The sequence below is a fragment of the Hemiscyllium ocellatum genome, chromosome 4, assembly GCF_020745735.1.
Source record: "Hemiscyllium ocellatum isolate sHemOce1 chromosome 4, sHemOce1.pat.X.cur, whole genome shotgun sequence".
NCBI lineage: Eukaryota > Metazoa > Chordata > Chondrichthyes > Orectolobiformes > Hemiscylliidae > Hemiscyllium > Hemiscyllium ocellatum.
The window spans coordinates 39,099,216-39,675,931 of record NC_083404.1 but is presented as its reverse complement, the minus strand read 5'-3'; the positions used below and the strand labels follow the sequence as shown (position 1 = coordinate 39,675,931).

Here is a 576,716-nt window from a genome sequence, read left to right as displayed (position 1 = left end):
GAAAATGGGTGAAACTAGGCGCAGGCTGTCCTGATCAAAATCTTGTGATGAAGGTTGAGGTCTCACAAGAAGTGTGACAGAAATGGATTGTACAAATTTGAGAGAAGCAGCTTGAGCATCAAGCAGTGCCACTGGAGGCTGCTAAAACCAGATTGGAGGCTGGAGGCAGGACAGGCTGCAGATGTTTGGGAATCAAATATTTTCGTGATTGTATGTGACTATTCTAAAGTATGCATTTTCTGAAGTATTTTTGGGTGATGAGGGGAGTGCCAGACTGAACATTGATTGAGGATCAGTGGAAGCATTTGCACTGACCATGGATGTCCTCCTTAGAATAGGGAGGGTTGAGAGGGCTTTTGCAGAGGTGTTCAAAATAAAGGTAGTTAAAAAACAGAGGGCATAGGAAGAAATTATTGGAATGGTCAGGATAGAATATAAGACTTGAAATAATTGTCAAAAAACCCCAAAATTAACATGAGGAAAGGTTTTGCTACACACTGAGCAGTTAGCATTTTGGGATATATTGCCCAGAGTGTGGTGAAAGTAACTGTAATTAAGGCCTTAATAATGGAAATAGATCATGACTTGAAGGGAGATAAATGTGTAGCTCTATGGCAAGAAATGAAAATTACTAAGTTGCCCCTGCAGCAAGGTTGCACAAGCTCAAAGGACTGAATTACCTCTTTTTGGGTTCTAACCATGCCAAGATTCTGTGAATATTTTGAAGGTGCCTCTCATTTCTCAACTAAACAACTTGAACAAAGAAAAAAATGAAAAAAAGCACCATAAAAATGACACCGTTAAAAGTAGAGCAAAGTTGAAGCATATTATATCAACTATGAAAAGAGTAAACTTAGAGTTAAAAAAAGAGAATATTTAAAATTTCTGAGCAATACTATGTAGATAAAACTATTTCTAGCAATTCCAAATTAAAGGTTTATTCATATACATCCAGCTCCACGGTAATGCAAGGGTTAATCAGTTAAATAGTATACAATATTGTTTAAGTGAAAAAAACAGTAGTATGATTTGCACACTGTAAAAAGAGCAATATTCTATGTTGTAGAACTGTCATTCCATATGATATATTATTTATGACGACAGTTTTACACAACATAATTTAGGTATCAAAGTAATGAAAATATGCTGACTGGCAGAATCTCCCATTACATTATCCACTGAATCTTTGGCTTGAGCATCTGTTGGTACCATAAAGATATGCGTATGTGATGTTAAGGCAATCCGTCACAAGAGCTCAGCTTTGTGCTTGTAAATCAGACAGTAAAATGTCTCTTCTATTCATGCATACTTTGTAAAATAAGTTGTAAATTTTAAAACCAATGTTGCCTATGAATGTGGACAGATGTTTCTCAGACAGTGTTTAAAACAAGTGGTGATCTCAATCTAGAATATTAAAGAGCAATGTAAAATCAGATTTGGTAAATTATTGTTAAGCAATTGGACACTAGAGTAAACTGATCTATTTTTATAACTTTATCCAGCAGCATAATTCTCCATCAAAGTAGGAGTCTATATTTTAGAAAATCATTTTAAAAGCATTTTCTGTTTATGTTCTAGTCATTGGCAGATAAATGAATATAATAGCTATGTTCAGTTGTTAACAGTTTGGCCTCTGAATCAGAAAGTCATGGGTTCAAGGCTCACTCCAGAAACTTGAGCATATCATTTACTCCAGTTCAATTCTGTGATGTTGCCTTTAGAAGAAGTATTATTCCAAGGCCAGATCTGCTGTCTCATAGGAAGATATGCTAATGTTGGAAGAAGAACAGGGGAATTATAATATTGTTGCTTGTGGGATCTTACTGTGTGCATAATAAACTAATTGCAGTTTAAATATGTTTCCTTGGTTGTAAAATGCTTTGAGATATTCTGAGGTCAAAAAAGCAAGTCCTATATTATTAATAATTTTGCCTGAAGGATTTAAGCAGGAAAATACTGGCCTGATTGTAGTGCAGAGCAATTAAATATAGAACTCCAAATGAAACCTAATTATTGCCTATTGACTATGGAGTAAGGCAGCATTGTTTTGAATTCAAGGCTATTGAAATTAAGACACTTATATTTTGCAAGCAATTTGAATACCATTGAAAGAGCACTTTATTTTAAACCAATTGTTTTTTTTGTTAAACTATTGAACATATCAGTAGAATAAACATGATACATTTGAATAAGGCATTAAATACTTACACTAATTAAGTCAATATACAATTAATACTTATACAATGTAATTGGTGGAGTTAATAATTTTTCAGAGCTGGCACAAGTTGCAGTTTCAGTGTAATTATAAAGGCTCTGTGTAATTAATCTGCCAATGCACTGCCATGGTACAGAACATAAAGAGTAGAAATCACAAACAAGTTTAAATCTGTTTCATTCCTCAAACAGCTTTCTGAAGAAATTTATGAATTCCACACAGGGGGTGCTGGACAAGTGTCCAGTTGCAGCTTCTCTGGTGGAGCAGGCATAGAAGCAGATGTGAATTGAAAATGAGCAGGTCCTGTCAAATTTGGGAGGCTGAGCTTGGAGCTGAGGTATCTGCAAAATGACCAACTCTTAGAATACTAGCTGGAAGTTATGGGTAAGAAGAAAAAGGACAAGGAAATGTAGAGGTAAAACAGGAAATGGAGGAGAGTCAGGAAGCAAGTTTTATTAGAATAACAAAAATATTGTGAATTTTTTTAGATTTTGCACAAAATTTTGTTTTTAAATATTATTGTGTCACTCTTCTTTTAGGATTCCAAATGTTGAGATGCAAGTTGTTCTATTAAAGACATAATGCAAAACTCACCCAATGTCCTCAAAGCCCTCACATTATTGTTGCTGGTTATAGCTAATGTGTCACCCAAGAGGCCATAAGAAAATCAAAACCGCTTGGAAAATTCATGACTAGAATGGGGTGACATAATAAAGATTTGACAGATTTTTCTTGTTGCAAATGCCATCTTTCTGTCATTGTGCTGTTTGAATGGATTCAATCCACAAATGTGATATTTGACATTTGATTAGGTAAAGATAATGGAGAAGGTACAGCATAGTCATTGGTTTGCATTTTAAGAACAGTTTGTTTTATCTCTAAAAACAAATGTACATACTGCAAGTTTCAGATAACATTAATTTGTATATTTGTCCTAACAAAGGACAGCAACCTAGAAGCACAAATTCAGAACAAAACAGCATACTAATGGTGCAATCCTGATCAAGTAGCAATGGCTTTTCTGGAGTGATGTAGTGTAAAATGTGTTTAGAAAACACAATCAAATGTATTCAAGATCCCTGTTAGTAAAGGTTATATTTTCGGTCGACTAGAATGAATGAATTAATCTGTTGCTCTTGCACCAGAGGTACTGCAGACACTTATGGTGTGACTAGCTCAAATCAGTGGTGCACGAGTCATCCTTGAGAAACCAGGACATTGCAGTCTGTAAAATGAATCATAGAATCCTACAGAGCAGAAAGTGACCATTTGGCCCATCATATCTATGCAGGCTCTTTGAACGAGCTATCCAATAAATGGCTTAATGTCACTACATCGAGTGGCTTTTAACTTTTTTATATATCCAGAGTTCATAAAATGTTGGAGAGTTGCTGGATATCATTTGGATTAGACCAAGGCACCAAAGTTTGTGTTGGGGGCTGGATGGGTAGTATAGAGATCAATAGTGAACCATTAACTCACCCACTCCCTTCACAGATGCTGCCAGACTTGTTGAGTGATTTCAGCATTTCCTTTTTGTACCAGATATAAATGCACTTGATGAATTAAACATTTTTGATAAGTCACAAACAAAACCTCTAAATAGTAACAAGAGGAAATAACCGTTTTGCTTTTGCATAAATTAGGAAGTTTGAGGGTTGGCCAAATTGCAGTTCAATTCAGAAAGGATTTGTAGCGAGAATAGATACAGAGACGGTATGTTTCTTGTTGGGGATCGCGAGAAAATGGGGTAAAACTTTAAAATTACAGCCAGGAATTGAAATCAGGAACCATTTCCTTAGACTAAAAGCAGTGGGAATCTGAATGTTCTTCCACAAAAACCTGCGGCTGCTGGCAATCAACTGAAGTTTATGCAAATATAGTGGATTTTTAGGGGAGCGAGGTCAGAGGCGGGAATGGACTTGAGGTACAGGCGATTGACTTCAATCACGAGACAGGCTGGAAAGATTTGATGGCTTTCTGTTATTTCTGTGTTCCTATAAACAGATCCGAATGCATAAAGTGACAGGAGGCCGGGGTGGATTGTCGGATTGTGAATCTTACCAAGTTTAGAAATGTATGTGGTGAAATTGTTGACACTCGGTCAGTGTTGCATGAGACCTTGCGGGGAATCGGAATGCTGTGGACTATTTCACGCTGGACAATTTGTGAACATTAACCTGTGTGAACACTTTTCAAGTTTACAACGTACAGCGCCATTAATCAATGGTCATAGTGTCCTCTCCATCCATTGGAAACCGCTGGATGGAACTGTTGGGACCTGGAGATTTCAGGCGAAAGCTAAAAGACCCATAGATTTTTCCCGATCTTCCCACAGCTGCGAACCTCTGCCTTCGATACAGTTCACCTTTGCAAATTGATATCATTAACAAAGTGGAGAGGAGGATTCCCCCCAGGGTCAAAAGGCCAAGTCCCGCGATGACACACCGGTCCAGGTGAGCCCCGATCCGGGCACTCTCCTTTTGAAGGTTCTCCATCTCCCGGGCTGAAACACTGTCTGGGTTCACAGTCACGTCGCGGGGGATCACGTAGGATATGATGACCAGCGTGATCCCACTGAACAGGAAGAGCAGGGCGCTGATAAAGCCGTAGTCCACGGATGTGTCCGAGCTCTCGGACGAGCTGTCATCATCAGACTCCGTCGAGAGTTCCTGCAGCCCGTCGGGGATAGCCCTGATGTCGCCGGAAGAGCCGTGGTAGGACTGCATGGTGTAGCTTTTGTCGGACAGAGTCGGGCTGGCACGCTGCAAGTTGACATTTTCGTCCACATAAGTGAAAGATGTTTCAAGTTGCTGGTCGCAGTAGCACACCTTGCTGTCCTTGCCGGCCGGGTGCTGCAGCTGCTGCTGCTGCCCGTGTTTGTAGCTGTAGCACTCGTATGGAGCTGTCCCTGGTGCTGAACCGGACAGGCGCGGGAACGACGCGTGCAATCCCCACTCCAGTTCCTTCCATGCACACGGTTGACTGTTGCCTTCGCCCAGGTAAACCAATTCCACGGAAGCCATTTGACAAAGCGAGGTCTCTCCCTCCACCTCCCGGCCACGGGGTGTCCTTTTAAGGCATCTCTGATGGAAAGCAGCTGCCTGCACAGAGAAGCACACAGTTCTCCAGTTTAATACAGACTGTAAAAAAAAACCCCTCAGGCAGCAATAGCCTCCAGTGAGCGCCACAACCTCCTCATGAAGCTCAAAGTCACATCAGAGTCAACGTGTTTCAATGCCTCTCCCATCTCTCTGCTTCTGTCTCTCGTCGTTGGAACACAAACAGCTTCCTGCTCTCAGGGAATAGCTTCTCATTTGCGTCTGTGGTCTGGAGCTTAAGTCAGGAATTAGCCAGTTGGAGACACATATCTGTTGATTTTTTTTAAAAAAGGCAAGTTTATTAAAATAACATAAGAATTTCGAAAACTCATAGATGCGCTACTTAAAAGAGTGCATCAGTCTAGACTGCACATTGGGCGCGCTTCTGTAGTCTCATTTAACGCTTCTCTGGTTGCTCAGGGCAAGAGGCGGAGAATGTGTTATATTTTAGAGTGTTCTAACTTGCCTGAATCTCAGAGCCCTGTATTTTTAACAAATGAACCTCATTCCCATGATCGCGCCGCTTTAAATTCTTTGCAGTCAGGAATAGAATCCATTAGCATAAAATCAAATTACCCCTGGGCAGCAGATGGTGAACTCCCTTTCACTTCTCTTAAATCCTGTGTTTTCTGCGAGCTGGGATTTTAAAGCCTGTGCATAGCAATCCCCAGGTATAAATACATCAGAAAATTGAGAACCGAAACTTTCTTCCCTCCTGCCAAACTGTGCATTTTTGAAAAAGAAACACAGAATTGTTACCAGTCAAAGGCGAATAAACTTCAAACCAACGCCCAACAAAACCCTTGCCAAGAACTCTCCATATCATAGACAAAACGTTGCTCAGTTTAGTCACACGCGCCGGTTTATATTTATTCATCTCTCTCTCTCTCTCTCTTTCTCTGTGCCCCCGAAGAACAGGAAAGTGTGAGGATACCTCTGAAAATAACTAGCACTGATCCTTCACTCGCACCGGTGAAGGCAATGCAGTCATAACCAGCATTTCTTTCCCTCCTGACATACCTGGTCCAGGCTGTCTGCGATATTTCGCTCCAGGCTTGTCCTTCCCTGTGTAACTGAAAGCGGATCAGTGTCTGACCGAGATCCCTGCCTGCACTGGGCTGCGCCGCTCACATTCTGGACCTGATGATGTGTCAATCCCGGATTGTACTCGCAGCGGAAACTCGGGAATCCAGATCTCCAACAGGCGGAGCACTCTGGGAACTGGAGTCTTACCATTCCGCAATCCGACCCCTCCCTCCCGGCTGCCCGTGCAGCAAGCGACACCTGGAGCCAACGCACTCAGCTCTATAAAGCAGCTTCAAAAAGCAGTCTGGATCTCATCTTAACCGCAAGCAGTCATTCGTAATTACAGAGAATTGCGTGTTATTAAAGCCTTTCCATTCCAGACCGCTTCGGCACAGAATCATCGAATGGTCACTGCACAGAAGGAGACCATTCGGCCCGTCATACCAATGGAGACCGTAAGAGCAAATCAATGGATTCCATTTCCCCGACCTTTGTCCATTCTGCAAATGTACTCCCTTCAGGCGGTGTCATAATTCCCCCTTTGAAATGCCTTGATTGAATCTACCTCCACCATAGTGTCGGGTCCTGCATCATAAACCCTAACCACCCATTGTGTGAAAAAGCTTGCCTTCATGTTGCTTTTGGTTCTTTTGCCAATCTCAATAAATCATTATCCTCTGGTTCTAAATCCTTCCACCAATAGGAATAGAATTTCTATCACTTCTGTCCAGACCCCCTATAATATTGAATACATCCATCCAATCTCCACTTCACCTCTTAAGTAAAACACACCCAACTATTTCCAATTTATCCATATAACCAAAGTTCCAGATCTAAGGATCCATTTCATAAATCTTTTCTTCACTCTTTCTAATACTTTCATAATTTTCCTAAACTGAGCCACCCGGAACTGCCCATACAAATGCTGCTGTTGCTGAACCAGTGTTTTAGAATCATCCAGCATAATTTTCTTGCTTTGGTATTCTACACCCTTTCTTTTCACAAAGCTCAGGATCTCGCATACCTTTTTAACCACTTAACACACCTACCCCTTCACATTCGATGACCTATACATATATAATCCAAAGGCCTTCTGTTCCTGCATCTCCTTTAATGTTGCATCCTTGGCTTTATCAAAGTAATTATTTCAGCAACAAAAAAGGCCACTAGTACATATGCAGAATTGTTTACTTTTATTTCATAGCAATTAGTTGTTTTTTTTAACAAGTAATGACCAATCCCTCATACTGCCTCAGTGACTTCTCTCATTCCTGCCTGGCTCCTGATACTCATTCATACATGGCCAGGGGAGAGGGAGAAGTCAATTTCCAGAAGGCAGGGAAGTTTTCAATCACAAAGATCCCTCAGATTTATATTTGTGAAGGAAACTGCTGCTTGTTGCTACTGTTTTGGGTAGCAGCATTGTGTTCCTGTACGTGCGCACTCATGTCTCCACATGGTAGTGGCTTACACGATAAAAGCACTTTTTAAAAATTATTTTGATATATTGTCACTCCATGTTGCTTCTACTAAAATGTACCATCTCACACTTCTCTCCATTACATTTCACCTGCACACGTCTGTCCTCTAACTTGTTCATGTTCGATTGAAGTCTATAGGGGTGGGTTACCTTAGGTGATTGAATGGCTAGTTTGTGATGCAGAGCAGCCCAACATCATGAATTCAATTTCCACACTGGTTTAAGTTACTGTGAAGCACTCTCCTTCTCAAACTCTGTCCTCACCAGAAGTGTACTGACCCTCAGGTTAAACCACCATGGTTCTCTCTTTACTGAGAAAACTGCCCTATGGTCTGCTGGTACTTTGACAGCTTTGTCTTTTATATTAATAACCTCACAGTTCACAATATTTCTAAGCTTTGTAGTATGCACACATTTAGAAGTTGTGCTCTTTACACCCAAGTCTCTGTCAGCAATATAGATCAAGGGAGCCATAGCCCTAATAACAACTTCTGGGGAATCTGTTCTCATCCCCAGTAGTTTTCTATCACTTGTCCACATTGTATCTATGCTGTCACTTTCCATTATTTCCAAACAATTAAGTACTTCTGAACTGGAGGCTTTGTTGTACTCTAGGAGATGCAACAGCAGTTTACATAGAGAGATTCCAAGATCAGTGATGTGAGAAGTAATTGGATAATCTGTTCTCATTCCTCATGCTTGGGGATTTGTTTTTCAGAACACGGAGTTCCTCGTATCCATTGAATTTTGGCACAGAATCTTTTGTATCAACTTGAGACAATTGATAATGCCTTTTCTCAATATCATATCTGGCAGTGCTGCAGTCCCTCGGTACTGTATGTCAGCACAAGCCTAAAGTTTGTGCTCAAGTCTGTGAGGTTGGTCAGAGCCTTCAACTCAGAGGCAGAGTGATAGTCACGAGACTGGTCACAAGGATGGTGCCCTAAAATGAATAAAATAACCTTTATTTAAAACATAGTAGGAACTTTGTGTAGATGGGTGTTCTTTGATTTTAGAGTCTAGTTTGTTATTGAGACAATATAAGAATGTATTTTGTCACAGCCACATAGCATTGAAGTTTCATTTACCTCCCCATTAACAAAATCCTTGATTTTCTATAACACCTATTGTGACCAGAGAATGCGTCAAAATATTTTGCATCCAAGAAGTTCGGCTAGTAATTTATAATATATGCACCAGTCAGTGTGCTTTCTACATATTTTTTATGCATTCATTGGATGTGGACATCATGACAGGCCAGCATTTATCAGCCAGTGAGCTGACAACTTGAACCACCACAGTCTATTAAATGGATCCACAGTGCCATTCAGGAGGAAGTGCCAGGATTTTGAACCATCAAATCTGAAGGAACTGCATTATATTTCCAAATCAGGATGGTACGGAGGGTACTTGAGGGTGGTGGTGTTCCCATGTATCTGCAGCCCTTGTCCTTCTAGATGGTGATAGCCATAGGTTTGGAAAGTCCTAAGGAGCCTTGATAAGTTTCTGCAGTACAATTTGAAGATGGCATACACTGCAGCTACTGAGCATCAGTGCTGGAGGGAATGGATATTTGTGAGTTTGTTACCATTCAAGCCCGTTGTTTTTCTTGGATGGCGCTAAGTTTCTTGAATGTTGTTGGAGCTGCACTCATCCTGTTGGGAAACATTCCATTACTCTCCAGCCTTGTGCCTTGTAGATGGTGGACAAGCTTTTGGTAGTCAGAATGTGAGTTACTAGCATTTCTAAGCTCTGGCCTGCTTTTGGCGAGTCCAGTTTAATTTCTGGTCAATGGTAACAATGTGCAAAAAAGATTCCACAAACAGTAATAAGTAAATGACCAGTTTGTGTGTGTGTGTGTGTTGATTGAACAATAAATATTGTCCTGCGGAGACCTCCCCGACTCTTCCAAGAAACACTCTTCCATGTGGTACTATATTTTACTTCTACTGAATAGGACAGAAGGCGCCTCCTTTTGGCAGGTTTGGTACTGCAGGACCGTTGGTTTATTTTCGTGTTCAAGTCCTGAATTCGGCATGGAAGCCACAGTTTTCTGAATCAAAGGCGAGAGGGCCGCAGCTAACGTTAAGCGTGGCTCCGAACAGTTCGTAAGATTTTCCTGGAATAGTCAAGCTTTCATTCACTTTAGGAAGAAACTGCCATGTAAGAGGGCGTGGGGGGAGGGGAGGGAGGTGAAATCGCTGCTGGCAGCTAAAGATTCAACCCTACCCCAATTCAGTGAATGAAATGATGGATCCGTCAAAAAAACGGATCGCTTTGACCTGGGCCACACACCTAAATGTCAAGGCCTCCCTTCAATCAATAGAGTATTAAAGCTGGGAGGACGGATTGATGGGATCATTTGATCATTTTCTTTACCATCTGTGCCTTGGCTTTTCATCATTTCACGCTTTGAGTAAATTGCTGAAAGGTGTTTATATATGTTCTCGCTGTAATGGCAAGCCAGTCGAACTGGGGATAAAGTCGTAATAACCATCTCTTTGATAACATCCTGTCAAATATAAGAGCCACAGTCCTCCCGGGGAGTTACATTTGTCAAAGTGTCCATTAGCATTTTACCGTCACTGTACACTCACTTATTCCTGTATGCAAATGTGCTATCCCCTCTTTGTGCTGTTTTATATTCGACACATACCATTGGGTTGCATTAGTTCACGAGAGTACAGTGTGCAGTTTCCTAAGAGAATGCTAATGTGCAATAATGACTATTTTTACAGTTAGTGCCACGGATAATGCTGCATGGTGTAACATATTCTGAGTCGACAGCATTAATCTCAGACCTCCTTTCGAATTCATTTTCATCTTCTAGTTAGTGAGCAAGTTTCGTACACCATTTTATTCCCTGTCGAGTAAAATCTGGCCCTACATCAAACTACCATTTTATAGCAAGAAAGATCTAGAAGTTGAAATAAGTGGCCCGTCACACCAATGAATTCTGTCAACACTTCAGCTCATAAGTAAACTCCCCCAGATGTTATTCCTCCTTCAGTTTCCGATCACAGTTACAGAGCATTTCTGAGAATGAATTGCAGGATATCCTGGGTTCACAGACTCTGGAATGAATCCATCTGTCAGTGATAGCACACACACGCGTAGTGGGATTGTAAAATTACATGTTAATGAAAGCAATTTTATTCCGTTCTTGAAATAACCCATCTCAACAGCACCTTCCAAACTCGCGACCTCTACCACCTGGAATGATAATGACAGCAGTTACACTGGAACACTGTCACCTGCGAGTTCCCCTCCGAACCACTCACTAGTCTGACTTGAAATATAATATACCGAGTCAAAATTGAGGAACTCGAATATCATCCTCATTTCGCCCCCCCACTCCACTCCAGGTGGTTGCAGTGCTTCAAGAACGCAGCTCACCGCCACCTTTTCAAAAGCCACCAAGGACAATACAAGACTGTAAACTATGCCCTTTCCAACGATGCTCACCTCCTGACTGAATTGAAAAATGTATGAATAGCAATTTCTGTGATTGACTTCTTGACCCTACTCTATGAAACTTCTGTTGAAACCCAACTTCTTGAAATATTAACTCTGTTTTCTCCACAGTTGCTGTCTGTACCCAGATGATCTAGCCTTGCTGAATATTTACAATGTTTTTGGTTTTCTGCATCCACAATATTTTGCTTGCCTAAATTTCCAGTAACCTATTTTCTAAAAGGTTAAACAATACATTCCTTGTGTCCAGTGCAGGTATCAAGCTAGGCAGCAAACACAGCCCCTGTGCAGAAATTATACAGAGCATCATAGTATAATCAAATGGCCCATAACTGGATTTAAGGCAAGCGATACAGGAGCCAGAGGAGAGATACAGAGAATTTAACACAATGGTGATCCAGGATGCATTACCCAAAAGGGCAGTGGAAGCAGACTCAATGGTAACTTTCAGAAGGGAATTCGATAAATACTTGAGAAGAAAGGGAAATGCAGGGCCATGAGGTAAGAGTGCAGGAAGAGTTGGAGCAATCATGTGCATTAGGATAGAGTCTGTTCACACTACATGCTCTATACAGAATAAAGTCTACACTTACTGGATGCCTTGGATCAGAAGGAGCAGAAGGAGCAGGGAGAAAAAGAGAAGGCAAGTTGTTGGGTTGTGGAAAGGTTACAGTCTTGTGAAGCAGTCCACTAGAACTCAAATGTACTCAATACAGAATACATACAGTATACATGCCTGAACAGAAGTAGCCAATAGCACATGCAGTAGCTGTAATTCAACAGTGAATGAAAGAGGTATCAACTCATTCCAACTCTTAGTCAAGGATCAACAGCCAGACATTGCTATTGATTTAATTGACAGTCAGATGCCCACTGAATTTCTGTGTTACTGAATCCTTGCAGTAACCAACAGAAGCGTCATCGAAGAGATCATCTGTTTTTACACAGCTCCTGTTATTTTTAATCCTGCACTGTATAATGCATTCTGCATCTGAGCCAATGATCTCAGACTTCTTGATGATCCCAACTTACAAAGTCTATTTGACTAACAAATAAGGATCATTATAATCCAATCAGCATGAAAAAAAAACATTTCTAGACCCTAATTTCTTAATTAAAAAAAGACAAAATATTATTTATCATTCTTGTGGTCTGCGCCTGTTCCGTATTCTAATTAGATGTAAAGTTTTGAAGCATGGGTGTGATCAAGAAAGAATAAATAGGATGGGGCTTTACAAATTATAAATGTTATAATAGGATAGGTATGGAGATTGTGTTTCTATTGATGGGGCAGTCAAAACCTAAAGTGAAATAAATAGGAACAGAAAATACTGAAAAGTTCCACAGACCTGGCAGCATCTGCAGAGAGAAAAACAGAGTTACCATGTCAAACTGCAACATTTCCATGGGCCTGGAGAAAGTTAGAAATGCAACATGCAGCTATAACAACCCTTGGTGAGATCACACCTGGAGTCCAGCATGCAGTTTTGGTCTCTACTGAAAGAAAATTATACTTGACATGGAGGTCATACAGTGAAGATCGTCTAGACTGATTCTTACAATGGCAGACTTGTCATATGAGGAGAGATTGATCAACTGGAATTTAGAGGAACATACAGAATTCTGACAGGGCTAGACACACAGAGTGCAGGGATGATGTTTTCCTTGGGGTCAGAGGATCCAGACTAAGAGGTCACTGTCTTATGATGCATCATAGGCCATTTTAGACTGAGATGTGGTGAAATCTCTTCACCCAGCAGTTGGTGACCCTGTTGCATTCTCTGCACAGAGGGTGGTGGAGGCCAAGACTCTGAATATGTTTAAGAGAGAAATGTATCATTTTTTAGAAGTTAAATGTGTATGGGAATAGATTGGAGTATGGCATTTTGATAAAGGATCAGCCATGATTGTGTCAAATGGTGGAGTTGGCTAGATGGAGTAAATGGCCTACTCTGCTTTAATTTTCTAGGTTTCTACATTCTATGAACAAGTAATTGTAAATGCTAAATCCGACATCAAGTTCAGGGAAAACATGTTATCACAAGGAGTGGGAATAATGTAGAACACGTTACCAAAGGCATTTGGGTGAGGGGAATAGTGTAGGTTCATTTAAGAGCAAGATAGATAGCCGCAAGGGAGACAATAGAACAGAAGGATATGATGATGGAGTAAATTGAAATGGTGTACACAGAGGCTCAAATGGAGCACACTGAGTGTAAGTTGGACACGTTGTGTCTGTGTTGAGAGTGTGTTGCTGGAAAAGCACAGCAGGTCAAGCAGCATCCGAGGAGCAGGAAAATCAATTTTTCGGGCTGAAGCCCTTGATGAAGGGCTTCAGCCTGAAACATCGATTTTCCTGCTCCTCGGATGCTGCCTGACCTGCTGTGCTTTTCCAGCAACACACTCTCAACTCTGATCTCCAGCATCTGCAGTCCTCACTCTCTCCATTGTGTTGGTGCCAGCTGACAAAGAACGACTCTGCTTAATCACACTTTCCAGTTCTTCGTTTTGTGGCTTTGTGCACTGCAAGTGATTTTGTCCCTTTGAAATGTGGTAAGGATTTCTCTCACTCCATATTTTCAATCCTCCACCACCTTCTGAATGCAAGATGTTTCACTGATCTCCCATCTAAATTTGCTACAGATTGCTTTTATGACAATGTCCCTTAATTATTGAAATATTTAAAATGTTAGTAGGACCTGACAGAAAAGATGTCAATAACATCATCTAGAAAATTGAGAAAGTCAGTGGGACAGAGTTTGTTGCCTGATATCTAAACAACAATCTCTGAAGTGCCCCTGATAGTGGGCCACCAATGTTATGAAGATTGATTCCCTCGCATCTGAATGGGTTTCCCCTGGTTTCCTCCTACAGGTTAGGTAGATTGGCCATGTTAATTTGCTCTGTAGAGTCCAGGGATGAATAGGTTAGATAGATTAGTGATGGGAAATGCAGGGTTACAGGGATGGAGTGAGTGTGGATAGGCCCTTCGGACAGTCACTGTGAACGCGATGGGCCGAATGGCCTGCTTCCACACGGTGGGGATTCAATGATTAGAAAAGGTTCTATGATTAATAACCTAAGGCAGTGGAGATCAGACAGCTGGTTATGATAGTGATTGGTAAGGAGTGGGGTAAGAGTAATTGCTGGCTGCATAGCAGGAGGGTGAATTTCACTGAGTGTAGACCTCAGTGAAATATGATTGCTTGGAAGCAAATTACCCTAGTTTCAGGGACCTGAACCATACCTTCATTGCTTACTTGCACATTCATTAGGTCTATTGCTGCTTCTGGTGTGTATAAAGAACAGAGAGCAGTCAGTATATCCTGGACAAAAATGTGTGCAGGCCTTCCTGCTCCCTTTTTTAGGGGTCTCAAGATTCAATTTCCAGCCCATTGTTTGTGATGTAATAGAAATTAAAGATGAGGATGGGGGTGGGGGTCATCAGTTTAAAATGAGAACCAAAGGACTAGTAGAAAAATTAAGTTGCAATACACACACACACACACACACACACACACACCTCTGGATCCTGGGGATTAATTGGAGCTTTCAAGACTCAGATCATTGAACATTTGTTGGATAAGAGATGTGGAGTAAAGACAGCTAACTGGATTTGATTTGCAGATGAGCCATGATTTGATTCTGTAGCTAATGTTCCTGTGCTCAGTGAACAGTAGGCAAATAGCCCTCAGCTCTATGCAATGTCTCTTTAAATTACATTATAAGCATACTCCAGATATTGCTTCTTTCTATCTCAATGTCTGCAGCTGCAAATATGACAAATTGTCTTTTGTGGTTTCCACGCCAGCGAGCATCCTAATAACTGAAATGATACACGAAAATCTGTCTTTAAATTCTAAGAAAATAAACTAAGATGATGTGAGTTAAGATTGGCCTGAGCTAAATCAATGAGAGATTCACAAAGGCTAATCGACTGTGTGCTTTATTCTTGAGCACTGCACTCAAACACTGTGTTAAGCTGAATCTGAAACTTGATTCACAGCCTTAATATTCAGCTTGAATTCAGGTTTCCTCACCAACTTTCTAACTGTTTGATGCTTCTTGAACTAATGTGGCTGATCTCATTTTCTCATGGAATACTACCTGACATTCAATGTCATCCAGATGCAGATATCTCCCTCCATTGAGACCTTCGCACGCACAGCTGTATTGATCTAATTTACAGTAGTCTGGCTACTGCGACCCTTAGGACTCATAACAGCACACAAGTCAACTTCCACACTCAGACAACAACTCACTAGAGCAAAGGACCCAATAGCCAGCACGAGCCAAACTAACGTAGTTTACAAAATACCATGCAAGGACTGCACAAAACACTATATAGGACAAACAGGAAGACAGCTAACAATCCGCATTCATGAACATCAGCTAGCCACAAAACGACACGACCAGCTATCCCTAGTAGCCATACACTCAGACAACCAGGAACATGAATTTGACTGGGAAAACACTACCATCATAGGACAAGCCAGACAGAGAACAGCCAGGGAATTCCTAGAGGCATGGCATTCATCCACAAACTCCATTAACAGACACATGGACCTGGACCCCATATACAAACCACTACAGCTGAAACTGACACCTGGAAGCGGCAAGAACATCCATCAACAGACACATCGACCTGGACCCCACATACAAACTACTACAGCTGAAACTGACACCGGAAGCGGCAAGAACAAACCACTATAAATACCGGAAGAAACATCAAAGCAGCGCTTCACAGGAGGCTCCAATAGCACTGATGATGTTCCCTGGCCAGGGAACGAAACGTTTGCAGCAAAAACTTCCAGCTCGGCGAACAGAACCACAAGAATCAGAACTGTAACAAGAATTCTCCCTTAAGATTTTCCCAGAAATGGCAAATTTTAACATTACTTGTCTAGGTCCATCTTAGATTATGAATTAGATTGTCTATCCATTGTACAAATTCAATCCACCATTTAACTCAAAGGAAATTAAAATAGTCCATTAACTGCTTTGTCTATTGAGGTAGGTGATGACACAATGGTATAGTTGTTGGCCTCGTAATCAAAAGACTTGGAGCTGTGGACGCAGGTCCCTCAGTATCAGACAGTGGAATTGAATTCAATAAGGGTCTGGAATCAAAACACTAACAATGAGTATGCCACTATTACTGATTCTCATTAAAAAACCATATGATTTGCTAATGTCCTCCAGAGAAGAAAATATTGCCATACTTATCTAACCTGCCTTGAATGTGACTCCAGACTTATATCAATGTGGTTAACTTTTAAACTGCCTGAAATGACTAGACAGTGGGAAAAAGAAATTAAACCAGATGGACCTAGGCATCATAAATGACCATGACAGATGTAGCTCTGTTGATCCTGAGAAGTCCTCCTCATCAACATCTGGGCATTAACACCAGAATGGGCAGAGCCAGGCAGCACAGTGGTATACAGTTGGCAGGGATTTGCCATGGGAGTGCTTAACATTGATTCTGAGCACCGTGAAGTCTCATGGCATCAGATGAAACATGGGCAAGGAAACTAACCTCATTACCATGTACTGCTCTGCCTTGCAGGAAGCACTGAGGGTAGCAAGAGAAAATATGATTTTCTGGGTGGGGACTTCAATATCCATCACAAAGACTGACTCAGTAGAACCACTACTGATCAAGCATGTCAAACCTTGAAGGGCATAGCTGTTGGACTGGTGAGGGAACCAAAAAGAGGGAAAAACATACTTGACCTCATTCTTGTCCATGACAAAATCAGTAAGAATGAACACCGCAGAATCTTTGTTGGAAAGCAGAATCACTTTCAGAAACAGATGCATCATGTTGTGTGGCCCTGTCACTGTGTTAAATCAGATAGACTTCAAACAGACCTCACAACCCAATACTGAGGCCCATGAGGCATTATCAGCCACCAGCAGCAGCAAATTGGACTGAAACTCAATCTGTAAACTCGTGGCTTTGCATAATCCCCCTCCTTTACCATTGCCATCAAGTTAGGGATCAGCTCTACATCATTGAAGCTTGCAAGGAGGCATGCCAGGGGCATCAACAGGGATATCAAGAAAATAAGGTGATAACCTGGTGAAGCTACAAAACAGGGCTACTTGTGCACCAACAATATAAGCAACTAATGATAGATAGGGCAAAGTGAGTTCACTACCAAAGGATCAGAACTAAGCTCCACAGTCCTGTCACATCCATTGAGAAATATCTCACTGGAGGACGTTGCTCCACAAATATCCATCTTGGCTTCCTGCTGAGACCCTCAGCATCACAGATGCCTGATTTCAGACAACTGGATTTTTTTCCATGCAGTACAAAGAAACAGCTGGAGTCACTGAGTAAGGCTATGGCCCCCAGTGACATTTTGGCAATAGTCCTGAAGATATGCATTCACAGAACCTGCTGCCCCTAGCCAAACCATTCTAGTCAAGCTATAACACTGGCATCTACCCCGGAATGTGAAAATTGCCTAGGTATGTCCTGTACACAAAAAGCAGAACAAGTCCAATCCAGTCAATTACTACCCCATTAGTCCCATTATTGTGCTCTCTATCATCAGTATTGTGATGGGAACTGTCATCAACAATGTCATTAGGGTGAGGGGTTGACATGGCAGTAATGCTGTTAAATTTATTAATCCGGACTTTTGGCTAACATCTGGGGTAAGCCAATGACCTAGTGGTATTATGACTGATTAGTAATCTAGAGATCCAGGTATTGTTCTGGAGACTCATATTCAAATTTTGCTATAGCAGATGGTGAAATTTGAACTTGATAAAACAAAATATCTGAAATTAAGAGTATATTAATCACCATAAAATCATGGTTAATTGCCAGAAAAACCCATCTGGTTTACTAATGCCCTTTAGGGAAGGTAGCTGTCATTCTTACCCAGTCTGGCCTACATGTAACTCCAGACTCACAGCAAAGTGGTTAACAATTAAGTTCCCTCTGGCATTTATGGATGAGCAATAAATACAGGCCTTGTTTGTGAAGCTCATGTGCCTCAGGACTTGTTTACCAACAATGTGCATGCTGCTGCTCAGCCTGCATTCTACTAGGTCTACTCAGCTCCTGACCTCATTATAGTTTTAGTTCAAACATGAACCAAAGAATTCCACAGGTGAGAGGGAATGCGCTTGATATTATGGCCACGTTTGACAAAGTTAAGGAGCCCTAACAAGATAGCAGCCACTGGGAATCAGGGAGAAAACTCCTTGCATGTTAGAGTCATATTTCGCACCAAGATGTGTCTGTTGGTGGTCAGTCATTTCAGCAAAAGGACACTTCTGCAGGAATTCCTTGTGTAGATGTTTTCTAATGAACCTGTTCAGCAATGTTGTTACAACTTTGAAGCAGTTGGGACTTGAACCCAGGCCCCCTGGCTCAGATGTAGGGTCACTACCACTTCATGACAAGAACCCTTGCTGTCTAGATAATTTGCAAATGTTTGCTGTCTTTTGGAGATGGTTTTCAATCAATATGTTAAAAGATGTGATGACATACCTGTTGAGCAAATGGGACTTGACCCAGACATAGGAGCACCAGTACTGTGCTACAAGAGCCCCTCGGTTCCTCAGTAGAGACTCTTATGCTCAACCAACTGCTTTTTCGATGATATTCCATCATCATATGGCTCAGATGTACAGAAATGTACAGATGATTGCACCATATCCAGTACAATTTGTGACTATTCAGACACTGAAGTAGTGTACGTCCAAATGCAGCAGGAACTCACAATATCCAGGTTTGGCTAACAGTAACAGGTAACAGTTACACTACACGAGTCCCAGGTAATGACCATCTCTAACAGGAGAGACTTTAACCTTTATCCTTTGACATTTATCGGTACTGCTAAATCCCCTACAATCAACATCCTGAGGGTTACCATTGACCAGAAAATGAATTGATGATACAAATACTGTGCCCACAACTACAGTTCAGAAACTAAGGGCCCTGAAGCAAATAGCCCCACCTCCTGATTCCCCAAAGCCAGTCCACCATCTCCAAGAAACATGTGATGAAATAGTCCCCACTTGCCTGGAAGAGTTCATCTCCAATCTACTTGATACCATCCAGGATAAAGCAACCCTTTTTATTGGCAATATTTTCACAAACATTCAGTCCTTCCACCATTAATGCTCCCGAACAGTGGTGTATACTAGCTACCTAATACACTGCAGAAATTCACCAAAGTTCCTTAGACAGAACCTTCCAAACCCACAACCAGTAACATCTAGAAGGACAAAGGCAGCAGATATAATGGAACACCATTCCCTGCAAATTCCCCTTCAAGTCATTCACCATCATGACTTTGAATATATTTCCATGCCTTCACTGTCATGGTCAAAATCCTGAAACTCTCAAATGGCATTGTGTGTCCACCTATATTATGGACTAGGCCAGACCTCTCAAAATATTTCAAGAAAGTACCCTGGACCCTAACTTTTCTAATTGTTTTAAGCAGGTTTAAAGTGGATATTTCAGGAGTGATGCAGCTGGCCCAACCACTTAGTTTAAAACAACAGAATTTATTTGCAAGATTATCGAATGAAACATAAACAAAAGAGAACAGAGTATAGAATAACTTAGAGCTGAAAATGTGTTGCTGGAAAAGCGCAGCAGGTCAGGCAGCATCCAAAGAGCAGGAGAATCGACGTTTCGGGCATGAGCCCTTCTTCAGGAATCCGAAACATTGATTCTCCTGCTCTTTGGATGCTGCCTGACCTGTTGCGCTTTTCCAGCAACACATTTTCAGCTCTGATATCTCCAGCATCTGCAGTCCTCACTTTCTCCTTACAGAATAACTTAACCTATTAGAAACTCAACAGATTATCCCAATTTAATGATGCTGTTCCAAATTCCTACAACAATCCCCATAAACACACCTTGGCAAAAAAAAGGGTAAAACCAAACATAGGGTCTTACAGGAGGGAGAGATGGCAGAGAGAACATCGTCTTCCATGTAGCTGTTTCTTTGAGCAGCAGCTTCAAAAAATTGACTGCTTGCTGAAACCAAACCAAACCAAACCAGAGAAACATTGAGCTGGGAGAATGGCCACACCCCTTTCATTGTACAAGTGTTTCTTTTAACTTGAAAGCCTTTTTCCTGAGGCAGTATCTGTTAGCTATAATCAAGTTGGCCCTAAAATGTCTGCGTTTATGACCCCATCTCAACAAAACAAGGATAACCTATGAACTGCAGCAGTTTAAGAAGACAAGCCCCCCAACACCTTCTCAAACAGTTGACCCTGCCAGTGATATCATATTCCATGTGTAAATATAAAAACAAGAAGTTTCCAGTGCAGCACATTGAAATTCTACACCAAGGTGTGTGTTATTCACAATTCGCTTCAGGGTACCTCTTGAGGGCCAGTGAGGATCTATTGTCACAACAAAGTCAAAAGCCTGCAGATGTCAGAAATCTAAAGTCAAAACAGAAAACACTCTCTTTCCTCGGGCGGGGAAATCCAAAACTAGACAGCATAGTTTTAAGGGGAAAGAGGAAAGATTTAAAAAGAACCTGAGGGATAACACTTTCATGCAGAGGGTTGTGTATGTATGGAGCAAGCTGTCAGAGGAAGTTGTGGAGGCAGGTACAATTACAATATTTAAAAGGCATCAGATTGGGTATATGTATAAGAAGGGTTTAGAGGTATATAGGCCAAATGCTGGCAAATGGGACTACGTCAGACTGGGATGTTTGGTTGGTACAGGCAAATTGGACCGGAAAGTCAATTTCTATGTTATATGACTCTAAGAATCTGACACCGGAAATACTCAGCAGGTCTGATAGCAATAAAGATAAAAACAGAATTAACATTTCAAGTCAATGTTTTGCAGTAGAACTGTACAAAAAATGTAACTGTAGCAGGTGGTAATAAAGGACAGAGGCAGGGAAAGAAGAAATGGGCAAGCAACAAATGCAGAGGTTTATGATGGGGTGAAAGGCAGGAAGGATTAACTGATGAAGGGGATGACCATATAAAACAACAGGAAATGTCAGTGAGCTAAGTAATGAAATACAAGATTGATCCAAAGGAGGTGTAAATGGCAACCACAAAACCATTCCCAGCAGTTGCTGTTCAAGAAAACTGATCTGAAATTGTTGAATTTAATATTGAGTTTGAAAGGCTGTGATAGATCTAACTCTTTCTCCAATTTCAATGCACTTTACTTCAGCTGACATTCTCAGTATACTACTGAGGAAGTGTTGTGCTGTCAGAGGCAATGTCTTTTAGATGAAATATTAAACATAGGCCTCATCCCTGCTCTCAGGTGTGTATAAAATATGCCATTGCACTAAAGTACATGAGCTCTTCCTGGGGTCCTGACCAATATTTATCACTCAACCAACACCATGAAAACAGATTGGTTGAACAAGCAGCTCACTAATCTTGCCGTGTGAAAATTTCCTGCAATGTCTTCTACGTTACAGCAAATTAAATGCTTATGAAATATTGCTAAGTAGTTTGGGACATACCTGATGTTTTCAAAGGTGCTATATAAATGAAAATATTTCTTTTTGTTGTCCCTGATTTTCCCCACCACAGGAAATAGGTTCGAAAGCAAAACTCAAGACAATATAACCAAGACTTCTGTAATGTTATCATGTTTCATCAAAGGTCCTTAATAAATATATTCAGAAAACCCAGCTCAGAGTCATTCCTTGCTTATTTGTCCATCAGATATTGTTACTTGGATTTTATCAGATCTTTAGCAGATGTGAAGCATGATGAAGAACTGTCACAATCTGTGATTGTTTCTTTAAGCTAAATGCAGAATGGCATTCAACAATCATCTATTTCACTGTCACTGAAAATTGACAGTAATGTAAGCTTAAACAAGAGGGCGAATGCACAGCTGTGGGCGACATCCAGATGTTGGACATTTTTTTGTTCAAGTGGTGGTCATCACTATTTGATTTTAAAGCCAGTTCGGCATCTCACTTTATGGATTGTTTCATCACAGCACGTGCTTTGAGCAGCCTGCTGCAGTCTTTAACTCAATTCATTACATTTGGTATGACTTTGTTCTTTTTAAATATCTGATGAAGGAGTTAACAACCAACTCTCATGCTGTGGTTAATTACACAATACAACATGTTATAGGTTAGAGAAGCACAGCAGCTAACATGATTGAGTTGCTGGAATCAGAAGAACTGATACAAAATGTCATCAATGTTACTACGATATTAATTCAATTTGTCTCTCCACAGAAGCTATTTGACCTGCTGAATATTACAAATATTTCCAGTTGCTATTTAGCAACATGAAGAGCTTAGAACCACACAGGACGGTTGATGTTAGTCAGACAACTCAAAGTGCTCCCTTTCCAGGATGTTTTTCCAAACAAAGTTTGATATACAGCCACATAAGGGGATATAAAACCTAATGACCAAAGGCTTGGTCAACGATGTAGATTGTAGGGAGCATCTTAAAGGAGGAAAGACAGATTGAGAAGTGAAATATTTTAGAGATAGATAGGCCTAGGCAACTGAAAGCATGGTCACCAATGGTACACCAGTTGCCATCACCAATGGCACTGAGATTAGAGGTCCCCAAGAAATCAGAATTGGAATTGAACAGATATTACAGAAACTTATGGCGATTCAGGAGATTACAGTATTAAGCTAGTTCCATGATAGATTTGAAAACAAGAATGAGCATTTTAAAAGCAAAATACGGCTTGATAAGGAGCCATCATAGGTTAGCAAGCCAGGGGTGATTGGAGAATGAGACTCGGTCTTAAAACACCGGTAGAAATATTCTGGCTGACCTCAAGTTTACAGAAACTAGAAGTTGAGATGCCAGCCAGAACTTTATTGGAATAATCAAGTCTAATGGATAGGGTGAATATCACAGTACAGGTCAAAGGCATCTGTAATCATAGCATAATGCATGTGAAATGCACACAAAATGTATTGTGTTACATTTAAGTGCTGGTTGCAAGCAATCTTCACCACGTCAAATGTCATTGCAGATTGCAAAAGTGTGAAGCAAAAATAATCACAGGCAAACAGTGTCCCTACCTCTGACCCAGAGATTCTGGTTCAAGTTCCACTTGCACCAGAGGTGTGTAGTAAGATCTCTAAACAGGTTGATTTAAAAAGAAACACTTCCCCGGCTGCATGAGGAAAAGGAATTTATTCCCTCTCAACTTGAAATTACATCTTCAAAAGTGCTCTTGTATGCAACAATATACTTTTTGTATGATATGTAGTTGAGAAGGGAAATCCTCTGATCCCATGCAGCACTTACAATCCCCTCCTATCTCTTTGTGACATGAATAATGCTGCATTCACCAGAATAACCTCCAAAATCAAAGTTCCACTAGAGGTTTTCCATGACCTTCTTTGTCAAAGTGCTCCAATTCCCAGTGCATAGAGGACACTGGGAAACTGTTGTTTGTGAATGATGTATGTGCTGAATGCTCATATGGATGAGTTCCTATTCTGTTTTTTAATGCTCCCCTCAAAGATTTATTGCAAGCGTGACTAATGGATGTAACCATAGAGGAGGTCATCGTTGCTGTTGCCGTGATACCAGGAAGACACAGACAAATGAAGGGGGAATCAGATGTACTGGTCAGCCCAGGGCCAGCAGTAACTTCCTGCAGATGTGGAACAGCCCCTACGCAAAATGGTTGCAGCTAAAGGTCTCACCAGGAAACACAGGAGGTGAAGGAGATTCCAAATCTATCATTCTAACTGTCATGGTACGGTGCCAACTGCGGGAATGGGAGCTACAATCTGAAAGGTTGGGTGACCATCATATCCCAATGTTTATTGAAGTGACAGCTGCATGAAACCTTAATGCAATTGGTTACTTCCAAGGAGCCATTGGGGAACTGTGTGGGAGAACTCAATCCTCAAATAGCAGGTGTATCAGGGGTGGTATTCACGCTGTTGCTGCCGGATCCTCACCACTTCATCACATATCTGCCTGACAAGGTTGGTGCTGCAACGTGGGCAGTAAATTTTGGCTTTCCCCAAGTGCAGAGCACAACAGAATATACACATGCCATTTTGCGAGGCCCAGGTTATAACGCACCCGAATTTATCAACAGAAAGTGGTTCCATTCCATCAATGTACAGGCCATCTGTCATCATTGGTCTTTGAGGTTTTCACCCTAGAAGTTGTCCTGATGCCTATTTCCTTGAGAACATATATTCCTGTCTGCTTCAGATGCCTTACAAGGATGGTTACTGGGAGAAAAGGGCTGCCCACTGTAACAATGCTTGCTGACTCCAATACACAACTCCCTGACTGAGGCTGAGTGTAGATACAATGAAGCCCATTTTCAACCAGGGTGATGGTTGGAGAAGATGACAGACCTCCTGAAGATGATGCTTGGATGGATGTGTGGGGTGCTGACAGTATACTCTGGATAGAGCGTGCCACATAATTCTAGCATCCTGTGTCCTGCATAACTGCAGAAGGGAAGCATGTGCTGTGATGAAGGTTTGAAAGCTGGAAGAGTGACAGCAGTCTTCTAAGGAAGATGCTGTCAAAGTACCACCAACATATCTGCTATTCCACTAGAGGACCAACTATCCTGGACCACTGCTACACAACCATCAAAGAAGCCTACCACTCCATCCCCTGCCCACACTTTGGAAAATCAGATCACAGTATGGCATTCCTCCTCCCAGCTTACAAGTAGAAGCTGAAACGGGAGGACCCTCTACAAAAGAAAGTACAATGCCGGTCCGAGGCTATGGAAGACCGTCTCCAGGACTGCTTGGAATTGGTGAGCTGGACCATGTTCAAGTACTCAGCTGAAAACCTAGACGAGTATGCCACCACCATCCCAGACTTCATTAGCAAACGTGTAGAGAACTGCGTACCAAAGAAATCAACCTGAGTGTTCCCCAACCGTAGACCTTGGATGAACCAAGAGACCCACTCCTTACTGAAGACTAGACATGCATCATTCAAGTTGGATGACCCAGACCAATACAGAAAATCCAGATATGAACATCACAAAGCCAACAGGGACGCCAAGAGGCAGTGCTAGAGGCCAAAACCCTACCAAACAGACTCCCGCTGCCCATGGTAAGGCCTAAACAACATTACAGGATACAAAGTGAAGCAGAACAAGCTGGCAGACAAGGATACATCCCTCCCTGATGCACTTAGTGCTTTCTATGTTGTGTTCGGTTTGAGCAGAATGCAAGCAGCGAGGTGATGCCTATCCCAACAGTGCCTGGCACACCTATCCCCTCAGTCACCACTGCAGATGTCAGATTGCTCTTTCTGGCAGTCAATCCAAGTGAAACGCTGTGCCTGGATGGTGTCCACAGCTGAGCACTCAGATCCTGTGCAGACCAACTGGTGGAGGTATTCACTGAAATCTTCAGCCTCTCCCTCCTACAAGCTGAAGTCCCCACCTGCTTGAAGAAGACCACCATCATTCCCATATCTGAGAAAGCACATGCAATGTGCCTTAATCACTACCGCCCAGCTGCTCTAACCTCAATAATTGTGAAGTGCTTCAAGAGGCTGGCCATGGCCCACATCAGCACCAGTCTCCCAGCCCACCTCAATCCCCTACAATTTGGCAAACAAAGTAACAAGTCTACAGCAGATGTCACATCCCTCGCCCTGCAGTCATACCTGGGACATCTGGACAACAAGGACATCGCTGTCAGATTCCTGCTCATTGACTACAGCTCCATCTTCAACATCAATTATCCCCTCCAGAGTGACCTCAAATCTCCATGACATTGGTCTCCACTCCGCCCTCTGCAATTGGATCCTTCACTTTCTGACCCACAGACTGCAATCACTGAAGATAGATAAGTGCACCTCCTCCACAATAACACTCAACACTCGAGCCCCCAAGGATGCGTCCTCAGTTCCCCACTGTACTCTATAAATCCACGACTGTGTTGCCAAATTCTGAATGAATGCCATCTACAAGTTCACTGATGACACCATGGTAGACGGACGGATATCTAACAACAAGAAGGGAGATAGAGGGCTTGTGGTGTTGTGCAGTGAGAACAACCTCTCTCTCAATGTCAGCAAAACTAATGATTGACTTCAGAAAGAAAGGAGGAGAACATGCTTCCATGCATATCAACGGAACTGAGATTAAGACGGTGGAGAGCGTCATGTTCTTCGGAATGGTGATAACCGACAACTTGTCCTGGGCTTCCCACATAGATGCAACGGTCACAAAGGCACAACAATGCCTCCTCTTCCTCAAGTGGCTCAGAAAATTAGGCATGTCCATAAGGACCCTCACCAACTTCTACAGATACACCATTGAAAGCATGCTGTCCAGGTGCATAACAGTCTGGTATGGCAAATGCTCTGCCCAAGACCATACAAAACATCAGAAGGTTGTGTGCATAGCCCAGACAATCATGAAAGTCAACCTTCCATCCATGGCTCATTGCCGCAGAAAGGCTACCAACATCATCAAAGACCCATCGCACCCTGGTAATGGTCTCCTACAACCTCTTCCATCAGGCAGAAGATACAGATGCTTAAACACATGTACCAGCAGGTTCAGGAACAGCTTCTTCCTGTCGTTATTAGACTGTGGAATAGATTTTCTAACCTCAAATAATGCTAATCTGCTAATGTTGATCTTGCCTAGTGCATGCCCCTTGCAATGTAACCTGTATGCCTCTGTCTACGTTTTTTTTATAACCTTTGACCTGTACATCTCTGCTTGTTATGATCTGCCTATACTGTTCATAAACAAAGCTTTTCACTGTACTTCAGTACATGTTACAGTAAATAAATCAAACCAAATCAAATGAGGACATTGAGCAGGAGGAGAATCACCTTCTGCATGACAGAATGTAATGGTGCCAAGCCCAACAAGCCAGACGGGATGTAATTGTCACCCATTTCTCATAGATGAGAGCTGGATCCAGTGATTATTCATTGACTCTAAATTTACTGGTGCTCAAAGGCAAGCAGTCTGTTTCTGTTCCCAGAGGCAAACATAGCTTCTGTTTGTTTTTGCTGTTGCTGAATAAAACTGAATGTATTGAAGCATTTGAAGACTTTCCACATTGAGAATCCCACATTGCACAAGGAAAACATATTAGGCTACACTGGATATAGGGGAAAAAGTAGGGTTGTAAGATGTGACGTGGCTAAGGATGGGTAAGCCGTGTTGCTTGGTTCTTAAGTAGCAATAGCTGTAGGAATGTGCACTTGCATGTGCCCTGAGGTGTCTGCGTGCTCCCTATGTGCCCTGAGAGATGTTGGTTTGAGGTTGACCTCTTAGTCTATACACAACGAAGGACAACTCTAAACTGGCAGCTTGATTGGCTGCAGAGATGGGTTTCGTAAATAGGGATCCGGTCATATTACTGCAGTGGTAAATATTTCTGCTCACTGCAAACGGGAGAATACAAGAAGTAGGGTTCCATAGAGGTGTGATGTATAATTAATGAGGTGAGTTGAGAAGATGTCATGAAAAAATTCCACCCAGCTTCATTGAGATAAACCCTCCATGAAACTCACCAAAATTGACAGATTTCTGGTAAGATTCAACCCAATATCTTCAGCCCTTCGCAGAATTAATCACAGAAATCTTTGTTCACCCAGTCAAGCATTCTGGCTGTTTAGAATTAATTGAGAGAGAACTGGAAGGGACATAGAACTGGGCAGTGAAATCATGGAAACTGAATCTGGGTTTGGATGATTCTGCCATGGGGGGATCTCAATTCTCCCATCATGCTTCTCAGTAATTTCTGCCCATTCATCCTGCGTTTCTTTTTGTAATTTCTAGATCAGATCTGATCAATTGCTCCAAATGTGGTCTAACACAAATTTAACAGATTTTCCCTGCTTTTCAGTTCCTCCAGACACAAATGTTGATTCTTGCTCTTATTTTTATGCCATTACTAAATAAAGTTCACCCTGTTTAGAATCTTTCTAATCAAAGAATATGTGGTTTCATTATTGCTCCTAGCAAAATGAACTATCATGCGATTATTGGTAATCAAGTTAATTTTTCACTTACGTGCTGATTCCATCAGTTTATTTGTGCCTTTTAAATTTCATTGTTGTCCTCCGCTGTATTAACAGTATAATCCATTTGGTATCACCAAAAATGTTGACTTGTTGCCGTAAATGGCCGCAACAGTGGTCTCAGCACCTTGTGGAACACTTATTTATATATTTTTTTGCAGTCTGTATCACTGACTTTCACTTCTACCCTGTTATATGTTTTAGAGCCAGATATTTTATCCATTCTACTACTTCTCCTGATTCCTCATGCTTTGGCCTTGGTCATGAGTCAACAACATCTTATCAAAGGACTATATAAAAATCCAAATATATCTTCCATGTTACTCTTCTGAACTCTTTTGGTTGATTATTCAAAGTATTCAACAAGCTCAAAAAGTGCAAGCTTTGTTTTTGAAATTTGTATTTACATTAGCTTGATTTTGATTTCTGAATGTTTTTCTGTTACAACTTTGAGTAAAGATTCCATTATCTTGCCCGTCAGAGATGTTAAGTTCTCTGGTCTTTTCTCATTCTCTGGATTTGTTTGACTTGCCTTTTTCCAATGTAAACATGGTATTAGCAGCCCACTAGTCCCCTGGTCCTATTCCTTTAGCTAATGAATTTTAAACTAAATGTAATCATGTCTCTGCTATCCCCTCTCTAAATTCATTTAATATATCTGGAAACAATTCACCTATCTCCAGGAGCTTTATATTCACTAATTTTGATTAGTTAATCAATTATCTTCCTCCTGGATTTCTGAAAAATCATTGAGTCATAGAGATGTGCAGCTAAATTAATCTAGTCCCACTTGCCAGCACTTGGCCCATATCCCTCTCAACCCTTCCTATTCATATACCCATCCACATGCCTTTTAAATGCTGTAATTGTACTACCTTCTATTACCTTCTCTGGCAGCTCATTTCATGCACCCTCCACCCTCTGCGCAAAAATGTTGCCCCTTAGGTCCCTTTTAAATCTTTCCCCTCTCACCAAAAAATCCATGCCCTCTTGTTCTGCACTCCTCCATGACAGGGAAAATACCTTGTCTATTTAATGAATCCATGCCCCTCATGATTTTATAAACCACTATGAGGTCACCTCTCAGCCTCCAGAGAAATTAGCCCCAGCCTATTCAGTCTCTCCATATAACTCAAACCCTCCAACTCTGGCAACATCCTTGTAAATCTTCTCTGAACTTTTTCAAGTTTCACAACATCTTTTCTATAGCAGGGAGATCAGAATTGAATGCATTACTCCAACAGTGGCCTAACCAATGTCCTGTACAGCCGCAACATGACCTCCCAACTCCTATACTCAATGCTCTGACTAATAAAGGAAAGCATACCAAACGCCGCCTTCACTATCCTATCCACCTGTGACTCCACTTTCAAGGAACTATGAATCTGCACTCCAAAGTCTCTTTGTTCAGCAACACTCCCCAAGACTTTACCATTAAGTGTATACATCTTGCCCTGATTTGCCTTTCCAAAATGCAGCACCTCACATTTCTCTAAATTAAACTCCATCTGCCACTTCTCGGGCCATTGGTCCATCTGATCAAGATCCCATTGTATTCTGAAGTAACCTTCTTCACTGTCCATTATACCTCCAATTTTGGTGCCATCTGCAAACTCACTAACTATACCTCCTATGTTCAAATCCAAATCATTTATATAAATGATGAAAAACAGTGGACCTAGCACCAATCCTTGTGGCACACCACTGGTGATAGGTCTCCAGTCTGAAAAGCAATCCTCCACTCTCTCAGCAGAGCAGGTAAGGGCTGTTTGGCAGTGGCTGCTTGAAGGCTCGGTGACGTTTGTTTAACGGTTTAAATTTGAAAGTTTCTTTTTAAAAAAAGCGCGGAGCGGACCCGGGAGCTGGTGTAGCGCAAGCTTACCTGGGTAAGTAGTTTTTTTTCCTATAAAGGCGTGCAGGAGAGGAACCCGAGGCACTACAGAGGTAGTTCCTCCCACCCGCCCTCCTCCTCTAACCTAATAATAAGACCCGTTGTGGTATTAAGGTAAGTGCTGCATTTTGCTTATTCTAGTGTTTAGACCTAGCTTTTTTTTTAAAGGTTACTTTTAGCGGGATGGCAGTGACGGCAGTGCAATGTTCCTCTTGCAACATGTTTGAGGTGAGGGATGCCATGGTCATCCCTGCTGATTACACTTGCAGGAAGTGCACCCACCTCCAGCTCCTCTAAGACCGTGTTAGGGAACTGGAGCTGTAGTTGGATGAATTTAGGATCATTCGGGAGGCAGAGGGGGTCATAGATCGGAGCTTTAGGGAACTAGTAATTCCAAAGATTGCAGACAGATGGGTGACAGTGAGGGGGACTGGGAGGAAGCAGCCAGTGCAGGGACCCCCTGCGGCTGTTCCCCTCAAGAACAAGTATACCGTTTTGGATACTTGTGGGGGGGATGACTTACCAGAGGTAAGCAATGGGGTTCAGGCCTCTGGCATGGAGCCTATCCTCATTGCTCAGAAGGGAAGGGTGGAGAAGAACAGAGCAATAGTTATTGGAGACTCGATAGTTCGGGGCACAGATAGGCGGTTTTGTGGGGGCGAGAGAGACTCACGTTTGGTATGTTGCCTCCCAGGTGCAAGGGTACGTGATGTCTCTGATCGCGTTTTCCGGGTCCTTAAGGGGGAGGGGGAGCAGCCCGAAGTCGTGGTCCACATTGGCACCAACGACATAGGTAGGAAGAGGGATGAGGATGTTAGGCAGGCTTTCAGGGAGCTAGGTTGGAAGCTCAGAGTTAGAACAAACAGTTGTTGTCTCTGGTTTGTTACCCATGCCACGTGATAGAGAGTCGAGGAATAGGGAGAGAGAGCAGTTAAATGCGTGGCTACAGGGATGGTGCAGGAGGGAGGGATTCCGGTTTCTGGATAACTGGGGCTCTTTCTGGGGAAGGTGGGACCTCTATAAACAGGATGGTCTACACCTGAACCTGAGGGGCACCAGTATCCTTGGGGGGGAGGTTTGCTAATGCTCATTGTGGGGGGGGGGGGTTTAAACTAACTCTGCAGGGGCATGGGAACCTATACTGTAGCTTTAGGGTGCAGGACCTGGAGTGTAGGGAGGTTAGGAACATGGCATCAATCTCGAAGGAGGGTGCCTGTAAACAGGAAGGTGGCTTGAAGTGTGTATACTTCAATGTGAGAAGTATACGAAATAAGGTAGGTGAACGTGCAGCGTGGGTTGGTACCTGGGATTTCGATGTTGTGGCTATTACGGAGACATGGGTAGAACAGGGACAGGATTGGCTGTTGCGGGTTCCACGGTTTAAATGTTTTAGTAGCGTCAGAGGTGGGGGTAAAAAAGGGGGAGGTGTGGCATTGCTTGTCAAAGATAGTATTACAGCAGTCGAAAGGGCGATGGATGAAGACTCGCCATCTGAGGTAGTTTGGGCTGAGCTTAGAAATAGGAAAGGTGAGGTCACCCTGTTAGGAGTTTTCTACAGGCCTCCTAATAGTGCTAGAGACGTAGAAGAAAGGATTGCGAGGATGATTCAGGAGAAGAGTGAAAGTAGCAGGGTGGTTGTTATGGGGGACTTTAACTTCACAGATATTGACTGGGAAAGCTATAGCTCAAGTACGTTAGATGGGTCAGTGTTTGTCCAATGTGTGCAGGAGGGTTTCCTGACACAATATGTAGACAGGCCAACAAGAGGTGAGGCCATACTGGATTTGGTTCTGGGTAACGAACCAGGCCAGGTGTTAGAATTGGAGGTAGGTGAGCACTTTGGGGACAGTGACCACAATTTGGTGACTTTTACTCTAGTGATGGAGAGGGATGAGTGTGTACTACAGGGCAAGATTTATAGCTGGGGGCAGGGAAATTATGATGCGGTGAGGCATGACTTAGGATGCGTGGCTTGGAAAAGTAGGCTTCAAGGGAAGGGTGCAATCGATATGTGGAGCTTGTTCAAGGAGCAACTATCGAGTGTCCTTGATAAGTATGTACCTGTTAGGGAGGGAGGAAAGGGTCGTGTAAGGGAGCCGTGGTTTAATAAGGAATTGGACTCCCTTGTTAAAGGGAAGAGGGTGGCCTATGTAAAGATGAGGCGTGAAGATTCAATTGGGGCGATTGAGAGCTATAAGGTAGCCAGGAAGGATCTAAAGAGAGAGCTAAGAACAGCAAGGAGGGGACATGAAAAGTCCTTGGTTGGTAGGATTAGGGAAAACCCAAAAGCTTTCTATAGGTATGTCAGGAATAAAAGAATGACTAGGGTAGGAATAGGTCCAGTCAAGGATAGTAGTGGGAGGTTGCGTGTGGAGGCTGAAGAAATTGGGGAGACACTGAATGAATACTTTTTGTCAGTATTCACTCAGGAGCAGGACATTGTTGCCGATGTGAATATTGAGTCACAATTAATTAGAATGGATGGCTTTGAAGTATGTAGGGAAGAGGTGTTGGAAATTCTGGAAAGGGTGAAAGGGCGGAGGAGCGGGGCTCCTCCACTTCCCGCTCCTCCGCCCTTGAGCCCCGCTCCTCCAACCGCCACCAAGACAGAACCCCACTGGTTCTCACATACCACCCCACCAACCTCCGCATACAACGTATCATCCGCTGTCATTTCCGCCACCTCCAAACGGACCCCACCACCAAGGATATATTTCCCTCCCCTCCCCTATCAGCGTTCCGCAAGGACCACTCCCTTCGTGACTCCCTCGTCAGATCCACACCCCCCACCAACCCAACCTCCACCCCCAGCACTTTCCCCTGCGACCGCAGGAAATGTAAAACTTGCGCCCACACCTCCACACTCACTTCCCTCCAAGGCCCCAAGGGATCCTTCCATATCCGCCACAAGTTCACCTGTACCTCCACACACATCATCTATTGCATCTGCTGCACCCGATGTGGCCTCCTCTATATTGGGGAGACAGGCCGCTTACTTGCGGAACGCTTCAGAGAACACCTCTGGGCCGCCCGGACCAACCAAGCCAACCACCCCCTGGCTCAACACTTTAACTCTCCCTCCCACTCCACCGAGGACATGCAGGTCCTTGGACTCCTCCACCAGCAGAACATAACAACATGATGGCTGGAGGAGGAGCGCCTCATCTTCCGCCTGGGAACCCTACAACCACAAGGTATGAATTCAGATTTCTCCAGTTTCCTCATTTCCCCTCCCCCCACCTTGTCTCAGTCGGTTCCCTCAACTCAGCACCGCCCTCCTAACCTGCAATCTCCTTCCTGACCTCTCCGCCCCCACCCCACTCCGGCCTATCACCCTCACCTTGACCTCCTTCCACCTATCCCACCTCCATCGCCCCTCCCCCAAGTCCCTCCTCCCTACCTTTTATCTTAGCCTGCTTGGCTACTCTCTCTCATTCCTGATGAAGGGCTTATGCTCGAAACGTCGAATTCCTTATTCCTGAGATGCTGCCTGGCCTGCTGTGCTTTGACCAGCAACACATTTTCAGCTGTGATCTCCAGCATCTGCAGACCTCATTTTTTACTCTTCACTGGAGAAAAGAAGGTTTAGGGGTGACTTGAGAGAGGTGTACAAGATGATTAGGGGTTTAGATAGGGTTGACCATGAGAACCTTTTTCCACGTATGGAATCAGATATTACGAGGGGGCATAGCTTTAGATTAAGGGGTGGTAGGTATAGGACAGATGTTAGGGGTAGATTCTTTACTCAGCGGGTCGTGAGTTCATGGAATGCCCTGCCAGTAACAGTGGTGGACTCTCCCTCTTTATGGGCACTTAAACGGACATTGGATAGGCATATGAAGGATAGTGGGCTAGTGTAGGTTAGCTGGGCTTGGATCAGTGCAACATCGAGGGCTGAAGGGCCTGTACTGCGCTGTATTTTTCTATGTTCTACGTTCTACTACCATACTCTGTCTTCTACCTTCAAGCCAATTCTGTATCCAAATGGTAACCTCTTTAAGAGCCAAATCGTATAAGGGCCTGAGCAGTGTTGGCTATAATGAGGTTTGTGGCAGAAGCAGGTGAGTAGTCCAATGAACCCCATCATGTCATTGGGAACAACTCACAGGCTCTTTTATGCATTAACCAGGCAGTGAGATGTGTTTCTCGCTAGGCAGTGGCAAGTTGGCAATTAAGGTGAATTATAGATCATTAAAAACCTTACTTACATCACAATTTGTTCCATTCATATTCAGCTTTCTATCTTACCAAACATTTTGAACAAGCTAGATGTTGAGAATTCACGACATGGAACTCAGCGATGGTACCTGGCGACTTCAACTTGCACTGGCTAGAAGCTGCTCAGCGCCAAACAAGTATCTCAGGGCATGGTGAATGGGCATGAGTCTCACACACACCCCTAACTATGGACATTGGCATCCACCATTTTGGCAATCCCTTATATCCATCATGGCACTGCCCCACTCAAATTGTAGGCCACATAGGTTGCATACTTTTTGACTCTGATCTCCATCAACCGCAGTCCTCACTTTCACCACACAGGACTTGCATTACAAGATGAACCAATCACTAGCATTGAAAGACTATTGCAAGGAACATTTGCAGGCATAGTCAGGCTTCCAGCTCACACATTGGACCAGGCTGCATGTCAGGGCAGATTACTTGCCCTGCTAGTGCTCACTCATTGCCACATAACTGCATATTAGCTACAGCTGTGCCTTGGTGGCTGTGCTATGTCTGTTAATGTTTTGGCCAGAGCCAATGATGGTCCTTTTAGCACAGATACAAAAGCAGGCTGCTTGTCATAGTTGTGTGGAAGCTGTGCAGTGTGGGATTGGGAGGGAGGGGAGCACATCTTGTATTTCACATCAAGACTCAATCTAATACCCATAATATGTGCTACCTGCCTGCGCAACAAACACACTCTATGTTTATTTAAACAAATAGCCATGCCAGAAACTAAGTACTTCCAATTAAGGGAGGCCACTGATTATCACAGGGATCCCAATACAGTCTGCTCACAGAGCAGGGGCTCCGACCTGGTTGGTCATTTCCTCAAGCATTCGTGGTCAGGGATCTGAGAAATGGGCAAAGATCCATCCTGTAAGGTGAACACCAGCAGTCAAGGGAGTCATGTCTCATCAGTCAGGGAACTGCAGGAGCAGTGGTCATGTCTAGGAACTGTTCATTGAAATTGTTCAGAGGTCTGGAGGAAGTACAATCCTAAGGGTCTGACCATTGATTGTTGCCCAACAGATACAGAGGAGGGAATACTGTCAAAATGGATGGGGATTGAAGGGTGTGGGTGGGGACAAAAGCCCAGGTATGTGGCATGAGGAGAGGTGGCATGTGTATGGTGAGCTTGTGGAAAAGCAATGGCGTGTAAAATAGGCTACAAGGGGCGGGTATATCAGCAGTGACACCTACCATGGGCTGCACAAGCTAAGCAGGATCGGCATCACCCAGATGTGTAATATTGATCCTCTAGGGGTGAGGAGGAAAGTTAGAAGCAAAGTTCACTATGAGCTGTGTTCCCTAAAGCTGCTCTGTATATGCAAAAATGTACCTGGAAAATGGTTAGAAGTACGCCCAGGGTAGGTGGAATCGGTGTCAGTTCAATGGTGAAAGCACATGATCCACGTCTGCTGGACACTTGAACATTGAAGAGGTAAAAACACGAAGCAGGCATTTGCAAACTCCAGCTACACTATATTTGCAATCATTTCTTTGCCCATTTGGAATGCATGTAGTGAATGGATTTCATCTTTAAATGTTGGTCAAAAGAAAATTTCCCTAAACATTGGCGCTTGCAAATCTGACATTTCCGAATGTTAGTGGTAATGAGTTAATGGAAAGTGAATGCTGGTCAGAAGTGTCCGCTCACTGGTGAAACTTGCACAGGTCTTGGGGATCACTGTTGCATGGAATGTCATGTAAATAGATGATGAACTCTCTGAATTCAATGATACGTCAAACAATTGACATTGGTCTGGGATGGAAAGAGATAGGAGGATAGCAGCCACTCCCTTTTCAATGCACTGTAGTAGTTATTGAATTAACAAGGCACCTTCACCAAGTTGGTAAACATGCTGTGACTAGATCTGTGGTGGATCACATGATGGTGCTGCTGAAGGTGTGCTTCCTCTGTTTAGACCAACCTTGCGGGACCTCCAGTTTGGTCCAGACAGGGTGTGTGTGCATAAAGCAAAAAAAAACCAAAGAATTGCAAATGCTGGAAATCTGAAGGAAAAAACAGAAAATCTCAGTGGGTCTGGCAGCATTTGTGGAGAAAAATCAGAGCTAACATTTCGGGTCCAGTGACCCTTCCTCAAAGCGTGTGTGTCATCCTGACATTCTGTGTTCTGTACAACTGAAGCAGGCAGCAAGGTGATGTGACAGATGCCGAAGAACTGGGGAACAGAAAATGTCTTCCAAGAAAGAGGAGGAGAACATTGAGGAGGAGGAATCTCTCCCTTTGCATAACAGAGTTCAGTTGCTTCGGATGCTACAAGGCAGACAGGACCTAAATGACACGCAGTTCCGATCAATGAGAACTGCACCCTGCAGACCATCACAGACTATAGACGAGTTGTTGATCGTGACATTTGTACTGTTGGGGTGAACTGCAGTCTCTTTGTTTGTGCTTGCTGTGCTAGTTGTAAATAAAAGCTTGCATTTGGAATTGTCTGATTGCTTACTTGTACATAACGTTCCCCTATCAAAAATGACAAGCTCTGGCTACCCAGTGGGCACAGAGTGCTGGTGAGCTAGAGAAGGTGTTCAGATAGGATATGTTGAAGGAAAGGTAAACTGTGTGGATCGTGGTTAAGCAGTGACTAGTGTGAGAGGACAGGGTGCGAGAGAGTGTCTGCAATGCTGGCTAATTTGCAGAATCACCGAATTGTCACAGCACAGAAGAAGGCCACTCATACCCATCATGACTGCACTGACTCTATTACCTAGTAATAATCTCCTGCCTTTTTCCCGTACCCCTGAATACTACTTCTATCCTAATCACCATCCAATGCCTCTTGAATGCCTTAACTCAACCTGCCTTTACTACATTTCCAGCAAGTTCATTCTATACCCTAACAACTCGCTGTGTGAAAAATACTTTTCTCACATTACTCTTGCTCATTTGCACATCACGTAAAGTCTATACTATCTCAATTTTTTTTCTTTTATGAGTGGGAACAGTTTCTCCCAATCTACTCTCTCATGATTTTAAGACCTCTATCAAATCTCCTCTCAATCTTCTTCTCTCCAAGGAGAACAGTCCCACCTTCTTCAATCTATCCTTAGAAGTGATGCTCCTCATCCTTGAACCATTCTTGTCAATCTTGTATTAATGTGGCTAAAGTAACGGGCTCTGTGGATGCTGTACCATTACACTGGCAGTGAGGGGCAACACTGGGTTTCCAACAATTGCCTGGGTACGCAGTGGCTTTTCAAAGTTGGCATGGGTGCCAGGAATGCTAGTCTTTCAGCAGATATTCACTAATGATGAGTTGTTCTAGGAGCATTGTGAGGTAAAATGGGGATAGAATTGAACACGTCAAGAGTAGGGTAGGCACTTAACGAGGCAGCATTGGGAGGACATGGCAAGAAAACCTGCTTGGCTTCACAGTGAACAATACTCTCAGAAACTCAATACAATGCACTCTTAGCCAAAAAAAATGCAATGTTCAACCCCCATTTAATTTTGACCTGCTTTTAGCAATAGAAAAGACAGTTCAGAAATGACACCTTAAACATGTAGGAAGTATAAAACAATAGCTCACATCTTGTACCTTTCACAAATTGAAACACAATTGAGAACATTGTCAAACAACCCTTGTGCAGTATATATTTTGAGTGAGGTTATGGTTTTGAATACACACCGTCAAGCTTATTTCAGAGTCTCAATGAATGGGACTTCCTCTTTTCACTGTAATGGACTATCTGGCTGCATTCCAAGTACCATAATATAAAGAGAGAAGACCACTGTATAAATGAAATGCTTCACACATGACTAAAGCTTTTCAGCAGCATGACTCCCTGACACTCAACTGCTTTATGTTGAATAGCCATTCTCCAAATTTTAATCAACAGCGTTAGACCCTGACTCCTGTAGCATGCAGCCATGCCAACTTCTTCATTTCGGAGATTGCAATGATTTAAATTGGCTATTTCTCCATGGCCAGTGCTGTCCTGTGACCAGTGGGTGGATTGATTATGAGTTTGTCTTAGCTAACTCCTCTAGTCTGACCTGTGGATAGAAGCGGGGTGTAGGACTAATTAGACAGCACAGTTATGCTAGATTTAATGGCCTCCGTCTGTACTGCAAATAATTTTATGATTGAAAGCCAGCTTGAAACCTAACAGCAACTTGGATTTGAAATTCCAGATGATTTGACCAACATCAAGGTCTCAGCCAGTTAATATCCACTGATAACCTAGTCATTATCATGTTACTGTCTATAGGATCTCAGCTGTGAGCAATATTGACTGTAAAGGCCCTTGTGGCACCCAGAGAATGTTCAAGGTAACAAAAATGTGTTACACTTCTTATAGCGATCAAATACTTAGAGACAGATATTCACATATATGGTGGCCGTCTGAAGTAGTTACAAAAGAGGATTTCAAGTTTTAAGTTTTAATTAACAAATGAAAAACAATGTTGACTAAACATTAATTTCCTTAGCAGCAGAAATATTAAACATAAGAAAAGTGTATTCCCCTTAATCGTGAACTGCCTGTAAATCCCCTTCTACCTTTATTCCTTACGTCTTCAGTATAAAGATTCCTTATGCATCAGAAATTAGTTCATAGTGATTCTTACCAACATGGGCTTCTTTCCTTTTCCCTTTCCCAGCCAGAAAGCTCCTAATCCCAGAATGGACTTTCACAGTGAAAGACAAATGAGAGATTCTTCCTTCTAGTCAAGCTAGAGAATCTTCCAATCTGAGTGTGAACACCCAACTCTGTTCCACGTGGTTGCCAACACAGTTTGAAAATATTTATTTGCTTGAAGTGTAATGTTTCCTGTCCCTACCATTATCTTTCTCTGTTCTCTCCTCACTCTTTCTCAGATTCTTGTAGGTTACCGTTGTCTATGAAGCTCAGTGACTTTTCAGGAATACTCTCAACCTGATCTGACAATGGATCACATTTCCCCTCTCGGAGCCCATTTCCATGGCAACGTGAATCACATGGATCTCGTATCTTGGTAAAAATACTAATTGGGCGAAAGTGAGGACTGCAGATGCTGGAGATCAGAGTCAAGATTAGAGTGGTGCTGAAAAACATAGCAGGTCAGGCAGCATCTGAGGAGCAGGAAAATCAATGTTTCAGGCAAAGGCTCTTCATCAGGATTGAGGCAGGGAGCCTCCGGGGTGGAGAGATAAATGGGGGGGGAGGGCGGCTGAGGAGAAGGTGACTAAGAATGCAATAGGTGGATAGAGGTGGGGATGAAGGTGATAGGTCAGAGAGGAGGGTGGAGTGAATAGGTAGGAAGGAAGATTGGCAGGTAGGACAGGTCATGACGATGGTGCTGAGCTGGCAGGTTGGAACTGGGGTAAGGTGGGGGGATAGAAAATGAGGAAACTGGTGCAGTCCCCATTGATGCCCTGGGTTAAAGTATTCCAAGGCGGAAGATGAGATGTTCTTCCTCCAGGTGTCGGATGGTGAGGGAGTGGAGGTGGAGGAGGCCCAGGACCTGCATGTCCTCGGCAGAGTGGGAGGGAGAGTTGAAATATTCAGTCACAGTGCAGTGGGGTTGAGTGGTGTGGTGTCCTGGGGAAGTTCCTAAAGCGCTCCGCGAGAAGGTGTCCAGTCTCCCCAATGTAAAGGAGACCACATTGGGAGCAACGGATACAATAACTGACATTTGTGGATGTGCAGGTGAAACTTTGATGGATGTGGAAGGCTCCTCGGGGCCTTGGATGGAGGTGAGGGGGAGATGTGGGAGATGAAGGCATCTTTTACATTCCCAACTTTATTATATTGTGGAATTAAATAAACAGTTTAAAGCATTCCTAACACCTTCCTGGGATTTTAAGATGAAGAGTAAATCCACCACCCTCAGAACTTCCCCGATCATTGCTTGCCGGTAATTTTCCCAGTAGGATAACCTGGACCTCCCTTATAACATGGCCACTCAAATTTTCAGGTAAAATTCAGAAAAGGGCCCAAGATTTGTATCAGTTCCCCCATTCTAACCTAAATACAAAGCACAATCCTAAAATTTAACCGACCTATAAACTTCATATTTTTAAAACATTAAAAGTTTTGATTTGATAGAAGAAACAAAGAAATTAAATCAGATCGTATCTTATGAGGATTAACTTGCTCTTGCCGAGCTTGACTCTCCCATTGAACCTCTGGTGAATAGAGGTCTATACAATAGGCTGGAAACAGGATATAATCTTCGAGTAAAAAATGAGGTCTGCAGATGCTGGAGATCACAGCTGCAAATGTGTTGCTGGTCCTACCTTTTATCTCAGCCTGCTTGGCTCTCTCTCTCTTATTCCTGATGAAGGGCTTATGCTCGAAACGTTGAATTCTCTATTCCTGAGATGCTGCCTAACCTGCTGTGCTTTGACCAGCAACACATTTGCAGCTGGAAACAGGATATACCAGGGTCCACGCTGAGCTTTTTATTCATTCTCAATCTTCAGACAGCCTTCACCCACCCAGAACAGGTCAGTGATTCAAGGTGATAGGAGGCACAACTTTCAGAGTTCCTCATTCTCCAAACTCATGGGGACCCAGAGGAAGATTGCAGTTTGCTAACTCCATTCATTAGGAAATGTATCACCCTCCAAGGGGTGCAGAGTATCTTACAGAGAGAGGTCAAGCCCTAGAAAATATTACTTAATACAAATCTTCTAGTATTCATCCCATTGGATCAGGACCAAAGGTCGTTGGAGAAATTATGTTTGGGGAGCACTTAAATTTAGGGTCCACTGTTTAGAAAATAGCTATTGTGTGGAACGAGCTGCCAATCGGGAAAGTAATGGATTAGTGTATCGGTAATTTTAGGGAGTATTGAATGAATCACCTGGATATAAATTTGTCAGTTTGTACCATGGATACACAAGGAAGCCATTCAGCCGTCCAGCCTGTTCTGCTGTTCAATTGGATTCTGACCAAGTTGCATCAACTCATGTCATTTTTAGACATTGATCCAGCTACTGTGACCGCAGTGTTCTTGTCCCGACCTGTGTTTTAATGACCAGATGGGTACATTTGTTTACTTCAGAAAAGGGGTTAGTAATAGAATGTCCTTACATGGTAAATACTCACGTTATGAGCTGGCCAGTCTAAGGAGAAAACATCACAAGGTTCTCTAAGCAGATGTCCTTTAGCTTAGTAACCAGCATGAATACCAGCAGGAGATAGAAGAGATCAGTATTACAAAGCCTGTATGTGGGAAATATCCATGTTCTGATCTTGTAATAATCTGATGCAGCTTCCAGCAAACATTGCATAAGTCTCTTAACAGATGCTCCTGAACTCTCATTCTGGTTTGAAAAGTGCAAAGGAGTAAATACAAACAGGTATAGCTGTTCAAGATTCAATGAACCTTATAGCACATCAGAGGCCATTTGTCCCATTGTATGTGTGCCACCTCTGTGAAAGAGTTGCCCAGTTAACTTCCAGAACACAGCTTCACCACCACAACTTTGAAGGTTACTCCTTTTCATGCACATATCCAATTTCCTTTTCAAAGTTCCTACAGAACCCAATTTCATTATCTTTACATATGATGCATTCCAGTTCTTTGCAACTTATTATTAAAAGATATCCCTGCGTTGTCCCTTTAGACCAGAGTGCCCGACCTGTGGACCAAAGGCATTTGACATTTGACCTCCCAAAACAATTCATACATCCCAAAGATTACTTTACTGTGAAGATACATTGACTGTTCATTCATAGGGTTCCCAGAATTAAAAATGATATCACCTTATGCAACAACAATCGTAGATCAGGAGAAAAAATGATGTAAAGAAAAGCTCATTTGTTTTATTATTCAAAGCCAGAGTTTCAAATACAGATCAATATAGAGTGGAAGGTTTTGGAAAGAGCAAACGTGGGAGTCTGTGATTGGAGAAGCCATGAGCATCCTGAAGTCCGGAGCATCCCGAAGCCTGACGAATCCTGAGGCCGGGAGAATTCCAAAGCCTGGAGCATCTCTAGGCCAGGGGCCATGAGCATCCCGAGGCCTGGTGGACCCTGTCAACTGGAGAATTCTACTAATTTTTCTTCCATCGCATGTTTTAAAAAGGAAATTGACTTTTACCAAATTGTATTTAAGTCTGTCCTGAAAATCCAAAATGTGTCTGCATTCACTTCAACACAAAATGTTTGTAAGTGGGGTAAGTGTGCTGGCAACTTGTGAAGTGTAAAGCCGTTTGGAATATTTCTTGAAGTTAAAGGGGGCAGAATAAGACAGACAGGAAAAGAGGGGTAAGAAATAATGGAGGTGTGTGAAGGGAGAGCTGAAGTGGCGGGAAAAAGAAAGGAATGAGAGAGAAAGAGCGAAAGGAATCAAAGTGTGGGAGAGAGTGAGAGGGAAAGCAAGTTGAAGGAGGAACAAACACCAATGAAAATCACTTCCAAGCTAACTTTCATCAGAATTCTGCCAAAGCCACTTAAAGAGGTTCAAACTGGAGCCAACCTGAAGTCAGCATTAGTTCAACCTAACTCTAGCTCAGCCCCAGTCACCATTCTCTTGCCTCTACTGATCACTGACTGGGGCTAATTCTTTTTGTTCCCAGCTCTACTTGTAACCAAAAAGGCAAAAAAAGCTGGTTTGATTGTTAAATTTTGCTGCTTGGCACTTTTGATGCTAATTTCTATCTTATTATTCTGTTGAAACTGTTTTGATGAAGTTCCTGTTTTCTAATGTGTCAAGCATTATCTTTTGAAATTCACTCACCAACATCTGCGCCCCACTCACACACTGGTACCTGCTGTAATAAAAGGAGAAAGTGAGGACTGCAGATGCTGGAGATAATAGTCATGATGAAAGGCCTATGCCTGAAACGTCAACTCTCCTGCTCCTTGGATGCTGCCTGACCTGCTGTGCTTTTCCAGCGCCACACTCTTCAACCCTGCTGTACTAAAAACCCATTTCATGGACCTGGGACTGTGAGGGTAGATAGTAGACAAGAAAGAGGCTGTTTATACTCTAAAATTGATTAACAGGCTCTGTCATGGAATGGGTTGCTTTTCAGTAGAAGCAACCTTTTGTTTGCCCACTCATACTCCCCATTACCACCTATCTATCTTCTCTTCTTCTCTGGCCTACTATCAACAATCCCTTTGACTACCTAACCATTTCTTTCTCTGGGCTCTGTCTCCACCTATCTGCTTACTCTCTTCCCCCAACTCCATGTTATCAGCTTAAATACTGCCCTTTCTCAGCTGCTTCTGCTCCTGAAGAAAGGTTACTGTTTTCTCTCCACAAGTGCTACCTGACTTGCTGAGTTTCTCCAGCAATTTCTGTTTTATTTTTGCTTCAGGTACAACCTTAGTTGCACTGATCATGTACTGAGGGGACCATCTGAGAGATTCAATAACTTCAAGGTGTGACTGGAGTGACATATAGGCCAGACCAGGTAAGGACGCCAGATTTCCTTCCAGGAAGGATATTAACATGAACTCTCGTGGATCCCTCAAGCCTCTGAACACAATTTCCCTTTCTCACAAACTCACAGGGTGCTGGAGCCATGTGGGTGAACTGTACACTGGGAGCCAAGGGGTGTTAATTGCTTTGTTGGGGAGAAAGCCGTATTAGATTAGATTAGACTTACAGTGTGGAAACAGGCCCTTCGGCCCAACAAGTCCACACCGACCCACCGAAGCGCAACACACTTATAACCCTACATTTACCCCTACCTAACATGGCCGATTCACCTGACCCGCACATCTTTGGACTGTGGGAGGAAACCGGAGCACCCGGAGGAAATCCACGCAGACACGGGGAGAACGTGCAAACTCCACACAGTCAGTCGCCTGAGTCGGGAATTGAACCCGGGTCTCAGGCACTGTGAGGCAGCAGTGCTAACCACTGTGCCACCATGCCGCCTGCTACTCCAAGGTCTACAAGACAATTAATCAAGCAGCAACTCTTCGGTTCCAGCAGAACAACAGGGAGCAGCTGGGATTTGCAAAAGTCACAGAAGAGAACTGCTGAGGGAGATTTGGCATCTTGACTGGGACAGGTTGGCAAACCTCAGAGGATGAGTGAATGGGTAGGTGTTTGGGGAGGGCAGAAAAGTGGGAGGGGTAATGGAAGGAGGTGGTGGGTGCGTTGGGAGGTGGCTTGGTTTCCAATTGCCAGAGCAGTCGCAAAAATGCTTCTGGCACTGTTACTTCCCCACTAAGATTCTGTCCTGTTTCACTGAGTAGGTGATACTCTTGGCGTAGTTTGCACCACTTGCTGTTGGTAAAATCTCAGCCTTGTTGGAAGGAGATTCTTCCATTCAGGTGGGCCACCATTCTGAAATTACAGCAGATGCAGTCATGCAGAGAGGTATCAGAAACTGTGTTGTTGGCATTGCAACTAATTTTATGCCTCCCATCTAATCTGTCATCCCACCCCACGAGAGATCGGAAAATTGCAATCTATGCAATACTCCAGACAAAACCAAAAGAAAGATAGTGTAGATCTACACATATTTGGAATACTGCTGTAATTCTGATTAAGGATCCTGAGTTGGAGTATTATTTTCTCTCTATAGCTGCCAACTGAGCTGCCTGGTCTTTTATTTATTTATTTCTAATTTCCAGGATTTGCAGATTCTATCTATTTTGTTAAGAGGTTTTACAAAGATGTCTCTTTCTGTTCTGCTTTGGAACAGGTTTTGCAGCCTTTGGCTAGTCATAAGTATAGACTACTTGAGCTGGGAACCTATTGTTTTCCTTGTGGTTTCATCTTCAGAGGACCTTCCCCCTTCCATTGGCTGCAACCAAAGCAAAGGTTACTTACCAACCCTTTAAGGTCTGGGGCCATCTCCACCTATCAGTTCCAAGTCATCCAATGGATGTTAATCCAACACTGAGAGGCAAAACTCCAGTCTCTGGTCTCTGTTTATTGGATTCGGGCTCCCACCCAATCCTTCTGACTCAGAGCTGGGAAAACATCCCCAGACTCTTTGTTCATTCCACTGTGTTTGCTAAGTATGTAATGATTTCTTGTGCACTGTTTTTACAAACCTTCCTGGCTTAAGCAAATAGGGTATGCCACTTGTGACAGATTGTAGGAGTCAGGAATTGGCAGACACTGACAATAATGTGTCAAACAGCACAGGCCACGTGCTCATTCACAGAACACAAATCTTCACTAACCATGAAACTGTGCATTCCTGCTGATTGCACCTGTTCTCACATATGCGTGGGCTTTGTGTTCCTGTGCACTATGGAAAATCCAGACAGCCCATGGATTTCTAGTTAGGATTTCTTTCGCAGCTAAGAGATTTTTGGCAAATTGATGTCAGGGACATCTGCCAGAGTGCGTACTGCAGCTATAATTAGCCTCATAAAACCAATCCTAGGAGTGAGAGACCATTCAGCCCTTCAAAACTGTTCTATCATTCAATTAGATCATAGCTGATCTTCATGTGAACTCTATTTATCCATTTTGATTTTGTCACCCCTTAACAACATTACCCAACAGAAGTCTAACAATCTCACTTTTTACATTCCCTATTGATTCCCAACTTCAACAGTTTTTTTTTATATATAGTTCTTGAAAGGGCTAGAAAACAAGTGCCATTCCCCAGTTCTTTCCCCATAGACTTGAGAGAGTTTCCTTTTTAATGATGCATCCACTTCCCTTTTGAAAGTTACTGTTGAATCTGTTTCCACTGCTCTTTCAGGCAACACATTGCAGGTCGCAACAACTCATGACCTGAACAAACCTTCTCACTCTGGTTCTTACATTCATACCTGACATTTACCTTAAAACTGTCTCCTTTGGTTATCAACCCTCCTAGTTTGATCGTATTTACTCTAACAAACTCCTTCATAATTTTTGATCAGGTCTATCAAATTTCCCTCTAACCTTTACTGTTCTAAGGAAAACAATCCCAGCCTCCCTTGTTTCCACTGTATTGAATCAAACAAAATGTAAGGCGGTGCATCACCAGTTTTAATGGATTAACAATGAATGTTTATTGAGCATGAACAATCTTGATTTTAGAAAATGATGCATATTCTGGTTTAAGATTGATTAGCTGAGTGCTCATTAAACAGGCGTGAAATTAATTGTATGCATGTAGCTAAAGGTAAATTCATCAAATTGCAACAATAAAAATTTCACTCATTGGAATTTGTTTTAACCGAGAACTGATATTGATTATGGTTATTTTGTACAGAATGGTCATTTAGCAGGTGTTCTCTGTTTCATTGACTTATCCCTGAGTTTTGCTGCAAGTTCAGCACTACAGCCTTTTTTCCATTGAGTATGAATTCTTCAACTGTGCACTGTGCATTGAACTATTATTGGGACGGATTTCACCTGTAGAAAAATGGCTTGGTAACTGTTCAAGCACGAATGGTCTCATTAATGTGATATTTTTCATATGTTGTTCATTATCCATGTTAATGATAATGGCCTAATAATCAATCACACATCAGGGATTAACTCTGAAGGGTAGATTATTTACAACAGTAAAGCACAGCCTAAGTAGCAAATGAACTGATTTCTCTAATATCATCTGCTTTTCCAGGAGCTTTGCAAGAATAACATTTCACAGAGAATTGGAATTGAAATATCCTTGATATTTCTTTCCATGGTCGGCAGTCCAAAATTGTGTGAAAAACCTTGAGACATCCCTTGAGAATGCAACTTGATGGTAAGCATAAAAATTCCTATTGTAAGTCCAGTTTATGTCATTTGAGAAAGACCAGTGATCATGGTGTGAGCCAGATCAATAATAAACAAAGAATGTGCCCAAAATTCCCCAGTTTAAATTGGGACAGGATTCAGATTTATGGTTTCTGGATTTGTGGATGTCCAAAGCAATTGGGAACAAAGGTCAACACAGATTTAACATATCCACATAAACGGACAAAGGGCCTATTGATCCCTAAAAGAGTTCCATCCAATTTCTTCACTTATGGAATGTGGGTGTCACTGGGTCAGCATTTATTGCCCATCCTTAGTTGCCTTTGAGAATGTGGTGATGAGCTGCTTCTTGAACCACCAGGTGGGTAGGTGCTCAATGCTCTTACCGAGGGAATTCTAGGATTTTGATCCAGTGACAGTGAAGGAACGCCAATATATTTCCAAGTTACAATGGTGAGTGGCTTGGAGGGGAACTTGGCAGGCGCTGATGTTTTTGTGTATCTGCTTCCTTTTTTCCTTCTAGATGGGAGCTATGATGTGGAGGTGCTGGTGTTGGACTGAGGTGGACAAAGTTAAAAATCACACCACACCAGGTTACAGATTTATTTGGAAGTGCAAGCTTTTGGAGCGATACTCCTTCATCAGGAAGCTAGCGGGGCAGGATCATAGGACACAGAGTTAATAGTAAAAGATCAAAGTGACATAACACTGATGCAATATATTGAACAAACTTAGATTGCTATTAAGTCTTTTGTCACTTGGAATGGGTTGCAGGTTTTGATTCATTAATATGTAAATCCCAGAACTTCTTTTAAGTCACATTCCTGAGATAACGTAAGGTTTTATTAAAAAAAAGGAGACATCTCAGCTCAGACGGGTTGCACATTTCTAAATTATTAAAGACTTAAGAGCAATCTAGGTTTGTTCAATACATTGCTTCAGTTGTTTGACACTTTGATCTTTCACTATAAATTCTGTGTTCTATGATCCTGCCCCACTAGCTAACTGATGAAGGAGCAGTGCTCCGAAAGCTTGTACTTCCAAATAAACTCGGATGGATTATAACCTGGTGTCATATGATTTTTAACCTTCTAGATGGGAGCGGTCGTGTGTTTGGAAGGTGTTGCGTAAGGAGCTATGGTGAATGTCTGCAGTGCATCTTACAGATAGTACACACTGCAGTTACTGATCATCCGCGGTAGAGGGAATGGATGCTTCTGGATGTGGTGCCAATCAAGCAGGCTTCTTTATCCTGGATTGTGTCAAACTTCTGGAGGGTCATTGGAGGTGTACTTAATCAGACAAGTGGGAAGTATTCCAATACACTCCTGACTTGTGCCTTGTAGATGGGCAGCAGGCTTTGGAGAGTCAGGAGATGAGTTATTCATTTCTAGCCTCTTACTTGCTCTTGTCACCACTATGTGGTGACGCCAATTGAGTTTCCAGTCAATGGTAACCCAAGGCTCTTGATATTGGGAGATTCAGTGATGGTTAAACTTCTGAATGTCAAGGAGTGATGGATAGATTGTCTGTTATTGGAGATAGCATGGGTATCGTTTGTATGGCAGAAGTCAGCCTGAGCCTGGATGTTGTCCAGATCTTGTTGCATTTGGACATTGACTACTTCAGAATCTGAGGAGTCATGAATGCAATCATCAGCAAACATCCCCACTTCTGACTTTATGATAGAGGGAAGGTCATTGAAAAAGCAATTGAAGATGGTTGGGCCCAGGGCACTACCTTGAGGACCTCCTACAGAGATACCATGGACTGACCATGAGCAATCATAACCATCTTCCTATGTGTCAGGTATACGTGCAACCAGCAGGAAGTTGCCCCTGATCCCCATTTATTCCAATTTTGTTCGATTCCTTGATGCCATCTCAATCAAATGTGGCCTTGATGTCAAGGACTGTCGCTCTTACCTCACCTCTGGAATGGATGTCACTCTCAACTCTTTTGTCCATGTTTGAACCAAGGCTGTAATGAGATCAGGAGCTGAGTGGCCCTGGCGGAACCCAAACTGAGCAAGTGATTGCTGAGCAGGTGCTGCTTGATAGCACAGTTGGTTACATCTTCCATCACTTTACTAATGATCAAGAGTAGACTCGTCAGGCAATAATTGGCTGGGTTGGCTTCACCCTGGTTTATATGTGCAGTACATATGTAGACAAGTTCCCACATTGTCAGGTAGATGCCAGTATTGTAGCTGCACTGGAACAGCTTGGCTAGGGGAGAGGCAAACTCTGGGGCACATGCCTTCAGTAACTATTTCTGGAATACTGTCAGGGCCCATAGTCTTTACAGTATCCAGTGTCTCCAACCATTTCTTGATATCATGTGGCTAAAGACTGGTATCATTTATATAAATGATTTGGGTGTGAACATAGGGGGTATAGTTAGTAAGTTTGTAGATGACACCAAAATTAGAGGTGTAGTCAACAGCGAAGAATGTTACCTCAGATTACAACAGGATCTTGACCAGATGGGCCAATGGGCTGAGGAGTGGCAGGTGGAGTTTAATTTAGATAAATGCGAGGTGTTGCATTTCGGAAAAGCAAATCAGAGCAGGACTTATACACTTATTGGTAAGGTCCTGGGGAATGTTGGTGAACAAAGAGACCTTGGAGTGTAAGTTCATAGCTCCTTGAAAGTAGAGTCACAGGTAGATAGGATAGTGAAGAAGGCATTTGGTGTGCTTTCCTTCACTGGTCAGAGTATTGAGTATAGGAGTTGGGAGGCCATGTTGCAGCTGTACAGGACATTGGTTAGGCCACTGTTGGAATATTGCGTGCAATTCTGGTTTCCTTCCTATCGGAAGGATGTTGTGAAGCTTGAAAGGTTCAGAAAAGATTTAGCTGGATGTTGCCAGGGTTGGAGGATTTGATCTGTAGGGAGACACTGAATTGGCTGGGACTGCTTTCCCTGAAGCGTCAGAGGCTGAGGGTTGACCTTATAGAGGTTTATAAAATCATGAGGGGTATGGATAGGGCAAATAGACAAGTTATTTTCCCTGTTATGGGGGAGTCCAGAACTAGAGGGCATAGGTTTAGGGTGAGAGGGGAAAGATATAAAAGGGACCTAAGGGGCACCTTTTTCATTCAGAGGGTGGTACATGAATGGAATGAGCTGCCAGAGGATGTGATGGATACTGGTACAATTACAGCATTTAAAAGGCACGTGGATGGGTATATGAATAGGAAGGGTTTAGAGGGACATGGGCCAAGTGCTGGGAAATGGGAATAGCTTAGGTTGGGATAGCTGGTCGGCATGGACAAGTTGGACCGAAGGGTCTGTTTCTGTGCTGTACATCTCTATGACTCTGATGCTGGGGACCACTGAAAGAGGCAGAGATGGATCATCCATTCCACTGTTATGGCTGATGATTGCTGCAAATGTTTCAATCTTATCTTTTGCACTGATATGTTAGGCTCTTCCATCACTGAGAATGGGGATATTTGTTGAGCCTCCTCCTCCAATGAGTTGTTTAATCATCCACTACCATTGGGATTGGGCAGGACTGCAGAGCTTAGATCTGATTCATTAGTTGTGGGATTGCTTAGCTCTGTCTATCACTTGCTGCTTCTGCTGGTTACATCCAGGTGGTCCTATTGACACCTCCGTTTTTGGTATGCCTGATGCCGCTCCTGGCATGCCCTCCTACACTCTCCATTGAACCGGGGTGATCTCCTGGCTTGATGGTAATGGTTGAGTGGGGGATATGCCAGGCCAAGAGGTTACAGATTGCACTGAAGTACGATTCTGCTGCTTGTGATAGCCCATAGAACTGCATGGATACCCAGTCTTGAATTGATAGATCTGTTTGAAGTCTGTCCCATTTAGCAGGGTTATAATGCAAGGTGGGGCTTCATTTCCATATAGACTGCACAGTGGGCACTCTTACTGATACTGTCATGGACAGATGCACCTGCAGTCGGCTGATTGATAAGGATGAGGCTAAGTGTGTTGGTTCCCTCACCACCTGCCGCAGGTCCAATCTAGGACCTGACCAACTCGATCAGTAGTGCTAATGCCAAGCCACTCGTTGTGGTGGACATTGAACACCACCCCGACCCTCCCCCCTCCCCACCCCAAGTACATTCTGTGCCCTTATCACCCTCAGCACTTCCTCTAACTGTTGTTCAACATGGAGGAATACTGGTTTATAAGCTGAGGGAGGATGGTACATAGGGTCATAGAGATGTATGGCATGGATATGGACCCTTCAGTCCAACTCATCCATGCCAATCCAATCTAGTCCCACCTGCCAGCAACTGGTTCATATCACTCCAAACTCTTCCTATTCATATACCCATCCAAATGCCTCTTAAATGTTGCAATTGTACCAGCCTCCACCACATCCTCTGGCAGCTCATTCCATACATGTACCATCCTCTGCGTGAAAAAGGTGCCCCTTAGGTCTCTTTTATATCTTTCCTCTCTCACCCTAAACCTATGCCCTCTAGTTCTCAATTCCCCCACCACAGGGAAGAGACTTTGTTTATTTTTCCTATCCATGCCCCTCATAATTTTATAAATCTCTATAAAGTCACCCCTCAGTCTCCGACACTCCAGGGAAAACAGCACCAGCCTGTTCAGCTGCTCCATATAGCTCAAAACCTCCAACCCTGGCAACATCCTTATTTCTCTTTTCTGAACCCTATCAAGTTTCATAACATCTTTCCAATAGGAAGGAGACCAGAATTGCACATAACATTCCAAAAGTGGCCTAACCAATATCAGGTACAGCTGCAACATGACCTCCCAACCCCTGTACTCAATACTCTGACCAATAAAGGAAAGCATACCAAATGCCGCCTTCACTATCCTATCTACCTGCGACTCCACTTTCAAAGAGCAATGAACTTGCACTCCAAGATCTCTTTGTTCAGCAACACTCCCTTGGACCTTAACATTAAGTGTATAAGTCCTGCTAAGATTTGCTTTTCCAAAACGCAGTACCTCACATTTATCTGAATTATACTCCATCTGCCTCCTATACATCTTATGCTCACATCCAAATCATTTACATGAATGATGAAAAGTAGAGGGCCCCGCACCGATCCTTGTGACACTTCAATGGTCACAGGCCTCCAGTCTGAAAGGCAACCCTCCACCACCACCCTCTGTCTTCTAGCTTTGAGCCAGTTCTGTATCCAAATGGTGAGTTCTCCCTGTATTCCATCAGATCTAACCTTGCTAACCAGTCTCTCATGGGGAACCTTGTCAAATGACTTACTGAAGTCCATATAGATCACAGCTACCACTCTGCCCTCATCAATCCTCTTTGTTACATGGTAGTCAGCAGGAGGTTGACCATAACCTGAAGCCATGAGACTTTGAGGTTTGGTGTCAAATATTGAGGATTCCCAGGGCAATTCTCTCTCGAATGTGTATCATTGTGTCACCTGCTGGTTCTTTCTGTCAAGGGGACAGATGTATCCAGGGATGGTGATGGTAATGTCTGGACATTGTCTATAAGGTATGATTCTGTGAGTATGATTATGTTACGCTGTTGCTTAACCAGTCTGTGAGATAGTTCTCCCAATTTTGGTTTTAACCCCAGATGTTACTAAAAAGGATTTTGCAGATTTGACAAAAATGTTTTTGCTGTTGTTGTTTCGTAACTAAGGTGATCCATCCAGTTTCATTTCTTTGTTGAGACTTCATAGCAAGCGATCCAATAGAATGGCTTGCTGGGCCATTCCAGAGGGCAATTGAGAATCATCCACAATGTTGTGGACCACATTAGAAGGTCAATTCTGTACAACATTAAATTTCCACATCCATTAGCTAGGATTCAGATATTTAGATAAAAATCCATAGACCATTTTGTGAGCATACACATGGGCAAGGATTCACTGACTGATATTTCAGATGGAGAGCCAGCAAACAAAATTGTTGTTAACGATTGCATCCACCTCCATGGAAACTTCCTAGAAAGATTGGCTGGACAAACCAAAGATGTAGAACATTGAAGAGCTACTGAAGGCTAGATGTAAGTATGAAACATTCCTCACAAGTCTTAACTACAAACACAGCAATTGATGCAATCACTAGAACACCCAAACATAGCAGGACATGTAGAGGCTGTGACCTTCTGCATTTGACAAAGAAATGACAAGCTTTCAATCAATTTTACAAAATATATGGCAGAAAAGGACACTGGCAGTGGTTTTAATTAGAGCAGAGACAGATACAGCTACAAAACGTTTTGCACTGAACCAAACAGGCTGCATACAATGACTACCTTAAAGCTATAGCAAATACCATCTGGTATCCTGCCAGAGGTATATGTGTACTGTAGAAGTGGTTGGCAAACCAGAAAGAGTGATGAACACATATTACACACCGTCAATCTCATTGAAAGCATTAATGTCATCATGCCATTTGACGTGTGTGCAAAAACACAAATTACCTGTCCTCAGAAAATTGGTGACCATTTTTTATTGACTAAGTTTGACAAAGCTGAGTGTCAAAAATAATGCCCCTGCAAATCCTGAAACAAATTTACCCTCAGACATGGAGATGCATGACCAAACACACAAAATGTAAAGCTTTCAGCATCCAACAGTTCACCAGTTCCCTGTGTATGATTAATAGTGCTGGTGTGCAAGTAAAGTCAATCTGCCTAGATGTCACTCATGTTTTACACCACATTGTTGGATCAGAAATCAGATAGACACTAGCATGCCATGACCTTGTATCAGTCACAATCCGTGGAATCAGTCAAATATCAGAGGTGCAGCAGAAACCGCGACAAACCAGTCTAAGAACACTGGCAGAACTGAATGTGACAAAAGAAAGAAACACTTCATGTTCTTCAGAATCGTTGAGCTAAAATCTCTACCTTCTGCTCTGGAGAAAAAAAGTGAAAATCCAGTATAAAAAGGCTGAACATCTAACTCAGGATAAAACCTAACTTGAGAATTCCACTTTAGGAATCAAGTCTTTAGGATGCTCGATTCAGATCACTAAAATGAATGAAGAACTGAAAGAATAGCATGAACTACCAGCTCTATATCATCAATTGAATGGAAAGATTACCAGTTTCCAAGAAGATCTGAAACATCTCACAGATAAAATAGATCATGCTTTGACAAGAGCAGCTAAAGAAGCATCACCTTAAGCCCAAAGCAATGCTGGAGGAAATGAAAGGCCTACAAAAACAGGTAGAGATATACAGCACAGACAGCAAGGAGCTGTACATCACTTACGAGACAGTCCTTTCAGAAATAAGTACAAGGAATGGTGTTCTCGGGAAAGAACTCAAGCAGGATATTGAGAATTTCAAACAATCATTATAGCAGCCAGTGGAAGAGGACCAGGCTTAAAAGAAAACAAAAAATATTGGGGAGGCTGTACTGTTTTGTTTTATCCTTTCACAGGATGTGGGTGTCTTGTCTAAGACAGCATTTAATGTCAAGACGGTAGTTAAGAATCAGCCACATTGCTGTTGGAGACACATGTAGGCCAGACCAGGTAAAGATGACATTGATTACATGTTCATTCAGTTCTTAAAGTTAACTTCTAATAAAGAATAGAAAAGCAAAAAAAGAACAAAGCAAAAGTCTTGTTTTTGTTCTGGGATCAAATAGAGTTTAACTGTACTTTGAGCAGGAATACATTTACAGTCAACAAATGGTGAGTTCACCCAACTCAGATCTTTTGGAAGCGGGAGTCAATTAAGCCCTGTCTGGGTTATTGTGTCAAAGATGTACCACTCTATCATGATGAAGGTGATGACTGTAAGGATATAAGTTTGAAGTCAAATACAAACCAGGAACCTGGATGATTGTGTATGATGCACTGAGCAGATTACCCAACACACACAATGACTGAGATGTACCTTTCCTATAAACACGGATGCTGTAAGCTATGAAACTGAAGGTGTTCTTAAGATAGACCTGTTACACTTTGGCTAGAGTCGGTAGGAAGAATTGGAAGTAGCAACTGCTGAAGATGAGCAACTCCAGGGGCTGCAAAAAGCTATTGTCCAAGGATGGCCTGACAGTATTAAGGAAGTCCCTGAGAACATTTGTGCATTTTTGTCACACAGAGACTGACTTGGCATATCGTAGCAAGTAAATTTCAAGGTCAAAAGATGCTAATACCAAAAGGTTATGCCAAGATATCATGTTCATGTTAATCCAGGTACCACATGGGCATCCGACACAAAAGGCAGCTAGCATAGGAATCTGTACACTGACCCAAAATGAATCAGGTTATCTAGAACCTCTAGAATTCCGTGAGGCATACCAAACCTACCAATCTCTAACAGCAGAGAAAGCCTCTATAGGCAAAGGATGATCTGTCCACTCTTTATAAAAAAAGAAATGGAAATATTCACAATGCAAAGGGAAAATTACATCCTTGTGACAGGTTACAAATCATCAGTATATCTTGCCACCTCTTGATACCATTGTGGCCAACATGATGGTGATAGTTGATAATACCCCATCCTCTTCCCACCCTCACTGCAGTAACCCGTGCTCTCTAATGTTCTATGATATCCAACCGTTGTACATTGAGTTGCCCTTCTTCTCAAGTATTGTCCTCTCTTGCATTTCAGCATGCTGCCTCTCCCCAATTGACTTCTCCAATGACTTCCCTTGCCTTTCAAAGAACAAATGCCAGAATGCAATGTGGCCCACCCCCTGACTGACTTGGAATGAAAGACTGGAGGCCTGTGACCAATGGAGTGCCACAAGAATCGGTGCTGGGTCCACTTCCTTTTGTCATTTATCTAAATGATTTGGATGTAAGCATAAGAAGTATAGTTAGTACGTTTGCAGATGACACCACAGTTGGAGGTGTAGTGGACAGCTATGAAAGTTATCTCAGATTACAATGGGATCTTGATCAGATGGGCCAATGGGCTGCCAATGAGAAGTGGTAGATGGAGTTTAATTCAGATAAATGCGAGGTGCTACATTTTGTGAAAGCAAATCTTAGCAGGACTTATACACTTAATGGTAAGGTCCTAGGGAGTGTTGCTGAACAAAGGGACCTTAGAATGCTGTTTCATAGTTCCTGGAAAGTGGAGTCACGGGTAGATAGGATAGTGAAGAAGGCGTTTGATATGCTTTCCTTTATTGGTCAGAGTATTGAGTACAGGAGTTGAGAGGTCATGTTGCGGCTGTACAGGACATTGGTTAGGCAACTGTTGGAATATTGCATGCACTTCTGGTCTCCTTCCTATCGGAAAGATGTTGGGAAACTTGAAAGAGTTCAGGAAAGATTTACAAGGATGTTGCCAGGGTTGAAGGATTTGAGCTATAGGGAGAGGCTGAACAGGCTGGGGCTGTTTTCCCTGGAGCGTCGGAGGCTGAGGGGTGATCTTATAAAGGTTTACAAAATCATGAGGGGCATGGACAGGATAAATAGACAAAGTCTTTTCCCTGGGATGGGGGAGTCCAGAACTAGAGGGCATAGGTTTAAGGAAAGATATAAAAGAGACCCAAGAGGCAACATTTTCACGCAGAGGGTGGTACGTGTATGGAATGAGCTGCCAGAGGAAATGGTGGAGGATAGTACAATTGCAACATTTAAAATGCATTTGGATGGGAATATAATAGGAAGTGTTTGGAGGGAAATGGGCCGGTTGCTGGCAAGTGGGACTAGATTGGGTTGGGATATATGGTCAGCATGGACCGGTTGGACCGAAGGGTCTGTTTCCGTGTTATGCAACTCCATGACTCTATAATTTATGAAGGATCAGAGCCCTGACTGGTCTTTATGCAGCTCCCCAGCTGACACCATCAATCCCTGCACTTCTGGCACTGGATCTGGAAAAGTATCTATGGCACATGCACCCTGAGCTATAATGATATAGAATCTCTGACTGTGAATACCCCAAGCAGCTAACTGACTATGTTCAAAACCCCTGCACTGACACCATGCGCTGCCCTAGTCTGACCATGGCATTGCCTCCTGACTAATGACTAATCCCCTTACTTGATTGAGGATTTAGAATTTGAGACATGGCCATTTTGTTGAAGTACTTGGTTTGCTGCATATGTGCTGGCACATGGTGTGGGTGTGAAATTGAGGTAGCACAGTGCTGTATAACAACATGTCCACCCCCTTGACTGTTCATTGCTGGCAAACATGACAGGTGCCTAGCTTTGGATCTGCACTGAAATATAAGGCAAGGCAGAAAAAATGTGAGCCTGTAAGTTCCAAATCAGCCAACAAAATGCAAACGAGGAAGGTAAGCCAAGGCAAAGTTGCTGTGAGCATCCAAATGAAAGGGTAGATGCACAGTGTATGAGTGCTAAGATAGCAAGCTAAGAGCCTTGCAATGCATTCTGTTCTAATGCATGAGATGAGTGCCTGTCCTTGTTTGCAAAGTGATCTGGCAGCTGCATTGCAATGTAACATGTTGTTCAGCTTCAAAGTGTAGCATCGAAGAAGCTGCCAAATACCCACAGACTTGGATGGCAGGAATTGGCCCCGTCTAGTTTCGTTCCACTCCTGGGAAAATAGCAACTTACATATAAATGAGGTGAGATTAGGTAATAATGAGATGTTAACACATGCAAATAGGCCCCAAGCTGCTCATGAACAAGCTTCTCAGCTTGCTGTAAAAACCTTGGGTGGAAAATTGGACATTTCTTTTCCCTGACATCGGGTACCTAATTTTTCTGATCTCACTGTTAACCACCTTGTTCAAAGGCTGGGAAAACTCTGGAGAATGGTGGCCGCTAACATTCTGCTTTGGGTTTGCTCTAATGTCTGTTTCCTAACTTCTAATATGTTTTACTGTTTAAAATAAACTAACACATGGAGTTAATTAATCTCTGACAAATAATTGATTATTGGACAGCGGTCATTAATATAATATGGTTGCTTTATGTCCTGCATCACAGCAGAGACCACGTTTTAAAGTTTTTTAATCATGTACAGAATGTTCTGTGGCTAAAAATTTCAGTCTGTTTCTGTGACTGACACAAAGCTCGAAGCATAAGCATTAACACATTGCTTCTGTTCACTTATCCAGTGGATGTAAAATAACTAAGAAGCAATTTGTATTATTTGACAGTAATAATTAACGTAATACATCATAGTGAGCTCCCTTATACAACAACTCATTGATCATGTAACGCAGTAAAGCAAACCTGTCCTGTGGGCTTTTTTTGTATGCATCATTCTATCTGAAGCAATAAAGTGGGGAAGACTCCATAGCTGTGGTTTGGTAGCCCTGTGTCACAGACCTCAGTGACTAATACCAGCTGAACACACTTAGAAAATCTGAATCCTGGCACTGGGCGAATTCATGACACTGTGCTACTTCAAATGAAAATCCCAACAGCCTCATAAGTGTTACTGAAATATTTCAGAGAAGATCCGGGGAAGCATTTTTATCATGAGAAGCTGTGACCAGCAGCCCAAAGACAAAATAATAGCGTCCAGCAAGCCGGACATGGATGCATATCACAGTCATTAGGTATAAAGAATAGGACAATACTGTTCTGCCCCTTGAGCCTGTTCCACCATTCAATTGAATTATGGCTGATCTGCAACTCATATCCCTCAATTCTCTTTTCCACAATGTGATGCTGAAGGGTTGTTTTTGACTCTAGCCCTCTTGAATGGAATAGATTTTTTTTTAAAATGCAGTGGATTGTGGGGGCGGTCCTTTGTGGGAAGTTGTCACCCATTCCTTCCTGCCCCAATCTGAGCCACATTCAATCTTAAATCATAGCTGAGGAATATACCCCTCCTGACCTGTGTGAAATTCTTTGCAAATCAGATTCAATTCAGATTAGGTTCCGAGAGTGCCATTTTCATTGTGGCTGGTATTTTAACTCTAGCTTAGTGCAAGGCGAATGGTGATAGATTCTCAGCTGGATCAAACTTGTAGAGGCCCTGGAGCAAAAGCTGGGAGGGGCCAGGCGAAGAATGAATCATTACCACTTGTTTTTTGACAAGGTTAAATGTCAGCTAGGAGGAATAAAATAGGTCCTTTAGGCCTCACAAAAGTTTGAACCATTCATTGACTCAAGAAACTCCTCTGTCCCATTTCTCCTGAAAGCCTTCTGGAAGCATAATCCCATTTCCAAACCTTCCATTGTGTTTGTTTTGTATTCGATGCAGGGGCTTACTCCTCCAGGAGTTTTAGGAGTGGATCACTGAGATGAACAATTTCAAAAGACAAGCCATCACATCCTTCCAAACATTTGGAGAGGATGAGACTGACCTGTTCTAACTTTACTGCACATGCCACCACTGTCTTTGATGGATTTTTTTGAGGTGCTACACTGCTAATATAGATTGTGGAACCATACAGCTGTTGCCAACAGATTTTTATGAATGAACAGAAAATTTTGTGAATTATGAGCAGTTTTCTGGCTTTTCCTCCCATCTGGTTGAAGCTTGCGCTCGGAAATTAACTTGTAAAATTGAATGTTCATCATGTTACAAACATATTGACCCTAAAACCTCACAAGCTTTCTGGTATTGTCCTAACTAAAGCCTCTAAATTCAACACCAAATTTTCTTTTATACAGTGCTGATAGCATAGCAAAATAACCTAAGGTACTTCACCAGAGTGTGAATCAAATGAAGACTGACACCAAGACAATGGGCCATGATAGGGCAATGGCCAAATGTTTGGTCAAGGGGTAGGAAAATGAGGCTGAGAGGCTTAGACTCTGTGGTCATTCTTGTCATTGTACTCCTGTCTCTCCAGACTGTTAAGGTCATACGGTTGAAATATGCATTTAAAGCTCTTTCCCAGTTTTCTCACTGACAATGACTGTTAAACATAGCCTTTACTTTTCCATCTGATAAATAGTGCCTTTCCCCGTGACTGATAACGGAGGCCCTTTCAATTCAGTGAAGCTATTACCTTCTGTAGTTTTTGTGCCATTACGTCAGAGTTTTTGAAAGCAGCAGGTTTTGTATTGCTACCTGCTCCACATTCCAGAATCAGGAGACCTATCCTGATAGGTTAAACTATCCATTGGGAGTCTCAGTTTCTCACCAGCTCAGAATGACGGGGCTACTGATTTGAAAACTATTGAGTTTAGATTGCATCAAAAGTGACAATGGCTCAAGGGTAAAACATCTCCATCTCAAATCCAATGTACTGCTGGGAATTGCTTCAAGGAAAATTAAATGTTTTCAAATAAAATATTCATTAAATCCAAACCAATGTGTTTTCTTTCATATAGTGCAGCAACTCAATGTTAAAAGAAAGCACTGTAATAGGTTATTAATTATTTTGTTATTCTGGCATTCTGTAATAACTGTTAATGTGTTTCGTTTAGTCAAGAGGGCTGGAAATTAAACATTTAATAGACTGTTAACATGGCAATCATCAGATTAATTCAGCAAAGCATGTATCACAATATTATACATTTTCTCAATCATTTGGAATGATAGCCTGTCCTTGTGCTAATGGCAGTCTGAGGATAAATTATGTGGGCTGATGATTATGCTATGTAATATTGTGTTAGTTCTTTCTTACTTGATTTCCTAAGTGTACAGTACTGTACTCCATAACAGAGAAGATTGGAGTTCCCTGCTATTGTCCAAATAAAAAGTTGGGGTAACCTTTTTGAGATTTTGCTTTCAATGTCATGCCATCCTAAGATGGAGCTTTGAAAAGAGAACTTGATGCAACAAATTCCATTTATAAAACCTATTTACTGTAGTAAAATATCCTAAGGCATTTTGAAGAATGAGAAAATTTGAACCAAAGTCATATAAAGAGATAATGGGGCAGATGGTCAAACATTTGATCAAAGATTTTTAAGGAATGCCTTACAAATAGGAGAAAACATTAGGGAGGCACAGGGAGAGAATTACAAAGCTTAGAACCCAAGCAGCTGAAGATTAGAGTGGTGCTGGAAAAGCACAGCAGGACATGCAGCATCCGAGGAGCAGGAAAATCGATGTTTCAGGCAAATGCCCGTCGATTTTCCTTCTCGTCGGATGCTTTCCAACACCACTCTAATGTTGACTCTGATCTCCAGCACCTGCAGTACCCACTTCTGCCCAAGCAGCTGAAGGCAAGTCTACCCAGAGCTAGGCAATGAAAATCAAGGGATATTCAAATGTTTCGAGTTGAAGAAGTTTAGGTGCAAAGTTTAACTTGCACAAAAAATGGTAATTGCTAAATTAGGGGACAAATCTGGTGGCCCCATCTTGTCTAACTCTGTTCCACAAACAGAGCCTAAAAGAAATCAATTATCTCATTTCAGAAATTGGAACTGAAGAATTTGCCTCACCAGATGAAGGATGCAATATTTTTGCACTGACGTTTCAGTTCATGAAGTATCAATAACAGATGAACTGAATTCAGATATCTCCTGTAATATAGTAATGAGGCATTTGGTAATGAACTAAAATAATTTGTTAATCATGGAGAGCCAGGTGTTTTATACAAATGTACAGTAGTAAACCTTTCAATTTCACCAGGCTTGAATATCAAATCAATCTCAAATTATTAGTCCAATATTTGAGTGACAGGTGGGTTTACTAACTTATAGATAGGAATACTCCGAAGTGTTTCCCAGAGTGAGCCTCCTGTCTCTAACCACTCTGTACTTACGCTCCTGCAAATGGCCATCCAAAGTGCCCACCCTTCTGATGCTCCAACTTCCCATCAGAACAGGAAAGGCCTTCATCACTCAAGTAGAGATTTTTGATTGCAAGTCTAAAAGCCTTAGCTTCCACCTCCAATTTACCTCTTACCATTTTGATTCTTTTCCCAGGATTTTGCAGTGGTGACCAGGAAATTAATCTACAATTCCTGAAGGCTCTGGGTCAATTGAGGAGGTTTGGTAACCCTGGTCATGATAAAGGATGGAGAAACATATCTCTGAGGTCAATATTATAATGAGGAGACAATGTAACACCCCAGCACCGAAGATTAATGTTGCCTTACCTGAAGATTCATCTCTTCCAGGTGGGAACCTTTCAGCAGTTCCACTCCATTCAAAGTAGGAATCTCCCCTGTACATACACTCAGTTAGCATTGTCTACAGACCAAGACACCTTCAGCATTTACTAACATTCAATGCCTCATTGAAAGGTTGAAGAGGTGATTGGGTAATATGGCAACTTTTGGCTGTTGAGCTGTAGATCAGCTCCCTTAGGAAGACAGAAATGTCTACACCAGTCAAGATCATCATGGTGCCCTTGAACTTCCTTGCCACTAGATCCTACTATTCAGCATCCAATTATTGTTATGATCCCAGCTAAGAATCCTACTGGACAAGTTAAATCCCAAAGTGAAAGCTGGCGTGATAGATCTTTTTAAATGTGGTGATTTTGTTTTAGTGAAATATGAGTAGGTAAGGCTGCAGATCTGTTTATCAAAAGAAATAAAAATAGAATAAAACAAATTAAACTACCTAAATGTCACATTGTTTGAAAGATTTTTGAATGAATAGCAAAACTTAATCCCATCTACTCCCCAACATAATCACTTTATAATTAATCACAATCCATAGCAATGTTCCTTCCCCACCAAATCTGAAGATTTGACTTAACCTTCTCAGTTCTGATGCCATGAGCTATGAAGCTTTTTGTCTTGAAAACTCATAAAACTGAGAGCTGTAATTTTCTCAGCTTTGAAGAAGCTGCAGAGCTCTAATCAAACATTTCAGATCTGGAAGTTTTCACAAAGTACAACCCTTTCACTGAGGTAATTTATTTTATTAATTGCTCTGAACAATCTCCTTTTTGAGGAGAGATTATATACGCTTCTGATCCCAATCTGGTCTCATAGAATCAGAGAGTCATATAACATGGAAACAGACCCTTTGGTCCAACTAGACCATAATCCCAAATTCAACTAGTCCCACCTGCCTGGGCTTGGCCCATATCCCTGATGAAGGGCTTATGCCTGAAATGTCGATTCTCCTGCTCCTCAGATGCTGCCTGACCTGCTGTGCTTTTCCTGTGTCATGCTTCTCAAACCATATCCATCCATACATTTCCTATTCATGTCTTTGTCAAAATGTCCTTTAAACACTGTAACTGTACCTGAATCCACCACTTACTCTGGCAGTTCATTCCATACACAAACCACTCCTTGTGTAAAAAGGTTGCCCCCATGTCCTGTTTAAACCTTTCTACTTTCACCTTAAAAAATATGCCCCTAGTTTAGAACTCCCTAACCCCAACGAAAAGGCCCTTGTCATTCACTCCATCAACGCCCCTCACGATTTTATAAAGCCTTCCTAAGGTCACCCCTCAACCTCCTGCCCTCCAATGAAAAAGCTCCCAGCCTTTCCAGTCTACTTTTATATCTCAAACCTTCCATTCCTGACAACATCTTGGTAAATCTTTACTGAGCCCTCTCCAGTTTAATAATATCCTTCCTATAACAGGGTGACCAGAACTGCACACAGTACCCCAGAAGAGGTCTCAAAACCCTTCTTGACGTCCTCCTTTGAACTAAACCCAATACCTTTTGAACTAAATGCAGAATAAGCTTCCTCATGATACATTCTGCTACAACTATTGGTTAAACGTTTTCTCCCTCCAATCATAAACTCCCACAGAATAAACAAACTTCCATTAACACTTCAGCAGTTGTTACCGTTACTTGCTCTCTCTAACACACTCTGGTTTAAAATCATGCTTCTGGAAGATTGACTTAATTTTTAAATTACTTCACAAAAACAGACTAATTTGAAATCCAAACACTAAAATATATAAATCACATACCTTTCATCACATGAAAGTTGCTACATTAGTTCAGCAGCTATTCATAATTGCATCAAAAAGAGAACTGATGCTTCTCAGGTGGTTGTTTGATTTGTACCCTTCCCAAGGAAGCGGATAAAGAGAAAGAAAGAACTGTTCAAAGACTATTCAATGAGGGGAGGGGGATGGAAGGCATTGTTAATAGAATCCCTACAGTGTGGAAGCACACAACCCTCCAAAGAGCATCTACCCGGTCGCACCCCATAACTTTTCATGGTTAACCCACCATTTTCCAATGTTTACAAAGATTCATTGAGTGCTGAATAAAAGATCTCTCTTTTTATGACCTTTGTGAAATGCATGTATGTAAACCCGGTTTTAAAAATTAAGGGAAGAAAGTCTTGCTGAATCCACATTGCAAGAGGTGATGGTAAAGGTATGGGAAGAACTATCCCTTCACAGTCTGGGGCTGTGGGGCTGTGTGTTGGTGGCAGTGTTGCCTCTAATATTTTTTCCCAGCTGTGTGGGACTCCAAGGCCCATGGGACCTCCGGAACCAGAAGTTAGCGTCATGATTGTCATGGCAACACTAATTGCTGTGCACAAGTATCAGAGCGACTGCACACACAACTTAGAGCAAAATTACTGTTGTTGTATCAAAAAGGGGAATAGGGTCAGGTCAGGCAGCATCCAGAGAACGAAAGCCCAGTGCTTTCAATGTAAAGAATTGCTGACCAAAAATACTAATTTCCCACTTACAGCTTCTTCCTCTACATTCTCACAAAATCCCTCTCCATCAATAACTTCTGCTGATTTCCTTCAATAAGTAAAAATCTGTATTTCCCGGCCACTGTCTCAACCTCCAAAAACGAAATGCTTCCATGGAAATTAACTCAGCTGTCTGTGAAACAAGCTGTACTTACTTTCCGGAACATACGTCAAAAATGTTCCAGTCATCCAAAGTTTAATCATTTTTTTCAGCACCATGTCATCCTTGAGCTGTTGGAAAACTAGCTCTTCTCTGGGACTGTATCTTGCCCTAATTCATAACTCTCACCATTTACAAGGGGCTGTGACATGGGATTTGGCTAAGCAGGATATTGGAAACACATTGTCTGAGAACAGCACTTAGTTGATGGGTTGTTAGTGTAGTACCTCATTGGCGATAGTGTTTGTAATTACCTGATGACACACAAACTGATGAAGGAACCAAGGACACGGTTTATTTTGGCAGTGTTGCAGATTTTAATTAACCCTAGTGCAATATTAACAATGCACCATCTGTTCTCCTTACAGAAAGTATTTTTCACAACAGGGAAGGCAACAGGACTGACAGGCAGTAACAACAAACCATTCCAAGCAGGAATCTGTTCTTGTTATCAGGTTACCAGTCAGACTATCACCCACTTGACTTCACCACTAATCCCATGAGTACTTTGGATTACGTAGTCTCAATACAGTGAGCTTCATTCCTCAGCTGAAGGGTTTATGCCTGAAATATTGATTCTCCTGCTCCTCGGATGCTGCCTGGCCTGCTGTGCTTTTCAAGCACTGCACTCTTGACTATGATCTCCAGCATCTGCAGTCCTCACTTTCTCCTAATTCTCTGCCTATAGCACTCTCCACCAGCGCGACCTTAGCCTGCATAATACTGTTTCTTATTTGCTGGGGGGGGGGGGTGGGGGAACAAGTTAAGTCGATAAGGGAAGAAATTCCAGTTAAATGGCATCATTTGACAATTCAGAATGGCCTGAAGTACTTCACAGGTAATGAGTATTTTGAAGTGCAACCTCTGTTATAATATAGGGAATGCAGCAGTCAACTTGAATCATAAACTCCCCACAGTGTGGAAACAGGCCATTCGGCCCATCAAGCTGACAACAACCCTCTGAAGAGCATCCCACCCAGATCCACACCCTCCATGAAAACCTGCATTTCCCATGGCCAATCCATCTAGCCTGCACATCCCTGGACACACCATGGGGAATTTAGCACGGCCAATCCACCTAACCTGCACGTCTTTAGGCTGTGGGAGGAAACCGGAGCACCCGGAGGAAATGCACACAGACATGGGAAGAATGTGCAAACTCCACACTGACAGTGACCAAAGGCTGGAATAAAACCCAGATCCCTGGTGCTGTGAGACAGCAGTGCTAACCACTCAACCATCAAAAGCAACATGATAATGACTTAGTCATATTTTTTCTTTAATGATCCTGGTTGAGGCTGAAATTTTGGTCACAACACCAAGGTCAGTTCTGCTGCTTTTATTCAAATAGTGCCTTGGGATCTTGTGCATCCACCTGAGAAGCAGAAAGGATCTTGGATTAATATTTCATCTGAAACACAGTATCTCTGACAGTTAAAGACTTTCCCACTACTGTATTGACAGTGGCAGCTTGGATATGATTTGGAGATGCTGGTGTTGGACTGGGATGTACAAAGTTAAAAATCACACAACACCAGGTTATACTCCAACAGGTTTAATTGGAAGCACTAGCTTTTGGAGCGCTGCTCCTTCATCAGGCGGTTGTGGAGGACACAATTGTAAGACACTCCACAATCACCTGATGAAGGAGCAATACTCCAAAAGCTAGTGCTTCCAATTAAACCTGTCGGGCTATAACCTGGTGTTGTGTGATTTTTAGCTTGGATATTGGCTTCTGGTCTTTAGAAGTGAACTAGTATCCATAGTGTTCAGATTCAGAACCAGGAGAGTATCTGAGTGACCATTGCACAACGATGAGTTCTTTGAAAAAGGTGCAGAAGGTAAAGATTGGGATGGGAGGGTGGCCGACATTTTAGCAAAATAAGGATAAGACACCCCATAACCTAGGCTGAGAAGTTGTTGAAGTCGTCAGTTAAACCCTACCATGCTATGTATTGTCATACATCAGGGGAAAAAGTCAAAGGTCTGGCAAAGATAAACGTTCTAGGTCAAGACACACATTTTCAACTGCAGGGGGCTTAAAGTCAGGAAATATCTTACATAAAAGCTCCAACAAGTGGTTGAATGCACAGCTCATCACAGTACCACATACTACATTTGCCTGATATTTCCAATCTAACTTCACCAGATGTCAATTGTGGTCAATGGGTAACATTTTCACTGTGTGTCAGAAAGTGAGGGCTCAAGACTGTTCACTGCTGTACTGACAGAATGTTGTGTTGTTGGAAATGTGATCTGAGAATATGTTAAACTGAGGACCTGTCTGCTCTCTTGGGTGGATGGAAAAAAATCCATTGCACTGTTGCCAAAGAGCAGTGGAGATGTCCAACCAAATATTTATTCCTCAGCAAGCATAGATCACTCATATTTATTGGGAGCTAACTGTGCACAAATGGCTGCACTACATAACAGGAGTGAGTTTACTTCAGAAGCATTTATTTAATGTATGTGATATCCTGAGGATCTAAAAGGTGCTGTATAAATGATTACAATTTCTTTCCAAAGGTTTCTGCTATGTGTGCCATTAAAATTTGATTCTCTGTTGATATATTGCACGTCACTGACCCAAGATCAGGTAATGAGTTATTTAAAGATCAATATTTAAAAGCCTGTTTACTACAGCATTCAATACTCCATTCATCACGCAAACACAATATCATGCTTTCCATTGCAGATTGATTAAAAACCATTCCATTTATACTGGGACTTTTTGTTTCATGGCCAGTGAGCAGGAAGGAGACAACTACAGACAGGAGTTTCATCTCCCACACACAGTACGTACACTTCCTTCAGCCTGGCTCCGTCTGTGGGGTCTGTTTGAAGGATTCATATCTAAAAGTAAGTTTTAATAAATCACTGAACACATGAACTGTGTTAGAGCATGGAGTGCAGCTTCTAGAGACACCTCATAGGAAGAGAAGTATTTTTCTTTGCACATGAGCAGGTATTCCCCTTCACTTATAATGAAGTTAAGGAATGGAAGCATATCTGTGGAAATTTCCAGCCAGTCCTTATCGCGATGAAGATTTTATTTGCAATTTGCCTGGTCCTTCGAACAGGCATCGGGAACCTTTCAAAACCAAGGAGGATGTCACTGCAGGCAATGATCAGTGGATCTTAGAAGTGTTATTGTTTGATTAGAGACGTAGAGTTGTACAGCACAAAAACAGATCCTTTGGTCCAACTCTTTCATATCAACCAGATATTCTAAATTTATTTAGTCTCATTTGTTAGCATTTGCACACCTCCCTTTAAACCCTTCCTATTCATTTACCTCTTTTAAATGTTGTAATTGTACCAAACTCCATCACTGCCTCTGGCAACTCATTCTATACACACAGCACCCTCTGCGTGAAAATGTTTCCCCTCAGGTCCCTTTAAATCTATCCTCTCTCACCTTAAATCGACACCGTCTAATTTTTGATTCCTAAAAGCTTTCCTTTCATTGGAATTAATTTCCTTCTTAGGTTCCTGTTATTGGAGTTCTTCATGATACAGATAGGAAACAATCTCAGTGAGGGTAGCTAGTGGGGGCTGGGGGGAGGGAGCTGCCTATCATTTCTCCAACACATCAAATAAACAAACTGAAGAATAGCACCATCAGATCTAAACTGCAAAGAAAATGTTGATGAGTGAGGCATATACAAGGGTGCAGTAACTATTCATCTCAAATCCAATTCAGGCGTGTGACAGAAAAAGACAACCACAGCCTTTCGACAGACAAACCCTCCTTGTCTGTCAGACCCAGGGATTTGTTTGAAGTTGCAGCAGGAAAGAAGCAAACACATCAAGATGCCTGACCCAGATTCTGTCCAACAGCACTGAAATATTTCCAGAGTGTAAGCACAAGGAACAGAGACTTAGAACTAATTGTCGGAGGAATTTTGACTAAAAGCAGAATTTAGAAATATATTACTGGATCAATCCAGTGGCCCCATCTTGGTGCTTATTCATTCTTTGGTTGTGTGGTTTAATGTGCATCGCCAAAGGCTTGGGATCAAGGTAAGGCCAAGAGCTATCTTCATGCTCAGCCTTCTTTACAACATTATCTATTGCAGGTCCTTATCGTATTGTTACAACATTTAAAGATTATTCCATCTACTTAACTATCAAATACTAGTGGCTCTACTCCACATGCGATGCTGCATTTTTCTAACATTTGCACAGTTGGACGTGAGGTTTCTGCGCAATTTTCGATGTATTTCTCTTCTTCTTCACTCTGCCCACAATGTGCTATATATACTCAGTGAGGAGTAGCTCCTTGACATCATCATAGAGTTATTCCAAGGTCCTAAAGTGCTTGCAAAATTGCCCTCCTTTTTATCACCCATTATCAACATTGATTAACGTGCGTATTCAAATTAGTTAACTAGTTGCTACTTTGTAAAGCGTATAGTACAAATTGTTCCTTGTATTACGCACTCTTCGACTTAGATTAGATTAGATTACTTACAGTGTGGAAACAGCCCTTCGGCCCAACAAGTCCACACTGACCCGCCGGAACGCAACCCATCCAGACCCATTCCCCTACATTTACCCCTTCACCTAACACTACAGGCAATTTAGCATGGCCAATTCACCTAGCCTGCACATTTTTGGACTGTGGGAGGAAACCGGAGCACCCGGAGGAAACCCATGCAGACACGAGGAGAACGTGCAAACAGTCAGTCAGTCACTTGAGGCGGGAATTGAATCCGGGTCTCTGGCACTGTGAGGTAGCAGTGCTAACCACTGTGCCACGGTGCCGCCCAGCTGTGTTGATAAATGTGTACAGTAAGTCTATGTCAAGATGTAGAAACACTTGAAGCAAACTTGATGATTTGCCTTTTACTCTGCTGGGTTCCACTAGATCAGAGAATTAATCTATTTAGTGGTCTGACCATAAGCCTTGAATGGGTAGCATGAACTTAGGGATCAATCAAAGGGAATAGTATTTTGTAGACAGTGTCAATGGGACTTGGTTTTGTTCCAGCCAAGGAGGTGGTTCCTGTGATAAAGGGATGGAAAGTAAATAAACTGAATGGGAAGGCTGGACCAATAAGAAAAGGTGATGGTAGTTTCAGCACTCAGGATATTCCTTACGATCAATATTTGCCGAAGGCTGTTATGTTAATGCAGCTGCAGAGATGCATACAGATGCTGGCTTTCTGGTCTCCTTCCTATCGGAAAGATGTTGTGAAACATGAAAGGGTTCAGAAAAGATTTACAAGGATGTTGCCAAGGTGAGAGGAGTTGCGCTATTGGGAGAGGCTGAACAGGCTGGGGCTGTTTTCCCTGGAGTGTCGGAGGCTGAGGAGTGACCTTATAGAGGTTTATAAAATCATGAGGGGCATGGATATAATAAATAGGCAAAATATTTTCCCTGGGATGGGATGGGGGTGGGTGGGGTGGAATCCAGAATTAAAGGCATAGGTTTAGGGTGAGCAGGGAAAAATATAAAAGAGACCCAAGGGGCAACTTTTTCACGCAGAGGGTGGTATGTGTATGAAATGAGCTGCCAGAGGAAGTGGTGGAGGCTAATGCAATTGCAATATTTAAAAGGTATCTGGATGGGTATATGAATAGGAAGGATTTGGAGGGATATGGGCCAGTTGCTGGCAGGTGGGACTAGATTGGGTTGGGATATCTGGTTGGCATGGACGAGTTGGACTGAAGGGTCTGTTTTCGTGCTGTACATCTCTATGACTCTATTGGCACCTGGAATGGATAACAATTTTAATTGTCCAAGAAAAAAGTGATGTTCTTTGTTCATAGTAGCTATTCCCCATAAAAGGAATTTATTCCTTTATAGTCCTGACCTGTTCTTCAAGATTCTGTTTCAAAGTGCAATATACAAGTTGCCTTGGAAATGGTTTGGTTTGTTGCAGGGTTTGTTCTTTAGATCGTATCACATCTTCAAGAATTAAGTTTTCTTTTCCTACAATGAATACATTCTCAGTGCAAGTCTAACCAGTTTTTGTATTCACAGATGTAAAGGCTAGGAACCATACCTGTCTCAAGAAACTGTAGATTGTTTCGGCGTTTGTATTAATATTTTCACTTTGTAGTAATTTTTTTCAGATCAGAGGTCTGTCTACTCTGGTCAGGTGGTTTATTGTATTTCAAGTACTTCACTCTCAATAAATTGTTCTACATTAAATGAATTTTTGCAGCATAATGCATCTTGAACAATTTTTTGATGCTGTACCCACTGCTATTAGAACTGATCATTTTAGAATCAGAACCCATTTTGTTTGAAGAAGCTCAAAATTTGATTTATCTAAGTGCAATTGACAATTCTGTTATGAATTAGCATTTGCTATAAGCTTCTGTAGTTGCATGGCTCAAACAATACAAACAGGTCATTAATAAAGCTATCTCCAGAATCTCCTGTGGGTTCAAGGGGCACTCACTGTCTTAGAAGCTCTGATGAATTTCTGCAGTTTGCCTCGCAGGTGATGTATGCTGCTGCTACTCACTGTCTGTGGGGAAAGAACTGATTGTTTGTGAATGTGATGCCAATCAGGCGAGCTGCCTCTGTCAAACTTCTTGAATGATATTGGAGCTGCACTCATCCGGGCCAGTGGGGAGTCTTCCACTACACTCCTGACTTGTGCCTTGTAGAATTTGGACAGGCGTTGGCGAGTCAGGAGGCAAGTTACTCGCTGCAAGTTTCCTATCTTCTGACCTGCTCTTGTAGCCATTGTATTTATATGGCTAGTTTGGTAAAGTTTCTGATCAATGGTAACACCCTCACAAATCCTCCCACCCAGAATGTTTATACCGGGGGGATTCAGAGATAGTAATACACTTGAATGTTAAAGGGTGACTTTGGATTGTCTCTTGTTGGACATAGTCATTGCCTGGGATTTGTGTGACATGACTGTACCTGCCCCTGTTACTTGCCACTCGACAGACAAGTCCGGGATATTGCCTGGGTCTGGCTGCATTTAGTATCTGAGGAGTCACAAATGGTGCTGAGCATTGTGCATTCATCTGCAATATTCCTCACTTCTGAGCTTATAATAGAGGGAAGCTCATTGATGAAGGAGCTGAAGATGGTTGGGCCAAGGACATTACCCTGAGGAACTCCTGCAGAGATATTCTAGAGCTGAGATGACAGACTTGCAAAAACTGCACAGTTTTACTTTGTGCGAGGGATGACTCCAATCACTGGAAAGTTTTCCCCCAATTCCAGTTGACTCTAGATTTTCTCAGACTTCTTTTTTGAATAGAATAGTCATTTATTGCTACTTGTGTTTTTTACAGATACTCCACTCTCACCAAACGCCGCACTGCCAACCTCCTGAGACCCACTCCACTCTCACCATCCGCCTCACTGCCATCCACCAGAAACCCACTCCACTCTCACCACCCACCTCACTGCCATCCTCCAGAGACCCGCTCCAATCTCAGCATCCGCCTCACTGCCGTCCTCTAGAGACCCGCTCCACTCTCAGCATCCGCCTCACTGCCGTCCTCTAGAGACCCGCTCCACTCTCACCACCCGCCTCACTGCCATCCTCCAGAGACCCACAACACTCTCACCATCCACCATTCTCAGCATCAGCCTCACTGCCATCCTCCAGAGACACACTCCACTCAAACCACACACCTCTCTGCCATCCTCTAGAGACCTGCCTCACTCTCACCACCCACCTCACTGACATCCTTCAGAGACCCACTCTGCTCTTCCCACCCACCTGACTGCCATCCACCAGAGATCCAACCCACTCTCACCACCCACCTCACTGCCATCCTCCAGAGACCCACTCCACTCTCACCACCCATCTTGCTGCCATCCTCCAGAGACATGCTCCACACTCATCAACCACCTCACTGCCATCCTGCAGAGACTCACTCCGCACTCACCACCCACCTCACAGCCATCCGCCAGAGACCCACTCCTTTCTCACCAGCCACCTCACTGAAATCCTCCAGAGACTGACTCCACTCTCACCCGCCTCCTCACTGCTACCCTCCAGTGACCCACTCCAGTCTCCCCTCCCACCTCACTGCCATCCTCCAAAAACCCACTCACTTTCACCAACCCGCTTCACTACCATCCTCCTGAGACCCGCGCCACTCTCACCACCCGCCTCACTGCCATCCTCCAGAGACACGCTCCACTCTCACCACCCACCTCACTGCCATCCTCCAGAGACCCACTCCACTCTCACCGCCGTTCTCACTGCCATCCTCCAGAGACTCACTCCACTCTCACCAATCACCTCACTGCCATCCTCCAGAGAGCCGCGCAATTCTCAGCGTCCGCTTCACTGCCATCCTCCAGAGACCTGCCCCACTATCATCACCCACCTCACTGCCGTCCTCCTGAGACCCAGTCTGCTCTTCTCACCCATCTCACTGCCATCCCCAGAGACCCAACCCACTCTCACCACCCACCTCACTGCCATCCTCCAGAGACCCACTCTACTCTCACCACCCACCTCAATGCCATCCTCCAGAGACCCGCTCCACTCTCAGCATCCGCCTCACTGCCGTCCTCCAGAGACTCACACCAGTCACAACACCCACTTCACTGCCATCCTCCAGAGACGTACTCCACTCTCACCAACTACCTCACCAACATCCTCCAGAGACCCACTCCAATCTCAGCATCTGCCTCACTGCCATCCTCCAGAGACATGATCCACTCACACCAACCACCTCACTGCCATCCTCCAGAGATGTGCTCCACACTCACCACCCATCTGAATGCAATCCTCCAGAGACTGACTCCACTCTCACCACCCGCCTCACTGCCATCCTCCAGAGAGCCGCTCCATTCTCAGCATCCGCCTCTCTGCCATCCTCCAGAGACCTGCCCCACTCACACCACCCAGCTCATGCCATCCTCCAGAGACCCAACCCACTCTCACCACCCACCTCACTGCCATCCTCCAGAGACCCAATCCACTCTCAACACCCACCTCACTGCCATCCTCCAGAGACCCACCCCACTCTCACCACCCACCTCACTGCCATCCTCCAGAGACCCAATCCACTCTCAACACCCACCTCACTGCCATCCTCCAGAGACCCACCCCACTCTCACCACCCACCAAACTGCCATCCTCCTGAGAGCCGCTCCATTCTCAGCATCCGCCTCACTGCCATCCTCCAGAGACATGTTCCACTCACACCACCCACCTCTCTGCCATCCTCCAGAAACCTGCCCCACTCACACCACCCATATCACTGCCATCCTCCAGAGACCCAACCCACTCTCCCCACCCACTGCACTGCCATCCTCCAGAGACCCATTTTGCTCCCCCCACCCTCCCCACTGCCATCCTCCAGAGACCCACTCACTTTCACCAACCCGCTTCACTACCATCCTCCTGAGACCCGCTCCACTCTCACCACCCGCCTCACTGCCATCCTCCAGAGATACATTCCATTCTCACCACCCACCTCACTGCCATTCTCCAGAGACCCACAACACTCTCACCAATCACCTCACTGCCATCCTCCAGAGAGCCGCGCAATTCTCAACGTCCGCCTCACTGCCATCCTCCAGAGACCTGCCCCACTATCATCACCCACCTCACTGCCGTCCTCCTGAGACCCAGTCTGCTCTTCTCACCCATCTCACTGCCATCCCCAGAGACCCAACCCACTCTCACCACCCACCTCACTGCCATCCTCCAGAGACCCACTCCACTCTCACCACCCACCTCAATGCCATCCTCCAGAGACCCGCTCCACTCTCAGCATCCGCCTCACTGCCGTCCTCCAGAGACTCACACCAGTCACAACACCCACTTCACTGCCATCCTCCAGAGACGTACTCCACTCTCACCAACTACCTCACCAACATCCTCCAGAGACCCACTCCAATCTCAGCATCTGCCTCACTGCCATCCTCCAGAGACATGATCCACTCACACCAACCACCTCACTGCCATCCTCCAGAGATGTGCTCCACACTCACCACCCATCTGAATGCAATCCTCCAGAGACTGACTCCACTCTCACCACCCGCCTCACTGCCATCCTCCAGAGAGCCGCTCCATTCTCAGCATCCGCCTCTCTGCCATCCTCCAGAGACCTGCCCCACTCACACCACCCAGCTCATGCCATCCTCCAGAGACCCAACCCACTCTCACCACCCACCTCACTGCCATCCTCCAGAGACCCAATCCACTCTCAACACCCACCTCACTGCCATCCTCCAGAGACCCACCCCACTCTCACCACCCACCAAACTGCCATCCTCCTGAGAGCCGCTCCATTCTCAGCATCCGCCTCACTGCCATCCTCCAGAGACATGTTCCACTCACACCACCCACCTCTCTGCCATCCTCCAGAAACCTGCCCCACTCACACCACCCATATCACTGCCATCCTCCAGAGACCCAACCCACTCTCCCCACCCACTGCACTGCCATCCTCCAGAGACCCATTTTGCTCCCCCCACCCTCCCCACTGCCATCCTCCAGAGACCCACTCACTTTCACCAACCCGCTTCACTACCATCCTCCTGAGACCCGCTCCACTCTCACCACCCACCTCACTGCCGTCCTCCAGAGATACACTCCATTCTCACGACCCACCTCACTGCCATTCTCCAGAGACCCACAACACTCTCACCATCCACCTTCTGCCATCCTCCAGAGACCCACTCCACTCTCACCAATCACCTCACTGACATCCTCCAGTGAGCCACTCCATTCTCTGCATCCGCCTCACTGCCATCCTCCAGAGACCTGCCCCACAATCATCACCCACCTCACTGCCATCCTCCTGAGACCCAGTCTGCTCTTCCCACCCATCTCGCTGCCATCCACCAGAGACCCACTTCACACTCATCACCTCCCTCACTGCCATCCTCCAGAGACCTAATCCACTCTCACTGCCTACCTCACTGCCATCCTTCGGAGACCTGCTCTACTCACCCAACCAACCTCATTGGCAACCTCAAGAGACCCACTCCACTGTCACCACCATCCTCACTAACATCCTCCAGAGATGGACTCCACACTCACCACCGTCCTCACTGCCATCCTCCAGAGACGTACTCCACTCTCACCACCCTCCTCACTGCCATCCTCCAGAGAGCCACTCCACTCTCACCACCCTCCTCACTGCCATCCTCCAGAGAGCCACTCCACTCTCACCACCCTCCTCACTGCCATCCTTCATAGACTTGCTCCACTCTCCCAATCTGCATCATTGCCATCCTCCAGAGACCCACTCCACTCTCACCAACCACCTCACTCCCATTCTCCAGAGACCCACTCCACTCTCACCACCCGCCTCACGACCATCCTCCAGAGACCCACTCCACTCTCACCACCCTCCTCACTGCCATCCTTCATAGACCTGCTCCACTCTCCCAACCCTCCTCACTGCCATCCTCCAGAGGCCTGCTCCACTCTCACCAACCACCTCACTCCCATTCTCCAGAGATCCACTCCACTCTCACCACCCACCTCACTGCAATCCTCCAGAGACTGACTCCACTCTCACCAGCCTTCTTACTGCTACCCTCCAGTGACCCACTCCACTCTCCCCACCCACCTCACTGTCATCTGCCACAGACCCACTCCACTCTCACCACCCGCCTCACTGCCATCCTCCAGAAACCCAGTCCACTCTCACCACCCACCTCACTGCCATCCTCCAGAGACCCAGTCCACTCTCACCACCCACCTCACTGCCATCCTCCAGAGACCCGCTCCACTCTCAGCATCCGACTTACTGCCATCCCCCAGAGACGGACTCCATCACACCACCCGCCTCTCCGCCATCCTCCAGAGACCTTCCCCACTCACAGCACCCATCTCGCTGCCATCCTCCAGAGACATACTCCACTCTCACCACCCACCTCATCGCCATCCTCCAGAGATGCACTCCACTCTCCCCACCTGCCTCACTGCCATCCTCCAGAGATCAACTCCACTCTCATCACACACCTCACTGCCATCCTCCAGAGGTAGCTGCCCCCTTTCCCCATCCACCTCACTGCCATCCACCATGACCCAATCCACTCTCATCACCCTCCTCACTGCCATCCTCCAGAGACCCACACCACTCTCACCACCCTCCTCACAGCCATTCTCCAGAGACATGTTCCACTCTCACCAACCGCCTCACTGCCATCCTCCAGACACCCACTTCACTCTCACCACCCTCCTCACTGCCATCCTCCGGAAACCCTCTCCACTCTCACCATCCTGCTCACTGCAATCCTCCAGAGACCCACTCCACACTCCCTACCCACCTCACTGCCATTCTCCAGAGACCTACTCCACTCTCACCACCCTCCTCACTGCCAACCTCCAAAGACCCACTCCACTCTCTTAACCCGCCACACTGCCATCCTCCAGAGACCCACTCTACTCTCACCACCCTCCTCACTGCCATCCTCCAGAGACCCTCTCCACACTCACCACCCAACTTCTGCCATCTTTCAGAGACCCACTCCACTCTCCCCACCCAATTCACTGCCATCCTCCAGACACCCTTTCTACTCTCACCACCCACCTCACTGCAATCCTCCAGAGACCCACTCCACACTCACCACCCTCCCCACTGCCAACCTCCAGAGACCCATTCCACTCTCACCACTCTCCTCACTGCCATCCTTCAGAGATCCACACCTCACACCCACCCACCTCACTGCCATCCTCCAGAGACCAACTCCACTCTCATCACACACCACACTGCCATCCTCCAGAGGTAGCTGCCCCCTTTCCCCATCCACCTCACTGCCATCCACCATAACCTAATCCACTCTCATCACCCTCCTCACTGCCATCCTACGGTGACCCACTCCACACTCACCTCCCACCTCACTGCCATCCTCCAGAGACCCACTCCACTCTCACCACCCACCTCACTGCCATCCTCCAGAGGCCCAATCCATTCTCACCACCCGCCTCAGTGCCAACCTCAAGAGACCCACTCCACTGTCGCCACCCTCCTCACTGCCATCAACCAGAGACCCACTCCAATCTCATCACCCACCTCACTGCCATCCTCCAGAGACCCACTCCACTCTCACCACCCGCCCCAATGCCGTCCGCCAGAGACCTATGCCACACTCCCCACCCATCTCCCTGCCATCCTGTAGAGAACCACTCCACTCTCACCACCCACCTCACTGCCATCCTCCGGAGACCCACTCCATTCTCACCACCCACATCACTGCCATCCTCCAGAGACCCACTCCACTCTCACCACCCTCCTCACTGCCATCCTTCATAGACCTGCTCCACTCTCCCAACCCGCCTCTTTGCCATCCTCCAGAGACCTGCTCCACTCTCACCACCCACCTCACTGCCATCCTCCAGAGACTGACTCCACTCTCACCAGCCTCCTTACTGCTACCCTCCAGTGACACACTCCACTCTCCCCACCCACCTCACTGCCATCTGCCAGAGACCCACTCCACTCTCACCACCCGCCTCACTGCCATCCTCGATAAACCCACTCCATTCTCACCACCCACCTCACTGCCATCCTCCAGAGACCCGCTCCACTCTCAGCATTCGACTCACTGCCGTCCTCCAGAGACCGGCTCCATTCTCAGCATCCGCCTCACTGCCATCCCCCAGAGACGCACTCCATCACACCACCCCCCTCTCCGCCATCCTCCAGAGACCTGCCCCACTCACAGCACCCATCTCGCTGCCATCTTCCAGAGACATGCTCCACTCTCACCACCCACCTCATCGCCATCCTCCAGAGGTGCACTCCACTCTCCCCACCTGCCTCACTGCCATCCTCCAGAGACCAACTCCACTCTCATCACCCACCTCACTGCCATCCTCCAGAGGTACCTGCCCCCTTTCCCCATCCACCTCACTGCCATCCACCATGACCCAATCCACTCTCATCACTCTCCTCACTGCCATCCTCCAGAGACCCACTCCACTCTTACCACCCTCCTCACTGCCATCCTCCAGAGACCCACACCACTCTCACCACCCTCCTCACTGCCATTCTCCAGAGACATGCTCCACTCTCACCAACCGCCTCACTGCCATCCTCCAGACACCCACTTCACTCTCACCACCCTCCTCACTGCCATCCTCCAGAGACCCTCTCCACTCTCACCATCCTGCTCACTGCAATCCTCCAGAGACCCTCTCCACACTCCCCACCCTCCTCACTGCCAACCTCCAAAGACCCACTCCACTCTCTTAACCCGCCACACTGCCATCCTCCAGAGGCCCACTCTACTCTCACCATCCTTCTCACTGCCATCCTCCAGAGACCCTCTCCATACTCCCCACCCAACTTCTGCCATCCTTCAGAGACCCACTCCACTCTCCCCACCCAATTCACTGCCATCCTCCAGACACCCATTCTACTCTCACCACCCACCTCACTGCAATCCTCCAGTGACCCAGTCCACACTCACCACCTTCCCCACTGCCATCCTCCAGAGACCCACTCCACACTCACCACCCTCCCCACTGCCAACCTCCAGAGACCCATTCCACTCTCACCACTCTCCTCACTGCCATCCTTCAGAGATCCACACCTCACACCCACCCACCTCACTGCCATCCTCCTGAGACCCACTCCACACTCCCCACCCAACTACTGCCATCCTCTAGAGACCCCCTCCACTCTCCCACCCACCTCGCTGCCAACCTACAGAGACCCATTCCACTCTCACCACCCTCCACACTGCCATCCTCCAGAGTCCCTTTCCAATCACACCACCTGCCTCACTGCCATCCACCTAGACCCACTCCACTCTCACCACCGACCGCACTGCCATCGTCAAGAGACCCACTTTGCTCTCCCCACCCTCCCCACTGCCATCCTCCAGAGACCCGCTCCATTCTCAGAACCAACCTCACAGCCATCCTCCAGAGACACACTCACATTCACCAACCCGCCTCACTACCATCCTCCAGAAACCCGCTCCACTCTCACCATCCGCCTGACTACCGTCCTCCAGAGACACACTCCACTCTCACCACCCTCCTCATTGCCATCCTCCAAAGACCTGCTCCACTTTCACCAACCCGCCTCACTACCATCCTCCAGAGACCCACTCCACTCTCACCACCCTTCTAACTGCCATTCTCCAGAGACCTGCCCCTCTCTCGTCACCCACCTCACTGCCATCCACCAGAGACCCACTCCACTCTCCCAACCCACCTCACTGCCATCCTCCAGAGACCCACTCCATTCTCACCACCCACCTCACTGCAATCCTCCAGAGACTGACTCCACTCTCACCAGCCTCCTCACTGCTACCCTCCAGTGACCCACTCCACTCTCCCCACCCACCTCACTGCCATCTGCCAGAGACCCACTCCAATCTCCCCACCCGCCTCACTGCCAACCTCCTGAGACCCACTCCACTCTCACGACCCACCTCACTGCCATCCTCCAGAGACCCGCTCCACTCTCAGCATCCGCCTCACTGCCGTCCTCCAGAGACCCACACCAGTCACAACACCCACTTCACTGACATCCTCCAGAGACGCACTTCACTCCCACCAACTACCTCACCGACATCCTCCAGAGACGTGCTCCATTCTCAGCATCCGCCTCACTGCCATCCTCCAGAGACACACTCCAATCTCTCCCCTGCCTCACTGCCATCCTCCAGAGACTCATTCCACTCACACCACCCACCTCACTGCCATCCTCCAGAGACATGCTCCACTCTCAACACCAACCTCACTGCCATCCTCCAGAGATCCAATCCACTCTCACTACCCACCTCAGTGCGATCCGCAAGAGACCCATTCCACTCTCTCCACCCACCTCACTGCCATCCTCCAGTGACCCACTCTGCTCTTCCCACCCACCTCACTGCCATCCACCAGAGACCCACTCCACTCTCACCACCCACCTCACTGCCATCCACCAGAGACCTACTGCACTCTCCCCCCCACCGACTCCACTCTCACCACACACCTCACTGCAATCTCCAGAGATCCACTCTACTCTCACCACCCTCCTCATTGCCATCCTCCAGAGACCCACTCCGCACTCGCCATCCACCTCACTGTCATCCTCCAGAGACCCACTCCACTCTCACCACCCTCCTCACTGCCATCCTCCAGAGACCCACTCCACTCTCACCACCCACCTCACTGCCATCCTCCAGAGATTCACTCTTTTCTCACTCCCCACCTCACAGCAATCCTCCAGAGCCCCACTCCACTCTCAGCACCACCTCACTGCCATCCTCCAGATACCCACTCCACTCTCACCACCCACCTCACTGCCATCCTCCAGAGATTCACTCTTTTCTCACTTCCCACCTCACTGCCATCCTCCAGAAACCCACTCCACACTCACCACCCTCCCCAGTGCCATCCTCCAGAGTCCCGTTCCAATCTCACCACCTGCCTCACTGCCAACCTCCAGAGACCCACTCCACTCTCACCACCCACCTCACTGCTGTTGTCCAGAGACCCACTCCACTCTCACCACCCTCCTCGCTGCCACCCTCCAAAGATCCGCTCCACTCTCACCAACCACCTCACTGCCATCCTCCAGAGACCCACTCCACTCTCCGCACCTGCCTCACTGCCATCCTCCAGAGACCCACCCCGCTCTCACCACCCGCCTCACTGCCAACCTCCGGACACCCGTCCACTCTCACCACCTGCCTCATTGCTATCCTCCAGAGACCTGCTCTGTACTCACCAGGCACAGGCACACTCTGGACCCTGATGAAAATGACTTCATACCACCTTCTGCAAATATAATGATAGAAGAAGAAAATAAAGGAAATATGAGAAAAGAAAATGACTTAAAATAGAAGAAATAAAATAGCAAATAGAAATAAAAGCCGACAGAGAGGATAATCCCCAGGCACAGCGCCCAGGAGCTGCCCGCTTCTCCACAGCCATCTTAGACCTTGATATCCCACTTGGTCAAATGCAGATTTGTTGTCAAGGACAGCTACTCCCACCTCCTCTCTGGAAATCACCTCCTTTGTCCTTATTTGAACTAAGGCTGTAATGAGGTCAGGAGCTGAGTGATCTTGGTTCATCACTGTATTGATGATTGCAGTATATTGGTGGGGCAGTAATTTGTGGAGTTGTCCTGCTTTTGCTTTGTATAGGACATACCTGGGCAATTTTCCACATTGTCAGGCAGAGACCATTGTTGTACAGTACTGAAACAGCTTAGCTTGGGTTCAGCAAGTTCTGAAGCACAAGCCTTCAGGACTATTACCAAATGGTGACTGGGCCCTTTGTCGTATCCAGTGCCACCAATCCTTTCTTGATATCATGTGGAGTGAATTGAATTTACTGAGGACAGGCATCTGTGATGGGCCAGATGCCAGGATATTTAGCAAATTTAAGGTGGGGGGGAATAGACAGATTTTTAATTAGCAAGGGGTTCAAGGGCTGTGGAAAACAGGCAGGGAAGTGAGGTTGAGGCTGAGATGAAATCAACCACGATTGTTTCAATCAGCAGAGCAAGCTCATGGGGCTGAACGCTGCCTACTGCAGCTCCTGGTTCTTTTGCTGGGAGCCTCAGGAGGAGGCTGAGATGATCATCCAATCTGCATTCTGGTTGAAGAATACTAAAAATGCTTCAGTTTTATCTTTTCCACTGATTAGTTGAGCTCCCACATTATTGAGGATGGGTGCATTCTTCTCCAGTGAGTGAATTCATGGTCTACAATATCTGGGTTTGTCAGGACTTGCAAGGTTAGGTCCATTGATTGTGGGATTGCTTACCTCCATCTGTAAGCAGCCCTGTTTTGTAGCTTTCCCAGGTTGACACCTCATTTTCAGGTGTGCCAGCTGCTGCTCCTGGCATGTCCTCCCATCCTCCCATCCATCAGCTTTCTATGGTTGGCAAATGTACTTATTTTTCATTGATTTGTTGCCTATGTAAGCTGATGTCCTTCCTGTGTTAGAGAGAAGTGTACTAATCTGCTCTGTATTTGATTTAATGTTCAATTCTAAAGTTTTTTGCAATTGTAGGAATTGAACTTTGCACATTTGCTATTTTGTGATTGATCAAATGGATCTGATGGTGTGAATTATTCTGGTGGAAAGATCAGTACAGGTGAATCTTGCTGCTTTGGCTAATTGTTTGTAGACAATTAAAGTTGTTGATTATTTTCCTGATTTGAATTATCGTTGCTCGGATTTTGAACTTCTTGTACAACACTCATTTTGTTGTCTTGCTGCATTCTTAGTTAATTAAAGTTGTTGCTGAACAACACTCATTTTGTTGTCTTGTTATAAGCTTAGTTAATTAAAATTGTCACTGAATCTTGTTGTTGAAAAGATTAGCGCTGTAGTACTGAACGGTAAGCTGTTAAAGTTTCTGCTGCTCTAAATGTTTTCAATGTGGAGTTTGTTATTTTCTTTACCAATACAGCATATTCAAGACAAGAATGAAGATATTCCTTTTCCAAGATGTCTGAAAGAATTCTAAAAGATCTGTGGGTAGAAACCTCAAAGTGAAATCAATCAATAAAATTCAATGCTGTTTTTAAAAAAAATAAATCAAAGATGGCTGCCATGACATTGATGGCACCAATATTTTCTGCATCACATGTATATTCATGTCAAATTCTACACTGCCATGGTCAAATTGACGATCTTTGTCTTCATCCCTAATTTGTTGTTTACAGTAATTAAAATCGACACATCTTTCTCTTTGGGAATAAAAGTTCCATTTCTCACTCATCTGTTGAAATTATGAAGATTTAACTAACTTCACTGTTTAGACTCTGAAACTTCGAATTCCAACACATAATCTGCATTCTTGGTTTTTGTTCAGAATAATTGCTTTCAGCATGTTTCTGAAGAATTTTCTAAACTTGCTTGTTGTTAACTTGGCCTTGGATAAATTGCGCAAAAGTTGTTAAATCGCTGTTAGAAGTCTTAGCTCTGTTTCCCAGACTAGCTTTCTGTCTGCAAATGAAACTTTTTTATTAATTCCTCGAAGGGACCAAATCTGCTTTATGTGCCCAGTAATTGGCTTGTTTTTGTGAACGGTCAATCCAGGTTTGTTCATGGCTGCTCATAGACTTAGTTGCACTCATTGCTTTTTCTTAAAGATTTGTTTCCCTTATTACAGGCTGTAAAATGCTTTTATTGAGACTTAGTTGCTATTATGAGCTTCTCTGTAGGGGTTCTCTGTTCAGCGATTTGCTTTCCCTCACAGCTGCTGTTCAAATCTGTGACTTTTCTGCTGCTTTGATTTAATTGTTTATTGTCATGATGAAAAGTGTTATATAGTGCTGTCATTCTCTGGCTAACTGGTATTAAATTTTTTTAAAAAGTTTTTTTAGTTCTTTTCTTCTCCAAATGGTTCCAGGTATGTTTCATGATCTTCACTGCTGCCATTGTCTTCCAAATGGTTGTTCCCAACACCATCACTATATATAGTTTTGTGGTTTTACGCCTATATCTACAAATTTGAGTTCAAGACGGACTGATCAAGGAGAATGCAAGGTCAAGAACTGTCTTCAGGCTTGGACTTCTTTAAACACTGTTTATTACATATTAAGATTTAAAACTGCTTTAAAAATAGTATTCAAGGAACCTGGTTCCTATCTTATTGTCACATTATTGAAAGATTATTTCATGAACCCTACCAGCCAGGGTTGGAGGATTTGAGCTATAGGGAGAGACTGAACAGGCTGGGGCTGTTTTCCTTGGAGCATTGAAGGCTGAGGGGTGACCTTACAAAGGTTTATAAAATCATGAGGGGCATGGATAGGGAAAATAGGCAAAGTCTTTTCCCTGGGGTGGGCGAGTCCAGAACTGGAGGGCATAGGTTTAGGGTGAGAGGGGAAAGATATAAAAGAGACTTAAGGGGCAACTGTTTCACGCAGTGGGTTGTATGTGTATGGAATGGGCTGCCAGAGGATGTGGTTGAGCCTAGTACAATTGCAACATTTAAGAGGCATTTTGATGGGTTTATGAATAGGAAGGGTTTGGAGGGATATGGGTCGGGTGCTGGCAGTTGGGACTAGATGGGTTGGGATATCCGGTTGGCATGGACGGGTTGGATTGAAGGGTCCGTTTCCATGCTGTACATCTCTATGACTCTATGACCTAGTGTTAGTCAGCTGCCTCTACATGCTTCTCTGTTTGCATTTCTAACACTCACATAGCAAGATTTTAGACATCTGCCAAGTCTTCATTTGTTTTTCTCTTTCTCCTTAACTGCCCATACTCTGTTATTTATGCCCAGGGAAGAGCTGAGCCATAACACCATCACAAGTTTATTCCATCGTCTTGAAGTCCATGCACAGCATTCACCACTACACTAATTGTTCTAATTCCAAATGCCCAATTTTGTGCCCACATCTCTTCATTTCATCTTTCTCTCAATCCAGCTATTTAACCTGTTCTTAACATTGGTAAATTTAAACAGAAACTACAAATCAGAAAGAGGACCAGACTGTGCTGGAGTAATATAAAACTTCATGGAACCAAACCATGATGGTTATATTTCATTTTACATATGATATTTATTTTTCATACAACCATTTTGTTTTATGAAATGCTTGGCCTGAAAATCTAATTTATTTCCAGGGGATGTTTTGTTAGTCCAGCCACACCCCCCCCCCAAGTTCCTATAAGTTAATGACACAGCCTAAGCTGACCCCCCAGTTCAGTACTGAGGGAATGCTATACTGTCAGAGGTGCTGTCTTTGCAATCGGATGGTAAATGGAGCTTGGTGAGGTAGATTTTAATGATCCCACAATATTGGTCAAGGAAGATCAAGGACTTGCTCTGGTCAGGATCGCAACCAGAAATAGTTAAAATGGCCGAAGTTTTCCTTGCCATTTTTGGCATTGTTGCAAATAAACAATGTGCCCTGCAAAGTACTTTTTTTGGCAAGTGCATCCTTTTTGCGATCGATTTCTAACTGGATACTTAATTTTATAAAGACAAATATTGCATATAAAAACAAAGAAGTTATGTTAAGCCTTAATAAATTACTAGGCGAAAGTGAGGACTGCAGATGCTGGAGATTAGAGTTGAGAGTGTGATGCTGGAAAAGCACAACAGGTCAGGCAGCATCCAAAGAGCAGGAGAGTCAATATTTCAGGCAAAATCCCTTCATCAGGATGAAGGGCTTAATAAATTACTGCTTTGTCATAGAATCCTTACTCTGGAAGCAGGCCATTCAGCCCATCGTGTGGACCATTCAGCCACACAAACTGTCTGAAAAGAATCCTACCCAGACTCACCTCTATAACTCTGCAGTTCCCATGGCTAACCAACCTAGCCTGCATATACCTGGACACTATAGGCAATTTAGCATGCCCAATCCACCTAATCTATGCATCTTTGGACTGTGGGTGGAAACTAGAGCACCCAAAAGTAATTCACGCAGACACAGGGAGAACATGCAAACTCCACACAGACAGTTGTTGAAGGTTGGAAATGAACTTGGATCCATAGTGCTGTGAGGTAGCTGTGTTAACCAATGATCTACTGTTACCTGAGCAAAAGTATTGATCCAAACTCTGAGCATCACACTTTAAACTGGATTTTAAGGCTTTGGGATGATTTCAGGGGACATTTTAAAACAAGCATTCCCAGGGCTGAGGGACTTCAGCGTGGAGAATCTGAAAACGTGGGATTGTCTACAAAGAAAGAAAGTTAGGTGGTTATTTTGACAAAGTCATAGAGTCATAGAGATGTACTGCAGGAATCATGAAGGGTTTTGTTAGAATAGATAGGGAGAAACTGATTCCAGTGGCAGATGTGTTTGTTACCAGTGAGGCACAAATTTAAAATCATTGACAAAAGAGTCAAAGGGGAAATAAGAGGTTTTTAAAGCAGTGAGATATAATGATATGCCATATTCTGCCTGTGCTGCTCAAGATTCTCCTTTTATATTGATCATTAACTTCAACAGCGCTCAGGGGAAAGTGTGGAAATGAATCGTTCCCTCTCCGGGCTCAACAAAACTGGAAAAGATGTCACATCAAAACCTACAGGCCAAATATCTGTTTTAGTTGTTTGTTGATGTAGGTAATTTGTATAGAACCAATACTAGAGCCTTACAGATATATACCCTTTCAGAAACCAGTGCAAAATGTAACTCTGACATGGCACTGTGAGGCATGTCGAATATTAGGGAAAATATTACCCCATATCGCTCAGTACACATTACAGCTCTTCAAAGCCAGTCAGTCCTCTGCCTCATTGCAATAACTGCATGGGTTGAAGAGTGGAATATTCACCACAAGGTGTCAGGAAATCCATTCTCTGTTAAATCACATTTTGCTGACAGCATAAAGAGCTTTGTGGTTGGGGACTTTGGTGACTAATTGGTGATAATGAAGAGGTTGAAGGTGTCTGAGATGGGCAGAATTCAGGCTGGTTGATCATCCCTCCCTCCTGACCAGATACCAGATTCTGACTGATTAGCATTTAGCTCTTGCTCCTTAACCAGTTTAGGATGCAGTAGATATAAAGTTACCGTGAAGTAATATCTATCTCAGCACTATGTTACGAAAGGTCACTTGCAGTAACAAGCCTGTGTACCAGGTATTAAGAATGACAGTGCCACATGCAATGGGCATCAAACATCAAATTGTTAACTGGCAAGGAAATTTTAATAAAGAATTAAATGAAAATACTACAGGTGTTGAAGATCTTGTTTCGTTTCTGCTTAAAATGATACACCAGATGCTTTGTCCTGCCGAGTGAAACATTTATTTATGAGGAACATTTGCCGTGGCACTAATTAATTCCCCAAAGAATGTACAGTATTTACTTCATAAGAATGGTCACCAAACTGGAATATTCTGCATGTCACAGCACACTGTAATCAATGGCTTCCATACCATTTGTTCAAATTAAGTTAGCTGAGCTGAATGGTATTGGAAAAGGATGACTGTGCTGCAGGCAAGTTTCTGCTCAGTCACAAAATTATCCTGCATCATCCTGTATTTTCAGCACAGTGTAATACTAATGATTGTAAAAGTTTCTGGGAATCTCATACTGTTGACATAGTAACTCTGAACCTCATTGAAATATTTGCATTTGTGCACCATCTTAACACTTTTTTTGCTGTCAGTGTTATAATATTCTACTGTATTGTTGGTCAACCTCTTGGGGTATGGCTTGGCCTTTAGAACCAGATTTCTTGCACATAAGTGCCTAATGTCCCGTGGTACCACATGCTTTACAGATATCAAGAATATTGTGGTAGGTGCAACAAATCACACCTGTTACAGATATTGTTGGTTTAGTACACTTGGCTGACCTTAGCAATGGTGTTGGTTATACCTAAAGCATGTAATTGTCGTTGACCTGTCAGTATGACTTCATATTTACTTTCAGTGCAGCTTAGAGGGAATGCTGATTATTTGTATCCACCAGTGGTTTGGCCATTTTTCTTATCTAAAAGATCTGCCTAAAATACTCTAATTGGTGTAGATATGATGACTCAATGGGCGACTGAGTTAGTTCCCCTTTGGAAATTTCACACTCATACCCTTCACTGCAGCATCTACCGACTTTATGAAATGAGTTATCGTCTATTCATTCTGAAGTTAATTCTTAACTAATGCTGGTCTTCAAGAACATTCTATTTCTTTTCTAGTCATTCTTGGAAAGATCAGATGTGTTAATTCTGCAAAGACCTTCCTTTGCAAAAGCAAGCAACATTTTTAGAACTACTTTCATGGGCTTATCTGTTGTTGATCTGGAAAATAAAACTGCATGCAATTTTAATTATAAGGAAAGGAAAATATGGCATTGAGATAGAGGACTAGCCCTGATTGTATTGAATGACTGAGCATTTTTGAAGGACAAAATATCCTATTCTATTCAGTAAATGTGTCGCTAGATGCTCAATCTATATTGAAGTTTCTGTTATCCATGATTCCCTTAAAAAATTGAACTGAACCACCTAAAACCATGTATCACTGACTTTATGTCAGTGAGAATTTGAAGAGTCTTTAAGAAAACAGACTACCATGAGAAACGTATATATTGACTGTCAGGAACAAATGTTTGTCCAGCAAATGTGTTTCTGTATTTTGTACTTCACTTCCCTGGCTGTGTGTTTCAGCTCAAAAGTACACCGCAGCTTTATTTTCCTTTGTTTTAATGAAAGCAATCTTGGAAATTTCATTTGTCTTGAAGTAATATATATTCTAACCAAAAAGAAATTGATTCTGATTTCCTGGTCATTAATGCCTTATCTCTGAATCTGTACAGCTGTTTGTACTCACAGCAAATGATGCTACTTAAGAATTCACTTTTCACCAAAGATGCAGTCTGCTTGATTTTCAATTAGATTTCCAAATATCAACCACCAAAAAATAGTGGAGGCGATTATAGATGACTACCGCTGTTACCATGTTATGTGTTTGATACAAACAGGATATTTTTACCTTATATAGTAGCGCTTATGTTATCTCCCGTGGCATAAGAAACTGGAGCTGAAAAATGTGCTGCTGGAAAAGCGCAGCAGGTCAGGCAGCATCCAAGGAGCAGGAGAATTGACGTTTCAGCCTGAAATGTCGATTCTCCTGCTCCTTGGATGCTGCCTGACCTGCTGCGCTTTTCCAGCAATACATTTTCAGCTCTGATCTCCAGCATCTGCCATCCTCACTTTCTCCTAACTTGTATTAGTGGCAGTTTGGTGTGAACAAATTGGTTACTGCATTTTCTTACATTAAAACAGAGGCCACACTTCCATAAACTCTCCACTGTTAGTGATGCTTTTTGGGATGCCCCAAAAAAGGGATATACTGTATAAATGCACATTCAACCCTTCTAAGAATTAGAGCCAATGTTAAATGTTAGTTATTGCTAATTTAATCCATCTGTTAAAACACGATTTAAAATAAAGGAAAGAAATTCAAAGATCTCAAATAATTTCACATAATTCATTATCATAAAATAATATTATGCAAATATGGTAAGATATTAATAGGTGCCATTAGGCTGTATTGGGTAGCAACTAAAATCATCACAGACTCTGTTACCTTGGAAACATTCATCTGTTGAGAATCCTCTGTGAGGCTTTGAGCTGTTTGCTTTCTCATTAATGAATAATTTTAAAATTTCTGAAGATGACAGGAACAACAGCTTGTATTTATTAGTGCTTTTAATATAACAAAAATGTCTGTAGATGCTTCACAGGAATGTTATCAAATTTTGTGAGCCAAGCCACCTGTCAGGACAATTGATCAGAAGCTTTGTCAAAGAGGGAGGTTTAAAGGATTATCCTAAAGAAGGAGAGAGAGAATTGCAAAGTGAAAAGGTTTAGGGAGGGAATTCTTGAGCATAAGGCCTAGGGGCTATAAGAATAGCCACCAATGGTGAAGTGATCAAAATTGGAGATGGTGGTGGGAGAGACAAAGAGTAACTCAGAGGGGGTGGCGATGAGTCCATGGAGGGATTTGTGAACAAAGATTTTAAATTAGAAGCATTGGTACATCAGGAGACAATGAAGATCAGCAAACACAAGGATAATTGGGACAGGATGATAAGAAAGGACATGAGAAGCTCAACTCAGAGACAAGTAGGACAATGAGTAGCTTCAGTCTAAATTGAATCATCCTAAATTAAGAGAGTTTATACAGCAGGTACCAACACATGACATTGTGAATAAACATATGGCATGTGTGAAAAATAGAAATGTTGAAGTGGATTATGTTATAGAGCTGACGGGCTGTGATTTTATTATTGAGATTGTGAGCTGAGTGATCTGCTTCAAAATGAAGTAAGCTGAATGAAATCACAGCTGTGACAACGATAAGTCCTTTACTGCATTAAACACCCTAAATGGATACGGAAAGTGATACACTAACTCTAACTTCCATCCTGTACAACCGGACTGCAAGTCAAATTGATGAGATACGCAGTGGACTTTCCTGTACCCTCACTATCAGCTGAGGCCCTGCTGACTCAGCTTCCAACAATCTCCACATCCCTGTACCTCCTTACACCCACCCACCATGCCTCCCCCATGTGGGTGCAACCTCCACATACACCCCATTCACTGTTACAGCTCACTGGAATATGGGAATCAATGAGTGACTGTTCTGAATCAATGGACATATCAGAGGTTATGGAATCAGGGAGTGAGGCATGTGATGATGGTGCTGTTTATTCTGACAATTAATCTGAATTATCTTTCAGAGCCCCGGAGGTGACTGAGACAGTTTTATGTGTGTGTGTGTGTGTGTGTGTGTGTGTGTGTGTGTGTGTGTGTGTGTTCAGTCCCAGAGCAGCATGATTCAGTGTGTGTTCAGTCCCAGAGCAGCATGATTCACTCCTGACCGATGCAAGTCCCTCATCTGTAGTTGAAAGGTGAAGGACGTTAAATGGTGGTCTTGCCCACAACAACCTATACTCTCTGCATGGGGATAATTCTCAGTGAACATTCCCACATCTACCATAATATTTCCTGTTATTACAGTCCATTCCATTTGAGCTTTCACTCAAATGCATCACATTTTACATAGTTATCTGACAGGTTTGTATCCTTTAATTGACAATATTGCAAAAGTTTCTCCTTGACTGACACTAAGTAAGAAATGTTAACCCTGTTCAAAATACCATCCATATTTAGTGCTGCACGTGTACTCCTATATTATACTGAGATCTGGACTGTATATCATTGACACAAAGAATGCTAGACAAATTCCACTGGTAATGTCGTCACCTCATTCTCCAGATTCAGCGGGAGGATTGCCCTTCATGAAACATTCAATCAGCGCACCCACAAAACCAACTAATGCTGAACTGGACTCTGTGTCCACATGACTGAAAAGTGTATCCCCCACGAGGTCCTGATCTCTCAATTTTCAAATGGCTATTATTCCAGGGAAGGACAAAGGAATCGCGACAAAGGCACTCTGTAGCCCTCTCTGTCCCCAGTGTTGTGAAGGATGAGTCTGGCTTTGTTGCTGCAGAATTCGTCAAGTAGTTGGACCATTTCGCATCACCTGCCCTTCACGCAGAAATTTGCAAAGCAAAACACCTTTGACCATGAGTCCATCAGCAAGTGGTCAGTATGTAATGTCCTTGATACCCTTCTTGAAAAGGAGGGGATGGATCCTGTCATGTGGTTTCCTGAGCAGGGTATCAAAATCATTTGGCAGAAATCTTCATCACCAGAACTTTCCAACAAGCACCAAGACATTGTTTGGTTGATGGTGAGAATCTATCTTGTACACCGGTCATTCTGTGCCACTACACACTGCCCTCAAAGCAGCTGCAGCGGTAGTGGGGGGGCGGTGGGGGAGGGTTGAGACGATCACACATCTCCTGATGGAATGTGCCTTTGCAAAGGAAGTCTGGAGAAGGATTCAGTAGCTTTTGTTGAGGTTTAGATTACTTACAGTGTGGAAACAGGCCCTTCGACCCAACAAGTCCACACCGACCCGCCGAAGCGCAACCCACCCATACCCCTACATTATCCCTTACCCCTTACCACTATGGGCAATTTAGAATGGCCAATTCTCCTGACCCGCACATCTTTGGACTGTGGGAGGAAACCGGAGCACCCGGAGGAAACCCACGCAAACACGGGGAGAACGTGCAAACTCCACACAGTCAGTCGCCTGAGTCTGTGCTCTACGGCTGTTCCCCCGGACATACACCAAGACAAACATTGACTGCACATGGAGGCTCAGGCTCTTTGGTCTACCTGAAACTTGTTGATCTTCCAGAACAAGGAATTAACCTTAACTGAGTGTTGCAGATGGCACATTCCAGGGTCCAGGATTACATGTGGAGGGACGCACTAAAGCTTGGGGCAGGTTCCATGAAGACGCAGTGGGGAAAGACCATGGTATGAGGCCTTCCTGCTGACATTAAGCAGTTATTCCACCTTCCTGGTGTCTCAAGTGCATGTAAATATGGTCTGGTTCAAGTGAGAGATGCCTTTTGTGTGTTTGGATTGAGTCAAACTCCAAATTTTGTTTGTTTCCTTGATATGCTACTGTACAGAACCAAACTGTACTTTGTGACTATGAATAAAGTACATTTTAACATTTTTAAAAACTCTGTACCTCTCTTTGAAGTGCAGCTGCATTGACATTAATGACTGGGAGGAGTTTGCTACCAGTTATTCAAAATGGTGGCAACTTATTTCTCAAGCAGCATCACACTTTGAGTCACATTGCCTTAATGATGAGACGGAATGATGGTAGAGAAGGAAGGGAAAGGAAAAGAATCCTGATCACCACATTCTGTTGTCTCATGGGATGTCCTACCTCAGGCAACCAAACATCTACACATCATGGAATGACCTGCTCAGTAACATAAAAATCCTTTACCAAAACTTATGACCCTGAGAAAATATCATCCACAATTCAACAGCTGGTGACAATGACCTATTCAGTCTTTGCTTTTCTTATGTCTGAAATTGCGGTCTTATTTCTGAACACGTGATAAGATGTTTAATGTGTTTTCAAGACATCTTGGATGTCCCTGCTGAGGATAGAATCTTAGAACCCCTATAATGTGAAAACAAACCATTCGGTTCATCAAGTCCACATCGACCCATCTGAAGGGCAATCCACCTAGACCCATTTCCCAACCCTATTGTACTTTCCATTACGAATCCCATTAGCCTGCATATCCCTGGACACTATAAACAATTTAGCACAGCCAATCCACCTAAGCTGCATATCTTTGGACTGTGGGAGGAAACCAGAGCACCCAGAGGAAACCCATGCAGATGCAGGGAGCATGTGCAGGTTCCACACAAACAGTTGTCCCAGTGTACAATCAAACCCAGGTCCCTGGCACTGTGAGGCAGCACTGCTAACCCTAGGCACAATTGATAATTAATTTGAGGAGGGCTTGCAGTTCAGCAACTCGAAGCTCTGAATTTAAGTTCAGCTCCAAGAAGGTCTGGTCACAAGAGAAGTGTTTGTAATGCACTTCAATCAGATTGATGATCATCCTGTTAGTTCCCTAAAGTGAAACAAGTATATTTGAAAATACCAAACCCACATTTGTTAATAGAAGCGACAGATTATCTGAGTTGGACGATCAGGCAATTTGCTGCTTATCAGTTCCATTTTTCTTATTAAAGTGTTAGGATTTATGTCTTGTAATGAAAGACATTTATATAACACCTTTTACAGCCTCGGAAAAATCAAAAGTGTTTCATAGCCAATGGAGTGGCTTTGAAGTGCCTTCACTGTTATCATGTAGGAATTGCAGCAGCTAATTTGTCCACATCAAGCTCTCTAAAGTATGATTACAACCAGAGAATCTGTTTTCATGATGGAACAAATATTAACCTGGATACCGATGTGAACTCTTCTGCTCAACTTTGAATAGTATGTGAGATATTTTATGCCCACCTGACAGAGCAGATGGAATCTCTGCTTAATGTCTCATTTAAAAGATGTCAGCTCTAACACTGCAAATTTCCTTCAGCGCCAAGAATCCCACAGCATAGCACTTACTCAGTAATAGCACAGGGAGTATCAGCCCGTACTCTGTACTCAAATCTCTGGAATGGACTTGAACTCATGCCTTTCTGCCTCAAAGGTTAGCAGGCTACCAACGGACAAACTTCCTTCCTGAAGTCTGCTGGTAATTAAGATCCCCCCCTTACCCCTTATACACAATGCGCCAGCTATTAATTTGTTGGTTTGGTTTCTCAGGATAGGGTCACTAGATCTAAATTGAGAGAGTTGATCAACTAAGATTCTGTTGAATGGGGAAGCATGGTTAAAAGGACAAATGGTGTTCCCCAGCTTATACTTTTCACTTTAAGTTCTTAGTCGAAATGTCTTTCTGTGCAATTCTTTGAAATTGGAAGAACAAGGTGAGAGTGCTGTTAAAAAGATGAATGCGATCCATGACATTTTCAATAGAGAAAGAATAAAAATGCGGAATGTGATATGTTGGTTATGTCTCAGCTAGATCATTGTACACAATTCTGTACAGCATACATTAAGAAAAGACAGAGTTCAATTTAGATACATGTGAGGTGCTGCATTTTGGGAAAGCAAATCTTAGCAGGACTTATACATTTCATGGTAAGGTCCTAGGGAGTGTTGTTGAACAAAGAGACATTGGAGTACTGGTTCATATCTCCTTGAAAGTGGAGTTGCAGGTAGATAGGATAGTGAAGAAGGTGTTTGATATGCTTTCCTTTATTGGTCAGAGTACTGAGTACAGGAATTGGGAGGTCATGTTGCGGCTGTACAGGATATTGGTTAGGCCACTGTTGGAATATTGCGTGCAATTCTGGTCTCCTTCCTAACAGAAGGATGTTGTGAAACTTGAAAGGGTTCAGAAAAGATTTACAAGCATGTTGCCAGGATTGGAGGATTTGAGCTACAGGAAGAGGCTGAACAGGCTGGGGCTGTTTTCCCTGGAGCATCGGAGGCTGAGGGGTGACAATAGACAATAGACAATAGGTGCAGGAGTAGGCCATTCAGCCCTTCGAGCCTGCACTGCCATTCAATATGATCATGGCTGATCATTCCTAATTAGAATCCGCTTCCTGCCTTATCTCCGTAACCCTTGATTCCACTATCTTTGAGAGCTCTATCCAACTCTTTCTTAAATGAATCCAGAGACTGGGCCTCCACTGCCCTCTGGGGCAGAGCATTCCACACAGCCACCACTCTCTGGGTGGAGATGTTTCTCCTCATCTCTGTCCAAAATGGTCTACCCCGTATGGTTAAGCTGTGTCCTCTGGTTCGGCACTCACCAATCAGCGGAAACATGTTTCCTGCTGCCAGAGTGTCCAATCCTTTCATAATCTTATATGTCTCAATCAGATCCCCTCTCAGTCTTCTAAACTCAAGGGTATACAAGCCCAGTCGCTCCAGTCTTTCAGTGTAAGGTAATCTCGCCATTCCAGGAATTGACCTCGTGAACCTACGCTGCACTCCCTCAATAACCAGAATGTTTTTCCTCAAATTTGGAGACCAGAACTGCACACAGTACTCCAGGTGTGGTCTCACCAGGGTGCTGTACAGCTGCAGAAGCACCTCTTTGCTTCTATATTCAATTCCTCTTGTTATGAAGACCAGCATGCTATTAGCCTTCTTCACTGCCTGCTGTACCTGCATGCTTGCCTTCATTGACTCGTGTACAAGAACACCCAGATCTCTCTGTACTGCCCCTTTACCTAAATTGATTTCATTGAGGTAGTAATCTGCCTTCCTGTGCTTGCCACCAAAGTGGATAACCATACATTTATCCACATTAAACTGCATCTGCCATGCATCTGCCCACTCACCTAACTTGTCCAGGTCACCCTGTAATCTCCTAACATCCTCATCACATTTCACCCTGCCACCCAGCTTTGTATCAACAGCAAATTTGCTAATGTTATTGCTGATACCATCTTCTATATCATTAAAATTTATTGTAAAAAGCTGCGGTCCCAGCACGGATCCCTGCGGTACCCCACTGGTCACTGCCTGCCATTCCGAAATGGAGCCGGAACTTTGCCCCGAATACCATGCACCCTAATTTTACTCACTAACCTCCTGTGTGGGACTTTATCAAAAGCTTTCTGAAAGTACAGGTACACTACATCTACTGGATCTCCCTCGTTCATCTTCAGAGTTACATCCTCAAAAAATTCAAGAAGATTAGTCAAGCATGATTTCCCCTTCATAAATCCATGCTGACTCTGTCCTATCCTGTTACTACTATCCAGATGTGCCGAAATTTCATCCTTTATAATAGACTCCAGCATCTTTCCCACCACTGAGGTCAGACTAACTGGTCTATAATTTCTTGCTTTTTCTCTCCCACCTTTCTTAAAAAGTGGTATAACATTAGCCACCCTCCAATCCTCAGGAACCGACCCCGAATCTATCGAACTCTGGAAAATAATCACCAACGCATCCACGATTTCCCGAGCCACCTCCTTCAGGACCCTGGGATGTAGACCATCAGGCCCCGGAGACTTATCAACCTTCAGACCTAACAGTCTCTCCAACACCAAATCCTGGCAAATATAGATTCCCTTAAGTTCAGGTCCTTCAGCCACTGTTACCTCAGGGAGATTGAAGGGTGGCCTTATAGAGGTTTGTAAAATCATGAGGGGCATGAATAGGATAAATAGACAAAGTATTTTCTCTGGGGTGGGTGAGTCCAGAACTAGAGGGCATAGGTTTAGGTTGAGAGGGGGAAAGATATAAAAGAGACCTAAGGGCAACATTTTTACTCAGAGGGTAGTGCGTGTATGGAATGAGCTGCCAGAGGAAGTGGTGGAGGCTAGTACAATTGCAACATTTAAAAGGCATTTGGATGGGTACATGAATAGGATGGTTTTGGAGGGAGATGGGCCAGGTGCTAGCAGGTGGGACTAGATTGGGTTGAGATAGCTGGTCAGCCTGGATGAGTGGGACAGAAGGGTTTGTGTTTTCATGCTGTACATCTCTACGATTTCAAAAGTGTTGAAGAGTGTGATGCTGGAAAAGCACAGCTGGTCAGGAAGAATCCAAGGAGCAGGAGAATCAGGAATGAGGCTGATGGAGGGCTTATGCCAGAAACGTTGACTCTCCTGCTCCTCTGATGCTGCCTGACCAGCTGTGCTTTTCCAGCATCACACTCTTTGGCTCTGATTCCAGCATCTACAGTCCTCGCTTTCTCCTATTAAGAAAAGTGTCAAGGCTAGGAGCAGCTGCAGAGAATATTTACTGGAATGGGCATGAAAGAGTTAATGTTTGGATTATATTTAACCCAACCCCTTCGTATGACATTACATTCAGTCCTTAATAAAGACAATGAGTTTGACACTAGCTTTCAGCGGGTGCAGATGTTAGCAACACAGCTCCCAAGAATCCGGTAAATATGTCTGATTAACTAAGTTCTTTTGCTTTCTGCTACCATGCAAAAGCTATCATATTAACTGACAACATTGCCTCTTTCATAAAGAAGTGGTGTATCCTCTGCCAAACTGATCATTTGGCAGGTCCTAGACAAAGGACGATTAGTGGCAGTGAACAACTGAACTACAAATTGGCAGAGATGGCAAGATATCATCAAGTGCCATTAGAGGCAATCAGGATGAGGGTTTCACTGAGTAAATAAGGACAAATTACCTCCACAGGCAAATGGTTTGATAATCAGATTTCACTGATTGAAGGTGATTGGACAAGAGAGGGACATGGGAAGAAATCTTTTTACAGTGAATTGTGATATGGAATGCACTGCCTGAAAATGTCATCACTTCAATGGGAATTTTGAAAAGGAAATTAGAAAATTCAGGGGAAATGCAAGACTATGAAGAAAGAGCAGAAGAGTGGATCTAATTGGAGAGTCTTTCAAAGAGGCAATACAGATCTATTGACCCAAGTAGCCTTCTTAGTGCCATATCATTCCGTCATTATATAAACGCTTTGACCTAGCATCTATTTCCAGGGCAATTCAGGAGGAAGCCATCATAATGGGGCAGCTTTCTTCTGTCCCAGTATTTGGTGACATTGTCCCATGAAGTGGAACCCTTCCTTTCTTGAACACAAATCTTTCTGATACACATACATGCACGTACACATACGCACACACAAAATACATGTCCAAGCTTTCTTGATCACAGGGAGTTCTCTTAAAAATAAGCTTTTTTGATATTTTCCTCTGTGGAAATCTTTGTTTTATCTGGCTAAATTGAGACCACCGTATGGAAGAAGTTATGGAGTCACTGCAATGCTCAGTACAATAATGCTCCAATATGGAATTCCAACATAATTTCAATCTGAAGGAACTCATATTTCCACTTGCACCAAAGATGGCTAGGCATCACTGGCTTCCAACATCAGATAGTGCAAAGATGATCTGTGCTGGCTTTGTATACAGATGATACCCTGGGACACGTGGCAGAATTTGTTTAAACATTTTGTGTGAGGCTTACTTCACTGACTATATATTATATCAATTTCTGTCAGCTTCCTAGACTGTCATCCTAAAATAATTGTTATTTTAAGCTTCTGATGAGCAACCAAAAGATATGATTAACCTTGAATATTTGTGCTATAATTTTCAGATGATCTTTTTTTCACTGACATTTCAAGCTTCAAGATGAAGTGTTTTGGTTCTTAATGGGATAGGAATTCATAACATCTTCACCAACCAATTAAATTATCCTCATCACTCTGTCACTACCACTTTTCCAGATGCGTTTTTGAAATAACCAACTATCATTATCATGAACATTTATTTATTTAATGACCAATGTATCTGGGGGTGGAATTGTGTAAATTATAATGATTAGCTATTCTTAATCATAGATTTCATTCATAAGAAGAAATCTGGAAATGGAATAATTATCTCGGCATTTCAAAAGAAAGGAATCATGAATAAATGAGCACTAAATAACTTCGATGACATTTTCTATAATATCCAGCTTTTTTGTAATGAGTGCATGTGATGTGGGTGTTGCTGGCATTTATTTTGCATCCCCAATTGCTCTTCAGAGGATGATGGTGAGTTGATTCTTGAACTGGCAGTCCTCAGGGCATAGGAACACTCATGCTCTGTCCGAAAGGGAATTTCAGCAATTTGATCGAAGGACACTGAGGTATGGTGATATATATCCAAGTCAGAATGGGGAAGGACTTACAGATGGTGGTGCTAACATGCAGCCCTTGCCTTTATGGATAGCAGGGTCTCTAGTCTGGAGGACCCTTGGTGAGTCATTGCAATGCATCATATGGATGATACACATATCACCATGCAGCAGCGATGTTGTAAATGTTGCAAGTGATGGATGTGAAGTCAATTAAACAGGCTACTTCATCCTGAATGGTATCAAACCTACTGAATGCTGTTGGAGCTACACTTATCCAGGCAATTGGGGAAATTCCATCACACTCCTTGTAGGTGGGAGATAGGCTTCTGGGAGTTAGGAGTTGAATGATAATGGTAAAATTCTTAGCCTCTAATTTGTTTATGTAGCCAAAATATTTATATAGCCAGTCCACTTTCTGATCAATGATGATACCTCCCCACCCCACCCCATCCGCGGATCTTTATAGTGAAGGATTCGGTGTTGGTAATGCCATTGAACATCAAGGGGCAATGCATCGTGTAACTTTGCAGTGGGGCGGAATGCTGGAAATCAAACCCATTATTTCTGGCATTAACACAAACGTTAAGGAATTTTATCAAAGTTTATGCTGTCAGAAAGATTCATGTTAACAGAAAACTCGAGCCATGTTTATGTAAGAAACAAGAACTGCTTTTTATTACAAACAAGGAGATTATAAGTACACAATAGAGACTGTAAACTGTCAACTCATTTCCCTACTAGTTAAAACCTTTCTAAGAAACCCCTGTACCTACAAAGAGATACAGATAGACAAAGCAACATTGGTGTTATGGGTGGAAGGAAAATAAACACTGGGAAAATGGTTCAATAGCACCAGTCTTCTGAATTTGGTGATTCAATGGAATGTTCCTTTTGTCTCCTAAATCCTTTAATTAACTGAGCATTTCCTTCAGGTTTTTTTAATCTCATCACAGAAGGCACACACCAATGGGCTCACAAATTATAAAGTCTCTTATTTCTGGTTAAAAGCAACAGCAACTGGTAAAGGAAACTAAATTGGCTAACCTTGGGTTTTAGGTATTCTACTGAAGAGAAAGTGTGACAGAACGTTTGCCTTCCAGAAGCCCAAAAGCTTCTCATAGTATCAGTCACACCTTCAAGATATTCAGCTACCCAGGACCCAGTCAGATGGTTATCAAGCATCTACAACTGGTCACAACATCCCAAACCAATCAGCCTCTGAATCTCACCACACACACTGTCTGGTGTTAGTCCACCTACAAACAGTTTACCCCACTTCTTAACCAAAGCAGCAGTGTAAACACTGCACACAATGTGTTTCAGTAGTATGTGTTTAAATGTTTAGCAATTTCTTCCACAGTTGTTTAGATTAGATTACTTACAGTGTGGAAACAGGCCCTTCGGCCCAACAAGTCCACACCGACCCTCCGAAGCGCAACCCACCCATTCCCCTACATTTACCACTTACCTAACACTATGGGCAATTTAGCATGGCCAATTCACCTGACCCGCACATCTTTGGACTGTGGGAGGAAACCGGAGCACCCGGAGTAAACCCACGCAGACACGGGGAGAACGTGCAAACTCCACACAGTCAGTCGCCTGAGTCAGGAATTGAACCTGGGTCTCAGGTGCTGTGAGACAGCAGTGCTAACCACTGTGCCACCGTGCCGCCCAATTGTAAAACTGTCACTTTTCCAATTCAATTCACAATTTTAAAATAGCAAAATGAAAAGATGCTGTTTTTACATTGTATTCCCTCTTTTTGGAGTTGGTCATTGCCTGCACTTTAGTGGCATGCATGCTATTTGCCACTTATCAACCCAGGAATGGTTATTGTCTGGATCTTGCTGCATTCCGACATGACTGCTTCAGTTTGTGAGATATCACAAAGGGTTTGTAAGTTGCTGGTAAAAGACTCTTGCCACCATTGTAGCCCAGTGGTGGACAGTGTGCCATTTAGGTGAGTTTTGTGAATGGCTTATGTGTTGTTAGAGTCGGACTCATTCAGAAGAGTATTTTATCACAGGCGTAACTCATGGCTTATAGATGGTGGACAGGATCTGGTGAGTCAGTAAATTAGTCACTCACCACAGAATTCCCAGCCTCTGATCTGCTTATGTACCACTAGTATTGACAAGTCTAGACAGGTTAAATTCTTGGTCAATTGGTGAGGATGGTGGAGGGCAATGCCACTGAATAAGAAAAATAAATTATTAGATTCACATGGATGTTATTTGCCATTTAACAGCCCAAGTCAGAATGTTGTCCATGTCTAGCAGCATTTGGACACTATGTCAGTATCAAAGAATTGCAAATGGTGTTGAGAATTGTGCAATCATTAGCAACTATTCCAGCTTCAGATCTTATGATGGGGCCAAGATTATTGATGAAGCAGTTGAAGACAATAGGGCCTAGAACATACTCTGAGGAATACTTAGTTTGGTGCTCTGGAGCTGAGATGAATAGCATCTAACAACCATAACCATCTTCTTTTGCGCTGAGTATGTCTTCAGTGAGGAGATAATTGGTCAGTAAATGGTGCTCAATAGCATTGTCAATGATCACTTTCATCACGTCATTGATGACTAAGAGTTGAGTGGTGAGGTGTTAACTAATTGAATCTGGCTTGCTTCTTGCAGACAGCACACAGGTGGTAATTTTTCACATTGCCAGGTATGTACCAGTGTTGTAGTGGTATTAGAACAGTTTGGTTGGAGTGTAAGCAGTTCTAGAGCATGTCTTCTGTATCAAAGCAGGGATATTGTCAGTATGGATGTTTGCAGTATCCATCATCTGCACCTGTTTCTTAATACCACATGGAGTGAACCAAATTGGCAGAAGAGTTCCATCTTGGACGAAGCCGTGATGGAACATCCAGTCAGTACATCTGACTGAAAATAGCTGCAAATGTTTCAACCTTGTCTTTTAAACTGATAGGAACAGGAATATGCCATTTAGCCCATCGAGCCTGCCTCACTATTCCACATTATCATGTCTGATCAAACAATTCAATACCTTCTACCAATCTCATTTCCATAATCCTCTATGCTATTGATAATCAGAAATCTATCAATCTCTATCTTTAAGACATTCAAAGGCTGAGCTTCTGCAGTTTCTGTGGTAGAGAATTCCAAATGTTCGAAACCCTCCAAGTGAAACTTTTCCCTCATTTCAGACATAAGTAGCACCCCCTCCCCCAAGCTGTCTGATCTCTCATTGTTAGGACAGATCTGCCAGCTTGAGAATCCTTTGCTACACTCCTTCTAATAATAATAGTACTTTCCCTGAGATAAGAAGGCAAAATTAGCACACTGTACTTCAGGTGTGATGTAACAAAGCTACTATACAATCGAAGTAAGACATTACTACTTTTGAATTCAAATCTTCTTGCAATAAAAGCTAACATTCCATTGGCCTTCCTAATAAATTCCTACATTTGTATGTTAGCTTTCAGAGTTTTTTTTGACAAGGTGTCTTTCTAGGACTTTCCAACCTCTTGCCATTTTGGAAATATTCAGAATATTTGTTTCTCCTGCCAAAAATGGATGATCTCTTATTGCATTCCACATTAAATTCCATCTGCCATGTTCTTGCCCTTTCGCCAATCATGTCCGGATTATCCTGAGGGCACTTTACATCTTCCTCAAGACACAGTATCCCACTTTTCTTTATTTTATCTGCCAAGTTGGAAATATTACATTTGGTAAATGATATATATTGAGAATAGCTGCGGCCCAAATATGTCCACAAGTCATACCTTGCCAGTATGAGAATTACTCACTTATTCCTACTTTCTGGTTTCTGTCTGTTAGTTAATCAGTAACCAATCTGAGTACATTATCTCCATCCTATAGTTAATCAGTAACCAATCTGAGTACATTATCTCCATCCTATATGTTTTAATGTTTCCAAACAGCTTCATGAAGAGGATTTCATCAGAAACCTTCTGAAATCTAGGTATACTATGTTCATCAACTGTCTTATCAAATTTACTACTAACGTCTTCAAAAAATCTCCATCAATTTCATCAAATATAATTTTCCATTTACAAATCCAAGCTAACCCAGTCAGATCATTATCATCCAAGTGTCTATTTATCATGGGAGCTTTACAAAAGATTCCAGCATTTTCCCTACATCATATGTCAGGCTAAGATTCCTCATTTTCTCTCTCACTGCCTTCTTTAAAAATGGGGGATATTTTCCACTTTCCGATCCACAGGAATTCGACCAGAATCTATGGAGTTTCTCTCCAACCACTTGTGTCTCAAGTTCTGGGAGAGTTATTTAAATTTTCTAGTGAAAACAGACATTTAGCTTGTCTGTCATTTCTTTATTTCCCACCAGAAAGAGCTCAGATTCTGCCTCGAATGGATCCACATTTGTTTTAGCCCAATGTTGCCTTTTTATATATCTCTGTTGGCTTTTACAGTCAGCTTTTCTATTTTTTTTGCAGGATTGTATTCATATTCTATTCTTCCTTTCCTTAGCAGTTTCTTGGGCCTCCATTGCTGCATTCAAAAATCTGTCAGGTCCTAGATATACTGCAGTTTCTGGCAACTTTATACGCCTTTTTAATAAAATCTGATTCAATCCATTAGATGTCCTTAAATATTTTCCTCCATGCAGTCATGTTTCTGTAATAGCAAATAGATCACACTCATGTATCTCTACTTCTGCTGTTAGATCATCTCCCTTGCTGCTCCATCCAGGCACAGTGCCCTTAACTTTCTCTTTTCGACATCATTCCATTGTCGAAGCATGTTTAGTTTGTTTCTTCGGTCTTCTAGTCTCCCTAGAATCTTATTGACATTCTCTTATCAACTTTACTCCCTTACAATTTGAGTAACCTCTCAGGTTCACATTCCCCCTGACAAGTTGGTTCATACCCACCGCAACAGCACCAGCAAATTTCCCTGTGAGGATATCAGTCCCAGTCAGGAGGTCATAGAGGTCTACAGCACAGAAGCTCCATCAAGTCTGTACTGGTCAAAAACAAACACCTACAATTCCATTTTCCTGCACTTGGCGCATACCATTGTCTGTCTTGGCATACAATTGTACATCTTAATACATCTTGAATGTTATGAGATTTACTGCTTTTACTACCCTTGCAGTCAGTGATTTCCAGCTTCCCACCATTGGCTGAATGAAAAGAGATATCCTCAGATACTCTTTGAACTTCCTGAACTTTACCTTAAATCTATACCTCAGTCATTAAACTATTCACTAAGGGGAATAGTTCCTTCCTGTCTACTCTGTCTCTTCCCCTCATAATTTTACACAGCTCACTCATGTCCATCCTCAGTCTCCTTTGCTCCAATGAAAACAACTCCAATCTATCCAATATCTCTTCATAACTAGAACTCTCTAACCCAGGTAACATTGTGAAAAATCTCCTCTGCACCCTCTCCAGTACTAACACATGCTCCTAGTTCCAGAACTGCACACAAGTACTGTAGCTGTAACCTAACCAACAATTCCAGCATTACCTCTCTGCTCTTAAACTCTGCCTCAGCCAATAATGTTGTGTCCCATATACCCTCATAACTACTTGATTTACTTATCCTGCTATCTTAAGAGTCAGTTGAATATGCACACCGAGGTCCTCTGATCCTTTGTGCTTCCTAAGTTCCCACCATTCATCCTGTATTCCCTTGCCTTGTTTGTCCTGCCCAAGTACATCACTTCACATTTATCTGGTTTGAATTCCAGTCCTGTTAAGATGTACGTTGTCCAGCTTGTACAGGTCACAGTAGCACCAGATCTGGTTGCAATTCCTCAGAAATCTGATCCCCCAGCCAGACATTCATTTGATCAATCCTTGTGTCCTCATACTCACTAACACATGGCACAGGGAATAATCCTGCTCTTGAGGTCCTGCTTTTTCACTTCTGTCCTAACTCCCTGACAGCTGCTTTCAGGATCTCATTCCCATTCCTATCTATGTTGTCAGTACCAGTGCGGGCCATGACTTCAAGCCCTTCTCCAGAAAGAAGTCCTCTGGCCACACCTTGGCATTCTCAAACCTGGCACTGGGGAGGCAAAACTCCAAACCTAGAGTCACATTTACCAGCATGAAAATGCCTGTCTGATCCCTGATTATTGAATCACTATAATTATTGCTGTTCTGTTCTCCTTCTCCTCTATCCTTGTGGTGCCATAGGCATGAGTCTAGCTGCACTCCCCTGAGATACCACTGCCTTCACCAATATGTGCAATGTGCTATGATCCCCTGTGGGAATGGGAATATTCATTGATCTTCCTTCTCCAGTTAGATGCTTCACTGAGCAGCCTCATTCACATCAGATGTGACAGACTGGTAGCCCTTCGTTCAGATCCACTGGTGTGTGGGATTGCTCAGTTACATATTACAGATGCTACTTCAGTTGTTAACATACACTTTATTCTGTGTTGCAGTTATACCAGGTTGGCACTTCATTTTTGGGCATGCCTGATGGTTCTCCTGGCACGTGTTTCATCACTCCTCCTTGAAGCAGGATTAATTTCTTGGCTTATATAATAAAACTAAGAACTGTGGGTGCTGAATATATGAAACAAAAACAGAAATAGCTGGAGAAACTCAACAGGTCTGGTGTCATCTATGGAGAGAAAGCAGAGTTAACATTTTGATCGAGTGACTCTTTTTCAGGAATCCCATGGCCTGATGATGATAGAAGATGGAGGTCATGCTTGGTCATGAGGCAACAGATTATAATTGAATGTAATTCTGCTGTTGTTGATAACCACAGTATCTCTTAAATTTTAGGTTTCAAGCTACTATAAACCTATCCCACTTAGCATGGTTGTTGTGCCACATAATACAATGGATGTTGTCCTCAGGGTTGAAAAATGTGGTGTTGGAAAAACACAGCAGGCCAGAAAAGAACCTTCAGGAAGAAGGGCTGATGCCCGAAACATCGATTCTCCTGCTCCTCGGATGCTGCCTGGCCTGCTGTGTTTTTCCAGCACCACATTTTTCAACTCTGGTACTCCAGCATCTGCAGTCCTCACTTTCTCCTAGTTGTCCTCAGGACGAAGACTTCACCTGCCTAAGACTATGATCACTCCTAGCAATACAGACACAGATAGATGCTCCTTCAAGTATGAGATCAGATAAATTTTTGGAAGTACATATAAAAATGGCAAAGAATAAAAACCCAATGTTTGTCCCCATTTAAAGCATTTGGTGTCTCAAGGTCTGTTTTCTGGTTAGTCTCTAAGCAGTTGTGACCTCAGCAATGCATTCTGTGCACTAACTAACTAGGTTTCTGCTTGCTGAACCCATCTGATTTCTGCAGGGTCAGCATTTTGGCTCCTAACATAGAATGGTACAGCACAGAATGAGTTACTCAGCCTTTCAGAGCCTGAATACTGAGCTTGAAATTGGAAGCCTATTTGTGGGGGATAGGAAGTTGCATATAAGAAGCCCTTAAACATCTGGGGCTCAAATTCCCCAGGCCATCCAAACACTTGTAGTACTTCATGTGATGAGTGAGTGAACAGGAAAAGGTAAGTCATAAATCCATTCAGGATTGAGATACACCGGGTTCTAGCCATCTGCAGTAGTTGTTGCTGGTGCTTTCATCAATGCCATTGATGAAGAAAGGGAAGGCGTTGGACAGGTTTCATGGCTGCCTTTTCATGTGGGATCTATTTCTTTCTTTCTGGGAGGCCCAGGCACCCCTCTAAGCAAACGGACTCAATGAAAACATGCACTATTCTGCAATGGCTATGTTCCTGAGCCATGCCTATCATAGCAGGCCTTCCTGTTTTCCTCCTCATGAGCACCTCTCAGTGCTTGCACACTCATGCAAGTATTAGCCTTGTCTCTTGCCTCCAAGTTACATAGTCCTAGATTCAAGTCACCCTTTAGAGATGTAAGCACAAACATTATGACTGATGCCCTAGTGCTAGTACCAAACCACTACTAGCGGTGCTATGGTAGCATAGTGGTAGCACTGTTGCCACTCAGCTGCCAGGGACCTAGATTTGATTCCAGCCTTGGGTGATTATTTATGTGAAGTTTGCATATTCTCCCTGCATGGGTTTCATCCAGTTGCTCCAGTTTCCTTTCACAGACCACAGATGTACAAGTTAGATGGATTGGCCATGCTAAATTGTCCAAGTGTCTAGGGGTGTTAGCCATGGGAAATGCTGGGTTACAGGCACAGAGTGTTTTGGGGGGAAGAGGGTCTCGGTGGGATACTGTTCAGACAGTCAGTGTGGACTCAATGGGCCAAATGGCCTACTTCCACACCATAAGGATTCTATGAGTCTTTCAGATATGGTAGTGAATTGGTTTTCCTGGCAAATAGCTAGAATCAACTAACAACGTTTAAACAGATTGACTACTGGTTGCTTCCTTCAGTACAACAGTGACCACATTTTAGAAGCAATTCATTGGTTGTGAAGCACTCTGGAAGTAATGTCTTATCTGACCTCATACTCGAAGGAGCATCTATCCGTGTCAGTTTTGGTAGCAGTGACCATAGTCCTCATCAAAGGAAAACAAACAATTGCCTGTAATGACAGTAAAGCCTGTACTGGCCATAGGATAAAATTAGTTTCTGAGGGATTTTCCAATTCTTTCAAGGTCCTGTGAGTATGTTAGATTGATAATGATGAATTGACTATGGACAATGTTGCAGGCATTTACTCACAATTTTATTCTTCAGTTCTTTGTTTTTAACTTCTCTCTCCTGCTCTGATAATTTATTCAATTACAGAACCACAGAAACCTACTGCATAGAAAGAGGCCATGAACCCTATTTAGTAATGTTTCTGTGACATTGCCTAGAACCAGCACCATTAATTTTAACAGTATTGCCTGTCTCTTTGTTGGTGATGCTGGAAAGTTAAGCCCTTGCCTCTGACAGCACTGTGGTGAGAGTTACATTTGTTTTACTGCCAACGAAGCCATTAACAAACTCACTGGGATTGCACGTGTGTAAACTTAACAAGCCTCCAACTCATGGCCAGGCAGGAACAGCCTGGTTTATTCCTTGCAATATTTCATATTTTATAAAAAGATTCAGAATTCATAAAGAATGGCTGTTCCACTCTAGATTCTTTTCCTCTGATCTCTGTCGTCTTCTTCCAGCATCTGAGCAGAAAGCTATATGTAAAAATTATTGGAATGATTCTGTATTGGAACAATTTCTCTAATTACTGTAATTGATTTCTTTGTGACATTATACCATGGTACTGTTATTTCTTGATCAATAATTCAATAAGCTGAACATATAATTTGCAATCAGGACTAAAATGGCCAAAGAAATAACCAATATTATCCTTCTTCATTTTCATGTCTGGCATTTACAACTGTAGCTCCATCACCATTATCCAAGTAATGATTCAGTATTCTATATGCATGTTGTTTTAAAGCTCAGGCATGTTTTATTACTTTGAATCAAATTATGGATTCAATAGAAACCAAAGTGGACTGTTTTGGGTCTTTTGAAAAATAACTCATTTGAAAAATATTTTCATATCTTTTTGATTCGTGATGTTATTTGCACAGCTGCTTTTTATAAAAAAAAAGTCACTGTTTCAGCTTAATCAAGATTTTGGGTCAAAGAGAGAAGAGGGAGAGGGAAAGATAGACTGCAGACTGAGACTCTAGAGTTGGGTCAAACAATACTGCCAAGCCACATCAGCCTTTTGTACTTTTGTTAAATACTTCATTAAACTTTGTATGTTTATTTATTGTTTAAAAAAATTGGTAAATGCAATCCTATCTACAAGTTTTTTTTTAATTAGCTCTTGCTGGATTCCAGAGAAAAATTCAAATAAAAAAACACAGGGATTTCATGTCAGACTCTGTAACTGATAACCTGCACAGAATAAATTTTTATTGCCTTGTCCTCTAGTATTGATCAAAATGACCTTATTTTATGTCTCTATCTTATTTTCCAAATAAAATTCACTGCATTTGAAATATTTTTCACTTAACTGAAATAAGCATGGTAGTATATCATGAAAGAACGTTTGAATTTTAATAATAGGACTGCAAGTAGTTCTTGTGCCTTTTTAATCAGTATTATCACCAGGTGCTTTTCTTTCTTGAGACAGAGAGAGAGAGAGAGTTCCTAGCAGGTATACAGTGCTACAGCCTTCATTTCAGTATCTTGCTGTCAACATTTTGCTGCGTATTCTGCCTGCAGGTGTTATGTTTGTAGGCTTGTTAATTGTGTAAAAGGTTCCACCTCCAACACATGAACATTCTCTTAAATGTATAGATCAAAAAAGGAGATGGAGGCCTTTCTACACTTTTTCAGGAAGTTAGAGGGCTGGGCTCGTTGCTTTTCAGTAACGTGTTAATTTCAGTCTGATTGTTGTCAAATTCACATTGAAATTTGGTGTAAAAAAACCAGAAAATGCTGGAGAAACACAGTATGTCTCGCAGCATGTATAGAGAGACAAAAACAGAGTTAACATTTTGAGTCCAGGATGATTCTACTTCAGAAATTTGGCTACTTGTAGTCAGGTGGTGTTTGCAGCACTTTAAGTATTTTTGGCCCAGTTTTTAAAATCATTTCAGTCCATGAAAGTCCCAGATATTAATTTGGGTATTTGGATGCAAAAATCAATAGTTCATATTTTACGTCATCATGTCAGGGTAGGTCATGAAATCTGTTTTCAGATAATTGAATCAACTGACAGAGCATTAGAATCCAAAACCACATGCTCCTAGTTTTATTAGTGCCAATTAAATAGTAGAAATACTGCACTTATATAGCACCCTGAACAAAATAAACTGTCCCAAGTTGCTTCCTATGAGCAATTATCAAATAAAGAAAGAATGATACTGAGTTATAGAAGGAGATATTAGGACATTGATCAAAAGCTTGATTGAAAATCAACATTTGAAAGATTCTTTTCAAAGAGGAAGGTGGAGAGGTTAAGGAGGAGTTCCAATGGTGGAGAGAAGGAAATTGAAAATGTGCAAGAGGCAAGAATTGGAAAAGTGCAGAGATTTTGGAATGTATATAGAGCTGGAGGAAATACAAGAGATCGGGAAAGGCCCAGGCTATTTTGGAATTTGAAAAGAAGAATGGGAAAATTCTCTTGCAAACATTCTCCTGCAGAAAGGAAGACTTTGCTTTATATAGCACCATTTTTTCCTCAGCGTTTGCCAAACCACCTCACAGCCAACAAAATACTTTTCTGAAAAGCAGTCACTTCTGATATGGAGATGAAGACAACAATTTCCGTACAGCAATATTTCACAAATAAGACGATAACACACCTAATAATCTGTTTCCTTGGTGACGTTGTTTGAGGGTAAATTTTTGGGTACACTCTACTTTTCCTCCAGTAGTGCTAATGGATTTTTTTTAAAAACACATATGGGCAGAACCTAAATTTAAGACAGCATTATCCTCAGGGGAGATAATGCGCTCAAATCCTTGACTGAGGCTAAATTCATCTTCTATACCCACTTCAACTGAAGTGAAATAGGCATGAAGAGTATCCATACAAATGGATTCAAAATAAAGAATATAAATGCAATTAGAGAGCTGTCAATGTGAAGGAACACGTTCTGCCCCAATCCCAAACGAGCAGTTGTTCCTCAGCCCGAGGAATGGTATGTAAACTAAAACCTTAAGTGGATAAAGACCTGTCTCAGGCAGTAATGATTTGGAGATGCCGGTGTTGCACTGGAGTGTACAAAGTTAAAAATCAAAACAGAAGGTTATAGTCCAACAGGTTTAATTGGAAGCACTAGCTTTCTGAGCGCTGCTCCTTCATCAGGTGGTTCATCAACCTTCCTCAACCAGCTGAAGGAGCGTCGCCCCGAAAGCTAGTGCTTCCAATTAAACCTGTTGGACTATAACCTGGTGTTGTGTGATTTTTAACTTTGTCTCAGACAGCCCTGTACAGAGGACTCTTGTGGCACAGTGGTCCGGGTTCAAGCCCTGCCTGCTCTGGTGAGGACGGGACTTGCGAAACAAAAAAACCCCCAGAAATTGCTGGAAGAGTTCTGGCAAGAGTTAACGTTTCGAATTTAGCGCCCCCCTCTTCAGAACGCAGGCCTGAGTGAAGATGGAGAAGTGACAAGTCGACAGGGGGTAATGGGGTGGGAGACTGCACCAGCTCAGCCCGCCTGCTGGAGGGCAAAAATCACAGGGAAAGGCACAGCGGAGAGCGGAATAATAAGAGTAAGAGGAAGGCTGGTTGCAGTTATGTGACTGTGTGGAGTAATTTGGGAACAGGAGCTGCTGGAGTGTGGCCAGGTCAGGGGATTCGTAACTGAGGGGGAGTTGGAGAGAGCGAGACGGATCGATGGGAATCCTTCCCAGTTCAGAAAACTGGGGCAGTGCAGACTTTTAAGGAGCTCTCTGCAGCCGGTGCTGGGAAAGGGTTCTGAATTCCAGACGTGGTTACAACTTTCCAAGCACGGTTTCGGTTCAGTTCGGGGTGACATTTTTCGACTAAATCTGCATGGTGTACGTGCAGGGAAATGTTAACAGCAGTTTGTCAGTGCTGGAGCCTGCCCTCGGTATTTCCTCTGAAGAGTCAGTCTGTGTAGAGTCGAGCCCATTCAGGAGGTTCTAGGAGGGCTTAATCTTAACTGTGAGTATCTTGGACTGGTTAAGACTTACTGTCTTATCACCCTCCTGTTTAAAACGATTACTCTGTCACTCATCTTTCAACTTTGGGTATAAATGTGAAAATGGATGGCTGTATAATTTAATTCAATTATGCATCCAGTCAGGTATCATTGGATTGAGACACAGTGCCGTACATCTAATTACCAAAGGGTTTTTTTTAAATAAAAGTAAATACGCTTTCTGTAGAAATGTTTTTGGAAGTCAGTGAAGAGAATGATACAGCCACATGCCATCCTTACTGAATCTTCTTTTCAGTGGAGACTCATTTATCCTTATGTTCACTCCACTTCAGGTCAGAGGTGGACAGTTGCTGATTCTGCTCAACAGCAGCACCATCCCAGGGACGCAGAGAGATGCAGCTTCAACTGGCCATGGAGAACCTGAGTTCCCACCATGAGGAGCAGCTGAACGAGAGCTTTGGCAACAGGACAGAGCAGAGTCGCGAGTACCGAGTGGCGAGCGTGGCTCTCATCCTGCTGGTGTGTGGAGTTGGGATTGTGGGAAATGTGCTGGTGGTCTTTGTGGTCCTCAGCACAAAGCACATGAGGACCCCGACAAACTGTTACCTGGTGAGCCTGGCAGTGGCTGACCTGGTGGTACTGATAGCTGCTGGTCTCCCCAACATCACCAACACCATCTACGGATCATGGGTCTATGGTTACACGGGCTGCCTGACAATCACGTACCTGCAATACCTGGGCGTTAATGTGTCTTCCTGCTCAATAACTGCATTCACTATTGAGAGATACATCGCAATCTGCCACCCTATGAAAGCCCAGTTTATCTGCACTACATCCAGAGCTAAAAAGATTATCCTGTTAGTGTGGACTTCCACTTCTCTCTATTGCATGATGTGGCTTTTCCTGTTAGATATTAAACATACCAGCTACAAGGGTATGACAGTGGTGGTTTGTGACTATAAAGTCTCCCGAAAATTTTATCTGCCCATTTATTTTCTTGATTTCTTTCTGTTCTACATTGCTCCCCTGGTCCTGGCCACTGTCCTATACTGGATGATCAGCAGGATTTTGTTTCTGAATCCCATCCACACTGATCCAACAGAAAGCAACAAACACCAGAGGGGCGGATCCATGGGCCACCAACAAACAAGTGACACCTTTACGCCCAACAGCACAGCCACTTCCAGGAAACAGGCAAGTACAAACAGCTATCACCTGTCATTTCATTGGGGTCCCTCCTGGGTCCTGCTTAGACTAGCCTCACTCTTGTCATGAGCTGGAAGGTTCCCACAAGAACATTTATTGCTTCCTTCTTTCAACCACCTTCCACAATAGTTGGCTTCGAGAAGAACAACCAGGTAAAAACAATGACTGCAGGTGCTGGAAACCAGATTCTGGAGTAGAGTGGCGCTGGAAAAACACAGCAGTTCAGGCAGCATCCGAGGAGCAGGAAAATTGACGTTTCAAGCAATCAGGAATACAGGCAGAGTGTCTGAAGGGTGGAGAGATAAATGAGAGGATGGTGGGGGTGGGGAGAAAGTAGCATAGAGTACAATAGGTGAGTGGGGGTGGGAATGAAGGTGATAGGTCAGGGAGGAGGGTGGGGGAAGGTAGCAAAGAGTACAAAGGGTGGATGGGGGTGGGATGAAGGTCGGGGAGGAGGGTGGAGTGGATAGACAATAGACAATAGGTGCAGGAGTAGGCCATTCTACCCTTCAAGCCTGCACCTCCTTAATCTGTATCCTGTTCCTGCCTTATCTCCATAACCCTTGATTCCACTATCCTTGAGAGCTCTATCCAACTCTTTCTTAAATGAATCCAGAGACTGGGCCTCCACTGTACTCTGGGGCAGAGCATTCCACACACCCACCACACTCTGGGTGAAGAAGTTTCTCCTCATCTCTGTCCTAAATGGTCTACCCCGTATTTTAAGCTGTGTCCTCTGGTTCGGCACTCACCCATCAGCTGAAACATGTTTCCTGCCTCCAGAGTGTCCAATCCTTTAATAATCTTATATGTCTCAAGCAGTCTTCTAAACTTAAGGGTATACAAGCCCAGTCACTCCAGTCTTTCAGTGTAAAGTAGTCCTGCCATTCCAGGAATTGACCTCGTGAACCTACGCTGCACTCCCTCAATAGCCAGAATGTCTTTCCTCAAATTTGGAGACCAGAACTGCACACAGTACTCCAGGTATGGTCTCACCAGGGCCCTGTACAGCTGCAGAAGAACCTCTTTGCATCTATACTCAATCCCTCTTGTATTGAAGGCCAACATGCTATTAGCCTTCTTCAGATGGAAAAGAAGATAGGCCGGTAGGCCAGGTCATGGGGACAGTACTGAGCTGGAAGACTGGAACTGGGGTGAGGTGGGAGAAGGGGAAATGAGGAAACTGGTGAAGTCCACATTGATACCCTGGGGTTGAAGTGTTCGGATGCAGAAGATGAGGCATTCTTCCTCCAGACATTGGGTGGTGAGAGAGCGGTGGTGAAGGAGGCCCAGGACCTCCATGTCCTCAGCAGAGTGGGAGGGGGAGTTGAAATGTTGGGCCACGAGGCGGTGTGGTTGATTGGTGCGGGTGTCCCGGAGATGTTCCCTAAAGCGCTCTGCTAGGAGGCGTCCAGTCTCCCCAATGTAGAGGAGACCGCATCGGGAGCAACGGATACAATAAATGATATTAGTGGATGTGCAGGTAGAACTTTAGGGCCTTGGATAGAGGTGAGGGAGGAGGTGTGGGCACAGGTTTTACAGTTCCTGCGGTGGCAGGGGAAGGTGCCAGGATGGGAGGGTGGGTTGTAGGGGGGCGAGGACCTGACCAGGTAGTCACGGAGGGAACGGTCTTTGCGGAAGATGGAAGGGGGTGGGGAAAGAAATATATCCCTGGTGGTGGGGTCCGTTTGGAGGTGGCAGAAATGTCGGCGGATGATTTGGTTTATGCGAAGGTTGGTAGGGTGGAAGGTGAGCACCGGGGGTGGGGGGGGGGGGGGGGGGGGGGGGGGGGGTGTTGGTGGGGGGGGTGTTCTGTCCCTGTTATGGTTGGAGGGGTGGGAACTGAAGGCGGATGTGCAGGATGTGGATGAGATGCGTTGGAGGGTATCTGTAACCACGTGGGAAGGGAAATTGCGGTCTCTAAAGAAGGAGGCCATCTGGTGTGTTCTGTGGTGGAACTGGTCCTCCTGGGAGCAGATACCGTGGAAGCAGAAGAATTGGGAATACAGGATGGCATTTTTGCAGGAGGTAGGGTGGGAAGAGGTGTAATCCAGGTAGCTGTGGGAGTCGGTGGGTTTGTAAAGCATGGTCGGTGTCAAGTCGGTCGTCATTAATGGAGATGGAGAGGTCCAGGAAAGGTGTCAGAGATGGTCCAGGTAAATTTAAGGTCGGGGTGAAGTTGATGAATTGCTCAACCTCCTCACGGGAGCACGAGGTGGCACCAATGCAGTCATCAATGTAGCGGAGGAAGAGGTGGGGAGTGGTGCCGGTGTAATTATGGAAGATGGACTGTTCTACATAGCCAACAAAGAGACAGGCATAGCTGGGGCCCATGCGGGTGCCCATGGCTACCCCTTTGGTCTGGAGGAAGTGGGAGGATTTGAAGGAGAAATTGTTAAGGGTGAGGACCAGTTCGGCCAAACGAATGAGAGTGTCAGTGGAAGGGTACTGTTGGGGATGTCGGGAGAGGAAGAAACGGAGGGCTTGGAGACCCTGGTCATAGCGGATGGACGTGTAGAGGGATTGGATATCAATGGTGAAGGTGAGGCATTGGGGGCCAGGAAAGGGAAGTCTTGGAGGAGGTGGAGGGCATGGATGGTGTCTCAACTGTATGTGGGGAGTTCCTGGACTGGGGGGATAGGACAGTGTCGAGGTAGGTAGAGATGAGTTCAGTGGGGCAGGAGAATGCTGAGACAATGGGTCGGCCAGGGTGGTCAGGCTCGTGGATCTTGGGAAGGAGGTAGAACTGGGCAGTGCGGGGTTCCCGGACTATGAGGTTGGAAGCTGTGGGTGGGAGATCTCCTGAGGTGATGAGGTTCTGTATGGTCTGGGAGATGATAATTTGGTGATGGGAGGTGGGGTCATGGTCGAGGGGTGGTAGGAGGAGGTGTCTTCGAGTTAGCATTTGGCTTCAGCGGTGTAGATGTCAGTGTGCTAGACTATCACTGCGCCCCCTTTATCTGCTGGCTTGATGGTGAGGTTGGGATTGGAGCAGAGGGATTGGAGGGCTGCGCGTTGTGAGGGTGAGAGGTTGGGGTGGGGGAGGTGGGGTAGACAGATTGAGGCGGTTAATGTCCCGGCGGCAGTTGGAAATGAAGAGGTCGAGGGCAGGTAATAGGCCAGCGCGGGGTGACCAGGAGGATGGAGTGAGTTGGAGGTGGTCAAAGGGGTCCTCGGAAGATGGGCAGGAATCCTGATTGTGAAAGTAAGCTCGGAGGTGGAGACGGTGGAAAAAGTGTTCGATATCACGGCGTGTATTAAATTCATTGATGCGTGGGTGGAGGGGGATGAAGGTGAGGCCTTTGCTGAGGACTAATCATTCGTCTTCAGTGAGGGGGAGGTCGAGGGATGGTGAAAACTCAGCAGGGCTGGGAGTTGGGATCTGGTGTGGGTGTGGAGCTGGGAGTAGGGGCGGAACCCGTAACTAGAGTGGGTGTGGTGATGGGGGGAATGGGGGTAGAGTCATGAGCAGGGATGCAGTGTAGCTGAATAACTAGCAAACGGACTGCCAGCTTCCATTGATACGGTGGTAGTGTCCCTATCACATAGCCACAAGGTCCAGATTCAGAAGGTTCTGCCCAGGAGGTGTGTCATAACATGTCTGACCAGGTAGATCATTTCCAGTGACAAAGCAACTTTCTCAGCACAGACTCAGGCAGTTCACAGGAGGTCAGAGCAAAGTCAGCTCTATCGAAACTTGACAAGTGCAAAATGGCGTGGCTGCTACCCTCCACTGGCTGAGGCTTTCACAGCACCAAGAACCTGCTGGAAGCTGGTGACTCCAAGGTTGCTGGAGATGGGACAATAACCATATTCATCCTACAATACTGCAGTGGTCTTTCTCTCTCTCTCCCTCCCTGTCTGTCCGGCATAGTCAAAGTTGCTGACCATCTGTGTAATGAGTTACACTAACCAGGCCACCTCAGGCCAGCTACTGGACATGATCATTCTGGAGGTAACTCCTCCTTTGGCTGCTTTCCTGAAGGGTCATTCTTACAGAATTACAACACCCACTGTATTTTGTTTTTTCTACTGAGCTTCTGGACCTTCAGTGGAGGTTGGAGGGAAGACCTGAGCTTTCAAAGCCCTGCAAACCCCTGGTACAATTCCAGCTTTTTAAAACTGAACATAAACTGTGAAAGGGTGGAACACATCTAACCTTAACGTAAATTATAATCCGCCCAGCCAGACTTACACTTTCTGTCTCACACTTTCTCTATCTCCATTCACTAACCGTGATGTCACACATTTATTCCTCCATCACACACTTTCTCACTCAACAACTCACTGCTTCTCTGTCACACAATACCCTTTTTCTGTCACACTTACCTTGTCACATTTTTTTACCTTAGTCGCTCTGTCACAGTCTCTCTCTCTCTCTCACACATACTCTATGTGTTCCGCACTCTTTCCATATCACACACTCTTCCCCCACTGTCACACCCACTTTCTCACTGTCAAACATTCATTCTCAGACTCCCTCATTCTGATATTTTCTCTCTTTCTGACACATGTACTATCTCTGTCACACACTCTCCCGTTACTGTCAAACACACAGTGTCCCTGCCTTTGCTTCACATTCTCTCTGTCATCGACTCTCTGTGTTGCAGTCACCCTCTCAGTCTCACACTCTCTCTCTGTTACACACTCCCTGATCTTTCTCACACTGATATTTCTGCCTTGCTGACTCGCACTCTCCATACCACTCGTTATTCTGTCTCACTTTCTCTACCTCTCTGTTACAAATCTTCCCCTCCATCGCATTCTCTCTCTTTGTCACATTATTACACTCTGTCTCTTATTGTTCATGCCTGGAATGTCAGCCAGCATTTATTGCTCATCCTGTAGTCTTTTAGAAGATTGTGCTGAACTGCCTTCTTGAACCACTGCAATCCATTTGATGTAGGTAGACTCAGTGCTGTTGAGAGAGTTTCAGGATTTTGACCCAGTGGCAACGAAGGAACGAGAATATATTTTTGACTTAGGCTTGTTGGGAAAGTTGCAAGTGGCAGTGTTTCAATGTTTTTGCTGCCCTTGTCCTTCTAAATGTAATTGTTGCTCTGTCACATATGATTTTTCACTGTCACACAGTCTCTCGCTCCCTCTGTCACACTGTTACACATTATTTTTCTGTCACACACTCTCTCTATCACACACTCTTTCCACATCATACATTCTTTCTGTCTCTCACCCTCTCTCTTTCTCTCACCCTCTCTCTTCACTGCCACACACTCTGTGTCACAGTCTGTCTGTCATATATGTTGTTTGTCACACACTCTCACGCGCATTCCCTCTGTCTCACACACACACTTTGTTGTAACCTATCCTTCTGTCACAGTCTTGCTGTGTCCCAAATTCTCTCTTTCTCACACATGCTCTCTCTAGCTGTCACACACTCACTCTGTCTCACACTTGGTCCCTCTGTCACCCGCACTTTTTGACAATCTCTCTCTCTCTTTCTCTTTCTTTCTGTGTCACATGCTCCCTCTGTCTCACTCCCTCTCCCTCTCCATTATTCTCTCTCTTGGCCTGTAACACATGCTCTCTGCCTCACAAATACTTTCCCTGGCACAGTGCCTCTCACTGTCACACACTCTCCTTTGTCTCACATTCTCTCCCTCTCACATACACACTCTCTTACCTTTTCATACACTAATACAATCTGCCAGACAATCTCTGTAGCACACACTATGTCACATCTCTTTCTTTGTCTGGTTGTCTCACTCTTACTCTTGGTCTCGTTCTCTCTCTCTCTCTTTCTTTCTCTCTTGCTCTCTCTCTCTCTCCTAGTCCCATACTCTATGTCTCTCAGTCTCAAACTCTCCTACGTCTCATACACGTACTCTCTTTCTCTCTCTGTGTCAAATACACTCTCCCTCTGTCTCACACTTCCTCAGTCTTACATGCTTTCTCTCTCTCTCCCTGCAACACATATAGTTTCCCTCTATCACACACCCTTCCTCTCTGCCACAAGATCCTTTCCTTTGTTTCACGTTCACTTTTTTCTGTCTCATACTCTCTCTGTCACACACTCTCCCCCTTTCTCACACTCTCTATCTCTCACACTCTCTATCTCACACACTCTCTCCCTCATGCTCTTTTCTCTCTTTCTACCACATTCCCTCTTGCTCTGCCACACTCTGTTTGTCTGTCTCACATGCTGTCTGTTTGCCTGTCTCTCCCTCTCTGCGTCACACACTCTGTCTCTGTCTCACACTTTCTGTCATACAGTCTTGCTGTCACACTATCACTGTCTTACTCAGTATCTCTCACTGTCACACACTCTCTCTCTATCACACTCTGTCATATTGTCTCTATCACAGTATCTCTCTCTCTCACACACACTATTATACAAACATAAAGCATTGGACTTAGAAAAGCAGGAAGCCTGCTTGAATCTCTCCACCATTCAATAAAATATACCCAATCTGATATTGCATTAACCGCATTTTCTTGCCTGCTCCTGATAAGCTTTGACTCCCTTCCAGGTCAAGAATTGATCTAACTCTGTCTCAAAATTATTCAAAGATTGATTCAATGACCTGCACCACTTGCTTGGAATGGTTCCAAGGACTCATGACTTTTTGAGATAATAACTTCTCCTCATGTCTAAGCCTTAAATGGAGAACTCCTTAATTTTAATCCTTCTCTGCTGGAGACATCCTTTCAGCTTGTACCTTGTCAGGCCCCCTCAGGATTTTGTGTGTTTCAATAAGTTCACTCCTCATTCTTTTAAATTCCAATAAATACAGACCCAGTCTATCCAAACTTCCCCAGTATGATATCCTCTTCATCCCAGATATTAGAGCATTCTCTGAACTGCTTCTAACTCATTCACATCCTTTCTTAAATAAAAATGACACAGTGTTCTAAATACGACTTCACCAATCTCCAGCTCAGTGACTCTGAGCTAAAGCTTCTCTAGCAGTGGAGCCTCACTACAGGCATGTTTTCCCCGGTTCACACTTAGTGTCCAGAAAGTCCCATATTCTGCAGATGCAACACACCATCTGCCCTGCCTGCTTTATTTTGTGTTAATTAATTGTTACAAATAAATCCGTTAAGCTTTTATGACTACGAGTAAAGCTAACAAATTGCAATAAGCTTACATATACTAATACAATCTTCTGATTTTACAATATAATTAACAAAGTACTCATCGATCACTGACTGGTTTCCCTGTGACTTCACATTGATTTTTTTCAGTCAAGACTGGACCGATGTCTTTGTTTGCAAAAATTTTATTCATAAAATCTGTAAAAGTACATTACAAACCATTTCACTTGTACATTATATGAATTTACAACACAATTCAACTTGTCTCCATATATCATATTCCATTCTTAGGTGTCTCAATACAATTGTAATGATCTTAATACTTACATTCCATGTCAGCCATACAGCCTGAGGATAAAACAATTTGATTGAAAATTTTAGGTAGCACAATAGAAGCAAACTCTTCACAAGAAACTGTGCTCCAGTCTGAGGTAGCTTAATACAAACTTATGTTCTTAGATGCTTACAGTGTCAATTCCTTCTCAGGCATGCAGTCAAAGAAGTTATTCAACTTCCAGTTCCTTCGTACACAATTAATTTAAAAAATCTTAAACAGTAACCTTTCCCTATTCTGTCTCTGCAATGGCTTTCCCAGGCTTTTATGCGTATCTCAGCATGTAGTCTTGGACCATGGAATCTGCCAGTCTGTAACACTTGATTGAGGATAACTCTTTGCACTGGAAGACCAGCAAATTTCAGGGAGATCAAATAACATCTTTCACTGAGTTTATCTCTCCAGCCATAGTTAATGTTTATCTTGGTATGCGTTCTCTAGGAACAGCCCAATGAGCACAGAGCTACTTGGAATGAACCTAAACAAAAATCTCTCTCTTTTGCAGAGGCATGTTTCACAAGATAGGTGAATAAAGGTGTCTTTCCCACCATAGCCACCTCAAAGACAGCCTACCTAAGGGATGAGACTCTTGTCAGGTAGGAAGGATTTGGTAGGAAGATCTTTCTCACCAGCACCCAAGCCATATCTTGCTCCTAGTTTGTAAATTTTGCTGATAAAGAGTTCTTTCAAATGACTTTGATAGTCTGCCCAGAGGACAATCCAACAGAATTTACCATCTCCTGTTCTTGCATGACCTCTAGGACATTACATGCTGATCACTGCTTGATGAACTTGTGGTTAAAATTGTTTTTTCACTTAAATGCCTCCAAAAGGGACAGGCGGTGTACTCGACTGTGTTGACAGCCTGACTCAGGATTCTCCTCCCCCCTTTTCTTCAAGGTGTGGCTGGCTGCCTGCCTTCCACTCTTCCTCTTGCCCATTCATCTGCATTCTGCTGACTATATGCCTTAGAATCCTCATCTCGTCCACTCCTCTAGGTGCTGGTGACTGCCTGATTTGAGGTTCCACCTTTCATCCACTTATAGCTGTCACATCTCTCACTGTCACACTCCTCTGTCACATACTCTCACTGTCACACTCTCCCCTTCACACTGATTCTCTATCACACTTTATCACATTTTCTGTATTGTCCTCGTACTGTCACGTATTCCCTTTTCTCACAGTTTGCTGATAAATTTCTATTCTTTAATTAAGATATATTGTTTATTCTTATTGACTAGAAATTGATTTCATTGCTATTATTTGTGATTTACATAGATTGTCAAACTGCTGATACAATTCAATTATTTACTATAAAAGCATTCAAGTTTCATGGCTAACCATTTTTGTGGTTCACTGTGGAGATTAGTATCAGAAATCTGCCTTAATCAGTTATTTGTGCTGAGGCCCTTTAGTTTTTAAACAAGTAACAGTTTTCCTACAATTTCCTACAATTGTGCAACTTTAATCCCACTGCTTCCTTTTTTTCTCATCAGCCATTCTTATGAAATGAACAGTGCTAGAGCTGGCATTTCCTCCCTTCTGTAGATGTTGATGAATTGCCTTCTTGGACTACGAGTCCTTTTGATATGTCTGGGCGATTTCAAGGCCACTTCAGACAGCTGAGGACTGGAGTCCAATGTAGACCAGACTAGGCAATAATTGCAGATATCCATCCTTCGAGGATACCAGTGAACTGGATGGGTTATTCAGACAATTCAGAAGTTTCATGGTCACTCCCACGAGTGCCAATTTTGTATTCACATTCTGAAACTGACCTGGCAGAAATTGAACGCAACGACTTGGATTATTAGTCCTCAATACAATCATTGCATTGATCAATGTTTGGCACCTCAGATTCCAAAGCAGTCTACATCCAAATGCAGCAAGACCTGGATGAGAACTGGGACCAGAGGGCACAATCTCAGAGGGCATCGAAATGTACAAGCACTGACATGCCCTGATTGCCTGGCTGTATATAGTGTGGAGCTCTCGGGTATGTTCTGCCAGGTGTACAACACATTAGCAAGACTTTTGGGCAGTGGCAAATAGTTTACTGTTAAAGGAAAATTAAAAACTGATAGAAGTTTGTATTTTTTATGTTAGTATTAATGATTACAAAATAATTCTTCTTGTTTGGCTGCTTAGGTGACCAGGATGTTGGCTGTGGTGGTCATTCTCTTTGCTCTGTTGTGGATGCCTTACAGGACTCTTGTGGTCATCAACTCTTTTCTCAGCCAGCCCTTCACCAATCCCTGGATTCTGCTGTTCTGTCGAGTCTGTATCTACCTGAACAGTGCTGTCAACCCCATTATTTACAATCTGATGTCTCAGAAGTTCCGGGCAGCCTTCAGGAAGCTGTACACGTGTGAGGCGAAATTGTCAGAAAAACAAGCCAGTTATGATGTGGCTCTCAATAACAGCCTTAAGGAGCCTTCGCATGGAAGCCCTGACCACTTCAACACAGAACTAGAAGACATCACAGATCAGTTTCTGCCCTACAACATCTCCTCTGCTGCATCACCGAAGGTGGTGTTCAGTCAAGCCTGAAATCCAGCAGATAAACGAGTTTGACATGTAAATAAATTTACATTTTATTAATTGCAGATGAGTAATGACCAAGACACAAAGGAAGATGTTAATATATACATGGTTGTATTCAGTACTATACAAGACTCCAAAACATTCTCGCCAGTGAAATGTGGAAGGTCACTTCATTTGTATTATTGGGGAGGGTGGTCTTCTAGGGATGTGGGTTTAAATCCCGCAATGGCAAATAATGAAATTTGAATTCATTAAAAATTCTAGAATAAAAATCTAGCCTAACAGTGACCAAATAACCAACAATGATTATCATAAAAATCCATTACATTCACTAATATCCTTTAAGGAAGGAAATCTACCATAATATCCAGTCTGGGCTACGTGTGGTTCCAGACCCACAGTGACGTCACTGACACTTAACTGTCTCTGGAAATTAGGAATGGGCAATAAATGCTGGTCTAGCCAGTGATGCCAAATACCATGAATGAGTAAAAGTAACTATATTCATTCTGAATTCTGTGTCAATATTTAGAGTATAGTCAATCTAATTATGACTTGTGATGTGTTCTTCCAGGTTAACATGGTCTTTTCTAGGGTATCGTGGATTTCCTGAGCCAATAACTGTTAGAATGTGTAAATAATCAACATTTCAGATCATTCCAATAACGTTAAAAAAGGATTCAGATAATTCAAACTGGGCAAACAACATAACAAATTAATTTGGAGTTAAGGGAACTGGTGTTGTTACAGTGCATTCGAACTGAGTTCATTTCTTTCAGACACTGTCCTAACAAGATTTCAGGTTTGCTTACAATTCAATCATGTGAATTCCAATTCTTAGTGCAGATTTTATTTTTTAATGATTTACGCAACTCAGGAAGTCTTAAAATACGTTCTGAAAAATAATCAATGTTTCCTAACACCCTTCTGCAATGCCCACGCTATCTGGTACAATGTTCAGTAGACTTATTCCAAACCTACCCACTTGGAATTTCAAGTCTCAAAGTTTCTGTGTACAATTTTGATTGTAAGCCTGGCTTATTGGAAACAGTAATGACAATGGAGAATTGGAGAAGGAATGGAAGGATAGTGTACAGGAAGAGAAGTAGAGCCATGAATAAGCAGCAGTGAGGAGCCGGGGGGTGAGAAATGAATGGAGGATTGTTGGTTGGAAGAAATATTGGGGTAAAAAATGAGGTCTGCAGATGCTGGAGATCACAGCTGAAAATGTGTTGCTGGTTAAAGCACAGCAGGTTAGGCAGCGTCCAAGGAATAGGAAATTCGACATTTCGGGCATAAGCCCTTCATCAGGAAGAAGAAATATTGGCCCATTTGTCATTTCTGTGGGAAGATGTGAGGGGCTAATCCAAGAGAGATTTTCCAAATTGTGAAAGGATTTTGTCAGAGTCAATAATTAAAAATAATTTCCATTGGTTGAGAAATTGAGAACACAAAGACATACTCTACCAATTGTTGCAACAGAGATGAAGGTGGCAATTGGAGAGAGGTGCTAACCCTTCACAAGCTGAGCCTCCAGGACTCAAGGACTGCAGCAAACAATCACGGAAGCAAATGACCTGGGAAATTCCAAGTAAATGAGTATTTCCTTTCCATTTCCTTTGAACTTGGAGGTTTATAAATTATTAAAATATGGAGGTGGCAAGAAATGATTTGAATGAGTAATGTGGTTTGGAGGTGAAAGGTGTTGTGATGAAACTTGCTGGAACTGTGTTCAAACAGAGTTGGCAACTCAAGTAAAAGTTGAAGATTTGTTTTTCAGAGTGAATTTGTGCATAGTATTAACTTGAGTGTTTCTCTATGTTGCCATCATCTGGGACTAACCACCATAACACATCTTCCTTGACCTTATGGTAGCCCTCTTGCTCTTGAGTGAGAAGATCAAAGGATGTACTTCAATGTGAGAACCCAGAGATCTCACCCCCTTATCCAGGCTACTAATTGGTGAGAAAACTCTGTGCTGTCAGTGGTGCTGACTTTTGGATCAGAGGTTAAGCCAATGCTTCATTCAGTGAAGAGCAGAGCATTCTTCCTGGTCAATATTTAGTCCATAATATTTTAAAGCTGATGAAATACGATTGAAATGTAGTCCTTGCTGAAATGTAGGAAACATGTAAGGTCTCACAAACAATGGAGATGTAGTGACCAGATCATCTGTTAGGTGACATTGATTGAGGATTCAATATTGTTCAGGGTGCTGGTGGCAACTTCCCCTTCATCATATGATGTTGGCTCTGAAATTTCTTAGTCTGCTCCTTAAAGGACAGATGGGTCTTCAATATAATGCCTCATCCAAAATATGACACCTCATCAGTACATCATGCATGCAACCCTGCACTCAGAGGGTAAGCCAGATTTTTATGCTCCAGTCTCTGGAGTGACATTTAAATCTATATTCTTCTGACTCAATGGTGAGAATATTCTCACTGAGCCATGGCTGACACCTCATTGGAGAATGTTGTCATATTTAAATGTGATTTTGTTGACACCATAATTGTAAATTCACTTCGTTATTTGGTGCTGGAGAGGATATTTGGAAAATGGTGATTGTATTTGCTTAACTTTCATTGGAAATTTTATTTATATAGAATCGTCGAATGATCATGTCTGGTTATCCTAGTCTGTTTTCTGAAGTGGTGTTACAATCATATACAAGTGCTAATAAATAAACCAGAGAATGACTGAAAATAATATCAATTCTGTGGATTGTATTATTGTCAAGTCCATAATATTGTGTCAGACAGAATAATAGCTGGAGATTGTTCTGGTTTGGAATCAACATGATGTTAATTATTATACACCTGACTGTTATTGTACTGCAGCGTCTGAAAAATTGGCTGTGTGTTGATAACAAAGACACATTCTGACTGTTTGCTCACGTGATAATATATAAAAAAAATCTGATGGGCATAAATCAGGCAAGTGGAAAACAGAAAAGAATCAAAAGAAACAAAGTATAAAGTTAGTTTAAAGGCAGCTGTAAATTGTATTGGTGGAAATCTGGTGGGTGTACATCTGGTGAGTATAGATCAGGTGGGTGTACATCTGGTACGTGCGTATCTATTGGATGTAAATTGGGTGGATATAAATCTGGTAGGTTGCAAAGGAGTGGAGTTAAAATGGATCAAGTGTAATTTTGGATGGCTGATCAAGACTCAATGGGTTCAGATGGTGCATTACATCAGAATGACAACTCATGCCTTTCAATTACTGTGTGGATCTATTACTATGCTGTCTCTTTTGTCAGAACCCACACAGACTTTAGGAGCTGATACTTTTAGCTATTTGTTTTTCCTTTCTGCCCTTGTACCCCTTACCCAACAAAAATCCATCAGGCTTTGTATTGAAAATTTCAAACACCTCCCAGCCCCCACAATCTCTCTGGGAAAGAGTTCCAGATTTCCACATGCCTTTTTGTATAAAAAAGTGCTTCCTGCCACCTGGCCAGAACAGCCTGGCTTGGATGTTAGGATTATTTAAATTAAAAAAGACATTTTTATTCACACACATAAGATGTAGAATAATGCCATATTTATCTGGCTACTTCGGGATACCTAGTTAGCTTAGTTGGCTGGATGGCAGGTCTGTAATGCTCACAATGTGGGTTCAATTCTTGCATTAGCTGAGGGGACTATGAAGGATTTTCCTTCTCAACCTCTTCGTTTGCTTTAGCTGAGGTAACCCTCAGGTCAAACATCTACTGGCTGTCTCTCTCAGAGCAGGTGACATTGCTTTTGGCCAAGAGCGACATTGTACTCAGTATAAGCTCAGTACTGAGGGAGTTCTACACTGTCTGAGGATCACTACTGGGGTAGTTCTGCACAGAGATTTTAAACCAAAAGGTCACTTGCCCTTACAAGCAAATGTAAAAGATCGCAAAACATTGTTACAAACAAAACAGAGTAGTCCTCTCCAGTGTCCTGATTAATATATGCTTCTCTGTGAATATTACTAAAACAGATTATATGGTATTGAACATAATGCTGTTTGTGTGAGGTTACTGTACACAAATTGTCAACTATGTTTCCAGCATTGTAACAGAGACTATGATGAGTATTTAATTTATTGTAAAGCACTGAGACATGTAGAAGTTCTGTGAGACATTATATGAATGAAAGCCTTCCTCTGTTCTTAAAATAAATGAGTGAACAATGCAATCTTATTCACAGAGGAAACTGAAGGAGGTATAATATTGTGTCTTCTTCCTCTATCTGTTACATTAACAGAGGCATCAATCCATTCATTTTAAACAGGTTTGTACTTCTCTTAAAACCACAAATAAATGAGTTTGCATAGGAAAATTGCACAGAGTAATGTTATAAGCTTTAGCCTCTTGGAGATTGCTTCTCCACAATTAACTGATAAGGTTTTGTGAAAAAAGACATTTTTATCTCATTGCATCTGAAGAAGCTTAGAGGGGCATGCTGTACTTGACTCTGAGTGCAATCCATCGATCTCCATGGGGTACGCTTTGAGATAAATGACATCTGCAGAGCTGCGTATACAACTGCAGGGAGGCCCAGTGTGCAACTGGACAAAGCTATTGAGTAATGGAGAAAGCCAGCAGCGTGGGTTGAGCTAAATTACATATAAAGCTTAGATCAGTCTTTAAAGATTCAATTAGCCTGACTCAAATTTTGAAATACATAAGCGCTGTTATACATTTCTGGGTTAACATTATAAAACAATTTCCCTACTGGCAGTAACATACAAACCGAAGAATCTTTTCCACAAGCTTATCATCATCTGCAATTATTAAACTTATGAACATGGCTTGAATTTGGAATGGATGTTTCATTGTCTGGATCTTAGTCTCCGAGAAAAAGTTGTCAATGATTTCTTTCAAAATAGAAAGGAGAGGCCATTAAATATTGAACATGTGGATTGAGACTTTATCTAATTCAGTTGATAAAATCGATTCAATGTCACAGTGAGATCTAATAGAAAAAGAGTTATTTGTGGATTGCAAGTCTGTACCAGCAGTTAGAACACCCCACTCTCATTCAGGAAATCAATGTTTTCCAAAGATCATGACAATAGAAGAAATATAATCTTGGAAATTGCTGTTGTTATTGTATTGTCAGATGCAGAAGATTTCTGGAAGTATACTTTCCTGCTTTTTTTATATACTAAAATTGCAGTTTTAACTTGAAAGAGAACATTACACAATCTAATTCCTGCTCAACGGCTAAACTGTTCAATGTTGAAACTGATTTAACGCACAGCTGAGTTTAAAGTCCTGGTAACTGTAGAGAAATAGAAGGTCAAGGAGTTTGCACATATCCCTCATAAATTATGTCAAATGGAGCATTGACAACCCATTCCAATGCTAAAAACAAAGAATGTTTGTTGCTGAGGAGAATTGGAGGAAGCTTGTTATGTATCGGAATGTCTGATCTCATGGATTTCAAGGACATTAAAAGGTTCCTAACCTCTGTAATTCTAGCGGCGATTAGGAAAAATCTCTGGAGAAATAAGAGAGGCAGCTATATGTTGCAGTTACAAAGACTTGTGCTATCACACATTGACGTCCTGTAAGGAGATAACATAAAATGAGTCATATAATCACATGTGTCAGGTTCTCTGCACTGTAACATTTGAGGCACTGGCTGTGTCTGGAGAATACCCAGGCTGCGTCTAGATTCTTGATGTCTCGAGGAATTAAGGGCTACGGGGAGAATGCAGGTAAGTGGAGTTAAATGCCCATCAGCCATGATTGAATGGGGGAGTGGACTCGATGGGCCGAATAGCCTTACTTCCATTCCTATGTCTTATGGTCTTATGGTCTTAATACTTCGTACAGTATATTGTAGTTCAGCTGTAAATGAACCTACTTAGATATCAAAGTAAAAAGAACCCTACTACTTCATCTGTGTTATATTTAAATTACATGAAGACAATATAATGGAGAGAATCCTTGTACCCCAATGCCCAGCCTCATGCTAACTCTTCAAATCAATCAAGAAATCATTGCATTAACCCAGGAAGTGCTGAGACAAGCAGAGGATGACTAAGCTTAGAGAAGCTGTGAAATAGCAAACAGCCATCCAACATGCACATGCCACACAAATACTTCACCCTGTGAGCAAGCTGAATCATCATGAAGATTAGTAAAAGCTTATCCAATACAATCCTTAAAATAAGAGACAACTCAAGGGTCAGGGTGAGTCAGAGAGATGGGTCAGGGTTCAGGGTGGTGAGAAGGTTGAGAGGTCAAAAAGGTAGGTGAGAGGTCAAGGTGAGTCAGAGTGATCGGAGAAGGGTCAGAGTGGATTAGAGAGACATGTAAGAGGTCAGCGTGAGTCAGGGAAACAGCTGAAGCATCAGGTTTCATCAGAGAGACAGGCAAAGAGTCAACAGTAGATCAGGGATACCGGTAAGGACTCAACAGTGGATCAGAGAGACCGGTAAAGAGTCAACAGTGGATCAGAGAGACAGACGAGGAGTCTACAGTGGATCAGAGAGACAGGTGAGGAGTCAACAGTAGATCAGGAATACCGGTAAGGACTCAACAGTGGATCAGAGAGACAGGCGAGGAGTCAACAATGGATCAGAGAGACAGGCGAGGAGTCAACAGTGGATCAGAGAGATAGGCGAGGAGTCAACAGTGGATCAGAGAGACAGGCGAGGAGTCTACAGTGGATCAGAGAGACCGGTAAGGAGTCAACAGTGGATCAGAGAGACCGGTGAGGAGTCAAAAATGGATCAGAGAGATGGGTGAGGAGTCAACAGTGGATCAGAGAGACAGGTGAGGAGTCAACAGTGGATCAGAGAGACAGGCGAGGAGTCAACAGTGGATCAGAGAGACCGGAGAGGAGTCAACAATGGATCAGAGAGATGGGTGAGGAGTGAACAGTGGATCAGAGAGACAGGTAAGGACTCAACAGTGGATCAGAGAGACCAGTAAGGAGTCAAAAGTGGATCAGAGAGACAGGTGAGGAGTCAACAGTGGATCAGAGAGAAAGGCGAGGAGTCAACAGTGGATTAGAGAGACAGGTGAGGAGTCAACAGTGGATCAGAGAGATGGGTGAGGAGTGAACAGTGGATCAGAGAGACAGGTGAGGAGTCAACAGTGGATCAGGGATACAGGTAAGGACTCAACAGTGGATCAGAGAGACCAGTAAGGAGTCAACAGTGGATCAGAGAGACCGGAGAGGAGTCAACAATGGATCAGAGAGATGGGTGAGGAGTGAACAGTGGATCAGAGAGACAGGTGAGGAGTCAACAGTGGATCAGGGATACAGGTAAGGACTCAACAGTGGATCAGAGAGACCAGTAAGGAGTCAAAAGTGGATCAGAGAGACAGGTGAGGAGTCAACAGTGGATCAGAGAGAAAGGCGAGGAGTCAACAGTGGATTAGAGAGACAGGTGAGGAGTCAACAATGGATCAGAGAGATGGGTGAGGAGTGAACAGTGGATCAGAGAGACAGGTGAGGAGTCAACAGTGGATCAGGGATACAGGTAAGGACTCAACAGTGGATCAGAGAGACCAGTAAGGAGTCAACAGTGGATCAGAGAGACCGGAGAGGAGTCAACAATGGATCAGAGAGATGGGTGAGGAGTGAACAGTGGATCAGAGAGACAGGTGAGGAGTCAACAGTGGATCAGGGATACAGGTAAGGACTCAACAATGGATCAGAGAGATGGGTGAGGAGTCAACAGTGGATCAGAGAGACCGGTGAGGAGTCAACAATGGATCAGAGAGAAAGGCGAGGAGTCAACAGTGGATTAGAGAGACAGGCGAGGAGTCACAGTGGATCAGTAAGATGGGCATGGAGTAAAGTTTGGGCAGAAAGATAGGAAAGCAGCCAGGGTATTGAGAGAGACAGGTGAGAGGTCAGAGAGACACGTGAGGGGTAAGCGAGGGTCAGAGAGATAGATGAGAGGTCAGGAGTTTAGAGAGGCAAGTGAGAGGTCAGAATGCATCAGTTTGGACCAAATAACAAACTTCTGGAATGAAAGAGTAAGATGTAGACTGATGGCTGGGATGGGGTCATCTGAAGTCCAATTATACCCCGAAGAGAAAAGTGGTGAAATTGATGAATAACTCATACTAGGCCAACTTGTACAGCTATATACTTCAAAATGGAGATCTAGTGCACCCAGTACATTAACTTCCAAACATTATTGCTCTTTCCCATGGGAATAATGCATGGGAATAATTTCCACACAGAGGTTTGAAACAGCCACATGTTAGATTAAGGAGGTGAGCCTCTCAAGTAAATATCTTGATGTCGCTGCTGTGGAGGGAAAGATGAGGAACATGAAGATTGTTAATACATCTTTTGAAGGTTTCACACTCTTAGGACTCTTGGATTCAAGGCTGCTTTACTGTTTCATTCTGGAATGGGTGAAAAAAACAAGTTTGCACAAACCTCACTTCTACTCCGTGGGATTTTGGAGGTTATGGAGTGATCAATCAAAGTGGGGAGGATTAAATGATTTGATAGGGCTAATAGAGACAAACATCTTTCTTCTGCTGGATCAGTCTATTATAATAACATTCAGGTAATTCAGAAGGAATGTTAGGAAACACCTCCTCACACAATGGGCATTGGAGTCTGGAAACCTCTCCTTCAATAAAACTATTGAGGCTGGGAATTAGTTTGCTGGGAATCAAGTTTTAGATAAGGTCCTGAGGGATCTCGTGTATAGACTGAGCAATGGAATTGAGATATAGAGCAGCCATGATCTAACTGACTGTTGGACATGGCTCACTGACAATCTGGTAAAAACAATGACTGCAGATGCTGGAAACCAGATTCTGGATTATTGGTGCTAGAAGAGCACAGCAGTTCAGACAGCATCCAAAGTGTAGCAAAATCGATGTTTCGGGCAAAAGCCCTTCATCACTGACAGTCTGTTCCACTGACAAAGTGATAAGTGACAGTATTGGAATGATGTATTGCAGACAGTAAGAGAGGAACACATGGGCTAAAGAAATGAGAAAGAGAAAAGGAGACATTCAAATATACTCTCTTTCTCTCTCTCTCTTTCTCTCACACACTCACGCACACAGAGACAGGCACACTTGAACACTCATACACACCCGCACTCAAACACCCACGCACACTCTCACACAGTCATCATACATACACACCACATACTCACCTACACACTCCTATTTTCACACACACATACACTACTCACTCGCACACTCCCATTCTCACCCACACATACATTACTCATATATGCTAATCCACACACTCACATACATAGACACACATATATATTCACATTGTAACCCCAACACACACATTCACACATACGCAAACAGAAACACTACATTTATACAAACTCAAACACACACTAACTCACAGTCTTATTCACTGGCATGAATACACTTTGTATTTAATATTGCAAATTGCTCAGAGGACTTAAGTTTTGAAGGATTGTGGAAAATATATTAATTTCAAGGTTTGTGGAAATACCTGAAGTGTTTGCTTTGAAAGCAGCCATTGAAAGTTTACTGTGAACATTGGAGATTTCTTTTCAACAAGATCCCCTGCTATTCAGATGTCTTGTGATAGCTGCTAGCTTTGCTGTAAACCCCTGTTGGGATTGTCTTGAATGATGACCGGTTTGGAGAGGTACTGGTTTGATCTGTTTCAGTTGGAGAGAGGCCTGCCAGGTTCAAGCTGGAATTCCAGGAAAACCTGCTAAGAACAAACTGCCCAGCTGCCCGTTTCTGAAATGAAAATGCTTTTGTTGACTCAGAGCGAAATCTATTTGTTCTTTTAAAAGAATGATCGAAGAAAGATATGAAGATTGCATTTCCTCAGCAAACTGTATCTGCAAGACTTCAATGATAATCGCTGATGATTAATGAATTGACCACACGTGCCAGAATATCAGAGCAACAGATTCCGGAACATTCTATGTTTTATCTTGTTGCAACCCATCAACCAAAGTTCCTTTCTTCCAGAAAGCCCATTTATGCAAAGCAATATTTCAGATTACTACTTATGTTAACCAATTATTCATCTTTGTTGAACAAGTTTTATTAGAATGTTAAACCAATATCTATGTTCATTAAGCAACCTGGTTGATAGATCCTGATGTTTAAAACATGATATAAGTAAGGGATGTAATTAGCTATACTGGTAATTGGACCAGGGGAAAAGTGGGTTGATGGTAATAATGTACTCCTTCAGCATTGGTCGTCACAACACACACAGACAAGTCTTTTCAAAAGACAGAATGTTCTACATAATGTCTTACCAGGAGCTTCCAAAAGGGTGCAAAGTGCTGACACCACTGTGTAGAAGTTTGATTTAAGCCACAAATAACATTCAGCTCATGGGATATGGGGATATGAGATATTGGTGCACCTGGATGAACTAATGAATATTTCCACAGCTTTCTGGTTTACGGCTGAGAACAAGGTAATTTGGAAAGGGGTTTATTTAAACGCATGCACATTCACTCTTTCAAACTAATGATGTTAATGATTGCACCACCTGCTGTCATTTAACAGGAAGAGTTTGATTTTAATTTTGTTCCCTTTCGGGGGGTAAAAAGACGGGCCCTGTGTAGACTGCTGCTGCACGCCGTCCACCTCTTCTCCCTCCCTCATCCACCGTCTGGACATGCCTTGGCGTGCCCATTTGCAACCGGGCGGTGGGGATCCCCAGTGGAGGGCACTCTACGTGGGAGTCCTCCCCCTCCCTCTTCGGGATTTGGGGTGGAGGGTGCTGCATGCAGCAGTACCCTGCAACCGCAGATTGCGGTGGTTCACAGACTCCCAGCCCAACTGCTTGTTCTGTGATGCTGTGGAGTCCTAGAACCACGTGTATATTGGGTGTGTGCGTTTGCTCTCCCTTTTTGATTTTCTCAAAAACCTCCTTCGCTGCTTTTGGTTGCACTTCAGTCCCACACTCCTGATCTTCGGGCTCCTGGTACGGAAGAGGGAGGGCAGGTCTGAAGACCTCCTCGTGGGTCTGCTCCTGGGCCTGGCCAAACTGGCCATAAACAGGTCCAGGAGCGGGCCCTAGAGGGGGCCTTGAGGGCCAACTGCCTGCCCCTCTTCCGCGGTTATGTTAGAGCCCGGGTGTCCTTGGAGGAGGAGCACGGGGTGTCCACCAACACCCTAGAGTTGTTCAGGGGGAGGTGGGTGCCGCAGAGGAGGGAGTGCATTGTTTCCCCCTCCAACTCTATTTTGAATTAGTCCCTTTCACTGTTTGATCACACAGCATTGCCCTTTGATGTGAAGGGCACTGCTTGTCACTGGCCACTCAGGTGTTTCTTTTCTTCCTGGTGGTGGAAACTGAATAAAGATTCTTGCACCTTGTGTCTTTCACTGTGTCTCACACCTGCACACACACAACATGGGTGCTGGAGGTAAAATAAACACTACCGCACTTAGGCAGTAGTGTGGGGGTTTAAAAAAAAGGTGAGTGGTCACACAGCAAAAAAAATTTTTAAAACACAGGAAGAGTTTGTGATGGAGAAGCTGAGTCTACACGTACTGTTGAGGTTCATTGCATTGCCTGCTGAGATGACTCAACTCAGCATCAACATGGAATGTTGATGTTGCCAGGGCAACATTTAATGTCCACCTCTATCATGGTTATGCGTGGTTGTTGTGGATGGGGCTTTCTCTCCCAAGCCAGAAATGAGATTGAGTGTTCCCATTGCACTCAGTTGTTTAGTCTGCCCTATCCCAGTGCATTGAGCTACTTTGCACACAACAGAGTTCAGAAGGATGCTGGAACGGCCAATATGGGAAACGGTGAGATTTATTCAGCATCCATTGCTTTGTCATGGCAACCAACCCCACTTTCAAGGCAGTAACCATCCAGTTCTGACTAGTCCTGTCACAGAAGCTTGGAGAATGGCTGAGAGCTCAGCTTAAGACCAATATGCTCTGCATCACATTACCAGTTTGATAGCAGTAGGGGCATGAGTTCATTCCTCACATCTAGAAAAACAACCCGCTTGACGATTGGGAAAGGATCCAAAAGATTTTGTAATATTCTTACTGCAGCATCAACTGCCTCCTTCATGTGATCCCAGATTCAACCTGGATCATTGATTTACACACCCAAAGTGATCCAGATATATGATGAAGCACTAACATCTTCACCAAACATTACTCCATTTAGACTGATATCTTACCAACTGGTTATTGGAGACTAATTACTACTCCGAATCATTAAAGCATCAGGGGCTAGATAATGTTATACAATGGCCACTCTAACACTCCAATGAACACAAGTTCAAATCTCACTAGAATTTGAAATACCTAGAAATGAAATGGCAGCATCAAAAAAGTGATTATGTGTCAGATTGTGATTAAAGCTTATCTCATTCGTTAATGTCTTTTATCCCCAATCCCTCTGATTGATATAGCAGTCTAGTTCCACAACAATGTAATTGATTCTTAACTCTTTGAAATGGCCTAGCAAGCCAGTCATCAGAGTAATTGAACAATGTAATGAAGCCCACAACCTGAAAATAAAATCTGTATAGGTATTCATCAGTCAATTAGCAGGAGTGAAGTATTTTACTAAGAAACTGACAGGTATCTAGGGAGTAGCAACTGATGTACAAAAATGATTGGTTTTCCAATTAACAGTAACTGTAGAGATAGATTCACTCAGTAGGACAGTGAGGATATTGACTTTCAGTCTCCACTAAAAAACTGGTTTAGGATGACAAGTGTAGACAACAGAATTTGGAGTGGGTGCTTAACTGTAATTTTTAAGCAAATATTTGTAACATTTTTTCCTTAAGTTGATAGCTAGTGCAATCTAGCACTCTCACCTCCCACATAGAGCCTCATAAATTTTTATGCAAAAAACGTTGTGGAGAAATGGTTTATATCTCACACGTGTCAACATCTGGTGGGAAGTATTCCCTTCTGTGGCATTGAATATTGAAACATGTCTATCAACTCATGAGAGCACCAAGATGTTGAGAGTAGTTATGTGAAGTGCAATTTAATTTAACAGCTCAAAATACAGTAGTCGTCAATTGCTGCCCTTAATCAGATGCTGTGCCAGGATAAAAATGAACAGTCTCAGAGAGAGCATCCTAATCAAAATTCACGATGCAATCACGTTGCATTGACAATATTTTTTAAAGCTTCAGATTATTGCATTACTGTATTCACATCAAGATAATATTAACCTCTCACAGGCTGCTCTTCTTCCCAGTTCATTCATAACAGATTATATGTTAAAGTTCCTAACTGTGTCTGAGTTACAAAGAATGACTCAAGACAACTGTCAAGCTAATACGTTGAAAAGAAAGGGAATAAGATCATAAGAAACAGAATATTAGTAGGCTGTTCAGCCGCTCCAGGCTGCACTTTCAATAATATCATGGCTGATCTCCTAACCCAACTCGACTTTCCTGCCTGATCTCTACTTACCTCCATTCCCCCATAGTTGAAAATACATGAATCTCTGCCTTGAATATACTCAGTGACAGCTTTGGCAACTCTCTCGGGTAGGCCATTCCCCAAAGTTTCTTTCAAAGTCATTGAGTGAAGAAAATTCCTCCTCATATCAGTTCTAAATGGTCAATCTTTTATTCTGAGGCTTTGTACCCTATCAATGGACTCTCCTGTTAGGGGAAACAGCCTCTCAGCATTTACCATATCAAGCCAACTCAATCTTTCAATGTTCAAGATATCAGTTTTCAATCTTCTAAGTTCCAGAGTGAAATCTATATTCCTCAATCTCTCTCACTCGAACAGCCTATCATCTCAAAAATTAATCTAGTCAATCTTTGTCAAATTGCCTCTAAGGGAAGTATATTATTCCTTAGCGAAACACAGAGCAAACTTCTGCACAGTGCTCCAAATGTATTCTCACTTGCCCTCAGACTTTGTTACTCTATTACAACAACTCATTGCAGCATCAATGAGGTAAGCATTGCTGTTAACATTTCAGGTAAAGACCATTTTTTAGAAGTGACATTTCAAAATAGATTTTGAGCAAGTAAGCATCATCCTGGAGATTACCATTGACCATAACTGGATGTATCATGTGAATAACATGGGGGCAAGAGTAGGTCAGAGGCTAAGACCTCTGAAGTGAGGAACTCACCTCCTGCTCCGCTAAAGTCTGTCCATGTACAAGGCACACGTCAGGTGTGCGATGGAATACTCCCCACCTGCCTGGATGACTGCAGCTCTAATAATACACTAGAATCTTGACACCACCCAGGACAAAGCAGCCTGCTTGATTAGCACCAGATCCACCACCACAAATATTCACTCCCTCCACCACCAGTCATAGCATTCACTATCTCCACGGTACCAGCTACAAGAATGGGAGAGGGATGTGTGCTGAAAGTTACAGGGAAGTGGGCCAGGGTGTCACAGAAGGAAGTTCAGAATGTTGAAAAGGGTGTTAAGGCTTGGAAAGATATGCTTGGTGGTGGCAGTAATGGCAGAGGGTAAATCGTTGAATACGGAGACCTGTGGTTTAGAAGGTGAGGGCAAGGTTCTGGGAGAGAGAAGAAGGGGGTGAGGATGGAGTTGGAGGGTTATAGGAAACACTCCAGCTAGTAATGTGCATACTCTTCCTGGCCACGGTGGAGGCCTGTTAAGCACTGCTTGCATAATCACATTTTCAGGCTGTGAACTTTATGGACCAAGTTTAAGACTACACTCTCCTCCGTGATTAATAGTTGACTTCATCGACAGCAATCAGGAATAGCCAAGAAACCCTTCCATTTCTCATGGACAACTGTCATTTTATTTATTTATTTATTTTATCTTTCTTATAATCATTCTTATTCATTTTCAGAATTTTATTTCATCTACCTAATACTTTTGAGGTAGGTGCTGAGATGAATAACTTTAGATCATAGAATCATAGCACCTACAGTGCAGAAAGAGGCTATTCAGTCCATTGAGTCTGTACTGACCCTCTGAAAAGCATTCCACCCAGACCCACACCCCTATCCTATCCCTGTAACCCTGCATTTTCTATGGCTAATCCACCTGGACTGCACATCCCTGGACATTATGGGCAATATACCATGGCCAATCCACCAATAACCTGCACATCTTTGGACTATAGGAGGAAGTCAGAGCATCCGGAGGAAACCCACACAGACAGGGGGAAAATGTGCAAACTCTACGCAGTCACCCGAGGCTGCAATTGAGCCTGGGTCCCTGGTGCTGGGAGGCAGCAGTGCTATTGAGCCACTGTGCTGCCCCCCAAATGATAGTTGAACAGGAAATTATCTCTGTCAGCATAGATCACCACTTGAATAAGAAAGTTATTGCCAGGAAGAAAGGGTTGAATGTGAAAATTTGGACATGATTCAGATAATCAATTGTTGAAAGCATCTTCACTCCAACTTAAAACTCGATGAAAAATGTTCCTCGATCAATCACAGTGCGCTCCCTTAGGATCTTGTGCTGTCTCTGTATCTAGAGTTTCTAAGTTAACCTTTTGTAATGAATGACAGGAAAGATTGGAAGAGCAAAGTGTTTTTTTTTACTTTAGTAAGCTTTCAAATCGATTGCACACAAAGTGTCTCAGGAAACCAAATTCCCAATCACTCAATACACAGGACAGAATCTTAAGTGCAGCGTTAATATCCAACTTGCAGTCAGTAGAAAACTTTGGTATAAATTTTTGTGCTCAATTCCATAAACACCCAATGTAAGAATTCCTTTTGCGTTGCTGCCACTGTCGAGTTGTACACAGAAGGATCCAAACAAAACCAGAGACATAGAGGATCACTGTGCTGTTGGTTGAAATAATAAATGTTGATCAACACACTTGGAGAATTCCCCGGCTGTTCTTTACAGGGTTAGTGGCAAAATGTAGGAGAGTGACAATGGATTGAATGGTCTTTTTCTGACCTGGCTCAAAGTTAGAAGACAGAGGGTGGTGGTGGAGGGTTGTTTTTCAGACTGGAGGCCTGTGACCAGTGGAGTGCCACAAGGATCGGTGCTGGGCCCTCTACTTTTTGTCATTTACATAAATAATTTGGATGCGAGCATAAGAGGTACAGTTAGTAAGTTTGCAGATGACACCAAAATTGGAGGTGTAGTGGACAGCGAAGAGGGCTACCTCAGATTACAACAGGATCTGGACCAGATGGGCCAATGGGCTGAGAAGTGGCAGATGGAGTTTAATTCAAATAAATGCGAGGTGCTGCATTTTGGGAAAGCAAAATCTTAGCAGGATTATTCACGAAGTAGCTGACCATCCCTCTTCTGTATCCATTAATTTATATGTGCGAGGGTGTCAGTTCTGGTTGGTGAGAATGGATGGGGTAAAGATGAGGGTTACAGTTTTATACACTTCACCTTTAGTACTGCACAAACAATACATGCTGGGAATTCAAATGAGGGTGATACACCTCCCCAGCAGGAATAGCTTCGGTTGTGCTTCTAAAGGATGGAAATAAAATAAAATACCTCATTTTAGAGCAAGTCAAGCTCAGGTTGTCAATGGGAGGTTGTTGTTATCCTTTTGTTCAGCATCAGTTAGAACCTGTTGTCAAATAAACAGCAGATGTCTCTTCATATCAATGCCACTAGTTGTTTGTCACATGTCATTTGTATGTAGTAAATATCGATAGATGCTATTAATAACATAACTGACTGCACCATGAACAGGTTGATTTATGACTCGACAAATAACAATTCACAACTGTTATTTGTTTTTATCCTGTAAAGAATAAAAAAAATTACACAATCAGAGGCAATCAAATGACTAATCTTCATTGAAGATTAGCTTTCACTGTATTCAAACCAAACTAGTGGCAGATGGAGTTTAATTTAGATAAATGTGAGGTGCTGCATTTTGGAAAGGCAAATAGGAGCAGGTCTTTTTTACTTGATGATAAGGTCCTGTGGAGTGTTGCTGAACAAAGACACCTTGGAGTGCAGATTCATAGTTACTTGAAAGTGGAGTCGCAGTTAATTAGGGTAGTGAAGGCGGCGTTTGGTATGCTTGCCTTTATTGGTCAGTGCATTGAGTATCAGAGTTAGGTCGTCATGTTGTGGCTGTACAAGACATTTGGCCACTTTTGGAGTATTGCGTGCAGTTTTGGTCTTCTTGCTATAGGAAGGATGTTGTAAAACTTGAAAGGATTCAGAAAAGATTTGCAAGGCTAAAGGGAGAGGCTGAATAGGCTGGGGCTATTTTCTCTGCAGCATCAGAAGCTGAGGGGTGACCTTATAGAGGTTTATAAAATTGTGAGGGGCATGGATAGGGTAAATTGGCAAAGACTTTTCCTTGGGACTGGGGAGTCCAAAATGAGATGGCATAGGCTTAAGGCGAGAAGGGAAAGATATAAAAGGGACGTAAGGGGCAACCTTTTCACACACAGAGTGGTGTGTGTATAGAATGAGCTGCCAGAGGAATTGATGAAGGCTGGTACAATTATAACTTTTATGTAAATGACTAGGAAGGGTTCAGAAGAATATTAGCCAAATGGTGGCAAATAGGACTAGACTTTTATAAGATATCTGGTGGGCATGGAAGAGTAGCACTGAAGGGTATGTTTCCTTGCTACATACCTCTACGACTTTATAACTCAATGGTGAGCAAAAGTCATTGTCTAAGCACTTATTGGAGATTGAACTTTGTTTTCATTCTGTCTCTCCCATTTCTCCAGTTTAATATTACTGTATAGAGCACCACACCTAAGAGGCAATGATAACTTTCTACCAGAAGGTTTAGAATCTATCTGATTTGCCTTTTCCATTCTGGTAATCCCATGATACACGGACAATAGACTTCTTGACAAATCAATGAAACTATGAGTCTGCAACAGTCTTGATGTGAGTGGAGGAAGACCCCACAATGGTTGAGAGTTTTGATAATCATTTCCACAAACTCATCCTTTTTTATCTCAGTTGTTGAGAGAGCTGGTGATGAGGGTGATGTTGGTGTGGTCAGTAACTATGGAATGTCTAATGTTGTATTCTCAGGTAATGGTGATGAGGAGTTAATAGGCAGAATCACCTCTTCCTGTGCCATATGTCTTTTAAATGCTATGTATGAATGAACCCATGATACTGTTCACAAAATCATTGAACAGTTATAGAGTCATAGAGATGTACAACACGGAAACAGACCCTTCAGTCCAACCCGTCCATGCTGACCAGATATCCCAACCCAATTTCGTCTCACCTGCCAGCACCCGGCCCATATCCCTCCAAACCCTTCCTATTCATATACCCATCCAAATGCCTCTTAAATGTTGCAATTGTACCAGCCTCCACCACATCCTCTGACAGCTCAATCCATACACGTACCACCCTTTGCGTGAAAAAGTTGCCCCTTAGGTCTCTTTTATATCTTTCCCCTCTCACCCTAAACCTATGCCCTCTAGTTCTGGACTCCCCCACTCCAGGGAAGAGACTTTCTCTATTGCAACATGACTTCTCAACTCATGTACTCAATACTCTGACCAATAGAGGAAAGCATACCAAACGTCTTCTTCACTATCCTATATACCTGCTACTCTACTTTCAAGGAGCTATGAACCTGCACTCCAAGGTCTCTTTGTTCAGGAATTTCTTTTACCTGGAGCAATGGCTACCTCAGGGAAAATGTTACCAATAGTTCCTTTGATAACTTGATAGCTGAATGAAGTATCATCATAAGATCTCAAGGGGAGGGAGGGATAGTGCTGTAGAACTTCAATCTTCACTTGTTCATCAGAAATAGTCTGCTGAATTTGCTGGACAAGCTCATCCAGAGTGTAGAAGCAAACATTTCTGATATCATCAATTCATGGTCTGAAATTTGAACTTTATCAGATGCTGAATCTACACCATCAACCATATATTCTTCTCTTTCTGTTCTTGAATCTCACACATTGTACTAGTTAACAATTGTGGCAGGTTTGGCATTGTTGGTGCAGTATATGGAGATCCCATGATTCTTGAATGAGCTGACTTTGACACTTTGCTTTTCGCTCTTGTAAAATATTGCTTCACATTTGTAAACTGAATTATAAGAAGGAGGCCATTCATCCCTATGAGGCTAGTTTGCCATTGAATTAGATCTTGGTTGATCTATTACTTAACTCCATCTATCCACCTTGGTTTCATCACCTTAGCCAACAAAAATCTGTCAAGCTCTGGGTTTTAAAATGTTAAAATTTTCAATGGACTCCAAGCCTCAGAAACTTTTTGAGGAAGAGAGTTCAAGACTTTCACAGCTCTGTATGTGAAGAAATGCTTCCTGACCTCATCCCTGATAAGCCTGGCTCTAATTTTAAGATTGTGTGCCTTACAGGTTTTCTCCACCTACACCACCAAATCCTTCAATCATCTTAAAACCCTCAATCAGCTCATCCCTTAATCTTCGAAAAAAAGATTACTGAGAATGGTCAGTGGTGCCGTTAAAGTGGTCACAGGCTTGACCATCTTAATTAATCTTGAATGATGTTTCCTGAAGTAAGACTTCAGCACTGTTAGCTTCTACATCAAAGTCAATTCCACCTGTCACAGAAACTCTCTCCCACAAGATCCTTCCTGACATGAACCTGCTGGATAAGCTATCTCCAAAATTTTTTTTTACGGTGTGGAAACAGGCCCTTCGGCTGAACCAGTCCCCACTGATCCTCCGAAGGATAACCCACCCAGACCAGTTTTCCCTCTGACTAAGGCACCTAACACTATGGGCGATTTAGCATTACCAATTCACCTGGCCTGCACATCTTTGGACTGTGGGAGGAAACTAAAGCACCCGGAGGAAACCCATACAGACACAGCGAGAATGTGCAAAGGCTGAATCGAACCTGGGACCCTGGTGCTGTGAGGCAGCAGTGCTAACCACTGAGCCACCATGCCACCCATGTTCTCCTTGTTCTCCATCTAATCCTTTTCTAGCATGAGTTTATGGTCTTGATCATGGTTGAAATTCATTATAAATGTCTTCAAACTGAAGCTTGTAGTAATGGGAAATATACTGAGCATCAGTTTGGAGAGAATAGAAGAAAATATTTTGCAAATCAGAACAGAATAGCTGGGCAGAATGGCCTCCTAGGGTTTTCACATGATTGTCTGCAATTCGAACAAATCAATGTCATCATTTTGTGTCCCAGTCCTATGTCAGTGTAGCTCCAATTGTATGGGACTATGAAGATGTATTAAATTAAGTCTGTCAACAATAAAGTACATTTATATAGCATCTGGCAAGGCATTACAACATCCCAATGCCATCACAGAAACATAATCAGACAAAAAATAAGGACCTCCCTCCCCCCTCCTAGAATAGGAAACATTAGTGCACGTCAAAAACTTTGTCAAATACCTTAGGCAATGTTTAGAATGAGAAAAGAAATACAAAGTTGTTTAAGGAGGAAACTTCTGAACTTAGCACTGTAGATAGCCACCAAAGGTAGAGTGAAGGAAGTGAGGGCTGCACAAGTGTTTATATATGGAAGACTGCAGAGATCTCAGAGGCTTAGAAGTAGTCTCAGACCTTTTCAGAATTTTTGCCTCAACATGGACAGATTCTTAGCCACTGGATGTGTGCCCCAATGCACATTGCTAGTGGTCAAGCCTGAGCAGTTGATCTTTGATGCTCACCAGATGGGCAAGGCTTTGTTGAAATATCTCATCTGAAAGACAACACTTTCAACAGCTCAGCACTCCTTCAGTATGGCATTAGAAGTATCAGCTGACCTCTTTGATCAAGTCTCTGAAGTGGAACGTGGGTTGGGCAGAGTGTTACCCCAAATGAACTACTGTGGTGATTATCTACGGTTAGCCCAGTTTATCTGCTTTGGTTAAACTGCTTTCCAATTTAGCCTGCTATTATACCTCCTTCACCATCAAAATAGAAACGCATTGAGAAGCCCATTGCACAATGGTGCTCATAATCCAATCTGCAGTGGTAAATATATGAAGAAAGTTATCAAAGATTACAAAGGGATATTGATTAATTGGGCCAGTGGGCTGAGGAGTGGCAGATGAAGTTTAATTTGGATAAATGTGAGGTATTGCATTTTGGTGAAATAAACAAGGGCAGGACTTATATAGTTAATGGTCGGGCCCTAGGTGGTGTTGTTAAACAAAGAGACCTAGTGGTTCAGATACATAGTTCTTTGAACATTTCATCACAGGTAGATAGCGTGGTTAAGAAGGCATTTAGCACACGTGCCTTCATTGCTCAGATCATTAAGTATAAGAGTTAGCACATCATGTTCAGGTTGTACATTGGCCAGACCACTTTTGAAGTACTGTGTATAGTTCTAGTTTCCCAGCAGTAGGAAGGATATTATTAAATTGAGGAGGGTTCAGAAAAGATTTACGCGGATGATGCTGGGACTGGAGGGTTTGAGTTTTAGGGAGAGGCTGAGAATTTTTCTCACTGGAGCATAGGAGGTTAAGGGGTAACCTTATAGAAGTTTATAACATCATGAGGGGCATGGATAAAGTGAATAGCAAACCCTCAAGTGGGTGAGTTCAAAACCATGGGACATGTTTTTAAGGTGAGAGGAGAAAGATTTAAAAGGGACCTGAGGGGCAACTTTTTCACTCAGAAGATGGTTCATATGTGGAATCTACTGTCACAGAAAGTGGTAGATGCGGGTGCAGATACAACATTTGAAAGATATTTGGATAGGTACTCATAAATAGAAAAGTTTAGAGGGATATCAGGCAAATGCAAACAAGTGGACAGCATAGATGAGTTGGACCAAAGGGTCTGTTTCCATGCTCTATGACTCTATAACCCCCATTAGCTACAACTACCAAATGCTCTTGGGTAATCTTTCCACAGAGAATAGCACCAAAACAAAAAGGTAGCTCAGTAGTTACCACTACTGTATCACAGTACTGGGATCTGAGTTCAATTCCCGCCTCAGGTGACTGTCTGTGTGGTGTTTGCACTTGCTTCCCGTGTCAGTGTGAGCTTTCTCCAGATGCTCCGGTTTCCTCCTACAGTCTAAAGATGTGCAGACTAGGTGAATTGACCATGGTAAAAATTGGGGTAAAAAAATGAGGTCTGCAGATGCTGGAGATCACAGTTGAAAATGTGTTGCTGGTTAAAGCACAGCAGGTCAGGCAGCATCCAAGGAATAGGAAATTCGACGTTTCGGGCATAAGCCCTTCATCCTGATGAAGGGCTTATGCCCGAAACGTCGAATTTCCTATTCCATGGTAAAAATTGCCCTGTTTCATCCAGGGGTAAGTGGGTTAGGCATTGTAAAAACCTTATGTGTGATTATGGGGATCTAAGTGGGATGCTATTTGGAGGGTCGATGGGCTCAATGGTCCTCTATTGTTGAGATTCTATTTAAGACTAAGATGAGGAGAATTTTTTTCACTTAGAGGGCTTGGGATTCTTTATGTTACAGTGCTGTGCATGCCTTATCTCTGAGTATAGAAGATTATATGAAGATGAGTCATAATTACATTGAATGATGGATCAGACAGCTCAAAAGGATTGAATGTTGTCTGCCTATATCTTAGGAAAATTTGAATAAAGAGGAAGAGATATGCGCCAATGAATAAGGCAAGGCATTGTGTTCAGGAGGCATAGAGTTGGAAAGTAGTATCATAGAGCTGTCAGTAAGTTGGAATGTTCTTTTAGTAATCTATCACTGAGCAACAGTTCCTGAAATGTATTCTGAACACACGGCAGGAGTTTTACATATTCATTACTTGATACTGAATGTGACAGCAATGTTAGTACAAGTGAAAACCTGGCACTATAAACAAAATCGCAGAAAAAAACTGGTTATAACAATATCTCTCATGTCTCTGTTGTGCAATTACAGAGCTAAAATGTGTAAATCTTCAAAAGAATGATTTTGATACCATGTACCACCCTGAAGTAAGTTTTCCCCAAACTTGTGATAGATTTCAGACTATATCCAGCAAGAATGAAAGCACCTGTAGCTGTGACTAAATTCTCCCTTTCCCTTTAATTCCCTATCCCTTCCCCTGACAGTGGAAACCAGAGAGATTGGGTGTTTCTGTTAAAATCTCACTGTCTTCCTGAAGGCATCAATTTGGCAAATTCTGATGACAGTATTAACTCTAATCAGCCACTTCAGTTAAAGGCAGGGTTAGAGCTGGGGATGAAGAGAAAGAGATCTAAGCACAGCAGGAGAGGGAGTACAGAAAGGGTCAGGCAATACAGTAGGGGTGGAGTAAGGGGTCCGACTCTGATTTGGGAAGTGGATGGGGGAGGTCAGAGACAAGTGGGAGCAGGGTCAGATCAGGGGAGTGAGGTATGTCAGAGCAGGAGAACAAAAATGGTTTTTCTGTTGGTCGAAGCTCTCAGGCTCAGCATTGCCATTCAGGAGTGGTCAGTGCAGATGAACTTCACCATTTTGTATATATCCTCATTGTTCAGCAGTGACGTCTCCTCCAGGATAAGGAAGATTGATTCCACCACCCGCCCTCCACCACCAGCCTCCCCCACACCCCCCCACCCCACCCCACCCCGAAATGAGAATATTCCCACATCCACAATCAGATCTCAAAATCTACCCCTCCAGCCTCAATTTAAGCAGGGTGTTTTCCGTGATTTTCTCTGTAGCCTGCTGCTTCCATTGCGTAGAATGCATGTAGTACATCTCATTTTTAGCTACGCTTGCTGCTGCTCCTGATTTGCTCTTCTAAACTCCACATTGAACCAGGACTGATCCCTTGGCTTGATGACAATGGTAGAGTAGGAGGCATGTTATGGGGTTACAAATTGTGCTTGAATACAATTCTGCTACTGCTGATACTTTCAGTACCTCTGGATATCTAGATTTGAGCTGCTAGATCTGTTTTGAAGCCATCTTATTAGACAGCATAGTAGTATCATGTGTTAAAATGGAGGGTACACTCAGTGTGATAGTGGGACTTTGTCTCCTTGGACAGATGTGTCTGTGACAGGGACACTTATGTGCATGAGATTAAATAGGTTTTCCCTAGAGCCTCAGTCTAGCAGATATGACCTTTAAAACCAGAATAATGTTACCAAGTTGCTCTTGATGTGAGGTTGGGATGCCTGTTACTACCTCATGAGATTGGGGTATGTTTGAAAGCTGACTAGACTGTTCTGTGTACTGAAGGAATCCAAATGAAACTGTGTCGCAATTTTATTTTTCAATATTTCATTAGAGAGCATGTATTCTGTAGAAAGAAATGATTACCTCTGAGTAAGTTAAAGTTTATAATCTGGTATAAGGTTTGGAAAAAAAAACTTCTAAATTGTTTGAGCCCTCCTTAGTGATCATTAGCATTATCCAAAAGCAATTAGCCTACAGTCTTGTATCTGAGTCCCAGATGAAATTGTTGAAGAAACGAAAAGGTGTAAAGCTGCATCATAACGGAAATAAACTGTCACTATAGCAACACCAATTCAGCCAACCAAATCTCAGTCGTGTTAACTATCTATATTCTGCTTAATAGCAATTCCACAGTTGGAAGATTCCCCAGATCTATTACAGTAACTTCAAGACAAAGAAGTCACATTTCCCATTCTTCTCAGCTGTTAATTTCTCTGAAACAACCTGTTCTTTATGGAATTTAACAGTTGGTTGGACCTTAATGATATAACATAAACTGTACACAAGCTGCAACTCCTGTGTTGTGACTGAGGGAGCTTTGTCGGTTGAAATGTTAAAGTGAGGGTCCAGCTCTCTTCTCAGTTGAATGTAAAATATCCCACAGCCTTATCTAAAGATAAGCATTGGCTGGTTGGCTGAGATTTTGAAAGGCAGTCTGAAATAGTAGGTTTCATTTCCCTTTGGTGCCATTTCGGTTTGTGTGTGTTGAGGTACAGGCTGGAGCATTATGAGTTAGCTCTCTGTCATTCTGTGTAGTAATGAATGTCAATCCAAGGGCTTCCAGCTAGTTTTCCTTCACGTGTAGGAGTCCTGAGAACCAAGTAAAGAATATATTTTATCAAGGTCTGGTTGATCTCTATTCCTCTGCTTTAGCTGTCGGGCCATTTTGCTTTCACAAACAAGGTAACGTGCTTTTTATTTTACAAGCAGCAACAAGTAGTTTTGATTTGCAACAGGATTTATTTTTCTTTGTTGTGACCCTGGTTCTTTAATAACCTCTACATGTTGCATGTGATTAGAAACAATTGGTACCAATTGCATTTCAACAAAGAAAATCTCAGTTGGAGAAGGTTGTTTCAGACAAATGGCCATGAGTGGGAGGAAGAACATTAAAGAAAGAAAGCAGCCAATTAAAGCCTGACCGTCAATACCAGATCCTAGTGGTAGAGATAATATACAACGATTCAGACACACTTAATTAGATTAGATTAGATTCCCTACAGTATGGAAACAAGCCCTTTGGCCCAAGAAGTTCACACAGACCCTCCGAAGGTAACCCACCCAGACCCATTCCCCTGCCCTATACTTACTCCTGACGAATGCACCTAACACTGTGGACAATTTAGCATGGCCAATTCACCTGACCGGCACATCTTTGGATTTGGAGGACTACATGTCTTACTTTGCTAGAAAAGTAAGAAAAGTGTAAACAATGCATGTCATTATTAAAACAATCTGCAACATCCATGGATAAAGAGCAATATTGTGAGCACAAATCTTCAGAACCTGTTTATATTGATTTACTTCGATACACAGTTTAATTCGCTCCTCCTGCTGTCGGCCACTCTGCTGGTTTTAAGGGACTGCTACATATGCATACACATTAATTGCTGATTAAATTTGCCACATAAAGTCAGGGTTGATAATTAATAGCATGAGTTCCTTTTATCAATGTGATCATTCTTAATGCAGTGCCAGTCAAACTTCCTGCCCTGGAAAGTGAACAATTTAGGCTGTTCAATCTCATTCCTGTAGATAGTAAATTGTTGTTAGGGATGTTTAAAATGCCAATTTTAAAACTTATTTTCCCTTCCTATCTTTGTGCTATTTTTCTCATAGTCCAGTATTTCGCTTTTCGTATCATACTGTACCTGATTTGACTTTAATTGGCCAGTTTTCTTCAAAAGGGTTTTCTCCTTTCTTTGAACTGTGGTACAGTAGTGAAAGGCTGCACTTTCTGAGGCATTGTCTTTTGGATACGATCATGCACTGAGGTCTCATCTGCCACCTCAGGTGGGTGTAAAAGATTACATGGTACTGTTTCAATGAAGAGCAGGAGAAGTCACCTTGGTCACCAGGTCAATATTGATCTCCCAACAATCACTAAAACAGATTTTCTGCTCCTTATCCATTTGGGGGTTTCTATACTACAGCAGTGACTACATTTCAAAAAGTACAAAATTGACTGTGCAGTTGTTAGGGATGTCCTAAGGTCATGAAAGCTACATAAATGGATATTTTTATTTTCCCTGTACAAAATCTCCCACCTGATCCCAGCCCTATTTCATTACTTAGGGCTGTCCCTTGTGCCTGAGCTTGTAGCAAAGGCACCATCTGGTCTTCTTTGTCATAAGTCTCTTTTGCCTCCAAGCAGAAACATTTTGGTGAAGTGCTGGAGGTTTGAAAAGCAGAGACTTAATGGAATGGGATAAATCTATGTCCCAAAGTATGTTTCAGACCATAAACAAGTGGCATGAAAATAGCTACTGTTAGAAATTAGATTAGTCTGCCACAGTTCACTGATATATGTGGCACCTTGACATTTCCCTGGCTAGAACAATGCTGTAGTGCACCTCGAATATTACGTGACTGCATATAATGAAGGATCACCAAACAATCAAATAATAATTAAACAGTCATAGCCAAACATTATGTTGAGGCTGTGCTTCTGTGTCCAGTTCTGGTCACCCTGTTAATGGAAGGAAATTATTAAGCTGGAGAGGGGTCAGGAGAGATTCACCACGAAGTTGCTGGGAATGGAGGGTTTGAGTTATAAAGAGAGGCTGGATAGGCTGGGACCTTTTTCATTGGAATGTAAGAGGTTGTATGGACGTTTCTAAAATCAAGAGGGGTATAGGTAAGGTGAATGTCAGGTGTCTTTTCCTGAGTGAGGGGAAATGAACTTCCAGAGGAAGTGACGGATGCACGTACAGATACATTTAAAAGACATATAGATAAGTACATGAATAAGAAACCCTTGGAGGGATATGGGCCAAACACAGGTAAGTGGAACAACTGTAGTTTAGTTTGGAATTATGGTCAGCATGGACTGTTTAGACCAAAGGGTCTGTTTCCTAGATGTCTGATTCTCATCCAATTCAAGGTGTTCCTAGCTAGACTGATAGTCTCTTTGTCTGCATGTCACACACATATATATTACGCAGAGGAAAACTGTTCGCTACATCTAGCTTGACACATACATTCTTGCTGCTCTGAATATCATATTCAACAGTTATGTTGGATATTCAGCTGTGGGACACACACATACTTCCTGCTCAATGAGTGCTGGAAAGCAATGCTGATAAGAGAGTTGGGGGGCCTTTGTCGTACACTGGGAGGTCTGGTCTTCATCACTGTGTGCTTCTGGCATGGATGCCATAGCAGTGTGGCAAACCAGATGTGAGATATTCAACACGTGAATGACTGATTTCATTTCACATTACAATCGTCCTTGGTTTTCCCAGAAATGTTCAGCAGGAGAGAGAGAAAGGTGAATCAGCATTCTTACTATCCCAATTAAAATGGGAAATGCCAAAAGAAAATGGGATGCTATAAAAATGTAAAATATTGTATGAGGAACAATCTTTGGTGACTTGTACTTATTTGATCCTTACATAATTTAATAATTATTCATTATAAAATCATTTTCTCCTTTGTTTTGCTGTTGAAAGATCTAATGGAGGTTCCCAATTGACAGAAATCTTTCCGTTTCACAGACATCTGTACCTTAGGTTAATATGCCCAGACTTTCACTTCCACTCTCCTGCCAAAACCTTCCATCTGAACCCGCCCTGTCGGCTCTGACCTCCCACTCTGGACCTGCCCTGTCAGCTCCGACCTCGCCCTCTAGCAGGAACACTACTGACTCTATCTTAACCCTTCTTGAGATTTTTGTTGACTCTGTGAAACTTCTTGTAAATTGCGTTTACCATGCAAGAGATCTCTGGACCAGAGGTAAAAAAGGCATATTTACAATGAAATCAATGAGTCAATCTACTGAAAGAGCTGGTGAATTTTCTGCAGTTAGTTGGTTGTAATGTAGCAGGTGATGCACTGGGATTCAAGGCTTAGACAGTTGGCTCACTTACTGGCAGCATTTGCTGATAATTCGTGTGTCTTGAACAGGCATAAGTAATTTCCTCTTCCAGAAACAGCAACATATTAGAGCAGGAGACAAACTTATTTGATGAAACTGTACCAAGGAGGTAATAAGCAACAGGAAGGATAATGAGGTTTCTTAGCCGTAAAGCACAAATAGGACACTTGAGTCCAAAAGTCATGAAGCAACAAAGCAGGGAATCAGTATTCTTGGAAGCTACTATGAGCATACAATGATACAAAATGTCAGAGTTAAGCTAGGAACCTTAGGATTATTTTGCACAAAATCTTTGCTGTACCTGCATGTTAAGGAAAGGAAAAGGGGCAAATTACACCAAAAGAAACCTTGAAGAACAAGGACAGTCTACTTTCCCACTATCCTTTAGAACTTCATTCATTGCATGAGTGAAGAAGACATGCCCAATTCTAGGAGAAACAGAAAAATGGTGAGATTAATAAAGTATAAGATAAACAAAAGATAAATAAAAATAATGCTGGAAGTATGGTTTCCAGTGCACCCACATAACAGAGCAAGCTCAAGATTTCCAGAAACGTACCCCAGGGAGACAAGGCATTCTGAGACAAAGAATTGAGAAGTCTTGCGCTTGTTAGGTTGATCACATTCATATGTTTGAAAATAGGTCTCAACCTGAAGACATCTTTCCTATCTTCAGATACTATTGGAAATGAACTTTCGAGACATTTCTATTGGCAAGTGAATTGTAGTATGATGGATTTAGCACTGAACTGTTGGTGCGAGACTTGCACCTGCAGTTTAACAAATGCCTGCATTTCTAAAGCACCTCTCAAGCCTATGCAAGTATTAACAGAATTCTGGATCAGTGGTGCTGGAAGAGCACAGCAGTTCAGGCAGCATCCAAGGAGCAGCAAAATCGACGTTTCGGGCAAAAGCCCTTCATCAGGAATAAAGGCAGAGAGCCTGAAGCATGGAGAGATAAGCTAGAGGAGGGTGGGGGTGGGGAGAAAGTAGCATAGAGTACAATAGGTGAGTGGGGGAGGGGATGAAGGTGATAGGTCAGGGAGGAGAGGGTGGAGTGGATAGGTGGAAAAAGAAATAGGCAGGTAGGACAAGTCCAGAAAAGTCATGGGGACAGTGCTGAGCTGGAAGTTTGGAACTAGGGTGAGGTGGGGGAAGGGGAAATGAGGAAACTGTTGAAGTCCACATTGATGCCCTGGTGTTGAAGTGTTCCGAGGCGGAAGATGAGGCGGTCTTCCTCCAGGCGTCTGGTGGTGAGGGAGCGGCGGTGAAGGAGGCCCAGGACCTCCATGTCCTCGGCAGAGTGGGAGGGGGTGGTTGAAATGTTGGGCCATGGGGTGGTGTGGTTGATTGGTGCGGGTGTCCCGGAGATGTTCCCTAAAGCGCTCTGCTAGGAGGCGTCCAGTCTCCCCAATGTAGAGGAGACCGCATCGGGAGCAACGGATACAATAAATGATATTAGTGGATGTGCAGGTAAAACTTTGATGGATGTGGAAAGCTCCTTTAGGGCCTTGGATAGAGGTGAGGGAGGAGGTGTGGGCGCAGGTTTTACAGTTCCTGTGGTGGCAGGGGAAGGTGCCAGGATGGGAGGGTGGGTTGTAGGGGAAGCGTGGACCTGACCAGGTAGTCACGGAGGGAACAGTCTTTGCGGAAGGCGGAAAGGGGTGGGGAGGGAAATATATCCCTGGTGGTGGGGTCTTTTTGGAGGTGGCGGAAATGTTGGCGGATGATTTGGTTTATGCGAAGGTTGGTAGGGTGGAAGGTGAGCACCAGGGGCATTCTGTCCTTGTTACGGTTGGAGGGGTGGGGTCTGAGAGCGGAGGTGCGGAATGTGGATGAGATGCGTTGGAGGGCATCTTTAACCACGTGGGAAGGGAAATTATGGTCTCTAAAGAAGGAGGCCATCTGTGTGTTCTGTGGTGGGACACTAGGGAGAACTCTTCTACTAAATAGTGAAATAGTTATTTTACTTAAGACCATAAAGCATAGAAGCAGAAGCAGACCACTCAGCTCATCAAGTCTGTTCACCATTCTATAGGACCATGGCTAATCTGATAATCCTAAACTCCATTATCCTGTCTTTTCCCCATAACCTTTGATTCCCTTACTGATTAAAGATCTGCCTACCTCAGCCTCGAAAGACTTAATAATCTAGCCTCAACAGCCTTCTGTGTGAAACAATTCCTGATTCACAACCCTCAGGAGAAGAAATTCCTCCCAATCTATATCTTAAACATGAGGAGGAATTTCTTCTTTCAAAGGGAGTATAAAAAGGCCTCAGTATACAGAAACGAGAAGTGCACCTACTTATCAAGCTGGCATTGCAATTCAGTAAGTTAATGGCTGAAGCTCTACATCGAGAGCACTTTCCTGCAATACGCCATTGTCCCCCAAAATCTGTTGATCTTATTCTGTAATGTGCCCAATAGTTGAGCATTCACAGCTTTCTGAAGCAGTGAATTCCTGAGATTCATAACCCTCCGAGTAGAGAATTTTTCCTTATCTCAGTCACAAATGAGATGAGAAGAAATCTTGAGTCTATAAACCCTTGGTTCCGTCTCTCCAGCCTGGGAAAAACAGATCCTCAGCAACAACACTGTCAAACCCGCTAAGAACTTTACCCTTTAAGAATTTTAAAGGTTTCTAAAAGAATAGTGTCTTTGACCTCAAAGCATCCAAAGGTGCTTCAACAGCAATGCATGAAGCAATGTTGAAGTACAATCGTTGTTGTAATATAAAAGGCAAAGCAGCCAATTAGTGCAGGGGAAGCCTGTACGAGTAACAATGTGATAATGACCAGATGATACGTATTTTTACAATGTTGTTGGTGGGGTAAACATTCATCCTGGGCATTAGGGATAACATTCCTGTTCTTCAAAGTAATACTATGGAAGATTTTGGATGGACTTGATGGAGTAAAAGACCCTGTTTTAACCTCTCATCTCCAAAACGCCAGAGAATATAGGTCCTAAATCTCTGCCTCTCATGCAGGAATCTATTACCTGCAGCTCTATCGCACTCTATTCTGTCTAAAGTACGATCAAAACTGCATCCAGTAGTTCAGCTGTCACAGAAATAATTACAAAAGAATTCTCCACTCTTATACTTCAATTCCCTTGCAATTAAGTGTAACATACCTTTTACTTTCCTAATTACTTACTATAACTGAATACCAACTTTGTGATTTATGGATACAGTACCTGCGTGTATAAATATTTACCAATCTCTCACTGCTTAAAGAAAGTTGTGCTTTCATTTCTTCCTGGCAAAATGAACAATTTCACACTTCTCCACATTACTCTCAAACTGTTTTCTTATCCAACCTTAACCTCTCTACATCTCATTGCAGTCATTTTGTGTCCTCCACACAAAGCTAGCTGTAAAAGTAAGCTGTATGTCAGCTATACGTAGGTTGCTCCTCGCTCTGCTAAAGTTGTTGGTGCAGATTATAAATAACTTAGGCCTAAGTACTGATCTTTGTGACATTCCACAAGTTACAAGTTGCTGATTCTAAAGTGACTTGTTTATTTCTACTGTTTTCTGTTTATCAACTCTCAATCCATGTTAACATGACAGACCGAGTTGGAGCTGAGTGTTTTTATTTCCGTCATAGATTTCCATGGGAATCTGACACGATTCTTGTCAAAAATCTAAAAACATAGGGATTAGGGGTAGGAGTAGGGCATTTGGTTCTTCTAGTGTGCTCCTTCATTCAGTAGAGGTCTAACAGCACAGCAAAAAAGGCCCTTCGAGTCTGCACCTGTCAAAAGCAAGCAGTTAATAATTCTAATCTAATTTTTTAGCACTTGGCTCATAGCCTTGTATACCTTGGTATGATTATGATTGATCACCCAACTCAGTACCCAATCCCATTTTCTCCTCATTACCTTTGATCCCTTTAGCCTTGAGAGCTACACCTAACTCCTTCTTGAAAAGATTCACTGTTTTGGCCTCACCCACTCTCTGTGGCAGACATGACTCACCCATTCTCTGGCTGAAGATACTTCTCCTCACCCTCTTCCTAAACGGTCCTCCATGTCCCCTCTGGCTCTGAACATGCTTCCTGTATTTACCCTGTCGAGTCCTCTACTGAGTTTTCCCTCAACTGGTGTGACTCAGAAATTGCTGGCTGGGTTTCAAAAATGTTGCTCCCTTCCAGCTTTCTTCCTCCCTGAAGTGAAAAAGGTTTTCTAAGATTACAAAGGGTCAGTGGGCTGAAAAATGGCAAATGAAGTTCAGTCTGGATAAATGTGAGGCATTGCATTTTGGTAAAACAAGGGTAGGGCTTGTATAATTAATGGTAGGGCCTTGGGTGGTGTTGTGGAGCAGAGGGACATAAGAGTTCAGGTGCTTCTTCGAAGTTTGTGTCACATATAGACAGGGTAATTAAAGAGGTGTTTGGCACATTTGCCTTCATTGCTCAGTCCTTTGAGTATAGGAGTTGGGAAGTCATTTTGTGGTTGTACAGGATAATCCAGAGGAAGTGGTGGACTCAGGTACAATTACAATATTTAAAAATCATTTGTACAAGTGCACCTTTAGGAAAGGTTTTGCAGGGATATGGGCCAGCAGCAGGCAGGTGGGACTGGCTTAGTTTAGGATTATGGTCAGCATGGACCTGTTGAACCAAAGGGTCTGTTTCCATGCTGTATGTCTTCATGATTCTATATCACTCCAAGTCAACAAGCCCTAATTTAGTGTAACAACCTTACTTGGGAACCCAATCAAATTTGTTCTGAAAATCCAAACTGACTACAACTATTGGTTACCCTTTATCTCCTAGTCAGTTGCATTATTAAAAATATATTTGTAAATATAATTTATTTTCCATAAAGCAGCATGGGCTCTGCCTAATTATATGATTATCAAGGGGCGCTTGACTATGTACCTAATATCAGACTCCAGCACTTTCCCTACTACTGATGGCAAGTTAAGTTGCCAATAGTTTCACTTTTACATGAAGAGCTTTCACAAAGGAAAAAAAACAAAAAAAATTATTGAAAGTCAACACCATTTCCTTCTTCCTCATTTTATAATCTCTCTGCTCTAAACAACCCAATTTACTTTTGCTAATCTCTTCATTTTTATACACTTATAGATACCTTTTGAATACTTTTTAAAAAATTGCTAATTACATTCATATTCTACTTTCTTCCTCTTTCTGAGTTATCCTTTCCTAATTCTTAAAGCTCTACCAATCCATCGAACTTGCTACTGTTTTGGCTAAATTAAAAGCTTGTTTTGTAAATCCAATATTATCCTTCATTACTGTACTGCGTGTCTCATCCAAGAGACCAGAGGTCTGACATTACCCAATTTTATTGATAATACATTGTTAGGGATCAGGCCAGGCCCCCTCAAAATATTCTAAGAAGGTAGCCTAACTTTTTCTTATTTTAAAGGGAGGCATAAACTTTGATATTCCAGGTGTGAGGCAGCTAGTCAAACCACTCGGCTTTAAGCAAAACTGGATTTATTTAAACACTATAATTGAAACATGAACAAATGAAAATGGAATTTAGAATAACAACTATTGGAAAACTTAACCGCCTCAATACAGCAACTTAACTAAGAAGCTGTTCCAATCCTTAACACATCCCATAAACGCACCCCTTGGCAAAAGGTAAATTTAAACAAAGATTTTATAGGCAGGAGGGAACAACTTAGAAAGAGTTTTCAGAGGGAAAGGCCAATCAGAACATTTCCTGGACTCCAGCATCTTCTGACTGCGACAGCTAAACCAAACTAGAAAACATAAACCTGAACTGAGAGAACTGGCTACTCCCCTGCCATTGTTAATCTTAGTCACTTCTGTCTTTACAATCTCTCTTGAAAACACACAAGGACAAAATAACCTTGTTAAAGTGACAGCATCATGACAATATTGCAAGGTCACCCTAGACTGTGTCTCACATCTCTGGAGCAGATATGAACTGTCATTATTCAGAAGCACCCACTGAGTCACAATGTAGGTCTAACATAAGAGGAACGGCTGAGGATCCTGGGATTATATTCATTGGAGTTTAGAAGATTAAGGGGAGATCTAATAGAAACTTACAAGATAATACATGGCTTGGAAAGGGTGCACGCTAGGAAATTGTTTCTGTTAGGCGAGGAGACTAGGACCCGTGGACACAGCCTTAGAATTAGAGGGGGTCAATTCAGAACAGAAATGCGGAGACATTTCTTTAGCCAGAGAGTGGTGGGCCTATTGAATTCATTGCCGCAGAGTGCAGTGGAGGCCCGGACGCTAAATGGCATCAAGGCAGAGATTGATAAATTCTTGATATCACAAGGAATTAAGGGCTACGGGGAGAATGCTGGTAAGTGGAGTTGAAATGCCCATCAGCCATGATTGAATGGCGGAGTGGACTCGATAGGCCGAATGGCCTTACTTCCACTCCTATGTCTTATGGTCTTATTCACACAATAAGAGAAATAAGTGCAATAATGTTAGAGTTTACACATGGTAATTTTCCAGTGGTTGTCTCCAATATATTCACCACAAGGTGTAGCTGTGATCTCTTAGCTCATTATATTGTCTTTTCTTATTTAGCATGATGACTGTTACTAAATTTGTGCTGCATGTATAGCCATAAGCAGTCAGGCTAGATTCCAACAGTCCTAAATGGGTATCCTGAAACCCACCTTTTGATACTAGAGAGGTCAGCCTTTGTAAACAAAAAAAGACCTGCAAATATTGGACATCTGCAATAAAAGCATACAAACAACAATATTACAGTGTTGCCTGTGCCTAAGAGAGAAGTAGGTTATGGTTTTCAGTAGAAATTCCTGCTCTAAATTGACTAAGGCTCTTTCTGAAATATGTTAACCAACTTGCTCCATTTTCAAATATAGATTCCTATACTGTGCTTTCCCAAAATTGTTAGATACCTCTGGTTCACTAATTCTTGAAGGAAGTAAACTTGGCCTATGTGACTCCAGTCCCACATTGACATGGTTAACTTTTCAATTCTTTCTGAAACAGCCTAGCAAAGTATTCAGTTGTTTTAAAACAGTTACAAGAATACAAACTCAAGTAGTTCAATATGCATTGAACATAAAATCATGACAATTTGCTTTTACAGAAACAGCTTTACTATAAATATGATAGAGTGTCTGATCAGTAAACAAACTATTCACCCTGGTGTGGGCACTGCAAAACAAAAGGACAATCTTAAAATTAGAGCCAGGCTGTCAGAATGGTCATCTTGGCACAGAGTAATAGAAATCTGGAAGTCTCTCCAACAGAAAGCTGCCAAGATTAAGAGTGAACTGAAAAAATTCCAAACAGATTAATTTTATTAGCAAGGTCATTCACAGTTATGGAATAACAGTGGGTGGATGGAGTTCAGATGCAGATCAGCCATGATGTATCTAAACGTTGGAACAAACCTAAGGAGCTAATAGGACTCTTTCTGCTTCTATGTTCCTATTGAGCAGATTGATACCTATATGCAGGTGGGCAGACCAGAGGTAATACACTAGTGGTGTTCAGCAAAAAGGGAAGCATGAACAAGCATCTGCAAAGATCTATTCCCTAGGCATCCATTTACTTTTAATGATCTGGCAGTCAAAAATTGGTTTATGAAGCTCCCAGAAGATGCCACTGAATGTCTGGCTTGCTGCCAGATGGGATAAACCTGGTGAGTTGTGCGCGACTGCCTCCTATTGCTGCTCTTCAATGTGATTGGTATAATATCAAGGCCTACAAGCAGAGTCAGAGTCAAACAAACCTGCACAGAAAACCATTTTGCATCAATCTGTGACTCTATGTGCAAGGTAAGGAGAATGTCATTTAAAAAATGAATTGCACACATATTCAAACGGAATGGTACAGAGATAGGAGTTTCCAAATAATTTAGATCATCAAAATAGATGCGATGAACCAAACATTCTCTGTGCTGTCTCACAGAGAATTCAAAGTAGAAACAGATAATTTGTACTAACTATTCTATACTGGTGTTTAAACTCCACACAAATCACCTTTTATTCCATCCATCATCAATAACTTATCAAGTTACCCCCTAAATGTATTGTTACGGACTAGGCCAGACCTCCTTTAAACATTCAAAGAAAGTAGTCCAGACCCTAATTTTGCTAGTCACCAAGTAATTGTAGTATGGATATTCTTGGAGTGATGCAGCTGGCTCAACCACTGAGTTTTACACAAAACAGAATTTATTTGCAAGGTTACCGAATGAAACGCAAGAATCAAATACAGAATAAAGTAAACTATCCGAAAACCCAACAGATTATCGCAACTTAATGATGCTGTTCCAAATACTAGCAAAAATCCCCATAAACACCCCTTGGCAAAAACAGTAAAATCAAGCATAGGATCTTAGAGGAGAGATGTTAGAGAGAGGGAGACCAGCATGGACTTGCTTCGTTGGGTCCAGCAGCTTCACAATTGCTAAAATCAAAACAAAGATAAGCTGAGCTGAGAGAACTGGTCACTCCCCTTTCATTGTTGTTTTTTTAAAAGTTGAAAGCCTTTTGCCTGAGGCAGCATCTTTTAGCAAATTGGCCCTAAAACCCTTCAAACTTAGACCTCCCTGAGTCTGTGTTTATGATCCCTTTGAAAAAAAAACAAGGACAACACAATCTTGTTAAAGGAGCATCATCATCACACCTTTCCCCTAAAAAAAATCAATATCCAAAGACAGCTTCATTTTAAAACCCCTTATTCTTAGAATACCCACATACATTACATGGCCAATAATCATGTAGACACGCACTACTGTTTCACTCCTGCCAACAAACACCTCGGTTTCTCATTCAAGCCTTGATAAGGCAATGGCAATCTCATTTGCTCATCCTGCCACATGCACAATTTTCAAATTGAATGGCCATCATAACAAGCTTCTTCTAAACAGCCTGGATTTTTTGTCCTTAAATTTCTCCACAAATTTCAATGGATTATAATGTGTATACGATGGTCTCAGATACATTACTGGTAACATGAACATTGTAACACCAACACGAAGCTCAAAGTCGTCTTCTCAAATGTCGAATATTCCTGCTGATGAATGTTCAATTTCCTGGAGAAATACCCGATAGGTCTTTCTATTTTCTTGTCGTCTACCTGTAAGAGCACAGCACCAACACTCGCATCACTCTCACTGAGTCACCTTGAATGGCTTTTGTGTAATTAGGTGTGGTTAATACAGATTTCAGGCTGTCAAATGCCTTCTGATAACCTGCTATCCACTGAAACTTCTTGCCTTTCTTTAGCAATTCAGTGAGTGGGGCAGCTGACCAGCTATCCTAACCTGATTGAGTCTCATTTGCCAGCACTTGACCCATATCCCTCTAAACCCTTCCTATTCATGTCCCCTCCCAGGTGCCTTTAAATGTTGTAACTGTACCAACCTCCACCACCCTCTACATGAAACAGGAGTTCGCACTACTTTAGGAAGTAAACTTTTGAACTCCTCCAAAATAATTGTCTAAGAGCATCATAGGTTTGCTCTATTTTTAATGCCCCTTTCCACCTATCAAAATTATTTTATTTGATCCTTTCAAACTCAAATGTAGGTTTGACCAAGGTCCCTCCTTAGATTCCTGGAACACTGTCTGTAGGCTTCTGGCAGAAGCTCATACGTACTGATGATTTTCTTCACCTTCTCATATGCCCCAGATACCTCTTCGGATAGTGTTGTGAATACCCCACTATCTCTACCATCAGCCTTCATCTCCATTGTTTTAAGCTGACCTCTCCTGTCTAAGTTCCAATTTCTAAAGTTCAAACTCCCTCTTTCTTCCTTTCCTCATTCCTCTGCTTCTAATCGCAATTCAAACTATTTCATTTCTGTTGCCCTTTCCTTATCTTTTGCCTCTAACTCAATCTGCTTAATTTTCAATTGAATTTCAGCCATCTCTAAAGATTCTGTAAGTGTTTCCAGCAAATTTAAATGTTGAGCTAGTCATAATTAATTGCTCGTTTCCTTATGGAAGGAGACAACTCCAACCCCAGCTTATCTGCTAATTCCAGCAGCTTGGTCTTAAATCACTTTTTGCAAAACCCCCAAAGTGACATCTTCCACCCCTAGAAAATTCAAATGGATTAAAAAAGCCATTGCTATCCCAAGCACTGTTAAAACCAACCAAAGGCACAAAACATCTGGAACAAAAGGCACTAAACACCTGCCACTCGCAGCCTTTGAGCCCAACAACCTTAACCCCAATTTAAATCTATAGCACAAATTCCGCAGAGAGCCCTATGCGGGAGACTATTATGGACCAGGGCAGACCCCCTCAAAACATTTAAAGAAAGTAGCCTGTACCCTATTTTGCTTCTTGTTTTAAGCAGGTGTAAAGTGGATATTCCAGGAGTGATGCAGCTGACCCAACCACTCAGTTTTACACAAAACAATTTATTTGCAAGATTACTGAATGAAACACAAAAAAGAACTGGATTTAGAATAACTTAGCGAGCCAAAAACCCAGCAGATTATCCTAGTTAAATGATGCTGTTCCAAATGCTTGTGACAATTCTCATAAACACCCCTTGGCAAAAAAGGTAAAATCAAACAGAGTCTTACAGGAGAGATGTCAGAGAGACGGAGACCAGCATGGATCTGCTTCTTTGGGTCCAGCAGTTTCACAACTGACTGCTTGTTAAAATCAAACTAAACCCAAACTAGAGAAAATCTGAACAGAGAACCAGCCACTCCCCTTTCATTGTACAAGTGATTTTTTCTAAAAATGTTTAAGACCCTTTGCTTGAGCAAGTATCTATTAGTTAGAACTAAATTGGCCCTAAAACCTTTCAAAGCTAGACCTCACAGAGTCAGTGTTTGTGACCTCTCTGAAATAAAAACTGAGGGCAACACAAGGAGCATCATCACAGTACCTATACTCTTCACGTCAACCATTCCACATTTATAATCCCTCACTAGTATAGTTAACACTAAGCTATCCTCTGAAATGGCTTAGCCAGCACTTATTGGGATAAATAGGAATGGACAATAATTGTCAGTCTCACAGACATCCTCAGAATGTATACAGCAGAGTAGGGACTGTTGTCACTAGTATTGAGGTTTCTTTATCCACACTGTAACCTCAGAACATAGATGGCATCAAGACGGTCATTTTTTCAAAGTAAAATTGGTGAGACAAAGACCTCTAAACTCTTCCAAACCAGCTCCTTCTGTGGTTTCAGTGAAACATCAGAGCCAAATTCTTCAATTTGAGATGTTACAGGCCACTCTTAGGTGAGAGAAGTTCCTCCCTGTAAGATTTATTAGTGACTCTTAAAATTATGGCACCCTTTCTTTATATCTAACTAACATCCTAGCAAGAGTGAATAAAATCTGTACACCTAGATTTTTTTGATTCTTAAGTAAATATCTACTTTTCAAAGAGTAATGTTACTCTTATAATTGCATGCCAAGTAATATATTAGATTGACGAATGCAAAAGGAGCCTGGGACTTTCCAAAAAAAAACTGTCAGAATTCTGACTTTATCAGGTTGTACTGTTCGTGATGAAGTGTTTGTGGACACTGACATAATGAAAATGTTTCCACCAATTAAAGTTGTAAGATATAAATAGCAACTTGTAAAGTTCAGGGGCTAACTTATGACCAGGTGGATTGGAATCCGAGGCAGGAGAAAACTATCTATGCAAATGATGTGTGCATGTCTGGCCTCAAGAAGAGGCCCATGAGCTCTCAAATTTAACAACTTGGCTCTGATGTCTCAATGAAATTATAGAAGCAGATGGTTTGGATAATTGGAGGTCAAGAAGTCTATCTGCTACTAATTTTACTTCGAAAATGCAAGAGTGTGTGGATGCTGACTGTCTGCAATGTGGGTAAAGGAACCTTAACACCACTGTCAATATTCCCTATCTTTCTGTATTCATCCTGTCAATTTTGCTGACAATAACCATTCCTATTTTTCCACACTGGCTGGCTGAGCTATTTGAGAAGAAAACTGAGTTACCTGTATTAGTGAAGGAATGAAGTCATACACATAAGAACCAGAACATATACGGAGAGGTTTCCTTTCTTAAAGAACCATAGTTACCAGCAGGAATTTTATGGCAATCAGCTAGTTTGACACTCAGCCTAGGTAATTCATGCTGGAATATGGTCACACAAGTGAAATTTACAAACTAGTTAATGAGATGATAAAACAGAGACCCGGTTTTTGGAACAATGAAGGAGGATAAATTCTCATCAGGGCTCCAGAAAACTGTTCAGTTGATGGTCTGGGATCTATGGTGCTCAATTAAAACAATGAGATAGGCATACAAGAACTTGAGTTGATATGGCATCCAAAGGTCAATATCAGCAACCATGCAGTACTCCCTTAATATACCAACTATTGATAAATCTAGATTATGAAACTTACAAAACACAAGCTTTCCCTTGAGTCAAATTTGCTGAAATCAGAAATTCAATGTTTGAGCAATTAAAACTCTTTTAAAGGGGCTGTAAACATTTTGATACTTTTGGGTTAAATTACACCACATTGTGTTCGAGGTATATACACACATAGGGTAATATTGTGTTGGGCTTTCAGAAGCACAGTCCACACAGTCTACATTTAAAACATATCGTTGCTTTATTGTCCAAAAATACTAATGGTTAATGGTCAGTATTGAAGTTGCTGGCTATGACATCAGCAACTCAAATCTCAACATGATGCATTGAGTCAGGAACATACATAAATAGAAAAAAACCCATAAATAAAAACAAAATGCTGGAAACTTGCAACTGATCAGTCATCTATCAAAAACCTTAAATCTTTCACTTTCCACAAATGCTAATAGATCTGCAGAGAATTTCCAATACTTGATGTTTTTATTTCAGATTTCCCAATCTGCAGTTATTTTGCTTATGTAACACCTCACCCAGGATCTTCAGTGCAGTTAAACCCTTCTGATCACTCTTGGTTTGGGAGTACAGTCAGTGCTAAACACCAACTGTAGTTGAATAAAGCTAGTTGCTTGTTATTGTATTATAAGTAGTTTAGTTTATTTGCAATCATCAACATAGTCATATAGCAGATTATGGTCAAAACAAGAATATCAATGTCTCACAAACACATCCACTATAAACAGTGGGGACTGTATGTCCATACATCAGTAGAACACTGCATTTTGTTGGAAGTTCAGGTGACAGTGAGTTGACAGTATCCTGGCTATGTGGCAGGGAAAGCTCTGCTGTTCTCTTTCATTGCTTCCAATAATCCTTTGTGCAGATCGAGGCCATTTTGAACGTGCATCATGTGGGCAGGAGCTCAGGAAAGCCAGCTGATAAATCTCCAGAGCTGTATGGAGGTTGCACACAACATGTCCAGATCAGCACTTATTTCACAAGTGCTGCCTAATGTTCATTGCTAGAAGAAAACTATGCTTTGACACAGAAACATTTCAAATATTGCTTTTTGTTACAAACTGAAATATTATGCTTAGATCTCAAAGTATGAAGCCATTTTTAATTATGCATTGCCAAGTCATGTTATTAATGTAGCACAATCTGCCACATCTGTGCAGAAATCTGTTCAAAGTAATAGAAAGCTGTTATAATTCTGGGGTAACTAGGACTGTACAAACAGGTAACACAATGCGTTTTGTAACTCGTGGGAAGTTAATCTAAACTATAACTATTAATAAACCATTTTACATGGCATCCTGAAATCCTTTGACCTATTGCATTGAATTCACTCAGAGATGTCTGTATTCACTTTAATTATAAACAAGTTTTTTCTTGTCAAAACAAACAGCCTCTCATTAGTAGCTTGAAAACCCAATACAGGATCATTTGTTTCCAAGCTGGCAACCTGTTGCTTGGCAACCTGCCCTACATGTCTAGCTTCCTTTCGGTTGTAAAGTACTGTTTGAACAGGCGCAGGCTGCCGGTAAATGAAGACTCGACGGAAGCATTCACAGAGAGCAGCATAGGAATAGTTTGGAGCACAAGTTGAAAATTTCTTCTCACGTTTAGATGCCTGAACATAGCCTAGAACAAGACAAGGTTTACAGTTTATTAACCTGTCCATTGTTTAGAAGAAAAGCCTTACGTTTAAATAGTGTCTTTCACTACCAATACAAGTACATTCCAAAGTGTAATCATCGTTGTAATGTAGGAACATGGCAATCAGTTTGCACACAGCAAAATCACACAAACAGTCACATGATAATAGTCAGATGATTCTGGTGTGATGTTGATGGATGGATAAACACTGGTCACAATGGTAAGAGCCCCTCAGACCTTTTGTGAAAGAGTACAATGGGAATTTTTTTTAATGGTCAGATAAGACCTTGTTTAAAATCAATGTGATTTCTGACAGCATTGCAAAAATAGATTAGCACAGCTAGATTATGTGTTCAAGTCTCTGGAATGAGACCTAAACCCACAACCTTTCACAATATTGACATGATATGTTTTTAAATCAAGGCTAAGAACAACAACAACAATGGCCCACATTGTGGACGACAGTGAAGAGTACAGGAAAACCAGTAGCAGTCACTGCACCAGGCGAAGCTTGGGTGTCTAGCAGGGAGTAAAGACTGAGCAAGTTGAGTTTCACAAGGTTCCGATGAATCCTCTTCATTCAGAGGCAGTAAAGGCTCAGTTGAGTATGTTCAAGACTAAGACTGATAAATTTCTACATTTAAAATACATCATGAATATTGAGAAAGTTCAAGAACATGTTAAAGTAGGTGATCAGCCATGATTGCACTGAATGGCAGATTGGACTGGAAGGAATAAATGGCTACTCTTTCTATTTCTTATGGGATTCTAATAAAGCAGGAGACTGCATGGTGATGCTGTATTTCAGCACAATGAGCACACTGGAGAAGAAATGGCATAAGGAAGTGTAATGTAACAGGAATTAGGATGGGGGAAGGAGATGTACAGACAGATGATCAAACTAGTGAGAGTAAGATGGTGGTAAATAGCAACGAGGAAAACCTAAGGTTACAAGATGATAGAGATATGCTGGCCAGATGAACTGAACAATGATAAGTGGACCAAGCACCATACGCAATCAAAATCAGGCGATTGAAGTATGACGTGCCCATGTCAAAAATTCCAATCGGAGTCTTTGACCAGCTACAAGACAGAACTTCAAAACTTCAGGTGAGGATTTTTTTTTATTTTTAAAAGGATCTTCAAAGTGCACGAAGGAAACAGGGCAAAGGAACAACGCAGCAAGCAAAAGTTTGATAATCGGTTTTTTTTTGGGGGAAACAATAAGATAATTAGACAAAGTAAAAAGAAAGGTTAAAAAAGGACATTAATATTCATTTAAGTGTATCACTAAGCTTGGAATTACAGCAATAAAACAATCCCTGACATGAAGCTATAATAGCCATTCTTATCTCAATGTCAAAGCTGACAACCAAAACAACAGCAGTGGCCTAGGGAGAAAGCATCTTCCTGGAGTGGCTATCAATCCTGGAGTTATTAATGCTGATGCTTATTAATGTCATGCAACTTCAAATGTGGTGCCTCCCTCTGAACTGATTTCAAACATCCCATTGTACAGAACATGAGGATATGTCTCAAACACAGCTTTACTGCATTTACTATTAATAGCAACCTAACATGGAAAAATAACAATGCAACACAACACCTGGAAGAGGAAAACAAAATGAACAAACAATTACAGCTTGTTAAAAGATGTGAAGACTTCATGCACCAGATACTACCCAACAAACTGACTCGCAAAAGTTCACATGCAGCATGCTCACAATTCATGTCTTACCTAAAGCATTGAATGTCCCAATGTGCTCCCACATGTTGTCCTGTTGTGGGTGTGGTTGCCATAGAAGTGCATCAACATCGTGGCGTAGACAGAAGCAGGGCATCTCAGCTGGATCCACCACTGCTGTGAACAGATACTGGTGACTGCTCAGATTAACCTGAAAATCAAAATTTAAAACATGCTCAAAACATTTTTAAACTGAGAACGGGAAGGTTCTGCAATGACCAGGAGCTTTGTTGATCCAGTTTTCGATATTTATTGAAAGACATGAACGTCCATGCCTTATATCAATAACTTGTCAGTCATTACCACGTTAATCTTTGAGGAAAAAAAACATCTTACATCAATATTGATAGAGGTACCACATACACTCAATTTAATAGTCGACCTCATGTAAAAGTCAACTCCAGTTCTTCACAGATAACAGATCAATGTTTATGAGTCAGTGTGACGGCCGTCACATCCCACTCTAGCTTTCCAGTTTGCCGGTTATTCTGCTCTGCTCCCAGACTTGCAGCCTGCTGGCTGTTGTGTTCTGTTCTGGGTTTTCAGGATTACTCTAAATTGTTTTCCTTTCTTTACTTGCTTAGAGATCAATTGGGCTTCTGCTAATGACACAGTATGAATTTTGATGGGCATTAATTTCAGCCCCTCAAAAGTACTACCCATGTAATAGGTGACCCCATAAATTTAACCTTAAAAAGTAACCACAAAAACTCAACCTTTACTCAAGTACCATATATGATATTCATATTGGCATTGGAATAACTTTGATTCTCTAACAGTTTTTTGAATACATTTTATATCGTCTTTGGAATTTATTAATTACTGTGAACTATTATACTTTAAATGCAAGGCTCATCAATCAATAGCTTTCATACCTAGCAAACTTCAGCCAGAGGTGTTGAGTAGATGATTCATCATGGTCTCCTCCAGAGGTACTCATCACAAATGCCAGTCTTCAGCCAGACAATTTCAAGAAACAGGTGAAGACAGTAGACACAATAAAAATAAATACTATTGGCTTCCGACAAAATCCCTGTTCTAGTACTGAAGATCTCTGCTCCCGAACCAGCTGCAATTCTTACCAAGCTGTTCCAGTAAGTGGACTATACTGGCAACATGGAAAATTGGTCAGGTATGTCCTGTGCACAAATCCAATCCAGCTAATTGTGGCCCATCAGAATATTCTCATCATCAGTGAATCAATAGAAAATGTTGACAACATTGTGATCAATTGGCACTGACCTAGCAAAAATCTGCTCACAGATGCTCAATTTGGGTTCTGCCAGGATCTCTCAGCTCCTGAACTCAGCACAACCCTGGCCCGAAGATGGTACAAAAAAAAACTCAACTGATGAGGAGAGAAGCTAGTGACTGCCTTTAACAAAAGGGCAGCATCTGTCTATCTCATCAAGAAGCCCTAGCAATATTAACATTTATCAGAGTCAGAGGGAAAACTACCCACTGTTTAGAGTCATATCGAGCACAAAGAAAGATAGTTGTGACTGGAGGAGGTCAATCACTTCAGTGTCAGGTCACTGCTGCAGAAGTCTCTCAAGTTGGTGTCATGGGTCCAATCATCTCAGGTTAATTCAATTACTTTCCCCTCCGCCATAAGGTCAGAAGTGGAGATGATTGCTAACGACAGCGAATGTTTAACACCTCTCATGGCTTCTCAGATACAGAAGCAGTCTGAGTTGATATCACAAAACTGCAGACATGTTACACTGCAGAATACCGCCATTCGGCTTCCCAATAAGCATTATGACGTATCCCTCACTTAACTCTGCATTTTCTCTGCACTGTTGTATATATTGTTTATATTCAAATGCCCTTTCAAAGGTCTCAACTGATTAGATTAGATTACCTGCAGTATGGAAACAGGCAATTTAGCCCAAGTCCACACCGACCCTCTGAAGAGTAATCCACTCAGACCCATTCCCCTACCCTATATTTACCCGACTAATGCACCTCACACAATAGGCAATTTAACATGACCAATTCACCTGACCTGCACATCTTTGGATTGTGGGAGGAAACCGGAGCACCGGAGGAAATCCATGCAGACACAGGGAGAATTTGCAAACTCCAGACAGTCGCCTGAGACAGGAATTAAATCCGGGTCCCTGGTGCTGTGAGGCAGCAGTGCTAACCACTGAGCCACCGTGCCTCCCAGGTACAGTAACCTGATCCTAAACATTTGTTGTGAAGTGTTTTTCTCAGTGTCAGGGACACAGGTTTGGTTCCAGCTCTGGGTGACTGTGAGGAGTTTGCACATTCCCCCAGTGTCTGCGTAGAGTTCCTGTGGGTAAACTAATTTGCTCCCACAGTCCACAGATGTGCAGGTTAGGTGCACTGGCCATGCTAAATTGCTCCATAGCATCCAGGAACGTGCAGACTAGGTGGATTAGCCATGGTAAGTGCGCGGTTACGGGAAGAGGGTGGGAGGTGGGTCTGGGTTGGATACTCTTTGGAGGATTGGTGGAGACTCAAATGGACTGAACGATCTCTTTTTTGTGCTGTAGGGATTCTATATCCTCATGCTCTAAATCCTTTTATGAGGGGAGCAGATTTTCTCTACCTACTCCAACCAGAATTCCCATGATATTGAAAACTTCTATCAGCTCTCCACCTTTATAGGTAGCTATAAAGAAAAGATTATCAGAGTAAACTAGTTCAGAATATAAAGACAGATAGAAAATGTTTCTACAAATATTTAAAATGAAATAGTGTGGTTCAGGTAAACATTGATCCCTTAGAGGATGAGAAGTGGAATTTAGTAATGGGATATGAGGGAATGGTGAAGCATTGAACAGGTATTTTGTGTCGGTCTTCACAGTGGAGAGCATAAATAACATGCCAATAATTGACAAGGAGATTAAGGCAGGTAGGGACCTAGAAATTATCACAAGAGGCAGTGTTGGACAAACTAATGGAGCTAAAGGTAGTCCAGTTTCCTGGCCCTGATGGAATGCATCCCAGGGTATTAAAAAAGATGGTGGGAGAAATAGCAAATATTCTTGTGGTAATTATCAAATTCGGTGGACTCTGGGGCAGTTCCAGCAGATTGGAAAACAACAAACACGACACCACTGGTTAAAAAACTGGTAGACAAAAGATGGGGAATTATAGACCAGTTAGCTTAACTTCTTTAATGGGTAAAATGCTTGAATCTATTATCAAGGAAGAAATAGCAAGACATTTAGATAGAGATTGTTCCATTTGGCAGACGCAGCATGGGTACATGAAAGACAGGTGATGTTGAACTAATCTACTGAAATTCAATTACCAGCAGTGGACAACAGGGATCCAGAGATTTCCAAAAGGCATGCGACAAGATGCCACATAAAAGGCTGCCGTGTAAAGTTAACATGCAAGGCATTACAGGTAATGTATTAGCATGGATAGAGAATTGATTAACTAACAGGTAGCCAAGCGTGGGGATAAATCAGTGTTTTTCTAGTTGGTGATCAATGACTAGTGGTTTGCCTCAGGGATCAGTCTTGGGACCACAACTTACTTGGATGATTTGGAATTGGGGATCACATGCAGTGTATCAAAGCTTGCAGATGACACTAAGATTAGTAGCAGAGCAGAGAACTGTGAAACTTTGGAGGGGGCCATAGTGAGTGGGCAAAAGTCTGGCAGATGCAGCACAATGTTAATAAATGTGAAGTCATCCATTTTGGTAGAAATAACAGTTAAAAAGAACTATTATTCAAATGCAGATGTGCAGAGGGACCTGGGTGTCCTTGTGCGTGAATCACAGAAAGTTGGCCTGCAGGTGCAGCAGGTAATTAAAGCAAATGGAATTTTGTCCTTCATTGCTAAAGGGATTGAGTTTAAAAGCAAGCAGTTTATGTTGCAGCTGTACAGGGTGCTGGTGAGGCCACATGCAGTAGGAAGACTGCATGCATTTTTGGCTTCCTTCCTTGAGAAAGGATGTACTAGCACTAGAGGGGGTGCAGAGGAGGTTGATTCTGGTGTTGAGGGGGTTAGCTTATGAATAGAGACGGAGTCGATTGGGATTATATTATTTGGAGTTGGGGGGGCGGATCTTACAGAAGCATATGAAATTATGAAGGGGAATAGATAAGACAGAAGTAGAGAGGATGTTTCCACTGGCAGGTGAAATTAAGACAAGAGGGCATAGCCTCAAAATTAAGGGGAGCAGATTTAGGACTGAATTGAGAAAGAACTGCTTCACCCAGAGAGTTGTGAATCTGCAGAATTCTCTGCCCAGTGAAATAGTTGAGACTTCCTCATTGAATGCTTTCAATGCTAAGATAGGTAATTTTTTGAACAGTAATGGAATTAAGGGTTATGGTCAGAGGGTGGGTAAGTGGAGTTGAGGCCACGAAAACATCAGGTATGATCTTTACTGAATGGCACAGGAAATTGGCCATCTTACTGATGGCCTACTCCTTCTCCTAGTTCTTTTGTCCTTCTTCTCTCCAAGGAGAGCATCCAAACCTTTCCAATCTATCATCTTAACTAAATTCCTTGCAACCAAGCCTGTAAACCTCTTCTGCACTCTTTAATACCTTCACTCCTTCAGTAATTGCGGCACTCAGATCTCCACACAATACTCCAGCTCAGGTCTAACAAGTATCGCGTGCAAGTTCCAAATAAGCAACTGTTCTTGTACTCCATGTCCCGATTTACAAATTCCAGCATATTGTACATTTTACTGCACCAGCCCTGCACACACTTACACACTCTGCTCCTGCATATCTTAATGACTGGACCTGATTGAATGCAGCCCATTGTTCAGCTAAAGTCTTCCTGCTAAACCATTGCTCCAGTCTCTCCTGTCCAGCTCCATACTTGCCCTACTGGAAAATCAGAGTTGATAAAATGTGGAGCTGGCAAAAGCACAGCAGGTCAAGCAGCATCAGAAGAGGGGAGTCATCGTTTCAGGTAGGACCCTTCATCAGGACTCGAAAATCAGCTCTTACCCACTTTATTAGTTTTATTCTGGATCCCCTCCTGTCCTTTTCTACTGTCATTATAAAACTCAACAGTTCAATGATCACTGTCTCTTACATGCTCACACCTGCCCCCCCCACCCTCAATAACAGATCTACTTGACCTAGCTCATTTCTATGAACCAGGTCCAACAGTGCATCAGTTTTTGTTGCACTGGAATCATACTGCTATACAAAGTTTTTCTTAACACAATCTAGGAATGTTTGCCTCTTTCCATCCTTTACACTACATTGCAGAGTCTAAATTCAGGTAAAGTCTCTCATTTCAACTACTCTAAAACATTGGTATGTCCTTGCAAGTTTTCTGTAGATTTGTTCCCCTACAGCATTCCAACTAGCTGATGATCTGTAGCTCACACAGAGCAATGTAATTGCACCCTTTATGTTTCTTAGCTCCAGCTAGATAGAATTCAAAGATAGAATCAATCAGACATCCAGTTTCTCCAGCAATGTAATGCTCTCTCTAAGCAACACAGCTCCCCCTCCTCCTTTCCTTCCTATTTTAATCTTTTCTTATACCTAGCCTTGCCCTTGATTGAGTCAGGTATCTGCGAACAGCATATCATTGCATTTCCACAGGGCAATCTTGGCCTCTTTAATCTTATTTATTATATTCTGTACATTCTCACAGATGCACAATAACCATGATTTAGACATCACTACTTTATCTCTTATTCCAACTTTACCCATTGACTTTCTATTCTCTTATACTAGTGCAGTGGTATTTTGTGCACCAAAGGATTTGTTTCTAAATCCTCCCTTGGTTCCCATACCCCTGCCGAGTTAGTTGAAGTTATTTCAACAGCACTAGGAAACTGTCCTGCAAGGAACTGAGTCCCAGCTCCTTTCAGATGCAGCCTGTCTAACTTGTACTGATGCCAGATTTTTCAGAGCCAGTTCCAGTATCACAGGAATTCAAAATTCTACCCTCTGCACCATATTTCCATCACCATATTCATCTGATACATCTTACTGTTCTGTACTCACTGGCATATAGCACTAAGAGTAATCCAGAAATTACTACAGTTGAGGCCCTGCTGACTAATTTTTATCTATCTCACTAAATTCAAATTGCAAGGCCATATTGTCTTTCCTAACTAGGTCACTGGTAGCAATGTAGACAATGATCTCTTGCTGTTTAACCTTCAACAATGGATTGCCCTGTAATATTCCGTAATCCTTTTAGTTAACAAGGTGATGTTTCAAGCACACAATGCAGCAGAATTGGTTTTAATCATTAAAATGATGTAAAATAGAAGAAACCAAGCAATTTACATAAAATATAATTTGAAAGATTCCAAAACAAAGTATAATCCAGTACCACATTTCACAGTTCTCAAAATACCAGAAAGAATTCCTGACTCTAACACCTAGAGGCTTGTTTCACTTCCCAGTCTTGAAAATTTCATAACCTTCTCTTTGGTTATTCACACAATGGAGTTTAGAGACTTTCTCAGCTTCAAATAACCCTTTCAGAGTTCGAACGTAACACTTCTAGTCTTGACCTTTCAAACTAAAACTGTTTCTACTGATGTTAACTTATTTCTTAACTGTTATGAACTAACTCTTTTCTCCAGAGAAACAGTTCTTACATTTGGCTTCAAACAAGACTTTTGCAATCTAAAACCAAAAACCTTCCAACCCATAGATTAATCCACTAAGAAAATCTATTCCCGATTCTTCTAAACTGAAAGCAAGCCAATACTTTTCAATGTTTACTCTGCCCAATCATAAAACTGACAATGCAAACAAATTCCCTTCATTGGTCCTTACCTGAACTGATAAATTAATTTTTAAACACACTACATATGACCTAAATCCAAACTCTAAAACAAAAAATATATAATATATAGGCAGTTCCGGGATGATGCATGTTTCGCCTATAACCTCTCTGAAGAATTAGGGAACGGTATTTTCAAGAACACTTACCTCCATTGACAATAGTGCAATTCCAGCAGGGATCAGTTCATGCACTTTGTTCTGCGCATACACCAAAATGTCCGCACCATTCTGCGCATATGTCAAAGTCTGCTCCATGCTGCGCATATGCCGATGTCAGTGTTTAAGTCTCCGCACTGTTCTGAGCAGGTGTGGTATCAGCACCAGTCTTTGTGCCTTTCTGTGCATGCACTGATATCAACTGCTGATGGTAGCTTTCTGTGAAAGGTACTGTGTATAGGTAGCAGCTTTCTTACATTTTTAAAATACACCGTGTTAAATTTACTTTTGTTTTGTTAATAAACGATTTCAACCTTCATTCAGACTGTGCAATACTTTGCGTTAGAAGTTTGGGTGATGTTTGAGCGACAGAGTGATTTTTTTTTGCTGATCTGCCCCAACCCTATTTTTCCCATTATCATTATTTCTATTAAGCGATTTTCTATTAAGCGAGATGTTGCTGGAACGCAACTACAGCATTGTAGGAGAACTACCTGCACATACATAAAGAAAAAGATTCACACATGTTAGATTACATAGCGCTGAGCAGTTCAGTAAGCAGGGTAACAGTCACCCCACAGTCAGCACATGCTCTTATCATTTTGCATCAGTTTGTCCTTCTCACAATGTCTCTTAACTCGTGCCTGACTTATCCCCACAGCAAGCACACTACCCATGTTTGTCGATAGGCAGAATTCAGAGCAGGCCACATGATGCCCGACCTACTCCCAACCTCCCACTCCCACAAAACGCAATCCTATTAACTTCTTATACATTGCAACATAATAACCAGAGATAGTGTGCTCCAGGATAATCATTGATGGATAATGCTACTTTCCAAATCTATGCTCATAAGTTAGGTACAGAAATTTAATGCAAATCAGTGAAGCTTATAGATGAGAATAAAAGCGGGACAACAAAGCAGGAAGAGACGTTTAAAAGGAGTTAAATGAAATTTACAATGACATAAATCAATGGTATGTGAAATCCAATAGAGGCGAGTGCTTTAAATGCAACAAAAAGTCAAATGACAGAAGTATAGTTTGTATGGTGTAGGTGAAGTAGATTGAGATAAGGACTGGTGAGATTATTCACTAAAGGCATTAAATCACTGCTGAGTGATAGTAAAGGAAGTGGAATGCTTAAATATAGAGCTAGATCAATTAAAGTGGAAAATGTCATTCTATTATCATACAGTTCCTGGGTCAAATCACACCTTGAGTAGCATGTTCAGTTTCAGTTGCAAACACCTTTGAAACCATGGTATTAATGCAGAAGCCGGCCAAGAGACTGATCTCCAGCAGGAAAGGAACTAGAAAAGCTGTCTTGAAAGAAATGATTAAGAGCGCACATTAAGGAATACAACAAAAGTCATGGACGTGGTTAATCTTTCCTCCAGCACTTGTACCATTGCAATTGGCAATAGGAAAAGCATTGTAATGCAGACTACTGAACCGATGTGGAAGCTCTACACAGGGTGAGTCATTCTACCATTAGGGTCAGCATCAGGCGATTCAATTTTCTTTCCAGACTGACTTGAGAAATGTACTTAAGTGATTTACAATTATTATACCTGAAATTGACTGTTTAAATCTTCAAGATACCAAGCAGCACTTAATAGTTCCATCACTAATAACTATACTCTGTTTTATACCAGTTTCATAAATCAAAGGAAATTTTAGATAAACTGCCACATTCGTTACCTCAAAGGATAAAGTTAACATACTAAATGACAAAAATACCTGTGCCTCACACAATGGCCCAGACTTTGCAGTGGCAATGCAGGTGAAACCATTGAGTTTGCCCTCATCAATCTTCTGAAAGTGACAGCATATTTGAGATTCCACAAAACCCGTTAAAATCCAGAAGTTGCTGTCAGTAATTCATTGCCTCTCCATAAGGTGTAATACAACCAAACAGAAATCAAAGAAGTGACACGGTTATTAATTACACTGTAAAATGCATTGAATGAAGTACAACTTGTATTTCAAACAATCAATACTTCATTCTCCACCTTGATCTTTTGAATGTCAAAAGTCATATGACACTAGGTTATAGTCCAACAGGTTTATTTGAAATCACAAGGTTTCGGAGCGCTTCACTTGAAGGAGCAGCGCTCTGAAACCTTGTGATTTCAAAGAAACTTCTTGTACTATAACCTGGTATTTTGCAACTTCTGACTTTGCCCACCCTAGTCCAACACTGGCACCTCCACATCGCGCTTCTGAGTCTCCTAAACAATTATTTTGTTTTTGTAACAAAATATCTAAAGTTTGTGAAGGTTGTGAAAGTGAAAGTTGTTAGTTTATTTTTCTTCCAGGTTTGCTGACTCTGAAAAACGCAATTGGCTATTTATCCTGCGTGATGTCACTTCTACCTAGCATCTGGAAATTTCCTGAACTTGGCACTGATGAAGCTGATGTCAAGGAGTCTAGTCTACAGGAATGGCTAGATCTTTGTGTGCAGCATGGTGAGGCCAATCATTTCACTGCTGACAAAACCCCCACTGAATTAGAACACAAATAGATTTTAAAAATTGAGCAAACTGGTGTAGGAGATGTTTAAATCTGACAGACGGACCAGCCCTAGCACCACCTGCTGTTGTTGATTGTAGAGGGCAACGGGAATTGTCAGGAGAAGATCCTGTGAAAATAAAGGCTGTCTGATTTGGGATAGGGCAAAAGACGATGGAATTGAGAGTGGTAAAGGAGGATCTCAAAGAGAGAGGGGGCACAGTGTAACTTGTTGGTTGGTGGCACTGATATGATGTGGTGGAATATGGAAAAGCGGACAGTAAGAGGCAGGGGAAGAGAGGGGGAGGATCTTTCTTGAAGACTATGAAGGAGAAAAAGGAATCAAGAACAGCAGACAGATTACCCTAGGATTGTGGGGTGACTAAAGTTTGAAAAAACTAGCAGCGTCTTGATGAATTAATGGTACGTACACACTTAATGCACAGAAAAAAATACAGATTAGGTAGTGGATTGCTACTTAAGATTCCTCAATGCCAAACACATTTTTGAGCTCTAAAAATGAATAAGTACAATTAGATATATTTCAGCCCTCTGTGTTTTGGCTACAGAGAAAACTACAAAAATTAAAACATTAATTGTAAGATAACCCATTTTAAAATCTGAATAAGTCAAACAACGAAGCAATCAATAAACATATGAAAGATTTCAGGCCAGGATCCATTCTATAATTAGGACACATGGTATTGGGGACATAATACTGACTTGGACTGGAAATTGGCTGACTGACAGGAAGCAAAGAGTAGTGATAAACAGGTCCCTTTTGGAATGGAAGGCAGTGACCAGTGGGTTATCACAAGGTTCAGTGCTGGGACCGCAGCTGTTTATAATATACGTTTATGATATAGATGAAGGCATTAAAAGTATTAGCAAATTTGTTGATGACAAAGCTGGGTGGCAGGGTGAAATGTGAGGAGGATGCTATGAGAATACAGGGTGACTTGGATAGGCGAGGTGAGTAGACAAATGCATGGCAGATGCAGTTTAATGTGAATAAATGTGTGGTTATCCACTTTGGTGGCAAGAACAGGAAGGCAGATTACTACCTAAATGGCGTCAAGTTAGGTAAAGAGGAAGTACAATGAGATCTAGGTGTTCTTGTACATCAGTCAATGAAAGCAAGCATGCAGGTACAGCAGGCAGTGAAGAAAGCTAATAGCATGTTGGCCTTCATAACAAGAGGAATTGACTACAGGAGCAAAGAGGTCCTTCTATAACTGTACAGGCCCTGATGAGACCACACCTGGAATACTGTATGCAGTATTGGTCTCCAAATTTGAGGAAGGATATTCAAGCTATTCAGGGAGTGCAGCATAGGTTCACGAGGTCAATTCCTGGAATGGTGGGACTATCATATGTTGAACAATTGGAGCCACTAGGCTTGTACACACTTGAGTTTAGAAGGATGAGAGGGGATCTGATTGAGGCGTATAAGATTATTAAAGGATTAGACACTCTGGAGGCAGGAAGCATGTTTCTGCTGATGGGTGAATCCAGAACCAGAGAACGCAGTTTAAAAATAAGGGGTAGGCCAGTTAGAACAGAGTTGAAGAGAAACTTCTTCACCCAAAGAGTGGTGTGTGTATGGAATGCTCTGCCCCAAAGGCAGCGGAGGCCAAGTCTCTGGATGCTCTCAAAAAAGAGATGGAGAGAGCTCTTAAAGATAGTGGAATCAAGGGTTATGGGGATAAGGCAGGAACAGGATACTGATTGAGGATGATCAGCCATGATCATAATGAATGGTGGTGCTGGCTCGAAGAGCCGAATAGCCTACTCCTGCTCTAATTGTCTAAAATAAAGACAGTTACAAAAACACACAACAGGAAGTTTGAATTATGGGAAATATTCTGACTTCGTTTTATCTTAGGAGGACAACAACGTACTTTGTAAAACAGTTTTATTTGCCTACTAAGATGTAAACTATTCCACTTCAAGCTCAGATACATGAGCATATCTAGAAAGAAAATAACTCGAAAGCACCTCTCACAAACTCAAGATGTTATAAAACTTGCTTTAAAGTCAATAAAGTACTTCTGAAATGTAGTCAGTCATAACATAGGAAATGTCGGCAATTTGTACACAGGAAGTTCCAACAAAAAGCAATGAAATAAATGATCAAATAATGCTTTAGCAACATTGTTTGCGAGATCTGTATTAAATGAGGATGGAGAGGAAGGCATAGCTATTCTTTGAAGTAGTGCAATAGGATCTTTTATATCCTTAAAATTTCACATCTTGAGGTAGCATCTCACAAGATGGTTTCACCCTGGACTTTGTGCTCAAATCTCTGGTGCAGAGCTTAAACTCACTGCCTCTGACTCAGATGCCATTAGCTACCAACTGAGCCAAATCTGGCACTTTACACTAAACCAACCAACCTGTATATTTCTTCTCAGCTAAATCAGGTTCTGCTTAATGCTTTTAATAAGACAAGCCTCATTATTGACTAATAAGTTTGCGGATTGATATATTTGAAAAGTACAGTAAAAAGGTTATGACGTAATTTTGCAAAATTCTCTCAGGTAAATAATTTAATGAATTAATTAAAAATTAATTGAATTTCTAACAATTAAACTTCATGCATTGTTTAATGTTGAGAATAAGACAAAATTTAGGATCATTGGAAAGCTGAAAGGTAATAGTTGTGACTGTCAGTGTAGGGAAACTAAAACAGCCAAATACAAAATGGCTAGAAGGCAGTGGTTTCTTTGGCATCGCAAATTAATATTTTTGGTCTTGGGCAGCATGAAACATTTTCATTGTCAGACTGTAATTTGCTTTCCCAAACTTAAGGCAAAAATAACAGAATAAAAGATTTTAAACACGATCTGACAAAGAATGACTCAACAATCAAAGGATAGCACAGTCTTTCTGATTATTAGTTGTGAGCTCTTTATTTGTGTTTTACCTCAATTTGAAAATTTCTTTTTGTCTATATGAATGATGTTCTATACGAAATCAATATCAGTTCTTCAAGGCTGAGGTTATTGGTCACCTATACTGGGGAGAAGGGGCTGCGCAATGTTAACCTTAAATGCATGTGCAGATGGAATCTAATTGATAATTAGATATTTCAAATATAAAACAGAATAAAAACCACGCATGACTGCTATCTCTAAGTTGTGTGTGCATACAACCATACAGCAATCTTAAGTTATCATACATGTGCAGCTGCATTAAAAATTTAGAAGCTATTACACATTAAACTAAACAGGCTGCGTGCTGAAATATAAAATCTAGAGGAACCGCTGCCATGAAAATAGCATACCCACTGAGTTGTAGGAAATACATCATGGCTGCTAGAAGTAAACCAAGAATTATATAGCCACTTGAACACAAAAAAACACACAATGTGAAAAAAATTCTTCAAGTACTCTGGATAACTCAGCACGATTAAAAACGAGGACTAAAATAAACAAGCATTCTTACTACTTTCTGATTTATTATTAACAAAACAAAGTACTTCTGAACAAGAAGAATGAACCATACTATGAACCTTCAATTCAAAAATGATTACTAACAGTCTCTGCACATCAATTTCACAGCATGAAACATGAAGATGGCAGCCAGGACTAACATTAGCAATTTAATATCTGTACATTTCTAGATACTCTTCAATTTAGTGTGTGGATAGAAAATCCAATGCAGAACAGCCTCAGAACTATACCCTCACGTGCAATCAAAAAAAGTATTCCATGCAGGCACAACTTTTCAGAGTTAAGTCCATTATCTGTCTTTTAGAGATTAAATTATAAATTGCCTTTACAGAAATATGACTTAAATATTGTGCTTTCCAACAATAGTAAACACACTAAATATTTTAAAGAAAGATGGACGTGTGATCAAGAGGGGAAAAATAAAAATCAGATGAGTATTAGCATGACAAGTTAATTAATACGCTGGTACAAGAAATATCAACTGAGCTAATCTGAGAACTTAGAAATAGAAGAAGGATGGTCATTTTTCAGGGAGGTGTAGATTTAATTCAATATGCAAATTACTGAATAATCGCTAAACTGGAAGAGATTACCTACGTTACTGATACTCAATGGGGTAATTGCTCTGTTGCTATCATTGAGTGTGTGGAACTTTATGAGCCAGAAATGGATGATTATCCATTAACACAGGGTAGGAATGTGGGAGCATTCACTGAATTGCAGAGCACAGAAAGCCTATGATGCTTGCGCAGTCTCTCTGAATGATTTGTTTCAATTCCCCATTTCTTTCCCTCTAGTGCTATTTTCTTGGTATCTCCAATTCCCTTCTAAAAGTTACTACTGAATTGAAATGAAAGGTGTGCAGCTTCAAACTGTCCACCTCAAATTGAACACTGACCAAAAATGAATCAGCTCTTCAAATGGCTATAGAATGCTAGGTTTATCGTGAGCTTCCAAGTACTCCTCCTTAAAACGAGCCAATTCTAAATTTATCACTTAGTTATTAAGAAAAAAGTAAATGGTTCCTTGCACACTGATCAACTAAGTGATAGTCACACTTATACATTCGATTTGTGACTACAAGCTATGACTGTTCAAATAAACCACTTTAATTTTTCAGAAGTTTCAACGGCTGCATAAATTTGGCATCTCATATCTAGAAGTGCTTCACTGAAGTAGAAACACAGTAACGAAACAGCAAGGAATCTAGTTTAACAACTAAATCACTGTGTTTCAATGTATCTGAGTTTGCATATTCTAGATCAGTTCTTGCTCTGCAAGACAAAGCATTAATAGTTTTGTCACACTGCTTCCATCAGACATTCTTAAAATGCATGACACAATCATATTTCAATTTCTATATAATGATATTTCTATGGAATATGGATTCATCGTGCTCCATCATACAAACCCTCACCACTGCAGCAGAAGTGATTAGCTTTCATTTAAAATGCGTACACATATTGATCAGCTCCTGAGAACTGCTACATGCCAGGAAATATGAATAGGGTGACAAATAATGCTATTTTACTTCTCAAGGCACAAAAGAACGATGTTAATGGTTTGCAATTTTCAGTATTTTTAGTATACTGATAGATATTCAGGTGTTGTCAGGGAGACTTCAGCTTGTTGCATTAAGGTCCAATGGAATTCAGGGACTATTTTAACAATCTTAAAAACATATTAATACCAAAGTTTTTGCTCAATGTGCAGATGCTAACAGTAAACTGAGCATGTCCCAAAAAGTTGGAATGCTATTTTCCTGATAAAACTTGTGTCTCTGTTCGATGCATAATCAAAGTCCCTGTGAACTGCAATTACAAATCCACTGAACAGACATGGACAATCACTCAACTTGTCCTTTTACACTACTAGCTTACAATACTTGAATAAACTGCACCCTACTGAAAGAGCTGCAGCTGTGTTTTTAACTGTATATCAAGCTCACATCCACTACTGAGAACAGACATCCACTCCCTGACCCAGATAAACTAATTTCATATTTGACTATTTATTTTTTCCCCTTATAATTATTTTCCACACTTTTAAAAAGTTTACATTTTAGATTCTACCTCAATCCTATATATTCCAATCTTCATACTTCCATAAAGTGACATTAAAAAGTGAAGTATAAAAGCTGTAGGGACAGGGGATTGAGTAGGGCTGACAGGATTGCTCCAGCTTCACCAATTTTGCAAAGTAGGGAAGTCAATGGCCTAGTGGTACTATTGCTAGACTGTTAATCCATGGAGTCAAGAGTATAGTGGTGCTGGAAAAGCACAGCAGGGCAGGCAGCATTCGAGGAGCAGGAAAATCGACGTTTCGGGCAAAAGCCCTTCATCAGGAATCATGTTAATCCATGGACCCAGGTAATGTTCCAGGGACGTGGGTTTGAATTCTGCCATGGTAGATGGTGGATTTTGAATTCAATAAGTATCTGGAATTAAGAATCTAATAATGACCATGAATCCATTGTTGATTGCGGAAAAGCCCATCTGGCTCACCAATGTCCTTTAGAGAAGGAAACTACCATCCATACCTGGTCTGGCTGCCATGTGACTCCAGAGGCACAGCAATGTGGTTGACTCTTAGATGGGAGAAAGTGACACAGATGCTGGAGAACAGATTCAAAAAGTGTGGTGCTGGAAAAGCACAGCTAGTCAGGCAGCATCTGAGGAGCAGGAAAGTCTATGTTTTGAGCACAAGCTCTTCACCACGAATGTGGGGATGGATGGGGGCTGAGAGATCAATGGCAGGGGAGTGGGGCTGGTGGGAAGGTAGCTGGGAATGTGATAGGAAGATGAAGGTGGGGGATGATGTTGATAGATTGGAGTGGAGGGCAGAGCTGACAGATGGGTAGGAAGATGGACAGGTAGGACAGGTCAAGAAGGTGATGCCGAATTGGAGGGTTGGATCTGGGATAAAGTGGGAGAAGATGAGGAAAATGGTGAAATCGACATTGATCCAGTGTGGTTGGAGGGTCTCAATGCAGAAAATGATCGCCGTCAAGACAACTGCCTCTATGACTGCTGTCAGAACCACCGCTGCCGAAACCACTGCGAAGACGACATGGTATGTCACTTCTGCCCCCATAATTGCCACTGCCCCAATGACATCACTCACTGGAACACCGCCGACGACATTGCGAACACCTCATGGAACCTCAATTCCACCACCACCACCGCCGTGACCCCCATGGTGTGCATCACTTCCGTGGGTGATGTTACCCACTATACCGGGACCACATCCACTCCAAAGACAGTATCTGGCCCCACTCCCAACTCCAGCTCCACACCAGGTCCTAGCTCCCAGCACTGCTGTGTTTTCACCATTCCCCTACACCTTCCCCTCACTCAGGATGAACAATCAATCCTCAGTAAAGGCTTCACCTTCATCCCTGTGCACTCCTGGATCAACGAATTCAACAAGTGTCGTGACATTGAACTCTTCCTCTGCCGTCTCTGCCCTTACTTTTTCCATCAAAACTCCCACCCACCCGCTGAGGACCCATTCACTGGTCTGTTACCCTCCCTTGATCTGTGACATTAATTGCCTCAACCTGTCCACCTCTCTCGCCCACTCCAACTTCTCACCCTTGCAACGCGTAGCCCTCCATTCCAACCCCAACCTCACCAAAGCAGCAGATGGGGGCGGGTTGGGGTGGCAGTGGTAGCTTGATACACTGATCTGTACACTACTGAAACCAGGTGTCAAATTATGGACACCTCCTCCTTTTCCCTCCTTGACCACAACTCTACCTCTCATCATCAAACAATCTCCCAGATAATCTACAAACTCATCACCTCAGGGGATCTCCCACACACAGCCTCCAACCTCAGTCCAGGAACCCTACACCCAGGTTCTACCTCTTAACCAAAATTCACAAATCTGACTGTCCCGGTTGATCTGTCATCTCATCCTGCTCCTGCCCCATCGCACTTATCTCCACATACCTTGACACCGTCCTGTTCCCCTTGGTCCATGATCTTCCCACACACATTCAGGACACCACCCACACCCGCCACTCCTCCATGACTTTCAGTTCTCCGGCCCCCAATGCCTTATCTTCACCATGGACATCCAGTTCCTGTACGCATCCATTCGCCATGACAAAGGCCACCAAGCCCTCAGTTTACTCCTCTCCTGCTGACCCAAGCAGTACCATTCCACTGACACTCATTCGATTGGCTGAACTGGTCCTCACCCTCAACAATTTCTCCTCCCACTTCCTTCAGACCAAAGGGGTAGCCATGGGCACCCGTATGGGCTCCAGCTATGCCTGCCTTGTCGGCTACATGGAACAGTCCACTCACCACAGCTACACTGGCACCATTCCCCAACCTTTCCTCTGCTACATCAATGACTGTATCAGCATCACCTCTTGTACCCACGAGGTGGATAAGCAGGTCATCAACTTTATGAACACATTCCACCCTGACCTCAAGTTCACCTGGACCATCTCAGACACCTCCCATGGACCTCTCCATCTCCAGCAATCGATTCATCACTGACATCTACTTCAAATCTACCAACTCCCACAGCTACCTGGTCTACAGCTCCTCCAACCCCCTCCTGTAAAAACTCTCTCTTACTCCTAATTCCTCCATCTCCACGACATCCCCTCCCAGGAGGACCAATTCCGCTCTACAACATGCCAGAAAGCCACAATTTCTCCTCCCACGTCATCAATGATGTGCTGAAGAACATCTTCTCCACTCCCTGCATCTCCGCCCTAGAACCACACCACTCCAATCACAAGAACAGAACACCCCTGGCCCTCACTTTCCACCTCCGGATACAATGCGTCAGCCTCCATTTCCACCACCCACAAACAGACCCCACCACCACAGATATATTTCCTTCCCCACCCCTATCTGCATTCTGTAGAGACCATTCCCTCTACTAACCCCCTTGTTAGGTTCATGCTCTCCACCAACCCACCCTCCACACCTGCCCTTACTACTGTAAGAGGTATCACACCTGCACCCACACCTCCCCCCTTACCTCCTCCAAGGATCCTTCCACATCTGGCAGAGATTTTCCTGCACCTTCCCACGTCATCTATTGTGATTACTGATCTCAACGTGATCTCCTGTGCACTGGGAGACAGGACGCCAACCTGCATAATGTTTCAGAGAACACCTCTGGGACACGAGCACTAAACAACCCCACTGCCCTGTGGCCAAATATTGCAATTCCCCTCCCGCTCCGCCAAGGACATGCAAGTCTTGGGCCGCTTCCACCACCAAATTCAAGCCGCCCGCCACCTGGAGGAAAAACACCTCATCTTCCGCCTTGGGAACCTGCTACCACACGAGATCAATGTCAATTTCACCAGTTTCCTCATATCCCCTCCCCCCACCTTATCCCAGATCCAACCCTTCAACTCAGCACTGCCCTCCTGAACTGTCCTACCTGTCCATCTTCCTTCCAACATATCCACTCCACCCTCTAATCTGACCTATCACCATCACTCCCCATCTTCATCTACCTATCGCATTCCCAGCTACCTTCCCCCAGTCCCACTCCCCTCCTATTTATGTCTCAGTCTCCTTTGACACCCACCCACCCCCACATTCCTGATGAACAGCTTATACTCGAGACGTTGACTCTCCTGCTCCTCGGATGCTGCACCACACTTTCTGACTCTTAACTCCTAACTGCCTTCTTGGCAATTATGGACAGGCAATAAATGCTGTCCTAATCGGTGACACCCTGATCTTGTGAATGAATATTAGAAAACAAATTATGGCTCAACAGCTGCATAATAAATGGAAGATTCAAGTGAATTCATTTGGAATCAGTGATGTTATATGGCAAATGCTCCATTTGAATTCCAAACACAGGAAGTCAGGAATATTTATCAATAAGTTCACTACAGTATTAGATAGGGTCCAAATCAGTGTGTTTTTTGATAGAGTTCTGTATGGACTGTCACGCTTCTAGGAATTCTTGCGCGTGTCTCTGTTTGGTTTGTCCTAAGATGGAGGTGTTGCCCACTCAAAGTGGTGTCCTTCCTCATCTGTAAGTAAGGACGCTAGTGATAGTGGGTCAGGTCGTTTAGTGGGTAGCTGATGCTCATGTATTCTGGTAGCTAGATTTCTGCCTGTTTGTCCAATGTAATGGTTGTTACAGTTCTTGCAAGGTATTTTGCAAATGTTGTTTGTTTTGCTTGTTGTGTGTACAGGGTCTTTTAAGTTCATTAGCTGCTGTTTTAATGTGTTGGTGGGTTTGTGGGCAACCATGTTGCCAAGAGATCTGAGTAATCTGCCAGTCATTTCTGAGGTGCCTGATGTAGGGGAGAGTGGCTAGGGCTTCTGGGCACATTTTGTTGCTGAGAAATAAGTGGACTGTGTTCATTGCGTCCCCGTTCTTTTTGAATACGCTATATAGGTGATTTTCCTCTGCGCTGCTTTGTGAGGCTGCTCGTTGAAATAATGTTCGAATGCAACTTCGTTTGTGGATGTTGGGATGCACGTTTCTGTAGTTCAGTATTTGATCTGTATGTGCTGTTTTCCTGTAGACACTGGTTTGAAGTGCCCATTGACTGTTCGCCCTATTGTGACATCTAGGAATGGCAGTTTGTTGTTGTTTTCCTCCTCTTTAGTCAATTTTATGTCTGTAAGGATATTATTTATGGTCTTGAAGGTTTCCTCTAATTTGTTTTGTTTAGTGATAACTAATATGTCATCCATGTAGTGGACCCAAAGTTTGGGTTGGATGGTTGGCAGAGCTATTTGTTCGAGTCTCTGCATTAGTGCCTCTGCTGAGAACCCTGATATCAGAGATCCCATGGGTATTCCGTTGGTTTGTCTATAGGTTTTGTTATTGAAAGTGAAATAGATGGTAAGGCATAGGTCCACTAGCTTGATGATGATGTCCTTTCTGATGAAATTGGTGGTGTCTGGTTCTAATAGCATAGTCAGTGGTTCTTTGGACAGGTTGATATTGATGGATGTGAACAGTGCTGTTACATGAGAGGCGACATTATTTCAACCTGTTCTATCATGAGTTTGATACATTTAGCCCAATAGCTGGTTAAGGGAGGAACAAAAAAACACTCAGAAAACTGGATGCAATTATCAGCCATCCTATTCCAAGAGACTACAATAATATTGCTTCAAGCAATGGTATCTGCTCCAATGCTTATTTGCATTCTGTCATCAATATTGCTAACCATTTTTCAACTGACGTGAATAGAGTGCATGCCACACGATGTGTTGAGTTCTTTCAAGGTCCACAAAATTAGTTACACAAACTTTGTTTTAGCTTCTTCCAGGCCACAAAGTGCAATAATGTGAAAGACTCAGTTGGTAGCATACTCACCAGAGTCAGAAGATTGTAGTTTTAAGTCTTATTCCGCAGACTTGAACACAACAGTCAAGGATGACGTACCCAGTGCAGTATCAAGGGAGTTCTGCACTGTTTGAGATGTTGTCTTGTAAATGAAACATTAAATCAAAGCTCCAGCTGTGTTCTCTCAAGTGGACATAAAAGATTCTACTATTTCTAGTGGAAGTAGTCGCCATGAGGTGGCCATTATCCCAGAAAAGAGGGGGAATACTTCATGGCTGGGTGGTCAAAATTTATCCATTAATCAGCACTTCAAAAAGATAATGAGCAGATAATTATTATTTTATTGTTTGTAGGGGTTTGCTGTATCCAAATTTCCACTTTTCCTTCACAACAATACATCTGGTTTAAGATCTTCTGAAGTGAAATGTGTTGGAACATTGAGGTCACACTGTTAGTTAAATTTAAAGTATTTCATTTTCTTTTCTCCAAACCTGTTTGCAGTCCAGAGTTTCTCTCTCACTGGATGCACCTTGCCATCCTATGCTGCTGTCATGGAATCCCTACAGTGTTGAAGCAGGCCATTCAGCCCATCGAGTGCATACCGACCCTTCAAAGAGGAGCACCAGATTCTGACTCACCCTCCCCCCCCCCCCCCTTAGCCTATCCATGTAATTCTGCATTTTCCATAGCTAATTGACTAAGCTTGCATGTCCCTGGACACTATGGGCAATTTAGCATGGTTAACCAACTTAATATGCACAGTTTTGGACTCTGGGAGGAAACCGGAGCACCCAGAGGAAATACATGCAGACACAGGAAGAATGTGCAAACGCCGCACAGGGTGGAATCGAACTCTGGCGTTGTAAGGCAGCGATGCGAACCACTGAGCCACCATGCTGGGGGTTGACTTTTGGTATACACCACGCTTCCCACTAAGTGGTAAAGTGTCCAAAGTTCGCTCAGCAGATATATCAACATAGTAACTGGGTTGCAAGTTGGGAGATAATTGACCAAACTCAGCTGAAAACTGGCTTTTCAAAGAGTATTCTGGGGATGATAACACAGCAGGTGTCAGCACATATGAGAACAGGAACAAAGACATGACAACTTGGAGCAGGATTCTGAAAGTTGAAAATCTTTAACTTCAGTAATGTGGATTTGATGGTCAATCACTGAAAAGACCAACAAGAGTGAACTCAAAAAGGATGAACTACGAGAGAGATTACAGAATTTTAATTTTCACAGTCTTGAAAGGCAAATGATTAAAGAAAGATATCAGAGTACATAAATGATCAAAACAGTACAGTTAAAGTAATCTTAGATTATTGATTCCAAAAGGTAAGAAAGGAGAAGCAGAGGACATGGTGGAAGTCAATTTGTTAGCTATAAAATGTCTTATTTAAACATGATGTGGAGGTGCCGATGTTGGACAATGAAAAAAATCAGAACAGATGCAGAGACAGCTGGTACTATTCCCATGCACCTGCTGTGGTTGAGTTGTAGCTTTGGAATATGTGGAAGGAGCCTTGGTGCTTTGTGACAATGCATCTTGTAAATGGTATATACTCTTGCCAACTTGAGTTGGATCAAAATACTGGAAAGGCTTTCCTAGCAGCATTGTGGGTGTGCCTACAACAGATAAACGTCAGCAGTTCAAGAAAGCAGCTCACTACCACCTTCTCACCACACCTTAGGAATGGGCAGTAAATGCTGGCCTAGCAACAATATCCACATATCCAAACTTTCTGGTCAGGATGGGCTCTGTTTGCATTTGATACAGGATTAACAAATGATAATTTCAAAGATCAAAACATTGGCAACCTTACAAAATAGATGCTTATTTAGAAAACTAAAACCCTAAAATAATAATAATAATAATAAAGTATCAATAATATGTCAACAACTGCAACCACTGTTTCAGCCATTAATGTGAAACAAAGTTATCATGGTGGTTACGGCACCATTTTTCTATATTTTCTTAAACCAAAGAGTACCTCTTACCACGTGAGTAGCTTTTGACGTGTTGGCATCAAATCGAGTTAAACTGGCAGTATCATCAGGAAAGCGATCACACTCTTCTAGCTCGCTGGTATTGCATGGTGGCTTGTCTTTTTCAGGGTCTGCATTCTGTAAATGATATGACAGCCCAAAACGCAAGCTATTTAGGCATCAGGGTCATCTTTGTACAACCTTGTACGGTTTACTTTCTACCTTCTTTCCCAGTGTTGCTGACTCACACTGGGTACAATTCTGCAAGCAATGCATTCACACTGTATACACCCCATCCATTTCAGACCAAAAAAGGATAGATCAAGGTACTTTCTAGATGGTTTGAAGTTAAATACAGTGGGGACATCTAAAGAGAGTTTGGGGGTTCAGAGCATTGATCTTTAAAATGTCCTGACCAGGTGCAGAAAAGAATCAAGTCAACTAATGGAATGCTGGCCTTTATATCTATAGGACTGGAGTACAAGGATGCAGTAGTTATATTGCAGTTATACAAAAGCCCAGTTAGACCCTATTAAGAGTACTGTGAGCAGGTCTGGGCAACACACCTACAGAAGGATATGTTGGTCTCAGAGAGTACAACATAAGGTTTACATGAATGATGTCTGGACCTCAGGGGTGAAGTTATGAGGAGTGATTACACAAATTAGACCTGTATTCTCCAGAATTTAGAAGATTAAGAGGTGATCTAATCAAACTTTTCAAGATATTAAGAAGAAAACACAGGATAGATAAAAATAAATTATTTCCACTGGTTGAGGATTCTAGAACTAAGGGGCATAGTCTGAAAATTAAGGCCAGATCATTCAGGAGAGATATTAAGAAACATGTCTACACAGAAAGGATGGCAATGAACCCTGGCTGATGAAGATGAATGCTACCTAAGTATTTTATTCTCTTGAACCTCAAAATGGTGCCGGATTGTAGCATCAGAACACCTTTTTACTGTATTGCCCTAGATATATGTGACAATTAATAAATCAAATTATTAACTTAAATTATTCATACATTCATATTTTTGGATCTCTATCAGATGTTAATGGATGCTAGATCAATTGTTAATTTTAAATCTGAGGTAGATACACTTTTGCTAACAAAGGTATCAAGGGATATGGATCGAAGGTAGGTTGGGCCACAAATCTGCCATGATCTCAGTGAATGGGGAAAAGGCTCAAGGGGCTGAATGGCCTACTCCTTACTATATTTCAATAATCCATGAAGGAACACAACTCTTTGAACGTGACATCAAAATCCTACTTTATCCTTAACATGTGCACATGCACTTCCCAACAAGGATAACCAGAATGTGATCAGAAGCTAAACTCAAACTAGTACTTCACTCTCTCATCTTTGATACTTTTTCCAAATTCACTCTGGTTGAATGATGTGAGTTGAGAACAGCACAGGGACTGAAAATGGTACCTTTTGGGAGCATATGACACAGTATCGCACTAGGATGCCCTCATTTCTTTCACAGTGGAATAAAATTCCAAAATGCATCTGAGAAACTTTGCAATTGTGACTTTATTTGAAAACTCAACTCAGGGCAGAACTTGGTTGAAAATGTGTTGCTGGTTAAAGCACAGCAGGTTAGGCAGCATCCAAGGAATAGGAAATTCGACGTTTCGGGCATAAGCCCTTCATCAGCAGAACTTATATATTTAATGGCAAGATCTTGAGGAGTGTTGCCAAACAAAGAGGCCTTGGAGTGCAGGTTCATAATTCCATAAAAGCAGAGTCACAGGTAGACAGTACAGTGAAGGTGGAGTTTGGTACACTCACCTTCATTGGTCAGTGCATTGAGTATAGGAATAGGGAGGACATGTTGTGGCTATACAGGATATTTGCTAGGCCATATTTGGAATACTGCATTCAATTCAGGTATTCCTGCTAAAAATATGATGTTGTGAAACTTTAAAGGGTTCAGAAAAGATTTACAAGGCTGTTGCCAGGGTTGTAGGGCTTGAGCTATAGGAATAGGCTGGGGCCATTTTCTCTTCAATGTCAGAGGAAGAGAGGTGACTTTATAGAGTTTTATAAAATATTGAGAAGCACGGATAAAGTAAATTGACAAGGTCTTTTCCCAATGGTGGGTGAGTCCAAAACTGGTTGGAACAGGTTTAAAGGTGAGAGGGACCTAAGGGGCAACTTTTTCACACAGATGTATGGAATGAGCTACCTGGGGAGGTAGTGGAGACTGGAACAATTACATTTAAAACATATCTGGATGGGTATATGAATAGGAAGGGTTTAGAGGGCCAAATGCTGGCAAATGGGACTAGATTAATTCAGGATATGTAGTTGGCCTGAACGAGTTGGACCAAAGGATCTGTTTCTGTGGCATGCATCTCTATGACTCTATTTTAGAGTCTATTTTAATCTTTATTTTAGAAATTAATTCAGATTGTATTAATCTAAGTAAGAAAGCAGAATACAGGATGGGGATACATTTTGAAATTGTCCTTTTGAGTCTAAATCATTTATGTAAATAGTGAACAACAGTGACCCTAGCACTGATCCACGTGGAACATTATTCCACACCTGACACTTCTGTCTCAGCAACTATCTTCAACCCCTAGTCTGTTTTCTGGCCAGCCTGTTGCCTATATTGCTATTTGTCCCCGACTACTTTGATCTGTGTTTACTTTGCCATTACATGATTAAAGGCCTTTTGTAATGTTCAAGTACTTCACATATACATTATAATCTACTTAATGTTACTCCAAAGAATTCTAGAACATTGGTCAAGTATAACTGTCCTTTTTGAATTGTGTGCTTACTACTCTTTAACATTTTAGGTTTCTAGGTGCTGTTGTGGTTGGAAACTTTAGAAAGAATCTCACCAGGAACTTTTACTCATTGATAGCTAAATCAAGATTGATTATGCAAACTGTTTCTGCTAACACCCGGTCACAGGCTTAGACTACCCCTGAATTAATCACAGGCTGAGGAATAATAGAAGCAAACCAGAATTTTGCAGAACTGCACTGATCAGGCTCTGTTTATTCCTGCACCTTGTTAGCTCCTGCTCAACACACAGTTACCATGGTGCAATCAGAAAACAACTAAGGTGGCTATTTTTCATGCAGACAGATGTTGTGTGTTACTTAAGTTACTGATAAAGTCTCTTTGCGAGCAAATGGTTGACAACTTGGATACATGGTAATTAATGAGATGAATTAGGGACAAAGATATTTGGTACTAGAGTAAAGAATTTCTGCTGCAATTGTATAGAGCCTTGGTGATACCCTACCTGGCGTATTGTTTTGTTTTGGTCTCCTTACCGAAGGAAGGATATGCTTGTCATTGAAGGGGCACATCAACGGTTCATCAGCCTGATTCTTCATTGGCAGAGCTTGAGGAGAATATGGTCTAAAATTTAGATGAATGTGAGTTGACATCTTGAAGTATATGAGATTCTTACAGGGCTCGATTATGTAAATTCAGGAAGGAGACTTCCCTTGGCTGGCTGGATAGCGTGTGGTCTAGAATGAGGGGATGCAACTTCAGAATAAAAGTATTAGCCGTTTTGAATTAGGATGAGACAGAATTCCTTCACTTAAAGGAATGATGAGATTTTGGTTATAGAGGCTCAGGCAGTGAATATATGAAAGACAGATAAATAAAATTTGGTATAATGATATCAAAGGACATCGGGATAGTACAGGAAATGGCACTGGGGCATAAGATCAACCATGATCTAGTTGGACAGTAGAGCGAGCTAAGAGGGTTGAATAACTTAATCCTGCTCCTATTCCCTCTGTCCTCAACAATGAGGTCAGGGTTTACTTTGGGTTTAAGTTGGATTTTCCTTGTTACTGTGGAGTGTCATTGCAAAGTAAAACCTCAACCTTTCATATCTCAATTGATTACTCGTGTTCTTAAAAGGCCATGATACTTTGGAGCCAATTGACAGGAACACTTTGATTGGAAAGAGTTATTTTTCTTACTGATCATGATTTGCTCCAACAACAACAAAAAATTAACAAAGCACCTCCCACTGGTACAGTGAATTTACATTTTTTTAGTGTAATATTGGCTGTGGATTTAAATATCAGCCTGAGAAAATAAAACAACAATTTATATTTAAGAACTGGTGATGATTTGTTTCAGGTGAGAACAGTTCCATTGCAGCCTATGAATTCATGTAGGATTATTAATAGACTGCTAATGAGTTTCTGATAGTTCCATATGCCCCACAAGATCTAAACCCACAAAAATACAGCATGCCCTTTCCTTTGACTTTCCTGCATTAGTAAGTTGAACATGTATAAAACCAACATTCAAGAAACTATAAACGTGCAAATGTCAAGAGTCAAAACTAATGACAATCGAGATCTTGCTTCGAAAGCAATGTTGCAAATAACACAGGTTTGAAACCATGAGTGCATAATGCTCGTCCTCACAAAAAGAGAGTATCTTATTTCATTCCATTAACTTGATCATTCAGAAGGGAACTGCAGAATCATTTTAAAGAGATTTGCATACCAATTCTTCGGAGGCTAGGTTCAGCAAACACTCATTTATCTGAGAAGCCTGATCAGGGTCCATGATGAATTCACCTCTGTTGTCACCAACAATGAGTTGTGGCCATGTCACTCCTTTATTCTTCTTTAATAAGAAGACCTCCAAGCTACAGGGATTAAATAAGCAAACATTATACTTCATGCATACACAAATAAGGCAGGCATGGCAGGCTAGTAATGCTGTTATCAATTCAGAACCTCAGGCTTAAGCTCTGTTCTCCCACCTTCGGGGATCTGTGGACAAGCATTCAAAACTCAGTTCCTCTGAGCTTCCTCGTGTCCTGCTATTCTTTGAGTACTCCATTGTCTAATTACTCCTTCCAAAGTACATCACCTCACACCAATCAAGGTTAATTTCTATCTGCCACTGATCTGCCCATTTGGCCAATCGACATCTTTGTGTAACCCAAGACCTACTTCCTCACTCAAACAATCTTTGTGTCATCTGCAAATTTTCATTCTCGTTCTCATCTATAAATTATTTATATATGCCACGAACAATAAGGGAGTCAGTATTGACCCCAGTGGTACATCACTGCACACTGGCCTCTGGTTACACACACAACTTTCTTCCACCACCTCTGGCTTTTCTCAAGAAAGCAATTTTGGATCAAACGTGCCAAGTTACCATGGATCCCTTGTACTTTTACCCGAGATGACCTTCAGTCACCCATGTGAGACCTTGTCAATGGCTTTGCTAAAATTCTTATGAACTACATTAGCTGCACTAGCCTGGTCACCTACTTGTAAAATTCAATCAAATTTGTTAGATATGACTTCCTCTAACAAAATCATGCTATGATCAAACCTTTTCTCTCCAATTGGAGATTAATTCTCTCCTCCAGAATTTTTTCCAAAGTTTCCCTATTCCTCGTAAGAGTCTCACTGGACTGTGATTCACTAGTTTATCTCTATCACCCTTCTTGAGAACTGGAATTATATTAGCTGTCCTCCAGTCTGCCGGCATCTCTCCTGTAGCCAGAGAAGAATTAAAAAATTGGGTCAGAGACACTGTAATTTCCTCCCTGGTCTCCCATGAAAGCAACCTGGGATGCAACTTATCCGAGCCTAAGGATTTGTCCACTCTTAAGCCTGCCACAACCTCCTTACTCCCTCTATCAAGCTGCTCAAGAACATCACAGTCCCTCTTCCCAAATTCTACCTAGATCTACTTTATCTTAAGTGAAGACAGATATGCATTAGTCATATTACAACCAACAAATGTCCTCCGGCTCCACAGACGCATAGAAATTGCCTCAGTGGTTCCCAATACTCTTTCGCTGGTTATCCTCTTGCCATACATACACAATATTTCAGTATTATATGTAATTTGATCTGCCAGTATCTTTCATTTTTGCTCCGATTGTTTTCTTCCGTACCTAGTCCGACATGTAAAATCACAGAATCATCCAGAAACAGACCCTTCAGACCAATTTGTCCATGCAGACCAAGTTCCCAAGTTAAACTAGTTCCACTTGCCCTTGTTTGGCCCAAATCCCTCTCAATGTTTCCTATGAACGCACCCAGCTCAATGACTTTAAAATGTTGTAACTACACCTGCATCTATTACTTCCTCTGGCAATTCATTCCACATACGAACCAGCTCTGTGAAAAAGTTGCCCCTCAGGCCCCTTTTAAATCTTCCTCCTCTCACCTTAAAAATATGCCCCCTGCAGCAGACACTTAACTGCCCTATGAAATGGCACTACAACCCACTTAGTTCAAGGAGCAATTAGAGATGGTCAACAAACGCTGGCCCAGTCAAGACACCCAAAGATAAAATTTTAAAAATGCACAAGTCGATAACGATTTAGAATTTTCCTATTTGGATGTGGGTTTTTCCCCATCTATTGGCTAATTAGGTAAATTTCAGACAGCAGTGGGGGAAGGTGGTGGCATTGTGGCAATGAAAGTGGGCAAGCAATCCAGAGGCCTAAGCTAATGCTCTAGGGACACAAGTATGAATTCCATCATGGAAGGTGGTAGAATTGAACATTCAACTAATAAATTTAGAATATAAAGCTTGCTTCAGTGATGGTGACCAGCAATGGTCTGGCCTCCAGGTAACTCCAGTCCTATAGTAATATGATCAACACTTCTCTACCTGTGGAAGGATAACAAATGCTGGTCTTGTCAGTGACACCCACATCTCAAAAATATTTTTAAACAGTCAGCCACACTGCTGTGGGCCTTCAATCAATCAATGTAAGTCAGACATTTGAAGAATGGTGGATCTCCTTCCCTAAAGGACATTAGTGAATCATATGTGATCACAACAATCAATTACAGCATCATAGTTACCATTACTAATGGCCATTTTGCAATTCCAGATTTATTAATTGAATTCCACTAGCAAATTGGTGGGATTTGAATCTGTGTTCCCTCTTTGTAGGCATCTGAAGTCCTAGTCCAGTGACATAATAGCCATGCTACCATCTTCTCATATAAACAACTACTTCATTTTAGAAAATGCATTTTCGAATTAAGTCATTAATCAGAACAAAAAAGTAAGGACGAGTAGAGACCAAAATTAATTAATTATAATACGCACAATATATGGTTTTACTACTCGGTGGCAGAAAAATAAATGAAGTATACTGCCTACTGTAAATCAGGAATAGTGACTAGCGTACAAAATTAAAAACACGCATACAAGGCAAATGCAAATTACATTTATAGAACCTAAGATTTTGAACCAAAAGTTGAATTATATGACAGCAAAAGCAATGAATGTCACAGAAATTATAAAAAATGATATTGCACACAAATCACTTCAAAGCTACAACTTATAAGTAAGAGCAAGTTAGGTAATAAGACACAGAGCTGAACAAATCAAACTTATTTTATGGCCATCTTAAATCTTAATTTCTCTGATTCATGTTTATGCCAGAAGCAAAATATGAAGATTTCCATACACGGATGCTAAATGGTGACCACTGCTGGCTGCAAAATCTTTAAAATTTAACTGAAATTAATTGTCTCCAAAATCTTGCTTCGATTTTGCCCAGGATGTCAATGTTGCCATTTTTGATTTTTAAGTGAATAGCAGCTTCACGCACCGAAACAGCTACTGTCTTTTCGTCAGAACATTTGGTTTTTGAAGGTATTAGCTAAAATGTGACACAGGCTGTAATTTCACAGTCACACACTGCCTAACCCAAGCTCCTGCACTGCAGTAATTAGCCCATGTTTCTTCCTCTCAATGGAATCACTGTTTTCTGCTGTATCAATAAACAAGCATTCCAGAAGCTCAAGCAGAATTTCTTATCCATATTTTTGCAGTATAATGAAACTGTCAATTTCACCTTCATCAAGGCAGCATTCCTACACCATCTTTTGCATCACAACTAAACATCCTTCATTTGGTTGCAATATTGAAAATCAGGATCAAAGCCAGAGCAAAGCTGCAGACCAAAATGTTAAAAGCAAAAGAAACTGTAGAACACAAATTATGAAGCAAACATTATTTTACAGCTCAAAACCAATAAGGCAAAATTGAACAGCATCAAGTGAAGAACAAAATATAAATCATATCAAGTAAACTGCCTTGTTTTGTACAGATAAACTGTTCTTATGGCCTCAAAATTACCAAAACTACTTTGTGTGCAGGCATCACGATGTCACCACGCAAATTAATTCCAAATAAACCTCAATGGGATTTTGAAGATATGAACGAGCCTTCCACCTAAGTGAACTTGAGAATTAGTTTGAAAATCTGCATTAAATAACAGAGACAGGCACGAAGAAGCATAGATTCATAAAACTCCACAGAACCTACCAGCTGAGAGATCACATTCAAAATAAATGCACATTATCATCTCTGATCAAACTGAAAAACTGTTGCAGTTATGTCGAGGACTTTGACAACTGAACTTAAACCCAACCATTTTTCTGTTGTATCTGGTAGGACTCCTGTTGCTAAAGTCCTCCTTGATTCCACGTCCTGAGGTTTGCTTGGGTGCTTTGTTGTCTCACAGTGAAAGGCAGTTACTCTTTTTCCTCTTCTGCCATTCAACTCTTGCATTTTTATCTGCATCAAGACAAATGAGGTCTCAAGGCATGCAATTGTGGTAGAACCTGAACTGATCAGTGATGAGAAGGATTTCAGTGAGTGGGTGAAGTGACTCATTTCAGAGTTTTACTAAATTGCCAAGATGGTTAAATGGATTATTTTGCTGTTGCAATGTATCTGGAGGTTTTTCCATATTTTGACAATACACCCAAGCAAAGGGTGCATTAGAAGAGTTGACTATGGATTGGTGGAAGAGACAACTGGTTGGGCACAAAAGTTATGGAGCTAGAACACATAGCCTGTGATTGTTCCATGAAATAACCTATTATGGTAGGAACCCCGCGAGAAGGCCAAGGAGGATATTCCGCTTGGCACTTAGGGTCAACATTTCAGAGGATTACGAACCCGTTGAATTCAACACCCTAAGATTGTGCATGAAAATATGCAAGGATGGGGTAGATGGATTTTTGGTCATTACGAGAATCAACAGATGTGGGGAGTCAGTGAGAAAGTGAAGCTGAAGCCCAAGGAAGCCACCAGTGAATGATTGAACAGGTTTGACAAGGCACATAATCTTCTCCACTCCCAGGCCTTATGCACCTGTGTAGCATAAATCTTGCTGTGTATTGGTAGACTAATCAATTCCTGGTGACAGTTCTCATGCCCAGTTCTAACCATTTCCACAGGTCAACACAGAAACTGTTACTTTCAAACAACAAAGCCTCAGGAAGCTTAGAAAATGAATTTAATCCAAAGTTTTTCAGGAGATTCATACAGGGTCAAATACTGCATCTTGAAGATAAATGAATCCTCTTCGGACTAAATTTATTTTTGCTTTGAATGTTGTACTTGTTTCTTGCAGACTCTTAATTTGCATGATCTTGGCAAGTAAAGCTATCCACTTCAAGCTGAATATAATGGGTCCAATAATTAGGTATTTTACATATTTAAAGATAGGACACCATGCTGATCAGTTTGAGAAATCTCTGGTACATTATAGTTGTTAGTCCTATGGCACCTAATCTCAGACACGGCATGTGGTAAACGTCACATGTTGAACGATTTGTGGAAAAAGCAAGCTTAAGCTGAAACTACTTGTATGAAAACTCAAACTTTAACACTTTTCTGCTTTTAAGCAAAGACTCTTGAATTCTTCAAACCCTGAATACAAACAATCTTTATTACCGTAGACTCCAATCCATTTATTAAACCTGAGGCGAGAAGTAATCACTAGCAAAACCTCCAACACATTGATGTTCTGTGTCATTTCTCCTTGATCTGTCCCCAGCAATCTAACGCAACTTCAGATGATCAAACATGACAATCTATAGTAACAAAACCAGATTACTTCCATATCCTATCATTCCATCAACCATTACATTTCACAAAGCTTTTGATCACCCTTAGAATTATAGAGTCAGAAAGTCATATAGCATGGAAACAGACTCTTTGTCCAACTCATCCATGTCAACCAAGTTACTTAGCATATACAGCTTTAGTATCATAAAATTGAAACATTCCATAGAACTACTTTAAACAAGAGTAAGAGGGTTATAACCGACAGTTCTAAGTAATATTTAACATCCAACCAACATCATAAAAGCAGCTTATCTAGTCATTATCAAGTTGTTTTTCTGTGGCACAGTCATGTCCATACTGGCTGCCTTATTTCTACATTTTGCTTGCGACTACAGTTCAGAAGGAACTCGTGGGCTGTTCACAACATTGTAATGTCCAGTGATTGTGGAAAATGCTATAGAAACTCAAGTCCAGACTTTATTTGTTCAGTGTTGAACACAGCTGAGTCCAAAATAATCAATGAAGCTTGTAGATTGTTTTCTTTGACAATGTTTACTGTTTAATTTGCACTTTGATTACAATTTGCCTTTGAAATAGAGTTCTTTTGTGCATACATGGACAAATGTTACACAAAATAAACATGATTCTGTGGTATGATCCAGCCTCAAATGCAAAAGAATTCATACAAAAATACAACGCCTCATAGGTCTAAACTGACCAAATTAGTCAAGTTTGTTAGCCATATGCCAGACACAAAGATGATTGCTTTTCAGATTCACTGACATTACATTTAAGTGTTGAAGAGAAGAAACAGAAAACAACTTCTAATAACATATATGTCAGTGACTTCAAGAATGTAACAATTTGATCAGATGACCAAAGTATAAATAAAATTGCCATGCAGTGCCGAAGGCTTTTGTGGTAGAGGTTTTGAAATTGGAAGGGAGGTACAGAATGAGAGAGGAAGCTGGGAAAAGGGAAGGTACAACAATTCCTGAGAGTCTTTGCATACCATTTGCTGAAAGCAAGCATGCAGATAGAGTCATAGAGATGTACAGCACGGAAACAGACCCTTCGGTCCAACTCGTCCATGCCGACCAAATAACTCAACCCAATCTAGTCCCACCTGCCAGCACCTGGCCCATGTCCCTTGAAACCCTTCCTATTCATATATCTACCCAGATGCCTTTTAAATGTTGCAATTGTACCAGCCTCTACCACATCCTCTGGCAGCTCATTCCATACATGTATCACCCTCTGAGTGAAAAGTTGCCCCTTGGCTCTCTTTTATATCTTTCCTCTCTCCCCCTATACCTATGCTGTCTAGTTCTGAACTCCCCCACCCCAGGGAAAAGACCTTGCTCTATTTATCCTATCCATTCCCCTCATGATTTTGTAAACCTCTATAAGGTCACCTCTCAGCCTCCGACGCACCAGGAAAAACAGTTCTAGCCTATTCAGCCTCTCCTTTTAACTCAAATCCTCCAGCCTTGGCAGCATCCTTGTAATTCTTTCAAGTTTCACAACATCTTTCTGATAGGAAGGAGACCAGAATTGCACGCAATATTCCAAGTGGCCTAACCAATGTCCTGTACAGCTGCAACTTGACCTCCCCAACTCCTGTACTCAATACACTGACCAATAAAGGAAAGCACACCAAACACCTTCTTCACTATCCTATCTAACCACGACTCCACTTTCAAGGAACTATGAATCTGCACTCCAAGGTCTCTGTTCAGCAACACTGCCTAGGACTTTACCATTAAGTGTATAAGTCCTGCTAAGATTTGCTTTCCAAAAATGCAGCACCTCATATTTATTTAAATTAAACTCCATCTGCCATTTCTCAGCCCATTGGTCCATCTGATCAAGATCCCATTTTAGTAAGAGATAACCATCTTCGCTGTCCACTACATCTCCAATTTTGGCGTCATCTGCAAACTGACTAACTATACCTCTTATGCTCACATCCAAATCATTTATCTAAATGAAGAAAAGTAGTGGCCCAGTACCGATCTTAGTGGCACTCCACTGGTCTCCGGTCTCCGGTGCAGCAGGTGTTGAAGTAAGCAAATGGTATGTTGGACTTCATATCAAAGAAAGTAGGACTGATAAATTAAACTGCATTTATTTCAATGCAACAGGCCTAACAAATACGTCAGGTGAACTCAGGGCATGGTTAGGAACATGGGACTGGCATATCATAGCAATTACAGAGATGTGGCTCAAGGATAGACAAAACTGGCAGTTTAATGTTCCAGGTTATAGACAGAAGGGTAGGAAGGATAGAAAGGGTTTAGATCAGAGTGGCGCTGGAAAAGCACAGCAGGTGAGGCAGAATCCAAGGAACAGAAAATCGATGTTTCGGGCAAAAGCCCTTCATCGGGACTATTCCTGATGATGGGCTTTTGCCAAAACGTTGATTTTCCTGCTCCTCTGATGCTGCCTGACCTGCTGTGCTTTTCCAGCACCACACTGATCTAAACTCTGGTTTCCAGCTTCTGCAGTCCTCACTTTTGCCTCGGATAGAAAGAGTGGCAAGAGAGGAGGTGGACTGACCTTTTTGAATAGGGATAACATTACAGCTGTACTTGGGGAGGATATTCCTGGAAATAAGTCAAAGAAAGTTATGTAGGTGGAATTGAGGAATAAGAAAGGGATGATCACCTTATTGGGATTGTATTATAAGACTCCCCAACAGTCAGCAGGAAAGAGAGAACCAAATTCATAAGGAGATCTCAGTTAACTGTAAGAATAACAGGGTGGTTATGAAAGAGGGTTTTAACTTTCCAAACATAGACTGGGACTGCCATAGTGTTAACAGCTTGCATGAAGAGGAATTCATTAATTGTGTTCAAGAAAATTTTCTGATTCAATATATGGATTTACATATAGAGTATATAGAGAAGGTGTAAACCTTGACCTATTCTTGGGAAATAAGGCGGGGCAGGGTGACTGAGGTATCAGTGGTAGAGCACTTTTGATTAGTGATCATAATGTTATTGGTTTTAAAATATAGTGATGGAAAAGGATAGACCACATCTAAAAGTTAAAGTTCTAAACTGGAAGGTACCCAATTTTGACAGGATGAATCAAGAACTTTCAAAAGTTGATTGGAGGGTGGAGTGGGGGGGATTTGCAGGTAAAGGGATGGCTAGAAAATGGGAAGCCTTCAAAAATGAGAGACTGCCCAGGGACAGTATTTCCCACCAGGGTAACGGGCAAGTCTGGTAGGGAATGCTGAATGATTGGAAAAATTGAGGTTTTGCTTAAGAATAAGAAACATAAGTCAGATACAAACAGCAGAGATAGACTGAAGCCCGAGAAGAGTATAAAGGCAGTAGAAGAATCTTAAGAGGGGAATTAGGAAGGCAAAAAGGGGACATGAGATAGCTTTGGCAAATGGAGTTAAGGAGACTCAAAAGGACTCTATAAAGACATTAAGGGCAAAAGGGTAACTAGGGAGAGAATAAGGTCCCTTAACAATCAGCAAGGCCACCTCCGAGGGGAACAGCAGGACATGGGAGAGATTTTAAACAAGTATTTTTCATCAATGTTTACCATGGAGAAGGAGATGGAAGATAAAGAATGTGAGGAAATAAATAACATCATCTTGAAAAATGCCCATGTCATGGTGGTGCTGATGCTGGACAGCTTAAAACGCACAAAGATGGATAAATCCCTGGAGACTTGATCAGGTGTATCTTAGAACTCTGTCGGAAGCTATGGAAGTGATTACTGTACCCCCTGCTGAGATACCTGTATCATCAATAGCTCTAAATGAGGTGCTGGAAGACTGGAGGTTAACTAACGTAGTATCATTATTTAAGAAATGTGGTAAGGAAAAGCCAGCGAACTATAGACCGGTGAGGCTGACATCAGTGGTGGACAAGTTGTTGCAGGGAATTCTATGCGACAGGATTTACACGTATTTGGAAAGGCAAGAGTTGATTAGGGATAGTCAACATGGCTTCGTGTGTGGGAAATAGTGTCTCATTAACTTGACAGTTTTTCAAAGTAGTAACGAAAAGGATTGATGAGGGCATGACCTATATGGACTTCAGTAGGGCATTTGACAAGGTTCCTCATGGTTGGTTAGCAAGGTTAGATCACACAGAACAGATAGACAATTAGCTATTTGGATACAGAACTTGCCCAAAAGTAGAAGACAGAAGTTGGTTGTGGAGAATTGGTTTTCAGACTGAAGGCCAGTGACCAGTGGTGCTGAGTCCACTGCTTTTCGCCATTTATATAAATGATTTGGATGTGAACACAGTAGGTATAGTTAGTAAATTTGCAGATGACATCAAAATTGGAGGTGTGATGGACAGCTAAGAAGGTTAGAGTACAATGGGATTTTGATCAAACGGGCCTAGGAGTGGCAGATGGAATTTAATTTTGATAATTGTGAGGTGCTACGTTTTGGAAAGGCACATCAGGGCAGGACTCATCCACTTAATGGGAAGGTCCTGGGGAGTGTTGCTGAATAAGGAGACCTTGGAGCGCAAGTTCATTGTTTCTTGAAAGTAGAGTCACAGGTAGATAGGATAGTGAAGGCGGCATTTGGTATGCTTGCCTTTATTGGCCAGTGCATACAGTATAAACATTGGGAGGACATGTTGCGGCTGAACAGGACATTGGTTAGGCCACTTTTGGAATACTGCACTCAATTCTTGTCTCCCTGCCATAGGAAGGACGTTGCCAGGGTTGGAGCGTTTGAGCTATAGAGAGAGGCTGAATAGATTGGGGTTATATCTTACCTGGGTGGTAGAAGTAAGGGGTGATCTTATAGAGGTTTAAAAAAATCATGAGGGGCATGGATAGGGTAATTTGACAAGGTTTTTTCCCCATGGTGGGAGAATCCAACACAGGTTTAAGATGAGAAGGGAAAGATTTAAAAGGAACCTAAGACACAACCTTTTCATGCAGAGAGTGGTGTGTAAATAGACATAGCTTTCAGAGGAAGTGATGGAAGCTGGTACAATTACAACATTTAAAAGGCATCTAGATGGGTACATGAATAGGATGGGTTTAGAGGGATATAGACCAAATACTGGGAAATGGGATTAAATTTATTTAGGATATCTGATCGGCATGGACGACTTGAACCAAAAGATGTGTTTTTGTGCTGTATACCTCTATGACTCGAAAAGGATTAAAGCACAATAGCAGAGACGTCTTGCTGCAATTGTACAGGGCCTTGATGATTGTACATCTGAAGCACTGTGTACAATTTTGGTCTCCTAATTGAAGGAAGGATATTCTGGCTTTGGAGGATGTACAAGCAATGTTTACCAGATTCCTGGGATGGGAGGAATGACATATGAAGAGGGGCCGCATCAGTTAGGATTATATTTGCTGCCGTTGGAAGAATGCAAGGGGCCATCTTGGAAGTCTATAAAATTCGAACAGGAATAGATAGGGTAAATACAGGAAGCATGTTCCCAATGGCCCACAAGCCTCATTCCTGACAAAGGGCTTATGCCTGAAACACCGACTCTCCTGCTCCTCGGATGCTGCCTGACCGGCTGTGCTTTTCCAGGACCATACTCTTCGACTGATGCAATTTACTGCCTAAATGATCTGAACAAACGTTTTTTTGTAAGAGACTCCAGTCAGATCACTTAAAATTGAATTCAAAAACATTTGAACTAAATAAAAGTATTCATCCTGGATTCTACTAAACAATTTGCTTAAAGTTTTCTTTCTCTAGTCACACATGCTACACATTAACAAGCTTTCATCAACAGTAAAGGAGGCCTTGCAGTCATCTGCTGTGACTTATTTGTTTAAGGTCATGGTTATAGAAAGAAAGGCTTAGTTAGGGACCCTGAAGCCCTCCAGACTCAATATTGAGTTCAAAAATTTTAAGGCCTAAGCGCTCTCATGTCCTAGCCCTCTACCCACACACCAGGCCTTGTTATCATGTAGCTTGCCATTACACATTACCTATTATTCGTCACTAACAGTCCCCATTAACAATTATTCACCCGCCTAGCCAAATTGTTATCAACTTCTTTGTCTGTCTAACTGTCCTTCTCTCTCTCTCTCTGGGCTCTATCGCCACCCATATTTTACTCTTTAGCCCCTCCCTCTACCCTATCTACTGCATATTAACCAACATTTCCCGAGCTACCATCAGTTCTGAGGAAGGGTCACTGGATTGGAAACTTTAACTCTGATCTTTCTGGACAGATTCTGGCAGACCAGCTGAGCTTTTCCAGCAACTTCTGTTTTTGCTCCTGATTTACAGCATCTGCAGTTCTTTTGGTTTTTATTTATTTAATTTTTAAACTCCTTCCCAAAAAAAAAGACTTATACTGGTAGCTTAAAATCCAAACTGTAAAAGAAAGTGTAACAGCACATATAAATCTCACAGTTTTCATCATAAGACACGCATTTCTTCAATCCGGTTTCCTCCCACAATCTAAAGATGTGCAGGTCAGGTGAATTGGTCATGCTAAATTGCCCATAGTGTTGGGTGTTTTAGTCAGGGGTAAACGTAGGGGAGTGGGTCTGGGTGGGTTACTCTTCGGAGGGTCAGTGTGGACTTGTTGGGCCATAGGGCCTGTTTCCCTACTGCAGGGAATCTAATCTAAAAAGCCTATAATATTAACTCCACACTTAACTTTCACAGGAGCTATCCAAGTGACTGGCTATGCTGCTGGCTGTTTAAATCATGGAACAATGGAAACTGACTGCCACGAAAAGGGAGGTGAGCATCACAGATATAATGGAGATTTCCTTTACTGGTGGATTCAAAATTCAAGGAGAGGTACGTAGCAGAAAATAGAAATTGCAACTCTGATCAGAATAGCTGGGCTGATAACTTTTAAAAACATGAATCTATGATAACAGACAATGTAGCAGCTTAGTTTTGGCAGATTCTATCAGCATGGTTCATGATATCAGATGCTCTGTCATTTTCATCTTCCTTAAATAATGCTACACAGTCACCCTTCGGAATATGCTTTCCTTGCATGTAAAACTTTCACAACCATTACTGCACTTGATATGTTCATATCTCAATTTGTGGTTGATGGTAAGCACTAGTGTTTCATTGCTAACTGCAAAATTAGGTGTGTTAATTTAAACAGCACTTAGCTTGAAAGGGCTGCACAGACAGTTTTTAAATTTCTGATGCCAGAGTTAATGGCTCATTATACAAAAAGTGTACAGGTAACTATTTTAGAAGCTCTTAAATTACAGATTAAGGAAAACAAATTAAGGTCAAATCAAGTAGAGAACAGAGCATGCTCCACCTTTGACAGAGGAATTATTAGTATACAACATCATAGTTTTCTTGAAAGTGAACAACTTATTCCCAACAAAGTAGTGCAACATCAAATATATTACTTTTGAATTCAGGCGATTATTCATCATCCTCACACAGGACGCCATCAGATGTCTGTTTGTGGCTTCCTTAGATTGTTGACTCCTAACCTCCATTAGACCAAAGTAATAAGTTATCAGTTGTCACATTCAGAGTGCACAAACATTTGAAGCCCCATCTCTGAATTTTCAACCTTAGGCAAAAAAAAAACCTTCCTTTGGATAGAATTATGTACTTAACAACAGTTAATTCTCAAACTAAAATGAATTTGCCACGAATTACAAAACAGGGTGCATCCTTAAAAAATTATTTTACTTCCACTGATGAAGATGAGCAGGGGTAACGCTTTAACTCTAAGAAAGTGAGGACTGCTGGCGATCAGAGTTGAGAGTGTGGTGGTGGAAAAGCACGTCAGGTCAGACAATATCAGAGAAGCAGGAGAATCAATGTTTCGGGCATGAGCCCTTCATCAGAATTGCTTTAACTCGTTAGTCCCTCAACAATATTCCTCAAAAACTAATGGATTACAATGCAACTGTGTAACACAGTTAGAGTAGAGCACAAGAAAACAAACTGCTTTATTTTGGTGAAGGTATAGATCAGAATCCTGGATTTTTTCCAAAAAGAATGTTAACATTGGGATAGGGCATGACTTTTATTGGTTATTTAAGAATGTTGGTGATTGTCTCAACTACTGTGGTGACAGTTGTGCAGGTTGTTGGATGTGAACTGAAGCTTCTCAGTGAAATGGAAACTATTAATAATAGAAAAGGGGTTTTTTTTTCAGCTACAAAGCATCGACTAGACAGGGGAAAAGCTGAAAGGAGGATGTATTAACGATGCATGACGATGTATTAACGTAACATTGTAGAGGCATATACTTAGAATGCCCTCCAACTTATTCGTAAATAATTTTGAGTGTCAAAAGAAATAGATGCTTTTCCTAAAATCTTAGACAGGAAACAAACAATCTACAGACGGGAGGGATGTAGCAAAGGCTGAACTGTTACTGAACTAAATCAAAAAAAAATTTTCAACGATATAAAAACTCAGTTTCTGATTTTGCCCAATATCAAATCACACTGTTACAATTGTAATGAAAATGGACAATCAATATTCAACTTTCCTCATTTGATTTCAATACCTGAGACTTTCATGGACAAAAACAAGTATTTTAATTAAAAAGGTCACTACTGACTTAAAATAGCTGCTGTGGTCATCTGACAATTCCACAAAACTTAATTTTAAATATACAAAACCACTGCACGAGAATTACCATTTTAATCAAGAGGCACTCAAACTTTGACAGGCAGATGCATGAACTAAGAAGTAATTACGTCTAGTGGCATTTGTAAACAAGAGTTACAGTCTTCAAACACACAAATGTCATGCAGTTTGAAATGCATGAAGTTGTTCATGTTATAGAAAGTGCAATACCTTTCATGTATAATACAATAAGAAATGACAAAAGGGCTGCCTTTCCCTCTTTAACAATTCCTTAGTTACAGTTGCGATTGACAAGTTGGAGAACATATATTACCATTTGTGTTTTGGATTTTAAAATACAGATAGATGGATCAGCTTTGATTTGGTCAATTCTGAGAAGGTATTTTATTAAAAATGTCAACTGCAACTGCAAAAATACATAATCGCCAAACCTGCAAGGAAGGAATTCATTTTATCTTGGGGAATAACCTGGCTGGGTTTAAAAATATTGGCGATTGACCAACCAAACGTAAAAGTGAAATGCTACAGGAAGGATCATCCTAGATTATTTGCTGACTTGTGACTGGATCACATATCCAACCAATTAGATGGAAAGGGAAGGAATCCATGTAAAATGGAGAGGATCTGAAAATTTGGTTCTCAGGCAGCATTCTCAAAATTCTCAAAAATTGAAACAAGTATAAAGAGGATGAGGTTAGCATGTTAAGCCCACTTTCTTTAATAAAAATGCAACAAATGGATTCTGAATTAAGAAAACTGTATCAAAGATCCTGCTTCGATGCTGAATTGGAAACAACACTTGTGGTATTATTTAAAGACAAGTATTAATAATGAAATGGAGACCACCTCAAATACCAAATAATGAAAGAACAATAGCTCACCAGGTGGTAGTTCCATCTTAGTATCGTAATAAATGTTCATAATTAGCTCATGAAATTCCAACGAAATAGTTGCTGTTTTCCTAACAATAAGTCATTTTAACTGCCCAAGATTACTTAAAGATACAATTATATTTTGCCAGATTGCCGTATATGTCAGATGGAGGAACCCCAACTATTAAAACTGCACATTTAATTGATAATTTTCAACTTTTCAATAACTACTTAGTAGGATTCTTGCATTCCATGATTTGAGAACTGCATCGACTCATTCCAAAAACTGATTTGTTCATAAATTATTGGGAAAATCTATTGACTTATACAGCCATATAAACATTTCTATAAGGCTTGCCGTTGTTACAAATGTAAAGTCGTGCTGCTTAGAATGACATCTCACCACTGGACTTTCAACAATTAACCACCCAACCTACTGAAACAACCTACTAGGGAAAAAAAAGTTTTGTGATTTACACATGAAAGAAGTGAAACTATCACTGTATTCCAACAGATGAAAGGCTTAACAATCAATTTTTCAATGTATAATTTCAGTTACATCATACTGCAAATTTTTGCTATAAATTCTATGTTACGATTGAGCCCTCGACTATCACCTGATGTAGGAGCGTCGCTCCGAAAACTAGTGTGCTTCCAATTAAACCTGTTGGACTATAACCTGGTGTTGTGTGATTTTTAACTACTGAAACAATGGTATTGTCTAGAGATTTAGTCGTTCTGAACCAAGCCTAAGTAAAACATTCACACCACTTGAATGAACTGCTTGATTGGTTATGAACAGCTAATTTGGTCATTCTGGCTAAAAGTAAATTTGCCAAAACCACGGTTTTGAAGTTGGGCTCACACAGACATAAGGTTCAATTGCACCACAGGCTAAGAAAATAACTATTCTGGACCTTCACATGCCTCAGGCAAAATGTGAAATTCTAGTCTATTGGCATAAGTGAAATTCATTTGAAGTTCCTCATTTCAGCACTTCACTGAAGGCAGGAAAAATTGAATGAGCAAAAGAACAAGAGTAAATCTACTTGCTAAAACTCCAACCCCCTAATGAAACTCTCCAAAAGTACATACAGACAGACAGACAGAAACAGGCATAAAGATGTTAGTATTAAGGGAGGGAAAAGCTGGGAAGCTGGGAATGATCCCAAACTACAGGGTTTACTGAGATCATCTAACTGTTTGTCAGCACTGGACTTGCTGCTCTTCAAGTTCTCTGCTCCAGGTACTTTGCACTTCCTTAGATGTATAGAGTGACTGGTTCACAAATAATAAAGTTTCTAACTATTTGATTAAAAACAACAGCTTACATCAGTTAGTAAAGGAAAGTAAATGGACTTTAGGCTTCAGGTATTTTCTACTGCTGACAGATGCATGACCTCTCATACTGGAGGTCTAATAGTTTCTAGCAATATTGTTCACACTCAAGCTGTTTAGCTCCCCAGGAACCAATCACATAGTTGCTGGCAGGTAGACAGTCTTAGTCATCACAGCTGGTCACAATTCCACATTCCTATCAGCTACATGTTGCCAATCAAATCTCACTTTACACAGACTCCATGTTAACCCATCTGCAACTAACCTCCCCTGTGACTTCAACAAAGCAGCAGAGTAAATGCCACTTCAAATGAGCTTTTGTAAATTTTTAAAAAAGTGCAGCAATACCTTGCACAATCCTTCATTTTAAAAACAGACCTTTCCCCCCTTCAGTCTACAATCAAAATTACAGACAAATAAAAACAGTGCATGGCAGATTGACCCCAGGCATGCTGATGGAAACTTTGTATTCCATAAAATGCAGTAAATTGTGCTTCATCAGCAAAATGGTTAACAATTCTCAAAGTATGAAATATTTCACAATTCACACCACTGAATGTAGGAATTTGGGTGTCACATTAAGGTTGTACAGGACATTGGTGCAGCCTCTTCTGGAGCACTGTGTACAATGCTGGTCATCCTGCTATAGGAAGGGTATCATTAACTTGGAGGGGGTCCAGAAAAGACTTACCAGGATGTTGCCAGGAATGGAGGATGGGAGTTATAAAAATAGGCTAGGTATGCTGGGACTTTTACACTGGAGTGTAGGAGATTGAGGGGTGACCTTATGAGGTTTATAAAATCATGAGGGGCATAGATAAGGTGAATATAGCAAGGGCTTTTTACCAAGGATTGGGGAGTTCAAAACTATAAGTCATATTTGTAAGGTGAGGGGAGAAAAGTTTAAAAAGGACATGAGGGACAACTTTTTTTTTTAAAAAAAGAGTTGCTCATGTATGGAATGAACTGCCACAGGAAGTGGTGAATGCAAGTACAGTTAGAACATTTTAAAAAAGATTTGGATAAGTACATGACGAGAAAAGGTTTGGAGGGATATGGGCCAAACTCACACAAGTGAGACTAGTTTAGTTTGAGAATATGGTCAGCATGGACTAGTTGGACCAAAGGGTCTGTTTCCATGCTGTATGACTCTATATGGTCTTTACATTGTTAAAACAAAAATTTTCTGACCCTGTTGATTCTTTTTCCTGTTGACCTTAACTTCGTGCCATTTGATTTTTGATCCATTTTCTTATCTACTCGTCCAGACCTTACATGATTTTGAATGCTCCTTTCAAATTTTCCCTCTATTATATTTTCTCCACTCTATGTATCTGAAGTTCGTTATCCCCAGAAGCAATCCTCTCAAATCTTTTCTGCACTTTTACTAATGGCTTCATATATTTCATAGGTGTGGTGCCCGGAAGTGGATGCAACACTCCAATTGATCTTATAAGCAAAGTATAAAGAATAATCAAAATTTAGAACCAAGAACCAATGTCATCCATAACTAGAAAATTTTCTCGATACATTTATAAACATACATCTAATGCAAAATAAAGTACGAATAAGAGTGATAGAGTTTTAGAATAAAATTCAGCAAAAGATAAACATTTTAATGTCTAAAATGTGAGTTATTTTCACCTTATTCCATATACTGTACTGACTCGAGGGTCTATTCATATGAAACCTCCCACAGTAAAATAAAAAGTAAAGTTCAAAATGCTTTACAAAAAATTATCTGTATTCATCCCCTCATCAATTGCATGACGGATATTCAACTGCATACAGCAAAATCAGAAGCTAAACTTCAAATTAATCTTGAATGTTAAAGGTGCCTTGAAGCTGTGAAATTATTTTGTTTACTGCACTGTGAAATATATTGTGAAGCAAAACCCATTATCCCACATCTATCTCCTTGTCACAAGCCATAAAGCGATATTTTTTACTCAAGGTTTTTCCATTTTAGATGTCTTGGTCTATATTAATGACAGTGTGTACAGAGAGGCAGCACAAATCACACACTTGAAGATTTGAGTTTGGGAGGGATTAGGGTTATAATGGCACAGAAATTTTCAAGATGTATAGCTTGTTGCTTTTCTGCTTCTCCTCAATGAAGTTCATATAGGAAGGGCCAAGGTCAGCTTTCAATCCTGGAGACTAACTGAGGCCCTTAAATAACCACTTAAAGGTGCTGAGATCAACCAGGAGCAGTTGGGGGTTCCAACCCATGGGCAAACAAGTCCCCCAGGCTTCATTTGATTGTCTCCCATCTGCTGGAAGAGGATGCCCCTCCTGCATACGCACTATGACCCAATGAACGACATGGCAAGGGCCGCACCTTCAAGAGGACAACTCCCTGCTTCACACTGATCAACCTCTACCCTCATGAGGGCCTGCCCATCCAAACTGCCTGTATTCCAGCGCTGGAACAATGATCCTCCTGGATGTGCTGCAGCACCTGCCGAGTGGCCAGTAGCTCTCAGAGGTGAGAAATTCCTGCAAGAACCAGGTATCCTGACGGAAGTATGAGATTTAATCCTGTTGGGAGGTCTGGAAATAGCTGCAGCATGATTGCCACCAGCTCTTGAGTCAGGGGCGGTGGCACGGTGGCTCAGTGGTTAGCCCTGCTGTCTCGCAGCGCCAGGGACCGGGTTAGATTCCAGCCTCAGGTGACCGTCTGTGTGGAGTTTGCACATTCTCCCTATGTCTACTTTTTGTCATTTACATAAATGATTTGGATGCGAGCATAAGAGGTACAGTTAGTAAGTTTGCAGATGACACCAAAATTGGTGATGCAGTGGACAGCGAAGAGGGTTACCTCAGATTGCAACAGGATCTTGATCAGATGGGCCAATGGGTTGAGAAGTGGCAGATGGAGTTTACTTCAGATAAATGCGAGGTGCTGCATTTTGGGAAAGCAAACCTTAGCAGGACTTATACACTTAATGGTAAGGTCCTAGGGAGTGTTGCTGAACAAAGAGACCTTGGACTGCAGATTCATAGCTCCTTGAAAGTGGAGTCGCAGGCAGATAGGATAGTGAAGGCGGCGTTTGATATGCTTTCCTTTATCGGTCAGAGTATTGAGTACAGGAGTTGGGAGGTCATGTTGCGGCTGTACAGGACATTGGTTAGGCCACTGTTGGAATATTGCTTGCAATTCTGGTCTCCTTCCTATTGGAAAAATGTTGTGAAACTTGAAAGGCTTCAGAAAAGATTTAAAAGGATGTTGCCAGGGTTGGAGGATCTGAGCTATAGGGAGAGGTTGAACAGGCTGGGGTTGTTTTTCCTGGAGCGTTGGAAGCTGAGGGGTGACCTTATAGAGGTTTATAAAATCATGAGGGGCATGGATAGGATAAATAGGCAAAGTCTTTTCCCTGGGGTCAGGGAGTCCAGAACTAGAGGGCATAGGTTTAGGGTGAGAGGGGAAAGATATAAAAGAGACCTAAGGGGCAACTGTTTCACGCAGAGGGTGGTACGTGTATGGAATGAGCTGCCAGAGTATGTGGTGAAGGCTGGTACAATTGCAACATTTAAGAGGCATTTGGATCGGTATATGAATAGGAAGGGTTTGGAGGGATATGGGCTGGGTGCTGGCAGGTGGGACTAGATTGGGTTGGGATATGTGGTCGGTATGAACGGGTTGGACCAAAGTGTCTGTTTCCCTGCTGTCCATCTCTATGACTCTATGTCTGCGTGGGTTTCCACTGGGTGCTCCAGTTTCCTCCCACAGTACAAACATGTACAGGTCAGGTGAATTGGCCATGCTAAGTTGCCCATAGTGATAGGTGCATTAGTAGGGAATGGGTCTGGATGAGTTACTCTTCAGAGGGTCGGTGTGGACTTGTTGGGCCGAAGGACCTGTTTCCGCACTCTAGGGTATCTAATCTAATCTAATGCCAGAATCATGATGTTCTGGTCAAGATTATTAATACGTTATAGAAATATTAAGTGATTATTTCACCTTTCTGGTGGCAAATTAACTATTTTTAAAAAATTCTAATTGTATTGAGCCCAATATGAATTATATTAGGCAATCACTGTAAATCTTTGAACCAGTAAATCATATAACTATCTGGATAGAATTAAATACTCAACATCAGGTTAGGTTGAAGTCTGATAATGAATTCCATTCCGTGTATCACATGTATCATAGTAATAGTCTATCATTCCAATGTTTACAACTTAAAGATCTTCAGTCCATCAATATATGACAAATAAGCCATACAGTGAAGAAATCAGGGGTTTTTGCCAAGGCTAAATATTGGAATCAGAAAAAAATAGCGATCACGCAACGAACAGTACTTCATGAGGGGCATTGGAGACTGCAAACCGGTCACCAAAATGGATCTAGAAATCCAGGGTATAGAACAGTTGGAGCAACAGCAACAGTTAGGAAATCGTCCATTAAAACACACATTAGTAGATGAAGTGGACAATAGATCATCACCGATCAGACACTCTGCATGTCCAGTTTACAGAACCCTTAATTCTCCCAAATTCATCTTGAAATACATTCAGTATCACCAAATCAATATCCTAAAATTCCTTCCCGAGCAGTATTGTATGTGTACCTGTAGCAAATGGAGTGCAATGGCTCATGAAAGCAACTTACCACCTCCTTCTCAAGGCCAATAAATGCCAAGCTAGTCATGACACGCACATCAAACAAGAACTTCATGAAGGAAGTGTTCACTCTACAAGGCAAGCTTGACTAAATTGTGTCCCTCCATTATGGCGAATCACATTGTCATCAGTTCACATAAGACTGTAAAAGTGAGAGTCTAACATAGCTATACAAATACATGTACACAACATTCCTCTCTTTTTACATGTGTGGTTCTTGCAATTAAAACATTTATAATCATACACATACATAAGTCAGTAGGTAAGATTTGCAGAGGGCAAAGATTCCTGTGTGGCTGTTATGTGGAGGAGCCAGTGTTGGATAAAGTTAAAAACCACACAACACCAGGTTATAGTCCAACAGGTTTATTTGGAAGCATGAGGTTTTGGAGTGCTGCTCCTTCATCAGCTACCTGATGAAGGAACAATACTCCAAAAACTAGTGCTTCCGAAAAAACCTGTTGGACTATAACCTGGTGTTGTGTGTTTTTTTTTAAACTTTGTGTGGCTATTGACATCCTTCAGGCTTCTGATTCGGTTTCTCATTCAATTTAACCTCTAGTGTTTAGGCACACTGGGAACATCATCTGCCATTGTCTTTTCCTGAGACAACTATATGTTCAGAGTATTGCATAACATCATGGTAGCCTCTACTAAAGTAATGTCTCCCTCAGGTGCTTCAGTTACTGTTAGAACATAGAACATAGAAGGATACAGCGCAGTACAGGCCCTTCGGCCCTCGATGTTGCGCCGACCGAATCCTACCTAACCTATACTAGCCCAATAACTTCCAAATGCCTATCCAATGCCCGCTTAAATGACCATAAAGAAGGAGAGTTCACCACTGATACGGGCAGGGCATTCCATGAACTCACAACCCGCTGTGTGAAGAATCTACCCCTAACATCTGTCCTATACCTACCACCCCTTAATTTAAAGCTATGTCCCCTAGTAACACCTGACTCCATTAGCGGTAAAAGGTTCTTAGTATCTACCCTATCTAAACCCCTAATCATCTTATACACTTCTATCAGATCTCCCCTAAACCTTCTCTTCTCCAATGAGAACAGCCCCAAGTGCCTCAGCCTTTCCTCATAAGATTTTCCTACCATTCCAGGCAACATCCTGGTAAACCTCCTCTGCACTCGTTCTAAAGCTTCCACATCCTTCCTATAGTATGGCGACCAAAACTGCACACAATACTCCAGATGAGGCCGCACCAGAGTCTTATACAACTGCAACATGACCTCAGGACTCCGGAACTCAATTCCTCTGCCAATAAAGCCCAGTACACCATATGCCTTCCTCACAGCACTATTTACCTGGGTGGCAACTTTCAGAGATCTGTGTACATGGACACCAAGATCCCTCTGCTCATCCACACTACCAAGTAGCCTACCATTAGCCCAGTAATCCATCATCTTGTTATTCCTACCAAAGTGAACGACTTCGCACTTAGCTACATTGAATTCCATTTGCCACATTTCCGCCCAGCTCTGCAACTTATCTATATCCCGCTGTAACCTACCACTTCCTTCCTCACTATCCACAACTCCACCGACTTTTGTGTCATCCGCAAACTTGCTTACCCAGCTTTCAAGTCCTTCCTCTAGATCATTTATAAAGATAACAAAAAGCAATGGTCCCAAAACAGATCCTTGTGGTACACCGCTAGTAACTGCGCTCCAAGATGAACATAATCCATCAACTACTACCCTCTGTCTCCTTCCAGCCAGCCAATTCCTAATCCAAACCTCTAATGTATCCTCAATGCCATACCTCCGAAGTTTTAGCATTAGCCTACCATGGGGAACCTTATCGAACGCCTTACTAAAATCCATATACACAACATCTACTGCTTTACCCTCATCCACTTCCTTGGTCACCTTCTCAAAGAACTCAATAAGGTTTGTGAGGCACGACCTGCCCTTCACAAAACCATGCTGGCTATCCCTGATCACGTTATTCCTACCCAGATGTTCATAAATCTTATCCCTTACCATTCTCTCTAAGACTTTGCCCACCACTGAAGTCAGACTCACTGGCCTATAGTTGCTAGGGCTATCCCTACTCCCTTTCTTGAACAATGGGACCACATTCGCTATCCTCCAGTCCTCTGGTACTATTCCTGTTGACAACGATGACATAAAAATCCAGGCCAATGGCTCTGCTATCTCCTCCCTAGCTTCCCATAGGATCCTGGGGTAAATGCCATCAGGCCCAGGAGACTTATCTATATTCATCCTTTCCAATATTCCCAAAACCTCTTCCCTGCATATTTCCAGGGCATCCATTCTAATTATTTGTGATTCCATATTCACATCAGCAACAGTGTCCTGTTCCTGAGTGAATACTGATGAAAAGTACTGATTTAATGTCTCTCCAATCTCCTCCGCCTCCACACACAACTTCCCACTACTATCCTTGACTGGACCGATACCTACCCTAGTCATCCTTTTATTCTTGACATACCTATAGAAAGCCTTTGGGTTTTCCCTAATCCTACCAGCTAAAGACTTTTCATGTCCCCTTCTCGCTTTTCTTAGCTCCCTCTTTAGCTCCTTCCTGGCTACCTTATAACTCTCAATCGCCCCTACTGAACCTTCACGCCTCATCTTTACATATGCCGCCTTCTTCCCTTTCACAAGGGACTCCAATTCCTTACTAAACCACGGCTGCCTCACAAGGCCCTTTACACCATGCCTGACTGGTACATACCTATCGAGGACACGCAGTAGCTGCTCCTTGAACACTCCCCACATCTCATTAGTGTTCTTCTCTTGAAGCCTGTTTTTCCAATCCACACATCCTAAGTCATGCCTCACTGCATCATAATTTCCCTGCCCCCAGCTATAGCTCTTGCCCTGCGGCACACGATTATCCCTCTCCATCACTAAAGTAAAAGTCACCGAGTTGTGGTCACTGTCCCCGAAGTGCTCACCTACCTCCAAGTCCAACACCTGGCCTGGTTCATTACCTAGAACCAAATCCAATATAGCCTCCCCTCTTGTTGGCCTGTCGACATATTGTGTCAGGAAACCCTCCTGCACACATTGTACAAACACCGACCCATCTAATGAACTCGAGCTATAGCTCTCCCAGTCAATATCTGGGAAGTTAAAGTCCCCCATAACAACCACCCTGCTACCTTCACTCTTTTCCTGAATCATCCTCGCAATATTATCCTCTACTTCTCTAGGACTATTAGGAGGCCTGTAGAAAACACCTAACAGGGTGACCTCACCTTTCCTATTTCTAACCTCAGCCCAAACTACCTCAGATGGCAAGTCCTCTTCCATCGTCCATTCCACTGCTGTGATACTGTCTTTGACAAGTAATGCCACGCCTCCCCCTTTTTTACCCCCATGTCTGATCCTACTAAAACATTTGAACCCTGGAACGTGCAACAGCCATTCTTGTCCCTGTTCTACCCACGTCTCTGTAATGGCCACAACATCGAAGCCCCAGGTACCAACCCACGCTGCAAGTTCACCTACCTTATTCCTTATACTTCTGGCATTGAAGTATACACACTTCAATCCACCTTTCTGGTTACAGTCACCCTCCTTAGAGATCGCTGCATTATTCCTAACCTCCCTACACTCAAGGTCCTGTACCCTAAAGCTACAGTCCTGGTTCCCATGCCCCCGCGGAGTTAGTTTAAACCCTCCCAAAGAGCACTAGCAAACCTCCCCCCAAGGATACTGGTGCCCCTCAGGTTCAAGTGTAGACCATCCTTTTTATAGAGGTCCCACCTTCCCCAGAAAGGACCCCAGTTATCCAGAAACCGGAATCCCTCCCTCCTGCACCATCCCTGTAGCCACGCATTTAACTGCTCTCTCTCCCTGTTCCTCGACTCTCTATCACGTGGCACGGGTAACAAACCAGAGACTACAACTCTGTTTGTTCTAACTCTGAGCTTCCAACCTAGCTCCCTGAAAGCCTGCCTTACATCCTCACCCTTCTTCCTACCTATATCGTTGGTGCCAACGTGGACCACGATCTGGGGCTGCTCCCCCTCCCCCTTAAGGACCCGGAAAACACGATCAGCGACATCACGTACCCTTGCACCTGGGAGGCAACATACCAAACGTGAGTCCCTGTCGCCCCCACAAAACCGTCTGTCTGTACCCCTCACTATCGAGTCCCCAAGAACAATTGCTCTACCTTTCTCCACCCTACCCTTCTGAGCAACGGGGCCAGGCTCCGTGCCAGAGGCCTGAACCTCGTTGCTTGCCCCTGGTAAGTCATCCCCCCCAGGTCTCCATACGGCAGTTATATGTGGGTTGTAAAAAAAAAGGTAGTCTCTGGCATAATCGTGCTGGTTGCCAAGAGGTGATCTACATGTCTTTTCCACACTGGATCAGCTCTCGTCTGTAATGATGTAGGAAACTGGCCCAGTCTGTGCTACAATAATGGCGAGTACTCACTCTTTGACGGTGGTAAAATATTATGCAAACATTGCCCATGCAAGTTGGATTGCTGATACTTAATTGTCTACGTGTGAGCTGACAGCAACAACACTCACCTCTGCATACAGCTCACCTCTAGAGGAAGTATTCCTGTGTGAGACCCAAATATTGTGGTGAACGATCTGTAGTCTGTTAGTAGGATAAATTTCCAGCCTTACAAGTATCAGAGGAATCATCTAATGCCAAAATTGATTCCTAGCATCATTGCTAGTTGCAAATATAACTTGGGGTCAAAATAGGTCAGGACATCTGACACTAGTAAACCTCTTTGGCTTGTGTGATGGCTCATTCACACTGATCTTCCCATTTTCAATTCTTGTTTTAGTGTCATAAATTGGGCAACAGCTTGAGAAAGGTTGCGTGATTTGGAACAAACATGCTAAATTACTTTGGCAAGTCCAAGCATAATCACAATTAGTTTACATTTTTAGTGTTGCTGCCTTAGTTATTATGGCTTTCACTTTTGAAGGTGACTTAGCTTCAAATGACATGGCTTATAATCCAATGTAAAATCTGTTCCAGGGGTCTTGACCAGTGTCTCTAATTCTGCCTCAACCTTTGAACGGATTCCGTAAAGCCTTGTAACAATTTGCTTAATTATCATCCTTGATTTTCAATTTGACAGCAATATTTTCCATGATTCCCAGATCCCCACTGAAAACAATGCTATTTCTTTAGAATTTATGGTAGATGTGTCTCAGAATCTGACAAGTCATTTACTTCAGCCCAGTTGAATCTCATTTTCTCAAACCACATTATTTCCATTAAAGCTGGAAGATGTCCTTCAACAATACAAGGACAAATATTCAGTCTGACTGAATAACTGAACATTTACATTAATACAACACCTTAAAAGAACAGTATTGTATACGTTTCTTGTAAGCTTTCTTAAAAAAAAAGAGTTGCAGCACAATGCAGCACAGTTGCTTTTGATACACTTGCTGGTAATAATGAAACCGCCTCTCTGGTGTGCACCTCCCGATCTACTTCAATTTTATTACCATGAACAAAATAATGGAATTTCTGTGGAGGAGATCCACCACTTTGTTTTCATCATACAGTCCTATGGCAACAAAATCGCTTGCTGCTTTTTAACCTTTTTTTTAAAATGGAAATGGGATGCACCACCATTTTAGCACTATTTGCTCTTTTCCCCCCACTTACAAGGTGTTTTTAAGTTGCCTGTTTCTTCATCTACATCCCTAATGTAAAACATTTCCCCCCACACAGGGCACTTGTTACTCAGGGTGGAACATGTCAACAGCATTTTCTGCGCCCTTCACCTCTTCCTTGGTGTGAATTTATTTTTTAAGACTAAGGTTTTAGCCTCGTCATCAATTATCATCTAGTGTGAAGTTTCACAGAGGACTCGGGACCGCAGCATTTTAACAAAAAAGCTTTATTACAGTGGTGTTCATTCTACAAGGCAACAAGTTAGACTAAACCATGTGCCTCCAAAATCGACAATGACGTAATCACATGACATGATGGGACTCCAGGTGACAATCATTACTTACATTAATACACAACAACCTGGTACTTCCACAGTAGCAAGATGAGTGGACTTTTTTGTCCAAAGATATCTTTCAGCAATTACTGTAGGACCTGATGGACTGTGAATACTTCTCACTGCAGTTCATTGATTTCATAGACATGACTAACAGAACCCAGCTGATTGGTTACTTCCTTCAAATCCATGCACACAAAAGCAAAGAGGATCTTCTCACCCTTTTGCCACTTAAAGAGAAAACAAGGGGGTGAAGATATTCACAACAAATTCAAAAGGCAGATGCTTCAGAAAACTCTTCCAATCAAGAAACTAGCTTCCAACACAACTGATAACACATGAAGCATGCCAGGCATAAATGCAAAGTTTGTGGCATTCTGCAGAAATCTCTTTGGTCAAATTACCACTATATAATCCATCAACAAGCATTAGCAGTAAAGTTATAACTTTTATTATATGAGAAAAGTTCAAGATCATAAACATGATTTGAAAAAAAGTCCTTTAGGACTGCTTGTTTAAATCCTTACTTGAACTAGATGCTGGGTCAGATTAGAGTTGTGCTGGAAAAGCACAGCAGTTCAGGCAGCATCTGAGCAGCAGTAAAATCGACGTTTCAGGCAATCGACATTACCTGAACCTTCTCTGACACCTCCCTCTCCTTCCTGGATCTCTCCATTTTCATTAACGATGACCTACTTGACACCAACGTTCTTTACTAACCCACCGACTCTCACAGTTACCTGGATTACACCTCTTCCCACCCTATCTCCTGCAAAAATGCCATCTCATTTTCCCAATTCCTCCACTTCTGCCATATCTGCTCCCAGGACGACCAGTTCCACCACAGAACACACCAGATGGCCTCCTTCTTCAGAGACCGCAATTTCCCTTTCCACTTGGTTAACGATGCCCTCCAACACATCTCATCCACATCCAGCACCTCCGCCCTCAGACCCCACCCCTCCAACTGGAACAAGGACAGAACGCCCCTGGTGCTCACCTTCTACCCTACCAACCTTCACATAAATCAAATCATCCGCCGACATTTCCACCAGCTCCAAACGGACCCCGCCACCAGGGATATATTTCCCTCCTACCCCCTTTCCACTTTCCGCAAAGACTGTTCCCTCAGTGACTACCTCGTCAGGTCCACGCCCCCCTACAATCCACCCTCCCATCCTGTCACCTTGCCCTGCCACCGCGCCCTGCCACCGCAGGAATTGCAAAACCTGCGCCCATACCTCCTCCCTCACCTCTATCCAAGGCCCTAAAAGGAGCTTTGCACATCCATCAAAGTTTTACCTGCACATTCACCAATATCATTTATTGTATCCGTTGCTCCCGATGCGGTCTCCTCTACATTAGCGAGACTGGAAGCCTCCTAGCAGAGCGCCTTAGGGAACATCTCCGGGACACCCGCACCAATCAACCACACCGCCCTGTGGCCCAACATTTCAACTCCTCCTCCCACTCTGCCGAGGACATGGAGGTCCTGGGCCTCCTTCACAGCTGCTCCCTCACCACCAGACGCCTGGAGGAAGAACGCCTCACCTTCTGCCTCAGAACACTTCAACCCCAGGGCATCAATGTGGACTGCAACAGTTTCCTCATTTCCCCTTCATCCACCTCACCCCAGTTCCAAACTTCCAGCTCAGCACTGTCCCCATGACTTGTCCTACCTGCCTATCTTCTTTTCCACCTATCCACTCTACCCTCCCCCCTGACCTATCACCTTCATCCCCTCCCCCATTCACCTCCTGCACTCTATGCTACTTTATCCCCACCCCTACCCTCCTCTCATTTATCTCTCCACCCTTCAGGCTCACTGCCTGTATTCCTGATGAAGGGCTTTGGCCTGAAACGTCGATTTTACTGCTCCTCGGATGCTGTCCAAATTGCTCTGCTTTTCCAGCACCACTCTAATCTAGACTCTGGTTTCCAGCATCTGCAGTCATCGTTTTTACCTAGTTGAACTTGATGCTACCCATGGTAAACTAATCCTGCTGACTGATTAGGTAGTTAAGTCTTGAGAAAGAATTGTAAAAATTTTCAGATCTGATGTCTGCAATTATCACTTTCCTTATGTCAAGGAATAGTGAGCTGTCAGACAATGTGGCTGCTCGAATTCAAGTTCCTTACAGACATCAAAACTAAAATGAGCTGAGCTGTAAACGGCAGGAAAAGGACAGATACTTAGCAGTGCCGAGAAAGCATCTGAGCAAGTTAGCAAAGGAATTCAACAGGAGTTTCAGGAATTTGATGTGTCGTAATTAGAATCCATAGTGTGGGAAACAGGCCCTTCGGCCCAAAAAGTCCACACTAACTCTCCGAAGAGTAACCCACCCAGACCCATTCCCCTACACTATATTTGCCCCAACTAATGCACCTAACCTACAAATCCCTATGACCTAACTTTGGACTGTGGGAGGAAACCGGACCACCTGGAGGAAATCTATGCAACACAGGAAGAACGTGCAAACTCCACATAGACATTCACCCAAGGTTGGAATCGAACCCGGGTCCCTGGCACTGTGAGGCAGCAGTGTTAACCACTGAGCCACCATACCACAACAAATAATTGTGTTTGTCTCAAATCTATTCTCACACGGAAACAGATCCTTCAGTCCAATTCGTCCATGCCGACCAGCTATCCAAACCCAATTTAGTCCCACCTGTCAGCACCTGACCCACATCCCTCCAAACCCATCCTATTCATGTACCTATCCAGATGCCTTTTAAAATGTTGCAATTGTACCAGCCTCTTCCACTTCCTCTGGCAGCTCATTCCATACATGTACCATCCTCTGTATGAAAAAACTGCCTCTTAGGTCTCTTTTATAGCTTTCCCCTCTCACACTAAAACTCTAGTTCTGGACTCCCTCACTCCAAGGAAGAGACTTTGTCTATTTATCCTATCCATACCCCTCACGATTTTATATATCTCTAGAAGGTCATCCCTCAGCATCCAACACTCCAGGGAAAACAGCCCTGGCCTGTTCAGCCTCTCCCTATAGCTCAAATCATCCAACCCTGGCAACATCCCTGTAAATCTTTTCTGAACCCTTTCAAGTTTCACAACATCCTTCCAATAGGAAGGAGACCAGAATTGCACATATTATTCCAACAGTGGCCTAACCAATGTCCTGTACAGCTGCAACATGACCTCCCAACTCCTGTACTTAATACACTGACCAATAAAGGATAGTATACCAAATGCCTTCTTCACTATCCTACCTACCTGCGACTCCACTTTCAAGGAGCTGTGAACCTGCACTCCAAGGTCTCTTTATTCAGCAACACTCCCTAGGACCTTACCATTAAGTGTATAAGTCCTGCTAAGATTTGCTTTCCCAAAATGCAGCACCTCACATTTATCTAAACTAAACTCCAACTGCCACTCCTCAGCCCAGTGGCCTACCCGATCAAGATCCCATTATAATCTGAGGTAACCTTCTTTGCCGTACACTAAACCTCCAATTTTGGTGTCATCTGCAAACTTAGTAACTATACTTCTTATGCTCACATCCAAATCATTAAATAAATGATGTAAAGTAGTGGACCTAGCACCGATCCTTGTAGCACTCCACTGGTTGCAGGCATCCAGTCTGAAAAACAACCCTGCACCCTCGTAGTCTTCTACCTTCGAGCCAGTTCTGTATCCAAATGGCTAGTTCTCCCTGTATTCCATGAGGTCTAACGTTGCTAACCAGTCTCTGATGAGGAACCTTGTCGAATGCATTACTGAAGACCATATAGATCACGTCCATTACTCTGCCCTCATCAATCCACCTTGTTACTACTTCAAAAAACTTAATCAAGTTTGTGAATCATGATTTCCCACGCACAAAGCCATGCTGACAATCCCTAGCCAACCGCTAGTCTTCCAGCACCTCATTTGTGACTATTGGTGATGTAAACATCTCAGCAAGCGGCCCAGTAATCACTTCTCTAGCTTCCCACAGAGTTCTCAGGTACACCTGATCAGGGCTGAGAATTTATCCACTTTTATGCATTTCAAGACATCCAGCACTTCCTCCTCTGCAGTATAGATATTTTTCATGATGTCCTTTTCCACTGTAAATACTGATGAAAAATATTCATTTAGTATCTCCCCCATCTCCTGCTGCTCCACACAAAGGACACCTTGCTGATCTTTGAGGGGCCCTATTCTCTCCCTAGTTACCCTTTTATCCTTAATGTATTTATAAAAACCCTTTGGACTCTCCTTAACCACATTTGCCAAAGCTATCTCATGTCCCCTTTTTGCCCTCCAGATTTCCCTCTTAAGTATACTCCTACTTCCTTTATACTCTTCTAAGGATTCATTCGATCTATCCTGTTAATACCTGACATATGCTTCCTTCTTTTTCTTAACCAAACCCTCAATTTCTCTAGTTATACAGCAGTCCCTACATCTACCAGCCTTTCCTTTCACCCTAACAGGAATATACTGTCTCTGGACTCTCGTTATCTCAATTCTGAAGGCTCCCCATTTTCAAGCCATCCCATTACCTGCAAACATCTGCCTCCAATCAGTTTTAGAAAGTTTTTGCCCAATACTGTCAAAATTAGCTTTTCTCCAATTTAGAACATCAACTTTTAGATCCGGTCTATCCTTTTCCATCACTATTTTAAAAAGAATTATGGTCGCTGGCCCCAAAGTGCTCCCCCACTGACACCTCAGTCATCTGCCCTGCTTTATTTCCCAAGAGTAGGTCAAGCTTTGCACCTTCTCTAGTAGGTACATCCACATACTGAATCAGAAAATTTTCTTGTACACACTTAAATTCCTCTCCATCTAAACCCTTAACATTATGGCAGTTCTAGTCTATGTTTGAAAAGTTAAAATCCTTTACTATTCTTAGAGATAACAAAGATCTTCTGAGAAATTTGTTTCTCAATTTCCCTCTGACTGTTAGGAGGTCTATTATATAATCCCAATAAAGTGATCATCCTTTTCTTATTTCAGTTCCACCCAAATAACTTCCCTGGATATATTTCCAGGAATATCCTCCCCTCAGTACAGATGTAATGCTATTCCTTATCAAAAATGCCACTCTCCTTCCTGAAACACTTGTATCCTGGAACATTAGGCTGTCAGATCTGTCCATCCCAGAGCAATTACAGAAACGTAGCTATGATACCCCAGGCCCATGTTCCTAACCATGCCCTGAATTCATCTTCCTTTCCTGTTAGGCCCCTGGATTGAAATAAATGCAGTTAAATTGATCAGTCCTACCGTGTTCTCTGCTTTGTCCTGGCCTGTCCTGACTGCTTGACTCGCTTCTTTTCTGAACTGTACCAGTCTCAGATTGATCTCTCTCCTCACTATCACCCTGGAGATGTCTATGAGTGAAATTAATGTCCAATTTAAGTCTTGGACAAAACACTAATTGGGACTCTATGTTTAATGACACCTTGGCATAATTCGATTGCTTTTGTTAACACTTTTACAAAGGTTTCCATCATAGAGTCCCCAGTGTGAAAACAGGCCATTTAGCCCAACAAGTCCACACTGATCCCCGAAGAGCATCCCAGCCAGACCCATTCCCCTACCAATTTCTTTACATTTCCCCTGACAAATGCACCTAAGCCTACACATCCCTGAACACTATGGGTAATTCAGCATGGCCAATTTGCTCACCTGCACATTTTTGGATTGTGGAGGGAAACCGGAGCACCTGGAGGAAACCCAGGGAGAATGTGTAAACCGCACACAGACATTCACCCGAGGCTAGAATCGAACCCAGGTCCCTGGCACAGTGAGGCAGCAATGCTAACAACTGAGCCACCATGCAGGTTTTACCTTTCTTCCATACACTCATAGGATATACATGTTTCTAGTAAGACAAATATTGGAATTTAGAACGCTATGGTGAGCTGTCTTCTAGAGAGTACACCTTAGTGGCTTGTTAAGCCATTTCAAAGAACACAATATTAAATTGCTGAGGGTCTGTAGTAAAAGATAGGCGAAACTTGGTAAGAAACAGCAGATTTCCTGCCCTTCACAATACAAACATGTCAGCTAGAATTTTGATAACAATCCAGTTGTTAATTGTACGTTATTGGTACTGCCTATTATTGCAAGCTTAGTTAATTACCTGAACTTAAATCACCCAGTTGCAGTTGGTCCAGGTCTCTGCGTTACTAGTCTAGCAACAAAACCACCCAGTTAATATAGCTCTTGTAAGAAACAGGACGGTATTCTAAAGGTCATAATTTATTAAAGGTAGAAACACTTCATAAAAATGGATTTTTATATCACAAGGTCACCTCAGCAGAGGAACGGTTTTCATTGTCTCTTTGGAAATATCAAGGGCTTATATCTCAAGTGTCCATGTTGACATTCCTAAGTTGTAGGATGGTGCATTCTGAGTTTCCTTTTTTATGCAAGTATTGAGAAAGGGCTAGCAAATGAATTTCAGGTTAACAAACTTAAAAAGTGGCAGACGGAAAGTGAAAGAGGTTACCATCTTGACATCCGCCCTCCAATTCATGAGAATGTTTGAAACCATTGATTGATTTGATATAAAATAACAGCCCCTAGCAATAAAATATGTTTAAGTGACTTCTTTAAGTGGCAGGACTTGTCAGATACCTACTTTCCTGAGATGGGCCAGGAAAGATGGAGAAAACGAGGACTTCAGATGCTGGAGATCAGTGTCGAAAAAAGTGTGGTGCTGGAAAAGCACAGCAGGTCAAGCAACATCCAAGGAGCAGAAGAGTCAACATTTCAGGCATAACCCCCTTCATCAGGAATGTGAGGGGGCAGAGGGAGAGAAGGGGGCTGAGAGATAAATAGTAGAGGGAGTGGGGCCAGGGGAAGGTAACTTTGAAGGCAATAGATGCAGGTGGGGGGGTGATATTGATAGGTCAGTGGGGAGGGTGGAGTGAATAGGTAGGAAGAAAGAAAGGTGGACAGGTGGGACAGTTCAAGACGGCATTGCAAAGTTGGAGGATTGGATCTGGGATGGGCAGGGCGGGATGGAAGAATGAGGGAGATGAGGAAAGATGGAGGAAGACTAAGGGATTTTATTCTTTTTATCAATTTTGGTTTGAAGTTGTGAATTGAAAACTGAGTGGAAAATGACCTTTTGATTGTGGACAGCAACTTGCATCAAAGAAAAAGAAAGAAATGAGCTGCGGTTTGTCTGAGAGACCAGGCCTGGATTAATTGGATCTTGATCAAAAGGTTCTACAGATGCTTCGATACCAGGGGAGAGCAGTACACTTAAACAGGTAGCAGATGAACAGAACATTTAAGCAGATAGCACATGTTGGCAAGTACCTGAGAACTGGTTCAGCAAGTCCAGGAGGGACCTTATGCTCCAGCAAATGGTAGGTGTTGAATGGTAACTGGAACCAACGGAGAGATGGTCAGTCTGACATGGAGAGGCCAGAGTTTCGAAATGGGTTTTGGACTGTTTTCCAGAAAGAGGAGTTTGGCAGTTGATAGCATGAACATTTGAACGCTCCCTGCCTAATCTCCCATCTACTAATGGCAGTTCAGAGAATAGAAACTAAATTAGAAGGATCACAGAGTTCCTCTAAAGGAACTGAAATGGTGATCCTGATTGTTGATTGAACTTTGAAGTTGTCAATCATCTATGTCTTTGGAACAATGCATCATGAAAACCACGCAAGTAACCTGGCTTTTTTAAAAAAATTAGATTAGATTACTTAAGAGTGTGGAAACAGGCCCTTCGGCCCAACAAGTCTACACCAACCCTCCGAAGAGCAACCCACCCAGACCCACTCTCCCACATTTACCCCTTCACCTCACACTAGGGGCAATTTAGCATGGCCAATTCACCTAACCTGCACATTTTTGGACTGTGGGAGGAAACCCACGCAGACACGGAGAGAATGTGCAAACTCCACACACAGTTGCCTGAGACGAGAATTGAATCCAGGTTTCTGGCGCTGTGAGGCAGCATTGCTAACCACTGTGCTACCCACTTTAATTCATCCCTTAACTGTATTTATTTGCTTGTCTCTCTTGTGTGAAAACAGGTTATTGGGTTTAAACATGGGTAGCTATTTGACTGCTTTGTTTAATTTTGCTCTGCTAAGGTTACTGTATTGTTAATAAATTGTCAAGTTACAAATCGATATAAACAATATATATTTGCAGAGTCTGGGATTGGATATTCAAAAAGTTTGATTAGGAACCAGCTGGAGTCAACTTTGAGGGTCTTGGAAAGTTTTAATTTTATTGTGTCATGAATACAGAAGTAAAAAGGCTGACTTGATTGACTGTCGCCATGAGGTAACAGTGCCAACTATCCATTTGTTTTCTGATATCAGTGAACAACACAACTATCACAAGTTATATATTTTTCTGTCTATTTAGACAAAGTATCATATCTAATCCATTACTTCTTAACAATCACAAACAAACCACCTTAAATACATGTGCAACGAGTTGACTGCTTCTCTCAGGTACCTGTAGCCCATGAATCCAAATTCTCATATCCTAAAGTACTTTTATTTCCTTCTTCGAAGCACTATTGCTGGGGAATCTATTTGTAACTACACAAGTCTTTTTTAAAAAAAAGGGTCTTGAAGTAAGGTCTACTCTAATTGGATAACTGTACTCCTGGTTTCTATTGCTTGATAGCTAATACAACCAGATTGATGATGACATGGGACTAAATATAGTTGCACTTTGAAAGAGCTAACACAAGCATAACGAGCTTCCTTCTGTGGAGAGGTGTCTATACAGCCCAGGAAGATGTCATTCAGCCCACTGCCTCAATTAGCTTTACTTACCTGCATTTTCCTCATTTCACTGCAAATTTCTCTTTCTGATTCTCTTTGAAAGTTATTATCAAATGTACTTGCAACACCCTTTCAGGAAGTAGATTTTCAATCACAATAACATGTTGCATAATATAATTCTCATCTATGCCTGTCTTCTTATTTAGCAAACACCTTTGTTTACTGGCCTTCTTGTCAATGAAGACAGTTTATTTTTAGCTACTCTATCAGAATACCTCATGGCACACTTTTTCCCAGTTATTATTGCAGTATGTTGTAATCATGAAGATAGAGAATGGAAAAGTACTTGCCTATTGCCATTAATTGTCCATTTGCTGAGACCATGGTCAACTGAAGAGTACAAATTGCCTTCTATGATAGCAGCTTCTCCTTTCATTCCAACTTGCAAATGACCTGCTGACAACTGGAAGTCTATGTTCTGTTTTGTGGTGTTATCTGGTAGTTGCATGTTTACTGTAAGATCTTCATCTGTCTGCTGCCAATAATATACCGGTTCTGTGAAATTAAAATCCATTTCTCACCATTACTAACTGAAACAAAACACCACCAGCTACCTCCCCTATTCTCTTCCCATTCACATAACCATATAGCCTTTTTTTTGTGGATTACTGTGGAATAAAATTTATAAAAAGGTAGCAAATGTTTCATGAATCTAATATTTTAAGATAATAAAATGTCACTTTGCTGTACAGTGCTCCATATAAATATTCTGAAACTCTGTACGTACAAATCACTTTTTACTCAAAGCTTTTTTCTAATTACAAACGATAATTAAGAGAACATGGCTAAATTTTAAATTTATATAGGTTTGGTCAGCTCAAATTATGACAAATAAATTCTAGAGTATAACACGGAATATCTGTCTTTGCAACACTAATATGCTTCAATACTGCAACGCTTTTAGTTTAGTCTGAACATCTGCAAGCATGCAAGGTGCTTAAAATCAATCGAAGCTTCACAGGAAATCTTTTCTCATGATTCATTTCCCAGAAGGTTCTGTCCATTTTAAAACTTCATTAAGGATAATATTTTTTGTTTCAGAAAAAAGTTTAATTTCAGCAACTTATTATGCAATTAAACAATCTATCCTGCTTAAATCTTAAAATATTAAAGACAATACATTAGGTAAACAAACAAATTAACTAAGAATCATGAGGGAACAATACCAGTGTTCATCCAGTGTTACAACCAAAAATTTAAGCCAGTTATAGAATGGAAAACATCCACAGCCAAATTACTGTATACTATTTATGACTCATTGATTGTGTTCTAATGCAACCCCGCATTCTAAAAAAACACACTCTAGAAGCAGCACAATGCATTACAGCCAACATGTTTTAAAAGTTTGTACTGTAGAAACAGCATTCCCAATTCTTCAAATGAATTAGTGTCGACGAAATGTGTATTAAAACAGAAACTTGCTGTTTTGTCAAGTTTAGTGGATATAATACAGCCCATAACCAAGTACATCACAAAGCACTTCCAAAACGTGTACACGAGTTTCTCTTAAATCAACCCCTCAAAAGACCCAAAAAATAAATTAAAGAAATCAAGATAAAAGTCATCAAGCCTTGTGATTAATTCTGCTCTGCTCTCCAGAAACATTAAGTGACCTAAGCAATTAGGCAGATTTATTTCTTTCAGATATCCAGCATTTATATTATTTTACCTTTCACAGATATTTTATGGACCTTAATACAACCAAAAATAAACTGCCAAATTTGAAACGGTCATCCATTAATACATTTAAACCACTTTTTTAATAAAACTGCATACACAAACACTATATATAGGATTACAGAATTGTGACATTGTAGAAGCTCACTGTGTTTTGAAAGATGTTGCAAGGTATTTTGAACAAAAAATAAACAACTTGCTTCCCTCAAAAGGCTAAGTGGACTCTCAAAATGAGACTCACTTGTTGTAGGTATAAGCCAAGCTCGACCTGGGGTTTGCTATGTCAGCGATCAGTCTTTGAAATCCTCAAAACCAATTGTTAAAGGATTAAGAGAGGGGGAACTGTCAGAAGTTTATATTATTCAAATCATCATTTAAATTGCATTCATGACATTCAGGAGGTATTTGACTGAGTGTGATACCAAACAGCCTAAGGAAAACTCAGTTAGAGTCAAGGTAAAACGTCTTCACCGTTGGAGTCATAATTTGAACAATACAAGTTGCCAATAATCTTAGCTCCTGCTGCACAACTTCCTCAGGATAACACCTAGGCCTAAAAAAAACTGACTTCATCCTCACAGATCAACCTGTTGCAGAGACATCAGCTCATGACAGTATCGGCAAGAATGACTGCAGCAGAGCACTTGTGGAAACAAAGTCCTGTCTTCACTTTCAGGATAACATGCATCATTTTGTTTTCCCATCGTACTAAATAGGTGACATCGAACTAAAGCAATAGAATTGGATTCAAATATTTTGCAATCTTATGGCCCTGCATTTCCCCACTCTACCTTACTATCAAAGGAGGGAATCAATCCTGGTTTGATGATGAGTGCAAGAGGGAATGCCAGGAGCAGCATCAGGCATATATAACATTGAGGTGTCAACCTGATAAAGTGTCAACACAGAACTACGCTGTTAGCAGCTAATAAAAAACAATGCTAAGCAATTCCACAATCAACAGATCTGATCCAGGCTTTACTGTCCTACCATATCCAGTCGTAAATGGTGGTAGACAATTAAATAACTTGCTGGCCAATAAGCCTTCCTTGAATGAAGGGACAGCCAAGCACAGACCAAAGATAAAGTTGAAGCACGTCATAGAGATGTACAGCATGGAAACGGATCCTTCTGTCCAACCCGTCCATGCCGACCAGATTTCCCAACCCAATCTAGTCTCACCTGCCAGCACCCGGCCCATATCCCTCCAAACCCTTCCTATTCATATACCCATCCAAATGCCTTTTAAATGTTGCAACTGTAACAGCCTCCACCACTTCCTCTAGCAGCTCATTCCATACACACACTACCCTCTGCGCGGAAAAATTGCCCCTTAGGTCCCTTTTATATCTTTCCCCTCTTACCCTATGCCCTCTAGTTTTGGGCTCCCCCCATCCCAGAGAAAAGACTTTGCCTATTTACCCTATCCATGCCCCTCATAATTTTGTAAACCTCTATTAGGTCACCCCTCAGCCTCCGACGCTCCACAGAAAACAGCCCCAGCCTGTTCTGCATCTCCCTATAGCTCAAATCCTCCAACCTGGCAACATCCTTGTAAATCATTTCTGTACCCTTTCAAGTTTCACAACGCAATATTCCGAAAGTGGCCGAACCAATATCATGTACAGCCGCAACATGACTGCCCAACTCCTATACTCAATGCTGTGACCAATAAAAGAAAGCATACCAAACGTCACCTTCATTATCCTATCTACCTGTGACTCCACTTTCAAGGAGGTATGAACCTGCATTCTAAGGTCTCTTTGTTCAGCACCATTCCCTCGGACGTTACCATTAAGTGTATAAGCCCTGCTAAGATTTGCTTTCCCAAAATGCAGCATCGCACATTTATCTAAATTAAACTCCATCTGCCACTCCTCAACCCAGTGGCTCATCTGATCAAGATCCCGTTGCAATCCAAGATAACTTTCTTCGTTGTCCACTATACCTCCAATTTTGGTGTCATCTGCAAACTTATTAACTATACCTCCTATGTTCATAACTAAATCATTTATATAAATGATGAAAAGTAGTGGACGCCACACCAGTCCTTGTGGTATTCCATTGGTCACAGGCCTCCAGTCTGAAAAATCCTACACCACCACCTTTGTGTCTTCTACCTTTATGCCAGTTCTGTATCCAAATGGCTAGTTCTGCCTGTATTCCATGAGACCTAATCTTGCCAACCAGTCTTTCATGGGGAACCTTGTCGAACGCCTTACTGAAGACCATACAGACATGATCACTGCTCTGCCATCATCAACCCTCTTTGTTACTTCTTCAAAAAAACCTCTATTTATTCCATGCAATATAAAGAAATGACTGAAGGTACTGCTGTTCCAGTACAACTGCAACAGTGGCACATATCCAGCAATGTGGAAAATAGGTATACCTTGTAAACAAAAAATTAGAACAAATCCAACCCAGCCAATTACTGTCACATCAATCTACTCTTGATCATCAGTGAAATGATGAAAGGTGCCATCAATAGTGCTAACAAGCATTACTTGTGTATTAATAATCTGCTCACTGTTGCTCAGTTGGATTCTGCCAGGGCCTCTCAGCTTGTCCTCATTACAGCTTTGGAACTCCAGGGGTGATGAAACTCCAGGCAATATGTAAACAAATACAGGACAAGGAGACCTGGCAAAATTAGAAGCAATGGAAATTGGAGGAAAGCTCTCCATTGACTGTATTCATATCTAGCACAAATGAAGATGGCTGTAGTCGGAGGTCAGTGATTCAGATCAAGGTCATCACTGCAGGGTTGTATCCTGAGCCAAACATATTCTGCTGCTTCACTATGATGAATGGAATGTCAAAGGTCAGGAGTGGGGATCCTTGCAATGATTGCATGATGGTCAGCACTATTTGCAACTCCTCCAATACTGATGTAATATATGATAAAATACAGCAAGACCTGGATAATACCCAGGATTAGGCTGACAAAGGCACTTTATTCTGTAACTGGAGTTACAGGAAAGTGTCAAAGTAGGAATTTTCAAGGAACAAACAAGATATTGGAGTTATTTCACACTAAAGAATTATCAATCTACCTTCGAACACATCAGATTTTACCAGAGAATCAAGTCCTTTTCTTAAGAGTTATAGACGGTCTTCACTTACACTGGCTTGTTCCAATGTTGCATGTAATTCTCCTAAATACAACTACAAATGGCTCTTTGCGTTATTATTCTCTCTGGGACATCACACTGAAATCCAAAGCCCTGATACTCCCGTAGTTGCCACAGGACTTAAAGATGTTATACAATTATGTTAAGTTCCTCATTCACCCAGGTTGACAAGTACAAACTAGGTTTCTTTACTTAAATATTACTATTTATTAAAAAGAAACCAATTCTAACTCCAAGTAAACAATCATAAACAGTCAACATATAACTCTACTGCTAAAATGTAACTCTCTTATGAAATTTCCCTCACACAGGCAAACATAAATCTAAAACATGGGTGCTATGGATGTTGGGAAAGATGGGAAAGACTGGAGGCAGTTTAATGGTCCTGGTCAAGAGGGTTTTCAGAGATGGTCTTTGTGGTTGTTCCTTGATCTTCCTACTCCAAATACTTGCACTTGCTTACAGGAGGTCCAGAAAACTGGTTCATAATTTAAATCCCTAACTTATTAATTAAAACTAATAGCTTACAGCACACTACTTTCTAGGCTTGTGCCTTTAATTGCAGAGAAATTGAAAGAATGCATTCCCTTTCTGGAGGTCCAACAGCTTCTGACCAAACACCCACTCCCACATTCATCTCCTTTCTACTTAAGAGTTGCTAGCCAGCGGAAGGCCTTTGTCACTGACAACTGGACAACATTCCAAAATGTAGTCAATTAAAATGCAAACTGAAACTCATTTTGTACATATTTTCTGGTTCCAGCTTATCTACAACTAAATCTGTCCAGGGCTCTGGCAAAAAAATCACAATGGACTTGAAACATGAACTGTTCCTCTCTCCACAGATGTTGCCAGATTGCTAAGTTTCTCCAGCATTCATTTATTCATAAATCTTGGTCCATTGCTTGAACAAACTGCTTTTAAAAAGTGCAGTAATCCATTTCACTATTGTCGGCTTTTTAATATTCTCTGCTTATTCTGCACCTTATCCCCAAAGGCAAAACATGGGAAGTTTTTCCCAAGGAATAATGGATGACAGCAAACAAATATCATCACACACTGGTTTCAGCCAAGCTGACAACTATAAACTATTCCCCTTTACCATGACGTTTTGCTCTTAATTGTAAAATTATACAGTCCAGAGAAAGACCATACAGCCAACCAACGCCGCATGGCCAGTTTCAATAAAAAAAACAACAGATTTTATCCCGCTCTCCTTCTCTGTACCCCTTTTCCCCCCTTTGGGTATTTAATTCATTTTTGAAAGATCTATAGCCACCAATTCTGAATTCTAACAACTTATTGTGTAAATATAACATTCCACTAAATAATACTAAATAAATGCTGAACAAAGGGATGAGCTGTTGGAAGAATTTTGTCTTGCAACATCAGGATTGACAAGAATAACAAATTTCAAAGAACATTGACTGGTTGGCAAGCAGACCCTGATTGGTTGAGGCATTGCCGTTGAGAATGTGCAAGGGAACAGTTAGTCGTAACCGGTTTTTTAACTTCAAAAAAAGAAAAACTGGTTCTGATTGGTTAAGATATGCCATGGGAAAATACACTAGAGAACAATGTCCGCCAAGTTTTTGTTAATTGCATAGGGATTGTGCCTTTACAAATGCCTCTCTGTTGCAAAGGTCTGCGTCCTGCATACCAATATATGTACCCTATATGTAAGCTTAAGTTAACCACTCTGTGAATCCAACTGGTTGCCGTAAATCAATATCTTACACACTTGGGATTATTCAACAAATGCTTTACATGCATGGTATCACACTTAACATCAGGAATTCTGCTTAGAGTTTTGCAGGCTGGTTGAGGGCGGTCAACACTCTAGCCACTGCGACTAACTGAAGAGACGTGTCAGTTGATATGATCCACCAGTCTTTGTGATGCATGGTTGACATACCTGGCACCACGCTGGTATTGAAATTCCCACATGCCATATTACTTATCTGTACGGTAGGCAGAATTGTTCAAAAAAATAACTTTTTACTAGCACCTAGTTGGTGAAAAATAGCACCTGTGAACTTACTGCAAAACAGCAACATGAAATAGCTAGCTTAAAACATTGCTCAAATTTCTTTTCCAGGATAATTTGAGAGAGGTGAGGCTTTTTTTTAAAAGAAGGAAGCAAGTGACAGCCTTGGATCCATTCATGAGTTTTTACAATATACAGCAAACTATCTTAATCAGAACGCCCTAACCGCCTCATTGAATGTCATGTTGTGTGCTGACATCTCCTCTGATAAATGCAAGATGCCAAACTTCAACAGCATGTCTCTATTATCATTTAAACTCTAACCTTTCCTACCAAAAGAGCTGCCACTGCAAGTCCGTATCAACAACAGAAAAACCCTTTGGAGGAAGACTGTACAATGCAAATCAATGGTAAAAACAATTACAACTGCAACTGAAGTTATTGGCTTTAGCACGTGTTCTCAAATCTTAAATTTCTTTTTGGAATTTCTGGCATTGATGAATGGCTGCCTTCAAGCCAGTCATTAGTGGTTTCTCCTTCAGCTCAGTCTTATAGTTTAAACACTATTAGCTATTTCTCGAAAATCTTTTTTGAAATGTCTTAGTAACCTAGGATACAAATGGACATTGGTTTGTTTTTTTTCTTTATCACAGGACACATTAATCATTCTGTAGATGAAGGTATTGAAAAAAAAGAAAAATATCGAAGGCCAAATTAACTCAATATGTTCAGTGCATTTAGGATCATTTTTCTCTATGATTTCCATATGAATCTTGCAGAAATCCTTCAAAAGATGACAATTTTGTTTAAGCGTTGTTGGGATATGGGCACTGTTGACGGTATCAACACTCACTGACCACCTTGAGTTGAGTTTCAGAAGGTGGCGGTGAGCTGTCAATTTGAATTGAGTGTATGTGGTCTAGATGCACTCAAAGCCATTACAAAAAGGAGTTCTGGATGTTGACAATTAAGCAACAGCAATATATTTCAAAACCAATATGATGTGCGATTTGGAAGGGAATTTGTAGAGGGGGATTTTCCCACAGACATGCTGCCCTTGTCCTTCAAGCTGTTAAAGGTTGCAGGTTTTGGAGTACTGGCAAGAAAATCTTGGCAAGTTACTTCAGTGCATTCTGTAGGTAGTGCATATCGCAGCCACTATGTTCTACTGGTGAACGGAGTAGATGCTTAATATGGTGGATTGGTTGGCAACCAAGCAGAAAATTGAAGAATGTAAACTGGACTTTTCTAACCAAAATTCAGAGTGAAGTTTCTTTCAGTCAAAAAAATCTTTAAAATTAAATATTTATAACATTAGTAAGAAAACAATAAATTAAGGAAATGTGGAGCAAAGAAAAGGTAGACAAGGTGTAGTAATAGAAAGAGGAAAAAAGTAAGATTTGCTGCATTTTGTTTCAATATGACAAAGAGAATAAGTCATAATTTGTTCCATATTGAAAGGCTTACGCTAGCAAACTGGTTTAACTGGCATTTTATGAACCAACATACTCTAAGTTGGCAAAAAATTAAATACTTGAAATACTAGATGTTGATTACATCATCACAATCTCCGATAGCAAAGTAGTCAGTTGAGTGAGAAAGCTCTCTGCCTTAAATAAAATTTACTGGCAAAGTTGCATTATTACTTAAGTGATTTCTCCCACATTAAGTGAATACTCCCACATTTCATTTCTATTACTTAGATGTTTTTACACTGATTATGTAGACCTCTTCATCAACTGGAATATTTGATCAACTGGCACATTCTTGACCCCATTGGTGCCAATTAATAAAATGACTGCTGTAATATACAGGATATTTTTAAAGATAGAAGAATGTTTTTATTTGAAAGAAAAGTGTGCTTGTAGGACTCCATCTTGTCTCTCTCTTTGGATATATAGATCCTACAGCTGAGGCAAAGGTGCCTACTTGCTCTATGACATATCCACTGGTATTTGGATTTGAGGACAGAAGTCTAGTACTGATCCTCTGACTTTTTTTTAAAATTCAATTTCATCTGCTGTAAAATACCTGAGACGATAACCAATGTTTCTACGTAAAAGAGCAGCTCAGATCAGCAAGTCAATAAAACCTTTTTAAAAAGTTAAAGAGATTTCAAACACTTGCAACTAACTATATTATTGATAACATTACAAATGTGCTAAGCGTGGCATTAATTTGCATTTGGCAAGATACCAAAAATATTGACAGATGTCACATGAAGTTCCATTAAAACTGCCAAACAGGAGGGCAACCTAAACTGCTAATGGCCACAAATCAAACACAACAGGCTGCAATTTTAAGTAATGGTTGATTTAGAAAATCTCACATAATTCGGTGTTCAGCTATTAACATTCCTAAAGAAGGGCTTATGACCGAAACTAGGACTTTCCTGCTCCTCGGATGCTGCCTGACCTGCTGTGCTTTTGCAGCGCCAAACCTTTTGAGTATTAACATGGAAAACCAGTTTGAAATATCCCTATTTTGAATTAGGTTTTAGAACATTAAATAGCTTGTATGTGGACATTTCATCAGTGTACAATTTGTCAGACATACTTCGCACAAACTGCAGCCTTTATATTCAGTACTATATGTCCTATGGTTCAGCTAAAATTGTAAATCGAAGCGGACATCACATCATGCTAATACAAAAGGTTCACAATATACTGTTAAGTTTTCTTTCAATATCCAAAAGCATATGTCTTTCTTGCTGTCAATGCTCCCTATTATCTTTAACTGCACAGGGTTTTATGTTGAGATGTATGCAAAGCTGCAGTGATAATCCTATGGGGAAACTCATGTGAAGCAGAACAGGCATCAATAACAATTTGAGGCAACAACAAAAAAGGCAATTGGCGCTGGTTCATTGATTACAGTAAATGCATTCAAGGATTGGCAATGCTATTAGTTAAACTACTATTCTTGTAAAGACTTTATTCTGCATGCAATACAAAGTCAGGCTCCGATATGCTATAGGAAAAATTACATTACTGCAGGAACATGTAGCTTAAGATGTAAGACTGCTACCACCCACTATAGCTTGTTCCTCAAGGAATACACTCTCACGTAAACTTCACATTCTTCCAATGCGAGCTTAGACAATGAGCTGGTGCTCTGAAGTGTGAAATTCCAATCTGATGTTTTGTGCCCAGGGCATATTCATCTTTGGTATTTCATAAAAATATGATTCCTCCCATCAAAATTATTTTTTATGTCCTTGTCTTCAAACTCATGAGAAACAAAAGGATGCATCACAATTTATCGTTGGGAATGTGTTTTTACAAGGAAACTAATTTCATGCAACAAAAATTCATCATGAGATTTTACTGCAAAAATATTTCCTCAACCCAGTCTCAGTAAACATTCCTCGCGGAACTACTCATTGAAACAGTCATGATGATGTGTAGAAGTACTCTCTGACATTCGCTGAAGGTTGTTTAATTTGTTTTGGGAGAGCTTAAAGTAATTAAAAGCCTAATGTGATCTGAGCTTCTTTATAAATTATAAAACACTCAAGTTTAAATCTGGGGTAAAAGATCGCAAAATCAGGAACCACAAATGTAAGACAGCTACCGATAAATCTAACGAACAATTCAGGAGAAGCAAGTACTTAGAATGTGGAATTTTCCACAACAGGAAGGGTTGAAGTGAATCATATGAATACATTTTAAGGAGTAACTGGATAAATACAAGGGAGAAAGAAAAGGTGGATATGCTGATAGAATTTGATGAAGAGAATAGAAAGAGAAGGCTGCCTACGTGTGGAATTGCAGGAAATGGGTTCACTGTGGAGAAGATGGGGAAATAAACAGTAACATCTTTTAAAATGTCCATATTACAGAGCTGGTGCAGCTGGACTTCTTAAAATGCATAAAAGTGGATAAACCCCTGAAACCTGATTAGGTATGCCCTTAGGGCTCTGGGAAGCTAGGGAAGTGATTGTTGGGCAATTTGCTGAGATATTTGTATTATCGATAGCCACTGGTGAGGTGCCGGAAGACTGGAGGTTGGTTAAAGTGGTGGCACTATTTAAGAAAGGTGGTTAAAAAAAAAGTCAGGGAACTATTGACCAGTGAGTCTGACACTAGTGGTAGGCAAATTGTTAGAAGGAATCCTGAGGGACAGGATTTACTTGAACTTGGAAAGGCAAAGACTGACTATGCACAGTCAACATGGTTTTGTGCAGAGGAAATTGGGGTATAGCAAACTTTAGAACTTGTGGAATATAGGGAGAACTAGCCATCTGGATACAGAACTGGCTTGAAAGTAGAAGACAGAAGATGGTGGTGGAGGATTGTTTTTCAGACTGGAGGCCTGTGACTAGTGGTGTGCCAGGTAAAAACAATGACTGCAGATGCTGGAAACCAGAGTCTAGATTAGAGTGGTGCTGGAAAAGCAGAGCAATTTGGGCAGCATCCGAGGAGCAGTAAAATCGACGTTTCGGGCAAAAGCCCTTCATCAGGAAAACAGGCAGTGAGCCTGAAGGGTGGAGAGATAAATGAGAGGAGGGTAGGGGTGGGGATAAAGTAGCATAGAGTGCAGTAGGTGAATGGGGGAGGGGATGAAGGTGATAGGTCAGGGGGGAGGGTGGAGTGGATAGGTGAAAAAGAAGATAGGCAGGTAGGACAAGTCATGGGGACAGTGCTGAGCTGGAAGTTTGGAACTAGGGTGAGGTGGGGGAAGGGGAAATGAGGAAACTGTTGAAGTCCACATTGATGCCCTGGGGTTGAAGTGTTCCGAAGCAGAAGATGAGGCGTTCTTCCTCCAGGCATCTGGTGGTGAGGGAGCGGCAATGAAGGAGGCCCAGGACCTCCATGTCCTCGGCAGAGTGGGAGGGGGAGTTGAAATGTTGGACCACAGGGCGGTGTGGTTGATTGGTGCAGGTGTCCCAGATATGTTCCCTAAAGCGCTCTGCTAGAAGGCGTCCAGTCTCCCCAAATGTAGAGGAGACCACATTGGGACCAACGGATAGTGGTGTGCCACAAAGATCGGTGCCGAGTCCACTGCATTTCGTCATTAATATAAATAATTTGGATGTGAACATATGAGGTATGGTTAGTAAGGTTGCAGATGACACCAAAATTGGAGATGTAGTGGACAGTGAAGGAGGTTACCTCAGAGTATAACGGAATCTTATAAGATGAGCCAATGGGCGGAGGTGTGGAAGATGGAGTTCAACTTAGATAAATGTAAGATGCTGCATTTTGGAAAGGCAAATCAGGACTTATGCTCTTAATGGTAAAGTGACCTTGGAGTGCAGGTTCATAGTTCCTTGAAAGTGGAGGCTCAGGTAAATAGGATAGTAAATGCGGTGTTTGGTGTGCTTATCTTTACTGGCCAATGCAGTGAATATAGGAGTTGGGAGGACATGTTGCGACTGTACAGGACATTGGTTCGGCCACTTTTGGAATACTGCACTCAATTCTAATCTTCCTGCTGTAGAAAGATGTTGTGAAACTTGAAAGAGTTCAGAGAAGATTTACAAGGATGTTGCCAGGGTTGGAGGGTTTGAGCTATATGGAGGAGCTGAATAGGCTGGGGCTACATTCCCCGGAGTATTGGAGGCTGAGGAGAGACCTTATAGAGGTTTATAAAATTATGAGGAGCATGGATAGGATGAATAGCTGAGGTATTTTCCCCTGGATGGGGGGGGGGGTCTAAAACTAGAGGGCGTAGGTTTAATGTAAGGGGGAGGGGGAGGGGAGATTAAAAGGGACCTAAGGGGCAACTTCTTCCATGCAGAGGGTGGTGCATGTATAAAATGAGCTGCCAAAGGAAGTGGTGGAAGCTGGTACAATTACAACATTTAAAAGGCATCTGAATGAGTATAAGAAGAAGAAGGTTTTAGAGGGATATGGGCCAAATGCTTGCAAATGGGATTAGATTAATTTAGGATATCTGGTTGCTATAGATAACTTGGACTGAAGGGTCTGTTTCCATTCCGTACAACTCTTTGGCTCTAGGTTCATGTCGAATATAAAAGGAGGATATAGACCAGTTTGACCTTATGGCTTGTTTCTGTGTTGGAATTTGCAATTACATACAGGAAATCAAAAATGTCAAAAACAAAAAAACAAAGCATCATAAAGTGAAAGAACAGGTACCATTAATAATGTACCTCATCACTTCACAGATACTGGCTGAACTGCTATGTAGTTTCTTCAGTTTTGAATTTTCAAAAATTATATTCTGCTAAAGCAGGAATATGAAGAATTAAAGGCCGCACCGGCGTGAAATCTGACCTTTTTTCTGGTTGGTGTCCATTTTCTCCACTTTCTGTTCCTCTACACATTTTCCGTCAATCTGGACAAACTTGAAAGGTTTGTCAGAAGCTATCATCAGGCCAGTGCCATCCTGCTCTACAGCTGCATAATGCGGAGCTAGTTTCCCACATAGAGTTCGGTGCCTTGAAACTTCATATTTGTTGCTCTCTGCAAATAAAAACATAAGAAAAAAAGCATATAATACACAAGGAAAGAATAACATTTTTTAACATGACAAGTGAGAAAATCCATTGACCACTGAACATGAAGAAATTTTCTCGACTTCTACATTAAATAATTCAGGAAAGTGTTTCTACAACCACCCTCTGCAGCCTTGCTGAAGGGACCATTCTTCAATTATGATCCCAGCAAATTATCTGGCAAGCTATTAGATCATTCAGGCACTTCAGCCAACTTATCCTCATGAATCTTACCGTGATTTCAATTTCACCTGTGTTCAGAAGTCATGTTACTTCAATCAGAAAGGGAATCTTCACTTGGTTTCTTTTCTTATCCCATCCCAGGACACAGGAACCAAGTGTGGCTAATCAACACCTTGTCTGAGACTAGCTCTACTGCCACAAGCAAGGAACTTCCCACAAAAGCAAAATATTAAGAATGCCGGATAACTGAAATAAAAACAGAAATTGCTAGAGAAATGCAAGAGTTCTGCCAGCATCTTTGGAAAGAAAAACAAAGGAGTTCACGTGTTAAGTCTGAAGACCCTTATACAAAGAAGGACTTGAATTCAACAATTACACCATTTAGACCACTTATGAGCCCAGCATTTGGGGCATTTTGCTCAAATGCTCCTGACCATTTCAAAGGAGCAATCATCACTCAATATGTCCTTCCTTTCAAAGGCTACTCAATTAAAGTACAGAAGCATCTGTCATCTAGATTTAATACATTTGACAGCAAGACTTTGTTGAAGAATTCGCAGCTCAATATAGTTATTTCAGAGGAGATAGAACACAAAGGTCCAAAGCATATAACCAAACAATGATACTGCAATACAGCAAAAGGAGCAGCAGCATTCACAGAGGATTGTAAAGTTTGGCAACTTCTTTACTTGCCCCTAGTATTCTTTCCCTACTCTCCTAATGCAAAATGCATACGCAAATCCACCACGTCGCACTGCCAAACATTACACCTACATGTACCAACCTGCTGCTGAAAACCTCAAACATTTTAATTACCTCAGGACCTGACTATTTCAATGTTCGCTGGCTGGTTTCTCATCCTTCACCTATGAACTTAAGCTCATATTGAACTCTGGTATCCTTGAACCAACTTACATCAAGTTTCACCTCCTCAGAACTGCATGTTCACTGGTCATCATTGATTCCTAGCTCAGCAAAAGTATTGGTTTTAAAATATTAATTCTATGCTTAAATTCCTGTATGGCCTTTCCCCGCTCTCTCTGTAACATTTTCCAACCCTGTAACCCTGAGAACTCTGATTTTCTTGCATCTGGCCTGTTTTGTGTTTCTTATTCCCTTTTCCCCAAAGATGGAGTGATGAAAACACTACCATCATAGGACAAGCCAGACAGAGAACAGCCAGGGAATTCCTAGAGGCATGGCATTCATCCACAAACTCCATTAACAGACACATAGACCTGGACCCCATATACAAACCACTACAGCTGAAACTGACACCCGGAAACGGCAAGAACAAACCACTATAAATACTGGAAGAAACATCAAAGCAGTGCTTCACAGGAGGCTCCAATAGCACTGATGATGTTCCCTAGCCAGGGAATGAAACGTTTGCAGCAAAAACTTCCAGCTCGGCGAACAGAACCACAACGATGTAAATTCCGGATATAAACAAAAATTGAAACCAGGAGTCTGCATTTGTTATGAATCAGCCATTATTCTACTAACAGTGTATCACAAAACTAAAACATTGAACAAGTTGTTAAACTTGAATTGTCTGTTAATTTAAAAAAATTATTCAATATGCTGTTCATCCTTTGCTTATTTCACATCTTAATTTATATTTACCAGTGCTCCTCAGACAGCATGTTCCAAACCTATGACTACTAACATCTACAAGGACAATGGCAGCAGCTACATGGGAACAACACCAACTGCAAGTTCCCTTCCAAGCCAAGGTATGGCTTCTGCTGGGTCAAGGTCCTGGAACTCCTCTCTTCCAAGATCCACCTATTGTAGAGTAATATGGCCTGGCCCAGCCAACAAAACCTAAACCCCCTCAACAAATGTTTAAAAATTGACTAATTGGAAACTCCCGCAAATTGAATCCTTAAAATTCAGCATTCATTCAACTTCTTGATCAATATCAGGAGCTAGGTAGGACAATCCTCTCCAACTAATTGCATTGGAGCCTGAGCAATATTGAAACATCCCAGAACTGGTCACCAAAGCTAAATGCATAATCAATCATTTGAAGTGGAACGTTAAAAACAAAAAAAAAATGCCACAGAAAAGTAAACTCCTTACAATCACAGAATCCCTACAGTGTGGAAGCAGGGTATTCTGCCCATCAAGCAACTCACTCAGACCATTGCCCTCCCCTATCCCTTTAAACCTGCATTTCCCAAACCACCCAACCTGTATATCTTTGGACTGTGGAAGGAAACCGGAGCACATGCAGGAAACCCACACAGACACGGGGAGAATGTCTTTGTGAAGTTTGCATACTTATGCAGCCAGAGTCATCGAGATGTAAAGCACGGAAATAGACTCAACTCGTCCACACCAACCAGATTTCCCAACCCAATCTCGTCCCACCTACCAGCACCCGACCCATATCCCTCCAAACCCTTCCTATTTATATACTCATCCAGATGCCTTTTAAATGTTGCAATTGTACTAGCCTCCACCACTTCTTCTGGCACCCCACACATGCACCCCCCTCTATGTGGAAAAAGTTACCCCTTAGGCCTCTTTTATATCTTTCCCCTCTCACCCTAAACTTGTGCCCTCTAGTTCTAGACACCCCCATGCCAGGGAAAAGACCTTGTCTATTTACCCTATCCATGCCCCTCATGATTTTATGAAACTTTAAGGTCACAATTGAACCCGAATCCCATGCGCTGTGAGGCAGTGTTAACCACTGAGCCACCTTCCTAACAAACATTCCATTAATTCCACTGAAGGTTTGGTGAGCTGCTGCATTCAAATTTTTAAGTGTGTACTACAGGCAAACTTGAATTTTTTGATGCGTGAAAATCAATTTGAATTAAAGTAGATGACATACTGGCTGCATAATTTCTGACAATACCAGCTGCAAATTGTTGCTCGACCTCACACAATTGTTGATGCTTCAGCTTGAATGTCATCTAGCCTGCTGGTATTTAACATCTGTACCAACAGATGATGGCATATAAACATTTGACAACAAAATCAATCCAACTCATAAAACCTCTACGTTTAAAAAAAATGACAAGTACTCTGGAGTCTTTCCAAGATACTGATCTAATCACAGGATTTAGATGGTTGCTGTAAACCACTCATGATTTGGTTCTTGTAGCTTAACAATCTACACACAAATACCAGACTACTTACCTGTAAGCAGATATCTATTAAACTCAACAAAACCTCATGAATAATGAGCCCAACAATAACGAGCATAAATTTTAATCCCTAAAATTATGGATGAAGACAAAGATAAATAATGTATACACCATTAGTTAAGTCATTTTTAATCTTTGGAGGTTTTAATAGAAATTGTATCGAATTATTTTGTTTAACATCTGTGGAAAAGGGTTTGAAGTAGTGGACTCATAACATTCTAGTTTTGCCTCACTGTGCAAATATATTACTGAATACAAATTTAAAACAATCACTTTCAGTAAAGAAATGGATGATAACTTACCATTATTTGCATTAGTGATGGTCAGCCAATCTACAGCCGAATGGAACCCACTTCCTCTGATGTTTGACTCATCCTTCTCTGTCCTGAGTAAAACAACATCTATTGAGTGGGCGCTATCTTTAAGGTAAGAATGGCTATGGACTATCACAAAGGGCTCTCCAATTTCTTGCTGGTACATTATCTGGAAGAGGAGAGTGGTCAAAAGTACAAAAGGTTGGATTTAGATATTCTAAACATTACAAGATAAATCTCCAAGTTTCAAAAACCCTACTTTAAAACTGGGTTATTCCATGACAGCTTTCAGACTTCTTCATTGAGATCCTAACAGTCCCATTAAGGTGGAAACTATAAGATTCTTGCTGAAGGTTTTGCAATGATTTGAGAGTTCAGTCACAAATTAATATCACAGAGGTCAGAAACATTATGTACAGAAACATCAAGATTTTCTTTCCTTGCAAGCAGAATCTGGAAGAACTAAAATACTCTCACAGAGTTCCCGACGTTGTAGTTTTCCTCTGAAAAATCTTTGGGAACTGTACTTTGCAAATATCAGTATAAAAAGAACACTTTTATAAATATGGAATCAACATGTGGAGGGCGTGGCACAGGCTCTGTGTAACATAACCCTCAAGATCAGAATGTCAAACTTAGCTCCTGGCCTTAACGTTGTGAAACAACACAAATAAACCCAACAGACTGGATAAGCCAATTAGCCTGTTTCTGAATTATAGATTCTATGTAATGTTCCAGCATGTCTGTAGACAAGTAACAGTTTGAGCTTTTGTGTGAAAGCAACTTAAGTGCTTTAGGCCAGGATTTTATTTTAAATCAGAACAAAGTACCAACTGAACCATACAGTTTTTAATAAAAAGGATCAAATAAATGTCAGCAAAATTGTAAAAGGTGCAACAAAATACGTGCAAAATTCTAAGTTATGGAGGGTTGTCACAAGTTAAATAAGGCAAGATTGTGCCCTTTCTGAACACTGTGCAGCGTTCTGGTCACTGTGTTAGAAAAGGAATAAAGAAGCACTGGGGAAGATACAAAAAAAAGACTTACTTAAATGATACTTATAACCTCCCAGTTGTATTATCAACAAAATACTAAACAAGTTAGAGCTCTTTCTCCCTAGAATACAGAAGGCTGAAGGATGATCTGATACAAGATTTTAAAATTATGAAGTGGTTTGACAGGTTAAATGGAGAGAAAATGTTTCCACTTGCGAGGCAATTAAACACTATGGGTCTTAAATAAAAGGTAACAGTCAATAGCAAATCCATTAGGGAAGTCATCTGCAACATCTTTACCCAAAAAGAGGTTAGAATGTGGAACTTGTCACCCATAGTAAACGGTTTCATGTGATTTAAGGATATGTTAAAGGGAAGGAGGAGAGATCATAAGACATAGGAGTATAAATTAGGCCATTCAGCCCATCAAATCTGCTCCACTATTCAATCATGGTTGACAAGTTTCTCAACCCCTTTATTCTGCTTTCTCACTGTAACCCTTGATACTCAAGGACCTGAGACTTAAACGTACTGAATGACTTGGCCTCCCCAGCCTTCTGTAGCAATGAATTCTGTAGATTCACCACTCTCTGGTTGAAGAAGTTTCTCCTTATCTCCGTTCTAAAAGGTCTTCCCTTTACTCTAATGCCGTCTCTCCTACCAATGGAAATATCTCTTCAACATCTACCCTGTCCAGGCCATTCAGTATTCTGTATGCTTCAATTATATACCCTCTTATCTTTCTGAATTCTATGGAGAATAAACCCAGAGAACATATGAGGAACACAGCTTTTCAGTCCTGGAACCATTCTCGTGAACCTTCTCCAAAAATGCTCTAGGGCCAGTACATCCTGAGATATGGGTCCCAGAACTGGGCACAATACTCCAAATGTGGTCTAACTAGAGCCTTATAGAGCCTCAGAAGTACATTGCTGCTTTAATATTCAAGCCCTCTCAAAATAAATGCCATCATTGCATCTGCCTTCCTAACTACTGACTCAACCTGCAAGTTTACCTTGAGAGAAAGGTTTGTAAATATGTTCATTAGCTGAGGTGATGACGAATGGAGGAGGCTTGTGTGTAGTATTATACCAGCATGGACCAACTTGGTCAAGTGACTTCTTAAGTATTCATGACAGGATAGAAAATTTCCTTTATACAAAGTTGTTGCTTTGACACAAAGACTAACTCAGGCGGAGTCCACTAGATCTTTTAAGGCACTGGAATCTTTTTGGTGATGTTCTGGCAAAGATTTATCTTTCAAATATTGGGCAAAAGAAATTCCATGTGACCAGAAATCTTTTAACATTCAACAGTTTGATTGCAAGCTAAAACACAAATGGATTATAGAAACTGATCATTCCTCTCTGTCACCGCAGAGAGAGGATTTAGCAATGGGTGAGGCACTGAGGGAATCTATATTGTAGATAGGGAAATCGGTAAGATGTGACAATCAGCTGAGGTGGTTGTAATACCAGCCACAAGTCTCAATAGGAACAGTTCACATTGTTCAGTGACAAGCCATTTGAAAATACTTTTCACATTAAAAGGAGCTCTGTTTGTGACCAGTAAATTGTGATTATGTAATCCCACCATCAGCTTATGCATTCAGTCCCACTAAAATCAGCAAAATACCTCAGAGATGGCACAACCAGATCTGATCTTGTATCCTAACTGCAATGGGAGATTTGGGAAATCTCTACTGAAATTCTATTTCAAGGTATTCCCTTTTTGAATATTTTTGTTTGATCAAATTCAGGGCATAGGTTTAATAAAAAGTCAAGTGTGACAAATCCTACAGGGGTGTTAATGTCTTTTTTCCTGCACTTGCTCTCCCATTCAACAGTTGAAAATGATTACTATGTTCCCTCCAACAACAAAAACCAAACCATAATGCAAAGTAATAAAAGTGCATAAATATTCATAGCTCACCTGCTTAACATTAACTTACCTCCCATTTCTCAATGTTATTTGCTCCACGTTTGCCGGTTCTGATGAGATAAAGTTTTCCTGTTCCATCTGACAAGGATACCCACGAAGGTGATGTAAAATGCATAGAAGCGCAGACTAAGGTATCACAAGATTTAATCTCTGGTGATAGACGGAATACTTCTCGGGGTTTGCTTATTGCAGTATCCTATATGCATTTTAAAAATCAGGACATAAAAGAAGATTAGGTCAACCAGATTTTAAGAAAAGAAAGCTAAACCAAATTCATGCATCACATTTTCACCTTAGCATAAGTATTCTGAAATGGTACTGAAAGATAGATAAATATGCAACTACAGTTTAGCAACTTAAAAAAAATTGGATAACCAGCCTGACAAAGAAAAACATAGGAATTGTAGACTAACAAAAATGAAGGGCCATCTACTTCACCTTCTAACACCCTGATTGTCAAGTGACAAATATGGAGTTGTTGATCAATCACAGCAATCAATTTCTTAATGAGGCTACAACAGACCCAGACATGAGGTGAGGTGGAGACTACTTACGAGTCAGAGTCAGAGTCATACATCAGGGAAACAGATCCTTTAGTCCATGCCAACCAGGTTTCCTAAACTGAACCACTCCTATTTGCCTGCACTTGGTCCATATCCATCTAATCCTTTCCGATCTAAGTACCTGTTCAAATGGTCTTTTAAATGTTCTAATTCTACTCACCTCTACCACTTCTTCCGGCAACTCGTTCCATATACGCACAACCCTTTGCGTGAAAAAGTTACCTCTAGTGTCCTTTTTAAATCTTTCCCCTCCCCTCTTAAACCTGTGTCCCCTAGTTTTTCCTTAATACAGAGAAAGGAACCTTGGCTGTTCACTTAATCAATGCCCCTCAAGATTTTATAAACCCCACAGCCTTCTAAACTCCCAACTTGTCGAGCCTCTCATTATAACTCAAACCCTCCAGTACATCCTTGTAAACCTTTCTAATTTAATAACATTATTCCTATAGCAGGGTGAACAGAATTGTATGCAGTACTCCAAAAGTGCCTTCTCAATGTCTTGTACAGACACAAGATGATATCCCAATTCCTGTACTCAATACTCTGGCCAATGAAGCCAAGTGTGTCAAATGCCTTCTTCACCATCCTGTCTACTGTGACGTCACTTTCAAGAACTATGTACCTGCATCCCCTAGATTTCCCAGTTCAACAACATTCCCCATTTACCTTGGAGGTCCTGCCCTGGATTGTCTTATCAAAATGCAATACCTCACATTTATCTAAATTAATGTCTATTTGCTATTCCTTGCCCACTGGTGCACTTGATCTTCTTCACTGTCCACTATATCACCAATTTTGATGTCATCCACAAATCTACTAACCATGTTTCCAATATTCTCATCCAAATCATTTATATAAATGGATTTAATGCTTTTAGCATAAAGTTGAAAATCTCAGATTATTCCAGAATCAGTAGGAATTAATCCTCCTCAAAACATACATCGAAGAAAAAACATAGGGATCATTTCTTGGTTCCTACAGCCAGACAAAACATATAGTTACAGTCCACATGCCAAACCGTGAAAAACAGTCCTAGTGAGTCCAAGCTGCACTAAAACTATTCGACCTAAGTATGCCTCCCAAAAGTGTAGGAATATGGGTATTGAGGCCACTATTAGTGACTGATTATCAGGCATCCAAAGTGGATGCGTGGAGAAAGGTTGGAAACACTGGGTAATGTATAAAGCCTCCCTTTTATGGCTTATATTGATGAATGGTCTATGTATATACTGCTTGTACAGGTACTGACTAATTGCACTGCACAAGTGTTAGACAAGTGAATCATAAACTTTACTTTCCTGCAAAAAATTACAACCAGAATACATAAAAAAGGGGAAATTCAAAATGTCATTACTAATCCAAAGCTTGTGGTGTGCATGCAATGAACTATTGGAGCATTGATTGTGTGGTGCTGGAAAAGCACAGCATGTTAGGCAACATCCGAGGAGCAGAATGATCGACATTTCAGACAGAAGTCCTTCATCAGGAAACAGGCTTTTGCCCGAAATGTCGATTCCCTTGCTCCTCGGATGCTGCCTGACCTGCTGTGCTTTTCCAGTACCACACACTCGACTCTGATCTCCAGCATCTGCTGTCCTCACTTTCGCCTATTGGAGCACTGAGTTAACTCTTAATTATGACAATGTTATTCTGCAAATTAATTATAAGAATATAAACATGGAAACAGGAAATCGAAAAGATGTTTGGGAGACTACAAGATAGGAGAAATGAAGTCAAGCATTAAGTGCATTTCAAAAGCAGGATGGGGATGTCAAAAGACAAAGTTATGGACATTCTGAATGCACATAGCACAACAAAATGCTCATTAGACTTGTCCCCAGGAGAACTTTTGATTTATTGATTTGTGGGATGTGGGCACTGACTGAACCAGTATTTTATTGCCCATCCCTAGGTACCGTTGAGGTGGTCGAGCGTGTGGTGCTGGTAAAACACAGCAGGTCAGGCACCATCCGAGGAGAATGAAAAATCAACGTTTTGGGCAAAAGCCCTTCATCTTTTGCCCAAACATTGATTCTCCTGCTCCTCGGATGTGGCCTGACCTGCTGTGCTTTTCCAGAACCACACTCTCGACTCTGATCTCCAGCATCGGCAGTCTTCACTTTCGCCCTTGAGATGGTGGGAAGATGCCTTCTTCAACCAGGTAGACCCACAATGCAGTTAGGGAGGGAGTTCCAGATTGCGACCCAATGACACTGATGGAACGACAATACATTTTGAAATCAGGATGGTCAGTGGCTTGAAGGTGGTTTATTTTTTGCCCTTGTCCTTCTAGATGGTCATGGGTTTAGAAAGTGTTGTCTTTGGCACATTTCTGCAGCATATCCTGTAGATAATATCAGCAGTGTGTGCTCAGTGTCAGTGGGAGTGGAAGTTGATGGTTGTGATGCCAACCAAGTGTGCTGCTTTGTTCTGGATGGGGTCAAACTTCTTGGAGCTGCATTCATTCAGACAAGTGGGGAGCATTCCATCACTCCCAATATGTTCCTTGTAGATGGAGGATAGGATTGGGGAATCAGGACGTGAGTCACTTACTGTAGTATTCCTAGCCTCTGACCTGCTTTTGTAGCCACGGTATTTAATATGGCTATTCCAGTTCAGTTTCTGCTCAATGGTAAACTGCAGGATGTTGATAGTGGGAATTCAATTACATTTACCATCAAAGGGCAGTAGCTAGCTAGCCTCTTATTGGAGATGGTCATTGCCTGTCATGTGGCACAATTGTTGCTTGCTATTTTTCAGCCCAAACTGCCCTACAAAGAGAGATTTGGCAAACTGAGCCCATATTTTCTAAAGTTTTGAAGAATAAGAGGTGATCTCACTGAACCTAAAAAAAAATTAAAGGGGTAGACAGGGTAGATGCAGGTAAAATCTCTCCTTCTCTGGAATCTTAACTAGGGCCATTATTTAAAAATAAGGTGGATGTCATTTAGATCTGTGATGAGGAGAAATTCTTTTACTCGTGACTATGAAATTTTGGACTTCTCTATATTGTGGAAGTTCATTCTTTGAGTTTAAGGTACAGAGTGTTACATTTCTGATTCCCAGTGGCAAACAGGCTTTTTAAGCATGGAGCGGGTAAAAAGTATTGAAGTGCTCTGCAGTCATGATGGCATTGAATGTTGGGGCTGAATGGCCTACCCCTGTTGATATATTCCTAACTTTTCCACTCTCCTTTAATTGGACAATGCAATCGCACATTCTCCCCACCACCCTGCCCCCACCACCCCCACCCCACATTGGCATTTTTTTCTGTGTGATGATGCCAATACTGTTTCTTAACAAATCCTTTACAACTTTGTAAAACTTCACCTAAAAAGATTTCAGAGTCCAGATCATCTAATATATTCAACCATCAAGATCGACAGATTGCAGCATCAGTAGTTCAAGAAAAGCAGTTGTTGTTTTGGACTTAGTGTTGCTCACAGATAGATTCTAGTTACCAATGAGTTATTCCCAGAATAGAAATCCACCAAAATATCTCAAGCAAAACAATTTACTTGTTCCTTACATTTATTTTAGTGGGTGAGTAGATGGGGCAATCAGGACAAAAGGGTGAAAGTCCAGTCAATCATGTACATTGGATGGGATTTTCTGATCAGTGGTAAATTAAATGGCATTTGTTGGCCACCTTGCTGACACACAAGGTCTTTGCAGGTTTCTCAGCAGAAAACTGCTCTTATCCAGCATAACGTATGTTAAGAGTGGGATGAGTATCAGCATGACTCATCAACTAATCAATGACAAAATCCTCACTGAGTCATGCAGAATCTAAACCAGAAGGTATAAAGTAGACAGGACATATAAGATTCAAATTATGATCAAAAAAATCGAGATAAAGATTGGGGAACACAGGTGGAGTTAGAGAAAACAAAAGATAAAAGAGACAGCCAAAGCAAAAAAACAAGCACATCTCAAATATTAACGTTTTGAAAGAATGAGACTTCTCACTTATAAAATTAAATGTTCAGTGCCGGTGAGTCTGTTTAGCTTCTCCACTTAAATATTTCTCAGTAATTTTCCCGTTCTTGAAACAGCATTCTAAATGAGTTTCTTTTCTCATAACCCTGATTTATCTTCTTCCTTCACATGATTTCTCAGTTTCTCTTTGCCTCTTTTCATGTCACAAAGGATCAAAGTACAAAATATCACTTCAATAGCTTTTGACCCCTACTTTCAACCAGTCAAAATAATTTTCCCTCTTTAAAGCTTTTCCCTGCTGTCAAAAGTAAAAGTGACATCGAATGCAAAACTACTTCCAGATATCAGGCTAAAATTAGTCTGCTCTCACCTCCTTTCTCAATATTTACTTCAACAGCCAGTGGAAACATGATTTTATACATTACAAAAAATCAAGCTATGAGTTAACCACAAAAGCAGTTTTTAGCCAAATAAATGGGCCTACTTGCAGCAATCAATGTCATTACTTAAGGCAGCTCAACATAACTAGGAGAGCTTTTTCTATGGTGAACCATAGTCTAACATTTATCCTTAAGTATACAGGCCTTCTATGCCATTAAAAGTGGGTGAAAGTCCTACATTAGACTTACAGTGTGGAAACAGGCCCTTCGGCCCAACAAGTCCACACCGACCCGCCGAAGCGCAACCCACCCATACCCCTACATTTACCCCTTACCTAACACTACGGGCAATTTAGCATGGCCAATTCACCTGACCCGCACATCTTTGGACTGTGGGAGGAAACCAGAGCACCCGGAGGAACCCCACACAGACACGGGGACAACGTGCAAACTCCATACAGTCAGTCGCCTGAGGCGGGAATTGAACCCGGGTCTCAGGTGCGGTGAGGCAGCAGTGCTAACCACTGTGCCACCGTGCCGCCCACTTTTTAACAGGCCCTTCAGCCCAACAAGTCCACACGAACCCTCTGAAGAGTAACCCTCCCAGACCCATTCCCCCGCCCTATATTTACCCCTGACTAATGCACCTAGCACTATGGGCAATTTATCGTGGCCAATCCACCTGACCTGCATTGTATTGAATAAGACTTGCATGTATTCTTATATTATACTAACAATGAGTGATCTCATGCTTCAGTATTCCACACATGCTAAAAAGTGTGTGGAGTCATTTTGAAGAATGTCAAAACAGATATTAGATTTTAAAAATATTGGAACACGCAAAATAAAAACCAGAAGAATAAAATAGTAAACAAATATTTTGAAACTTGTGGGCTGATACCTGTTTATTGGAAAACACAAATTCCCTTAAAGATATATCAAACTGTTAATGGATTTAGCTACAGTACTAAGTGTTTAAATCATAACACTGATTCTGATACATGTAATGCAAGATAAATTCATATGGAAAATTATTTTAGAAACTAAAAAATCTGTTACAAATTTAGAGTGATAAGATTGAGCGCCCATTAAAATTGATCAACAGTAGAAAAAGAATTCTATACAATGGCTCTCATTCAACATAGCAAAACACTGAATGTAGTCAAACATCCTAAAACGCTTAATAGAAACAAAAGCCATGTGAGGATACGGTGAGTCAGATGACCAAAAGTTTGTCCACGAGGTAGGTTTTAAGGAACGTCTTAAAAGAGGAAACCAGACAAAAAGGCGTAGATAGAAAATTCTAGAGATAAGACAACCTAAGTAGCTAAAGACCATAAATGCTGGAGGTGATTAAAATTGAGGATGCTTAAGTGGCTACAACTGGATGAAGACAAATAACTTGGGGGTGTGGCAGGGGGCTGGGGATAGGGAGGGACATGAAGGATTTAGGGAAAAGAAATCCCAAAAAGGTGTGTGCATTAGAAGCTAGCTAAATGATTGCCTTTAGATGTGTCATTTGAGTCCAGCATTTAGCTTTGTACTTGCTATTTTAACAACTATGCTGCAAACTATTCAGTCAGTGTGGCAGATTAATCTCAGTGGACTCTACAGTTGCAAGAAAAAAAACCTGAAAAATTCTAGACAAATGGAATTCAATGAGCCTTTTCTCACAAATACAGAAGAATTAACCTAAATAACGAAGTCAATTATTTCCCCCAACATCTGCAGCAGACAGTCTATTAACATCTTATTCAAATAATATTCCTTTCAAACTCAAAGTGCCTTTTACACCTACTCATGCATTCTCAATGGTCCATAACACTTGTAACATTAACACTCGCTGCAGGTTCTTAAAAAAAGGCATTGTTTTCGGTGTTAAGGCTTGACTCTGAAGCACAGTGACATTTGTAGTTAAGAATTTGGATCCCACAAAAAAACCAAAGGATGGAAATGGGCAGTTGAGTGATTTTCTGGCAGGACTGTTTAAGAAAGAATGATGGCTAGGGCTTTAAGGAATACTCTTGCTGTATAAAAAGTGCCATGGAATTTTCAAGCAGTGGCTGGTAGATGAATCTGGATTTAATACATTATCTGCAGTACTGTGAACAGCTTTGGTCTCCTTACTTAAGGAAGGTTATGTTTTGGAGTCAGTCCAAATAAGATTTGCTAAATTGATAGCTGGAATGAGCAGGTTGTCCTGATGATTCATGGATAGTCTGGGCTGTTTCCAATACTGTTTAGAAGAGTGAAGGATAACTTGATTGAAGCATACAAGATCCTGAAATGCCCTGACAAGGTGAAATGGTAAGAATATTTCAACATGAAGGCGTTCTGAGATCTAGAGGGCACTGCTAAAATTGAAAAGTCTTCCTTCTAGAACACATATAGGAAAAACATTTTCTCAGTAGGTAGTGCAACTTCAAAATTCATCTCCTTAGAAGGCAGTACAGGCAGAGTCATCAAAATTTTAAGGTGGAGGTAGATAAATTCTTACTCGGCAATAGGTTTTGCAGATAGGCAAGAATGTGGAGTTCAAAACAAACAGATCAGCCATGATTTTATTGAATGGTGGAGCAATCTCAAAAGAGACAAATGACCTACTTCTGCTTGTAGTTCCTTTGTTCATAACCTGCAATGCGTATACTCCATTTAGGAATTAGAACAAAAGAGCATGAAATAGCCAACACTGATTTAAAAGGAAAGACCTTCAATGACAAAAAAAAACTGCCTCCTTTGAGAATACTGCAAAATGTTTCAGTAAACCAAATCCCATGCTCCGGTTTATTTAGATTTTTAGAACGCAATAGATATGAGAAAGCTCCAAGGTAAAAGCACACAATTCAGGTTAAAGGCAACATCAGCAACTCTCTTGTATTTAAAAAAAGAATCATCAATGAACTTCTGGATGTACTGTCAAGACTAAGTGAGGAATTGTGTTTGTTATAATATCAAAAGAACAAATGCACGTTGATTCTAATCCCCACAAGTTGTCCAAATACACAAATCAAGAATGGTTTTCAAAATATTCTGCCAATGTTCAAAACATACTACACAAAATGTTCATACACAAGTGCTATTAAAAAGTTGGGAACAATATATTTGCATGGATAGAAAACTGGTTAGTGCACAGGAAGCAAAAAACAGGGATAAACTAGACATTTTCAAGCTTGCAGGTGAAACAAGCGGAGTTCCACAAGGATCAGTATTGGGCCCTCAGCTATTTGCAATCTATATTAATGACATGAACAAAAAGACCCAATAGGGTGTACCCACGTTTGCTGACAATATATAGTTAGGTGCATATAAACTTCAGTAAGGACATAAAAGCAGAGATGACTCAGTGGTTAGCACTGCTGCCTCACAATGACCGAGACCTGGATTCAATTCCACCTTCAGATGACTGTCTGTGTGGAGTTTGCACATCTTCCCCGTGTCCGAATGGATTTCCACTGGGTGCTCCGGTTTCCACCCACAGTCCATAGATGGACCATAGAGGTTAGGTGGATTGCTCATGCTAAATTGCCCATAGTGTCTGGGGATGTACAGGCTTAGTGGGTTAGTCTTGGGGAAAGCAGTCATGAGGTTGTGTAGAGATATGGATCTGGGTGGGATTCTCTTCAGAGCATTGGTGTGGACTCGATGGGCTGAATGGCCTGCCCCACACTGTATGGATTCTATGAAAAAAGGTGCAAAGAGATCTAGAAGGTTGAGCAAATGGGCAAGGTGATAGTAGATGGACTAGAGTATGAGAAAGCACAAAGTTATTCATTTCGATATTAAGAATACAAAAGCAGAATTGTTTGTATAAAGGCATGAAATTTCGAAAAATGTTGAAGTTCCAAAAGACTGGCATACTCATACAAGTGACAAAAAGTTAGCACACTGGTACAGCAAGTAATCAGGGTAGGAAACTGCAAATTAGCCCTGACTGCAAGGGGATCGGAGTACAAGAATAATGAAGTCTTGCTACCGTTCCATACAGCTTTAGTGAGACCCACCAGAATTAGTGTGTGCAGATCTTATCCCAATAATTTAGAAAGGATATATCTCTACTGAAAGCAGTACTGCAAATATTCACTATATTTGTTTCTAAATCAAGAGGGGCACACCCACTGTACCAGAAAAGTCCCTCACAAAGGAACGTGGGGAGATTAGATTAGACTTACAGTGTGGAAACAGGCCCTTCGGCCCAACAAGTCCACACCGACCCGCCGAAGCGCAACCCACCCATACCCCTACATTTACCCCTCACCTAACACTACGGGCAATTTAGCATGGCCAATTCACCTGACCCGCACATCTTTGTGACTGTGGGAGGAAACCGGAGCACCCGGAGGAAACCCACGCAGACACGGGGAGAACGTGCAAGCTCCACACAGTCAGTCGCCTGAGTCGGGAATTGAACCCAGGTCTACAGGCGCTGTGAGGCAGCAGTGCTAACCACTGTGCCACCGTGCCGGGAAAGCACAGTTAAGGCCAATAATCACCACAATGGTTGAATGGAATGGCAAGCTCAAGGCACTATGCTCTAGACTTGCTCCTTGGCTTTGTGAATGGACTGCAGGCTTATAATTCCCAAGGGAGAAAGCAAACAATGTTAAAGATGGAAAATTACTGAAGTTTTAGACCAAATCTCTTTCAACAATTTCCTCTCAATTCAAATTCAATTCTTTCCGGAAAACTGTTCCTACAGAAAGTGCAGATATTTGAACTGGCAGTTTCCATCAAGGTGGTAAAAGTTTAATTTCTCAATCCTTCACAAGTTCGCAATATTTATCATTTTAAAGAGGCTAACTGGAAGTACAATAAGACAAACTTACCAAAGTGATGTCCAGATGCATGATTCTCTCATGCTGATCAATATAATAGACACTGTCTGGGTACCACCTATCACAGTGCAGATAGTTGTACATGCCAAAGACACACATATGGTCCAAGGTGTACTGATCTTCTCGAAGTTTCACTTCAGCTACAGCTAAACAAAAATACACCAAAAGCATGATCAGAATAATCATCAGAACTGACACAATTCTTTCCCCCACACTCGAGAGTTCAATTCATTTCTAGCTGGCTGCTTAGCTGAATTTTTTTCATTGTTTGAAACAGAATCATTCAGCCCAAAAAATGCATTGGCATACAAAAATAAAATCAATACCTTTGAGACACAAAAATAAACCAAATCATCCGCCGACATTTCCGCCACCTCCAAAAAGACCCCACCACCAGGGATATATTTCCCTCCCCACCCCTTTCCACCTTCTGCAAAGACCGTTCCCTCCGTGACTACCTGGTCAGGTCCACGCCCCCCACAACCCACCCTCCCATCCTGGCACCTTCCCCTGCCACCGCAGGAACTGTAAAACCTGCGCCCATACCTCCTCCCTCACCTCTATCCAAGGCCCTAAAGGAGCCTTCCACATCCAAAGTTTTACCTGCACATCCACTAATATCATTTATTGTATCCGTTGCTCCCAATGCGGTCTCTTCTACATTGGGGAGACTGGGCGTCTCCTAACAGAGCGCTTTAGGGAACATCTCCAGGACATCCGCATCAATCAACCACACCGCCCCGTGGCCCAACATTTCAACTCCCCCCTCCCACTCTGCCGAGGACATGGAGGTCCTGGGCCTCCTTCACCGCCGCTCTCTCAACACCAGATGCCTGGAGGAAGAACGCCTCATCTTCCGCCTCGGAACACTTCAACCCCAGGGCATCAATGTGGACTTCAACAGTTTCCTCATTTCCCTTCCCCCCCTCACCCTAGTTCCAAACTTCCAGCTCAGCACTGTCCCCAGACTTGTCCGAACTTGTCCTACCTGCCTATCTCCTTTTCCACCTATCCACTCCACCCTCTTCTCCTTGACCTATCACCTTCATCCCCTCCCCCACTCACCTATTGTACTCTATGCTACTTTCTCCCCACCCCCACCCTCCTCTAGCTTATCTCTCTGCGCTTCAGGCTCTCTGCCTTTATTCCTGATGAAGGGCTTTTGCCCGAAACATCGATTGTGCTGCCCCTTGGATGCTGCCTGAACTGCTGTGCTCTTCCGGCATCACTAATCCAGAATCTGGTTTCCAGCATCTGCAGTCATTGTTTTTACCACAATTAGTCCATGTGTATACCATGAGATAGTGAATGATAATACATAAATTAATTTCTTTTTTTCTATGTTTGCAGATAGTTTATGGCAAAAAAAATTGCAGATGGTGGAATCCTAAGTCAAAAAGCAGGAGACTGAAAGAACACAGCAAGCCAGGCAGCAAGAGGTGGTGGAGAAGTCGACATTCTAGGCATAACCCTTCCTGAAGAAGTGTCATGCCTGAAACATTGACTTCTCCACCCCCTGATGCTACCTGGCTTGGTGTTTTTCAACCTATTGGTTGTCTACAGGTAGCAGACAAAAAGCATTAATATGTACTGAAGTTGGCTTTTAAAAGGCAAAGTTTGTTTCTAGAAGGCTGTGCTGAAATAAGAAAGTTGGTTATATTTAAAGTTTTGGTTTGATACTTTCTCTCTTGTTTTGGTCCTTGTATGCACATTTTATAATACAATCCGAAATTAAAGTAGTCTTGGTTTATTATTTAGGTATAAATTACTGACAAAAATCTCAAAGTTTAATATTAATGTGATGTTTGGCAACAATTTTTTTTTAGATTACTTACAGTGTGGAAACAGGCCCTTCAGCCCAACAAGTCCACACCGACCCTCAACCCACCCCTTACCTAACACTACGGGCAATTTAGCATGGCCAATTCACCTGACCCGCACATCTTTGGATTGTGGGAGGAAACCGGAGCACCCGGAGGAAACCCACGCACACACGGGGAGAACGTGCAAACTCCACACAGTCAGTCGCCTGAGTCAGGAATTGAACCTGGGTCTCAAGCGCTGTGAGGCAGCAGTGCTAACCACTGTGCCACCATGCCGCCCACAATTGTTTCATGATTTCAGCCACAATTTTCTACATTTATCAGTCACATGTAGACATTACCTAAAATTCTATCAATATTTGCTTATAAGATACTCCACACTTCCTCAATATAAGAGGCAAAATGTATTAGCATAGACACTGAAAATAAGGTGTCACTGTCTTGAATTATAATACCATCTCATATGATTGATCTCAAATTACAAAATAATTGTACTCCCACATGGTTTTTCCTTTGGAGCCAATTTCCTCCTGTCCTCTCTCCCCAAGTGGCATGTTTCAAAATGGGTCTGTCAAAGCCACCCACTTCACCGTGAAGATCCCACTCTCATCCAATGTTGGCATTTATGCCTTATCCACCACAAGACACAGGATGGCAATGATGAAGATGCACCAGCATAATGGGCTCCCTCTTTCTCATAAAAGGTGAGTAATGAAGAAATGCATCATCACATTCCTTTCTCTTAGTGAATGGCTACATAGGGTTAGATTGGGCATACAGCGGGATACAGCCCAACCAACGCATACTGGTGTTTATGTTCTATTCAAGCCTCATCCCAATTTTCCTGGTTGCCTCACCTTCCCTTACATGCATCTATTGACATCACTTCCTGTGATAGCAAGTTCCACATTCTCACCACTGGTTTCTCCTGAATTCCCTATGGAATTTTTTGGAAACAATCTTAAATTGGTGGCCAGCAGTTATGAACTTTCCAACAAAAGGAAACATTATGCTATGATAATTTAGTGAGAATAACAGCACAGATCAGGAATTGACTCTGCAAGTTCCAGGCTGCAAAGCTGATGAATGTTTGCGTCCTTTATTCGCTAGTCCATCAAGAAGCATTCACTCCATTTCAGTTTACATGCCATGCTATTTATCATGTCTTAAATCAACAGAATTTTCATAAAAATTACAATATAACTGCTATTATGCTAGAAGAATCAGATGACTTAATAAACAGAAACATACTAATCTAGGCACAGTATTTACAAACAAAAAGGACTTGCATTTCTGTGGCATCTGTCAGTGCCCTCAAGCATTTTATAACCAATACAGTGAACATGGTAGTTATTAGTACACAGCAAGTTCCAACATACAACAATGTGGTATTGAGCTAATAAATTGGGGAGACAGGCCGCCTACCTGCGGAACGTTTCAGAGAATACCTCTGGGACGCCCGGACCAACCAACCCAACCACTCCGTCGCTCAACACTTCAACTCCCCATCCCACTCCACCAAGGACATGCAGGTGCTTGGACTCCTCCATCGCCAGACCATAGCAACATGACGGCTGGAGGAAGAGCGCCTCATCTTCGGCCTAGGAACCCTCCAACCACAAGGGATGAACTCAGATTTCTCCAGTTTCCTCAGTTCCCCTCCCCCCACCTTGTCTCAGTCCCAACCCTCAAACTCAGCACCACCTTCCTAACCTGCAATCTTCTTCCTGACCTCTCCGCCCCCACCCACACTCCGGCCTATCACCCTCACTTTATCACCCTTACCTTAACCTCCTTCCACCTATCGCATTTCCAATGCCCCTCCCCCAAGTCCCTCCTCCCTACCTTTTATCTTAGCCTGCTTCGCACACTTTCCTCATTCCTGAAGAAGGGCTCATGCCCAAAACATCGATTCTCCTGCTCCTTGGATGCTGCCTGACCTGCTGTAGTTTTCTAGCAACACATTTTCAGCTCTGACCTCCAGCATCTGCAGTCCTCACTTTCTCCTACTGAGCTAATAACCTGTTTCAATTGAAAGATAAATATTGACCAATACAGTATCCATGTTCACAATGTACAAGGCACCAGTCAGGAGTGTGGTACCATCTACTCCATTTCCGTGGATGAATGCAGCTCCACCACCACTATGGAAATTAGACACCACCCAGGACAAAACAGATGACTTGATTTGCACTATATGCACCACTTTTAACACACTCACCCTGCACCACCATTGCACAGTGACAGAAGCATGTACCATTTACAAGCATTCACTGTAGCAACTTACCAAGGCTGCTTGCAAACCTGGCATTCCATGACCTTAACCACTTAGAAAGACAAAAGGAACACAGGCACACCACCTCCTGCAGGTTTCTCTCCGAGCTGCTGGCAGAAGTCACATAAATTCTTTTTTGGGATAATAAACGGAAATGAACCTGAACTGCCATAACTAAAATACCAAGACAGTTTTGCTACTTGAAAAAAAATCAATTGTTGTATATGTTGTTGAGCTGTGCGATATAATGTTGAAGCAGTTCAAAGATCAATTCAAGGCCGAGTGGTACCAAGAATGATTTGAGTTAAGGAAATTCGGCCTGACAACAGTTATTTCATTCGTTGAGATGAAGAATGTTAAAATGGAGAAACATCCAGTGCCAGCAGACAGAAAGAATCCATTTCTCCCTCTCTTATTCTCCAGAACAAAAAAACATGGGAAAGCTCAAAATAACAAAGAATTCATACAAGGCAAGGCCCAAGTCCACCTGATCGATCATCAGATTGAAGAACAACTGTCACCTTGCTGGTAACAGTAATCATGTGTAGAATAAAAAAGGTCTGAAAAGAGAACTTTCCACCTGTGGCCTGGAATGCTGATCATCAGAATTTTGTTTCCCTGTTTCTGTATTCTTTTTGCACCATTAGATATGTGTTGAACAGTTCGTTTTTTTTGTCTGTCCAATGATTGTGTGTGTGTGTATATTTTTTATATATTTGGGTCTTTGAAGGGAGTATAATTTAATCCCCATCAAGCAACACACCATTCTTTCACTGTCAGTGAGTTAAAGTCCTCAAATAACATTTCTAACAGCACTACTGCATGTATTGCCTTATACCTCCAACCACCCTACAGACTACAGTGGTTCAAGAAACACAGCAGGAAAATTAGACATCGACAATAAGTGCTGACCTAGTTAACAATACCCAAATCCCACGATTGAATTAAAAACAAAAGAAAAATCAAGCCGACAATACTGTGGGGTAGCAGAAAGCTCAGAAAGCTGATGTTGATGAGGAAAGTAGTGAGCTGCAGCTTCAGCACCCTGACTGACCTGAGAGATAAGACACCTGATCTGATGTCAGGATTTTGTGACCAACACTGAAAACAGAAATAGTTAGAAGTCACTCATGAACGAGACTGGAAACCAATATAATATTTGCAATCTAAACCAAAATTATACAGGATGAGATATCACATGCATTTTGTAAAGTGAAATCATATCATGAAACCTGAAACTGACATTTAAAAATCATACCTCATTGAAAACATATTGATTTCCTATAATAAAGCAAGTTGGTCCAGCTTTCCATTTATGCATTTTTGTCGAAGACAATCATCGTTATAAACTATTTAAAACACTAAGAAAGGATTTTTTTTAAAAATGCAGACTGCCACTTTAATTTATTGGGTATTGCTATTGCAGTTTCCACCATTCAACTTTAGGAATTCTGTTGTGAACTGATTTAGTGACTTTTTTCTGTTAAATGCCTTGATTGTCTCAAGCTAACCTGATAGTTGGGATTATTTAATGGCTCGGATGAGTTACAGTCAGAGTCATAGAGATGTACAGCATGGAAACAGACCCTTCCATCCAACCCGTCCATGCCGACCAGATATCCCAAACCAATCTAGTCCCACCTGCCAGCATCCGGCCCATATCCCTCCAAACCCTTCCTACTCATATACCCATCCAAATGTCTCTTAAATGTTGCAATTGTACCAGCCTCCACCATATCCTCTGGCAGCTCATTCCATACATGCACCACCTTCTGCGTGAAAAAGTTGCCCCTTAGGTCCCTTTTATATCTTTCACTTCTCACCCTAAACCTATACACTCTAGTTTTGGACTCGCCAACCCCAGGGAAAAGACTTTGTCTATTTATCCTATCCATGCCCATCAATTTTGTAAACCTCCAAGGTCACTCCTCAGCCTCCGACACTCCAGGGAAAACAGCCCCGGCCTGTTCAGCCTCTCCCTTAGATCCGCAAACCCTGGCAACATTCTTGTAAATCTTTTCTGAACCCTTTCAAGTTTCACAACATCTTTCCGACAGGAAGGAGACAAGAATTGCACGCAATATTCCAACAGTGGCCTAACCAATGTCCTGTACAGCCGCAACATGACCTCCCAACTCCTGTACTCAATACTCTGACCAATACAGGAAAGCATATCAAACGCCTTCTTCACTATCCTATCTACCTGTGACTCCACTTTCAAGCAGCTATGAACCTGCACTCCAAGGTCTCTTTGTTCAGCAACACTCCCTAGGACCTTACCATTAAGCGTATATATTCTGCTAAGATTTGCTTTCCCAAAATGCAACACCTCGCATTTATCTGAATTAAACTCCATCTGCCACTTCTCAGCCCATTGGCCCATCTAGTCCAGATCCTGTTGTAATCTAAGGTAACCCTCTTCGCTGTCCACTATACCTCCAATTTTGGTGTCATCTGCAAACTTACTAACTATACTTCTTATGCTCACATCCAAATCATTTATTTAAATAACAAAAAGTAGAGGGCCCAGCACTGATCCTTGTGGCAATCCACTGGTCATAGGCCTCCAGTCTGAAAAGCAACCATTCACCACCACCTTCTGTCTTCTACCTTTGAGCCAGTTCTGTATCTAAATGGCTAGTTCTCCTCGTATTCCATGAGTTCTAACCTTGCTAATCAGTCTCCCATAAGGAATCTTGTTGAACACCTTACTGAAGTCCATATTGATCACATCTACTGCTCTGCCCTCATCAATCTTCTTTGTTACTTCTTCAAAAAACAAGTTTGTGAGACATGATTTCCCACGCACAAAGCCATGTTGACCATCCCAAATCAGTCCTTACCTTTCCAAATACATGTACATCCTGTCCATCAGGATTCCCTCCAACAACTTGCCCACCACCGAGGTCAGGCTCACCGGTCTATAGTTCCCTGGTTTGTCTTTGCCACCTTTCTCAAACAGTGGCACCACGTTTGCCAACCTCCAGTCTTCCGGCACCTCACCTGTGACTATCGATGATACAAATATCTCAGCAAGAGGCCCAGCAATCACTTCTCTAGCTTCCCACAGAGTTCTCGGATACACCTAATCAGGTCCTAGGGATTTATCCACTTTTAACCATTTCAAGATGTTGGGGAGAATCTGCTATCGGGGTACCTACATTGGGGCTAGGGAGGGGAGCACCATTATTAAAGCAGACACTGTCAGATACCAGCTAAAACACAGCCATGTAAAAGTAAACCCAGCCACTGTAGGACTGTCTGCCTGGGGCCACATTCCTGGGGGATTAGAACATGTCCGTCAGTTTCAGATCATCCTGTTACACTCTCATTGTTAATAAAGGAAACCGGTAACTATCGGATAGTGTAAATCGCACCGATACTACACTTGATTGATAAAGTACTTGCTAATGCCTCCGCTGACGTCAAACTCATTCGGGTCCTATGTTAAATGATAATATCTGTATATTCAACTATGGAGAACTATTGTGAACACCCAGACAGCCAGGCGCATAGCAATGAGGAAACCCTTCCAACAATAAACTTTTAATTTACAAGATCGGAAACTGCCGAACCCAGGATGTCTACCCATTGTTCGGCACAGCAGGAGTGGGACAGGTATCTCGGGGCAGCCAATAGAGACACTAATCCCTTCACAGACAGGTGAACCGACCAATGAAAGAGCCGAACAAGGGGAACCTGACCGGGAACTCGAGGGAGCGCGAAGTATAACTGCACCAGATCCGAAGGGAGAGAGAGAACGCCTTCTCCAACGAATTTGCATGCTTTTGAATTCGTTGTATAGTTTGCCAGTCTTGATTCTGTAATAAACGGTGTTTTTGCTCCAAACTCTAGCCGGTTTGATCTCTCCTTCCAACGAACACGTAGAGACGAGACCATTCGGTTTCCGTCTCAACAAAGACATCCAGCACTTCCTCCTCTGTAATCTGGACATTTTGCAAGATGTCACCATCTATTTCCATACAGTCTATATCTTCCATATCCTTTTCCACAGTAAATACTGATGCAAAATATTCATTTAGTATCTCCCCCATTTTCTGTGGTTCCACACAAAGGCTGCCTTGCTGATCTTTGAGGGGTAAAAAGTGAGGTCTGCAGATGCTAGAGATCAGAGCTGAAAATGTGTTGCTGGTTAAATCTGGAGAAATCGGAGTTCATCCCTTGTGGTTGGAGGGTTCCCAGGCAGAAGATGAGGCGCTCTTCCTCCAACCGTCGTGTTATGATGTTCTGGCGATGGAGGAGTCCAAGGACTTGCATGTCCTCGGTGGAGTGAGAGGGAGAGTTAAAGTGTTGAGCCATGGGGTGGTTGGGTTGGTTGGTCCTGGCATCCCAGAGGTGTTCCCTGAAGCGTTCCGCAAGTAGGCGGCCCGTCTCCCCAATATAGAGGAGGCCACATCGGGTGCAGCGGATGCAATAGATGATGTGTGTGGAGGTACAGGTGAACTTGTAGCGGATATGGAAGGATCCCTTGGGGCCTTGGAGGGAAGTGAGGGAGGAGGTGTGGGCGCAAGTTTTGCATTTCCTGCAGTTGCAGGGGAAGGTGCCGGGACTGGAGGTTGGGTTGGTGGGGGATGAACTCAGATTTCTCCAGTTTCCTCATTTCTCCTCCCCCCACCTTGTCTCAGTCGATTCCCTCGAACTCAGCACCGCCTTCCTAACCTGCAATTTTCTTCCTGACCTCTCTGCCCCCACCCCACTCCGGCCTATCACCCTCACCTTGACCTCCTTCCACCTATCACATCTCCATCGCCCCTCCCCCAAGTCCCTCCTCCCTACCTTTTATCTTAGCCTGCTGGACACATTTTCCTCATTCCTGATGAAGGGCTTGTGCCCGAAACGTCGAATTCCCTGTTCCTTGGATGCTGCCTGACCTGCTGATCTTTGAGGGGCCCTATTCTCTCCCTATTTACCCTTTTGTCCTTAATATATTTGTCAAGCCTCTTTGGATTCTCCTTAATTCTATTTGCCAAAACTATCTCATGTCCCCGTTTTGCCCTCCTGATTCCCTCTTAAGTATACTCCTACTTCCTTTACACTCTTCTAAGGATTCACTCAGATCTATTCTGTCTGTACCTGATATATGCTTCCTCCTTTTTCTTAACCAAACCCTCAATTTCTTTAGTCATCTAGCATTCCCTATACCTACCAGCCTTCCCTTTCATCCTAACAGGAATATACTTTCTCTGGATTCTTGTTATCTCATTTCTGAAGGCTTTCCATTTTCCAGCCGTCCCTTTACCTGCGAACATCTGCCTCCAATCAGCTTTCGAAAGTTCTTGCCTAATACCGTCAAAATTGGCCTTTCTCCAATTTAGAACTTCAACTTTTAGAGCTGGTCTATCCTTTTCCATCACTATTTTAAAACGAATAGAATTATGGTCGCTGGCCCCAAAGTGCTCCCCCACTGACACCTCAGTCACCGCCCCTGCCTTATTTCGCAAGGGTAGATCAAGTTTTGCACCTTCTCTAGTAGGTACATCCACATACGGAATCAGAAAATTGTCTTGTACTCACTTTAGAAATTCCTCTCCATCTAAACCTTTAACACTGTGGCAGTCCCAGTTGATGTTTCGAAAGTTAAAATCCTTTACTATAACTACCCTATTATTCTTACAGATAGCTGAGATCTCCTTACAAGTTTGTTTCTCAATTTCCCTCTGACTATTGGGGGGGTCTATAATACAATCCCAATAAGGTGATCATCCCTTTCTTATTTCTCAGTTCCACCCAAATAACTTCCCTGGATATATTTCCGGGAATATCCTCTCAGCACAGCTGTAATGCTATCCCTTATCAAAAAGACCACTCCCCTTTCTCTTTTGCCTCCCTTTCTATCCTTTCTCTGGCATTTGTATCCTAGAACATTAAGCTGCCAGTCCTACCCATCCCTGAGCCATGTTTCCGTAATTGCTATGATATCCCAATCCCATGTTCTTAACCATGCCCTGAGTTCATCTGCCTTCCCTGTTAGGCCCCTTGCATTGAAATAAATGCAGTTTAATTTATCAGTCCTACCTTGTCCCTGCCTGCCATGACTCTTTGACTCACTTCTGTTCTCAGTTGTACCCGTCTCAGATCGATCTCTTTCCTCACCATCTCCCTGGGTCCCACCCACCTCCCCTGCCCCCAACCTTACTAGTTTAAATCCTCCCAAGCAGTTCTAGCAAATTTCCCTGCTAGTATATTAGTTCCCTTCTAATTTAGGTGCAATCCGTCCTTCTTGTACAAGTCACTTCTACCCCAAAAGAGATTCCAATGATCTAAAAATGTGAATCCTTCCCCCATACACCAGTTCCTCAGCCATGCATTCATCTGCTCTAGCCTCCTATTCCTGCCCGCATTCGCTCAAAGCACTGGGAGTAATCCAGATATTACTACTTTTGAGGACCTCCTTTTTAAATTTCTACCTAACTCTCTGTAATCTCCCTTCAGAGTCTCAACCTTTTCCCTTCCAATGTCGTTGGTTCCAATATGGACAATGACTTCCTGCTGGCCCCTCTCCCCCGTGAGAACATTCTGCACCCTCTCTGAGACATCCTTGATCCTGGCACCAGGGAAACAACACACCATTCTGCTTTTTCTCTGCTGGCCACTGAAACGTCTGTTTGTACCTCTGACTACAGAATCCCCTAACACAATTGATCTTTTGGAAGCTAATGTACCCCTCGTTACATTAGAGCTAGTCTCAATATCAGAAACTTGACTGTTTGTGCTACGTTCCCCTGAGAATCCATCACCCCTTACATTTTCCAAAACAGCATATCTGTTTGAAATGGATATATCCACAAAAGACTCCTGCTCTAGCTGCCTATCTCTCTTACCCTTCCTTGAGTTAACCCATCTATGTGACTGTATCGGAGACTCCCCCCCATTTCTATAACTGCCATCCATCACATACAGTTGCTGTTGCAAATTCCTCATCGCTTCTATCTGTCTCTCCAGCTGATCCACTCGATCTGATAAGATTCGCATCCAACAGCATTTATGGCAGATATAATCCACAGTAACCCTTGAACTCTCTCTTTAAACTCCCACATCTGACAAGAAGTACATATCACTGCAAAGGCCATTTTTGCTCCTTCACAATCTCCAGGCCAGAAAATAACACCGTCTTATTCCTCTACATACATTGCCCCAGGTTAAATTATTGGCTATGGCTTATATTTTAAGGTTAATCAAGAGACTTATCCCCAAAAACATGCAATCAAGAAAGAATCCACTATACCCACTACTGCAGCCTCTCTCTTGGACAGACTTAAAACAACAATTAACTTATCTGATTCTGTGCTGTGAACTTTGCCCAACAGTTCCTCCAAGATTAGTTGTAAATTTCACTGTTTGTTCATTTTTCCAGATGCACTCCGATGTCCAGCGATATATGAATTCAAACAGCAAAGGCGGTAACTGTGCAGGTTTTCTCTCTCTCTCTCTCTCGTTCTCCTGCACTGCCCTCACCATTTGCTTCCTTTGTCTGCTCTTCTCCCTTTTAAACTGTTGTTGTTTTGACTTTTTTTTTCCAAAGTTCCAAAACAATGCATCAGCATATAAAATAGTAATTGCTGCTCCTGGAATTTGAGGAAATCACTTCCAACACCTAAAATACCTCAAAAAAAAAGTAGCAGCTCTTACAGCCAGAAATTTTTCCCGTCCTCCATCTTGGATTACCCAGAATTCTTGTTAGGAAAAAGAATGTTGCATTTTGTATTTGCATCTTGTCCCATGGCTAAACAAAGCCTACAGCAATCTCAGCACTACTCACTGAATTGTAAAGGGTTAGTAGTTCTTCTGAGCACAACCTGCAACTGCACCAATCATTACAGTTTGGAGGGAAGCTGTTAACCCACCAAAACGTACACACAAGATACTCAGCCATCACATGAAGAGTGGGTGCCAAGAATCTATGCCCCTGTGTATACATGGCAGAGATTATGGAGGCAAAGTGCTGCACAATGTACAAATCTATGACATTCACACTTGATTATTCAAACCTTACCTGCATTAAAAATATGAATATAAAAAGTGTACTCAAACGTAGCTTCGACACCTCAGAAAATCAAACTCACTTTTATCAGAGACTTTCCCTTCTTTGATAAGACAGAGCTGGAGGCGAATTGAGAAAGCATTAATGCAATAAAGTTGAGTACTTATAATGAGGACATTAAGGAAGGAAAGAACAGGAAGGCAATTCTCAGGTCAGTATGTGTGTAAGATACTAATTTGCATCCGAGCCCAAAAGTGAAGCTACATTGGAGGATGTGGTCAATAGATCTGAAGTTGGAAAAGCACAGGTCAGACAGCATCTGAGAGGCAGGCAAGTCAACGTTTCAGGCTAAAACCCTTTGTCAGGATCTGATGTTGAGTCAAGGTCAGCTGGAACACATCAGTGAAGGAAGAAGAGGGCGTACACTTGGATTGAGGTGACCATAAAATTTAGAAGCAGATGTAGGCCATTCAGCCCATCGAGTCTCTCTGCCATTCAATGTGATCATAGTTGGTCTGATAATTGTCAACTTCACTTTCTTACTTTTCTCCATTATTCTTGATTCCGTTATTGATTTAAAAATCTCTCTGTCAAGAATATAAAGATTCGATATATGAACATTTCCTGCATTTATGAACAGCTACTGACACTGTTCTGCACTGTTTTCCAACTTGCTTAAAAATTGACTTGTGAACAGACTTGAGAATGGAAACTAGGAACTGCCTGTACTTTATGACCCAGTCTTGACAGCCCTCTGTGGTAATTCCACAGATTCACTTCCCTCGGAGAAATTGCTCAACTTTGTTTTAAATGGGTGACCCCTTATTCTGAGATTACACCCTCTGGTCCTAGAGTCTCCAACAAGAGGAAGCAATCTTTCAACATCATCGTGTCAAGTCCCCTATGAATCTTCCTGCTTCAGTAAGGGCACCTCTCATTCTAAATTCCAATGAATACCTGCTCAAGTTACTCAGCCTCTCAGAAGACAGCCTTTCTATACTTAGGATCAACTCAATGAATCTTCACTTGACTGCTTCCAGTGTCTGGATATCTTTCCAGAGATAAGGGAATCAAAATTGTTCAAAATATTCCATCTGTTACCTGACTAATGCCAGGTACTCCTTTCCCTTTGAAATAAAGGCCAATATTCCACCTGCTTTCCCTATTATTTGCTGAATTTGGATGCTAACATTTAGTAAAAGACTGTTAAATCTCTCCCGTACTACAGCTTTCAACAATCTTTCTCCACATTTTTTAATTCACTTGTGGGAGGTGGATGCCATTGACTGTCCAGCATTTATTGCTCATCCGTAGTTGCCCTTGAAATGGTGGGGAGCTAAATATTCAACTCTTGTATTCTTCCAGCCAAAGTTCATAACCTGACTTTTCCCCTCCTTATTTATATCTCTGCAGACTGTTATCCTCACCATTTGTTTTCCGATACTTTTGTGCTATCCACAAACATGGCTATAGTACATATATTTTCTTCATCCAAGTCATGAATATACAGTGCAAATAATTGTGGCCCCCAACACCGATCTCTGTGGCACTCTACTACTAACAGGTTTCCATCTTATCCCAGCTCTCTGCCTTCTATTAGTTAGGAAACACTGGAGACTGCAGAAACTGGAGAAATCAGTTGATAAAGCATGACGTTGGTCAGGCAGCATGAGGAGCAAGAGAGTCGACATTTCAGGCTGGAGCCTTCTGCCTGAAGGGTCCTGCCCGAAATGTCAACTTACTTGCTCCTTGGATACTGCCTGAACTGCTGTCCCTTTTCCAGCACCAAGCCTTCTATTAGTTAGCCAATTCACTACCTATGCTAATAAATGACTTCCAATACCATGGGCTGTTTTATTAACGTGTGATACCTTATCAAATGTCTTCTGAAAAATCCAAATATATTACATCTACTGTTTCCCCTTTGTCTACCCTGCTTGTTATGTGAACGCAATAAGGCACACTTAGAGAATGAAGAGACAGAAAAACTGAACCAGTCAGGTTGGGCAAAAGGACAGGAGGGATTAGGGCTATAAAAGATTAACTGCAGAGATTGCAGAGGTCTTTTTCTATTCACTTGCATCAGAGTATGAATTGAGGCTTGAGTATACCAGGTCTGCCCATTTACTGAGATGATTATATTTGTAAAAGGCGGTGCAATCATCAACAGCCAGTCATGGAATGTAAAGTGTAGTCAGTGGGAGTTATTAGATGGTTCAGCTACATTTATGGGTACGTTTATGAATTTTCTTCCAAGCTATTGAAATTGCTCTGTTTATTTTTTTCTTCCAAGGAGTACATTAATGGGTGAAGAACGGTCATGTCAGCTGAGCATTGGAAATTTAAGAGAGCATTGCCATTACAATCATAGAAACTTAATGAGGAAGCAAAAATTGATGCATACATAACAGACTGAGATATTGCAAATTTTATCAGTTCTAAAACTGTAACAATCAAATAACCCCCATGATCAAGTTGAAAACCGTGGTTCAAAACAAATTAAAATTAATTGTAGCTAACCCACATTTTAAAATAATGCATAGAATCTGAAATAGTGACAAGTTTGGCTATTGCTTCCAAAAGATGGTGAGAGAAAGCGATTACAACTTTCACTGTGTCTCTGTGGACAATGAAAATGTCTATCTGACAGCCCTTTCACATTATGGGTCCTTGGAGGGTGAGAGAAACAGATGGATTCCCCTCTTCCACTTGCACATATGTTAGATTTGAGGTCTGGCACTGGTCTCCTCCACACTCACAGGAGTACTGGAAACATTTCTTCTGCATAGAATACTCTCACATTGTTCTAACAGCTTGCTTCCAATCATCTAGATTTTAATATTAGTTCAGTACATTTACCAGCCACACTTGGATATTAGATGGCAGGACTTGAAATAATGCATATTCAAAGTTTTGGAGAAGATTTGTAGCTCGGATGCTCGTTGTTGTGGTTCTGTTCGCCGAGCTGAGAATTTGTGTTGCAGATGTTTCGTCCCCTGTCTAGGTGACATCCTCAGTGCTTGGGAGCTTCCTGTGAAGCGCTTCTGTGATCTTTCCTCCGGCATTTGTAGTGACTACAAATGCCCGAGGAAAGATCACAGACGCACTTCACAGGAGGTTCCCAAGCACTGAGGATGTCACCTAGACAGGGGACGAAACATCTGCGACACAAATTCCCAGCTCGGTGAACAGAACCACAACAATGAGCACCCGAGCTACAAATCTTCTCCCAAACTTTGAACAGCTACGGGCGAGAGACGCGAAGACAAGCCAGGAAATGGGAATCTTGTGCCAACCCCCTGAGCGTCATATATGAACAACTCCGGTTCCTGCACACTACAAATGCCGGAGGAAAGATCACAGAAGCGCTTCACAGGAGGCTCCCAAGCACTGAGGATGTCACCTAGACAGGGATGAAACGTCTGCAACACAAATTCCCAGCTCGGCAAACAGAACCACAATAATGCATATCTTGCACATCTACAGAATAGGAGCATATAGATTCTTTTCAGTAGTTTTCACAGTGGAAGACACCAGCAGCAGACTAGAACTTCAAGAAAGTTCAGTGATCAGAGGTGAGTGTAGTCGGTTTCACTAAGGAAAAGGTGGTGGGGGAACTGAAAGGACTGAAGGTGGATAAATCACCAGAACTGGATGGACTACATGTTTTGAAACAGATAGCTGAGGAAATTTGATGCATTAGCGGTGATTTTTCAGTAATCACTGGAATCAGGGAGGGTCCAAGATGACTGGAAAATGAGAAGGAAGAGAGGCAGAAAACAGGAAACTAAAGGCCAGTTGGCCTGACCTTGGTTAGATGGTAAGATTTGAAAGTCCATTATTAAAAGGTTGAGATTGCACAGTACTTGGGAAGTGAATGATAAAATAGGGCTGAGTCAGCACAACTTCTTCAATGGTGGTGATTGGCAACTGCAGTATGGCAGCTGACTAGTGAGTTCTGCAGGGGTCTATATTGGAACCAGAACAATTCATGTTGTCCATTAATGATCTGGATGAAGAAACTGAGGTCCCTGTTGCTAAATTTGCAGCTGACACAAAAATAGGTAGAAGGGCAGGCAGTTTTGAGAAAGTGGGAAGGTTGCAGAAACACTCGGACAGGCTCCGAGAATGGACAAACAAGCGTCACATGGAATAAGTCGGAAAGTGTGAGGTTTTGCACTTTGGAGGAAGAATAGAGACACAAACTACTTTCTAAATTGGGAAAGGTTTCGGAAATCTGAAGCACAAAGGATTTGGAAGCCCTAGTTCAGGATTCTCTTAAGATTTGCTCAGAATAATTAAGGATATCTGTTCTTAGTGTCAATGATCAGTGTAAATAAGATCATAACATTTTTTCACTTGTGGAATGTTTCGCAGTGCTTCCTTTTGAGCTAGAAGCTGTGCATATTTTACAGTTGGATGTTGGATAACTGAATAGCTGGTTTATATTGAAAACTCTTAATAAAACTCAATTTCAACAGGAGAAGAAATTGTAATTTAATAAGCTGAGTGGAATATGCACCTAATAAAACTGAGATAGTAAGAATTTTGGAAGATGTTTATACACGAGAGAGAAAACATTCTTCTATAAATTACATTCGCTGACCTAAGGGTTCAAGGGATACTAGCTGTGAAAGAGAGAGCAAGAGAGAAAGCTGGTGCAAAGGTTAACTCTTTGTGACCTGATTTGTGTGTACACTTGCTTGTCATGGAATGAATGTTTGTATGTTGTTGGCTAGAGCTCGAGATCTGAATTTAATTTGCATTTTGTAGTGTAGTCCCATTCCCGCCTCAGTCAAAGCTAAATGGTCAGAGACACAGCATAGTTTTACCTCCTCCATCTTTGCCCTGGGCCCTGGAGGGAGGCAGAACGATCACCCATGTGCACAGGACATGAGTTGTCTGTCTTCTCTGGAACAGTAGGTTCTTAATGAATTATATAGTCATTTTACAGGGAGGAACATCCGGATAAGGCAACACACATATTGATTGGGTCACCATTAGAATCAGTGAGTGTCAATAGCAAAGATTAAACCATCTGTGTTACACAAGGAATGTTGTTAACCTTAACTGGCTTCACATAATGAATACTTTTCATCTTGTTAAACTGACTTTACAAACTGAATGCTTCCAATATAGTTAAATGGCTTTACATAATGAATGCTTTTCCACCTTGCTAACCCATTACCCTTGCCTCCAGCACCCCACTGTTAACTGCAAGTTCTTACCTCAACTAAGTCATGCTCCGCTGAACCTTTTGTTTCTACAAAACTCAGAATTTAACTCTTTCCTTACCTGCTCAAACCCTATACACATTCTCAGTAGGACGATGGTACTGGACATGTTAGCTGAGCGAGGTCACCGCATGACCTTTTCCACATAGTTTAGATTAGTCTTTCTGTATGATTATGGTAAAAGGGAGCTTGTCTAGCTAAGGCATTTGGCCTGGCTTGATCAGGGTTTCCTTCTTTAAAGTGCATTTAGCTTAATTATTCAAGCATACTCAGACTTGTCAATTAGTTTCTCTTCCTCTACAAATGTTTGCCATTTTATTGCTACTTATCTGATTAAGGACATGTAGTTTTTTTTTGTAACCTCAGTACTAATTTCTGTATAAAGACAGCCTGTTTACAGCATTAAGGGAGTAGTCTGAGAGAGCTCTTAGGGGTAAGAGGCGGTACCGCTACTCTGCTAAAGGTTTTAAAACCTTAGCTCAAACCTGGCTTGTACGAATCTATATTATAGTGTAGCATCGATGCCATTGGTAAATAAAGGTAATAATTTAAACTAAATTGTCTGTAAGAGTTTTATGTTCCAGACTACCATGGGATACGATCTGTAGGATGAACCAAGAGAGGCTTATAGATCGAGTGCATTAGGGATTCCCTGAGCCATTTTGAATAAGCAATTTAACAAGCTGACAATTTGTTTTACCCAGTAAATTGTTATGAAGTGCATTGCTAAAAGCCCAGTGAATGCAAATTCAAGAATAATTTTCAGAAAGAGAACTGGACAAATGCTTGAAGTGGAAAAATTAAAAATAGGTGATATACTGGTGGGTTGAGACTAAAGGATTCTCGTTGACAAAGAACTGGCACAGGCACAACAGACTGAATGGCTCCTTCTGTGTTTTATATCTGGGGGTAATCACAACTTGAATTGGTCTCATCAAGGCACAGGAACTAACTGTGGAAGGTAGGTATTATTAAAAAGTACAGGAAAGAATTAAGACAAAAACATGGAATAAACTGAGCAGAGAAGACAGCAGTAAAAATGGAAAATTAAACAAAAAATAATTGCAAATAAAAAATTAAAACTTGAAGGACAGCAATCTTCTAGCATTTCATATTTCTGTATTTCAATCTGATAAAATGTAGCTGGCTGCCCTAGCAGAGTGTAAATCACCATGACTTTTTTAAAAATCTGTTCTACAGTCACCTGTCTCTAAGAACACACAATTATTAACAGTTGATGAGCCAGGCTCCACCTGACATTCCTATTTGTTTAAGTTCACAACTTTGGCAGTATCTGTAATCAGTTCCTCAAAAAAAGACTCTTCTAGCATAGTGTGGTGGCCGCAGGTTCAAGTCCATCTACCACAGTGTGTCATGAACACATTGATTAAAAATAACTCAGAGTCCTCAGAGATTTGCTGATAACCGACAGTTACTTTGTATAATTGATAGAATGATGATGTGTTATTGGTTCAAGCAAAACAGACAAATGCAATTTGTACTGGAATGCAAGCCGAACAGCATGGATTAAGTACCACCGCCCATTAACAATTCCTATACCCCATGCCAATTAGATTGATTAGGCTGTTGGCTGACAAACACAACAGGATAAAGCAACTAATCAAACCTAAGTGGACTCCTGGAAATCAGCATCCTGCTCAAACAGTGCATCTGTCCATAAAAATGTATTGGCTGGAAATCTGTCCCCAGTGAGCTGTCAAACAAAAACAGGAATTCCATTTATTCATTTAAATTTAAAGGCGTGTATTAATAATCAAAGTAAGGAAAGAAAATATTCTGTTATTAAAATATAAAGTCAAACTGCACCGCAGTATCTGGTCAAAGAAGGAACCTGATATCTATTGTGGTCTGTGCACATTCACGTCCAGATAACTATAAGATCAGGGAAGAAAGGTCAGACTTGGGACTACAAGTGCGACTGTCCATGGTATGGAAAGAAATATGCCAGTGCCAATGCTATTTGCAAGCAGTGATGAGCACAAACCTCTGCATGTGCAAACATATATGTCTGTCAGTGTGTATAAACCATTGGTCAGATTATATGGAGGTAATCTTTACTTTGCGAGGTCATAAATACTAAATCAATTGCACTTGTTTTTAAATCAGCCAACTGCTTTACTCAAACAGAAATCTATTGTGATGTCTCTCTTAAAAAAATGCTACTGAGAAATCAACTCAAACAAAACAGATATCAAACAGTTGTTTGTTGAACAAATCTCAACTCAGATTTTACACACAGATTAATGTTACAGCCAAGGATAAAGATTTTGCCAAAATTTAGTGATCAAACAGGCAGGATTAAAATTCAGAGAGAGCTTTATGATTTAAGTATTGACGGCACTGGAGAAATCTTCGATTCTATTGCTAACCTGAAACTGGTCTTTTAAGTTTCAAATTCACCGTCAGGAGCCAGGTTTCCACTCAAGATGATAAAAAAAAGTGCCATTTAATTATCAGTGTGCTAAAGGAGCATAAGAACTTTCAACTAACTGTTGCTCTGCTGTTGAAATAGAAACACTCCCTCATGCTGGCAGCCTAAGGAACAACAAGTAGTTATATAGCACCTTTAATGCAGTAAAATGTCCCAAGATATTTAACAGCTATAAATATCAAATTAAATTCAACAACGAAGCACATAAGCAAATATTGGTGCTGGAGCAAAATGATCCATTTTCATGTATATCACATGGAGAAGATTTGAATTTATGATTGAGGTAGGTTTTCAAGAGCAATTTAAAAGAAGAGAACTAGAGATAAAGAAGGAATTCCAGAGCTTAGGTCTTAGCAGCTGGGAAGGAATGGCCAACAGAGATGTAATGACTAAAATTGGGGATGTTCAAGGGGTCAAATTAGGTAAGTGCAGATATCTCTTAGGGAAGCTGACAGAGATTACAGCTAGGGAGGGCTGAGGTCACTAAAGGATATGGAAACAAGGTTGAGTATGCTAAAATCAAGGCATTACTTAACCACAAGCCAACATCGGCCATCAGGAGTATAAGCACATGGATCTTGATTCACCCTAGGACACAAGTAGCTGAGATTTTGATGAGCTCAGATTTTTAAAGGGGAGAATGCACCATGCTCAGCAGGTATGCAAAGCAATAGTCACATTGAGAGTTGAAAACATCCATGAAGGTTTCAGCAATGTATGAGTTGATGTTGTGGCAGACTGATGCCACATTAGGGAAGTGGAAACCATCTTGGCGACTGTACAATTTTGCTTAAGAGTTTTCTGAACTCAAATGTGCTTTGTCCATGCCTGAGGCATACAGTTACAACAGTGCTGTGCATTTAAAAAGAAAGATTAAAATGAAAGTTCAATACTGAAGTTGAGGACTGGGGGTGGTAGAAAGCTGACAGAGTAACTTATTCAACAGAAGTGGGCAACATACATCATCCTGAGATAGGTCACACAAGATAACTATTGAACTGTTATAACTGTATGGCTTTATTGTACCTCAATATCTGAAAATACTGCATTAAATATTTAGGAGTACTTGATGCTGCACTGATATGCTAAGAGGCTTTTAGTAGCAACATCCAACCTTTGAATTTCACAGGCCACTTAAGTGACCAACACAGCCCCACTAGTGTGTACTTTTATGTTCATAAACTGCTGAAACTAACCGATCTCCATGTTCTGTTGTATGATCTGTCCATCAATAAGAAAGCAATGGTGACATTTTTTTCCAAACCTCAAGATGATAAATCTCAAACAAAACCAGCTAACCAGCAAGACATCGAAAAAATAAACTAAAAAAGAGCCATAGCTTCTATATCACAGTCACACTGAAAATTCAATTATGAACGATGATTAAAAGTTTTTGTTTGCAAGGGGAAATATAGATCCAATACCTACAGAAGAGGAGGAAGAGAATGCAGAAGGAAAGTGGCAAAGAAAACTAGTCAATAATGAAACAAGAAAGCAGTTCTGTACAATCACCCTTTCTGACAATATCAGATCACAACACATTGTCTAATCAATTCTCATCCTACCCAACTGTTTTGCCAATTATCTTAAATCCATGCTGTCTTGTAAGAAATTATAGAAACTCTTTTTTGAAAGGAATTCTATATTATAAAGATGACTATTACTGATGTAATATCACATTGCAACTCTATTGCAGGAACAATTCCAATGAAGGGATACCGTTGGTCCAGGATCCTGCATTCACTTCAAGATCATGCACACCATACTGTGTTCATTCACAGTACTGCAATCACAGAATCTGGTCATATGTCTGGAAAGAGAAGGGACAATGAAGAAAAGAAAAACCCTTGCATTCATATATCACCTTAAACTTTACAAAGTCGTAGACAGCCAATGAAGCACTTTTGAATGTACCATTAGTAAATGGATAAACGCTGGCCAGAAATTGCCTGTTCTTTTCAGAAATAGTCCTGTCAGATCTCATACACTCTTCCAGAAGGAAAAAGTCTCAGCTTGTTACCTGAATGACAGCATGTCTGACAATGTAGTGTTCCCTCATTATTGCACTGGGAATATCAATGTAGATTGTGTTATAGTATGTGAACCCGAACCCAGGACCCACTGAATCAATATTTCTTCTACATAAGATGATGGTTGGTGGAATGAGGTTAGAGTGTGATCCCTTTCCCATATTTTTCAAACTAACTGAGCTATGTTTTCAAATCTCTTTAGTTTTGTCTGTTTATCTTTCTCCAAGCTTCAAGGTGTTTAGTCTTTGTTCATGTTTTGCACTCTCACTGCTAAGCTCTTTTATTTGTGGGAATGTGGACACCAACAGTTGAGCATCCATTTATATCCATCACTGGGTGAGGCAAGAGTTTCAGGATTTTGACCCAGTGATGCTAGAAGAACAGTGATACATTTGACATATTGAGAGACTTGGATGGAATTTGCAGGTGGTCATATTCCTCTTTACTTGCTGCCTGGTACATGTAGGTCATCTTGTAAATGGTACACTATACTGCTGGAGGGAGTGCCAAACAAGAAGGCTTCTTTATACTGGATGATATTAAAGTCCTCAAGTAGGAAATGCACTGATCCAAACAAGTGGGGTGTATTTCACTGTGCTCCTGTCTTTTAACTTGTAAATGGCTGACAGGCTTTGGGGAGCCATTTTATTTGTATAGCTATCTCAGTTCAGTTTTTGATCAATTATAACCCCTAGAATGTTGACTGTGGGTGATTTAGTGATGATAACGTCGTTGAATGACAAAGGCAATAGTTAGATTCATTATGGTTGGAGATGGTTCATTGCCTGGCACTTGTGCACAGATTCTACTGCATTTGGAAATGGAATGCTTCAGTATCTGAGAAGTTGTGAATGGTGCTGAACATTCTGCAACAGCAGCAAATATTCTCACTTCTAACCTTCTGAGGAAGGGTAATTGTTGAAGCCATCATCTTGAGAAACATCTGCAGAGAGGTTTTGGAGTTGAGATGATTGATCGGAAACACAACCATCTTCTTTTGTGCAAGGTATGTCTCAAACCAACAGATAGCTTTCCCTCATATTGCCTTGTACTCCAGTTTTAGTAGCAGTCCTTGATGCCACACTTGATACCAAGGACTGTCACACTCACCTCATCTCTGGAATTCAGCTTTTTTTGCCTATGTTTGAACTAAGACTGTCACGAGGTCAGGCAGCAAGTGACCATGGTGAAACTCAAAATGATGGTCAATTATTGCTAAACAAGTGCTGTTGAGAACACTTTCCATCACCTTAAAAATAATTGAGAGTAGAAAAATTGGGGTAGTGGGAAGAGAGATGGGGGGGGGCTGGGGGATTTAATTGGCCAGGTAGGATTAGACCTACTTTTTGTGTACAGGACCTATCTAGCAATTTTCTACATTGTTGGGTGGATGACAATCTTATAGCTATATTGAAACACTTTGGCTATGGGTGTTAGAAGTGTTAGAGGTTAAGCCAGAAAGTGGCCAGTGAAGAAGGCCTCTGGCAGCACAGGTAGACACACCAAGCAAAAAACAGGCCCAAGCTGACTCTCCCAGCCGAGACTTGCAGACTAGGCAGAGGGTCCAGGTCGGCAGCTAGGCCCAATGCCTGGAAGAGGACAAAGGCACTCTTGGCCCAACGTGGCAGTCTTGTTCCAGCATGGAGGCCTTTTTTTTGTATTCAGTGTCTAGGTATTCCAGAGGCCCGGAAGGCAGTCTCGTTCAGGAGTGGCAACCTCAGTTTGGCATGGCAGTCTTCTTCAGCAGAGGCTTCTGGTCCAGTACTCCAGTACTGGAGATCCATCATGGCCGTTCCATCCTGGCTGTGTCTTCAGAGTATTCCATCCTTACTTTTTTTTTCTTCAAAACACAAGCAGTCACAGCTGGAAGAAACCATGGAAATGTAGAAAAAGTGCAATGGGATATAGATACTGAAATAACTGCAGAGGATAGGCTTTACCTGAGCCCGGGAGCATTACTTGAATGGAGATGTACCGTGTCTTAATTTTACTTTTTAATTATTACGTATGACTTCTGTCATTGATGTAGGTGTCATGGTGTGGCAACTTATAAAACCTTTTAGTATATTTTTCAAGTGTATGTGACAATAAATTACTATGCTATTTTCATATTTCAGCCTCTTTGTGATTTAGATTAATGACTTGGATGTGAGTGTAGAATGAATAATTAGTCAGCCTGCAGACGACACGAAAATTGGTGATGTTGATACAAGCAGGTTGATCTCAGGTTACAGTCTGATATTGATCACCTGATGAACTGGTCAAAGCAAGGGGGAAAGGAGTTTCATCCTGATTAGAGAGAGGTGAGACATTTTGGGAGATCGAATAGGGAATGCTATATACTACGAATGGGAGGCCCCCTAGAGAATACTGAGGGTCAAAAGGGCCTTCATGTACAAGTCCATATATTCCTGACAGTGTCAGCACAGATGGACAGTGTGATGAAGCTGGCTAATGGGACACTTGCCTTAGTTAGCCATGGTGTAGATGGTAGAAGAAAGGCTTCCTACAACTTTGTAAAATATTAGTTAGGCCACAGATAAATATTATGTACAGTTCTGTTCACGAAACTATTGGAAGGACACACTTGCACTAGAGAGTGTGCAGGATGTTGTCTCAGATGAAAAGTTTCAGTAATGAAGAGAGATTGGAGAGGCTAAGTTTGTTTTCCTTGGAGCACTGGATGTTGAGGGGTGATCTCATTGAGAGGAATACAAATTATGAGAGGTACATAGTAGGTAGTGAAACATCTCTTTCCATGCATAAGGACATGTCTAAAACCAGAGGACATATGTTTAAAGGTGAGGAGCAAGTGGTTTAGAGAAGATTTAAAAAGGATATATTTTTAATTATCCAGAGGGTGATAGATATTTGGAACATGCTGCCTGACAGTGTGGTGGAGCCAGATACTCTTGCAACACTTAAAGTATTTGGATGAGTACCTAAGACGTCAGGCTACAGACCAAGTGCAAGCATATGAGAAATGTGGATTTCTTCACCGGAAGGATTGTGAATCTGTGGAATTCCCTGCCTAGTAAAGCAGTTGAGGCTACCTCACTGGATGTTTTTAAGGCAGAGACAGATCATTTCTTTACTCTTCAAAAATCTAAGGGTTTATGGTGTTCAGGTGGGTAAGTGGAATGGAGTCCACAAAAAGATCAGTCATGATCTTATTGAATGGTGGAGCAGGTTCCATGGGCCAGATAACCTACTCCTGTTCCTATTTCTTATGTTCTTACACAATGTAGTTTGGTGTCTGTTAGGCATAGACACAGTGGGCCAAAGGGCCTTCAGCTATGTTCTATGATTCTATAGCATCGCATGGGTGTACTATCTGTGACTACTGAAGTTGAACAGAATAGGTTGGAGTTAATTGTCTTTCTGACATTTGCAGAAATCATGTTAAACAGGAATAACTGATGAGAAGTATCTTGATCAAGCATAAGAAAGTGAAGTAGCTGATTTAAACATGGAAATTACATACTGTGGCCACGAGCAAGTGACACCAGTTGGTCACAAGATTGGTGTCTTGCTTGCTGAGCTTTTAAGTTTGTTTGCAGACATTTCGGCACCATACAAAGTAACATCATCAGTGCGCCTCCAGTGAAGTGTTGGTGTTCTGTCCCACTTGCTATATGTCTTGGTTTGTTGATGTATATGGCATCATTTCTGGTTTTGTTTCTTAATGGTTGGTATATGGGGTCCAACTCTACATTGGATAATGGAGTACCGGGTTGAGCGCCAAGTCTCCAAAAAGGGTAGTCTGCCTACCTACACCACAGACCACAACAGGAAGACACAACACATCCAGAAACACTGGTCACCCTGCCATACACCAAGGACATATCAAAAATGATCACCAGACTATTCCAACGCCTAGGTATCAAGGTAGCCCACAAACCGACAACTACGCTAAGACAATTACTGATGGATATAAAAGGATCCCATACTCACAACTAACAGAACCAATATTATATACAAAATACCATATAAAGACTGCCACAAACATTACACAGGACAAACCAGAAGAAAACAAACCATCTGGGTAAACGAACATCAACTAGCTACCGAGAGACATAATCAACTGTCACTTGTGCCCATATGCACGGACAAATGAGGACACCAAAATCGAATGGGACAACGTATCCATCCTAGGACTAGCCAAACAAGTATTGCGTGACAATTCCTGGAGGCCTGGCCCTCGACCAGGAACTCCATTAACAAATGTATAGAGTTAGACCCCATAGGTTAGGTGCATCGGTCAGGGGTAAATGCAGAGTATAAGGGTAGGGGGAGTGGGTCTGGGTGGGATACTCTTTGGTGAGTCGGTGTGGACTTGTTCGGCTGAAGAGCCTGTTTCCACACTGTAGGGATTCTATGAGCTCACTTCAGGATCCACTCTGTTAACAGTGTATGGGGAAGAGGCAAGAATAGGCGTCCCAAAAATAGCCTTTTGTGTCACCAATCTGGCTGGAAAGCCGTATCTCATCTATCTACAATCTGAAAACCAAAGTGAAATTCAATCTCGGAACCTGAGCCGTACAAACCCTCATGGACAACAAGCAAAACCATCCCTTCAAAAACAAAGAACTGCCCTTTTTCCCCTGACATCAGGCACTTCAATGTCTCCTGCAGGGCAGCAATACCAAAGAGCAGACAAAAGGCAGCTAAGGGATGAAGAGATGGTTACACCTTCTTCTGGACAGGAAAACCAGAGGATCAACCCAAGTCAAATGAACTCAACTGACTCCTGGAGCTCCTTGTTGGCATTAACAGTCACCTTATGACTCTGAGTACAACTTGACTTAAGCCAGCAGTGCCTATGCTCCAACTCTTGATACCACAGAGGAGTTCAAAGGCTTCCAGTCCACCTTGAACATGCTACTCACCAACATCCCCAAGAAAGAAAAAAATCATCTTGTTTGGAGATTTCAGTGCCATAGTTGGAAAGGATATGCAATTCTGAAAAGGAACCACTGGAAAGGAAGGGGCTGGGAATTGCAAAATCGATGGCATACTCCTGCTCCCCAAATTGCAGAAACCAGTTGCTCAATATCAACGTACCATCCTGCTAAAAATACAAAGTTAAAGATTGTTTGGAGGCATCCATAATCAAAGCACTGGCACGATCGACTAAATCATCATTTGTGCCTGAGACCAAAAGTATATCCACATTACCAATGTGATGACCAATGCAGATAACTGCTGGAGTGAGCATTGGCTCATCCCTCCTCAATGTCCACCAGAAGCACCCGAAGAAAAAGAAACTATTAAAAAAAAACTCAATGTTGAGCAGCTTCAAAAGCAAGGCTGAACAATGAATTTCCAACTGCATCTTCACCAAAATCTCCAAAGGCTTCATTTTAATGGAGTAGAGGAAATCTGGAAAGAGTTGAAGATAGCTATCATTTCATGCTGTGAAGAAACTATTAACTATAAAGATCAGGAAACACCAAGACTAGATCAACAAGAATTAGCACATCATCCAAGACGTCAATAAGAAGAAAGCTTTGTGTCTGACAAATAAAAATACTGAGACAAAGACTCATCAAAAAGTGAAGGCAGAGGTACAAACATCTAAGGAAATCATAAACTATCGGTGAACTAAAAAAGTTAAGGATCAGCAACTCCCTGCTGACAAGCATGACACCTGGGGTTTCTTCATTTCAACACATGACCAAACACCCTGTGCCTCAACCAGTGTGGAGTAAGGATGACAATCTTTTACGAGACAGTAAAAATATCAGCCTCCGATGGAGAGAATACGCAAATAACTCCTAAATTGTGATACAATAATTGATAAGGACATGAATGAAGAAATCAGCTAACTCCCCAATAATGATCTTGACTACAATCTAGCATGGCAGAAGTTAAAGTTGCCAATAGGCACATGAAGAATGGAAAAGCTGGAGTAGACAGGACTTCAGCAGAGATTAACAAACTTAGAGAAGCATAGCCTACCTGTCATGTCACCAAACACTCCAGCAAATCGGAGGTCAAGAATACATCCTTGCTGATTTCAGAGATGCTGTCATCACCACCATCTTCAAGAAAGGAGACAAAGTGGTTTTGGAAACTACCAAGAAACCTCCCTATTCTCCATCACAGGGGCAAGATCATCATCCGAATCCTTGTTAGATGCCTTCTCATCATCTTGAGAAAACGCGTCATGAAAGCCAGTGTCGTTACTGACCAAACTGTGGAACTGCTGACATACACTTTTCACTGCTCAGCAACTCAAAGAGAAATGTCAGGAACTTCATCAACCACTCTACATGGCCATCATCGATCTGACCAAGGCTTTTGATTCAATTACGAGCTGAAAATGTGTTGCTGGAAAAGTGCAGCAAGTCAGGCAGCATCCAAGGAGCAGGAGAGTCAATGTTTCGGGCATGAGCCCTTCTTCAGGAATGAGGAAAGTTTGTCCAGCAGGCTAAGATAAAAGATAGGGAGGAAGGACTTGGGGGTGGGGCGTTGGAAATGCGATAGGTGGAAGGAGGTCAAGGTGAGGGTGATAGGCCGGAGTGGGGGTGGGGGCGGAGAGGTCAGGAAGAAGATTGCAGGTTAGGAAGGCGGTGCTGAGTTCGAGGGATTAATCAGGAAGTGCTTTGGAAGATCTTGCCAAAGGCCAGCTGTCCAGAGAAATTAATCAACATCCTCCATCGCCTCCACAACAAGATATCGGTGACAGTCCTCACCAATGGTATTATGACATCTTTTCTCCATCTTCATCATCACCACTCTTCATCTTGCCAAGAACAAACTTTTCAATGGTCTGGACATTGTCTACAAGATGGTGTGAAGACTTTTCAACCTCAATCAGTTGAAATCCATAAAGAAAACACCTTTGACCTCAGTTGTGGAACTTCAGTATGTGGATGATAATGTCAAGTGTGCCCCCTCGGAAGAAAACTTTTAAGCCTCATTTAATACTTCTGCAGAAACATACCGAAGAATTTGTATCAACCTTAACTTCAAAACAACTCCACTCCTTTACAAATCTGACCAAGGTCATGTTCTAGTCCATCCTTCCATTAAGATCAATGGAGAAATTCTCCCAAATGTGGAACACTTCCACTATCTGGCAACCTGTCTCTCATCTAAGGCTGACATCAATGTGGAGATTCAACATTGCATTTGATCTGTTTGCACTGTCGTTGTACACCTGAGGAGTGTCTTTGGCAACTGTGAAATCCCTGCTGATATCAGGATTACTGTGCATAAAGCAGTCATGCTTCTGACTTTACTGTGTTTTTTAAAAATTTAACCTTTTTTTTCATGAACCTGTTCAGAGATGCTTTTACACACCGCGGTGGCTGGTGGGACTTCAATACAGGTCTCTTGGTTCAGGGTACAGACACTACCATTGCACCACAAGAGGGCCCCAGAATAACAAACTCTGTTCTTGTCTATACGATTCTGAAACTTGGACTACATACAGACACAACCTCTAGACTTTGGGAAGTACCAATGTCGTTTGAGACGTTTTCTCTGTTCAAGTGGGAGACAGGTAGCCTTGGAACAGCCAACAGCACTAGCATCAAGGCCTTGATCATCCAAAACCAACTCTGTCGGACCAGCTATATGCTTAACATGCCAGAGTTCCAAATACAAAGGGAATCTTCTTCACCAGGTAAAGGAAGGCATTTCAATGAGAAGAAAACATTTCAGAGTCCCTGAAGGCTTCTCTCAAGGAATGCAATATAGACGTCAATGAACGGGAGACCTTTGTTCATCAGAATCCATTTGGAGGAATCTCCTGTATGAAGAGACACAATGCTTTGAGAATACCCAACGACAACAGGCTGTACAGAAAAGGAGCCAGAGAAAGGAAAACCAACAATCTCAAAGCCAAGAACCAATTCCATCTCCAGAAATATTTGCCAAATGTGTGGTTGAAGATGCAGTTCTAGGATCAGGCTCATCAGTCATGCAAAAACTCATGACATGGAATTTCTGAGGTGGACAATCATTCACATTAACGAGTGCCTTGATGAAAATTATCTCCTATATTATGTGCCTTGATTTTAGCCACTAATTTCATATGAGCGACATTAAAAATCTTCTGAAAATCTAATTACTATATCGACTGGTTCTCCTTTATCTATCCTGCTAGTTCCATCCTCAAAAAGCACTGGTATATGCTGGTCATGTATAATCAGGATACTGTTTTCCAAATGTTATGTTATCTTACAGTCAGAGTCATAGAGATGCACAGCTTGGAAACAGACCCTTCGGTCCAACCTGTTCACACTGACCAGATATCCCAACCTAATCTAGTCCCACCTGCCAGCACCTGACCCATATCCCTCCAAACTCTTCCTATTCAAATACCCTACCAAATGCATTTTAAGTGTTGCAATTGCACCAGCCTCCACCACTTCCTCTAGCAGCTCATTCCATACACGTACCACCCTCTGCATGAAAAAGTTGCCCCTTTTGTCTTTTACATCTTCCCACTCTCACCCTAAACCTATGCCCTCTGGTTCTGGACTCCCCCACTACAGGGAAAAGACTTTGCCTATTTATCCTATCCATGCTCCTCATGATTTTATAAACCTCTATAAGATCACCCCTCAGTCTCCAACACCACAGGGAAAACAGCCCCAGCCTGTTCAGCCTCTCCCTATAGCTCAAATCCTCCAATCCTGGAAACATCCTTGTAAATCTTTTCTGAACCCTTTCAAGTTTCACAACATCTTTCCGATAGGAAGGAGACCAGAATTGCACGTAATATTCTAACACTGGCCTAACCAATGTTCTGTACAGACGCAACATGACCTCCCAACTCCTGTACTCAATACTCTGAACAATAAAGGAAAGCATGCCAAATGCCTTCTTCACTATCCTATCTACCTGCGTCTCCACTTTCAAGGAGCTTGGAACTTACACTCCAAGGTCTGTTTGTTCAGCAACACTCTCTAGGACCTTACCATTAAGTGTACAAGTCCTGCTAAGATTCATTTTCCCAAAATGCAGCATCTTGCGTTTATCTGAATTAAACTCCATCTGACACTTCTCAGCCCATTGGCCCATCTGATCAAGATCCTGTTATAAACAGATGTAACCTGCTTCACTGTCCACTACACCTCCAACTTTGGTATTATCTGCAAACTTACTAACTATACCTCTTATGCTCGCATCCAAACCATTTACATAAATGATGAAAAGTAGTGGACCCAGCACCAATCCTAGTGGCACTCCACTGTTACAGGCCTCCATTCTGAAAAACAACCCTCCGCTACCACTTCTGTCTTCTACCTTTGAGCCAGTTCTGTATCCAAATGACTAGTTCTCCCTGCGTTCCGTGATATCTAACCTTGGTAACCAGCCTCCCATGGGGAACCTTGTCGAACACCTTACTGAAGTCCATATAGATCACATCTACAGCTCTGCCCTCATCAATCCTCTTTGTTACTTCTTCCCACCACTGATGGTAGGTTAACTGGATCCATAAATTTGTTTTTTCTCTCCGTTCCTTTTTAAATAGTGGAATTAGATTTTCCACCCTTCGATCTGTACAAACTTTTCCAGAGTCTATAGTCTTAACACCTAAAATTCAAGCCAAAAACAAAGTCAAACACAAACTAAGGCCACACTACATTGTCTCTTTAAAATTTGTTATTCCTTTCATATTTAATCAGCAGCTCACAAGAAGCTCCTGATTGCAAAAAGAATTGCCAAATAGTCTTGTTAAATATGCACTCCATTTACCTCAACAGCACAAACACATGGTCACACATGGTGGAGTGGTTAAAATTTAGACTGCCATATAGATCAAAAATTGTGGACTGCAAATATTTATTGGATTTGCAAGGCTGAAGGAGATGGCAGAGATTCAACAAGATTGAAACAAGGGCAAGAATTTTAAAACTGCAACATTATTTGATTAGCAGCACAGTGGCTCAGTGGTTAGTACAGCGCCAGGGACCCAGGTTCGATTCCAGCCTGGGCCGAATTTGTGTGGAGTTTGCACATTCTCCCAGTGTCTGCATGGGTTTCCTCCCACAATCCAAAAATGTGCAGGTTAGATGAATTGGCTGTGCTAAATTGCCTATAGTGTTAGGTGCATTAGTCAGGGGTAAATGTAGGGGAATGGGTCTGGATGGGTTACTCTGGATCTGTTGGGCCAAATGGCCTGTTTCCATACTGTAGGTAATCTAATCAGATCAGCAACTACTGGTCAGAGTAGGTTTGATTAGTAAACCGTATTAGGTTTAAATTGAGACATGGTCAGTGTCATGACAGATCTTGAGTTCATAATATCTTACTGAAGGCCATTAAGAACTTAAATATATTGGATCTGCTATAAACTTTTCTCTGTTCTGATACATTTTCAGATAATTCAATCATGTGATAGAGTGAAAGGTATGAGACTTTTTCCAAGGGTGGAGAGGTCAATAACTAGATGCCATTTTTTAAAAACCCAAATAATTTCAAAGTTGCATTGTTTGTTTGTCATGTGATGGTGTGCTTGAGACTAAGGGGATATATGGATATATTTTAATTCTACATAGTAACTTAATTGCTCACCAGTTGTGCCACTTACTCTTAGAATAAGTTTACTTCTAACAAATAGGACTGGTATGGCACAGGAGGCCCGAGTTCCAGAGCCATCTTCTAATAAATAAGTTAGTTTTGAGTTAATTACAAATTTCTAGCAGATGCTTTATTCTAGATCATAGTACAAGAAAGAAACAAATTGACCGTTTTCTGGTACAGTTTTGTACCTCTTGCAAGGCAGCGTGGCTTGATAACCAGCAGACTCTGCCCAGTGGAATTGTAACATACTGCACTCTTCTGGCTATGAACTGTTAATTATTTTTAACTCAATACTGAGAACGGGCAAATATAATTTACTCTCAGTTTCTTGTTTACTCTTCAATCTTTCTTGCAATTTCAATTTGTCTTCACAAAGTCTTTTTGTTTCTCCAATTACACATCTAAATTCTTTGGCAGCGAATGCTCTTAAGATTACACTTCTGTTAATTCTACTACAGAACAGGTTGCTATCTGTAATTTGCCAAAATAAAATTTGCAAGATCCTTCAACTTTTCATGCTTAAAATAATAACAGCCAAATGACAGATTCTCCACTGTGATACAGACAGGCATGGGGTCAGCGAAGAGGTAGTGATAGATGTAATGCTATGGAGGGTTGAGGGGAAGGAAGGGATGCACCTAGATCTGCCAGTACTGGCTTTGTACTTTTAAAAGATTAATGCAGGCATTGAATTTAATGTTTTACAAGTGGGATAGCTGCTGCTGTGATCCTCATTACTGTTATTATCTTGAGGTTCCATTTTCTAATGATACTAGAGATACTGAAACTAGTACCATGGAAAAGCCCAAAAGGAAATTTAAGAAGCTAGTCAGGAAAGACAGTTTACTACGATTGCAAATCAACAAAAAGGGATCGATTCAAAATCACAAGAATGAGCAAGTTGTAAGAAGTTTTGAAAGTATCCTGTGCAGTTTTAGTGTCCTTACTTAAAGCAGAGATCAACTTGAATCCAATGCAGTTCAGAAGTGTCCCACTTGGCCAATTCGTGGGATGAGATGCTTGTCTTATGAGAAAAGAATGAGAAGGTTGGGACTACATGCATTGCCGATTAGAAGAATTAAAGATTACCTTATTGAAACATGCAAAATTCTGAGGGAGGTTCACAGGGTAGATGCTGGGAGGATGAGGTGTTTAGAACACAGTTTCAAAATAAGGAGTCTCTCATTTAAGACAAAAGAATTTCTTCATCTTTACAGGGACATACGTTTTTAGAATTGTTTGACCTAGTGAGTGGAGAGAGAGAGAATAAGAGAGCAAGATTGTGAGAAAGAGGTATCTTTAAATACATTTCCTCTTTAATCAACAAAAAAGTCAAAGGTGATAAGGGCAGGCAAGTAAGTGGAGACCAGCCACTATCTCATGAGGGAGGGTGCTAAATGGCACACAATTCCTAAAATTATGACTTTTTTTGGTAACAGCTGTAAGAGGTTGAAATGTTTTTCCATAACCAGGTGCGACAAAGAAGAAATGCAACACACAAAGACCGGGAACAGTAGAGAGACGAGCAGAATTAGTTGAGGGTTTCTGCACTAAAAAAGATTCAACACAAACGTGTCAGACTAAATGGCCTCTTTGATTTTTGAAAATCTCAATGGCTGAATCAGGTAGTCAACAAGGTCTGATTTGAGATCAAAACATTTCTGGTCTGCATAGCTGAGTCCCACAGGATACTAAAGTTTACACTTGAAATAAAGTAAATTTATGTTAAAAAAATCAGTTCATATAGCAATATATCTACTTGTATTTACATAGGCGTTTATCACATGATGAAGTACCAGTCAGTTCTGTCCTTTTGAAGTGCATTCATTGTCAAGAAAGAAATTAGGGGGTTGTCAACTTAAGCATAAAAAGACCCTCCAACAATATTACAGTGATCTATAATCTGTTCTCCTGGTATGTTTATGGCATTGCTTTTAAGCTGAACATTGAAAGAACTCCATAATTCAGAATATTGCCCTACACTATCTTATCCCCATTTAATTAAGTAGGCAGATCACCAATTTAACGTTGTAAGCTCTACTCATCCAACAATCCAGCTGAGGTTCACCATAGATTACTTGCTGAAAATCAGCAACAGGACTTGGAGACACAATCTTCTCACTCAAGATGAGTGCTGCCATTTGAGTCAAACAAACCCAGCCCTATAATATTTCCATAATAACTGACCATTGCAATGAGACTGTACTGTAGACCAAGCCTCTCTGCATGATGCATTGAGGATTTTTAATGTGGAAGCGTCAGAAGTCATAACAAAAGATACAAATTTTCTTGTGGTGGAGTCAGGTAGGTAGAAAGCTGAACAGAGCAGATATCAGCTCTGGTTCATGCTCGCTTTTGAGATAGAAGGTTGTGTATACAAATCCCATTCTTGGGACTCGAGGGGAATAAAAAAAAAGCACAGATGGACTGATCCAATACAGTAATGAGAAAGTGCAGAAACTCCATCTGAATAAGACAGTAAACCCAAGGTCCTGTCTGCCCTTTCAAGGTAGTCGTTAAAAGACACAGCAGCCACGACTTTGAAGGAGTTGGCGAAGGGAAGAGGTGCCCCCAAAGTGTCTGTGTCTGGGGCCAATGCCTAACCCTTACCCAAAACGTGGAAACCCGCCGGATTATCAAGTAATGCCCCAAACAGCAATGTGCACAGATTGGCTAATGTGTTTATTAATGTGGTGACCGAAACTCAACAATCCTGGTGATAGATTAAACGATGAAATAAAATGATAAATAAACTACGGCGATAACTGAAAGCAACCTGAGGATGTGAACGGCGCTAAAGAAACGCGGTTTTCTCTGCCTCATGGAGTGAAGCGGGAATAGCTGGTGCTGCGGGAAGGAGTTGCTGCCCCGGGTAACTCACCACCATCAAGGTCCACAGTGTAAATGGGCAGCGTTTCCAAGGAGAGTTTGTAACTGTCAAACTTGGGGTCGAGAAGGTGCCGGGACACAGTCAGAGAACAATTAGCCGCCGCCATCACGCCGTCCGCCACGCACTTCCGGTAACATCGCAGGGCAGGCTGGGAATTGTAGTCCTGTCACTGGTTTGATAAATGAAGATCTTTGTTCTTCGATATGTCTCCATTAATTAATATTTGCTGTCAAATAGATTGTGTATTTGCAACACGAATTTAATTCTGGTTTAATATTAGGATTTGCTGTTGTTTGGTTCACTGCTCGGCGGTCGCGGGGTGGAATGAATGTGTTGCACGTTCCGTTTCCTCACTTTTCAATCACATTTTGACAGGGATTTATTTAGAATTAAATTCGTCTCTCTCTCTCTCACACACACACACACACACATTCTTTTAGTGGTCGGTGTTCGTTATTCACTCCGGTCCTAGGTCGTATCCCCGTTCCTTACGGTCTGGAACCATTTTGTGAAAGTGCAGGTGGCCGGGGGAGCGCTGTTACCGCGGGCATTTCCTTGGAGCCGCGCCGGGCCTGGGTTTGTTGTATGTAAGATAGAGACAGGGGAGATCGTGAGCAGAGAGGAGGATCAAAGAGGTGAGATGGGGCTGATTGGAGACAGAGGGAGAAAAGGAGAGAGATTGGGACTATTTTGGAGAGGGAGAGAGAGAGAGGGAGAGGGAGGGAGGGGTGAAGAATAGGGAATTAGAGTGGGTGGGGAATTTGGGGATCGAAGATGGGAGTCTAAGGATTGGAGAGGGGGTGGGGTATCAGAGAGTGGCGGCATTGGAGAGGGGGTGGGGGATATTGGAGTGGAGGGGTGAGAGGTTTGGAGAGAGGGTGGCGGTGGCGGTGGTGGGGGGGGGCGTGGAATTGGAGGTAGAGACGGGGTGGAGTGAGATTGGGGAAAGGATGGATTGAAGTGGAGGCGAGGGTGGGATTGCAAATGGGAATCGGGTGAGATCAGGGAGGGGATGGGGGATTGGAGAGGATGTTAGGGGATTGTGGAGGAGGGTGGGTGGAAGGAGGGTTGTGATTGGAGAGGAGGAGCAAGTGGGGTTAGGATTGGAGAGGGTATGGGGAATGACTTTGAGGGGGAGTTTTGAGGGATTGATGGAGCTGTTTGGAGGAGCAGAAAGGGGGTTTGGAGTGAGGAAAAGAGAGGGAGGGTTTTAGGCAAGATAGAGAGGGAGTGGGATTTGGAGGGACAAAGGGGTATGGGAGGGTGTCTATGAAGAAGGATGGGATCAGGAGAAATGTGGTTGGGTAAGATAAAAGAGAGTAGAGAGGATGAAGGTGGAGTGTGGGAGATCATAACAGGTGAAAGCTATCTTAGCTGGTCATAATTAACCAGCAATGCACTTTAACAGAGTCATGTAATAGTATCAGGATGCAAGGCATCAACATGGGCTGCACATTGAAGAGTCTTATAGTTAAATTGGTTACCACTAGAAAATCGTCGTAGTTCAATTTTCAGAATGATTGAATAGACAAGTGTGATTTTGGTATTGGTCATAAAACAATACCAATGATAATTACTGGGTTGTTTCTTGGATGATTTGATGAGTATTTCTACTGAAAGGATGGTCTGTTTCAGGCTTTTGATAAATATGAAGCTATTTTCAGTCAGGTATATCTAACAAATGAGGATGTTTGAATTTTGCATCTCAAGTGTAAGTTAAATGTAATTTACTGTGTGTTTTTGTTTGCAGCCACTAGAGGGTAGTCACCTATTATAACAGTATTTAGTAAATAGAAAATGCCAGATTTCAAAACCTTGGAGCTGCAATATTTATTGGAGTGAATGTAGCTCCTTTTTGTGATGTGCTTATCTAGTGTGCTAGGTGTACAAAGGGAAGATTAGAGACCAGTTATTATGGCACATACACAATTATTATCAGTATCACTTTTATTACGTAAAAGCAAAATGCTGCAATTGCTGGAAACCTAAAACAAAGATACAAAATGTTGGACAAACTCGACAGGACTGTCAGTGTCTGAGGAGAGAAAATAGAATTGACATTTTAAATCCAATATGAGTTTCCACAAGAGCTAAACCTGCTGAGATTCTCCAGCATTTTCCTTGGTTTGTTTACATTTTTAGTTGAGATGTGTGGGTAATTTGCATGAAATTGAACATGGTGAGGCATCTTGAGGGATGTCCATTCTGAGGATAATAATATGAATTAGACTTTCAGTGGCATTCAGGGTGTGATAGGAACAGACATTCATAATTGGTGTGAAATGTATCTGAAACTTAGCTTAGTGTGGGACTGGACATAAGGATTGTACAGCATCGTATCCAGCAAGCAGACGTTGAAGGGGACTGGTGTCTGGGAGCAGTTGGTGATAAAAGCTCTTGTACTATTCTTCTTTGTTTTATATCAATATGTTTCAATAATGAACAACTATCACTTTTTTTGTTGTTTTTCCTTCTGCTTGTTACTGTAACCCAAATACTATGTGATGTAACAAGCTTAGCATGAAGTAAAAATGGAATAAAGACTAAAGGCTAGCAAGAAGCCAACAATTAGCTTCAAGACTGAGAAATAGATTGGAAATGGGTATTTTGTCTAAATTAAGGGAATCTTCTGCAAGTAACACAGCTTGTTCATTTTCTATCTTATGTACCCATCTAAAGTCATAGAATCCCGACAGTGTGGAAAGAGGTAATTCAGCCCATTGAGCCCTGTACCTATCCTCCAAAGAGCATTCCACCCAGCCCCAACCCCTCATTTACCAAGGTAAATCCACCTAACCTTCATAGAGGGCAATTTAGCATGGTCACTCCACTTAACCTACGCAGCTTTAGACTATGGGAGGAAACAGATGCACCCAGCAGAAACTGACAAAGACATGGGGAGAACATGCAAACTCCACAAGGATAGCCACCTGTGGAATTGAACCTGGGTTCCTGACACTAGGAGGCAGCAGTACTAACCACTGTAGGCCCCCTTTTTTGTTTGGTGGGAGAGTGAGAGGTATGCTGTCTTGCTCTTCTCTGTGTAGAATTTACCAACTGTGTATTTGAGCTGTTGGAGCTGATGTTTTCTTTATCTCTCTAGATTTGATTATGAGCACAAGAGTGCAATGATTTTTGGTTATAAGTAATCTGGAGAGTAAGGTCTAATCAAACTCCACACAGAAGTTATCCAAGACTGAAAACGAACCTGGATCCTAGGCATTGTAAGGTAGCAATGCTACTGAGATATTGTACCACCCCCTATTCATTAAAGAATGAGAATTTTGTATAGCTATCATAGTGCTTTGGTAACTTCTATTTTTTTTTAAAACTCTGTTTTGTTAATATCAAGATATACTTTATTATAAGCACTTAGTGCTTCTCACATTTGCCTGTTATATTCTTGTGTGCCATCACATGAACATAGTCAGTTGTGAAAAGTTCAGATGCACAAAGCAGTCAGCTAATAATTTTGCTTTACAAGCATTTGGAGAAATACTGACTGTCAAAACAAAGCATTGCTGTTCCTTTCACATTGATAAATGCTGCTGTTTTCATCTTGTTGCAGTTGCTCACTTTCTGAAATGAATAAAGACGCACAACTCAGAGCAACCATAAACCAGAAGTTGATAGAAACAGGAGAGCGAGAACGGTGAGACAGTGTCCACTTTAAATATATTTTCCAAGTTCTAAACAATTGGGATGTCACTTCTTCCTAGTCTCTCTTTTTCCCTACAGTCTGAAGGAATTGCTCCGAGCTAAGCTGACTGAATGTGGATGGAAAGATCAGTTGAAAGCGCACTGTAAAGGTAAACTTTCATGGGATGACATCGCTTGCAAGCCCTTCAGGTCCAGTTTGCAACTTGTGAGCTATTGAAAAATGCTCTATTTTACAATGATCAAAAGTGACTACAGGCCAAACAATCCCAATGCTCAATCTTGATCATTCACAAGTTTATGATTAGGAGTTTCCAGTGTTGGATTAAGGTGGACAAAGTCAGAAATCACACAACACCAGGTTATAGTTAACGAGGTTTTTTTGAAATTGAAAGGTCTCAGCGCTGTTTTTCGTCAGGTGAAGTGACACTAGTTTAATATAATTTTTAGGGTGAAACGTTCATTACAGTTTACATAAAATCATGTCTGGCTTAGCATCAGTGGAATTTTCAGTTCAGCTCTTAAATCTAACCAGATCTTTTAAATAAAATAATTCAAATATGAAAAACAGAAACTTTAGTTGGCCATTGAAGAATGCAAAACAATTATTAGGGGTTCATGAAATGATACAGAATGGGAAGCATTTAACCCATTGAGTCCACACTATCTCTTGTCCCATCAAATGGGGAAATGGGAATGAAGAAGAAGGGACTGAACCAATATATTGGTAATTTTGTCAGTGTCATGAATTTCAAATTCACCGCTGTGATAAATGTCATCTCTTCTGTTTGGGGATAAAGGTGAAGCAACCCAACAATCATATGGATTTATATACTCGCTCTTAAGATCCAGGATATGTTTCCTGCAATTCCACAGTTGCCAGAATATGGCTTTTCAACCATACTCCTGCCTGTGAGCCACTTATATCATTAGCAAGGACAAATTGCATTCATGGAGCTGAGACTTTGTCCATTAATCCCACCACAACTTCTTCACTCTTCACTGGACACTCTCACCTCATTTTACATAATTGAGTGCTTCTTGTCTCACTGTGAATTCCTATTATTAGCATGTTTTTTGGCAGTAGTCCTTCAGAAGTACATATCTTCCTGTCTTTCAACATCAAAGATTGAGAGGATTCTTTATCTCTTAATACTGTAACCTCTTTACCTGCTGCTCCTGATCAATGCAAGTAAACTTTACCTTCGCAATTTTATGGTTTAAGAAGATCAGGCACTTCCTCCTTAAGCAAACTGCGACCAGGTTGTACATTCTGGTGTAGATTTGGTAGTGGTGCCTCCACTGTGCGTTCCTTCACCACTCCCAACAAAATGCACTGGCTTTTCCTACTTTCCTTCATCTGGCTTTCCAATGTTTTCTAACCCACCAACACCGATTCCTTGTGGCATACTTTACTGCAGTGAAAACATCAGAGCATTTTAACTTTTCTTTCCCCTTCATGGGTTGCCTTTTTACCCTGTGGTAAGTTATCCTTATGATCTTCACCAAGATCTACCTTTCCCTTATTGTGTGAGGATTTCTCTTTTACCCAATTTCTATCCCTCCTGGATTGAAATTGATGTTGGAAGCCAAACTTTGATTTAGGAACCAACTCAATAATCAGTCATTTCAGCTGCTAATCCTGCCTTTTTAACTCTCTGCTCTTCCACAGGAGTTCTTACTACCTCAGGAAGTGAATTTTTGAACTCCTCCAAAATAATCATCTAACGGAGTCATAGATTTGCTCTATATATTTAATGCCTTATTCACCTACCAAAATTACTTTGTTTGATCCTTTCAAACTCCATTTTGACCAGGGTCCTTCCTTAGATTCCTGAAACATTGTCTGTAGGCTTCTGGCATAAGCTCATATGCACTTAAAATGGCTTTCTTCACCTCGTCATATGCCCCAGATACGTCCTCTGATATTGATGCAAATACCTCACAAGGTCAACCTACAAGTTTTGTTTGGATCAACAAAACCCACATGGCCACTGGCCTCTTAATTTATTTAGCCACCTTTTCAAATGAGATGAAAAAGGCTTCTACATCCTTCTCATCAAATTTAGGCAATGCTTGAATGTATTTAAACAAATTCTCACCAAGCCTTTGGCTGCTCTGAGTTTGCTCGTCATTACTGTCTTCCTCACTAAGCTGCCTTCATCTTCATCCTTTTAAGCTGATGTTCCTGTCTAAGTGCCAACTTATGAAGTTCAAACCCTGTCTCCCTCCCTCCCTTCCTTTCTTTTTCTCGTCCCTTATCTTTTGCCTCTAATTCAAGCTGCTTCATTCTCAATTGAAATTTGGCCATCTCCAAAGATTCCGATGGCATTTACAGCATATTTAAATGCTGAGCTATTGCTGTAATTGTCTCTCCTTTTCTTTTGGACAAAGGTAACTCCAACTCCGGCTTGACTGCCAATTCCAGCGGCTTTGCCTTGTTCACCTTTTGTGAAGCCCCCAAAATTACTACTTCCACCCCCGGAAAACTTAGTGACTTAAAGATTCATTTACCACACCTGTTTAAACCAACTTCTGGGAAAAAAGACATTAACATCTATCACTCGCTGCCCTTGAGTCCAGCAACCATAATCTCAATTTGGAACTATAGAACAAATTCTGCAAAGAGCCCCCAGTCTGTTATGGACCAGGTCAGACCACCTCAAAACAATCCAAGAAGGTAGCCCAGACCCTAACTTTTCTAGTTGGTGTAACGTCAATATTCCAGGGCTGATGCAGCTGGCCCAACCACTGTCTTAACAAAACAGTATTTATTTACAGAAAACTGAATGAGACATGAACAAAAGAGAACCAAACTTAGAGTAACTTAAGCTATCTGAAAACCCAGTCGCCTCTATCGCAACTTAATGATGCTGGTCCAAATACTTGCGTGGGCAGCACAGTGGCTTAGTGGTTGGCACTGTTGCCATACAATGCCAGGGACCCGGGTTCAATTCCAGCCTCGGGCGACTGTGTGAAGTTTGCACGTTCTCCCTGTGTCTGCATGAGTTTCCTCTGGGTGCTCCCACTTCCTCCCATAATCCAAAGATGTACAAAGCAGGTGTATTAGCCATGCTAAATTGCCCATGGTGTTAGGTGCATTAGTCAAGGGTAAATATAGGGTAGGAGAATGGGTCTGCGTGGGTTACTCTCCGGAGGGTTGGTGTGGACGTGTTGGGCCAAATGGCCTGTTTCTGTACTGTAGGGAATCTAACCTAAACTTGCAACACCCCCATAAACATCCCCTTAGCAAAAAGGTAAAATCAAACACCGGTTCTTCCAGGAGAGATGTCAGAGAGAGAGAGAGGATTAGCATGGAATGCTTCTTTGGATCCCCAGCTTAAAGACTTGACCAGCAGTTTCAAACAGACTGCTTGCTAAACCCAAAACAAAACCCTGAACTGGGAGAACTGACCACTCCCTTTTTATTGTCCAAGTGTTCTTAAAACAAAAGACTTGAAAGCGTTTGGAAGTAGATACTTCCAGACACAATCAGAACCTCTGCCTTTACAACACTTCTTGAACAAAACCAAAGACAATTTAACGTTAAAAGGGCAGCATCGTCACACTTTGGTGTTTTAAATACCTTTGGCAAAGGAATTAAATGTGGAACCTGGAATCACCAAGACAATATGCTTTGATTCCTTACTCCTTGCCCAAAATTTTGAGTTCCATTAAATCTCCAAGATGGTCTTGGAGAGAGTTTGTGCAATATATGTCAGTTGATTTGAAGACTCCCTCAACTAGCGAACATTGCAGCACTTTGAATTTTGGATAGAATTACTATAAAATGTTAATGCAGTTTTACCTGACTGCATTACTTTTCCTCCAGGAGAAGCAATAAGAAATATTTGTTGCAGTGTTTTTTAACTAGCATAATTAAAGACAACTCCAAAGAAAATGGAGCTATATCTCTCAACTAGTTACATAAATACCCACCTTTGTGTTCTCAACATTCACTGTGAAATGGAGGTCAATATAGGAAAACTGAATTAGGGGATACTCAAATCATACAATAATATCATCCAGAAAAGCTCGTTCTTTTGAAAGATTATTCAATTAGGAGCAGCCAGATTAAAAGTAAGTTATTTAAGAACAGTGGTAAGTCCACATGTATGGAAGTATAGTGCTCCAGCTCTAGTTCATTAACTTTGAGTATCAATTCAGCTCACTGTCCTCCAATGCGTTTGAGTGCTGCTTTGGTGGTTAGACTTCTGGACACAAGGTTGTAGCACTAATTCATTGAAGCGTGTGCTTATAATTATGTAGAATCGTACCATCATACAGTAAAAATGTCCTTCGAGACAGCACTGATATTTGCATGTACTATTAAGTTCTGATATTTTCTATCCATTCAGTGTGTGCATAACAAATCTTCCAGCTCAGTGAGCTAACTTACACACATATATGAATACTATTATAGTAAAAAAGTTTAAGGAAAATGTACGGAGTGTGATAACCTCAGATGACTTTAAAAACTAAGAAAAATTGAATGTCATGCAATTGTCGATTCCTCAATATATCTCAAGTGATGAAGATTTGTGCTAAGTATTTAGTCATTTGTTTTGATTCAAATGCTTTCAAGCTTCCTTTCTTTTGAAATTTTTTTTCTCCTCCATTTCCTTCAGATGTGATCAGGGAAAAAGGCTTGGAACATGTTACAGTTGATGATTTGGTGGCAGAAATTACTCCAAAAGGAAGAGGTATGTCTGTTGTTAACTTATATGGAATGTACAGGATGGTGATTCTATACGAGAGAGAGAGAGATATAGATCAATAAATAAGGAATTGAAAAACCGGTCTCAATAATAATGGCCATGAAATTATCGTAGTTGTGAAAACAATTCTGGTTCACTAATGTCCTTTAGGGGAAAAAATCTGGCTATCCTTACCTCATCTACCTGACATGTCACCCCAGACCTACAGCAATGTGGTTGATCCTTTACCTCGCCAGGGCAAATTAGGGGTGGGCAACAAGGGCTGGCCTTACCAGTGACGATGTCACCATCTCATGAAATTACTTTTTTTAAAAAACTGTAAATCAATTGACAGTTGCCGCCTTAAGAGTAACTGATATTATTGGACTTATCTCCAATGTCACAGTTCCAACTCCAAGTCCATAGGGATCGGTTCTGAGACCTCTGCTCTTTTATGGATTTTTTTTATAAATAAGGAAGTGAAAGGGTGGGTTAGTAAGTTTGCTGATGACATGAGGGCTGGTGGAGTTGTGGAAAGCTGACGTAGATTGCAATGAGACATTAACAGGATGCAGAACGGGACTGATAAGCGGCAGATGGAGCTCAACCTGGAAAAGTGTGAAGTCATTCACTTTGGAAAGTTGAATATGAATGCAGAATACAGGATTAAAAGCAGGATTCTTGGCAATGTGGAGGAACAGAGGGATCCATAGATATCTCAAAGTTGCTACCCAGGTTGATAGGTTTGTTAAAGAGGCGCATGGTGTGTTGGCTTTCATTAGGGGATTTGAGTTTAAGAGCCAGAAGGTTATGCTGCAGCTCTATAGAGTCCTGGTTAGATCACACTTGGAATATTGTGTTCATCTTTATAGGAAAGATGTGGAAGCTTGAGAGAGGGTGCAGAGGAGATTTACCAGGATGCTGCTTGGACTAGAGGGCATGTCTTATGAAAAAAGGTTGAGGGAGCTAGGGCTTTTCTCATTGGAGCGAAGAAGGGTGAGAGGTGACTTGATAGAGGTGTACAGGATGTTGAGGGGCCTAGATAGAGTGGATAGCCAGAGACTTTTTCCCATGGTGGAAATATCTATCACAAGGGTGCATAAACTTAAGATAACTGGAGGAAGGTTTAGGGGAGATGTCAGAATGGTGGGTGCATGGAATGCACTTTGAGCAGTGGTAGTAGAGTCAGATACATTAGGGACTTCTAAGCGACTCTTGGAATTTAGTACAATGAAGGGTATGTAGGATAGTCTGATCTTAGAGTAGGACAAAAGGTTGGCATAACATCGAGGGCCAAAGGGCCTGTATTGTGCTGGACCGTTCAATGTTTTATGTAAGTTGGATGTTCCAAACCTGTCTATTCAGGAGCTTTTGTACTTCTGACCGTGATCTGATGTTGCTCAAAATCTGTAACTAAGCACGTGATTTATTCCAGTTTTCCTTTTCAATACTTTTAACCCGATATCCAATTGCATCCATCACCTAGCCTGCTTGTAACTCCTACATAAATTCATTGAAACAAGTGAGGAGTAGGAATATACCATTTGGTCCCTCAAATCTGCTCCACCATTTGATAAATTCAAGGCTGATCTCTTTGTAGTGGTATGATTCCAGTTGATGATACAATAGGGCTAGTCAGATCCCAGACTGCAATCTAGCTTGATCAATTATATTTTGTAATTTTTTTTATTGAACAAGGTGTTTTTTCAATGAAACACAAGAACGCTATGCTGCACATTTGGTTTTAACAATGTTTATAATAAGCAATAGAACTGAAGATCAAATAGAACAAACAAAGTTACTTACATAAAACACAACTTGAGTGATTTTGAAACATTCAAGGGCAGAAACAATTTCCATTTATCCCAGTGCTATCACTTACAATACTCAAATACCAGAGAGAATCCCATTCTTTATCACATCAGTAGGTTTTATCCATTATTTTCAAATCACTGTATAGAGAATTTGTTGGTCTTTTCTATGATGATTCACACAATTGAGCTTAAACCTTCTTGGTTTCAAATATTCAGGGCTATAATCGAAAACTTCTCATCTGGAAATTTCAAACAAAAACCCTTACACTGAGTTAACATATTTCATAACTGTTCTGAACAAGCTTCTTTATCCAGGAGAAACTATACTTACATCCAACCCTTGTGAGGTCCTTCTATGAACTGACCCAAAAACCAGCTATTGCTTTTTAATATGTGCTTTCTGTATTCATAAAACTCTTTCATAGAGTCATGGATGTGTACAGCATGGAAACAGACCCTTCGGTCCAACTCGTCCATGCTGACCAGAAATCAATACAAACATTTCTAAATAAATGATGTATTTATATCTAAATCATATTAAACCAGTGGACTCAACTCCATTTTTCTGTCTCCCTCAGATGACACAGTGGCTCAGTGATTAGCGCTGCTGCCTCTCAGCACCAGTACCTGGGTTCAATTCCAGCCTCAGACAACTGTGTGGAGTTTGCATATTTTCCCCGTGTCTGGTGGGTTTCCTCCGGGTGCTCCGGTTTCCTCCCACAGTCCAAAGATGTGCAGGTTAGGTGAATTGCCAATGTAACTTGCCCATAGTGTTCAGGGATGTGTAGGTGAGGTGCATGAGTCAGGAATAAATGTAGACTAATAGGGTAGGAGAATGGGTCTGGGTGGGTTACTCTTCAGAGGATCAGTGGATTTGTTAGGGATTCTATGGATTGATGCCTTCAACTCTTGTCAATGAAGAATCTATCTCTGTCTTAAAAGTATTCAATGACCCTGCCTCCACTGCTGTCGAGAGAGGAACATTCCACGGAATAATGCCTTTCTGAGAGAGGTATTCTTCTCGCCATCTTAAATCAGAGGCCATTTGTTTTTAAACTGTCCTCTATTCTAATTTCCCACACAAGTGGAAATCTCTTCACAGCTCATCCTCTCACCTAGTTTTGTCATGTCTGCAAACTTGGAGATATTACATTTAGTTCCCTCATCTAAATCATTCATATTTTGTGAATAGCTGGGGTCCAAACATTGATCCCTGTGTTACCCCACTAGTCAATGCCTGCCAGTCAGAAAAAGACCTGTTTATTCCTACTCCTGTCTTCTATTTACCAACCAATTTTCACTCCATGCCATTACAGCATCCCTAATCCCATGCACTTAAATTTAAATGCTAATGTGGGAGTTTGGCCATTCCGAGAGAGTAATGCATAAGCTGAAAGTGTGAAAGAGACAGTATAAGAATATGGTATAACCCTGTCGTCGGTGGCTTTATTTTGTCCCCAAATGTAACTGAAGCTGGACTGTTAAGTGTCATTTTGGAGTGAAACAAAAACTTCATTTTGTCCATTCAAATTACCATTTAATTGGCAACAATTTTTCTGCCTGCCTCAGCAACTGAAAAACCCTTCCAAGTGGCAGGTAGTCTTTTATCATCGGGTTTCCTTTCCCTTAGTTAATATTGCACACCCTATTTACAGCTGAGGTAACACTGCCTCACTTAGCTGTCATCTCAAACTCAAAGCCAAGCCTCCAGTCCAGTCTGATTTTAAGTTCTAAAGAAAGGTCCTGCTCTAAGATTGGGTGCTCCCAGCTGCTGGGTAAAAAGAAATCAGTCTTACTCTGCCCCATGCTGCAACCTCATACCTGCACTCTATTACTTTTATGCTTTGACCAATTGCTCTGTTCCTTGGTTCAAGTGCAAAAAAAATCTAGTCCATTAGAAATGTGGCTTGGTGTAATCTTGCTTTAACATACATATTGTGACTGATTTTTAAATAAATGTAGTTCATTGAATCTTCGTGCATCTATGATGCAGACTAGTATGCTCTTAGCACAATATTCTAACCTGTTTACATGTATTGTGCTAACTTAGTTCTTATTCTTTCTTTCAGCCCTAGTGCCAGATAGTGTAAAGAAGGAACTTTTGCAGAGGATAAGGACCTTCCTTTCTCAACATGCCAGTCTTTAAGTATGTGATGAGCAAATTACAATGCCATTTCTTTGCAGTTTAATTGATCATCAGATCAGCTCCAATGCCTAGATGAAACTGGACATGGCTTTTTTTTTTGACAAGTTTTTGTGACTTTTTTTTATACATTTGTCTTAAATTTTTAAGTTCACGAATGTAATTCACAAGCAGCTTTTCTACCCACTTCTGTATTTTCCTTGATATGTTAAGGTGTTTAAATAAAATTATTTTGAAATGATTATTGTCTTGAATTGTTTTTATGAAGTAATTTTCAATAACCTCTTCTTGAACAAAAATTATTGACATGTGCATGCAGTTTATCGGTGTTCAAGAGCAGTTAGTAAATGGAAATTTTTAGTTGTCAAGCAGCTACTATGTGAAAGTGCAATATTTCTTTGAGTCTGTGAGAAACTTTGCTTTTTTCCCTTCAGGTGTCCATGAACACTTTTCATCATTCTTATTCTGGAAACAGCCACTTACCTGTCAATTTTGAACATGAATATTAAGGTGTATTTTTTTTTGAGATCTGACTCCAGTGGAGATAAATTCTGTCAGGGCTATGTTTGGAGAAAAAGGAGGAAGTTCTGGAATTCTAATTAATATTCATCTCTCAAATTAGACCATAAAACAGGTTGTCAAAAGAAAAGTACGTACTGCAGGTAGTGGAAAATTTAAAATAAAAAATAGACAATACTGGAGATATTGAAGAGGGTCTGTAGAGAGAGAAACATCATTTTAGGTTGATGACCTTTCATCAAAACAGAGTAGCAAAATCTATCTTGTCAATTGTTATTTTTTTTCTCCACAGATGCTGTGTGACCTAACTACATCCAGCAGTTTTTGTATTTGAAACTTAACTTTGTAATTTGACCTTTTGCTAATTATTTATTATCTTGCTGTGCAAATTGTGTGCAATGTTCATACATTACAATGGTGAATGCAATTCAAAGGGATTTAATTTATTGAGATCTTTCGGGGAAACTGGGAAGCCATGCATAATGGAGATACTAATTTCTACAGATTATGAACTTATTAGCATCCAATTGTGACTGGTTGACAAAGTATCTTGAGAATTTGGGGAAGTTGGAAAACTTTACACTCTGGTGTAAATTTTCTTTAATTGTAAAACTTTAGATTAAGAGGTTCTTTTCCGACTTCCTGTAGTTTTTCCAGAATTTATTTCTGATTTCAATTCTCGCTGGAAATGCACGAACAGCCTTTCTGCTCTGTAACAATACATTTTGTGTTGATACTTTGGGTTAAGAGATTTATTTGAGTACTAGTTGGCCCTGTGGATATCTTTGATTGGTTTGAAAAATGAAATCCACATGATTTAAATAGTTCACTGGTCCTTTATTCTCTCGGACTTTGTCTGAAAGAATGGATGTTTTTAAATATGAATAATCAATAACCATAAAACTGACCCTCTCATATCAAAGGTATTTGCCTTGGATTCTGCACACACCAGGAATGCTGATACTTGGCCAGAGCTGTAGAGTGCATGCATGTATTTCTTCAATGCAGAGGTTTGGTGAAAAACCGTAATCGGCTGCATTATAACAGCAATGATAAATCTGCCAAGTATTGGCTAGTCTACAGTTGAAGCATTGAGAGAAATTTTGGATATCCCATTGAACAAAGGACTTTTAACATCATGGAGATTATCATCTTGATAAATCTACATTACACGGTGATAGAAATGTTGAGATACTGGTTATCAAAGGTTAATATGATAAATAGTGTGAAACTTGTGTAATTTATGTTGATTCAATGCATCGATATTATTTCACTGAGATGTTAAATTTGACGTATCTCGATAGTGAAAATGCAAAACTCCTGAGAATCAAACTCCTGATTTTTGACAATCCTGATTCTTGGCCATCAACAGCTGGAATCTTGAAGTCATTGTAGTGACTTTGATTGTGACATAGAATGAATCAATCAGCAAAGTAGGTAACCGGTCGGGAGCAGAGTCTCTATCTTAAAACTAAAATACACACCGGTGTTTACCATTTACAATTTTTATTTAGCTTTGTGTTCATTTATTTGCCAGTATCTATTTCAGCTGTGATACTGATAAAAGGGCTAAAGCATTAACAATTGTAATCTAAACTTAAGTGATGGAACTGGTGCGATACCAGTCATTCACATTTGTTTTAAATGTTATTCCCACAAATTCTTCACTCAATGGTTTGCTGAATCAATTTGATATCAAAACTTCACAGTATACACTGAAAATACTGAATTGGATCACTTTAGGTTTTGAAGAATTTGGTCTCTAAAATGGATGGATAGCTTTATTTTTGAGCATTAAACTTGGTACATATCCGTACTAAACAACGTCAAATACCTTGAACAGTTCTTGATGGTGTTGCACTATAGAAACTAACATCAATTTAAATTTCAGACTATGAACTCAACCCCCAAGCACTATTTAAGTAAAAAATGAGGTCTGCAGATGCTGGAGATCACAGCTGCAAATGTGTTGCTGGTCAAAGCACAGCAGGCCAGGCAGCATCTCAGGAATAGAGAATTCGACGTTTCGAGCATAAGCCCTTCATCAGGAATAAGAGAGAGAGAGCCAAGCAGGCTAAGATAAAAGGTAGGGAGGAGGGACTAGGGGGAGGGGCAATGGAGGTGGGATAGGTGGAAGGAGGTCAAGGTGAGGGTGATAGGCCGGAGTGGGGTGGGGGCGGAGAGGTCAGGAAGAGGATTGCAGGTTAGGAGGGCGGTGCTGAGTTGAGGGAACCGACTGAGACAAGGTGGGGGGAGGGGAAATGAGGAAACTGGAGAAATCTGAATTCATAGCTTGTGGTTGGAGGGTTCCCAGGCGGAAGATGAGGCGCTCCTCCTCCAGCCGTCGTGTAGTTGTGTTCTGCCGCCCCAGCTATGCCTGCCTCTTCGTAGGATATGTGGAACAGTCCATCTTCCGCAACTACACTGGCACCACCCCCCACCTTTTCCTCCGTTACATCGATGACTGTATCGGCGCTGCCTCGTGCTCCCACGAGGAGGTTGAACGGTTCATCAACTTTACTAACACCTTCCATCCCGACCTGAAATTCACCTGGACTGTCTCAGACTCCTCCCTCCCCTGCTAGACCTTTCCATTTCTATCTCGGGCGACCGACTCAACACAGACATCTATTATAAACCGACTGACTCCCACAGCTACCTGGACTACACCTCCTCCCACCCTGCCCCCTGTAAAAACGCCATCCCATATTCCCAATTCCTTCGTCTCCGCCGCATCTGGTCCCAGGAGGACCAATTCCAACACCGCACAGCCCAGATGGCCTCCTTCTTCAAGGACCGCAGATTCCCCCCAGACGTGATCGACGATGCCCTCCACCGCATCTCCTCCACTTCCCGCTCCTCCGCCCTTGAGCCCCGCTCCTCCAACCGCCACCAAGACAGAACCCCACTGGTTCTCACCTACCACCCCACCAACCTCCACATACAACGTATCATCTGCCGCCATTTCCGCCACCTCCAAACGGACCCCACCACCAAGGATATATTTCCCTCCCCTCCCCTATCAGCGTTCCGCAAGGACCACTCCCTTCGTGACTCCCTCGTCAGATCCACACCCCCCACCAACCCAACCTCCACCCCCGGCACCTTCCCCTGCAACCGCAGGAAATGTAAAACTTGCGCCCACACCTCCACACTCACTTCCCTCCAAGGCCCCAAGGGATCCTTCCATATCCGCCACAAGTTCACCTGTACCTCCACACACATCATCTATTGCATCCGCTGCACCCGATGTGGCCTCCTCTATATTGGTGAGACAGGCCGCTTACTTGCGGAACGCTTCAGAGAACACCTCCGGGCCGCCCGAACCAACCAACCCAATCACCCCGTGGCTCAACACTTTAACTCTTCCTCCCACTCCACCGAGGACATGCAGGTTCTTGGACTCCTCCACCGGCAGAACACAACTACGCTACGGCTGGAGGAGGAGCGCCTCATCTTCCGCCTGGGAACCCTCCAACCACAAGGTATGAATTCAGATTTCTCCAGTTTCCTCATTTCCCCTCCCCCCACCTTGTCTCAGTCGGTTCCCTCAACTCAGCACCGCCCTCCTAACCTGCAATCTCCTTCCTGACCTCTCCGCCCCCACCCCACTCCGGCCTATCACCCTCACCTTGACCTCCTTCCACCTATCCCACCTCCATTGCCCCTCCCCCTAGTCCCTCCTCCCTACCTTTTATCTTAGCCTGCTTGGCTCTCTCTCTCTTATTCCTGATGAAGGGCTTATGCTCGAAATGTCGAATTCTCTATTCCTGAGATGCTGCCTGGCCTGCTGTGCTTTGACCAGCAACACATTTGCAGCCCCAAGCACTATTTGTTCATTTAAGACATTAACCATTCAATCAAAGGTGATAGCTTGATGAAGCAACTCAGGATAGATAAGTTATGAAGTAATAGTATCAAAGCAGGACTTGCAACAGTTCTTCCTTCTTGGTTCAGCTTGGGACATGTAGTCAACACCTGCTCTCTGATCCCCAGCACCTGGTCTGCTTCTGACGGAACAGTGCTACTACCTTCAGTTTCAAGCTTGGTGCGGGGTGCTCTGTTTTCCTCCCATAGTCTAAAGATGTGCAGGTTAGTTAATTGGCCATATTAAATTGCCCAAAGATACCAGGGATGTGCAGGCCAGGTGGATAAGCCATGGGAGGTGCAGAGTGACCGGGATACAGTAGAGGGGTGGGCCTGGATAGGATTCTGTTCAGATGGTTAGTGTGAACTAGATACACCGAATAGCCTGCTTCCACACTGTAAAGACTCTATGATCTATGGCCTTAGTCACTGAAAGCTGGTGTTTATTAACACTTTCCAGCCAATCAATTGCATGACTAAATTTTGGTTGACCTAAGTTTATTGCTATGCTTACCTTTAATTGGCTCAAGGGATGTATGAGCAATCTGTGATTGGTCCTGAAGAGTGATGGATTACTTCCCATTATCTCCTGACTGGTTTCTTGAGTCAAATATACATTGCTTCATTTGGTTGATTTCTTTTGTTACTTTTAGGACTCTGAGCGAAGATAACTGGATATTTCATGATATTTTCCTTGCCAATTTGTTCAGATGGAGTTTATGCTGCAATGTTTGCTTAATTGATACTCTGACTCTCTTTATTTTTTGCTCAATTGAAATAAGTCCCTCATTAAACCGAGCACTGATCATTATTTGTTTCCAAAGGACCAGCAAGTGATTGTTCCCTCGTGGTTATTATGTGGAATGAGTTTCTTAACTTTTAAAAAGGATGATACGGTAAAAAGGTTATTCATAAACTTCAAACCATATGAAGCCAACAAAGAAGATTGCAAAGTACAGCTACAAATTATAACAATAGTACAAGTTAGAATGACTAAATTGTGAGGTAGTGAAATTATGACGTTCGACAATTACATAGCCTTGACTGACAAAAGTCTTAAGGATTAGACAAACTTAAACACATACTGTTACAAAGTTAACTCTAATACAAAGCTGCCTGCCCATGGTCCTTATCCCTCCATTCCTTGCTTATTCATGTGCTGATCTAAAAGCCCCTTCAGTGCGCCTATTCTATCAGTCTCCACAACTACCCCTGCCAGTGTGTTCCAGGCACCTATCATTCTCTGTTTAAAAATGCATTGCCCCTCACATCTCCTTTGAACTTTCCCCCTCTTACCTTTTAAATGCATACCCTGTAGTATTAGACATTTCACCTCTGGGGAGAAAGTGAGGTCTGTAGATGCTGGAGATCAGAGCTGAAAATGTGTTGCTGGAAAAGCGCAGCAGGTCAGGCAGCATCCAAGGAACAGGAAATTCAACATTTCGGGCATAAGCCCTTCATCCTCTGGGAAAAGTATTTTGTCAACCTTGCCTATGCCTCTCATAATTTTATAAACTTGTATCAGGTCTCCCCTCCGTCTCTGCTGCTCCAGAGAAAACAATCCTAGTTTGCCCAGCCTCTCCTCATAGTTCGTACCCTCTAATCCTGGCAGTGTTCTGAAGAACCACTTCTACACCCTCCACATCCTTCCGGTGGTCTGACAACCAGAATTGAATGCAATACTCTAAGTGCAGCCTAACCAAACTTTTATAAAGCTCCGTAAAACTGCATCAAGCTTTCTTTTCTTGCTAACACCAAAAATTTCAACAAGCTTTTAACAAAGTATTTAACAAGATGTCACCTCATTCAGTCTTGAATTTAAAACTTCTTGCAATGTAGCTCTGTGAAATGCCATGGTGTGTTTTGTCAGGTGAGGCTAAATAGTTGCATGATATTAAATTATTATTGTTTACCGTTCAGCAGAGTAACATATTTGGTTCGAAGTCAAATTTCTGGAAAAGCATCTGTGAAGAGAAATCAGAGTGAACATTTCAGGTCAAGTAACCCTTTCTCAGAACTTCTGCAGATGTTGCCAGATTTTCCAGCAATTTTTGTTTTTCTTTCCGATTTACACATTCACAGTTCTTTTGGTTATTTAATATATTAGATTCATCAATTAATACACTTGCATAATTGTAAGTAAGCTAAGCCAATCATGAAATGCCAATCTCCTCATTATTATCAGATTGGTTAGGATCATGTACACACATGCAATATTATTAAGGATTATTGTAATAGGTAATTATCCTTGATCTAGTTACCAAAGTTTCTGATTGCTCTTATTTCTCAACATGTTTGTGCTAGTTACCAAATTTGTTGACATCCTCTTATGTAACAACTTAATGCAATAATACAAAGAGAAAATGTTAGAAACGCTCAGCACATCAGGCAGTATCAATGGCAAAGGAAACAGAACATTTCAGTTGAATTACTTTGTGTCGTGACAAGAAAATTTCAGACAAGGACAAGTCTGTGTGCAGTTTGCACATTGTCACTGTGTCTGTGTGGATTTCCTCCAGGTGCTCTGGAGTCCCTCCCACAGTCCAAAGTCAGGTGGAATGGCCATGCTGAAATGCTCATTATGTTCAGAGGTGGATTAGCCATGGTAATGCAGAGTTATAGGGATAGTGTTTATTGGGGGGGCGGAATGATTTTTCACACAGTCAGTTTGGACTTGATGGGCCACATGACCTGCTTCCACATTGTAGAGATTCTATGAACCTACTCTAATTATACAGTGAACAATTCAATAACCAATATGAACTTGCATTTATGTAGCTCATTTCCTAACCTAAGTGATCTTAGAATGTATGCTTTACAGTCAAGAAGTATTTTTGAAATGCTATCGCTGTTATACAGACGGAAACCAGCAATCAATTTGTGTACAAAATGCTGATTCAAACCATATTATAATAATGAACACAGCCTGTTTTAGGGAATTTCATTAAGGGATACATGTTGGGAGTATACCAGGGAGAATTCTCCAGTTTTTTTTTGAAATAGCACAGTTAGATGCTTCATGTCCACTTGAGATTGGCCTTGTTTTAACATATTTAAGGATATAGAAGTTTTGAGATTTAGACAGTGGAGTGGTCAAATTGAAAAAAAAAAGCAAGCATTGAGTGGATGGACCAAATTGCTGCAAATAACACAATGTGGGTATCATAGAATCACTGACTGGACTAATGTTTATTGTCCATCTTTAACTGACATGAATTATGTTATGTAAATGGTGAGGGATTCAGAACTCTGAAATACAGAGAGATCTTGCTGTCCTCATGCATGAATTACACAAGAATAATCTGGAGATACGAGAAACAATCAGGAAAGTTAATAGTATGTTTTATGTTATTGCTATGGGCATTGAATGCAAGAATAAGGTGGTTATCCTTCAGTTTGATAGGACATTGGTGAGAGCACATCTGGAGTATTGTGCACAGTACTTATTACCTGTACTTTCAGAAGGATGTTAATGCATTGGAAGCAGTTCATAGAACATTGACTCGACTAATATTTGTACTGAGTGGATGTCTGATGAGGATAGGCTAGTCTTGCATCCTTCGGAGTTTGGAAGAGTCAGAGCTGACTTAATTGAAACATACAAGACCCTGAGGGGACTTGACCAGGGGAATGTGGAATGGAAGTTTTCTTTTGTGGTAGATTCTAGAATTAGGGGTCATAATTTAAAAGTAAGAAAGCAGTCATTTTAGCAAGTAAAGGAAAGATCATCAGGGTTAGGCATAATGCAGAAATAAGGTTAAAATCACATCAGCCATGATCCTATTCAATCGTGGAGCGGGCTGGAAGGCCCAAGTGGCCCACTCTTGTTCTTTGTTCATGTGTTGGACCTTGGTGGTGACTGGGCTTTCTCTGTGAAGGGAGGTGGTGTAGCTCCTGCTTGCTATCCCTTTAGCAACTCATGCCTCTGGGTTTCAGTTGACCCTGTGTCAACTCCGCAATTCCTTCGAGAGTCTCATTAAGCAATATCTCTGCTTTGGTATCAACCTTAAAGTCATCCAGGAGGCAAAAGGAAGTGTTGGGAGATATCACATTCACAGGAGAATTTTTATAAAGGGAAATTTCGAATGAGGCATGGTAACACCTTGCCATTCAGAGTCATGAAAGCAATTAAACACAAATAAACAGAGACAGAATTTCAGAAAGTATTGTAGTAACATTTGGATAGTTCAGATTTTGATGTGGTTTCCATGGGGTTGAATGAGCCATTGTCCATTCTCTTTCCGAGCTTAGGTAAATACAGCAAGGGGCAAAAGAGTCAGACTCAGGTTTCTATGTTTCACCCCCCTCACACTGATATTTACAGCCAAGTTGTTAATAGCGACGATAGTGTAAGTGATGTGAAATATTCACAGTAATCACCTCACATTGAGAACACAGTCGAACGGAAAGGAGCATTTCATTGAAACTTGTGCCTGGGGAAAGGTAAGGGACATTGTGTGACCCAAGAGATTCAAACATCTACTCAACGATGTCTCAGTCTTTGGTTCAACTTTTATTATTTCCTATGTTAGAATGCACCAAATTTGCAATTTGCAACATCCTGAATTGGGGGTTCAAAGTGGGACTGATTAAAAATCAGGGTAATCGTTGTTTGTTGATGATTGGGTTTGTTAAGTTTATTTTAAGTAAGTTCAATTGGTTTCCTCAGCTTGTCTCTGAACAAGTCTTATTTATAAATTAATTTACCAGAAATTTCATGCAACAACAAAGGAAAATGAAAATCAAAAATTGTATACAGTAACACCTAGCTGGAGCAAATCCAGCCCAATTTGCAATAAAGGTATCAACTGGATAGATTGGGAATGATGCATATTAACATATAAATTGACCAAATCCTGTATAGTGTATTATAATGTTTGATTCAGTAAATCTGGAATAGTGTATGTTTACACACACATCCAGTAGTGGGATGTTGAGATTGATATTCAGATTCCTAACTCCCTCTGTTCCACAGTATTATTTACATTTTTTGTTACTTTGGTCTGGTGGTCTGCACTCATGATTCCATACTAAGCAATGGCAAACACATTGAACAGTCCTTGATGATGTTCGCATTACAGAGACTAACAGCAATATAAATTTCAGATTGTGATTTAAACCCCAATCCCAATTCCTATTTTGTTCATTTCAGACTTTAACCATTCAGTCAGCAGGAGATAGTCTGGTGAGTAACTCAGGATACTTAAAGTAATAATATCAAAGCAGGATAGTGACTTTATAAGCTCACTTTGGTTCTTCCTTCCTGGTTCAGCTTAGGACATGTGGTCAACACTTACTCTCTGGTCTCTCCAGCACCTACACTCATCTTGTGCTTCTGACAGATCAGAGCACTACTACCTTCAGTTTCATGCTTGGTGCCACACCTTGGTCACTGAAAATTGATCCTTATAACTCCTTCTGGCCAAAGCATGATCAATTACATCATTATATTTTGCTTGGCCTTAAGGGTGATGGATACTGACTACTTCCCCCTATCTCCTGATTGGAGATGCTTCATTGTCATCTATTTTGTTACTTTTTGACTCTGAGCTAAGATAACAGGATATTTCCTGATATTTTCCTTGCCAATTTGTTCAGGTGGAGTTTATGTTCTCTTGATTGATACTCTGACTCATTTTTGTTTGCTAAAGTGATAGAAAGTCTCTCTATATGGGAACACTGATCATTATTTGTTGTTGAAGCCCACCTACCAAGTGATTTTCTGTGGTGGCTGTTGTGTGGAATGAGTTTCTTAACTTTTAAAATAGATGATACAGTAAGAAGGTTATTCATAAACTTCAAACTGTACGAAGCCAACAAGCAAGCTACAGATACAAAAGTATAAAAATAGCAAAAGTTAGAGTGTACAAAGAGTCAGATAATGAGATTCTGATGTTACATAGTCTTCATTGATAAAATTCTCAAGGATTAGACAGTTAAATATTTAAATATGCACTTTTACAAAGTTAACTTCAACACAAAGCTTATTACGTTCAACCAAGTGTAATTGATTCTTTATTAAAGCATGACAAATTAAAATAAAACTAATGCAGTACACAGCTGCTAAATTTGTTTCCCCTCTTCTTACAATAAAACTCATCAAACCTTCTCTAACTGATATCACCAGAAATTTTAACACCAAAGTATTTAACAAGTTAAGAAGATGTGGGCCCAAACAGTCTTGAAGCTTCAAACTTCTTGCAATGTATCTCTGTGAAAAGCCATGGTGTGTTTCTTTGTCAAGTATTAAATTACAAATCTCCACATTGTTTAATCTTAGGCAGAATAATATGTTAGTTTAATCAATTATTATTATACTTGCATAATGATAAATATACATCAATTCCCCACTTTTAAATCAGTATCTGGTTACCAGAAGCTGGGATAGGATCATGTATACACGTGTAATGTTATTAAGGATTACCGTAATAGATAATTATCCTTGATCTAGTTACCAAAGTTTCTGATTGCCCTTGTTTCTCAATATGTTTGTGCTAGTTACCAAATTAGTTGATGTCCTCTTATGTAACAACTTAATGCAATCATACAAAGAGAAAATATTTGAAATGCTCAGCACATCAGGCAGCATCAATGGCAAAGGAAACAGAACATTTCAGTTGAATTACTTTATGTCATAACAAGAAAATGTCAGACAAGTGGAAGTTATGAACAAGTGTAGAGGCCATGAACTTTGTTTGAAGAAAGGATAGAACATTTGTTTTGTAGTAGTGAGAATGGTAGCAGAGATTAACTGATTTAGAGGAAAACCAATTTGAAATCTATATTTGTGATATAGATTAACTGGCACAGTAGCTCAGTGGTTTGCACTGCTGCCTCGCAGTGCAGGACCTGGATTTGATTTCATCCTCCACACTGTCTGTGCTGAATTGCCCATAGTCTGTGCCAAATTGCCCATAGTGTCCAAATATGTGCAGGCTGGATGGATTAAACATGGGAAATGCAGGGTCATTACTGGGATAATTTTGGGGGTGGGGGGTGGGGAGGGTGTTGGTGGGTGGTATGATCTTTGGATGGTCAATGTGGACTTGATGGGCTGAATGACCTGCTTCCATACTATAGAGGTTCTATGAATCTATTCTAACTATATTCGGAATAATTCAATAACAAGTCAGAACTTACATTGATTTATCACATTTCCCAACCTTTAAGTGACCTTAGGGTGTGTGCTTTACAGTCAAGAAGTATTTTTAAAGCAATAAATATAAGGAGACAGGTATTTAAAACAGAGAAGAGGTAACTTTTTCTCTCTCTCGAGCGTTTGGAATTTGAGTCCTCAAAAGGCAACGGATGAAAAATCTTTAAAGATTTTAAGGCGGGGTAAATAGCGTCTTGATTGCCAAGTAGATGAAAGATCATCAGGGAAAGGCATAATGTGGAGATGAGCTATGGTCTTATTGAATGGTGGAGCTGGCTTAAAGGACCAAGTGGCCCACTCTTGTTCCTTCTGTATGTGTTGGACCTTGGCAGTGAGTTGGTTTTCTCTGTAAGGAGATGTGGTGTTGCTCCTGCTTGCTATCCCTTTAGCAGCTCATGCCTCTGGGTTTTAGTTGATATTATGCCAACTCCGCAATACATTGAGTAACATCTCCGTGCTTTGGTATCAACTTATCAATGATCCAGGAGGCAAAAGGAAGTACTGGGAGGTATCACATTCACCGGAGAATTTTTATAAAGGGAGATTTGTAAGAGAGGCGTGGTAACACCTTGCCATTCAGAGTCATGAAAGCAATAAACACAATTAAACAGAGACAGAATTTCAGAAAGTATTGTAGTAACATTTGGATAGTTCAGATTTTGAAGTGGTTTCCATGGGGTTGAATGAGCCATTGTCCATTCTGTTCCTGAGCTTAGGTAAATACAGCAAGGGGCAGAAGAGTCAGACTCAGGTTTCTATGTTTCACCCCTCTCACACTGATGTTTACAGCCAAGTTGTTAATAGTGACGGAAGCGTGACTGATATGAAATATTCACAGTAATCATCTCACGTTCGGAACACAGACGAACAGAAAGGAGTATTTGATTAAAGCCTGTGTCTGGGGAAAGGTAAGTGGCATTGTGTGACCCAGGAGATTCATATATTCATTGGATAATGTCTCATTCTCTGGTTCAGTCTTTACTATTTCCAATCTTGGATTCAACCAAAGTACAATTTGCAACACCCTGAATTGGGGGTTCAAAGCAGGACTGGGTAAAGATCAGGGGGATTGGTGTTTGTTCATTATTAGGTTTGTTAAATTTATTTTAAGTAAAATCGATTGTCTTCCTCAACTCGGTCTCTGAACAAGTCTTATTGAGTCGATTCAAAAATAGAAATTGCTGGAAAAACTTAGCATCTATGAAGAGAAATCAGAGTTAACATTTCAGGTCGAGTAATCTTTCCTCAGTACTCTGTTTTTATTTAGTAGATTGATTACAAGAAATTACATGCGATAAAGAGAAAAGCAAATCAAAAATTATGTACAATAACATCTAGCTGGAGCAAATCCAGCCCCATGCGCAATAAGGCATAGACTGGATAGATCAGGAATGATGTATATTAACATACAAATTGACCAAATCCAGATCAGTGTACTGTATTGTTGATTATGTAAATCTGCAACAGTGTATTTTTACATAGAGATTACATAATTCAGCAGCAGGGTGTCATGGTTGTTATTCAAATTCCCACATATCTCTGCACCACTGTATAATTTACATTTTTGTTGCTGTGACCTGACGTTCTTGATTGTAACAGGATTGGGTGGATATGTTTGCATCCTATCATGTCACTTTCAAAATAAAGAGGCAAAATCTGAACTACCTGTACCACCTTTAATATCTTGTGCCTCAAACCCCAGCCTGCTTTCAAAAGGAGCATTTTGAAATGTAGTTGGAAAGGCTGTAAGCTTTTGAAGTGTTTGTAAACTAAATGCTGATAGAATTCCACAGAACCAGTATAATGCAGAACGAAACCACATAGCTTTCTCTGTATTTTGACTTGATGGTTTAAGTAACTTCCTTTATAAATAGTTATCGGGTATATGACCAGGACGGTTTTAAGAGGGATATGGGCCAAGTGCTGGCAAATGGGAGTGGATTAGTTTAGGATATCTGATCAGCATGGATTAGTTGGACTGAAGTGTCTGTTTCCCATGCTGTACATCTCGATGATTCTGTCTGAAGCCCTCTTGAAGACCTCAGTTGAACTTATCCCAACAACACTTCCAGGCAGAGTAATTCTGTCTCTAACTATTTACTCAGTATGGAAGTTTTTTCTCACCTCGCATTTGCTTCTTTTTCTCTGAAAAAAGTTAAAACTGGGCCAATACAGCAGGTCATACAGCTTCCAAAGAGCAGGAAAATTAACTTTTAGGGTCAAAACGTTTTGTCAAAACTCAGTTAAAACTGGGCCTTTTGGCTGTCGGTCCCTTTACTAGCAGGAACAATTACTTCCCATCTACTCTTGTCCAGATTCCTAATGATTTTGAAAACATCTCTCAAATCTCCCTTCAGTCTTCTCTTTTCCAAGGCAAACATGTTCCAACATCTTCACTGCATCTGGTGTTTCAGCTTGGAATCATTCTTGAAAACTGCATTCTCTCAATTCATTCACATAAATAAAAAGGGAGGAAGGGTCAGACCAGGAAATTACAGGGTAGTTAATCTAACTTGGTGGTGGGGGGAAATTGTGAGAAAATTCTAGAGAGCAGAAGCTACTTGCACTTGGAATGACATGGATAAGACAGGACTAGTCAGCATAGATTTGTTAATGGAAGATCATGTTTGATAGATTTGACGGAATCGTTTGAGGAGGTAGCAATGATTGTTGATGAGGGTAATTCATTTGATGTGTTCTACATGGAGTTTAGTAAGATATTTGATAAGATCCTTCATGGCAGACCAGTCAAGAAAATAAGAATCTGTGGGACTCTAGGCAAAGCAACAATTTGGATCCAAAACTGATTAAGAAACAGAAAACAGACAGTGATGGTAGAGGATGTCTCTGTGACAGGAATTCAATTTCCAGTGGGTTGTGCAGGGCTTGGAGGTGGAACCTTGGCTTTTTGTGGTGCACATTAATGATTGGGGCTTTAATATGATGAAGTTTGCAATAACATGAAAATTGGTAAGGTGGTAAATAGTGAGGAAGATATCTGTAGAGTGCAGGAGGATATCAATGGACTGATCAGCTGGGCAGGACAGTGGTGAATGGAATTCATCTCCGAGAAGTGAGATCCCAGGAAAGGGCTTACACTATTAATGTTAGGACCCAGGAAAGTACTGAAGGTGAGAGGGTCTTGGTGTGTACATACACAAATCCCAGAAGCAGCAAGGCTATTAGACAAGGTGATAGAAAGATATATGGGACACTGCCCTTTATTAACTGAGTCATAGAGTACAAAAGCACTGAGGTTATGCCTAAATCTATAACATGCTGATTAGTCTACAATTGGAGTACTCTGTGTAGTTCTAGTCACCACATTTTAAGATTGATTTCATTCCATCACAGTATAGAAGATTTACCAGGACACTGTCTGAAAAGTCTGAGCTATGCATAAAGATTCAAAAGGTTAGGGTTGTTTTCCTTGGAGCAGCAAAGGTTGAGTGGGACCTAATATGAGGTTTATAGGGTGATATATGAATGTCTGACTTATGAACACTCGTACATACAAATGCAATTTAAAATAATTTTAAAGATCTAATATGCAAATTATTTCCACACTTACGAATGGCTGTTTTACTGTATTGTGTTCCAAATTTGCATACAAATCGACTTATGAATAACTCAAGATGTTTGCAACTTGGGGACTGCCTGTATAAGATCATGAGGGGCAAAGGTAATGTTCATAGAAATTTTTTTTTAGATTACACTTACAGTATGGAAACAGGCCCTTCGGCCCAACAAGTCCACACCGACCCGCCGAAGCGCAACCCACCCATACCCCTACATTTACCCCCTACCTAACACTACGGGCAATCTAGCATGGCCAATTCACCTGACCCGCACATCTTTGGACTGTGGGAGGAAACCGGAGCACCCGGAGGAAACCCACGCAGACACGGGGAGAACGTGCAAACTCCACACAGTCAGTCGCCTGAGTCGGGAATTGAACCCGGGTCTACAGGCGCTGTGAGGCAGCAGTGCTAACCACTGTGCCACCCTACCAGTTCCATCAAAAGAGGGGTTAATAACCAGAGGGCATAGATATAAGTTGAGTAAAAGACTAAGCTGAGTGTTGAGAAGCATGTTTTTCATCTAGAAGGTAGAAGGAGTCTGAAAATCACTGCTTGAAGGGGTGCTTGGGTCAGAAACTGTTCACATTTTAGCAATATTTAGGTATTCACTTGTGTTGCCATGGTCTACAGGGGTGTTGGCCAAGAGCTGGAAAATTGGATTTCTGTAATCAGCTCTTTGTTAAATAATGTGGATATATTGGACTAAATATGCTGTAAGTGTCTGAGTCTGTGAGACATCCCTCTTATAGTGTGGCACCCAGAAAAAAAACAGGGGTGGCCAATCTCTGAAAGTCCAACTTACAAGTGCCAGTACTTCCAAGTGTGATCCCATACATGGATTTTAATTTTATAAGACCTGACATACGAACATTTCCTTTCGCTACAACAGCTACTTTCTAATGTCCTGCATTGTGTTCCAACTTACAAACAAAGAGACCTGCAAATGTAGTCCAGAACAGATCCATTTCCAACCGGGAATTGCCTGTATACAATGCTGCAGGTGAGGTCTAACAACTGGTTTATATAAGTTCAGCATGACCTCCTTGTTTTGTATCCTACACCTCCAATAATGAAGCCTAACATACTGTGTTTTTTTTAAACATTTCTTTGCCAGTCCTGCCACCTTTCATGGTTTAAATGTCCAGGTATTTTTGCTGCTCCGCATCACTTAGCCAGTGGCCTTTATTTTGTACCGTCACTCCATGTTCCTTGGACCAAAGTGTGTCATCTTACATTTCTGCATTCTGCATTCATTTGTCACCTATCCACCCACTCTTCCGGTGTGTCAATGTCACTGTCCTCCTCACAGGTCAACTTTTCCAAATTTTGTGTCATCCACAAACTTTGAAATTGTCCTTTGCAGGCCAAGATCTAGATAATTTATTTAAATCAGAAAAAGCAAGGATCCCAATATAGATCCTAAGGAATTCCACTGCAAGCTTTCTTCCAGCCCAAAAAATACTCCTTAACGATTATTCCTTGTTTCCTATCCCTTGACCAAATTCAAATCCACATGCTTCAATTCCTCTTAGTCCATGACTTATACTTTCCTCATAAATCTTTGTGTAACATTATAACAAAGCTTTTTAGAAGTCCATATACATCACAGTAACAGTCTTGAACTCATTAATCTTCTTTGTTAACTCTTCAAAAAAACTCCAGCAAACTGGTGAGACATGATTTTTCTTTCACAAATTCAGGACAAATACAAGAAATTAACTAACTCTGACCCTTGAATTAAAAGCTACTTATTAATAAAAAAAACTTATTTAAAGCCATCTAGCTCTGGAATGATAAAATACTAGAAAATACTCAGTGGATCTGTCAATATCCAGAGAAAGAAACAGGCTGAACATTTCAGGTTAATCAGATTTGATTAAATCTGGAGGTTTAACAGTTTATTAGCAAGTACAGGGCCCCCGGGAAGGAAGGGGATAGCAAACTGGGAAATGTTAGAGATTAAGTAGAAGGAAGCAATTCAACTACAGTTGTGTAATCTGTCAACACACAGCCTGATGCACTCTTTTTCCTCCCAACAGACAGATCCTAAAGGAGGAACGGGAGCTGTGCGATAACATGAAGGGCCAGTCAGTGCAATGGGGCGCGGCCATTGTACTGAGTCTCTGGTCACTGACCAATGCAGGTAATTGAGAATCAGCTCAAAACAGCCAAATGTTATCACACATCACTGCTGGTATTTAGCAAGTAGATTTCAGTTTTTTAAAACATTTTTATTAATCTGTATTTTATCAAAATATTAAATCTGAATTTGAATTAAATCTGAATTTGAAGAAATTTGACTGGGAGTCTTCACTGTTGAAGTATCGATTATCTACTCTCTCCTCCCCAATAAGTATCTATCTATCAGTCTGCCTGCTATTCCTATCTTTCTGTTTCTGTCATATCCACCTGTATGAACTATCCTTTGCATTTCTACCTTTCCACCTTCCCCCCGTTATTTATTTATTTAATTGTTTCTATGTGGGTGCTGCTGGCTAGGATTGTCCCAGAGGGCAGTTCAGAGTCAACCACACTGCTGTGGGCCCAGACTCCCATTTAGACCAGACTGGGTAAGGAGAATAGATTTCCTTTGCAAAATGGTTTTAGTGAAGCAGATGTGGTTACATAAATGCCATTTATTTTCTCCCCCTGTGTTTTTTACAATAATTGAGTTCAAATTTCTCTATCTGCTATGATGGGATTCAAACCCATGTTCCCAGAGCATTCACCTCAGGTTCTGGATTACTGATTCAGTGATTACATCACCACTTCCCATAATATCTATGTATTTATTTATTTCCTAGTTTCCCAAAGTGCTCCTATTGTTTTGGACATCACTCCTTACCATGGTAGTGTCAATGGAGCAACCAGGCTGACGATTAAAGGAAAAGGTAAGGCAGGTTACTCTCCCTCTTTGATGATTCTTACTCTTGCTATGTCTAATATACTTTGGCTGTCTTCACAGGTTTCTTAAAACCAAGGCCATTTGACTACACAGGAGGAAATGGACAACTGGGCAATAAAGTGCAGCTCCTATCAGAATCCAGGTCCATCCCCTGCGATGTAGAGAAAGATTCCAGCCACGAAACACAGATTATTTGCTACACCAGGTAAATATATTCAGTCTCTCTACGCAGGATCATACTGCATTTCATAAGGAACTGGATGACTAAAGGTTAAATAACTAATTTTCTTGTTAATATAACAGCAAGATAGATTTGATTTAAATTCATTTTAATTCATTCATGGGATCTGGGCATCTCTGGTAATGTCAGTATTTATTGTCCATCCCTTCGACACCCAATCAATCCAACAGGAGTTTTAAATGTTGCTTTTCTTTCATGATGTCATGACAATGGATCATAAACTCCGGTCACCTAGGGAAATATTGAATTTTTCATTGCAACCTGCATTTTTTTTTAAAAGGAGTTACAATCAATAGATGATTGCAAATGCAAGTTCAATGGCTGACTGGAAAGAAATTCTAGAATGTCACATCAGTGCAGAGTTACAGAAACCTGAAACAAAATGTCTAAAATGGAAAGAGATAAAGGGAAGGTGATTGACCTATTGGTATTATTGCTCAACTATTAATCTAGAGACGCAGGTAATGTTTTGGGGACTCAGATTTGAAATCTGCCACAGCAGATGGTGGAATTTGAATTCAATGATAAAAAACAAATTCTGGAATTAAGAATGCAATGATGACCATGAAATCATTGTCAATTGACAGAAAAAACCCATCGGGTTCATTAATGTCCTTCAGGGAACAAAACTTGGTAACCTTACCTAGTCTGGCCTAGGTGTGACTTCAGACCCACAGCACTATGGTTGACTCAACTGCCCTCTGAAATGGCCTAGCAAGCCATTCAATTGTACCAATTGCTACGACTTCTCAAAGAAATGAAACCGGACAGATCACCTGGCATCAACCTAAGCACCGGAAAAGACAATGGCAGAAACAGCCGTGTCAACCCTGCAAGACCACCTCACTAACAACTGGGGGCTAGTGCCAAAATTGGGAGAGCTGTCTCACAGACTAGTCAAACAACAGCTTGACATAGTCACACTCAGGGAATTATAACTGACAGAACATCTCCCCAACACCACCATCACCATGCCTGGATAATCTAATGTCATTCTTCATCCAGTGGGAGAAAAGACAAGGGCAAGTATCATGACAGTGGATCAACTGGCAGCATCTAGGGACATACTAAATTTCAATTTCAACATGTGATGTTGTTAAGAAATACATGCAACCATAGGGTTATATGATGTAAATTCAGTGACTGTCTGGTGTGGAATTCTGAAATGTCATTCCTGTAGGGAATCAGGGAAACTTCAACCAGAAATATTAAAATGGAGGAGATAACCCATTATCCTCATGTTTCAAATCTAATTCTTTTATTAATTTGAGAAAGTCTGATTAAATTGGCTCCCTTTAAAATCTAAATTCCTTAGGACTGGAAGAAAGGGGAAGGGATTCTTTTCTTAAATAAATGTTCTCGAGACCAACAAAGGGCACAGGTGAATAAGGAAGCGGAGCCAGTTCATCCTCATTAGATGGGTCTCAACTATCTAGGTTATCCCATCTGAAATCAAACCAAATTGGGCAGCATCACCCAGGGACTAGTCGCAAACAATGGTGAGAATTTTTCTGATGTTCTATTCAAAACACACTGTTAATCTGTGCTCCTTTGGTGTTCATGCATGTTTTTCCTTTCTTTTTAGACCACTACCAAAAGACAGCTATCAGGTTGTAGTGAGCGTAGACGGGGTTCCGATTAATGCCAACAAGATGATGGTATTTAATGTAAGTGGAACACATTTTCATTCATTATTTACAAGATGGAGCTCTCACAGACCTGGCCTTTAGTGTGCAGCTCATACTTTAATGTTGTTGATTGATAAATATAATCCAAGGCATCAACCAAATACAAAACACACAATGATATTGCCATGTAAAATTACATTGAAATTTGAGACTTTAGCTGCAGTCACTGTTGGCTCATAAAAGTTCTTCCTTCCCCATTTATCTCTCACCAGTAGACATCAACTCATGTTCCATTCCTTACTTAAAGATTACATTTTATAATCTTGCTGTCTCAGTTATGATCTGAAGGAGTCATTCATTCTCCCATTTGTAGATCTACCCAATTTTCATTCCGATCATAGACATTCCTTCCTCAATCTGTTCAGGACAAAATTAACTATTATGAATAGATGGGCTACCATCCAAATCATTGTCAACACTATGATATTGTTGGTATTTAATTTTTGACTTGTCTTTTAACAGTCAGAAGACCATTATACACCAACCATTGAGAGGATTTCACCCTCGTCTGGATTACCAGGTTTGTGCTGGAATCATGTTCTTAGATTTTTAGGAAATTTTTTTTTACAGATGGTTCTCATTCATCAAAGGCTCAAGAATGAGAGGGCACAGAGTTAAATGATCGGCAAGTGCTTAGGATTTGGAATGCATTGCCTGAGAATAGGCGAAAGTGAGGATTTCAAATGCTGGAGATCAGAGTTAAGTTAGAGTTGTGCTGGAAAAGCACAGCAGGTCAGGCAGCATCCCCGGAGCAGGGGAACCAACATTTCGGGCATCATTCCTGATGAAGGGCTTTTGCCTAGAACATCGATTCTCCTGTTCCAGGGATGCTGCCTGATCTGCTGTGCTTTTCCAGCACTACTCTAACTTGCCTGAGAATATACTGGCGGCAGATTCATTTGAGGCATTCAAAAGGAAAAGGAAAAGATATTCAGGTCTATGAGAAAAGGGCAGGGGAATGGCACCAATGAATTGTTCCTACAGCAGACCAGCACAAATGCATCATTTGTGCCACAACGACCGTATTGTTCTAATTAATTGTATAATTCATTCACAATGTGTTAGAGGGAAATATCTTTTCAAATACACAACATGCTACTGACATAGGGAATACTAGGAATGAATAGATGAAACTTACAGACTGATTAACAAACCTGTATGGTTCAGGAGTGGAGTAAGAGCTATACAGCTGGGGTTCAACAAAGTAGCCAGCTTTCCTCTTAAATAAGGTTTGCCATTTCATTTCATACCAGCAGATCCTTCTCATTATTGACAACTCTTTATTTTCTTAACAACATTCTTGCCAGCCCTGAAGTGACATGGTTTATGACTAGAAAGCTTGACAACTTGTGCAAGAAGTCCAATGAGACCCTTCCCAAAGTTGGGAGTGACTAGTTGCATTTTCCAACAGAGTTCTGGACATCGAGACAAGATTCTCATGAGAGGGAGCGATAAAAGGCCTATTCAAGTGGATCATTGCTCATTTCATCTCATTAACAGTAAATCTTGCCTTATTAATAAGCAGCTTCTAATTGGATCTTGGAATAATAGAACAAATATGCCAAGAATTCTCAACATGACAGTCAGAGCAGATACTTGATGACCCCAGCTTGCTGCTTGATACTTCAGACTACCAACTTGGACATCTGGCACCGTCTCAAGCTGTTCTCCATGACTGCACACACCCTATTACACAAGCACTTGCATCCAACACATGCCAGCCTCTCTGTGCCACCATGACACTTCTCTGAGCTATTTACAATAATTCTGTACTTCAAACTTTGCATTGTACCAACAACTGTCATTGCAGTAGTGCCCAGTTCACTCACCTCAGGGCTCTTTCTCTTACTCTCTGAACAGTCAGTCTCCTTGCAAAGGAGCAAGTAAGGACTGCAGATGCTGGAGATCAGAGACAAAAAGTGTGGCGCTGGAATAGCACAGCCGGTCAGATATCATCCGAGGAACATGAGAGTTGATGTTTCATGCATAAGCATTTCATCAGGAATGAATGAGTTCCTGATGAAGAGCTTATGCTCGAAATATTGACTCTCCTGCTCCTCGGATGTTGCCTGACCGGCTGTGCTTTTCCAGCGCCACACTTTTTGACACATTCTCCTTGCATCTACCTGGATGCTCACAGCATCTCTGTCTTGCCTTGCTTTGTTTTTTTGTGCTATGCCCCTCAGCCAGAGCATTACTGATGTATTGCCTTACTGTTTATTGTTGACATGAAACCAGGCAGCTTGTCCCTGTTATTAGCATTCAACAATCAAGGAAGTGATTACCTTGGTGTACGGCACTGTGCTATGTCAATCTCTCCAGCCACATACGTGTCAAAAACACATCTTGTGTTTCAAGCAAAAGGCCAAATTTCAAAATCTTACTGGAACAGTCCTCACTGATGTTGCGGGAGGCATCTGTCTCTGGAAGGCACCTCAACATAGTAAGTCAAGGATAAGCCTCTGCTATCAGTCTAGGGGTTTGAACACAGCTAGGCTCTGATCAAGGCACAGTCAGTGGCCTGTACCTCCACAGTTCAGAGAATGGGTTACAATCAGCCAATCCTGGGAGTCATAGGAATACAGTCAAGTGTTGCCCAAATCTCAGTCAGAGGTCTGGTCACACATTGTTTGGGGCTGTACAGCTAAGTCCCTGAAGGCATTGGCTATGGTCAGACCAGCTGGTCTGTGATGGAGGGGTCTGTAGTTCATAGCTGTGTGCAGCCCTTCAAAAGGACAACACCAGTAGACACACCCCCAGACACTGAGGGTGAAATACATGTGCAAACTCAGTTTTTTCAGTGACAAATAGACTAATTAGTCTCCAGTGTGGAGTCCCATTCCTCAATTCGGGCCCTACTGATGATTTGAAACAGGCTGCTAGGTGGACCTCACTTATGCTTGTGATGCATAGGAATAATCCGTGCATCTCTCAGAGATGGACTGTAATTACAGAAGTCGCAATCACACAGGGAAGCAGGCAGGTTATGGAAGGCAATGGCTATGATACTACAACCACTGCAGGAGTGCAGCAAAGTCACAACAATCCTGCTGCCTCAGGAATGCCTCCAGTGATAGGGCCGCCAGGGAGACCTGGATCCACCAATCTAAAGGGCTTCATCGGCCTTGCTGGTGGTCCCCAGAACCAATGGCAAGGTCACAGGGGGACAGAGAACCCTGACTTCACTGCAGATGCTCCTTCTTCACAAGCCGGTGGAAGAATCACACCCAGGCCACTCGAAGTCTCCTCTCGGGTCACTCCAGATATAGCTGTGTCTTCCACCTTCACCTCATCTGCTAATCCCAGCGCTGCAGGAATTTCAGCTGAGAAGGGTGCAGCTCCCTCTGGCAATGACAAAATATGCCCTGGGTTCCTTGACCAAAGCTCCAAGGCCAACTGGCTTCACTGTCAGGTAGCCTCACTCCACACACCAGTTATGGAATCCACGACTGCTCTGTGATGTAGAGAGAGGAAAAGAAAGAAGAAATATTTTGGGGGCACATGGTTGGCATGGATGACATCTGCCAGTGGATACATTATATAGATAAAATATTAAATGTTTCACTATATTCTGTGTGAGTCTCTGTGCTGCCAACCAGTGCGGTTAAAGGCACTGAAGCCACTCACCGCTATCCCTAACTCATCTTCCATAGACGAAAGGATGAAATGAGTAGCTACTGACCCTTTGCCTCTGCTTGTGAATTTCTCTGAAGTCATGGTTGGCCAACACCAGAAAGCCACCCACCCTCCCTGAAGCTGAACAAGTTCCTGGTCTCCTGCAGTCCTCCAAGTGCCAGTGACCTAGGAGGTTTTTTTACTCAGCCAGCTGCAGAGATGTGACAGTGAAGGACTCATAGCTTCCGACTCTCATCGAGCTAAAATACCCATCGCAATGTAAGTATCAAAGCTGGTGGAGAGTGCAGGAGTCAGTCTTGCCAGTGTAAAATCATAAACTATCTCGCAAATATCACAGATGTTCATTAAACTAAAAGACAGGGTGTACTGCTGGGACCTGTGCCTCTTCAGGTTGATGACCTCTGTCTTCACTTTTCGCAGTTTAGCAGCTTGAAGAACCATCAAAACAGAACTTCTGTGATCTCTTGCGGGAGAAACACTGCAACGTCAATAAACTCCTTCACAATGCAGCTCCCTCATCTTGGGAATTCTGAGCCAATGGTTTCCGTAGCACTACATCGCAGCTGTCCCTCCGCACACCATACATCGCAGCTGTCCCTCCACACACCCATACATCGCAGCTGTCCCTCCGCACACCATACATCGCAGCTGTCCCTCCACACACCCATACATCGCAGCTGTCCCTCCACACACCATACATCGCAGCTGTCCCTCCACACACCATACATCGCAGCTGTCCCTCCACACACCATACATCGCAGCTGTCCCTCCACACACCATACATCGCAGCTGTCCCTCCGCACACCATACATCGCAGCTGTCCCTCCACACACCATACATCGCAGCTGTCCCTCCGCACACCATACATCGCAGCTGTCCCTCCACACACCATACATCGCAGCTGTCCCTCCACACACCATACATCGCAGCTGTCCCTCCACACACCATACATCGCAGCTGTCCCTCCACACACCATACATCGCAGCTGTCCCTCCACACACCCATACATCAGCTGTCCTTCCCATTTACATTAATGGTCTCCTTACCATCTTCCAAAGCACCTTTTCACTCCTTCCTGTGTTATTTGTGTTTCTGTGTTATTTCATCTCATTTTATTTCAGTCCTTTACTGATCTGTTTCTTGTCTTTCAGAGTGCATTTTTTGTTTCTTTACAGCTGTTTGTACTACTGATAAATTGATGGAGATGACCATTGTGCATCTTCCAGCATTTTCCATCTTTTGCAGCTTCTCGGTCATCCCAAATGACTAATTCTCCAGTCCCACTCAATTGGTTTTTCACCAGCTGCTGTGGGATATTTTCATATCTATGAGGGATCAGATGGAATCTCAATCTACCATCTCATCTGAAAGGTGCCATGATCTTGGTCTCAGCCTCAACTATGTGCTCAAAGCCAAAGACTGGGGCTGAACTCACAAATTTAAAATAGTTCCTGTATTAATATTGTGAAGTGTTCTACCTGTGTACTACGTTTCACTTTTTTATTTCCTTCATTCATTCTAATTTTCTCTTCACAATTAGGTCAACTCATTCACATCTCTGGAGATATTTTTACTGATATTTATGGCAGTAACAAACCGATAGACTCCAATCTCAGAAAAACCAGGATTTTGAGGTAAAAATATACCTTTGAGTAAAGTCTGTAGTCACAGTCCTGCTGTATATACAATACAGTTTGAATCAGACTCAAGTGATTCAGTGGGTTATTCCTATCCCCATGTTGTCATTTATATAAAAGCAAACTCTCAAACTGGAATTTGGACATAGCTCTGCCAAAAAACTCAACTTAAATAAATTATGATGATTTGCCTTTTAAATGTTTGACCTTCATCGTGGCTGTGTTGATGTCCTTGAACTTGTTAACTAATAAGATTATAGGTTGCAGAGTTTGTTGAGATAGCAAGATCAGTTGCATAGCCATCTCAGAGCACTATCCAGCACTTAGTAAAACTTAGTCCCTTTTCAAAGCAGGAAAAACAGCTGTCAGTTTATGCTCAACAAAATCCCATAAATAGCAATACGACAGGACTCTTCCTCAGAACTATCAGACTTGAAATATTAACTGTTTGCCTCTCTTTTCAGATGCTACCAGACCTGCTGAGTTTCTCCACAACTTTCTATTTTAATTCCAACTTCCAGTATTCTGCCTTTATAATCAGGATATAATGATCTGCTTTTAAGGCAGTTATATTTTGGGTTGTTCATGTCCTTGAGAATTCTCAAGCTAAAATAGCACAATAGGGATTTTTTTAAGCACATCAGAGAGTGCTCAGTGTATCAATGCTTTTCTAAGAGCTCTCTATTTAGAATCTTAATTCCCGACTTTTAAGATGTGGAGTCGAGTGGCTTTTGTAGGTTGGGTAACTGTTACACTTAAAGATCACTTACATGTGTTTTTCAAAATGTGGTCCTTCTATAATTAGAATGAAAAGCTTTGATAATTAAAGTAACAGAAACTGCAAATAACAGCTTGTAATGTGTTCAACTGCAGGGTCTACGCTGGAGGGATGTTGTGTGACCTCCTTCATCCTGATTCTGATACATTGTGAGTTTGTAACACAGATTGCAAAATTATTATAGATCAACAGGTTCCATTTAGCGTGTTTTAATTCACTCATCTCATCTGACACTAAAGTGTAATCACTCCTATAATTCCAGATTTGTTCTTTCCAATTTTAATACCATTACTTAGTGCTATCAGCAAATGTTACTTGTCTGGGTTTCTGTACATGTATCATTGTTATTATAAACAAAACAATTCTCCCTCAGGCACTCTGTTCAATATTCTGCCTGTTCGTACCCTATCTGTCTTCTGTTATTTTTCAGCCTTCAGCCAAAAGGCATCAATTTGCCCTAGGCAGCAGCATAAATTAATGATTTTGAATTTGCAACCTATGCAGCATCATACCCATTTTTTCATTTCAATCAACTTGCTTCACATCAACTTGTTTTGTGTTCTAGCATTAAACTCATTAACACCCTTAATTTTTTATCCATGCCCAAGTTTTACCTGAAATGTTTGCAGGACCTATTCCAGCTCTCCAAGCCAGTCTGGGAAAAAGTGCCCTAAAAGCTTAGCTTTTCATCCAGGATGACGGAATCCCTAGGAGTTGGGCCGGACAACACTGGCATGACTATGTGGACTTCTGGATGCAAAGGCAAACTATGGAAGGCCTGCCTCAGTACTTTGGCACGGTGTTGAAGTTATTAAAATACAATTGAAACTAAAACAGCTCACACCTTTCACGGCCTCTCACCCAAAACACTCCCCTATGTAACCTCAATGCCAAATCACTATCCGTTGCCTTTATCTCCTCCATGCCAACTGACCTAGTATCCAGCTTCACAGACCATAAGTTATAAGATGACATGAATCAAAATGATGTATTTTGATACTGATATCTGATTAAATAAACATATTTACTGACAACAAAGCCATTCAATATATTGAAATTTTTTCAATGAATCACCTTTGAAAACAAGCATTTCACTTAACTGCTTAATGCCTTTCCTTCTAAGAACAAGCGTAGCTTGAAACCATTACAAATAATCATTCTTACGCAGTATTGAAACCTGATCTGCACTTTCTATCTACCTGGCTCTAAAAGACAGAGAAATTGCAGTTTGGTCATTGCTGGCTGGCACTGATTCACATGGTGCATAGCTGGACTTTCACTCGGAGCAGAAATCCCAGGCAGCCTCAGCAGTGGCAAGTACCTCTGACCACTGGTGAGCAGAAACTAGCACAAGAGCAGCTCCTTAGCAGCATGGTGCATTCAAGTTGAGGTGAGCAGTGGTTAGTAAGTTTGCGGACGACTCCAAATTTGGTGGCATACTAGAGAGTCCAGATGAAAGGTTCTAACCTGAAATATCGACTCCCCCTCACCTCTGATGCTGCCTGACCTGCTGTGCTTTCTCCAGCTCCAGTTTGACTTTCCAGCAACTGCAGTTCTTACTATCTTCAAGTGAAGACAGTTTTCTAAGATTACAAAAGGATCTTGATCAAATGAGACAATGTGCTGAGAATGGTCGATGATGTTCAATCTAGATAAGTGTGAGATATTGCATTTTAGTACAACAAACAAGGATAGGACTTATACAATTAATGGTAGGGTGATGGGGAATGTTGTAGAACAGATCAACTTCAAGGGACATAAATCTTTGAAGTCTCATGTAGACAGCGTGGTTAAAAAAGCATTTAGCATGCTTGCCTTCATTGCTCAGTCCTTTGAGTTTGTCATAGAATTCCTACAGTGTAGAAGCAGGCCATTCGGCCCATTGGGTCCACACCGACTCTCTGAATGGGACACCACCCTATCCACCCCACTACCCTATCCCTACAACCGTACATTTCCTTAGCCTGCACACCCCCTGGACATTATGGCCTATCTACCTAACCCCACATCCTTGGACTGTGGGAGGAAACTGGAGCACTCAAAGGAAACCCAAGCTGGCATAGGGAGAATGTGCAAACTCCACACAGACAGTCCTCCAAGGATGGAATTGAATCTGGGTCCCTGGCACTGAGGCAGCAGTGCTAATTGATCATGTGGAGGTTGTACAGGATATTGGTGAGACCTCTTCTGGAATACTGTGTCCAATTCTGTTACAGGATGAATATTATTAAGCTGGAGAGGGTTCAGAAGAGATTTACCAGGATGTTGCTGGGTATTGAAGGTTTGAGTTAAAAAGAAAGGCTGGATAGGCTGGGACTTTTTCCACTGGAGTGTAGGAGGTTCAAAGAAAAACTTATAGAAGTTCATAAAATAATGAGGGGTAAAGGTAGCATTAATGGTAGTTGATTTTTCCCCTATGATGGAGGATTTCAAGACTAGGGTACACATTTTTAAGGTGAGAGAAGTTTTAAAAAGACATGAGAAGCAAATTTTTGCACAGGTGGTTCGTATGTGAAATAACTTTCTGAGGAAATGGTGGATGTAGGTACAATTACAACATTTAAAAAAACATTTGGGTAAGTACATGAATCAGAAGGAGAGATATGGGCCAGGAGCAGGCAGGTGGGATGAGTTTAGTCTGGGATTCAGTTTAGCATGAACTGATTAGACCAAAGGGTCTGTTTCTGTGCTGTGTCACTATGAATAAGTTGCCTGAGGTCATGGAAAGAAAACCTGAACAAAATCAATACTCAGCTGACTTCTGGTAAAATTTAGCCCTTTGTGTTTGATGGGCAGCATTTCACCTGGAACATTGGCAGAGGCTTTCTGGAAGTTTAGGATACAACATGTTATAAGGCATACTCCATGAGTAAATGGTCTCCTTCATAAACTCAGTCATTAAATTAAATTAATGAACTGTACAAAGAGCTGTATTAGCAATATTTATATAATTATTGAATAACTGCAAGATTTTATTTTATAACTGTAGGTATGGTTTGAAACTTGACCATGTGTACAGTGACAGTGGCATGATGACTTGTAAAATGACTGGAACATATGTTGGTAAGTTTCATATTTATTGCATTTGTGATCCATATTATATTCTAAATGCAGTATCTGGTATAGTATGTCATCTTATAAATGTTTGTTCCAGGTCACCACAATGTGAGTTTTATTTTGGACAATGGCCATGGAAGGTAAGACATAGAGTGAAAGTAATAAGGTATGAATTTAAAGTTTCTGCAATAGTAATTATATGGCAACAAGTGTTGTGCGTTGATGCACTAGGGTACATATCCAGTAAGCTATTGTACAGCAGAAATTACAAAGTGCCAGTTACTACTTGTTTTTCACATGCCCCACATACATTATTGCTGTGGACAAAGCATAGAATTTAATTTTCAGTGAAGGTTTTCAACTTTTAACATAGAGCTGGTAGTGAAATAGTTTGCTTATTTTATCTATCCCGAGTTGTTTCGGATTTCCAGCAGTTCTTTATTTTTTTGTTTGATATATAACATATATCCAGGATGGTAAGCATACAAGAATGACATGTCTGTGTGTATTTACGTGCAATATATAGTCTGATGTTTTTCAAGCATCTAAAGAATGTTCACTTTCAAACTATATATTCCAAACTACTTTGTATTTGCTCTATTTCACAAGATTAGATTAAAACTGTTTTCAAATTGACAATACTGGACATGTAGCCCTGTACTGTTTAGATCTGATAGATGTCCTTTTCTCTTTCTAATAATTCCCTGACTTTTTCTTACTGCAGGTCTTTGCCCAATTTGAACACTTACTTCATTTCTTCCCTGAATAAACTCAGCATGTTCCAAACCTATGCAGGTAAGAGCATCACAATTTACTTGGGGAACTAGTTGTGAATGTTTACCTCATTAGGTGGTACTACATTGCATGGATGATCCATCAGCATTGTCTCCATAACACTTAGTGATTGACATGATTCACGTTAGTCAACAATAACAACAACAGTTTGTTTTTACATAAAACCTTTAGCTTAGTGAAATGTCCCTTGGCATTTCAAAGGAGTATTGACAAACAAAAGCTGTTACTGAGTCATAAAAAGTGATATGAGGGCAGATGGCCATAAAAAGGAGTAGAGAAAATGTTGAGAATATGGTCAACACACGGCAAATCCAATGATCTCACCTTCCTAGTGGGTATTATACCCAAAGGATATATTGGTGTTCTGTGTTCCAGTTAGAATGCAGATTTCATTTGAGTAACTCCATGTTCAGAACAGCAGAATAAATAAACCTAGCCCCACAGTCTATTGAGAGACTGGATTTGAGATGGTGAAGGGTCAGTGAGATCTCTGAGGTCTGCTTGAGATCTTTATTTGCATTCCTTTACTTTAATACTATGTCTTGCACTAACTTGCACTAACTGGGTGCAGTCACACTGTTGGGGCTCCCAACAGTGAGCATGAAGTAGAAGAACAAATAGATAAACAGATTATGGAAAGATGTAGAGACAATAGGGTAGTGGTGATGGGAGATTTTAATTTTCCCAACATTGACTGGGTTCCACTTAATGTCAGAAGTCTGATTGGGGTAGAATTTGTACGAAGCATCCAGGAGAGTTTTCTAGAGCAGTGTGTCAATAGTCCGACGAGGGAAGGGGCCATATTGGACTTGGTACTGAGGAACCAGCCAGGACAGGTGATAGAAGTTGCAGTGGGGGATTTGTTTGGGAGCAGTGACCACAATTTTGTTAGTTTTAGAATACTCGTAGATAAAGAAGAGAGTGGTCCTGAGGAAAGAGTATCAAACTGGGCCAAGGCCAATTACATCAAAATTAAGCAGGAGCTCAGAAATGTGGATTGGACACAGCTATTTGAAGGAAAGTCCACATTTAAGATGTGGGAGGCTTTCAAAGATAGGTTAAAGATAGTGCAGGATAGGCATGTCCCATTAAAGTCAAAGGATAGGAAGGGCAAGATTTGTGACCCGTGGATGACAGGAGAAATTTTACGACTAGCCAAGAGGAAAAGGGAAGCGTACATAAGATCTAGGCAGCTAAGAACAGAACGGGCTCTGAAGGAATATCAGAAGAGTAGGACAAGTCTTAAATGAGGAATCAAGCGGACTAAAAGGGGTTATGAAAGAGCTTTAGCGAGCAAAATTAAGGAGAATCCCAAAGCATTTTATTCTTATATAAGAAGCAAGCAGGTAACTAGAGAAAGGATTGGTCCACTAAAGGATAATGAAGGAAGGCTGTGTATCGAACCTGAGAGAATGGGTGAGATTCTGAATGATTACTTTGCATCAGTGTTCACTGAGGAGGGGAACATGAATGTTGAGATTAGAGATAAAAGTTTGATTGTTTGGATCATGTTAACATAAGTAGGGAAGATGTGTTGGGTAGGCTAGAGGTTATTAAGGTGGACAAATCCCCAGGACTGGATGGGATCTATCCCAGGTGGCTGAGGGAGGCGAGAGAGGAAACAGCTGGGGCCCTGACAGATATTTTTGTGGCATCCTTAAACACAGGTGAGGTGCAGGAGGACTGGAGGGTTGCTCATGTTGTCCCCCCGTACAAGAAGGATAGTCGGGATATTCCAGGAAACTACAGACCAGTGAGCCTGACGTCGGTGGTGGGAAAGTTGCTGGAGAGGGTACTGAGAGATAGGATCTATTTATATTTAGAAAAGAATGGGCTTATCAGTGATAGGCAACATGGTTTTGTGTGGGGGAGATCGTGCTTTACCAACTTAATAGAGTTCTTCAAGGAAGTGACCAAGTTGTTAGATGAAGGAAAGGCTATTGATGTCATATACATGGACTTTAGTAAGGTGTTTGATAAGGTTCCCCATGATAGACTAATGGAGAAAGTGAAGTCACATGGTGTGCAGGGTGTTCTAGCTAGGTGGATAAAGAACTGGTTGAGCAACAGGAGATAGAGAGTAGTAGTTGAAGGGAGTTTCTTGAAATGCAGAAAGGTGACCAGTGGTGTTCCAAAGAGATCAGTGTTGAGGCCACTGTTGTTTGTAATATACATAAATGATCTGGAAGAGGGCACTGTTGGTATGATCAGCAAGTTTGCAGATGACACAAAGATTGATGGAGTAGCAGAAAGCATAAAGGACTGTTAGAGAATACAGGAGGATGTGGATACACTGGAGAGTTGGGGAGAAAAGTGGCAGTTTGTTTTCAATTCAGACAAATGTAAGGTGATGCATTTAGGCAAGACTAATTCTAAAACGAATTATACAAGAGAGAGCCTTGGGAAAAGTTGATGTGCAGATAGATCTGGGAGTGCAGGTCCATCGTACCCTACAGGTCGCTGCACAGGTGGATAGAGTGGTCAAGAAGGCAAATAGTATGTTTGCCTTCATTGGATGGGGTATTGAGTATAAGAGCTGGCAAGTCATGTGAATGTTGTATAAGACATTGGTTCGGCCACATTTAGAATACTGTGTACAGTTCTGGTCAGCACATTACCAAAAGGATGTGGACGCTTTGGAGACAGTGCAGAGAAGGCTTACGAGGATATTGCCTGGTATGGAAGGTGCTAGCTATGAAGAGAGGTTGAGTAGGTTAGGTTTATTTTCACTAGAAAAAAGGAGATTGAGGGAGACCTGATTAAGGTTTATAAAATCATGAAGGGTATAGACAGAGTGGATAGAGACAAGCTTTTTCCCAGGGTGAAGGATTCAATAATGAGAGGTCACTCTTTCAAGGTGAGAGGTGGAAAGTTGAAGGGGGATACACGTGACAAGAACTTCACACAGAGGGTGGTGGACGTTTGGAACGCATTGCCAGCAGAGGTGGTAGAGGCAGGTTCATTTAAGATGCGTCTGGATAAATGCATGAGTAGATGGGGAGTAGAGGGATACAGATGCTTAGGAATTGACCGACAGGTTTTGACAGTACATTTGGATCGGCTCAGGCTTGGAGACCGAAGGGCCTGTTCCTGGGCTGTAAATTTTCTTTGTTCTTTGTTCTTATCTGGGTGCAGGGTTTGTTTCAAGATATATCCATAAAATTCCTGGTGTTCAAAGGATATTATTGGCTTAGCAATAATTGCAGAAAAAGAAAAGAACAAAAAGAAAGGTATTGCGTGTTACTGAAGTGGGATGTTGTTGTCTAGATATGACTATGTAATCAAATCTTATCATTTCGAAGAAGACCACGTAGCTCATCATCATCCTATTAATCCCATTTCCCTAGCCCTTTCACCATAGCTGTTTTTGTGCTAATTTGAGTACTGATCCAAAATACTCCTGAAGTTACTATTGAGTTTGCTTCTGCCATGTCTTGCAGGCAATATATTCCTGATCCCAACTCACTGCAATAAAAAAAATCCCATTTTCTCCTCTGATTACCAATAATCTTACGTTTGCGTGCATTTGTTTACCTTCCCTCCTGCCACTGGGCCTCTGTTGTTAAAAACTCTCTACTCTGTTAAAACATGTTGTAAATCAAATTATTCACCTCTTGTTATTCATGGATTCTTTACCTGCAGATCCACTTACTCGCAAGGTCAACCCCATTTTTTCTTTTCCCATTGAGTGGTTTGGTCTGATCTGGCGGTCCTTCACAGTAGATGTGAGAATTACACCGTAGCAGCGTTTTTCGTTATCCACGGAAGTCTGTACCCTATTACTGGCTGCTAATGAGGATTTGATGGATAAACAATTTGGGTACAATCTCAGTGACTATAACAAGCTTGTTTTGTTACATGTTTGGTTACAAGCTGGTGTACTTCAAACTGAAGCGATCGTATCTGATTGGTTGAGCTTGTACAGAGCTGATGGATCCATCTCAAATTTGGTATTCCTGAATGAATTCATTGCGTTGAGTTGCTTTTTCTGGTTCATGGGATGGTGGCTGTTGTTAGCAAAATGGCATTTATTATCCAACCGTAACTACCTTTCAAAAGGTAGAGGAAAGCCTTCTTGAACCACTGCAACCCACATAGTTAGGTACACTGTACTTACACACCAACCTAGATTCTAACTGAAGCCATTCCGCTGAACCACAACAGTTAGTCAGGAGATCTAGGAAGAGAAAATTCATTGCACCTGGGAAGAATGTCCTCGCAGTGGTTATCACTGAAGCATTTTGGTAAGAGTATCCTGGCAGTTAGTGTCACCATGAAGCATTCTGGGAAGAGTGTCCTGGCAATTGGTGTCACCATGAAGCATTCCGGGAAGGAACAGAGACTATGTCCAGATTTGAGTGAGTGGGGGCAAGGCATCACAGAGAAGCCATGCCTGGTTGCCTGGTAAGGATCTTACATTAGGGACTAACCTAAACTAATACTAGACAAAAAAACCCCCCCGAGAAAACAGCAGACAGTGAAAATCAAAAACGAAACCAGAATTTTCTGGAAAACCTCAGCAGGCCTGACAGCATCTGTGGAGAGAAGGCAGTGTTAATATTTTGGATCCAGTGACCCTTCTTCAGAACTCATCATCGTAATAAATTGTAGTAGATTCAGAAATGAGTACAGTAATTTAGGGACTGTATGAGAATATTTTTAAACAAATAAATAAAATCTAAATAACTACATTAGAAATGGTTGGTCAGGCGATGTGTTGCTGTGGCATGATGTGGGAGCTAGTGGACTCCATGACATCAGTCTCTGGGACTTGAGAAACGTAAGATTCTTGATTCTGTGTTTCAGACAATCACACCCTATAGCTTAAATATGTCAAATTTGACTGCTGATCAGGGACAGGAGAGTATAACAAGTGAGGTAGAGGGGTCCTGAACATAGCATTGGAGGCACCTTTGATCTTGACCTTGTTTAACAGGTGTGAGGTATTTGCTTCCCGTATAGATGAGGAAAGAATCAGCTGGGGGATGTTCATTCTGATCACTACACCATGATCCAGAAAACCATTCAAGCAGGCAGGTGGGGGAAGGGGGTTGGGAGAGGAGGGGGAGCACAATGAAAACTGACAGTGGTAGTGGATTTTATAATGATGGGGACAGATAGCATCCTTTGTGAGCAGGATCAAGCCAACCTGGTGCCAAGATAAAGGACACCCGGAGTTGGCTTGAAAGGATACAGGAGAGGGAGGAGCAAGATTTAGTTGTTGTGGTCTATATTAGCACCAACAACATAAGCATAATATCCTTTTTTTTAATATTCCTGGGATATGAGCATTGCTAGTTAGATCAGCATTTATTGCCCATCCCTAAATGCCAAGAGGGCAGGTAAGAGTGGGTGTGGACTCACATGGAGGTGAGACCAGGTAAGGATGGCAGTTTCCTTCTCTGTACAGCATTAGAGAACCAATGGGTTTTTCTGACAATCGACAATGGATTCATGGTCATCATTAGACTCTTACTTCCAGATTTTTTAAATGTTGAATTCAAATTCCACCATCTGCCATGGCAGGATTCAATCCTACAGTCCCAGAACATTATCTGGATCTCTGGATTAACATTCCAGCGATAATACCACTAGGCTATCCTGGAATTAAATTGGCAAAGAGATAAGATAGGAAGTAAATACTTGGCTAAAGGAATAGTGTGGGAAAGAGGGATTCCATTTCGTGTGACAGGAGGGAACTGGACCATTGTGACACATTCTACCAGAACCAATCCAGGAGAAGGATCCTCGTGAAAAGGCTGAACAAGGTGTTCATAAGGACTTTAAACTGGTTCAAGTAGGGAGAGATTATTAAAGTTTCCAGAACAAGTAATTGGACAGAGTCCATTGAAAAGGTCAAGAATCAAACTTTAGGTACAACAGACAAGGGTAAACTATGAGAAGGGGGTGGTCGTTGCTGGACTTGGGGATGTTGTACTTAAATGCAAGCAGTACACAAAACAAGATAAATTAGCTTCTATTGCTGATTGAAATGGAAGGTATGACATTTTGGGTATCTCAGGGGACTGCAGCTGAAAGGGGATCAGGGCTGGGATCTAAATTTCCAAAGGTACTTATCCTATTGAAAGTACAATCAGCTGAACAGAGGGAATGAGGATTCCTTGTTAATAGGAAATAAAGTTAAATTGATTGCAACAAGTGATTTAGCGTCAGAAGGTATAGAATCTGTGTGAGTAGAGTGGAGGAATCACAAAAGACCCTGATGGGAGTTACATACAGCCCTCCTAGCTACAGTTAAGACGTAGGGCAGAAAATAAATTAGGAGATAGAAAAGGTATTATTACAATAATCATGGGAACTTCAATTTGGAGGTGGGCTGGAAAAATCAGGTTGATAGTAGAAAAAGGAATCTGTGGAATGTCTCCGAAATGGCATATTTTGGAGCAGCTTGTGGTAGAGCACTTTAGGAACAGGTGGTTCAGATTTGGTGATATATAATGATGGAGAATTGTTCAAAGAGCTGAAGGTGAGGGAACCCATAAGTAGCAGTGACCAAAATGTGATAGAATTCACCCTGCAGTTTGGGAGGGAGTAGCTGGAATCAGATGTCACAGTTTTCCAATTATGTAATTGGTAACTAAAGATATGAGGGAGGAGCTGGCCAGAGTTGATTGGAAGGACAGCTTAGTGGGAAAGATAGTGCAGCAACAATGGCAGGTGTTTCTGGGGGTAATTCGAGAGGCATGGAATAAATTTATCCCACGGAAGAAGAATCAAGGGAAGTCAGGGACAGAATAAATGCACAAGAAAAAGCAGACAATGTGATAAAGTTTAGTTGGAAGCTACAGTTTTGGGAAGCCTTTTAAAAGTGAACAGAGGATAGCTAAAAATCAATAATAAGGGACAAAATGAAATAATGAGTGTAAGGGAGTGAGTCATATAAAAGATAGTTGCAAGAGGTTTTCTAGATATGCAAAAGGTAAGAAAGAGGTAGGAGTAGATGTTGGACTGGTGGAAAATGAGGCTTGAGAATTAGGAATAGGGAACAAAGGAATAACAGAGGAATTGAAGAAGCAGTTTGCATCAGTCTTCACACTGGGAAACGCCACCGGCATACCAGAAATTCAAGAGAATCGGGGGCAGAAGTTAGTGTAGGGGGCATGAGGGTTCAGTGGTTAGCACTGCTGCCCCACAGCACAAGGGACCAGGTTCTGTTCCACTCTTGGGTGACTGTGGAGTTTGCACGTTCTCCCTGTGTCTGCGTGGGTTTCCTCCCAATGCTGCAGTTTCCTCCCAGAGTCGAAAGATATGCAAGTTACATGGATTGGTCATGCTACAGTGTCCAGGGATGTGTTGGCTAGGTGGGTTAACTATGAGAAACGCAGGGTAATCGTGATAGGGTAAGAGGGTGATTCTGGGTGGAATGCTGTTCGGACGGTTGGTGTGGACTCGATTGGCTGAATAGCCTTGTAGGGATTGGGTGGAATGAGAAAGAGATGATCACCTTATTGAGATTGTATTTTAGACCCCCTAATAGTCAGAGGGAAATTGAGAAACAAATTTGTGAGGAGATCTCAGTTACCTGTAAGAATAATAGGGTGGTTATGGTAGGAGATTTTAACTTTCCAAACATAGACTGGGACTGCGATAGTGTTAAGGGTTTAGATGAAGAGGAATTTGTTAAGTGTGTACAAGACAATTTTCTGATTCAGTATGTGGGTATGCTTACTTTGGAAGGTGCAAAACCTGACCTATTCTTGGGAAATAAGGTAGGGCAGGTGACTAAGGTGTCAGTGGGGAGCACTTTGAGGCCAGTGACCATAATTCTATTAGTTTTAAAATGGTGTTGGAAAAGGATAGTTGAAATTATAAATCGAAGAAAGGCTAATTTTGATGATATTAGGCAAGAACTTTCAAAAACTGATTGGGGGCATATGTTAACAGGTAATGGGATGGCTGGAAAATGGGAAGCCTTCAGAAATGAGATAACGAGAGTTCAGATACAGTATATTCCTGTTAGGGTGAAAGGAAAGGCTGGTAGGTATAGAGAATGTTGGGTTTGGTTAAGAAAAAGAAGGAAGCATTTGTCAGGTATAAATAGGATAGATCGAGTGAATCTTTAGAGTAGAGTATAAAGGCAGTAGGAGTATACTTAAGAGGGAAATCAGGAGGACAAAAAGGGGACATGAGATAGCTTTGGCAAGTAGAGTTAAGGAGAATCCAAAGGAAATTTACAAATACATGAAGGGCAAAAGGGTAACTAGGGAGAGAATAGGGCTCCTCAAAGCTCAGCAAGGCAGCCTTTCTGTGGTGCTGCAGGAGATGTGGGACATGGAAGATATAGAATATAGGGAAATAGATGGTGACATCTTGAAAAATGTCCATATTACAAAGGATGAAATGCTGGATGTCTTGAAACACATAAAAGTGGATAAATCCTCAGGCACTGATCAGGTGTACCCTAGAACTCAGTGGAAAGCTAGCAAAGTGATTGCTGGGCCTCTTGCTGGGATATTTGTATCATTGATAGTCACAGGTGAGGTGCTGGAAGACTGGAGTTTGGCAAACGTGGTGCTACTATTTAAGAAAGGTGGAAAGGACAAGCCAGGGAACTATAAACCAGTGAGACTGACACCAGTGCTGGGCAAGTTGTTGGAGGGAGTCCTGAGGGACAGGATGCACATGTATTTGGAGAGGCAAGGATTGATTAGGGATAATCAACATGGCTTTGTGCGTGGGAAATCATGTCTTACAAATTTGATTGAGTTTTTTGAAGAATAAACAAACAGGATTGATGAAGGTAGAGCAGTAGACGTGATCTATATGGACTTCAGTAAGGCTTCTGACAGGGTTTCCCACGGGAGACTGGTGAACAAGGTTAGATCTCACGGAATACAGGGAGAACTAGCCACTTGAATACAGAACTGGCTCAAAGGTAAAAGAGGATGATGATGGAGGGTTGTTTTTCAGATTGGAGAATTACATAATGGAAATTATGTAGTCACTGCTCATTAAACAGAGAGTTCTGAATCTGGTTAAACACAAAGGAAAAAAGAATCTGAATTATTTTCTCCACATCAAGAATCTGACTTTTCCATCTTCACAGTATTTTCCCAACATATTTACCATTGCCCTTGTCACTAAAGGAGTGGAAAGTTCCACCCTTGGCATCAATATTCTATGGTGAGACCTGGTCTCGCGGGGAATGGGCTCATGTGCCATCCTGGGATCTCTATTGTTCAAGTGTGCTTTGAGGTAAGGGGAACATCATGGGCTTAGAATGGTGATGGCATGTTCCTACTCTACCAAGGGGAGATCTGAGTCGAGAGTGTGGTGATGGAAAATTACAAAAGGTTAGGCGGCATCTGAAGAGCAGGAGAATTGACATTTTGGGTCTGTTTGCAGCAGAAGTGGTGGAGGATAATGCGATCTGTATACATCACAACATCCTCCACCACTTCTGCCACCTATAAACAGACCCCACTACTAGGGATATATTTCCCTCCCCACCCGTATCAACGTTTCAGAGAGACCATTCCCTCCACGACTCCCTTGTCTGATCCATGCCTCCCACCAGCCCACACCCCACTCCCTGGCACCACAGGAAGTGCAAAACCTGCACCCACACCTCCCCCCTCACCACCATCCAAGGCCCCAAAGGATCCTTCCACATCTAACAGAAATTTATCTGTACTTCCACAAATGTCATCTACTGTATCCATTGCACCCGAAGTGGTCTCCTGTACATCGGGGGGACAGGACATCAACTTGTGGATCATTTCAGAGAACATCTCTGTTACACCCACACCAACCAATCCCACCACTCCGTGGCTGAACACTTTTACTCCCCCCTCGGACCTCCTCTGTCGCCAAACACTAACCACCTGATGCCTGGAGGAAGAAAGCCTCATATTCCGCCTTGGGACCCTGCAACCACACAGGATCAATATGGCTTTCGCCAGTTTCCTCATTTCCCCTTCCCCCAACTTACCCCAGTCACAAACTTCCAACTCAGCACTGCCCTCTTGACCCGTCCATGTTCCTGCCCACCCATCTGCTCCACTCTCCTCTCCGACCTATCACTTCCCCCCCCCCCCCCCCATCTACCTATCACATTCCCACCTACCTTCACCTCAGCCTCCACCCCCCTCCCCCGCCCCTTCCTATTTATCTCTCAGCCCCCATTGGCCCACAAGACTCATTCCTGATTAAGGGCTTATGCCCAAAACACCAACTCTCCTACTCGTCAGATGCTGCCTGACCTGCTGTGCTTTTCCAGCACCACACTCTTGATTCTGACCTCCAGCATCTGCAGTCCTCACTTTCTCCAAGGACAGATCTGGTCATGTACCTCCGCCACCTTCTCACTCTGCACATAGACTGACCAACCTCCGCCCCCCCCCCCCCCCCCCAACCCATCCCAATTCATCCACAGATTGGACATTTAGTAAGTCAAACAATGCCTAGGTGGAGGGAGAATGTTTTCTCCAATTTCCTGCGGATCTTTAAACTTCAATTAAATAATTGCACCAACCCGTCTTTTCCTGTTCCAGGTGACTCTGCTCCTCACCAGCTGTTGGCAGCTATTGTTTTAATTGTGATCCCACCAAGCCTCGATTGAACCCATGCTACATGGAACCAGGTCTAACTCTGGGCTAGAGTTTAGAGTGCAGTTGAGAACTATTCACTAGAATCCTCAATGTGGGATGACTCTGAAAGCAGAGATGGAAGTTTAGCAAAACCCATTAACTTGCTTTATTTATCTTCATCTGCTGTAGTATTGTAGCAAAGCTGTAAAAATAGTATTTTAGTTGAAAGCATAAAAGTTTTGTTTGTTTCCTCAAAGAAATCCCAATAGAACATGAATTTCCATAAAAGAATATTTGGATTGAAGCATCAGTTGTGGATGATCAAGCCTCTGGGCTCCAAACAGAGAGAGAATTCCACATCCATAACTGTATATAAGAATTTACAAATGTGCAAAGATTTCATCTTTCCCATGATTTAAGCTTTCACTCTGGATCCATGCACACTGCTTTCTTGTGTTCCTCATATTTACACATACCTCACTTCCTTCACTGCTCGCTGAGACAATGTCAACAGGTTTGGTATGTGGATAAATGAAAAGGAGACACCTGTAAAGACATTTGGGAACAGGATAGTTATTGGGTCGGTAACATTGTATGTCATGTGGAGATTAACATTGTTTGGCGCAAGCTCACTATTTCTGTGTAAATTTCTAGATTCAAAGTGAAATTCCCTCTGCCTCACAGATATCCCTCAGTCTTGCCCTCAGTCCCTTTCTTAGCCTACATTTTTATGTTAAATGGTGATGGAGGTCAATGGATTGGAGCTAGCCTGATCTCTTCCTTCCTAGGCAGAATTGTGAATGTGCAGATCCCTTATCATCTTGTCTATATGTTGAAGAACAGGAAGACACTTAGTTGGTTAGTCAGTATCCTTGGAGAGAAGTGAAAAATTGATGTTTTAGATGTTGACCTGTTCTTATTTATTCTCTCCAGAGACACTTACAGGGTGGGCCAGACTTTGCAAGGACAGGACTTTGGTTAGGCCAGTTTTGGAATACAGCATTGTGTGCAATTCAGGTTTCCTTCCTAGCGGAAGGATGCTGTGAAACTTGAAGGGGTTCAGAAAAGAATTACAGGGATGTTGCCAGGGCTGGAGGGTCTGAGCTATAGGGAGACGCTGAATAGCTCCAGGGGCTGTTTTGCCGGTAGCGTCGGAACCTGAAAGGTGACCTTTTCAAAGTTTATGAGGGCCATGGACAGGATAAATAGACAAAGTCTTTTCCCTGGGATAGGGGAGTCCAGAACTAGAGAGCAGAGGTTTAGGGTGAGAGGGGAAAGATATAAAAGGGACCCAAGGGCAATTTCTTTCACACAGAGGGTGGTACATGTATGGAGTGAGCTGGCAGAGGAAGTGGTGGAGTACAATTATAGCATTTAAAAGGCATCTGCATGGATATATGAATAGGAAGTATTTGGAGGGATATGGGCCAAATGCTGGCAAATGGGACAAAATTAGGTTAGCATATCTGATTGGCATGGATGAGTTGGATCAAAGGGTCTGTTCCTGTGCTGTACAGCTCTCTGACTCTGAGCGGTAATCTCACGTAAATTGCCAAATCATCCATTTTTCCTCTAAAAACAAAGAAATGTCCACATTTTTGACAGAAGGTTTCAATCGGAGATTGTTCAGAAATGTGGAGCAATGCTTCCATTCTGACAATGTAGAACTGTCAAGGGATGGCAGACTACGCCCCTTTTTTTCATTGTTTTCTGATATAAATATCCAGAAACACAGGCAACAGCTTTGACAGCTGCTGACAAACATAAAGTATGTGAGTTAAGTGTGAATTTTATGTTACTAGAAGCGTAGAGAGTGGGGTGCCAAGTTAGTATGTTGCTTACTGGGTAGGGCATAAGCAGCTAGATGGTGTAAGGTGCCAAGGTGCAGTTCACAAGGTTGGTGGGAGGAATCGGGCAAGTAAATGATGCAGTATTAAGGTCAGTTAGATGTAAAATGAGTCTGGCAGGAGCAAGGGTATGTGGGTTTTGTGTTGGGGTGTGGGGTGGGAGTGATCAGGTCCAGTGGCAGGGCAAGGGGGGGGGGGGGGGGGGGGGGGGCGGGGTCAGGTACCAGGGTGGGTAGTCACTTGGCACATCGGATCTGGAACGAGTGATGGGGTCAGGTCACGTGTGATAAAGGAAGGTAAGATTGCAGGTGGTGAAGACATTTTGGGTCTGAAGTGTGAGATGGATGCAAGTAGGTAGTTTATAGAAAAGATGAAAGGCCTTCAGGTCCAAAGAGGGTGCAGGGCAGTCGGATCATGACCAGGCGCAGGAGAGTCAGGTCTGAAGTGAGTGGAAGGCAGTCGGGTCTGGAGCAGACGCAGGGCAGTTGGGTCCAGACTGAGTGCAGAGGGGTCAGATCCAGAATGGGTACAGGGGAGTCAGGTCCAGAGTGGGTGCTGCAGGAGATTTGGGTCTGGAGGGGTGCAGCGGTGTCGGGTCCGCAGCTGGTGGAGGGGTGTTCAGTCTGGAGTGGGTGGAGCGGAATTGGGTCTGGACTGAATGGAGGGGATTCTGGTCCAGAATTGATAAAGGAGCTCAGGTCCAGGGAGGTGTTAGATCAGTGTCTGGGATGTGTAAGTTGTCTAGAGAGGTTTAGTTGGGGATCTGTGATGTAATGATCTGTGGGACCAGTTGAATAATTACTCAGGAATTAGACTGTGTATTTAATAGGCTAAATTTTCCAAATCAACTTTTTTACTTAATTTCATCAGAGCCTTCTGAACTCTCAGAATGTATCATTTAAATCCGAGAGTTCCAGGCACAAGGGAATTGACTAGTGGAATCATAGAGTCATTGAGATGTACAGCATGGAAACAGACCCTTCGGTCCAACCCGTCCATGCCGACCAGATATCGCAACCCAATCAATCCCACCTACCAGCACCCGGACCATATCCCTCCAAACCCTTCTTATTCATGTACATGTCCAAATGCCTTTTAAATGTTGCAATTGTACCAGCCTCCACCACATCCTTTGGCAGCTCATTCCATACACATACTACCCTCTGCGGGAATCTTCAATTTCCCAGGGAATTCCTTGGGAGTGTGCTGCACTGAGGTTTCTGCAGGGTCTCCATGTGCAACTCCAACCTACAAATGGAACAATGACTGTCCAGTGGGAAAATCTGGGCCGCAGTGTTTCCAGAATATTCTGACCCTGTTTTAGAATTTCAGCAAATGTGACCTATTGTTTTTTTCCCAGCCTCAGCTACTTGCAATTTAAACCTGTGAATTAATTAAGATTAAAGCCTTCCTAACATTGATGTGCAATTCATTTAATATCAAATACGAACAGTTGAAGTTTAAATGTTTGACCCTGAGATTGACTTGAAGTACATTATAGTCCTGAAACTTGCAAGGCCAAACATAATATGTGTTTCTATCTTTGAAGAGGTGACTGGGATCTATCCGTCTGAAGGGAGTGTGGAAGGAGGAACCCTCCTGACTGTGACTGGCCGATTCTTTGATGAAACAGATGCCCCTGCCAGGGTTACTGTAGGAGGTATGTAAAACGAAAAAGAATGGAAGAACTTCTCTCGCACCTTTCACCACCCCAACTTACTTTATAGACACTGAGGTACTTTAATGTGTAGTAACCATTTTAGTGTAGGGCATGTCACAGCCAATCTTCCTGCAAACAGAACTGTGATAGTGAACAGACAATCCGTTTCAATGATGTGATATTAGCCAGAAGACCAAGTAGAACTTTCTGCTATTTTCCAATCCTGGTACCTACAACAGTGCAGCATTCCACAGTATTGCACTGGAAGTGTTAACCCAAATTCGGTTTTCACATCTTTGATTTAGGGCTTGAACCTAAATGTTTCTGAAACAGTTGTGAAAATGCTAGACTGATTGATCCAAGGCTAACACAGCAAAAAGCTATTCTTCAATGCATAGTCCAAGACATCTGCAAATTTCACTCAATGGAAGGGAATTCCCAAATCCACCTGGTTCTTCACATGAGCCTGGTCCTATTCTCTAACACGAACTATAATTTTTTCATCAAATATAAATGCAATACTGGAGAATGCAGTGCATAGTCTCCGACGTGAGCCTATTTTTATTTGAACATATCTCTGATCATTAGTAATGAATCTGACATCTAATGCATGCTGATTAATGAAAAAAAGCTTGTTTTCATTTCACAAAACAGCCTGTACACTGTACACAGAATTAAACCCATTCTCCCGATTTTCTTTTCCAAATCTTATTTTCTCCATTTTTCTCACAGGTCAGAGCTGTGAGGTTGTAAGTGTCAGCACAACTCAGATAATCTGTCAGACCCCAAAGGAAGCCAGTCATCTCAGAACAATTTTTCCAGGTGATGTCTATTTTGTTGTTCATTTATCGTTTTTAGTACTGAATTTCAATTTTGTATCTTCATTAACCAGTTAGTAAATTATATGTTCTGCTGATGTCAAATGGTATGTAAGTAACAATGCCAGTTAATGAAAATGGATAAGACTACACAAATGTGAGACAATAAAATAAAAACACAATGTGATAAGCAAGTTGCAAGCTACTTTGAGTCATCGAGTCATCAAGACGTACAGGGCCGAAACAGATCTTTTGATCTAACTCATCCATGCTAACTCGATATCATAAGTTAGTCTAGTCCTATTGGCCAGTATTTGGCCCTTGTCTGTCTTAACCCTTCCTTTTTAGTATTTGTCTTAATTAATACACTTGTTAGTAAAATAGATTAATTCAATTGTGATTTAACTGTTCTGCACGCTCTATTTATACCAGGCACCACACCCCATTCAGGTACTCTTCTTTCGGCAAAGCTTACTTGTAAGTTATCTGTCACCAAGTATCCCTCAATATCTCTCTAACCTCGAGAAACTGGTGGAAGAGTTTAAAATTATGAAAGGTTTACATACTGAAGGTTTTCCCACATGTGAAAATATAAATACGGAGGAAACTCGATTATCCGCAGGACTCGGGCAGGGAGTATTTTGTTCATTTAATTGAATTCCGGATAAGCGAATGCCGGATAATATATTTAGCTGAGCGTGGGGACCTTGGAATGTTGCCAAATAATCCAATATTCGGATAATCGAATGCTGGATAATCGAGGTTCCAATTGTTGGTGAGAATAAAGCTAGGGACTATCAATAGAAGATGGTCATTAATAAATACAATAGGAAATTCGAAAGACATATCTTACATGGAACCATTGACAATAGAAAGGGGAGTAGAAGACTTAGCCCTTTGAGCCTTTTCTGCCATTCACTATACTCATGGCACCATCATGGGGAGTAATTGAGACATATAATCAAAAAGAATTTAAGGGAGAAACTGAATGAATGTGAGGAAGAAATGGGTCAAAAATTGCAAGGTAAGAAAAGATAGGGGGAGGCTCCTGTACAGCATAAACACTGGCACTGATTAGTTGGGCTGAATGGCCTGTCAGTGTCAATGTATCATGTAATTCTCGTGCAGCATTATATTTATACGGTTACTAAAATCTTCTCAGCTTAAAATGGACAAGCAGGGTATTACAGGAAATGTTCGTGCAAATGGGTGGTGAGGGAAACAACAAGAGGGAAAAACATATTTGACCTCATCCTTACCAATTTACCAGCTGCAGATGAATCTCTCCATGACAGTATCAGTAAGAGCAATCAGTACATAGTCTTTGTGGAAACAAAGTTCCGCCTTCACATTATTAGTAGCTTCCATCATGCTTTGTGGAACTGTCACCATGTTAAATGGACAGATATCAAACAGATCTAGCAACTTAAGACTGGGCATCCATGAGGCACTGTGAGCCATCAACAGCAGCAGAATTGTAGCACAATCTGTAACCTCATGACCCTACTCAACCATTACCATCAAGCCAGGAGGTCAACCCTGGTTCAGTGGAGAGTGCAGGAGAGCGTGCCAGGAGCAGCACCAGGCATACCTGAAGATGAGGTGTCAGCTTGGTGAAGCCACCAAACAGGATTTCTTGCATGCCAAATAGCATAACAGCAAGTGGTAGACAGAGATAAGTGATCCCACAACTAACAGATTAGATATAAGCTCTGCAGTCTTATCACATCCAGTTGAGAATGGTGGTGGACAATTAAAAACTCACTGGAAGCGGAGGCTCCACAAATACCCCCATCCTCTATGATGGAAGAATCCAGCACATCACTGCAAAATGTAAGGCTGAATTTTTTGCAGCAATCTTCAGCCAGAAGTGCTGAGTGGATGATCTATCTCAGCTTCCTCCAGTGATGTCCAGCCTTATATATACCAGTCTTCAGCCAATTTGATTCACTCCACACGATATCAAGAAATGGTTGGAGATACTGGATACTGCAAATGCTATGAGTCCTGATGACATTCTGGCAATAGTAAGACATTGAGGACATGCTCCAGAACTTGCTGCTTCCTAAGCCAAGCTGTTCCAGTACAGCTACAACACTGGCATCCATCCACAATGTGGAAAATTGCTAAAATATGTCCTATACATAAAATGCAGGACAAATTCAACCCGGCTAATTACCACCCCATCGGTCTACTGTCGATCATCAGCAAAGTGATGAAACATGTCATCAACAGTGCTATCAAGCAGCACCTGCTCAGTGATGCCCAGTCTGGGTTCCACTCTTGTCTTATGACAGCCTTGGTTCAAAGATGGATAAAGGAGTTGAATTCCAGAGGTGAGGTGAGAGTGACAGCCTTGATATCAAGGCTGCATTCAACCAAGTGTGCATCAAGGAGCCCTGGTAAAACTGGAATCAATGAGTATCGGGGGCAAACCCTCCGGTAGTAAGAGTCAAACCTGACACATAGGAAGATGGTTGTATTATTAGACTTTAGTCATCTCATCTCCACAGTTCTTCAGGGTAATGTCTTAGGCCCAACCATCTTCTGTTGCTTCATCAACAACCTTCACTCCACCAGAGGGTCAGAAGTGGGGGTGTTTGCCAATAATTGCACAATGTTCAGCCCCATTCAAGATTCCTCAGACACTAAAGCAGTCCATGTCCAAATGCAACAAGATCTGGACAAAATCCAGGCTTGAGCTAACAACTACAAAAGTGTGGCAATGAAAAAGTGCAACAAGTCAGGCAGCATCCGAGGAGCAGGAGAATCAATGTTTTGGGCATAAGCCGAAACATCTTTACGTCCAAAACATCGACTCTCCTGCTCCTTGTATGCTGCCTGACCTGCTGTGCTTTTCCTGTGCCACACTTTTCAACTCCAATTTCCAGCATCTGCAGTCTTTACTTTCTCCTTGGGCTAACAAGTGGCAAATAACATTTGCGGCATACAAATGCTAGGCTATGACCATCACCAACAACAGACAATCTAAGCACCACCCTTTTACATTCAATGGTGTTACCATCACTGAATCCCCTACTATCAATATGCTTGGGGTTTTCATTCATCAGAAACTCAACTGGACTCACCACATAAACACTGTGGCCACAAAGCAAGTCAGAGGCTAGAAATACTGCGATGTGTAATTCACCTACTGACTTCCCAAAGTCTATCTACCATGTACAAGGCATAATTTAGGAGTGTGATGGCTTACTCCCCACTTCCCTGGATGAGTACAGCCCTAACAACACTCAGGAAGCTTGACACCATCCACGACCAAGCAGCCTGCTTGATTGGCACTATATCCACTCCCTCCACCACTGACGCTCAGTAGCAGAAGTTCAAAATGCACTGCAGAAATTCATCAAAAATCCTCAGATACCATGTTCAAAACCCATGACTACTTCCATCTAGAAGGACAAGGGCAGCAGATATCTGGGAACACCTCCAAGCCACTCGCCATCCTGACTTGGAAATACATTGCCGTTCCTGCACTGTCATTGGGCCAAGGTCTTGGAATTCCCTCCCTCATGGCATTGTAGGTCAACCCACAGCAAGTTGACTGCAGCGGTTCAAGAAGGCAGCCCACCATCACCTTCTCAAGGGTAATAAGTGCTGGCCAGCCAGTGACGTCTGTATCCCACAAAATGAATACATTTTTAAAAAAACTATCTGGGTCTGAATCAACTATACCAATGACGTTTGCAAAACTAATTGATGGATTTTGTTCAAAATGTAGTCACATTCATTGTGCTTAAGTAAGATAATCCTCCTATCTGAAGAATTGTCAGTGGAAGAGTTAACAATATTACGCTAATTTATTCTTACTGCTAGTTAATGAGTTATTTTTCTCTTGGTTTAGGAGGAAGAGGATTGAAGATAGAAACATGGCAAGGTGGCAAACTGGATGATTTACCAGACTACGATGAAAATACTCCAGGGTATTCAGTAACTTGGACTGATGAAGCTTTATCTCCAGCCTCCACGTCACAGAGTCCATCTGTAACACGCTTAAGTGGGTTCTTCGTTGCTCCAGAGACCGATAATTACCGTTTCTATATCAAAAAGTGGGGTTTATTCCAATTGTATTTCAGTTTAACTGGAATACCTCAGGACAAGGTGCGTAAGCCAATACATGCAAGTGTATTTGATTGTTTACTGACTTGGCTAGTCACAACTTTCATGAAAATTTAATGTAAAAAGTGTCATAAAAAGTGTAAAGTATTTCAGTAATAAAAGAAGATATTGTACAGACCACCCCTTTATCTGCTGTGAACATGGAGACAGTATACAGACATAGAGTTATCTGGAACAGAAATGGAGTGCAAGATTTCAATTCTTCAGTATAGTGCTTTAACCTTATGAAAATCTTTTCCAACATCTTAAATGATTGAATTAAATTTAACAATAGTTTGTTCTTGAGAATTCTGACAATAATCATTTGGAGAAAACAATCCTTTAATACCAAATAAGGTATTGGCCTTTAGCCTGTTTTAGGTTTCAATTGCAATCACCAAGAAAAAAGATGTTCTATAGAATGATTCTGAGAGATCTAGGGAACACTGTATAGGGGACACAAGCTACTTGGCATCAAATGGTGGTGGGCTAGCAGTTGGAAAGTGTAGGGATCCAGGATCCAGCAGCAAGCTGAGATAAACAAGATTAATATCAAGTGTTTTGGAGAAGAGGGAACTCAGATTTGATCAATTACAATTTTTGAAGATAGGAAAGCAAGCAAAACAGATGAAGCCATACAATTCATTTTGATAATGGTCTCAGAAACTAGGCGTAATTACGAATAAAGAAGACATTTTGGCAGATCAGCTGATAATTTCACACATTCTGTCATTGTACTATTTCCTAGGTGAACATTGCTTCTAGGCCTCAGAATCTCCGGAGATATGGTAACCAAAAATTTGACACTATGCAGCTTCAGAAAGGGAAAGCGTAAGTATCATCCATATGAACAAACCTTCAAGATTTTTATACTTTACTTTTATGATTGAAAATATACATATCAAATCTACAGATGCAATTATATGTTAATTTATTTGTTTAAATGGAAATTTTCATGCTTATTTTACCTAGATAATTGGACAGTGTTGTGTTTTATTACATATTTACATTTACTAACACATTCTATGTATGCCAATGAAACTTTACATCTGTGTTTTACATTGAATTATAAATTTACACGTGCAATTTACACAATGAAACAAAAATTAATGCCTGACTGGTTGAAAAAAATCAAATTATAACAATGACAGGTAACAAAATGAATTAAATCAACAAAATATATTTGATGAGATACTTCAGCATCAGTCCATTTATACTCGCTGCAGCTCTGTACTTAGATGAATGTAACAGCTACACAAATCTCTGACCAAATATTTGTACATTTGTTAATGTGAATATTAGCAATATTTTCTTAATAGCTGCTTCACATGTTGCCCATTGATAGTGAAATTGACACTGTTCATTAGGAAACTGTTAAATCAAGACTGATTTAATGGGTTATATGCTGATAGTAAGGTCTTACTCATGAATTAAGAAGAAAACAGCATGAGTGTGGATATTATGCTGAAGGTACATTTTAATGCAGCACCTCTCAGTAGAGTTTGTTCATATTGGAATTGTACTGTTTGGTGAATAATCCATGAATTTTAATCCCACCGCAGCAATTGGGGAATTTAAATTTGATTAATTATCTCCATCTGGAAGTGAAAATTAAAGTCAATCATAATCACCATTAAATGACTGAGCTGTTGCAAAAAAAAATCAACTCCTTTGCTGATGCCCTTTCAGAACATAAATCAGCCATCCTTATGTGATTCTGGACCCACTGCAAAGTGATAGTTTTTTATTTTGTACAGGAAAATGCCTGTACCATTTATGTATCAGTGTAAAATATACAGCTGCTGTACTTTAATGGTAGAGATGGTGACTGCAACTTCTCCATGCAGCACATCAAGAGTCTCCAATAATAAAGTGATATTTGTGACCTTTGCCAAGACTGTGACTGTTCTTGCCAGACTAGTCTCTGATATGGTAGTTCATCACCATCTTTTCAAGGACAATGAGGAAGGATGTTAAATGGCTCCATGGGGTGAATATAGGAAAGGAAAGATAAGTTGTATGAACAGTCAATTTATACTGTTCAAAAGTGACTGTTTATAAAATAAGTCAATCAAAAGATTATGTCAAATTTGTCAGAACAGATTAGATTCCCTACAGTGTGGAAACAGGCCCTTCAGCCTAACCAGTCCATACTGACCCTCTGAAGAGTAACCCATCCAGACCCACTTTCCTCTGCCTAATGCACCTATCCACTACGGGCAATTTAGCCTGGCCAATTCACCTGACCTGCACGTCTTTGGACTGTGGCAGTAAACCGGAGCACCCGGAGAAAACCCACGTAGACACGGGGAGAACGTGCAAACTCCACACAGACAGTCACCTGAGGCTGGAATCAAACCTGGGACCCTGGTGCTGTGAGGCAGCAGTGCTAACCGCTGAGCTACCATGTCACCCCTTCTCACCATTTCACCTTTAGTGGATTGATGGTCAATCAAACCCTCCAAAATGAGCATAAATGTGAATTCTACCGAAGTTACAGCAACAAATCCAGAGCATCCCGAATAAATTCACAGCCAGGGAGTCATTCATTCAAATTTTGCCACTGAGTCAGTCAGGGAGGTTGGCTCAAAACAGCTTGTACACAAAACCAAGAAGGAAAGTTAATGAACAGCCACACAAAGCCTTCAGGCAAGCAAATGGCACGTCGACCTCATTAGGATATGAGAGTGCAGGAATCAGGAAATATTCTGACAATTATACTTGGTGAGTCCTTAACTGGAGTACTGAAGGATGTTCTGCTTTTTAAGAGGTGCAAAGGAGTTACACCAGATTGATTCCTGGGATGTTGTATAAGGAGAGCCTGAGTACAATGGACCAGTACTCTATTAAGTTCAGAAGAATCAGAGGAAAATGTAAAATATTGAGGAGATAGGGTGGATCCTGAAACAGGACTAAAGAATGTAGAGCACAGGATTGGAATCTTAGGATCAGGGTTTAGTTATTTCAGATGAGATGTGGAGAGATTTTTTTTTCAATGAGGTTCTGAATCTTTGGAGTTCCATAAACCAGAGGACTGTGAACCAGTGGACACTCCCCCATGAGCGTATTCTAAAGAAGTTAGGTTTTGATGTCTCTCGGAATCAAATCTTTGGAAAAGAGAGCAGAAGTAGAAAGTGGATTGAGATTGAGCATCAGCCAGGATCATATAGAATGGTGAAGCAGGTTTGTGGGGCTGAATGGCCTACTCCTGCTCCCATCTTTTTTAATGTTCCTATGAACTGCATTAAGAGAAATGTATTTTTATGTAAATTATGGATTGCTCTGCCATAGGTTAAGCCGGAAACTTTGTCAAGCAAAATTGGCAAAATGTGATAAATTGGGAAAGTTAGATAAATATTCACATTCGAAGATGCACAGGGGCATGGTGCATGACCTATACAGCCAGAAGTTTTGCATTTTTCTAGTAATAAGATGAGTAAAGACACAAAGAGGAGAAAGTGAGGACTGCAGATGCTGGCGATCAGAGCTGAAAAATGTGTTGCTGGAAAAGCGTAGCAGGTCAGGCAGCATCCAATGAGCAGGTGAATCGACGTTTCGGGCATAAGCCCTTCTTCAGGAATGAGGAAGGTGTGCCAAGCAGGCTAAGATAAAAGGTAGGGAGGAGGGACTTGGGGGAGGGGCATTGGGAATGCGATAGGTGGAAGGAGGTTAAGGTGAGGGTGATAGGCCAGAGAGGGGGTGGGGCGGAGAGGTTGGGAAGAAGATTGCAGGTCAAGTAGGTGGTGCTGAGTCCGACGGTTGGAGCTGAGATAAGGTGGGGGGAGAGGAAATGAGGAAGCTGGAGAAATCTGCATTCATCCCTTGTGGTTGGAGCGTTCCTAGGTGAAAGACACAAAGAGCCAAGTGGTTTCTTCCTGTGCTGAGATTTACTTTGAGCAATGACCAAGACACTTAGAATCTCAATGCTCCATTCAAATCATCGAGGTAAAAACAATGACTACAGATGCTGGAAACCAGATTCTGGATCAGTGGTGCTGGAAGAGCACAACTATTCAGGCAGCATCCAAAGTGCAGCAAAATCGACATTTCGGGCAAAAGCCCTTCATTAGGAATAAAAGCAGTGAGCCTGAAGCATGGAGAGATATGCTAGAGGAGGGTGGGGGTGGGGAGAAAGTAGCACAGAGTACAATGGGTGAGTGGGGGAGGGTCTTGTCCGACCTGCCTAGCTCCTTTTCCACCTATTCACTCCACCCTCTCCTCCCTGACCTATCACCTTCATCCCCTCCCCCACTCACCCATTGTATTTTGGTATTTTGTACACTACATTAGTGTAACTTCATCAACAGATGCCTGAGAGAAAGACCACGGAACGAGGACATGCCACAACCAAAAGGACTAGCCACACTACCATACATCAGGAGCGTTTCTGAACTGACAGCCAGACTACTACGACCCTTAGGACTCATAACGGCACACAAACCAACAGCCACGCTCAGACAACAACTCACTAGAACGAAGTACCCGATACCCAACATGAGCAAAACTAATGTAGTGTACAAAATACCATGCAAGGACTGCACAAAACACTATATAGGACAAACAGGAAGACAGCTAACAATCCGCATACATGAACATCAACTAGCCACGAAACGACACGACCAGCTATCCCTAGTAGCCACACACACAGACAACAAGCAACATGAATTCGACTGGGACAACACTACTATCATAGGGCAAGCCAGACAGAGAACAGCCAGGGAATTCCTAGAGGCATGGCATTCATCCACAAACTCCATCAACAAACACATCAACCTGGACCCAAAATACCAACCACTACAGCGGACAGCTGAAACTGACAACCGGAAGCGGCAAGGACAGACCACTATAAATACCGGAAGAAACATCAAAGAAGCGCTTTGCAGGAGGCTCCAAAGCACTGATGATGTCGCCTAGCCAGGGGACGAAACGTTTGCAACAAAAACTTCCAGCTCGGCCAACAGAACCACAACGACTCAATGAGATGTTATGAAATATGGTGTAATCCTAAACCTTTGGAACTTTTTAATTAACCTTTTTGCAGACTGAGCTCTGTGTGCGTGTGACGTTTATATGCCACAAACTGGATATCTTCTTTCACTCCACAGATATTACATTGAATTGGTGCTGCAGGAAACCACTAGCTCCTCCTTTAGTATTGGTATGTACAGGGAGAACATCTCCTACACGGAACAACAGACAGCAGACTCTGTCAGTGAAGTCCAGCTCATCAAATCACACTCTCACATTCTCCATGAGAAACAGGTCAATGCTGAATCTTCAATTATTGTTTGGGCACTGCTGGTTGTTAGGAGGGGATGGTGGTGTTTGGTTAATGGGGATGAGATGGAACTGAAAACCTGCTGAGTGCTATTTTCAGGAAAGATGATCCAAGAGACCCCAGTGACATGGCTTCCCCACTGCTGAAGGCTTGCTGCTTTCATTCTGTCCTGGCAGGATACGGGATGGGCTGTTGGGCTGAGGAATGGGGGTGTATGGTGTGGTGATGGTCAGAGATGGGCTATGTGGGGTTGTTGTGGTGTATGATAAAGTGTGATTCTCTAAACCTTTGGGGGTGGGTAAACTGGACCATTCATTCACCCATTGTATTCTGCCCAGGCACAGGTGCTAACTCCAGTCTCACAAACATCTTCCCCATGGTCTTGATCTTCAGATGATTTTCTCCCGCATGGGCTGTACCCTGTTGCAAAGCACTCCACCCAAAATTTATAATGTGAACCCTCCAGCACCCATTAAAATTAGTCGAAATGCTCCAGTTGAAATTAATACAGTGTTCAAACGATGTTGCAGGCTTTGCTCACTGGGACTGCATTTACCAAAAGATAAAACTCCAGATTATAATTTCACATTTTTTTGTGTGCACACATATTATTGTTAAAAAGTAAAATATAAACCAATATATTATTATAACATACTTCTGTTATAGTGAGGATTGTAAGAATTATAAAATTGTAAAATAACTCATTTTTTCTGGTTGCTTGCTATTTCTTATTCCCCCAAGCCTAAAATTTTCACCCTTTCCTTGAAGCATGAGACATGTTGTTCCAGCATTACACCAATTCTCATGTATCAACTAGATTCACATTCAACAATGCAGAGAATAAATGCCTAGTCTATGCCCACAGACTATAACTCTTTAATTCCCATATCATCTGGCACCACTTCCCATTATAAGGAGTTTTTCTTATTTTAATTCCAAGACAAAAATACCCCATCTTTATTGCCTGGCATTTGACGGCAAGTTCTGCTTGTGTTTGATTTTACGATTTTAGATTTTGGCTTTGGAGAACTGGAATATAGGACGTGCAGTCAATGAGGTTCAGGAGATTATCATCAGCACCTCTTGTCAAAAGACCAGTACCTGTTCGTACATTTGGTATAGACTCATCTATAATCAAGACCGCACAGGTACAGTATTGATGAATCCAGCAGATATGTAAATGGAGGTACGGGCCATTTAAACTTCTTCTGACTGCCTTGTATTATCTCCTCTAACCTCAAAATCCTCCACAATCACTGCAATCCTCCAATCCTGGTATCTTGAGCATCTCTGATTTCCATTGCTCCAACGTTGGTGGTTGTGTCTTCAGTTGCTTGAGTCTTAAGCTCTGGAATTCCCTCACTAAGCCTCTCTGTCTCACTCCCATTCTTTAAGCATTCCTTAGAACCTAACTTCTTGACGGAGCTCTCTGTCGTTACGCCACTATTGTCTTATGTGGCTCAATGTCAAATTTTAATAAAACAGCAAATGTGGGAGAAATTTAGCAGGTCTGGCAGATTCTGTGGAGAGTGAAACAAAATTAATGTTTTGAGTCTAAAGGGGCTTCTTCAGAACTGGCTTTTGAGTCATTGAAGTCTTCATGGATGCTGTCAGACCTGCTGAATTTCTCCAGCATTTTCTGTCTTTATTTCAGATTTCCAGCATTTTCAGTATTTTGCTTCCAATTTTTTTCAAGTTTTGATGGACAGTCGATTTTATGAATCACCTTGGGATGTAGCATTACATTAAATGTGTTTTATAAATGCAATTTGCTGAGGCCTGTTAAAGAAGTTTCAGTTAAGTGAAAGGACTAAATAGTGTAATTTCAGTTGCACAGTCCAGGAAAGATCGGATTTGTTTTTACGTGGGCTTAGGTAATAAACCTGATTATCATAAGCATGATTTTAGCCTGCATAGAGACTACAGAGCTGTAGCAACAGCCTCTGTACTGGTATTTTAGTTGTGACACTTGAAGATTACATGATATATTGCTGCCTGGAGCACAGCCTTAGCTCAGAGACAAATTGACTCAGATTCTGCTTACAGAAACTTGAGGGTCACATTCCAGGCCAAGGTTTCATGGCACCAAGCTACACTGGAACTGTGAAGACCTTAGACCAGCCATATTTGGGGCCAAGGATAAATTAATGTTCTCGGCTGGAGCTCCTTAAAAATTAATTCAGTAACTCAGACGGATTCCCTCACTAAGAAGCCTGAAAATTTGTCCCAGGTGGGTGGTTAAATTAATGAATGGGGAGAATGCAGGGATTGGGTTTGATGAGGTGCTCATTGGTATGGCTGTGAAATCAGGGTAAACACTCTGACTCCTTATGGCTTCACAGCAAGGGTTTAGTGGAATCTGGCCCATTTCCAGGATTCCTTGTGTCATGGCTCTGGAAATCATGTCTACTATTCCCAGAGTAAAAAATGAGGTCTGCAGATGCTGGAGATCAGAGCTGAAAATGTGTTGCTGGTTAAAGCACAGCAGGTTAGGCAGCATCCAAGGAATAGGAAATTCGACGTTTCGGGCATAAGCCCTTCATCAGGAATCCTGATGAAGGGCTTATGCCAGAAACGTCGAATTTCCTATTCCTTGGATGCTGCCTAACCTGCTGTGCTTTAACCAGCAACACATTTTCAGCTACTATTCCCAGAGTCAATTCAAATGTGAAATGATTTAGTCAAACCATTTAAGTCCCCAAATTATGTGACTGATGAACCCAGGATGAAAAAAAAATGCTCATTAGGTTTTTTGCATTTAAGGATACAGAAAATTATTGCAACCCGATTATTTTTAATTGATGGCATAAATCACTAACTCATAACTCCCTCCGAGAACACAACTAGATTTTAAAAAACCCAAACGCAATCACACAGACATACACAGAATCAAAACAAGGCACAAGTAATACAGTTGGGAAAAGAGCAAATAAAAATATGCCAGTCTAGATTACAGGCATCGATAAGATTAGATTAGATTAGATTAGATTCCCTACAGTGTGGAAACAGGCCCCTTGGCCCAACCAGTCCACACCGACCCTCTGAAGAGTAACCCACCCAGACCCATTTCCACTCTGATTAATGCACCTAATGCTATGGGCAATTTAGCATGGCCAATTCACCTGACTTGCACATCTTTGGAGATGTTTTCCTTCAGTTCCCTTCCAATTGTTTTCATGAGGGCACAAGACCATGGGCACACTAACTCTTAACCTTATATTCCCTTGTTTAGGATTTGCTACTTCAGTGTTTCAGCAAGTGGCTTCACATGTTTCAGTTTAAGAAGGGGGCTTGCAGAAAGAAAGAGTAGCTAACCGTCTGGATTTTCCTTAACTTCCACTCACAGAAGGGAAATAGAGAAATGTGTTGTCCTTCACAAGCTAGTTGTTTTTGCTGTATTGTCCAAATGTAAAGCTTTAAATACTTGCCCATGAACCAATCAAGAAATTGTTATCATGAAACGCTGAACATGCACAATCAGTTGCTTTTGAAAAACTAATCAAATATCTGAGAAAAGCTACCCTGAATATAGACCCCACAGAGCCAAGCCATCCATCATACTTCCCCCACTGCTTGAACAAGGGAACCTTGTTGATTCAACGCAAAATTCCTTTTTTTGAATCTGCCACGTATTCTTCCAAGTAAAGTCTTAGAGTCATACACATGGAAACAGACCCTTTGGTCCAATTCATGCATGCCAACCAGACATTCCTATCTGACCTCACCCCATTTGCCAGCATTTGGCCTATATCCCTCTAAATCCTTCCTATTCATTCACCCGTTCAGATGCCTTTATAATTGTACCTGCCTCGACTACTTCCCCTGGCAGTTCTTTCATAGAGGCACAACCATCTGCATGAGAAAATTACCACTAGCATCCTTTTAAATCTTTCCCCTCTAACCCTAGACTATGTTCTCTAGTTTTGGACTCCCCCATCCCTGCAAAAAGCCCTTGGCTAATTGCTATATCCATGTCTGTCATAATTTATAAATATCTATAGGTTCATCCCTTAGCTTCTGATCCTCCAGAAAATTCCCAGCATATTTGGCCTCTCCCTATAACTCAAACCCTCCAGTCCTGGCAACAACCTCGTAAATCTTCTCTGCACTCTCTCAAGTTTAACAGCTTCCTTCCTATAGAAGGATGACCAGAATTGATGCAGTATTCTAAAAATGGCCTCAGCAAAGTCCAGTACTGCCGCAACATGATGTCCAAACTCCTATACTCAATGTTATGACCAATGAAGCTAAACCAAATGTCTTCTTCACCACCCTGCATACCTGTAACTCCACTTTCAAGGAACTATACACATTATATCCCCAGGTCTCTTTGAAGTAAAACAGTATATTTTTCCAATTATTAAGTCCATAGTTCAAAAAATAAAAATGGTCTTCACACGTTAACTTTTATATTAGTTGGCACCCAGATTCTTCAACAATGCCCAAAGGAACTTAAAATTAGTGTTGACCTGTTAGAAGTGTGAAAATCCAAAATATCCCTTATTGTTGAGAGCCTGTTTCCCCTTTCTCGATAGGTCTTTAGTACCAGGAGCAATTTGTGAGATACCACATGATACACAGATTTCCAACATCAGATTCATGAACACAAGGGTTTCTTTTTAAGCTTGTTTTACCATGATTTGGAGATGCCGGTGTTAGACTGGGGTGTACATAGTTGAAAATCACACAACACCAGGTTATAGTCCAACAGGTTTAATTGGAAGCACACGAGCTTTCAGAGCGACGTTCCTTCATCAGGTGATTGTGACACAATCATCAGACACAATCACCTGATGAAGGAGCGTCGCTCCGAAAACTAGTGTGCTTCCAATTAAACCTGTTTGACTATAACCTGGTGTTGTGTGATTTTTAACTTTGTTTTACAATGTAAGCAATGCAATGCATAATGTTGTACTCAATTAACACAGATTTAAATGCATAAAATTCCTCACTTCCCAATGTCCCAACACAGATTATTGTTTCTTAAACATGTAATAATCTGGTGTATATAAAAACACTTTTTTTGGACATTGGTACTGTAAATCCAATCAAGTGGCAAAACATTAATGGTGAAATCACGAGCAACAGTTGAAGTTTTACCATTTTTGTTCAAAATTCTGGGTTTGTTTGAATGTAAATAAGAAGAAATCGTTTCCATTAGCAGGAAGGCTGTTAGTAGAGACGTACAAATTTCAGATAATTGGCAAAAGGACCAGAGAAGAATCTGAGGAGAGTTCATTCATATGGAAGCTGTGATCTGGAATGTGCTACCAAAATGGCAATGGAAACAACTTCAACAATAACTTTCAAAAGTGGATTGGATACATGTATGAAAAAGAAAGCATCTGGAGAAAGAGGGAAAAGTGCTAATTAATGAATTAGAAAGTAGAATACCCCTCCCTCTTTCACTATCTTCCTGCCACTTTTTTTTCTTCCAAATATGTATTTGGATGGCTCCTGTAGACTATTATTGAATCTGTTTTCTCTGCCTTTTTACGTAGCACATTCCAATTCCTAACTATACGATAGGTCTTTTAAAAAAACAACACATACTCAATGGACTGAATGGCTTCATTCAGCGCATGTGATGCTCTGAATGGAATTGAATGCCCCTCTCCATCTGGATTCAGCTGGATTGTACAGAGAATTTGGTGTGAAGGTGCTGGTTGGGGAACCCATTGCTTTCCCGACTCTTGCCCTTCAGCAGACGGGGAGGTTTAAGGACAGCTTTCTCAACCAAAGATCAGTTATTCGACTGCCAAAGCTTAATAAGGTACCATCACATCAGCCACTGCTGAGCTGTGAGGGGTCCTATGGCAGCTGCAAGGCTGCCCAGCATCCCTTGGTGTCTAGCTAGTGGAAATGTCCTCCTGTTTAGGCACTCTGTGCTCACCAGAGAACCATGCCACTGACAAGGGCTGCCCTGTAAGGTGATCTCTCCACACTCCCCACCGTTACTCCACTGGGGCCCCTCTGACTTGCCCATTGTGTTCCTGGATTCCAATATAGATCCTCCTTCTGGGATTCTCGTATTTCCAATAATTGCCTCTCCTTCCCATAAAGCTTCCAATACTGACTAGTTTCTGACCTGTTTGGCTAGAACCAGGATCCTTGTCCTGAAGTGCTGGGAACTGTGATGGGTAGGTGGGTAAGTGTCTAATTGGGATTAAAACTCATTCTGGCCTTTGCTTTCCAGCCAATGGACTGCTTCACCCTCCAGCCATTCAGAACTATAATTCCAATTGTTAACAAAGTCTATTTTCAAGCTAATTTTCCCAGCAATACAGCTGTTATTAATTAATGGACTTGTTGTTCAATTGATTCTTTATAAATTGGAGATACTTTGTGTTTCCTTTGTTGTTTGTGATGGAGTATTTGATTGCAATATCCTCATTTAAGTTCTTTGAGCAACTGAAAATCGAAGACTACTTTCATCTATTTGGAATACCCAGCAATCGTTCGTTGAATTTGATATTGACTATTGACTATAAGCTGCCATTCTAATTCAAATTAGTTTAAGTGGACCTTAATCAATCTACTGATCAGAATTACCATCAAATTAAGATTTCAAACAATTAGGAATGAGAGCATGCATATATTTTAATGTAACATTCTATACTCAATTACTGACACTGGGCAGGTCTGGAGCAAATTACATTAAATATAGACTCAAGAATTACTCATTCATTCATTCATTTCTATTCTTGCTCCATGAAATTAAAGAGCAAGCTTATGACCCATATCTCAATCTCTGTCTGTATAAACTGAATCGTGTATTAAAAAAGTTCTTGTAAGTGATTAACTGTGTTCAATCTGCTTGTTTATGAATTAGGAGGTTGATATTCTATGCTAACTATCATTTGGATTTTAAATTAAAGTCTAATAGGTTTGTCCAATAGATGACAAACATCTCATTTTGAAGAGGTCCACAGGAGATTTCTCCAGTATTCTGGCCAATGGTCCTCTCTCGACCAATGCCAACAAACCATGTAATCTGATTGTATCTTGAATTTAATGTTTGTCAGAGCTTGCTGTCTGAAAATTGCCTAATTCTTCTTGCCATCTGGAAAGCCAGGGGTAACCGTACTTTCTGGGAGCCCTGATAATAATTTTATATCTATCATGCAATAACAGCCCATCCACAGGGCTCTCAGACCCTAAGGATAGAGATCCCGCTCCCAATCACAAAGCCAACAGTTCTACAATCCTCAGTTGATCCACTCAGAGCAGTGGCCATTCTTGAGACTCCCTGAAGAAACGTCATAGTTTATAAAATCATGAGGAAGGTGAATAGCAAAGAATTTTCTCCAAGGGCAGGGAAATTCAAAACTAGAGGGGAAAGGTTTAAGGTGAGAGGGGAAAGGCTTAAAAGGGACCTTACGGGCAACTTTTTCACACAGAGGGTGGTGCATATATGGAATGAGCTGCCAGAGGAAATGCTAGAGTTATACAAATACAATATTTAGTGACATCTGGACAGGTACGGGTTTAGAGGGATATTAGCCAAACACAAGCAAATGGGACTAGTTCAGTTTAAGAAACCTGATTTGCCTGGATGAATTAGGCCGAAGGGAGTGTTTCAATGCTGTATTACTCTATGAGGACTGCAATGGATTTAATTTAGTGAGGCCGCTGTGGTAAGGGACTTTCACACTGCTGGTATGGGTGATGGTTAAGGACAGCAGGTCTTCCTGTCATGGTTTTTAATGGTACTAATTCTGTAACCTGTTCTCTCTACTTGCCTTAGTCCTTATTCCTATGGATGCCAATGCTGCAAAAGTTCAACAAGCTTTAAATGATCTGTGGACAATTAAACCAGATAAGGTTCACGTGTCAAGAAAATCAACCAACGAAAACATTATCTATGAAGTGACCTTCACATCCACACGAGGTAAAATGCATCTGAACCTTGATTGCTTCTTCGCCAGTGTGATAAAGTACATGGATGAATTTAGCTTGAATTTGCTCTTCAAAGACTCATTCTTTATTCTTTGTTCAAACTTGATTGTGCTGAAAATGTATGGCTTTTGAATTCTTTCCCCCACCTTTCCTTTTCCTCTGCCTTCCAAGACTGTTCTGTGTAACTGTTTGATGCACAGGAGCTGTGTTCCTCATATGAGTAACAATTCATCCCACCAACTTACAAAACAGACAGGTATGTTAAGACCAGCTGGTTCACCCTTGTCTACCCCACGCACCATGATTGCTGGTATGACATGACTGAATACTTCTTTCCTTTAAATGAGGACCCTCCCCCCCACCCCGTCCGACATGAAGAAGTGGCATGCCAGAGGAAGAATACAGGGAGATATGACAAGCAAAGGTTCTGGAACATTTATTTCCAAATCCACTCAGTGTGTGAAGAGTATGTTGGAGAACAGGCAATTGTGGAGGATCCACGATAAACTTCGAGGGTAAATCAAATGGAATTTTGAAAGATGTTTCTTTGTTACATTTTATCATTTAGTTCAACTTGGTTCCTCCACAGGAGATTTTGATTTACTTCAATATGAGATCCAGAGTGGATATGATGTCACCATTGAAGTGGTGGAAAGAACTAAAGGGAAGCCCAAAATGGATACATTTACACTGATGCTGGATGGGATCAGTTCGAGACCTGTTTCACATAAAGCAAGTGTTACTGAGGTGCGTCCCACCTTTTGTATGCATCGGTTTCTTAAACTTGGTGGGTAACAGAGAGCACACCTACACAGTGCTCCCCAAGGCTAGTGATTACAAAATCTTATTAACTTTATTAGTATAATGATTTGGAATAGACTGCTAGGTGGAGTAATGGAGGCTGACACTCTGCAGTGATGGCTAAGTAGATGCCTTAACATTCTACAGTCAGATTAATGAGCAATTATTGTGCAATCCTTGAATTTCTTTAAGAATTGTTGGGGATTTTGATGGTGAACTGTCATTTCCATGAGACTGATGGCAGGCTGGAACAACTTGCATCCAGTAACTTGTCCCAATTGACAATTTATTTTGTATCACTCTTGTCACAAGCAAACGGACAACGTAAATGTCAATGATAGTGAATGACAATAATCTATTGCTCTTTGCAATAAAATCTGGCCTAGTAGAAAATTAATCATTGTGTTCTGGAAATGCCTGACTGTACTGCCATTCCTCATTTACATGTGACACCATTGAAAGGCAGTGTTAATTTTTATATGTACACTGACGACCCAAGCTCCATCTCACCAGCACCTCTTTCTGACACAGTTGCTATGTTAAAAAGTGTGCCTCTGGGAAAGCACAGCTGGTCAGGCAGCATCTGAGGAGCAGGAGGATCGATGTTTTGAGCATAAGCAGGAGTCTCCTGCTCCTCAGATGCTGCCTGACCAGCTGTGCTTTCCCAGCACCACACATTTTGACTCTGATCTCCAGCATCTGCAGTACTCACTTTCTCACAGTTGATAATATGTTATCAGATTGCTTTTCCCATAGCCAGCTCCATATCACCAGTGCTTCTCTCTGCTCTTGCACTGTTGATAGATTATCAGACTTATTATCCCACACCCAGAACTGAATAGAAATGTCCTCCAATTAAATATTTAGAAGACTGAAGCTGTTGCTTTCAGTTGCCATTTGAATTCCTACTCTCTAATTACCGACTCTATACCTCTCCCTGACAATAGTCTGAGATCAAGCTTGTCTCTTGCATCCTTTGTGTCACATTTGATCCTAAGGTGCACTTCTGACCTCAGAGCAATGCTATCATTAAGATTGTCAATTTGCACTTCTGCAACACGCCTGACTTTGCCTCTGTCTCTGCCCATCTGTTGCTAAAACCCTCATCCGTGCTTTCAATATCTTGAGACTTACTTATTTCAATGCACTCCTGCCTGGTCTCCCACACACCAGCTTCTGTAAACTTGAGGATGTCAAGGACTTTGCATCCCGTTCCTTAACTTTCAACAAATCCTGTTCATCCCTGTGCTCACTGTGCTACATGGGCTCATGGTCAGATGTGAACTTCATTTTGAAATTCTCATTCTCTGCTTTCAAATCTCTCCATGTCCTCACTTCTGTAGTTTCCTTGAATTGCATTACCCTGTGAGATCTCTGTGTTCCTCCATTTCCGGCTTTTTGTACATTCCCAATTATGTATCACCATTTGGTGTGCCATAGGTCCCAAACTCTGGAATTCCTGGCCTAAACCTCTTCGCCTCTCTAACTCACTTTCCTCCTTTAACAGATATGGTAAAATCAAACTCTTTGACTAACCTTTTGGTCACTTCTTGTAATTATCTCCATAGAAAGTTTGGTGGCATATTTTGTTTTTTAATTCTCATTAGAAGTTCCTTGGGACATTGTTGTTGAAGTTGTATTCTATTCCCACTTAGTGCCTTATTTATTCTTAACTTCAGATTGGAATATTTAAAAAAGGAAGAGATTCAGACCCTACCTAATTGTATCTGTGGCTTTCTTCCATTCCTATAACTGCCATCTATCACACTCCCTAGTTCCTGTAAATTCTTTATTGCCTCTAACTGCCAGTCCAACCGACACATGTGATCTGATAGGATTCTCAACCAAAGACACTTTCTGCAGACATAATCATCAGTAACATGGAAATTTTCCCTCTCCCACAGTGTTTCCTCCAAGGTCAGCTGTGAGTTTCGCTGTTTGTTAATTTTCCTAAATGTACTCTGATGTTCAGTGATATTTGAACTCAAACAGCAAAGGTAATAACTGCAGATTCACTGCTGTGTCATACGGCAGCATAGATTTCTTTCTCTGACAGTACAGTAAATTCCTTTGTCTATCTTTCTCCTCATTAGTTCTGACCTTTTGTTATTGTCCAATAACATTACCACCATCTCCCCCAACGTGATTTAGTGTTCGTGCCATTGGGTTAGTAATGTCATTCATGTATTTAAATCGCACCATCCACAGCAGTTAATTAAGTTAATAAGTCTGAAACATGAAGCTATAATCTCACTAATAGTGACCATGATCACTAACAACTCATTGCAAAAACCAATCTAGTTCACCAATGTTCTTCAGGAAAAAGATCCTACCATATTTATCTGATGTGACCTACATGAGAATCCAGATCATAACCATGTGATTGACTCAGAACTGCCTTCTGAAATAGCCTAGCAAGCCATCAGCTTCAATTAGGAATGGTCCACCAGTGCTGACCTTTCCAGTGACACCCACTTCCCATGAATGAATAATGGGGAAAATAACATTAGCAAACCCAACCACTACATCAGGCCTGCATAGTATGATGTGGCATCGCCTAACAATAAATTTAGATGAGCCATTGATAGGGAAAGCAATAGAGGACAGATAGAAACTCTGGCTGCTTTGAATAGCACCAGTAAGTCAGGATAACTGAGGATCTTCTCGGCTAATAAAAATCTTTCATCACAGGTCAAAGCTGCTTTAGAAGGAATGTTGGATGTAAAATGTCCAGATCACATAGTCAACCACAGGGAGGGATACGCAGTCTATTATTTCAACAATTTTGAGGATGACATATCCAAGGTATGTGAATCAGATAAAATCAAATGATTAATTTATTACATGCCTCAGAAAACAAGTGATTTTAAAAGTGTCTGCAGGGGCTGGTGTTGACCACTCAGCTCTTAGTCCAAAGATCTTAGGTTCAAAATCCATGACAGAGACTTGCCAGTGCTGTACTGAGGGACTAATGTATTGTTGAAATATCATTATTGGCATCCCACTGCATTGTCAGTGGGTCAGCTTAAAAGGAGCACCATACTATCAGACAGTCAATACTGATGGAGTGTTGCACCATTGAAGGGTCTGTCCTGATAGAGTGCTGCACCATTGAAGGGTCTGTCCTGATGGGTTGCTGCACCTTTGAAGGGTCTGTCCTGATGGAGTGCTGCACCATTGAAGGGTCTGTCCTGATGGAGTGATGCACCATTGAAGGGTCTGTCCTGATGGAGTGATGCACCATTGAAGGGTCTGTCCTGATGGAGTGATGCACCATTGAAGGGTCTGTCCTGATGGAGTGCTACACCATTGAAGGGTCTGTCCTGATGGGTTGCTGCACCATTGAAGGGCCTGTCCTGATGGGTTACTGCACCATTGAAGGGTCTGTTCTGATGGGGTGCTGCACCATTGAAGGGTCTGTCCTGCTGGAGTGCTGCATTGTCAGAGAGAGTGCTTCATAATCAGAAGTTCTGTACTGAAGCAACATTACACTGTTGAAGGATTGGTACTCCAAGAGTGCTGCACTATCGTAGTGTGAGTATTAAGGGACTGCTACATTGTTAGAAGATCAGTACCAAGAAAGTACTGCAATGTCAGAGACCATTGAGGGAATACTGAGTTATTGAACAATTTGTGCTGTGGTAATGCTGCACTTCCAAAGGGTCATAGGGACAATGCTGAGGGAATATAGCTTTATTGGAGGGTCAGTACTGAAAGAATTGACCCACTGATGATGCTGTGCGATCTCAGGACTCATACTTCAATGATATATTAGTTCCTCAGTATGTCACTGGCACTATCAGATGGTCAGTACTGAGTGATTACAATACATGGGGTCAGTTAATTCAGTTGGTAGGACAGCTGGTTGCAAAGCAGAGTGATACCACCAGCATCGATTCAGTTCCTGCACTGACCGAGGTTACATGGAATATTTTCCTTTTCAACATCTCATTGCCTGAAATGTGGTGACCCTCCAAATAAACCACCACCAATCATCTCTTTCTCTAATGATACAGCAAGACTATGGCAACTTTACCATTTACTGAGGCAATACTGCATTGTTGCAGAGTCAGAGTGATGGAGTGTTGCATTGTCGTAGGGATCGTAATGGCGCAGTACTGCATCATCAAAGCATCAGTACTGAGGAAGGGCTGCAAAATCGGAGGGACATTACCACTGTGCGATTACCACGGACTAATCACCTTTTACACTGTAAATGGGAAGTTATTACTTGGGTCTGGGGATTTGCATTCCCAGAATAAAAAAGATAAAATATTAGCAATTTGTATAATACATACAAATTATTAAAGTGTCCTCACTGGGATTAGAACTCTGATTTTAGGATTGTTAGTGCGGAGTCCAGCAGTGGAATACAATTTCCTGTTTCACTTTTAATCTTGTAGAATGTCTTTCAAGGTGGCCAAGTGACAATGAAAACTAATGCTTTTTGTGGACGCTATTGTGTAAAAAATCCCACATCTTTGTTTGGCTTTACAAGTTATCATCAACCATTTTCATTACGTACATACAGAGAGGTGAGTTTGAAACTTCTTGGAGATGAAACAAATAATTATTGAAGAGTGCTGTCACCTGATACTAGTTACACTTAAATTGGCTTTATTATATTGTTACTCTGAAGAGAGAGAAAGGCAGGCTTTTATAACTTATGTTTACTTCTGTTACTATTCTACTGGTTTTTGTTCCATCCATGTTCTGTGTCTTGCATCTATTGTCGCTCAATGGCACGTCTCCTCTAAAGGCTCACGGCAGGCCTATGAATAAAATAATAATAAATAGGAGGTAGCGGCAATTCAGGCCCTTAAGGAAGCTCCTCCACTCAGTGTGAATGTGACTGAATTTCTAAATCAATTCTAGTTTGCAAGCTATCACTATTTGTCTTCATTACCTAGTCCACAAAAATCTATCAGTCTCAGTCTTTACATATGCACAATTATTGAGCATCCACATCTGAGGGATAGAATTGCAAGGATTCTCGACCCTCAGACTGATGATTTTTCTTCTAATCTTAGTCCTAAATTGCCTATCCTGATGAGATGAAAACTCCAAGTTCTGAAGAAGACAGCATCTCAGTATCCATTCATACCCTTTACCCCATACCCCAGTTACACCTTCTAAGCATTATGCGTTTCAATGAGTTTAACTCTTATAAATTCTTATTAAACCAAGGAGAATATAATCGCGTACATATATTCAGTTTCCTTGTTAGTTCAGTAATTGTAGGAACGGCCCAGGTTTTCACAGTGAGCTATTTAGGCTTAGAACCTCCTCAGTGGCCCATTATCCAATGTGTGTGCTGCTAGAAACAGGCTGGCCTTTGGTGTTACCTTGGGCCAATATCCTGCAAATACTTGCTCTGTGATAAAGTGTTAAAAGGAAATGGAGTCAGAAAGGATGGCTTTTGTGACCTCCATTCAGGAGGGAAGAAAAGTGTGAAGTGGCAAGGAGAGCTTGGCTTTGCAAATTACCACTTACAAAATTGCTCGGTAAATTAGCACATTGATTTTCACTCTTAAAAACCAACCAGTGTTGGAGGTATGATACTTTTCTTGGCCTTGATTGTTTACGCTAACTTACACCCTATCATTTAAGGTTATTCAAATGAGGTTGAGAGGTTTCTTTGGCCATAACTTCACATCGGAAAAATTATCATATCAATGCTTTCATATTTTAAGTTCAGATTGTACCTAAGGAGGAAACATTAATTCTAGTTAGGTGTTGGCACATTTAATTTCCTTTGCATGATTTTAATAACAGTTAATATGCCTTGAATGAATTCCACTCTTGTGATGAATTATCGTGCATTTATCCTCGTCAATACATGGGCCAATATTACAGAATATGTACAATGTTAGCTTGCTATGTAGTTGTCACTTATTCTTGTTGTTATGTGTTACTCTTGAATATGATATCCCAATAATAATCAAAGGATACTCATGTCACTTTAACTATGTGTTCAGCTTTGCTTTGCATATAAAGGTCATTTGAAAAATAATTTTCGTCTATCGTTTACTTACCAAGTTGATGATGAAAGAAAAGCAAAGGATCTCTGGTTTCCATACCGTTTTGTTCAAGATAATCAGTAAGCACTGATGCTTTTAATATTATTTAATTTGAATTTTGAGTTATTGTCTGGATACAGCACTGAAAGAGTCCACTCTTGTATTACACTATTTCCCATTGACTATGCAAATGTTTTCTCATCAGACCAGTTCTCTTTAAAGGCCATGAGTGAATCCACTTCCATCAGACTGTCAGGCAATGCACTCAAGTTCATAATCACTTAGTGATTGAGAGTCTGTAACTTCAAATCATTAATGCCTCTTCTGCTTATCAACTGAAATCTGTGATTCTTTTACCTTTAACCATTGGGTATAGCATTGTCCAGACTCTGACCAGACTCCTCATTCTAAGAAACCAACCAGTGTTGGAGGTAGGACACTTTTCTTGGCCTTGCTTGTTTACATTAACTTACACCCTATCATTTGTGGTTATTCAAATGAGCTTTAGAGGTTTCTGAGCCAATCTCTAATTGGCCTTCTTTTCTCAAAGGAAAACATCCCCAGCATCTCCAAACCATCCACATATCTGAAGCTCCCATCCCTGGAATTATCCTGATCAATTCCACATTATACTCTGACCATCTATTTCTTCATCTACTAAATTTACATGTTATATAAATGTGGGAATTTGAGTTGGGAGAGGGCATGAAGTGAGGGAGTATTTTGGAGGATGTGAAGGTGTGGATAAGGTGGTGGTTGGCTCCATGATGAGTTAGGGCATTTAGTTTTAAAGTTATTGAGGAGTTAGAACTGATGTTAATTCCTCTAATGTTCCTTAGGTATGTATTCAGGTAAATGAATCAGAATCCTCCAACGATTCTGACACATTCTCTAAATCAGAAATAAGGATTTAATCTGAGCATTCCAGACATGGCAAATGCCCATTAGAGATGTTCACTTCCTGGGCAACTCCCATGGAATCAGCTGTACCAGGACTTCCACGTGGTCCCAACGCACAACTCTGGTCTACACTAGCAATAACAATCTTCTCATCGGAAGATCTTGACCATGTGTTTGTACATTCAAGATCCACGCCAGAGACTTGAGCCCATAACCCAATCTGAAACTTCCCATGCAATACTAGGAGCAGTGCTACACTGACAGAAGTGTTGTCTTAATGTGATGTGAAACTGACCCTTATGTGTTTTCTTAGCTAGACACTAAAACATCTCATATCACCAATCAAAGTAAATCAGGAGAATTCTCCCTGGTGTCCTGACCAATATTTATTCCTTAATCATTAAATTAGATTGTTTGGTTACTTATTTCTTTGCTGTCTGGAGGAGTTTGTTGTGTTCAAATTTGCTGCTACTTTTCCTTCATTACAACATCCAACAAAAATACTTCACTATCTGTAAGTACTCTGAAACATTTTAAGGTTGTAAAAAAACTACATTGTTGATCAACTTTACGAGTGAAGCTTGATTCTAAATAAACCTATGCTGCTTCAGAAGAAGAGAGTTTCTGTCATTCATCATCTGAGAAAATTTGTTGTTTGAGCTACTATTGAGTGGACTACTTTTAGGATATGGTTATAGAAAGGGTGAGGGAAGAATCAATCAGCAATTGGAATTTGAAACCCATGAAACAAGCCTGTTTGCACATTTATTTGTTGTGTTGCTTTGTATAAACAATATTGCAAAGTTTGTGAATGAATGTCATTCCATTCATAATAAAACTTAAATTAGAACTACAAGATTTCTAGTACCTGATATAAGGGCATTAATAGGACCGCAGAGTGAATTATAGTGTTCAATTGTTTTCTGATTGATTGTGTGAGTCTGTTTATTATTGATATTCACTGTGTTTGATTGGTTAAGCCTGTATATAGGTTTAGAGCAAAGCCCGCCAAAGCCCATCAAGCTAGAGCTGAAGTACAGAGAACACATTGTAGAGGATTGTGAATAGAACCCGTTAGACATATGGAAGCTGGTATCATATCTACACAATTCTGAAAAATGAAGCATATACTCATTTCAAGATTGCGTCTGATTCTGTGCAGCTGACTGACAGGAAGTTTGCATATTTGTGCTTCAGAGTAGGTTTTCAACATTTCACCAGCAAGTAATCAGGAAGGCTAATGGGATTCTAGTTTTTATTACGAGAGGAATTGGACATAAAATTAAGGAGGTTATGCTTCAGCTATGCAGTGCTTTGATGAAACCATATCTTGAAGGTAGTGTGCAGTTGTGGTCTCCTTACTTAAGGAAGAATAGGCAGTTTTGTGCAGTATGACTACATTGATACCCAGAATAAGTAGATTGTCTAATGAGGAAAAATTGGACAGAGTGAGTTTGTGTTTAGAGGAGACAGGATGATTTGATTGAAGTGTATAAAATCTTGACAAGGTGGATGTGGAAAAGACTTTTCCTCTTGTTGGTGAGTCCAGAACTAGAGGTACCTGTTTTAGAAGGAGGGATTGCATTCAAAGGACAGAGATGAGGGCAATTTTCCTTTTTCTGATTGTTGTGCAACTTTGGAACTCCTTGCCTCAGAAGGCAGTGGAAGCAAGGTCATTGAATATTTTTAAAGTGAAGTAAAGGAGATTCTTGTTAGGGAACATGATTTGGAGATCCGGTGTTGGACTGGGGTGTACACAGTTAAAAATCACACAACACCAGGTTATAGTCCAAACCTGTTGGACTATAACCTGTTGTTGTGTGATTTTTAACCTTGTTAGGAGAGAGAGTGATAGATTATTGAGGATGTATGGAATTAGGAATACAAACAGACCAACCATGATGTTACTGAATAACACAACAGGTTTGAGGGCCAAATGGCCTGATTTTACTTCTTTGTAAAATTGGTAGAACCTTTTTACGAATGTGGCTTTCTAATTTAGTAAGGAACTAAATGAAGGATATTGTTAAAGCTTGGTATACTGTGCTGTATAAAACCTTAACTAAGCGTCTCTTGACCCCAGATGGACCTACACCTGCATCAATTTATATGAACTTGTGATATCCAGATTTCCCAGAGGAACAAGGTTTTTGTTGAAGGCGATATATCTGCGGACAGCAGGAGCCCAAGATTTCTTTGTTGATACTGTGTATATTGGACAGAGGCCTACAGTGCAGAATCAAGATGGTATTGTTATTTTGTATTTCAAACCTGAGCGAGGTACTGATCAGAATTTGGTTACTGTAGTAGTGATAAAATGGTAATGTGGTACAGAATTCATGTAGATTCCAGTCGGATTTGTGTAGCATAGCAGTACCTAAACCAACACCAAACTGTAAGGAACAGAAACAATCACAATATAAGAAAAAAGAAGATTAAATTTACAGAGACCTCTTTGTTGTGAATAGCTCTGCAGAAAGAACATGGACCCTGAACTTGTACAATTTACTCTTTTGTATCTGATGCTCTCTTCGCCTTTGATATATGTGCAGAAATTGTGCACATTTGTCAGCTAAGTATCTAGGAAAATAGATTTGAAGTAACTAAACAAAATTGAGGAACTGATCAATCACGGTCGAAATATCAGAACAGATATGAGGGGTCAAATGGACTTGTCTTGTTACTTTGTTCCCACAACTGCAAAGGCATGGATTCTGATTTTGTTTTAATACCAGTGATTTTTTTTTTGTTCATGGGATAGAGCATCATTGACTAAGCCAGCATTGATTGTTCATCCCGAATTGCCCAGGGGGGATTTAAGAGTCGCCTATAATTGCTGTGCATTTGAAGTCACATGTAGGCCACATCAGCTAAGGACAGCAAATTTTCTTCCCTAAATGACATCATTGAGCCATATAGATTTTTACAATAATCAAAAATGTTCAGCTCTTCATTCCAGATTTTTATTGAATTCAAATTTCACCATGTGGTTGAACCCAGATTCAAATCTGTGCATTCCAAAAACAAAAGTCCGGGCTTCTGGACAACTAAACCAGTGACATTGCCACTTGTCGCTATCTACCATCTGAGACTGTGGTAAATGGAACTGGCACAGAATTCTTAAAAGATCATAATACAATAGGAAGTTGGAGAAAATGTACGTCATTCAACACGTTGAGTGTGCTCCACTGTTGAACGAATGGTCCATTTGATAATCCTCAACTCCACCTTCCTGTCATTTTGCTATAACCCTTGAATCCCTTACTTCCTGTTAGGTACTTTAAGAGTTTTTTAAAACAAAAATCAAAAATGAAATTGCTGGAAAAGCTTAGCAGGACTGGCAGCATCTGTGGAGAAAATTCAGAGCTCATGTTTCAGGTCTAGTGACCCTTCCTGAGAACTCGGTTTTCTTAGCCATTTTTAGTGTGATCTCTAATTTAAAGCATTTCATCTTTGAAGTATATTTCAGAGAATATGTGGAAATTGCATAAAATATAAATTGTTTGTAACTTTTTTCTTTCAGTTTAAGTGAATGACTTCTTTCATTTACAGATGTACCAATAGTAGCTTACCCTCCATTGTTTGACAAAGGAATTCTTATTAAGGAGTTCCTAGTTACTGAAGGAGGAACTAAAAAAGATGATGTGCACAGTCAGTATGAAGTAACTATGGTTACCATCGACTGTGGCTGCAACATTCCGTTGCTAGGGATTGCCTTTGCTCAGGTCAGTATAATGTGGTATTTGGGTAGCATTTGAAAGTTAACTCAGTCTGTGTTGATTAAGAGAATATTTTATCAATACAGAAAGTGATTAACTGAGTTGGCTCGGTGGTTGGTTTGCGATGCGGGGTAACGCCAACAATGTGGGTTCAATTCCTGCACTGGCTGAGGTCAGCATGGGGTCCTTCATTCTTAATCTCACCTTTCAACTGAGGTAAAGTTACCCTGAGATTAAACCGTCACCTCTCCAAACTCACTCTCACACATTCTCTGTTGACTTTACTATCGTAGATATTGTCTCTCCAGTCTATGTTTGTCTATGCTTTGAGCAACGTCTAGCATACACTGCCAAACTGTGTAATACTTCCTGTAATTCTTAATATTTCTCATTCAAATCTTTCCCATTCTATTTGATAATTGCCATGTATTTCTATTCTTGTACTGCTAAACTCTTCCTTGAGTCTATCCCTTTCTTATTAAAAATAGATTTGTAAATTTCCTATTTCCAATAAAACTAATAATATTGAACAGCTAGTTCTCAATTTAACTCTTTGGCTAGATCCAAATTCCCCATGGTCATTAACTCTTAAATTCTCTCAATCCATATTCCTCTCACTTCTCAACTCCGCATCTTTCTCTTACTCTGTTTCTCTCCAAAGACTAATGATCCAGAATAAACAATCTTTCCCTCCACCCAATCGTCTGAATCTCTTAAATTTAGAAATGTACCTTGAGACCTCCACAAAGCTCTCTCCAATCATTCTTTATCCATCCTTTATGGAGAGAGAAACTGACTACAATACTCCAGAGACACTTCTAGTAGGGATAGATACAACTAAAATTTACTCATAAACCCACAGAAACTGAAGTGCATTATAACAGTAAACTTCTGCATACTGAAAATTTAGTGCTAAATTTAAGAGATTAAGAGGATTGGGTCATAGGGAAAGGTTGTTTATTCTGAAATATTAGTCTTTGGAGAAGAGCAGAGTAAGAGAAAGGTGTGGAGTTGAGAAGTGAGAGGAATGTGGATTGAGAGAATTTGAGAGTTAATAAGGACGGGGAATTTGTATCTAGTTTCTGTGGGCGTTCTTGCCGATATTTCATTGAGTTGACAGTGGGAAATCGAGAAAGGTCAATTAGAAATGCGAATAAAAATCTTGTTTGTGATGGATGTTCTTTTAGGCTTTGCCTAATGGCACAAAGGAAGAGATGGCTTACAGAGGGAGCACTTGGCCTGAGGGGGCGGTACTAAGAGTTTGGAGAACACAAGCAGCATCTCCTTCAATCTCTGGTACCTTGGATATTGAGTACTTTGGGAAAACCTTGAAAGGTAAGTAGTGAATGCTGAAACTGAGGGAATTTTTCTTTTGGAAACCTCCTTATAACCGTTTGCTTGCTGGAAATTCTTTCATTCAAAGAAATCTCACAAGGTTCTGCTCTGTGATGATTCTCAAACTACAGGGATTTTCTAGATTTTTCCAATTAATTCAGGAAAATCAGGGCACGATGATCTATGTGGTAAATTCGCTGGTCATGGTTGGGCAATGTATCCTCTAAATAGATGGCCTGCTATATTTGTGTCCAGGGGCTGTCTAGGACATCTTTTAATTCTTGTGCTTAGATTTTGTTTAATAAAGTGTCAGTGGAGCCAGATAACGTGAATAAGCTTTTGATTTAGAGCAGCTAACAGGATTCAAATATTTCTGTTGGCTTTCTGCAGCTCAATTTAATGAAACTTTCATATCTGAGTTTTCTTCTCACTGACTGTCCTCCACATATCTACATCAGCCATGGCCTAGCAGGAAGTACTCTTGCCTCCAAGAAGGTCATGAGTTCAAATCCCACTCCAAGTTTTAAGTACATTATCCAAACACATTACAGTTACCTCTTGCATACTAGCCTGAAAGGCAATTCTCCTTCGTATCACTCAAAGTACCAGTTTTCACTGTTGTGTCACATAGTCACTGAGCCCTATTCTTGGCAGTTCTTTCCCATTTCTTCCCCTGAGATCTCCTGCCTTCAATGGAAAGATTACAGCACCACCCTGACTGCATCTAGACCTCTATCTGAAGCACCGTCCTCCAACTGGAACTCCAGCAAGAGTCTGGGGAATGTTTCTGAGGTGGAAAAGTGCTACACCAAGTGCCAAATTCTTTCGTTACAAGATTGTTCTCCCTCAAGCATAGCAAGTTAACAGGGAGATTCATAGAATTGTCCAAAGTCATAAGGGATTTTGAGAGAGTACGGAAGAGAAAATTATTTCTAATGCAGGGAGTGTGTGTAAATAAAGGAACAGATATTTTTATAAACGAATCAGAAGGCTGGATGAAGGAAGTTTTTATGCAGTGAGTGATTCATTGGAATACAAAAAAAGTGAAAGTTCCATGGCAATAAATTCAATAGTAATTTTCAAAAGGGAATTGAATAAATACTTAAAGGGGAATAAGTTTGAAAAATTGTGTGTGGGAGAGTAGAATGAATAGGAATAATTAGTTCTTTCAAGAAAATCTCTCCTAGAATGGCTCTCTTGTGGACAGTATTACTCAATTGCACTATCATCAAAGCTCATCGGAATTTTGACCTTTTCTGTAATTTTTCAAACGTTTTATTTTTGAAGATTTGCCAGTTAATGCTACAGCCCTGGAAATGCAATACGCCTTACAAACAATCTCTGAGATTGGGACAGTTTCTGTAACGAAATCAGGCAACTGTTCTGCCGCCAAGTGGACAGTGAAATGGCTCAGCAAGCCAGGCAATCAGCCCACGTTAAAGGTGAGACCCAGACTCTTGGCATAATGAAACAGTCCCCTAGATTCAAAACCCAATACATTTCAACTTGGCTATTCAACTTGTTGGCTTGACAAGACACAACCGAAGAAGCAAACGCTGGAATAAAGTATTCTGCTCCCTCTGCCAAGCATTTTTGCTTCATTTCAACAGTTGGAGTTTCATTCTGTCTCTCTTCAATCCTATATCTGTTAGTGGTTCAAATTGCTTGAGCTCCGCCTTCCAAACCCATGACCTTGACCAACTAGAAGGTCAAGGGAAGTTCTTCAAGTTACCATTCCCAGTAAGTTCCCCTCCAAGGCACACTAGGTCCTGTCTTGGAACAATAATCACTATTCCTTCAGTGTCACTGGGTCAAATTCCTGGACCTCCCTTCCTAACAGCATTGTCCGTACACCCCAAAAATTCACTGCCATTCCATTTTAATTATGTATGAGCATTAATCGCTGGCCTAGCCAGTGGTGCCCTCATCCTGACAATGACTTATTTAAATAACAGCTGTACATAATACATGTTTGAGGGATATATAGGGAGTAAAATTAAGCATGGGGTAAATATGAGCTTGATGCTGCAAAATATCACAAAGTAAAATATGTTTTGATTCCATGTTGAACAGATTAAAGATACGAATGTCATTGGAGTCAATGCAACAGTAAAGGTTTATAATAAGCAGCAAGGAGGGCTATTCAGTGAACATCTGATCGGCGATCTGTTTCGGACACCACACACACAGCCTCAGGTGTGTACATGCAGTTTTGCCTTAAATGTGTCTGTAGGTTACATGTACAGAAGAAGGAGGAGACACTCAGCTCCTCGGGATTGCTCCAATGTGGCTGTCTGCTCTTCAGTTCAGTTTACCCACCTTAGCTCGATTACCCTTCTACAAAAATCTCTCAATCTCATTCTTGAAAAGCTCTAGTTGAGCCCCAGGCATCCACAGATTTTTTGGACAAGAGTGTTCTTAGATTTCCATTACCCTTTATGTGAGAATGTGTTTCTTCACATGAATGAGCCAATACCAATATTAGGGTTCCACACCAATTACCTACACCTCCCCCAAACCCCCATCCCTCCCTCCACCCCTTGTTTTGGACTCTTATCATTCAGCATTTTATAAACTAAGATTACATGTACACACATCTATACATACCTACTAACACTGTACGGCTTTGCCCAAACCTGTGCATACCTCTACATATCTGTACATTCCTATACACACTTTAACCCACCAACATGTGAACCTGCATATACCTAGATAACTCGGAAATTCTTGCACAGATCTTACACATTTAAAAGTATCCATACACACCTGGAAATATGTCTGCAGACATGTACACAGCTGTGCACACTTTCACAAATTTACGCACACCCATGTACATGTTTACACACGTAGACTCACCTGCATACACACCTAGATACATCCACATATAATTAGATGCATTTGGACTCTCCTAGACACACCTGAACGTACACACTCTTGCACACACCTGTATACACTTAGGTGAACACCTAGACACACCAATATACTTCTGTACACACTTGGATACACCTAGGTACACCTAAACACACTCACTTGAATCTAGACACGTGTGTACATCTGCATACTGCTGCATACACCTAGACATGCTTATACACACCTGCATACAACTAGACACATCTACATACAACTAGACACACCTGTGTACAACTAGACACACCTACATACAACCAGACACACCTATATACAGCTAGACACTCTACATACAACTAGACAAACTTGAATACAATTAGACACTCCTATATACATCTGCGCACACCTACAGACACCTACATGCACCTAGACACACTGCACACGCATGCATACATCTGGACACATCTGCATTCACCAAGTCACCTGTATAAATCTGCACACATCTCTCAAAGCAACTCAACATACCTGCATGCATCTGGACACACTTGTATGCATCTCAAACACGTTGACCAACTTAGAAACATACTGCATACATTTGCTCACACCTAGACACATCTACAAATAATAACTATGCACCTGCACATAAACTGCCTGCACCATTGACATTTCAACACAACTACATGCAGCTAAACACACTGCACACACATGCATACATCTAGACACATGTACATATATAGGCACATACTTACACCTGCACATATCCATATACACCTAGACAAACTTAGATACAACTGCATAGACTTAGTTTCACCTGTATGCTTCTGCACACACCTGCATACACCTAGACACATGTGGACATGTCTGCATACACCTGTATACATTTACACACACTTATGAACACTTAATATTTTAGTGACAAACCACAAGCAGTTTGATTTCTTTAAATTGCTGAGAATGACAAAGCTAAATAATTACTCAAGAAATATGGGTTACACGACATAGCAAAAGGTCGCCTTTTGGTCACCTAGGCACCAAAAACTCTCAACCCAAAGTTGCAGACCAGGAGATAATGATGTGATTGGATAATTATTTTTGCCTGAGCAGGAGACCAGCTGTACAGTCAAGTTTAAGATCACTCAACCATAGCCGGGTCCAGGATAACTTCTTTCAGTTCTACTGGGGGTTTTTTCTAATAAATAGTTTAGCAGTTGGAGCTTGACACAAGAGGTATAATTAAATCTGCAAGGAGCATGCTCCCTGAAAACTAAGCAAATCTGTAGCAACAGAAGCCCTTCTCTTCCTCACAGGTGGAGGTTTACATCAATGGTATTCCCAGTAAGTGTTCCGGGAATTGTGGATATAAATGGAATGCTGAGAAAACCCCTACCATTTCACGCATTACCCCAACAACAGGTAAATGCTTGAGACTCAGGTAGGCTTCTAAATCATGTCATCCATTTAAATCTAATGAACTTGTCAAAGTGCCTGAAATCACTCATAGCCGATTTTTAAGACAGTGTTTGAAATAATTAGACTGATCATTATCACTAACATCATTTGAGGAAAATTGGACGAGGCCAGTCAGCCCTTGAGTTTGTTCCATCATTCAGTGAGAATCTGGCTCATGTTTATCCTAGCACTATTTACTTTCCTTAATCCTCTTACCACCAAAATTCTATTAATCTCAGTTTTGACATTTTCTCCTCCAAGCCTCCACAGCTTTACTGGGGAGTGAGTTCCAGATTTCCACTATTCTTTGTGTGAAGGAACAATTCCTGAGATCACCCTTGATCAGCCTGGCTCCAATTTTAATTTTCTGCACCAGTTAATTTGAGATTTCGCACATCTGAGAAAATAGATTCTCTCTATCCATTTCCTCGCTCATCTCAACACCCTCAATTAGACCATAATTTATTCTTCCAAACTTGACAGAATACAAGCCTAGTCAATATAACCTATCCCCATCATTTAACCATTTTAACCACGCTGTCATTCTGGTGAATCTTTGCTGTACCATTCCAAGTTCACTACATTCTTCTTGAGTACTTGGCCCACAACTGAGCATTGTCATTGTAGGTTGGTCTGACCATAGAAAATAAGAACAGGAGTAGGCCATTTGGCCCTTTAAACCTGCTGCACCTTAAATGTAACCATGGTGATCCTCCAACTCAGTACCCTGTTCCTGCTTTCTCCCCATGCCTTTTGATCACTTAATCCTTAAGAACTAACTAATTTCTTTGTGAAAACACTCAGTGTTTTGGCTCGAAATTTTCTGTGACAGACAGTTCCCCAGATTCACCATTCTCTGGTTGGATCATTTTCTCCTCATCTCAGTCCTAAATGGAGTAGGACTGTATTCTTCCCTGTATTCTTTAATCATGAGCTGAAAATGTGTTGCTGGAAAAGCGCAGCAGGTCAGGCAGCATCCAAGGAACAGGAGATTCGACGTTTCGGGCATAAGCCCTTCTTTAGGAATCATGATTCCTGAAGAAGGGCTTATGCCCAAAATGTCAAATCTCCTGTTCCTTGGATGCTGCCTGACCTGCTGCGCTTTTCCAGCAACACATTTTCAGCTCTGATCTCCAGCATCTGCAGTCCTCACTTTCTCCTTCATTAATCATGACCCCTGGTTCTAAACTCCTTAATCAACACCTTTTCCTGTATTTACCTGTCTAGTTCTATAACATCTCCCATCATTTTCCTAAATTCCTGTGAATACATTTCTAACCAATCCAGCCTTCCTTCATGCATCAATCTTTCCATCCAATGAATCAGTCTGATAAAACTTTGTTGCACTTCCTCTACATGTCCAATCACGTTTTTCCTCAGACCAAACCCTGCACACAATAATCCAGATATGATCTTATAAGGTCCTGCATGGTTGCAGCAAGATATCCCTATTCCTGTACATGAATCCTCTTACTATGAAGGCCAACATACCATTTGTCCTCTACACTGCTTGGTGTACCTGCATCCTTATTTTCAATGACTGGTGTACAAGGATACCCTTATACAAATGAAGCATAACTTATGCCTTTTGTACTTCAGTCTTCTCAAGATTAAAGTTAACAATCTATTTGCCTTTTTCTCATTCTGTTTACTATGTGTTCTCTCTCTCAAAATAATCTATAACGTTAAAAGTTGCTGAGGATATACTTTACCCAGTGACCTCTGTTGCTGTACAGGGGTGAAACAGATTACAAGGTGCTGAATGTGGTTGACTGGCCTGAGGGAATGTCCAGACCATTGCTTCAAGGGGATCCTCTCCCAGTCATCTTACTTTTCATTTTGTGAGGCTATCAGGGAGCTGATTTACTCTGTCCTCATGCAAATCTCTTCCTGTATCCATGCCTAATGGAGACCATAGCAGAGTTCTCATTTAAACTGTCATTTTGTTTTATCAGGATCCAGGTCCAGTGGGACTGTTCTGACCATAACAGGTTTCAGATTCGCCAACAGTTCGATGACCGATACCACTTGGGTTTCGATTGGAGGTACCCATTGTCCAATCACAGGATTAACTGGTGAGAAAATGTTCAAAGCAAATGAAGTTCAGTCAATGCTGAATAGTGTGATGTGAAGGAGTAATTATGTTGACTTACCCCAGTTCTGAAGAAGTTGTACCATACTCAAAATGTTTAACTCTGTTTCTTTCTCCACAGATGCTGCCAGACATGTTGATTTTCTCCAGCACTTTCTGTTTTGTGTCAGATTTCTAGCATTCTCAGTATTTTATTGGGAGAGAGTATTTGCATGGACATAGCTCTGGGATCACCTGTCCCATGATGCAAGTGATGGAATCTCTATGAGATCCTTTGACACTGAGAATATCTGTGTGACACGTGCTCTCCTTTGCAGCATAAACTCCAGCAAAGTGACTACATGTAGAGGGGAATGCTGTAATGTTTTCACAGCATTACATTTTGCAGCACAACACCCACTATATCTTTCCAAGTAACATTTTGCTGCAAAAATCTAAAATTAATCCTAATGTTCTGTAGATACCAATTCTCATGATTTGTTTCATATATTTATCCACCTTTCAGTATAAGAAGCAAATGGTTTCTGCCTCAGCCACTCTGTGGTAAAATATCCCCATGTTCCCAAGGACCCTGTGCCTAACTCCTCTTCTCATTTCTTAATGATGTTTAGGAATTGACAAGCCATTGCTATGAACTCACCACCAAGAAGAGGGAATTGTCATTCCCTAATTCACTTTCATATTCAAAGTTTGTGAGAAGATTTGTAGCTCGGGTGTTCGTTGTTGTGGTTCTGTTCGCCGAGCTGGGAGTTTTTGTTGCAAATGTTTCGTCCCCTTTCTAGGTGACATCTTCAGTGCTTGGGAGCCTCCTGTGAAGTGCTTCTGTGCTGATTCCTCCAGCATTTATAGTGGTTTGAATCTGCCACTTCCAGTTGTCAGTTGCTGTCCGCTGCAGTGGTCGCCATACTGAGAACAGCCAGGGAAATCCTAGAGGCATGGCACTCATCCACAAATTCTATCAACAGACACATCGAACTAGACCCTATATACCAACCACTGCAGCAGACAGCAACTGACAACGGGAAGCGGCAGATTCAAACCACTATAAATGCTGGAGGAATCAGCACAGAAGCACTTCACAGGAGGCTCCCAAGCACTGAAGATGTGACCTAGAAAGGGGATGAAACGTTTGCAACAAAAACTCCCAGCTCGGTGAACAGAATCACTTTCATATTCTTAAAATTTTGCAAAAACTGGATTAAATTTTGTCTTTGTTTTCTCTGAGTTTGAGTTGTGGTAACAGTTATAAGAGAAAGTCTGTTGGAACAGCAGATACTCTTGAGTGAGAATGCAGATCTCGAAGCAGCTCAACATTCATTGAGAACACTGCATGAGTTTGGCAGGGCCTCTCCTAAATGTTCCAGGCTGCTAGGGAGATGCATGATGCAATGCTGTGTTTGGGGTTATCTATTGTATAGTGATTTTTAACTAAAGGTGACAAATGATCTGTTTTTTGTATATTGTATAACACACAACACAACTTACATTTATGTAACAACTTTTAGGTAGAAAATTAATTCATGTGAGTGTAATCAGATAAAATATAACACTCAGCTATGTACATACAAATTCAAACAGGTGGCCAAAGATTTGGCCAAAAAGTTTTAAGAAGCATCTTAAGAAAGGTGAAAGGAGGAGATAGGGAATTCCAGAGCTTAGGACCCCAGAAACTAAAGACACTGCCATCAAAGGCGAAGCAAAGAATATTAGGGATACATAAGATGGTACAATTGGGGCAGAGTTCTGAGATCCAAGAGGGGTTGAAGAAGTTACATAGATATCTATCTCATCATGCAAATACAAAGATGTTGATCTCTTTACATTACACATCATGAGCATGTTATTTGGAGGGAAAATGCTTTTTCTTAATGTTTGGATTTGATCATTTACACTCTTTGTTATTTTGTCTTCAGATACCGAAATAACCTGTATGATTGGAGTTGCCAGTAATACATCGTGTCCTCTCATTGTTCACATTGCTGGGCTTGGCTTTGCAAACTATTCCAGCACCCAGGCATACACATTTACATTTCAATTTGAGGCAACAAGCATATATCCATCCATAGGCAGCACTGAAGGTACTGACTGTTGAGAAGTGAGCAGATATATAAGTCACTATTAAACATTAAGGCGTTTTCTTTCAGTTGACCAAAACTTAAATCATCCATGTTTAAAATGGGAATTTGTATCTGAGTAATGATCATTTGTGTTAAACTTTCACCATTTAGATAGCTTATGCATTGTACTTATTTTGGATAAAAAGAATGTGTCCATCCATGGTGAATATAATCAAGCACCCTCTGCAATTCATAATAATGATGGATATTATTCGGGGTAAAAAAGCATTTTTAACATATTTTTACCTCTGTAACATAATGGACAATATAATTTTAGATGAATGATGACCATGTACATTGTTCAAAACTCAGGACACTGAAAGCAACAAAGTTAGAGTCCTGGGTGATTGAGCAAACACAGAAAAAATTAGATGAAACTATTGTTGTGGTAAGAGTTGATCAAGAGTAAGATTAAATGTTCCTCAGCAAAGTTTTTTAAATGTTGTGGTTAATCATTTATCATACAAAAATGGAGTTGTAGGAAGACAGGGTAGTGAAGGCAGGGTACTGCCTTTATTGGTCGGTGCATTGAGTGTAAGAATTGGGAGCTCATGTTGCACCTGTACAGTTCATTGGTTAGGTCACTTTTTGGAATACTGTGTTAAGTTTTGGTCTCCCAGCTAAAATGATAGTAAACTTGAAGGGGTTCAGAAAAAAATTTACATGGATGTTGCCAGGATTCAGGGTTGAAACTATCAACTTGGGCTATTTTCCCTGGAGCATTGGAGGCTGAAGAGTGACCTCATAGAAGCTTATAAAATCTTGAGGAGCATTGATAAGGTGAAGAGTCAAGTTCTTTTCCCCAAGGTAGGTGAGTCCAAAACCAGTGGACATAGGTTTAAGATGAGAGGGGAAAGAATTTACACGGGCTTAAGGGGCAACCTTTTCATGCAGAGAGTAGTGAGTATATGGAATAAACTGTCAGAGGAAGTCTTGGAGTCTGGTACAATTACAACATTTAAAAAGCATCTGGATGGGTGTATGAATAGGAAGGGTTTAGAGGGACATGGGCCAAGTGCTGGCAAATGGGAATAAATTAGTTTCCAATATCTGGTCAGCATAGATGAGTTGGACCAAAGGATCTGTTTCCATGCTATACATACTATGACTCTATAACAGGCTGCAAGCTGTTACTGTTATTTCTTTTGACTTTCTGTTGAATTAATCGATGATATAAGACTTTAAAATACTTTTTGCCAGATGGTTTGGGTGTAGGAAATTGACTTTCTCAGAGCTGAATTGGTTTTTAATTTTACTGATCCTGCCCTTTTGACTGCATATACAGAGTAAATAATTTTCAAAGAGGATCCCCTCCCGCCAGGCAAAATATAAATGTTTTAGAGTTTGTTTCCTCTGCACTTGCAAAGTTGCTGTTTAAGGAGCTTTGTTTCACTTCAGTGTTGTGAGTCTTGGTCATGGAGTCATACAGCATGGAAACAGATCCTGTGGTAACCAGTCCATGCTAACCATAATCTCAAATTAATATAGTCCCACTTACCTGTGCTTAGCCCATAGCCCACCAAACATTTCTTATTCATGTCCTTATCTGCATGTCTTTTAAACATCGTTTCTGTACCCACATCCACCACTTTCTCTCAAAGTTCATTCCATACATGAATCACTCACTGTGTACAAAAATTGCCTGTCATGTAATTTTCAAATCTTTCTCTTCTCACCTTAAAAATGTGCCCCCGATCTTGATATCTTCCACCCGAGGGAAAAGATACCTACCATTCACCTTATCTATCATTATCCTATAAACTCCCTTAAGGTTACCCCTGAACCTGAGCTCCAGTGAGAAAAGTCTCAACCTGAGCAGTCTCTCCTTATGACTGAAACTCTTCATTCCCAGCAACATCTGGTAAAACTCATCTGAACCCTCTCCAACTTAATAATATCCTTTCTATAACAGGACGACCAGAACTGGGCACAGTACTCCAGAAAAAGCTTTACCAATATCTTGTACAGCCACAAAATAAGGTCCCAACTTTTATACTCAAAGGTCTGAGCAATGAAGGCAAATGTTCTAAAAGGTGTCTTCACCACCCTATTTATATTTGACATAAACCTGAACCCCTAGGTTTCTCTTTTTTCAACAATACTGGTCAAGGCCCTATTTTTAAATGCTTAAGTCTTGCCTTATTTGTTTTACCAAAATGCAATATCTTGCATTTATCCAAATTAAACTTCATTAGCCACTTTTCAGCCCATTGACCCAATTGATCAAGATCTCTTTGTAATCTTAGATGACCTTCTTCACTGTCTACTATACCATCAATTTTGGTGTCATCCATATTCTTACTAACATGTCTTCTATATTCTCATCTGAATTATTTATATAAATGATAAACAAAAATGGACCCAACCCTGGGCTCTTTGGAACACGCTGGTCACAGACCTCCAGTCTGAAGACAACTCTATATCATCACTTTGTCTCCTGCCATTAAGACAATTTTGTATCTAATTGGCAAGTTCACCCTTAATTCCATGTGATCTAACTTTACTAATTAGTCTGCCATGCGGAACATTATGAAAGGCTTTACTAAATTTCAAGTAAACAATATCTACTGCTCTGTCCTCATCAATCTTCTTGGTTACTTCCTTAAAAAACTCAATCAAGTTTGTAAGACACGATTTCCCTCTCACAAAACCATGCTGACTATCCATAAGCATTCCTTACCTCTTCAACTATATATAAATCCTATTTTTCAAATTGTGGTTATAATGTAATTCCAGCCTGAGCTTGCATTCAGAATGTCACTTTAAACCTGACCTGAATGGAGGAGAGAATCTCACTCCTGCTGTGACTCATAGACTCATTTATCACTGAGGAGGAATCCCTTCTTTTTTCTTCATGGGATGAGGCTATTGCTGACTGATCAACAATGATTACCATTCCCTAAATGTCCTTGATCTAAGTGGCTAGCTGGGTGATTTCAGAGGGCAGTTAAGAGCCAACCACATTGCTGTGGGTCTGGAGGTTATGTCGGCCAGTCTGGGTAAGAATGGCAGATTTTTTTCCTTAAGGACATTGCTGAACCAGATGGGTTTTTATGACAGTTGATGATCATATTTTTTGGAACTCATTTTACATTCCAGGTTTAGTCTTTAAATGTAATTTAGCAGTCTCTCAAAGCAACTTCTCGACTCAGAGCTTGGTTGCAGCAGGAAACACCAGAATCTCTTTCGGGATGTCCTTAAAGCATCCGTAAAGAGGTCAGCCATTCCCAATGACTCCTATAATTCCTTTACTTGTGACCAACCAAAATGAAAAAGGCTTATCTCAGTAGGCAACAAACTCCTTGAAAGATGTACTCAGGAGCAAGATAGGGGATTTTGAAGGAACACGCAAAACTTCCAAACAACCTCCCCCAAATTTTAAGCAGCACATATAGCAGAGTCTGCAAAACCTGCACCAGACTTAACTACAATCTCAGAAACTGTTGAAATGGAGTGGAAACCATTCACGATCCTGAGGGACTATAAAGAAGCAGATTGTTCTCACCCTCCACCTTGCTTCCACCTGCCATCCCTTTATGCCAAAATGCAAAAAATTATATTGCAAGCAATTTGTTTCATCCTTACTGTTTGCCACACCATCAAATTTTATCAACAAACTTTTAAATTGTATCCCTTTGTTGTAACGTCCATGTCATTTATATTGTGGCTAAAAAGCAGTAGTCGTTGCACAGATCCTTGGGATCACCATTGTTTACTATCCTCCAATCCAAAAATAAACCATTTACCAGATTTGTTATTTTCTGTTCATAGCTTTTTTTAAAAAAAAATTCATTGAATCCTAATCCTCCTATTCTATAAACCTCAATTTAGTTAACCAGCCTTTTATGGAACTTTGTTGAACATGTTCTTAAAATCAAGTTTTAGTATTCTCAGCCAGATGAAAAGACATGGACTTGGTGTCTAAGTGAAAACATTTCATTTCCCAAAAGACTGGATGCTAGGGGACAGTGAAGACACAATCTTAAAATTTGAGTCAGGTCATTCAGGGGTGATGGCAGGAAGCACTTCTTCAGACAAAGGAGAGCAGAAATCTGGAGTTTTTAACTCTAGATGTTGGGTTTTATGCAATTTTCAAAAGAGAATGATTGATTTCTTTTAGGTACAGAAGGCTGGGAGGAATGACAGCCAATGACAGTTGAGGTGCAGGTCAGCCAGGATCAAGTAGAATATAGAACTGGCTTGAGGAGCTGAATAATCTTGTCCTAATCCCCATTTCTCTTCTTTGTACATAAATCTCTTTAGGCATTTAATTTGTGATTTGGTCTTTAAGTTTCTGATCTACTTAATTGGAATTTATTTCCATGTTCAGGAGGGACAATTCTGACCATATCTGGTTATGGATTTGTTCCTAATTCAACGGTTTTAATTGGAGGGAAGACCTGCCTTCAACTTACAGAAAGTCCTATGCAGATGAAATGCAGAACTCCAGAGGTGAGTGGAGAATCTCGTGTGGTGGCAATTCAGTCTTGAGAGTGACTAGTCTATGAGGATGCTTTGATAATTCTTGCTCTTTCCAGTAGCACTTCAGTGAAATTGGATGCATAAATATCACAATATTTCTGAAGAGTGTTTGTATGCAAGCTACCCATATCTATTGTTGGTGCCAAGACCTACATTCTCAAATATAATAAACAAATCTAGCAATTAATGCAATTGAAAATTTAACCATTTTACTCTCACTCATTTGATGTCAAGGCTATCTTGACAGAGAAATTGTCTCTATTTGTTTTAGATTAAAAGGCTTTGCATCTCCTTCCCAATGGCTAACAACAGAATTTTATACAGATGTTTGGACATTGACAATCTGTATAATTTGAGGATTATTATATTTTAGAAATTTGTTCTCACTGGTTGAATACAGAATTCCCTTTATAACAAAATGACATGATAACATAGATACATTTCTTTGTAAGGGATACATTTGGCTTTCATGCCTACTTTTAGGTGAGCTACAAATGGACCTAAAAATATAATAATGATTGCAATGGTGACTGAGTGTGGCAGAAAATGAGACAACTCTAAAGTGAAATAATTCAGTAATGTATAATAAATCAAACAAGCATTGCGATGGCCATTAACTCTACGTCAACGCACAATCTATAAAATATGTAGCATGCTTTAAATAAACACACCTTTATAATAGAGGAACTGAAGAATGTGATTGAAACATGGCAAACTTGTTATAAAGCTGAATGAGTTACAGTTTAGCAAAGAGCTAAGTAATGCATGCTGCACTAATTGTGAATTTGTCTACCAGTCTGTGCTCAAACTATGCTCATTTTCTTGAGCAATGGCTGTTATAAACGTATAAATGTTAGTCTCAGTTTGATCCTTCAGGGTGATATTCAAATTATAATGGCTTATTGAAGCACTTATTATATTCTGAATGCCCTATGAAAAGCACTAAAGAGAAATAATTATGAATTTGCTTCTGCTAACCTGACAGGCCCCACCTGGGATGTATAACATCTCAGTGATTGCTGCTGGAATATCCAACCTAGTTCCCTTCTCCTTCATTTACATTGATGCAAAGATTCCAGTAATCTCAGAAGTGATTCCAAGAACAAGCAGTGTGGCAGGTAAGTCAAGGTTTCACATTTTAAAAATAAATAAAATATTACATACGCTGGGAACTTTGAAATAAAGGTAGAAAATGGTTAAAATTCTCATCAGATTTGGCAGCATCTGTGAAGAAAGAAAGAAGATTCAATGAGTGTAATCTTATTGTAGAATTGGGGAGTCTCCCTTACCCCAGCAGAGCCAACAAAAGACCCAGACTGCCTCTTCTCGGGGTGTTATTGGCAAAATACAGCAGATGCTAGAAATTTGAGATGCAAACAGAAAGTGTTGGAGAATCTCAACAAGGTCTGGCAGCATCGCTGGAGGGAAACACCAAGTTAATGTTTCGAGTCCAGTATGACTGACCTTTGGACCTCATTCAAATGACAGATGCAGCCAGACCTGTAGTTTATTTCCAATCCTTTCCATTTTTAGGTTTCTCTGATTGTTGTGCAGGAATCTAAAATTTTCTGTTTTTAACACTGGGAAACATCCCTTGCTTTAGCTTGCAGCCAGTTCCTGACTTACAGTCTGGTGAAGCACCTGGGAATATTTTCCCTAGATATGAAAATGATGTGAGCAAAGTCTTCAAGATTATGAAAGAGTTTGATTTGGTAGCCATAAAGCTAATATAAAGTGAATATTAAAAGGCTTTATTGTTCATAAAAATGTGTAAGGGTCAGAAGAGAGGACATTTCTTGAACCGTACAGAGTCAGATCCCAGATCCCAGATCCCAGCTTCATGTGACATCACTATGACATTGCATCTTATACATAAGTGCAGCAGCGTTTCTTCAAGTAACGAAATAGTTAACCCTTTAATTTGCATCAATCCCAAATTCACTCATCCCCACAACCTGTTCATCCTACAAACTTCGGTTTCATCTTTGTCACCATGCTGGTCTCTTTTGCCTGAGACATTAATCTACCACAATATTCTTTGCCCTCTTGGGAGATGTATAAGACTATGTGCGGCCTTATCTTCGTTTTGGAAGGTGATTTCATTGGTGCAATGTGATGGTAGTTTCTCATCACAGCTGGAGTATGATATTTGGTGGCATGAATGTAATAGCAGTGAAGAGCAATGGAGGAAAAATGATCAAAAATATAATTGTCCTGTGCTTTAATTATTACAATCCCTTGAAGAGGAAGGCAATAAACTAAAATTCTCCCTTTCATAACTCATCTGTGGAACACTGAGCCCAGAGAAATCTGGGTAGATGGAAAGAAAAACAAAGAACAGCTTATAGACAGTTCTGGAGACGAGGGACTGAGGAGAAATTTCTCTTTCTGTTGGGAATGGTACCAGTTCCCCACCAGCTTCAGCATGAGGCTGCTCCTCTTCAGACAAAAACAATTCAAGAACTCCTTTACAATGGACTCAAGATTTATTGGGGCCTTGGAGGAGAGGGGGATGGTGGTGGTAACTGCATAGCATTGTCTGTAGGCTGCACAAAAAATGGACAATAGTTATGGAGAGCGAGAAAACTAGTGCACCAGTTCAAGTTCTAAATTGGGGCAAGGCAAATTTTGAGGGAATTAGACAGGAGCTTGCAGGGGTTGATTGGAGTAATTTGTTTGCAGGCAAAGGGACCTCTGGCAAGTGAGAGGCCTTTCAAAGTGAGATAGCTAGAGTTCAAGGTCTATGAGGGTGAAGGACAAGGTGGGCAGGAATAGGGAACCCTGGATGACAAGAGAGATTGAGGCTTTGACCAGAAAAAAGCAGGAGGCATGGCTCAGGGTACAGGCCTCTGGGATCAAGAGAATCTCTGGAGATACACAGGGAATACCAGAGTTTACTGAAGAAGGAAATCAGGAAGGCAAAAAGAGGGCACGAGATTGCCTTGGCTGAGATGATCATGGTGAATCTAAAGAGGTACTTTAAGTATATTAAAGGAAAAAGAATAAATAGAGAGAGAATAGGACCCTCAAGGACCAAAGTGGACATGTGTGTAAAACTGCAGGAGATTGGTGAGGTCCTCAATGAATATTTCCCTGCTGTGTTTACCATGGAGAAAGACGTCCATACCACGGCAGAGGAGGTGTTGCTTGTATTCGAATGTACGAAGGTGGATAAATCCTGGTCCTGACCAGATATATCCAAGAACACTGCAAGAGGCAGTTACATAGGACATTGGTGAGGCTGCACTTGGAATATTGTGTCAGTTTTGGTCACCTTGCTACAGGAAGGATGTTATTAAACTGGGGGAGTACAGAAGAAATTTACAAGGATGTTTCCTGCTCTCAGTGATCTGAGTTAGAGGGAGAGGTTGGACAAGCTAGGACTTTTTTCTTTAGAGTGTAGGGAGACTGAGGGGGCACCTTTATAGAAGTGTATAAGATTATGAAAGGCACGAAGAGGGTGAATGCACTCAATCTTTTTCCCAAGGTTGAGGAATCAAGGACCAGTTTAAGCTTAAACTTAGTTTAAGGTTAGAGGGGAAATCATAAAAGGGAACCTGAAGGGCAACCTTTTTACACAGAGGATGGTATACATATGGAATGAGTTGCCAGCAGAAGTGGCAACATTTAAAAGGCATTTGGACAAATACATGAATAGGAAAGGATTAGAAGGATATGGGCCAAGTGCAGGGAAATGGGATCAGCATGGACAGACATTTTGAGCAACATGGACCTGTTTGGGCCAAAGGGCCTGTCTCTATGCTGTAGGACTTTTTGACTCTATAACTCCATGGAGGAAGAAGCTCCATAGAATCTCCATCTTCAATTATGGAAGAATGCAGTACATCATGCAACATATAAGGCAGAGTCACTTGCAACAATGTTCACCCAGAAGTGTTGAATGGATGATCCATTTCAACCTCCTCCTGAGATCTCCAGAATAACAGATATTGTGTATGTATATTCTGTACACTAAAATCAAACATATCCAAACAGAGTCAGGGTGGCACGGTGGCACAGTGGTTAGCACTGCTGCCTCACAGCGCCAGGGACCTGGGTTCAATTCCCGCCTCAGGCGACTGACTGTGTGGAGTTTGCACGTTCTCCCCGTGTCTGCGTGGGTTTCCTCCGGGTGCTCCGGTTTCCTCCCACAGTCCAAAGATGTGCGGGTCAGGTGAATTGGCCATGCTAAATTGCCCGTAGTGTTAGGTAAGGGGTATATGTAGGGGTATGGGTGGGTTGTCGCTTCGGTGGGTCGGTGTGGACTTGTTGGGCCGAAGGGCCTGTTTCCACACTGTAAGTAATCTAATCTAATCTAATAGACCAATTACCATTCCAGCAGTCTACTTTTGATCATTGGTCGAGTGATGGAAGAGGTCATCAACAATGTTATCAAGCAGCACTTGCTCCTTGATAACCTACTAACTGGCATGCAGTCTGAGTTCCACTAGAGCCACTCAGTTCCTGACATCCTTACAGCCTGAGTTCAAACATGGACAAAAGAGCTGAATTCCAAAGGTCAGGTGAGGGTAAATACAGGAAAGATCGTGTCTGGAGCCCTGCACTGAGATCCCAGTACGTGAGATCCAACACCACTAAGAAATAGTTCCTTCTGCACAAGCTCAATAACTACTCTTAGAATAAAGATACATTTAACTCTTACTCCCCAGTTCCATATTTCCCTGTGTTAAAGGCACCATATAAACACACGCTGTTACTGGTGGTTGGCAATACATTCTAAAATAGCATACAGATTGACTGATATTTTTATATTGTTGTGTGACAAGGGAATTAATTGTATGAAAATTGTTTCATAGGTGGTTCCAATCTGACAATCTATGGATCGGATTTTGGCAACAAATCTGAAGATAGTTTTGTAGTTATTGGGAACTCTGAGTGTGCAATTCTTCGATGGTCGACCAACAACATCACGTGTTGTCTGCCCAGCCTCCCTCCGGCGAATTACAGTATCTATGTACAAACTCGTGTTGGGTATGAAGACCGAGAGCTTATGTTCCACTGCATTGATTTTTCTTTACAAGTTTCTCCGAATACAGTGTAACTGTGCAAAAGATAGCAAACTTTCAAGTGCAAATTGTATTGTGCAAGTTTCTGCAAAATCTTTTGTATTTGTTCACTGGCCTGAATCATCAAATTCAAAGTCAGATTCTGAGATCAGACTAAAAGTTGCCCACTTACCATTGGTGCATTTTTACAGACAAACTTTCAGGTCTGGAGTCTCTCCAGTCAAAGCAACACGAGCAAGGCGAGTCCATGATACTCATAACCAGCGCAGAGGGAAGGGTGACTGCCTTGATATCAAAGCAGCATTTGAATGACTGTGACATCAAGCAGCACCAGCAAAACTAGAGTCAGTGAGGATCAGGGGAAAACTGCCTGCAGATTGGAGTCATACTAGGCATGAAGTAAAATGGTTGTGGTTGTTGAAGGTGAGTAATCTCAGCTCCAGGATATCTCTGCAGGTATTCATCAGGATAGTGCCCTAAGACCAAACATCTTCAGCTGTTTCAGTAATGACCTTCCTCCATCACAAATTGCATAACATTTAGCACAATGAAGCAGTCCGTGTCCAAACTCAGCAAGACCTTGTCAATATCCGGGTTTGGCCTGACAAGTGGTTAGTAGGATTTGTGTGCAAGTAGGATGAGTGTAAGACAATGACCACCTCCAAAAGGAGAGAATCTAACCATTCATCCTTTTGATCTTCATTGGCATTACCATTACTACTACCAACCCCCACTCTCAACATCCTGGAGGTTACCATTGACTAGAAACTGAACTGGATTTGCTATATAAATACTGTAACTATGAGAGCAGGTCAGAGACTGAGAATACAGCTGCATTAAACACACTCACCCGCCGCCAACACACATAAAAATACACCCCCAACTTCCCAAATCCAGTCCATTATCCTCAAGGCAAAAGGCAGGACTGATCAAATAGTTGTTGCTCTACCTCCAATAACACTCAAGAAACTTGTCACCACACAGGACAAAGTAGCCTACTTGATTGGCATCACATCCACAACCATTCACTCCCTGCACAGCAGCTCAGTAGCAGCAATCTATGACATCTACATGATGCACTGCACAAATTCACCAGAACTCCTGAGAGAGCAACTGCCAACCTCATGACTATTATCATCTAGAAGGACAAGATCTCCTGTAAGTTCCTCTCCAAGCTACCCAACATCCTGACTTGGAAATATAATGCTGTTCCATGAGCTTTGTAGGGTCAAAGTCCTGGAATTCTCTCCCACTCAGCATTGTGGATCCACTAACTGTAAACAGACAAAAGTGGCTCAAGAAGGCAGTTCACCACCATCTCCTTAAGGACAAAAAGAGATGGGCAATAAATGCTGGCCAAGCCAATAATGACCACATCCATGAATGATTTTTGTTTTTAAAAAGTAAATTCCAAATATATTTTCCTAAGTCACCCTTTTGGAGATAACTATTACAGAATGGCACAATACTGAATAAGCCTTTCTGCTCATCTTGCTTGTGCCAGCTCTTTGTAAGAACTATTCAAGTAGTTCAACTTCCCTGATCTATCCCCAAAGCCATATAAATTTTTCTCCTTCAAAAATTCACTCAATTCCATTTTGAAAGTTGCTGTTGGATCTGCTTCTAGAGATATTTTAGGTAGTGCCTTCCAGATCACAGCAAGTCATCACACCCCATTGATGACTGCTTTGTCAACTCAATGTCTTTGTGTAGATGTGACATTTGACGTAAAGTTGGGAACTGAATGACAATGGTTCCTGTAAGATTTCATCTGTACATTTGGTTGCTGTTCGATCATATTAATACTTTTTAAGATTTATCTTGTTTGTTTCCGTCTTTCACTGCAGCAAATCTCTAAATGCTTCAGTCGAGTATGTCTTGCGAGTGACAGAAGTGACTCCTCAGCAGGGCTCATTGTATGGAGGCACGAAAATCACTATTTCTGGATCTGGTTTCAGTCCCGTCCCAGAGGACAACATTGTTCAAATTGGTACGCTTATCAGGTGAACTTGAGAGATGAGGTGAGGGTGACTGTTTGACTGAGTGTGACATTAAGGAGCCCAAGTAAAGCTGCAGACAATAGGAAATGGAAAAGGATGGGTGTGTCCAGTGGAGGAGACCTCTCCATTGCTTGGAGTAATACCTAGCACAAAGGAGCAGACACAAAATGCTGGAGGAACTCAGGACTGGTTGCATCTGTGATCATTCGAAGAAGTTTTGAAGAAGAATTAGCTCTCTTTCTCTATCCCTCAAATGCTACCAGACCTGCTGAGCTTCTCCAGCACTCTCTGCATACGTTTCAGATTCCCAGCATCCACTATATTTTGTTTGTATTATACCATATAAGAAGCTTGTCATTGTTGGTCAATCGTCTCAGTCTCAGGCTATCACTGTAGGAGCTTTTCAGGGCAGTGTCCTACCCAACCGTCTTCAGCTGCTTCATTAATCTCCGTCTCTATCATAAGGTCAGTAGATGAGATGTTGCTGATGTTTGCACAATGTTCAGCATCATTTGTGATCCTCAGATACTGAAGTGCCCCATTTCCATATGCAACAAGACTTGGCAATATCTAGACTGAGTTGACAAGTAGCAAGTAACATTTGCACTAGACAAGTGCAATGTGATCACCGTTGCCTATGAGAGAGAATCCAAGTATTACCCCTTGACATTCAATGGCATTAACATCGCAGAACTATCCACTATCAACAACCTGGGGGTTATCATTGACTAGAAACTGAATTAGACCAACTATATGAATATAGTGGCTACAAGAGCAGGTCAGAATTCTGCAGTGGATAACTCATCTCCTGACTTCTCAAAATCTGTTCACATCCAAGAAGGGATAAATCATTAAGAGATAAACCATTAAGGATAAAGTAGCCTGTTTGAGTTACACCCCATCTAAAAGCAAACCCTTCACCACTGACACAAGTTAGCAATGGTGTGCACCATCCACAAGGTGCACTGCGACAAGTCACCAGATCTCCTTAGGCAGCACCTTGCAAACCCTTGTTTCTCCACACCCATAAGGACAATACTCGAGCCAGGAATACACACATCCTATGAATGAATTAAAAATAAAACCTGCAATAATTTCATGGAGTTTTGATTAGTTTGTCATTTTAGCTATTTCCTCAAGATTCAAATTATTGCTTTATGAATATATAACTTGAGTAACTTAATATTTCACATGAATAACTTGAGGAAAGATAGTAATTTGATTGAGTTGAATTACAGCAGAGATTTTATAACAATCATTCACATTTTATTCTGACTGGAATTCTGTGTTGTGCAATATTTACAGGTTCTGTTCCCTGTCACATAACCTTTGCTTCTCCAAATGTTCTCAAGTGTGTTTCTGATCAAACTGGAAGAAAATTTGTCATCACCAACAATGGCAGCAGTGGAAGTACGTGACAGCTTTTTGAAGATTTTTGTTCAAATTGTGCAGTGTTGCTTCCGTCTTTCTCGTAAGTAGGAATGCTGAAATCAGGAAGAAGTAATTCAGCCTCTCAAATTAAATTAGTTAGATGGTAACTGAACTGTGCCACAACACCACTCTCTGACCTTGATTCCATAGCTGTTCACAAACTTTCCTAACATAAAACTATCCATCTCTGTTTTGAATATTTTCTATTGACCCCAGCTGTAAAAAGCTCTTTGGGGGGAGGAGTTCCTGGTTTTCCCACTTATGTGAAGACATATTTCCTGACATCTCTCCCAAAGATCCTGGCTTAAATTTTTAAGGTCTTCTCCCTTTGAAGCCTGGTGGTGACTGCAATAGGCGATATCAAAAAATGCTGAAAAATCTATTAATGATGCATGCTCACTATAAAGAATCAAACTCGCAAATTGCGAAGATAAAATATTTTCTTCTGAATAATATACATTGTCAAAATTAGAGGATATCAGTGACTGCAACTTAAACATTTGTAATATTTTGTTAACAAATCTCGATGTCACAAATGTTTAATTTTATTTTCTGAATAATGGTTCTAACCACATTTGTTACTACTTTGTTCTAACAGCAATTGGAGTGGGGTATGAGTGGAATCCTTCAACCCTGGACATCGTTGTTGGGAATACAGTACAGTGGCAGTGGAAGTCCCCAACTTTACTTCAAAATTTGAGATATAGAGTCTTCAGTGTCTCCAAGCCCAGTGGTGTAAACTACAAAGGCAGTGGGTTTATTAGTGGCAATGTGAGCACTTCATCAGGTAAGTCCATAACTATTGCATTTAACGCCACTGGAAGATATAGTTGTAGAGATGTGCAGCGCTGAAACAGATCCTTCAATCCAACTCGTCCATGCCAACTAGATATCATAAATAAATCTCGTCTCATTTGCCAGCATTTGGCCCGTATTCTTCTCAACTTCTCCTATTCATATACCCAGCCAGATGCTTTTAAAAATGTTGCAATTTACCACCCCCACCACTTCTACTGGCAGCTCATTCCATACATACACCACCCTCTGCATGAAAAAGCTATCCGTTAGGTCCCTCATAAGATTTTCCCTCTCACCTTAAACCTATGTTCTCCATCCCAGGAGTTTTTTTTTAACCATATGTACCTTATCCATGCCCTTCATGATTTTATAAAACTCTATAATGTTACCTCACGGCCTCTGACACTCCATGGAAAATAGCCCTGGCTATCCAGCTTCTCTCTATAGCTCAAACCCTCCAATCCTGGCAACATCCTTGTAAATCGTTTCTGAACCCTTTCAAGTTTCACAATATTTATCCTATAGCAGAGAGATCAGATTGGCCTGCAGCATTTTGTGTAAAATTCCATTGATGTACCGTAGAATCTCATGTAGAAATTCATCCTTACTGCATATTTTTCGATGAGACTTTCACATGAAGGAAAAAGACTTGATACTCTACAGCACATTTTACAACTTCAGGACATCCCTGCTTTGCAGGCAATGATGTACTTTTGACATACTGTACTGTTTGGTCAACTTGCACACAGTAAACTCTTAACAACCAGAAATGCAATAATTAGCAGATCACCCGCTTTTGTGATGTTGGTTGAGATAAATATTAGCTATAGGATACCACCAATAACTCTCCTAATTTTAAACATATTGAATATGCCATCTCTTATGTCCATCTGACACATTTCCTACATAACAGCAAAATCTATTGTTCAAAAAGCCTCTCGTTTAGCTGTAAAGCATTTTGGGGCACTCCGAGTTTGTAGGGGACTTAATCATTTGTTCACAGGTTTGGGCAAGGCCAACATTTGTTGGCCATCCCAATCCTTTATCGAGTGATGTCTGTTTCCGTGCTGTACATCTGTATGACTATGACTCTATGACAACTTAACAACGTGTTAGGCCATTTAGAGGACGGTTAAGAATCAGTCACATGGCTATGAGTCTGGAGTCAATTGCAGGCCAAAACAGGTAAGGGCAGCAAATTTCTTTCCTTGGAGGACATTGGTGAACCATTTGAGTTTTTATTACAGTACGGTAGTTGCACATTCAAAATCGTTGAGAGTAGCTTTTTATTCCAAATGTAATTAACTAATCAAATCTAAATTTTCCAACTAGCATGTTGAGATTCGAACTCGGGTCTCAGGAACATTGATCTAGTGCTCTGGATTATGACTGAAAATGTGTTGCTGGTTAAAGCACAGCAAGCCAGGCAGCATCTCAGGAATAGGGAATTCGACGTTTCGAGTGGATTATGAGTCCAGTAATGGAATCATAATACAGAAACTGTTTCTCAATACTGGCAGCTTCATGCCTAGGCCAATACCAACTTTTCAACCTTGTCAGCTTTTGGGTGGGTGCTTAGGGCCAGGTTGGATGAGCCAGATCAGGCTGGGCCACGTTGGGTGGGGTCAAAGGTTGCTTAAACACCCTGAGCACAGGAAGACTCTGGTGCATGAAGCTCATAACTACTCTGTACTCATTCAGCATCTAATCAAACAAGCCAGGTAAATTATTTTACTAAATTAATAAAAATTAACTTTAATGTGTAGCAGCTGTTAAAAATCTGGAATTTGGGCATCTATGTTGTTGAGATAGCTGTTTGGGAGATTCTGTATTAATGCTACTATGGAGTGAAAATGCAAAGTTTGTTTCCTCTTTCTTTCTTTGATGCCTTCTGATTGTACTCAAGGTATAATATAAAATGAATTTGGTGATTTCAGGCCCTCTAATGGACAATGATTTTTCCATGTAGGTTCGTTCTCTTATCAGTTCACCTCCCCCGGGACTTATTACTACAGCAGTGGTTATGTGGACCAGAAGCAAAGCATCATCCTCCAGGGAACAGTGAATGTGAAGCCAGCTGAGGAAAGGATCGAAAGTGTACATATTTATTTGGCAGGGATTGAAGCAGAATATGTACCAGGTGAAATGCACATCCTCTTTATATTTTAGGGGGTTATGTGTTGGTGGAGGAAATTTCCTCAATAAGTCAATTCTCGAGTAACACAGGAAAAGGGTCTTGTGAGGGAGCCGTGGTTTAATAGGGAATTGGAATCCCTTGTGAAAGGGAAGAGGGCGGCCTATGTAAGGATGAGGCGTGAAGGTTCAGTTGGGGCGATTGAGAGTTATAAGGTAGCCAGGAAGGATCTGAAGAGAGAGCTAAGAGCAGCGAGAAGGGGACATGAAAAGTCCTTAGTTGGTAGGATTAGGGAAAACCCAAAGGCTTTTTATAGGTATGTCAGGAATAAAAGGATGACTAGGGTACGTATCGGTCCAGTCAAGGATAATAGTGGGAAGTTGTGCGTGGAGGCGGAGGAGATTGGTGAGACACTAAATCAATACTTTTCGTCAGTATTCACTCAGGAACGGGACTCTGTTGCTGGTGTGAATATTGAGTCACAAGTGATTAGAATGGATGGCCTTGAAGTATGTAGGGAGGAGGTTTTGGGAATACTGGAAAGGATGAAAATAGATAAGTCTCCTGGGCCTGATGGCATTTACCCTAGGATCCTCTGGGAAGCTAGGGAGGAGATAGCAGAGCCATTGGCCTTGATTTTTATGTCGTCATTGTCAGCGGGAATAGTACCAGAAGACAGGAGGATAGCGAATGTGGTCCCCTTGTTCAAGAAGGGGAGTAGGGACAGCCCGAGTAGCTATAGGCCAGTGAGTCTCACTTCTGTTGTGGGCAAAGTCTTAGAGAGAATTGTAAGGGATAAGATTTATGAACATCTGGATAGGAATAATGTGATCAAGGATAGTCAGCATGGTTTTGTGAAGGGCAGGTCGTGCCTCACAAACCTTATTGAGTTCTTTGAGAAGGTGACTAAGGAGGTGGATGAGGGTAAAGCAGTAGATGTGGTGTATATGGATTTTAGCAAGGCGTTCGATAAGGTACCCCATGGTAGGCTAATGCAAAAACTACGGAGGTATGGCACTGAGGGTGCATTAGAGGTTTGGATTAGGAATTGGTTGGCTGGAAGGAGACAGAGGGTAGTAGTTGATGGACTAGGTTCATCTTGGAGTGCAGTTACTAGCGGTGTACCACAGGGATCTGTTTTGGGACCGTTGCTGTTTGTCATCTTTATAAATGATCTAGAGGAGGGGCTTGAGAGCTGGGTGAGCAAGTTTGCGGATGACACAAAGGTCAGTGGAGTTGTGGACAGTGAAGAAGGATGTGGCAGGTTACAGCGGGATATAGATAGGTTGCAGAGCTGGGCAGAAAGGTGGCAGATGGAATTCAATGTAGCTAAGTGTGAAGTCATTCACTTTGGTAGGAGTAACAAGAAGATGGATTACTGGGCTAATGGTAGGCTACTTGGTAGTGTGGATGAGCAGAGGGATCTTGGTGTCCATGTACACAGATCTCTGAAAGTTGCCACCCAGGTAAATAGTGCTGTGAGGAAGGCATATGGTGTACTGGGCTTTATTGGTAGAGGAATTGAGTTCCGGAGTCCTGAGGTCATGTTGCAGTTGTATAAGACTCTGGTGCGGCCTCATCTGGAGTATTGTGTGCAGTTTTGGTCGCCATACTATAGGAAGGATGTGGAGGCATTGGAACAAGTGCAGAGGAGGTTTACCAGGATGTTGCCTGGTATGGTAGGAAGATCGTATGAGGAAAGGCTGAGGCACTTGGGCCTGTTCTCATTGGAGAAAAGAAGGTTTAGGGGAGATTTGATAGAGGTGTATAAGATGATTAGGGGTTTAGATAGGGTAGACACTGAGAACCTTTTACCGCTAATGGAGTCAGCTGTTACTAGGGGACACAGCTTTAAATTAAGGGCTGGTAGGTATAGGACAGATGTTAGGGGTAGATTCTTTACGCAGCGGGTTGTGAGTTCATGGAATGCCCTGCCAGTAGCAGTGGTGAACTCTCCCTCTTTATGGTCATTTAAGCAGGCATTGGATAGGCATATGGAAGTTATTGGGCTAGTGTAGGTTAGGTAGGATTTGGTCGGCGCAACATTGAGGGCCGAAGGTCCTGTACTGCGCTGTATTTTTCTATGTTCTATGTTCTAAAAGCCTGAAAATGTTAATCCCTTTCCCATCACTCTGGGTGAGGTGATGTTTGATCCTCGGATAGATTAGCCTCCATCACTCAGGGTTTGATGGTGTTTATGTTTGATGCTGAGGATCTATTAAATGCAGTAACAAATCAGTATTTCAATTAATGTTGTCCAATTGAAAGTGTTAACTACATAGTAGCCACCAAGACTGATTTCAGCAGAGAATGTCTTACAGCCAACACAGGATAATGTACGTAATGTATGTGTGGATCTTTATTAAACAAAGTTCTCCCAACATCAGTAACTGAGGGAGTAAAGCTATCACAAGATCAAAAAATGTAACAAACAGATTGGCTTTTATGACAGCCTGGTATTTCCAATATGACCATTACTGAGACTAGTGTATTATTTTGGATTTAGTTAATTTGTTTTAGATTACTTTATGCAATTAAGATGTCTACGTTTCCTATCTCCATTTTACCAAAAATCCAGATAAAATTCACATGTGAGTGTGAGCTTTGAAATTGCATGCATAATATTGGAGGCTCATTTATACGTTACTCATCAATCACATTTGGAACTACCATTTGTCACATAAGATTTGAGGAACACTGCTTTATCAGAAAGCAATCAGCAGCACACCTATTTGGGGGTCATACTGGATAGATTCTCAACTTTACTCCATGCTTTATGTCTCTGTTGTAACATATAGAAAATGTATGATTTTTATCAGCACAGAATTCAATAGAAATTAAATCAGTTTGTTTCTAGAATGGGCAAGTTGTTTGAAACTCTCTCTCTCTCAGCCTGTCAAGAATGCTATTAAAATTTATATTTGATTTTTCTAAGCATTTGTATCCTGTTAAAGATACAACCGAAACATAGAACTATAGAGAAAGTAAGTAAAATTAAGAGAACTGAAATCTTTTGCTTAGAAATAATTTTGTATCAGATCACAACTTAAAACTGGAAGCACCTTATATTTAGGCAGTTCATTTCACAAAAGCACAATGTGCCAAAGCAGAAGATTTATGGTAACCAATAGCGGGTTATTGGATTACAGCAAAGCTCAAGAGGTCAGAATTGGGGAGCACAGAGATCTTAGAGAGCTCTAGCACAAAAAGGAGGTGACACAGATTGGGGGAGGGAGCGCGGAAATGAGGCCATGCAGGTATTTGCAAACAAAGATGAAAATATAAAATCTTAGACACTGTTGGGCTGAAAACTGATGTAGATTAGACCATAAGACCATAAGACAAAGGAGTGGCAATAAGGCCATTCAGCCCATTGAGTTCACTTTGCCATTTAATCATGGCTGATGGGCATTTCAACTCCACTTACCCGCACTCTGCCATAGCCCTTAATTCCTTGCAAGATCAAGAATTTATCGGTCTCTGCCTTTAAGACATTTAACGTCCCGACCTCCACTGCAGTCCATGGCAATGAATTCCACAGGCCCACCACTCTCTGGCCAAAGAAATGTCTCCTCATTTCCATTCTAAATTGACCCCTCTACTTCTAGGGCTGTGCCCACAGGTCCTAGTCTCTCTACCTAACGGAAACAACTTCCCAACATCCACCCTTTAGCTTGTAACTTACTGGAAAACAAAACAAAATTAAGTAGATTAAGAATACTTTTCAGCAATCCTATAGATTTTGAACTTCTCCTGCCAAGAAAGCTGAATGTATTTGAGTTTCTTGACGTGTTGCTTTTTGTTTCCCCCACTGGCCACTGTCCCTGCACATATTCTCTTGGTTAACAGCTGGTTGTTTGTGTGTAGGGCCTTCTGAGAAACTGCCTTCACAACAAAAACGTGATAGTGACTGTACAGCACAAATCCCTACATGTAACCAGACATCGAACAGGACCGATGACAAAAGCTTCACATTCTACCTGTCTGCCTGCTACTCCCCCACAATCAACAACATCACACCCTCGAAAGGAACAGTGAAGGACAAACTAACCATTACCGGTACTGGATTCAGTAAAGCCGGCTGTGCAAATGAGGTAAACTAACATGTTCAAACCTTAAGGAACATTTCGATTTGCAGTCTAAATGTTAACAATGTAATTATCTGTGACTTCATCCCTTATTTTTCCAAAAACTTGCATTTGTATAGCACTTTAGTGCAGGACATCCCAAAGCTGTGCAACTACTAAAGAGCTCTTCAAAGTGTAGTTCACTGTTGTAATGTAAGAGACACAGCAGTTAATTTGTGCATAGTCAGATCCGACTAGTAGCAATGTGATAATTACCTAATAATCTAATTTACTTGATCGAGGAATAAATCTTAACCCAGAAAATTTGAGGAGTTCTTCTACTCTTGTTCAAAAAAGTGCCATGGGATCTTTTACACCAATCAGAACTGCCAAACAGAACCTTGGTTTAACATCTCAAGCAAAAGTGCAGCACTCCTTCAGGACCAGCTTTTCAAGAATGCAGCAATTGGTACGAGTTGACCATTCAGCCCCTCAAACCTGTTTCACCATTTGGTACGACTATGGCTGATCTAACTGAGGGCTCAACTCATTTGCTTTCTGTGTTCATTGCCCTCAGCTTCTATTGACTTGAATATAGTCAACAATCCAGCTTCCGCTGCTTTCTGGGGTAAAGAATTCCATGACACCGAGGTCGTGCTTCTCTGATACATTGTCCAAGTGTGGGAGCAGACATTTTCAGTGGCAACTCATATGCTGTCTCCACGGTAGAGAAAGCTTTCTGAATCAAGCTCCAAACAGCTTGGTAAAGGACTGGTGAGCTTCTTGGCCAATTGCAAGTCTTGACAGCGAGGCTCCACCTTTCTAGCAATGTTGGCTGTCAGAGGCTGGCAGGACCTGGGTCCTAAAGTTTGACACCTAATCGCTATGACGAGGAGGGAAATCCTTTTCTTTAGCTATTTGCAAGATAGTGTCCCATGGAATTAGACGCAAGGACAAGGGAATTATTGATGATCATTGGCACCAGGGACCCAGGCTCAATTTCACCTTCAAGGGATTGTCTGTGTGAAGTTTGCATATTCGTGTCTGCATGGGTTTCCTCCACGGTCCAAAGATGTGCAAATTAGGTGGATTGACTGTACTAAATTGCCCTCAGTGGGCAGGGATGTGCAGTCTAGGTGGATTAGCCATGGGACATGCAGGGCTACGAGAATAGGGTAAGGCAAAGGGTCATTGTGGGCTCGATAGGGCCAAATGGCCTGCTTCCACACTATAGGGATTGATTCTATGATTCTAACTCAATGCCCGCTAACCCACACCTCACCATTCCTGTCCCTGGTTGGCCCCAAGTTGGGGCAAATGGAGGTCATTCTCTCACAAACCAATCCGGCTGGCAGGTGTAACAATCCACTGGGGAAGTGCACAGTAAATTGAAGTCTGCTATTCATTAAATAATATCAAATGTTGAAATTCTTTTAACATACACGCAGCACCCAATTTTACTAATTTTAATATCAAAATTATTAGAAAGCATGGACCAGGCTTCTGTACTAAACCAGAGACGTTATTTATTCAAAGTAACTAGACTAGAGCTACAGGAAATCATTAGTATGTAAGCATTATTAACTAAAACCTTAATCATCTTATAAATTTTTCTTTCTCATGCACAGACAAACAAATAGAGAAGATAGATTATTGATGGATGTAGAGAAAACCAGAAAGTCAAATCAGCGGTGTTGCTTCCTAGTGCTGATGTTGACATGGTTCTGCTTTAGTTAACGAAGCTCTTAGTTTTCAGTTACAAGGACAGAAATTGGTGGAAAAACGCAGCAGGCCAGGGAAAAAGGGAGGAGTAAAAACAGATGGAGATGTTGACCAGATATCTTAAATTAATTTAGTCCCATTTGCCAGCATTTGCCCCATATCCCTCTAAACCCTTCCTATTTATATACTTGTCCAGATGCTTTTTAAATAATGTAATTTGTACCATCTTCCACCACTTCTTCTGGCAGCTCATTTCCATACATGTATCACCGTCTGTGTGAAGAAGTTGCCCTTTAGTTCCCTTTTAAATTTTTCTCCCTCTTACCTTAAAGCTATACCCTCTATAGCTAACCACCCAATCCACGCCCTCTTGATTTTATATATCTTTACAAGGTCACCTCTCTGCCTCCAACGCTCCAGGGAAAATAGCCCCAGTCTATTCAGCCTTTCTGTGTACCTCTAACCCTGGCAACATCCTTGTAAATCTATTCTGAACTCTTTCAAGTTTCACAACATCCTTCCTATAGCAGAGATTTGCTCAGGCCCTAAAATGATTGAACTCAATATTGAATTCTAAACGTTGCAGGGTCCCAGTGGTGATTGGAATGAGGACCAGCTGTTTCTCATTGTATGAGATCCATGATTGGGGTTGTTAAGTCTGACAGATATAAACAGGATATTACATTGTTGATGCCTTTAGGGAGAGGTGGGCACTGCAGGGGGTAGACTGTTTGATTCCCCCTCCAATTCTGTTTTGATTTAATCACTGCCGTCCATTTCATGTGTGGTTTCATGTAAGCATTGTTCGCTCTGGGCTTTGCTTGTCATTAGTTCCTTGGCCACATGGGGGATTTCTTTGGTGGTGGAATATTAATAAAGTTATTTACACTTGATGTTTTCACTTTGTCTTGCACCTACATATACAACATGGATGCTGTAGAATATAAACACAGTGCTGTATGTCAGTAGCGCTCATATTCTACAGTATGCTAATAGTGCTTATGTTCTACAGTACGTGTGTGTGTGTGTGTGTGTGTAGGTGCAAGACAGAGTTAAATAACTGCTGCATGACAGTAGTTTAGGGAAAAACCGTATAAACAGGAGATTGCACACTTGATGTTTTTCGTGAGAGGAGGGTGCTACAGGAGGTGGAGCACTTTATTTCCCCTCCAACTCTATTTTGATTTGATCTCTACCCTCCCGTCCCCTTCACTTATTCTTTCACATAGGCATTACTCCTACCGAATTCTGCCTGGCATGGTTTCTGGTCCCTTGGGTGTTTTTCCTGGTGGTGGAAAATGTTAAATAAAGTTATCATCCACATAATATTTTTACACACACAACTTGGGGGCAGGGGCAAAATAAGCACTATTGCTATATGGCGGTAGTGTAGGGGAACAAAAATAAAACAGAAAAAGAAAGAAAAAAGAAAATAAACAAGAGATTCAGGGAATCTCTTAATTCTAGGGACTGGCTCTGAACTAGCTGGCCAGGGCCTGTGTAACATGCAAATATAAATAGAGGGTGACTCACTATCGGCAAACCTGCCTGTTTGGAGTTATTACAGTAGCGACAAGAGAAAACAGGACACTCAAAAAGATCATTTGCTCGCAACCGTCGTCTTTGAGTTGGGGTAAGCATTTCTGGCATCATGCCTTTATTCATGAAGCTTGACTTGTTTGATCCTGCCATTGAAAACTGGGCCCAGCGTGTGGAAAAAATGCATCATTTTTTCCAGGTAAATGACAATGGGGCAGATGAAAAGCAAAGCGTCATTCGTCTGATTGTATTTGCGATCCTGCACCTTTTTTTTTGATTGTTAGAAGCTTAATTTTCCCTGAGGCACCAAATACTAAAACCTCTCAAGTTGACAGATTTAGCTAAAGAATATTATGATCCCAAGCCTCCCCTAATTCTGAAATACTATCAGTTTTATTCGGCAGTTCAAGAATCAAAGGAATCCGTACCAGGATTTTTGATGAAGATGACAGGCAGAGGTGTGTGATTTTGGGTTAACTCCGAATGAAATGCTGAGAGACCGTTTGGTATGTGGGATTAATGACGTAACCATGCAAAAGTACTAGCTAAAGCCCAACTGGACTTCAACAGGTACTACAACTGGCTTTGTCATTAGAAAATGCAGCACGTGACCATGACATCTACAGGGCATCCCGATAGAAGTGGACACCCTCACCTGTCTGACTGAGCTTGGGGAACACTACTTGAATGTAGACAATAGCAGAGCTTCATGCAAAGATTATCCTGAGCAGAGATATCCTAGGCCAGCCGTCAGCAAGTCCCCAAAACAAAGCTGAGCCTTAGCCAAATAGCTGAAACGTTCTTCAGGATCCAGGCCAACAAGCCATTATAGTTGCTGCCAGTCTGTGGACTCGGAATAAGAGAACTCATAGGCTGGTTTCCAGGAAAGTGCACACCCTGGAAAGTCCATCTACAGTTAAATTGCTTAGCAACATTCAAATCGGTACTAATCAAAATAAAAGTCTGGGTAAATGGTAGCCCAGTTCTCATGGAGGTCTATACCAGCGTAGCTATGTCAGTGTTGCAGAACCAGTCTTTAACCAGATTCACTCTGCACTCCAAACTTTAAATTTGCACAAGGCCTCAACCAGACAGAGAACCTATACCAGGAATCCATTACAGATTAAGGGTATGGCCTCAGTTCCAGTCTCCTGTGAGAAGAAATTAGTGCAGTTGCCACTGATTGTAGTAAAAGGCTTGGGCCCAAGCTTGATGGGCAAAATTGGTTGGGAAAGATTCATCTTGATGAGTTCAGCATTTTTCAACTAGAACATGGCTGCCTGAGTGAAGTCCTAATTAAAATAACACAAAGTTTTTCAGGAAGGTCTAGAACCATCAAAGGAGCCAAGACCACTTACATATTGACCAGGGAGTAATTCCGTAATTCTGCAAGACCCACCTGTTGTCATTTGCCTTACAAGCAAAGGTAGAGGCAGAAATCAGGAGGCTGGAAAGTGAAGGAATCATAAACCAATGCAGTATGTAGAGTGGGCGCCACTGACCATAGTGATAGTGAAGCCTAATGACTCAGTTCACATTTGTGAGGTTTTGAGCAAATGGTAAACCATTTGTCACAGCTGGATAAATACCCAGTCCCTCTGTTGGTCTTGTACACAAGGGGGCTGACCTTCATGTCGCTGGACACAAGCCATGCATATCTGCAATTGCGACTAGCTGAAGAGTCCCAGAAGAATGCCAGAATCAATACTCATAAAGGTTTGTACCAATATACAAGACTGCCATTTTAGGGTATCATCAGCCTGCACCGTTTTCCAGTGGACCATGGAAAACATTTCACAAGGGCTACTCCAGGTTGCACTTATCTGGATGACATGCGATTAACTGGGAAGACCAATAAGGAGCATTTGGAAAACTTGGACATGGTCCTTAACAGTTTCTCCCAGGCAGGCATAAGCTTTAGAATAGAAAATGTATGTTCTAGGCAAACCAAGTGACCTACTTGTGCTTCAGAGTTGACAAGACTGGGTTACACTTGCTGGAAGATAAAGTGAACGTGATCAAAAGTGCTCCAGTTCCCATATTTATGTTAGAATTTAGGTCTTTCCTTGCATTGGTGAATTGTTACGGAAAATTCATGTATAACCTGGTCTTCCTTATACCTACTATTGAAAAGGTGTCAGGCTTGGAAGGTTTCATAGTCAAGAAGTAACCTTTAGCGAAGTGAAAAAGCAGCTATCGTCATCTAAGGTGATGGTCCACTACCATCCCAAGTGAAAGGTTGTGCTCACATGCAATGCCCTCCCCATACAGTTTTGGAGTAGTGTTGGATCACTGGTGGCTCAATGGAGGGATTGCCTGATAGCATATGTTTCCTGGACTTCAGCTGATGCTGAATGTAAACGTGCCCAGATAGAGAAGGAAAGTTTGGCCGGTAATCTTTGAATCATAGAATCTCTACAGTGTGGAAACAGGCCCTTCGGCCCAACAAGTCCACACTGACCCTCCAAAGAGCAACCCACCCAGACTCATTCCCCCACCCTATATTTACCCCTGACTAATGCACCTAACCTACACATCCCTGAACATTATGGGCAATTTAGCTTGGCCAATTTACTTAACCTGCACATCTTTACACTGTGAGAGGAAACTGGAGGAAACCCACGCAGACACTGGGAGAATGTGCAAACTCCACACAGACAGTTGCCCGAGGTTGGAATCGAATCTGGATCCCTCGTGCTGTGAAGCAGCCGTGCTAACTACTGTGCCACCGTGCCGCCATCGGTGTGATAAAGTTCCACCAATACCTTTATGGACATGGATTTGGGATGATGGACCATAAACCCCTTCTAGGGTTACCTAAAGAGGACACGGCCATGCTACCGATAGCTTCAGGTTGAATTCAGTGGTGGGCCTTTATTCTTAGAGTGTACAATTACAAGTTGGAACATCATTCAAGAAGCCAAGTGGCACATGCAGATGCCTTAAGCTGCCTCCTGATGAGGGGTCCCTGGTAGAGTCCGTTCTGGTTTTATATTTTCTGGACACTCTTCCAATCACTGCTGACAATATCTGTCTGTGGACACAAAACTAAAACAGCTGGAAGTGATGGGGGCAACAAAAGGGCCATCACAACCAAGATTGAAACCTTTCTGGACCTGGTGAGACCAGATCACTGTAGAAGATGGCATAGTACTATGAGGAATAAGTGTGATTGTCCCAAGGAAACGTCACCGCAGGTACTGGCTGAACTCCACCAGGGTCATCCAGGGGTATTGCAAAATGTTATGTCTGTTGGCCAGGATTGGATGCCGACATAGCTGCGCTGGTGGGGCAATACCGAGAGTGCCAACAAATGCAAAAATTACCACCAGCAGTGACCCTAAATTCATGGAAATGGCTGGGTAAAACTTGGACTCGGTTGCACATCGACTGTTCTGGTCCTTTCATGGTCTCAATGTTCCTGGTCATTACGGATGGCCATTCAAAGTGGTTAAATAAGTACATTGAGTTTATTTGGCAAACTCAAGGATGATGATTGAAAAGCTGCGAACGTCGTTCATGTTACACAGATTCCTGGAAGTATTGATCATGGACAATGGTACATAATTCGAGTAATTCTTAAATTTGAGTGGTCCAGCAGTTCAAACATTGAAGGCAGACTTAAAGAAATTATCTACAGCTTCATTTGATACCAAATTGTCCAGGGTCCTTTTTTATTATAGCCCCACCCCTCACGCAACTACAGGAATAGCTCTAGCACAGTTGTTGATGGGTAGAAGACTTCACACCAGGTTAATCCTGACATTCCCAGACCTGTGGTGGAGGGTGAAACGGCAGCAGGAACCCAACGCCAGCCACATGCCTAAGCGAGACAGACACTTTATGTCAGGGGACGCAGTTTGGTGTCTAAAACATGGAAATGGGCCTGCATGGGTGTGAGTTGAGGTCAACAAGCAGTCACGTCATGTGACATACGTTTAGGTAGGTGAGGCAATCCTCAACAAACATATGGACTACCTGAAAGTTGTTACCTCACAAACGGGGCAGGAATAATATATACCTGGGTCTCAAAACAGCAGAAAGACGATCAGAAACTTGATAGTGGGTGACTCCTTATCTAGCATTGAAGCAACCTCAGAGTCCAAGATGAATGCAGCCTCGATACTATTATCACCTGAAGAAGAAGAGGAAACTCTCCTGAGATGCTCCAGATGCAAGAGACAGACTACAGTCCGGTACACGCCAGCTGTGTCCGGCTGAGAGGAACTGGAGTTGAGCAGAAAAGTCCCAGGAGGAGCTATGAGAAAGAACAGGCCTACATCCCCGGATTTTGGTGGGGAGAATGCAGTGATTGGAATGAGGCCAGGTGGCTCTCATTGATTCTGAGATTCTTGAATGGGTTTGTTAATCTTGTGTTGAGATCAGAGTGGTGCTGGAAAAGCACAGCAGGTCAGGCAGTGATGAAAGGCTTTTGCCCGAAATGTCGATTTTCCCTGTTCCTCTCATGCTGCCTGACCTGCTGTGCTTTTCCAGCACCACTGTGATCTAAACTCTGGTTTCCAGCATCTGCAGTCCTCACTTTTGCCTTTTGTTAACCTTGGGCCAAACAGGAGATTCAAAACAGTCTCTTCATTCTCGGGACTGACTCTGAGTGAGCTGGTCAAGGCCTATGTACTGTACACATGTAAACAAAGCGTGACTTGATGATGGGATACCTGTCTCCTTGGAGTTGTTCCCCAAGGAAAAAATGAGATGTTGGTCTTTCAGCTTGCACTGAGCTGGAGCACTGCAGCGAGTCCAAGACAGAGACATTGGTTAGTGAACATGTGTTGAAGTGGCAAGCAACAAGAAGCTCAGGGTCATTTTTTGTTGATGGACAACTGAACATGTTCTTTCTCTGGAAGCTTCCATGGGTTTGTAAAAGGTACAACATGACTGATTTGTAACAAAATGTCTCTAATATATCAGTTTAAAATTCATAGCTTAGAGCAACTGCTGTAGGTTTTCTTCAAGTTTAAACTCTGTATTTTACTTCAGAGAATAGACAGCTTCTGCTGGCAAGAACAATAGTAAATCCTTCTTTATCTTCCTCTTTCTGTGTGTCTGTGTCTCAGCAACTTGTTCCCAGTTCCAACCTGCTCAGTTAGCTAAGAGCAATCAGCTTCAGGTGTACACAGCTTCCTGGCTTCTGTTTGGTAATTGGGCCAGTGACAGAATGAGGCCCTTCAAAGGCCTTAATTGACAACTTAGGCCCTTAACTTCTTGAAAGGCATGAAAGTCTCCAATGGACATACTCATGAAGTTTTTCTTTGCTGCTATGGCAGAAAGGTGGTGAGTATCTCGACAGTCAGTTTTTTTTACTCACTCATGATACATGATCGTTGTTGGCTGGCCAACATTTATTGCCTATCCCCAGCTGCAGTAGAGGAGGTGCTGGTGAACTGCTGCAGTCAACATGCTGACTCACACCACCTTTAGAGAGTGAATTCTAAGATTTTGACCCAGTGACTCTGAAGGAATGGCAGTATATTTCCGAGTCAGGATGGTGAATCACTTTGATGAGAACTTGCAGGGGGTATTCCCATGTCACTGATGCCCTTGTCTTTCTAGATGGAAATGGTCGTGGGTTTGGAAGGTTAGGTCTAAGGATTGTTGGTGAATTTCTGCAGTGCAAATTGTAGATAGTACACACTGCTGATGCTGAGCATCAGTGGTGGAAAGAGCACATAAATTTGGACGTGATGCCAATTGAGTGGGCAGCTTATCCTGGATGATGTCAAACCTCTTGAGTGTTGCTGGAGCTGAACCCATCCAGATAGGTGGAGAGTATTAGTATGGTGCTAAATGCCCAATTTGTTTGTCCTCACCACCTCCAGTGAGAGGACAATTGCCATCCAAGTCTCCAATACAAGTCTTGAGCTTTCAAGCTTCTAACACAGACCCTGGGCTGACAACTTAGCAGTTTGTGCAAAACACCAGAGGTCTCATCATAGTTTACTTGGTTTATCACTTCCTCAAAGAAGTTGCGAGGATAATGGAACATTGTCCTCATCTTATTCCACACCAGGTCTCCAAGCCCTTAGGCTAGTACTAATAATCAATTTGCATTGGTTAACCTGGAATTGCAGTAACACAGTGTCTTTTGAACACTGTGGTAGCCTACCTCACTCAGCACGAGCTCCACACCTATTGGTTGAATCAGTTGTGTCACTGGCTCACTATTTTCCTTCCTTGTGCCTGGTATAAATGTCCTTGAAATTTATTTTGCATTTGAATATATTTAGCCTGATATCAACTTTCTTCACATTCATCTTTGCTTTTATTTGGGACTTTTTTTTTGCAGAGGACCTTCTGAATGTTGTGCTTCCTCAGTTCCAGCTCTGTGATGCTTTTCTACATCAGAAGTGCTGTACAAATGCAAGTGCTTGTACCATTAATGGTTCTCAGTCCTGTCATCATGTTGTGCTATTGAAAAATCATATTTATGCTCAGTTGGTATCTTTTCCCCTCTGTCTCTGCTACTTTTTAAATTGTTTCTTCACTCTGGATTACCAGCATTGCTGATTACAAGTAGCTAGTATTGTGTCATGTCTACAGGTATGAAATCAGTTGATTGCTGGCCAGCAGACATTCTCATTCTGATGTGTTGTCCCATTTCAGGTGAGAGTTGGAGCACATCCATGTGTCGTTGAAAGTAGCACGAAGAATGAACTTCTATGTCAGATAGATCCTGAGGGAGTGATGGATATTGGCATTGCAGCTCTGGTGTCCGTGACAGTCCATAACCTCGGCACAGCTATCAATACAGTAACCAATGAATTGAGTCGTCGTTTTGTGCTGCTTCCTCACATTGATGACGTTAGCCCCAGTGTTGGGTCCACAATGGGAAAGACCAGAGTAACCATCACTGGGTCAGGATTTGGAGCTGACCTGAGTGTGGTCAAGGTCAAGTTAGCCAATGTGCTTTGCACTCTGGTTTCTGCAAACTACACACATGTCATCTGTGACTCTTCAGCTTCTATTGCCTATACTGGGATTGTCACACTTTCTGTCCATGGCATCCCAGCTGTGTGTAATGGCACCTGTGTCTATTCCTACACAGAGAGTGCAGCACCAATCATTGAGAATGTGTCTTCAACACTCCTGACTACAGTTTACACAGAGCTTACTATAAGTGGCAGTGGATTTGGGAACAGTGTGGATGAGGCTTTCGTCCTTATAGGAAATGCCAGTTTTGTTCCAAATGATGTGTCAGACAGCAGCATGAACTGCAGAGTAGGCGCTTTGCCTGTTGGCAAACACACACTCATGATTTTAACATTGAATAAAGGTCTGTCACTAAGAGGGATTTCCATCACCAGTGCTACCATAGCTTCCCTCTCTCCAGCATCAGGAGGTATCCATGGTGGTACCACATTGTTAATAACAGGAAATGGTTTTATCCAGGGTGAAACCATTGTGATGGTTCACAGATCTCCATGCCACCTTCTTTCGGTCACTCCAGGTGAAATTAAGTGCATCACTCCTGCTGGTCCCCCAGGCACTGTCGATGTAAAGATTATTGTTCGTTCTACAATGTATCCTGTCCTTAACTTTACCTACAACCAAACAGCGACTCCAGAAGTTCTAGCTGTATCTCCAGTAACAGGTAAGCAGTTGTTAGAGCTTGATCTCCATGATATGTTTCTGAAGTAATTCCCTAATCCCAAAACCAAGGGTGCTTCTAAAACTCGCGACAACACTTGCCCTCGCATAAACACTCCTAATGCAAACAGTTCTAACATGAACACTCCCTCTTCCATTAACACACACCTAATGCCACACACACACACTGGCACAAGCACTCCCTCTCACACAAACTCTCTCCCTGATGTGAATTCTCCCTTGAACACAAACACTCCTCATGTTAAGATTGTCTTTAATTCTTCTATTCCAAATCCCGGCAGTCAGGCCTGACACAGCTCTACCATCTCCATATTGGGCAAGGCGACAAGTCAGGCCTCAAATCTACCCCAGTCAAAATAGGATTAAGCCCCATGCTGTTGACACCAATCTGATCCACACTAACCATCAAGCTGATTGAACCAACTCGTGGGCCAGGGACACAACAGCAACTCTCAGTTGCGATGGTAACATACATTTTTGTACACATGGTGTTGGTTGAAGCTATGGGGTGGCGAGGGCAAAAATTCCAATTCCTTACTGTACCACAAACACTGTCTTTAAATGGGCCCTCACCTGAACGTGGGCCCTGGCTTTAACACCACGCTTACTCTATCATTATTACACACTTTACCAGGAAGGCTTTCATTCACAATAGCATTCTCTTTCACATGAGTGATCACTTTAAAATGGACACACAGTGCCTTTGCCAAAGGGAGGTTATGCCTAACAAATCTAGTGAAATTTTTAAAGGAGGTGACCAAGTGTTTGAATGAGAGTAGAGCAGTTGATGGAGATTAGATTCCCTGCAATGCGGAAACAGGCCATTTGGCCCAACAAGTTCACACCAACCCTCCGAACAGTAACCCACCCAGACCCATTTCCCAATCCTAATACACCTAACACTATGAACAATTTAGCATGGCCAATTCACCTGATCTGCACATCTTTGGATTGTGGGAGGAAACCGGAGCACCGGAGGAATCCCGCGCAGATACGGGGGGAAATATGCAAACTCCATACAGACATCTGAGCGAACCTGGATCCCTGCCAGTGAGGCAGCAGTGCTAACCACTGACTCACCCCCCGTTTTTATTGATTTCAGCCAGGCCTTTGACACGATCCTATATGGATTTAAAAAATAGTTAAAAGCTCACGCGATGAAGGGTAACTTGGCATGTTAGATCCAAAATTGACTTAGTGACAGGAGAAAGAATGTGGCGATCGAAGATTGTTTATGTAATTAAAGCCCTGTGTGTAGTGTCTTAGCACAGGGATCTCTGCTGGGTCCGTTATTCTTCATGATGTAGATGTGAATGCAGGGGGTAGAGGCCAAGATAATATGTAAATCTACCAATGACACAAGATTGGTCAGATAGTTGACAGTAAGGAATAATGTGTTGGGTTACAGGAGGTTATAAACAGAATGGTTAGATCAGTGGCAGATGGACTATAACCCTGATAAATATGAGGTGGTTCACCTTTGAAGAAGGAACAAGACAAGGGAGTACTCAATGAATGGCTAGAAGCTAGAAAGCTCAGAGAAACAGTTTTTTCGGGTGCTTGTCCACAGGTCCCTGAAGTAGCAAGACAGGCTAACATTATAGTAAAGAACTTATGAGGGACACTTAACTTTATCGGTTGTGGCATGGTTTATAAGAGCATGGAAGTTAGTTGGAGCTTACAGAACATTTTGGTTAGGTCACAGCTGGAGAACCGTGTCTTGTCCAAGCCACCATATATAGGAAGGATGTGATTGCACTGAAAGAGATGCAACAGAGATTCACCAAGATGACTGGGATGGAGCACTTTAGCTATGAAGGAAAACTGGATAAACTTGGATTGTTTTCTTTGGAGAAAGGAAGGTTGTTGGGGGACTTGAGTAAAGAGTATAAGATTATCAGAGGCATGGACAGGGTGAACAGAAAGCAGCTCTTCTCTTTAGTTGATGGGTCAATAACAAGGGGACATAATTTTAAAGCAAAAGACAAGAAATTTTGAGGGGATTTGAGGAAAACCTTTTTCATCCCAGAGAGTGCTGAGGGAATATAATGCATTGTCTGGGAGAATAGTTGAGGGAGGACACCTCACAAGCTTTTAAAAATATTTGAATGAACATTTGAAGTGTCATAACATTCATGACAATGGGGCCTAATACAAGAATGTGGGACTAGTATAGGTATATTTTTTGTGGTCTTGATTCAGTGGACTGAAGGGCCTCTCTATACTGTACAATATCATGATTCCCTTTAGCATGGACAGTCCCTTTCACACAGATATTGCCTGCTATGAACAGTCAAAGGGTCAGGTTGTTTGACATGATCTGAGAGCCCATGAGCTGTTCAGTCTACATCCTTGACATCACATTGTCAATGAAACTCATATACCACATTACACATTATTCAAATAATCCTGACTATGCTAGGAATTATACTGGAAACCAAATTATGAAACCTGGCTTATGTGATTCATTTGTGTATGGTGGGAGCTATAGGTATTCACGTCCAAGACCTATTCTTTGTAGGCAAAAAAATATGCTCATACATTACACCTTTAACATTGTGGAAAAGATTATGGAGACTGCCAATCCCTGCTACATTTCCCAGGGCATTGGCCTGACCAAACGGAGTCTACCCACCTGACCTCAGTTAAATCAGCTAAGATTGACAGTTAACATGCCATGCTGTAACTCCATGCCGGTAATGATCAAATCAATCAGCATCCTGTTCTCATTCTGTATGAATTGATGTTCCCTTTCTAAATTTGGTTTCTTGCTTATCAGATCTGATGAGTATCTGATGAAAAACCTAAATTTTGTGTCTGTTTCACGATATTTGAGTTCTGTACTATCAAGCAATTGCCTGTGCAAGAGGTTAGATTTGGAGAAGTGCAAATATCTTGAAGGTTTCTATGGTTGGCAAAAAAAAGTAAATAGAATTTGCACCACCGAAACTGGCCATCCAGTCCACTGGTGAATAAGCTCCATACAAACCTCATAACAACCAATTCCATCTCATCTATTAGCATTTCATTCCACTGTTTTCTCCTTCACAGACATCCCCTGAAATACATCAACAGCCTAAAGATTCTCAGAATTCTTTTCCTATTGTTTTTAGGTGTAAGTGAATCAACAATCACCATCGTTGGGTTGGGATTTGGATCTTCTGCCTCTGACATCACTGTCTCAATAGACAATGTCTTGTGTAAAGTGACCATGATGAATGACAGTTGTGTTCAGTGCATTGTGGGACATCATGCTGGTGGCACATTCCCTATTTTTCTGAAACACGGGAGGTGGGGATACGCATCGGCTGATCTGTCCTTTCAATACGAACTCAATATAAACAGTATCTTTCCAACTGAAGGTAAGTGCGGAGTTTCAATTTTCTTCAAATTTCATTGGTACTTTTATGGAGACAAGAAAATAATTGGATTGAAATGTTTCATTGTGGAAGGGTGGCTTAGTGTAGTTGTTTTATTCCAGGGTTAATAATTCATGGAAGCTGGGTTTGAGTCCCATAGAGTTAACTTTCAGTTTAACAAATTCATTCAGATAAAACTGTCTTGTTGACAGTGATTTTGAAGCTGTTGGGTTGGAATACAACCCAATCTGCTTCCTCAGCATACTTTACAAAAGGAAATCTATACTCCTTACCCAATCTGGACCTACAGGTGACTCATGACTCATGTTCCTCATCCATGTGGTTGACTTCAGACTGTGCTCAGATTTGTCCTCATGAATCACTCAGTTGTACCTCTACCCCTGAGAGAAATTTAGGGATGGGTTATAAATGCCACTAATGCCTATGTCCTGAAAATGGAGAAAAAAATCACTAATGAGGTATTTTAATTAATCAATGTATAAACTATTTCTGAGAGACACAGACCTGCAAGAGTGTTGTTTTGATCCTCAGTCTGTTAGTTTAGCTGATGTCTCTTGGGACAGAGTGCCAGATTTCATCTTCATGGCCCAGTTCTAAGGAGAGAAGCCTCACATTCTGCTTATTTGTTCCATTGGCTAAGTGTTTGTTCAGCCAAGTTTGATCTGAATGTAGCCTTAACTTCACTTTCCTGCCTGTACCCCTTAACTTCTGATTATCTTCTCGATCAAAAATCCATCTATCACAAAATTAAATGTTCAATGGTCCAGCTTTCATAGCCTTCTGTTGAAAAGATGAACACACACTGATGATACCATATGTAAGAACAGACTCAACTCCTGCAGGAGCTCCTACAGGAAGAGACATGCCTCCAGACTTCAGAACAGACACTACCATTTATAATCCAAATACATAACCTATCCCAAATGTTTGAATTAATTAAAATGACAGTAAACGAATCCTAGGTTCAAAGACATTGAAATCACATTACGTCATGCACCTACAAGTGTTAATTAGGTTTTAATTTTGTTTTCTCTCATATACAGGAAGCTTTGGTGGTGGTGCATTACTAACAATAACGGGCATTGGATTTGACCAAGAAAAATCCAAAGTGTTTGTGTGTGATGGTGAATGCAAGAAGATGCCATCAGCCTCCACTTCCAGAACTCTGTACTGTCAGGTGCCACTGCATAATGGTGAGTATCAGTCAATATTTGATTTCTTATTGTGAAGTGAGGAGACAGACCACAAGAAACAGGCTTTTTCACAGAAGGTGGGTTGTCTCACTCCTTCAGCCCTTTTGGTGCTGTAATAATCTTGGTGATAGGGTGGGAGGAAGTGAGGATTGCAGATGCTGGAGAGTCAGAGTCAAAAAGTATGGCGCTAGAAAAGCACAACAGGTCAGGCAGCATCCAAGGAGCATGAGAGTTGATGTTTTGGGCACAAGCCCTTCTTCATTCCTAATGAAGAGCTTATGCCCAAAACATTGACTCTCCTGCTGCTTGGATATTGCTGTGCTTTTCGAACGCCATACTTTTCAACTCCATGATAGGGTGGCCAACTATGATTGGAAATACAAATGGAACCTTCATCCCATGACTTCTCACTTCCGATTCTTCATCCCCACACACTTGCCATTGATTGTTGTACGTGGCCATCCTGTCAGCAACCTAACATCTGACACCCAGTTGGATATTGAAGAAATGTTTCCAAATGATTGGAGATTTCTTGACTCTCATTTTTCCAATATTTTTAGAAATAATAAATATAAGTATTAAAAACATGAAACAAAATCAAAAAGTGGGCAGAAATTTAACAAGATATAGTGAGATGAGTTAGGTGAAACTTTCAGCAATCCCAATTTGACATCAAGAGCATCCAGTTGCATCCTGTACTCTTTTCTCAAGCAGCATGGCAAGATTCTCACCAGACAGCAGTGAGTTTCCCATTGATACTCATTATTGCTTGTTAAACACCTTGTTAACAGCCAACTCTCCATGGATTGTGATCTTACCAACTCATCATACAAACTTGCCATCAGGAAAACATGACATAGAAGCCAGAGTAGGTTCTTGGTAGACTTAAAACGTCACTTGCTTTAAAAGACCTCTATGTTGGACACTGAGCATTAACATCTTGGACAAGTTCCATGGGCACCAGCCATACAAACCCCACACCCATGAACATTGATATCCATAAACTCTGTGAACTGTCATGGCATACCTCTAATCAACTCATCAGATGTTTATGTACTTCCAAGCTGCACCTTGGGCTGCATCAGCTATTATCATGATAATGCTACAGCAAAGACTTTATGCTCAGGGAAAAACACCCAGTTTGGACTGAACCAGACTGCAATTCTGGGCTCTGTTATGAAGTTGAAGGTGTAAGAGAGAGTGAATGCTGTTCTGAGCTGAGAGATTACAAGCACCTGTGTATATGAGTAGATGGCAGCCTCAGAGTGTACTGGAAATTGAAAATCTGTAACATTTGGCCGTGAAATGGATACTTGAGTTTTGGTTCCTGTATTGACAACAGTTCAAATTTAACCAATCTGTTTGAATTATGCCCCAACTTACTAAAACCCAATCATGTTTGAATTTATTGTTTTGCCAACTTCAAACCAATGAGACAATTCAATGCTGAGGATATAAAAATGCAGATATTTTGAAAATTAGAGAGAGAGTAACTGCCATTGAGATATAAACTGAAAATTAGGAAAAACACTCTATCAAAGGTACCTTTTCACATGAAACATACTCACAGTAAAAAGAAAGAAGACGACCCAGGGAATTCAGCTGCCAGAAGAGTGAAGTCACAGAAGATGACAGTGGCTGTGTGGTTTTGAAATTAAGCTGATGTAATTTTAATAAGTGTCTTATTGGAACAGCATATTGTTATAGAATTGGAGGCAGGTAATGAACAGTTAAGAGAAGGGGGGGCTTAGAGTTGTGAATGGTTATTGTTTAATGTTTACTCTTATTAAAAAGTAAATTGATGTTATTTCTTTAAATAGTGGAATTTGGGAGTGCTCTGTCACTCATATTTGAACAGATTATGATGCGAAGCGAAGTGAGCTTTTCTGGGTGTTGATTTAATTAGCAGAGGGGTTCACTGCCGTGTTGTAACAGCTCTTTGCTGTTGTCATAGTGCTCACTTATTTTGACCCGACTTGGATACTCTCAGCATCCCTGCCATGCAGTTCCCTGCCTGCCCTTTTTGTGTTTTGACCCCTCAGCTAGGAATACAAGAATCATATTACTCCTGTCTTTTCTGTCATTTAGTACAAACACAAAGCCAGCAAGCTTGTTACAGTTGTCTGCAGGCATCAGTGCAGTCATGGGGGTAGGGCATTCTTTGCTCAGGGTATCCTGGCACAGTAAGGGCAGCCTCCAATATGAGTTCAGGTACTGCTCAGGACAGTCAGAATAATGATCTTCTGCTGATAAAGGGGACATATCCAAAAGACTGGCAGCACGCCGCCTGTCTTGAATGTTCATATTTATTTTAGGCTGTTTTGCTCTTGGAAATAAGAAAGTGGCAAATATTCTGGAGGATTAAAGTGAAAGGCGCGTCTATTATCATAGAGTCATAGAGATGTACAGCATGGAAACAGACCCTTCGGTCCAACCCATCTATGCTGACCAGAGAATGGGAGGTGTCACAAGCGAGTGGGTAGGTATTGCAGAGGGCTCACAGAGTGAGTGGTATTTCAGATTGCGGTGGGTGAAGGTCAGTGAAGAATTTGTGAGAGTAGTAGAGTATGAGGTGGTAACAGGCAAATCCAATCGAGGAGACAGAGGAAGTATGAGGTAGCAGAAAGAAATGGTGATACTTGTGTTGACAGAGTAGAGAAGGGCATTGACATTCTTCCTACAGAACAGGGCACTCCTCCAGATAGCTGACACTCTTTAACCTGGGTGAAAACCTCGGGCTGACATTATATGGTGTCGTAGGCTGCATTGTTGGTGCTGGGGATGAAGAAGTCCTGCATTTGTACCAGTCCATTCAACAGGACCTCCAGGTTACTGACTGCAATGCTAGATGCCAATATTCTCTTGTTTGCCTTGTCCAGGACAAATACCAGAAACTGCACCATTGCTTGCCTGAATGCGCAAAATAGGTTTATAAATATGTTGCCAAAGTTAGAGATGCAGTGAATTCTGGGATCTCCATGCATGATGAGTTGCTTCACGAATGGTATGGGGTAGATGTGATGGAAATCAAATGTGATTCTCACCGTAAGGGCTGAAATGTCAATTAATAAGGCAGGTTTGGTGAAATATGGTAAATAAAAACTACTAGGCCTCTCAGCTTGAATCCTGGTCCCAAATATCCAAACAAACCTCCAATCATTTTGTGGAGATCAACCAAATACATTTTTAAAAGAAAATGTGTCTTAAGAGTTACCATCAGTTGTTGCCTTGGAAACTTGTGAATTTATCCATTTTTAAAACTTCCTTGCACAGGTACTGACCCTGAGCTAGCGTGTGACGTGGTTGTTGTAAACGGTAATGATTCAAGCAAAGTGTCTAATGGCTTCACCTACCTATTAGCTTTGACCCCCGTAATTACAACCATTAACCCCAGGAGAGGAGGAACTGGGGGAGGCACCAAACTGACCATTACAGGGTCAGGTTTCAGGTGAGTTAAGATGTCCATTGCATTCGCAGTAGCCATTACTGCTAATTATAACTAAAAACAGATTTTTATATTAAATGCTCATAGCATGGAGTGGAAGTGTAGGGGTAATGTCAATGGACTGGTAATCCATAACCCCAGGCTAACACCCAGGCACATGGGTTCAGGACCCACCATTACACGTAATGATATTTATATTCAATCAATATCTTGAATTAAAAGCTAACTAAATGATGAGCGTTGTCATCTGTCACAAAAAACACATCTGCTAACTTACTTGGTCTGATCTGTGACTCTAGAACCAGAGCATATCTATCCTCACTTCTTTGGGCGGCACGGTGGCACAGTGGTTAGCACTGCTGCCTCACAGGGCCTGAGACCCGGGTTCAATTCCCGACTCAGGCGACTGACTGTGTGGAGTTTGCACGTTCTCCCAGTGTCTGCGTGGGTTTCCTCCGGATGCTCCGGTTTCCTCCCACAGTCCAAAGATGTGCGGGTCAGGTGAATTGGCCATGCTAAATTGCCCGTAGTGTTAGGTAAGGGGTATGGGTGGGTTGCGCTTCGGCGGGTCAGTGTGGACTTGTTGGGCCGAAGGGCCTGTTTCCACACTGTAAGTAATCTAATCAAGCTACCACAAAGCAAGGGAATGAAAGTGGACAGATCACCCAACAATGATGTAGACACACTGATCAAAAACAGCAAACACAGCTTTTGCTAATTCCTCATTTTCAAAATATTGTGCAAACATTGGGAGAGCTGTCCCACCGACTAATCCAGCAAAAGCTTAACATAGTCATACTCAATAAATCAGCACCCATTCCATTGACAGGACAGACCTTGCAGAAGTGACAACATGGTGGTGTAGTTTTGGGTAAAGTCACGATAGTCCCAGAGGATCATGGGGCTGCTCTCTCATTAGAAAGATAGAAAGAGAGAGAGAGAGAGGACTGGTGGTGAGTTTATTCTGGGGGTCACCATGCCACAGGCACCCCTCCCAGAATCCTGTGATTCCTCACTGAGGTGCACTTCCAACTTGCTACCTGATACCTCAGAGTGTGCATTGTCAGACTAATAGCATTACATCTCATTCTTCAAGATTCCAGTTTGGAGTGATGATGGACCACAGGTCAGAAATATACTGCCAGTCATGTCACACTCCAAACAAGGGAACAAGTATCCTCCACCTACAAGTTTAATTTAAGATATCAGTGAGAATTTAATAATAGATTACTAAAGAGGAAGCAATGGTGTTGTGGTAATGCAACTAGACTAGTACTCCAGAGACCCAACAACATAGAGTGCAATTTAAATTCACTTAATAAATCTGCATTGTAGCTGCAGTTATGGCCAAGATGATGATCATTGATTGTTGTAGAAACCCAAAGGGTCCACCAATGTTCTTTAGGGAAGGAAACCTGCTATCCTCACCTGGTCTGGACAAAAGTGACTCCAGACTCTCAGCAATATTGCTAACTTCTAATGACCTAAAAAAATTCTATTCAAGGACAACAAAGGTTGGCCTTTCCAGTCACACACAAATTCTATTATTGAACAAAGGCAATAAATTTAAAGTTTGGAAAGAGTTTCTATGTATACAATGTACATTATTTGAGACATGACATACAGTGATTGTAGCTTTGTTCAGGCAAAATAGGCGACTTTGGAGCTATGGTTCCAAAACTGGAGACTAATTGAAGCAGAATAATCACTTATCATTACATCAGTGACCACCTGGTAGGGAGAAGATAAACAAAGTTCTTCCCTGGTCTGTTTTCCTCTGACAATTCCTAATTTCCTACGCTTTCACCATTGGCTTGGAAACAAAGCAAAAATATTGCATATCAACATAACATCTGCAGAAATTCCAACTCAGCCAGTCCTTTTTTTGTTCTCATGATCCAGACAGGCTGTTTAAAGGAAATCCACATAACAATTGAAAAATCTTAAATAAAAATTCAAATGTTTGCATTCAAAAGTATCTCTAAAATCAACAATACCACTTCATGAATAAAAACAAAGCGGATAAAGGATGGAAAGTTGTTTTAATGTATGTTATCTGTGCATAATGTCAAATACCTGCTGTCAATGTAACTCTGTTGTAGAAACGGTGAATGTCACTTGCCAGAAAGATATAATTCTCTAACAATGTTTTGTTTATCCTCTCAGTTCAGACATAAGTGAGAATAATGTCATTATAGCTGAAACTCCCTGTGAGATACAGTCTGTGAATGAAACCAACATTGTGTGTGTTACCGGTGCACATTTTCCATCACAACAAACTAAAGTTATCGTGAGCGTACGGGAAAATGGCATCGCCAAGCTGGTAAGAGAAAGTGTGTTCCCAAGGCTTGAGATCTGGCTGATGGAGTTTGTCTTCTTGGTGCAAAGTGATGGATATTTTGGTGCTGGGGATTGGAAACTGGGACATCAGTTAGATAGCAGTGTAGTACCTTTCTAAATTCCGGGCTCAGTTCCGGGTCTGGGATTAATTCTTGGCAGAAGATGATTTAACCTTCAAACTGAGACATGAGTTGCCAACCCTCCAGGATTGCCCTGGAGACTCCACACATTGAGGTTTGAAGAGGTAGACATGGTTGGCATTAGAAATAGGTCTTACTATCACGTGTACTCAAGTACAGGAGTGCAGTAAAAAGTGTAGCAAGTCTCCATTCTCCAGTGCCATCAGAATTAGAACTGGAAGAGCTTTCAAAGCGCTTATGTGTTTATTTTTACATTTCCTTTGACTACAGAATTAGTGACCTTGTCCCATATGAAAATGTATGGGCAGTGCTAAGGATGAAAATGGAGGACAAAACAATTTCTCCATTTACACTGAAATTACACTTGATTTTGGGTAAACCTGTCAAGTTGAGGGGTTGGGTACCTATAGGAACTGTCAAAGTCTCTATTCATAAACATTGTCTGAAAAAAATGCTTTGATTGAAGTGATTTTGAAAAAGGTATACCTATATTTCAGGAAACAGTGCAGGGCCATTAGAATTGTCTGTATTCAACCAGGATGTTCTTTGTTTCAGGACAATGCAGATTTCAACTACATTGATGTCTGGTCCTCACGTTACACATGGGGAGGTGACACACCTCCTGAGGCAGGCTCACTTGTCGTTATCACCAGAGGGCAGACTATACTCCTGGACCAAAGTACCCCTGTCCTGAAGATGCTTGTCATTCAAGGTAATTACACTAAAACCTCATTAATGAATCAGAGTATCACTGCACAGCCCAAGTAGCAGGATCTGATACTGAGAAAGACTGTGCTACACAATGCATTAGCACATTGGACTCACCTTTACACCTCAAGTTAATGAAATGGTTACACCACAGAAAAAGGCCATTTGGCCTATCATTTCCATTGGATTGAAGTCTCCGTTCTCATCCATTTGTGAAGGTCCTATGCAAAAAATGTAATGAGCAGCCCAAATGTAAAGAACCCAAAGACATCCAGAAGGAAGCTGCAGATAACTGAACTCACGGGTTTGGTTTGTTCTGTTCTGTTGGAACTGAGATAGTTGGTTTTGTTTTTAACTGCCCTTAAATATCCTCTGTTTTGTACTGAACTCGACAAGGTGGAAATGTTGGAAGGCCCCACATGGGGAATGGGGTGTGCATAAGGGGAAATGCGGAAGACGTTAAATCACGTTTTCATACTAGAAATGGAAGCAATGTCCATGTGGATACTTTAATCAACATTTTCAGACATGTTATGACAAACCTCTGGAATAAGTGAGACTTGAACCAGACTCTTCTGGCCCAGAGTTAGGAGCATTACCACTGTGGCATTCCCCACCCCTCCCCACCACCCCCCGCCCACCAGCCATGAACATTGCCTGCAGCTGTGCTGTTTCTTAAAAAGCTTAACTTTTTTTTAAGAGTGAATGTTGAACCTGTGTCTCACCAACAGCTGTCTGCAGGATATTGAAGAGAGAGGATTCTCAATCAGATGCAGGATGCAGCCAGAGAGCTGCTGTTCATCCTGGCTTCATATGTATAGTTGTAGGCTTGCCTTTGTGTTACTAGTCCCAGGAAACTGAGAGTGAGAGAAGGTAGGGCTCCAAATTCACTCTCCACTTTGCACTTGCAACATGTGGTGATGAAACAAAGCACTAGTCCTGTGCTTACCAGTAGATTTGTATCTGCAAGAGTGACTGTAGTGATACGTGGTGGACAGACCAGAAGTTAGTCATAGATGCAAAGAGACCTACAGTACCAATAAATACTCTTCAGTCTACTGTGTCCACGCTGGTCACAAGCAACCACCTATTCCTACTTTCCAGCACTTGATCCATAGCCTTATAAGATAGAAATCCCTACGGGGAGGAAGCAGGCCATTCAGTCCATCGAGTCCACATTGACCCTCCAAAGAATATCCCACCCAGACCCACTGTGTTTCCCAAGGATTAACCCACTGAATCAGCACGTCTCTGCTCATTATGGGCAATTTAACATGGCCAATCCAGCATCACCTGCACATCTTTGGACTGTGGAAGGAAACAAAAACACCCAGAGGATATCCATACAAACACGGGGAGAATGTGCAAACTCCACACAGACAGTCACCCGAGGATGGATTCGAACCTGGGTCCCTGGTGCTGTGAGACATCAGTGCTAACTACTGAGCCACCATACCACCCTTCTATGCCTTGGCATCACAAATGCACATCTAAATATTTTCAAGTGTTCTGAGGGTTTCTATCGCTACGATTCTGACAGTCAATACATGCTGGATTCCTACCACCCTCTGGGTGAAAAGCTTTTTATTCTCATCCCTTCTAAACCTCCTGCCCCTTTCCTTAAATCTGTGCCCTACACATTATTCCTCCATCAAAGGAAAATGTTTCTTCCTAGCTACTCTGTCTCTAACTTCATAATTTTGTACATCTCAATCATGTTCCCTCTCAAGAAACTGCAGATGCTGGAACGCCACATCTTCCACCTGGGAAGTCTATAGAGCTGAGGACTCAACAGTGAGTTCTCCAACTTCAAATAACCTCCCTTCATATCCCCCCATTCCTTTGCCAGCCCCTCCTCCTCCCTTTCATTCTACATAGTGAGCCTTCCTTCCAGTCACCAATCAGATTCATTCCTGCCATCGATCAACCAAGCTGTACCCTGTACCTATGTTCACCCATCACCTGTCCGATCCACTCCCTACCCAAAGCCCCCAGCAGTTCTCCCCCCCCCCACCCCCACCTTGTCTCCAGCTCCCCTCACCTCCTCTCCCAGCCCTGAAGGGTTATACCCAAAATGTTGACTTCTCCACCTCCTGATGCTGTTGGATTGCTGTGTTCTTCCAGCCTCCTGCTTGTATACTAAGGAAAACAACCTCAGTCTATCTAATCTCTCTTCATAACTGAAACTCTCCAGCCCAGGAAACATCCTGGTAATTCTCTTCTGCACCCTCTCCAGTGTTATCACAGCTGTCCTCTCATATGGATTTCAGAACTGCATACAATTCTCCAGCTGTGGTTTAGCTAGTGTTTTTTTACAGTTCCAGTATAATCTTCTTGCTTTGAACTCTAAGACCTGTTCAAAGTTTGTGAGAAGATTTGTAGCTCGGGTGCTCGTTGTTGTGGTTCTGTTCGCCGAGCTGGGAATTTGTGTTGCAGACGTTTTGTCCCCTGGCTAGGTGACATTCTCAGTGCTTGGGAGCCTCCTGTGAAGTGCTTCTGTGTTGTTTCCCCCAGCATTTATAGTGGTTTGCCTCTGCCGCATCCAGTTGTCCGTTCCAGCTGTCCGCTGCAGTGGCCTATTTATTGGGTCCAGGTCGATGTGTTTGTTGATAGAATCTGTGGATGAGTGCCATGCCTCTAGGAATTCCCTGCCTGTTCTCTGTTTGGCTTGTCCTATAATAGTAGTGTTGTCCCAGTCGAACTCATGTTGCTTGTCATCCGTGTGTGTGGCTACTAAGGATAGCTGGTCGTGTCGTTTTGTGGTTAGTTGGTGTTCATGGATACGGACCATTAGCTGTCTTCCTGTTTGTCCTATGTAGTGTTTTGTGCAGTCCTTGCATGGGATTTTGCATACTACATTGGTTTTGTTCATGCTGGGTATCGGGTCCTCTGTTCTGGTGAGTTGTCTGAGAGTGGCTGTTGGTTTGTGTGCTGCACATCATGCTTCCTATTGCTCAGCCAATTCTGGATCCAGTTAAATATTGCTTCCATGTATGCGCCTGGTCACCTTTTTGAAAAGATTCAATCAAGTGGTCAGACATGACATTCCCTTAACAAAACCACGCTAACTGTTTTAAATTAATCCCTGTCTCTCCGAATGCAGATTAATTCTGTTCCTCAGAATTGTTTCCAATAGTTTCCCCATTACCCAGGTTAGACTAACTGGCCTGCAATTTCTTGGTTTTCCCTTGCTCCCCTGAATAATGGTAGAAATGTTGGCTGTCCTCTAGTCCTTTGGCAACTGTTCGTGGCCAGAGAGAAATTGAAAACTTTTGCAAATGCCCTGCTATTTCCTCCCTTGCCTCCCTCAGCAACCTGGGATACCTAGTGTTTCCCATGTGTAGCACCAATGAAGCACAGAGGTAGAAATTGCATTGACTTTACAGCACAGAAATAGGCTATTCAGCTCAGCTACTCTGTGCAGGGTTTTATGCTCCACGCAAACCTCCTCCCACTCTCTCTTCATCTCATATCCTTCCAATAATTTCAATCTAATGTGTTTATCTAGCTATCCCTGAAATTTATCAACACTATTTATCTCCTCCATGCTCTGTGATCATCAGTTCCTTATTCTCAGCATTCTCTGGGTAAATAAGTTTCTCATGAATTCCCATTTGGATTTATGGGGTGACTATCTTTTTTTTTATGGGTCTTAATTCTGGTCTCACCAACATGAGGAAAATTATCTTGATGCCTACCCATGATGATCTTAGGGACCTTCATCCAGTCAAATCTGAAGAAAATGACTCCAGCCTGTGCATCCTTAACTGAATGGTATAAAATTCTTCATTTTTGAATCATTACATGACAGAAATAGCCTGTTTGGCCATGTCAAAGAACTAATCCATTTGTACCATGCCACTACTTTTTCCCAATAGCTCTGAAAATGGCAAAATGTTATGGAACAAAACATAACATAATAGGGAATGACATTCCGTAACCTTTAGGAACATCAGAACTAGCAAGAGCAGGAGTGAGTAATTCAACCTCTTCAGCAAGCTACTGCATTCAATACGATCATGGCGATCCTGTGTTTTATCATTTATTTCTCCTATCCTCTATTCTGTCCCAATCTTCCCTATTTTTATTCCAACCCCGCATCCAATATTTTGCAACAGTGTAAAATCAATCTCATTTTTACTTTTCTTTCACTTCCAAAGAAGAGTCATGTTGGGCACAAATCCTTAACTTGTTTTTACTCTCTCTACAGAGACTGCCAGACTTCTGAATTTCTCCAGCATTTCCTGTAAGCACAGTCAACGTTAAACAACAAACAATATTCCTTCTGTCCACAGGTGGAACCCTTGTGTTTGATGAAGCCGACATTGAGCTTCAAACAGAAAACATTCTCATCACAGATGGAGGAGTGTTCCAGGTAACAACACATAGAAGATTGTTTCTGGGTGCAAATTGGATAAGCTTTCTATACACCATTTAAAAGAAATGTGAACAAGAATTTGGAAAAGAGAAACAACAAGATTGAAGAAAGGGGGTGGAGAAACAGATGATGGCCTTCTCTTGAGCTTTAGATTCTATGATACTTCATTGGTGAAAGAAACATATGCAGCATGAGAGTGATGTTGACCTTCTGCCTCACTCAATGATGGTTTGTGCCATGGGGGTTAAGCACATGCTCAGGAGTCCCATTCTGGAAATGGTGGTCTCTGCCACATTAGCTACAGAGGAAGACAGTGGAATGAGAAGATTCATCATTCTCTGGCCTCTGCTTTGTCTGGACTCTCTTCTTGGTCAGCTGACACTTCAGTTTCAGCTCACCTCTTTCAAGTAGTCCTCATTGGCCATGGCCATCAGCTAATGTTTCCCTGTTATCAGTTACCCCTTGACTTTGCACCAGTACAAAAAGTTGCAAAAGGCTCAATAAGTTTCAACCCTACCCATCTAATGTGTCCTATTGGCTTTCTAGCCCAGTGTAAAGCCACACAACACAGGATTATTCGACAAATGAGAAATTAACAAGGTGATACAAGATGCCCACCTGGTAATGAGGGTCATTTGTGAGTACAATGCTGAATCTCACAGTAACAGTTTCATTAAGGAAGTGACTGAAAGCTTTTGATTTTTATTTATTTTGCTGCATGTTTCTGGCCAGAGACAAAGGGATGTTAAGGATCTGAATCTCAGGTGCATCATTTCCAGGATTAGATCCACATTCACAGACCCCACTTGACTACAAATCAAAGGCAGCAACTACTGATTCTATGTTTATTCCAATTACAGGCTAAACGTTCTGAGACTCAGAGCCATGAATGCCTCACACAGCCCCTTCTATGAGGATTATTCCCAACAACCCTCACCTTCACTCCCCCCACCAAAAGCTGGGAATGATCATTTGCAATTCCAGCACAGTGGAAAAAGAAACAAATCCCATTTTCTGGGTGTTTCATAACAGTATGGATGCTGAGGGTTGTAATTTACTTTTGTAGAGAAGGATATTGAAAGTACTTGCTGATTAAACTAGCTTTCAACCATTTCCCAGATTGGAACAGAGTCCGCCCCATTCAAGCACAAGGCAATAATCACACTGCATGGTCACCTCCGGGCAAAGGAATTGCCCCTGTATGGAGCCAAGACACTGGCTGTTCGAGAGGGAACCCTGGACCTTCATGGTAAGTCTTTGAGTGCAAATTGAAGTTCCCAAAATAAACATCAAAAGACAAAAACGTGCATTTATGTAGCATTTTTAAGAACATAAATACAAGCAGAACTAGACCATTTGGCCCTTCAAATTTGCCCCTCCATTCAATAAAGTCATGGGTTATCTTCCCCAGGCTTCAACTTCTCTCTCATGCCAGCTCCTCATTGTTCTCAGCTCCCCAATTACAGTATTTTAAAAATCTATCCAGCTTGTCTTGAAATACTTCTGGTGGTCTAGCCTCCAAAGCTTTCTGGGGTACAGAATTCTAGGCCTTCACTATCCTTTGGGAGAAGAAGTTCCTTCACATCCAGTTTTAAATAAGTGTGCTGTTATTCCTTCATTGGCTGAGGTGACCAGCCAATGAATCCCTTTCTCAAGGTCTTCCCTCTCCTGAGGTGTGGTGACCCTCAGATTCAGCCACTACCAAATGTCCTTCTCTAATGCAAGAGGCTCTATGGTCCTCGAGGTCTATGGTGACTTCAATTTACTTTGTTCTGTAATTATGTCCCCTAGTTTGAGAATCCCCCACTAATGGGAACATCTTCTCAACATCTAACTTGTCAAGCTCCCTCAGAGCCTTTTCAATAAGATCACCCCTCATTCTTTTAACTGTTCTTCATCCCAGGCATCAGCTCAGTGAATCTCTTTTGAACTGTCACAATGCCAAAGTGCAGCCTCACCAACATCCTGTACAGTTTTAACCAGACTTCCCTGTTTTTAAATCCTCATCCCCTTTCCAAAAAGTTAAAATTCCATTTGATTGTCCAGCAAGATCTGTTTTGTTTAGATTTCCAGCACCAACAGTTCTTTGTTTTATTTTGTTTTACCACACTGACACTACCTTTTTATTGACAAAGCTACCCCACCTCATTTTCATCTTTGCCAGTTCTTGCAGCATGTCGAATAAATTTGAATCTGGGTTTGTGGTCTCAGTCACCATGCCATCCCATCTCTGTGACAGGTATAAAGTCATATTCATTTACTTCTATTTGTGCTGTCAACTCATTCATCATGAACTAATTCCCTCCCTACCTCCACCTTACCCCATTAATTAGCTGAAGACCCAATCTATAACCCCAGTTTCCATTGGTAGGAGAGTCTAGGACCTGAGGGCACAGCCTTAGAGTAAAGGCTAGACCTGTTAGAACGGAGACAAGGAGAAACATCTTCAGCCAGAGAGTGGTGAATCCATGGAAGTCACTGTCACAGAAGGCTGTGGAGGCCAGGTCATTGAGTATATTTAAGACTGAAATAGATAGATTCTTGATTGTCAAAGTGATCAACGGTAATGAAGAAAATGTGAGAAACTTATGAGCCATAATTGAATGGCAGAGCAGAGTTGATGGGCTGAATAGCCTAATTTCTGCTCTTTTTTTTTGGTCTTAAGCAAATACAGCATGGTCAATTGTGTTTTTTCTTATGTTAATCTGATTACATCTGCTAAAAAGAAAGATCTGATCAAAATCACATTGCTTTTATGGAATCCTACTGTGTGTAAATTGGTTGCCACATCCCTTGCATTACAAAAGCAGCTGGAAGTACTTCATTGGCTATAAGGCATTTGGAACATCCTGAGCTTGTAAAGGTGCTACAGAAATGCAAGTCAATTTTTTTGTCCATGTTGTAAGCTTACAATTGAAGAATTGAAAGGAATGGGGCTTTGTTGCATATGCAGCAAATTTTATTTTTAATTTGTTATTCTCTCCTGCTTAGGCCTTCCTGTTCCTGTAGTTTGGACTCATTTAGCTCAGACTGCCGAAGCAGGCTCCTCCAATCTCATTTTACAAAAAGCTGTGACGTGGAAACCAGGGGATAAGATTGTCATTGCATCAACCGGTGACAGGTATTTCTGGAATACTTGTGTTTAGGTAGCATGAGTTCAATTTTGTCTTTCATAGTTCAGAGGGTAGTACTCTCGTTTCTGAATCTGAAGTTTGTACATCAAATCCCCAATCGAGAACTTAGACATAAAATCTAAGTTAGTATTTTAGAGATGTATATAGGGTGCACTGTATCATCGGAAGTGCTGATTTTCTCATGCACTGTTAACTCAAGGTCCCCTCTGCCTTTTCAAGTGGATATAAAAATTACTATGGTCCTACTGCAAAGAAATATAAGGGAACTCTCCCTGGAACTTGGGCCAACATGTATCTCTCAACTAGCGTTTCATACAAATAATTCTAAAGGCCATGTCTTTTTATTTTTCTTTCATTGTTTTGGGAACTAAAATGGGAAAAAAACTGTTTTAAACAAAGACTATGCAAGGAGTGACTGTACTTGTAAAAATAAGGCACTTGAACTCAGTGTGAATTGTGTTTGCACTGTTGCTTTGTTCAAGCACTTGTTGGGGGTTGGGACAGTGGCTTGGGGATGTTCTCTAAAATGCCACAGTCCTACTGGAGTGTGCAAAGCAAGCTATACCCAGAAATCGATTGCTGATTTTCTTTTACAATCAGTAGAAGTTATGGAGGCCAGGAGATATCAGCATAACAAAAAAATCTGACTGCTTCTAAGGGAGATGATGGAAAGTGTGTGAAACAATGCAGATTGCTCTCTCGCTCTCTTGCTTGCTCTCTCTCTCTGTTTGTCTGCAGGAAAATAACCAAAACCTGCAAGATAACAAGCTAATCTCTCAGACCATGTGTAGAATGTTGCCTCTAACCAGTGACTGAAAGACTGTACCATTAGTATGCCAAGCACCCTGTATCTTCAACAAAGAATTGAAAGAATCTGGAAACGAGGAGGTTGGAGAACAGAAGGTCTTGGGAAAAAAATCACAGGAACACCTTATCAAATCCTGTGGACTGGTGCTATTGAACTGTATTTCCCTACTTATACTTATACTTATACGTTGACCATTTATGGTTTTATTTGCTGTCGTTAGAATTGATTTCTTCATAATAACTAATAGTTTATTGTTAAATACAGAAAATTTGACAGTATTTTCATCAGGTGGGAAAATTGTGAAATTTGAGTAAATTGGTAGAATGTTTAACTTTTGTGACAACCTGGGAGTAGACAGGTTTGAAAATGCAGTTTCCTGAGTGGGTCATGAAATAATCCAATTATTTATTTCATTAAGGTTTGTGTAGGCTTCCTGAGATAAAATTGGCTACCATATTTCCTATATTGCAACACTGAGTACACTTCCAAGATACTTCATTGAAAAGCATTTTGGCATAAGATCAGAATAGGATTAGGCCATTCAGCCACTTGAGCCTGTTCTGCTGTTCAGTGAGGTCCTGGCTGATCTGTGGTCTAACCCCATATACCCGCCTTTGGCCTAAATCCCTCATTATCTTTGCTTAACAAAAAAAAATTTTCTCCGATTTAAAATTGCCAACTGATCAGCATATATTGTGACATTGTACTCCCTCTGAGGCCAATATATCCTTCCTTAGGTGTGGAAGAATCTGTTCACCATATTCAAAATGGGATCCAGGTGTGTTTTGTATAACTGCAACATAACCTCTCACTGTATATTCCTGCCTTTGGCCCAGAATCGTCAATACTTTTGCATAACAACCAAATTACCATTCTCAGATTTAAAATTTCCAACTGATCAACATATACCACCATTGGTGGAAGAGAGTTCCAAATACCTACTACCCTTTGTGTGTAGAAGTGCTTCCTCACATCTCTCCTGAAAGATCTGACCCAAGTTCTCAGACTAATAGCCCAATTTCTAGAACAGCAGGTCAGGCAGCATCCAAGGAACAGGAAATTCGACGTTTCGGATTCCTGATGAAGGGCATTTGCCCGAAACGTCGAATTTCCTGTTCCTTGGATGCTGCCCGACCTGCTGCACTTTAACCAGCAACACATTTTCAGTTCTGATCTCCAGCATCTGCAGACCTCACTTTTTAGTCAATTTCTAGAACACCCAACTAGTGCAAATAGTTTACCTTTATCCTGTTTTTGCCTGTTAATATCTTGATGACTTGGATCAGATCAGACATTAATCTTCTAAATTCTAGAGGAAACAGATCTAATTTGAATAAGCTCTCCCTGTAACTTAAGCCCTGAAGTTCAGATAGCATCCTTGTAAACCTATGATGTACTCCTTCCAAGACCAATGTAGCCTTCCTAAAGCATGGTGCCCGGATTTACTCAAAGTACTCAAAATGAAGTCAACTAGTGTTTTGTAAAATTGCAGCATAACTTCTGCATCCTTATACTCCAGTCCTCTGGATATAAAGACCAACATTAGCCATCTTAATTGTTTACCTGTCAAATTACATTTTAAAGATTTATGCACCTGAACCCCCAAGTCTCTTTGGACATACTGTTTTTGACTTTGTACCATCTAGAAAGTACCCCGATCTATTCTTTTTCAGTCCAAAATGGATAACCTCTCACCTGCTTGCATTGAACTCTCAGTTTTGCCTGTGCAATTATTCAAGCAATATCCCTTTATAATTTAATGCTATCTTCTACACTGCCTATAATGCCACCCAACATCTTATCATCAGAAAATTTGGACCCATCATTTTCTATGCCATTATCCAAGTTGTGAATAAATAATGTGAAAAATTGAGGCCCTAACGCACATCCTTATGGAACGCCACTGGTCTCATCTGCCAAACTGAGTACTTACACATTATCTCTATTTATTACTAAATCCAATATCGCTTGTCTTCTTGTTGCAACAAGGGTATATTGCTGTAGGAAATTATTCTGGACACACTCTCGAAATAGTGAGTTTTGAGAAGATTTGTAGCTCAGGTTGAGGTAGGTTTGCTCACTGAGCTGGAAGGTTCATTTTTTAGACGTTTCATCACCATACCAGGTAATATCTCCAGTGAGCTTCCGAATGAACACTGGTGATGTAGCCCTCCGCCTATTTATATGTTTGAGTTTTCTTGGGTTGGTGATGATGATTTCCTATGATGTCATTTCCTTTTCTTTTTCTCAGGGGGTGGTAAATAGGATCCAAGTTAACGTATGTGTTGATAGAGGTTGGAATGCCATGCTTCTAGGAATTCTTGTGCATGTCTCTGTTTGGCTTGTCCTAGGATAGATGTGTTGTCCCAGTCAAAGTGGTGTTCTTCCTCATCCGTATGTAAAGATACTAATGAGAGTCAGTCATTCATTTTCTGGCTAGTTGATGTTCATGTATCCTGGTGGTTAGTTTTCTACCTGTTTGTCCAATGTAGTGTTTGTTGCAATTCTTGCAAGGTATTTTGTAGATGACATTAGTTTTGCTTGTTGTTTGTATAGGGTCTTTCAAGTTCATCAGCTGCTGTTTAGTGTGTTGGTGGGTTTGTGGGCTGCCATGATGCCAAGAGGTCTGAGTAGTCTGGCAGTCATTTCCAAGATGCCTTCGATGTAGGAGAGAGTGGCTAGGGTTTCTGGACATGCTTTGTCTGCTTGTTTGGGTTTGTTGCTCAGAAATTGGCAGACTATGTTCATTGGGTATCCGTTCTTTTTGAATACACCGACTTTCCTCTGCTCTGCATAGATCCTCTGTGCTGCAGTGTGTGGTGGCTCATTGAAATAATGTTCTAATGCAACTTCATTTATGGATGTTGGAATGATTACTTCTGAAAACGAACTTTCCAGTTCAGTGAGCAAATCTACATCCACACTCTCAAAATTCACTACCTTTCTGATAGATTGGAAAAGGCAAGCAAGCACTGATGTTAAAGTTCTCCCATCAATACTATTCTGGTTTTGCTCCCCTAATTTCTACGTTTATACAATCTATCACTTCAGAGCTGCTGCCTGAGCATCTAAATACCAAACTTTTTGCAGTTTTAGATCCTTTGCTGTTGGTCAGTGCTACCCATCTGATCTCCACGGAATGCTATCTGCTCGTTATATCCTCCCTCGTCACTGGAGTAATTTTGTTTCTAATCAGTAATGCTGCTCTGCCATTTTTCCTATTCATCCTGTAAACCCTGAAACCTGGTATATTTAGTTCCTGTGGGACCTGAAGTTGTGAAAGGCAGTATAAAAATGAAATTTTGCAGACTTTCAACACAATCTGAAAACACAGCAGTTGTGTTGAATTGAAATTTGTTACACAAGGTTAAATTATCATATAATCCTAGAAGGTGGCCATATGGCCTTTGAACCAATATCAGATTTTACTAAGGGCAATCCAGTTAACCCTCTCTGACTCCATATCCCAGTAATTTTTCCTTTCATGTGTTTTTATTCAATGACTTCCTGAAAGTTACTATTGAGGTTTTCAGGTAGCATATTTCACATCAGAATACCTCGTGTATAGAGAAGGTTTCCTCATGTTACCTCCATGTTATTTTCCAGTCATCTTAAATCTGTCCAGAGTAATTGAAAACATTTTTGCTATGTTTAATCTATCTAAACTCTTCCTTACATTACATTTTTATATCATCATTTATATCACCATCTTTTATACTGGTACAGTGAAAATATAATATATTTCATTCCCTTACAGTATGGGTGTATCATTCTGTTCCTGGTCTTAGGCACCGTTAACTCTTTGGGCTTTTCTTCGGTCTTTAAAATATTTCTTTAACTTTGCAGCCACAGCCAGAGAGAAAATGAGGTTAGGACTATAGAGGCTGTCTCAGATGATGGGCGGATCCTGTACCTAACTGAGCCACTCATGTATCAGCACCTGGGAGTATCAATCCCCCTGCCTGATGGCGTTGTGTTTGAAGCCAGAGCAGAAGTAGGTTTACTGACCCGTAATATTGTTGTTCGAGGCTCAAATCAAGTTGAGTGGAATGATCGAATCGAAGCATGTCCTGAGGGGTTTAACACAGGTAAGGTTAACCGTTCATTAGCCATTGGTTATCCAGATTCATAAAGCTGTTTTAATGTACATTGACAGGAGGGACTATAAATTGGGTCATACAAAACTTCTTCAGCCAAATGTGGTGAAGAGGAGTGACTTGGCCATTGGAAATGTCTGCATCTTCTGTTTCACCATCTCATAACAGGTCTTTCACCCTGTTGTCATCCAGTCCACAGCCACTATCTACTCATCCTATCTCCCCAGTCCCCATCCTGCTCTGGTGTATATCTGATGGGAGTGTGACTGTATCCCTCTCCACCATTTTCAGCATCCGCTCTAGGGACCCATCAATATCGGCTGATTGGAATCTATAGAGCCACCTTCAGGTTATTCTTTATCGCACCCTTTCCACTTGTAGCTGCCTGTTGCAAACAAACCAGTTCCATATGGTAAAATAAAACAAAGGACTGCGGATGCTGTAAATCTGCAACCAAACAGAAATTGCTGGTGAAATTCAGTGGGTCAGGTAGCATCTGTGGAGAGAGAAAAACAGAATGAGCGTTTGGGTCCTGTGACTCCCTTCCTGAAGACAGGCCACTGAACTTGAAATGTTAACTCTGCTTTCCCTCCTCAGGTGCTGCTGTACCTGCTGAGTTTCTCCAACAATTTCTGTTTTGTTCCCACATGGAGCTGGTAGGATTTGGACACCTTGCTAAAAACGTTTCAATACTGATCTCTGTGGAAACCAAGGTTTTTGGTGGGAAATGGAAATAAATCCCAGCTTCTGTCCTTAGCAATATTCCTCAGAAACCAAAATCATAGAGCCCTATAGCATGGAGTCAGTCCATCCCAACCAAAATATCTATCCTCGCGAACCCATTTCCTTGCACTTGGCCCATATCCATCAAATACTTTCCTATTCATGTATTTGTCCAAATGACTTTTAAATGTTGTTAATGTACCCAACTCAACCAATTCCGCTGGCAGCTCATTCCACATGCTTCCCACCCTCTGTGTGAAAAACGCTGCCCCTCAGGTTCCCTTTTATGCTTTCTCCTCTCACCTTAAACTGATGCCCTCTCATCTTTGATTCCCCAACTCTGGGAAAAAAACTCTCAACCATGCCTCTCACGATCTTATACATTTCTGTAAGGTCCGCCCTCAGTCTCCTGCACTTTAAAGAAAAAAAGGCTTAGTTTGTCCAACCTCTCCCTATACTCAGACCGTTGAGTCCAGGCAAAATCCTTGTAAATTTCTTCTGCACTTTTTTCTGTTTAATGACATTCTTCCTATAAGAAGGTGACCAAAACTGAACACAATATTCCAAGTGCGGCTTCACTAATGTCCTGTATAACTATAACATAACTTCCCAATTTCTATACTCAGTGCCCTGACTGATGAAGGCCAGTGTACCAAATGCCGCCTTCATAGCCCTGTCTACCTGTGACTCCACTTTCAGAGAACCGTGAACCTGAACTCCAAGATCCTTTTGTTCCTCAACACTTCTTAAGGTCCTACCATTCACCATGAAACTCCTCCCTTAATTTAACTTTCCAAAATGCAAGTGCTCACACTTATCTATATTAAACTCCATTTGCCATTTCTCGGCCCACTTCCCCATCTGTTCAAGGTCCAGCAGCAATTTCTGATAAAATTCCACACTGTCCATGAAACCGTCTATTTTAGAATCATCAGCAAACTTACTAATCATGCCTTGTACATTCTCAACCAAATCATTGTATGGATAACAAACGGTAATGATCCCAGCACAGACCCCTGTGACACTCTACTAGTCACAAGCCTCCAGTCCGACAAGCATCCTTCCACTATTACCCTCTGCTTACTCCCATCAAGCCAATTTTTGTATCCGATTTGCTAGCTCATTCTGAATATTATGTAATCTAATCTTCCAGGGCAGCCTATCATGTGGAACCTTATCAAAGGCCTTACAGAAATCCATGCAGACAATGTCTACCGCCCTACCCTCGTCAACCTTGATGGTCCCTTCATCAAAGAACTTTAACAAATTTGTGAGGCATGATCTCCCACTCACAAAACCATGCTGACTGTTCCTAATAAAACCCTGTCTTTCCAAATACATATTTATTTTATCCCTCAGAATCTTTTCAAGTAACTTACCCACTACAGGTGTTAAGCTTACTGGTCGATAGTTCCCAGGGTTTTCATTGCAGCCCTTCTTGAATAATGGCACAACATTCACTACCCTCCAGTCTTGACCCATGGCTAACAATGATGCAAAAGTATCAGCCAGGGCCCTCGCAATTACTTCTCTAGCCTCTTGCAGTGTTCTTGGATATATCTGGTCAGGACCAGGAGATTTATCCACCTTCATACATTCTAACAATACAACACGTCCACTGCTGTGACATGCACTGTCCCCAAGATATCAGCATTAACCTTCCCAAGTTCCCAAGTCTTCATGTCTTTCTCCATGATAAACACAGTGGAAAAACATTATTAAGAACCTCATCCATTTCCTGCAGCTCTACACATACATCTCCACTGTGGTCCTTGAGTGGGCTATACTCTCTCTATTTATTCTTTTTCCTTTAATATACTTAAAATACCTCTTTGGATTCACCCTAATCTTCTCAGCCAAGGTTATCTTGTGCCCTCTTTTCACTCTCTTGATTTCTTTCTTCAGTAAACTCTTGTATTCTTTGTGTACCTCCAGAGATTCCCTTGATCCCAGTGGCCTGTACCCTGAGCCATGCCTCCTCCTTTTTTGTGGTCAAAGCCTCAATCTGTCTTGTCATCCAGGGTTCCCTATTCCTGCCCACCTTGTCCTTCACCCTCACAGGAATATATAGACCTTGGACTCTAGCTATCTCACTTTGAAAGGCCTCCCACTTGCCAGAGGTCCCTTTGCCTGCAAACAAATTACTCCAATCAACCCCTGCAAGCTCCTGTCTAATTCACTCAAAATTTGCCTTGCACCAGTTTAGAACTTAAACCTGTGCACTAGTTGTCTCCCTCTCCATAACTACTTTAAAATGACTGGAATTATAGTCACTGGTCCCAAAGTGATCCACCACTGTCACCTCTGGCACCTGCCCTGCCCTATTTCCCAAAAGTAGGTCACATTTGTCCCTTTCTGAGTAGGACACACTTTATACTATTTGAGGAAACTTTCCTGAATGCACTCAACAAATTCCACCCTAAGTCCCAGTTTATCTTAGGAAAATTAAAATCCTCTACTACGACAATCCTATTTCGCCTGCAAGTCTCCCCAATCTCTCTGCATATTTGTTTCGCTAATTTCCGTTGACTATTTGGGGGCCTATAGTACAACCCCATTAACGTTAGCATCCTCTTCTTATTTCTCAATTCCATCCACAAACCCTAATTGGAAGATTCTTCAGTTATTTCAGCTCTGACCACTATTACTACTACTGCTGTGATACTCACCTTAATCAAAAATTCAACTCCCCTTCCTCTCCTTCCACCACCTCTGTCCTGCCTAAAGCATCTGTAACCTCACTTAGCCATGTTTCTGTAATGGCAATAATATTCCAGTTCCACATATCTATCCATACCCTGAGTTCATTGGCCTTATCTGTCTGATCCCTTGCATTGAAAGAAATGCAATTTAATCCAATAGACATTCCTTGCTCTCTGTCATGTTCCAGTCTGACCTGTCTCTTCAGCTACTATTTTTGATCACTGTAGCTCCTTCAAGTTTCGCATTTAGAGTCACAGAGATGTACTGGATGGAGACAGAGCTTTCGGTCCATCTCATCCATGCCGACCAGGTATCCAAAATTAATTTAGTCCCATTTGCCAACATTTGGCCAATATCCCTTTAAACTCTTCCCATTCAGGTACCCATCCAGATGCTTTTTAAATGTTGTAATTGTATCAGCCTCCACCACTTCCTCTGGCAGCTTATTCCATACACATATCACCCTCTGCATGAAAACATTGCCCCTTAGGTCCCTTTTAAATTTCTTCTTTCTCACCTTAAACCTATGTCTTCTAGTTTTGGACTGCCCCATCCCAGACAGAAAGATTTTGGCTATTTATCCTATCCATGATTTTATAATCTGCTTGCTGTCTGATAGATAATACAGCAAAGAGCTGGTGTACCGATTTATAGAATTCCTGAGACAGTTGATGCTGCCTCCCTGCTGTGAGGGTCTCAACCCCCTGCCAATCTAGTTTAAATCCTCCCTTGCTGCCCTAGCAAACCTGGCTGCCAAGATATTGCCCCCGCCCAACTCATTCACTTGGAGCCCACCCTCTTGAACAGGTCACCTTTGCCCAGAAAATATGCCAACGATCTAAATATCAAATTCCTGCCCCCTGTACCAATTCTTTAGCCATGCATTCATCTGCCATATCCTCCAGTTCTTACCCTCATTAGCACGTGGCGCTGGAAGTAATCTGGAGATTTTCACCAAGTAGGTCCCGTTTTTAATATTTTTCCTAGCTGTGTATCATAGTTCGCCCATTATTCCTCATTTAAAACGATATCTTTCAATGCACTGAGTTCAGAAAAAGAGTCAAACTGGACTCAAAACATTAATTTGTTTCTTTCTCCATAGATGATACCAGACCTGCTGAGTTTCTCCAGCACTTTCTGCAAGTCTGGAATAAAAACAGATTCAACTGCATTTTGCTTTTATATGAAAGCATTCCAGTTGCTATGATGCTTGGAGACAGGGCCCTTTGCTGAGTGTCTCTGAGGATCACAGGGAGAACTCGTATGACCAACTTTGGGCCAACTCATAGCACTGACATTGCAGACTCTGCTGCTGCCACATGCAACTACCTGACATGGAACTACATCACACTTTCTTTACAATGACTGGATCAAAACCTGGAAATCTCTCCCTTAACAACATTGTGTAGTTCCCTTCAATTCATTCAAGGCAGCTGTCCACCATCTTATCAGGGGCAATTAGGAATGGGTAACACATACTGACCTGTTTAAGAGTTACCTTATCCAAGGGTTAATTTTGTCTGAAAACAGTGGTCGAATGACACTAACTGCACTTAGCATATAAGTATGAAAAGTTTTCCAATTAGAAATATTAATTTTTGAGCTGCAATTTCCTTTGCCTCTAGGTGAATTTGCCACACAGACTTGTTTCCAGGGACGTTTAGGTGAAGAAATTGGGAGTGACCAGTTTGGGGGCTGCATCATGTTCCACAATCCACAACCCAGCAAGGATCTTGTAGTGGGGAGAATTGAATACGTTGAGGTAACTATTCCTTCCCCATCCTTTGGCTTAGCTGCCTGCAATTGTGGGGCTGCTTTCACATGCAGGAAGTGCGAGTGACATTGGGAGAGTGAGAGAGGCCAGTGCAGACAGAAAAGTGGCAAAACAAGAGTTACAGAAGTGATCTTGGAGAATAATTCTTGGGAATTTGGAAGAAAGAGGATCAATGAAGATCTTTGAAACACTTGCTACTCTCATGTAAATGGTGAACATGTTCCTTAGACACATTGACAAAATTGTCAGCACTTCTTATTCACAAAACACATCTTACATTGTACATTAAATGGAAAACAATTTCATCTATACCTCATGAATTCATCCTTGGAAAGTAAAAGTTGCAGGTTGTCAGTATTTGGACATCTCAGAGACGGTTCATGATTGGCCAGATTCTAAGTTAGCTGCCTGTGATGAGGTGTGACAGGCTTTTCTACATAATACATTTTTGCTTTTCATTTGTGGACAGAATAAGTTGAAAATGAATTCAGTAGTTCTTTGTTAAATATCAGTGTGCAGGAATGGAGAAGAAACTGGGATTATTACTGGCTGTTTTGTTCATTAATGCAGTTATTTATTAATCCCACTTTGTAAACAAAATCTGTTCATTGTTGTCATATTTCAGGCTAAAAGAACAACATGCAATCATAAATATATTTTTAACAAAGATTTAATGAATTTTTAATGGGGCTTTCTTCTTAGTGGTTCTAAAGCTATTACATGTGGTATCGTGACATTTCACCTAAGGGCTAGGAAACCCCTGTGTCATACAGAGTCTTTCTTTTAATTTTTGTTTAATTACAATACAGTATCTGATACTCACACTCACAATCAGCTATCATTCATGATAACCCTCCATTAACAATCAAAATCATGTACATGATCTTTCTGCTTGGAATTTGTAGATTAGACTCCTTGCCTTACAAAAATACAGCAATAAACTTTGGAAACAAATTTAACAAATCATATTTCTCCAAGTGACTGAATTCATGTCTTAACTTCTGAGTATCACATGAGTTCAGTGCATCACAGTCCAATATCGGCCATAAGCGGTCTTGTTGACCATCACAGTTACTTTTTAATCCCTCGGTCTGTTTCCCACAATTCTGAACCCAACTTCCAATGCTGGAGGCCTCAGAATGTGCAGCATACCTTTCATCCAGCTGGGTCCTTGGAGTGCAGGACTTCTGGGGTAAGCCAAACTGCACCTCTTCTTTATTGCATTGAACACACTGAAGAGCTTTTTTTTAAGATTAGATTAGATTACTTACAGTGTGGAAACAGGCCCTTCGGCCCAACAAGTCCACACCGACCCGCCGAAGCGCAACCCATCCATACCCCTGCATTTTACCCCTTACCTAACACTACGGGCAAGTTAGCATGGCCAATTGACCTGACCCGCACATCTTTGGACTGTGGGAGGAAACCGGAGCACCCGGAGGAAACCCACACAGACACGGGGAGAACATGCAAACTCCACACAGTCAGTTGCCTGAGTCGGGAATTGAACCCGGGTCTCAGGCGCTGTGAGGCAGCAGTGCCAACCACTGTGCCACCGTGCCGCCCAGCTGTGGGACATTTAAACAGGTTTTGCAAAAAAAATAAATCAGGAGCAGCAGTAAGCCATTCGTACCATCGGTATTGCTGTGCCACTCACAGAGATTATGAGTGACCTAATTACTCCGTATTCCTGACTACTTATGGCTTTTCAACCCATCCTTTTATCAAGAATTTCTTTTCATTACTTTTGTGTTAGAAATATTCACAGACTCTGTTCCTATGACTTTGTGAGGAAGAGAGTTTTAAAGATTCTGGGAGAAAACATTTCTTCACTCCTCTGTCTTGAATGGCCCGCCCCCAATTTTAAGTAGTGACTCCCTGTTCTAGGTTTTCTGACGAATGGAAACAGCCTTTACACTCCCCCTTATCAAGGAAATTCTGCATTTCCATAAGGACCTTCACCAACTGTTGGGGATAAAGCCTTCTGTCTGGATACTTCACTCCATGGTATGGGAATTGCTCTGCCCAGGAGCCGAGGAAACTGCAAAAAGTGAACACATACTAGATCATTATGCAAGCCAACCTTTCATCCAATGACTCCATTTCATTTTAGTTGAAAGGAAACCAACATCATTACAATCCCTTCCAACCTCTTCCGTCAAGCTTAAACACACGTATCGATAAGTTCAAGAACAGCTTCTTCCCTGCTGTTATTAGACTTCTGAATAAACCTCTGTAATTTCAAATCTAATGTTAATCTTGCTTTATATACTCCTTCTTTGCAGCCATAACTTTGTATTCCTCACTCTGTTCAATCACCCTGTGATTTTTATTTTGTGATCTACTGTACTGCAAGCAAAACGAAACTTTTCATTGCACTTAAGTACGCGTGACAATAATAAATCAAATCAAAAATCTTAGCAAGTTCTGACAGAGTATTGTTGAAAATGTGTTGCTGGTTAAAGCACAGCAGGTCAAGCAGCATCCAAGGAATAGGAAATTCGACGTTTCGGGCATAAGCCCTTCATCCTGATGAAGGGCTTATGCCCAAAACGTCGAATTTCCTATTCCTTGGATGCTGCCTGACCTGCTGTGCTTTAACCAGCAACACATTTTCAACTGTGATCTCCAGCATCTGCAGATCTCATTTTTTATCTGACAGAGTATTGTCAGTTTCTGTCAAGCCACCTCTTCTGCTTCGAAACTTCAGTCTCAATTGATGGAAAGCTATGTTTGGAATATGACTTCATAATGTGCCTTTACTATTCTATCAGGCAATATCTTGAAAGTCTCCGTCACCAAAGAACCAGCAATGTGCAGCAATGAGGCCCATCACTGAGCTTTCTGCATCACCAAAGGCCTATCCAGGAACAACCACAGCTGTCAGCATAGGCTTCAAAGTTCTCCATTCACACTGGCAGACCTGCCATCATGTATCCAATCAGATGAACCCCAGTCCTCAAAGTGTAGACATATCAGCTCCAGGAAATATAATGACATAATCTTCAATATCTCTGTTTACTTCAGTTATGTTCCTTATGGATGTCACAGTCAAGAACAACCCTCACAGTCATACATTCAAATTTAAAACACTTTGACAAGACATTAATGAAGCCTTCTTATTACTGAAACGAAAACAGAAATTACTGGAAAAGCTAAGCAGGTCTGGCAACATCAGTAGTGAGAAATCAGAATTAATAGTTTGGGTCGAGTGATCTTTCTTCAGAACTGATAGTAGCTAGGAGCCAGCTTTTGTACAGAAGCTGGGGTGAAAGAACAGGGGAGAGTAAAAGGTAGATGGAGATAGAGCCCAAAGAGAAAGAAAAACACTTGGACAAACAAGGGGGTAGTTAAAGTCAATTTGGAGGAATGAATCACTGCTAATGGGGATTATTAGTGACTGACAACGGTTTGTGTGTCGTGGCAACCAATGTGAGGATAAAGCCTGGTGTGTGGGAGGGGGGAAAGCATGGGGAGTGCGGCTCAAGCCCTAGGATTGTTGAACTCGATATGAAGTCCAGAAGACAGCAGGGATCCCAAGCAGAAAATGAGACACTGATCTTCCAGCATGTGCTGAGCTTCTCCAGATCACTGCAGTAAGCCTGAAATGAAGATGTGGGCCAGAGAACATGGTGGTATGTTGAAGTGGCAAGTGACTGGAAGCTCGGTCATTTTTGTGGGCAGAATGTAGGTGTGTAGGTGTTTGACGATAGTCACCTGGTCTGTGCTTCATTTCCCCGATGTAAAGGAGACCACATTGTGAGCAGCGAATACTGTAGATTCAATTGACTGAAGTGCAAGCAAAGTGCTGCTTCGCCTAGAAGGTATGTTCCTAATGAAGAGCTTGTGCTCAAACTCCAGCGCGTCTCCTCCACATCCTGCACCTCTGCCCTTGAACCTCATCCCTCCGATTGCAAAAAGGGCAGAACGCCCCTTGTCCACACCTTCCACCCTACCAACATCCAGATACAACGCATCATCCTCTGCCATTTCCATCACTTACAAACAGACCTCACCACCAGAGGTATATTTCCCTCCCCACCCCTATCTGCATTCTGCAGAGACCATTCCCTCTGCAACTCCCTTGTTAGGTCCACATCACCCCCGCCACCAACACAGCCTCCACTCCCAGCACCTTCCCTTGCCATTGCAAAAGGTTTAAAACCTGCACCCACACCTCCCCTCTCACCTCCATCTAAGGCTCCAAAGGATCTTTCCACATCCGACAGAGATTTTCTTGCACTTCCATACATGTCATCTACTGTGTCTGTTGCTCTTGATGTGGTCTCCTCTACATTGGGGATACAGGACACCAACTGGCAGAACATTTCTGGGACATAAACTCTAAAAACCTCACCGCCCCATGGCCAAATACTTCAACAGCCCCTCCCACTCTGCCAAGGACATGCATGTCCTGGGTCTCTTCCACTGCCAAATTCTAACCACCTGACACCTCGAGGAAGAATGCCTTACCTTCCACCTTGGGACCCTCCAACCACATGGAATCAATATCAATTTCACTAGTTTCCTCATCTCCCCTCCCCCCACCTTATCTCAGATCCCACCCTCCAACTTGGCACGACCCTCTTGAATTGTCCTACCTGTCCATCTTCCTTCCCACCTATCTGCTCCACTCTCCACTCTGGTCTATCACCTTCATCTACCTACGCATTCCAGCCACCTTCCCTCTAGCCCCACCCTCTCCCATTTATCTCTCAGCTCCCTTGGCACCCCCCCACCCCCCTCCCACACACACCTCCAAAACCTGACGAAGATCTTATGCTCGAAACTTTGGCACTCCTGTTCCTCGGATGCAGCCTTTTCCAGCACAACACTTTTTGACTCTGATCTCCAGAATCTACAGTCCTCACTTTCTCCATATTTGGTGCCTTGGATGGTGAGGAGACAGGAAGTAAACGGCAAATATTACACCTCCTGCAATTGCAAGGGAAGGTGCTGTGAGACCATAGGAATGTGTTGAAAGTGGAGGAGGAGTGGACAATGGAGTCCTAAAGGGCACAAGCTTCCTTGAAGAAAGCTGACAAGGGAAGGTGCGGCATTTCGCCAGAGGTAACAGAAATTGTGGCTAATGTTCTTCTGGATGACAATGCTGGTGAGATGGCAGGTACACACAAAAGGACCCTTACATTCTTGTGAGAGGGAAGAGACAGGGTGCTAGGGAATCCTCAGCTGAAGGAGAAGGTGGACATTTCAGAGGCCCCCTTATCAAAGTTGGCATCTTCAGAGCAGAAGCAAGCGAGGTGGAGTAACTGGGTGAATGGAATAGAATCTTAACAGAGGGAGTGGTGGAGGTGGGTACAATTACAACATTTGAGAAGCATCTGGACAGGTATATGTATAGGAATGGTTTAGAGGGATATGGGCAAAATGCTGGCAAATGGGACTAGGTCAGATTGGGATGTCTGATCAGCACAGAAAAGTTGGAGAGAAGGGTGAGTTTCTGTGCTGTATGACTCTATGATGACCAAGTTAATACTCCCATCTGTTTGACCATGTTATGAATTCTCTGGTGTTTCTGGCCAAGAGCAGGGATGACACAAAATCTGAATTTGCCATGTTAAAGGGACTATAGAGACATGTTACTGTTTATAAACATGTTACTGAAATATAAAGAGTTTTCATTTCAATAGTGCCATTCACAACCTCTCAATGTTTCAATGTTGCTAGAAAAATGCAAAAGTGTCTTGCCTTTTTCTCTAATGACTTTTTTCTTTTTTCTTTTTCCCAGATATATCATGCGGGACAAGCCTTCCGTTTGGGACGCTACCCAATCCACTGGCACCTTATGGGAGACCTGAGATATAAGTCATATGTGCGAGGCTGTGCGATACACCAAACATTTAACAGGGCTGTGACTATCCATGGTACACACCACCTCCTGGTGGAGGGCAACGTGGCCTACAACATCATGGGAGGAGCGTTCTTCATTGAGGATGGCATTGAACAAGGCAATGTGCTGCAGTACAACCTGGCAGTCATGGTGCGGCAAAGCACCAGCCTCCTGAATGATGACCTCACCCCTGCAGCATTCTGGGTGACCAATCCCTCGAACATGATCAGACATAACGCTGCTGCAGGGGGTACACACTTTGGCTTCTGGTACCGTCTCCTGGAGCACCCTGATGGACCTTCCTACACACCTGATGTCTGCCCACGCAACCTACCCCTCGGTCAGTTCTTAAACAACACTGCGCATTCCCAGGGTTGGTACGGACTGTGGATTTTCGAAGCTTATCACCCACAGAAAGGGGGTCAGTGCAACTCACCAATCGCAGAACCAGCCAGATTTGATTCACTGATCTCATGGAACTGTCAGAGAGGGGCAGAGTGGGTGGGAGGTGGTGCTCTCCAATTCCATAACTTTGTGATGGTCAACAATGAGAAGGCTGGCATAGATATCAAAGACATCAAGCACTCCTATGTAAATGAATGGGGAGAGGCCATGGGAGCAATGATCAAGAATGCGACAATTGTAGGTCACACTGAGGAACTTGATTTTAACGCCAAGTGCACCAGCAAAGGCATTGCTCTGCCACTTTCTGAAGGGTTGATGGTGTCCACAATAAAGTTGGTAAACTTTGACCAGCCAAACTGCACAGCAATAGCCCTGACTGAGCTGATAAACTTTGAACCCATACAACATCGTGGTTGGAACGTGAGATTCAGTGACGTTCAGTATTTTAACACAACCACCAAGGGCGCCTTCTTCTCTGAGAACGATATTGTCCTACATGATCTGGATGGATCTCTCACAGGTGAGCTGAAGAGATTTGGGACATGGAAGGACACTAACTAATGTTTAAGCTGGGCCATGGCCCGATTATAGCTGAAAATGTGTTGCTGGTTAAAGCACAGCAGGTCAGGCAGCATCCAAGGAACAGGAAATTCGACGTTTCGGGTCAGAGCCCTTCATCAGGAAATCAGGCTCTGGCCCGACATGTCGAATTTCCTGTTCCTTGGATGCTGCCTGACCTGCTGTGCTTTAACCAGCAACACACTTTCAGCTCTGATCTCCAGCATCTGCAGACCTCACTTTTTACTCATGGCCCGATTATAAACAATCTGGGTCCTGTTTGTCAATTTTGCCCCATTAATTCTTGGGGGAATATTGAGGAGGTGGTAGGTGACATACCACATTTCCATATTTAAACCCTTTACTCCAAAGGTCACATTGGAAAGAGGCAGCATTGGTGGAACTACGACAGATTTACACTACAGAAACAGGCCATTTGGTCCATTTGACCTATGGTAGAGTTTATGTTGCTCATGAGTCTTCTCACATTCCTGTGCATCTCAGCCAAGTAGCATATCAATCGAATGCTCTCTCCTTTGTGTTTAAGTGTAGTGTATCTACGCTATTTAACTCAACAACTTCAGGTTTAACAAATTACATATTTTCACATTCAAAGGATAAGAAGGTTTCTTCTGAATTTCTTATTGGATTTATTAATCATTGTCTCATGTTTATGACCTTTAGTTCTAGCCTCAGCCATGAGTAGAAAAATCTTTACTATAGCTAGCCTATCAAGTATGTGAATAGGAAAGGTTTGGAGGGAAATGGACCCGGAGCAGGCTGATGAGGCTAGTTTAGTTTGGGATTATGTTCGGCTGGACTAGTCGCACTGTAGGAGCTGTTTCCACACTGGATGACTCTATAAGCCTATGACTTTGAAAACCTCTATCAGCCACCTCCAGTTTTCTGTTTTCTTGATGAAATTTCCTCAGCTTTACTCATTGTTGTAACTTCCTATTCATTGAATCCCAACAGTGCAGATAGAGGCTATTTGGCCGATTGAATTTGCACTGACCCTCTAAGGAGCATCGTATGCCGGCCCATCCCCTGGCCCCTGTAAACCCCAGCCCCAAATTTAGAATGGCCAATCCACCTTACCTGCATATCTTTGGACTGTGGGAGGAAATTGGAGCACCCAGTGGAAACCCACACAGACACGGGGAGAATGTGCAAACTCAACATAAGTACTTACCTGAAGTTAGAATCGAAAATCCAGGTCCCAGGCAATTGGCTCTGTCAACCAAACTACGTCATTGCTTTTAAATAATTTAAATTTAAATAATTGTACGAATATGTAAAATGTCAGAGGGTGAGTTTTGGTAGTGAGGTGTTGGAACATCAAGGAGTGAGTGAGGTCTGCACTTTCAGAGGGACAGAACTGAGGGAGCACAAACTTATCAGATGGTCACTACTGTCAGAGAGTCAAGATTCAGGGAGCACTGCTCTGTCAGGCAGTCAGTACTGAGGGAGTGCTGCACTCTTAGATGGTCTGCACTGTGGCAATGTTGTGCTGTCAGAAGGGTCAGTACTGAGTGAGTGCTGCACTGTAAGAGGGGTTAGTTTTGAGGGAGTGCTGCACTATCAGAGGATCAGTACTGAGGGGCTGCTGCACTGTCAGAGGGGCCAGTACTGAGAGAGTGCTACGCTATCAGGGTTAGTACTGAGGTAGTGCTTTGCTGTCAGATGGGTCAGTGCCAAGAGAGTGGCACACATTCAAAGGATCAGTCTCAGGGAGTGCAGCACTGTCAGAGGGTCACTGCTGAAGGAGTGCAGCACTGTCAAAGGGGTCAGTATTGAGCAGGTGCTGAATTGTCAGAGGGGTCAGCACTAAGAGAGTGCTGCACTGTCAGAGGGGTCAGTATTGAGTGAGTGGTGCACTGTCAGAGGGGTCAGTACTTAGAGAGGGACATCCTGTCAGGAGGTTACCACTGAGGGAATGCTACACTGTCAGATGGTCAGTACTAGAGGAATGCTGCACTGTCGGAAGGAGATTCCTAAGGAAGTACAGGACTATCAGAAGGTCAGTACTGAGGGAGTGCTGCATTATCCATTCAACCATTGCCATCAAACCAGGGCATCAACCTAATGAAGTGTCAACCTAATGAAGCCATCCAACAAGATTACTTGCATGCCAAATAACATAAGGAACAAGTGACAAACAGAGCTAAACAACCCCACAATCAACTGATCAGATATAAGCTCTGCAGTCCTACCATTCACTATCTGTGTCCTTCAGTGTTCGAGGAATCACAAATGGTCCTGAATATTGTGTAATTATTGGCAAACCTCCCACTTTGGACCTTAAGATAGAGGGAAGATCATTGATGAAGCAGTTGAAGATGGTTGGGCCTAACACACGACCCTGATGAGCTCCTGCAGGGATATTCACATCCTGAATGGTAGTGGATGATTAAAAAACTCACTGGAGGAGGAAGCTCCAGAAATATCCCCATCCTCAATGATGGAAGAACACAGCACATCGGTGCAAAAGAGAAGACTGAAGCTTTGCAGCCATCTTCAGCCAGAAGTGCTGAGTGGATGACCCATTTCGGCCTTCTCCAGTGGCCCTCAGCATTACAAATACCAGCCTTCAGCCAATTTGATTCACTCCACGTGATATCAAGAAACTGGATGCTGAAGACTATGGGCCCTAATAATAGTCTGGCAATAGCACTGAAAACTTGTGCTCCAGAACTTGCCATTTCCTTAGCCAAGCTGTTCCAATACAGTTACAACACCCGCATGTACCCAACAATATGGAAAATTACTTAAGAATGTCCTGTACATAAAGAGCAGGACAAGTCCAAACTGGCCAATTACCACCCCACAAGTCTACTGTTGATCATCAGTAAAGTGATGGAAGGTGTCATCGACAGTGTTACCAAGCAGCACCTGCTCAGCAAAAACTTGCTCAGTTTGGATTCTGCCAGCTCAGCTCCTGACCATGTTACAGCCTTGGTTCACTTATGCACAATTCATATGCTGAATTCCAGAGGTGAGATGAGAGTGACAGTCCTTGACATCAAGACTGCATTCAACTGAGTGTGGTATTAAGGAGCCCAAGCAAAACTGGAATCAATGGGTATCAGGGAGCAAACTCCTGATACATAGGAAAATTGTTGTGGTTGTTGGAGGTCAGTCATCTCAACTCCAGGACATCCCTGCAGGAGCTTATCAGGGTAGTGTGTTAGGCCCAACCATCTTCAACTGCTTCATCAATGATCTTCCCTCTATCCTAAGGTCCAAAGTAGGAGGTTTGCCCATAATTACATAATATTCAGGATCATTTGTGACTCCTTGAACACTGAAGTAATCTGTGTCCAAATGCAACAAGATCAGGAAAATATCCAGGCTTGGGCTGAGAAGTGACAAATAATATTTCTGTCACAGATATGCTAGACTAATAAGAGACAATCCAATCACTGCCACTTGATATTTTCAATGGTGTTTCCATCACTGAATCCTCCACTACCAACATCCTGAGAGTTATCATTGATCTCAAACTCAACTGGACTCACCACATAAATACAAGAGCAGGTCAAAGGCTAGGAATCCTGCAGCAAGTAACTTACCTCTTGACTCTTGAAAGCCTGTCCACCATCTACTAGACGCAAGTCAGGAGTGTGATGGAAAGCTGCAAATGATAGACAAAGCAAGGCTGTTACACATCCTATGGATCTGATCATAGCTCTGCAGTCCTGTGTCTCCAGTTGTGAATGATGGTAAACAATTAAACAACTCTGGAGGAGTAATCTCCACAAACATACCCCATTCTCAATGACAGATGAATCACGCTCATCAGTGCAAAAGATGTGGCTGAAGCATTTGCAACCATCTTCAGCTAGCCATGCCAAGTGAATGATCCATTTCATTCCCCTCTGCAGATCCACAATATTAGAGACACCAGTCTTCAAATGAGTCAGTTCATTCCATGTGATATTAAGAAACATGTTCCCTCTAAGCTTTTGCTGTGGAACTTGCTGCACTCTTAGCCAAACTTTTCCAGTTCAGCTACAACACAGGCATCTCTCCAACAATGTTGGCCTGTGCACAAAAAGCAGGACAGATCCAACCTGGCTGATTACTGTTCCTTCAGTCTATTCTCACTCTTCAGTAAAGTGCTATGAAGCAATTCTAAAAAGGTTTTATACTGGACTCAACATTAACGCTGTTTCTTTCTCCACAGATGCTGCCAGACCTGCTGAGTTTCTCAAATAGTTCCTGTTTTTATTTCAGATTTTCCCCCTTGCTTTTATTTGAGTGCTCTCAAACAACACATGCTCAGCCATAAGCTGCTCGCTGACACTGAGTGTGTGATTTAGGCAGAAGTGGGTACTATGGATGCTGGAGATTAGAGTCAAGTTCAGAGTGGTGCTGGAAAAGCACAGAAGGTCAGGCAGCATCCAAGGAGCAGGAAAATCAATGTTTTGGGCAAAAGCCCCTCATCAGGAATTAAGCTGAGAGCCTTGGGGATGGAAAGATAAATGGGAGGGGGGGTGGGGCTGGGGAGAAGGTAGCTGAGAGTGCTATAGGTGGATGGAGATGGGGATAAGGTGATAGGTCAGAGAGGAGGGTGGAGTGGATAGGTGGGAAGAAGGTTTTCAGTGGGACAGGTCATGAGGACGGTGCTGAGCTGGAAGGTTGGAATTGGGGTAAGGTTGAGGGAGGAGAAATGGTGAAACTGGTGAATTCCATGGGGTTGAAGGGACCCGAGGTGGAAGATGAGGCGTTCTTCCTCCAGCCGTTGGGTGTTGAGGGTGTGGTGATGCACATTGAAGTCATGGGGTCGAAGGGTCACGAGGCGAAAGATGAGTACGTGATCTGCCAAGGCCACAGCTCCTGACCTCATTACAGCCTTGGTTCAAAATTAGGCTAAAGAGCTGAATCCCAGAGGTGAGATGCAAGTGACTGCCCTTGACATCAAGTCGTCATTTGTTATCAAGTGTGATGTTAAGGGGCCTAGCAAAACTGAAGTCAGTGGGAATCAGGGGAAAACTCTTGGCTGACTCAGAATAATGTCATTGTTAGTGGTCAATAAACTCAATTCTAGGATATCTCTGCAGGAGTTCCTCAGGGTAGTGCCCTAGGTCCAACATCTTCAATTGCTTCATCAGGATCTTCCCTCCATAAGGTCAAAAATGGGGATCATTGCTGATGATTGTACAATCTTCTGTACCATCCATGACTCTTCAGATACTGAAGGAATCTACACTCAAAATGCAGCAAGACCTGCAATTACCTGGTTTGGACTGACAACTAGCAAGTAACATTTGTGCCACACAAGTGCCAGGCAATGACCATCTCCAATGAGATAAGCTAATCATTGCTTTTGACATTCAATATTGCTACCATCATTGAATCCCCATTAGCAATGTCCTGAGTGGTTACAATTGATTAGAAGCTGACTGGGCTGGGAATATAAATATAGTGACTACACAAACAGACCAGAAACTAGGAGTCCTGCAAAAACATAACTCACCTCCTGACTCCCCAAACCCTGCCCACCATCTACAAGGCACAAGTTTGGAGTGTGATAGAATACACCTCACTTGCCTGGATCAGTGTAGCTCCACTAACACCCAAGTTTGACACCATCCAAAACAAAGCAACCTGATTGATTGGCACTACACCCAGTAACACTCAGTTTTTCCACCAATAACACTCAGAAACCACAGTGCATAACCATCCGCAGATGCACTGCAGAAATTTACCAGTATTCTTCAGACAGCACTTTCCAAACATATGACCAATGCCATGTGAAGGATAAGGATAGCAAACACATTTGCAAGTTCCCCTCCAAGCCACTCGCTATCCTGACTTAGAATTACATCACCATTGCTTCACTGTTACAGGATCAAAATCCTGGAGCTCCCTACCTATCAGCATCCTGGGGTTTAACCACATCACATTTCAAGAAGGCAACTCACTACCACCTGCTCCAGGGCAATTAGGAACTGACAATTATTGCTGATCTGGCTAGCGACACCCATACCTCGTGAATGAATTAGGCAAATCTAAACAAGTTAACCAAGAAATTCTTGTATTTCAATGTCACCTTTCTCAATTTCAGAACAATCCAGAGAGCTTTACAACCAGCAACACACTTTTGGAATGTAGTCACCGTTGTAGCATAGGAAACACACCAGCCAATTAAGTACAACTTAGTGACAATGACTAAAGTAGTCAGTTTATTTTTGTTTACTGTGGGATAAACATTGGCCAGGAAACTTGGGGTTAACTTCCTGCTCTTCCTCCAAACAGTTGACGCAGAATAATTTATATCTGCCTGAAGGGTATACTTATTGGTTGATGATTTAGCAAATACTGTGCATAGCTCTTCAGCTTTAATTGTTTTCTGCTCTAAAGAGAAATGTAGAGAGAGAGGATCTTCATGCAGGCTGCTAAATTAGCTTAGACTGTATCAGACTGATGCACAATTCAACTCTCTTTCACAGGTATCCCTGGTAACAAGGTGCTTCCGTACAGCTCACTTTTGGATCCGGCTCGATGTCACCCATCAGCAGAGTGGAGCCATGTGTACCCCGCTGTTGTGTGCGATGCCACCGTTACCATCCATCGCTTGGTTTTGTTTGAGCCTTTACCACTTGCATTGAAATGGAAGGAACTCATCCTGTCAAATTCTCACGGTGTGTACTTGTTCTGCTCTTGGTCTCTCCAGGTAGAAATCACTAGGTCACCTTGGCCTGTTGCAGCTGACCATTAGAATTACTCCAGTTGATAGTAGGTCACAGCAGGAGACACCAGGGCAGCTGATCAAAAGCTCAGTTGAAGAGATAGATTTTCAGGAGCATCTCAAAGGAGGAGAAAGCAAGGAGCAGAAGGAGGACATCTATGAGAGTGATGGAAATTTGGGATAAATACCTTGGCGGAGGAGACAGAGCTCAGCTGATTGGGGTGTTTGACAGGCAGGGGAAAATCTTTGGAAGGATTTGAACGTGTGGATAAGAATGTTAACTAGTCTTATCTCCTATGCTCGTTCAATTCTTCATTGCTGTATATAGTGATGTTCATGAACAAGTTCAAAGGTGTCTTTGTAAGTCCTGTTGGTGCATACATTTCTGGGAAACTCTGTCAACTATACATGTTCCTGATGCAGGTTGTATTTGAAAACTCAGGATTAGTTTTCAACATAAATATATTCAGCTGAAACCTGGGCATACGTAGTCAGGCTAAAAGCATTGAGCAAAAGCATGGAACACAAATGTTGTAAAACTGATGGAGTTAAGAGGAATGCAAGGACACACTACATCAGTGAGACATAGACTTAGTGTGTCATTGGGAACTTGGTTTACATGGGAATTTTGGTAAAGAGAGAAATTGGTGCATTTTTTTCCTACCTTTTCTCAGCTTCTCATTAATACCAGAAATAGAAGAAAACCTGGAGGTAGCAGTGAGAGTTTGGAAAATTGAGGTGGGTAGGTGAAGGATAATAGTGAGACTGAGGATTCAGTGAATTTCAAAGAACATTGAAGTGTGACATGGTGGTGAAGGGGGTCAGCAAAGGATTGGTTGATGAGTATGTTCTCTTATATTCACTTATCTACACTAGGGCATTTCACTCAGGGTGACTATCATGTTAATTGACGTAAGAATGTAACCAAATGCATGACTGGAGGCATTAATTCAAATCTGTTCATTAAACGCAATGGGAATGACAAGCTCCTTGATGTGTTTTTTTTGGGAACCCTCCAACTCAGCACCACCCTCTTGAACTGTACTACCCGTCCATCTTCCTACCTACCTATCCATTCCACTCTCTGCTCCAACCTATCATCATCAACCACCACCTTCATCTACCTATCGCATTCCCAGCTTCCTCACCCCCCCTAGCCCCACTCCCCACCCATTGATGTCTCAGCCTCCTTGCCCACCCACCAATTCCTAATGATGACCTTCTGCTCAAGACATCAACTGTTCTGCTCCTTGGTTGCTGCCTGACCAGCTGTGCTTTTCCAGCGCCACACTTTTTGACTCTGATCTCCAGCATCTGCAGTCCTCACTTTCTTCTTTAAACTACATAGTCAAGTGAGATATCACTTGATGGCATGTATGCTAAAATTAAGAGAGAGGTCAAGGCCGTAGAGCAGGATTACAACATAGCGTATGATAACCAGAGTGTGACATGACAGGACAGAGTAAGTAAACTTAAGAATGTTTCAGAGGATAAGGTTGGAGTTTCAGTCTTTGTATAAAGTAAGAATGAAAGGCATTGCAACAGAGTACTCACAGCATTCATAACAAAGAGTAGAATATACATTTATGACCTGATAGCCACTCAGACTAATCTAAATTTTGTTACAACTTGATTAGGAGAGGTGAACCGGCTCCACTCCTTTCAATCTCCCTGATTTTGTTGAAAAATCTTTTCAATTAATATTCATGTTCATTTTATCACCTTTCTCCAATTAAAATGTAGTTAACTACTTTTTACTGCAAGCCCACATTCTCCGTGGGTTTCCTCCGGGTGCTCCAGTTTCCTCCCACTGTCCAAAAATGTTCATGTTAGGTGAATTGGCCATGTTAAATTGCCCGTAGTGTTAGGTAAAGGGGTGAAATGTAGGGGATTGGGTCTGGGTTGGTTGCGCTTCGGCGAGTCGGTGTGGACTTGTTTCCACACTGTAAATAATCTAATCTAATCTAATCTACTAAGAGTCAATCACAATTTTTTTGTCAGTAAAAGAAACAGCAGTCTTATTACCTGCTGAACACAAGCAAAATAATCAAGACATGATGTCAAACATTGATTCTGCATTGCCATCACTTGGGCTGTCACATACACTGTCACAGGTACCACTGTTAAAATGAGGTCAAGTACAATATTAATGAAGATAAAAGGATATTAAGTTTGAGAGACCTTTGGGTGTCTTTGAGGTGTAAGATTTTAAACTGAGACCAAGGTTGGTCAGTTGTTTTCCTGGAGATGGTCAGCTGTAATAAGTATTGAAGTCGGCTTTTAAGCTCTCAGTTCTCTGATGCTTCTTCCCAGTCAGTGCTTCAAGAAGTCACAACTTTCTGGAGAGAAAGACCTTCTGATCCTGTAATCAAGTTCTGCTTTATAATTTCTATTTCCTGCTGGTCTGCCACAGAGCTCTTTGAAAGCCAATTGATTGTTTATTTGGATCTGACCAAGTTTCTGTATCTGGGCAAGATGTCATTGCTAACTCAAGAAGTCTCTAATTTTGCAATAAATGAGGACTTTTTTAACACCTCTCAATCTGATTTTGTTGCTTTGGGAAAAATGTTAATTTAATTCATACTATGTTTTAAATAATGCATATTGGCTTCGAAAATCTGGATGGATCAGATAATCACATCAGCCATTTTAAGACAGTATTTTTGATCCTTTTGAATAATATTAGTATTAAATCATCGTGACAATATTTCAAACTATTTGACATTTCAGAAGGACAGGAAGTTAGGAAAAGTTGGTGGAAAAGATGGTTTGTGAGTTAAGGATGATATTCGTACAGTAATAAGAGATTGCCTTAATTCAGAGGATCAAGAGGTCCAATCAGTTAAAGTAAAGAATAAGCAGAGATAAGAAGTGATTTCTGGGAATACTTTTTGGTCCCCATCACAATTACAGCACTGTCGGTCAGAATATACCAGAAGAAATAATAAGGATTCAAAGAAAAGTATAACAATAATTGTATGTGTATAAACTTGGATTGGTTGAATCAGATTAACAAAGGTAACCTAGAAGTTGATCATTTTATTGATATCAAATATGGATTTTATTGAATAATAATTCTAGTTCCAACCAGGCAGCAGGCTATTTTAAACATGACATGTGCAATAAGTCAAGGTTAATTGATGACCACATAACAATTGAGCCTGTGGGCAACATAATGATAACATGACAGAATTTCATAATCACTTTGAGGCAGTGAAGTATGACTCTTAAATTTGCTTTTGAATCTGTTTCCTAGATTGCTGAAATCTACTTTCAGGATTCAAACTCCTTTTATATCTAAACAAAAAAAAAACAAAAGGACTGTGGATGTTGGAAATCTGAAACAAAGAAATTGCTGGAAAATCTCAGCAGGTCTGGCAGCACCTGTGGAGAGAAATCAAAGTTAATGTTTCAAGTCCAGCCTCTTGTTCTTCTTCAGAATGCTTCCCTTCATATCTAAGTCATGACATGGAGCAAGACCAGCAACATGGGCCGTTGCCTTTGGCTGTTCATCCTCTCCCACTAGAATGATTAGCAGCCATTCCATGACATCCTTCACCTTGATACCAGGGAGGAAGCGTACAATGCTGGAGTCATATGTATTGCTGCAGTAACACCGAACCAATGAATCCCCTACTTCTGCCGTTCTTGCCATCTTCTCATGTACAGCTAAGCCACTCTTGGTACTCATGTAGCTGTGGCTTCACTCCTCCAAGGAAGCTATATCCCCATCAGTGTCCAAAGCAGAAAACTGATTAGTGAGCAGGGTTATGGGGGATTTCTACATTATCTGCTGCTTCTCTTGGACTACCTTTCTACCTCCCTGCTCCAAGTCTGCAGTATGTGAAAATTTGACTGTGCTATCCACATAACTCTGTGCCTTGCAAATGTGCCACAGTGTCTCTAATCATTGCTCACTCTCTGAAACACAGAGCTGAAGTTTCTGCAATTCGCTGACACTTTTTGCATATGCGATTAGCTAAGTGACCAGCAGCATCCACAACTTCCTGCTATTATAGGACATTTATTCCATGTGACCAGATTAGTACTGATTAAATTTAACACAGAATAAATATCTTTCACTATGTGCGATAAATCATGCACATTTTTACCAATACAAAAACAACTTGCAATTACTAATAAATCAGAAGCGTTTAAAAAGAGAATGAGCTAAATACTCACTCATCAATTATTTCCCTTTCCTGTGACTGAGTCTATTTTTTCCCGAATGCAGTCAATCAACAGACAGCAAGGGTCTTACTGACCCTTGTGCTACTTTAGGTGTTCAGTAGGTCTCTCCCCCCTCAGCAGATCCAGTTTCACTGAGTTCCAAGGTTGAAGAGTTTTTATTATGAGAAAAAATGGAGTAAGTTGGACTTGACCAACTGGGGTTTAAAAATGGCAAGGTAATATAATTGAATCATATAATGTCCTGAAGGCGCTTGACACATATGATGCTGAGAGCATTTTCCCTTTTGTCAGAGCTGACAATAAGGGGTCTCAGTTTAAAAATTAGGAGTATCCCATTTAAATAAGGAATAATCTTTTTTTCTCAGAGGGTACAATGTCTGTAAAATTCTCTTCCCCAGTGAGCAGTGAAGTCTGCATCATTGAATGTATTCAAGGTTGAATTAGAAAGATTTTTGATTATCAGAGGAGTTGAAGATTATTAGGGTAGACAGAAGTTGAGGCCATGATCAGATCAGCCATGATATTATCAAATGGTCAAGCAGGCTTGAGGGGCAGAATGGTCCACTGCAAATTCATTGTGTTTTAAAGAAGCTATAAAAAAGGCAAAGAAACATATTTGTAATGATATTGACTGATGTGTTTCTTTCTAAATGTATTTTGTTTAAAGTCTTATTTAAGATATAAATTTCACGTACTACTACTTCCTAAAAGAAAACATTAGGTATATTAAAAAAAGTAAGGAGGCTCGAGATTAGATTAGATTCCTTGCAGTGTGGAAACAGGCCCTTCGGCCCAACAAGTCCACACTGACCCTCCGAAGAGCAACCCACCTAGATGCATTCCCCTACGTTTACCCCTTCACCTAACACCATGGGCAATTTAGCGTGGCCAATTTGCCTAACCCACACATCTTTAGACTGTGGGAGGAAACCGGAGCACTCGGAGGAAACCCACGTAGACACGGAGAGAATGTGCAAACTCCACACAGACAGTTGCCCGAGGCAGGAATTGAATCCAGGTCTCTGGTGCTGTGAGGCAGCAGTGCTAACCACTGAAGTAAAATGAAGTGAAGACAGGCAGCATCTGGGGAGCATCTTCAGCAGGAGTCATGTCAGACAATGTTAATTCTTTTTCACTCTCCACACATTCTGATGGACCTGTTAGGTTTGTCCAGTACTCAGTTTTTATTCTAGTGTTTTAGTTGGCTCATGAACATATTTTGGCAAACAACTGTTTATGCTGAAAATCCTTGTTATAAAACCTTTCTCAGGTGAGCACACTCTTAAATGTTACCAAATTTTGATCTCAAGAAGTAAGGTTTGTAAACATGAAACATTTAAGATTTTGATTAGTATGTGTGTATTCAAAATATGTTATATATACTGCTTAGAGACTTTGAGTGGAAAATCCTTTCACTCTGGAATGATCAAATGTGGAACTCTTTTATGTTTTATTCAAATGAATGAAATTGCTGACTTTGTTTCTGTTCTTGATGTAGGAACCAGTATCATCCCATATATGCCCACTTGTGGCACATATAGGTGTGGTTGGATGGCTCTTTTCCCAAATGATGAGATCTTAAATTGGCACTTTAAGGATATGGATCATATCACCAACATCTCTTACAAAGCCATATTCCATCACTTCAAGGTATTTGTGAGCCTTATTTAGAGGAGAGTGTAACAACAGGTTGAATACTGCTGCATTACTTACTCATGGACATTGCTATGTATTTTGAAAACTACAATTCTTGTCCTCAGTTTCAGATCAAAAATTGACCTCTCACTCTTGCTTTGGCAGAAATCTCCTCCACCTTCACAACTTTTCAATATCCACAATCTTCTAGTTTTGCATCCTATCCCTATTCAAGTTCCATCACACTATCACTAGTGGCCATGCCTTCAGCTTCCTGTACTTGATAACTTGGAATTCCCACCATGAACATCTCCACCATTCTCACCTCCTTTAAAACCTTTCTTGAAATTTTACATTTTGATAAAGTGTTTGGTAACCTGTCCTAATATTGCTGCTTCAATACTAAGTATGAGTTGAGACCGGTTTTAGCACTCTTGCCAATGGATCTGTAAATAGAGAGTTTACCACTCCAATAAGTTGCTCCAGGCTTGGTTCTGTTGCCATGGTCAGAACTTTGGACCCTATGGTCTCTGTCAAATATTGGTTTATTAATGGAGGAGTATGTGGCTCGTGAGGTGAGAAGAGGTAGCAATTCACAAATGAGCAAATACAGACCACCGACCATATTCCAGTAATCTCAATGGATCAAATTCATTAAAGGATGATGTCTAAAGTCATTGATTAGGGATCCTAGGTGAACAACCAGCAAGGAGTCCACTGATAATGAGGAGCCCTCTCACTGACCTTGCAAACATTGATAGAGCTTTTGCTGCAGATTGAATTACCTTAGTCACTCCTATAGTCTTTTGCCATTTATTTGGTGGTGGAGAGAAGCCAATAAGGGCTATCAAATTATTATTTTGGTTTACCAACATGCTTCATTGAATGATTTTAAACAGCATTTTTAATAAATTTGGACCCATTTCATAATTGTCAATTTAAATGTGCAAGTGAAGAGCTGAGGCTCTTAATCTGGGCTGGTAATTGAACAGAAGGGTGATGGAGAATGGTTGGATAACTTATGTTGTTCAGCAGGTTCTAAGCCAGGAGTTTTAAAGATGCCTTATGTACAGGAGAGGAGAAGGAAGGCAGGGAGCAGAATGAAGAGAGGCGTTTTCAGCAGGAGGAGATGGGAGAAGGAGACTTGGGGAATAGAAGAGTGATGTAGATAGCAGAAAGGAGACAAGAGGTGAGGGAAAGAGTGATGTGTGCAAGTTAAGGAGAAGAGAGAAAGAAAAGAGGAGTACAGGATAGGAAAGGCAAAGAATATGGAAGATAAGAGAGAACCATAGTGGGCTAAAGGGAAGAAGACAGGGCCGAGAGGAGCAAGTAGAGGAGCAGTTCTGCTGCTTTGAAACCTTGGGAAAGAATGTTCATTTTACAGTTTGGGGTAGTTGGTAATGTTTCAGTTTTGTTTCTTTTTTTAGGACAATAATTCTATTGTACTGATCCACAAATTCATCCATCAACCAGACTATTTCAAGATCATGAATCCAGTTCGGAATAATTCACTCCAACCTCTCAGTTGGGCCAGCAACCAGAATGGCGATTGGTACTTCGACCAGGAGAATTTGACCCTGTATTATCTGAGTAAGGTTATGAACATTGACTTCACTTTACAAGCAAACTCACAGGCTGTCAGGAATCTTGCCGTGGGTGTGGGTGAACTGATATTTTCATGGTGGGGAGGGGGTTAAGTCTGGATTCTAGGTGTGGGTGATTTTGAATCCTGGAGTTAGGGGAGCACGAAACTCCCAGGGATGAATGGACTACATGAGGACGATTTGGGGCCGTGCCAGGAATATTGGCCCAGCTATTCCAATAGTCAGAGAGTTATTCAAGCTGCAGAGTGTGGAGTTGTGTGCTAGAATCGTGCAGAACTTCAAAGGCAGCTGACTCCACCAGAATTAGCCATGAAATTTAATTTTCTAGTGAGCAGCTCCTCTGCATTTGGAACTCTTTGAAAGAGTCTGTTAAAATTGAAGAATTTGCAAGGTTCTGACTCTGTTTAGCTTTGGAAAAGTTTGGAAAACTAAAATCCTCCCCGACTCACCATTAATCCTAAAACCACACTTCCCTCAACCCTTACATTCTGCAGATCCTTGGAATTCCACCCCCAGTAGAACAGTGCCCTGACTCAACTCTCACTGAACTCAATACTCTCATTGCTCCCCACTTTGGCTCCTTTCCTAGCAGCATCCTCACCTTGCTTCCTCCACCTCTGGATCCACAGTTTCCCCTACCTGCCCAATGCCTCTGTTCCCTGAGACCACTGATTTATCAGACCCAAAACTCTTTGCTGCTGGCATTTACTCCACTAATCCAGACTCAAGGCCTCTAGCCACCACCAAGGTGCTCCCTCACCTCCAAACGATCCAACACACCATCTCATTGCAGCCTGACCTTCAGGACGCCAACTGCACCCGTGTTACCCATGACCTATTCATTACTTACCTGCACGCTACCACTCAGCACCCTAACCAACTGGCATCCTAAGTCCACATTTTCCTTACATACTGACCTTTTCACAGTGTCTGGCTGTGCTTCTGGATGTTTAAATCAGAGAACACAGCTCACTGTAAACTAGAGTTTCTGACCATCATCAGGATATCTGGGTCAGTGTCTTGGAAATGACTTTTTAATCTATTTAAAAGAGACAATTTGCTTGCAAAAGCTAAATTATTTTAAATAATGTTCCCATTTTCTGATAATGGGTATATTTTCCAAAAGGAACATTACGCTTTGTTCCTTATTCTGGATTTACATTTGTGCTGTGTAAATACATGGTACCCACACAGTACCTGGGGATGTTCAGTACTTGTACAGCTTTCCACATTCAAATCCACTTAAAATACTCAAAGGAGAGATCACAATTCCAGAATTATGTTTCAAAACTTTCTATTTTGAAAGTCACAAGAAATGCCATTTGTTTTGTCTTAGCCTGTCTGTTGTTCCCTTTATATTGCTGCAGAGTGGCATGTTATTAAAATATTACCAGCTCCTGATATCATTCAATAACATTTCAGTTTCAGGAAGGGGAGTTTCAGAGCGACACAGCTTTCACTCAAACCTCGACCCAACAATGGTTGACATCGATGTTCAGTTTCAAGTATTTCGCTGCTTTTACAAGAACTGTGAGCCACCTTCCAGAGACTCAGAGATCAATGCCTCTAATTATGTGTAAGACGTTACATGGGGTAAAACTAGTGAGGATAGAGGGGAGATGATTAATATTCAAACAAATCTCTCACGTGGTTGTTGCAGTTGATTCACAGAATCTTAGAGCACATGTAGCCATTGTACTAGCTTTTTTCAAGAGCTATCTCATTAATCCCACTCTTTTGGTTCTTCCTGCAAACAGTTCCCCTTTTTTAATATTTATCAAATTCTCAGCAGAAAATCAGAACTGAATTTGCTTCCCCCACCCTGTCAACTAATATGTTCCAAATCATAACCACTCACTGTTTTAAAACATTTTTCATCTCTCCTCTGGTTATTTTACCAATTGCTTTTGAACCATCTTTCTTGACTTGGAAACTTTAAATACTTTATGCGCCTAATTTCAATTATTTTGCATTTAATCAACACCAGTTAGGGACAGGAAACTTTGTCATTCTCAAAAATGTTTTCTTTCCAGAACTTGGTCGAACTCATCATTCTGGGAATCAAGGCCAGAATCCAATTACACTGTTCCCACTGAAGGCAGCAGCGTGGTGATCGAACAAGGTACAGAGTGATGACAAAACCAACCAGTTCCCTAATCGCAGGGTACAGTCCCTAATGCATAAATCACAAAAAACTAGCATTCAAATTCACTGAGTAATAAGGAAGGCAAATGGAATGGTGGCTTTTTTTCCAAGGAAATGGAGTATAAAAATAGGGGAGTTTATTAAAAACTATACAGGGCACCAGTCAGACTGCAAGCTGGAATATGACCAGTTTTGGTCCCCTTATCTAACGAAAGACACATTGACATTGGGGACAGTCCAGACAAGGTTCACTAGTTGATCCTGGGCCTGTAAGAATTTTCTTATGAGGAGAGGTTCAATAGGTTGGGCATGTACTCATCGGAGTTCAGAAGAATATGAGGAGACCTTATTGAAATGTATGAGAATCTTAGGGAGGGCTTAACAGGGTGATGTTGAAAGATTGTTTCTCCACTGTGGGAGAGTCTTACGGGTCAAAATGTGTGGCACTGGAAAAGTACAGCCGGTCAGGCACCATCTGAGGAGCAGGAGAGTCGACGTTTCGAGCATAACCTCTTCATCAGGTCTATAGCACCAGAGGATATAATTTCGGAGTAAGGAATTATCCATTTAAGATTTAGAGGAGGAGGAATTTCTTCTCTTGAAAGTAGCGAGTCTCTGAAATTCTTGACTGTGGAGCTTGTAGAGGCTGGCTCATTAAGTATATTCAGCACTGAAATAGACATTTAATCAATAAGGCAATCAAAATTTATGGAGAAATGTAGAAAAGTGATCTCATTGAATGGCCTCCTTCGTTCCTATGCATTAAGATCTAAACCAATGTCCCCAATCCCAGAGTACACTCCTTAAACCATAGAAGTACAGAAACATAGAAACTAGGAGTGGGAATACACTACTCAACCCATCAAGACTAGTATATCTTTCAACATGATCATGGCTGTTAGACTATCAACACCATACTCCCAGTCTCGTCCAAAACTCCCATTACTTTAGCTTCTAGAAATTGATCCATTTATTTTATAAATGCAACTTGGTGACTTTGGTGCACAGTTTTCTGTGATTGGAAATTCCATCAGTTCAACATTTCTGAGTGAAGAAATTTCTCCTATCTCAGTCCGAAATGGTCTACCACACATCCTGACATTATAATCCTTTCTCTGGATCACCCAGCCAGGAGAGACAACATCCCTGCATCCAGTCTGTTCTGCCCTGACGGAATTTTATATATTTCAATTAGATCCCATCTCAATCTTCGAGTAAAAAGTGAGGTCTGCAGATGGTGGAGATCAGAGCTGAAAATGTGTTGCTGGTTAAAACACAGCAGGTCAGGCAGCATCCAAGGAACAGGAAATTTGACGTTTCGGGCCAGAGCCCTTTACGTCGAATTTCCTGTTCCTTGGGTGCTGCCTGACCTGCTGCGCTTTAACCAGCAACACATTTTCAGCCCATCTCAATCTTCTAAACTTCAGTAAATACAGGAACAGTCAACCTGCTCTCTCTGCATACAACAAAGCAATTCCAGAGAACACTCCCTAAATCAATTTTCTTCATGCCAAAGTACACTGCTTAAACTAATTTCCCTAAATTCAGTTTACACTCCCTAGAGCAAGGTCATTACAATACACTCTCTAAATCAATTTCCCTAATCATAGGGACACTGGAAACTCTATGAATCCCAAGTAGCAATGATTTCTAGTTATGTTAAGATGTTCCAAAGAGAGTTTCTTGCTGATCAGATGAGCAGACAAATAAAGAAAAGATCTGAACGTGAAACACTTTGGGTCAGTTCTACTCAAACTTTGTGGCCAAATGTACATTCTGTGTCAGGAAAGATGTTTAATTTGAATGAATTTTGCAAACTATTTCCAAATCTCATCAGATGAAAGGGCAGTGCCATCAAGACTCTCAATAGCAAATAGCAATAGCAAACCTGAATTTGTGTCTTGCCTTTTCTGACTTCACAGAATCCTAAAGTGTTTTTCAGTCAATAAAGCGCAGCCGCGGTTGAAATCTAAGGAAAGCAGCAACCCAAGTTGCACATCCCATAAACGGCAAAATGATAATAAATAGGCATTCCATTTTATTAGTTTGTTTAAAGCATAGCTATTGACCAAGATACCAGGGACAACTCTGCTGCTCTTCAAATTGAATATATTGTGATGACCTGAGGGAGCAGACAAGCTTTCCGCATCATATCTTGTCCAAAAACACCCACTCTGACAGTGAGGCACCTGTCAGTGAAACACTGGGAGTGTTGTCCTGGATTATACGCTCATGTCTCTGAAGTGGACCTTGAATCTGTGATTTTCTGACAAAACATGTGTTGTGTCATCCATTGGTCCATGCCATATACTTGAAGATTTAAAATGGTGATGTATTCCAGAGGGGGCAGAGCAAACAAGCAATAACCAGTCCTGCCAAAGATTCTCCAAATTTAGTCAGAATGGCTATCTCCACTTCCCACCAGAGTGCCACAGTGCCATTCCAAAATGCTACTGTTTAGCAAAGAGAATGCTCTTGTTATACCAATTACTGGAATGATCTCCTCCAGCAAGGTATGTTCATGGTGTCCTCATTTGCATTTGGGTCAGGGTCAAGGTTGCAGGAAAATAGTCTGAGTTTTGGGGAGTTTTGACAACAAGCTAAAAGATGGCAAATTAAATACTAATTATTCATGTTTTAATAAATTATTCCTGCAGGAATATGGATAGTGGTGGATAGCCCAATTCCTCCACTCTATAATCTTACCATCCTTGGTACCTTAGAAATTAGGGATGACAACTTAAAGTCATTTAATCGTTCATCATCCTACACAAGAATCGTCCTGAATGCAACATACATTTCAATTCAGGTAAATTGCTCTTACAGTTAAAACTTTACATTTGATTCAGGGCAGTTATCAGAGTTTGAAGACAGAGCTGGCTAAAGTGAACTGGGATATTAACTTAAAGGATAGGCTAATGGAGATGTAGTAATAGACATTGAAAGACATATTTCATGACACTCAGCAGTGGAAAGAAAATGTCTTATCGAAGGGCTTACCCACAGGTAACTAAGGAAGTTTTTGAAAAATCAAATTAAAATAAAAATTAGACAATTCCACAAAGATTTGTACTAATTTGGAACATTGGACAGAATATTAAAAAAAAACAAAGAATGACTTCAAAAATTAGGCAGGAATTACGGTACGGAAAAAAAGCAGGCTAGAAAGTTAAAAATAGGTATTAAGAGGGCTTGCAGATATTTATATAGGAAAAGAGTTAACTGAAGGGAGCTTTAGTCCTGTAGACAGTGAACCTGGGGAGTAGAAGAATAAGGAACTAGATAAATTGAACAGATATTTTGCATCAGTCTTCCTTGGAGAGGATACAGGTAATATCCCAGCAATAATCAGGAGGTGAAGGGGAGGGAGAAACTAAAACAGTCCCCAGGAAAAGGGACTGAAAAAGACATTAACAATTTAAGGATATAATGGACTTCATTCTGGGGTTTTAAAGGTACTGCAATGAGGCTCACAGAACCAATCAGGCTCACTGGCTTTTGATGTTTGAGGACCACGTCTGTATTCATTAGTATGACTGAATACCTTTGAAGACCCCAGGCTGGTCGAAAAGGGTGCAGCTGAAAATGTGTTGCTGGTTAAAGCACAGCAAGTTAGGCAGCATCCAAGGAATAGGAAATTCGACGTTTCGGGCATAAGCCCTTCATCAGGTGAAGGGCTTATGCCCGAAACGTCGAATTTCCTATTCCTTGGATGCTGCCTAACCTGCTGTGCTTTAACCAGCAACACATTTTCAGCTGTGATCTCCAGCATCTGCAGACCTCATTTTTTACCCGAAAAGGGTGCAAGCTTGTTTAACAAAATCACAAACCCAACTATAGTAGGAGGCGTGTAATTGGTGGGGGAGGCATGTAATTGGTGGGGAAGGCATGTAATTGGTGGGGGAGGCGTGTAACTGGTGGGGAAGGCATGTAATTGGTGGGGAAGGCATGTAATTGGTGGGGAAGGCATCTTTCTCCAAGTTCTGGTGACTGCAAACCTCTTCACTAACTTGGCTGCTTTATAACCAAACCATTTCTTTGCAAAAATGCTACTCTCTCCATGTCATTTCTGCCAGTTTCTGCTTGTAAACCATTGGCAAGCTCTTTTATGATTTCAGTTTTTCTGATTTTTGGGCAAAATTCTAATTCCAAATAGTCCCAAAATGTATTAACTGTTCAATCTTTTAAATCTTCAAAAGGAACTCCCCCAATTCTCCTAGGAACGTGTTGGCATCAGATACAAACGCCTCTCTACTGCAGCAGTGCAAACTCAAAAAAGTCATTGGCAGATTTTTCGAAATTGGTTTCAAAGTGACAATTTAGCTAGTGTAATATTTTCATTTCATCTATGGGTTCACATTGTGTACTTGAGGTCCCAGTTTGTTATATCCAGATCCAGATAAAATTCCCGAAACTTCTGATAATTCCAGCTGTATACTTGAATTGTCATGTGCCTGGTTGAGGAGGAATGAACTATGTCCCCTTTTTTTGTCACCCAACTGCTCAGTTGGTCAGAACCACGTTTGTTTATCACGTTTGTTCACCCCTCCCTTAATAGTTACCTGTCTCCTAGACCAAATAAGTTCATGTTTCAAAAGGAGCCAGGCTTTCTTGACTTGACTTGATTAAGAGAGTTTATTAGTTACTGAGCACACGCAGAAATAGTAATACAACACATATACATAAGAAAAGAAATAAGACGTGAGTCCAAAAGGAAAAGTTAAAAACAATATATGGGTCAATCTCTGAGTCACTTATAAAGGTAGGTAGGAGATGCCGTGGCCATTACATTAGATACTACTGGTGATGTTGGTGTATTATTCTTGATGTTCGTAGTTGAAGAGTCAGTTGTAGGATGGCTTAGAGGGCTCTTTGGTCCTGGTTTCTTTCAACGATGGCTATCTAGCAGTGCTCAAAATCCTTCTAGTCTCATTTTCTTTTGACTGGCTTGCTGGTAAGCTGGCTTCTCACAGTCAGGGTGAGAGTGTCTTTTTTCTTTCTTTATCTTTGTTGGAAAAGTGTAATGACTGCTTTCAAAGCAGTGACTTTTCCAGTACACTAGTCCACACACTAGGAGGCCAGGATGCTAACACGCACAGATCAGGGTTAAAACTCATTTTTAATCCCTGTCCCTGTGGGTTCTTGAAAGGGGAAACATAAAAGACTACTTGACTTCTTTAACATCATGGATGTGACATTCTGTAATTTGTCTCTGTACGGGCAGCCACTGGATTCACATCAGCAGTTATTGAGACCACATCTTCACTTTGTTCAGAACTAAAAATTGAAATGGAATGGACTTTTTTTTATTATTTGTTTTGTGGGATGTGGGTGTTGCTGACTGGCCAGCATTTATGGCCTGCTCCAGTTGCCCTTGAGAAGGTGGTGGTGAGCTGCTTTCTTGAACTGCTGCAGTCCACCTGCTGTGGGTTGACCCACAATGCCCTTAGGGAGGGAATTCCTGGATGTTGATGCAGCAACAGTGAAGGAATATTGATTACATTTCCAAGCCAGGATGATGAGTGCCTTAGAGGGGAACTTGAAGCAGCTGAAGATGGCTGGGCCTTGGACGCTAGCTACCCTGAGGAATTCCTGCAGAGATGTCCTGGAGCTGAGATGATTGACCTGCAACAACTACGACCAAATTCCTATGATTCCAGTCAGCTGAGATTTTGCTCTGTGATATCCATTGATTCCAATTTTGCTCGGGTTCCTTGGTTGCATTGTCAGTCGAATGCAGCCTTGATGTCAAGGGCTGTCACTTTCATCTCACTTTTGGAATTCAGCTCCTTTGTCCATATTTGAACCAAGGCTGTAATGAGGTCAGGAGCTCTGGTGGAACCCAAACTGAGCAGATGCCACTTGATAACACTGTTGATTACATTTTCCATCACTTTACTGATGATTAGGAATAGACTGATGGGGCAGTAATTGGCTGTGTTGGGCTTTTCCTGCTGTTTATGTGCGGGCCATATCTAGATCCTTTTCCATATCATCAGCTAGGTGCCAGCGCTGTAACTGTACTGAAAGAGCTTGGCAAGGGGAGTGGCAAGTTCTGGAGCACAGGTCTTCAGTACTATTGTTGGAACATTGTAATGGCCCATAGCCTTTGCAGTATCCAGTGTCTCCAACCATTTCTTGATACCTTGTGGTGTGAATCAAATTTGTGAAACCCTGGTATCTGTAAAGCTGGGGATCGCTGGAGGAGGCTAAAATGCCAGAAGAGTTTGCATTGAAAACTGAAGTGCTGCATTTACTGTTAATTTGTATGGTATAATGTTACCTTTTTTGAAAACAGAAAGAGGGAAAATTGGAAACTCAATGACCCTGAGATTTCTTTCAAATTTATGCAATTTTGCCAGACAACAGCCCTCCAATTGAGCTACAGAATGTTTAAAGGGTAAATGCCAAGAGCAGCAGATTGAAAGAAATATTCAAACACACGGACTGAAATCATCCGATGTCTCTCACCCTTTTTCTGTCCATGTGGGGAAAGGGACAAAAAAACCAAGACATTTTAACAGAAAATATTCATACAAGGAAAGAGGTCCACAGAGTTTACCTAAACAAACATTAAATTATCGTCACCCTACAGAAACAACATGTCCTTATTGCACAAATCAAGAATGACAGGACACTCGGAAGCTCAGAGTCGAGGGAATTTGGGGTGTTAATCCCGAATCCCTGAAGGTGTCAGTACAGGTTAATAAGGTAGTTAAAGAGGCATATTAGACACTTGCCTTTATGGGTTGAGGCACTGATTATAAGAGCAGGGAAGTTATAATGGAGCTGAATAGGACCTTGGTTAGGCCACAGTTGGAGTACCATTTTATTTCTGGTCACTGCACTATACGATGTGATTGCACTGAAGGGGATGCAGAGGAGGTTGACTAAGATGCTTCCTAGGATAAAAGGGAGGTTCAGGCTATTTTCTTTGCAGCAGAGAAGTTTGAGTGGTGTCTTAGAGGTGTACAAAATTATGAGGGGCATGGCGAATCATAGAGTCATACAGTATGGAAACAGATCCTTTGGTTCAACTAGCCCATACCAATGAATAAAAACAGCTGTTCCCCTTAGTCGATAGGTCAAAAACATGGGGACATAATTTTGTCTACCACTTCAACACACCACTGTGTTCCCATGCAAAAATTTCTAACGTGGATCTCATGCAATGCTTCAGTACAGCTCACTGCAAGATTGAAGAACAACATTTCATTTTCTGCTTGGGGTGCTTACAGTCCTCAGTATTGAATTCAATCATTTTAAAGGCTGAACACCTCCACTTGTGTCTTTTACCCACTCCCACACCCCAGGCCATGGCCTGTTCCTACTTTTACTCACTCATCGTCCCCATTATCACCTATCTAGCTTATCTTCTCCCTAACTTCCAATTGTCTGTCTACATTTTTCTCAGTCTCCATTTCTTACTCTATTTCTCACTCTGGGCTTCATCTCCATCTACCTGCTTGTTCTGCCCCTATCATCAACATAAATACTAGTGTTTCCTAGCCGCTATCAGTTCTGAAGAAGGGTCACTAGACTTGAAATTTTAGCTGTTTTCTCTCCACAGGTGCTGCTAGACATGCTCAGTTTCTGTGAGATATTAAAGGGTATAAATTGTGAGGGAGGATGTGAAATAAGACTGGGTATTAAAGCGTACAGGGATTGAGTCAGAAAGTCTAGTTAAACTGAAGGCACTCCTGCCTTCTCTGCTAAAGTGCTCACTCCTCCCGTTCCCTGGGTCTGGGATGGTTTAGACGGTCTCAGGAATTTCAACTGCATTACTGTTGGTGTGTTTTGTTTTGCAGGGAGGGAGGCTGATTGCAGGCAGCCCAGAAAAACCGTTCCAAGGAGAGCTACAGATTGTTTTGATGGGAGACCATTCAACCCCCGAGTGGCCTTTAAGAAATGGGCCCAATCAAGGTTCGAAGGTGCTGGGTAAGTCACCTGTATAGCTTCACTCGTGATGAGTTCTTAACAGAATCATATTCAGATTATTAAGTAGAAAAGCTGAGAAAGTGATCTTTCCCGCTTGATTCAGAGAGGATCTGTTGTGCCCACAGTGAGTGAAGCAGCAGCCGCTTAGATGGCTGTTTCCCACTTTGACCTTGACCTTGTGAATCTGATAACTTTGCTTTGAAGGATTGATGATGAATTAGCCGTGTCACATAGAAATTCATAGAGTTTAACTGGTAGAAAGGGCTGGCCCATCACAGTCCCATCAGGCAGTGAATTCCAAATACCTATCACTCTCTACGTGAAAAAAGACTTCCTTAGGTATCCTGTACACCTCTGTCCCTTGCCTTGAATCTATGTCCCTTGACTGATACTCTCTTAATGGAAAATGTATTCCTATCTACTTTGTCTATGCCATGCATAATTTTGTATGCAGGTCATTCCACTATTATGCACATTTCATTAATGAGAATTCACTATAATCTGATTAACGAATTATTTCTAAAGTATGAACTTTTAAAGTATGTATTGGTTATAACACAATTCCGGCCCCATTAGTTTAACTGGTGCTGCTATTATAACACAAGGTTGCATAAGAATAGAACTACCGCATTATAACAGAGATGACTGTCCAACTTTGACCATCACTCTTTGCCTCCTGCCACTAAGCCAATTTTGGATCAATTTGTCAAATTACCCTAGTTGCCATGGGGTCTTACCTTCTTGATGGCCAACACTAAGCAGTACCATGTCGAAAGCCCTACTGAAGTCTAAGTAGACTACATCCGCTGCACACATCTTGGCATCTCCTCAAAAGTTCAATCAAACCTATCAGACAAAAGCACCCCCTGATAAAATCATGCTAGTTATCCTGAATTAATCCTTGCCTTCCAAGAATGCTTTCCAAAAGTTACCTCACCACTGACATTAGATTGACTGGCCTATAGTTCCCTCATTTATTCCTACCACCCCTCTTGAAGAACAGGACAACATTAGCTGCCCACCAGTCGTCTTGCATATCTCCTGTGTACAGCAAGGAATTGAAAATTAATGTCAGAGCACTAGCAATTTCCTCATTTGCTTCCCATTGCTCCAATGTACATTTTCTCATGAATAGCCGCCTCAGTCCACTGTGGCCAGATCCTGTCTTATATTAAAAGCGGCCTGGCCCCAGTTCAGAACTTCTTTTTCAGGTCCATCTTTGTGACTACTCTAAATCTTACTGTGTAACAATCACTATCACCGAAGTGCTTCCCCAGTGATATTTCTCCCATCTGCTCAGCTTTATTCCCTAAAATTAAGTCCAGCACATCCCCCTGTCTTGTAGGACTTCCTGTGAGTTAGCTTGAAAAGGTCTCCTGGATAAATTTTAAGAATTCTGAACCCTCTAAGCCTTTCCTACTTTGTCTATCCCAGTTAATAATTTTTGTTTTGTTTAATTAATTTGTGAGACGTGGGCATCACTGTCTGGCCAGCAGTTATTGCCTGTCCCTAGCTACCCTTGAGAAGGTAGTGGTGAGGTGCCTTCTCGAATGGCTACAGTCCATATGCTGTACATTGGCATGGCACAGTGGTTAGCACTGCTGCCTCACGGTGCCAAGGACCTGAATTCAATTTCAGCCTTGGGTGAATGTCCATGTGGTGTTTGCACATTCTCATTGTGTCTGCCTGAGTTTCCTCTGGGTGCTCCAGTTTCCTCCTGTGGTCCAAAGATATGCAGGATTAGCCATGATAAATTGCCCCGTAGCATCCAGGGATATGTAGGCTAGGTGGTTTAGCCATAGAAAATGCAGAGTCCCCGGGAAAAGGGTTGAGGGTGGGTTTGGGTGAGATGCTCTTCGGAGGATCGGCACAAGTCTTGATGGGTTGAATGTCCTCTTCCTGCACTGTAGGGACGCTGTGATTCTATGAGCCCTAATGCCCTTAGGGAGGGAATCCCAGGATTTCAGTCCAATAACAGTGAAGTTAAAATCCCCTATTACTATCACCCTATGAATTTTACACTTCAACCCTTGCATTTCAGCCCTTATATCTCTTCCTGTCTATTTGTGGGTCTTCAGTATATTCCCAATAATGTGGTCACCCCCTCATGTTTTTAAGTTCTATCCATATGGATCACTTGAGGAACCATCTAAAATATCATCCTTCCTTACTGCGGTAATTAACTTCTTGCTCAGCATTATGGCACTACCTCCTCTTTTACTCCTCCTTGTCTCCTCTGAAGACACACTACCCTACAACGTTGAGCCGCGAGTGCTGCCCCTACCTCAATATTGTCTCTGTGAAAACAATGATATCATATCTTCATATGTTAATCAGCACCCTCAACTCATTCACCTTACTCACAAGGCTTGCATTAAAATGAATGCCATCCAACCTTGCCATGCTCCCTTGTGCCCAAACTTGACTGTATTTGCATTGCCTTCTGGTGTTCAATAGATCCCTATCAACCCTCAAAGAGATGGATATAAAATCAACAGGGTGGAACCAACAGAGTGGAATAATAGATATAAGAGGAGGCATTCAACCAGTCTGTCATGCTTTTACACCAAACATGTGCCCAATTAGGTTCCATCCTTGGGTGACTGCCTGTGTGGAGTTTCCACACCATGTCTTGTGGGTTTCTTCTGGGTGCTCTAGTTTCCTCCCATTGTCCAATGATGTGCAGATTAATTGGATTGACCATGCTAAATTGCCTGCAATGTCCAGGGATATGCAGGCTGAGTGGATTCGAAATGCAGGGTTACATGGATAGGGTAGGGGATGGATCTGGGTGGGATGCGTTTTTTATCTGCCTGTGCTTCATATCCCTTCTTGCCCCTACCTCACAAAAACCTACTGGCCTTTGTTTCAAATTCTCAGTTTGACTCACTTCACCCCACCCTCTTCCTTATGAATCAACCTCATTTGGAAAGAATTTTGAGATTTCCAAAACTACTTCTATGTGACATCATTTACTGTCCCACTCCACTTTCTGTGTAACTGTTTGTTTCCAATGTTGATTTCAGTGCCTGTATTTTCAGTTTGCCAGTTGATTTGTTTGTCTGAAACTGTTACCCAGTTTTCTTTCCTAGAGTTCAGGGCTGCAATGTTTCTGCTTTACCTCTTTGTTCTGTAGGTGTGTTTGGAGGACTGGATCTGCACGGTATTCCCCATTTGGTCTATAAAACCAAACTGGGTTCAACAGCACATGCTGGCTCCCTCAACATAACTCTGGTTGAAGCCGTCGATTGGCAGGTATTCGGGATGGGGGTCGTGCTGTAAGTAGCCGAACACTGATTGTTTGGGGATGGATTCTTCCAGAGGCATAACCTCCTCCAATTTGTACAAGGATTGGGATCAATAACTGGGGGAGAGGGAGCCCAACGTAGTGAAACTTCACTGAATTGGGAGGATTCTACATCGAGGACAGTTAATGGGACCTCAATCTTGGGGTGCATCTTATCTAATGATGCCCACTTTTGAGCACTGAGAGTATCATCTATTCCTGGACCCACCACCATGCCTGAAAATAAACAAGAATTATTGTTTGCTCTTGAACTTCCATGAGCAGGGATAGAGGCATCTTCTCTCTCCTCTTTTTATATACACCTGTCTTGGACAGCCAGATTCTTCTGGCATTGGAGAATGAAAACTCTGCCACCTAACATCTCCTCTAGCCACCCTTTCTTCACTCCAGCTGAGCCAGTTACTACAGTGTATCCCTCTGCATGTTTTATCTTTTGCTCTGACCCACCTCTCCCTCTAATCTCATCTGAACCTTGCTCCAGCATTTCAGCAGGATATCCTGCCCAGGGGCTAATCTTTAAATCAAACAGATTCTGTCAGGACTTAATCTAATAAACTGGGCAGCTGATTAGTCACTGGGGAGGGGGGAGCTGTATCAATCCACTTAACCCAGTTTCATTTATGTCATGGTTCAGCTACTGATTGATGTTCATTTTGTTCAGGAAGGAGATGAGATCCTTGTGTCAACCACGAGCTATAATTACACACAGACAGAAATCAGAACGATCCACTCTATCTCCTTTGATAGAAAGACATTGGGTTTGAACGAAGCACTATCGTACACACACATCGGTAAGTCTCGGCTGAATGGAAATTCTAATAGGTCTCTTGGTACTGTCAGAAATGAGATCTGAACACCCTCTGCTGCAAATTATCATTAAGAGAGAGAATTACAGAGAATGACATAGAATTTACAGCACGGAATCAGGCCATTCCATGGAACCAGTCCATTCTGGCATTACTGCTCCATTCAATCGCCTCTCTTCCTCCTTCATCTCAGCATAACCTTGTATTTCCTTCTTCCTCACTTGCTTGAATAATTTCCCCTGAAATGCATGTCTGTCATTTACCAATCATTAATCAGTAACTGTCTTAGCTAGTTCCACATAATCACCACTCTCTGGGGGAAGGCACTCCTCCTGGTGACCATCAGATTTTGATGGCCTCTAGTTTTGCTCTTCCCACAGGAGAAAACATTCTCTCTGTACCCATTGTCTCAAAACCTTTCATTACTTTAAAGGCCTTGATTAGATCACCATCAGCCCTTTCCAAGAAATTTCAATAAAAGCAGGATGTACTTCTGAGGCTCCATAAGGCTCTGGTCAGACCATATTTGGAATATTGTGTGCAATGTTGGGCCCCATGTCTCAGGAAGGATGTACTAGCCCTGGAGAATGGTCCCAGCAATGAAAAGCTTAACATGTGAGGAATGTTTGAGGACTCAGGGTATATATTCAATGGTGTTCAGAAGGATGAGGGGGGATCTAATTGAAACATATAGAATACTGAATGGCCTGGACAGAGTAGATGTTGGGAAGATGTTTCCATTGGTAGGAGAGACTAGGTCTCGAGGGCATAGCCTTAGAGTAAAGGGAAAATCTTTTAGAATGAAGATAAGGAGAAACTATGGGAGTGGTGAATCTATGGGATTCATTGCCACAGAAGGCTGTGGAGGCCAGGTCATTGAGTCATATTTAAGACTGAGATAGACTCTTGCATATCAAGGGGATCAAGAGTTACAGGAGAAAGTGGGAGAATGGGTTTGAGAAACTTACCGGCCATGATTGAATGGAGGAACAGATTTGATGGGCTGAATGGCCTAAATCTCAGTTCTTATGCCTTATGAATTCCACCCAGTACATCTTCTCCCATTATTCTGATGCCTTCCATGCAAATCAACATTTATACTTAATCCAGTGCCTCTTTATCATTTTCATCTAATGGAGACCAGAACCTAAACAAAGAAGCAAATTCAGCATACATACCTCAGGAAGACCAATCTCGCAGTTAAAGTACATTATTCCCTCCAGAGGATATGGAACTCAAGGGACCACATGAGACTACTAATGAGCAGCTTAATAACTGCTTGATGTATGAAAGTGACCAACTGTATATCAGAGACTTATAGCCTCCCAGCAACAGCAGTGTGTATTTATAAAGCAACTCTAATTCAGTAAAAAAGATCCAAAGATTCTTTACATGAATGAAATTAAAATTGACATGGGAGGAATGAAAAGGATAATGCATTTTCAAAAATACTATTTTAAAATCATATTTGCATTACATAGTAATCATTTCAATAGTTTTAGTAACTAAGTTTGTTATTCTAATAGGACAATTGAAGATAGCCCATTTATGTTGTCCTGAACCCATTTCATGGATTGCAATTTTTATTAATGGCTATGTCCATGTCTGTGAATCAATCTAATTGAAGATTGTTCATTTTCTTCCAGCGGAAACACAGGAATTGAAGGGAAGAGGCCAGAGTTACACTATGGCAGCAGATATTGGCCTGCTCAGCAGAAACATCAAGATCATTGGCCATCATCACCCTGACAAGGCAGATGAAATGTTTGGAGCACGAGTCTTGATCAGTTCCTTCTTTTATAACGGACTGGAGTTCAAAGGTATCTCATCCTTATTTAGATTATGAAATCTCCCAAAAAGAGTGTTGAAACATATTCCCTAAGATCTCTTGTGACAGTGCTCCTGGTGAATGGGCAAAACAAAATGTTATGTGGGCGTATTACCTCGGATACTTCATCAGCTGGGATTGAGATTTGTCAAAGCTGGATTAAGAATGGAGAGCCAGGTATTCAGAAAAGCAAAGCTTGTCATCCAGTCATAATTACAGAGAAGAGATTTAGTGATGGGGAGGTTTAAGATCATTTGGAGGCATGAGAAATGTGGTTACAGGTTGGGAGTGAACACTGAGAAAGATTATCCGAATTGTATGTTCCTGCTTTAAATGGTGAAGAACAACATAACCGTTAAAATAATGCCATTAAAATCAGAGGCTGAGCATGTAATTTTCTGATGTATATGCCAAGACGTACAAAGCGCTCACCTGAGTGTGCTTCTGACTAATATTGTCTTCAGTCACAGTTCATAAACAAATAAAATAATTAACACATCGACCATGTAGGAGTTGGTGATTGCTGCATTTCCATGTACTTATGTTTTAAGATTATTAACTTCAACAAAGAGTCAGTAAGAACCATTTTGTATAACTGTGTGATCTACAAGGCCATTTCAGAGTTAAGTGTCAACCCAAACTGCCCTAAGCACGAAGTCATTTATAGACCAGACAGATTGTCTTCCCATAAGTACAATAGTGAATAAGTAGAGTGTTACACAATTCTGTAGTTTTGTGTCAGTTACTGACAGCAGTTTTTTCTAAATTCCAGATTTGCTGAAATAAACACCCTCATCCCTACATTGAGATTTGAATTCTTGTCAGATCATTAGTTCTTGAGATTATTTGTAATATATCCAATATAACCCTAAATGCTAAGATTTGATCCTCATCAATCAATGATCTTTGTATGCTTGGTCCATGTAAGAGAAATGAAAATTTGCTCTGAAGCAGATGGGGTATCAGGCTCCCATCCAACTTGTTAACTCCACAAACACTTCTGTGTTCGAATTGCACACAGTGATCTTGGCAACAACAACGCTGACGCATTGATCTGAAAGTCTTCTGAACATTATGTTGAGGTTTTAGACAAAAGTTGAAAGAGTTTCACTTTAATCCTTTTAATTTTAAACCAAGAAAGTTTCTGCACAAAATATTACTTTTACTGATGACTACTGGTTTTTATACTGTCCTTGAAAAATCTTTCATTCCTGCAACCTGTTAAAGATTATTTAAATTGTTGATGTTTTTCTATGTTTTGTAGGTCATGCCAGAATACAGGATGTTGAATTTTATCACAGTGGACAGTATGGTTACTTAAGTTACTTTGGCCCACGATATTCTGTGTCTTTCCTCAATCTTGGAGAGGTTTGTAACAGATTTTTTTTTAAACAGTTCATATTTTTCATGCAGATTAATTTGCTTGTGTTTCTGACAGTTCCTCAGGGTGGGTGTATGCTGCAAATTGAGACATGGCATGCCTCACTTGAAGACATGAGTCTGTCAGGTTGACATTTTTATCAAGTTTTCCGATATTTACCCAAATACTTGAAACTTTGCAGAGAGTGTTCTGATTGGTCTCCAGTTTTTGCAAATGACAGAGGGTAGTTAAGTTGCCAGGAGGTAGGCACCAGTGGCAGACCAGTGTGCCAGTGCTCCTGGCAAACCTGGAGGACCACCTTGTAGAGTGCTATCTCCAACCCTTAATACCACCGCCATGGTGGTGAGCTGACTACTTTCTCTTGTATGATTGATTTTTTTAATAGGTGGCTATCAGGGGACCTCCGTGTTGAAGTACCCTCTCAATTACTTACTCTTCAATGCAACATGCCACTCCTCTTAAGTTATTCAGCCTTTTATTAACCATCTAGCTTTAAGAGTTTGCCTGCCGCCCTTAATTCCTTGAGTGTGTGTTCAGTGCCAAATCATATTTGTTGTCCTCAAAGTAAAAACTTGACCCTGATTTTCACTGATCAGGGCATTCTCCACACTGGGGACCACAAATGCAGACTGAGTGACCACTTCAGTCAACAAACACGATCCAAGTTTCAAACATTTGTCATTTTAATTGTTCACCTTGCCTGCTGCAGTGTTCCAGTGGAGCTCAACACAAACTTAAGGAACAGCACCTCATCTTTCAACTCAGCATTTTACAGCATTTTGGACTCAATCCTGACTTGAACAACTTTAGATTATAGCCACTGTCTTTATCTTGTTTTTTATTGTTTCTCTTTTTTCTAATTTTGCTTTTTTTCCTTCTCTGATTGCATTGCTTGTTATTTCACATTGCATTTAGGTTCAAATTTTTTATAGGAATTTATCTTATGTGGACACAACCAATTTTATTCACTTTTACCCAGTATAAGGGCTTTTGCATCACAAACTCTTTTGATCTTTAATCATCTCTGGACTCCAGTTTATGCAAGCAGAAGGCTGGAAGCACACAGCAAGCCAGGCAGCATCAGGAGGTGGAGAACTCGACATTGCAAGTATAACCCTTCTTCAGGACTGGGGATGAATATTAGAGGAGCAGCTCCCCTGAAACTCATCTTCAGTCCTGAAGACGGGTTACACCCAAAACAGAGATTTCTCCACCTCTTGACGCTGCCTGGCTTGCTGTGCGCTTCCTGCTTCCTGCTTGTCTACCTTGGATTCCAGCATCTGCAGTTTTTTGTCTTCACTTTATGCAAAGCTTTGAGTTTGCTGTACACGTACACACAGACTCAAATACAGAAGCAGGTAGAGACACACACAAACCGATAGATGCATACTGACACAGAGTAAGACACACACTCAAAGACCGATGCATATACAGACTCAAGCGCGCGCACACACACACACACACACACACACACACACACACACACACACACACACAGTCATAGAGATGTACAGCATGGAAAGGAACCCTTTGGTCCAACCTGTCCATGCTGATCAGATATCCCAACCCAATCTAGTCCCACCTGCCAATACCTGCCCCATATCTTTCCAAACCCTTCCTACTCATATACCCTCCAGATGCCGTTTAAATGTTGCAATTGTACTAGCCTCCACCAGTTCCTCTGGCAGCTTATTCCATACACGTACCATCCTCTGACTGAAAAAGTTGCCCATTAGCTCTCGTTTATATCTTTCCCTTCTCATCCTCAACCTATGTCCTCTACTTTTGGACTTTTCCATCCCAGGGAAAAGACTTTGGCTATTTATCCCATTCATGCCCCTCATGATTTTATAGACCTCTATAAGGTCTCCTCTCAGCCTCTGAAGCTCCAGGGAAAACAACACCAGCCTATTCAACCTCTCTGCATAGCTCAAATTCTCCAACCCTGGCAACATCCTTGTAAATCTTTTCTGAACCCTTTCAAGTTTCACAACATCTTTCTGATAGGAAGGAGACCAGAATTGCATGCAGTATTCCAACAGTGGCCAAACCAATGACCTGTACAGCTGCAACATGACCTGCACTCCTGTACTCAATACTCTGACCAATAAAGAAAAACATACCAAATGCCTTCTTCACTGTCCTATCTACCTGCGATTCCACTTTCAAGGAGCTATTAATCTTCACTCCAAGATCTCTTTGTTCCTCAACATTCCCTAGGACCTTACCATAAAGTGTAGAAGTCCTGCTAAGATTTGCTTTTCCAAAATGCAACACCTCACATTCAACTCCATCTGCCGCTCCTTAGCCCATTGGCCCATCTGATCAAGATCCTGTTGTAATCTGATGCACACCAAAAAACAGACACACAGACTAAAGCACCACAGACACTTGCACAAAGTCAGACACAGGCGCGTGCACACACACAGACAACCACTTCTAGTAACCTGAAACATTAACTTTGTCTGTCTCTCTCATGCTAGATGATAAATATTGCTAGCATTTTTAGCTCTCATTCTAGATTTCCAGCACCTCCAGGTTTATAGCCCAGAGTGAGGTTCAAACACGAGACTTCTGACTGAGGGTCTCAGAATGGGAGAGAGGGTAAGGAGAGAAAAGCTTGCACATAGTCAGAAACGTGTTTCCTTCAATGGTTTCTAAACTGATAATTTCTGCATTTTTATTCACAAAAGAAAATTTGGGGGATTTAGTTTAACAAAGGCAGGACCTGGCATAAAACAGGATGAATAATGGAGGTGGAGCAGAAGGAGATATCCCTCAAGATCAGCCAGTGACTGCAAGAGTCACTGTTGATCTTCTTTGATACCTTAAGAAATGTATCAGGACATAGTTTGTTGACATTGAGTAATTCTAACTATCGCTTTCCAGATTGCAGAAAATGATTCTTACATTCGTGGATGTGCTTTCCATCACGGATTTACTGCTGCCATTGGAGTTTTCGCAACAAGTGGCCTTAATATTGATGATAATGTCATATTCAAAACTTATGATGGAGGTAATCATATCTCAGCATGTCAATAAATGTAAATAATGATCAATTCTATGTGAAGGTGTAATCCAGGCACATGTGAGCTAGTCTGTTCTCCATGATGTAGCATGGTTGTTACATCATTGAATAAGGATAAGACCAACTGAAAAGAAATTACTTCAGAATGTTGATAATAGACAACAGGTGCAGAAGTAGGCCATTCTGCCCTTCGAGCCTGCACAATCATTCATTATGATCATGGCTGATCATCCTCAATCAGTATCCTGTTCCTGCCTTATCTCCATAACCCTTAATTCCACTATCCTTGAGAGCTCTATCCAACTCTTTCTTAAACAAACCCAGAGATTGGGCCTCCACTGCCTTCTGGGGCAGAGCATTCCACACACCCCCCACTCTCTGGGTGAAGAAGTTTCTCCTCACCTCTGTCCTAAAGGCCTATCCCTTATTTTTAAGCTGTGTCCTCTGGTTCGGGACTCACCCGTCAGTGGAAACATGTTTCCTGCCTCCAGAGTGTCCAATCCTTTAATAATCTTATACGTCTCAATCAGATCCCCTCTCAATCTTCTAAACTCAAGGGTATTCAAGCCCAGTCGCTTCAATCTTTCAACATAAGATAGTCCCGCCATTCCAGGAATTGACCTCGTGAACCTACGCTGCACTCCTTCAATAGCCAGAATGTCTTTCCTCAAATTTGGAGACCAGAACTGCACACAATATTCCAGGTGCGTTCTCACCAGGGCCCTGTACAGCTGCAGAAGAACCTCTTTGCTTCAATACTCAATCCCCCTTGTTATGACGGCCAGCATGCTATTAGCTTTCTTCACTACCTGCTGTACCTGCATGCTTGCCTTCATTGACTGGTGTACAAGAACACCCAGATTTCTTTGTACTGCCCCTTTACCTAACTTCACTCCATTTAGGTAGTAATCTGCCTTCCTGTTCATGCCACCAAAGTGGATAACCATACATTTATCCACATTAAACTGCATCTGCCATGCATCTGTCCACTCACCTAACCTGTCCATGTCTCCCTGTAATCTCCTAACATCCTCCTCACATTTCACTCTGCCACCCAGCTTTGTATCATCAGCAAATTTGCTAATGTTACTATTAGTACCATCTTCTACATCATTAATATATATTGTAAAAAGCTGTGGTCCCTGCACTGATCCACTGGTCACCGCCTGCCATTCCAAAAGGGAGCCGTTTATCACTACTCTTTGTTTCCTGTCAGCCAACCAATTTTCAATCCATGTCAGTACTTTGCCCCCAATACCATATGCCCTAATTTTGCTCACTAACCTCCTATGTGTGACTTTATCAAAGGCTTTCTGAAAGTCCAGGTACACTACATCCACTGGATCTCCCTTGTCCATCTTCAGAGTTACATCCTCAAAAAATTCCAGAAGATTAGTCAAGCATGATTTCCCCTTCATAAATCCATGCTGACTCTGACCTATCCTGTTACTGCTATCCAGATGTGTGTCATAATTTCATCCTTTATAATTGACTCCTGCATCTTTCCCACCACTGAGGTCAGACTAACTAGTCTATAATTTCCTGCTTTCTCTCTTCCGCCTTTCTTAAAAAGTGGTACAACATTAGCCACCCTCCAATCCGCAGGAACAGATCCTGAATCTTTCGAACTCTGGAAAATAATTGCCAATGCATCCACAATTTCTACCCTGGGATGTAGACCATCAGGCCCCAGGGACTTATCAGCCTTCAGACATAACAGTCTCTCCAACACCAATTCCTGGCAAATATAAATTCCCTTCAGTTCAAGTCCTTCAGCCACTGTTACCTCTGGGAGATTGCTTGCGTCTTCCCCAGTGAACACAGATCTGAAGTACCAATTCAACCCTTCTGCCATTTCTTTTTTCCTCGTAATATATTCCCCTGTTTCTGTCTTCAAGGGCTCAATTTTAGTCTTAACCATTTTTTTTTCCCTTTCACATACCTAAAAAAGCTTTTACTATTCTCCTTTATATTTTTGACCAGTTTACCTTCATACTTCATTTTTTCTCTGCGTATTTCCTTCTTAGTAATCCTCTGTTGTTCTTTAAAAGTTTCCCAGTCCTTCGTTTTCCCACTCATCTTTGCTATGTTATACTTCTTCTCTTTTGACTTTATATGCTTCTTAATTTCCCTCAGCAGCCACGACCACCCTGCCACCTCATAGGTTCTTTCTTCCTTTTTAGAATGAACTGATCCTGCATCTTCTGCATTATACCCAGAAATATCTGCCATTGTTCCTCCACTGTCATCCCTGCTAGAGTATTGCACCATTGAACTTTGGCCAGCTCCTCCCTCATAGCTCCATAGTTCCCTTTATTCAACTGAAATATTGTCACTTCCGATTGTACCCTCTCCCTTTCAAATTGCAGATTGAAGCTTATTGTATTATGGTCACTACCTCCTAATGGCTCCTTCACTTCGAGGTCCCTGATCAATTCTGGTTCGCTGCACAATACCAGATCCAGAATTGCCTTCTCTCTAGTAGGCTCCAGCACCAGCTGTTCTAAGAATCCATCTTGGAGGCACTCCACAAACTCCCTTTCTTGGAGTCCAGTACCATCCTGATACTCCCAGTCTACCTGCATGTTGAAATTCCCCATAACAACTGTAGTAACATCTTTGCGACAGGCCAATTTCAGCTCCTTATTCAACTTACACCCTACATCCATAATATGGATGAATAATATTTGTACTTTTAATGAGTACAGCATTAGAAAAATCAGGAGTCTGCAAAGGGATAGAGATCATTCAACTGAATGAGCAATAATTTGACAGATGGAACGAATTGTGGGAAATATATATATACTTGTTCACTTTGGCAGGGAGGACAAAAACAAGTGTAAAAAATACTTAAATGGTGAGAGATTGCAGAATTCTGTGGAACAGAGGGATTGGAGCGTTATAGTATATGTTATGGACTAGGCCAGACCCCCTCAAAATATTTAAAGAAGGTAGCCTGGACCATAACTTGTTCTTATTTTAAAGCAGGTGTGTTGTGGATATATCAGGTATGACGCAGCTGGTCAAACCACTCAGCTTTAAGCAAAACTGATTGCCACTGTTGGGCGACTGTCTGGAGTTTGCACATTCTGTTTTGTTTTGTCTGCATAGATTTCCTCTGGGTGCTCTGGTTTCCTCCCACAGTCCAAAGATGTGTGAGTTAGGTGAATCAGCCATGCTAAATTATCTATAGTGTTCAGGGATGTGTAGGCTATGTGTATTAGTCAAGGGAAATATAAAGTAATAGGGTAGGGGAATGGGTTGGGTGGGATACTCTTTGGAGGGTTGGTGTGGACTTGTTGGGCCAAGTGGCCTGTCTCCACACTGTTGGGATTCTATGAAAACTGAATTTATTTAAACACTACAGTTGAAACACGAACAAAAGTAAACGGAATTTAGAATAACTTAACTATTTGAAAACTTAACGGACTCAATACTGCAATATAACTATGAAGCTGGTCCAATTCCCGCAACATCCCATAAACACACCCCTTGGCAAAAGGTAGACTCAAACACAGGGTCTTACAGGCAGGAGAGATTTCGGAGAGAAAAATCGGAGACAAGGATCATCTACTGAAGCATGGTACCTTTTCCCATGGTCCCCGTTACCAGCAGTTTCGCTGTTACAACTAAACCAAACTAAAAATAACCTGAACTGGGAGAACTAGCCGCTCCCCTGCCATTGTTATACTAGGCTCTTTGCGGGACATTTCGGCACCTCGGCCCTTATGACCTCTCTTTCTAAAAAAAAACACCCAGGGGCAAAATAACCTTGTTAAAGTGACAGCGTTGCCGCAATGTGAATCACAGTTAGACTGCTGGTTTTAGCAAATGATTAGGAAGACAAATATAATGATGTAATTTATTGCAAGGGGAAAAAAGATTAAAAACCAATAAGTTTTGCTATGTTTGTACAGCACATTGGTGTAACTGCACCCAGTGTAATATGTACAATTCTAATCGTCTTTTAATGAAGACATAATTATGCTAGAAACCATTCAGAGAATGTGCACCCAACTGAGTTCTGTGATACAAGGGTGACCTTATGAGGATGTTTAGAGGAATGAGTGGTGATCATTATTGATAAATATCAGATCCTAAGAAGACTTGACAAGATGATGCTGAGAGGATCTTTCCTCTTGTGGGAGAAACTAAATCTAGGGGACACAGTTTAAAAATCAGGGATCTCCCATTGAACATGGAGATGAGGGGAAAGTAATTTCTCACTGAGGGTTTCTAGGTTCTAGAATCCTCTTCCCCAGAAAGCAGCAGAAACTAGGTCTTTGAGTATTTTTGAGGCTGAATTAGATAGTTTCTTGATGCACAAGCAACTTCAAAGTTACAAATAAGGGAAAAGGAGAAAGCAGACTTGAGATCATGATCAGATCAGCTATGATCTTATAAAATGGCAGAGCGCGAATGACCTACAACTGCTTCTAATTTGTATCTGTTTATTATGAAATAACTTCAGTATATGATTTGTGGTTCAACATCAATTGGTTGTTCTGACCCGTCCTAGGTATCACATTAATGGGTGACAGGAATCGGGCGAGGAGGAATCTGGTGGCTCTCACCTTGCGGTCTTCACTTTCCGATGCTTGGGCTGCAGCAATTGAGGTCAAACCCATTGTATTTAATAAAAGAGGGTGAAGCATATTTAACCAAATTGTTATTTTGACATTGGGAAATTCAATTTGAGATTTTGCCCCAAAGTGAGTCATTACTTGCCATCATCAAATCCACTGGGGTGCCATCACAATGCCATCGCATGAAAACCAAGTATACTCTCGGATGGATGCTGTAAGAAATGTACATCACACTCAATTAACTGATTCTTCATGGTGCAGGCCAGATATATTATTCAACTGCTCAGATATCAATAACAAAGTAGCTGTTATAAATGGAATCTCACAATCTAGTTTCCAACTGACCAATGGTCATCTTCTGGACATTCTGACTGTCAGTTATGCTACATGACGGTCAGAACCTGTTCCCATATGTTCCTCTTTACCAAGTATCACTTGTCCAAAATGCTGTCCAGGTATCCTCAGATAACCTTCCTCTTTAATGTGAATCACATCATTTGGTGCAGAGAAAATATATCAAAATGAGGTCCTTTCTCACAAAATTGCTGGACTGCTGACTTAACAGCCTTCATGATATTTGAACAATTTAATTTGATATTTTCTTCTTAATATTAGAAAAGAATCCCTTACAGCATCTCAAGTGGTTAACATGATCCTGCTGCTAGCATTTGTACTAGTTTTTCTGTCTCCCTTGTTCTGGTCAGTCTAATATTTACACCTTAACTGGGACATTGCTAACTTACCTGCATTTTCATGCTTCTCCCTATTCACCCGACTTATCTCCTATTTCATCAAATCCCCATTGGATAATGATCCCAAGTTATAGTTACTCTGATGGAAAACTTAACTCTAAGCAGATTCAAACAGGCATGCTAGTGAATGGAATGATTATGCACCAAGGTTTCCACTGCGAAACCCATGGTGGAAAGTTTTCTTTCCCTTCCTATTCATATATCCTCTTTGTAACAATGTATTACAGTGATGGGTTCAGTCTGGGCAGCAATGAGAACTTGTCCAGTTCGACATTTTCAAAATATCAAAGATGTTAATTGCTCCGTTCTGCACTCTGACCCAGACTCTATGCTCTGTGCCCTGCCTACACTATGACCCACGTACCCCAACCCTGACCCGACAGCCGTTTATTCTATCATCATAATTCATTTGAATATTTAGAACTTTTAAGAAGCATCAAGAAAGAAACACTTGCATGTATAGAGCACATTTTCATGATCAATAATTGCCTTAAAGTCCCTTACAGCCAATAATGTTCTTTTTGAAGTATTGTTAGTGTTGTAATATTTGAAACCCAACCCCAATCTATTCACAGCAAGCTCCCACAAACAGCGATGTGAGAATAAGGAGATTTTTTTTGGACTGTCGATTGAGGGATATGTATTGTCCAGAATGCTAGGGAGAGCTTTCCTTGTCCTCATCAAAGTGGGGTGATGTGATCTTCTACAGCCACCTACGTAGGCTGATCAGGCATTGGTTTAAAGTCTCATCTTAATAACAGCACCTGTAAGAGGGAAGCACTCCCTTAATACAGTGTCACTTTTGAGTTTTGTAATCAAACTCTGGAGCGGAATCTAAGTTCGGACTTATGTGACTCAAGAGGCGTGAGTGCTATTCACGGAACCATAGCTGAGACTCAGGCTCAGAATTTAATTCTTGTGGCAGAAACCCTGAGTCGAAAAGTTTCCCAACACACCACTCCTGCCACAGGAGAAACTTCTCTGAACTAACTAACTAACTCACCCATCATTTTTAAAGGTTTGCAGAGTCTCCCCGGTTCCTTGAAAATCTGGTCCTCAGGAGCAGGCATTGGGGCAAATGGGTGTACAATGTAACAAATTTTTACACTTGACATTAATTGGGCTGAAAGGTTTGTGTGTTTGTTGTGAATTCTGAATAGGCATTTGCATTCTACATTGCTCAGGAAAAAAAACAACTCTCGATTATTTGCAAGATGCTGTGAAGTTTATAATTGGATTTTATTTATATTTAAAGATAATTGAAGGCTCTGATGTTGTGCTTCAAGGGAACATTGTTGCAGGATTTCAGAAAGCTGGTTATCGAATCAATGGGGAACCATGTCCAAGTAAGTCTCAACCTCAAAGACACTTGCATTCACTTTGTGTCTACCACTTGTGTGTCATTGACATTGTTCCATTTGACCCAGGTAAACAACATTGTGTCATAGAACAAAAAAAGAGAGTAGAGCACAGGAACAGGCCCTTCGGCCTTCCAAGCCTGTGCCAATCATCATGCCTTTACTAAGGTAAAAAAACAAACCTCTGTCCTTACTCGATCCATATCCCTCTATTCCCTCCCTATTCATGTCACCATCCAGATGCCTTTTAAATGTCGCCAATGTACCTGCATCCGCCACCTCTTCTGGCAGTGCAGTCTCTGCTCCTACCACTCTCTGTGTGAAAAACTTCCCTTAAACTTTCCCCCTTTCCCACCCTGAACCTATGCCCTCTTCTAATTGATTCCTCAACCATGGGAAAAAGCTTCTGACTATCCATTCTGTCCACGCACTTGTAATTTTGTAGACCTCTCTCAGGTCTCATCACAGCCACTGTCTTACCAGTGAAAACAATCCTGGTCTTTTTAACCTTTCCTCATGGCCAATGCCCTCGAGACCAGGAAACATCCTAATGGCCTTGTCTGCACTCTGTCCAAAGCTACCACATCCTTCTGGCAGTGTGGCAAACATAACTGTGCACAATACTCCAAATGTAGTCTAACAAGGGTTTTATATGGTCAGTATAGTTTGCCAACTCTAGTATTCCATGCCTGGCTGAAGACAAGCATGCCATACGTCTTCTTAATCACTTTCACCACCTGTGTTGCCACTTTTGCACGCCCTGATCCATCTGTATGTTAATGTTCCTAAGGGTTCTGCCATTTACAGTATAATTTATACCTACATTTGATCCTCCATAATGCATCATCTTGCATTTGGCTGGATTAAACTCCATGTATATGGATCTGATGTGCAATCTAGAGGTTGGGAGTTCTCAAATCTTGGAGACAGTGTAAACTCACCAGAAAGATCTTAAAGTTTAAGAGTTGCGTTACAATACCCCGCATGCATGGACACTAGCATCTGATATGTGGTAGCCTCTAAGAACCCTCATGGCACATCTCCAATTCATTTACACGAAGCTTTCGCACTTCAATGCTGCACTTTGGGCTGCACAATGGCAATTCTCATTGTAATGCTGCAGCAAGGACATTGTAATGTAATGCTGCAGCAAGGACACTGTAATGTAATGCTGTAATAAGATTCTGTGATGTAATGCTGCAGCAAGGACACTGTGCGCTCAGGGATATGCACCCACCTTCTGGACTGGATCAGATTGCATGGTTTGGCACTTCACCCGCTGTAATAGCACTCATGCTGAGCCTCCCTGGATGCTTGCAGTAGCCCTGATTTGCATTGGGATTGAGAGTGTAGTGCTGGAAAAGCACTGCAGGTCAGGCAGCATCCAAGGAGCAGGGGAATCAACATTTCAGGCAGAAGCCCTTTATCAGGTTTATGCCCGAATAGTTGATTCTTCTGCTGCTTGGATGCTGCCTGACCTGCTGTGCTTTTCCAACACCACACTCTCAACTCTGATCTCCAACATCTGCAGTCCTTACCTTCTCTGACCTGATTTGCATTGGACTGATCATTGCATACTCTTCCCCTGCAGCCAGAGATACCAGGCTCATCTTACTTCAATCTTGCTTTGCCATTCAGCAGAGATGCAAAACCAGGAAACTTGTCATGGCTATCATTTGGTCTCAGCTATGTCCAGTGGGATAGCTGAAACAGAAACAGAAATTACTGGAGAAACTCAGTAGGTCTGGCAGCATCTGTGCAGAGGAAGCAGAGTTAGTGTTTCAAGCCCAGTGACCCTTCTTCAGAACTGGAGAGGCTACCCTTTGCTCAGGCTGTCATGGTATACAATAAGTTAAGAGCAAATCTTCAATATCAGACCAGGGGATTGGACTTGGTCAGTTAGCCATTCAAGGGGGTCAGAGTCAGGGAGCTATACAAAAGGGGTGAGGAACTAAATGTAGTGCAGCCCTTCACCCATCTTGGCTCTTTCTACCTCACTGGGGTCTGTTTCTCTTCTTGAATGAAAGTGTGGCTGGTATTATGGGGATGAAAGTTGTGGCACAATACTTTCCAAACTGCAAGGGAAGTGTCCTGACTGAGTGAGTCATCAATACAGAGGCCATGCAAGGGTTGGCATTGTCAGTGGTTAGGGGTGTGAAGGGAGTGAGGGAAGAAGTTACAAGAAATAGTGAGAGTGGTAGAGTATGAGTCTTGCTGGGAGGTGGGATGAGGAGCAGAGATCAAGTGAGTGTGAGGTATCAGAGTGAAAATGGTGGCACTCATGGTAGTGAAATGGAAAAGGACATTAGCCTTGTTTGTATAAAGCTGGGCATTCCTTCAAATAGCTGAGACTGCTTTACCGGGAGGTAACCTCAGACAAGGCTGGCATGGTCTGGTGTTGTCGCCTCCAGTGCTGCTGCTGGGGCAAGAGGAAGTCATGCCTCTGTACCACCCTATGGAACAGGTCATTCAGGATCCTGATGGCACATCAAGGGGCCAAGTTAGCACAAATACTGCTCTTACACGGCACAGGTGGGGAATTGATGTAACTTGGTGTCATATAGCAGCATGTCCACCCCCTTGACTGATGGCTGCTGACAACATGCTGCCTGCAGGTTTTCTGTCTACACTAAACAGTAGATAGGGAACAGGAAGTGAAAACGAGTGATCAAGCAGGATCCCTGGAATACAGCCTACTCCAGTTCATGAGATGGAACTTGACCCTATGTACAAAGTGACCTGGCAGCAGCGTTGCAGTGAAAGGTGATTGTGCACTCCAAAGTACAGCATTAAAGAGCAGGACCATATTGTAATTTGGTCGGGCTATGGTAGGGGTGGGAGAACAATCTCTGCCACCTGTGGTGTTGGCAAGTGCTGTCCGAAAAGGAACAAGTGGTGAGCCAGTTAACTGCTCTGATTTTCATGTTGGGAATTGTTGCTGTCAGGTTTCAATCCGATCAGTGGGAGAATTGGGAACTGTTAATAACACAAGATTAGTTAATAATAACATGCCCATACATGCAAATAAGCCTTTTACAGTCACTATTAAGATTCTTGTCTGTCCGTTCAATACTTGGTTGAAGAATCAGATATTTTGCTCATAAACCTGAGAATCTCATTACTGCTGATCTTAACTCTCCCACCAATGTACACGTTGACTGGGAAGATTCGTTTCAGTACTGCACGGAGGCTGCATTAGTATTCTCTACAGGTGTATCATAACTTACTTGTTTTTGTCCTCTGTCTCGATTCATTCCATCAGCTTTCTTAATTAATATCCTGTCAGCTTCAATCATTTTTGCAGATATACTCCTCAGGATCACTGCACCTGCACCTTTTAGAATTGTTCCCTTGCCACACTCTTCCTATGAAAATGAATCACTTCACCCTTTCCTGCAGTAAATTTCAATTGTCAGTTATCCATCCATTCTGACTGTGTCCTTTACATGTTTTTCCATAGCCTCTTGTCACAGTCCACAAAATGTCCACTTTTATTTTGTTATCCAGTAATTTTGAAATTGTGCCCTTGTTATGACATGGAGACAGACAGTTGAACCAAAGCAGCCCTTCTGCCTTTGTATTCAAAACACAATAAAATTAAAACTTTCAAATACAGTAGCCTCAAAATTGACCCCAATTGTTACAAACCAAACGTTTGAATAAACAATCCCAGACTCTGTAAATAATCAATTCCAGACATTGGTCTGCATCTTAAACTAAAGACTTAGCAGCTTATGAACAATATCAGGGCAAAAAATACTAAATGATAAAGTCATCTAATTGGTCTATGTTATACACCCCAAAACCTTTATTTTCAACCCCATTCACTCAAAAAGACTGTCAGAAAAATATGGTTAATGGTCAAATAAAAGAAAATAACAAACCGGCCAGATTAGTTGAGTGGTTTTCACAATGTGTTGTTCCACAGGCATAGGTGATACTTTCTGAAGATGTTGATCATTGTCATCTGTATAGATCATTCAGATAAAGGCAATAATATTTATAATTTAGTTTTCTGTTGTCTGAACATCAAAGAGCTGTTCCTGGGAGATTAGGCAGAGTGTTTTCAAATCTTCATGCTATAACATCAGTAGCCAGACTCCTTTTCACAGAAACACTGTCCAACACCCAATTTAAACTCTGACCACTCCCTGATGGACTGATCATCTTCCCCATGTGGTCCAGTTATCATTCAGTATTTTCTATGAGTTCTTTTCCAGACTTGTTGGAACCAATTTTCAGGTACTGACCTTGTTAATAGCCAACTTCTGCTATCTGTTTAAACATATTGCTGTTCCCTGATGACAAAACATCTCCTGACCCTTTGATCAGGAATCAACTTGCAATTAACTTCCAGACATGGCCTCTCAAATAAACAAAACATGTTTGGTATGTTTTCCATTTTAATAAAAACTGTTATTGATAGTCCAAAAGCATCTTTAGCTTACAGTTCCCCATTCATAGCTCCAAACAAAAATGATAAAATAATAAAATAAAAATAATGAAATACTGCTGAGCATTTTAAAATCCTCTATACTAAATTCTTGATGATTAATATAAACAGGAACAGCCGAGGTCCTAAAACTCCTGTCACCTCAATTATGAACTTTCCTCTAATCCAAAATGCATTTGTTCACCATTGTCTATGTCCTGTCACTTAGCCAATTTCATCACCTCGTTGCTCCTTTTGCTTTTACTCCATGAGCTCTAACTCACAGGTCTGTTGTGCAAACTTTATCAGATGGTTTTTGGAAATTTCTGTACACCATCTCAGTGGCATTACTTTCATCGACCCTCACTGTTCCTCATTAACAAACTCTAGTAAGTTAGTTAAACATGATTAATCCTTAACAAAGCCATGCCAGGCTTCTTTAATTAACCTGCATATATCTGAGTGATTATAAATTCTGTCCCAGATTGTGTGTGTTCTTGTGGGATTAGATGTTATTACAGTGATGAAGAAAGGAGGCATTTGATTGTAAGGGTGAAGTGAGTTCCCTCCATTCTGATCACCATCTTACTGTTGTGCGTTGCACTAAGACTAGGATATGTTCAACTTCAGGTAACCACTATTGAGCAACTTTATACACACCTCTCCAGCAGAGACAGCAAAATGATAAATGCTTCATGATAAGATATACAACGAAAAGCTTGCACCTATGTGGCAAATTTAATATTCTACAATATTTGAAGACATTTCATCAGAGCTATAAAAGCAAGTCAGACATCAAGCCATTTGAGAATTAGGACAGATGATCAAAGATGTAACAAAAGGTGGAGAGACAGAGAGTGGAGTATGGGAATTCAGGACTTAGAGCCCAGGGTTGAGTGAATAAAATTGCGCAGAGTCAGGAGTCCAGAATAAAGCAAGTTCAGAGATCACAGAGGCATGCAAGGCTGAGATTTCTCAGATAGGGAAGCCCATTGGAAGGATTTGAAAACAAGGATGAGAATTATAAAATTGAGGAATTGCTTAACCAGATGCCAAACTATATCAGTGAGCAGAGGGTTAACAGGAGCTAGGATATATTACAAACTAAGACATGGCCACTAGAATTTTGAATGAACTGAAATTTATAAAGGAACTGAACCATCATCTGTAATTATTGTCTCATTGTCTACAGAGCATTCAAATCCTGGTGAGGCCTGGTTTAATAATGAGGCCCATGGAGGACAGTATGGTATTTACATGAACAGAAATGGTTTTCCTACTTGCAGCCTTATCCAAGGATTCACGATCTGGAAATGCTGGGAATATGGAATATACTTCCAGGTGAAAGGACGCTATCATTTTAAAATTCTTTGGGAGCTATTTGTTCAGGTCATCTGAAAAAAAATGTTTACTCAGTGCTGTTTGAGCCAATAATAGAAACTTAAGTTACCTCATGCTGAATGCTTGGTGTGTGTAGATCCCTCAGACATAGTTGTTTGGAGTTCCATTCATACACAAAGATCCATTCCTCTACAAATAAAACAAACATGTTCAAGCCTTGTGTCTATTTTGAATTACCCAGGCATTGAGAATCTGTACATTCCTGTTGCTTTCACCATGGCAGTGCCTTAGCCAATTGGAGTCAACTTGATAACAAATAAGAAGCCTTTTCTCCAGTGTGATTGATTGAAATTTGGCCCTTCTTCAGTTTCCCCTGATGAGTGAAAAGGGAAAGGCTATGGCAACATGATTTTCTTTTCATCAATGCGCAGAATGATTTGAAAATTAAATTTCCAATAATGGAGACCGAGATTGCAGGGGTAAAAAAATCATTAACATTTAAAATGACAGCATCCATATTACGTATAGACACAACAACAACTTGTATTTATACTCAACTGCTATCAGGTCATGGTGTACACAGCAACTTGCCAGTAGCACAAATTCACCAGAACGGTAAGATGCGAGGAATGTGATTTTGAGTTTTTTTTAAAAACTCACTTCAGTTTGTAAAGTTGGGGAATGATCTAATTGAACTGTTATGGGTAGAATATTATTATTCAGCTGGACTGTGCTTGAAGAGATCTAGCAGGATGTTGCCGGGAATGGAGGTTGGATAGGCTGGGACTTTTTTCACTGAAGCACAGAAAGCTGAATGGTGACGCTGTAGAGGTTTACAAAATAATGAGGTGGATGACAGATGTATTTTTCCAAGGTAGCGGATTTCAAGACTTGTGAACATATTTTAAGGGGGATGTTGAAGGATTTAAAAAAGACGTGAGGGGTAATTTGTTTTTTACGCAATGTGCTTCCTGTGTAGAATGAACTTCTGGAAGAAGTGGTGGATTTGGGTACAATTACAATATTTAAAAGACATTTAGATAAGTACATGAATAAGAAATGTTTGGAGGGATATGGGCCAAGCACAGGTAGATGGGGCTAGTATAGTTTGCAATTATGGTCAGCATGGACTGGTTGGACCAACTGGTCTGTTTCCGTACTATATGACCCTATACTTGTGGGCGGCACGGTGGCACAGTGGTTAGCACTGCTGCCTCACAGCGCTGGAGACCCGGGTTCAATTCCTGACTCAGGCGACTGACTGTGTGGAGTTTGCACGTTGTCTGCGTGGGTTTCCTCCCGGTGCTCCGGTTTCCTCCCACAGTCCAAAGATGTGCAGGTCAGGTGAATTGGCCAGGATAAATTGTCTGTAGTGTTAGGTAAGGGGTAAATGTAGGGGTATGGATGGGTTGCGCTTCGGCGGGTCGGTGTGGACTTGTTGGGCCAAAGGGCCTGTTTCCACACTGTAAGTAATCTAATCTAATCTAATTAAAATGCTAATCAGCACTTGTTTGGGTAAATAGAGAGGAATTATTTTCTCTGGCATGGGAGTTTTTTTCTTTTATTCTTTCATGGAGTGTGGGTATCCAGCATCTGCTGTCTATTCCTATTTGCCCTGCGGAAGTTGGCAGTGGACTACTTTCTTGGATTACTGCAGCTTTTGGTGTGGAGGGATGCCCAAAGTGCTGTTAGGGAGTTCCAGGATTATGACCCAGTGACACTGAAGGAATATTGATAATATTTCCAAGTCAGGATGGTGAGATGCTTAAAGGAGAACTTGCAGATGGTGGTCCCATGTATCTATTAGGACAAAGTGAGGACTGCAGATGCTGGAGATCAGAGCTGAAAATGTGTTGCTGGAAAAGCGCAGCAGGTCAGGCAGCATCCAAAGAGTAGGAGAGTCGACGTTTCGGGCATGAGGCCGAAATGTCAACTCTACTGCTCTTTGGATGCTGCCTGACCTACTGCGCTTTTCCAGCAACACATTTTCAGCCATGTATCTATTAGTAGGGTTTGCAAATTTGGAAGGTAATCTTCAAGGAGGCTCAGTGAGTTATTGCAATGCATCTTCTGCCCAATGGGGTACAATTTAAACCATCCAAAATACAACCTAACAAGTCTTTTTTTTATTTCAGACTGAGGGATCGATACAAATTTCCAATGTAACTCTGATGGAGAATAAATTGAGTATTTTCTCAATGGTATATGGATCCTCAGCAGCTGGACCTGAGATATTGAGCAAGCGCATTCTTATTAGTGTAGGCCATCTTATCCTGTTATATTATGATTGCTCAATATTCAACTGTTTACATTCATACTTATTTGGAGGTTTTACAGAATTTTGGCCTGATTATTTTCATATAGTCAAGACTGGCAGTGATTTGCATCTGTAATTTTGATATCATTGCATTATAGAAGATCTTTTGGCAAATTGGGTAGTGTGTCAACCTCCAAACCAAATGTTCTAGGTTAAGGTCCCACTCCAGGACTTGATAGCCAAGGAAGGTACATTCATAACATTGCCAAACAGGTTGAGTATCAACTTGTAAATCCTTCCAATACTGGACATTGACTAAGAATGGGAGTAATTCCTAGTCAGCTATGTGATGAATTGCAATTTGAGTCTATACCATCACTATCCACGGTTCCAAAATGCACATAAAAGCAACTCAGGGGCCCTGTTGGCTAGACCGCGGGTGAGAATCAAATTGGTACCAACAACATCACTGGCAATCATTTGCAGACAAGATCACTCTCTTCCACTCTCAGGGTGAGTCTGTAGGTGGCTGTACAGTCTAATGCAGCTTTCACAGATGCTGCCACACTTATGGCAAAAGATGGTTGTGGGATGGGGGTGAGGCATTGGTGTGGTATCGCGCTCCTTAATATTCGCCAGGCTTCTGCGTTTTCCTGATGGCACATCTCAAGAAGCACCTTCCCAGATGCTGCTCCTCCACTTTGGATGGTCTTGGATCCGTGATTCCCAGGTGTCGGTGGTAATGCTGCACTTCACCAGTGAGCCCATGTGGGTATCCCTGAAGTGTTTCCTTTTTCAACTGGGGCTCGCCTGCCATTTCACCCGGTGGTAGAGCGCCTGTGCTGTGGGGAGAATCCACCAGCCTCGGAGTCAGAGTTGGGGTTCAATGACAGTGTTTATTGTACAAGGAAATACAGAAACTCCGGGGAGAGAAAGACACCTCCTTGTCCTCAGTTTCTGCATCAAGCGTTGGTCAGTATACACTGAATACATGACATATTGGTACCGAGCAAGCGTGAATCGGAGTGTCATGAGGGATTTGATTACTCTGCGGGGGGATACTTTTGGTCCAACAGTTCATTATTGATGGCAAAGCCAACTCCGTGGATGCAGCACTGTTCATTGGCCTTTCCTTTCCAGAGAAAGGTTTAGCCATCACCTTGCTCTTTGAGCTGTCCTTCCCCTGCCTGCCGAGTTTCACTCAGGGCGGTGACGTTAATGTCCTGAGCTCCCCGGCAATGATGGCAGAGCAGCGTTCCAGTCTGTCACTGGCGGCACTGTTCATAATGGTCATGATATTCCAGGTCCTGAACTTCATCCTGAGTTGTGGAAAATGCCTGTGTGTGAGTTCGTTTAATATGGGGAAACCACTGCACACCAGCTACCGCACAGGCTTAGCAGTGTAAGGTCTTGGTGCAGTGGCGAGGGGAGTCCAAGATAACTGAAGACCAGACACTCCTATTTGGCCTCACATTGCCTGCAGCTGAGTGCAGACAAACAGTTCGGTGCTGGGTAGTGCCTTCCACTGAGGCAGTGCAAGGTCTGAGGTGAGGAGACTGGAAGGCTGGGAGAGGATGAGATGGACAGCATGGTCCTCGCCATTGTACTTATCACGTGCTGGTCACTCTCAACGTGTGATTGTGAAATTATTCGGCAGGGGGTGGGAGGAATTTATAAAAAACTCTAAACTGGGCCGGGGTTTATAAAATCACTGAACTGTGGGGTGAATAGTTAACAAAATTACTGCAGTGGCATACATTTATACAAACACTGGGCTGGGAGGGTGTTATAAAATTACTGATTTTGGGGCCGTTTATAAAACCACTGAACTGGTTGGGGGCTTTAGACAAACTCTGGGCTCTTAGAGATAATATCACAGGACTGGGAAGGTGTTATAAAATTATTCAGCCAGGGTTGTTATAAAATTGCTGGGAAGGTGATTAGAATACTAAAAACATGGGCTAGGTAGGTTATATAAATGCAGGGCTGGCAGGAGTGTTATAAAATTACTACGTGGCTATATAAACATGCACTGAGGGTTGGGGAGTGTAACAAACACTCGCTGTTTCAGAAGGAGCCGAGCAGATGTCTGATCCCGGCTGTAGGATATCCTCAGCTCACACTGCCTCTGGTAGACTCTGAGCTGCTGTAAGGCAGCTCCCATCGGTGGTCCACCCAATAACAACATGGGTGGTTTGCCGACCTATCTCCATGTGCTATCTCTCATGGATTGATGGCACTGAGGGGTTTGACCAGTCTAAGGGCAGAAAATAGAATAAATATTGTTAAGTTCTATCGATGAATTTTTGTTTGTTTGTCGTGTGGATTAATAACCCAGAATTAACAGATGGGGATAACCAGGAACCAATCTGCAGGAATAATATTTCACTGAGTGAGTGGTTAATCAGTGCAAGCGGGCTCTGAAGCAGACAGTGGGAATACTGATTCAGTCAGATGCAAATTAGAGAGATTTCCCTGATAAAAGTACACTTTGGGAAGGGGATTTGAGTAATTTGAGAAATATCATGTGGTAATTAGAGGTGTCTCAGTAGGAACAGAGGAACGCATGTTTCCAAAGCTGTTTGACCATAGGGGGTTTTCCTCATGTTGGCCTCTGTTACAGACTCACTGGCAGAAATTTATCATTATGGTCACTCCATTATGATTGTATTATGATAGTGCAGGTTGGTGGAGGGTGAACTAGAGAGACTTTGGTCTTTTATTGGACAATAATCTCTGTGTTGCTATCTGTTTGTCCCTAGAATGCCTTACTGGTAGGAATTAGCCCCATCTTCAACTGCTTGGATTTACAAGCTGATGATTCTATTCTGAGCCACAAAAACGGTAAGCAGAATTTTAGAAAAGCTTCAGGTAAGGACAATCTGTTTTTCCAGGGAAAATCATAGAATGGTACTGCACAGACGAAATTCCTTCAGTTTGTGCATGTTCTTTCAAACAATAACCCAGTTCGTGCTTTGACAAAGGGTCAGTTAGACTCGAAACATCAGCTCTTTTCTCTCCTTACAGATGCTGCCAGACCTGCTGAGATTTTCCAGCATTTTCTCTTTTGAACCCAGTTCATTCCACAGGTTCCATCTTTCCCTGTGTCACTGCAATGTTTTTCTTCTTCAGATATTTATTCAATTTCCTTCAGATGGTAACTGTTGAATATGTTGCCTCCACTACTTTTATCAATCATTTTAAATCTAGTTATTCTCCAGTTATCAAGCTTTCAACCATTAGAAATGGATTCTCTGCTCGGGTGCTCTCTCTTAATGGAGAAAGTGGGGACTGCAGATGCTGGAGATCAGAGCTGAAAATGTGTTGCTGGAAAAGCACAGCAGGTCAGGTAGCATCCAAGGAGCAAGAGAATCGATGTTCCGGACATGATTGCTGAGGAAGGGCTCATGCCCGAAACGTCGATTCTCCTGCTCCTTGGATGCTGCCTGACCTGCTGTGCTTTTCCAGCAACACATTTTCAGCTCTGCTCTCTCTTAATGCATCCTCTTTGAAACTCTTCCATTCAGCTTGTATTGTCTCTCCTCATTCTTCTTGCCAAAGTGTTCTGAGTTGGATTATATTTGTTATGTAAAGTAAAAAATGAGGTCTGCAGATGCTGGAGATCACAGCTGCAAATGTGTTGCTGGTCAAAGCACAGCAGGCCAGGCAGCATCTCAGGAATAGAGAATTCGACGTTTCGAGCATAAGCCCTTCATCAGGAATAAGAGAGAGAGAGAGAGCCAAGCAGGCTAAGATAAAGGGTAGGGAGGAGGGACTAGGGGGAGGGGCGATGGAGATGGGATAGGTGGAAGGAGGTCAAGGTGAGGGTGATAGGCCGGAGTGGGGTGGGGGCGGAGAGGTCAGGAAGAGGATTGCAGGTTAGGAGGGCGGTGCTGAGTTGAGGGAACCGACTGAGACAAGGTGGGGGGAGGGGAAATGAGGAAACTGTTATGTATCCATCGAGTCCAGCAGTCTATGCCCTATTGAGGATTGATACCAAGTTTCTGACTGTTTACTGTACTTTCATGATTCATGCCATCTGCAAGTTTTAAACTTGTGCCCTTTACCCCTAAGTCTAAGTAATTAATGTATATCATAAACGGCAGTGGCCCTTGTGCTGAACCATGGAGATTTCATCTGTGTCTTCCTTTCAGTCTAAAAAGCTGTCATTCACAATTACGTTTTCTATGCCTTTGTATCTGTGTTGCATTGTCCCTATTCTCTGGACTTCACTTAGACTAAGAATCCTGAAGGGTAATAGATGCCGATATTGCTATCATCCATTCTCTCTGCTGCCTCATCAAAAAACTCAATCATCTTCATCAAAAACAAATAGCCTTTAACAAACCCATGTTGGCTTTCCTTTAATAATCTGCACTTTTCTAAGTGGATTTTAATTTTTCTCCTGGAAATTGTTTCTGAAACCTTCCTCACCACTGACATTAAACTGAACTGTCTGTAATTTCCAGATTTCCCCTTCGCACAGGACACAAAGTGTCGTCATTATCTCCCAACCTCTGCATTATAAAATATCTGCAATGCTCCACTCAAGCAAGGTCAAATTTTTTTCATTTAAATCCACCATTGTATTCCCTTCTCCCATGTCCATTTAAATACATCCTTTTTGAACAATGGGGTAATATTTGCAGTCCTCCTGTCCTCCTCCATAGGAGTATCTATGGAGAATTAGAGGTTTAAGTTAGTGCTTTGCAATTTCTAACCTTACTTCCCTCATTAATATCCAGCTCTCCTTTCCGGAGTGGGTGAGTTCTCCATTTTAATTCCTGACAGCCTCTCTGGTACCTCCTCCTTTTTATCCAAAGTGATCACATTCAGTTTCCCAGAAACTTCTTGTATATCATGGCTTAGGCAATGTCATCTTCATTGGTTAACATCACTGCAAAGTAGCTGCAAAACCTAATGATAAGTCTATGTCTTGTTTTATTAACCAGTGGACAGGAATGGAATATACTGGCCAACGTTTTCCTCTATTAGTAACAGCGCACCTGTTATGCCACACGATAGCTTGACATCCTACCCTGCAATCAGTGGACAAATGATCATAGAAAGTAAGTGAAAAAAAAACCCTGACTTTGTCTGAACTGAACTGTTGATATAATTGATCAGCAGGGGATAGAAATATTCTTTGCCTATGTAACATTTCAAATGATTAATGAAGGATTTTTGAGTTGTTAAAAGTGAAATACATTATACCAATGGAAAGATGATATAATTGGGTGAGGTGTGGGTCTTTAGACACAAGAATCAAAAAATACACACATTCAAGAAAAGTAGAGGAAGATCCCACACTCAGTGCAGTTGATACAATGACATCCTATAACATGCATTTTGAGCAAAGCTTTGCCTGATGAGAATGTGTAACTGGTAAAAAGATGTTTACCATTCAAACTATTCACACATCATTTCCATCTTTCTCTTGTGGAATTAATAATCCAAATATCACGAGAAACCACTTCCATTGGGGATAGTTTGAGTGTTAGGAGTCAGTTTAAACAAAACTCTGTTAATAAAAAGCAGAACACAAAGCTGTCAGATTGTTGGAAAAACCCAGCTATTCCTCTAAAATCCTCTTTATGAAATAAGATTGCTGCTTTTAGCCAATATTAGGCTCTCATCAGACATCTACCTACCTGCTCTCTGAAACAGCCCAGCAGACCCCTGAGTAATTGGCAACTAGGATTTGGAATGAATACTTTTTCATACAATGTTGAATTAAATAAATAATGCAACTGAATTTGCATTTTGAAGGGATAAGCTAGTGTGGAAAAGGTGAACTTATAGAGTCATAGAGTTATAGAGATGTACAGCATGGAAACAGACCCTTCGGTCCAACCTGTCCATGCTGACCAGCTATCCCATTCCAATCTATTCCCACCTGCCAGCACCCAACCCATATCCCTCCAAACTCTTCCTATTCATATACCCATCCAAATGCCTCCTAAATGTTGCAATTGTATCAGCCTCCACCACATCCTCTGGCAGCTCATTTGATACACGTACCACCCTCTGCATGAAAAAGTTGCCCCTTAGGTCTCTTTTATATCTTTCCTCTCTCAACCTAAACCTATGCCCTCTGTTCTGGATTCCCCAATCCCAGGAAAAAGACTTTCTCTATTTATCCTATCCATGCCTCTCATAATTTTGTAAACTTCTATAAGGCCACCCCTCAGCCTCCGAAACTCCAGGGAAAACAGCCCCAGCCTGTTCAGCCTCTCCCTGTAGCTCAAATCCTCCAACCCTGGCAACATCCTTGTAAATCTTTTCTGAACCCTTTCAAGTTTCATGACATCTTTCCAATAGGAAGGAGACCAGAATTGGACGGAATATTCCAACAGTGGCCTAATCAATGTCCAGCCGCAACATGACCTCCCAACTTCTGTACAGTATGATCCTGCTTAGCCTGGGAAATACTTTTATGTACATGGGATTCTGTGCAAGAAAGATGAAGGATATCATGTGCCATGACTGCAGCAAAAGGATATTTGTTGAGATTGTCAGTTGCATACTGAGTTCATGATGCAGTGAGCTAGCGTGCCCATTGAACTAGTGAGTCAGTGCGCCAAGTCAGATTTTTGTATCAATTTGAAGGAAACACTATTGGGCATTGAAGGTGTGTGTCATCTTTAAGTTTGTGAGATATTTGAAACTGAAATATTTGCTGTTTTGTTCTTTGTGAGGAAACTAATGATATACTTTCCTTGACTTGAAGATACGACTTTTGTTGGATTCAAGGGCACATGTTCCAACAAATTGAATGTTATGTTTATCACTAATCCAAGGAATGAGGATTTTCAGCATCCCATTCTCGTGAAAGGAATCACTATTGTGGACAGTGAGGAGCGAGGCAAAGTCTTCATACACAGACCTAATGTGGCGTGAGTTATTGTGAAACTGAAATCAGCAATAATTTCAGAACTGATTTACTAAACATTAACAGGTGTTTGTGTGCTGACCTCAGTCATGAATGCTCATTTTCTCATGCTGCATATAAAGAAGCTGTAAATATTGTTCTCTTCACCAGGAAATTGCACACTGACTACAGTCCCGACCACCATACATTTAATGGCCTTTAATATTGTTTAGAAAGGCAGGAAGTAGAAATTCAGACGATGCTGTCCCGGCTCCCATTATAAACAACATCTGATCTTTAATTCCATTGACCCCAATGAAGCTGAATAGTAGGCCATGCAAGGAATATGCATCCAATGCAAAGCCATCTGTCCTCCCGATGAAGGGCTCCTGCCCTAAATGTCGATTTTCCTGCTCTTCAGTTGGTTGCCTAACCTGCTGTGCTTTACCAGCACCACTCTAATCTTGACTCTAATCTCCAGCATCTGCAGTCCTCACTTTCGCCTATCTGCTCCACAAGCTGAGTGGAACTCTCTAGTCTTCTGGGTAAAATCTCTTCATGTTTCATTGGATAGCACGCTCAGCTCCCAATCGGAAGACTGGACTTAATTGGATACCCTGTGTGCTGTAATGATTCTATCCTGCAATGGGTTTCAGTCCATCTACAGGGATTTAAGTACAATATTTCAGCTTATTTTGAGGAGTGCAGTAATGTCAGAGGTGAGACATTCAACCAAGGCCCATTAGTCCTCTCAGGTGGACGTCAGGAGATTTCTCTTCAAGGGCTGGCAACAATATTTACGCCTCAATCAGCATCTCAAAATACAGGATATTTGGTCATTGCTCCATGTTGATTTGTGAGTGTTTGCTTAGCATAAATTAACTGTCATATTTTCTACAATACAGCAATGACTGCAATCCTAAACTATTTAATTTGCTCAAAAGCCTTTTGGCATATTGTGTTGTTATGCAAAGTGTCAAAAACATGTAAAATTCATATTACTTCCAACAATGGTCGAAATACAGGTTTGCAGGGAGTATACGTGAAACCTAAAGTTCGTCTAGAATCAGGCACAGACCTTGATATAGACTGTGTGTGTGTGTGTGTGTGTGTGTGTGTGTGTGTGTGTGTGTGTGTGCGCAAATATATGTAACTGTGTATGTAAATATATATGTGTGTGCATTTTATTTGTAAATACGTACTTGTGTGATTGTGAAGGGTTATTTTTTGGTCTTGAATTTTGTTCCCCGGTTGAGAATGCAGAGAGAGGATATTTACAGGTTCTATAAATCTAATCCAATAAAATCAGGTCTCAAAGACTGGATGTTCATTCTGAGGTGGCAGGGTTCCTTGAATGATGGGCTAGAAGACTCCAGGATGTGAGACAAGGCTGTTAACGACAGATGTGGGCTGGGCGTGATGCCTGCATCTATGCACTAGTGTTTGATAAATAAGGCCAAAATCCAAAAGTATCCCTCCTCCTCACAACTGCCTTGTGCATACTCTTTCTAACTCTCCATTCTGTTTCCATGCCAAGCAATACCACCTGATATCCTCTATGCCATCCATACACTGTATGCATTTAATATCCATCGATTCCTTTTTTTAATGGTGCTTCATAACCCCATCACCTTAATAAAACTTTGCATGAAAAACATTTCATTCAAATGCAAGAAGAATTAGAATTTGTAGTCCCAAAAGTCCAAAGCTACTTGTAGCTGTCAATCAAACTGATCTGGAACACACTGCACTCTGAAAATGGCTTCTTGTGAAATCATGCAAAATGAAAGGGGCATGGAAACCTTCAGACCTGTGGGTAAATCCATTGGCTGTTTGGCAGTTCGTTGACAGTTCCAATGGGTTTGTGTATAACTTAGGCATACTCTTGCCTACTTTTAACAATCTCAAAGAGGAGCTGACACTGCCCTGACCAAAAGGCATTTAGCCAATTCAACTACTCCAGTCCCTGACTCCCATCCGCCATCACCCCCCCCCACCAACCATCCAAAATGTCTTCGAACCATATCCATATGAAACAAACCTACTCTGGCCTGGTCTGCTGTATGCACTGAGCGTTCCAGACAACAGGGATATCAAAATGGGATTTAACTGGAGATAATCGGTCATTTAAATGTGTGAAGGCTGGGCTAACTCTGAACTAGAATCCTTGAATATTGGGAATGATGTGATTGGATTTTCATCATGACAGGCAGACTATTCATTGTGACGTAACTCTCGGTTTATGTGATGTGTGTATACAGGTGGGAGTGGTGTATCTGTTTCATGTACTTGTATATGTGAGGGTGAATGAATGTGTAGTTTTGTATGTGCGTATATCTGAGTCTGTGTTTGTGTGTGGGTGGTGGGGATGGGTGGGTGGGGGGGGGGGGGGGGTGAGGATAGGGGGCAGTGTCCCTCTCTTTGCCTTTTGTAGTGTTCCCATTGATGCACTGTTAATCTGTAAGTTCAGTTTGACCACTCCAACCAGCTCCTGCATTTGCCCTGAGATAGTAGCCAGCTTGCTGAATGTTTCCCGCAGACTCTGTTTTGTTTTCAGCTTTCTGTCTGCGATGTATTGTTGCATTCTCTGTTTCCCTCATTCTCTTGATGACCTCACTTCAGAAAGTGGCCCATTCTGACCCAGTTGTGTTTGATGCTGTTGATCATTCACAGGAAAGTAAACCCTGCGGACTGCGTGGACATGGTCTGTGATGCCAAGAAGAAGACACTGCTGAAAGATCTTGATGGCTCATTCCTGGGGGCAGTTGGAGCAGTTGTCCCTCAGTCAGAATATCAATGGGATGGTGACCGTCGCTACGGGACTGGGGATTATCGAATTCCAAAAACCATGTTGACACATTTAAATGGCAATCGTGTTCCAGTCTCTCAGATTGCACCACACAAAGGTTTGGAACTGAACCTTTTGATTGACTGGACACTGTATGTGGTTTGGTGTTTCAGTCAAACTTTGGTGTAAGAAGGAAGAATGAGAGCAGCAATGAGGAATGAAGGTGGAAGAGAGAAAAGCAGCAGAGGCTTTATTTCAGGTTCAGAAGAAAGTTATATTAGTCTGAAAACTCTAACCCTCTCCACAAACCTGCTAAATGTTTCCAGCATTTTCTGTTTTTATTTCAGATTCTTGAAATCCATAGCATGTCATTGTATGATGTGTTCAGAGAATTTAGTTCCCTGTGTGGATCACAAGTGATTACTAGGATGGGTGAAGAGAGTGGAATTAGCTGCCATTGAAGATAATAATGAATTATAGGTTTTATTGCTTGGCAGCAAATCATCAGGTTGTTTCACACCCTGAATGATTTCCTGTGCATTTAAATTGACTGGTCTGATCTAATCAAATTTGCACTTTCTCTAACAATAAGCCAATTAGACAGTTGTTTTACTCTGACCCAAAGAACTGACAGCAGCAAAGTTGAAAAGTAACATTCAGGGAATCTCAGTGATGGTTTACAGGGATTCAAACTAAACTGAAACTAAGGAGAGACTGGAACAGCTGGATTGTGCTTCTTAGATAAGAGATTACTTAACAGAGCTGTTCAAAATCATGAAGGGTTTTAGAGTGGATAGTGAATTATGGGCGGCACGGTGGCGCACTGCTGCCTCACAGCGCCAGGGATCTGGGTTCGATTCCAGCCTCAGGTGACTGTCTGTGAGGAATTTGCACATTTCCCTGTGTCTGCATGGGTTTCCTCCAGGTGCTCCGGTTTCCTCCCAAATTCAAAGATGTACAAATTAGGTGAATTGGCCATGCTAAATTGCCCATAGTGTTCAGGGAAGTGTAGGTTAGTTGCATTAGTCAGTGGTAAATATAGAGCAATGAGTTTGGGTGGGAGACTCTTTGGAGGGTTGGTGTGGACTTGTTGGGCCGAATGGCCTGTTTCTACTCTGTAGGGATTCTAAGATTCTAAGAAATTGTTTTCAGCAGCAGGAAGGTTGCTAACCAGAGGACACAGATTAAAGATAATTAACAAAAGAATCAGAAAGATTATTTTTGCACTGTAAGTTTTAGTGATCTGAATCTGCCTGAAAGGGCAATGGAAGTAGGTTCATTACAGCTTTAAAAAAAGAATTAGATAAATACTTGGAAATGAAGTAATTGTTGAAGGATTGGGAAAGAGTGGGAAGATTGGAGATTAATTAGATACCTCTTTCCAAGAGTTGAACACAGGCACAATGGGCTGATAGGTCTTTTCTATGCTCTACCAATCTGTGCTCAATCAAACTGTGGCCATCTATGTAAAAGGACAAACCTCCTTTACCTGGGTTGAAGTTGAAAAATGAATAGTATTTAAATGGGACGAGTTATTTCTGTCTCTGTCACAGCATTCCTTTAAGGTGACCATCTTTATCAGTACAGTACTAAATCATCATTCATTGTTTTCCCACAGGAATAATTCGAGATTCCACTTGTACCTACATGCCTGACTGGCAAAGCTACAAATGCTTTGGGCTAAACTATGAAATACTGGTTGTTGAAAGCCTGGATCCTGATTCAGAGACCAGGCGGTTGTCCCCAGTAGCTTTGCTTACAGAGGGTTACGTTGACCTTATTAATGGTATGTATCATTTCAAATCTGCGACACAAAAATTTCACAAAACTACAAAATATTTATTGTAAAGGAGTGATAAAAGATGGTCAGAGAGTCACAGGCAATTTCGGAATCAGAAGATGGAATGGGTCAGCACCCCTAAGTCGGAGACATTTTGCCATTTAATCCCTCCACTTTATCACAGAGCTTTCTATTTGTTTTCTTCCCGTGCATTCCTCACTTCAAATGCATCTCCAATGAAGTGTTTGTTTCTGATATAAGATCATTGCTTTCCCTGAAATGTTGAGCTGGAATTTATGATCGCGATTAATTAATAACACTCACTGCTGACCTCAAACAAAGGAATACCATATACAATTCTGGTTGGCCTTCTACAGGAAGGATGTTGTTAAACTTAAGTGGGTACATAATAGATTGACAAGAATGTTTCTGGGACTGGAGGGTTTGAGTTATAGGGAGAGGCCGAATGGGCTGGGTCTTTTTTCCCTGGAGTGTGGAAGGCAATTTTATAATAGTTTATAAAGTCATCAGGGGCAGAGATAGGGTGAATAGCCATGGCCCTTTTCCTATGGTAAGGGAGTCCAAAACTATAGGGTATAGGTTTAAGCTGAGAGGGGAAAGATTTGAAAAGGACCTGAAGGATAATGTTTTCATACCGAGGATGGTGCGTGTCTGGAACAAGGTGCCAGAGGAATTGATGGATGCAGAACAATTATAACATTTAAAAGGTATCTGGATGGTACATGAATAGGAAGGGTTTACAGGATATCGGCCAAATATGGACAAATGGGACTCAGTCAGACTGGGATATCTGGTTGGAGCAGATGAACAATCTATTTCCATGGTGTACGACTCCATGATTCTATAAAGCTGACAGTTTGGTCACAATATGAACACCTTGGTCCCAGAGCCCATCTTGGACTCCCAGTGCCTACAGGACTTTCAAAGGACTGGCAGGAAGTGGGGAATGGGAAGCCTACCTGCAGTCAACTAACGGCCCTTTAAGTCCCTTGAGAAATTGGTTAATGAGGGGTCTATCCAACTCAGAACTAAATTTTCAAGCTCTATTTCAATGAACCAGAGTAGTCAGAGGCATTCTTTGCACAGCCAATTAAGGTTTCTCTGTTTTTGTTTTATTTAAACTGTTCTGATGTTTTTGTATGATGTGAGTGCTGGGTCTTCATCATTACTTCACAATTTCCAAAAGGCATTCGACAAGGTGCCATACAAAAGGCTGCTGCACATGATAAAGGTACATGGTGTTATGGGCAATGTATTAGCATCTATAGAGGATTGGTTAATTAACAGAAAGCAAACAGTGGGGATAAATGAGTACTTTTCTGGCTGGTGATCAGTGTCTAGTGGTGTGCCTCAGGGATCAACATTGGGACTGCAACTATTCACCAATTTTTTAAGATTATTTGTAGTTGAATACTTCGTGTAATGTATCAAAATTTGTGGATGACATTAAGATGAGTAATAGAGCAAAGTCTGCAGAGGACTGTGAAAATTTTCAGAGGAACATAGAGAGTTTAAGTGATAGTTAGTTTTGAGAAAATTTGTAGCTCAAGTTGAGGTTCTGGATATAGGTTTGCTTGCTGAGCTGCAAAGTTCATTTTCAGATGTTTTGTCATCATACCAGGTAACATCTTCAGTGAGCCTCTGGATGAAGCACTGGAGGTATAGCCCGCTTTCTATTTATGTGGTTGAGTCTCTGGTTAGTGTTGTCATTTCCTGTTCTTTTTCTCTGGGGGTGGTAAATAGGATCTAAGTCAATGTGTCAGCTGATAGAGTTCCAGTTGGAATGCCATGCTTCTAGGAATTCTCAGGCATATCTCTGTTTGGCTTGTCCTAGAATGGATATGTTGCCCCAGTCAAACTGGTGTCCTTCCTCCTCTGTATGTAAAAATAGTAGTGAGAAGTGGGTCATGTCTTTTTGTGGCGAGTTGAATTCCGAGAAGCATGGCATTCCAACCAGAATTCTATCAGTAAACACATTGACTTGGATCCTATTTACCATCCCCTGAGAAAAAGAACAGGAAATAACATCACCACAAGAAATGATGTCACCACAGGAAATAACACCACCAACCCAAGGAAACTCAAACACATAAATAGAAAGTGTGCTACACCGCCAGTGCTTCATCCATAGGCTCACTGGAGATGTTACCTAGTACGGTGATGAAATGTCTGAAAACAAACCTTCCAGCTCAGTCAGCAAGCCGATATCCATAGTTTAAGTGAGTGGGCAAAGGTCTGGCAATTGGAGTCCAATGTTAATAGATGGGAAGTCATCCATTTTGATAGGAACAACGATAAAAAGGACTATTATTTCAATAGTAAAAAATTGCAGCATGCTGCTATGCAGAGTGACCTGGATGTCCCTGTCACAGAGGTTGGCTTGCAGATGCATCAGGTAATTAAAAAGGCAAATGGAATTTTGTCCCTCATTGCTGAACGGATTGAGTTGAAAAGCAGGGAGGTTATGTTGCAGCTGTGTAGGGTGCTGATGAATTGGGAAGGAACTTTTTTTAAGAGAAAGTAAGGACTGCAAATGCTGGAGATCAGAGTTGATAGTGTGGTGCTCGCAAAGCACAGCAGGTCAGGCAGCATCTAAGGAGCAGGAGAATTGACGTTCTAGGCATAAGTCCTTCATCACGATTCCTAACGAAGGGCTTATACCCGAAACGTCAATTCTCCTGCTCCTCAGATGCTGCCTGACCTGCTGTGCTTTTCCAGCACCACACTCGATTCGGAACTTTTTCACTCAGAGGGTTGTGAATCTGTAAAATTCCCTGCCCAGTGAAGTAGTTGAGGCTGCCTCACTGAATGTTGTTAAAGCTAAAATAGATAACTTTTTGAACAACAAAGAAATTAAGGGTTATAGTGAAAGGGCGGGTAAGTGGAGCTGAGGCCACGAAAAGATCAAGCATGATCTTATTGAATGGCAGAGCAGGCTTGAAGGGCCAGATGGCGCCATTCTCCTGGTTCTTATGAAGTTTTATGAATTAAGACCTTCTAGCCCATCATGCTATTAACCCTCTTCTCTCCTCAGGAAGTCAGTGATAATGCCTGATGACACAGTCCCTGACTTATGCTATGATCAGGAAGGCAGCGCCTATGTGCTAGAGGGCACCCAGTGCTGTGAATCAGCTGCTGATCACCTTCTGATCTATTAGACCATTTTGATTTAAAAACAGTTTTGTGGGCTGTTGAGGCATGTGGTCAGGACCCAAATTATTCATGTTTCCGGCACCACTTTCGACACCCAGAGTTAGGGTTTCACCTTAAAAAGCATAAAACGAAATAAAATGGGTCTTACTCAATGATTGTTGAAGCATGATTGATTAAAATCCTGCACAGGCTTTAAGCTGTGTTGCTTGGCCGTGTGAAATAGTTTGATTATTTTTTTATTGTACCAGGCCCCCAGGATCATGGCTGGTGTTCTTCCTATGCTTGCAACAAGAGAGCCTCAATCTTCTACGCAGTTGTGGCCACAAACAAGTCATACGAGTTATATTTCACTGGCGTTAGCCCTCAGAACCTGCGCATAATTCTTCTCAACATAGATGACAGCAAAGTAAGGAGGTGTTGATGCCAGAGCTCATGTTTTATATATCTTGTTTGCCCAATTTCAGTACGTTTTTCTCATTAACCAAATGCGTAAGTATGACATTGCCTAATTGCTCAGGTGTGAGTGTGTGTGTTTGTCTGTGTGTGTGTGTGTGTGTGTGTGTGTGTGTGTGTGTGTCTGTGTGTGTGTGTGTGTGTGTGTGTCTCTGTGTGTGTGTCTGTGTGTGTATGTCTGTGTGTGTGTGTGTCCGTGGCGTGTGTGTCTGTCTGTGTGTGCGTGTCTGTCTCTGTGTGTGTGTCTGTCTGTGTGTGTGTATATCTGTGTGTGTTTGTGTGTCTGTGTGTTTGTGTGTCTGTGTGTGTGTATGTCTGTGGTGTGTGTGTCTGTGGTGTGTGTGTCTGTCCGTGTGTGTGTATCTGTGTGTGTTTGTCTGTCTGTGTGTGTGTGTGTCTGTGTGTGCGTGTCTGTCTCTGTGTGCGTGTCTGTGTGTGTGTGTGTGGATGTGTGTCTGAAGACCTGAGGCTCGCAGAAGCAGTTGGCACCAAAAGGGTTATGCACATGAGGAGGCAACCTTGACCTCACTCATCCTTCAATAAACTGCACCATTTGATAAAACTTTAGTTTTACATCCTACCCAATTTTACACTTGTTAAAGTTAATATTGGTTGGGTCCAATTCCCTTGAGATTCAGATCTGGAAAGATGAATTAAAATTTCTTGCATTCACTGAGAAAGAGGTGATCAAACGCATGAAGGTCACTGATGGTGAAAGAGTAAAGACATGGATGGAGAGGGATTAATACTGAGCATAGTCTGGTGTGGAAGTATCAGTGTCAGTGTCAGTGCATGAAAATTGAACTCCTTTGCTAAACCAGTGAATGACAAAGACACAAATTCTGAACACTATCAGCACACTGTGAATCTGAACCTTAATTTTTATTCTTCATATCTTTACCTTGCCTGATGCCTAGTGCTCGGTTCCCACTGCCCTACATCTTGTCTGCTATTGCTATTAATCTCTCGATAACCCACACATATTCAGAGCATTGTAGAGACAACCCAAGAAGATTCAAACATTCAGCACCGGGAGGGTTTGATAAAACATCTTTTTATTTTGATTCAAATAACATTTGGATGGTATAAAAATAGATCAGAAACAAGTCTGGATTCTAACTCTCAACCTTCCCTTTTCCCCCTTAAAATTAGGACCAGGGGATAAGAATTAGACATCTGCTGGACATGTGATAGAACATGTGACAAATCATTTCACAATTTAAAATGGGAAATCGTAGGAAAGTGCTAGCCTCAAGCATGACCAAGAAATATGGCGTACATGGGAGATAATTACCTGCTATCTTGTAACAAACATGTACAAAGTATTACATTGATGATAAATTCTGAAATCGGTTTTTGGCTATCTTGAATTTTTTATTTGCTTGTTGTATTGTTATAGACCGAGTGTGAGGTGTTTAAAGCCCACAGTCAAATAAGGTGTTTCTAAAAGGGACCAGAGAAGGGTTAACTGCAGCATTTTTTTGGGAAAGTGTAACAGAGAGTCTACAAGTTAAATAGCCACGTATCTCACTTTGCATAAAAAGAAAGAAATGCATTTATGTGGCAGGAAGTGAAAGGTAATAAATTTGAAGCTAATAATCATTTTTGTAATTTAAAAAAAGGTTATACGTTTGGCAATATATTACTCCACATCTCAACGACTGGAAGTGTATGTGAATAATACCTTCGTACCCCCTACTAATGCAAAATGGAATGCTGACAACACTGACTTCACACTAAAGGGCCCAACCTATGCAGGTAAACCAACGTCAAACCGTTTTCTTTATGAATCACCTGGATACTGGCAATAAGTGCACCAGACTTCAAGTGAATCTGCAATGAAATGAATGTCTCACCAACTGGACTTGGTTGAATGTAACACAAGCATTAACAACACTGAAATAGGCCTTTTGGCCCAAAAGGTGTTTTTGTTCTTCCCGAGTCTCCTCCCAAATATCTTCATCTTACCTCACTAGCACATCCTTCCCTTCCTTTCTCCATCATGTGTTTACCCAGCGTTCCCTTAAACTTGTCTGAACGATTCACCTCAACTACTCCCTATCTTAACAAGTTTGACATTCTCATCACCCTCTGGATAAAGGTGTTTCTCCTGAATTCCTGATCAGATTAATTAGTGACTATCTATCTGGACACATGTTTTGGTCTCGTAATGAATGGAAACATTTTCTCTGTCACCTTGTCAAACTTTTCTGTAACCTTAAAGAACTCTCTGTCAGAGTTCTGTGTCTTTGCTGGGAACAAAAAAGACACTAATTTTTTTTTGATGTGTACTGCCTCTCACTTCTGATGTCATTCTTGCAGATCCTTTCTGCGCTTTGTCCAATGTTTCTTGATCCTTTTTAGAACATAGTGACCAGAATTGTTTCAGTGTGGTGCAATCCCACGGTTCTATATTAATATAATAATTGTTCTCTTGACACATCTCATTATGTCTTCACAGGAGAATTCACTCCCAAGTTGGACTCCTCTGTCATTGGAGAAAATTACTTTGACAGAACCTATCAGATGCTTAATGTTCTGGTGAAAGGATCAACTCCAATTGAGATCCATACAGCTCCTGTCCTTCACATCTCCTTTAATCTACCTGCAATGACAGTGGATGAATTTTACGGCCCCAATCTAGTAGAAAATCTCGCCCTGTTCCTAAACGTACCTCAAAGTAAGATCCGCATTACTAACATTGTGCGTGAGACAGGGCTTCGCAGGAAGCGTGCTACAGGGATCACAGTTGAACTGGAAATCGGAGACCCGCCGTCAGAGCATTTTTCTGTGGACAATAGTAACTCTACCAACACCACCTCTACTGAAGGTAATCAGAGACTTTGTACATCTGCTGCTCATCACTTTATGTGTACCTAAAGAATGATATCCAGTGTAATTGACGATGAGTTCCAGGATGAGTAATCCAAATACAGAGGAACCTTGATTATCTGAACTACATGGGCAGCCAATATTTCGTTCGGGTAATTGATTATTTGATAAATTGATTCAATGCCTCTCCCCGGGGCTCGGAGTTTTCTGAAGTTTTCTTTTTCCTCACTCTGCCAGCCTTGCTCCCTCTCTCTGTCTCAGGGTTTGTTTCTGAGCAGAGACACACTTGTGTGTAAGGGACCTGCAGCATTGTTGAAGCCCCAGCCTCCCCCCGAATTAGTTTCAGTGGGATTGACACAGCAAGCACTCACTAAGTCTGCTCCCTGTTCAGAAGATTAGGCAGCAACACACCACGCGCAAGACCCTCCCACCCTGTCTGTGCCTCCGACCCCTCCCCATCTGCACCCCCCAACCCCGTCCAACACCGACCCCCGCCCACCCCTCCCACCGTCCACACCCCCCCAACCCATCCAACACCGACCACCGCCCACCCCTCCGACCGTCCACACCCCCCAACCCCGTCGAACACCGACCCCCGCCCACCCCTCCTACTGTCCACACGCCCCCAACCCCGTCCAACACTGACCCCCGTCCACCACTCCCCATCCACACCCCCCAACCCCATCCAACACCGACACCCATCCACCCCTCCCACCGTCCACACCCCCCCAACCCTGTCCAACACTGACTCCCATCCACTCCTCCCTGTCCACACCCCCCAACTCCATCCAACACCGACACCCATCCACCCCTCCCACCATCCACACCTCCAACACCATCCAATACCGACCCCCGTCAACCCCTCCCTGTCTGCACCCCCAACCCCATCCAACACCGAACCCCTTCACCCCTCCCCATCTGCATCCCCAACTCCATCCAACACTGACACCCATCCACCCCTCCCACCATCCACACCCCCAACACCATCCAATAACAAACCCCGTCAACCCCTCCCTGTCTGCACCCCCAACCCCATCCAACACCGGACCCCTTCACCCCTCCCCATCCGCATCCCGAACTCCATCCAACACCGACACCCATCCACCCCTGCCACCGACCACATCCCTCAACCCCATTCAACACTGACACCCCATCCACCCCTTCCACCGTTCTCACCCCCAACCCCATCCAACACCGACCCCCGTCCACCCCTCCTACCATCCACACCCCCCAACTCCATCCAACACCGACCCCCTTCTGCCCCTCCCACTGACCACTCCCCCCCAACCCCGTCCAACACCAACCCCCATCTAGCTGCCCCAGTCCAACCCCCCAACTCTACCTTCTATGGCCCCACCGTCTGCACTAAAACCCCGCCCCTCCCTCCTCCACCACTGTCCTCATCTGACCCAGCTGCCCCGTCCTCCTCTCCGCCCCAATAGCTCCTCCCCCATGAGGCCCTGTTCCGCCCTCTCCTCAGGGCAGCCGGACTGGACACCAACAGTAAGTTGCTGCTGCCTTTGGGAGGTGAGTCTCAAAATAGTGTGCGCATGCACACACACACACACCCACACACACACACCCACACACACACACCCCACACACACAGCCGCACACACACCTACACACTCACACACACACACCCACACACACACACCCCCACACACCCCACACACAGAGCCCCACACACACTTATGCACACACACACACCCCCACACACCCACACACCCCCCCCCACACACACACCCCACACATACACGCACGCGCACACACACACACACACACACACCCACACACAACCATACACAACCATACACACCCACACACCCCACACACACAGCCCCACACACCCCACACACACAGCCCCACACACACCTACACACACCTACACACACACACACACCCACACACACACACAACCCCACACACCTACACACAAACACACACCCCACATACTCAGCCCCACACACACCTACACACAAACACACACACACCCCACACACACATGCACACCCACCCACACACCCCCACCCCCCCACACACAAACCCCACACACACTGCCCCACACACAGCCACACCCACACACATACACACACACCCCATAGACACAGCCCCATACACACACACACCACATGCACAGCCCCACACACGCACACACCCACACACACAAGGACACACACACACACCCCACACACACACAGCCCCCCCCACACACACGCACACACACACACACACACAATGACACAGCCCAAACAGACACAGACACACACACAGCCATACACACACAATGACACACACACAGCCCCCCACACACAGCCCCACACAGACACACACACACAGACACACACACACACACACACACACACACACACACAGCCACACGCACACTGCCCCCCAACACACACACGATGACACAGCCCACACAGACACAGACACACACACACACAGACACAGCCACAAACACACATCCAGCCACCCACACACACACATGCACACACACAATGACTCAGCCATACACACACACATTGACAGAGCCCACACACTCACAGACACACACACAGACACACACACAAACACAGACACACACACACACACACACAGCCACACAGACACTTACACACAGCCCCCCACACATACACACACACACTCTCTCACACACATGCACATACACACACAAACGCGCACACACACACACACACACACACACACACACATGCGTTTACTATAACTTTTTGACAAGTTCCACCTTTGCCCTGTATAGGACAATGTTGGAGAAATTATTTGGGGAAGGACGTTCAGGATACACCCCTGCGTAGAACTCCAGGGAAAGTGTGGAGAGAGAGAAGGCGGGCAGTCAGTCATTTGGAGACGGTGCCTGGGCTCCCATCGATGCCCAGGACTGTTCTCGGCAGCACTTCAGTAAGCTGGGTTCATTTTTAATCATTGTAAACAAAAGACAGGATGAGCGTTGAAATACTTCTTTGAGGTAATGTTTCTATCAGGACCTTTAGATCTCCTTTGGATAATTTGAAATTTGGATAATTGATATTTGGATAATCGAGGTTCCTCTGTATTGAGAATTCAAATCCCAGTAAAGCATGTTATGAGAGTGAATTCAATAAATGCAGCAACGTCCAGGCCAATGTCAGGGAAGTGATCAGGACAAACTGTGAGATTGTCTTAAAAACAAAAACTGACTGGGTCATTAATCTCCTTTGGGGAGTGAATTTGTTGTCTACAGGTCATGGATTCAGTCCCACACTATGAGGATAAATCCTTATTGCCATCTGAAGTGACATAACGCCCCAATAGCCATTGAATCACTGGGATTCCCCTTCCTCACCCCATCACCACATCAGCTGTATCAGTTCAAGAAGGCAGTTTATCACCACCTTCTCATCCATTGCTGGGCACCCTGAGATCAAGATTTTCTTAACATATAAAAAAAAATTGGCTCTTGTTTTTAGATGTTAATTACAACTTCCTCCAGCAGCACATTCTTACAACAGTGAAGCAGACCATTCAGTCCAACTAGTCACAGTTAGTGTTTATCATCCTCAACACAAGATCATAATTGTAATTTCCCATTGTGCTTCTTTATTCTTCTATCCAATTTCCTTTGGCCACCAATCAGATCTATTCTTAAATAGTGTCTCATTTAACAACTTACACCAATGGTGATTTCACAGAACCTAACCCTCTCTGAATAAATAAATCCCTCTTCCAGACCCTATATATCTTGCATTCAGTTTTATTATTTATTTCTCCCCAAGTCTGTACTTATAATCACTGGAAACAGTTTGTTTATTTTTATCCTCTGCCAATTCTTCATGGCTGGAACGTTCATTTCCAGATGTTTCGTCATGCTTCAAGGTAACATCTTCAGTGGGCCTCTGGGTGAAGTACTGTTGATAATTCCTGCTTTCTATTTATATGTTTGGGTTTCTTTGGGTTGGTGACATCATTTCTTGTGCTGATGTCACTTCCAGTTCTTTTTCTTAGGGGGTGCTAAATGGGATCCAAGTCAATGTGTTTGTTGATAGAGGTCTGGCTAGAATGCCATACTTCTAGGAATTCTTGTGTGTGTCTCTATTTGGCTTGTCCTAAGATGTATTGTCCCAATCGAAGTAGTGTCCTTCCTCATCTGTATGTAAGGATACTAGTGAGAGAGGATCATGTCGTTTTGTGGCTCTCTGTGAACCTTTCAGCTCAGAGAGCAAACCTACATCCAGAACCTCAATGTGAGCTACAAATCTTCTCAAAACTCCATCAAACTATCATTGAATCTCCTCTATTCTAATGAAACTGATCTGATTTTCTTAAACAGTCAGACAAGTGGTAAAGATATTAAAATATATGTTGGTGTGTAGACTCGTTGATTTACCCAGTCGTAACGTTGTATCCCCAGATATTCTGAATTAATTAAAAAATATCAATCCTAGTCCTGAAATCCCAAAATCATTTCTGTCCTCGCATGTTCTAGAATTCCAGATCTTCAGTTCCCTTTTAGTGAAGAATTGCTTCTAGATATCACCTTGAATGAACTGGGGCATGGTGGGTGAGCAGTTGGTGATAATGAGGTAAAAACAAGGACTGCAGATGCTGGAAACCAGAGTCTAGATTAGAATGGTGCTTGTTTCCTTCCTCATGTTTGACCTGATGCCATGATATTTCATGTGGTCTGGACCTTATGTTGAGGGCTTCCAATTCCACTGTCACATCTGCTGTGTCCTGCTAGTAGGAAAGAAAGTAATGTGGAATCGTGATGGAGGTGTCTGAGGCATTATTTGGAAGGTATAAGTATAACTATGTCAAGCTTCTGCTTGTCTATAGGACAGCTGTCCCAATTTTGGCACCACCATTTATGACTAAATATGGCAGGACCAAAGAGATTAGATCCGATGCATTGGATGTAGAATTGCTTAATGCCACAGATGTTGGGAATGTGGTCTTCACAGTGTCAACAGGGTTGTGTTTGTCATTGACAATGGCAGTGTCAGTGGTCAATTTTATTTCATTACTCAGAACAGTTTTATGTGACTGAGTGTCAAGCTTGACCATTTCATTGGACATAATTAACCACATTACTGTGGTTCAGGAGTCACATGTAAGTCAAACCACATAAACATAGCAGATGGTCTTCCCTGAAGTGAACCAGTGAATTATGAGAATCAACAATGGTTACATGGTTTTTAATTGGACTTGCATTTATAAATTCCAAAATTTATTTAATTGAATTTTCAACATGTGCATTTGGATTTGAAGCCAAATGCCCGGAACACTAGTTTGGAGTTCTGGATTATTAGTCCAGTGACATCCCCGTTACACTGTCACATCCTTTGTCATGCTTATTGTGTTGACGCATCTGTCTTGTGTAGAAACCTTCCTCCTTTTTTATTTCTGAGGGTATAACTATCACTGGTGTAGAAATTCTCTAGCACTCTGTGTACATTTAACGCTTTTGACAGTTTCCTGCAGCACACACCCTTAATTGTGATATGGAAAAAGGTGGAAAATATGAAGAGGAAACCATTCAGCCTTTCAGACATTATTCACCATTTAATTGGATTTGTACCACAGTTCCACTTTTCCACCTTGCATCCAAATTGTATTGTCCAACAAAAATCTCTTGATCAAAACAAAGACAGAAATTGCTGGAGAAACTCGGGAGGTCTGGCAGCATCTGTAGAAAGAAAGAAGTCTCAATCCTTTAATTTGCATCCACTCTCTTTTGAAGGAGTTAGCTCAAGACTTTCATTACAAGTTCAGTATTCTTTGAAAGAAGAATTCATGTCAGCCATTTTGACACAGGTTAAACTGTTCTCCCATTGAAGTCAGGAGTCTGCAGAAATTTCCCTCCCCTCTCGCCACCCCACTCAATAAATGAGATGATGACTGCGTGCAAGTGCAATTTCCCTGGGTCCCAGTTTGTCTACCAGTCACTCTTCACGTGAAATGCTGAATTAATCTTGTGAAAATGTTCAGAGATTTGTGGAAAGCTTGGTCCACTGACCTGATGTGTGTTAATTTCACATTATTCAGGCAAACTGAAGTTCAATGATCTGAAGGAAATAGCCAGCAATCTTGGTGAGGCCATGCTCACTGGAAACCTGAGTGCTTCCCTGGACATTAAAATCTCTACAATGGATCTTTCCAGTCCAGTGCCACCTCCAGGTGATGCAGAGTGGGCTCAGGTAACACTTTATGTCTGCACTTCATTTCTGTCAACAAATATACACTCCTCTGGTGGAAATAAAATCACAGCAAAAAATGCAATTAACTACATAAATGGGCAGGATAAAATTAACATATTCTCCCCTCCACCCCATATTTAGCAGTAACTGGGAATAACATGTCTATGACCCAGCTTATAAGGTTATATTTCAAATATGACCACCTTACTTACTTCCTGAAAGTGTGATAATGAATATTTTTACTTACATTTGCACTAAGGTTTGTCAATGAGTTTATAAATGTGCTTTCACAAATTCACGTTGCCCCAACGCTAAATCCATGGCTCTGACCCCTCACCAAAATGAGCAACATGGAAGAAATCCACCCTTTAATTCTGAGTGAGCATGTAGGTTCAGATGCCCCAGACCTCGGACCAGTTGGATAGGAATGAAATTTTGAGGTTGGAATCCATTTTAGAAATTGAACTCTAGTTCATCTGGATTGAAGTGGCTAATGTACATGGTTGGCTTGATCGCAACTGTCTCAGTAAAAATGTTACCCACCACGCACCCGCTCCCCGTCCCTGTTTCTTTCATATCAGAAACACTCTGCGCCTGGTTAGAAAACTGAGAACTGAAACTGGTTTTGGAGACGTTTACGTGGATGTAAATCTTGGTATCTACCCTTTTCATAAGTTGTGGCTGCTTTTCAAACTTCTACCTGAATTTCTCACAGTGGAGAAAAAGACTTCTCCAAATATCACTGATGAAATGAGCCTTTTTAATAGGCGGAACCATGCCCAGGAATTCATTCCATGTGAAAAATGTAAAATAAAAAATCTGCATCTTTGTAAGAATCCAAGTTTGGCTGTCTATTTAGCAACTGCACAGGAGTACCCTCAGGTATTTGTTATCTCTTCCTGGAGATGATTTCAGTGAAGAAGTGTGAGGTGTAACTTTATATCATTGGATGCTTGAAGGGCACAAAAAATGGGATTTAACAGCAGATGGAACTATTAAGGTATAAGGAAGTTCGATAGAGCTCATGTGAAGAGCACAAATTGGTTAGGCCAAATGCCTCGTTTCCATGTAATTGCTTTACTCAACAATACGTGTTGTGGAAAGGCACGTAGGCTGTGAAATATTATAATTAAGACTACATAGTCTAGAATGAGTATACTATGCTTGTAATGAATTACATACTTGCTAAACTCCTTATGATATTTGGGAGTGACAGGTAAAGCAATAAGACTTTATGGCACAAATGCGGAGTTCAAAGATTTCAGAAAATTTGCATAATGGAAGACACATGTGAAAAGATTATTCACAAAGAGAAGTCTCAAATCTGTCTACGCCTGCCTCTTTGTCGGCCACGTCGAACAGTCCCTCTTCAGTACATACACAGGCACTGTGACCAACTCTTCCGCCATTACATTGATGACTATATCAGTGCAGCATCCTGCACCCAGGCTGAATGGGAGCAGGTCATTGGCTTCACTCACAACTTTCACCCTGCTCTCAAAATCACTTGGAGGAGAAAGTGAGGACTGCGGATGCTGGAGATCAGAGCTGAAAATGTGTTGCTGGAAAAGCGCAGCAGGTCAGGCAGCATCGAAGGAGCAAGAGAATCGACGTTTCAGGCATGAGCCCTTCATGCCCGAAATGTTGATTCTCCTGCTCTTTGGATGCTGCCTGACCTGCTGCGCTTTTTCAGCAGCACATTTTCAGCTCTCAAATTCACTTGGTCCATTTCAGACACCTCCCTCCCAAATCTTGACCTGTCCATTTCTATCTCTGGTGACAGTCTCCAGGCAGACATTTACTGTAAAACCACAAAATCCCATAACTTTCTGGACTAAACCTTCTGCAAGAACTCCATCCCGTTCTCCCAATGCCTCCATGCATCTGCTCGGATGAGGAGACATTCCACTCCCAAGCATCCCAGATGTCCACCTATTTTGAACAGTGTGCTTTTCTCCGTTCTGTCTCAGTTTACTGTATCCAGTGCTCCCAATGCAGCCTTCTCTACATCGGAGAGACCAAACGTAAACTCAGGGCACATTTTGCCAAGCATCTCAACTGGGCCTGCAGGGACTGACCTGACCTTCCAGTCACCACCCATTTTAATTCCCCTTCCCATTCCCTTTCTGATATGACCATCCTTGGACTCCTCTATTGCCACAGCGAGTCAGACCGCAAATTGAAGGAATAACACCCCATCCTCCGCCTGGGCAGCCTACAGCCCAGAGGACTCAACATTGTGTTCTCCAATTTCCAATAACCTACCTTCCGAGACCCTCCCATCGACCAACCAGGTCGTACCCTCTACCTGTATTCACCCATCCCTATCTCACCTCTCCCCCCACCCTGCCTTTATCTGAAGCTCCTTGTATACCCACCCCCAGTTCTCAAGAAGGGTTACAACCAAACATCGACTTCTCCACCTCCTGATGCTGCCTGGCTTGCTGTGTTCTTCCAGCCTCCTGCCTATCTACCTTGAATTCCAGCATTTGCAGTTCTTTTGTCTCTAATAAGAAAGGAAAGGCAGACATTTGTTCTAATGTTGTTAGTTTCATGTTTTATCTGATGAGTATTCTCTTTTAACTTCTTCCTAATTGCTCTGATTTCCACAAATTTTAGGACTTATCGAAAGCATCACCATTAGTACAGTGACTCAGCACCCCTGGAAGTCTGTCTCAGTTTACAATAATAATTGTCAGAAGCTGCCCATTTCCACCTGACCCCATCTTATCTCCATGTTCACTGATATTGAAAAGGGCTGACATTCTTTCCTGACATGTAACAAACATTAAATGGTGTAGCTATCTTTCATATAAACGACAATCAAATTCTGGTTGGAATCATCATGGCAAGTCACGGCCTTTGTGAGTGCTAGCCCCAGCGTCCATAATGGAGGTTGCAAAATGATGTATTATTTGAACAATGAATGGATATACTTGATGCCTTTCCACAATCAGTGTACTTGAACAGGAGATAACCTTCTGTCTTGTATCAAAAGCAATCGCCACTTAAAGATCACTGGCTGTGAATTCTGATAGAGGAAGACATATTTAATAATAGCATTGATTCACGGCCATCAGCAGTGATGGGTATATTCCAACACTGTCTTTTTTGCAATAAATCCAATTGTGATTAACCAATTAATTTTCTTGGCAAAATTCTGAATAAGTCCCTATCTTATCTTCAGGGCAGCACGGTGGCACAGTGGTTAGCACTGCTGCCTCACAGCGCCAGGGACCTGGGTTCAATTCCCGCCTCAGGCGACTGACTGTGTGGAGTTTGCACATTCTCCCCGTGTCTGCGTGGGTTTCCTCCGGGTGCTCCGGTTTCCTCCCACAGTCCAAAGATGTGTGGGTCAGGTGAATTGGCCATGCTAAATTGCCCGAAGTGTTAGGTAAGGGGTATATGTAGGGGTATGGGTGGGTTGCGCTTCGGCGGGTCGGTGTGGACTTGTTGGGCCGAAGGGCCTGTTTCCACACTGTAAGTAATCTAAGTAGTCTTATCTCATCATGTGTAAACCTCATTCTTGTCCTTGTTACCTCTAGACTTGACTAGTCTAACACACCCCCTGGCTTGTCTCCCACATCATACCATATGTAAACCTGAAATTAGACAAAACTCTAATCCTAAAGCACATTAAGTTCCATTCACCTATCTTCCTACACCACCACCCCCCCCCACTCCACTTACTGAACTCCATTTGTTCAGCAACATTTCAATTTTAAAATTCTCAAACCTGTTTTCAAATCCTCATCACTCCTTGTCTCTGTAATGTCCTCCAGTCTCATGGTTTTGAGATCAATGCATTTTGTGATCTTGTCCTGTTTAGCATTCCTGGTTTTAATTAAGCCACAGCTGATGTCTGCCTTCAACATGCAGACCACAAGGTCTGGAATTCCCTTTTTAAAACTCTGCTTCCTTTAAGGTGTCCCTTAAAACTGACTTACTCGACAAAGCTTTTGGTGACATGTTCTAATATCTGATTATGTTAACTTGGTATCCAACTCTATTTAACATTCCTGTGAAATGCCTTGGGAGGCTTTACTGTCAGAGACTCAGTATAAATGTTGTTATTGCTTCTGTTGCTGTAGACGACTTCAAAACCAGTGCTGAGCAGAACAGCAAGAACCAACCACATGGCTACTGTGACCGGTCTCGTTGTGGTCAGACAGCCAGTTGCTGGACAAACCGGGCAACTGTTGAATCAACAGCCCAGCGTGAAGGCAGTGGATGATGCTGTAAGTTTGGTTTCATTTGAGAAGCTTAATTTGCATTGTTGATTAGCCATTTTTTTTAAAGAATTGTTCTTGAAAGTGGGTGAGCCACACAAATAATAGCTCCATTGTTCGAACCATTGTGTGTTGCATTCTGCTACACAGTGTTGTAGTACAGTGTCGCAGTGCAGTATGTGATGGTCCTGTTCCGTGTTCCAGGGTAACTGTGTGTCAGTGGGTGTTACCTCATGGGAGTTGGTTGCTGTTCTCCTGAATTCTCAGAATGTGACTGTTACTGGACTTAATGGGACAACGAGTATCTTATTCAAAGGTTGTTGGGCAAACTACACTGACCTCTCCATCAACACAAATGGTAAGTGGAACCTGCAGCTTGGTCCTCACATCATCATTGTGTACAGAGTTTCCAAATTAAAGTAAAACTCTAACTTTTAGACGTGATATGTTTCATACTGACTCTGTGACCATTCATATTGTTTCTCTGCATTTGTAAGATTTGTGGCGTGGACACTGAAATTATGTCAGATTGAGACAGGCAACAACACCCTGCCACAACATTACTGACTGTAGGCTGAAGTGGGGCAGGGACGGGGGGAGGGGTGAGGTGTCAGGTGTCAGGAGTTGTGCAGGATTTTCACATTATGAAACTTATTTTAACTACTCGACTTTCCCATTCCACCTCTATTGATTCCAGGGAAAGGTGGGTGGGGTGGTCATGGTGAAGGATGAGTAAAAAGGGTCATATCCATGTTTGAGCAAAGAATGGTGAGGGCCCTATTGGAATGAACAGCAGGGATCCCAGTCAAAAGGGAGAACAGGCAATGGGGGAGGGGGGGTCACTGATTAAAAGTTGGACTAGTCTCCTCGTTGGACCCAGGTTTTCAGACATTCATTCAGTGCATTGAATCAAGATTTGAATTGTTTAATACAACACTTACTTTTTCAAATGGATAGAGAATTTATCAGGAGCATTATGCCATAGACAAGAAAATGGTTTGTTTCTGTGCTGTGCAAATTTTATGTAAATGATAATATAGCTCCGAAACAGTTGGTCTGTTTTTTTTTATTATTATGTCACAGGTACCAGCTACAAACTCGTGTTCGAACTGAGGTCGATTAAAACTTATTCTGGCACCTTCTCTGTGAAACAAATAAATGACACCCCTGGGAAACCCTCAGGCCCCAGCCCATCCTTGGCTCTCAGTAATTCACAGGGCATCATTTGTGGCTCCATTGTGGGAGGCCTTGTGCTCATCCTCCTCATTGCTGGCATAACCTGGAAATTAACAGGTGGGCATAGGAATTAGCTGTCACTGAAATACTTTTTCATTCCTTCATATTTTGTTAATCAACAGCAGACTTTTGTCGTTCACATGATATATTTTAGGGCAGAGCAATGATCTACTTACATTCATTCATTCACCACAGGATATGGGCTTCACTGCATTTATTGTTCATCCCTAATTGCTCTCAAGGTGGTAGTGGTGAGCTGCCTTCTTGAACCAATGTAGGTCTAGTGTAGGGTCACCGACAGTGGTATTAGGTAAGGAGTTACATAACTTTGATGTCACAACAACGAAGGAAGTTTCAACTGAGCTGGGTGTGTGGCTTAGAAGTGGCAGTGTTTCAATGCCATGGTTAACCTTGTGACCTCTAACACGTAGAGAGACAACCTTGGGAGCTGCTTGCAAAGGACGATTGGTAAGTTGCTGCAGTGCGTCTTGTCAATGGCATCAGTGCTGGAGGGTGTGGTGGGAGGAGGGGCATTTGAAAAGGGAGTTCATTTTAGTATGTTTTGCAAGGGACATAAATGAATAAGTTTCACACAATATTAATCCACTCTGTATGGGCACCTCCCAGTTGTTAATTCATCCCCTGAATAGTTTCTCACACAGAGTTGCTCTGGCAGAGATGCATTGACATAAAGTGACTTCAGCGGGGCTGTAGAGAGGGTCAGTAAAGGTTGCTGGTCCAGCTCACGACTTTGAATTTTCACACTGCTTTACTGTTTACTCGCAGCTGGCAACATGAGGAAGATTCAGGCGTCTGGCATGCCTGAGACACAAGAGAAGAAACAAGCCGATACAGTTGCTGGTCATAAACCAGACCATAGCCTCCCACCAGTGCAAAACTGACCAGCTTAAAGCATGAAACATGGTAAATGTCCTCCATTACACGAGTTGCAATTGAACAAAGAAAATAGACTGTTAAGACTCAGCACTTCATCACTGACTATTTTAACCACCCAACATCCAAGTTAAATGTTTTAAACCTTAATTCATCCCAACTTCAGCTGAACCAGAGAATCCTGTCTGCCCTGTTATCCCTCTTAATCACAGTGATCGTTTCCAGTTCCCCTATACTCCCTGGTGCATCATCGATTGTCACCTAAAAGATTATGATCTTGAGGAGTTGGATTGTTATTGAGAGGCAGTTCATGGACGATTTACTCCCCTGATTCTTGGAGGATGGAAGGGTTGTCTTATAAGGAATGTTTCAGGTTGGGCTGAAAGAAGAATAATTCAATGGCATATAACACATGGCATGAATGATGATGTCTATGATTCTGTTTAATTACTCAGAAATCCAATCGGTTATATTTAAATTCCCCAGTTCTCACATGGCTTATATGTTGAATGGCCTTAATTTATCTCCTTAAGTACCCAAAACTATATCAGTACTTTACTGTTCCAAATCTCAAATTCTGAGGGGGGGTGGCTTGATGCTAGATGTGGACAGCATTATCCTTTGTGGGGGAACCTAGAAATTAGAGTGGAGTTGATGGAGCAAAAAAAAGGACGGTCCCACAAGTAAACCTGATTGGGGAGATTGTATCTAATAGGAAAATACTAAAGTCTGAGTTTCAGTATTTCATATATCAATTTAAATAGTATATTCAATATCTGAATTGAATCTGTTCAATTCTTTTGCAGATGAAAGCAACCAGAATTGAGTGAAAATGAAGCAACAAATGAAATCCAACAGTCTTTTATTTTCAGGGCAAGTTGATTATAGCCCAACACAATAGTGAGATTTCCATTAGGTTAACCTTCAGATTTCTCATCCAATGAAACTAAACTTTGCCAAGAGTGTATCTTCATAACTTACTGATCATTGTGGCAGTCACTCTCCTGCAAATTTTCTCGATGTTTTTGATCAAAATTAAGAACCAGCTGGGGCAGCTGTTGGGAGCTGGCAAGGGGAGAAGAGATATCATTTGAGATGAATGCTCTAATTTTAATGAAAAATGTACATATTACAATGTCCAATCCAGGTACATATCATTCACATGTTGACATTTGAAGGCATTCCTCATCATTCAGTAAATATACAGAAAGGTCAAAAGTCACATTGATTTTGATAATTGTATGGCATATAACACATGGCACGAATGATGGTTTCTATGATTCTGTTTAATTATTCAGAAATCCATAATTAATCAGAAGTCCAATTAGTTATATTTGGATTCCCCAGTTCGCACATGGCTTACATATTGAATAGTCTTAGTTTATCTCCTTAAATACCTAAACTATATCCAGTACTTTACTGTTGCAATTCAAGTATTCCTGCTCCCAATCTCAAATATTTTGTTTACCTCTCTGCTTTAATCTAACAGCTGCATAACAAGGAGTGTAAGTCCACACACAATTCTCACTAATTAATAGTCTACTGTCCATCCTTACAAATTACATTACTTTGCATCATGTGAAGGATGCACAGACAACTAAAGTCAATGATAGACAGTGATGTTGGTCTGATTTACATTTTTGCTAATATTTGATTTTTGGTTTACAATGACGTTGAATGGCTGTGTTCAATTAAAATACAATGATCTGCTTCCGTACACAATACCAATTAAAATGTTTTGAGTTTGGCATTTATTTTGCAAGAATTCTTAATCAATTGCATTATTCAGTCATAAATAACTTGAGTTTATGCTTACTAATATTCAGGGCTGCCTTTAAATAAAGTCAGTCAGTCTCATGGGCTGTAGAATCAATGCAGTTGTGATGAAAGTTTTAACAAACTCCTTTGCTCTACCCCAACTCTGCCAGCAGGCTGAGGTTGGTGCACATGGTCTGCTCATCTTTTTATCAAAAGAATTAGGGAGAAACTGCACCAGATGATTGGAGAGACCATGGCATTATGATAGTCGCTGCTAAAGACTAGTAATCCTGATAACCAGGCTAACTCTGGGGCATGGGTTCAAATCGCATCATGGCAGCTCGTGGGATTTAGATTTAATTAGTACATCTGGAATGAAAAACTGATCTCAGTAATGGTGACTGTGACAACTTAATAATTGTTGTAAAAACAATCTGGTTTATTAATGCCTCTTGAGGAGGGAAATCTACCATCCTTGCATGGTTTCATGCCTCCACGTAACTCCAGACCCACAGTCAACTCTTACTTGCCCCTCAGATAGCTAAGCAATTCATTCTGTTTAAGGGCAGTTAGAAATGGACAACAAATGCCAGACACATCCACATTCCATATAAGAATAAAGAAAACACAGTAAATGAGGTTCTGCGTAATTTGCCCAACAAAACTAGCACCAAGCTACACAAACAGAAGGGAACCACAAAGGTTTTCACAGATGGTACTCAGCACAGAATCAGAAGTTTCCACTTTAAAATCTCATACCAGGGCCTTGAGCATGTCACACCTTACTCATGAGCTGTTAAATGTTTCTTGTCTGACTCTAATTATCTCTAATTTTTTGGACTTCCTAAAAACCTAGTTTGCAAACTGAATTCAGAGGACAGGAAGTAGGTAAATTTAGTAAAGCAGAAATTTTTGGCATCTGAAGACTGAGTGCAAATCTTGTCAGACGTTAAACCACATCTGGTGTGCAGGCAGCTACATCAAAGGTTAGGATGTAGAACAGGGAGATATGTAGCAACAGTCTGTTCTCAGTCACCGATTTGCAACAGATGAGTAAATGCAGTCTGTTTTCACCAACGGTTGTCACAAACAATTTGGTTGGCAAAAAAAAAGGCAATCTACTAATATTTGGATCAGCTTCAAACTTCATGAAAATTATGTACAGCCTGGGTTCACTGGAGAATAGATCTGCACTTACAACATCACTGCAATGAAGCATAATGGAATAAATAAAAGACTGCATGCACGTGTGCAGAAAATCCCACAGACCAAACTATACCGCAGTATACAGGATGTTCAGTAGGTCTATATGTCCTGGCAACTTCCTTTTTCATTTTACATTATTGCAGTTAGTCTTGCTTTGAAAGGAAAGGAGCATGCAGTCAACAAGATAAGGACAGAATGGTAGTATATGGCCTTGTATTCTACACATCAACAAAAATCCTAGTGTCATTTTTCATGCTTCAATAAAATATCCGGCACACACAAATTAACCAACTTTTCTTTTACAGAAATTATTTTATCAAACTTTAGGGTTAAGAGGCATGTGGTGTATTAGCTTTTATTGGTGGAGGGATTGAGTTTTGGAACCATGAGGTCATGCTGCAGCTGTGTAAAACTCTGGTGCCACACTTGGGTGTGTTGCATACAGTTCTGGTCACCACATTATAGGAAGAATGTGGAAGCTTTGGAAAGGGTTCAGAGGACATTTATAATGATGTTGCCTAGTATGGAGGGAAGGTCTTATGAGGAAAGGCTGAGGGACTAGAGGCTGTTTTCATTCGAGAGAAGAAGGTTGAGAGGTGACTTATTTGAGACGTATAAGCTAATCAGAGGGTTAGATATTTTGGACAGTGAGAGCCTTTTTCCTCAGATGGCAATGGCTTACATGAGGGGACATAGCTTTAAGTTGCAGGATGATAGTTATAGGACAGATGTCAGAGGTAGTTTCTTTACTCAGAGAGTAATTGGTGGCGTGGAACGTACTGCCTGCAACAGTAGTAGACTCGCCAACACTAAGGGCATTTAAATGATCATTGGTTAGGCATATGGATGAGAATGGAATAGTGTGGGTTAGATGGGCTTCAGATGGGTTTCACAGGTTGGCGCGACATTGAGGGCCGAAGGGATGCGCTGTTAGGTTCTATGTAAAAATAAAATGATAAATGGCTCCATTTATTGTATGTGATTGATCCACATACAAAAATAACAGGGTAAGTAAATAAAGGTAATTATAAAAATTTCATGGGTTATTTAGATTAATTCCCAGACGAATTTGGCCTCATTAATGTCTAGAAAATAGTCATTTGTAAATCGAGGCAATACTTACTTTCAAATGCTCTACAAGGAAATCTTACAAATCCCTGGATCCAGTGGAATTAGCTGTTAAAACAGAAGGCAGTGCAACTAAAAACCTGCTGAAATGCAAAATGCTATTCGTTGCACAAACAGCTTTGCTGTCAGGGTTCATTCACAATGTAGTAGAATATTAGGTGGTTGCACCTTAACAATCTCGAGAAAGTACCTTGAATTTCTCACTTACATTTCATGGTAAAATGCACTTCAGGGAATTGTTTATTTTGCGAATTTCACAGGAATGAATAAAATCTCAAAACTTACAACTTTTAAAGCCCAAGGAGATATGATCGTTAGGTATAATAAAGCAGCACTGATCATGAAGTCTGGCAATATCCGTGAAGAGAAATCAAAGTTAACGTTTCCAGTCTGGTGACCCTTAGAACTGATGGTAGCCAGGAAAATGTCAATTTATATGCAGAGGATAAGGTTGGAGCAGGGGTTATGGTGGGAATAGAGCCCAAAGAGAGAGAAGAACAGCTGAACAGACAAAGGAGTCGATAATGCTGTAGCTAGGAGGGTGAATAGCTGTTAATGGAGTCTGTTAGTGGCTAACAATAGTTGTGTGTAATGGCAGATTATGTGTTAATAAGGCCTGGTGTGTGTGGTAGGCAGCAAAGATATGGGGGAGTTCAGGCCCTAAAATTATTGAACTTGATATTGAGTCCAGAGGGCTGCAGTATCTCCAAGTGGTAAGTGAGGTGTTGTTCTTCCAGCTTGCACTGAGTTTTGCTGGAGTAGTGCAGCAAATCTGAGACAGAGATGTTGGCCAGTGAACAGGGTAGTGTGTTAAAGTGGCAGGCATCTGGGAGCTCGGGGTCTTTTTTATGGGCAGAACATAGATGTTCTATGAAGTGGTCACCCAGTCTACACTTCGTTGTCCCAATGTAAAGGAGGCTGCACTGTGAACAGTGAGTGCGGGAGACTAATTGTGAGAAGTGCAGATAAAGTGCTGCTTCACCTGGAAGATATTTTGGGCCCTTGGATACTGAGGAGGGAGGAGATAAATGGGCAGGTGATACATGTTTGATGGTTGCAGGGGAAGGTACCATGGGGATATTGGGAGTAAAGGAAGAGTAGACCGGGGTGTCCCGGAGAGAACACTCTCTGTGGAAAGCAAACAAGGGAGGGTAGGGAAATATATGTTTGGTGGTGACACCTCGCTGGAAATGCCAGAAATGGGGGCTGATGACCTTCTGTATGTGGATGCTGATGGGATGGTAAGTAAGGACAAGAGGAACCCTATCACTGTTGTGGTAGAGAAGAGAGGGGTTGAAGGCGGACGTGCAGGAGATAGAGTCGTAGCGATGTACAACATGGAAACAGACCCTTCAGTCCAACCTGTCCATGCTGACCAGATATCCCAACCCAATCTAGTCAAACCTACCAGCACCTGGCCCATATCCCTCCAAACCCTTCCTATTCATATACCCATCCAAATGCCTTTTAAATGTTGCAATTGTACCAGCCTCCACCACTTCCTATGGCAGCTCATTCCATACATGTACCACCCTCTGAGTGAACAAGTTGCCCCTTTGATCTCTTTTATATCTTTCCCCTCTCACCCGAAACCTATGCCCTCTAGTTCTGGACTCCCCCATGCCAGGGAAAAGATTAGATTAGATTACTTACAGTGTGGAAACAGGCCCTTCAGCCCAACAAGTCCACACCGACCCGCCGAAGCGCAACCCACCCATACCCCTACATATACCCCTTACCTAACACTACGGGCAATTTAGCATGGCCAATTCACCTGACCCGCACATCTTTGGACTGTGGGAGGAAACCGGAGCACCCGGAGGAAACCCACGCAGACACGGGGAGAACGTGCAAACTCCACACAGTCAGTCGCCTGAGTCGGGAATTGAACCCGGGTCTACAGGCGCTGTGAGGCAGCAGTGCTAACCACTGTGCCACCGTGCTGCCCAAAGCGAAACCCACCCATACCCCTACATTTACCCCTTACCTAACACTACGGGCAATTTAGCATGGCCAATTCACCTGACCTGCACATCTTTGGACTGTGGGAGGAAACCGGAGCACCCGGAGGAAACCCACGCAGACACGGGGAGAACGTGCAAACTCCACACAGTCAGTCACCTGAGTCGGGAATTGAACCCGGGTCTCAGGTGCTGTGAGGCAGCAGTGCTAACCACTGTGCCACCGTGCCGCCCAATCCTATCCATGCCCCTCATGATTTTATAAACCTCTATAAGGTCACCCCTCAACCTCTGATGCACCAGAGAAAACAGCCCTAGACTATTCAACCTCTCCCTATAACTCAAATCCTCCAAACCTGACAACATCCTTGTAAATCTTTTCAATATCTTTCCGATAGGAAGGAGACCAGAATTGCATACAATATTCTAACAGTGGTCTAACCAAAGTCCAGTATAGCCACAACATGACCTCCCAAATCCTGTACTCAATACTCTGACAAATAAAGGAAAATATATCAAATGACTTCTTTACCATCCTATCTATCTGCGACTCCACTTTCAAGGAGCTATGAACCTGCACTCCAATGTCTCTTTGTTCAGCAACACTGCGTGGGACCTTATCATTAAGTGTAAGCCCTGCTAAGATTTGCTTTCCCAAAATGTGGCACCTCACATTCATCAAAATTAAACTCCATCAGCCCACTGGCCCATCTGATCAAGATCCTGTTGTAAGCTGAGGTAATCTTCTTCGCTGTCCACTACACCTCCAATTTTGCTGTCATCAGCAAACTTACTAACTATGCCTCTTATGCTCACATCCAAATCATTTATATAAATAATGAAAAGTAGTGGGTCCAGCACCAATCCTTGTGGCACTCCACTGGTTACAGGCCTCCAGTCTGAAAAACAACCCTCCACTATCACCCTCGGTCTTCTGCCTTTGAGCCAGTTCTGTATCCAAATGACGTGCAATTCCTCCACACGTCCATCCCCATCAGGATGATTTCAGGACTCTCTGTTTCTTCCTGGAGCAAAGGCCTCAACTGCTTCCACCCACTACCATCCTCATCCGCTTGGCCAAGCTCACCCTCACCTCCTCAACAAATTCTCTTTTAACTCTTCTCATTTTCTCCAGGTCAGAGGGGTGACCATGGGCACTCCCATCAGCCCAGTTATGACTGTCTCTTCATGGGGTACGTGGAACATTCCTTGTTCCAGTCCTATTCTGGCCCCTAACCACAACTATTTCTCCGATATATCCACATCACCAGCACTGCTTCCCTTTCTCATCTGGAATTGGAAGTGTTCATTGATTTCATTTTCAATTTTCACTCTGCCCTCACTTTCATCTGGTCACTAATATCCACTATAAACCCACTGACTCCCACGGCGATCTGGAATATACATCCTTGCATCCTGTTTCCTGTAAATACTCCATTCTATTCTCCCAGTTCCTCCATTTCCATCACATATGTTCTGATGAGGCCAACTCCGACAAGGGAGCCTCCAGAAAATCCACCTTCTTCCTCAACCGAGGATGCCCCAGCAACATCATCAACAGGGCCCCCAGTTGAATCCGACCCATCTCCGGCATTTCTGCCTTCAGCCCGTCTCTCCCATCCTGCAATATCTCTGTCTCAGGCTGGCGGTAGTGCTCCAGTGAAGCTCAGAGTAAGCTGGTATAGAACAACATCTCTTTTTCCACTTGGGGATCCTGCAGCCCTTTGGACTCAATATTCAGTTCAATAATTTTAGGGCCTGAATTCCCTCATTTCTTAGCTCCCTACCCACTGCCCCCCATCCCCCCCCGCCCCCCACTCCTGACACACACACACACACACACACACACACACACACACACACTTGACCCTCCCAGCCAAAACATTATTGATTCCTTGTTCTGTCCAGCTGTTCTTTTCTCTCTTTGGGCAACTATTGTTTACTCCTTACCCCTTTATCCTAGCTACCATCAGTTCTGAGGAAGGGTCACCGGACCAAAATCCTTTGAGTTTGGACCCTTGGTCCAGAGGTAATTCCCTTTCACCATTTTTAAAAGCCTAAAATAATCTCAATAAAATTTCATTGTCTTTTTTTTAAAGATTAGATTCCCTACAGTGTGGAAACAGGCCCTTCAGCCCAATCGGTCCACACCAACCCTCCGAAGAGTAACCCACACAGACCCACTTCCCCTCTGACTAATGCACCTAAGACTATGGGTAATTTAGCATGGCCAATTCACTTGACCTGCACATCTTTGGACTGCAGGAGGAAACTGGAGTACCTGGAGGCAACCCATACAGACATGAGGAGAATGTGCAAGTTCCACACAGACAGTCACCTGAGGCTGGAATTGAACCTGGGTCCATGGTGCTGTGAGGCAGCAGTGCTAATCACTGAGCCACTGTGCTGCCCCGTCTTGTCTGTGTGCTTGACTCTAATTGTGTATAGTAATTTAATTGCTCACCGGTTGTGCCACTTATTTGAAGAATAAGTTTACTTCTAATAAATAGGACCCTTGTGGCACAGTGATAGTCCCTATCTCTGGACCAAGAGGCTTGACTTCCAAAGCCATCTGCTCTAGAGGTATGTTTTCACATCTCGGAACTGGTTGATTAGAAAATATCAACTTCTAACAATTGAGTTATTTTTGAGTTAATTAAAGACGTGGCAGATGTTTTATTCTAGCTAATAGTACAAGAGAGAATCAAATTGACCATTTTTTGATAATTAGAAGTTTTACTTTTAATCAGACTTGATTATCAGCAGGTATTACCCAGTAGAGGAATAACATTCTACACTCTTCTTCTGGCCATTTGTTATTTTTAAAGCATAGTATTGATAAAGGACAACTCTACTTTTATTCCCAGGTTCCTGTTTACTCTTCAATCTTTCCTCCAATTTCAATTTGTTTTCATTAAGTTTTTTTGCTTATCCAATTACACATCTAAATTCTTTGGCAGAAAATTACTGAACTATTCACTCCAACTGCTCCTAACATTACACTTGTGTTAATTACACTGATAGGGCAGGTGACTATCTGGAATTTGCCAAAAACATCTGCAAGATCCTTCAACTTTTCCTGCTACAAAAATAGCAACACAATGAGAGATGTCCTGCACTCTGAACGATCAACCTCAACAAAACACCTTAATTTTGTACAGTTCAGATTTGAATGAACAGAGCTGTACCCCAAATAACTAAGCCTCTCACCTTTAATTAAGGTTTAATTGGAAGCACTAGCTTTCGGAGCGCTGCTCCTTTATCAGGTGGTTGTGGAGTACACGATTTTAGGATGCAGAATTTATATATAAATTTTGTGCCTTACAATCGTGTACTCCACAACCACCTGATGAAGGAGCAGTGCTCCGAAAGCTAGTGCTTCCAATTAAACCTGTTGGACTATAATCTGGTGTTGTGTTATTTTTAACTTTGTACTCCCCAGTCCAACACCAGCACCTCCAAATCATGACCTTTAAATAACATCATCTTACTGATTCCGTTCTGTATTGAGGGCGGCACAGTCAGACACTCCAGTTGGAGCTCCTCTGTTCACCAGTTCTTTTTCCTTTCTTTCCTGTCTCCTCTTTTCTCCCCCACCCACTCTCCCACCAAATTTTAACCACCCCTACCTGGAGAAAGGGGTCAAGGGTGATGGGTTGTGATGCAGGAGCTGAGCGTGCGGGCCATGTCCCTCAGTGACAGCAGACCGAGAACAGGCTGAGTCACAGACCAAGTCCCACAGTGACAGAGGCTGAATGAGCAAGGGCCAAGTTGAATCCCAGAGCCACCGGTGGTGGTGGTGTGGGGGGTGCGGGAATGGAGGGGAATCCTGAGTCCAGGAGCAGCATGTGGGGCATGCCAAGTCCCAGTGCAGTACAAGGTGAAGTGAATTCAAGTATAGCATAAGTTATCTTGTTACTGCTGTGTCCCGGTGAGGAGCTGACTGGAGGCTAGGGCAATACGGGACAGTTGTTGGACTTGGGCTGGGTGCCACGTACTGAGCTGGACTGTAATGTAAATCCTTCTCAAAATTTTATAACTACCTCATTTCTAATACATTCTCACACACTAAGCAATGCTACTGCTTTCCTTTTAACCCTCTTTTATATAACAACACTATTTTCTCACTCTGCAAGAGTTGTACCCAGGTACTTATACCTAAGATGACACCATTAAAAGGCAGCCATTGTAAAAGCAAATTCACTGTACTTCTGTACTGAAGGACAAGGGACAATAAAGGATATTTGTATTCATGCCCTTAGCATAATCTTTAATCCTATTCAAAAAAAGGTGTCTGAAAGTGGGCACAGTATTCTAACTACAACCGAACCATTTGGTTAATTCTTTACAGTGATATAGGTAGGAACAGGGTCAAGGAAAAGGGAGACAACAGTTGTGATACTGCTGAGGGTTGAGGGGAAGGAAGGGATGCTCCCAGATCTGCCAGCATTGGCATTGTAACTTTAAAAGATTAATACAGGCACTGAATTCACCATTTTACAATTGGGATAGCTGTCGCTGTGATTCTCATTGCTGTTATGAGCTAGAAACTTCCATTTTCTAATGATACTAGAGATACTGAAATTATCACCACAGACTGTTTTGCTCTGATTGTAAGTCAGTGAGAAAGGGACAATTTTAAATCATCAGAATGGGCCAATTGTAGGGGAAGATTTGAAAGCATCGCATGTAGTTTTAGTGTCCTTACTTAAGCAGGGATAAACATAGATCGGATGCAGTTCAGAGATGGTTTACTTGGCCAATTCCTGGGATCAGAGGTTTGTTTTATGAGTATCTGCCATGTATATGGTGGATGGTGTTCCCACATGTGATGGTACTATCCATATTGATGACCTGAGATGTCTTGCAGAGGTTGCCATGGCAAGGTTGTGTTGGTGTTGTGGTTGATGATATCCTGAAGGCTGGATATTTATTGTCAACGACATGGATACTACCATCACACATGAGAACACTGTCCACCCTATACACGGCAGATGCTCATGTGATTTGGCCAATGTTGTCTGTCTCATATGCTGTAGGCATGGATGCCACGAGGCATGATATATGGTAAGACCATGCAGACAGTATGACAACAGATGAATGGACACTGCGCAACCCTCCCAGTCAGGGAACACTGGAGCAGTCAAGGACATTCAACCTCCAATCCTCAGGTAAGCACTCCCCCAAGGCAGCCTTTGAGATACACAACAACGCAGAACCACCGATAGCCCATCTCCACACCCTTAAAGACACCATCAACATGATCTTGGGTTCATGTCACACTATGTGACCCTACCACTCCGTTCCATATCTGTGAAATCTTCCTTACTGTCCTGTTTTGACACTATTATCTTGATAAATTGTTATGAACTCTCTACCTTAACTAGTTTGTACAGTTTTGGACAACTTATCGCTTTGGTTAGACTCTCAGCTTGCGACTCATACCTATTGAGCTATTCGAGTCATTTGGTCTCCAGCATCTCCTGATTTGTTTTTGTAATTACCTCTCTGCCTTATTTAATTGGGTTTTATGTTATCCCTTCACTTGTTATTCAGCTGCTGACTCTTCACGCACATTGACACATTTGATCACCTGCAGAGACCTATTATTTGAACTATTGACACTCCACTCACTCAGGTGTATGATCTTTTGATCTCCCTGCCCATTTATCATGCTGCCTATAAATTCTGTGCTTGTGTACTTTTCTCTCACTTCACTTAATAAAGGGAAAACACTCCAAAAGCTTGTGATTTCAAATAAACTTATTGGACTGTAACATGGTGTTGTCTGACTTCTGATTTTGTCCACACTAGCCCCATGCCGGCACCTCCACATCACTTTCAAATAGATTGTGTGTTTGCAACCCAGATTTAATTGTGGTTTAATGTTATGATTTGCTGTAGTTTGGTTCACTGTTCGAAGGATGTAGGGGGGTCGTAAAGGTTGTGTGCACATTGTGTGTGAGGTAGAGAGAGGTGACTGTGAGTCAAGAGGGGTTAGAGAGGTGAGTTCAGAGAGAGAGAGATGGGGTCTAGTTTAGAGAGAGAAGGGCTTAGGAGAGGGGGTGGAGGGAAATTGAAGAAAGGAGTGTACTTAGATAGAATTGCAGGAATTGGAAAGGGCGAGAAGTTATGGGGAATTGGAGTGGGGGTAGAGAGTTGGGGGGATTGGAGAAGAGGAGAGAGTTGGGATTGGGGAATGGAGAGACAGAGAGCGAGGGAGTATCTGGAGCAAAAGGAGTTGTTTATGGAAAGGGAGATAGTATAGAGATACCCAGCATGGAACCAGACCTTTCAGACAAACTTGTCCATGCCAACCAGGCATTCTCAATTTATCTCATTCTCCATTTGCCAGCATTTGGCTCAAATCCCTCCAAACCCTCCCTATTCATATATCCATCCAGATGCCTTTTAAATGCTGTAATTGTACCAGCCTCCACCATTTCCTCTGGCAGCTCTGGATGCACATTGAACAGCCTTACAGTTAATATGGTTGCCACTGAGAAATCATTGCAGTTCAATTTTCGGAATGATTAAATAGACAAATGTTATTTTAGTATTTGTCTTAATGCAGTTGCAATGATAATTACTGGGTTGTTTAGAGTCATAGAAATGTATAGCATGGAAACAGACCCTTCAGTCTTAGGTCTCTTTTATATCTTTCCCCTCTCACCCTAAATTTATGCCCTCTAGTTCTGGACTCCACCACTCCAGGGAAAAGACTTTGTCTATTTATCTAATCCAAGCTCTTCATAATTTTTTAAACTTCTATAAGGTCAGCCCTCAGCCTCCAGCACTCCAGGATGGTTTGTGGAGTCATTCTAATGAAAGAATGAGTACAGTCTATTCCAGGCTTACGATAGATGTGAAACTATTTTCAGTCAGGTATATCTTAATAATGAATATGTTTTGGATCTTGCATCCCAAGTTTGAGTTAATGCAATTTATTGTGAAATTTTCTTGCAGCCACTAGGGGGTAGTCACCTATTGCAATCACATTTAGCAAGGAGAAAATGCCAGATTTCAAAACCTTGTAGCCGCAATATTTATTAGTGTGAATGTAGCTCCTTTTTGTGACATGCTTATCTAGTGTGCTAGGTATACAAAGGGAAGATTAGAGTTAGGTAATCATGGCACATACATAATTATTATCAGTATCACTTTTATTACATAAAAGCAAAATACTGCAGTTGCTGGAAACCTGAAACAAAGATACAAAATGCCGGACAAACTCAGCAGGATTGAGAGCATCTGTGAAGAAAAATAGAATTGACATTTTCAATCCAATATGAGTTTCCACAAGCGGTAAACTGTCTGAGTTTCTTCAGCATTTTCTATGTTTCTTTCATTTTTATTCGAGATATATGTGCAATTAGTGTGGAATGGGACATGGTGAGGCATATTGAGGGATGTCCATTCTGAAGTTAACACATATGAAGAAGACTTTCAGTGGCATTCAGGATGTGGTGGGAACATATATTAGAAATTTCACAACTAGTGTAATATAATGTTTAGTCTAGCGTGGGATTGCACATGGCAACTGTAGAACATCTTAACCAGCAAGCAGCCAGGAAGGGGACTGGTGTCAGGGCACAGGTGGTGAGAAAAGCTGTTGTACTATTTGTCTTTGTTTTATTTCAAAATGTTTCAATAATGAACAGACACTACCTCTTTTTCTGCTTTTATTAATACTAAATGATATAATAAGCTTAGCATGAAGTAGAAAGGGGGAAAAAGGACTAAAGGCTAGCAAGAACTCAACAGTTAGTTTCAAAACTGAGAAATAGATTGGAAATGGGTATTTCTCTCAAACTGAGGGAATCCTCTACCAGTAACCCAGCTTGTTTATTTCCTATCTTATGTACTTAGCTCGTCATAGAATCCCTGCCGTGCAATTCAGCCCATCAAGTCCTGCACCTGTCCTTCAAAGATCATCCCACCCAGTCCCAGGCCCCCATTCTAATCCCATCAACGCTCATCCACCATGGATAATCCACCTAATCTGCATATCCTTAGACACGATGGGGCAATTTAGCATGGCCAATCTACCTACACTGTTTAGACTGTGGGAGGAAATAGGAGCACCCAGCAAAAACCTACACAGACACAGGGAGAACGTGCAAACACCACACAGATAATTGCCTGAGGGTGGAATTGAACCTGGGTCCCTGGGACTGGAAGGCAGCAGTGCTAACCACTGTGGGCTCCCTTTTTTTGTTTGAGGGGAGAGAGGGACCTGCTGTCTTGCTATTCTCTTTGGAAAATTTACCAGCCGTGTATTTGAGCTGTTGTAGCTGATGTTCTTTACCAATCTGGATTTGATTATGAGCACAATAGTGCAGTGATTTTGGTTATAAGTAATCTGGAGAGTAAGGTCTAATCAAACTCCACACAGACAATTATCCAAGACTGAAATCAAACCTTGATCCCAGGCACTGTAAGGTAGCAATGCCAACCACTGAGCTACTATACAGCCCTCTGTCCATTCAGGAATAAGAATTTTTGTGTGGATATCAGAATGTGTTGGTAATTTCTAATTTTCCTAAAAGTAGTTTTGTTAATATCAAGAAATCCTTTATTCCATGCACTTTGTGCTTCTCCATTTGCCTGTTACATTCTTATCTGCCATCATATGAACATAGTCAATTGTGGAAAATTCAAATGCACAAAGCCGTCAGCTGATAATTTTGCTTTACAAGCATTTGGAGAAATACTGACTGTCAAAACAAAGCATTGCTGTTCCTTTCACATTGATAAATGCTGCTGTTTTCATCCTGTTGCAGTTGCTCACTTTCTGAAATGAATAAAGATGAGCAACCATAAACCAGAAGCTGATAGAAACAGAAGAGTGAGAACAGTGAGACAGTGTCCATATTGGGATGTCAATTCTTTCTAGTCTATCTTTTTCTCCTGCAGTGTGAAGGAATTGCTCCAAGCTAATCTGACCGAATGTGGATGGAAAGATCAGTTGAAAGCGAACTGTAAAGGAAAGCTTTCACTAAGAGAAAGGGATGACATGACATTGGAAGCCTTTCAGTGGCAGTGTGGAACTTGTGAACTCTTGAACAATGTTCTATTTGACAAAGCTGCAAATGTGTTGCTGGTCAAAGCACAGCAGGTTAGGCAGCATCTCAGGAATAGAGAATTCGACGTTTCGAGCATAAGCCCTTCATCAGGAATCAGGAATAGAGAATTCGACGTTTCGAGCATAAGCCCTTCATCAGCATAAGCCCTTGATCTCCAGCATCTGCAGACCTCATTTTTTACTCTATTTGACAAAGATCAGAAATGACTGCAGGTAGATTGATCCCAATGCTCATTCTTAGTCATTCTCTGGTTTATGATAGGGAGATGCCAGTGTTGGATTGGAGTGGATAAAGTCAGAAGTCATACAACACCAGGTTATAATCCAACAGAGAGAGAAAATGCTGGAAAATCTCAGCAGGTCTGGCAGCATCTGTAAGGAGAGAAAAGGACTTTGACAAAGGGTCAGTTAGACTCGAAACATCAGCTCTTTTCTTTCCTTACAGATGCTGCCAGACCTGCTGAGATTTTCCAGCATTTTCTCTTTTGGTTTCAGATTCCAGCATCTGCAGTAATTTGCTTATAATCCAACAGGTTTATTTGAAATTGCAAGCTTTTGAAATGCTGCTCCTTCATCAGGTGAAGTGTAAAGCTGTTGGACTATAACCTGGTGTTATGTGACTTCTGACTTTATTCACTAGTATTACAGCGTTGAAAGCATGAACTATACCTTTAAGAGAGAGAGAGTGAATGCTGTTCTGAACTGAGAAATTATAAAAGCAGTCTCAGAGTGTACTAGAAAATTGAAAATATGTAACATTTGGATGTAATATAGATATCTGAGTTGGTTACTGATTTGACAACAATTCAAATTTAACCAATCTGTTTAAATTATGCCCTGGGACACTAAAAGCCAATCGAGATCGAATTTATTGTTTTGCCAACATCTAGCCAATGAGACAATCTGATGTTGGGGATATAAAAACACAGGTATTTTGAAAATCAGACAGAGCAACTGCCATCGAGTGAGACCCAAGACATTGAAACAATCTCTATCAAAGGTATCTTTTCATATGAGACACAATCACAGTAAAAGAAAGATGACGATCCAGGGAAGTCAAACACCCAGATCCCTCTAAACCCTTCCTATTCATATAGCTATCCAGATGCCTTTTAAATGTTGCAGTTGTACCACTCGCCACCACTTCCTCTAGCAGCTCATTCCATACACGTACCACCCTCTACCTGAAAAAGTTGCCTCTTAGGTCTCTTTTACATCTTTTCCCTCTCACCCTAAACCTATGCCCTCTAGTTCTTATTCCCCACCCCTTGGAAAAGATCCTGTCTGTTTATCCTATCCATGCCCCTCAATATTTTATAAACCTCTATAAGGTCACCCCTCGGCCTCCGATGCCCCAGGGAAAACAGCCTGTAGCTCAAATCCTCCAACCCTTGCAATATCCTTGTAAATCTTTTCTGGACCCTTACAAGTTTCACAACATCTTTCCAATAGGAAAGAGACCATAATTGCACACAATATTCTCAACAGTGGCCTAACTAACATCCTGTACAGCTGCAATATGACCTCCCAACTCCTGTACTTAATACTCTGACCAATAAAGGAAAGCATACCAAATGCCTTTTTCACTATCCTATCTATCTGCATCTCTACTTTCAAGGAGTTATGAACTTGCACTGCAAGGTCTCTTTGTTCAGCAATGCTCCCTACTTCCTTACCATTAAGTGTATAAGTCCTGCTAATATTGGCTTTTCCAAAATGCAGAACCTCTCATTTATCTAAATTAAACTCCATCTGCCATTCCTCAGCCCATTGGCCTATCTGCTCAAGATCGCCATGTCATCTGAGGTAACCTTCTTCATTGTCCACTACACCTCCAATTTTGGTGTCATCTGCAAACTTACTAACTAAACCTCCTATGTTCACATCCAAGTCATTTATATAAATGTCAAAACATAGTGGACCCCGCAGCAATCCTTGTGGTACTCCACTGGTCACTGGTCTCCAGTCTGAAAAACAACCCTTAACCACCACTCTCCATTTTCTATCTTTGAGCTAGGTCTGTATCCAAATGGTTAATTCTCCCTGTACTCCATGAGATCTAACCTTGCTAACCAATCTCCCAGGAGGAACCTTGTTGAACGCCTTACTGAAGTCTATATAGATCACATCTACCGCACATCCTCATCAATCCTCTTTGTTACTCCTTCAAAAAAACTCAATCAAGTTGAGTCAACATGATTTCCCACACACAAAGCCTTGTTGACTACCTCTAATCAGTCCTTGCCTTTCCAAATACATGTACATCCTGTCCCTCAGGATTCCCTCCAACAACCTGTCCACTACCAATATTAAGCTCACTGGTCTATAGTTCCCTGGTTTGTCCTTACCACTTTTCTTAAACAGTGGCACCACATTTGACAACCTCCAGTCTTCTGGTACCTCACCTATTGATGATACAAATATCTCAGCAAAAGGTCCAGCAATCACTTCCCTAGCTTCCCTCAGAGTTCTAGGATACACTTGATCAGGTTGCCAGGAATTTATCCACCTTTATGCATTTCAAGACATCTAGCACTTTCCTCTCTGTAATATGGACATTTTTCAAGATGTAACCATCTAGTTCCCTACATTCTATATCTTCCAAGTCCTTCTCCTCAGTAAAATACTGATGCAAAGTACTCATTTAGTGTCTCCTGCAGCTCCACACAAGGCCACCTTGCTGATCTTTGAGGGGCCCTTTTCTCTCCCTAGTTATCCTATTGTCCTTAATATAGTTGTAAAAGCCCTTAGATTTTCCTGAACCATATTTGTCCCCTTTTTGCACTCCTGATTTCCCTCTTAAGTATACTCCTACTGTCTTTATACTCTTCTAAGGATTCACTCACTCTATCCTGTTTATACCTGACATATGTTTTCTTCTTTTTCTTATCCAACACCTCAATTTCTCTAGTCGTCCAGCATTCCCTGTACCTACCAGCCTTTCCTTTCACCCTAACAGAAATATACTGCCTCTGGACTCTCGTTATCTCATTTTTGATGGCTTCCCATTTTCCAGCCGTCCCTTTACCTGCAAACGTCTGCCCCAATCAGCTTTTGAATGTCCTTGTCTAAAACCATCAAAATTAGCCTTCCTCCAATTTCCAACTTTTGGATCTGGTCTATTCTTTTCCATCACTATTTTAAAACAAATAGAATTATGGTCTCTGTCCCCAAAGTGCTCCCCCACTGACACCTCAGTCACCTGCCCTGCTTTACTTCCCAAGAGTAAGTCAAGTTCTGCACTTTCTCTAGTAGGTACATCCACACACTGAATCAGAAAATCTCTTGTACACACTTATCAAATTTGTCTCCATCTAAACCCTTAACACTATGGTGGTCCCAGTCTATGTTTGGAAAATTAAAACTCCCTACCATAAACACCCTATTATTCTTACAAGCAGCTGAGATCTCCTTACAAATTTGTTTCTCAATTTCCTGCTGACTATTTGGGGGTTTATAATACAATCCCAATAAGGTAATCATGTCTTTCTTATTTCACAGTTCCATCCAAATAACTTCCCTGGATGTATTTCCGTGAATATTCTCCCTCAGTATAGCTGGAATGATATCCCTTATCAAAAATGCCATTCCCACTTCTCTCTCGCTTCCCTTTCTGTCCTTCCTGTCACATTTGTATCCTGGAATAATTAAGCTGCCAGTCCTGTCCATCCCTGAGCCACCTTTCCGTAATTGCTTTGATATCCCAGTCCAATGCTCCTAACCATGGCCTGAGTTCATCTGCCTTCCCTGTTAGGCCCCTTGCATTGAAATAAATGCAGTTGAATTTATCAGTCCTACCTTGTTCTCTGCTATGTCCCTGCCTGCCCGGACTGTTTGATTCACTTCTTTTCTCAACTGTACCAGTCTCAGTTTGAAATCTTTCCTCACTGGCTCTCTGCGTCCCACCTCCCCCCCTCCCCGCCACCCCCCCCCTTCCTAATTCAAATCCTCCCAAGCAGTTCTAGCAACTGATTAGTGTCCTAGATCCTTAAATAAAACTCAGGTGAGACAATTTGTTTAATTTTGGTACTTGTGGATGGTTAAATTAAAAGTGAGAGAAATGGCTCTTAAGATTGCTGAAGAAATCCTGGGGTTTGAAGATGTTTCCCAAATTTGCCAAGAAAGTTTAGAGAGACAGAGGAAGGGCATACTTTTAGAATTAGCAAATGAATTCAAATTGGGTTTAACCAGGGACAAAAGGAAAGCTGAAATTGTAATGGAGTTGGTCGAGCACTTAGGTGTAACAGAGAAACAAACAAGTGCGGTAGAGTTAGAGAAACCTAAATTGCAATTGAGGCAAATGGAGTTAGAAGATAAAGAATAAGAAAGAAGAGCCATGAGAAAAGAAAGAGAGAGAGAGGAAAAAGAAAGAGGGAAGGTTCTTAGCTGAACAAAGAGAGAGAGAAGGAAGACAGACAGAAAAAAAAGAGAAAGGGAGAGAGAATTTGAACTTCAAATGTTGTGAATTATTCAGGAAAATCAAGGTAACAGGATGGAGATGAAGAGAGAAGGTGGTGATGTATATTCATATGTTAAAACATTTTGATGAGAAAGATGTCAAAGCCTTCTTTATTTCATTTGAAAAATTAACTAGACAGTTGGAGTGGCCAGAGAACTTGTGAGTAATGCTAGTTCTGACTAAGCTGGTAGGCAGAGCTCGTCAGGTATTTGCAGCACTGTCAGATGAGGGGTCAAGAGATTATGAAGAGGTTAAACAGTCTATTTTGAGTGACTATGAATTGGTTCCAGAAGCATTTAGACAACCATTCAGAAACATAAAGAACGAACCAGGTCAGACTTATGTTGAGTTTGAAAGAATTGAACACAGTAATTTTGATAGGTGGGTGCGGGCCTTAAAAGTAGATAAGACCTATGAGGCTCTAAGAGAAATTGTTCTGCTGGAGGAGTTTAAAAACTCACTTCCCGAGATGATAAGAATTTGTGTGGATGAATAGAAAGTACAAGAAATACAAAGAGCAGCGGAGAAGGCAGATGAATATACATTGGTGCATAAGGCAAAATTTAGCTTCTGGCAAGAATTTCATCCTGTGAGGGATAGAAATTGGGAGAAGAGAAACTACAAAACAAAAAAAGTAGAGAACATTGGGAATAGTTTATCACAGGTGGAAAAAGAAGCCCAAGATGGGGGAAAGGTGGTGAAAGGCCTCAGATATTTTCACTGTATAGAGTGGGGAATAGAAAATTACAGTGTCGGTGATTTAAGAAGGCAATCCACAAAGATACTTTCACTGCCAGAAGGTGCGACACATACAGTCACAGTGCTGGTCATTGAAGAAAGGCACTGTGAGAAAAGATGTGGTAAAAGAGGCTAAACCAGTGACATTAGTGAAAGTAGTAAAGAAAACCCCAAGAAAAGTTGAGGAGCTACAGAAGAATGCACAGCCTAGGCAGGGGTTGGGTATGGAGTTAGTACCTGATTTCTATAAAGACTTTGCCTCTGTGGATAAAGTTTACTCAGGAAGTACAGGGGGAGAAGGGAAAGATGTTATAATTTTGAGTGATACAGGAGCTAATCAGTCTCTAATAGTAAGATGAATGTGGTTGCATTCTTTCTGACATGCTACCTGCGAGAGTTGTACATTGTGGAATAGATGGACAGAAATTTAGCATTCCCCTGTGTAAGATCAGATTGGAGCCAACTCAAGACTGGGGAAGTGACAGTGGGAGTGATTGACAGAATGTCAGTTCCAGGAATACAGTTTGTTCTTGGGAACGATTTAGCAGGATCCAAGGTAGGAGTGACACCCCTTGTTGTGGAGAAGACAAAGGAAGACCAGGAAACTGAGGAGTTAAAAGAAAATACCCTGGAATTTTCCCAGACTGTGTAGTAACAAGATCCCACTATCAACCCACAGCATGAAGCAAAATTGTGGAATTTGAGGACTCTCTGTCATTCATATTTTAAACAGATTACAAGGCGAGGTGAGTTTTTCTGGGTGAAAGTGAGGGCTGCATTTGCTGGAGATTAGAGTCAAGAATGTGGTGCTGAAAAAGCTCAGCAGGTCAGGCAGCGTCTGAGGAGCAGGAGAATCAATGATTCAGGCAAAAGCCCTGCATCAGGAATCTCGTCTCTTTGAAGCACAGTTGAAGCCAGCCAAGAAGGCTTACTTTTACAGGCCCTCATTGGCCAAGCTACAGAGGATTACAGCGCTGTGGTCTGCATTGAATTCTGTGTTCACACAGACAGCAAAGAAGGAGCTTACTTTCACAAAACAAAGGTTATATGAGCATGGTGACAAACTGGGCAAGTACTTAGCATATCTCGCCAGGAAAAGGAGTGCCCCTCAAGCCATTATGTCGATTAGGGAAGGATCTAGGAACTTAAGATGTGACTCCAAAAAGATTAATGTGGCATTCCAGAGATTTTACTCTGAATTATATCAACCTGAGGGTTGTGAGGATGGGGCGTACCAAGATGGAGTACTTTTCCAAGGATCTGGTGTGACCCCAAACAAGGGTCTTTTCTCAATGCCCCCTTATCAGAGCAAGAGGTGCAGGAGGCTGTGAAGCAGCTTCAGAGTGGAAAGGTGCCCGGTCCTGACGGACTTCCCAGCGAAGTCTATAAGGAATTTATAAGCATATTGTCAGGCCCGATGCTCAACATGTTCAATGACTCATACAGTCATGATCATCTCCTACCATCTCTACCAGAGACCATTATTTTGTTTATTTTTTTAAAAAGAGCGGGTCCCAGAGGACTGTGCTTCTTATAGGCCCATTTCACTCATAAATGTGGACTTTAAAATCCTCTCTAAGACTATTGCATTAAGGCTGGAGACTTTGTTACCTTGGTGGTTAAAGAACACCGGACGGGCTTCATAAAGGGCTGCACATCCTCCAGCTATGTTAGGAGGCTGCTTAGTGCAATTCAAGCATATCAATAACAGTCAATACAGGGATTGATAATTTCTCAAGATGCAGAGAAGACATTTGACCAAGTTGATTGGCTGTACCTTTTTTTATTCCCTAGAGTGATTTGGCTTGGCAAAGTCTTTATAAGACGGGTAAAGATTCTCAACAGTGACCTTCTCACTGCGGTCATCACTGATGGGGTACAATCAAGCAATTTTAGAAATTTTAGGGGCCGCTGATAGGGCAGTCCACTTTCACCATTGCTTTTACATTGGTGATTGGTGGAATCCATTTGTAGGGATCCTAATATATTGGTTCCTGAAGTGGGGTCAAAATTACATAAGATTTCATCGTGTGCAGACGATGTCTTCATTTTCTTGTCAAATCCAGCAGTTTCAGTGCCTCACCTGATACAATGCATCAGCTCTTTTGGCACCTTTTCAGGGTACAAGATTAATTTTGCAAACTCAGATGCCATGCCTATAGGTGGTCTTAAGAGTGAATCTCGATTCCCATTTAAGTAGTCACAGTGGGGTTTTATGTATTTGGGCACATTCATCACTCCAGTTCTTTATCGGTTGTTCAAAGTTAATTTTGTTCAATTATTCGACAAAATCAAACAAGGCCTTTAAAGATGGGAGGCTCTTCCGGTCTCATGTTGCGTCAGATAGCGCTTATTAAGATGACTGTTCTCTCCTGTTTGTTGTACCCTATTTAGATGCTTCCCTTGATTCTTGATAAGCAAATGTTTAGGACATTGAATGGCTGGTTCAGCTTTTTTATTTGGCATCGCAAGTGACCCCTTATTCAAATTGGCTGGGGGGGGTGGGGAGGATTGCACGGACGTTAAAAGCTACCAACTAAGCTTGCTTTTATCTTACAGGAGTGATTGGGATTGTGAGGATCCTCTTTCAATATGGTCAAATATCGAAACCTCTCAGGCGAAGTGCCCCTTACTAGCTTGCTGTTTTTGGACAAAATGAGGACAGTTAGGGAACATTTCCATTACCCAATAGTCATCAATACTGTTAAAGCAGGGAGGGCAATTCAGCAAAGGAAAGGCAATATTGGTAAAACATCTTTTCTTACGCCTATAGTGGGTATGCCAGGTTTTCAAACAGGGACGACGGATTCAGGATTAAAACATTGGGCAGCTATGGGTGTGTCTTGCATGGGTGATTTATTTAAGGGACATGCAATGATGTCCTTTGATTAGTTAGCTCGTATTTCTGCACTACCTAACAGGGACCTCTTTTGTTTTCTCAATTTAGGGATTCCATTCAAAAAAAGACTACACTTTTGACTGATCCCTACAAATCCAACGTAGAGAGGAGGGTGCTCAATGCTAAAAGTTCACTTTCTGTCAGCACTTTATATCATCAACTGGGGGGCTCCCCTCAGATGAGTTCAATCGACTCTGCAGGGTGTGGGAGAGAGAGCTAGGCATTGAGGTCTCCTCAGAGGCATGGGAAGATATTTGGGAAAAGACAAAAAAGATAATAATTTGCAATAGGATCCATGCTTTGCAGCTGATGATTCTCCACAGGGTCCATTTGACTCTGGATCGTTTGTCAAAATTTAAACTAGGGATATCCTCAACATGTCCCAAGTGCAAGGTTAGTATGGACACTTTTACCCATTATCTCTGATTCTGTGGTAGGCTTCAAACATACTGGAGAGCAAAGGCAGGTCCAATGGAAGGGATTTTGGGTGTAGGGGTGGAGATGAACCTGGTCTTTTTTTCTTCTTGGCCTGCCCAATGTGTTTCCTGTAGATGCGCATAAGACAAACTTTTCAACATACTCACTTTCTGTGCAAGAAAGAATATCTTGTTAAGTTGGGTGTCCGAAAATCCCCCGGCCTGTCGGGTTGGCGGAAGATTGTCATGGAGCATATCCCCTTGGCTTTTCTTACAAATATGGTACGCCACAAGACTGAAAATGTCTATAAGACATAGTGGCTCTTTTTGGACTATCTGGACACAGATTTGTCTGCCACACTAATAAGGGCTTTTATATAACCGTAACAACTGTGCTTTATGAGTCCAATATCCAGAGAAAGGGAACTGCGAACGTATGAATGGGTGAAAATTAATGCTTCCGATTTTGTTTGACTGAGCTGTATTATTATCATTTATTAGTTTGCTGTTAGTTATTATTTAAGTAGTTAGTTGGGGTTTATATGTATATATTTTTATGCATATTTATACTTTGTACATGAGGCAGTTTGGGTTTTTCACATTTTTTGGTGTTCTTTGTATTGATTTGAATTGTATTGTTTTGTATTTGCTGTAATATGAAAAAATCTATTTATCAATAAAATATATTTTTAAAAAATCTATGCTGTTTTTTGGGGTATCTTCACCTTTGTCCCCAATGGTGTGGATTTATACACATGCTCTTAATTTGCAGTGTCGATGACTAGTGTTTTAAGTGTTTTGGGAAAAGCAATTAAGTAATGGAGCAAGATACTTGCGATCACCAAGACAATTTTCACTGACCCCTTACCCTTGCCCAAATGTTTGAGTTTTATTACATGCACAGGTGGTCTGGCAGAGGGCTTGTGCAATGTCTGTCCATTGATTTGTAGACTCCCTCAACTAGTGAGCATTGCATCACCTTGAATATAGTTTGGATGGAATTGCTAGAAAATATTAATACAGTTTTACTTGACTGCATCACTTTTCCTGTTCCTCAACAGTAAGAAATATTTGTTGCAGTGTATTTTGACGAGCAAAATTAAGGACAACTCAAAGAAAATGGAGCTACATCTCTCAGACAGTTACGTAAATGCCCATATTCATGTTCTCAACATCCACTGCGAAATAGGGGTCAATCTGGGTAAACTGCATTGAGAGATGCTCAACTCATAGAATAACGTAATCCAGAAGACTACTCAATTAGGAGTAGCCAGTGTAAAACTAAGTTATTCAAGAACAGTGGAAAATGACAGATATGAAAGTACAGTGTTCCAGCTCTGTGTCCATTGACTTTGAGTACCAATCCAGGTCATTATTCTCCAATGCATTTGTGTGCTGCTTTGGTGGTTAAATTTCTAGACACGTTTATTGCACTAATTCTCGGAATTCATTGAAGCACGTGCTTATAATTTCATAGACTTGTAGGACCATACAGTGAAGAGGTCCTGCAGTCCACTGAGTCTGCACTGACATTTGCATGTACTATTAAGTTCTGATATTTTGTATCCATTCAGAGTGTTTATATTTTATATTCACGTATGAATACTATGATAGTAAAACAGTTTAAGTAAAAAATATGGAAAGGGATAACCCCAGATGAGTTCCAAAACTAAGAACAACTAAATACCATGCAATTGTTCATACCTTAATACATTTGATGACAAAATCTGAAGATTTGTGCTAAGTCTAGTCAGTTGCTTGTTTTGACACAAATGCTTTAAAACTTGCTTTCTGTCCTGGTTTTGAAATTTATTTTTTCTCCCAATGTGAAGATAACTACAGTATGAATTTCTGGTGTACTGTGTGGATCTGCGTCATAGTTCAGTCATTGGAACCATTCCTGTATGAAAGAAGGACTTAAAGTGGCACAAATGAACATATCCCACCTCCCCACCTCCCACCACCCCGCCATCACACCCAAATTCTGCTTCTGACATTAAAAGCAGAAAATATTTAGCAGGCCTGTCAGTATCTGTGGAAACAGACAAAAAAAACTGCAGGAATCCATAGTAGACGGGAAGGAGGCTGGAAGAACACAGCAAACCAAGCAGCATCAGGAGGTGGAGAAGTCAACATTTCGGGTGTAACCCTTCTTCAGGACTAGAGAAGGGTCACACGCAAATGTTGACTTCTCCACCTCCTGATGCTGCCTGTCTTGTTGTGTTTTTCTAGTACCTGTGGAAAGACAGAGTTAGTGTTTCCCAAAATATATAAAACTGGTTTTCATAACCACTCTCTTGCTGTAAGACTCTTTCTGCTCTTGGCATCTGGGCTCAAATCCCAGCATTGCAGCTGGTCAGATTTAAACTCAATCAGTAAGTCTGAAATTGAAAAGCTGGTCTCACTAACAATGAGTATAAAATTATCATTGTTATGAAAACAGTTCCGGTTCACTCATATCCTGTAGGAGAGAAAATCTGGCAATCCTTACCTGGTCTGCCTGGCATCTGATTCCAGACCTACAGCAATGTGGTTGATCCTTTGCGCCCCCCCCCCCCCCCCCACAAGGACAAATTAAGGGTGGGCAATAACAGCTGGCGTTACCAGTGACCATGCCAACATCTCATGAAATTGCTTTTTTTTATAAAATGTCATCAATGTGCTTACAGTTGTGGTCTTAAGAATAAATGATGTTGCTGCATTTAGCTCCAATGTCACAGTTCCATCTCCAAGTTGGATATTCCAGGTCTGTCTATTCTTGAGCTTTTGTACTTATGACTGTGATCTGATGTTGACTGCTCAGAATCTATTATTAAGCATTTGATTTATTCCAACATTTTTTTTGATACATTCAACCTGATATCCAATTGCATGTCATCTCGCTGGCCTGTATCTCCCTACATAAATTTATCAAAACAAGTCAGGAGCAGGAGTGTGCCATTTGCACACCCCCGCCCCTCCATAACACCCCCAAATCTGCTCCACATTTGATAAATTAAAGGCTGTGCTCTTGGTAGTGGTATGATTTCATCTGATGGTGTATTTGTACTTTGTATTTTTTTATTGAACAAAGTGGTTTAATCTGAAGCACAGACACGCAATGCTGCAAATTTGGTTTTAACAATGTTTAAAATACACAATAGAACTGAAGACCAAATAGAACGAACCAAGCTACTTACATAAAACACAACTTAAATGATAAATTCCAATTATCCCAATGCCATCATTTGCAATATTCAAAAACCAGAGAGAATCCCATTCTGTATCACATCAGTAGGTTTTATCCATTATTTTCAAATCCCGATATTGAGAATTTGTTGGCCTTTTCTATGATTATTCACACAACTGAGCTTAAACATTCTTGCTTTCAAATAATCCAGGCTATAATCAAAAACTTCTCATCTGGAAATTTCAAACAAAAACCCTTACGCTTATTTCGCAGCTGTTCTGAACATGCTTCTTTATCCAGGAGGGACTACACTTACATCCAATCCTAGGGAGGTCCTTCTGTGAACTGCTCCAAAGCTTTTCCAGTCTCTTGCTTTTTCTAAAATTAAAATCAATCCTTGATTACTCTAATGTGCTTTCTCCATTTGTAAAACTCTCTCAATACAAACATTTCTAATATCACACCAGGAGGGGCAGTAACTTCATCTACTGAAGTGGTAGTGCTCCAAAAGCTTGTGATTTCAAATATAACCCAGCATCATGTGACTTCTGGCATGCTGGTTCAAAATTCATGACTCCGGAAAACACTGACAAGTTAGTTACTCAACTTCTTCATACACACAGACCAAAACCCCCATGCTACTAGCTCAAACTCCAAACTCTAAAATAATTGATATAAATATATCTAAATCATACAAATTAAATCAATAGACTTAACTCCACTTTACTGTCTCCCTCCTATACCTCTGACTCTTGTCAGTGAAGGATATTTTTCTGTCTTAAAGTCTTCAATGACCCTGCTCTCTACAGAGAAAAACTCCACAGAATAATGCCCTTACAAGAGTGAAATTATTCTCATCATCTTAAATCGGAGGCCATTTATTTTGAAACTGTCCGCTAGTTCTAATCTCCCATAGAAGGGAAAATCTCATCAGAGCTCATTCTCCCACCCAGATTTGTCACACCTGCAAACTTAGAGATATTACATTTAGTTCCATCATCTAAGTCATTAATATTTTGTGAATAGCTGGGGTCCAAGCATTAATCCTGGTGGCACACCACTAATCATTGCCTGCCAGTCAGAAAAAGACCTGTTTATTTCTAATCTTGTCTCCTACTAACCAACCAGTTTTCACTCCATGCCATTACACTATTCCTAATCCCATGCACTTAAATTTTACATGGTAATCTTTTATGTGGGAGTTTGATGGTTCCCATAAAGTACTGCATAAGCTGAAAGCATGAGAGACAGTATAAGGATGTGGTTTTTGGTGGCTTAATTTTGTCCCCAAATGTAACTGAAGCTGGATTGTTAAGTGTCACTTTGGAGTGAAACAAATACTTCATTTTGTCCATTCAAATTACCATTTAGATTAGATTAGACTACTTACAGTGTAGAAACAGGCCCTTCAGCCCAACAAGTCCACACCAACCTGCCGAAGCGCAACCCACCCAGACCCATTCCCCTACATTTATCCCTTCATCTAAAACTATGGGCAATTTAGCATGGCCAATTCACCTGACCTGCACATTTTTGGACTGTGGGAGGAAACCGGAGCACTCATCACGCAGACTTGCAAACTCCACACAGTCAGTCACCTGAGGCAGGAATTGAGCCTGGATCTCTGGCACTGTGAGGCAGCAGTGCTAACCACTGTGCCACTGTGCCACCCATTTAGTTGGCAACAACTTTTCTGCCTGCCTCAGCAACTGAAAAACCCTTCCAAGTGACGGATAGTTGTTTTTTTATCATCAGGTTTATTTTCCCTTAGTTAATATTGCACACCCTATTTACAGCTGAGGTAACACTGCCTCACTTAGCTGTCATCTCAAAGTCAAAGCCAAGCCTACAGTCCAGTCTGATTTTAAGTTCCAAAGAAGGATTCTGCTCTGGCTGTTCTCTGCTCTAAGATTGGGTGCTCCCAGCTGCTGGGTAAAAAGAAATCAGTCTTACTCTGCTCCATGCTGCAACCTCATACCTGCACTCTATTACTTTTATGCTTTGAACAATTGCACCATTCCTTGGTTCAAGTGCAAAAAAAAGTGTAGTCTGTTAGAAATGTGGCTTGGTGTAATCTTGCTTTAACATACATATTGTGACTGATTTTTAAATAAATGTAGTTCATTGAATCTTCGTGCATCCATAATGCAGACTAGTGTGCTCTTAGCACAATATTCTAACCTGTTTACATGTATTGCGCTAACTTAGTTCTTATTCTTTCTTTCAGCCCTAGTGCCAGATAGTGTAAAGAAGGAACTTTTGCAGAGGATAAGGACCTTCCTTTCTCAGCATGCCAGTCTTTAAGTATGCGATGAGCAAATTACAGTGCCATTTCTTTGCAGTTTAATTGATCATCAGCTCAGCTCCAATGCCTAGATGAAACTGGACATGGCTTTTTTTGTGACAGTTCTTTAATACGTTTATTGTCTTAAATGTTAATGTTCATGAATGTAATTCACAAGCAGCTTTTCTACCCACGTCTATATTTTCCTTGATATGTTAAATGTATTTAAATAAAATTATTTTGAAATGATTATTGTCTTGAATTGTTTTGTGAAGTAATTTTAGATAACTTCTTCCTGAACAAAAAGTATTGACTTGTGCACGCAGCTTTCGGTGTTCAAGAGCAGTTAGTAAATGAACATTTTTATAATTGTCAAGCTGCTACTATGTGAAAGTGCAATTTTTTTTGAGTCTGTGTGAAACTTTGCTTTCTTTTCCCTTCAGGTGTCCGTGAACACTTTTCATCATTCTTATTCTGGAAACAGCCACTTACCTGTCAATTTTGACCAAGCAGTATGGAGATGTCATTTTATTCTGAGATCTGACTCAAGTGGAGGTAAATTCTGTCAGGGCTGTGTTTGAAGAAAAACAAGGAAGTTCTGGTATTCTAACCAATATTCATCCCTCAAGCTAGACTAAAGAACAGATTGTCAAAAGAAAAGTATGTGCTGCAGATATTGAACATTTGAAGTAAAAATAGACAGTACTGGAGATATTTAGGAGCGTCAGTAGAGAGAGAAGCAGCAGCTTTGGTTGATCACCCTTCAGGTCAAATGAGTTAATTTTTTTTTCTCCACAGATGATGTGTGACCTAACTATGTCCAGCATTTTCTATATTTGAAACCTAACAAGCTAATTTGTAATTTAACTTGTTGCTAATTATTTACTATCTCGCTGTGCAAATTGAGTGCAATGTTCATGCGTTACGATGGTGAATGCAATTCAAAGGGATTTTATTTGCTGTGGGGTATTTTGAGGAACCTGGGAAGCTATGCATGTTAATACTTGTTCTTAGAGATTATCAACTTATTAGTATCCACTTGTGACCAGTTGACAAAGTGTATTGAGAATTTGGAGAAGTTGGAAAATGTTATGCTTCGGTGACTTTTTTTTAATTGTGAAATTTAAGATTAAGAGGTTCTCTTGAGATTTCCTGCAGTTTTTCCAGAATATTCCTTTCTGATTCCAGTCCTCACTGCTGGAAATGCATGAACAATCTTTCTGCTCTGTAACAAGATTTTTCTTTAATATCTATAGTTAGGAGATTTATTTGAACACTAGTTGGCCCTGTGAATACCTTTATTGGTTTGAAAAATTAATTCCACATGCCTTAAATAGTTTCCTAGCCCTATACTTTCGAGAACTTTGTCTGAAAGAGTTTGTGTCTTTAAATATGAATAATAAATAACCATAAAACTCTGAGCCTTGGACTTGCCTTGGATTCTGCACAGACCAGGAATGCTGATAATTGGCCAAAGCTGTAGAGTGCATACATGTATTTCTTCAACGCAGAGGTTTGGTGAGAAAAAGGCCTTAATTGGTTGCACGATAACTGTAGTGACAAATCTATGCAAACTATTGGCTAGGCTACAGTTGAAGCATTGAGAGAAGTGAGTTTTGAGAAGATTTGTAGCTCAGGTTGAGGTTCTAGATTAGGTTTGCTCGCTGAACTGGAAGGTTCATTTCCAGATGTTTCAACACCCTACGAGGTAACATCTTCGTGGGCCTCCGGGCAAAACACTGCTGATGATTCCTGCTTTCTATTTACCTGTGTATGTTTGGGTTTCTTTGGGTTGGTGATGTCAGTTCCGGTTGGAATGCCATGCTTCTAGGAATTCTCATACATGTCTCTGTTTGGCTTGTCCTAGGATGCCTCTGTTTGGCTTGTCCTAGTTGAAGTGATGTCCTTCCTTATCTGTATGTAAGGATACTTGTGAGAGATGGTCATGTCATTTTGTGGCTAGTTGATGTTCATGTATCGTGGTGGCTAGTTTTCTGCCTGTTTGTCCAATGCAGTGTTTATTACAGTTCTTGCACGGTGTTTTGTAAATGACATTAGTTTTGCTTGTTTTGCTCTCACTAGTATCCTAAGGAAGGCCACCACTTCAATTGGGACAACACATCCATCCTAGGACAAGCCAAACAGACACTGCACGAGAATTCCTAGAAGCATGGCATTCCAACAGGAACTCTAGAAACTAACACATCCAGTTTGACCCCATCTACCAACCCCTGAGAAAAAGAACAGGAAATGACATCACCACAGGAAATGACATCACCATGGGAAATGACATCACCAATCCAAAGAAGCCCTGCATATAAATAGAAAACAGGGATCATCAGCAGTGCTTTGCCCAGAGGCCCACTGAAGGTGTTACCTAGTAAGGTGATGAAACATCTGGAAATGAACCTTCCAGCTCAGCAAGCAAATCTACATGCATTGAGAGAATTTTTGGATAACCCATTAAACTAAGGACATTTAAAGTCATGGAAGTTGTGCAATGTAGATTCATCAAGATGACAATGATAGAAATGTTGAGATATTAGTTATCAAGGGGTTGTATGATGACTAGTGTGAAACTTGTATAATTTATGTTAATTTAATGCATTGATATTAATTTCACCAAGATGTTAAAACATTCTATGTATCTGAAAACTGAAATGGTACATCCTGAGAATCAAACTCCTGATTCTTGACAATCTTGATTCTTGGCCATCAACAACTAGTATCTTGAAGCCTTTGTTGTAACATTGATAGTCACTCCAATTCATACTATCAGCAAAATAGATAACAGGTCGGGAGCAGAGTCTGTATTTCAAAACTAAAATACACACTGGTGTTTTTCTTTACAATTTTATTTAGCTTTGTGTTCATTTTTTTTGCCAGTACTTATTCCAGCTGTGAAACTGATTAAAGGGCTGAAGCATTCACAATTAAAATCTAACCTTAATGGTGGAATTGATGTGATATGGGTCATTCACGTTTGTTTTAAAGGTTATTCCCACAAATTCACCATTTAACAGTTTGTTGAAACAATTTGACATCAAAGCTTCCCTTTGTGTATATGCCAGTGGAAATGAGGAATTGGATCACTTTGTGCGTGTTTTGAAGAATTTGGTCTTTTTGGAATGAATGAATAGTTTTGTTTTTGAGCATTCTACTTGGTACATGTCCATACTAAACAACGTCAAATACCTTGAACAGTTCTTGATGATGTTTGCATTATAGAAACTAACATCAATATAAATTTCAGATTGTATTTAAACACCAATCCAAATCCCTATTTGTTCAATTGAGACTTTAACCATTCAGTCAATAGGACATAGCCTGGTGAAGCAACTCATGATAGATAAGTTATAAAGTAATAGTATGAAAGCAAGACAGTGACTTTATTGGCTCACTATGGTTCTTCCTTCCTGCTTCAGCCTGGGATATGTGATCAACACTTGGTCTTGGATCTCCCCAGCATCTACACTAGTCTGACTGCACACGATGCAACCACCTGCAGTTTCAAGCTTGGTGCAAGGTGCTCCAGTTTTCTCCCACAATCCAAAATGTGAAGGTTTGATGGATTGGCAATGCTAAATTGCCCAAAGTAACCAGGAATATGCAGGTTAAGTGGATTAGCCATTGGAAATTAGCAAGATGACGAGGATAGGGTAGTGGGTGTGGATGTGAATGGGATGCTGTTGGTGTGGACTTGATACGCCGAATGGCCTGCTTCCACACTGTGGAGATTGTATGATCTATGACCTTGGTCACTAAAAGCTGGTGTTTATTAACTCCTTCCAACCCTAGCATGATCAATTACATGACTAAAGTTTGGTTGGCCTAAGCTTATTTCTATGCTTACCTCTAATTGGTTCAAGGGATGCATGATCAATCTGTGATTGGTTCTTAAGAGCGATGGATGTTGACTAGTATTACTTCCCACTATCTCCTGACTGGTTTCTTGAGTCAATTATACATGGGCTCATTGGCTTCATTGTCATCTATTTTGTTACTTTTATGACTCTGAGCTAAGATAACAGGATATTTCAAGATATTTTCCTTGCCAATTTGTTCAGGTGGAGTTTATGCTGTAATGTTCTCTTGATTGATACTCTGACTCATTTTCTCTTTTTTTGCTCAAATGATGTAAGTCCCTCATTAAATTGAGCACTAATCATTATTTGTTTTGAAAGGCCACCAGCAAGTGATTTTCCCTCTGGTGGTTGTTGTGTGGACTGGATTTCTTAACTTTTAAAATGGATGATACAGTAAGAAAGTTATTCATAAACTTCGAACTGTAAAGAAGATTGCGAAGTACAGCTACAAATTTATAAAGATAGCACAAGTTAGAATGAGTAAATGGTGAGGTAGTGAGATTCTGACGTTCAGCTGTTACATAGCCTTGACTGACACAAGTGTTAAGGATCAGACAGTTACTAACTTAAATGCACACTGTTACAAAGTTAACTCTAGTACAAAGCTGATTACATTTAGCCAAATTTGATTGATTCTCTACTAGAACATGACAAATTAAAATAAAGCTAATGTAGGACACAGCTGCATTAATAGTTTCCTCCCTTCATAAAACATGGAACAGCACAGCACAGAAACAGGCCTTTTGGCCCACGATGTTGTACCAAACATGTCACCAAATAAAACTAATCCCTTCTGCCTGCCCATGGTGCTTATCCCTCCATTCTTTGCTTATTCAGGTGCTGATCTAAAAGTCCCTTGAAGGCTACTATTATACCCCAGCAGTGCATTCCAGGCACCGACCACTCCCTATGTAAAAATAAACTTGTTCCTGACATCCTTTAAGTTTACCCACTCTTACCTTGAATGCATACCCCATAGTATTAGGCATTTCAACTCTAGGAAATATATTTTATCAACTCTATCTAAACTTTTCATAATTTTATAAACATCTATCAAGTCTCCCCTCAGCCTCTGCCACTCCAGAGAAAACAATCCTAGTTTGGCCAGTTTGTCCTGATAGCTCATACCCCCTAATCCGGGCAGCATTCTAGTAAACCTCTTCTGCATCCTCCACATCCACAAAGGTGACCAGAATAGAATGCAATACTCTAAGTGCAACCTAATCAAACTTTTATAAAGCTACAACATGACTTCCTGACTCTTATATTCAATGCCCCTACCAATCAAGGCAAGCATGCCATATGCCTTGTTTACCACCCCATTTACTTGTGTGCCCACTTTCAGGGAGCTAAGGACTAAGACCCCAACACCCCTATGCAATATCTCATACTTACCAGCATTAAACTCCATCTGCCATTTCTCCATCCATACCTGCAATGGATCTCTATCCCGCTGTATCGTTTTTATCGATATCTCCCCCGATCTGTGTGACATCTGCAAAGTTACTAACCACCTGTCTACGTTTTCATCCCAGACCTTTATATTAATCACAAACAGCTGACGTCTTCCTGCCATAAAACTGCATCAAGCCTTCTTTTATTGCTAACACCAAAACTTTCAACAAGCTTTTAACAGAGTATTTAACAAGATGTCACCTCATTCAGCCTTGAAGTTTGAAATGTCAGTCTTGCAATGTAGCTCTGTGAAATGCCATGGTATGTTTTAGTCAGGAAAGGCTAAATAGTTGCATGATATTAAATTAGTGATGTCTACATTGTTTACTGTTAAGAGAGTAATATATTTGGTTCAACAACAGAAATTGCTGGAAAAGCTCAACAGTCTGGCAGCATCTGTGAAGAGAAATCAGAGCGAACATTTCAGGTCGAGTGACCCTTTCTCAGAACTTCTGCAGATGCTGCCAGACCTGCTGAGCTTTCTAGCAATTTCTGCTTTGGTTTCTGATTTATAGCATCTGCAGTTCTTTTGGATTGTGTTTAATATGTTTGGTAGTTGATTAATACACTTGCATAATTATAAGTAAACTAAGCTCATCATGAGATGTCAATCTCCCTATTATTAAATCAACATCTGATTGCCATAAATTGGTATAGGATCATGTATATACATGCAGCGTTATGAAGGATTACCGTAATAGGTAATTATCCTTAATCTAGTTACCAAAGTTTCTGATTGCCCTTATTTCTCAACATGTTTGTGCTAGTTACCAAATTAGTTGACATCCTCTTATGTAACAACTTAATGCAATCATACAAAGAGAAAATGTTAGAAATGCTCAGCACACCAGGCAGCATCAATAGCAAAGGAAACAGAACATTTCAGTTGAATTACTTTGTGTCATAACAAGAAAATTTCAGATAAGTGCAAGTTTTGAACAAGTGTAGAGGCAGGGAATGCTGGTGGAGAAAGGATAGATTTGTTTTGTAATAGTGTGAATGATAGGAGAGATTAGCTGATTTAAAGAAGAGGAAAACCTAGTTGAAATCTATATTTGTGACGTAGATTAACCGGCACGATGGTTCAGTGGTTAGCACTGCTGCCTTACTGCACCAGGTACCTGGGTTTGATTTCATCCTCCACACTGTCTATGTGGAGCTTATGCATTCTCCCAACGTCTGCGCAGGTTTCTTTGGGGTGGTCTGGTGTCTTCCTACAGAGGACAAAGTGAGGATTGTAAATGCTGGAGATCAGAGTCGAGAATGTGGTGCTGGAAAAGCACAGCAGGTCCGGCAGCATCTGAGGAGCAGGAGCATCGATGTTTCAGGCATAGGGGCTTATGTCTTCCTATAGTTCAAAGTTATGCTGATTAGGTGGATTGGCCATGCTGAAAAGCCCATAGTGTCCAGAGATGTGCAGGCTCGGTGGATTAGCTGTTGGAAATGCAGGGTTACAGGGACATGATTTTTTTAGAGGGATGAAGAAGATGGGCCTGGGTGGGATAATCTTTGTATCATGGGATAATCAGTGTGGACTCAATGGGCTGACTGGCCTGCTTTAACATTGTACCGATTTTCTGAACCTGTTCTAACCATATTTTGAATGATTCAATAACAAGTAAGAGTTTGCATTTGTATAGCACATTTTCTAACATCAAAAGTGATATTAGGATGTGTGCTTTACTGTCAAGGAGTATTTTTGAAGTGTTGTCACTGTTGTACAGAGGGGAAACAGCAAGCGATTTGTGTACAACATGCTCCTTACAAACCACATTATGTTAATGAACACAACCTGTTTTAGGGGATTTCATTAAGGGATACGTACTGGCTCGGACACCGGGGAGAATTCTCCAGTGTTTTTTGAAATAGTACCATTAGATGCTTCATGTTCACCTGAGAATTGGCTTTGTTTTGACATTTTTAAGAAATGGGGAGTTCTCGAGATTTAAACAGTGTAGACAGACCATAAGTGGAGTGGTCAGGTTAAAAAGAGGAGAGCCAGCATTGAGTGGATGGACCAAATTGCTCAAATAACACAATGTGGGTATCCCAGAATCAATGACATTGCTAGTATTTATTGCCTGTCCTTAGCTGACATGAATTATATTATCTAAATGGTGAAGGATTCAGAACTCTGCAAAGCAGAGAGATCTTTCAGTCTTGGTGCATGAATCACAGAAGGTTAATCTAGAGGTACAAGAAATAATCAGGGAAGTGCATACGCTGTAGTATGTTATGTTTTATTGCTGGGAGCATTGAATGCAAGAGTAAAGTGGTTATGCTTCAGTTATACAGGACATTGGTTATACCACATCTGGAGTGTTGTGTACAGTACTCATTATCTGTACTTACAGAAGGTTGTTAGTGCATTGGAGTTCACAGAATATTAACTCGACTAATACTTAGAATGAGTGGAGAACTAATGAGGGTAGGCTAGGCCTGCATCCTTTGGAGTTTAGAAGAGTCAGAAGTGATTTAATTGAAACATAAAAGATCCTGAGACGACTTGACCAAGTGGATGTGGAGTGGACGTTTCCTTTTGTGGTAGATTATAGAACTCGGGGTCACAACTTAAAAGTCATTTAGAACAGAAAAGAGGAAACTTTTTATTCTCTTGAAAATCTTTTGAAATTCAGTTCCTCAGAAGGTAGTGGATGCAAAATGTTGAATATTTTAAGGCAGAAGTAAATAGGTTCTTGATTGCCAAGTAGATTAGATTCCCTATAGTGTGGAAACAGGCCCTTCAGCCCAACCAGTCCATACCAACCCTCTGAAATAGACCCATTTCCCTCTGATTAATTGATCTAACATTATGGGCAATTTAGCATGGCCAATTCACCTGATCTACACATCTTTGACTGTGGGAGGAAACCGGAGCACCCAGAGGAAACCCATGCAGACACACGGAGGATGTGCAAACTCCACACAGACTAGTCTCCTGAGGCTAGAATCGAACGTGGTACCCTGGTGCTGTGAGGCAACAGTGCTAACCACTGAGCTACTGTGCCGCCCCTAGATGAAGGGTCATTAGTGTTATCCATAATGTAGAGATGAGCTTAAAATCAGATCAGCCATGATCTTATATGGTGGAGCAGGTTGCAAGGGCCAAGTGACCCACTCTTGTTCTTTGTTCATGTGTTGGACCTTGGTGGTGAGTGGGCTTTCTCTGTAAGGGGAGGTGGGGTGGCTCCTGCTTGCTATCCCTTTAACAACGCGTGCCTCTGGGTTACAGTTGACTTTATGCCAACTCCATAACTCCTTAGAGACTCTCATTGAGCAACATCTCTATGCTTTAGTATCAATCTATCAGTGATCCAGGAGGCAAGAGGAAGTGTTGTGCTGGGAGGTATCACATTCACAGAAGAATTTTTATAAAGACAGATATGCAAGTGAGGCGTGGTAATACCTTAGCATTCAGAGTCATGAAAACAATTAAACATAAATAAACGGAGACAGAATTTCAGAAAGTATTGTAGTAACATTTGTACAGTACAGATTTCGAAGTGGTTTCCATGGCATCCAATTAGCCATTGTCCAGGTAAAGCTAAGGTAAATACAGCAAGGTGCCGAAGAGTCAGACTCAGGTTTTCAAGTTCCATCCCTCTCACACTGATGTTGTGAAAGATTCACAGTGTGACTGTTGCAACATATTTGCTGTGATCGTTTCACATCGGGAATACAGGTGAACAGAAAGGATCGTTTGTTTGAACCTTGTACCTGGGGAAAGGTAAGGGGCATTGTGTGATTCAGGAGATACAAATATCTATTCTTACAATGTTTCACTCTCCAGTTCAAGTTTTATTATTTCCTATGTTGGAGTGAACCAAAGAGCAATTTGCAACACCTTGAATCAAGGGTTCAAAGCAGGATTGGTTAAAAATCAGGGTGTTTGGTGTTTGTTGGTGATTGAGTTTCTTTTAAGTAAATTTGATTGTCTTCCTCAGGTTGGTCTCTGAAAAGTCTGATTTAGTAGATTCAAAAAGAAATTGCTGGAAAACCTCAGCACATCTGGAAACATAGAATCCCTAGTGTGGAAACAGGCCCTTTGGCCCAACAAGTCCACACTGACCCTCTGAAGAGTAACCCATCACTCTACCCTATATTTACCCCTGACCAATGCACCTAACCTACACATCCCTGAACACTATGGGCAACTTGGCATGGCCAATTCACCTAACCTGAATATCTTTGGACAGTGGGAGGAAACCCACTTACACACAGGGAGAAAGTGCAAGCTCCATACAGGTAGTTGCATGAAGCTGGAATTGAACCCTGGTCCCTGGTGCTGTGAAGCAGCAATGATAACCACTGAGCCACCATGCCACCTCCACCTGTGAAGAGAAATCAGAGTTAGTGTTTCGGGTCGAGAGACCCTTCCTCAGAACCATGTTTTTATTTAGTGAATTGATGTACCAGAAATTATATGCGATAACAAAGAGAAAAGTAAATCAAACATTATATACAATAACAGCTAGCTGGAGCAAATCCAGCCCAATGCGCAATAAGGCATAGATCAGGAATGATGAATATGAATGTACAAATTGACCAAATCCAGAATTGTGTACTGCAATTTTGATTCGATAAATCTGCAACAGTCTATTTTTACATACAGGTTAGCTCATTCAGCAGCAGGATGTCATAGTTGATATTCAAATTCCTAACTCTCTCAGCATCACAGTATAATTTTGGTTTTTTTTGTTACTCTGAGCTGATAGTATGCAATCTTGATTCTGACATGACTGGGTGGAAATTTTTGCATCCTATCATGTCACTTTCAAAATAAAGAGGCAAAAGCTAAACTATCACCCTTAATATCGTGCCTCAAACCCCACCCAGCTTTCAAAAGGACCAGTTTGAAACCTAGTAAGAAAGACAGTAAGCTTTTTAAGTGTTTGCAAACTGAATGCTGAAATAATTCCACAGAGCTGGTATAATGCAGAACAAGACCACATACCTCTCTTAGCATTTTGATTTAGTGCTAAATCTCTACCTTTCCTCCCATTATCCTGCATATTTTTCCTTTTGTAAGAGCCTTCTTGTCTGCTTGAATTGAACTTGCCCTGACCACACTTCCAAGCAGTGCAATTCTATTCTAATTATTTGCTCGGCGCTAAATTTTTTTCTAATCTCATGTTTTCTTTATCTCTAAAAGAAATCTGCCAATAGGTGCAAAGCTGGAAGAGCACAGCAGATCAGACAGCATCTGAGGAGCAGGAAAGTCAACATTTCAGGTCAAAACCCTTCATCAGGACTCAATTAAAACTGGGCCTTTTGGCTGTCAGTCCCTTTACAAGCAGGGACGATTATTCCGTATCTATTCTGTTCAGATTCCCAATGATTTTGAAAACATCTCTCAAATCTCCCCTCAGTCTTCTCTTTTCCAAGGCAAACATGTTCCAGCATCTTCAATGCAACTTAATAATTGATGTTTCAGCCTGGAATCATTCTTGTAAACTGCATTCTCTCAATTTATTCACTTAAAAAACAAGGGGGAAAAGGGCTGACCTGGAAATTACAGGACAGTCAATCTAATCTTGATGGTGGGAAAAATTATGAGAAACAATTCTTAAGGGCAGAATATACCTGCACTTGCAATGATGTGGATAAGACAGGACTAGTCAAATGGATTTGTTAAGGGAAGACCATGTCTGACAAATTTGATGGAACCTTTTGAGGAGATAACAATGATTGTTGACAAAGGTAATTCATTTGATGTGGTCTACATGGATTTTAGTAAGATTTTTGATAAGGTCCTTCGAGGCAGACCTGTCAAGAAAATAAGAGCTTGTGGGATTCTCGATAAAATAGCACACTGGATACAAACCCAACGCAACAAGGACAGAACCACACACCCCTTCCCCCACCTGATCTTCACCTTCCACCCCACCAACCTCCGTATACATCACATCATCGTCCATCACCTCTGTCTCCTACAAACAGACCCCACCACTAGGGATATATTTCCCTCCCCACCCCTATCAGTATTTCAGGGACACCATTCCCTCTGTGACTCCCTTGTCCGAACCATGCCCTCCACCAGCCCACATCCCACTCCTGGCACCTTCTCCTGCTACTGCAAGAAGTGCAAAACAACATGCCCACACCTCCCCCTTGACCTCTGTGAAAGGACCCAAAAGATCCTTCCACACCAGACAGAAATTTACCTGTAGTTACACAAATGTCATCTACTGTATCCGTTGCACCCCATGTGGTCTCCTGTACATCGGGAAGACATGACGACAACTTGTGGAACATTTGAGTGAACATCTCTGGGACAACCGCATCAACCAACCCCCTCTCCCTGTGGCTGAACACTTCAACTCCTCCTCCCACTCTACCAAGGACATGCAGGTCCTGGGCCTCCTCCATCGCCAAACCCTACTCATCCAATGCCTGGAGGAAGAACGCTCATCTTCCACCTTAGGACCCTGCAACCACACGGGATCGATGTGGATTTCACCAGTTTCCTCATTTCCTCTCCCCCCTACCTTATCTCAGTCCCAAGCCTCCAACTCCGCACCTCTCTCTTGACATGTTCATCATCCTTCCCATCTATCTGCTCCACCCTCCTCTCCAATCTGTCACCTTCTCCCCCACCTTTATCTACCTATTGGATTCCCAGTTACCTCCCCCCCCCCCCCCTCACCAGCCCCATCCCCTCCTATTTATCTCTCAGTCCCTCAGCCCACAAGCCTCAATCCTGATGGAGGCATTATGCCTTAAACATTGATTCTCCTGCTTCTCGGATGCTGCCTGACCCGCTGTGCTTTTCCAGCACCACACTCTCAACTCTGAACTCCAACATCTGCAGTCCTCACTTTCTCTGAAA

At 41.7% G+C, this 576,716-nt stretch overlaps 5 protein-coding genes across 6 annotated transcripts; 3 read left to right on the top strand and 2 right to left on the bottom strand.

Moving 5' to 3' along the window:
- Positions 1-4,434: 4,434 nt before the first annotated feature.
- On the bottom strand, positions 4,435-6,552 carry LOC132815186 (transmembrane protein 74). The gene is made up of 2 exons (XM_060824002.1): positions 6,337-6,552; positions 4,435-5,319 (listed from the first exon to the last, which is right to left on the bottom strand). Exons 1-2 carry the CDS (start codon positions 6,550-6,552, stop codon positions 4,435-4,437), a joined length of 1,101 nt encoding a protein of 366 aa, XP_060679985.1.
- Positions 6,553-111,566: 105,014 nt separating this feature from the next.
- LOC132815356 (thyrotropin-releasing hormone receptor-like) lies at positions 111,567-123,376 on the top strand. The gene is made up of 3 exons (XM_060824226.1): positions 111,567-111,651; positions 111,982-112,843; positions 122,394-123,376. The coding sequence occupies exons 2-3, from the start codon at positions 112,043-112,045 to the stop codon at positions 122,793-122,795; spliced, it is 1,203 nt and encodes a 400-aa protein (XP_060680209.1). The 5' UTR covers positions 111,567-111,651; positions 111,982-112,042; the 3' UTR covers positions 122,796-123,376.
- A 40,085-nt stretch (positions 123,377-163,461) lies between these two features.
- nudcd1 (NudC domain containing 1) lies at positions 163,462-293,773 on the bottom strand. 2 transcript variants are annotated; one of them, XM_060824224.1, is made up of 10 exons: positions 293,639-293,773; positions 258,391-258,545; positions 248,696-248,881; positions 245,738-245,918; positions 241,871-242,059; positions 229,121-229,325; positions 193,326-193,470; positions 188,832-188,957; positions 166,638-166,794; positions 163,462-164,884 (listed from the first exon to the last, which is right to left on the bottom strand). In XM_060824224.1, exons 1-10 carry the CDS (start codon positions 293,751-293,753, stop codon positions 164,586-164,588), a joined length of 1,758 nt encoding a protein of 585 aa, XP_060680207.1. In that variant the 5' UTR covers positions 293,754-293,773; the 3' UTR covers positions 163,462-164,585. The 2 variants fall into 2 exon arrangements, with proteins under 2 accessions (XP_060680207.1, XP_060680208.1); XM_060824225.1 differs by lacking the exon at positions 258,391-258,545 and having other exon boundaries at positions 293,639-293,714.
- A 401-nt stretch (positions 293,774-294,174) lies between these two features.
- eny2 (ENY2 transcription and export complex 2 subunit) lies at positions 294,175-306,199 on the top strand. The gene is made up of 5 exons (XM_060824223.1): positions 294,175-294,282; positions 297,216-297,299; positions 297,386-297,456; positions 301,933-302,007; positions 305,885-306,199. The coding sequence occupies exons 2-5, from the start codon at positions 297,232-297,234 to the stop codon at positions 305,959-305,961; spliced, it is 291 nt and encodes a 96-aa protein (XP_060680206.1). The 5' UTR covers positions 294,175-294,282; positions 297,216-297,231; the 3' UTR covers positions 305,962-306,199.
- Positions 306,200-323,157: 16,958 nt separating this feature from the next.
- On the top strand, positions 323,158-536,727 carry LOC132815185 (fibrocystin-L-like). Its single transcript, XM_060824000.1, is given in 78 exon segments — positions 323,158-323,224; positions 323,886-323,972; positions 324,047-324,191; positions 325,813-325,894; positions 326,378-326,435; positions 331,092-331,185; positions 332,062-332,115; positions 334,956-335,029; positions 335,121-335,163; positions 335,748-335,818; positions 349,765-349,875; positions 350,608-350,697; positions 354,556-354,641; positions 355,558-355,640; positions 359,915-360,071; positions 361,100-361,235; positions 367,835-367,978; positions 368,576-368,733; positions 371,479-371,592; positions 375,184-375,238; positions 379,260-379,432; positions 380,614-380,761; positions 382,049-382,203; positions 382,835-382,957; positions 384,916-385,021; positions 387,013-387,132; positions 393,597-393,718; positions 394,734-394,866; positions 398,566-398,740; positions 400,623-400,765; positions 402,081-402,185; positions 402,805-402,993; positions 404,974-405,181; positions 409,046-409,232; positions 419,088-420,075; positions 423,206-423,454; positions 424,516-424,665; positions 427,939-428,113; positions 430,277-430,433; positions 431,146-431,302; positions 435,594-435,673; positions 436,796-436,925; positions 438,668-438,797; positions 443,465-443,706; positions 448,767-448,903; positions 454,665-455,691; positions 462,185-462,376; positions 468,113-468,264; positions 469,677-469,901; positions 471,221-471,429; positions 471,887-471,975; positions 474,656-474,807; positions 479,807-479,936; positions 483,073-483,191; positions 483,905-484,034; positions 485,696-485,869; positions 487,142-487,245; positions 490,148-490,274; positions 494,806-494,903; positions 496,880-496,970; positions 502,607-502,755; positions 504,891-505,013; positions 507,775-507,883; positions 508,896-508,902; positions 509,972-510,081; positions 511,743-511,908; positions 514,557-514,789; positions 516,290-516,457; positions 519,874-520,031; positions 521,701-521,836; positions 522,540-522,852; positions 527,878-527,909; positions 528,953-529,104; positions 533,196-533,342; positions 533,538-533,691; positions 534,417-534,626; positions 535,356-535,493; positions 536,270-536,727. Coding segments are annotated over 77 exon segments (12,093 nt in total). The 3' UTR covers positions 535,472-535,493; positions 536,270-536,727.
- The last annotated feature ends 39,989 nt before the right edge of the window (positions 536,728-576,716 follow it).

Coding starts and splice junctions, on each gene's coding strand:
- LOC132815186 (XM_060824002.1), bottom strand. CDS start 6,552: ATGGTAAGACTCCAGTTCCCAGAGTGCTCCGCCTGTTGGAGATCTGGA. Junction 5,320..6,336: donor TCGCAGACAGCCTGGACCAG/GTATGTCAGGAG, acceptor TTCTCTGTGCAG/GCAGCTGCTTTCCATCAGAG.
- LOC132815356 (XM_060824226.1), top strand. CDS start 112,043: ATGCAGCTTCAACTGGCCATGGAGAACCTGAGTTCCCACCATGAGGAG. Junction 112,844..122,393: donor CAGCCACTTCCAGGAAACAG/GCAAGTACAAAC, acceptor TTGGCTGCTTAG/GTGACCAGGATGTTGGCTGT.
- nudcd1 (XM_060824224.1), bottom strand. CDS start 293,753: ATGGCGGCGGCTAATTGTTCTCTGACTGTGTCCCGGCACCTTCTCGAC. Junction 258,546..293,638: donor CACTGTGGACCTTGATGGTG/GTGAGTTACCCG, acceptor ATTTTTGTTTAG/CTGTAGCTGAAGTGAAACTT. Junction 166,795..188,831: donor CGTCAAAAGCTACTCACGTG/GTAAGAGGTACT, acceptor TTTGATTTTCAG/GTTAATCTGAGCAGTCACCA.
- eny2 (XM_060824223.1), top strand. CDS start 297,232: ATGAATAAAGACGCACAACTCAGAGCAACCATAAACCAGAAGTTGATA. Junction 297,300..297,385: donor GAAACAGGAGAGCGAGAACG/GTGAGACAGTGT, acceptor TTTTCCCTACAG/TCTGAAGGAATTGCTCCGAG. Junction 302,008..305,884: donor AATTACTCCAAAAGGAAGAG/GTATGTCTGTTG, acceptor TCTTTCTTTCAG/CCCTAGTGCCAGATAGTGTA.